The 576,716-nt window shown below is 42.7% G+C and overlaps 1 protein-coding gene across 2 annotated transcripts; it reads right to left on the bottom strand.

The window, feature by feature from the left end:
* Window positions 1-89,651: 89,651 nt before the first annotated feature.
* Window positions 89,652-358,802, bottom strand: GLI3 (GLI family zinc finger 3). Of its 2 annotated transcripts, XM_089917837.1 has the most exons (15): window positions 358,170-358,802; window positions 295,563-295,637; window positions 276,707-276,949; window positions 204,839-204,944; window positions 177,213-177,418; window positions 173,545-173,691; window positions 168,813-169,014; window positions 155,367-155,580; window positions 154,288-154,401; window positions 152,113-152,253; window positions 104,684-104,833; window positions 103,069-103,233; window positions 97,737-98,027; window positions 92,971-93,298; window positions 89,652-92,068 (listed from the first exon to the last, which is right to left on the bottom strand). In XM_089917837.1, the coding sequence occupies exons 1-15, from the start codon at window positions 358,291-358,293 to the stop codon at window positions 89,736-89,738; spliced, it is 4,839 nt and encodes a 1,612-aa protein (XP_089773963.1). In that variant the 5' UTR covers window positions 358,294-358,802; the 3' UTR covers window positions 89,652-89,735. The 2 variants fall into 2 exon arrangements, with proteins under 2 accessions (XP_089773963.1, XP_022448758.1); XM_022593050.3 differs by lacking the exon at window positions 295,563-295,637 and having other exon boundaries at window positions 358,170-358,801.
* Between the last annotated feature and the right edge of the window lie 217,914 nt (window positions 358,803-576,716).

The raw sequence follows: 576,716 nt of genomic DNA on the forward strand, positions 1-576,716 counted from the left end.
AGTGAATTTCAAGGCTTACACGTCTTACAGTTGAGAAGATTTATTTTACATCCATTTCAGTTTCCTTACACCGATAAAGCTCTCTTTCAGGGGGCGCAAAGAACAAGATTTTCCAACCCACCACACAAAAGCCTTGAACTGACTTACTCTACAATTCATACTGAGAACACTGGGTGATTGTGACATTCTTTTGACCTTGACAAACCTTGTAAAACATTTCATGAAAGATGCACCTGTGAGTCTTTTTAGTCTGTGAAACAGCCCCTTTTTCGTGTCAGTTATTTTTTTTTTTCAGAGGGAAATTTCATTAACACCAAACATTCTTTCAAATTAAGTAAGAACTTGTGTTAGAACAACAATTAAGATTCCTGTTGGGTAATCATCCGTGGTTTACAAGGCTGACCAAGGAAGAAAAATTAAAGAGAGAGAAGAGAAGACATCACCCCCTCCCAGAACTCACTTTTAGCCAGACGTCAGGACCTGCAAGATTGTGAACACTGTTCTATATTTAGTTACCCGATATTTTGCGTAGCTCTGAGATTGCAAAGCAGTGTTTTTCCACAAATTCCCTACAATAATTTTTCCTAAGGAAACTCTAACCAAAGCACTCCCTATTCATTCTATTTTTCCAAGGCTACAGAGAATCACAGAGTTTCTCCTGCTACAATTAGATCCGCCCTTAGAAGGGTGGGGGAGATTGCCAAGCAGGGCAGCTCTAGTCTGGTCAAACCCAGGACTAAATTCACGATGTGTGGATGGACACTATTCAAAGATTCCCACTCCTGAGAGGAAGGGTGAGTCATAGGACTCACCCACCCCACAAAATGCAACAAATTCTGAGAACTTCCATCAAATACAACTGACACCTTTTCCTTGGACTTCCATCTTCCCAGATGGAAACCCACGACATCACCGTCACTACATGCCGGGTGACATCTTTGAGCACATTTATTAGCACCACTTGCAAATCCCTCCCCCAATATACTCCAGGAACATAAATGAATAAACTGTTTCTCAGATGTAGTTTTTGATTTAGAAATCTTAAGAGTTAAATTGAGAGTATCCTCAACAGTCGGTTTTGGAATTGCAAGAACCCAAACAGGTGCTCTTGGATTCTACCTCTCCTGCATTCTGGGAAGTGTGTGCCACCATTGAATCTGCTGTGGATAGGTTTCTTCAACACTTGCTGCCATAGCGCTCCATCGTATTTCCCCGTCCATGGCTGGCTCCCAAGCCAGCCGGTCCTACCTGTCTCCCATACCCTCGCACACTTGAACACAAGTGAAAGGAGTGTATGTCTTTTCTCTTGCTTGTGGGCACTGATGGAAGGTAGCAAAGGAACACTGATAAAGCCAATTACAGAGCTGATAGCATGAAAAAATGATAGGGCAACAGCTTCTTCCAGGAAGTATGCTATCAACCCAGTGACAAGAGCATCTTGAGCTAAGTGGGATGAAGCCATAACATGATCAGGGAGGTTTCTGTGAGTGTTGAGAATGTCAGGATGGAGGAAAGCAGATGCCACAAACTGGAAACTTAGGAGCACATATAAGGATATCTAGGAGTTCCCTGATACAAAGAGAAAATTGTAAGGAGTAGAAGACCAAAAATTTCAGGGGTGTATGTGAAGCCCTTAACTGTTGGGATTTTGGTTGTTATTCTTACTGTGATTTAATGAAAGTCAGATCTCATCACTCCTCCTCTTCAGGGTGTCCATTGCATCTGGAAGAGAATCTACGCCTCTTACCAATCTCATCTCACTCCCTACACTCAAGCTAAAATGGATCCATTCTGTTCTCAGAACGTGCCAAACCCCTAAGCATCTCAGAGCTCTCCCACCTGGTCCCCTCTGCATGCTGGGATGCCAGGCATCCCTGGGCTTTCTGCACAGCTGCTTCCTTCCTGTGCTTTAGATATGGCCACCCCTTGTCACCCTATAACACAAGCCTTTCCTACTTCAACTGCCACCTGTTACTTCCTCTAATACCATTATTTATTCCTAACTAGCCCTTCTCACAACCAAAAATTATTTTCTTGATTTAGCTCTTAAGTCCGAAGAGTTTGTTACTGAATCCCCATTGGCCGATACATAGTAGAAAATCAACAAATATCTCTTGAATGAATACATGACGAATGGGGACTGAAAGAAATGAATTAAATTATATTAGGCCAGTATGGCCTGGGGAAAAACAAGGGTAAAGCTGAATTCTGAAATAAAACCAAAGAGTATAAGTATTATTCAAGCAGTGTGGAATATTTAAAAAGAGGCATTGTGTGAAATCCTAGAAAACGAGACCATTGTGATACTTCCTTGTCATTTGGCTCCAAAAGATTTCTTTAGAAACTCACAGATTACAAATTTCTTAGTTCTGAATCTGACTCATCCCCACCCAGATCTGTAGTGCTATTTTTATGAACTTTACATGTAAACATTGAGCTAAGCAAAATTTTCACCAGCAAATATCTAATGACTTCCCCCAGTAGGTCCATCTGAGTAAAGAGGTCTCTATGAATATGAATTACCCTTCATGACTTTGCACCTTGAACTCAACATGGTGCATGAATGAAAGTTCCACGTAGCTCCAAGGAGTTGGCCTCACCCTTCCTCGAATGGAAAAACGTCTTAGTTATGAGAAAAGTAAAAGAAGTCTGTCCAGTAGACAGGATTTCCCCTCCACCAGTGACCATGCTTGCAAAACTTTGGAAATTCATTTCTTCTGACCATTCTCTTTTTAACAAAGCAGTCTTCAGAAAATGTCCTTTTTTAAAGTCCTTTTTTTTTTTTTTGCGGTACGCGGGCCTCTCACTGTTGTGGTGGCCTCTCCCGTTGCGGAGCACAGGCTCCGGACGCACAGGCCCAGCGGCCATGGCTCACAGGCCCTGCCGCTCCCTGACATGTGGGATCTTCCCGGACCGGGGCACGAACCCGTGTCCCCTGCATCGGCAGGCGGACTCTCAACCACTGCGCCACCAGGGAAGCCCTAAAGTCCATTTTTATTTTTACTTATTTTTAAGGCAAAAGGCTAAAATTTTTAGGCCTTTGTGACAGGTTTCTGAAAATATTTCTTGCCTTTAATTAATTTCAAAATAAATGCATTTCCAGTCAGTCCACACACGGGTGTAAAACAGACATTATTTCTATAGAAAGAAAAAGGAGGTGGCTGGCATGAACCATGCTCCTGGCTTTGTCAAAACCTAAATGCAGATTATATTCATGTAAATAATCACAAATATGTATCTCCCAAGTAAGGAAGATCTGTCTGAGACATCAGTACAGAGAAATACAGATGTGTATATACAATTGGAAACGTTCATTTCTGAGGACTTAAATAAAGACATGATTCATTTAAGTCAAAGGAATAGAGAATTTGCAAATATCACTAACTTTACTCCAGGTTCCTGAAGTTTTTATGGTAAAGTGGGTGGCTTTACTTTTTTTAAATGTACGAATGAATAATTTTTAAATTATTTATAATTTTCATACAACAGCACCCAGATACCTTATAAGCCCCAACAAATATATATGAAGCTAGTTATAATGCACTTTTGAAAAATGTCCTGTATTTTGGAACTTTTTTTTATAATACAGGAGCTTCCCTAAGAAAGATACAAACTTTCTTGAACCCCTTAAGATGTTACTAGTCAAAGCTAACCATTTGGAATTAAAATTTCCAACTCGACAGCAAAAGCGAGCTTGTAGATTTAATCTCATTTATTGAGATTTAAGGAGCAAGGAAGAAATGATTGTTTTTGCAACTTCATCAGTTTATTTCCACAAAACGTCCATAAGAATCTTTCCCACCACATGCTCCTTTCCATTATTAGGCGCTTGGCTGGGAGGTGTTTAGTTTGGCAGCTTGCCAAGTAATGTTCATTTGGATCTTGGTGGTGCTGAACTTGACAGAAAGCAAAGCACAGTGGGGAAAAGGTATTTTCAAATCACTATTTTCACATCAAAAATACAAGACCAAAAATCTCTCTTGCAAAATGCAAAACTAGACCATGCTTCTTTGCCATTCTTCTACGATGGCAAACCCAGGTATCCTGCCTTCGCTTACACCTCCCAAAGACTGGCTGGGGAAGGAGGGTATTTCCCGTGACCACAAAAAGGGTCCCCAACCTGGAGGACCTAAATCCTGCAAACTCACAAAGTCTGGTCTGGTAGAGCTCCAAAGCACCACTCTTTGCCATGCCCCATTTCCACTGCAGGTTTAATACCTGTGAACTTTGACAGATGATTTCGGATATCTCACCTTACAATGCAGATCCTAAGGGTAGCTGTGTTGTAGACTTATTGAGCAGGTTTAGAGCGATGATCTCTGGAAAGCTAGGGCTAGCACAGCGACCACTGCATAAACACGAATGTCATTGTTGAGAGTCTTCAGAAATAGGATCTGAGAGCAGTATTAACGATACATGGGTGAATGCACTCCGGGCATCAGCTGTAAGGGAGTGAGGACAAAGGGGATGGGCAGAGAAAGGAGGTGAAGGACAGTGAAGTTGCATCAGGACCACAGATGATTCCACAGTGAGCATGGGAGCTGGGATGGCCCTCCCAAGAGGTCCCAAACTGAGGCAAGGGAGTGAGGCTGTACCTTCACATCAGACCAGTCCTCACCTGGAGGCTGTCCGCAGGGAGGAAGGTAATAGCCATGGGCAGGGCTGCTCTCTCAGCCCAGAGCTGTTCCTAGAGAGAGATATGGCTGCGAGCCAAGCCAGGCAGCAGTCCAGCAGCTGGAGGAATGCGTGCCTCAGTCCAGTAGGGGCTGTATGTCTGGGGTCCACCCCAGCTCCACCCACAATCCACCACTGTGTGATTGGTGCACTTCCTTCATGTGATTATGTTTACTCCAACTTGGTAAATCTCCTCCAACATCCTGTAAGGCTGCTTCTCCAGGGAAAATTACAGCAGGAAAGTTAGTGGGATGGAAGACAACCTTGCTTCAGTATCTAGTCTTGGGATCTACACTGGTGCTCATTTCTCCCTTCTCTATGCCTACCTACGTTCCCTGGACTCCTGGATGGCACCTTCTACTCCAGTAGTTTTTCCCAGACTCCCAGGCCTGGGAAAGTTGCTGCACTTGTCCATTGACTAACACAATTGGGCAGAAGACTATCAAGAAATGCCTGGAGCTGGGAGTAGAGGGAGACTGCCTGAGAAGGGGCACAAAGAATCTTTTGGGGGTGAAGAGAAGATTCTGTATCTTGACTGAGGTGGTGGTTACACAGGTGTGTACATGTGTCAAAACTTTTCCAACTGCACCCTTTAAAATGGGTACAAGAGAACTGATTTTTCAAAAACTGACTGCACAAAGCCTCTCTGCCACTTATTCCGGAGACAACTGGAGCTGTGGGTGGGTGACGAGGGGTTACTCTTTTCTTAGCTCCCACAGTGATCCCAGAGTTACACATCAAAGAGCTCCCCACTCACCACAAAGTGAAAACGACAAGGCTGGCTCCTGCAATGATAGTGACTCCCCAGACTAAAGAAACCACAAAAGGTCACAAGAACTCTCAACTCCAGTATCATCGTGTATTTACCCAGGAGGCCTCGTGGCCATTTTGACCATGTTACGTTTTCCCACTGCTTCTTTCCATGTGTGTTCATTCACTGAGACACCCAAAGGTCAAGAGTCTTACTCAGTGTTGGTAACAGTGAGTCAATGGCCAACATTCCCCCACCACCTTGCTCCCATTCTCTCTCTTCCTTTCTTCCATATCGCAGAACATCTCAGGATACCCTAAAATTCATTTACTCAGGAAAAGTCAGCAACTAAATTTTCATGCAGTAAACAACCGACAGGCTTGGGGCCCCAAGAGAGCTGCTGAAATATTTACATGTTTTGTAAATATTTAGAGTAACGTTCACCTGAAAAAAAAGGACGTATTTGCTTATTAACTCACCCTAATAAACTTGACATGGTGAAAAATGCCAGTAGAATCTCTGTGGCATCTTTATTCAAGAAGACGTCTGAATTGCATCTACTGTACAACCAACTATGTAAATTCCAAAGTTATTAGACAGAACTGGTGATCCAAATGTCAGGAGAAATCATCTCATTCATTATGGAAGAGGTCACTTTAGTTGCCTCTAAAAGACATGCTGAGCTCCGACGGAGGTAGTTTTTTATGCTAAATTGGTAATCACACTTAGAACATATTCAGTAACTAGAGGCCAGAAACAGAATGTGCTCTAGCCCACTATTCACAATCCTAGTCTAGACATTAAAAGGATTTCAAAAATACAGATTCCTAGGTCTCAGTATGAAGTCCCTACTTAATAGCGCTGGGATAAATCCCAAGAGTCTGTATCTTTTAAACATTCCTAAGGTGATTCTAATGAATTTAACCCAGGCTTCTTAACCTTAACCCAGGTTTCTCTGTAACTTTCCTCTTCCTTAGTGCTGTGCTCAAAGAAACCCCACCATACGTTGTAGTCTACAGGAGTGGTACCCAAATGGTTTGGGTCTTTCACTCCTATCACTGAGTGCACATCCCTGATTTGGGTATATTTATTTAATTACAAATGTATGAGTGCATCGTATTTCAAAAGAATCACGTTTAAATCCAGAAAAGCTTACCACCAAGAGTAAGCAAGTCATTCAGCTGATCTCTAGACGTGGGCATCGTCAATGAAGAGACTAGGTATACCAGGCTTAGAGCCAATATTACAAATATGTATTTTTCTAGGACAGGACACATTGTTTTCTTGTACTGTGCATCTTTGTCATTTTGAAATGGCAGTATTTCCTAGTGAATGTCAATATTGCTATTTAAGTGAAAAAAGCAATTTAAGTTTGAGAAATTTTAAACCTCTTCCTTTAAGAGGTTTTCCTAATATTTGTAATCAAACCATAGAATGATAAGTGCAAATGTTTACTTTTTTATTACTTAGTGACATTTTCCTAAACAAGCAGGACAAGAATGAAGCAAGAGAAACCACGAACGCATGCTTTTGTGCAATGCTGGAGAGGTCTAGATCGTTGGCCAGGCAAGGTTGCGAAGCTTCCATCGAAAAAGCTTCCTAAGTACGTGCCCTTGTGTCAGGGTTTAAGTGCCTCAGAGTGCTGCAACCAAAGCAAAAGTTTCCTACATTTGGCTGACAATGCCTGACAATGTCCTTCCCTGTGGTCAAGGTTCATCCATAGGAGCAGGACAGAGCAGCCCCAGCTCAGTCACAGGCCATTGATCACAGCCTTTCTTTGAGAGGTTCTCAAGATTCAGTGCAGAGTTCCCAAGCTCCACTCTAAATTCCCTTTTGCTTTTCTTCCCCTTTCTGTTACCAAAATACAAGTCCATATTAAAAATAAACAGTGCTGCCTTGCCATGAATCTCTGTTCTCCTTTAAATGGTCTGACTAGTACCAGTGAGTCAGACCTCCTACTGTTCCCCAACCCAGGACAGATCACTGGGCCCTCTCTGTCGTTCCCCTCCCTTCTGGCTGCCTGTTCCGGTTCTCTCCGCTCAAGTCTTTATCCCAATCTAATTACGATTTTTCTGGCTGGTTATCAACCCCTCTCTCCCTCTGGGCACCTCCCTGGGTCTCTCCCAGGAACTCACTTGGCCTCACTTTTCTGTTTCTTTCTGCTTCTCTCTTTTGCCATCACTCTAAGTGGCCCTCTGTTTCCCCAGATAAACACAAAACAAGCATGAAAAGTGAACCACAGGAAGAATAAACCATTTTATTAGAGCATCGTGCCATACAAACCTGGGAAAAACCCCTGCTCGTTCTGGCCCCGTCAGCATCCTCTGTCATGGGGATGCTTTCGAGCTGCCCTTAGAGACTCACTTCCTCTCCACAGTATTTGCATCCTTAATGCACTTCGAAGACAAGCTCTTGGCATCCATGCAAAAGCAATCTGTGCTGTGTGGAAGATATGGTCTCTAACCTCAGGTTGAACTAAAAAGCACTGGAAATTTTAAGAGGTTGTTTTGACCTTTCAGGGTCACTTAGGATGAGGATGTGCCTGGCAGTAGTTAACGGCGGTTTGATTGGACTCCAATGCTGTTTCTAAGTCTCTCCTTAGAATCTAGCCAAGCTAAACACACATTCTTTTCATCTCTACTAGCAAGTCCAGCCTTCAGCCCCAGGTCTTCAGTTATTCCTCGGTTCCTCTCTGGATTCCCTCCAGTTTGTTGACAAATCCTCCAATCTCCATTCAAAATTACTTCTTAATTTCTCTCTGATAGCATCTCCCAGTGTTTCCTCAAGATCAGCGTTTTATTCTGTTTCTGCCCACACAGAGAAAAGAGCACAAAGAGGCTTGAGGCAGCTCATGGAAGGGCCTTTCCAAAAGGCAGATGGATGCTCTCCTGGAGCTGGCAGGATTCTTTGTCTTTTCTTTTTTTTTTTCTTTTGAAAACGAGACCTTTTCTTGATTTTAAACTCCATATCGATCATTGCTGAAAACTTACAAAATACAAATAGGCAGATGAATATGAAAACTCATGGGCGATCCTCAAACTACAGATATTTCTGTTAATATTTTTTATGTTTTCTTTCTTTCCTTTGAATAGACATTATTTTTTATTAAAGTATAGTTGCTGTACAATATTATATGTTACAGGTGTACAACAGAGTGATTCACAATTTTTCAAGGTTATACTCCATTGAGAGCTATTATAAAATATTGGCTATAGTCTCCATGTTGTACAATATATCCTTGTAGCTTACTGTATACATTATAGCTTCTACCTCTTAATCCCCTACCTGTATACTGCCCCTTTCCCCCTCTCTCCCCACTGGCAACACCAGTTTGTTCTCTATATTTGTGGGTCTGCTTCTTTTTTGTTATATTCACTAGTTTGTTGTATTTTTTAGAGTCCACATATAAGTGATATGATACAGTATTTGTCGTTCTCTGTCTGAATTATTCCCTTAAGCATAATGCCTTCCAAGTCTATCCATTGCTGCAAATGGCAAAATTTAATACTTTTTATGGCTGAGTAATATTCCATTCTCTCTGCATATACCACATCATCCATTCATCTGTTGATGGACACTTAGGTTGATTCCATATGTTGGCTATTGTAAATAAATGCTGCTATGAAATGGGGGTGCACGTATCTTTTCAAATTAGTGTTTTTTGGATAAATACCCAGGAGTGCAATTGCTGGATCATATGGTAGTCGTAGTTTTAGTTTTTTTTAGAAACCTCCATACTGTTTTCCACAGTGGCTGCACCAATTTACATTCCCACCAACAATGTACTAGGGTTCTCCTTTCTCCACATCCTCTCCAGCATTTGTTATTTGTGTTCTTTTTGACGATAGACTTAGAAGACCAATTTTTAAAAAATTGAATTGCATTTTAAGGACATTTTCCCATGTTGTTAACTCCCATGTTTCCATTTCATTCTTCCAGCTATCACCTTATGCATGAGAATCACACTACTTTCTCTGTAATTTTTGAAAGCACAATGCAGATTGTAACTGGTAGGTAAATTCCTAAACAGCTCTCTTTCTTTTTCAACATCTTCTTGACTATTCTTTTATTTGTTTATTTTTCTAGATAAATACTAGGTTCATTTTGCTGGCATTTGGGATAGAATGTCAAGCTTGTTTCCTACTTCTCTGCGTATGTGTAAAGCAGGCCTAGTGCGTCAAAGAGCTAGTGCCCTTAGGAGAGGTTCCTAACCAATGATGGACAGAAGTTAGTGGATGAATACCCCCTCTTCCCCACCCCTCAGATGGGGCAACTATTAGTACACTCTGTACAGATTCCTGGGTAAATTCAGCCTCAACCCCAGAGAGATAATCTGATCATTTGGGCAGCCTTTCTTGGCTTCCTTCTTTCTGCCACTTCCCAGGCTTTACCCCTCTATTTCTGTACTCTTCCAAATAAACCACACGCACTCAAAGCCTTATCTTCAGGTCTGCTACTTTGGGAACTCAACTTCAGACATTTCCTCTCCATTCCCACTTGAGTTCAGAAATTTTTTTTTTTCACCTGAACAGTTGCAATAATATCCTAACTTTCCTCATGGCTTCAATCTCTCCCTTCAAATACTTCCTTCAGAGAAATATTTCTAAAATATAAATATGATCACGGTTTTCCCTGGCATAAAACTCTTTAGTGGTTCTTATTGTATGTAGGATAAAATATAAATTCTTTAGCATGGTTTATAGGGCCTTCCATGATCCCATGACCTTGCCCATGTTTGCCTTTCCATCCCTACATCCAACCTCTTCCCACTACCACTCTGTGCCAAGGGTGTACAGTGCACCATGTCTTTCCAATCCTCTGGGAATTAACACACACCTAGTATCCTCCACTCAGCCAATGTCCAGCCATTAAATTCTCATTCATTCTCTACTTCTGCCTCAGTGAGTGGTGTTCCGTCCGCAAGTGGGTAGCAGGAAGACCTCCACGTATCTCCATCTGTGTGCTAGTCACCCTGTACTCTATCTGTCACAATGGCCATCTCCCCTACTACGCTAAGAATTGCTGGAGGGCAGGCACTCATCTCTTGGAGCCATGTGGCCCCAGCGTCTCCCCATCACTCCACACACGGAAGGTGCTTTAAGAAAGGGTATTGCGGTAATCAATGACTGAGTGCGTGAATGTGCAAACTCCAACAGCTGTCAGAGCTGGAATTCGAGCTTGAGCTTGTCCTACCCCAAAGCCTGTGTTCTTCCTACCACAATGTGCTCTGTGAGGAGCCAGCCTGCACATGACACTGGTGCTGGGACACACAGATGCAATAGATTTGCAATGGTCACGCATTTTAAAGTGTAAGATTCTACCACCCCCCTCGGTGGTCAGGAAGAGTGTGAAAGAATCTGAAGTGCCGTACTCTTAGCAGCTTCACCAGATTTCTTTTCTCTTTTCTCTTGTGTCAGGTCAGAACTCCCTGCATTTTTTGACCCCGTAAAACCCTACTTCTTCTTCTCCCTAATCAAAGTGAGAAGAAAAAGTTGTCTGGGGAGAATAGAGCCAGGAAGTAAGATCATTCTAAGAAAGACATCAGAATTGAGCAGCTCTCTGGAAATGACAGGAAGTGAGGCAGGAAGTTGGGAAGGAAGCCTGGCTTACCTGCTGCCACTCTGGGCAGAGTGAGGACGGAAGGAATTCGGATTAGGATTTTCCTGGTAACTCGGGAAACATTTCCTCTGTACTTCAATCATTCCCTCGTTGACTTGCCCAGTGTTACCTGAACCAGCAATTAAAACTACCATTGGAATTGCATCACGAATGTGGAATTCAGACAATGCTTTACTCTCTCAGATTTTGGCAAGACTTCCTTCTTCCGCATTCCCTCTCCTAACGTTGGAAAGGGGAGCAGGAATACAGACAGTTGAGGCTTAGCTAACATTTACAGTGGTAATGAGACTATCACTGGTGCTGCCTTGAGGTCCTTCTTTGGGTGAAAGCCATCTGCTTTTTTCCTGAGCTGGTGCTCTATAAATCCAGAGACTTCCCAGTCCCTCAAGACACCTGCTTCCAAGGGGCACCACGTGGTTCAAACCCCCTCTTCAGTAGGTTTTCTAGTTTCCTTCTTCCTTTACCAGGTGCCCCTCTCCACGTGGTAAACCTTGCTGTTGTCGTGAGTGGGTCTTTAATTCTGCTGCCAAAATGGATTTAACTTGTATTTGAATACGCACAAGTGTCATGGACTTGACATACAATTTAATATTATGTTAATATTGTTATTCATCTGACATTATTTCATTACAATTATTTAAAGAGGTTACCCTCCATTGCCCCTGGATGAAAACTTGAGGTGGCCCAAGAATTTTCTGCTTAGAAAATAGACATGCAGTAGATCTTAAATGATAACTGTAAAAGTCTTGATTCTGAAGTCAGAATGTCCAGACCAAGAATTAATCAAAACACCAAAGTTTTCAATGTCCTCTATTTCCTCCTTAGTCTTGAGAGCTGCAGTCTCAAGGAAGATGGTAAGCACTTCTTTCTTTTCTTACTGACATTTGTCTCTCCGCTGACCCTGCACTTGCTAGATGTTTTCTGATCAGGCCAGAACAGGCAGAGGATTGAATGGAAAGAAGAAATGAAAGCCTTATTGACCTTGTACCCTTGGGTCTGGCAGATGAATAAGGATTATGCTTTCCCTTGTTGACACTTTCCTCGTTCTTTGGAGTTTCCACCATCAAGGACTTTATTTATGCTGATTACCTCGATCCTGAAAGAAACATTCCATTCCAAGTGGAAAACCCCTATGGATCTCATGTTAACCTTCAGCTTCCTACTGTTGGGCTCCTTCACTTTCTTATGGACGGCTCCCAAGACAGCCACATGCCTGGACTTGAGCTCTCTCTGTCTCTGTCTCTGTCTCTCTCTCCCTGCTCTGCTCCATAAGAAATGAACAAGTGTCCCCTGACCCAACAAGTGCAAGGATCACCAGCAAATTTCACTCCAGCAACTTACATCTTGTCATGACAGGCTGACAGTGTTCTAGTTATCAAACTCAAGTCCTCCATGTCTCCCAGATGCAAGCTCTCCAGCTGGTCCATGAAAGCCTCTCACTGGGCTGATGAAGAGGCAGCACCCATCCCTATACCTCATACCCTCCAGGAAGGGACACTGCAACAGCTCTTTACAAAGAAATCTTCTCTCAAATCCTTCCTTCTTCTCAATTCTTATTTTATTTGAAGTCAGTGAAAGAATTTAAATATCATGTAACCATTTTACAAAAAGTATCTGTAAATTTTGCAAATGGGACTCACCCCGATATCCCCTTTGGTATATGATATCTCTAGAATTCACACCCAAGTCAAAACTATGGTGAGAAGAGTCCTCTTTTAATATCTTAATCGTGCTGCCATGGAGGGCTCAATCCCCTCCAGTACCTGGGCTACATTCTGACATTCTCTCTTTTTATAAACTAGGAAATGCAGGCTCAGAGAGGTTAAGAAACTGCTCAAGGTCACCCAGCCATTAGATTGAAAAGCTGAACTTTGAACCCAAGACACTGTCTCCAGTCCTGGTACTTTAAACTTCTTGGCTATGACGTCCACTGTGGGGCACATAAAAAATGCTTCCTTTCTGACTTTGAGAAAAGTACAGAGTACAGACTTTCCCAAATGCTGTAAAGGTTAGTTGAGTCCCAAACTCCCATCAGGCATTGGGACTGACTGTGTCTACTTTTCTTTTTGCTAGAAGGTATCAAGCATAGTGTTCCATGGCTGACTCAATCCCAAAGCCTTCAACACTTTGCTACTCAAAGGGTGATCCAAGGATCAGTATCTGAGAGCCTGTTAGAAACGTGTTACCTCAATGCCTCCCCATTAACCTACCCTATGAGAATCTGCATTTTATCAAACACATTAAAATTGAAGATGCACTGCTCCATGCTATCCCTCCAAGGAGACCTAGTGAAACTTCTATCACATCTGCCTCTTGTAACTTCCCAGGTGTCATCAAAGAGACCTGAAAGTTAGGCTACACCCCATAATCTTCACCACATCTGTTATTTTTATCATATCAGGTTATGATATTAACATACCTTTATCCTAAAATATCACTTTGTTAATCTAACGTTTTGGTTATACCCTTTTCAAAGTCTATTCTCTCAAAATAAATTCTGCTCTTTGTCTTGAAGACTATAAACCAAATCTCTAAATGAAAACTAAACTTCCAACTGACTAATTGATAATATAGCCCAGCAGGGCAGGAAGCCTTAATAATAAAGAGTCAGGACTAACTTGAACTAGAAAATGGGCTGGTTCTTCTTCTCATCTTCACAGCCCTCCCACCCCTAGCCCCGCACACTCATGAATCACATGCACATACTTCCTACAGTCACTCACTCGTCTGCTAAATGAGTCAATGAGCAACTACTGAATGGCAGGCACCGTGATGAGAGCGATAACCCAAAGATGGATCACACACGGATTCTACAGGGAGCTCACGCTCTAATAGGGAAGAAAAGGCACATATACAAACATTGGTCATGTAAGGCAGAATATGAAACCTGTTGTAGAAATCATCTTTTGAGAGACTATGCTGTGATAATATAACCACAAGCTCTCAGTGGCTCTCATCCGTTCCTGTGTGGGGAAGCCCTTTATGGATCTTCCATGTTTTGGGTCCATAGGCTGCCAACATTCCTGGAATCAGGCAGAAGGAGCAGCCCCTTCTGAAACTGGTCCCGTGGACACACCATGTGGACGCCTGTAAAGCTTCTGCACAGAAGTGACATGTCACTCTGAGGCAGGAGATAGATGGGCCCCAGGCTGAGCCTCTGGTGTCTGTCCCCTGTGGACAGATGCTCCAAGATGAAGATAATAGCAGGAGGATAACAGGAGAGGCTGGGCCCTGCCCAGATAAAAGATAGAGACCACATAGTCCTCATTGTTGACGTCAAGGAGACCTTCCCGACTACATATGCACAGAAATGCTCCTTGGAGGTCAAAAGGGAGTGATGTCAACCTACCTGTAGGCCTCTTTGCAGGAATCCATCTTGGCTTAGAGATGTGCGTGCACACGTGGGAGGATGCTGAGATAAACCAAATACGGACTCAGAACCAGGCCAAGCAAGATGATTGGTCAGAGGAAACCTGGAAGAAATGCCCCATATAAGTGATTCAAACTACCACAAGGGCGCAACTCTCTCTCTCTGAGCTGGCCCATGTGTGCCTGTTCACACGTACTTTTTCCTCCTAATAAACACTTCACTTGTTTCACTACTTTCCGTTTCTTTGTGGGAATTCATTTCTACAAAGTCAACGGGCCAGGGGCCTTGTCACTGGCCACGGGTCCCTGGTGCTCTAGTGACAAGGATTCAGTGCTCTCACTGCCGTGGCCTGGCTTCAATCTTTGGCCGGGAACCAAAATCCTGCTTCAAGCCGCTGCAGGCCAAGACCTCCTGAGATCAACTCCCTCTCACATTCCAAGGGTCTGAGGAAGTCACCAGCCGTATCTCATGTCAATGGGGCACCAGGGAGGGGACACAGGGATGGGCGCAGTTATGAGAGCAGCGAATATGTGCAAAAGAGAACACAACCTATCACACATATCGTGGGAGAGGGTCAGATGAAGTGCTTTGGGAATCTGGAAACCCGAAGAACACCTCTACCGGAAGGAAAGAAGGGAGGCTTCCTGAAGGAGGTGATGCCCAGCTGGGTTTTGAAACACTAGCAGTGGGGATGAGAATGGGGAAGGAACGGGTGAACCTGGAGTCATAGAGGCAAAGTCCTGAGCACCACTCTGCTGATGCAGCAAAGGAGAGGGTGGGGTATGGGTGTAACAGGAATACAACTGAGATGTGATGGTGCGAGGTCTTAAATTCCAGCTGAGGTGTCAGGACTGCACTGCAGAAGCAATGGGTGGCGAGTCAGAGTCAGGGCAGACAGTGATGTTTCACAAACCGGGGGATGACATGGGTCGAGCCATGCAGCAGCAGGTAGATTAATCTAGTCTGACACAGAGGTTCCAGGAAGGTACATGGATTTAAGAGGCTTGGTTCTCTCTCTCTCTCTCTCTCTCTCTCTCCCCCCCCCCGTTTCTTCTCTCTCTCTCTCTCCCTCTTTCTTTCTCTTTCTCACACTTGCTCACTTCCTAAGACCAGTTCAAATATTCTTTCATTTGTCCTTGAAGACTGACCCTCTCAAGAAAAATTATGTGATCTTTATCTCTATGGCCATAGTCCTTTTACATTTATAGTTTATCCTAAGTTGTGTGCACCTGGTTTTTGCAGAAACATGAGTTCTCAAAGACAGAAGTCTAGCTTTTCTTCATTTTCCTATCTTCCATTCCAGCCCTGGGCTGTATGCAGATTTGTTTGTCGAAAGTACAGTTTGGCTGAGAAAAGCTATAGAGGCCCAATTTGAAGATTATTGCAATAGTCTATTAATACAATGAAAACTGGAATAAAAGAGTCCAATGAGAAACATGGATTCGAATTTATGTATGTTTTTATGTATCCTTCCTTTGCTTCCAGTAAGTTCTGAGGAGATTTATTTATATTTTCATACCCCGCCCTTTGTGTTCCCATGTAACACTGTCTGAATGAAGTCAGACCCTTACCTAAGTCTGAACACACATGCTTAATTTGACATGAACTGAAAAATCCTGTGGAAACAAAATGCTTGGGTGAAAAGAAGCCTGCTTTTCACGTCAAGTCTTGTGCAATCGCTATAGAAGATGGTCAAGGGGGAAGCTCAAATAGGGAAGTTCCAAATCCTGAAACCCACTTTAATATCCACAAGGTCAATTTACCAAAAATATTTTCTTGCCTGAACTTGTCAGTTGTCAGAGATTTGCACATTAATGATATCTCTCCAAGGCCTTCTGGATTTTGCAGTTTTCTGCTTCATGAGAACTGGAAACGTATCTCAGGGAAAGCCTGAGTGCTGAGATTCAAGGGGAGAAAATTAGTCTGGACTCCTTAGGAAAGACACCAGAGGTGACCTCATCTCTCAACATTCTCTCTCTGAAGGAAATAACAGGAATGGTGTAGATGACACAAATCCAAGTCCTATATTTGGGCACAAATGAGGATTACTAAGGGAATACAAATCTCACTGGTCCAGTGCAGAGGATGGTCTGCATAATCGTTGCCAAACACCCATGAATTTGTATGAGCAAGTGTGTTCATTTCCCTGCCGAAACAAATTACCACAAATTGGATGGTTTAAAACCATAGAAATGCATTATTTCATCGTTCTGGAGACTTAAATCTGAAATCGAGGAGTCTGCAAGGCCATGCTCTCTCTGAAGACTTTAGGGGAGGAATCTTTCTTGCACTGCTTGGTGGTTGCCAGCCATCCTTGTCATTCATTCCTTGGCTTATGGCATCATAATTCCAATCTCTGTCTCCACCTTCACGTGTGCAATCCTCCTTCTGTGTCTCTGTCTTCTCTTCTTATGCGGACAGAGTCATATTGGATTTAGGTCCAAAACTAATGCAGTATGACCTCATCTTAACTTGACATCTGCAAAGACCCTATTTCCAAATAAGATCTTGAGTGGAAGACACCCTTCAACCCGGTACAGTGAGTATATGAAGGACCAACTAATGTACAGAGAGGTGAATTTGGGTTCTTTGTTCCCCAACATACCTGCAAGCCAACCTCATAAAAGACCAGCACACAAAGGGCTGGAGATCTGAAGTCGGGTGGCCATGTTGACACAGCCAAAGACAAGTAAAAGTAACTAAATGCATATTTTCAACCAACAATTGTAGAATTCATTCCAGCTCTCTTTGTGTATCAATGAATTTATGCCCTGTTTTATTCAAAAAAGATTTGAAGTAGTCAAGTCATAGATATTAGAAGGATTTTAATATTCCTCAAGGAAACCAGCGTTCGCTGAATACATACTATGTGCCAGGCACGATTCTAGATGCCTTGCACACATTATCTCATGGAACTCCCATATTGCTCATGACAAATTAAGAATTATTTTCCCCATAATACAGGTAAAGAAACTGAGACTGAACAAAGGCCTTCTTTTTTTCAACGTTAACCCCCCAAATGTTGAATTATTCTTTGTATTCAAGTGGAAGTAAACATAAAACCCTATTTTTTAAAAGTCATTGAGGGCTTCCCTGGTGGGGCAGTGGTTGAGAGTCAGCCTGCTTATGCGGGGAATGCGGGTTCGTGCCCCGGTCCGGGAAGATCCCACATGCTGCAGAGCGGCTGGGCCCGTGAGCCATGGCTGCTAAGCCTGCGTGTCCGGAGCCTGTGCTCCGCAACAGGAGAAGCCACAACAATGAGCGGCCTGCGTACAGCAAAAAAAAAAAAGTCATTGATAACATTTTATGAAAAATATTTTACTTGAATTGACATTTTCAAAGGGTGATGGATCCTGATATTCATATTGTTATTCAGGTCACACATTATTTAGGGCATAAATTCTGTTACTCTCCTTCCTAACCTCTGTGAGATCTCAGTACAAAGAGAGTACAGACAGCACTTGATGGTGGAATTGTAAATAATTTTTATAAGTCCTTAAATCAGAATTCATACATTAACCCCAATCAAACCGGAGAAGACTATTGGCAGTGGGGGAATAAATTAGGAATTTGGGATTAACATATACACACTACTATGTATAAAAAAACCAACAGGGCCTACTGTAGAGCACAGGGAAGTATACTCAATATCTTGTAATAACCTATAAGGGAAAAGAATCTGAAAAAGAATATATATATATATATATATATATATATATATATATATATATGAATGAATCACTTTACTGTATATGGGAAACTAACGCAACATTGTAAATCAACTATATTTCAATAAAAAATAAAATTAAAAGAATATGGGAAGTCATGAAATCCAATTCTGCTCTGAAATCTGCCATATAACGGTTATGCCATTTTGAAAAATTCATTCTCTAAGTCCTTATCTCTCTCATTTGTGAAACCAGCGTTGTGCCCCTATATCTTGAAAGATCCTTTCACCTTACGGTTTTAAGATAGTTTTTTTTAAAGATAGTTTTACAATAGATTTTTTTTTTTTTTTGCGGTATGCGGGCCTCTCACTGTTGTGGCCTCTCCCGTTGCGGAGCACAGGCTCCGGACGCGCAGGCTCAGCGGCCATGGCTCACGGGTCCAGCCGCTCCGCGGCATGTGGGATCTTCCCGGACCGGGGCACGAACCCGTGTCCCCTGCATCGGCAGGCGGACTCCCAACCATTGCGCCACCAGGGAAGCCCTACAATAGATATTTTTGAACCATAATATATTTCTTGACCTTCTGTGCAAAAAGTCGTAATTGGTGAGGAACACATTTTAAAGCATTTTAAATTCAAATTCTCATTTGACCACAGAGATCACTTTCTTTCAGACCCAGGTTAATTTGTGGAAGTGTGTGGTCCCATATTGAGAATAGATGAAATATTATTTTACATTATATTATATTATATTGCCTCAATGCTCTCTACCACTAACACATACCTTTATCCTTAATGCTTATTCCCTTAAGAATATCGTCTTCCTAGATATTTAAAATTTTGAACCTGTGTCCACCTAAGGAGAAGGTGCTTGCTTAAGTCTATGTTTTCCTTCTTATGGGTAAAGTTATTCCCTAGGACTGCCTCTAAGATCTCCTTCCCTTGAGGGAAAACCTTGGATCCATGTGTTTGGCAGATGACTAAAGCAAGCTCTGTTTACAGGTTTTTCTCTTGACCCAGTAAAGTCAGAGAGAAGAGAAAGAATACATTAGTTACTTCTCTGATTTTTCAACCCTAAGAACGTGGACATGATGACTCCCAAGGATGAACACTTTGGAGTCCTGTTAGCAAGCACAACAGAAAAGCCTTTAATAAGGCTGTCTTTTATTTGCAGCCCTTGAATAGATCTGCTTTTTAGATGGAGGATAAGATTTTTTACAAGGACTGAGGTTGCTAGGAGTAAACGTTACCTAGGGAGGCTGGGAAGCCAATGTGACTGAGGAGCAGATGCGTGGATTCTCTTGTCTTATAGTCAGGGAGCCTTTTAGAGTCTCTGCATTCTCTCATTACCAACCCTTGAATCTGAGCCTTCAGTATCACTGGCCACCTGGAAGTCCCAGTAAAAATTTATCACGTTTAAAACGCATGGATTGAAGTCATTCAAAACAGACTATTAATTTTCTATCATCAAATTTTTAGTGGTTCTCATTAATTTTATAAAAATATAAATGTATGGGGCTTCCCTGGTGGCACAGTGGTTGAGAGTCCGCCTGCCGATGCAGGGGACGCGGGTTCGTGCCCCGGTCCGGGAAGATCCCACATGCCGCGGAGCGGCTGGGCCCGTGAGCCATGGCCGCTGAGCCTGCGCGTCCGGAGCCTGTGCTCCGCAACGGGAGAGGCCACAACAGTGAGAGGCCCGTGTACCGCAAAAAAAAAAAAAAAAAAAAAAAATATATATATATATATATATATATATAAATAAATGTATGGCTCTATCTAATTATCTAATAATGACGTGCTAGCTTCATGCGCATATACATTTGGGGAAGTATACTGATTGATCCAATAATTCAACAGTTGGTTTTGACTGAAAAGTAAATAATTAAAAGAGAAAAACTAACTGATCTGTTTTGAACCAGGCTTCTCAGGCCTTGGGGCGTGCTTGTCACTAAGAAAAGTCCAACAATTACAAGCATTTGGACTGGGAGGGAATTTGGAGACTCAAATTGTGCTATACTGAGGCTTGTTCTTAATGGACAGTGTGAATCAGTTACAGAAATAGTTTCATCATATTAGGAACCCAAAGTCTCAGGAGAAGCCATGAACAGATTAGATACAGAAGGCAATAGCAAATTTTTAATGTTAAATCTGAAGGTGATAATAACATAGTCAATTCTACAGACAAATCATCAATTATAAGAATAACATAATTTTTTAAACCGAAGAACATAGGGAAGCCACAATCTCCATATTGAAGAAAAGAAGAAAAGGAACAAACCAGAGATTAGTCAGCCGGAAGGGTGGTCACTTGCGGAATGATTAGTTTAGAATAGTACCACTAGATACCATCTGGGCATCTGCTCGGCTGTATTTCATGTTGTGTGATTTGCCCCATCCACCTATAGCCTTGGTGTACGGTCAGGCCACTCAGGATGGCTGTTCTCTTGCTCTCTGTACATCCCCTGCTGGACCAGTCCCTGCCTCACCCACACCCTACTCACATGACTGACCTTCCCTCTTATGAATAGAGCTTAATCAATAAATGTCTACAGACTTGCCCCTGGCCCAGCTAGTGATCCTTCTAATCCTTAGATCAGAACTAGTGCTACTATGATGGTTTATCAAAGGGGTTTGTCCCTCTGCTGGTTTCCCTGGTAACCGATGAGCCAACCTGGCATCAGTGCCCTCTGTACCTGGTAACTTCTCCCTCCCCCAGGTAGCGAAGACTGATGCCACGTCCTGCCCAATGTCTGCCACACAGGTGGGGCATCCCTCCAGGACCTTGCTTCACACATGTAAGATCGCCATATGAATTAAACCATTGACGTCTCTGTCACCGTCACTGGGCTCTTTCTTCTGTCTTGAGGCTGGGCAAGTACAGGGCTTGCAGGCCTGCAGGGTTCAGCCCAACACCTGGGCTCCTAGCAGCTTCCTTACGCTGTCCCTTTGGCCACATCTTAAGGAGCTGCATTTTCAACTTTTCCTTGAATTTCAAGGGAGGCCTGGTATCTTTCCAATACACTTATTTTTAAAAGAGCTCACTAGAATTGATTTCGAACACTTTTGATCAAAAGAAATGTGACAGGAGAGTCAGCTCTAAGCCTGGATCCGTTTCAGGAAGGGTAAAGTCGGCTATGACGCTGCACATGGTCATGGGTGGGAGCGTCCTTTGGCCACTGTGACAGGCAGCTTACTCACCATGCTGGCCCTTTCCTTCCCGTAGGAGAAAGTCACTCTGGGCGGCTGGAGTCCCAGAGAGGGCTCATCGGTTGTGACACCTGTTTCTTGAAAACGAAGCTGTCCTAGAATCAACAAAGTGAGAGGGAGACCCCAAGTTACCCTTTGCTAAGCATGAGCGCTGAATCCCAGTTAATGTCACCGGGCTCAGTCTCCTTCACCCTTGCTACTCGCTTCCTGTTGTGGAAACCACATCATATGGATAATGGGCAATTGAGCTCAGTACCACTTGGAATTCATTTGGAATTTACGGCTTCCCCCAACTCCTGTTTTCTGGATTCAGGCTCAATTTATGGCTTGGAACACAGTGTTTCCTACAGGAAAAACTTTGAAATGTGCAGAAGTAAAAAGGGCTCTTGGAGAATATTAAATATCTCTTACAAAACACCACGCTGACGAGTAAATGAGAGTGTAAATGAATCCAGATAAAAAGTATTGCGTTTCCATTGAAATACTCAGGGGCTCAAGAGTTAAGGGGAAAAGTTTTGTGGGGAAATGTGTTTTAGGTTATGCTAAATGTAAAACGTGTGCAAAAGCGCTTGAGATGTTTTTCCTAGATTAAGATGCCGCCACATCACTCCGTCTCAGTAATTAGTAAATGGGACAAGTAAAATTCATGTGTAAATTCAACGCAATTCATGAGCATGAATAATGATCTCAAACTCCAAGCTGCAATTAAGCACAGAATATTTGCAGAATTGCCTTGGAGTAAATTCCAGACTCTAAAGAAGTTGTGAATTAGGCCATGAAGAAAGAGACGAAGGCACTGACTTGTGGATTTCAGTTTTATTTTTAAGGTGACTTTCAAATTGTTTTGAATTTAGTCATTTCAGGAATGTTCATGGGAGAATAAAACTGAATAAACCGCCTAAGGTGGGGACACACGGCACATTTTTATCCTCTATAAGCCCAGAAGGGGACAAAAGCAATTGGACTTCGGCACAGTGCAAGGAAGCATCAGATGGTGGGGGAGGGTGACTCTTGCAAACCTACGATCCGCTGTGCCACCTCCTTGCACCCTCTTTTTACGAAAGACTCACGTTGGTACGTGCTTTCACTAACCGAAAGAAATCTGAAGAGGATGTTTCACTTCTACGAAAAAAGGCAAAAAGCAAAAATAGCATCAGGGTTTGTTCTGCATCTAGCCGTTAGAGAGGCAGCAGACGCTCTGAGCAGTGAGAGCAGCCCTGTCAGGCTCCTTCCCCGGGAGCTACACTCAGCATCTCAGCATCAAGCCGCCGTCACCTTGACCTGTGTCTGTGAGCATCCGTGCTTTATCTCAATTTATTTTGTGCAGCCCTTAGCAAGATGTGTCCTAAAGTAACTGCTTCTTCGCTTTATCATTTCGGCTTACGGAAGGTTTCACAGGAACACTCTACTTTCGGATACCGGGGGGAACCTGAATAGCACGCTCTCTGATGTCTTGTTTCCTTTTTTATGTTATTAATGTGAGCACTTCTGCCCAGTGTATGTAAGGCATCATGGGTAGTTATCACTTTCTCTTCAAGTAAGGTCCACTGAAATCTCTGTAGCAAACGCCGTGATATCGACTACAGAGATCCGGCATTGAGCAATACGTCTTCTGTCCCCCAGAAGATGATGATATCAGAGAACGGAGATGACACATGATAAACCAGTCCAGCTTTGAGGATACCGAACTAGAGAAACAAAGCTACACGAGGGTCTGGAAGAGGGTATGAAGAAACATTGATCTCTTCCTCGTCTTTAATGAAGCATCTATAAGAAATTTACATTTCTATTTTCCTCATTTTCCGAATTCCTCATTTCTCTGCCGCTGAAAAAACATCTGTCAACCATTCACTGTCATATTCTCTCTGAAGGCCTTTTGCCTCTACGCTTCCCGTGGTCCCAATCAAAGTTTCTTGGCGATAATGTAAATTTCCTGTGTTATCCTTCCCTGAATCCCCATCTCTTGTTTGCACATCGTAATATGTAATAATTGTTTGTTATGCTTTCAAATAAACAAAGGGCTATTGTGAAACATATTCATTAAGTTTCGTAAATTGTTTTATTACGTTAAATGCATAGTCTTCAATGTAATAAATTCACATTTCAAGAAGACAATTGGGTAGAATTCTCTAAAGGAAAGATAGAAAAGTTTTGCCCATGTGGAGTGAACTTAATTCTTGTGGGAATCTAAACAGAATTGTGCATGCTTTTATTTATAAGGTTGGTAAGGATAATCCCAACTCAAATTTTCAGCAAAACAGGGTATTCCTCCTGGGAAGACAAACTTTAAATGAAAATTGTACCCCTCACATTTTCATTATGGCAGACACCAACTTTGAACATAATTTGCTTGTAGTGTTTCCAAGCAAAACACAATTCTGTGGAGGAATTGCAAAGTGAAGAGGAGGTCCCTGTGAAGTTTTCTGAGGAGCAAAGACTTCACAGTTGGACCATTTTGCTTCAAGTTCTTATTCTAAACATAATCTACTTATTTAGTCAGAGGGGTGGGTAAGGTCAAAACCAGACCAATTTTAGCCTAATACCATCAGCGAGAAGAAAAAGCTACTGGGATCATGTGGGTGGGCTTCCAAATTGCCTTTTCAAATGGTTTCCCTGACAAATGGCTGGAGTCCAAGTGAGTATGCGGAGGAGGTATCAAAATAGTACTTCCAAAAGCTCCCAAATGGGGCCTATTTATGGGGCATTCTGAAATGCTGTAGCTACACCAATCACAAAGAGACCATGATTTCGAGAGCTGGCATAAAAATAGAATTTTAGGAGCTAAGAAATGAATTTTATGAATTTTAGGAGCTAAGAAAAGGGCAATGAGGTAGAAGCTACTTCTCCCAAGGCAGAAGGTACTTTCCAACATGGCACTGCTGGTTATGTATCATTAGAAAGCAATCCCTTTGAAGTGGAAAAAGTGGAGAGATGCCACTTCCTGGAAACTGGGCAACTTCTTTGAGCTTCTCTTTCAGTTTGTCATGTCTAGGAACAAGCCATATCTTTATTTTTCATAATTCCTTAGAGAATGATCACTACTGAATACGTCTGCAATGCATCATTCCTTTCTTCCATTATCTGTTTCATTCAACTCTCATTGAGCATCTGTACATGCCCAACATTGTGAAGGATAATGGGGATGCAAAGATAATTAAGATATAGTCCTTGATGTCAACGAGCTTACTGTCTCATAGAGTAAACAGATGTCCCTAAGGTGACTATCTCAAAAGATGAGATGCTAAACAGGGTTTCTCAACCTTGGCATTATTAATATCTTGCGTCAGATATTTCTTCGTTGTAGAGGACTGTCCTGTGTAGCATGGAAGGTTCACCAATATCCCTAACTTCCACCCAGTAGATGCCAGTAGTGTCCCCCCAGTGTACTGACCAAAAGTGTCTCCAGATGTTATCAACTGTTCCTGGGAGGCAAAATCACACCTGGTTGTGAACCACTGTACCAAAAGCACATTCAAGGAATTGTGGACCCACAGAGAATAGACTCCTTATTCCATCCTGGGGAGTCAGAGGAAATGACATTGGAGCTGAATTTTGGAATTCATTCAATAAAAATATTGAACACCAACACTAGATGCTAAGTGTTTGGTTATGCATGAAGGACAATAGGAGTTTCCAAATGGAGGGAAGCGTGTGTCCGTGGGCCAGCACAATGAGAACAGGGCACTGCAAAGCATTTGATATCCGTGACCTGTGGTATGTGGGATGGGCAGCAGGGAAAAGAAACCAGGGCATGAAAGATGACCTATTGCAAGAAAAGCCTTGGGCCTCATGCCAAGGGGTTTAGGAGTCTGGAATTACCCTCTGAGTGTTGAGCGGCTACTGAAAGATTTTAAGCAAGAGGTTTTTTAATGCGTGATTCACGTTGTGTGTACAGTTGGCAAAACAGTCTATCGAAAAGTCACACATCCTGTCAGCTACTGTCTTCCCCACACAAATGACCATTGCGTTTGCGCCTCTCTCAATGAATCTCCCAGATGAAGGCTCAGCACCAGGTTCCCAGAGTTTACAGCTCCTGAAGGAAAATTCATTTCTGCCCCTTCCTCTAAAAGTCCTGCCTTTACACTAGCTGTGAGATGAATGATCATCGCTGAAAGCGCTAGAAGCACTGCCATCCGAGCTGGAAAAGAAGGAAAGAGATGGAGGAAAAACCCAAATGGATAAAGGGATTTGTAGAGCTCTGTTTTCCTGATGTTCTGATCTCTAACTTCCAGCATATACGTTTTTTTCTTTTTGAGAAAGAAACTCTGCTGCTTGGATCTAGGTGGTTTGTGGCAGCCTGCCAGGCTCCCAGATTAAGTGAAAGTCATTACAAAATGTTTTACACACATGGGAAGCACAGGATTGTTTGGTGTTAGTTTGGCCCTCCAACATTAATTCTAATTATCTCAAAATGCAAACATGCTCACATTTCCAGCAGATGACATTATTTTCTCCTTGACATCAGACATAAAAGAAAGAAAAACACAGAACAGTGACAGCATTAAGCTGGTAGTCATTTTTCTTTAATATTTCAAATTCAATTCCAGACCAGATTCTCTGTTTTGTCCTAGAGATTAGGGTAGGGAGATTGCCGTTTTGGTCTGATGAAAGCCTTTCCTTTCCAGTTAGCTTAATTAAGGGAAAAAGGGAGGGAGCCAGGAGGAAAACAGCCTGGTTTAGATCAGGGTTAGAGTTTTCATTTTTTGCAAACACGCCACAGATTTCTGCTGTTTTATGTTTTCAATGTTTTTCTGGATCTTGGTAGGAAATCCAGTTCTGTTTTCTAAATGAACTAACCCCATGGGTCCGGTGACTTGGCACTTTTGGTAAATTTGTGGCATTTCTGATGACAGGAGACCAGAGTCAGAAAGAGTCTGTAGGTTCCAACATGGTCTCATAAACCTGGGTGATGATGGTTAATCACCATGGCAAACTGATCAACATGGGCATCCTTGGCCTCAAAGTCTATAAATACCACCAGTGATTCAGAATTAGACCACTGATCAAAACGCTCTTACACCATTTTAAAATATCACTTGATGCGTGAATTCTACCTGCTGTGGAAACAATGCTATAGTCAGTTCATAACCTGCGTTTCAAAAATTTCAGCTTAATGCTGGGTCTCATGACATCTTCATTGTTATATAATATGCTGTTTACTATCTATGATATAAAGCATGCTATATGTGTTCGGCTCTATACTTAGGGTAACCAGCTCCTCCTGATTTGTCTGAGACTTTTCAGATTTGCCTAAGACTTTCCTGGTTTCAGCACTGAAAGCCCCTCATCTGGGAAATCCTTCAGTCCCTGGCAAACCAGGATAGCGGTAGCCTTATTATACATTACATTGCAAATTATAATTTGTGGGGAAAAGATGGTGGTACACGAAGAGTACTAAAGCGTCCACTTCCAGAGACAGGGTGTAATTCCTCTTTGACATTGAATATAACAGTTATTTTGTGTTTCCTAAATTTCCCTCATTTGCACACTTTGTGAAACTGACACACTATTCAGTGTTAGGCTGGATGAAAGTTTCCATTCACCATTAGTACTAGACAACAAGCAACAGATGGAGACCAAGGCAATCCTATGTTTCTTATTTCTGATGTCCTACCAATACAATGGAAGACTTCTTTTCTCATGAATAATTTGCATTCATTTCATAAGCACACATGGGACATTTTAAATGCCTAGCACCATAGTGGACGTTGCCCTCAGTGAACTTGCCATTTGAATGAGGAGAAACCCACTATCCATCCGAAGGTGGTGCGTTATGAATATATACATTCTATAGCTGGTGTTGGAGAAGGACTGATCAATCACATTTGTCTATTTTCTAATTATTCATTGATTTAAACATTTACTGAGTGCCTGCTCTGGGCAAACTGTACATTAAAATAAGAAAGAGATGAGGCAGAGGGTCAGAAGAAGTTAAAATATTTACTTCGTTCATCAGGGAGATCGGCTGATACGGCTTAATTTTTGACACTGGTAATTAGAGGAATCATATTTTATTTTCTTTATTTTATTCAGGTATAGTTGACATATAACATTGTATTAGTTTCAGATGTACGACATAATGATTTGATATTTGTATATATTTGCAAAATGATCATCACAGTAAGTCTAGTTAACATCTGTCACCATATATAGTTAAATTGTTTCCTTCTGATTAGACCTTTTAAGAGCTACTCTCTGCAACTTTCAAATACTAAGATCCTGCCTGCCACGCAGTGCAGCCAAAAATTTAAAAATAAAATAAAATAAAATCAATAAAATAAAATCAATAAAAAATAAAATCAAAAAAATCAATATCAGATAGCTTCAAGGAACGAATAATTTCCTGGCCATTATAAAGAAGAAAAAAGGATCATGAGACCATTCTCAATTAGTTTTCTCAAGTTAATAATAAAATCTGACAATGGTATGAAAAGGGAGGGGAAGGAGAGACAGACAGACAGACATGATGCCAATCCTGTTTGTCAATTACATGTAAAAGTTCTAAATCAAATAGTATCCATTCAGTTTGACTGTCTATTAAAAGGATAATACAAAGTGACCTAGGAGGTTTAATTCCAGGAATTACAAAGTTATTTAATATTAGTTAACATATTAGTGTAATATCTGCATCAGTTTGTCAGTTTTACCCCCAAATAATCTATAAACTAAATGCAATTTAAATAAAATATAAATGCAATCTTTTTTCTTGGAATTTGACAAATGAATTCTAAAATCAATCTGGAAACACAAATGGCCAAAGATAGCAAATAAAATATTGGGGAAAAAAACAAGTAAGGAAGAACTTGATCTAAAAATGTGATGCTATAGTAATAAGAATAGTTAGTCCTGGTACCATAATAGATAGTCCATGGGACCGAACTGCATGTCCCAAAGGAGACCTACTCGTACACATAGAAGGATGACATTCAGCTGCTTCATGTTCTTTGCATCTAAGGGGGCCCCTGTGACAAATTCTGGCCAATGGGATGTCAGCAGAAATGAAGGATGTCACTTCCAGGCCTGACGTATAAAAGGACCTATAGGACTTTCCATGCTCTCTCTTACTGTAAATGTTCTGAGTATGGCTGATTTTAGACACATTGTCAGGAGGAGATGCTTGTAGTCAGTTCTCATGAGCCTGAGTGAGCTAGCTCCAGGACACACCACACCTGCCCACATCTAACTGTACCCACACTGGATATGAACGTGCTGGGTTAAAGCTCTGAGACTGGTGTTTGTTGTAGCAACTAGCTAGTATTATTCTAACTAATATGCTATATAAGTAATCTAGTACTTAGAAAACGATAAGAAGCAATCTACTTCATTTTAATGTAGCTGCTATATTAAAATTTGACAATATAATAGAAGATAACATAAACATTACTTTGTAAACATGGACACTAAATAATTGTCTTACATAATCCTAAACATTTTAAACAAAACCCAGTTAGCCCAAGAACAACCAACAAATAAGTGTTTGTGAGCAAGTTGAACTTATTGTAAGAATGCAAGATTGGTTTAGGATTAGAAACTCCAAAGTTTATCTCAGTGGGTGCAAGGAAAAAATCATATTAGCATTATAGTAGATCCTGAAAATGCATTCTCCAGCATTCAACACCCATTCTTCATGTTAAAACAAAACAAACAAAAGCTCTACTAAGAATAAGTGGATGTTTTCATAACACAAAGAAGAATATGGATACTAAGCCAATATCAAAATTCATGCTGAAACATGAGAATTCAGGAACAAGACAAAAATGTCCATTTTTTCTTAATTTAGTTAACATCGTTCTGAAGTCCCAGCCATGCAAATTGGACATGAAATAAAAGTTAACATATAACTCTTGAAAAGGAAGAAGAAAAAAATTCCTTGTACTTAAAAGTGTGCACTCAGAATACCCTAAGATTAATGGAAAATCTACTAGAACAAATGTGTAAGAAAAGAAAGCACAAACAGCTGTTATATCCTGTCTTGTAACTTTCAGGCCTGGATTGGAATTTGGTGATGCAAGATGCTTCCATACACACCTGCCAAAAATGTAGTTGGAGAGCAGAATAATTACATAAAGAGGTGTCTCTGACTGATTCTCAATTTCTTTCTAGCCTATGCCTTCTCTTCTCTCTCTCTCTCTCTCTCTGTCACACACACACACACACACACACACACACACACACACACACACCCCTTGGTCATCTGCTAAATAGCTAAAGAGAAGAATAGAATAAATTTTTCTACTTTTTTTTTTTTTTACTTATGGAGGAGGGTGGAGGTAGAGAACTGCCTAAGTAATTGTTTTTGACTGGAACTATTTTAAGAGAAAAAAAAAAAAGCTAATTTTTAAGCTTCATCTAGATTTTCCTATTTTTAAGGATGGAGCCTTTCCAGGTTTAGCAGGTCAGGCTAAGGAGTATGACACCAGGGTGGAGCATGGTGATCCTGCTGGGTGAGGCAATGCAAAGGGGGGCTTGGAGTCTGATTTGGTATGGAGAACAAAAGTCCTTAGCATTAGAAAAGAACAGATATTTTGGAGGAATAGACCAGAATCTGGGTGAGAGGAGAAGAGAGTGAACAAGTCCTGCAACATAGTGGAAAGTTAAGGAGAAAAGTCCACAAAGCAAAGCAAACTCCTTCCTAGCTCATTCATCTTCTCTCTTTCATAGCTAAGCATTCTTTTTTTTTTTTTTTTTTTTGGTGTAAAGTAAGAAAAAAATTTTATGCAATTTTTAAAGGTTACTTTCCATTTACAGTTATTACAAAGCACTGGCTATACTCCCCGTGTTGCACAATACATCCTGGAGCTTGTCTTACACCCAATGGTTCGTACCTCCCACTCCCACACCCCTGTATTGTCCCTCCCCGCCTCGCCACTGGTAACCGCTAGTTTGTTCTCTGTATCTGTGAGTCTGCTTCTTTTTGGCTGCATTCACTAGTTTGTTGTATTGAGTTGTCCTCACCGGTGTCTACTTTCTCACCTCCAACTCATTCCTCAAAGAACTCCAATCTCGCTTCCTACCCAAAGACGTATGTGACCTTGCCCTTGTCCAGATGAACAACTACATCCATATCTTCCAACCCAGCATCAATGTTTCTGCCATTTGATTTGACTCTTAGTACAACTGGGAAGTTAACAAGGCACTTGGCTTCTCGCACTTTCTGCAAATCTTTCTCGCCTGACGTCTCTGCTTTCCTCTCTTTCACAGCGTGTTCCCTTTTGGCCCACTTTGCTGGGCATAGATAATCCCTGATGTAGATAAAATATGTGGAGTTACGGGTACAGTAAAAATTATAGAAAAGAATAAATTAAAAATAAGGTGGCATTATATATAAATAGTGGGTCTCAGGTAGTGACCGAAAATGATCCTAGACTTGAGATTGGGCAAATCTCATTTCATAAAAATGTATAATTAAGTAGAGTTTGATCTAACTGACAGTGATGCTAATTATAATAGTATCCCTCCTTGGGGTCACTTGTGTTTATTCTGCATGAGAGAGAGAAAGGGGACGAGAATAAAGCCCAACACCCACCGTGTTGTTGATCTGCATCCTTATTTGGGTAAAAGGTCGCAGATGGGAGGAAAAAAAACTCCCAATGGGGATGGTGGCAATTCCAGGCTGCCTCATATTATCTGGCCAGATGCACCTAAAGCCAAAGAGTCAGTTTGCTTTTGTTCTGCCACAGACTTCGATTCCCCTGCTGCACTGGACACACAGATAAGTGCCCTTCTCTGCACCCACCTTCACACACAACTGCTCCCCCAACAAGGATGCCTCTCAAGTTCTTGTTTCTGCTGTAGCCTGTTCCCTGCCTCTTTCCTCCAGAGCCCAAGAGTCTATTTTCCACCCTAAAACTAGTCAGTGTGGCCACCTGGAGCCACCTTAAGGTCCAGAGTGTTCAGGGAGCCTCACAGCCTTTCATACAGTTGGTTAATGAAGGTTCTCTGCTAGGCTGGTAGGAAACCAACATGGTATAGATACAACCCTAAGTCGTGGAGAATTTAACCATGTGACTGGAGGATACCAGACCAACATCTATAAAAAGGAGAATAGCAGTGCAAGGAAACGTCAATAAAACTTCATGATCTACCAGTATGAGGGGCAGAGAGATGAACAGGGGCACCACGGGGACTTCGGAGACCCAGGAAGTCTTCGTGGAAAGATGGGGATTGAGCTGGACTTGAGGGGTGAGTAGGATTTAGAAATGTGGTGAGGAAGTAAAAGGGTTCGGGTGACAAGGACGGGAACCGAGCTGACTGCTGCTTGCTTTGTTTTATTTTATTTATTTATTTTTTTGCGGTACGCGGGCCTCTCACTGTTGTGGCCTCTCCCATTGTGGAGCACAGGCTCCACACGCGCAGGCTGAGCGGCCATGGCTCACGGGCCCAGCCGCTCCGCGGCATGTGGGATCCTCCTGGACCGGGGCACGAACCCGTGTCCCCTGCATCGGCGGGCGGACTCTCAACCACTGCGCCACCAGGGAAGCCCTGCTGCTTGCTCTGAGAAGGGGTCCACAGCTCTCCACATGCAGCAGCCTTCACCCCGGAGAGAAATCTCCTATCTGACTTCACTCGGAATCCAAATCTCAACACGGTTGAATCAGGGATGGTGTACGTCAGAGGGTGGTCTGTAGCTCGTCTCCACTAACCGTGATCAAACTGGATCTCTCTTCTTTACTTCATTGTTTTTTTTTTCTCGTAACTTCTTCTGCTGTGACTCCTGCCATGTCCTCTGTATAACATTGTTCTGGTGGAAGACACGTGTCTGGACGGAAGTTGCTGGAAGTGGAGCCGCCTGTGGAATTAATCAAAAGAATTCTCTTCTTGTCACTGCATCCCCAAAGATTCTCTCAGAAGCTTATCTATAGGATAGGATTACAAGGTTTAACTCAGAAAAGAAAGCTATAAAATATTGATAATTGACCACTGACTCAGTAGGGGTACTGCCCAATCAGAGTGGACTCCGGCTAGTACCGATGCAGACTGGCTGGGCAAATGGGCAGATCCAGCCAAGCCCCAGTTTCCACCTGGATTCTGCAAAGAGTGAGCAGAAGGTACTGGTTGTTTGGCACCATTAGAGACACAGCTCCCCAGAGAACACTCAGCAGGACGTTTGCTTCCCCAGCCCTTCCTTGGGTCCTTGAGTCCTTGTCTGCAGCCTTCCCGTAAGTCTAGGCTTCCCGATGTCCAGTTTACACTGCAGTCTGTGTGCAGTTTCCCCTCCCGAGCACAGCAAGAACGGTTAAAATTATTCTCCTCACTCCTCTTACAATGGCCTGGAATGGAAACTCCAGCCCCTGTTTCAATTGTCCACACATCATTTCCACAGTCAGCTCCACTTCCAGGGACTTCCGTCCCCAAAGACCTACTTGCGTTCACAGTCCCCACTTCTGCCACCATCCGGTTTTGTTGGTTATTTCACTGGGATGTGTGTGTGTGAGTGTATGTGTCTAAGGACTTTCCTGAGTTCAGACTTCTTATCAGGAACTGGGATGATTGGATGTGGGATTTTTCACAGTCACGTTCATGTTCAGGGGTTACCCTAAAGGGCTGAAGTTCTAAAGTCACCTTCTCCAGGCCCCCCTCCTCAACCCACCCTGTAACTGCTGGCCCTCCAGGAGACTCTGCCCTCCAGGCAGAAGCAGTTCCAGTTAAAGTTCTTCCTGGGGCATTCAAGAACCAAGTCCACCCTGAACCACTGCTTCATGGGAGTGAGAAAACACATTTGAGCTCATCTAGCTCTTGAATGCACCCCATGTCATGTTGAAGTTTTTTATAGGCAGCCAAAGGCTACTTCCAGCTTCTAGGAAGAATGTCTTTAAAGTCCTCTGAGAAAGTTCAGAAGACTTCTTGAACATCAAATAAGTCTTACCACGCAAGGTTCCGATGAGTTACTGTAATTGCAAATGAACCAGAAGCAGATGACATTTCCTCTTAAAATACACAAGGGGGCGTCCCTGGTGGCGCAGCGGTTGGGAATCCGCCTGCCGATGCAGGGGACACGGGTTCGTGCCCCAGTCCGGGAAGGTCCCACATGGCGCGGAGTGGCTGGGCCCGTGAGCCATGGCCACTGAGCCTGCGCGTCCAGAGCCTGTGCTCCACAACGGCAGAGGCCACAACAATGAGGGGCCTGCGTACCGCAAAGAAAAAAAAAATACACAAGGGATTGAAAACTTGGAGAAAAAAAGTGATTGACAAAATACAATTGGGGCTTGTCAAAGGCCAGCCATTTGGAAAAATCGCATGTAGCATGTGCAGAGTGTCGCCAGGTCAGCCAGTAAGAGGCTCTGTGGAAGTCCAGTATTGGATGACAGATGCAGGTGGGGCTTGGGCCCTGGTGGAGAGGTTCTAGATCACCGCTGGAAACTAAGAAGGGAGGATGGAGTGGAAAGGCGTGGAGAGGGTGGGGTAGAGCAGGGAAATGCTTTGGAGAAGGTCCCAGAGGCAGCTGAATTTGCAGAAGCATTCGGAGAGTAGAAGTTCCCACCTCCCCCAGGCCACAGCGCCCCCTGCCTGCCAGGTGTGAGAAAATCAGATTGCTCTTTGAAAGGCGCCCTGGACTAGAGGCAGGCTGGGCATACAGATGTGTGTGTAAAACACAGTGGCTGATCGGTGGTTTGTGACCACCTAGAGGGGTGGGATAGGGAGGTTGGGAGGGTGGGAGATGCAAGAGGGAAGAGATATGGGGATACATGCATATGTATAACTGATTCACTTTGTTATAAAGCAGAAACTAACACACCATTGTAAAGCAATTATACTCCAATAAAGATGTTAAAAATAAATAAATAAATAAAAATAAAAACACAGTGGCTGATTATGAGATGTATGGGAGAGGTGGCTTGCCCTAGAAAGTGGGCAGAATTTTTATTTTTACTCACTGGATTCATTTTTGAATTCAGATAAAATGAATATCTGATGTACAATATGAAAAAAGTGCTTTGTTTCAAACTTCTCTCCTTCAAGTTCAAAATAAAAAAACACAATTTATGGCAAGCAACAAGATTTAAAGGAAGATGAAATCATCGATTTGACTGAAGACTTTGGCACTGAGTGGTTTAGCCCAAGAGAAAGAAAAACAGGAGGAGCTCCCTCCACCTCTAGAAAGAAGTGGCTTAAAGTCCAAGCCAGGTTATTTTAGAATTTGGAAGCAGCAAAAACTTCCCTTTGCCTTTTGGTCAGGCCCCTCCTTCCCTGTGCAGGTACCACAGAAAGAAATTCTCAGGCTAAGGCCAGCCTGCCTGCTTCTCTCGGGCACCCTCCTCTTGGCTTGTTACTGGCTCTCAACTGATGTGGGCTTCTGGGGACCCAACGAAACCATATGCCGACAAGCAGCCCTGTGTGTTCAGCATACCTCTTGCTAGATTAAAGCATCCTTCCCATCTTAACCTCACAGCATGGTGGTGGGCCCATTCCCTCCATCTCCCAGAGACAGTTACTCAATATGTAAATTTAAAGTGTGGCCAGATAGAAGAAGGTAAAAGAACTTCCCCAGCTTTATTCAAAGGAATGATGGATAAATAAGAAACTTATAGAAATGGTCACTCCTTGAATGTTTTGCAGCAGCTCTATGCTTCATTTTTGGCACAGATTGCAGAATCTTTGAGGCCACTTTTATTCGGGGTACACTTAATAATGTCAAAACCTCATAATTAACATATCAAATATTCCCTTGCTTTTCTTCTACTCTGCCTTGCTGCAGAACTTAAACAAGGGAACTACAGATAAGGAACTATTAATTATGTGAAAGAGAAAGAAAGGCTACTTATCTTTGGGGGCAAAATAGATCTGCTGAGCATATCTAAGAGTTATAACTATTTTTGCATAAAATAAATAGTCTCCTTTCTGTGTTCTCTAGAAGGCGTGGTACATTGTCATTTATCTTACACTCCCAGCCTGCACCCTTGATCCTACCGTAACCCTTATTACTTACAAAAGATGAAAGCAAGATCAGAATTTTCTAGAGCTGAACATTGGATGGCTGTTTTGTTGGAATAACAGTCAATGTCCTTGAAACCATTTCACTCTTGATTACTGGGTGATTATGATTCTCTGGTGTTTACCATTTGGTTTCAAGTCCAACTGGGTGATGCTGTATTGGGGAAATTGTCATCGATCTCATGTCAGTCCTCCAGTGGCCCGAAAGCCCCCATCACCCGGTAGGCATTTAAAGTAAGTCTAGGAGTCCTGGCAACTTCTCAGCCCTGACTGAGCAAGTACACTTCAGGGGTTCCAGCTCCCAACCTGATCTCACTTATAAAACTCTGAACCTGGACAGGAGAAGCCAGGGGCAGCGTTCCTACCTGATTCATTCCTCACGGTCAAGTTGACAGAGCAGTGGTGAACTTCTGCTTGCCTTGAGGACAGGTACATACCATACCAGACCATGTTCTTAGGACTCCTCCTGCAGCTTAACTAAGTAAGGTAATATCAGAAACAGCAAATCTGAAGAGCAGATTTATCCACACAGAGTTGCAGCTCTTCGGAGTGAGGAGAGGTGTAGCCTTTTGTTTCCCAGATGGGGTAGAGAGACTGGGGTTGAGGGTGGGCTTCAAACAGGCCAGTTGGATATCTGGAAGAAGAGATAAAGTGCATGCATTTGGGGATGCAAAGGAATGTGTTTTCATTTTTCCCCCAAAAGCTAATCACAGGAGAGCTTTGCAAAGTTGTCCAAGGACACACTTAAAGAATGATAGATTTAACATTTGCTTTCTTTGGCCTGGAAGTTTCCCAGAGTCTCCTTATGTCTTTTCTTGATTCCTAGCGTGCCTTCTAAGGGGTTGAGGGTGGGGATTGTAACTTGGCCTAATCTTCCTTACATGTAAATCCCTAAACTAAAGGGAAGATTGGATTATACACTCAGACAGAAGACGAGAAAGGAAATGAAGAGGAGAAAATCACCTGAAATGGCTTAATTTAGTATAACAGCTCTGTGATTAATGAAAGCACCCACTGAATAGGGAAGAAGTGCTTGCCTGAAAAGGCTTTAGTTACCGTGTAAACAATAATCACCCTTTGCTTTGTCATCATCAGTGTTGCTGCTAATAATACTGCCGCCCCCCGGAAATCAAAGAGCGTCTACAACCTCACTTGCTGCTGTGTTTTGTCCCATGTGATGTGGACCCTTGAGTTGCACATATAAGCTGACGTCTATTTATAGAAACCATTTTCTCAGCGGACTAATCAAAAGTGGGGAAAATAGTGAGACAACCTTGATAAATGAAGAAGAAAGGAGAAATAAATGACTCTCTCTGGGGTGTTTCCCCAGCTCTGGCTTCGAAAGGAGGAACAAAACGAGAGTGTCAGGAAGTGTGGGTGAGAGGGTGAGAGGGGCAGGGGGGGATCTGAAGGTGCCTGGACCCAGACCAGATGGCCACTGCGGCTGGGATGTAGCCTAAGGGGGGACCAGAAGGTCAGAAAGGGAGGAATTCGCATCCCAGTGTTGGGCCACCTTCTGATGGCCCTAGTTTTAAAATGTCCACCTTATTTCATTTAACAGTGAACTAATATCATTTACGTCTAAGGAAGAGAGGGTCCACAAAACTGATCTGAGTTAGTAAAACACTAACTCTTAAGAAGTGTAGTCCAATTTTCTGATTGTCTAGGCATCCCTAGACAAGTGTATTACGATGAAGAAAAATGGGTATCACTACTCCATTTTACATAAGACAAAAGGGAAGCATCAATAAACTTCAGGAAGTAGTAAATTCACCTGTCCCTTAAAATATGAGTATGCAATTGTTACAAAGCCGTAGTAAATGGTTTATGAAATGTAACTGTATTATGGTTTACGTTACTCTGCTGTTACGTAAGGCATAACATTTTCACGAGGCTTTTTTTTGGAACTACTGTCAATGATTACCAGCATACGATAGCGGTCCAGCTCTCATCAGCACCAGGGGTTAAGCTCCTGCTCGAGGCCAGCCAAGGAGCCAGCTTCCAGGGATGTGAGGTACGCTTCCCACTGGCCGCTGTGCTCTTGCCCTTCAAACAGACCAAGCCCAGCTTCTGTGAAAAAGCCATTTGTGAACACTTACAGCCCTTCCGGCCACGCCACCCAACTCGAGTCCTGGCAGGTTTCCGACTCACCTGAGTGATCTTCTGCCTCGCTGCTTGGTGAACTACGAAGAGAAGTTTATCGAACAAACCAATACTGAAGGCGTTACTGTCATTAGGGGGACCCACGCGGTCAAAGGAGGTAAGGGCCAAACGGGACAGCATGTTCCAGGAGCCCTGGGCGTGAGGGATCTCTGGTGCCCAGGAGGGGAGGACAGCTTGTGCAGGTTATGAAAAGATGAAAGTCACCCAAGAGTTCACATTACACAGTTATCACCAGGGCACACTTCTACTGTAAGAGGACCAACCTGACCACAGTCTGGAGGACAGTCAGTGGCTTATGGACGTTTTCTGGAGCCTGAAGATTATACAATCGAATTTTAGATTGTGAAAAAACACACCACAAACATGGGTTAGAACATGGCAATTCCAAGAAATCTCTTTTGCATTAAAAGAGAAAAACATGGTATGATGTCTTTATAACTGTATACATAGCATGATGTATTCTATTCCGGAAAGGAGAGAACTTCTGTTTTGACTGGTTGTTACTGAAAACGAAGTCCTCTGCTTACAATTTTATGTAATGGATGTTTGTAACAGTCTTTACAGACTGGCCTCCTGCTCTGTGCATCTTAAATTTTGCTTCTCTTTGAAGCTGCAGTAACTTTCGGTGTCAGATGCTGTAGGACACACTCAATTTACCTCGTGTCCCAGAGCTGGGTACCTCAGCACAGGAAGTCAAAGGAGTATTCTTAGAGGTCAGTTCTACACCAGGATGGCTAGCCATAACTTCCCTGCCATTGGAAACTACCACCAATCACAGAAGTATCCCCTACTAAACCCAAACCAAATGTATTCCCAACTCCACTTCTTTTTAGCTGGAGCCCCAAAATGCCTGTGACTACACAAACCCCACCACAGTAGCTAGGTTGGGGAAGTTGGAATGGAAACAGAAAACAGTCCTAACCAACTGTGAGTACATTTATCTTACTGTTAATACACTTAAAATATATAAGTGACGATGTGAACACATTGCTAGGGCTCCTCTGGCTCTTGGAAGGGGGACTGTGTAGGGAGAGGCCCTGAGGCTGAAGCTTACTAGTTTATTAGCTACAAGATCCTTCTCTAAGGATGTTGAATGTGGTCTGACTGCAGCTGAGGAGACGTGTCTGGAGGAATAGAAATGACCTAAGCAGAGGCAGTGTCCTTGTAGCGAGAGGACAGGTGATTGGTGATGCTTAGAGATGGAAGATGACAGAGAAGAGGGTGTGGCACCATCTGGTCTGATGCTCGCTCCTCGTGATTTGTCCAAACATCCAACACCCAGTGGTGATGTGCCAGACAGGGAGCTCGCCAGAGTGATGCAGTGTTAAAATTTTGAAATGATATCCTTTGGGCCTGATTTCCTGCTGTGGACCCCCATGTTAGTAAAAACACAAGCTGGGTACAGACAGAAGGGAGAAAACCCATCTGCTAGCCCATGGACCTGATCCTGGTCCGATGGGGGGAAAGGGGAAGGCATTTTCCCGTCATTATGGCTACGCTACTGAAGAATCCATGCACCTGAGGACAGGAAAGCCGACGAAAGGGGGAAACCACACTGAACATTTTAGATCGGCTATATGGGGATTACTCGCCCACAGGCAGTCAATCTTTACACTGAATCTTACAGCCAGAATGCTCTTTTCATACATTGTTGCTGCCTCTCAAATAATCCCAAAAGGAGAGTTACTGGATGTCCCATAATGAATAAAACTGCTGATAGGAATGGAAAAAGTTTATGAAGGATTTTTCAACCCCAAATACCATATGCGGAGTTAGAACATTTTATTTATACCTTTGCCTGATACTTCGCCCACGCACACAGGATTAAGCAAGAAATATACGGCCGCCTGCTGGTCCGGAATTCTCTCAGGAGTTCCCTCCTGGCCTGAAGGGAGCACCATTGACCGGGGCCAACCGTTTATCCGTAGCATAAAATTCCTTTTCAAGTTGAAAGGCAAAGTAATAGAGAGTAAGGTCCAAAATAGTAAACACAGTCCCACATATTTAGTTTTGTTTCAGTCTACCAATAAAAATAAGCCAAATGGCCCTTTCTGGCATAAGACGATAAGTTAAAAAATAAATCCATAAAGTATTACATAATAATAAGATAAGAACAATTAAGAATAATATATTTCCTTTTAAAAACCTTGATGGATAACCTTTAAGATGTTTTGAGGGTTGTGTTCAGGCCACACACATGATGGGCAATATTTTTTCTTCCTTTTTTTACAGAAAAAGAAAGCTAATTTTGCTTAAAATAGAAGGAGGTCTATGGGTCTTACATTTAAGCATTTTTTTTTAATCACACAAAATTATCTCTATTTCAAGGAAATGAGAACAAAAGCCAAAAGCACAGCAGCATGTGTGCACATACACTAGCAGTGTCTTCAGACTCGGAGGCCCCTTGCTAGAAATAAAATCTTGGGTTCCGGCCTTTGTGATTCCAGAGCTTGTGTGGAGCCAGAGTCTGGAAGGCGGACTGGGGTACAAAATCTACTAGGAGCAGAGTTCCAATTCCGATCTAGCTTTCTCCCATCCTTCCTTTAAGGAGTCTATATGTGACTTTGACCTCAGCAATTTCCATCCCTTCAACCCCCTTTTCCAGAGGGTATGGAAATGGAATGAAGGAATCACACTCGGCCAGCCTCCAGGAACAGGGAAAAGAGAGTGGAGCCTCCTCTCCGCTGAGATGGGTGTGGAAAGAGCAGGAAAGGCTGGGCACTTGGAATCTCTTTTGTCACACGGCCCTTCCTTTGGGGCAAAACATGGTTGGAATAAGGGTGAGGCTTGAAGGCAAGACTACTGTCTACCATGAGCGGGGCAATGTCAAGGCTGCTCATCGGACACGGTCTCCTTTAATTCTATCTAAATCCCTGTGAGGTGGGTGCTACATTATCCCCATTAATGGGAAGCAAACAGAGGCTAGGAGGCATTAAATTACTCACCTGGATCACCTGTGTGAGGGTTCATTTGATGTGTTGACTTAACCAGGCCAAGGTATCCAGATATTTGGTCAAACACCAGTCAAGTTTTTGCCGTGAAGGTATTTGTTAGATGTGAATTAACTTTTCTTCTTTTTTAAAATTTATTTATTTTATGTTTATTTTTGGCTGTGTTGGGTCTTCGTTGCTGTGTGCAGGCTTTCTCTAGTTGCGGCGAGTGGGGGCTCCCCTTCATTGTGGTGCACAGGCTTCTCAGTGTGGTGGCTTCTCTTGTTGCGGAGCATGGACTCTAGGTGCATGGGCTTCAGTAGTTGTGGTATACGGGCTCAGTAGTTGTGGCTCGCGGGCTCTAGAGTGCAGGCTCAGTAGTTGCGGCTCACGGGCTTATCTGCTCCGCGGCATGTGGGATCTTCCCGGACCAGGGCTCAAGCTTGTGTTCCCTGCATTGGCAGGCAGATTCCTAACCACTGTGCCACCAGGGAAGCCCAGTGATTAACTTCTAAATCGGCAGACTTTGAGTAAACAGAAGACCTTCCAGATGGGTGAGGACTTAATGTCCTTGGGCCAGAGAATAAGCAGAGCAACTGTACACCAGGTCCTAAGTTGCCACCTGCTAAGTGCAAACGAACGCGTCTCCCATCAGCCTTTGCTTCTGCGGAAGATTTATTCAGCTGAGGACACATATATTGCACAGAAATACACAAACAGGATCTCCCTTCCTCAGCGTGACCAAGAGCAGTCCCAAACAGGCCCTAAGCACACTCAGTTCCTTCCTGGGCGTGGCTGAGGGTCAGGACTAAGAAAGCCACCACCTGCAGCACAGATAAGTAAACGGACCCCGCAAGGCCCAGAGGGCTCAGAGCTCGGAGAGAATGAGTATTCCTGACCCAGACGCTTAGGGCTCTCAGCCGCCCTGCCAGCCTCAGCCCACCACCGAGGAGGGAGCTTCACCCCTGGAGTCTGCACTGTGCTCCCAGAAACTCCAGGCTCCCTCCTGACCACCTGAGAGAGGCTTAGGGCACCGCTGAGCCAATGTAGCCGTAAAGGATGACTCAGCTCCTTTGTGCAGGCCGGGGGCTGGGCTCTATCGGAGGCTGGCTAAGTGCTTTCGGCAACACCAAAGGGAAGCTGCGGCTGCAGGCCAGAGTAAGAAGCTACAGCTCCTTAGGAAAAGAGCACCAGCTTCCTGGCGGACCCCGCAAACACAGCGTTTCAACCCGCCTGGGGCACTGTTTTCACTTAACCCATCAGGGTGTGTGTGTGTGCACGTGTGCGTTTTACAAATCTGGGGGGGAGGAGGGTGGAGAGTATAAAGTAGGAAAAAACTAGAGAGAGGAAGGGAATAATTTCCTCTTCTCTCCCCTCTACTTTGCATCTCAGCGTTGCGTTCAGAGAGCTTCCAGGCAACAAAGTCATGTTTTTCTAATCGCAAAACCTTGGACACAGAACAGTTCATCCATGTGGCAGGTGCAGAGTCCAGATTGCTCCTGATCTGTTTGCCTTAGTTTCTGAGCGGGGCCCTCCCTTTCCCTGGCTCTCTCTCCGGGGCGCAGCCTCTTCGCCAGCGAGGCGGCTGCCTGAACAGCTAAGCACCCAGGAATGGGGATTGCAGGGCAGGACAGATGGGGCGGATTCCCAAGAGCAGCGCCCAGAAGGCTCACCCGCAGGCCTGCAAGTGGGGCCCTGCCGGGAATAGGCTCCCCAGCGGTGCTGTGATTCCCCAGCAGCCTGGCCAGCTGTCTCAGGCTTAGAAGAACCAGGGGGGCTGGGCTGCTCTACCTCTGACGGCTCCTCAGCAACACTGGTTCACTGTCACTGCAGGCCAGCTTCTGCCCCAGCCCCTGCCCCGCCCCTCTGTAAGCCTGTGCTACCAGCCAATGTCTTTAGGGCAGGAGGCCAGGCTCCCTTACTTCCTCTGCCTTCTCCTGGGTGTAAGGTGTCATAGCAAGGCCTCCATCCACCTTTGTGTGGCCAGAGAAGCCACAGATCATCTGACTGGTTTTGTTTCCCTGATCACGCAGTGTAGAGCCAAATGCAGGGTCCGTTCTAGCAAATGCACGGAAACTACAGCAGGTATTGTGTGGAGTAACCACGCTTCCAGATTCATCTTTCTCTCCTATCTTCCCTTTGCCTTATTTCTTCTGTTGCTTTCATTTAATTTTTTTCTTGCTGCTTTGTGTCTTTTTGGCTTCCCTAAATTCTCTTTAACAACAAGACGGGAAATCAGCCCTCCAGGTCATCAGGCAGTCTGGTCTGTGGGCCTCCATGCTCCCTGCTCTCCCAGAAGCTTCTATAAAGCACGACAAGACCTACAAGATGGGTCTCCTCCAAGCTCACTTCTCCATGCCGCGCACTCTGCTGATGCCAGCTGAGAGTAGCAGGTTGAGTTTCAGAAGAAAAATGTGAAGCCTGGAGCTGGTTGACCTTGAGCTGTGACTTTGAGCTTGAAACCTCAGATTAGATTCTCATAGCATAAGTGGAAAGGGCTACAGACCTGGACTGTCATTAACCATGTCTTTTGCCAAGCTTCTCACTAATGCTGAAAACTCAGCCTCTGTGCACCTGTGCCGAATCAGATCTCAGAGACAAGAGTTTGGGTGAAGTAGAAGAGTTAGCTTTACTGCTTTATCAGGCAAAGGGGGAAACCATGGGCTCGTGCCCTCAAAAATTGTGTGTCCTCACCCGGGGGTGAGCAGCTGGGGAGGATTTGTTGAGGAGTTTTATAGCAGTGGTTCAAGGGCAGGGCTGTGTGCAGGGCCTGCATTCCTTTAATCTGGCCTCAGGTGGTTTTCTGATGAGCTTCTGTGGTTCTCGAGGTTATCAAACTGTGACCTTCTCTCTGGAATGAAGAATGCCTCATCAAGTAGTTAACGTCTTCCATTTGTTGGGGGTTTTAGTTCTGCAGAAGAGCTCAAAGATATTGTTTTGTGTATCTCTTTAGGCGGAACCAGGATCCGGTCCCAAGGCTGCACTATTGTTTCTTGACTCTCCTCCCTTGTGTCTACATCCCCTCCCTTCCCTGATTAGCAACTGCTTGAACCTGCCCTTTGGAACGCAGGGAAGGTCATGGAGGCTGAAGCCTATTCCTACAAACAAGAAACAGGGGACACAGAAAGGCTTAAGCGCCCAGGAGCCCCACAGGGTCCTGTTCGGTTTCACTACCTTGGCTCCCTGACGTCCTCAGCTGTAACATGGAGACCAACACCAACCTTTCAAGTCGGCTGTGAGGAGAGCTCGCCCACCTCTCCTGACCACGCCTACTCCTGCTTCCCAGAAACACCTGTATCTCCCCACCTGCAAGGCCCTTCCTCACCCCTCTGCCACCTGTCACCCATGCTTCCGGCTCAGGCTTATGTACCTACCTCCTTTGCGAAGTCTTCTCTAACCAAAGTAAATTACAGTATCTACTGTTTACTGAAAAAATAAAAGCACAACCAAAGTAAATTACAGTATCTACTATCAACTGAAATAAAAAAGAAAGAACAACCTAAAATTTGAGAGTTATGTTTTATTTGGTGGACGAAACTGAGGACTTGTTCCTGGAACACAGCCTCTGAGGGACGGCTCCCAAGAGGTAAAGGGAGAAGCCAGGATATACAGGACTTTTTGCAACAAAGATCAGGTAGTCGGAACTTCAAAAGATTACTGTTAATTAAAGAAAATCAGATATCTCAAGTTAAAGAATTTAGCAGTTTTCTATATATGGGGAGATGCAAGACTCTGGGCTTATTGAAGTCATGCCTTTCATATGCAGCTTAACTATCTAGGAGCAGTATCCTGATTTTCCCCATCCTGAATCCCCTCAGGGTGTATAGTTGGGGGTGACTGCAGTGGCTGAGAGCTTGGCAGTGGGCAGCCCATTTGTCCCCATCCTGAGTTCCCACAGGGTTCACCCTCCGGGATTGCTTGATGCCTACAACAACATCTTTTGTTTACTGACATAGCAGGCAATATTTTTCATTTCACACTACATAGGACCTTACAGTTTACAAAGCGCTTTCTATACACAATCTCTTGGGATCTTTACTGGCTTTTCCCGATCAATCCAGATATGTGAGTGGATTTAAGAAAACTCACGTTAGTCACATTAGTGGATTCCTTCTCTCTTTAGTGCTCTCAAGGAATGTTTGTCTTGTCTCTCCAACAATATTCTGAGCATGCTGGGGGTACAGATCCCATGATTTATTATCTTCCCCGTATCACAATATCCTCACACATATTTCACACTCAGAATAGAATATATGTTGCCAAGGGCTTGGTTATCTCCATTTCTAACATCAGGGCTTCTGGTGGGTGGTACACCTCTTCTGAGCCATTGATGGGGGGATGCAAGTCTGGAAGAGGCAAGAGAAAGTTTCTTTTGTTAGCTTTCCTGAACTTGAGATTGCTGTCATAACATCTGGAATTAATATACAAAGTGTCATGGATCACCTGTTGTTATAAGTAGCTAAGCTGAGAAAACTCACTGTGCTATTTTCCGGAAACAACAAATAATCCTCCTTCCCAAAGTTCCTCTCCTTCTTTTCAGTTTTTTTTTTCCCCCTGCGGGGGGTGGGGGGGGGCGGAAAACCCACCAAGGCCAAAGGAAAATGCTTACATGTATGTTTTTCCTTTTTTTACACAAACGGTAACATATTTACACAAAATTCTGCACTGTACTTTTTCCATTTAAGAATGTGTCTTGCATACATTTCATACTGATACACAAAGGAGCCCCTATTCTCCTTTATGGCCTCATAGAGTGATTCCATTGCATGAACGTCCCATGGTTTCTTTAACTAGGCCTGCTTATGAGCATTTTCTTGTATCTAGTCTCTTGCTATTCAGACAATGCTTCCATGAGTAGCTTTGTGACTACCTCAGTCCCTCTGGAGAAGCCAGCAAAGCTGAGAATTATAGAGATGACTGGGGACAAGGAAAAAAGGGGCAAGGGTTACTAATATCAGGCAAGAAGCAGGACCAACCCCAGTTCCCAGTGATCTGCTCTGTGGATGACCCCATCAGCTTTCGCCACTGAAGAAACCAGAACAGCCACCATGGACCCCTGCAGATCTCACCAGCTTTTGCCCCACACAGGTATTTGCATTTACAGGCACCAGTCACCTGAGTCCCTTTCCATTTCCTTCCCTACCTGCCGGATCCTGGGATCTGCACTTGCAAGCAGCCAAGGCCTTCGTGGCTACATGAATGCAAAACACCAGCCCAGGCCCCTGCAGCTGACCCTCACTGCTGTGCATGCACTCACGGCTGATCCCTCCAGCTGTGCACCTGCGTATTGCTAACCTGACATCCGTCACCACGCTCCATGCACCATTCATCACCACTACACGTGCCTTATAAGAAATGATGTAATGATTTCTTCAAGCTTAAATGAAGGGAGGCTAACTAGTAACATGAAAATATACAATGCCCTGTTAAAAGTAAGCATATACCCTAAAACTGTAATGTGGTTATGTGCTAACCACTTAACTCAAGCATAAAGGTTAAAGGATAAAAGGATTAAAAATAGCTAAGGTACAATAATGGTTCATGGATATGCAATATAAAAAGATGTAAACTGTGACATCAAAAACATAAAAGAAGGGAGTAAAAGGGTTGCGTTTTTCAATGTGATTGAAGTTAAATTGTTATCAGCATAAAATAGACTGTTATATCTGAGATGTTATATCTATGAGATACAGGCGTCATGGTAACCACAAAGCCAAATCCTACAGTAGATTCACAAAAGATAAAGAGAAGAGAATCAAAGCATACCACTATAGAAAATCATCAGTTCACAGAGGGAGACAGCAAGAGAGGAAGAAAAGAATAAGAGAAACGTAACAATAAGAGGGCATTAGTAAGTCCTTACCTATCAATTCCTCTAAATGTAAATATATTGAATTCTCCAGTCAAAAGATAAGAAGTATATGGATGGATAAAACAAACAAACAAACAAACAAAAAACAACAACAAAAAACCCAAGACCCTCTTATATGCTGCTTACAAGAGACTCACTTTAGCTTTAAGGGTACATATAGGCTCAAAGGGCAAAGACAGAAGAAACTTATCCATGCAAGCGCAAACCAAAAGAGAGTAGAGGTAGTTATACTTATGTCAGATAACATAGACTTTAAGCCAAAGATTGTAACAAAAAACAAAGGTCAATATATCATGATGAAAAAGCTCAATTCATCAAGAAAATATAACAGTCATGTACGTATGTGCAGCCAACATTGGAGCACTTGGAGCATCTAAATATGTTAAGCAAATGCTAACAGATCTGAAGGGAGAAATAAGCGATACAATAATAGTGGGGGACGTCAGTACCCCACCTTCAACAATGGATAGCTCATCCAGACAAAAACAAAAATCATTCATTCAAGACCCAAGCTTCAGATACTCCTTTCCTGAAGCAAGTATATGCTGTTTCCCAGACAGAAATATACTTGACAATATTCCAGGTCGTAGGGGGCACTGTTAACTCTCCTTTGCTCACTCTCAACCCCAGAATCTCAACTACAATTGTTGGTGGGCTCCACATGACCCCGGGGTTGTAACTCAACCAAACAATGCTCTAGAGGGTTTTAAACTTATACTTTTGAACAGGAAACATTGACACTTGTGAGTCAAAAAATATATGAAGGATCTTAAATATTGAATCTAAGCAACTTATAGAGAAAATATATTAAAATATTAGAGCCTTTCTATCTTAGTTAGATGAGTTATGATTGAGAAGGCTGTGTCAGACATTTCTCCCCCTCTTCCTGAGCCTGCATCCTCTTGTACCGTCATACTGCTCTACATTATACAATGGTGCATTTCTTGGGTGATGTCTTAGGAAATTTACTATTACTTAGACTCTATAATTTTTAATTTCACACTTAAAGGACAAAGACGTGGGCAACTATTCTTGTGTAGGTTTAGCTCTTCCATCTCCTTCTCAACTATGCACAGATCCATGTGTGATGTGGGTGATATTTTTGAGATATTAACCCAGTACTGTTTTATTCCTGCAGTACACTGGTTCCAGTATCTTGAAGTGACCACTCACCTACCCTCCCATTGAGTCCAGCGCATTCATTGATTTCCAGAGAGGAAAGAGCCCATCCAAAAGTGCAGAGACAGTCTTCTAAGAGGATGAACTTTGCTGTTTGCCATAGGCAGGATTTTGTGTACCATATCCAAGCCTGTGCATTTTAGATCACAGAAACACTCCATAAATCCTCCATCATTCTTAGCAAGCTTCACACTGACAACAGAATAGAAAGTAACAGTAATAGTCCCTGGAATGGGACGATTTGAGCCCCACGTATAACTGATTCCCTTTGTTGTACAGCAGAAACTAACACAACATTGTAAATCAACTATACTTCAATGAAAATTAATTTACAAAAAGAAAATTACTAACAAAGAAAGAGGGAAGGACTACTTGTTGGTTCTGTTTATTCATAATACCTACCTGGTCTTTTCAATCTTTAAAAAAAAAAAAAAAAAAGGACCAAAGGATAGATTGTTAGGGGAGAATAGAGGAAGAATAGAGAAAGATACAGAGAGATGACACAGAAGGGAGAAGGAGAAAAAACAGTCACATTCATATGTGAGACATGCCAGCTGGTTCTGACAACTGGTCTCCATGGAGGGCTCTGCAAAGGACGCTTAACACAAATGTCTGTGACTCACAGTACCTTTGACTGTCATCTCTTCCATACCTCAAAGGCTGTTTTACTTGTCATTTCATATCATCGATTCATATAGTATGATTCACTGTCAACTGCCATTCATTGCAACTACTTTGGAATGACTCTTTTCCCTGCAAGTCTCTTTCCCATAAACTCAAACATATTATCCTGTTTCCCCAGATGTGTTAGTCTGTGTTTTCCCAAATTCTACCCAATTATATCTTCCTTGCATTTCTTCCCACAGACTAACGATTACAAACTCTCGCTATGCAAGAGTTGCTGGTAATATCTTTGATAAGCCATATACATACTCCATTAGTCAGTGCGTATTACACTACAAGTGACAGATAACTTCAGCTCAGTCAAGCCTAAAAAGGACTTTAGTTGCTCACACAACAAAGAAGGTCAGGGGTATAGCTGGGGACAAATGGACAGCCACAGCTCTGTCTTTCTCTGCTTTGCTTCTCTGCTTGTGGATTTCACTCTCTTACTACCAAAGGGCTTTTTGCCATGCGGGGAACATGAAGAAAGCAGTTCTGTTACATACTCACAGGCTTTCGAGCAGAGGGGAAAAGGATCTTTAAATAACCTCCAACCAAAGTGAAAAATTCTGGCGATGGGTTTTAATTGGCTTAGCCTGGGTCCTGGACATGAGGGAATCAGGCACTGGGGAGGGAAGGAAGGATGATTAGGCTGGAAACTCACAGATGGAAGGGAAGAGGAGAGTGTCGTCAGCTAAAGAGGAGGGAAGAAGGAGTGATATGCAGACAAAAATAATACATGAATGCTATACTAACAATTGTAGTCCAGATCCATAACCGTACAGAACCTATAACAATGAAATAAACATCCACAGAATTAGGGAAAATATTTGCAAAATCTATATCTGACAAGGGTCTAGTATCCAGGATACACACAAAAATCTTATAACTGAAAATAAAAAGAAACAGAACCCAATTGAAAAATGGGCAAATGACTGAAATAGAGGTTTCTCCAAAGAAAATATACGACTGGCCAATAAGTACACAAAAAGATGCTCAATATCATTAATCACTAGGGAAATGTAACCAAAACTGCAATGAGATACCACTCATGAGATAGCACAAGGAAATAACCACAAGCAAAAAAATAATAATAAGTGCTGATGAAGAAGTGGAGAAATTGGAATCTTCATACACTGATGATGGGAATGTAAAATAGTATAGTTGCTGTGCCAGACAGTTGGGCAATTTTTCAAAAAGTTAAACAGAGTGTTACCAGGTGACCTAGCAATTCTACTCCTAGGCATATACCCAAGAGTAGTGAAAACATATGTCCACGCAAAAACGAGTACACAAATGTTCATAGCAGCATTATTCTTAATAGCCAAAAAAATGGAAGCAAACCAAATGTCCACCAACCAATGAAGGGATAAATAAATGCGGTATATCCAACATAATGGAATACGATTCAGCCGTAAAATGGTTGAAGTGTTGATACACGCTACAACAAGGATGAGTCTTGAAAACATGCTAAATAAAAGATGACAGACACAAAAGGCCACATATTGTTTGGTTTCGTTCATATGAGATGTCCAGAATAGGCAAATCCATAAAGAAAGAGAAGCAATTACTAGTTGCCAGAGGCCTTCTTTTTGAGATGATAACAGTGTTCTAGAATTAGATACTGGTGATGGTTATGTAACCTTGTGAATACATTAAAAACTACGGAAGCAATTCATGTTAAAATAGTTAATTGAATAGCTTATGAATTAATATTAACAAAAAGGTTAAGTGTATATGAAGTAATTCACATTAAAATGTGAATTTTAGGGTGCTTGTATCTTTTCAAATTGGTGTTTTCATTTTTTTTCTGGCTATACTGATATACTCAGGAGTGGAATTGCTGGATCTATGGTAGTTCTATTTTTAGTTTTTAGAGGAACCTCCGTATTGTTTTCTACAGTTGCTGCACCAGCTTACATTCCCACCAACAGTTTACAAGGGTTCCCTTTTCTCTACAGCCTCACCAACATTTGTTATTTGTAGGCTTTTTGATGATGACCATTCTGACAGGTGTGAAGTGGTATCTCGTGGTTTTGATTTGCATTTTTCTGATGATTAGCAATGTTGAGCATCTTTTCACGTGCCTGTCAGTCATCCATATGACTTCTTTGGAACGATGTCTGTTCAGGTCTTCTGCTCATTTTTAAAAATTAATTAATTAATTAATTTACTTTTGGCTGCGTTGGGTCTTTGTTGTGGTGCACGGGCTTCTGATTGCAGTGGCTTCTCTTGTTGCGGAGCACGGGCTCTAGGCACACGTGTTTCAGTAGTTGTGGCACGTGGGCTCAGTAGTTGTGGCTCACGGGCTTAGTTGCTCCACGGCATGTAGGATCTTCCCGGACGAGGGCTCGAACCCGTGTCCCCTGCATTGGCAGGCAGATTCTTAACCACTGCACCACCAGGGAAGGCCCTTCTGCTCATTTTTTAAATCAGTTTGTTTATGTTTTTGATATTGAGTTGTATGAGATGTTTATATGTTTTAGATATTGACCCCTTGTGGTCATATCATTTGTAAATATTTTTTACCTTTCAGTAGGTTGCCTTTTTGTTTTGTCGATAGTTTCCTTTGCTGTGCAAAAGCTTTTAAGTTTAATTACATCCCATTGTTTATTTTTGCTTTTATTTCTTTTGCCTTAGGAGACAGATCCAAAAATAAACATTGCTACAAATCATATCAAAGAGTGTTCTGCCTATTTTTCTTCTAGGATTTTTATGATTTCAGCTTTTACATTTAGGTCTTTCATTCATTTTGAGCTTATTTTTGTATATATATATATATATATATATATATATGGTATAATGTATATTAGTCATAGAAAAGGATGAAATTCTGCAATTGGCAGCAACATGGATGGACCTATGAATATTATGCTTAGTGGAATAAGTCAGACAGAGAAACATAAATACTGCATGATATCACTTATATGTGGAATCCAAAAAATAAAACAAACCAATGTATATAGCGAAATAGAAATAGACTCACAGAGATAGAAAACAAATTGGTGGTTACCAGTGGGGTAAGGGAAGCTGTAGGGGCCAGATAGGGGTATGGGACTAAGAGATACAAACTATTGTGTATAAAATAGATAAGCAGCAAGGATAGATTGTACAGCACAGGGAATTATAGCCATTATTTTATAATAACTTTTAATGGAGTGTAATCTATACAAATACTGGATCACTATATTGTACACCTGAAACTAATACACTGTTGTAAATCAACTATACTTCAATAAAAATAAATAAATAAAATTAATTTACTTTAAAATTGTATACTTATATGAATTAATACCAACAAAAACTAATTAAACAAGTTTTTTGGTTAATTATGACTATCATTTAATTAGGTGTTTATTAGACATGATATTTTTGTGTCTTTCGCAATTTGAATGAAAATTTTAAGTCCCAATACCAAATGATTTTGTTAAGTGTACATGTATTAATTGCTTCTTTTTCCTACAAAGAATCAGAAAGAGCCTCTAAGAGCTCTTGTCTTTATATACATATGTGTAATATATATAATATATATATTACATATGTATACACATTTATACATATATGTTATATATATATGTATTTTTCCCCCTTCTTGAATTTATATTTAACCCACCCTGGAAGGATTCTTGTCAACACTTAAACTCACTTAAGGAATTTTAAAAGATTCCTTAATCACCTATGGTCATGAACTCCAGGGTAATTTTTCAAGCTGTAATAGCAGTATTATTCCACCAAAAAGCCTTGCCTTATAATCCTGTTAATAGATTTGCAAAGAGAGGCTCAAATATTTTGCATCATCCAGCATGCTACTAGTAGAGAGGAAATGAGAAATTGTAAGTCCTAGGGATTGGGCAGAATAGTCAGGGCTGTTATGCATTGTTCCTGCCTGAAACCAAGAGATACTTAAATATGAGAGGGAAGGAGGAAGAAAGAAGAAAGAACCTCTTGGAAATACTGTTGTATAAATTCCTTTTGATCAGAAAATAAGCCATCATCGAGGCAGGGGTCCAGTTTAACTACATATTTCTTAAAAGCTCAAACTACAATTGCCTTACTCATTTAGAAGAAATTTAATAATCAACATGTAAGTATTAAATTATCAAAATGACCATTTATATTATTTAACCTGGCGCTTCTAGCGTACAAAACCAGTGATGAGCATTATTTATGTATTTTGCCATGTTTACTGTTGAAGGAGATGGTGGACAGAAATAGCACTGGTCTTGGACTCAGAAACTTAAGGTTGAAGTCTAAGTCCATCATGGGCTAACTATATAATCTTTAGTCACTGAATCTATTTGAGTCTCAATTTTCCTATCTATGCAGAATGGGTGGCCCCATCCTTGCAGATCTAGCTCCTTATCATTTAGGTCTCAGGCTAAAATGTCCCTGCTCTGAGATCCTTCCTTGACCACCCCATCTGAGGTATCTGCCCAGGCTCTCTATCTCACAGCACCTATGTGTCCCTTGCATTTAAGTAGCACCTATGGCTCTTCCATCTTATTTCCTTATTTAATTACTTATTATGTATTCATTCTTTCATTGACTGCCACCCCTGGTAGAATACAAGTTTCCTAAGAGAAAAGAACCTACCTACCTCGTTTGCTAGTGCATTGCCAGCGCCTGGCACAAAATAGGCACTCAATACATAGTTGATGGATGAATGAATGGCTAGGAAAAAGACTCATACTAGCAGCCCTGCCAGCATTCAAACGCTCTCGTGAGGATCAGAGAGAGGAAATGGATGTGACCATAGTTTTTGAACGTACACACTCTGCACATGGAAGATTTTATTACTCTGATGTTAGTTTTCCTTAAAGGTTAATCACAATGTCTACCTATAAGAAGATGAATTATTTTCCTATCTAATCAGTTCTACACATGGAAAGTAAGATAGCCCTCCAATTTTCTGAGGCAATTTCACTTAGAAAAAATTAAAACAAAATGAAATTCACAAGTACAATTGCGGCAGGGTCTGTGTCTTTCTGAATTACAGTTTCTTAGCAAGAGTTAGTCTAGACATCTTCATTTGTAGACAATGGAACTTCAGGAACTGAGTGTTTTCCCACAGCATTCCATAAGAGGTCACCAATAAAAGGGAAGGCAAAAATATAGCATGCCTGTATGTGTGAATGTGAGTCCTGGATGCTTCCTCTCTTGGGCTGACTGTTTTACTCAACTGGTCAAGTGATGACAAAGTAGGTGGTCAGTCACAGACCTAACCTGATGATGCAACTCTGGCTTCTGCTGTCTTTTTCAAAGTTGACAACACAAAGTCCCACCTCTTTTCCTCATGATTTATAGAAGGCCATAGGATAAATAGCAGGCTGGAGGCTTGCTCAACATGTCAGTGCCTTAGTATGAATTCTTTAGCCACTGAGTCACTTGTTTCTCCTAATGGGGCTTGATGATATGGAACAGTTTGAGACGTCAGTGTGGAATCTTCTAAATCTACAGAGCTTCCTGAATATTGTGAAGATATAGTGGTTAAGCCTATAAGCTTTGGAGTCAGCCAGACCTGGGTCAGATACTCAGCTCCTTCACCTATGAGTTCTGTAACTTTGGTGAGTTCCTTACTTCTCTGAGTCGCAGCTTCCTCAGCTTCGAATGGGATGATAATGTCAACTAGCTTGTAGAACTGTTGTTAGGATTAACAGAGAAAATGCATACAAAGCCCTTCACACAGCGCCTGGAACATCAACTGTGCCTCATTAGTGTTAGCTGTTATATTACAAGTAAGCAAAAAACGCAGATTGAGAGCAAAAACGAAACTCTTGTAAAGTATAAAATCCAGGATCCAGGATGCGTGCAGGAATGGGAGTTGCTCCTTGATGGAAAGTTAGTCTCTAAAAATCCTTCTTCGGTTGAGAATTTTTCTCAGGTGTATGGGTTTAATGCTTTGTTGAGTAAACAGTAATTAGATATGTAATTTTCATTTCCGTTATGTGCAGAATAGATATTAATGTATATTTTTAAAATTTATAAAGTGACAAGGGCCACTGAAATCAGTTCTTTAGCTCTGGGTCTCTCCTCGGATAAGTCACTTAGCTTTCACAAGCTTCAGTTTACTATTTGTGATACGTAAGGATAAGACTAGATCATTGGTTCCCAGAATGAATTTTCCAGAACATTAGAACTGTTAGATATAAGTAGTGTTTAAAGGTAAAATTATGTCTGGAAAACCTCAGGTAGCAGGTGTCTTTAGCATAGGACTTCCCAGATGCATTGGGCTCTAATTTACCCAGGGGAATGTGGTTTTCTATATTTCTTAAACATAATTGATGGGAGGTTTTTTTTTTTCATCATTGAGCATCTTGTGAGACAAGAGTTCTGAGAAATATTTTATGAAATACAAGGCTAGATAACACCCAAGATCCTTTCCAGCTCTAAATTCTAAACCTCTGATTCACTTTTTCCTTCTCCAGGCCCAGACTGGACTTGGCCTGAACCATGCCAATGGCATTCTTCTCCATGCATTTTCACCAAGCTGCCAGACATTTCCTTAACCATCCTGCCCTTCCATTCCTTGCTTCAGAGCTCGTCAATCATCATGACTGGTATGTTGTATCAGGAAAAATGATGCAAGTATTACCTACTTAGAAAGTCTCCTTGCCACACGTCTAACTTCTAAATCCAATCTCTCCTTAAAAGTACAGTTGAGAGTTCCTCCTGGATGCAGACTTTTTCTTCCATGAATCTAGAATTATTTTTGTTCCAAATTCTTACAGCATTTCCTTTTTTTATTTTAACATCTTTATTGGAGTAGAATTGTTTTACAATGGTGTGTTAGTTTCTGCAGTGAATCAGCTATACATATACATATATCCCCACATCTCCTCCCTCTTGCGTCTCCCTCCCTATCCCAGCCCTCTAGGTGGTCACAAAGCACTGAGCTAATCTCCCTGTGCTATGCGGCTGCTTCCCACTAGCTATCTATTTTACATTTGGTAGTATATATAAGTCCATGCCACTCTCTCACTTTGTCCCAGCTTACCCTTCCCCCTCTGCATGTCCTCAAGTCCACTCTCTAGTAGGTCTGCGTCTTTATTCCCGTCCTGCCCCTAGGTTCTTCAGAACCCTTTTTTTTTTAGATTCCATATATATGTGTTAGCATACGGTATTTGTTTTCCTCTTTCTGACTTACTTCACTGTGTATGACAGACTCTAGGTCCATCCACCTCACTACAAATAACTCAATTTCCTTTCTTGTTATGGCTGAGTAATATTCCATTGTAGATATGTGCCACATCTTCTTTATCCATTCCTCTGCCGATGGGCACTTAGGTTGCTTCCATGTCCTGGCTGTTGTAAATAGAGCTGCAATGAACATTGTGGTACATGACTCTTTTTGAATTATGGTTTTCTCAGGGTAGATGCCCAGTAGTGGGATTGCTGGGTCATATGGTAGTTCTACTTTTATTTTTTTAAGCTTCTATCTAAACAAGAATTTCCTCCACAGGCAAAGCTTGGCATTTGGGGAGGGAATAAGTTCCCTTTTGTTCAACTGTCCCACACAGTAGAGATCTTTAGCATCAAGAGCCCCTGCCCACTCATCCTAAAGCACCTTCCAGTCACAGTGGCAGCCCAGGTCATCCTAATTTCCAAATGCCCTCTAGGAAGGTCTGGCAGGCTGCTTGCTCTTGGGAACCATTACATCCATTTGTCAATCAGCATCTGTTTGTCAATCAGCACTTATGATCTTTGACCCCTACTAGATCATAAGTCCCTAAAGGGCAGGGATTAAGTCCTTTGAGTATCCTAAAGTGTCACTCACACAGAGCTTCCTCTACAATCAAAATTCAAAGCTGGGCGAACTATAATATCCCAAGATGGTATACTAGAAAAAGCACTGGATTTATAGTTACTCGACCTCCTTGATTCATCATCTATAAAATGGGAGCATCATAGGGTAACACCTGCCCAGAACCTTCCACAACCTGGCACAGACTCTATGCGAGGCACATGCTAGGTTCCTTCAGTTCCTTCCTTCTCTCCCCTTTTCCTTTATGTCCTTTCACATCATGTAAACAAATATTCTTTTTCAGCACTAAGCTGGGAAGAGAGGCAAAGGGACCACTCAAGCCCCATTCATATATCAGTCACTGGACCCAAATAGTCAATTCCAAGTCATTTTTCCATAGTACAGGGTATGGTACCACCAGATGTTGCTGAGAATTTCTTTCTCCTAAACTACATTAGTTATGTAAGTTGCTTCTGTTCAGAAAGCTAAAATCCTTACACCATTGGGTGAGGCAAAGTGTTGCTCAGGACTGTGAATAAACATCAGTTCCCATGAGAAGAACGTGTGTTACTCGTATGAGTCACAGGCGCTATGGGGGAAACTGACCTGAAAGAGAAGGAAAGCCACACGTCTATGATACATTTTTGGGGAAACTCGGTAGGTTAGGATGCGTGATGCCCATGGCCAGAAATTGTCTGACAACACTCATCACAGATGAGGACCCCCTTCTTGTACACTCAGTGACCACAACTGATCTAGATTCCACAGAGTCAAAGGAAGTGGCTTTGGACACAATTCCCATGACCTGAAATCTCAGATTTCTAAAGAGGTGGATGGGGCGGGCATGGTGCTGGGGGGATTACTGTCAGCTGTGCACTCACACAAGAGTCAAGGCGAGGTGAGGCCTACACTCCTACACTCCTGCGTCCCAGGGAACAGTTTTCCTGGGCACCAGTGCTGGACTTTCTGATATGACATGTAGCTGGGAGGAGTGCACATACAATAGTCTCCTTAATTGTCATAATAACTCAGAGAGGAAATGATTATTATCTCCATACTACAGATGAGGAAAATTATAGCTCGTAGAAGTTATGTAACTGGTACAAGTTCATAATGCCAATATGGAGAGACTGGAAATACCCTTGCTTATTCTGTTTCGTGCTCTTTCTACATCCTGTTAATGATAAAAATGGTCCCTACAGGAATCCTTACAAAACTTACAAGTAGATTGTAAATTTAGAACACAGAAATGAAAATGAAGAACCAGTGTTTTTGCCATAAATAGATTCTGCTGTTTCCAGAATTTAATTGGAGTGACTCCAACTTTTACCCTGACACAAAATAACTGTTTAGTTAAATTCCCAAACCTTATTGGAGGCACCCAGCTGCTAGAAATCAGTAACCCAGTGAACTAAGGGCTAAATAAATATACCCTTAGTTCTCATCAACATTGAGAAAATGTTGAAATGACAGTAGAAATTGAAAGCAGCACTTGTAATAAACTCTCCCAAGAGCGTATTTTGCCTCTCTCCACTTTATCAGGAGCCCTGGTCTGGGAGTTAGGTAAAGTAAATTTTGCCTCCAAGATAGCATTCAAGTTCATCTCCACATATCACTCCTTCCTTTGGATTAAATTCACTTCTTACTGAACTACAGCCAATAATAGACCTGTGAGTAGTAAATTCTCTCAGGCTTTGTCCAAAAATGTCTCTATTTTACCTTCACTGTTAAATTATAATATCATAGTGTGTAGAATTCTAAAATGATGGGTTTTTTGCCTCCACGCTTTGAAGATATTTTCTCATTAATTTGTCTCATTTTGCTGTTGAGAACCCTTCTGCTGGTCTAATTTTTGTTCCTTTCAAAAGAACCTGTCTTTTCCTTCTGATTGTTATTAGAATTTTTCTCTTTGGTAATTCTAAAGTTTTGATATAATGTGTGGATGTGTGCATATATTTTTTTTCAACTTTGGGTTTACTTCTTCAAGCTGTGGCCCTTCAATCCTAGATTTATGTATTCCTTCAATCCTGGGAAATTATCAATCATAGCCTCTTCAAATTTGCTCCTATCTGACTCTCTAGTTTATTTCTTTTGAGAATTGCTACTAAAGAAATGTTGAATCCTCTCTTTTCCATAACTCTTAACATCTTATTTCTTCATCTTTTTGTGCCACTTCATCGGTGATTTCTCCTGCTCTGTCCTTCAATTCACTCATTCTCTCTACAGTCTCTACCATTTCAACTGTCTATTAAGGGCTTCAGTTCAATGACCATACTTTTCATTTCTAGCACTATACACATACTTTATTTTTTAGTGTCTGGTTTTTAAATATATTTGTATTCCTTCCTTTATTTCTTTAGTAACACTCACTAGATTTATTAATAATCATGTGTATAACCTATGTCCCTTAGCCTGCTTTGGCCAGACTGTAGGTTGGCTGCATGTGGGGAGCTGTGTGAGATATAGTGGGTCATGGTGGACTCTAAAGGTCAAGGTAAGATATTTTAAGTGGGGTTTTAGTAGCAGACTGGAACGACTAGATATGCACTTCAGATAAAGTTCCCTGACAGTAGTAGGTATGATGGCACTGGGGAGGCAGAGGTCAGATTCTGGGAGGCTTTTGTATTGTTCCGGAAAAGACATATCTCTGGCAGCTGTCAATGAGGCTAGCATGGTGAGAAAGACACTCTATGTCTCTCAGTTTGACCTTCCTTGAGAAAAAGAATCATTCAGCAACCTGTTTATAACAGTTCAACTATGACTAACTATCATAACTAAGTCATTTTTTTTATTTCTACAGGTTATATACGTTTCCAACTCTTTCTTTCTTTCTTTTCCTCCATAGCAATTTTTTTAATTTTTATTTTATATTGGAGTCTAGTTGATTTTCAATGTTGTGTCAGTTTCAGGTGCACAGCTAAGTGATTCAGTTGTACATATTCATACATCTATTCTTTTTCAGATTCTTTTCTCAGAATATTACACTGTAATGCTACAGAGTATTGAGTAGAGTTCCCTGTGTTATGCAGTAGGTCCTTGTTGATGATCTATTTTATAGATAGTAGTGTATTTATGTTAATACCAACCTCCTAATATATTCCTCCCCTGCGCTTTTTTTTTGCTTTGACACAATTTTACATTAATTCTTGTTTCCTTTCTACAAAACCATTTCAAAGGCATTTTAATGATTGAGAACCTCAGGTTTTACGTGAAGTTACTCCTGTTGTGAATAAACAGGGAGTTCTTTATTCTGGAATTTTGCTTCTGTCTTTTCCTCCAGGCCAGTTCTACCTGGTGACAAGATACAATTTGAGGTGAAGTCCAACCAGTCCTCATTTGGCTGAAAAAATAAAAGAATTTTAGGCTGCCCTGTGGCCAATAGTGTTTGTGACCACAGCTGGCCATCAGGGAACATTTCCAGTATGTAGATCCTCAGGCGTTTCCCGGGTCCTCTTTCCCACTCAGTGTCCTGTTTATCTCCAGTCCACGCTGACTCAGGGCCGGCAGCCTTGAGGGATGGATACAGAGGTGATGATGCTACTCAGCTTGGCTTCTTGAGCCGGAGGCCAATTAGATATGCAACAGGCAACATGGATGTGAGTTTTGGCCGAGATGAGGCCCCGAATGAACTCTCGTGGGTTGAAGATTCCTAGTCAAGAGCAGTCCTTTTTGAGAACTGAGGTAATCTGTTTTTGGCAAAACAGTGTTTCTTTTTTTGAGAGTGAGAAGAAAAATGGTGTGGGAAAAGCTTTGGAAATCTCGCAAGACCTCTTGGACATGAACTACGTGTTACAAAACACATTTTTGACCAGTTGAGTGTTAACCAATCAAAACCAGACAGATTGTCTTTCTCGTGTTGGCTTCAAAATGCAACAGGGGAAGTGTCATTGCTGAATATGACTGGGAACTTGCTGAACTCAAGCGTTTGCAAAAGAGCGTCAGAGTCCATATAATGAGAGGACAGAGCTGGGTTTGCTGGTTCCTCTGTGCAGGATGTGATTGCAGCCTCCTGGGAGAAAAAAAATGAACACTACCAAATCAAAAGCAGCTCCAACTGTCAGTGGAGGGTAGTCCAGTGGAAAATTTAGAAGAAGAAGGAGATTCATTTTAAACCATAATGAATTCTCTTTGTCATTGAAAACTTATCCAAAAAACATTTCATGACAACTTTGACAGGCAATGATCTGCTGGATATACAGACTGTTATTTTTTGCCCTCAAATCACTCTTAAAGTCTCCTTAGAGAAATAGACTTGTAAGTAGAAAATTACAGCATGTTGTGATTTTATAGACTTTGTGGAGCAAGGAGAAAAGTGCTGATTCTGGTGAACTTGGGAATGATCTCACAGAAATGTTGGTTTTGAAGTGGGTCTCAAAAGGTGTTCAGGCATCCCAGGAGAAGGAAATAGCATATACAAAGACTTGAAGTCATGAAGGAACATTGTGTCTATACAGTTAAAAAGGGAAAGCGTGTGCAAGTTGCAGGAGGTGTGTCTGGAGGCCTTAGGTCAGATTGGAATGGTTCCTTCATGGCATGCTAAAGAGTTACTGGAGCCCATAAGGCGGTGCGATACTTGCTTAAATAAGAGTTTCAGTCTTCAGTTTACAACTTTAGTTGTTCAACAGACATATGTGCTTTATTTTCACATGAAAAACCTCACAATCTTAGGTTGCTAATGCCATTTAGGGGGACAAGAGCATTGCCCTCTGCATCTAACAGGATTAAGACTAGAACACATCACAGAAAGACACAAAGATTTAGAAAAACAGAGCAAGAAAGAAAGTCCAGTTCAGAGACATGGAGGATCATTTAAATACTCAGCTTATGTCTGAAAGGAGTTCCACGAGAAAGAATGAAAGAAATAGTAGGAAAGCAGCAGCATTAGAAAAGAATTTTACAGAAATGAGGAATAAGAAAGTCTTGAGATTGAAAATAGATACCAAACACCAAGAATAAAGATGGGCTCACACCCATAAATATCAATATCATTATAACATATAAAATAAAATAAAACAGATAAAGGGAATAAAATCAGATAATGAGAAAATCTTAAAGCCTTTGAGACTGATAAAATAAATGATAAAATAGTTCCTAGAAAGGAATGAAAATTAGACAGCAGCCTTCTCAAAGATGTCTTCCAAGAGTAGAGGAAAAATAACCATTAAGCTTGGAGCTTATACCCAGCTAAACTATTATTGAAGAGTGGGAGGAAAATGATGGCATTTTCAAACTTGTAAAGATTGTGGAAGTTTACCATCCAAAGAGTCCCTCAAAAGAACTTCCAGGGAATATGCTTCTGAAAGAAGAAAAGCAAGGGTAGAGATACAGAATAAAATTTAACAAATAAGAGTGATCACATATTTTCTTAAATATTTATCTTTAAAAATTTTATGTTTATTATTTTTTCTTTGTTTTATTTTGTTGTTAATATCGATTTATTGTGATTATTATCTTTTAAATGAAAAATTACTAAATGAATTAATGGGTCTTGGAGATCTGGTAGCCCTAATTGATCTAATGTGGAGCATTCTATCCAACAAACATAGAATATGTGTTTTTTATCAGCAATACTTGAACTTTTAAATGACATAGTTTTAAACGAATGTTCCTCAGGATATTTCTTCTTCTGAACATGTGTTTTCTCCTATTTTTCACTCAAATTTACTCTCTATGATGTATATCTTCCATGTGTCTACTGAAGAGTCATCAAGGCCATTAGATGGTGTCTGCTGTGGCTGTGATTTGAGACTGATGTGTCTCCCGGGAGCTTCCCAACTTGACCAGTTTCTTCCTCTTCAGCCTTTGAACAGTCATTAGTAGAAGATTTCGTCACCCAGATGTGAATTGAAATTAAACTTGTGGCCTTGAGTTCTGAGGCGCTCACATTAGTTTTTGGAAGAAGAAAGTTTCTATCTAGGACCATGCCTACTTTTGGAGTAAGATTCACAAGTCAGAGAGCAAGATTCTTTGTGCTCTTTGGAAATCTTCCTGAGAAATAGTGCAAGGAATGTAGTGTAATAACCCCAAAGATGATGGATATTCACCAGTGCCCCTTAATGTCATCACTACCCGGAGTACATTAGCCTTTTATGGTCTTTCCCAAAGAGAACATAATTAAGTTATCATAATGGGTCAGGGTAGTGTCTTCTGACTCAAGCCCATCACTCCAGAAGCTGGGATGCTTCCTGTTTTTACTTTCCCAGTGACATAGAAAAATGAATATGCTGCCCTTTGTGAGTGACAGTGACCGTACGGTCTTACGCTAGGCTGGCCATTCACTGTGCTGTGATAAGAAGTTTCCATGGAGCCATAACAACCACTTGCAACCTCACACTCTTCACAATTTACCAAGCCCTTCCCTAAACTGATTTCACGTGCTATAACCCAAAACCTGACGACGTAGGCAAGAGAGGTATTATTATCGCTATTTGAGGAATTTGAAATTAAGAGAAATAAAGGCCTCTGAGGTACATTGCAAGCTGGCTTCTTGAGGGTAGAGTACAGTGTCCACTGCTGTCCAGGAACATATTCCATTCTACCAGGTGGGCTTGATCACACCTGTCTATACTCAGATCATGTATTGGGCTAAGAGCACATACTCTGGGGCCAGACTGCTTAGTCTCAAATTCTAACTCCAGCAAATAGTCTAAGGTGTGTGGCCTTGGGCAAGTCTCTTAACCTCTCTGAACCTCAGTTTCTTCAACAGTAAAATGAGGACTTTTTCTCATTTTACTGAAAATGAGAAACCTTCAAAAGTTACTTACACAAGGTTACTTAAGGTTTCTTACAGAAACCTCCTAAGGTTTCTGCAGGGTTCATGAGGTTAATAGTACATTCAAAGTGCATGCCCGGCAAGTAACAAGGGCTCTATAGGTGTTTGCTGTTGTGAGGTTATTAGTAGTAGTAGTAGAGTGACGTTAGTGGTGCTGTTATTAGAGCATCAGGGCTCTTAGGCTCAGGCAATGAGCTCCGTGTTTAGGCGCTGTGACCTAAACTCCTCAAACATGTCCTGATAGACGGTGAGCTTAAAGGGAAACAACTGCTCTGTTGATGACACTGAGAAGCTCGTGTAGCAAAATCACTAAATAAAGGTGGGTTTTTCGTAGATCGAAGGGTTAGTCAGGCACACAGGGTCGTCCCAGAGTGGCCACGTTCTCAGACTCTAAGTTCGCCACTGCAGTCAGGGTGATTTTTCTCCGCATTAGGTCTTTTATTCATCTTACTAATCTCGTCCCTCCCTCCTTCCACGTGCCTTGGTGTCCCCCCAGCCCCAGCCATTTTGGATTCGTAGTGGAAAGACTGAACTCAAGTACCTGAAGCTGAGAGCCCCGCCCTGCTGATGAAGGGAGTCAAAGATCAAGCCACTGTGGCCTGTATAGGCTCCCTGTCTTTCCATCACCTGGGTCATTTCAGTCCAGAACACTCTCTGATCCAAGTGCAAAACTCAAGGGTGTCACCATGTGCAGATTGAAGCCAACAGGAAACCCTGGATAGTTTGAACTTTCTCGATTGTCTGGGAAAGATTTTTATTGCCAAATGTCCCTTTCTGATCTTCCCTTGTCTCCACTCCCTTCTGTAACCTGAAAGTTCCCTCCTCTGCTCTTATAGGCTACCTGCATCCTCCAGCCGGAGTCAGTTTTTGCCACTGGCCTGCAATTAGACGGACGCAGATCCTTCACTTCTTGGGTTCTGTGAATAATTCTTGTGGTTTCTCATCAGAACTACCTGCCCTCCAGGCACCTCCCTCCATAACCTCATTCTATTCCTCTTTTAAGAATCCTAACTCTTTGTTCTCTCTCCAGCCAGTGCTCTTAGGCTCTGCTAACAGTCCCTGGGCTGCTGGCTTTCTGCATCTGACTTTCTCTGCCCTTCCTTAGAGAGTGCGTGCGCATCTCTGATCTTGGACTTTGGACCTGCATATCCTATCTGCTCCATTTCCTCACTTGTACTATTTTGCACTCCATTCCAGAGACGTACCTCCACCTGGCCTTGCAAAAGCAAAGCCTGATTCGGCGTCACCCGGTGTGTCACCGCACATCATCCTGACAATGCCGTCTGCTCCCACCATGAAAAGTCAATTTCCCCCTTCTCACGATATGCAAAATAACAGGAGGCCAAATTTACACTATTCAAGCAAAATTATTTGGCTGTCAAGGGGTTGTTTATCCATCAGTTTGTGGCGTGTTTGAGGACGTGTCATCCTTTGCTGTCCATGAAGTTCAGGTGTGCAGATAGCTCACCCCTCTCACTTTGTACATCAGCCAAGGGATGTACCATTGTTACCCAGAAACTGGGTTCACCTCTTGGTGGGTGTCGAGCCCATAGACACAGCCAAACCAAAGTGCTGGAGAAGGAAGGATTTATTACTTGCAGCAAGTAAGGAGGACGCTGGGTTTTTCCCCCAAAGCAGTGTCTACCCGAACAGCAAAATTGGGGAAATTTTAAGCTAAGGTCACATGCATATTCATGAAGGGGTTTGAGCAGAGGAGAATTCAGCATAGAATTGGGGCAAAGGTCGACAGAGTCCAAGCCTTAGTGGCTTGAAGTCTGGAGGGTCAACACCATCCTTCCGTCCTCCACTTGGATGGGGGTCTTAGTTCCTGCAGAACTCCAAGATATATTATTATGTGTATCCCTTGAGGGGGAACTAGAAATCTGCTTTATCTCTGCACTATTGTTTGACCGCCTTTTTTTCTGTTCCTGCACTCCTTTGTTCCCTTAAGATTGTTAATTACTGAGAACTGTTCCAGGGCAAGTACTGTGGCCAGGTTTAGATCACAAAATGTCTTAGGCCAAAATGGCTTCTCTTATGTCAAGAAAGCCATGCTTGGTTCCCTTTCTCCGGGGATGCCCTAACCTATCTGCTTACACCAATCCAGAGAGTTTTCAGTATAGCTCTCTAATATATCTGAAGATTATAACCACACATTCTCAAGCCTTAATTTCTAAGGAAAATATAATTGGTGACAGGCAAATTAAACGTAAGTACATTTCAATTAAACATCACATTTTGGGCTCATACTTCTTTAAAGTAAGTGTATTGGGGAAGAAATAGAAGCCTCATGATAGATATAGTATCATATGTGCTCTGATTTATAGCTAATGTGATATTTAGTTAGGTCTCCATTTCAAACCAGGGACTCAGATTTATGGAGAATCCTCTCTTTTCTCTCTACCTACATTTTGCCATCGAAATATTCTGCCGCTGCATCCCATCAGCCACTCCAGATTGCCTTACAGAAGTCCATGCTATAGCCATGTACATTGCAAAGACATGTACACACTGCTGTATTTAAAATGGATATCCAGCAAGGACCTACTGTATACCACAGGGAACTCTGCTCAATATTATGTAACAGCCTAAATGGGAAAAGGATTTGAAAAAGGATACATGTATATGTATCACTGAATCACTTTGCTGTACACCTGAAACTAACACAACATTGTTAATCAACTAGATTCTGATATAAGATAAAAAAGTTAAAAAAAAATCAACTTCATGGATAATGCTTGGTTTTTGCCAATTTGGCAAGGTCAAGGAGTTTATGGAAGTTCTGTAATGCCGATGTGCTCAGGAAACATCTTCATGTTCCAGTCTGCTCATATGGGAGGTACTTTCCTTTCTTTATATATTTTTATATCAGCCTATATATAAAATGTGTGTGTATATACACATACATATGTATACATATATAGATATATATTTTTTATATCAGCCTATATATAAAATATGTGTGTATATATATATATACACACACATACATATGTATATATATAGATATATTTTTTATATCAGCCTATATATAAAATATGTGTGTATATATATATATACATACATATGTATACATAGATATAGATAGACATAGATATAGATATAGGGTTTTTTTTTCTTCCAAGTCCTCTATCTCCAAAGGGCATTTATCTGTTCAGGGCATCTAGGCACACATCCTGATACCTCAGACCCTTCAGTTCCAGGACTCATTTCACAAGACTTTCAGATCCAAGACTGGGTCCACTGGTATTTGGGCATTACGATATGTATTTTTCGACTCTCAGTATTATCATTGCCTCTGGCAGGTTTATTCACACAGCTCTCAGATGCTGAGTGAAAGTTTACATAATTGAAACACTCAACAGCTTAACTAATAGAATAGAAAATTCACTGGAATGGTAACCATCCTCATCCCACTCAGGCAGGGATGTGATCGGCAGAACGAGGAAAAGATAACAGCCCCCAGTGGAGGCTGCTGCACAGACACCCTGATCTGAGAGCTGCCCTCCCATCCCCACGTGGGTACCACTGCCCACTGCTGATGCCCAAGGTCCTGCTGTGAAAGACCGAGGCCACATCCACATGTGCCTGACCAAGCGCCCCCATCACAGCCACCTGAGCTGTTCTGAGCCTCTGGCATTTGCCGGCAAGGTGAGTACTAGTCAACAATATGCTGCTCATGAGAAGAAAGGCAGAGATCCCCATATACGACAGTGACACCCTCCTTAGAGCTTTAGCTGTGTGACTTTGGGCAAGTTAGTGACATGCTCTGTGCCTCATCTTCTCTTCTATAAAATGGGAATCATACTGTTATTTATTGAATCAATAATAGGGGGAATATTTATAATAATAGCATTCTTATGGAATGGAGCTATACAGTATGTATGGAATAAGCAATCGTAGGACTTAGAGTTAAATTCTCCAAGCCTCACTTTCTCATCTGCAGAATCATGATAATGATAACACTTACAGAGTTGTGTGGATTAAATGAGCTGATGTGTGTCAAGTATTTATTTGGTAAACAGTAAGTATTCAGTAAATATTAGCTACAGAATCTTTCTAATATTCTGGGCTTAAGGGGAACAAAATTGGATGGCAAGTAATGGATTCTCACTTGGAATCTTGATCATGGGTCATAATCAGAGTCCTTGAGCTGGTTGAGAAATATTCCCAATACAGTCAGAAGGAGAACTAACCTCTCCCCCTCCACTTCTTCCCGTGTGAAGTGGAGGATGGTAGAAGCTGGGAACCACGTCGTCGATGAGGAGAGACCACTCTATTTCAGGAAAACCCATCTCTGGCTTTTTTTTTTTTTTTTCCCAGGTGGGGCAGAGCTGTGAGCAAATTCTTCCTGGCTGAATGAAGGGAACACAGTCCAACATAAGTTGGAGACACAGACCTATGAGGTGTGCAACTTCCTGTTTCCCTGGTGGCTACTTCAGAAGCATTCAGTTGGGAATTTTTATAGTTTCCACTTATTGTCACCCTCCATAGCTCACTGAAGGATGGATAGGGTGAGTCAGGGAGCTGGTCTGGGAGAGCCAGCTCCAGGAGGCTTACAGCCTGCCTGGCCTTCTCAGTAACTCACAGAGACCCATGACCTTTGTATCCTGACCCTGCCTCTGGAGAAGGAAATGTGGCACCTCAAATTCACAGACCCAAAGCAACCGAAAACCATAAGGTATTTCGTGCAGGTCAATGACTAAACCATTCAGGGAAAATGAATACCGATTTTTCTTACAAAAGTATCTCTTGGGATAGTATCCCACACTGGTGGCTCAGCCCCAAGACGTAACTGTGTAATTAACTTGGTCTGGTTTTGACCTCTCCCGACTTCTCTGTGGTCTTTGCAGATACAGGCATAGGCGGCGTCTTGAGCATCCCCCCCCGGGGCTTCAAGCGCTCATCCGTCTTGGTCAGTTTCCTTTTTGTCTCATCAGGGCTCCTCAGTCCCTGCGGCATCCTCTATCCTCTTACTCTAGCTGCCCCTAAAATGTCTGGAGCATCAGGGTTTCATATTTGTTGTTTTTCACATTTTAACCTGGGCCAGTGGTTTTTAATCTTTTCTGGTTACAGACCACTTTAAAGAATCCAATAAATTCTATGGATTTTCTCACTGTAAAAATTCATGCTCTCACTCTGAAATGTGGCACAATAATTTCAGGGGATCACAAGCCCACCGAAGCATCCCCATAACCTCCAGAGCATCCGTGTGGGAAAGGAGAAAATCAGCCCCTGACATCCAAGAACTGGTTCAGCACTTAAGAGCTGGTAGAGGCTTGCTGGCACTCACAGCTGGTCTGCATTATTCCCCCGGGGGGTGGGTCCCCAGCAGTCTCACCAATGTCAGCCAGCATCAGTGTCAGGCAAGGTCAGTTTGAGAACTTGATAAAGTGAGACAAAGCCAGGCTGCTCCATACTTTTGTCTAAGCACAGACAAATCCAAGATCGCTATGTAAGTGACAAAACACTGCAAGTCCCCCTCTTGACAAAAATGAGTGACTTTACCAGTTACTTCTTTATCAAGCCCAGTTTTATCCTTGTTTATCTTCCCTCTCTATAGATAAGATTTACATAGGGCTTCCCTGGTGGCGCAGTGGTTGAGAGTCCGCCTGCCGGTGCAGGGGACACGGGTTCGTGCCCCGGTCCGGGAAGATCCCACATGCCGCGGAGCGGCTGGGCCCGGGAGCCATGGCCGCTGAGCCTGCGCGTCCGGAGCCTGTGCTCCGCAACAGGAGAGGCCACAACAGTGAGAGGCCCGCGTACCACAAAAAAAAAGATTTATGTAGATAATCATAGAACTGACCCTGACATTTTTTATATAGTTTTTGTATCTTTATTGCGATATAATTCATATGCCATACACTTCACCTATTTAAACTACACAATTCAATGGTTGTTGCATATTCAGAGTTGGTCAGCCATCACAACAATCAATTTTGGAACATTTTCAAATATGTTTCATGGGCAGGAGGGGATTTATGGATCTAAGTGATGTCACTCAGCAGGACAGCAGGGAATCTCTGGGTCAGAGGGCTCCAAAGGACAGCAAGGCTTGGGATTTTTTTATAGCCCTGAGGCTTATCTGTGCTGTCAGAGGTTGGGTGTAGTTTGGCAGGGTATACAAAGCAAGCAGGCTCTAAGTGGCTAAAATGATTTGAGCTATGTTTAATACAATTGAATGTGTAAATTTTTGAGTTTGACTCCAGTGGGTTTTGAGCTTATCAGTCTCAGCTTGCTGTGAAGAATAAACAATCTAGGGGCTCACATACAGAGGCCATCTCTGGCTCATTTATGTAACAGTTCTTCAGAGTATCACATTGTTCTTTGAGCAGGGCCGTGAGCAGATCAGAACTCCATAACACGTTCAGGCTGCAGTGAAAACCGTCTTTCCATGTGGGCTGTATGACCTCAAAGCACCTATGGCTTCAGTGGGATCTGGTGTAGAGTTTCTGGCAAGCCCTGATGGGAAAATCGCAGAATGCATCCCTGCGATGGTTCTGGCAGAAGGCCATCTCATCTGCAGTAGAGAATTATACACTGTTTGGAAATTAGCTCCTATTACTGGGATATCTTAGAGGGCAGAACAATAGGACATCACGTGATCAACTATGGAGCCAGAACGGCCCATCATGAGCTGGGTTAGATCCATTAGGCCCTAAGGCCAGGTGGGTTCATCAACAATTCACCTGACGTTAGGTGTGGCATGTCCAAGACCAGAACAAACAGGGATGGGAAGAGGGTGCAAGTAATTGCAGGGGCGCATGGCCCAGACCCCCATGTCAATCACCACTGCTGTATTGGAATCTCCTCTTCAGCAATTATGATTGGCAGAAGAGGAGGCAGGCCGAGTCTGGTTCACAGAAGGGTTGGCTAAGTATGTGGGTGCAAGGTGAAAATGGACTATATCCTGAAATACGGCCGGACTCAGGTGATGACCCTGAAGGTCAGTGGTGAAGGTGGATCCTCCTGATGGGCAGAGCTTGGGTAATGCACGCGGTCATTCATTTTGTGTGGAAAGAAAAGTGATCTGAGGTGAGACTATATACAGACTCATGGGCAGTAGTGAATGGTTTGGCTGTTGGTCATGGCCATGGAGAAACAGTTCAGCAGATCAGGAATAAGGAGGTCTGTGGAAGAGGCATGTGTGTCAGCCTATGGAGCGGGCACCATACATGAAGATTTTGTATCCCATTTTAATACCCACCAGAAAGCAGCCACCACTAAAGAGCCTGTAGACAACTAGAGAGACAGAATGACCATAAGACTCAACAACAGCCACTTTCTGTCACTGGCCACCTCAGATCTGGTGCAATGAGCCCATGACCAGTGTATTCAGAAGGAGCTCATGCATGGGTCCCACAGCCAGGCTGCCACCCAGCAAGTCTGATTAGCTACTGCTGCTGCCATACGTGCCAGCAATAGACACCAATGCTGAGCCATCGAATATGGTACCGTTTCTCAAATGCCTACTTGGTTGCAAGGTGATTACACTAGACCGTTTCCATCCTTGAAGGGGTAGAAAGACATCTTGATTGGATAAGCGGATATTCTGAGTACAGGTTGGTTCTTCTTGCTTGCAGGCTCCTATCCAAAGGCTTGCAGAGTATTTGACCCACCGACATGGGATTCCGTATAGCATTGCTTCAAACCAAGGGTGACAAAGGAGCTGTATCAGGATGTCACAGGACCTATGATCCTATGGCATATCACACCGCCGGAAGCTGCCAGCCTGAGAGAGCAATGGAATGATCAGCCTTAGCGCCACCTTGGAGATGATGCCATGTAGGAATGGGACACGCCCTCCATGTGAAGTGTACACACTAAATCCTACACTATGTTCTCACCCTGACAAGTAGAATACAAAGAGTCCAGGAAGCAAGAGATTGAAATAGGCAGTGTCTTGCTCACCATTATTCCCAAAGGTCCACTGGGGAAACTGAGCTTTCCATTCCTGAAACTTGAGGCTCTACGTAAGTAGAAATCCTGATTCCCAGACAAGGATCACAAGAAACATTGGAAGGACCCCATTCAACGCTGAGCGCTGTCTGAAGCCTGAGAACTTTAGGCTCCTTGTGTCAGGAGTCCGTCAGTTCAGAAAGGAATCACCTGACTTGCAGGGTTCATTGGCCCTGACATTTAGAAGGAGGTACGGTTGCTGTTATGCAATGAGGGCAAGAAAGGGCTGACCCCACGTGATCCAGCCATCTCTCGTTACTCTCAGACCCAATTTGGCAAGAAACAGAGAAGCAGCCGTGGTTGGAGAATGTCATGGTACTAAGGGCTCAGATCCCTCAAATGTGGGTCTGAGTCACTGACCAGTAAGCCACAAGACCAGCAGAGAAACCTGACCTAGGACAAGTGGGTAAATGAGTATTCAGAAAAGAGATGATCAAGTCCGCCTAGCTCGACCATCACATTTTCATGGAAAGGAAGTGAAGTTCAGAAAAAGTAAAAGATTTACGTTAAGCTACATGGTTAGTGATTTCAAAAGGGGTGGAATAGGACTCCAGTGTCATGACTCAGATCACTGAGTTTTTCTCTCCTGTCTTTGTGGGCTCTGACACAGTTTCCACTACTTACTTGCTGTGTGACCTTGAGCAAGTTCCTAAACCTCTCTGAGGTTCACTTTCCTCATCTGTAAAATGAGATCTAGTAGCTATCTCTCAGGGTGTTGGAAGACATAGATGAGCTGGTGCACTTGGAGACATTTGCAGAGTAAATAGCTTAACATATAATATCCAAGATACAGGACACCCTAAGTGTGGAGCTACTATTTTTAAATATGAAATGCCTTGATTTCTATCAGCTTTCCCTTCATAGCACTATCCTATCTCTTGCCCTTCTGCCTCCATACACAGAAGCTTTTATGGCAGGAGGTTCTATGAAGGAGAGAGAGAAATCAGAGAGGGGACTAGATACCTAGAAATTCCTACCTCTGGCTCCTCTGGGCGGGGAAGTTAGGGCAGGGTGAGGGAACATTCCAGGGTACAGGATGGGGATGTTGGTGGACATGGCTGGGTGTTCCAGTGGAGGTAAGCAATGTCCCCTCAGATACTGTGGGAAATTCACTGCATGTGCCTGCAAGTCCACGGGCCAGAGAGAATGCTTGCTGTTGGAGGAGGTGATTGAACACAGCCAAGTTTAAACTCCAGGTGAAGGGAATCATTAAGACGGAGTGAGGACACAGGCAAACGAGTCATGGCCACCTCCCAAATTACGGGCCGTAATGACCACCTCCACCCTGTTCCAGACACGTAATCCAAAAGAAGAAGCACGAGAAATAGGAAAACATATCATCTTGTACTCCAAAGCCATGCATGCTCTGCACCGGAAATCATTTGGGGGGCCTCTCAAAAATGTCGATCCCTAGCGGCCAGCAATTTGGATGGGCCAGGGCCCAGGAATTTTTCTGTTTGAGCAGCAGCCCAAGGGATTCTAACGCGAAGGACCTTTGAGGGGCCCTTTAACAAGCACTGATTTGCTATCTCCTAGACAGGCAGCAGCCAACATATAGGAAAACTTATGGAACCTGCATGTAAGAAGTAATTCCACATCCAGTGGAAAAGAGAAAGTCATCTGGTATTTCTCTGTATCTTCTCTCAGTCTCTCTCCATGCAGTGTCTCACTGGTGCGTCTCTCTGCACTTTTGCTCCATTCACTTCTTTGAAGATTGACTTCCTTTGCAAGGCTGTCAATTTCTGATCCACCGTAATTTTGCCTCTCATTGGTATTTCATTTGCTTGGTACTAATTCCACATGGTTTGAAGGTTGACTCCTTTCACGCTAACTCACACAAGTGCGTGCTTTTTAACTATCACACAGACCGCCTCCCAGGTGGGGTTGTGCAACCAACTAGTGTGCAAATAAGTGGTAAACACAGAAACAGGTTCTCATCATTGACTGCTGGGAAACACAAAAGACCTAGGAAGGGACTTCCCTGGTGGCGCAGTGGTTGAGAGTCCGCCTGCCGATACAGGGAACGCGGGTTCGTGCCCCGGAACGGGAAGATCCCACATGCCGCGGAGCAGCTCGTCCCGTGAGCCATGGCCGCTGAGCCTGCGCGTCCGGAGCCTGTGCTCCGCAACGGGAGAGGCTGCGGCAGTGAGAGGCCCGCGTAAGACCTAGGAAGAAGGAGTTTTGTTAGGTAAGATGAGCCTGGACGTCCTGCCGCCCTTCCCGGCCTTTAGAGGCAGCTGACATGCAATAAACGCTGCGGACACCAGGGGGCGATGTGTGACCACCGTTTCTCCCTGGGCTCCCTTCTTCCACACCTCAAAGCAGTTTTATTCCAAAAAAACAGGCCTCCACTTCGCTGGTTCTAAGTCATGGACCTCACTGACTCTCTTGACAGAACTTCCCCGGAGTGATAAAACTGAACTTCGTGACAAAAAAGTCCACAACAGCTGCAGTCTGAGTAATTCTTTTTTTTTAAACTTTTCATTTTACACTGGAGTATGGTTGATTCACAATGCTGTTAGTTTCGGGTGTACAGCAAAGTGGTTCAGTTAAACGTATACACGTATCTATTCTTTTTTCAAGTTACTTTCCCATTTAGGTTGTTACATAATACTGAGGCATTCTTAGTGGCAGGAAAATGTTTCCTTGGTTGCCCAGACAACTCGGAGAAGGGTATAAAGACAAAGAATCATAGATCGATCGTTACCCATCAATGGGCAAGGAAGGGGTGGCTGACCTTTGTCCCGAAGGTGCTGGGTCCTGTCTGGGACAGTCTATTATGTTTCTTTTCTGTCTCTCTCCTTCCTTTCACCTAGAAGTAAATCATTTCTGTTTTGAGAAATGAACAAGGCCATCAGAGATGAACTCTGAGTATGGGATGCCCACGCACAGGTGCTCCGACTCCCTGACCTCCTGGACGTTTGCACAGGATGTCTCCTTGCCCTCAGCATGGCCCCAGGAAAGCTAGTCATCCTTGTGCCACTCCCCCCCCCCCCCCCCCCACGGGCTCCCTTCCCCAGCGCCCTGGGTCTGGCAGCCCCCATCTCACCCCGACTGCCCATGACCTTGTTCTTCCCGCTCTCATCTCCTCTCCCTGGCCTTTGCTGTGACACCTCACCTGAAACCCCACCTGCCTCTCACCCACAGATCCAGCTCGCCCTGCACGTCCAGGGTCAAAAGACCCTCCTCCCTCTGAGTCTGTAGCCCTCTCCCCTCATCTGCTGTCCCCAGGGAGGCAGCCCAGTGAACTGGCGGATGCGTGAGCCCTGTCCCCACCCTGGCTGAGCACCCCACCTCGCTCTGTAAGACCAGGTAGGGAACCTTGGGCACTTGCCTTAATCTCTCTTACCTTCTGCTCTTCAAATTCCTTAATTTCCTCATCCGTGGGCTTCCTCTAGGGCACCCACGGTCGTCACCATGACCTGTGATTGTCACCACCACCTGTACCTGTCCTTTCCTTTGGGAGGGCAGGGTTGCCACATACTTCAGGCTGTACAGACTTCTCTTACATCCGTGTTGGAAAAGATTACCTGGACATGACTATAGGGGTCACAGCCCATTAGTTTAAACAGCCCAGGGAATAAGGGGAAGAGGACCTTGTCAAATGGTCTGGAGTGAGTGCGCTAGAGAGAAAACACACCTCGTTTGATCCTTACAACCCATCTGCTAGATAGAGAGCAACCCCATTTTACAGATGAGGAAACAGAGGCTCACAGGAGGTTAAATAACTCACTCAGAGTCACCTGCACCTCCGGGGTGCAACTTGAACTCATAGCTGTGGTCCCAGAATTCACCCTCATCCTGTTGTAACTCGTGGTTCCTTGCAAATCTGCTCACACCCCGTTCCATGGAGGCACTGACCGAGGGCGTCCTGTTGACGCCTTCCAAAAAACGGAGCCACAGCTCTAAAAAGAGAAGGGAAATGATAATTACACGAGGACACTCTAGGAAATACTGGATTGGATCACTCCAGGGACGGGGCAAACAGAATCAGCAGGGAGGCTGAGAGCTGTCCCAGTCCGCTGGACTGGATGGCTCTATCCAGACTGTACGCAGGTGTGGTCAGCAGTGGGGCTACTGCCACCCTACACCCGCCTCCCCAACCCAGGCAGCCCAGGGAAGCTCTCCTGTTTGTATATAGTAAAAAACAAAGACAGTGTCTCTGGTTCCGATGAAGGGAAATCACAGTATCAGCAAGAGAGATGTTTCTCTAAATAAGTTATTTTTTTACTTCTTTTTTTAACCCAAGTATAGTTGATTTACAATGTTGTGTTAGTTTCAGGTGGACAGCAAAGTGATTCAGATATAGATATAGATATATAGATATAGATATATATACTCTTTTTCAGATTCTTTTCCCTTATAAGTTATTACAAAATATTGAGTATAATTCCCTGTGCTATACAGTAGGTCCTTGTTGGTCATCTATTTTATATTAAATAAGTTTCATTTCATAAAATTTAGAATCCCCAGGTGCATTTGAAATAAGACCCCCCCTCTCCAAAGATACTATTTTTTACCTAATGTTCAACCTTTCCATTACACTTTCCGACAGGGAAACATTTCCTATGCGTTGGGTCCACCTGTTCTTTTTCCATCAGCCAGAGGGCGGAGGTAGAGTTGGAGGTGGGCTTGGGGGCTCTTAACAGGGGAGGAGGAGTGGGTGTAATTCCTGATTCCACCACGGGGTGGCAGTAGCAGCTCAGAATGTAGGGGCTGAGACGTTTCAGTTTTGCCCCCTGAGAAGCCACTATTGAACGCCCTCCGGGTTGGCTGTGCCCCCCGGGGAGCTCTCCGAATGTGGGATGCGGGGAGTGTGCAGGGAGGGAGAAAAGTGGCAGTCAAATTTTAGAAATTGTGTCTGATGGCTGAATGTGCACTTCACCTTCTTTTCTCTCATCGACCTCGGGAGCTAGAGATGGCAGCAGGGGATCAGGAATTTTTCTCTTGCCATCGCGGTGCAACAGACCCTGCCTTTGGATCCTAAACTCCCAAAGACCAGCCTGTTCTCATTGTACTTGGGGCTTCCTTACTCCCAAAGTGATGGCTTCTAGACTGGGGACCACTGACTTACTCTGCCTTCTAAATGCTCTCCCAAAGCACACCCCCTACTTTACCTGCAGTTTCCCTTCAGTTCTGGTCCTCAGGACCAAGCCCAGGTTCCTTCATCGGGGGTCGTAGCCCTGAGTCTTTGCTCTTGTCAATCCCCTCCCTTCTCTGGCCAGACATGTCTGTTTCCTGCCCCCCAGCCACGGGGTCCACTTTGCCGTCTCACACCAATTCCTATACCTTCCTCCACCACCTCTGCATCTTCTGAAAGACACCTACCCGTCCCAACCTTCGCTTGTATCCTTAGAGCCCTTCCCTGACGTCCAGAGTATTAACGTGCACTGCTTGCCTGGTGCCACCAGCAGCGTACAAGACTCCGCTCGCCTTGTTTTCACTGACGCTGGCAGCTCAGTCCCTCCTTGACACCCCGGGCCTCTGCTCTCACAACACGTCTCATTGTCTCCAGAAATTACTGCGTGTTTTTCTTTCTTCCCATCTGGACTGTGGGGTCCTTAAGACAAGAACTCATTACGTCCTTTTTGGACACACCAGTAGTAAGTACTCAATAAACACTGTCCTTGACTCTCTGGGGGGCTAGTTCTGGAAGTCCCGAGGCCTCTGCTTGTCTGTCCCGCTGTCCGGGGAGAAGTGCAAGGAAGCCAAGCCAGGCACTGAACCAATAGCCCCTGCGGGTTAGTATGTTGGACCAAGGGCCACTCTGAGGCAGCTGTTGGACACTGCGGGGTTAACATGCAGACACTGTGTGTGATTCCAAGTAAAGAAAGCAGCGGGTGGCGTGGATGTCATGGCGCGGGGCAGAAGGGAGGGACTGGGTGGGAGGCGGCAAAGCTGAAATGCACAGGAAGGCACGGGAACGTGGGGGAGGTGTGGCTGAGCACTGCCTCTGCACCAGCATGTTAAAGTTTGGCCGTGGTTCAGGCCATCTCAAAGTGTCTCCATCATAAAAGCCCCCCACCCCGTTCCAAAGTTCCACACCCCCAGGCCACGCTCCCCTGGGTCTCGCTTGTCAGCCGCCTCTGGTCCAAGCTCCAGCCAGAGGGTGATATGGAGGCTCCAGGAGAATCCAACACGCTGCCCTGAGTGACCTAGACTGTAGGCCCCTCAGCCAGTCTGCTCTCCCCCGAAACCTCGGCCGCCGGCTCCCCACACCCCCATTCCTCTATCTCAGCCACATCCAGGGCCGCAGACCCCTGTCCTGCCAGCGCCTGTGGTAGCATGTGTAGGGTGGTGCCCATGACAGTGACAGGAGGGCAGGCAGCGCGGGGGAGACTGCAGGTGACTGTTTCCAGCCGCTGAGGTAACGGGGTCCTTGGCCCTCAGGGCATCCCTAGCCTTTCCTGCGGACGTTGCCAACAGCCAATCAGGTTTCCGCTGCGGTTTTGCATATGCGCACTTGGCCTGCAGGAGTGAGCCAAGGTTCGGAAAGATTATCAAGGTACCCTGGAACCTTGGTGAGCATTTTCCAGCCTTGCGTGTTGTAGGATCTGGGGTAAGTGGAGAGGCACGGATTACCCATCTCGTCCTCAGCAGCCTGTAGTGTACGTTCCTTTATCTTCTGATCCCGCTTGTCTGCCTCCTGGGGAGCTCAGGGACTGAGCTGCTGTAGCAGCTGGAGAGCTTGACTGGGTCTCAGTGCCAGAGCCCCTGCTCTTGTGACTCCACCTTGAATGAGTGTGCCTCATTTCTTGCCCATTTATCACCCATTTTTCCAGTAGCCACCAGGCACAGAGCAGCGTTTGTCTGCCTCTTCTGTATCTTGGGCTGAGTGTGAGAATCGTGATGGTATTACAGATACACAAGCTCAAAGAAAGAAAGAATGTGGCCAGCCTGCAGCCAAGAGGCAGGAGGACCTTGGCACAGAAGCAACGGTCCCATCTCCTGACCCCCCCCATCACTGGTCTTTCCATTCCCTTGCCCATAGCCACACGTTTTACTATAATTTTTAATGACATGGAAAAATGTTCATCATTGAATGTTACCTGTATAAGGAAGACCCAGAACTAGATCACAAAAAGTTGACAGCAGTGATTTCTGGGTGGTTGACACTTTTTTTTCTGATTTTTTTTTTTCTGTTTTCCACAAAGAGTATGTATTCATTTTATAATAAGAAAATAAATGTTATTTGGAACAAAGAAATGCATCACCAAAAAGCCTGGGAGAAGACACACCAAAATATTGAGTGGCTGTCTTTGCACAGAACAGGGATATGTTTCTAATCATTAGACTTAACCACTGGGTCTTATTCTACAGAAGATAATTTATCTTAAATTCTAAATACTTGAGGCATCCAAAGAACAAAATTAGTGATAAAATAAGTGTGAAGAAATGATCCTCTGCTTTCAAAACTACTGCAAGCAACTAGCTGAGGATGAAGTTGGAATAGTGTTTGGTGAGGCTCCATGGGGATCGTCTCTGAGCTCTGATCTTGAGACCAGACAAAGAAGTATGGATCCTGCTGCCCTGCTGTGGCGGAGGGCAGAGACGGAAAGGGCAGCAGGGTGGATCTGGATTCTGTAAATGTATTTGTGTGTGTGTGTGCGTATACATGGTAATAAAATGTCTTTTTAAAAAGTCATACTTGGGGAATTCCCTGGCCATCCAGTGGTTGGGACTTGACACTTTCACTGCTGTGGGCCCGGGTGCAATCCCTGGTCAGGGAACTAAGATCCCCCAAGCCTCGTGGCATGACCAAAAGAAAACAAACAAATAAATAAATACAGTAAGGTGCGAACTTTCAAAGATGCTAACGTGCATTCACACGTCCAATCACGTAAGTTGGTTCACGTGTCTGGCGTACATTGTCATGTGCGTGCATCCTCTACAAGTGGTTGTACTTTTGTGTACTTTACTGTACAGTACTGTGTAGAATACCGTAGTACAGTGTCTTTATTTCAAGCCCAGGATGTCCAGATTAAGTGTAAAAGCAGCAGTATATCGCCGATTGTGTTAGTTGGGTACCTAGGCTAACTTTGTTGGACCTACGGACGAATTGAACTTATGAACATGCTCTCGGAATGGAACTCGTTACAAGTCCGTAGAGGACTTGTAAATAAGTCATATTCTTTTGCTCTTCCAGGATTAAAAGATCTAAACTCTAGAGGGCTTCCCTGGTGGCGCAGTGGTTGAGAGTCCGCCTGCCGATGCAGGGGACACGGGTTCAAGCCCTGGTCTGGGAGGATCCCTCATGCCGCGGAGCGGCTAGGCCCGTGAGCCATGGCCGCTGAGCCTGCGCGTCTGGAGCCTGTGCTCCTCAACGGGAGAGGCCGCGATAGTGAGAGGCCCGCGCACCGCGATGAAGAGTGGCCCCCGCTTGCCACAACTAGAGAAAGCCCTCGCACAGAAACGAAGACCCAAGGCAGCCAAAATAAATTAATTAATTAATAAACTCCTACCCCCAACATCTTCTTTAACAAAAAAAAAAAAAGATCTAAATTCTAGCACTACCGTTTACCAGGAACCTGTTACATCTCAGACGTTTGGGTAAAATACCAGCTTCAGTATTTGCTTCTGTGGACCTGTTGATTCCTCTGAGGTCGGTCTAGACGGAAATATCTTTTCAGTGTTCTGTTCTGAGAACTCTGACCCAGGTGTGCACGTCTGTTGGCTTTGTGAGTCAAGAGTTGGCAAGCAGTCAGGTTGGCTGGCGGGTAAAGGCGTAAATGCATCCCTTTGTAAGATCCCTGGCTCTGGGGACCTCCATCTTCCTGTACATTGTGGGTCTCCTTTCCTGCACTTCAGTCATGTGGAAGCATTGCCCGGGTGAGGGATAAACATGTGCGTTGAATGCTCGCTGGCTCCTCCACATGCCGGGCGTGTTTCTATCCGCCATCTGAAGCCCCCTCGGGGTGACTCTGGGTTAGACAGAAATAATTAAGCCACACTTGCAGGTGACACCACTGATGCTCAGAGGGTGACATCTAGCTAGCGGAGGAGGTGCTGGCACTCTGTCTCCATGCCAGCCAGGGCTGGCTCTTCTCTGGTGAGCCAGGACCTCAGAGCTTCCTTTCTAGGCATTTCCAAGGAGCTCTCTGTTGTGTAGTAAAGAATTTGGGGAGATTTAAGCCCTTGGGATCTCCCCAGTGATAACAGTGCCTCTGTTATTCACGAGCCCATGGGATCACACTTGAGTTTATGTTCATGAGGTGACACTTGGTATCTCCAAGGTGACTTCAGGGCTGGGGGCTGGTCACCAGAGAAACCAACCATGAAATTAGAGGGTTGGGACTTGGAGCCAGCCTGGCGTCTGGGCAGGGGATGGGGGCTGGAGATTGCTTTTAATCACGTGGCCAGTGATTTGATCAATTGTGCCTACATGATGAAACCCTGATAAAACCTCTGGGCGCCGAGGCTCAGTGGAGCTTCTCCATGGGGACCACACTGATGTGCCCAGAAGGTGACAGGTGCTGCCTCCACACGTGGTGGAGCACAGAAGCTCTGCATTCAGGGTACCCCCAGACACCTCAAGCTATACATCCCCTCCTTCGGCTCTTCCTGAGTTGCATCCTTTGTAATAAAACTGTAAACATAAGTAGAGCACTTTCCTGAGTCGTGAGTCATTCTGGAGAATTATCGACCTGAGGGGTCATGGGAACCCCTAAATTTGTAGCTAGTCAGTCAGAAGTGCAAGTGACCTGGGGACCCCCTTGAACCTATGGCGGGCTTTCTGAAATGGGGGCAATTTTGTAGAAGACTGAGGTCTTAACTTATGGGATCTGTGCTAACATCACCATCCAGGGGGAGGGGCCAGCTGGGGGTGGGATCAGAGCAACCCCCTTGCCTGTACCCCTTTTGTACTTCTTCTTTGAAAGGGAAACACTGTGTCTGAATGAAGCTGGAATCCTGGTGCACAAGGCCAGTAAGGAGGGACTGAAATCAGCTTATTTTCGAAAACCTTCCTTTTGGCTGAATGTTAAGCCCACTTGATTTAAGAGAGCCTCAGAACGCCTTTCCAACCAGCTGGAAGGCCGCCGTGTTGGAAGCCGTCGGCCTTTCAGTCGGAACAGTGGAAAGTGATACTAAATCGTCTAAAACTGCACAGCAAGTGAAGACAGCCCAGGTCGAGGCAACCCAAGGAAAGGCTGTTCCTTGACCTTCTGTCTTGAAAGTCAATGGAACATTCTGTTCTTCTCCCAACTGCCTTGGGATTCGGAGAGAGTGTTGTTTGTTTGCCCTGCAGGTAGGGCAGAGGTAGTTGAAAAAGGATCACCCTGTTACCTGTTACCTCAATTCAAGGGATGCAGGAAGCTAAGCTGGAAGGGGAGGGAGCTTGGATGAGGTCCTTGGGGTTGGTTCTTTGCGTGAACTTCAGGGGAAATCTTTACCGGGATGGTTCATGACATCATCTGTGTAGGGTGTGGATCAAGTGAGAGGTGTCCAGGGGCCTGGGTTCAAGGAGCAGCCAGTTTCTTAAGTGTCACAGGGTTAAGAATGACTGTACCATGGATTTGTAACTGGTAGACACCCGGAGAGCCTGAGATAGTCAACGTGCAGGGGAAAGAAATCTCCTATCCGGGAGACTAGACCATCACTGACCTGTAACGTACACGCTGGGCTTGTTTTGTTTGTTAGCCAATATTATTTTTCTTGCCTAACAAGTTTGATGCTTATTAAAACATTACCTCTGGGCAATGCATCTTGGGGTGTTTCGGATAAACATTTGGGGGCACCCAGAATCATCTTCAAATGAAAATGCAAGGATTTCTTGCCTTGACTCCCTGGGGACATGGCCACAGACCCTTATCTTGGTGGTCAGTGAAGCAAGCCTGGCTCCTTTCCTCTGCCCCCCAAGCCCTGGCCGGCCTCCGCGGGGGAGGAGGAGAAGTGAGGTAGCTAGCTGCTCGTCACCGTCCAAACAGCAACGGAATTCCTTGGACTGGCTGTTCAGTAATCCGCTGCCAGTTGGCTGCCTCTCTTTCCTCTGGGAACTCAATGAATCACACCTCTGCAGTGCTTTTGGCCCTTGCAAGCCCTAAGGGCTGCGGGCCTGTGCCTGCCAAGTGGGAGGAGCCAGGGTCCAACTGCCGAGCGCGGATCACATGGGCTGAGACTGAACACAGGAGGATTCCCAGCTGCGGGGGAAGATCACTGATCTGGAGGCCCGCGGGGCTGCTCCAGGGGCAAGCCGACCCTTTCCCGTCTCCTTAGGGGTCCTTGCAGGAGTGCAGGGGCTCCAAGGCAGGCCCAGCAAAGAAGGAGCAGTCTGTGGGGTCCTCTCCTGCCTCCCTCCCCCTGGTCTCAGAGAAGATAAACCACTGTTTCGTAAGCCCTCCAGCTGGTAGTCAGGGAAATTAGTAGACACCAGTGATGCACTGGGTCAAAAATATGACCAAACACATCTTTGGGGGGTTTTATTTCAATGGTTCAGGCACAGAGAACCTGTGATATCCCTTTACCACTGGCATCAGAAGCCCTCATGCCAACTCCAGAGCTTTCTTCAAAGCAGGGACAGGCTAGGGGTTTAGCTGCTTCTAATTGGGGTGGCTGGGGAATCTTTCTTCAGCTAGATCTTGACTAAGAAGCCAGATCAGACAGAAGCATCTCGGGAAGAGAGCACAGCCAATCCACCCCGCTTCCCTGCCCTGGCCCGGTAGTGGCTGTGGACCCAGGCAGCAGCGGGCCTCTCTCCCCAGGGGCCGGCGCTGGGGCGAGGCTGGCCGGCTCTCCGGGTCTGCCAGTACTTCTTCCAGCTTGCTTGGCTAGCTTTCCAGGCCACCTCACACGTACTCACTGAGCCCGGGCCTGGGAAAGCTCCAGCAAAAGGGAAATTAGAAGCAAGAAGGAGGTGTGAGCTGAGCCCTGCAGAGCTGCCGTGGCAGGTGGGAAGCAGAGATAAGAGTGGGGAAGCACGCCTGTTACTTTGTTAAAATAGTCTCCTAATATGAAAACGTAAAAAAAAAAACAACCAAACCCTCCATGCACTCTTAACTGGAAATACCACATAAAGTTTCTTGTTCACTTGGTGACGAGCCAGTGATGGAGAGCTCTGCTGGTCCCTGTTCTCCCTAGCACGCCAGCTCCCTTGGGCTTGCTCTGCCTTTGCAGGGCTGGGCTGGACCCCACCTCCTGGGGAATGGGAAGAAAATGGTGAGGGGCCCTCGCTTGCCCACTCTCCTGCCTCCCTAAGGCACAGCAGCTCTGGGCTCTTCCTGTCTGAGTCCAAGGGCATCACCTCCACTCCCCCTCCCTTCCACATGCCACCCACCGTCACCGCCAAAAGGTATTTAAGTTATTTTACCCCCAAAGATCACAATAATCTCCCACCTGAGTCTTGTCCCCCGGTCAATCGGATCTGGATCCTGTAGGCATGGAGCAGGCGGTGTGAACGGGTGAGCCTCACACGACTTCATGCTGTTCCCTCCTACCTTCCACTCCCTTCTTTACTGTCTACTCGTTCTGAAGGCCCAGTTCAAGGTCACTGGCCTTCCTGACATGTGCCAGACCATCCTGTGTCTTCACAGGTCTAAGTCACTGTTGAATTCCCTCAGCCTCGAGGTACCCATACCTCGCTTCTGTCTAAACCTGCCCGCATCCTTCAGTCCTTCCCTCATTTCCCTGGAGAAGCCTCCATCCTGCGGTCCAGGTAGTTCCAATGATGCTTGCCTTGTTCTCCGCAACATCAAGCACCTCCTCTCCTCTGCCTCTTTCCTACTGGATGATTAACACGGTCAAGCCTTTTGCGTGAAAGAAGGAAGGAAGGGAGGGAAGAAAGAAAGAAGGGAAAAAGGAAAAATGAAAGAAAGGAAGGGGAACAACTTTCCACCTCTCCGGTCTCTTTCCCTTGGAGTTAATGTATTTCATACTCTCCGAGGTGCCCATGACACCACTGAAATTGTAATCTGTCTCTTAGAGGTTAGGAAGCATGATGTCACAGCTTAATTGCACGCTTGCTTTTTTTATCAGTACGCAGGCCTCTCACTGCTGTGGCCTCTCTCGTTGCGGAGCACAGGCTCCGGATGCGCGGGCTCAGTGGCCATGGCTCACGGGCCCAGCCGCTCCGCGGCATGTGGGATCTTCCCAGACCGGGGCACGAACCCATGTCCCCTGCGTCGGCAGGCGGACTCTCAACCACTGCGCCACCAGGGAAGCCCCTCAGTCTCCCTCTTGTTCAATACCTGTGCCTGTTAATGGTGCTCTTACACTTTGCTTCATCTCTCACCTGTATACCACAGGCTCCCAAGTCTGGGTTGGTACTTAAATCTCTCTTCTGGGCACCTGCCTACAGTATGTGTCTCCTTGTATTTTCACTCCTTAAGCCAGAGCTTCTCAATCTGGAATTATTTTCTCTCCAAGGGACATGTAGCTATGTCCAGAGACATTTTTAGATGTTACAACTTGGGGGTAGGGGTGGTATTGGCATCTAGTGCGTATTGGCTAGGGATGCCACTAAACATCCTACAGTACATGGGACAGTCCCCCACCACAAAGAATTCTCTGGCCCCAAATGTCAACAATACCGAGGTTGAGAAGCCCTGCCATATGCACCTCAGATGGATAACGCCCCAAGCTGAACCTGCCCTTGAATGTCTTCTTGTTACGGCATGCCGTTGTATTCTGTGGTTACATGTCCGTCCCTTCCACTGCGATACAAGCCTATGGATCCACTGCTTTATTCATCGTCCCGTCTCCAGTCCCTAGCAAGGAATCTGAATGGGACAGTAGACATCAAGGCAGCGCTGCTGAATGAATGGAATGCGTAACTCTTGTCTGTCTAATATCCCCAGATAAACTGTAAGCTCTCTGAAGGCGGAGACCATCATAACCTACCACTGGGCATTGAGGAAGGTTGGAAGCTGTAAGGGAGGGAGTGGAAGATTCAGGGAAGGGTGAGAAAATTTGGAGAACCTAAGATTCCATGCCTCTGCTGGGTGAGTATGGGCCACAAACCATATGGAAAGAAAAAAAAAAAAAGCCTGAAACCAGATTCTATTCTAGATTCTATGACTATTCCTAAAAATAGTAAAGAGTTTGAATAACTAGGTAGAGAAGGCATAAACCAGGTTTATGTTGGTAAAATGAAATTTTAAGAAAGCTAACATTAAAGGAGAGATTAGCTCAGGTTGTATTTGGAATAGCGAATATACCATAAATTAAAACCTGTGAAAATTAATGAAAGGGAAACCTCAAAGAAAACTGGAGTACGGAATACTACCACTCCTTGTCAATTACCCAAAACAGGAAGATATCAATTACAGACCCCCACAGGAAGAGACAACCTTGTACTCCCAAACAGGAAGTGCCACAACTTTACTACTCCAGTAGGAAGAAGGAAGATTTTCTTCCTGACCATGAACAAATGCAGCTCAGCCAACAAGGGGCCATCATCATCCCAATGCTCACTTTCCTCCAGTGAACTTTCATTTTTCTCTCGTTAATGACTTTCTTGTCCCACTCTTTTCCATAAAAGCCTTCCATTTTGCACAAACCTAGGAGTCTCTCTCTGCCTCCTAGAGGATACGGTGCTCCACTCATGAACAGTTAAATAGAGCCAATTAGATCTTCAGATTTACTCAGCTGAATTTTTTTTTTTTTTTAACAAACCAAAGGGGGAAAACTGCCAAGAAAATAAAGAGAAAGCCATGGAGGAAAAAGGGATGAATAAGACATTTTGGCACTTGGTTAAAATTTTCCATCTTAATACCAGAATTCTCCTGTCATATTCTTTTCTGGGTAACACATAACATCTTGGAACCAAAATTACTTAATATAAATCTTTATGAAATACCAAATGGATTGCAGCTTTGCCATTTTACCTGACTCTGCCTCCTTCACATCTCCTTTACAGGAGGCATCTTTTAAACAAAGCTGTGAGTGGTACCTGCGGTCTGCTCACATGAACTTACAGGAGTCTGTCATACGCCTCATTCCCAGGAGTGTCCCATTTCATACTTTTTCCTTCTATTAGCCTCATTTGTCTTATTTTATTTTAACTTGCTACCTCGTACGCTTCTTTGTAAGCTGACAATTTATACCTAAGACAGGGCATAAGTTCCTATTTTTTTCTGAACGCATTTGGACACCTTATGTGAAGGATCTAGTTATGAAAGCAAAGAATTTTGGATTTATGGGAGGAAGTTCTCCTTTGTGAATGAGAAAAGCATGAAACATCCCTATGACTGGACAATCTCTGCTATAGGACAAGGAGAGAAACATTCACCACCCACGGGACAGGAGGTTCCCTGAGACAGTGCTAATGCACCTGTGCGTGAGGGCTGCACCCATCTTTGTAGCCCTGTGATAGTGACAACCAGGACCACCTGTCCTTCCCAGCAACAACCAATGTCTTCAGCTGGTGGCTCAAAAGACACCTGATACTACTCAGGAAGAGGAAGGGAATTCTTTTGGAGTCTTTTATAGTGATCTGGAGAAAACTACCGTAAGCTGACGAGAAAAGACAAATGAGAGAAATAGCTTATGTTTCTGTCTGATGTCAGTTATTAAAAACCACATAAAGGTAGGCTTCTACCATGTCAGATTTTCTCTTGACATGTGGTAGGGTATCTCTGAAATGAGAGGATAATATATAGAAGAGGGACAAGTTGTTAGACATTAAACCTATTCATGTCTTTCCTCCTAGAGTTTGGCAGAGATAAAATTAAGAAAATCAGTCCAGGTTACAACTGGTGTGCCTCCCAGGTCCCGTCCTCACACCCTAGCAGGGTGTACTGCCCCATTCTCCCATCTTTGGGATGAGGAATCTGGGTCTCAGAGCAAAAGTTCCCTCTGTGTGTGTGTGTGTGTGTATGTGTGTCGGGGGTCAGGGGGCCTGGGTCTAAATAGGTTCTGGATTTTTCCAAAGAAAGCCCTTTTCCCATTCAACTGTGAATTAAATAAACCACCTACAAGAAATTTCAGTACAAAGAGTTTTTTATTGACATTGTAAGAAACATTGTTCTTTCTCTTTGTTATAAAAAGACTAAGTGGTTCTGAAAGCAAAAGTAGAGTCCATCTGTGGCGGGGCTGCAGCCCCGGGCTAGAGGTGGGCGCGGGTGGGCATTGCACGGGCTGCGGGCTAATCCGAGGAAGGCCCGGGGCCGGCCACGTCCAAACACTATGCCTACAATACTTAAATGTATTTACACGTGTTTCTTTTAAAAAAAGGATTACACATTTTATTTTTTAAAAAATCTAAAAAAGGTGAAAACAATGAACTCGTATTTTATCTTACACGTTTGCAGGATACACAACAGTAACTTGTCAGAAGAGGACATCCTCCTATCAGTTCAAAACAACATGGGAAGCCAGGTTACAAGACAGCTCAGACTCTGCTACAATCGTGTGCTCTCGTCTGGGGAGCACGCAGCCTTGAGCCCTGACTGGGCAACACCAAGTGGTCCCTCGCTTCGACGACATTAACATAAAATAAGGCACATACATCGCAAGAATCGAAACTCTGCAGCTCAAGAGGGTGAGCCAGTGAGTGAGGAGCAGGGACAGTCTAATTAGTTCTTTAGAAAACAAAATGGATTCGACATGCTTAACGTGGATGCCAAACGGCGGTACCGTGTATGAGCCTGCATTAAAAAGTAGCCAGGACCCCAGAGAGTTGGTGTTATCTCCCTAAATGCAAGGGACAGGGAAGTGGAGAGAAGATTGGAGGCTGGGGATGGGTTCCATCACAGGAGATGCCAAGTCTACAGAGATCCATGTCCAGACGGGACACTTGTAAGTGGCCCCAGAAGATCTTCCTTACACTATCACAACAGATTGAAAACATACACTTTCCTCTTCCACCTCTCCTTTCCTCCATCTTTCTGAGATTTCCATACCGAGAGAAGCCAAATACTGAGCTGAAGCATGAGTATCTCCTGCAAATCTGAAGGCGGGAGCAAAGAAAACAAAGTATGAAGAGAAAAAGATAGGGGGTAACCCGGAGAATCACCAGAAACCAAAGGAAAAACAGAGGCACAAGGTGACAACCGTGCTCATCCCAGGCTCCATCCATCCTCCCATGTAGTGGCAAAGGTGACATGGGAAATCACGGCAATTGATAAACGCAGGACACATCTAGGAATGCTAGTGGGGAAAGGATTCAGATGGAGGAGAAGGAAAACAGGGATTGGATTAAGCCACAAGGGCATGCAAGCTCAGACCAGGACCTGGAGATTTTGAGTTCATGGCAAAAACAAGATTCATGGAATGCATTACTGATTTTGTAACCAGATCATGACCTGTTTGAAGAACACAGAAAATGCCTTGATCTTTCCATTGAAAAGTGGTAGAGACTCAACTCTCCTAGCTCAGATCACTACTTGTCTTTTGATTTTAGACTCTGTTCTGAAGTGGATGCCTCCTTTGATTTAAATGTAGGTGTTGCACGGGGAAGGGGGTGGGGATGGCCGGAGAACCTCAGCGTCTCTCTGCTTGCATTTAGCTGAAAGCAAACCGACTGTCTTAGCCAAAGTCCCAAAGGGCAATTTTACTTCCACACTGAGATTCTTGGTCCAAATGAGAGAACGTAAACATGAGAAAAACGGACTGCTCCTAATAGCCTTTCTATTTAATACTTTTATTTGATTTTGTCTAATACTCATTTAAATGGCAGGGATAAAGGGAAAAAGCCACATAATGGACTCATGAATCACTTTGGAAAAATCCAACTCCAGGGTCAAGGGGACAGAATACAGCAGGTAGCCTGAGGTGTAGATGTTTTATTTTCATAGCTTACATATTTTTAAAAGTAAAAAGCTGGATAATCCACGTACTCTGTGCACACATAGTATGTCTTTTATGTGTAGCAACTGCACCTGGGGAGTAGCTGCACTTTTTAAATCTTTAAATGTTTTAATCCAAAAAAGTCCAGACTAAGTCCAGATTAAGGACAAACTGCATGCAACACTCAACTTCTTAAACGGGTGCATCGTTTAATAGATAGGGTACAAAAAAAAGCTATCCACGCAGCTACAAAACTTCTTCCCCAGTGCTTTTAAATACTAAAAATATCTGAAGCGATTTATTCCAAATATCTTTGTCTGTGAGCTTTTTTCTTTTACAACCAAGTTTTATAAATCCCCTAAAATAGGGCACTTAGAATAGAAATACTCCTTCGCTATAGTGGAATTAACATATGTTAATGACATAGCCAGCTGTGGGGTTAAGTACCTATATACTCAGAACTAGATATCATCAATTCTCAGTTATCTATGAAAATGGGGCAAGAGATGGAACTATCAACAAACACGCAAACCCACAAATATTCCCCAAACAAATTCTCCACGGTAGCTTGACTCTGCAATCCACCTACCTTCTTACCAGAACAGATGAAAGTAACAGCATATGTCTGAGTGTCACCCAGTGCCCTTCCCCGTCTCCCTGGAAGAGCACTGAACATTCACGGACAGAGAGAGAGACAGGAGGCGAGGTTGATAACTGAGAACTGTCGTACAGACGTACCCACCCCAAGCTCACGTAGAGACAGGAAGAATTTTAAACCCCAGTGGTGGGCACACCATTTCATGTGCAAGAGTCCCAAATTTCGACCTGTGTGTATCTGTCTAAAGCATGCTCTGAACCGAACTGCGGGCAAGGAGCATCTCAAAAACCTGTGACCTCTGATACAGTACACTCACAAGAGATTCCCAAACTCACTCTCCATGGATTCCCAAACTCACTCTCCATGTTCTGATTCTCGTGCCCAGTGTGGGAATTAAAAAACAAAAGAAACAAAACACGAAAACAAACGTTGAACACATGTAAAGGAAAATGGAAAAAAGCTGGAAGTGTAACCCCTTGGTCACAAGCACACCAGTTCCTATTTCCTTGGAGTAACAGAGAAACATGTCAAATCCTTTCATTTGCCCTCTCTCCAAAAAGAAAGAAAGAACATGCACATCACACATTTACACAGGTTTACTAAAAAATAAAAGGAGGGGGGCAGGCTTACAGTTTTTAAAAAAAGAGGGTGTTTCGAGTGTAACAATACTGATTCAAAACTGAAATGGAAGACAGTTTCTCCCTAGAATACTTTAGGGTTTTTCAGAGTCCTTTTCCATAAAAGGAATATACTTGAAACACATCCCAGTTAGGTGAGATGAGATTGCTAAAACATATACAGAACTAAAAAAAACAAAAACGAAACAGCCAAAAAAAAAAAAGGGGTCAATTTAATCTTTTAAACTCCTAAAGTTTCAGGTCTCTTGGCAGTCTTTTTTATTTTTTTCCCCCTAATGCCTACTGCATAACTGCAAGGAATTTGCTTTCTTCCGCGAGGGAGGTCAGCAGAGAACTCATGTCCCCGATTGCCATGTTGGTGGTGCTCAGAGACAGAGCTGGCAACGGGAGGGCGGCGCGTGGCGTTGTGAGGCGGGACGAGCTATGAGAAAGGTTCTGAATGATACTTGGGCTCAGGGCTCCTGACATCAGGCTGGCGTGGTCCGCGTCATCTATGATAGCATCGAAATCAATCTGCACCCCTTCCAGGTCGTGGCTGTCGAGGCTGTCCACTGTGCTCGTCACCTGGTTAGCACCTGGGGAGAGTAATTCAGAGTTTTCGGCGCTCGCCCCCTGGAGCAGGCAGTTGGCTTCTGACACTGAGAAGGACCCAGTTTTCATGTCTTGCTGACCGAAGCCAACGGTTTGGTCATAGAACTGACCAGAGTAACTCTGCACATTCGAATAGAGCTGATGGGGCTGCCCTGGCATCTCCATCTTGATGCCATTCACCCTGCAGGTCTGACTTGGGTCACTGAGCTGTCCTGGCTGCAGAGCGAGGCCGCCCCTCGGCCCAGCCTGGCGCCGGCTGCCCCCGTAGCTGGCACACGGCTGGTAGCCCCTGACGGCTGCCAGGCTCGACGGCTGCATGCCGGTGCTGGGAGGCCCTGGCAGGCCGCTTTCTGGCCCTTGATAGACGTGGATATGTGAGGTAGCGCTACCGTGCCCCAGCATGTGCTGTCCGGGGCGGCCTGCCCCCTGGGGGTGCATGCCGTCACTGAGGAGCTGATGCGCCAGGTACCCCTGTCCCACCGGGTCTGGGCTGGGCATGCCGTTCACCGTGCTGCCAGCTGACTCGTTCGGTGCCACCGACAGGCCAAAATCCGGCTGGCTCCCGCTCCCTTGCACGGGGATGCTTTTCAGCTTTGCTGCCTGCATCCCGGCACCGCAGGCCCCGTCGAGGAAGCCGGGCTGCCGGGCCAGGCAGTTCCCATACTGCTGGGCCTTATAGGGCTGTTCGTGGAAGGCGTTCCCGTTGGTGCCCGCAGCTCCGCCGCCGCCGCCGTGGCTCACCAAGTGCTCCGGGCCCCCGAAGGAGCCGCCGTGCTCCCCGGGGGTCGGATACCCCCCAGCCGGGCCAGCCCCGCTCCTCAAGGGATTCTGTGGGTGGACGCCCACGTGGCTGTACAACCCGAAGGCGCGGGCGTGCTGCGCTGTGGACCGCTGGCCGCATTTCAGCTTGGAGGAGGACAAGTCGGCGCTGCCTGAGCTGACTTCGTTCCACTGAATGGGCAGGTCGGATTTACCGGCATCAGTGCAGGGCGGTTCCAGCCCGCGATACTGCTGGCTGGCATGGCTGCCGGGCAGCCCAAGTGGGTCCAAGTCGCCGGGCCCGCTCCCCAAGCCGGGCCCATGGGGGACTTTGCTGTCATCAGAGACGGTGCCCGGGAAGTGCTGCCCATACCCGACTGGGTTCTGGGAATTTAAATACTGCACCACGTCGTCGGGCAGGAGATCCTCATCGTTCAGGCCCACATCGGCGTCCATGGCCAGGGACTCCAGGGTGACGTTCTCAGAAATGCTCGGGGGACAGGGAGACGCGTGGAAGTGTCGGGACTGGCCCCCGTCTGGCCGCGTGTAGTTCTGAAGCACTAGATTACGCTTCTCCAGGGATGGAGGCAACACCGGAGGGTTGAAGCTGTTAAGGCTGCTGAACCGCTGCACCCGGGGCAGGGAGAGGCTCTCGGAGGCCGTCCGCACCGGGTCGCTGGCTCTTCTCACGCCGTTGCCCAGCGCATCCTGGGGCAGCAGCGGGCGCCGGCCGTACCCGTGGGCGCCGCCGTCGCTGCATCTCCGGGGAGGATGTACGGGAGGCAGGGTCCCCGCGGGCTCCCTGCCATCGCCCAGCAGGGCCATCCGGGTCTTGAGGCTCATCCTCTCCATGTTGGGCAGGGGGGTGGGCGGCGGACCGCCCGTGGCAGCGGCGTACTTGGCCTTCAGGCGGTACTGCTGGGCAGGCGTGAGGCTGAGCAGGCTGGGCAGGCCGTCGCCCTGGCTGGCCTCGCTGGACCTGCGCGAGGCGTCGGTGGAGATGGGGTCGTAGGAGTCGGCCACGCTCACGTTCTGGGGCCGCCCCTCGGCCTGGGACGCCTCGCTGGACCGGCGGCTGGAGAAGCAGGGCGAGATGCCGGAGGAGCGGCGGCTGCTCAGGTAGGCGGAGCTGATGGTGCTGGCGCTGCTGTCTCTCCGGTTGAGCAGGTTCAACATGGTGATGTCCACCCCAGAAAGGTCGCTTCTGTTCGGGAGAAGGGGCGGGGGCCCGCCCAGACTGCAGCTGGTACTGGGCTGCGTGCCTGCACAGAAAGCCGGGGAGAAAGGGGTTCATTTCAGGATGACTTAACACAGGTGTCGGCGAGCAGTGACTCTTTTCGGTTTCTGGGGCCGGGCGGCCTCGGCCAAGGTTACCCATCGCTGCCCTGCAGCACCAAAGGGCCTGGGGACAGTAGTAAAGGGGTGGGTGAGGCTGGGTGCCAATAAAACTTTATTTACAAGAGCAGGTGGGAGCTGTACATGGCCCACGCCTGGTTTAAAGAAAACAGGAGCAACTCCCTGGATGAGTTAAGCTCCTTTACTGGTGCAGTGTAAGGGCCAAGTGAAGGGTCCCTGGAAGTATATACAGTGCTCAAGTTATAGGAAGTACCAGGGCAGAAGGCACATATGTAAGCTCAGGGCTTCCCCATGACATCCCATGCGGGTGTAGCGCACCTGAGGAGGTGGGTGGGGGAGGTTCACCCTCGGGTTCGGGTTATGCTGCAGATACCGAGTGTAATCTCAGAAACACAAACGGACTGGGGGCCGATGGTGACAAAGATGGCTTGCCTTTCTCTGAACTGGGCCATCAGTCAAAGTGGCTGCTTACCTCCTGGCTGCAGACTATGAAAGCCAGAGACAGGTGCTAACCCGGGATGCCTCTGCGGCTGGGATTTCCTTCCCCTGGTCTAAGAGGTATGATTTCACCATCAGAATATGAGTCATGCACAGTCTTACTTTTCATTTCAGGATTAACCTCTTACTGCCTGCTTTTAAAACATGGACTCTCCAGAAAGGCAACAAATATTTATGGTTCCAGCATCATTTTAGGGCTGGTGGGGAAACAAGCAAATGCAAAACCAAGGGCCCGGGTCTGCTTAGTGCTCCGGCTGCCCTTGAAAGAACAGAAAACCTTGCGCAGACACGAGGACTGGCCAGAGCTCACCGTTTCCTATGAGAGGAGAGACCGCAGGGGCTTTGGGGGGTAGAATGGGATGCAGTCGTGGAAGCATTCCATTCACTTGTTTGAGTCTTTCTAGCTTGACGTGCTCCATCCATTTGGTCCCTGCCGGGTTCCTCCGGGCTTGCAAAGCGAGGGCTGTGGTTGCAGTGGAAATGGTCGAGTCCATGATTGGGGTTTCGTCGATGGCACTGAGGTCGCCCATACCACCTCCATCGGTTACAGGAAGCTCGAGCCCACTGTTGGAATAGTTGCTGATGGGGGACTGCTGGCTGCTGCATGAAGACTGACCACCAGGGCTTGGCTGAGATGTCTGTGCGGTCAAGAGGAAAGGAAAGAAATGTCAGCCGAATGATAAAGGCCAGGGAGCGGATGACGAGAGATCACGCAGGCCAAGTCCTGCGGGATTCTCAGTGGGTGGGATGAGGAGAACTACGTTCCGGTGAGTGGAGGTGGCCTCCCTCAACCTCAGTGACCGTGCCGCAGGCGGACGTGCAGCGGAGGGAATGGACGGCGGGGGTGCCGGATATGATGTATCAGCCATGGAACCCTGCCCCAAATGCCAGCTCTGCATCACACTTCCTTGTTGGTTCCCACCCCACCTCCATGACTTTATCCTTTGGGCAAATTACTTAGCCACTCTAAACGTCAGTTTGCTTATCCAGAAAATGGGGACAACTTATTTATCCTAGGGATTGTTGTGGGAAAGAGGTGTAAAGCCCTGAAAACACACAAAGTTCAAAAAGACCTGGATGACAGTAATTAATTGGCTCGGAGAGCGTTAGCAGTTGTTATTATAATCGCTTTAGTCCTCGGAATATATGTTCCAAGAGCACATGTTAACTCCCCTCCAACCAGCCCCTCTATACTATTCCAGGCTCTTGTAACCTCTCTACTTTCCTTCTACATTTTCTTGCTTTGTAGAACTCCAAGCAGGGTGTAGGTAAAAGCAGTTGTGAGAGGGAAACCTTCAATCACTTAGCTTCTGCTATAGCCAGAGAGGATCTGCATTGCACTAGGAGAATTGGGCCCGGTTTCCTTAACCCCAACCAAGTGGACTGGGTAAGCCAGTTCTGCAACTCGATGGGAACTTAATCTGGTCCACTGGTTCTCAGGGAAAGAACGCCCTCCACGGGCCCCTGGCCGTGGGGACTGGAAAGCTCACTGTCTCCACATTTGGGAGCCCTCTATAGAATGGCCTGCATTGAGCAGTCCACACAACCTGGAACTGGCCCATCTAAAATTCCAGTGGTGCCCTGGTGGATAAACACTCTAATCCTTTAGGCAGAGATAAGAAAAGTGATGTTCAGAGAAGTTCAGTGACTGCCCAAAGTCACAAAGCGAACATTGTGATGACCTAGACTCCCAGACCGGCCTCCCTTCCATTCTTCTGTAGCACCCTCTCCGGTGTTACCTAAAAACTACAGGCTGACAGCAGCCCAAGAGCAGGGAAAGATAACTACACACACTCCAGTATAGACGGCTGTGGTCTCTGATGGAACCACAGTGCTGTCAGCAAGGGGTCTGGACACAGTCATTTTCCGTGGAACAGTTTTTCTGAGAACACAGTACATACACCCAAGCAAATGAACACTTTCTAAGCGAGCACCACATGGTACACTAAGCGTGTCCTGGGCAACCAAGCAGAGAAAAATAAGATACACGAATGTGATCATGAATGCATGAAGCCTGTCTTAAGTTTTTGCTTCTGCAGTGTCCTGAAGGGCCGGACCACCTGCTCCTTTGCAGAGAACTTAGATCATCCAGGGCTTTGGATGTCTTTTACGCTTGGATTGTCAAGTCAGCATGTGTGTGTGTGTATGTGAATCTGTGTGTATGTACACACACACATGCAGGCTCACACTTCCACAGGGCCTGGAAGAAGGCTCACATGCACCTACAATTAGAAAATGCGTAAAGGAGCGCAGATGTTTCAGTATAGATTAAATTGCCGACAAGTGTATTCAGATCTTGCTCTAAGAAGGTGGTGCACGTCTGGTCCAAGGATAAATTTACACTAGTCAATATGACAATTAAATAGTCTTTGAGAACATCTGCTTGGTCGGTCCCAGTGTGATTTATTATGAAAACCTAGACAAATAGAATGATGGATTTCAACATCTAACTCCACATTTCCACATGCTGAATGTTCAAAACACATCACTTCTATGTTGGAAACATATCTGAGTAACGTCCACTACTAAAAATATCACAAAGGACAAAGACGAAAGAAAAGTGAAACAAATAAAAGTTAAATGAAAACAAAACAAAGAGAGCAGAGAAGCCAAAATTCCCTCACCTTATTACCCACTGTCCTTAGGAAGTGAGAAGAAGACATTTAGGAGCATTACACAGAAGAGAAGTTGGAATAATAAGAAAAAAAGGAGAAAGAATTTAATTTATAGCATGATGAGCAAATCAAAGACAAGTTTTTGAAGAAAGGATATTAGAAATGTAAATCTGTACCTTAGTAAATGCCTATGAAGATATCTACTTATATTTACATGTGTGTGTACATATTCATAAAATAGTCTCCCGTGGAAATTTGACTAATTTATTAACCTCACTGAGCCTCAGTTTCCACACTGGTAATATAAGGGGTCTAGTCTCAGTCTCTGTGAACTCTTTCCAGCCCTTTGTTTCTATGATTTAATTATTTTATAAAATATTTCACATCTTGGAGAACCTCAGATGTCACTGAGCAAAATCACTGTAAATTTTTTTTGTGTGTGTGGTACGCGGGCCTCTCACTGTTGCGGCCTCTCCCGTTGCGGAGCACAGGCTCCGGACGCGCAGGCTCAGCGGCCATGGCTCACGGGCCCAGCCACTCCGCAGCACGTGGGATCTTCCTGGACCAGGGCATGAAGCCGTGTCCCCTGCATCGGCAGGCGGACTCCCAACCACTGCGCCACCAGGGAAGCCCCACTGTAAATTTTTATTTCTACCAATTTTCTTTTTAAAGAATGGGCGTTTGGAAAAGAGATAAGTTTTCTTTTCTTTTCTTTCTTTTTTTTTAAACTTTTTTTGCTATATGGATGTACATTAAAAGTACAAGGGATTCTGGGTTCCTAGGATGTCCTAAAAACATAAATCATTGTCTTTCAATGACATAATCTAGGAGACCACAAATTCACTTTCCTTGTTTCATTAAACACTTGAGGATAAACGGTTGAATCTTTTGCACAATTATTATATAGGTGGACTTTATTTTAGGAAATTGATAAATGCTCCCCCCCCCAAAAAAGTACATAAAACACAGTTTACAAATTGATTAATTCAAAAGTATAGTGATCAGTCATAACACGTATATAAACTTCTTACTAAGGCGTTTTTTTAAAAGCAAAGTAGGGCTACCCACTGGGAAATAATGATACATCTGGATAGATTATTTGCATGATTTTGGGCTAGACTCAGTGTCACTTTCTAAGACTCGTAAGAGTTTAAAGACAAACTTAGTAATTCATTAAATTCCACTCTATCGATTCTGAAATTTTATGTGCATTAGTTCCCACCCAGACATACCGCTACACGGTGACATAACTTAGGAATTCATAGGATGCCCATACAATTCTTGGACTTTTCTAATTTTAAGCAAATGCTTCTTTGAACTGAGTAGAAATCTGCCTGTCTGGTCATTTCCATGCATCTGGAAGTCTAAGCCTGGGACTTCTACCTAGTACGTTTCTTCCATATCCCGAGATTGACAGACTAGAACCCAAAGCGCAGAGCTGACCGCATTATACCTATGCCAAATACAAATGTACTGAATCTCCTCTGATTGCTACTTTCTTCATTTTTCTCGTTGTCTTTGGAAAAATTTTAGATAGTTCATTCTGGCCCAGGCATAAGGCAAAATCACCAAGTGAAGTTTGAAAGAAGCTGCAACAGTATCTTAATCCATGTCTCCTATTTGTCATCAAACCATATGATTTTTGCTGATGACATCTTTCAAATCCCTCCCTTGCTTTCCACCTCCTCAGTTCAGGCACCACCGCAGATACGGTCTCGAAGTCTATCAACCATTCTCTAGATTGGCACTGGAGTTGTCTTTTCTAACAACTTAGAAAACCTAAAAAGATCCCTTTATATCCTCCCCCTCTTTTTACTCTGGCACATTCCCCCGGGGCCCCAAGGCTGGGGCCTGGCCGCTCCCTGTCCTGCTCTCCAGCATGCGGTCCTTCGCCTCTCGGAGCGCTGAACCTGGCGGCCACCTGCCCTCTGCCTTCCCGTCGTGTCCTCGAGTGCACTGGCTCCGAACCCTCTGACCCAGACTTGTCTTAAAGCCCCATCACACTGAGTTGTGTTTGTTTCTTGGTCTCCCTTTCCCACTGGACTACAGACCCATAAAGAATAGGGGCCATGGCTTATTTATCTTGGGGTCACCAGGGCAAAAAAGTCAGAAAATATGTTTACAGAAGGACTGAACGGAGGATTCTCTACATTAGAGACCTGCTGAAAAGGTGCACTGTGGTGTCTGTCGACCTGCCGCAAGGTGGGATGCTTCCAGATGGGTTTCAAAAACCAGTTAGGAAACCCTGGAACTCTTTTCTGAGCTGAGCTCTGCCGTGCAGATTAACCTGGGGTAGGCCATCCGGCTCAGGGAGCTCTGACCTCCGGAAATCAAACAGTGGGATGCAGTGAGAACGGGGCAGTGAAGTCCGCCCCTCACCCCTGCCCTCAGCGCCCTACCTGGCCCCTTTAAACACCTGGGAGAACTTTGGGGAAAACCGGAAGGAAAGCGAATGACATACCATGGGCTTCTCCGCCTTGACCGTTTTCACTTGGAGGCATTCTTCCCGCTTTGAGGTAGTGTTGCTGAGGTCCTTCTGCTCCCCGAGGGCTCCCTGAGTCTGCCGGCCGGGTGACCTAGACTGTGAGTGGCCGCCGGAATCTCGTGGCGCCGGGGGCCTGGGATGCACGTCCCCACGCTGCTTCTTGGTGACGTGAGCCTCTGGGCCGTGCACGGTCTTCACGTGTTTCCGGAGGGAGCTGGGGTCTGTGTAGCGCTTGGTGCAGCCGGGGATTTTGCACACGTACGGTTTCTGCCAAATGCCCCAAGGATGAAAGAATAGGTTGTTATCAAAGCGATTATTCCCCCGCCCGACGGTCTTTTGTGGCTACTCATTCTATTTTTAATTCTTTCAAAGCACGATCACAAGGCTGTGAGGTGTTCAAAACCCTCTAAATGGTGCAAAGGTTTAATGAGCCTTTAAGAATCCAGCTTGAATCCATTATTATTTTAGAGAGTGCTCAGGGTGAGCAGAGAACGTGTAAACTGCGCGTATGTTCTTGGAAGCATTTATCCTGCGAGTAGGAAGAAGTATCATGGTGTCACGCGGTGCTCAAGAGATAATCTGATGATGAGGATGGTGGTGATGATACTGCTGCTGATAACAGAAGGCGGCTAAAAGACACCCATCCTTTAATGAGAAGAACGCTTTGGGGAGAGCTGGTGTGAAGACCTTTCTTACAAATGTCCTGGTTCTCAGACCTAATATCACTCTACCTCCTTTGAAAATGAGCTCTTTACACATTGACACAGTAAAAAAAAAAAAAAAAAAATTGCCTGCAGCCTCTCCCGGGTTAGATATCACTAAACTACTTTCCTTTGGGTTGTATTACAACGGCGGGGGTTGTTCAGGGCTCAGAATATCCAGGACCTTTCTGATCTCCGAAGTCGTAAGCCCTGTCGGAGTGTCCACGAATGCTTACTCGTAAACCGATGAGGGCGGATGGATGTCGTCCTGGAGACGAGGATTCCTGCATGAGGCTCTGCTCGCGAGTACTAAGATCTAGAAATTAGTTCATGCTACTTTTCTTTTCTACGTGGGCCGGTGATCAAGCCTACAGATACAGTCATAAAAAATGATATGGACCCTTATAGCTGAGTATTTACTCGCATCACAGAACTCATGGCATTGTATTCATGACCAACGTCAGAACTGTGATTTCGTTTACTTCCCTTGAAATCTAATATATTCAAGGATACTTACATGAGTCTATATTTACCTCTGTGTATACCAGAATATGTGCTGTTAGGGAAACAATAGTCATAAAAGTCACGCGTAATACAACGCATCCATTACAGTTATATTAAAAAGATTCCCTGTCTTATAGAATGATGCTTTTTCCCTAAAAGCCCAAGAACAGACTGAGAGCTACCTAAAATGATGAAATGTCCTAAAGTAGTGAAATAAAGATTCCAGAAATTATCTTGAGAGACCTCACCTCCAAATTTGCGATTCTTCTGGGTAGAATTGATTCCCATTAACTACAAATTACTTCTCCTCAGGAGCCTGTGTGATTTGCAGCATATATATACAATGAAATGAGCACATCAAATCCTATGCATTAGGGACAGAAGAATGGCGCTTGTGATTAGCGCTATTACCGTATGGCATCTGACCTCGGCCCTGTGCTTTGCTCACTCTGCTGCTGTGACAGACAGACAGGAATGCATGGGGTAGGGAGAGGGAACACAAAGCCAGGCCAGTGTTACACGTCTGAAGAGCTACTCTTCCCATGAACATCTGCGTGTACGTATCACGGGTTAGCTCGGAAATGGGAACACAGCTAGAGGTGGAATGAATCTTCGAATGTTCATCAGCGCCTGCATTTCCAGGACCAACAGAACATACAAGTACATGTGTGCCCATGTGCCCTTGCATGTGGACATATACAACAGCCACCTACAAAAAAACTCCAAGAACACAGGGTCAGGAAACTTAACTTCACAAGAAAACACATTAACTCAGTTACGTTTCTTGGCCCCCAAATTCTGTTGTGATGAATGACTGAAATGCAATCTAATGGTAGGGAAAGATAAATGTTGCCAGGATTCTGAGTTACCCGTATTTGCTGTCCTGGACACCTAACTTTTGGTACTGTCATTGCCTTCTTGACTCCCTGAACTGAAAGGTACTTTGTGAGAGTGGGGATACTTATTCTACTTGACTGTGTAGAATGTATCCAAATAAAATTTTTGGTAAACATTTAATGGCCCCTACTATAGGCAAGACTCTGAGCACAAAGTTTTATAAGACAGGATCAAATCTCAAGGGGTATAAAATATGGTAGGAAAAATAAGACAGCATGAATTACCTACAGTACAAAGTGTGGATGCTAGAGAAGGATGTGGACAGATGTGGACAGATCATCCTTGGGATGATCATGGGAGGCATCAATTTAGTTTCTGTATCTGGGTATAACGCCCAGCTCATGGGGTCAGGGTACGGGCTAAATCAGACCATGTGCACACGGTGCTTACCACGATGTGATGTGGGGCACATAATAAGTGCTCAATAAACAGAGATTTGATTAGGAAGAGGCGTCATAGTTGGGTCCTGAAAGACAAACAAGATGCTGAAGGATAAAAATGAGGGCAAGAGGATGCAAAAAAAAAAAAAAAAAAGTATCCAGAGCAAAGGTCCAGCAGCAGGACCACTTCAGGCATGCAGGCATGGCTGTCTGGAAGGTTCCATTCATGGTCACCATTGTGAGAGGTCAAGGGAATGGTGAAAGGGAAGGCTTGGGTCCAGTGAGAGCAAATACAAGCCTAAGGAGTCTAAACATTTCCTATAGGAGAAACGGAGCCACTGGAACTTTCTGGAGAGGAAGATACAACCGAATCAGAGCTCCAGGAAACTGGCTTCATCTGGTTTTGGGAGGAACGGGAGCTCCCTGTTCTGGAGTAGGGAGCCCGGTCAGAGGCCACTGCGATGGTTCAGTGACCCTAAATGGGCAGGGCAGCCATGGGGGCGGTGAGGAGACCTAGATTACCCGAATGGGTATTGCTCCCTTCCTGTTCTATTCCACCCTGCTTGCCTCATCTAGAATAGCAAGGTGCTCGGCAGATAACTAGCTATCAATATTTGTTCAGTGAAAGAACGAAGATACAAATAAGAGAGCAAAGAAATGAAAGAAGACATCTAGATTTGTCCACAATTGCTTGATGATGCAAGTCTGGATTTCCTGGATACACTTAATTTTGGTGTATATGAAACCGTCCATCATTCATACGCAAGGACGAGGGCTTTCTCTATGTGGAATAGAGAAAAAATGATTTACGTGTTTGTGAATAAAATTATATTTATGTGTTTATGGCCAATGTTAATAATTTATTTTAGGTAAGTTGCTCAACCTTGGTGAAAGATATTGTTGACCAAGGTATGTTTTAGTCTCATGATGGATATTAAGCTCTCTACAACATTGCACTTTTTATTGCACAGAAGAATTCATGTTTAAATATAATGCACTTAATTAAAGCAAAGAGACATGGGCACACATTTGAAGTCCATAAAAAGATAAAAAGCTCTGTAACTATGTTTATATGTATGCACTGCTAAAGTCCTAACATACCCAGTGTCCAAATTGATCCACAGTTAACAGGAGAGAATCTACAGGAATGAATGCCCTCTAAGTTTCTAGTCATAATTGTACTTAAATACATGAAATGTAAACATATTAATTAAATTCTAAGTTAATCAAATCCCCTAAAACATTTTAAATTGAGATTTAGTTCACATCCCATAAAAATAACCCTTTTAAGCTGCCAATTCAGTGGCATTTCGTACGTTCACAAAATCTTGTGCAATCGTCCCCAGTATCAAATTCCAAAATATCTTCATTATTCCAAGAAGAAACCCTGCACGTATTGGCAGTCACCCCTATTCCCCCTCGCCCAGCCCCGGGCAACTGCCAATCTACTTTCTGTCTCTATGGATCTGCCTATTCTAGACCCCCTAGAAGTTGGTACAAAACAAGTACAGCGGATTACACCGCAACTTTCGCACACTGTAAAGCATTTTTGACGTAAGAGATGGAGATGTGGCATCTCCTCTAAAACATCTGCAAACACTGGATCAATAATGAGATCCTAAAGGACTCAGGCTTCCTTATTCTACTATGAACCATTCAGAAAGCGTCTGTATAAGTGAACTCATGTGTGTGAGTTTATGTGTGAGTGTGCTTTTTTTTAGTGTGGCTGATCCTCTTAGAGATGTTTTTGCTCTGTCAGTTCGGCTGAAAGGAAACTTGGTGAGGACCATCTCTGTCGCCTTCAAGCCAATGGCCAGTGAGCTGAATGGTCCATTTTTACCAAATTCCCTCTCCCAGCTCTCCATCTGGAAGATCAAGAATGGGCCTGATTGGCATCTTGTGGGGTCAGATGAGAGTCATGCCAAGGTCAAAATGCTCCTCTCACACAGTTTCAAGCAAACTGATGACCTACTTTGTGGGGCAGAACTACATCTCATGGGAACAAATTCTGGGTAGCTAGCCTATTTCTACCACAAACGTGGGGAGCCTTTGTGTTAATCTCTGGTACATTCAAGAGAAGACTTCACAGAGGAGGAAGAATCTAAGCTAGATCTTCAAGGAGAAATTGGAGGTCTGCAGGCAGACGTGCATTAAAATGTAAACAAAATGAATTGGAAATCATTTTCGTTCGTTCTTATGCTTCTCTGAAATTTGGGGGGATAAATACCTAAAAATAACAACAACACAACAGGAACCAACTACGACCATGAAGCTTTACTCAATATATTATCTTAAATAACTGACTAGAAACCATTCTGGGTTTCTAGCTTCCAAGATCCTTTGGAATTTAGAATGTCTGGAAGTCCTATTTAGCCAAGGTGGGTTACTCTGCAAAAGTCTTTTTTGATATAAGTGCCTTTGAAGACACCACCTGGAGAAAGCAAATAAAAGTGGCTGTCTTAGCAGTAAGCTGTTGGCTGTCAACACCTTGCTTCTGAATCTCTCCTTGGTGCTTACAGGGTCGTCCTTTGAACGCATTCCCCAGGCAGAGCGAGTGGATGGAATTCCAAGTTAAATGCTCCTGATGTCTGACCAGTAGGTGGCAGTACCGAACAACGTGAAACTCGTTCCCCCTTCACCCGCACGTCTCTCCCATCCGGGCCCAGGTTTCAGCCCTACCTTTGGGGCCCCAAACCCACTCGTGCTGGGAGTGGCCAGAAGCAAATACAACGGAACAGGCTTGCGTTTCCAAGTACATTCCCCAGAGGATTTTTTATTTCCACCGCAAGCTCTGGACCCAACACGTGTCTCCTGGAGGGGCCTTACCTCATTGGAATGTGTCCTGTTCTGGTGCTTGGCGCGATCAGAGGCATTCGAGAAAGCCTTGTTGCAACCTTCGTGCTCACAGACGTATGGTTTCTCTCCAGTGTGAGATCTCAAGTGTGTTTTCAAGTTTTCGAGTCTCGAGTAGGCCTTTGTGCAACCTTCAAACTGAGGAGGAAACAGGTAAATCTGGATGATCCCACACGATGACAGCTGATGTATCCCACTCGCTCCGCGTGGATGAAAGACAGGGACGTTTGGGGGACTTCCCTGGTGGCGCAGTGGTTAAGAGTCCGCCTGCCGATGCAGGGGACATGGGTTCGAGCCCCGGTCCGGGAAGATCCCACATGCCGTGGAGCAACTAAGCCCGTGCGCCACAACTACTGAGCCTGCGCTCTAGAGTCCGCGAGCCACAACTACTGAAGCCTGCGCGCCTAGAGCCCGTGCTCCGCAGCAAGAGAAGCCACCGCAGTGAGAAGCCCGCGCACTGCAACGAAGAGTAGCCCCCGGAGAGTAGCCCCTGCTCACCACAACTAGAGAAAGCCTGCGCACAGCAACGAAAAGCCAACGCAGCCAAAAATTAATTAATTAATCAATTAAAAAAAAAAGACGGGGACGTTTGGAGGGTTGGCAGCTTTTCAAAACCAATGAACAAAAGTCCAGTAAACTCTGCCTTTACTGGGATTCAGATGGGGCTCAGGGCCGTTTGAGAGAAAGCGTTTTCAGGGCTAAGTAAAAATCCTGGACTTTTTTTTTTTTTAAAGGCCACTCAATGTGGACAATGGGTTTCATTATCTGCTCAGGGATCTCCTTGAATTCCCACTGATTTCAGATTCAGCACAAAGTTCATTAATATGGCTTTGTGTGCCTACAAAGGCACGGAATTTGATCCTGTTTGTAAAGGGCCTTTAAGATGTAAAGTACCAGGGCTGAGCCTTGCCTGGCGGGCACCTTAGTGAAAGAAGCCTTAGCCTCGCAGGAATCCCAACCCCTCATAGGTCTGTACTGGGCCATGGGGACAGACTAGGAGGGCGAGGAAAAACTCTAAATCCATAAGGGTTATAGTTTTAAAAAGTCAACTTAAGTTTTTCAAGTTGAAACTGGCCCCTCCCCGTGCTCCCCAAGGCTCTGGTGTGACAGGCACTGGTGCTAGGGCAGGCCCAGTGGCCCGATGCTCACTCGCAGTGCCGGACGGCACGTCCCCACTGCCACCTGCCTGCCTGCTACCCTGCAGAGCTGGGCTGTCTGACTCAGTTGCTGTTAGCCACGTGGGGCTATTTAAATTTAAAAACTTAAGTTAAAATTTAAAAATCAGTTCTGTGGTTGCTCTAGTCACATCTCAAATGCACATGTGTCTCATGGCCACCATGTTGGACGGGGCGGGTCTAGATCAATTCCTTCCAGCATCCCCCAAAGCTGTCAGCATCCTTTCTCCATTTCTCACCTCCCCTCCGTTTCGGAAACCCCTCTCAAAACCCCAGGAGTTTATCACAAACAGCACTCCAACCCTCTTCTCCCACCACTCATCACCTCGCACGGCCCTTGGAGTACAAGGAAGGACCCACAGGTGCAAGACTCCCCTAAGTGGACAGCTGGCCCCCGCCCCTTCGGTACTCACAGTGCATTTGTGAGGCTTCTCCCCCGTGTGCCTGCGCATGTGCACTACCAACATGTACTGGGCTTTGAAGGGTTTCTGTTCTCTGGAGCAATCTAGCCACCGGCACACGAACTCCTTCTTTTCTCCATGGATATGGTCGTTATTTATATGCTGGAGTTTGGAAAAAGAAAGAGAGAAATAAAATGGAAATGTACTACTCTTTTCTGAAGGCAAAAGAACGGAGTGCCCCAAATCCCCCAACCTTAAGTCCTAAAGACTCCACGGTACCTTTACTATACTGCAAACCTTTACTATACCTTTACTATATTTAGGATGTTTCTTAAGTAAATTTGCTCTTACTGACTGTGGAGGGATACTTCCAAACTTATAGGAGTGACCCGGTTTGCAAGAAGCCTGGTGTCCCAGAAAAAGTCCTTCTAGGGCATCAGAAGAGCAGAAACGGGGTGAGACACCCACGTCCTCTCTGGGCCTCCGTTATCTTTCATTGGCCAAGTCAGGGTCAAGGTGAACTGACCACAGAGGTGACCTCCAGCTCTCAGTCCCTCCAGGCCTTGGGTAGCACCTTGGGTTAGTGCTGTGGCTCAAGACTGCAGAAAGGGCACACACACACACACACACACACACACACACAGTCTGTAACAAGGACCAAGAAAAACCAAAGCACTTTTTCAAACGACACTTTAGTTCCAATTAGTGGGCTCACCCCTTTGATAAGAATCACAGAGAAATGTCCTTGATGCCGAAGGCCAGGTGATGGTCAACAAAACGCTTAGTGTCTGAGGGTCTTTGCTGTCCTCATACACAAAATAAAGGAATGGATTCCCTAGTTTCTAAGGTTCTTCCCGGCTCTAGAATTCTGTTAATTTGGTTTTTAAAATGAAGATGAATTTCCCCAAATTCCACTTCAAAGTTTTAGGATCATTTTTTAATAGAGTTCCTTGGATTCATACACCAAATGTCCTACAACTAGGAGACACGTGAAATCTACAGCAGCGCCAGAGGAACAGGTGGCTCTGAATCTGGACCAAATTCAAGTCTACTCCAGGAAGATGAGTCTATGATTTTAATGTCCAGTCACGGATGACGGAGGAAGTTTGTGCCCTAGGTTGATCCTGTTGTTTTCATTCTCTGGTCACTCTATACTTTATTTGCCTTAATTCAAGGCCTTTGTGAGTCCTTTCTCCCACATACGTGGAAACACATCACTAAAAACTGTGTGCAATGAGAGAAACCTCCTCTGGGTTCCCTGAGCCCCGTAACAGTGACATGACGTTTAATTACTTTCCTGCGTAGGCTCTGGTTCCTAACTGAGTGGTCTCTGGGGAGCTGGTGGTAAAATTCCACCATCACTCGACCTTTCTCAGTTATTCCACTAGGCAGCTGGCTGCCGCAGGAAAAAGAAAAAAAAAAAAAGTCTGTTGTGCTGTTTGGGGAGCTTAAAACTGGATGCGGGCAGAGAAAAGCAATTGCTGTGTACTCTCCTCTCCTTGAACAGCTCTCAGAAAGCCCGAGAAACAGGGGAGAGTGGGTGACACAGCCCAGGGCGCAGGCAGACAACTAGGACCCTTTCAGGAGCTCTGAACACAACGAGGAAACCACACAGAGTCACTCAGGTTCACGACAACATCCCAACCCCTGGCAGACAGATGTGCGTTTCTTATAGAAAGCCAACTGCCTCAGTATGAGTGTTTCTTAAACGTGATGCTGGGAATAAGTTCATCTGTATCATTTTTCTAGGTTCCACATATAAGTGATATTATACAATATTTTTCTCTTTCTGACTTACTTCACTCTGTCCGACAGCCTAGAGACACAGACATAGAGAACAAACACGGATACCAAGGGGGGAAGGGAGGGTGGGATGAATTGGGAGATTGGGACTGACACACATACACTACTATATATAAAATAGATAACTGATGAGAACCTACTGTAGAGCACAGGGAACTCTACTCAGTGCTCTGTGGTGACCTAAATGGGAAGGAAATCCAAAAAAAAGAGGGCATCTATGTATACGTACAGCTGACTCACTTTGCTGCACAGCAGAAACTAACAACATTGTAAAGCAACTATACTCCAATAAAAATTTTTTAAAAACGTGGTGCAGGGGCACATACGTGGATGAAGAGAACAGATGTGCCGGCCAGGGGATAACACGCCATCTTTAAATTTATGCTTCGAGAACATGTCTGCATCTGTTCACATCACCCAGGATTGTCCCAGATGGATGCTGGAGCCCAGTCTTTAAGCCCACATGATACAGAGAGGTTCTATGAATTCTCCTTTCCAGGGAAAGCAATGAATGATCACACAAGGCCACTCCATACAAATTGCTCTTGGTTCAGTTTTGTTCCAAGTTATTAGGCATCAAGCTTCCTGGATGAATAGGCATGAAAAGAAAATGAAGGAAGGAAGGCGGGGAGGGAAGGAGGACGGAAAAAAGGAGGCAGGCAAAGTTAAAACTGGAAAACGGTCTGAGAATTTGGGCTGAACCTGCTCCTTGAGTCGCGATCCACACCCTTCGGTTTCATATTCTCAGCAACTGACAGTGGCCCTGGTACTTGGCGGGTCCTCCGTAAATGTTTGTTGGACTGATTGGCTCATGTGAGAAACTGAACTTTCCCTGGACCAGAGAAATTATACTTGATGCTTTTGCCTAGCTTACTTCAAATGCATTTCATCCAGTATCCGTACAGTAAGATATTAAGGTAGGTGTTATATTACTTTAAAATAATATACCATCAAGAATTCAAAAGGTCTTGAATGATTCGAATGATAGCTCAATGAGAACCCCATCTTGCCGGGGAGAATAAAACAAATACTCAGCGACTGCCAACGTTTCATTCATCGCCCACATATGGACACGTATGTACTGGGTAACACTCCACACCAGGCCCTGTGCTGGGGAATCAGACAGACCTGAGTCCTGCCCTGAGGAAATTACAGGGCAGGGACACGGAATTACTGGAGAGACACGGAATTACTGGAGGGGCACGGATAATGGCTTAAAGGACTATAGTACAATTATAGTTGTGATCAGCGTTTTGAAGGGAAATAAGAGAGTTTTAGAAAAACAATTAACAGGAGGTCCCAAATCCGTGGGGAACACCAGAGACCAGGGTTGGCTTCTCCAATGAGGTGGCATTTAAAGTAGGACCTGAAGGATGAGTGGAGACTTGGCAGGTGTGCAGGTAAGGGTGTGGGTGGGGAGAAAGATGGACGGAAGCCCCTGGAGGAGGACAGAATTTAGTGCCTTTGAGGAACAGGGTGAGGAACACGCAGGGCAGGTGAGGATGGGCCAGGCTGACGCAGGAGGCTTCCAGCACTGCCACTGCTTGGTGTAGTACGAAGGCACGAGTTTCCAGGGGTCCAGTGGATACCAGTGAGGTAGCCAAGCTTGGGCCCACCTAAAATGCAGAGTGCTGGGTCAGGTGTCCAGCAGGGAGACTGTAGGATAGACCCCTGCATAGAACTCAAGTGCACCCCACCAGAAAGCCAGCACTTGGACGCCTGCCCCAAGCGACCTGGAGTCACTCAGGGGAACGGGGATGACCGACACGGAAGCACCACCAGCAGCTAGTGAAGCAGTGGACCCTGTCTCTTGCCTTCCCCATCATGCTGGAGGGAGCCAGACTCTAGGAGGAGAGGGAAGAGGTCCCCTCCTGGATGGGCGGCGTGGTAGGGGAAGAAGAAACAGCCTGCCAGCCCCCTGGAGCTGTGAGCCTGGCTGGTATATGGAGGGGAGGCTCTGAGTGGATAGCAGGTTAGAGGTTTAAATCGGATGGGACTTTAGTAACCAAGAGTGGCTGAGACGTTGTAGAAGCTGCCGACCAGGGTGTTGAGGTATCTGCCACCGAGCTGGCAGGGGAGAGCTGACAACAGGCTGGTGAGGCCAGTGACTGCAAAGTGCAAACCATTTCAGATTAATACCTGGCCAAGCTGCATCGGCCTTGGCCTCTGGGACAATATCTGAAAATCCCAGTGGCGGGAATCCAGTGCCCATCAGTAAACACAGCACCCCGTCTTGTCTCCATGTGGGGAGGGACAGGCAAGCTTCTCGGGACCGTGGAAGCAACGTCACTTTCAGAAAGGTTAGCACCTTGGGAATTTTCCCTTTCTGCCCCGTAGAGTAGACCTAAGGCCTGTCTAATATGCTTTTGTAATTTTCTGAAACCGCTCTTGAGGGCCAACTTGGACTGAGATTACAAGTTATTTTTCTTTAAATGAGATTCTATGACCTCAGCCAGCAGGGAACAGGTCCACCTTCCTTGTCTTTAGGGTCCAAATACTGAGCACAGACATAATCAATTACTTCAAAGAAACACAGAAATCTTTCTGTTTATTTAGGTTATTTATTTATTCATGAAAATATTTACTTTATATTGGGGTACAGCTGATTGACAATGTTGTGTGAGTTTCAGGTGTACAGCAAAGTGATTCAGTTATATACATACACGTATCTATTCTTTTTCAAATTCTTTTCCCATTTAGGTTATTACAGAATGTTGAGCAGAGTTCCCTGTGCTATACAGTAGGTCCTTGCTGGTTATCTATTTTAAATATAGTAAGTACTGTGTATATGTCATTTTGCACCTTTGAGCTTAAAACATTTCCCGAAGCTAGATTTCAGGTGAAATTTAAAATTCTAAGAAATCATAGATTTTACACGTCCACATGTCCTAAATATTTACTCTGCTAAAAAAGCTGCTTTGGCCTCCGCAGTGGGGTGCTCATGGAGGGCTCATCTTAGGGCAGATCTTTTAAAACATGAGCTCGGAGATGGGGGGGGTGGGTGCATTGGAAGATGCCCCCCAGACCAAGTTGTGATAAGCTGTGTACCTTTGGACAATTCACCTATTCGGGCCTTAATTTTTCTCGTCTGTAAAATGAGCGTGATGAACTCCATCAGATGTCCACAAACTTTTTCTGTAAAAAGCCAGAGAGTAAATATTTTAGGCCTTTGCAGGCCCAAACGTCTCTGTTGGGGCAGCTTTCATCTGCTGCTGTATCAGGAGAGCAGCACGGACAGCACACGGTGAAGCTGTTTGTTTATGGATGCTGAAAATTTCACATATCCTGGGGTATCCGTTACATTTTTTTCTAATTATTTAGAACTATAAAAATCATTCTTAGCTCATGGGCTGTACAAACACAAGCAGTAGCTAGATTTGGCCTGTGGGCCATTCATTTGCTCTCCCTGAACGAGATGACTTCAAAGTTTCCTTTCTGGGCTAACAGAGCCCTTGACGGTCTCGGTCAGGCTGGCTCTCAAGCCTGAGGAAGTAAAATTAGAAGGAGGTATGTTTCAGCGCCAGAGCAAAGAGAAGGCAGTAAAAAGGAATAAAAGTCAGGGTCCTGGGATAACACGAGGAGAGGGAGATAGACAGACGTCCCCCTCTGCATCATGGTCCTGGGACTGGATGGAAAAAGCACCCCTTCTTTGCTCACCAAAACCCTAGGTAGTTAAGAAGAGTCGTACGCAGCGAATTCTTAACACTCAACAAACAGGTCGATCCCCTGGGACGCCGGCCTGAAATCTGATAGGCCTGTGTTTATTTGTGGTTTCATTGAAAATTTGCCTTCCTGGCAGTGAAAAGGTTAATCAAATATATAAATAATTTAATTGGAAGGAAAATAATGCGTGATTAAATTCCAAACTAATCCAACACAAAGACATGCAATTTGCCAGAGGCCTGAGCGCCAGAAGGAGATAGATGGTGTAAATTACGGCGGTGGATGCCAACCCTCTCCGCGGGGCCAGTCCGGACGCTCCCTGTCTGAATAAACAGGACGAAGATGCCGGGACCAGGCACCCCCAGAAGGGCTGAATCCAGACTCTGAGCTTTCCGATGAAATGGGATTGTAAGCATTGGCCCCAGGAAACTGATTGCTGATGAAACAAATAAAACATCTCAGGAGCCCATAGCCAACCAACCAAGCTGGTATTTGGCCATCGTGATCATGTTTGTAGCAAGATGAGCTAAGACCCAGGATTCCTGTCTCTTGCACTCCCCATGGAGCTCTGGGGGCAGCGAGAAAGGGTGGGGGGAATCACTCCAGTTGGCCTGGCCATTGGGGAAGTGGAAGGGACATATTTGTTTTCAGGGCTTCTCTCTGGGAAGCCCAGCCGTTGGCGTCAACCTCGGAGGCTGCAATGGTGCAGGAGGGAAACTGAAGCTTTTCTTTTACCAGCAGCGAGATGGAAGCCCACGGTGGATTTCACTGGGCTAACCAGGGTCCTTTCTTCTTGTTTCTTACTGCACTCTGAGTTCAGAGCTGACAGTTCGTCCTCAGTCTATTCCTAACCTTTCAGAGGAAACACACACATGCTGTCCATCTATCCCGAATGTTCACTGCTCCCCAGATAAAGCTGCTATTCAAGCAGTTTGTGAACCTTGGAAGCACACTTCTGCTTCCTTTTCTAGCTCCCTCTCCTTTGGCCTGATTCCCCACCGACTCCCACCCAGAAAGCATTGTCCCGTGGATGGGTGAGCATCCTCCATTCTAAGCGACTTCCTCGGAGAAGAGGCTACAGCATGGCTCAAAGGTGTGTGTGGAAGGTTTGCACCTCCCCGTTCACACTCTGCTGGGCTAAGGTTTATCACCTAACACCTTGCTGTTGCTTGCGACTCATTCTCTAAATAAGCCAGGCTCCTTAACGTCAGGAAGGTAAATTCCTTCCACTGTTGCAATGAAAATATTACGGTTAAACACACCTAAACACAGTGAAGGCAGGAAATGTAAAGCTTCAGACTCAAACGTCACCATCATTTCCATACGGCTCCCCTGGGCATATACATTACACACCAGTCTTTCTGTCAGTATTTAGTGTTTCTCAAATAACACGGAACTTTTTCACCAACTTAAAAGAGTTGCTACAAGGTTACGTTGCCAAGATTTTCACAGCACAAGGTACATGTAAAAGCAAAGAGTTACGGTCTTTAGAAAAATAATGTTCAGGTAAATATGATCTCTCTCCGCACACAAATGTCGTTTAACAGAACTTGATCGTTTGAAACTCCTCAGGATTGGCTCAGGAAGTATGTTAAGAAAGGCTTCTAGTTTGGGGTGGGATGGGGTAGCAACAAGTAAACAATTTTAAGGAAGCTCAATTTTCAACTGGTTTCCTGATTTTATAATATCAATATATGACTAGCTCTTGACTTGGTAGCCCAGAGATTTTTCTGCAAAGGAGAGAGAGTGAACAACAATTTAGAATCAAGTCCATTCAGACTGATTCAAGGGAGGGGTTGAAATGCTTTGCCTAAAAGGAAACTCTCTCCAAGAATCCCTCAAAACTCTCCATCTGAAAGGTGGCATACACCTTCTTGTTTTGTGTATTTTTTTTTTTTTTTAAAGTTGAGAGAGTAAGTGGCAGAGCTAGGACTAGAACCCAGGTGTTTTTATTATTATTTATTTATTTTTAGAAGATGTTGGGGGTAGGAGTTTATTAATCAATTAATTTATTTTTGCTGTGTTGGGTCTTCGTTTCTGTGCAAGGGCCCTCTCCAGCCATGGCAAGCGGGGGCCATCCCCCATAGCGGCGCGTGGGCCTCCCACTATCGCGGCCCCTTCCTGCCGCGGAGCACAGGCTCCAGACGCGCAGGCCCAGCAGTTGTGGCTCATGGGCCCAGCCGCTCCGCGGCATGTGGGATCCCCCCAGACCAGGGCTCGAACCCGCGTCCCCCGCACTAGCAGGCAGACTCCCAACCACTGCGCCACCAGGGAAGCCCTGTTTTGTGTATTCTTTGACACATGTAACATTTGCAGAAGTTTTACAACTGTCATGACATGGATTTTATTAGGGAGAACCTGTGATAGGATTCCTTAAGGCTTTACTAGGCAGAAGTGAAAAAAGCAGGAATCAGAGACTACCAGGGCTGAAACAGGCCTTTTATCTCAATATACACTTTAATTTTAGATAAATAAAATAATTTAAATGGTTTCAGTGGCACCCATCATTCTTCCCGGCAGAGTATTTAAAAAGCTATAATTGTTTGCTGTGGGAGAGATCTTCATGAAGACCTCACAAAATGACTTTCAATTCACACTGACTAATAAAAATACCCAAGTATCTTTCAGTTTTTTGATCTAAGTATAAAATTATACAGAAAAACATCAAAAGGACTCAAGAGTTTGGGTACAGAACTGCCCTCTCTTCCTAAAAGTAGAATTTTTTCTTATTTCTGATCTGTGAATATTAGAAATTAGGGTGATATAAAAATTAAAATGTGTTTCTTGGTTAAGAAGAAATAAATACATGTGCTTCTTCGTTAACAAGGAGTCCCCCTGACAGTTATTAAAATCTTGTTTCTATCTATAAATTTGTAATGAAATTATTTTATTTTATGGGTAAGAAAGGCAGTGTTCTTTAAAAAAGTTAATGTCTGGACAAAGCGCTTCGCAGTGTTGAATTTAGAGACTGGAAACCAACTTTCAAGTTGTAAAAATGAGTAGGAAGATGGAGAAAATTAAACTATGTGCAGAGTTGTAAACAAAACAAAATGAAAACATCGTACGCTAATAGGTAAATTCATATGTACGTTCAAGGAATTTAATGCAAAGTAGCACATGATGGAAAACCTGCTATTTTTCTAATGCATGCTATATGCTAAGATTCACTAAATGCTCGTGGAAAATTCAAGCACGGGTAATTCAGAATCTCTACGTTTTTACTTTTGTTGTTACACTGAATTAGAAAATTAACTAGGTATAAATGGATAATCTGTGATATAATCTATCTAAGCTGATACCCCCTCCCCCATAAGAAGTGCCTGTGTTACTGGTTCAAACTCAAGTACACAGAATAATATACTGGCTTAATATTAAGCCGGTATATTAATTAATGATTAAAATGATCTAATGTTAAGGAGATTTCAGTTCTTGAGAAGAATGTTTAAAAAGAAAAATGTATGTATTATTGCTTAACGTTATTGATTTCGCTTAGGTAAAAAGAAAACATTCTCATTCTTGAAAATGGATTAAGGGTCTCCAATTCCTTGTGAGAACCGACGTGCTCTTTCTCTTACAATTCTGCTCTCTGAATTCTAAGTTATTTTCCTAAAACATGGATGTAATTCTCTTTTGAGAGGGTTCTCTTACAGTTTAATAAGGTGGCTTTTGTTGAAGAAGGACTCAGAATTTCTTTTCTTGGAAGAGCTGAGAATCCCGTTGAGATTTTAAATAGAGATGTAATGCGGTTTCATCACACCCTCCAAGCTTCTAAGACTCTGTTTACATCATTTCTCAAGTTACTGGGCACATTTAATTATTTATCTTATTCTTCTAAATATCAACTTTTGTTTCGTCCCAAAAGGCAATAAAAACACAAACTCTCCCTAAGCAAATTGATTGGGGGCCTGGTTAAAAAAAAAAAAAAAAAAAAAAAAGAATCCAAAGAGTGAAGCAGGTAAGGATTGAGTAGTACCCGTTCTAGAAATAATAAGAATACTACTCATTCCAGACAGGCAAGACAATTTCAACTGTGTAATCATGGAATGAAATAATTTGGAAAACCAGTCTCTCCAAAAGCATCTTCTATTTCATCTCTTTGCAATGAACAAATCCACCAAACAGTAAGTACCAAGCTTTCTGACCAAAAGTGTAGCTCCAAAACAGAAAAGGCCAGAATCTCTGGCAAAGGCCCCACCTTCCGTTCCTCAACCACCTCCTAGGCTGAGAAGAATGGCAGGGACAAGGGATCCAGGGAAGGTGGCCGTAAAATGCAACCTCTCCCAAGGACCAAATGAAATCAGTCACTCACATGTAGGAGTCATTTCTAAGAGTCCCCTGTATCTGGAAAGCACTACCATCCATGGCAACGGCCTTTATTGCCAAGCAAAAGATTTCAGAAGCCGAACTGTGTCCTAGAGCATTAAAATCCTTCCACCTTGTGGGCTTGGATTTCTGCCACAGACAGAAAGGAGGGTTAATGGGTGGTGTCTCCGTGTACCAAGAATTCCAACTAGTATCTGCATAGTAGTTACACTCTGCAACTTATTGTCACAATAATTCTCCTGTTATAAAACTTTGAAAGGTAGGTTAGATAGGTACAATCATATAATTACAACAGCACATCTTGCACTTTTAATGTGAGAAGCTTAATGTTTTCACACACACACACACACACTCCGTGACTAGCTGTAAGAAGAAGGAAGACTCATTTTTTTTAAAGTCTCCCTGAATGCAAAGGTAGATACAAACTCTTCCTGTTTGTGATATAAAATATTAAGAGTACCATTATCTAGATAGAGGCATACAAAGTATTAGCCTTTAATTACTTCTTAATTTTTATTTATTTATGTATGTATGTATGTATTTTCTGATCAAATTTCTTTTTAAAAATCTTTTTACTGAAGTAGAGTTGATTTACAATGTTGTGTCAGTTTCAGGTGTACAGCAAAGTGATTCAGTTACACATGTATATATCTATTATTTCTCAGATTCTTTTCGCTTGTAGGTTATAACAAACTATTGGGTACAGTTGCCAACTTTTAAAGTTTTATGATCGCAGCAATCACCAGGAACCTGAATATCCAGGCGTTGCCTCTTTGTAAAGAGCCTGAACATACAGTATGATTATGAGAAAATTCAGAACTCCAGAAAAAATAAAGGTGAATTAAAGATGCGATTTGACTTTGACTCTTCACTACCCTTATAAAAGCAACCGTGTTCCCTCCACTCAAGTCTGATTCTGAACATTCCAGCAATCAGCCCCTGAACCGGCATCCTGTTTTGTTCATTTCGATGTCATAATTTTAATGGCTAGAATCTTTGTGAAAGTAATAACAAATGCAATAAAACGTATTTGGATTTCAAATCTATTTTTAGTATTTGGAGAAGAGTCGAGTATCTTTTGTTTTAATGAAATCCTTTGAAGATATGGGATAGAAAAGTTATTCTGGGTCCAGCCCAGTCCAAACCACGTCCCTGGCCATGACCCTACCTGAAGGTCTTCTGCCCATCACCTTGCAAAGGAAGAATCCTCCTGCGGGAAAAGTGGCAGGAGAGTTCCTCAGCAATCAGAAAAAGATTCAGTGTGCGTGTGTGTGCAAAGAAGGCAGTGGTGACCGTTGATGGCACAAACACAGGCAAATCTCAAGAACTATTGGAAGAAACGAAGGAGGCAGGCAACCAGGCAAAATTATCCATTTGGAAATCTGCCCACAGTCCTGCTGGGCTGACTCATTCATTCACTATTAACTCAATGCTTATTTATGATATGACAGTTGCCGCGCTAGACGCTGAACAGCCAAGACTGAATAAGACACGTCCACTGGATCTTGTCCAAGACTGGCTGTCAGAACGCAGAAAGGAATACTGCTTAAAAATTAGCTTTCACATCATGGACACCTTTGCAATTAAGTAAGCCACCCAGAAGAATGCATGAGTCCCCACATCATAGAAAACTAGCAGGCCCGTTGCCCAGAGCTTTTCCAGGCCTGTCTTACCAAAGCAAAATAGAAAGGAAACCCCTAGACCTCTCAGCTTTAGCAAGCTTTCAACATGTAGAGCAATTTACCATTTTTCAATCAACTCTTAACTTATTCACATGCTACCCTCCATGAGGCGGGGTGAATGGCTTAAAGCTCCAGACCCCAGGCAACAAAAAGAAGGTTTAAGCAGGGCAGTGATCAGATTTGTGTTTAGAAAAGGTAACTCTAGTAGGTGTCATAGAGGACCTGGACAACAAACCCATTTAGGGAGCTGCTCTAATTATCCAAGAGAGATCTGTGGCCTTGAACTAAGGGCAGAGGTCATGAGGATGGCGGGAAGGGGCTCCATTTGAAAAACCCTTGGAATAATGTGTGCAGGGTGAATTAGAGAGAGGTATAATAGGTGGTACAAAAGTTTCTAGCTTGAAAGATTCTGAGACAATAACTGGCATGGGAGGTCAAACAGATTTGAGAGAGATTCTGTTCCTGTTTGAGACATGACATATTGGAAGTGCCTCCAATAGAGAAGACAAGTCTAAACATAAAGATTTAAGAAACAAAGAAAGCTTGTAGCTGAAGAACGAGGGCAGCTCCCTTCCCTACCCCATATTGTCTTTGGTGACCCCCATACCCAGAATTTTAAGGATTTCACAAAGCCCAGTTTGAAAATCCCTGACCTACAGAGACTGTACAGAGGATGAAGAAGGACAGCAATTAGAAAAGATGGGAGACCGGTGTTTAAGAGATAGGGAAACAAAAAAGGAAATAAAGGAGAAAGCAAAGGAGGTAGAACAAAATGGCGGGGACTGGGGCACATCGACCGTGTTGGGTGGATTTGGAAGACTCCTGGGCAGATGCTGACAGATGAGTTAAAGCAGTAAAAGCTGTTTTCTTCCAGAGGCAGCTTCTCAGTTCCAGTAAGTCTGGACGGATCAGATAGGAAAGAGAGAAAATGTCTAGGAACATGTGGAGAGCGTGAACTTAAGAAGGGAAACCACTGGCTCATTTGTCATTCCCAGGCTGGAAGGGGCTAAAGAATGGTTGGTAGAAGTCGGCAGTCCTCCTTTTTAAAAGTGATTTGCTGTTTTGAACCCTTTTTGTTTTCCCCAAGGCTGTCTATAAAATTCAGTTCTGTGTAACAGCATTCATCAAGGAGATATGCAGAGCTGAAGAAGTAAAGACCACCGGCATCTTGCAGTCCTGTGCACGGAGTGCAGAAAATGGAGCATCAGTGGGGACCGAGTGCCCAGCAAGACAGGAGGTGGAATGAGAGGGAATCCAAGACAACCTAGACCATGCAGGGTGGGGGGGACCGGACAGAACGGGGACGGAAGTGCAGAGCCAATGCCTTAAAGGAAAATGCCACTTCAGAGGCTGGACAACCTGGCCGGAAAGGCTGCTTGGAGACGCCTGGGTTACATCTAGGATGGGGCCACTAATTCAAGATTATTTTACTTCCTTCAAGTCCTTCTTGGAATGCTGCTTCCCTCATGAGACTGACCACCCCATTTATAACACAACCTCCTCCCCCCTGAACTGTCCACCCCACTTTTCCTGCTGCTCTATCCGCCCCCCCTTATCACCCCTAACATACTATAATTTACATACAGAGATTGTGTATGATTTATTGTCTGCCTTCCCACAAGAATGTAAATTCCACACAGGCAGAGATTTTTGTTGATTTTGTTCAATGACGTTTCCCAAGTGCCTGGAACCGTGCCCAGCATATAGTAAATGCTCAATTAATATTTGCTGGAGGAATGCATTATTGGAAATACCACGTTTAGAACTGATGCGGTCCCAGGTGTCAATATACTCCCAACCTCTTAGGTTTGTGCTTTAAGAACCAGAAGCCACAGGAAACAGAAGCAATTTCCTGTGATTCCTCTACTCCCAACAATCGGATAAATCTCAGCATCTCATATGCCTTTAGGGTCCACCAAGCAAAGCCCCCTTTTATATTTCAATTGTAAATTGAGATTTTGAACTAGTAATGACATAATTCAAAGTTATCTTAGTTGGTTCCTGTTCATTATTAAAGAAAAGGAATTCTTAGCTTTATTTTTGCCCACCATGACAATGTTGACGTAACTCTGGGGTAAAGGCTCTAACATTTAAGTGGTATCCTAACTTTCAATGTTCTGTTCCACTGTTTGTAAAAAGCAAATAATCTTATGTTTTCCCATAGGTTTCTTTTGAAATAATTCAATAAAGCTTCCCATGAAGGAGAGAGAAAAAGGCCAAGTTACCTTGTGATTAAGCTACACTCTATCTCACTGGAATTTGGCCCCCTGGCTATTGTATTTGTGGATAGTTTATACTGAGATTTCTTCCTAATATAATGCTGTTAAGTAACAGAAGACTGAAGGGCATATTTCCTCTCTAATCTGCTTGTGGAAATCTCATTAATGAAATGGAAATTTTGCCCCCTTCCATGACTAAAGTGCTTGAAGAGACAGAAACAATTCGGAAGTAAGGTTGCTCCTATAGAGTTTCAGCTGGACAAATAAACAAGGAAGGCATTACATTGAGATGCAGGTTTCAACCTGGCAACTTTTAAAAACATTTTAAAAATTAAGGGTATGTGTGTGCAAAGTGATTTGTGGCCTCTCCAAAAGAGAACTGGGAAGCCAGCCCTCCTCGCACTATTTTTCAGATGGTGAAATCACTCCTGGGGGAGGATGACTTTCCTTGAATTTCAGCCATTTACGCTTTTTTTCTTCGCTTTGCCTTTCACCTCCCCACCAAAGTAAGAATTTCATTTCTCAAGAAGTGCTAAATTATTCCTGAAAATATGTTTTTAATTTGAGGGCTTGATTCTATAAAGCATATTTTTATAAGCACGTTTTCCTAGGAAAATGTGGCCAGTGTATACTGAGTAATCATGCAACTTTTAAAAAGTTTCATTTGACCCCTTCAAGCGAATGCATGCCTCTGACATATAGGTGGCTAGCCTAATTGTCTCCACATTGCATATTTGAACAGAATATTAATACAGTGTGATTATAACAGCACAGAAACTGGTTAAAAGTTTATGAATGTTAACACTCTATAGGGGAACAATAGTGAATGCACTTGCCCAAAACCCAGAGACTGAAGCTGATGGAGACTCAATGTTTGGTCCAAATTTTGTCACCTGGTTATTTAAAGTAACAGTGTACTATATGTTTGTTATCTTTTCTAGATGGTCTGCAGAATGACTTCTATGCATTTCACTTTTCAGGTAACTCAACCACAAGTACTGAAACAGAGCAGGACCCTGTCGGGCTCCCGGGCACAGAAACCTTTCTGTGCCCCCCATTTCTTGTTTGCAGGGAATAGGCTTCAGCCTCCATGACCCTCCCTGAATTCCAAACAGCAGGTTCAAACAGTTGCTAATCAGGGAAGGGAGGGGATGCAGAGACAAGGGAGGAGAGTCAAGAAACAATAGTGCAGCCTTGGGGCAGGGTCCTGGTTCTGACTCAAGGGCTACACATAACTCTTTGAGCTCTTCTGCAGGACTAAAATCCCCAACAAATGGAAGATGTTAAGTATTTGATGAAGCATTCTTCATTCCAGAGAGAAGGTCACAGTTTGATAACCGTCAAGAACCACAGAAGTTCATCAGGAAACCACCTGAGGCCAGATTAAAGGAATGCAGGCCCTGCACACACCCTGATCCTTATCAGCAACCCAACCCTTGAACCACTGCTATAAAACTTCTCATCAAGGCCCCTCAGTTTGGGGACACACAGTTTTTGAGGGCATGAGCCCATGGCGTCCCCCTTTGCCTGGCAAAGCAATAACGCTATTCTTTTCTACCTCACCTGAAACTCTGTCTCCAAGATTTGATTTGGCACAGGTGCAAAGGGGCCGAGTTTTCGGCATCAAGTCCATTGCACAGGGCCATGGGAGGTGGCACAAGCGTCACGGCCATTCTTGCTTTGTCCTCCATCTTGGCTGTTTCTGGGCACATGGCCTGTAGGCTATATGCGCAGTACATTTGTTCACACAAATGCTCGTGCCTCGCCTGCTTGTCCAACGTCTCTCTGTTGGCTCACTCCTCCCCATTCTTTATCTCCCTCAGGAGGCTTTTCTTGACACTGGGAGAGGTTCGGTAACTTACCAAAGAGTGTGCCATGAATTCCTGGCATAGGTAGTAAGAACAGAACGCAGGGCTAAACTTTCCACCTACACAGGGACGGAACTTAGAAAATAGGTGGTGAATTCACAGCCAAAAAAGAGTTGGATCATGTGTCAGAAATAAAGGGCCAAAAGCTCACCAGAGGGGGGATTTCCCAGAGTTGTTTTTTTTTTAATGAAATGCTACAGAAAGTACACTGACAGGAGAGAGTGACCTGTATCCTTAAAGAAGGAAGGGAAAGAAGAAAACACATGCGTTCCTGCAGACAGACAGACAGACACACACACACACACACACACACACAGTGTATCCTGTTTATACTTTGTGTGTATTCCAAGATCCTACAACCCAGGGTACTATCAAAACCAATAACTAGCATTACAAGAGTTAAATAAGTTATCTTTGGTTGGAAATGGCCTTGACCTCTAGCAACTGGTGGTCTGGAAGGAGCTATCAAATCAAAAAGAAATTTCCCTTTACTTCAAATGCTAAGTTTGCTGTTTTTGGATCCCAGGGTCTGTGGTTCAGCTCCCAGAAGGGATGTGTTAACACTTCATACATCCGATGGAGGAAGGATGGCTATTTTTAGGAAATTCATTTTCAGAAGCTAAATGCCTTTAAATTACATGTACACACATTTATACAAACTGCAAATCCTCTTTATTTCTGTCTTGAACCATTATTATTAAGACGAGCTAGGTAATTTTCCTAAGTTAATTTATCACTTAAAAATTATTGGTTTAGAATAATGATGGTTTTCCCCTCATGACTGCCTGAGAAAGCATCTCTTCCTGTAGTCATGGCCGATACACTTCCCCAGTGGTTTTCACTGAACGTCTGCCGTTCAAACATTCCCAACCTGTACCTTTAAAATGCTCAACACAGAGAATTCCCCGTGGGTTAGTCAACTGCTGGCTCATATACAAAGAAAATACTGTATTTTGCTCTGAAGAGCTTTCTGCATCAATTTAAACACAGTGAGACAGACACAATATCCCAGAGAGAGGAAAACCTACCTTATTACATTCCTGACCCGAGAGAAAGGATTTGCCCTGAGGACATAAAAGGAATCCATAGGGGTGTGGGGAGAGTTATTTAATCCTAAACATAAAAACAGTTCATAATGTGGCATGACAATGCTTTTAATCGCTGACATAATTGTAATATGTATATATAATATGATACAAGAAAGGCAAAGGCAGTTTGCTTCTCAGCCTTAAAGGCTTTCTTCGATACCCTCCTTTAGGTCTTCTGCATTTTGTACATGCTTAGGGGAATTTTCAGGGAGAGGTAACGTGATATTATAAGGATTCTTTCTCAGTAAGATCACATCTTGTTCCGATTTGAGTCGATGCATCTGTATGCGGTAAGTGTGGTCAAGCAAAACTCTGAGCTCCGTGCATGCAGTGTTTTACAAGTCTTCCCTGATTTCCTGTGCAAGTCCACGGGCCACGAAACGATGGGCAGAAGACTGGGATTTTTATGCATATTGCAAAGCTGCTGGGAGGGATGCGGCATCTCAGGTATGAGTGCTGTGAGCGGTTCCCATTTCCCTTTTATGGCTATATAAAAAGTTGTTTTTTTTTTTTAAACGGGGGTTTAGGTTTGGGCTTCTTCCCCCTCTGATGTTTCCATACACGACATAATCTAAACCTCAACTGCCATCTCCCAGGAAAGAACTGCATCCTTGCCTTACTGGTTGGGAGGTTGACAAAGAAAGGGGACATTTGGAGAAGTTCAGCTCCCGCCCTGCCTCTTCAACGTTATTTATGGAAAGGATTTTACAGCATCCTTAAAAGCGGCTATGTGATGGCTGGACTGCCAACTTTGCAGGTCAACTTTTTTACGCCAGGCTGCCTGTGACCGAGGGGTTGGCAACGTTCACATTTTATTAAAGTGAATGTTATTGACGTTCCCTGGCGGAGCCCACGATCATTCTAGATCACGGAGTATCAGAGCCACTGCGGCTCTCAGCAGTCCTAGGATTAGATGAGCAAAAAAGAAAGCTTACAACACAATGGAAATTCAACGAGAAAGGAAGAGGTGGAAAAGGATGAGCTGGCGTCCCAGCTGGACGTTAGGGTTAAGTGCGCCCTAACTCTGAGATTTCTCTAATGGAACCTTCTGCTTTACATTGGGGATGGGTTTATTTTGCACGAGCGTGGTTTTCCCCCCTTCCAGGCTGCTTCCTGAGTCGAAGGACTGGATCTCATTCATCTTGGTGCCCCACTGGCCTTTACTGTGACTTCCGCACGGCAGGTGCTCAGGAAACGGCGCTCAGCTGAACGACATGAATCCAAGATACGACCCCATAAGCTCAGTTTCCTCATATTTCATTGTAGCTGGAGTCGGCTAGATGCACTAAAAAGATTTTCTCAATCTAACTCTCATATCCATGTTTTTCTTGCTGTGCTTTGGACGGAAACTTAGGCTCTAGGGCACAAGACAGCTCCTAGGTGCCTGCTGCCCAAAGACTCTTTTTTTTTTTTCTTCCCTTTTTTTGGCAAGAGTCAAGGATGAGGCATTCTTTTTGGTTCAGATGTTGTCATTAAGCTGGTCCACCAGGTCATCTCAGGGTAATGCTTAGAAAGAGGAGGTAAATGATGGAAGTGGTCATTAGGGACTTGGGTGAAGGGCTGACTTCATTTATTTTATAAGTAAACTGAGACGGCAGAAGTAATCAATATATGGCACCTCTTCTAAGGGAGTCTCACCACGGGCTCAAATTCCAAGCATGTGACAGAGAACACTGTATTTTCTTTGTACATATTTTAAAAACCAGCTCCTTTACTTCATCTTATCTGAAGTGCCCAGAAAGCCTGTAAAAACCATTCAAAGGATGCCCAAGAGTGGATGCAACAACTGCATCTCACCCCAGCAGGATGTGGGTTATGTCAAACAAACTGGTAATGAAACATGAATGGGCCTATTCCACAACCATCCGTTACATAACCTTTCCCTTCTTTAGTGCCTCAAAAATAAATTCCATTTCTCACCTTTAACACCTCTCACCAGACTATGAAATACAAAATGCATGACTTTTAGCAAGGAAGTAACATAATGAATTACAGCATTTCAATAGAGCACTTCATTTTATTGGCAGAGGTTCTAAATGGTGTTAACATAATATTGGCTCCATAGAGATTACACTGACAGAGCTAACTTAATGCTCAGGTCATGGATATTCTCACCTTCTACATTACTCACCAAATTATCCTTCAACTTCGGACATCAACAGTCAAATCGCCTTTTTGTTAAGTACAGCTTTGAGGTGAATATGGCCTAACAACTTTAATTATTTTGTTTCTTTCTCTTCTGCCGGAAAGTATTCTTTTTCACTCCAAATCTACTTCAATGGCCCTTCCCTTTCCTGCATTTCCTCCCACATCGGTTTTCAGCTTCTACGGAGTATCATGGGCACAATGATTGAACTCTCCTTGAAGTGTATCCACAGTTTTCTATATTTAGTGTCAAGTGACCTAAAGAGTTGCAAGTTGATTTAGTTTATAAATTAGATGATTCAGATGAGTGGAGTTTCTTGTTGAAAAGAGGGTACCATACCATTTTCTTCACTTTCCATTGGACCTAATTGCATGATAGGAAGTTACTATCAATAAAAGTCTAACTTCAGGGACCTCCCTGGCGGTCCAGTGGTTAAGACTCCGTGCTTCCAATGCAGGGGCGAGGGTTTGATCCGTGGTCGGGGAACTAAGGTCCCACATGCCACGTGGTACGGCCAAAAAAAAAGGTCTAACTTCAGATGGCATAAGAAAAAAGGAAACCAACTCGATTAACATGGGAGACACACAAAAATGACCGAGAATGCCTGCTTCCATCACTGTATACCGAACAACAGTAGCACTGAAGACTCATGCCATAGACCTGTTACTAAAGCAGCAGAGTCTTGACTTAAGTAATGTGGTTCTTTGGATACATCTTCTGAACCAGACCTCACAAATACCCAAAAAGGCAGAAAAAGGTTTTCATTGATTTTACTGCATTCCATTGGCCCCGGGTTCCTGAGGCTGTATGGACCACAGAATTAGGCAATTACCCATCACTAGACTGTCTATGCCATCACTGGATACACTGAGTCACGTTGCTCTACAGAACCAGAAGTAGGAGGGGGTCAACCACACGCTGAAAGCACCATGGTCTACGCCTCCTTGCTGAGCTGCCGTGGACCCGAGAGCTATGCATGGGGGTCCACAACTGACACGTTGTACCCACAAGAGAAGACCCAACAGTGATCTCTCACCTGGACGGACAGAAGGGACAGTCCACATGTTCACAGAGGGGACCGCCTGATCCAAGCACACCCTCTGTTCATAGCGTTGAGAGACGGACAGCATGGACGGAGAGTAAGAATTTATATGTGTGTTTGCTAATGTACCCATAAAGAAATTCCAGACAGATACAAAAATTAAGAACAGTTATTACTTGTAGAGGGAGCTGAGAATTGGGAGACCAAGAAAAGATGGAGACTGGGATTTCCCTGGCGGTCCAGTGGTTAGGACTCCACGCTTCCACTGCAGGGGCCACTGAGTTCCATCCCTGGTCGAGGAGCTAAGATCCCGCAAGCCCCCAGGCTCAGCCAAAACAAACAAACATACAAACAAACAAAAAATACTAGTCTAACCACATTATTTCCTACCAGGGCACTCTAGGGGATCCCAGTTTTAATGGATAAATAAAAATGATGTGTAATTATCATATCAATTGCTAAAAAAAAAAAAGATGGAGACTTTTTGATGTATACCTGTTACAACTTGTGGCTTTTTAACTACATGAATGTATTTCAATTTGAAACTCTACAAATAATATTTTCAAAACCCCAGAAAACACAAAGTAATTAAAAAAAAGCCTAAAACAAAGGCATGGGTGGAGATGGGAAATCTGCCACCACCCTAGGGGACAAATAGCACACCTCACATTCAGGTAGATGCCAACAACGTCCACCATCACAGGAGGGCCATGAACATTTTTCTCTTACCAGCAAAAAGCGAAGGACCGTGAAAGACTCAGGGTGAGAACAGAGTTTATAAAGAATGAATTGAAAAACAATCAGGAAAGAAAACCAGAAATAGCTGCTTGCTGTTCGCAAATAGGATAAAAGAAGCCAGGATGCCTGCACACAAGAAGCACCCAAATAAAGAAACAAGTAGGTGGGAAGCTGGCGGGAAGGAAGATGTTTAAGCATCCTCTGGCATCCACTATGTACGCAGCAGGGAACTGGACGGGGAACAGAGAAACCACATCAAATCAAATCAAGGTGTGGAGCACGAACACATATACATCCCCAAAGACAAAAACAGAAGAAAGAAAGTAGAGGTAAACCAAATCATTGCAAATGAAATGGCCTAAGCATAAACCAGACCTGAAATTAGTGTAGAAAGACCTAGATATACTTGGCATCATTAAAAAAAAAGTCAAGAAACAAACAGAAACAAGATATAGCAGTATCCTTCCATAGAGGAAAACACAGGTTAACATAACTTTGCTACATGCTGGTCAGAAATAGGACTGGAGGCCCTGCTCACATATTAAAGGACTGGATAATCCAGTGGCAAGAAATGACTGAATGTTTAATCCAGCTTTTCACTGGCCACCCATCAGTGGAAAATGTTGAATTATAGGGGTATAAGAGAAAATAAAATTCCCCCCCCCCAAAACTTGACTCATCTAAATTGTTACTAATGTAGGAAGGAAATTTTTTAAAAAGTTTTCCCTCTTGACAAAAAGATGGAAAAAAAAAAAAAAGATCTCAAGAAAGAAGCCATTACATGAAAGGATGAAGAGCAGAAGTCAAATGAACACTCAGGGCAAAGTATAAAGATTGTTGAAAAGACTGTTATAAACGTAAACATATAGGGACTTCCCTGGTGGCACACTGGTTAAGAATCCACCTGCCAATTCAGGGGACACAGGTTCGAGCCCTGCTCCAGGAAGATCCCACATGCCGTGGAGCAACTAAGCCTGTGCACCACAACTACTGAGCCTGCGCTCTAAAGCCTGAGGGCCAAAACTACTGAGCCCGCGAGCCACAACTACTGAAGCCCACGCGCCTAGAGCCCATGCTCCGCAACAAGAGAAGCCACCGCAATGAGAAGCCCGCACACCGCAACGAAGAGTAACCCCCGCTCACTGCAACTAGAGAAAGTCCGCGTGTAGCAATGAAGACCCAATGCAGCCAAAAATAAATAAAACTGATTTTTAAAAAAAGTAAACATATAAAACCATAAGCGAGGTGACTTACATAGTAAAATTAATACATGTATAATAATTGAGTCCATAAGCCCAAATTAAATTGGCAACGCAAGGAAGAATAGAAAAAGGAGAGAAAGAATTGCTTAAATAATAAATTATTTGTCCTGCAAAATAACGTGCAGGTAGGGGATTTTTTGATATCTCTTTTTCAGTAATTAGAAATTATGCATTTAATTGTGTATTTAATAAATGTATAGGCAAGTATACCAATATTTAAAACACTCTATTAACTTTCAAATTGGCCATGGTAAAAATAAAGAAAATATGGCAACACACATACAGACACACATCCACACACACATACAGAGAAAACTTGAAAAAGCACACGAAAATTCACATTCAAAATAAATGTCTCAAATCTACCCACTATAGGCAAACTCTCTCAGATGGTAATAAACATAGCTATAAACATCAGGGAGTCACTGAAAACAAAATTATAGAAATTGTTAAAAAATAAACAGGTGGGTGTGATATTAATCTTAATATTAAACAAATTAAACAACAAAGTTGTACTGATAAAAGTACAATCCTTAAAGGAAAGCAACACTTTTCTCTACCAAATAACCAAGCACCAAAAGATAGAAAGCAAAACCTGTTAAAATTATAAAGAATATAGCTAGAAACATAATCATATGAGATTTAACACACCAGTACCAGTTTTAGAATAAGCAGACAAAGAAATAGGGGTGACAAAAAGATTTTGACTAACACCATTAAGACAGCTGAATGAATGAACATTGCCTAAGACTATCTGTACTTGTCCGAAAGAATGTTCAAAGAACTGAATGTGTATCACACAGTGAAAATAATCTCCATAAAATGTTAAAAGCAGAAATTGCACAATCTCTACTGACTAGATAAAATTACAAAATAATAACACAAGTTTAAATGTGCTAATAAAAAAAATCTTAGGTCCAGGGAACACACAAAACATAGTGTCCTTGTTGGCATAGTTATTAAGAAGCCATGTGGCTCTGCCATGTACTGGCAATGTGACAGTGGACAAGCTACGGAAACTCTATGACTTGGGTCCTTCATCTGTAAAATGGAGATTTTAGGTTATGAGTGGATGAAATGAGGTAACACAGCATGCTCTTAGTACAGTGCTTGGCACATAATACCTGACTGAAAACCAAGTACTGCTGACTGTCAGTAGTAGTAGAAGCTACATTATTACTGAAATGCAGGGTCCGGAAAGACAAGGATTTTTGACTGTTTTGGTCACAAATGTATCTCCAGAACCTAGAACAGTGCCTGGCTTATAGCAGGGGCTCAACTATATCTGACAATTAAGTGACTTCTTATCTACTGAAAGAAATAACCCATAAAAATAACTACAGACGATTTTGAAATAGCAGGACTGTCAAACTTTATGAGAGTCAAAGTGAATTAAAGTGAAAGTTAACATCTTTAAGTGCATTTATTATTTAAAAAGAAAACGATAATAGTTCATTTTAGAAATTATAAGGAGAAAGCAAAAATCAGCCCAAGAAAGCATGATAGAGAATAATTTAAAAATAAAAACAAATAAAAAGATACAAATTAAAATTTAAACAGTAGAATTAGTAACTAATCCCAGAAACGGATTTGGGGGGAAAAAGTAAAAATACAAGATGAAACCAATGACATACCCAAGCAAGTGGGAGAAAATACAAACCACAAAAACAAACAAACAAATAAATAAAGGTGGTACAATGAAGCACACAGAGGGCATTTATCAAAGAGTGTAAATAACCACAGCGTGAAAACAGTAAAGTTGAAAATCTCAATGAAATGGGTGACTTTCTGGAAAAATAAACATAATTCAAACTGACTCAGTGGTAAAAAACTGCAAAGTTCCTCAAACCATAAGAAAAAAATTTTAAGTTACCCAATGATTTTATTCTCAAAAGACTCTAGACCCAAACAGTTTTACGGGAATGTTATTTCAAACATTCAAGGACCAGACTATTATGCTATGCAATGCTCTCTGGAGACGGAAAAGATGAAAATGACTAAGAATATTTAAAAAAAAATCTGGAGTGACTTTGATACCAAAGTAGCACAAAAAAGAAAAGAAAGATATAAATCTCAGTCATAAAAATGGGGAAATTATAAATAAAAAGAACAAACTAAATCCAGTAACGTATCAGAAGAATAACTCCTCTGGCATATTCTGGAGTGACAAAGAACTATATCCTACTACATGGTAATCTCTTTAGGTGGCAAAAAGTTAATAAAGTAACTATAACCATTCAAGATAAAATCTGTATACATTTAGGAACAGAAAGAAGGGTACTTCATTCACATGCGCAAATTGTATCCATCTTAAATGAACGGATTATATAAAGACTGAAAACTAGAGGGACATTCCCATTAAAACCAGGCACCAAGCAGCAGTTACCAAGAAATATAACCAATGCAATGAGACAGAAACAAAATATACACCTATTAGAAAGAAGGTATTATTACTATTTGCAGATGACAGAAGTGTATTATTAGAAAACCTGGGAGAATAAAATACAGAACCATTAGGAACATCAAGACGATTCAGGAGGCTGAGTGTACACGCAGTAAAAATAAACACACCCAGTCCCTTTTCTATTAAAAGCAATAACGAATTGTGGGGAGGGGGGGGAGGAATTTCATGCCTAGGAATGGGTAAGAAAAGGAGAAGAAAAATATCAAGTTAGAAGGCTTAGAAATAAAAAAATATATCCCATTTCTACATGAGAAAACTGAATTTTTAGAGGATATAGACTCTTTTCGTTTGAGATTTTAACAAAATTCCAGGCAAAATCCCAATGGTAAATTCTTCTAAATTTAGTCAAAAATCATCCTTAAGTTAATCTGTTGAACTCAGTTCCTTTGTTTTAAAGATTTTATCTGAAGGGAACAATCCTAATTAGGAGCAAAGAATTTTACACAAAGATGTTTATTATTTCCAATAGTGAAAAAATGTTGGAAAAATCCTAGATGTCAAATAGCAATGATTAGGTGATTATGGTTATATCTATATGATGAAATCAGGGTACAAAATATAAATTCACATACCAATACACTCAGTATATTCTCAATTTCTAAGAAATAGATTAAGAAGAGAGAAAAATCTATAAAATTTTTAATAAAAGTTGCCTTTGGTTTTGTTGATTTTGAAGGCATTATGGATTATTTTGGTCTTTTTTTTTTAAACAGTCATCTGAACTTTAATGTTTCCATGTTGCTTTAGTAATACCAAACCTTATTTAATACCTAGGTGAATATAGTCTTTTCTTCAAGGGCTCTCCTCTGTGTATCATCAGTATAACATTCACCATATTCTAGAACTATTAAAGTTTATTTCAAGAATGGATAGCGAAGTGTTTAACTGATTGAAAAAGTATTCTTCACCCCGAATTCAAACACACACAATTTTCTAAGCCCTGGTGTTAAGGAGAAAATCAATATTCATTAATGCATTCATTTAACAATATGTACAGAATACCTACTATATGCTAGGCCAGTCTTGGGAATGAGTAAAAAAATATTCTACTTTCATGGTGCTTACAGCCTTGTGGTGGAAGGCAGACAGTATACTGATTAAAAAAGAATGTTTCAAGAAGATGTGGTATATATATATAATGGAATATTACTCAGCCATAAGAAAGAATGAAACAATGCTATTTGCAGCAACATGGATGGGCCTAGAGATTGTCATACTAAGTGAAGTAAGTCAGACAGAGAAAGACAAATATCATGATATCACTTATATGTGGAATCTAAAAAAAAATGATACAAATGAACTTATTTACAAAACAGAAATAAACTCACAGACATAGAAAACAAACTTATGGTTACCAAAGGGGATAGTGGACCGGTAGGGGAGACATAAATTAGGAGTTTGGGATTAACAGATATACACTACTAAATATAAAATAGGTAAACAACAAGGACCTACTGTATAGTACAGGGAACTACATTCAAAATCTTGTAATAACCTATAATGGAAAAGAATCTGAAAAATAATATATATGTATAACTGAATCACTTTGCTGTACACTTGAAACTAACACAACATTGTAAATGAACTATACTTTGATAATTTTATTTTTTAATCTAAAAAAGTAATGTTTCAGATTATGAGATATGTAAAAAGTTACAAAGCAGGTTAAGGGAGTGATGGAGGGGTCATATGAGTCATTTTCTACAAGCTGGTCAGGGGAGACCTCTTCGATACTATGAGAACTTCAGCAGAGGCTTAGAGGAAGGTCTGTGGATTCTATGAGAAGACTGATCCCAGCTGTGGGAATGGCAGGTGCAAAGGTCCTGTGGATGGTGTGGCCTTGGTGTATGATTAATAGCAAAGGAGCACACGGGGCTGGATATGAAGGAAGGATATGAAGGAAAAACAGTATTTGGGCTGTGAAAATTAATAGGAAGAGCCATTAGACACTACATTAATTGCATATGTTTAATTACTTCCCCAAACCCTCTTAAATTTTACACTGCATTGCAATTAAAACATTTGGAAAGAAACTTCCAGCATGTTGGAACTGATGAATTCTTTGAGTTTAAATGCATCTATAGAGGCCAGCAGCTTTATAACGTTTTGAGTACAGACAAAGCCCTTAATCCCAAGATCCAAATGACAGGTCTGCAAGTCATGAGTGTATTAGAATGAAGACTTCCAACGAAGCTGGGAGCTTTGAGAACAAAATAAAATGCTGGAGACCTAGGCCATCACCATCCTCTGTAATTACTCGCTGCGTTAACAAGGCTCGAATGGACACCATCGTATGCCTGCACTGCCCTGGTTATTTCTTGCGCCTACGCACATGGATGGATGGTGCCTAAGGACCAAGAACTCACCCCAGGAGAAGCACTTTAAACTTCCACTGGGCCCGCGGGGCGAGGACAGGGCTGGTCTCTTGCACACTTGGCAGGAAGCAGCCGACACCCGGCTCTAGAAAAGGGCTGCTTACTCACCAGGGGCCTCCTTGTGTCTGTTACTGAGACGCCATCCACCTAGGCTCTGGCCCAACAAACCACTGACCAGGGTGGGATGGGAGGATGTGGGTTGAAGGCAAGGACATTTATTTTACTACCTCCCCAGCTTCCTGTTCAATTTCTCTTTCTCCCTTTGGCTGTTCATCTCTACTCTCCAAAGTCGAGTCAGCTGGGAGGCTCCAGTTGGTGAAAAGTGTTGATGAAGGGATGGGGGTGCAGAGGAGAGGGGGACTAGGCAATTTTGCCAGGAAGCGGATACTTCAAATCACTTCCTTCTCAGAGCCCCGAGTTCAGCATGGCCAAAGGATGCTACAGCTCTTAGAATCAAATCTCATGCACTTTTCTACCATAAAGAAGCTAATTGTTTTACCACTAACGCCTCATTTGAATGTGTCACCCCTCAAAAGAGAACAAAACGAGGTGGTTTTTTAGTGTTTATCTTATACTGGAGCATAGGTGCTTAACAGTGCTGTGTTAGTTTCGGGTGTACAGCAAAGCGATTCGGTTATACATACACACGTCTCTATTCTTTTTCAAATTCTTTTCCCATTTAGGTGATTACAGATTATTGAGCAGAGTTCCCTCTGCTATGCAGTCGGTCCTTGTTGCTATCTGTTTTAAATATAGTAAGTAGTGTGTATATGTCAATCGCAAAACGAACTTAATAAATTAAGCAGGGAACAGGTTCTAAACTAAAATACAGATTCTCCTGTACTTAAGAGAGTGTGTAAGGGACCAGAGCTCTAAGCCACATAGCCCAGGGGGCCAGGCTCTCCTGCCCCCCAAGCCCCCAGCCCCGGTGGTGCACCTGCTCCAGAGCCAGCGGCGGCAGGGCAGAGCAGGGCTTGTCCAGGAGCTGGTTAGAAATGCAGGTTCCCAAGTCCCCTACTAGCTCTAGGGTGAGGCTCCGGACTCATGAGGGTGGGAGAAGTTCTACCTATTTACAGAGTTTTACTAGGGAAAGGAGGGAAGATGTAAGGCATCCAGGGAGATGAAAATACAGGAGATATCATAGACTCTTAGCCCAGAGACGACCTGAGGGACCGGCAGAAGCCAAGGTCACTGAGCCGGGCTGGCGTTAGATTCAGCCAAGCAAGGCCCTCGGGGGCCCGGGAGAGCTCCTCAAGGATGAAGACAAAGCGTGTGTGTCTGATCGTAGACTGGCGAAGCATGCTGCTCAGTTCGACTAACAGTTTTTGGAAGCAATATGCTCTTTTTTAAAAAAATAAATTTATTTATTTATTTTTGGCTGAGTTGCACTTTTGTTGCTGCGCGCGGGCTTTCTCCCGTTGAGGGGAGCGGGGGCCACTCCTCGCCGTGGCGCGTGGGCCTCTCATTGTAGTGGCCTCTCCTGTTGTGGAGCATGAGCTCCAGGCGCGGGGGCCTCAGCAGTTGTGGCACGTGAGCTCAGTAGTTGTGGCTCGCGGGCTCAGTAGTTGTGGCTCGCGGGCTCAGCAGTTGTGGCTCGCAGGCTCTAGAGCACAGGCTCAGTGGTTGTGGCCCACGGGCTTCATTGCTCCGTGGCATGTGGGATCTTCCCCGACCAGGGCTCAATCCCGTGTCCCCTGCATTGACAGACAGCTTCTTAACCACTGAGCCACCAGGGAAGCCCTGAAGCAATATGCTCTCCATGGAGGAAGAGGTGCTCTGATTTCCACCTGGCACCCAGTTTCTTCATCTCCCTACAGACCAGGGACAGTCCATGAATTGGCCGCTGGTCTGCAGACCAAACTCAGCAACGCTGCTTCAGAGGGTCTGGTTCCAGCCTGTTCCAGCCGAACACCTATCCCCCAGGAAGAGGAGTCAGAGAGGCCTGAATGGAGCCCAGTGCCTCTTCTGGACCACACTCTAGATCCTGGGATTCTGGAATTCCCTGCCCAAACAGACTCTGTGCCTGATTCTCACGTCTGGACAGGACCCTTCTTGGGGTCCCTCCTTCGGAAGACAAACCAGGCCATCTTCCCAAGTATGTGTGTCCCTGGACCAAAGGCTAGCTATTGAGGGGGGATAGGGATGGGGTCTGGACCAGCAGGTGGGAGTATCCATGCCTCTCCAGAGCCCGAGGGGGAAAGAAGTGGGGGTGGGAGACAGTCATCCCTGGGCCGCCACATCCTGGCACAGGACTCGGAATCCTCTCTTAAATCTGGCCTTCCCAGTTGTTCGGACGACATGTTAGACCAGGTCAAAGTATAAAATATTTTATTGAATGGTTTCTTAGTTTGACTAACAGCTGCTAAGTATTGAGGTACACAGCATGTGAGCCCCGATTTGTACTCCTGCAGATATCAGGGGGCAGGCCTAAAAAGCCCCGACAGGGACGGAACCTCCAGATTTCGGCGGCCAGGGTCATTTCGGTTCATTCCCAAGTTGGAACACACGATTCCAAAGAAAACATCCGTCCCTTCAAGTGGACCAAACAGATGGCCCCGAAGTTCCTCAGGGGAGAAATCACTGATGCTTGGACCCCTAAAGGGGAAGGCCATGGAAACAGTGGTTGGTAAGTGCATTTCACATTTTCTTAGTACTTTAGGTAAAGAACGGTTCATTTTGATTTGGTTCTTTTTACTAATTTCTTAAGGTTTTTCAGGAATTTCTGATGATTAAAAACACACTGATGGGGACTTCCCTGGTGGCACAGTGGTTAAGAATCCACCTGCCAATGCAGGGGACACGGGTTCGAGCCCTGGTCCGGTAAGATCCCACATGCCGCGGAGCAACGAAGCCCATGTGCCACAACTACTGAGCCTGCGCTCTAGAGCCCGCGAGCCACAACTACTGAGCCCGCATGCCACAACTACTGAAGCCCGTGTGCCTAAAGCCCATGCTCCACAACAAGAGAAGCCACCACAGTGAGAAGCCCATGCACCTCAACAAAGACACAACACAGCCATAAATAAATAAATTTATTAAAAAACACACTAATGGGAATCCTCCAGATGTTCTGAGCTCAGCCCCTCAAAATGAAGGGGTCACCCTTATCTCTTGATTCACAAAGAAAGGAGGAAAATGAAGGGCTGGTTAGCTACTGAGGAGCAATCAACAGCCCCACAGATGCCTTAGCTCTGTCCAGAACACAGGTGATGGGTGAAATAAATCATCAAGATAATGAGGTGCAGGAAGGAAATTAAAGAAAAAAAAAAAAGAGGAAAAAAAGGAGAAAAGCAGAACCCAGCAAGAGCCGTTTGTTGCTACACAACAGAAAGAGCAGAAATTTTAAAGTGTATTAGGTAATCTCTTGCGTGCTTGCAATAAACACAAAGACAAGACTGGGACTTGCTCTGATACAGACTGCAGTCTGGACAAAAAAAAAAAAAGGATGCCAACACTCTGAATGATCAGGCTAAGTTTTATATCCTTCATGTTGCAAAAGACTCAAGCCACATAGGCACAGTCCAAATCCGAGAGGGAATTGAGGTATTTTTTGAGGAAAAAAAATTCCTTTTCTAGTATTCAAAACACATTTGATGATTTTCCATGTCAATGGCCTTAGCACTAACGCTTTTATCGGAAAGTATCTCAGAAAAAAAAAAATGGATGTGATCTAAAAGTACGCAGCACACAAGACTCATTTCTAAAGAAAATTCTACGGGAAGTTTTCATAAATAATAACCACAGCAGGACTAGTCATACTAAAACACAATGAGAAAAAACCCAAAATTCCAAGAAGTTTTGGATTAGAGGTAGTTCTGGAATACAAGGGAACTCTCTGGCCTGATGACTCCCCAAATTCTTATCCCGAGTTTGTTATCTGAGGAACTCAGAGATTCAGCTTTCAAGTGCTTTGTCCAGCTAATTCATTTTACTAATTAGTAATATGTTTTATAACAAAATATTTTTAAGTAAGGAAAGGAAAAGCTTGGAATAAATAGAGAGGAAAGACTGTTAGAACTGTTCTAAAACTGAGATGATTTCATTAATTCTTAGTTAAGGACAAATACCAACCTATTCCTCCTCTGAACACAGCACATGACTGGCTTCAGGAAATGTCTAAAAAATAAAACAATTTCTCTCAGACTTTCAAAGGGCTAATAATTCATCTAGTCCAGAACCCAGGGAAGCTCTGAATGACCTTCATAACACTCCACACCCAATGGTGTCCAATTTAAATACCTAAGGTTGAGTTCAGGAACTCTCTCTTTCCTGGGGTAGCATTCTGGTCAGCTCTTACTGTCAAATTAGTTTTCCTTATATTAAACCTAAATCTGTTTCCCAAAATCAGATCCACCTTCTACAGGATGGCAACCCACCCACCAATATTTGAAGGCGGTTATCATGCCCCCAGCTCTCTCTGTCCCCCTGAAACCCCCAAATCTCTCTTCCTTGGTTCTATCAACCACTATTCACAAGGCATGTTTGGGTCTATTTCTGCTTGATCCAATCAGTATTATCTTTAGAAATCGGAATGCTGAGCTCAGTGGTATTTTCTTGAAACAATTTGAGCGTGATTTTAATAAAGTGTACTTCTGTTTCTTCTGCAGTTGAGAATCCCATAAGCTAGTTTTGGGGGCAAATCTCAGTGTCTAGTAAAAGTGAATTTAGAGTTCATTAAAGGCCCTATGTTATTATCATCATTTTAAATCTCCATGGAGTGATTTCAGTGTTTTGATTTTTCAGGATCTCGATTCAGGCACTAACTGGATTTGAAAATTCCTCATAAACAACTTTGATGATAATTGCATTCTATGACTCCGTCCTGGAAACAAACGTCAAACTGCTAAGCAAAACGGGGCTGGGGGCAAAGCCCAATGAATACGCCTCTTAACTGCTGTTTAGTGCAACCATCATTCTGTCTTGACCAAAGGTGCTTATTAAATGTTTTGCTGAGGTCCCAACATGTATTTACTGCATTTTCGTGGCCAACCAGCCTAACAAAATTGCCAAAGAAAACATCAGCCCGGTCCAGTGCAATGTTTTTCCTGGTGATCCCAGAGGGTCCCAGTGATTACTATTTCATCTTGTGATAAGACAAAAAACTTTTAACCATAAAAATATAGTTTCCTCCAGCATTGACTCGACATCCTCCGCCTGTCATTTTCAGAATTCATTCTCTTGCCCTCTTTGAAAGTGCTGAATGATATCACCAACTTCAGTCTCCCAGCCCGTCACCCACTTTTTTGTGGCTGCTCAAAAATTTCTCGTATTGGTTCCTGGTTCCATTTGTAATGAACTTCAGTCCCCTGGCATCGGATAAACCTCTCTGCTTGAGAGATTTTGTCACTCGGCTGGCTTCTGATTCCCTTTGCCAGTCATGATCTCCATCCCTTTTCAGTTGGACAGACACTCTTCTTCTTTTTCCTGCTGTCCCCCTGTTTTGGATGGGAAGCCCCAGAGGACAGGCCTCGTGTGAATCGCTGATGTACCCTTAGTTCCCGGTCCCAAGTGCGTGCTCATTCAAATGAACACAAAGGTAAGAGCAAACTAGAAAATGAGCTGTTTGGCTTTCACAGCCCTGTGTCACCTCTAAACCATGAGTTCCAAGCCCTGTGTCACCTCTAAACCATGAGTTCCAAGCCCTGTGTCACCTCTAAACCATGAGTTCCAAGGAATACGCCTCCCCTTCCCCAGATTCCACAGCAGCCCTTCTGAGGCCCTCAACCTGCCCACCAGCCACTGGATTGGAGGCGGGTCAGATATGTCTATGCCACACCTCTTTCTTGTCTCCACGTATGCACTTTCTTTCTAGCTTCTGTATGGATGACTTAAAGTCTAACTTTATCAAAGAATTCCATTGGGATCTATATTTTGCACACTTGGTGCCTGCTTTCTTCGAGAAGTTGCGGTTACTCAGTCAGAAGGGCTTTCTTGGGTGACCCCCAACTCCCTTGCATTCGCTTCCCCTCCAGGGCCTCGTGCTCTTTATTCAGGCCCATCAGGAAGCTTGGCTGTCCGGTCTGAGTAGCACCTCTGTAGCTGGTACTGAGCCTTGGTACCAAGGGACTGTCCTGCTGGCTGTTTCCACCCTGGACAAGTCCCATCCTTGCCTCTGTCCACGTGAAGGGCTACAGCTTAAAGCCAAACTAGGAAACAACAGCAGAAGTGCGGGGTGGGAGTGCTGACTGACAGCTTGGGGTTTCAAGTTCCAAAAGTTCTGCCTTCTTGCAGTGTTGTTTCCAGTCCTAAGTTTAATATAATCAATCGCACATATTCTCTCTCAGGCAAAAGACAAATGCATGTTTTGGATGAGTGCATGAGTTTTATCTTGAGTCAAGATGATCAGCCCTAGATGGGCATCTGACTTTCACCTCTGTTTGGATTAAAGGGGTCTGATGTTTGTGATGAAGAGTTATATTTACTTTCAGTGGTTTCCAACTTGCAGTAAATGTGTGTGTGTACTGGGGGCAGCTTTCCCCTGCAAGAGGAAAATGGAGAGAGAGACAGACAGATAGACAGACAGACAGAGGAGGACTGTGTGTTGGGGGCAGGGGTGAGGTGAGTGAAGTGGGGGATGGTAGAATGCATAAATTTAATAGCTTAGGAAGTCTAAAGGCCAGGCCTTCATTATATGTGCCAAGTAACCATTTAAAACAAGAGAATTCGTCTATGAGTGAACAAATTAATTGGTAGCAAAGCCACTCACTAACCAGTTTAGTGGCCTTAGATAAGGTCCTGACCCTTTCTAGACTTCACTGTACTTGGTTAAAAAAAAGGCAGGTAGTGGGTTAGGTCGTTTTTAAGATTCTACATTTAGAAGTGATCATAAAATTAATATCCACAAAAAACAAATAAAGTTAATATCCAGCTATGAACCCGCAAACAAGCTACTGTGAAAGGACTATGGTCATTCCTCCTGAACAGAACTTCATCTGAATCACCCTTTAAATATAAAATTTGGCCAACCTGTCAGTCTATTTTGTTTGGCCAAGCCCACATGACCTAATGCTCTGAATATTTAGTCTATGCATTTGTCCAAAACAGTCCCACCCCTTTGGGGGGAAAAGTGGTGACAGTAGATGTATGGTCCTCTTTGCCGAGTGATGCCCACGTGCCCACAGAGGGTAGAGCCACCAGTCGCTTTGTAGAGAAGCACCCAGATAGCCAGCTTGAGCCTGCAGCCCAGGGAGGGTAGGCAGAGCCCAGGCAAGGTGGGGAGGTGGTGGTGGGGACAGAATAATGAGTACATCCAAGGGGCTAATGAGGTTAGAGGTAAGACCCCCTGAGAAGGCAGAGCTTGTGCAAGACAGCTTAAAACCTGCTGTAGGTTTGGCAGTTTCTCAAATAAATTAAACATAGAAATACCATATGAGCCAGCAGTCTCACTCATAGAAATACACCTGAAAGATTTGAAAATAAATGTTGAAATGAAAAACGAATGCTCGTAAGAACGCAGTAGTCACCAGGTGGAAAACATCCAAATTGTTTCCACAGATAAAAGGATGATAAACAAAATGTAATACAGTCAGACAATGGAACATGATTCGGCCATAAAAAGGGATGAAGCAGTAACACATGCTACAACGTGGATGAACCCTGAAAACACTGGTAAGTGGTAAAACGAAGACACAAAAGATCATATGTTATACGATTTCATTCATACAAAATGTTCAGAGTAAGCAAATAATCCAGAAACAGAAAGTAGATTCGTGGTTTTCAGGGGCTGTGGAGGAAGAAGAAAGAGCAGTGATTGCTTAATGGGTATAGTTCCCTTTTGCAGTGAGGAAAATGTTCTGGACCTAGGTAGTGGTGATGGCTGCACAAAACTGTGAATGTGCTAAATGGCACTGAACTGCACACTTCAAAATGGCCAAGATCAGTACACCTACTCTCACCATATTCAATATGGTGCTGGAAGCCCCAGACAGAGAAATCAGGCGAGAAAAAGAAATAAAAGGCATCAAAATTGGAAGGAATGAAGGAAAACTGTCTCTGTTCACAGATGACATGATTTTATGTATAGAAAACCCAAAGAGTCCACCCAAAAAACCGTTAGAACTAATAAACAACCTTAGCAAAATTTCAGGATACAAAATCAACATACAAAAATCAGTTGTGTTTTAACACACTAACAATGAACCACCTGAAAGAGAAATTTAAAAAGCAATCCCATTTACAATAGCTTCAAAAACAATAAAATAGCTAGGAATAAATTTAAAAGAGGCTAAAGGAAGAAGTTAAAGATCTGTACACTGAAAACTGTAAGATATTGATGAAAAAAGTTAAACAAGACACAAATAAATGGAAAGAGTCTGTTCTTGGATTGGAAGAATTACTATTGCTAAAACACCCATAGTACCCAAAGTGATCTATAGGTTCAATGCAATCCCTATCAAAATTCCAATGGCATTTTCCACAGAAATAGAAAAAAAAAAAAAACTTGAAATGGATTAAAGACCCCAAACTGTAAAGCTCCTTGAAGTAAACAGAAAGAAAAACCTCCTTAACATTGGTCTTGGCAATGATTTTTTGGATATGACACCAAAAACACAGACAACAAAAGCAAAAATAAACAAGTGGGAGCATATCAAACTAAAAAGCTCTGCACAGCAAAGGAAACAAAATGAAAACACAACCTACATAATGGGAGAAAAAATACTGCAAACCACATATCTGATAAGGGATTAATATCCAAAAAAAGAAGTCATCCAACTTGACAGCAAAAAAAAAACAACAACCCCAAAATCCCAAATAATCCAATTTAAAAGGATCTGATTAGACATTTTTCCAAAGAAGACATACGAATGGCCAACAGGTTCAGCACCACTAATCATTGGGAAATGCAAATCAAAACCACAGTGAGATATACTCTCACACCTGTTAGAATAGCTATTATCAAAAAGGCAAGAGATAACAAATGTTGGTGAGGAAATGGAGACAAAGGAAACTCTGTGCACTATTGGTGGGAATATAAATTGGTACAGCCATCATGGAAAACGGTAAGGAGCTTCCTCAAAAAACGAATATTACTCAGCCACTAAAAAAAGAAAACCCTGCCATTTGAGACAATATGGATGAACCTGGAGGGCATTATGCTAAGTGAAATAAGTCAGATCGAGAAAGACAAATACTGTATGGTGTCACTTATATGTGGAATCTAAAAAAATTAAAAATAAAGTGAAACTCATAGAAACAGTATTAGTCATGGTTGCCAGGGTCTGGGGGTGGGTGGGGGAAATGAATAGATGCTGGTCAAAGGGTACAAACTTTCATCCATAAGATGAGTAAGTCGAGGATCTATATACAACATGGTGACTATAGTTAGGAATACCCTATTGTATACTTGAAACTTGCTGAGACAGTAGACCTTAAGTGTTTCATCACAGCACAATAAAAGGTAACTCTGTGAGGTGATAGATGTGTTAATTAACTTGACTGTGTTCATCATTTCACATCGCATATGTATATCAAGTTATCATGTTGTACACTTTAAACATATACAATTTTATACTTCAATTATACTCAGGAAAACTAGGAAAAGGTTAAATCAAATGGTCAAATGGTCAATTTTATGTTACGTGTATTTTAACACAATTAAAAAAGAGAGTTAAACAAACAAACAAACAGACAAAAACCCTGCTGCTGCCCAGTGGATGAACTGGCCAGGCCCCCGACCAGAATGGTCCTTCCATCCTCCGGCCCACTCTGGCCGGTCTGCGCATGCCCGTGCTTTCCTGCCTCCGAGCAGAAAGGCTAGTCCTAATGAGCTCAAGTGTCAGCGCGATATAAATTACAGCAAGGGAAAAAAAGAAACAACTTGATGCATGGCTGAGGATCTAAAAGAGGAATGTCCACCATTGTTTGTGATTATGGATCACATCACAATCTAATAGCAATTTTTATTTAATCAATAATTTCCATGCTGAACAGACAGCCCTGTTACAGAGAATCGACAAACAGGTACTGATAGCGACAAGCCTCGTTATTAATCTTTCCCCTGTCAGCTTATCAGCCAAACTACTGTAAAAGGCACCACCAAGATGAATTTTAGAAGCCACTTCTCTCCTTTTGCCTCCCTCCCCCGCTTTTCTTTTCCCCTCTTCCGTAACATATCCTGTAATGGAGACTCTACATTTATTTGAGTCACCTGAGGCTTGAACGGCATAAAAAGCAGTTCATATTAAGCAATTTCACGAATCGGGAGAACCTAGACCATAGCTCTGGGTTAGCCATTATAGGCTAATAAATCATACTTTCTCTTTGAGTTGTCAATCGCCGAAAAGCTTTGTACAAACGTACATCTGTAATTCAGTAAAGGCTTTTCATCTTGAAATAAGATGCTCTGGACTGATAACAAGAATAATCCCTTCTTGATCAAGAAAAAAAAAAATCTGCATTTTAGTAATTAAAGCTCCTGCCAGAAGCCAAATGACTCAGTACTGAAACTCCAGCAAAGTTATCTCTGCTGAACACAAGGAGAATAAAAGGAGGGCTGTGTTTTCTTTGCAGTCTGTTTGACTGCTTTATCTGGCCGGTAGGAACTGCACCGTTTCTGGCCAAGTGGTCCAGGAGAGGGAAGGGTGAACACTTTCACTACTGCCAGGGAAGGATGCTGGGGAAGACCTGCTCTTCCTGAGCCAGGGTTCTCCTGCTCATCCTGGAGAGAAAGCTTGGCTCCTTGGGACACATCACGCTTGCTGAAGGTAACACCCAAGAAACCGAGGTCCCTCAAGGTGAAATGGAGGGAGCAGGTGAGACAGGGCTGGACCAGGTGTGTAAAGAGATCTCCCACCCCCAAATCCTTTGAAGCTGACAGAAGAGGGCTGGCACAGTTTCCTTTTTCTGACTTGAAAGACATTTTCAGAACTTGAGATCATGTACCCATAACCAGAAAATAGGCACAGAGAAAAACAAAACAACAAAGAAAGAAAACTGATAATAGTAGCAATAAAACCATCACTACCCGGGGGCTAAAAACTTGACTGACACCATAGGAGGCATCTTCCAAAAATCATCAGAGATCACTCTCCCAACAACCCTGGTCAATCTACTTCTAAGAGAGACAACAGGATTTGAGGAGCTTTAAGTAATGAACCTACCTGGTCCACTCACATAAGAGACAGGAGTTTCATGGGCAAAACCACCTCCCAGGTGCCCAGTCAGCAACTGGAAACTTCGAACTGATCTCTGAACAACGTCTACAATGCCCACATTAGCTACGAAAACCATAATTGTGAAACATCTCTGAACTCTACTCCCAGGTTTAAAAAAAATAAGTTAAAATAATTCCCACTTCTGAGTCTCACTTCTGGCCCTGCCCCACTTGTACCCCTGCCCTCTTCAAATACAGCTGTGCAAAGCTCAGCCCTCATCTTTCTAAAGCTCACGTGGGCTCAAACTTTCTCATCAGAAACATCGATTCTCCTTACTCCATCTGGAATATAAGTCAGACTGCTAATCTAGCAGTCAGGTCACCCATGAAATGGTGCTTCTCTGCTCCATAACCTTACTTCCCTTACTGTGCCTTCCAGACACACTTGGTTCTAACATAACTGCATTACTTACCACTTTTCAGTCCAAAGGCACAAATGAATCCTTTTGTAATTATATTTCTGACCCCAAGAAGTGTCAAAAACCCCAGCCTTATATAACCGACTCATAGATAAAATTCTCCCATATATTCTGCATCCATTAACCTCTTCCTACTGTCTTTTCCACATGGAAGCTCCAGCTCCTCCCTGCAATGGTCTTTCCCTATTTAAATCCACTTTCCTTTTCAAGACCATGTTCAAATCTGATCTCCACAAGACCTTTCTCTGTCCTCCTTCTGCACCTTCACTTTACTTGTCTTCCCACTGCTCTGCCTGTACACCTATCATCTTCCCAATAGCCTGCTCTATTTCTTCCTGAATATCCTGCCCTGTATGTTCTCCTTACTCAAAGGGATAAACATAAAAAGGTGTATCAACCCCAACCCGAAGTCCATAGGTCTGATGTGCATGAGGCTTTTTTCTTCTCAACACTATGCCTGCAATTTGTATAGCAGCCACTAGGTGGTGATGATGATGATGTACTGTAACAGGTAAGGTCAACAGCCTACAGAGGTGAGAGGGCACAACTGAATTACCAACATACTTATAAACTTTTTTATTCTGGTGAAAAGTCTCCTTAATCTCTCCATTAGGTAGGTTTATTAATGCTACTTCTCATGGATTCTAACCTTCCTTATATTTGAATAATGCTTCAGAGTTTACAAAGCACTTCCATTACATGATCTCATTCTATCCTTACAAACAAAAAACAAATTTAAAAAACTTGTGAGGAAAATCAGATAGATATTATCTCCATTTTTGATGAGAAACTAATGATTGAAGTTGTAGGGTGACTTACTCAAAGTCAGAAGCAACTTTTGGCAGATGTAGGGATAAAAGATAAATCTCCAACATACCATCCAATACTCTCTCCACACCCTCACTCACTGATGCTAGTTTTACTGTCAACTGGGGGGCTGGGGATGGCTTAAGTTTAAGGCCTTGGCCTATACATAGTCTTTTGAGAATATGCCACTTACAGTTCTCTTCTCTAGCCAACACTAATCATTCTAGAAACGAAAAAAAAAAATCCATCTATGGCAGTATTTAGCTAATCTTAGAAAAGCCTAAATGTCTCTGAATCTTCAAAAAGTCCTTGCACTAGAAAACTGCTTTCTGTTCTTTGAGCTCTGTTTTATGTCAAAGCAGGAGCCTGATCTCCAACCCTGCTTGCCATGGTCTCAGAAGCTGAAGTCTGAGTGACTTCCCTCGGTCTGCAAAAAAAAGAAAAACAGTGATGGAATTTCTCCACCAAGACAAAGGGCTTGGCTGGTTATGGGACTTCCTGAGAACTACTGTGTGTGCCTAACCTTAGCAAATGTGGTTTTAAAATTAAGTTCTGCCAATTAATGCACACCACACACACACACACACACACACACCACGTACATGCACACACATGCATGCGTGCACATGCACACACATAATATCTATAAATGTAATACAGAATGTGTATATATATATATATTTTTTATAAATATATATATAATACATATAGTCTTTTGCTGGAGACTGTTTAATGAGGTTATCTTTTCTTTTTAATCCAAACATTCTAAAGTACATTTGAGCAGGAGAAAATTTATCTTTAATCACAAATATACTTTTTAAATTTTTGTTGCTTTTTTCTTCCCACACTGCAAGAGGAAAGATTAGAGCAGAACTGGGGGTAATTCTCCCTTCCCAGGGGACATTTGGCAATGTCTGGAGACATTTCTGGTTGTCACAATGGAGGAGGGGCGCTCCCAGCATCCAGTGGCCAGAGGTCAGCAATGCTGCTAACAGTCCTACAAGGAAGAGGAGAGTCCCCACACCAAAGAACCCCCTGCCCCCGTGTGCCCAGGTTGGGGAGCCTCGTTTTAGGGCAACCACTAAGGAGAACTTTCAGAAGGATGTCAGCACAACTGAACTCATAACAGGATGAGGCTCTGAATCTCAACACAGCGCAAGCAAGTCCAGTGAGGGATCTGGAGTACAAGGAAGGGACCCAGGGACTTCTCCAGCCCTTCTCTCCTAGGTTTCATGAACTGGGGGCCCAGTCAGCATCTTTATGCAGTTATTCATTTCATGGTGACATGCCAACGCAAACACTGCCCGAATACCAGCCTAAACCATGTTTTCACAGGCAACACACATGCACTTAGCAGCCGGTAAATACCTTTACACTTTTTACTTTTACATGGAGAAGCACTAACACTTTATTGAGCATAATTTTTAAGCTAATTCCCCCAACTGTTTTATGAAGTAAATACTATTATTATTCTTGTTTCACGAGAAGGAATGTAACATGCCTAGTGTGGAAAGCAGGTTTTGAACCCAGGTCTGTCAGCTTTGAAATGCAGTGCATTGTACTATAGCAGGAGAACAGTGGTCAGCCAAAGTTTTCTTTCAGATAAGGTGCTATTTCTTCTTACAAAATCATCACCATCATCCTCATTGTCACCATCCTTATCGCCATCACCATCACCGCCATCGTCATCACCATCACCATCACCATCATCACCATCATCATCACCATCACCATCACCATCGTCATCATATCTCAAAAGCTGACCTGCATATTTGGTCTGCTTTGCTTTGACCTTAACCATATTTCCCACGTTTCCCAGAAGCCCTTCTGGGTACCCCTCATACACTTCCTCCTCTTCTGAGCCCCTAAAATCACAACTACACTCTATGGCTTCATGAGGTCCAACTTTACATTGTTTACTATGCTTTTATGTTTCCTTGTCTCCCCCTCCCAATGAGAAGGACCACTCCAGGAGGCTCTGGTCTAAGTCGCGCTAGCAGGTGCCCACCACAAAGCTGGGGCAGTGGGTAGTATGAAGGCTGCACCCAGGCCCTCTTCTAGTGAGTTGCTGTTTGTCAGCTCATACTTTTGCTGACAAACAAGAGGATACATGGTATCAGCAAGATCTGCTATTGGCAAGTAAACTTTAGTGAGGTAGACAGCCCAGCCCAAAGTGACACCATCTTCTCTTGTATAAATTGCGTCCATACAGAATATTCCAGGGAACTAATTATTAGCAGAATCCAGAATCTCACCTAGAGTATCATTCAGAACCAATCAAAAAGCTTTTGATAGAAAAATCCTCCCCAAAAGGCAGTAAACAGTTATTCGGATGAAGGTGTTGATGAAATATTTCATGGGGTCTAAAACGGCTGAACAAATTTAAGAAAGTAACTAAGATATGATTCGATACCCATTATATCTTATTTAAAATATTGATTTGTTGTTCTTCATTCACGGGTTAAGGAGCATTAGTAAAGAGAGAATTTTAATAATTCAGTCATTGCTCAAGTAATTAACATACCACCCCCTAGAAAAATTAACCGCAATCGTTCTGGAGTGCACTTAATCTACAGAGTTGGAGGACTTTGGAAAACATATAGTGAGTACCTGTCTGCTGCGAAACCTCATCCATGGCAGGCTTTGCATCATCCTGACCCCCCTGCCTCTGCAGCTGAAAGTGGGGAAGAGCGCAGCTCAGCACCCCAAGTGACTGCCAGCCAGTAGGCTTGTACCTGAAATGAAACCTGCCTGCCATCCTTAGCCTAAGGACGATCCACTTTGAACCCTTCCCTTGCTTTTACTAAAACCAAGGTTGGAGGAGGTGAAATGTCTCGGCCAAGTCCCATCCATTAGAACCACACTGGGGGAAGAGAACGGGATCTCCAGCTTCGGTCAAATGCACACCTCAGTTCAGCAACAATGAATATGAAATAAGCCTTAGAGCTAATACACAGAGGCCACAAAACCCAACAGCGCCACTGCCCATCCCTCCCCCACTCCGCCCTGCAAAACACAAACACATAAAACAGAGAGACGAGTAACCTCTTTGAGACCCTCTGTCTGTTTCTCATTAGGCCTCCTGCATGAGATCTCTGTTTGGCCTTGGACGTGGGGGACGGCACTTATTTTCACGGCTGTTTCACAGTATGATAAGTGAGAAAATAACGTTCTAAAGGGTCAAATGGTTCCAGGGAGGTCATCCCAAGGGTCAGGGCAGAGATGGCGCTGCCACTCAGAATTCCGCTGGTGCCGGGAGGCTCTCACTGGTGGACCACACAGCCCTCCATGCCCCCCACTCAGTCTAATCTCCCGAGTGTCTTTATAGGAACAATTTCTGCAGGTGCAATTTAGCCAGTAACTTGAAAAAGAACGTGACCCTTGGGGCACGATTGTCAAAGGATGGCTTTGAAGTTGGTGGTTCTTCGTCTACATTTTTCCATGCAGTTATTTCCAAATAATTAGAGTCACTAAATTAACTAGGATCGATGTAGGGAAAATGAGATCAAAATCTTCACTCATTCATTTTAGGTTTTATGTGCACACAAATCTATTTCTGCCGCTTATCGGAGGCCCCAATCACATCTTAAACTCCATCTTCCCTTAGGTAAAGATACACAATGCAACTTTAGCAAAGGGATCAAAATTAGCTGGAAAACATTTAAAATGCAAATTTGGGAACACGGTATTAATATGAAAATAATGTCTTCACCACATCCTAACACTCTCCCGTATTTCTACAGATGCATCAATTCTTTGCAGATTAGGTGTGCTTCCTTTATATCTAAATCTCTATGATATTAAGAAGAAAGCCTTTCATTTTCATGCTGCCGATGTATAGAATTTGTGTTCAAATGGCAGCAAAGGTGATTATAGCTGTGTTCTTCTGATAAAGGAAACTTCAGCACGCTTTTAGAGATCAAAAGCTGCAGCATATGAAAGCACTTAAAATCCAAGGAGGTGGCTAATCATTGTACAAAAGGGTGAATTTTTGACACCACGTTTAAAAGATACAAATGAAGCAGTACAGCGACGGACGTGCCACCCAGTTGAAGCTGGGGACTCATATAAACACCTCTCATGTTCTCTGCCGTTCGGCCCTACAGGCAGGAGACAAGAGCCCGCACAGTCTAACTGCCAAGGCCCTCCCTGCAGATAAGGTTATGCTGCTGGGATCAGGACGGGGAATAAAACTGGTAAAAAAATAATTTGACCTTTTAAAGACCTTTGGAAAGAATATTATATGTGTTATTCCTTAAACGGGAAGAAAAGGGTTGGGTTGTTGTAACAGAAGTTAAGCGAATTACAGTGACAGAGCAAACAGGTGGGCATTAGCTATGGTGATTATACTGTTTTTATTCTTTCGGATACCAGCAGTTATGTTTTCAAGCACAACTAGACGCCTGGCAGTGGTGACCCACACCGAGGTACACGTTTCTCTTTCTTCACATGTATTCCTTTCTCCTCTTCTGAAAAAGCCTCTCAGAACATCAGTGGTACACACAACGCCATTCAGAAGCAAAGAACCTGAGACTACCTTGGGCTGCAGGCAATGCATGCTGGGTATTTTTCAAGCATCCAAGGGCCAGAGCTGGAACTGTCTTCCGGGACAGAATGAATGCAAGAGGGAAATGGGTCTCAGTAAGGTTGGGAAACCTTTCTCATCTCTGTGAGGAGCAAGGCCAGCAGACAGAATTTGAGTTGTTTTCCACAGTAAAAAAGCTAAACCAACAAAACAAAAGAAAAACAGAAACCACACTGGGCGAACCGATATTCTACGACTTTCAGAATCAGATATAAGAGTCGTGCGTTTGGGAATATATAATGCACGACAGCAAAAAAGAGGATCTAACTCATTTGGGATTGAAGGGGAAGTGTGGACTTTTCAAATTATTTTGAGATGTTAGACTATACGCTTTCCAGCTATCAAGGGAAGAGAAATGGCCGGTATCTTGACAAATCAATAATAAATTCCGTCTTAATCGAAAGCACTTTAATTAATTTTTGTACTCTATATCCTTCTTACTCTCTTATTTTAACTGCTACTAAGAAGGGGACAAAGTACAACAAAAAACCAGCTAACAAAAATATACATCTGTCTCCTTAGCTTCTGGGCGTAGAAGTAAATTTATGACAAATTTAATACTAGCTGGAGAGTCATGAAGCCCAATTATAATTATCTTGCTGGGAAGAGAAATTAATTAAACATCCCAGTGAGAAAGACCCCACAGCAAACCTGGAATCAACACACCACGGGAGAAGGACAGGGGCTTGAAATAGAGGAGACGAGAAGGCAAAGGCAATATTTAGCCCATCTGTTCGGACAGTAATGGGATGGGGTCATCTTTTCAAGAGAACACGGGGTGCATTACGCTGAAAATGAGACTACCTGGCGGGCAAAGTCGGCCGAGTCCCTAATTCTCCTCTTCAACTCTGATTTGCTAATGCGAAACACATGTCTCCCTTCTGCACCAAGTTCAAATGACTCTGGAATTCCAACCGTGCAGCTCAGCGACTGAACCAGAACAAGGGGAGAACTTGTCAGGATTTAAGGGCTTTCAGCAAAGCCCTTCAATTGCAGCCAGCACCCTATTCCACGGGAGGATATCAATTATAGATAGTGACTTGCTTTCGCAGGCAGTCGGGACTGTCAGACACTAGATAGACAACCATGAAGAATCATGAATCTTTCTATTAACTGTAAGAGGGGGAAAAAGAATGGGTCATGGCTATAAATAAGGCAGAGCATCAGAATGGTTTAACACCTTGCCTCTTGGTTGTCTGTAGCATGAAAATTCAACTAGTTCACAAAATGTCCTCTCTCCAAGGAGAGTCATAGCAATGCAAAGAGTTCATGCTTCCTCTGTCCTTAAAAAACTGGTTTTTGCCACTGGTCTTTTTTCCATCTGCCACCCAAGTAGTTAGGTGGATTTCAACTAGCTATTCATTCAGTCTACACGAAATAATATACCAGGCCACTGCTAAAGCCACCAGATTCACCGTGAGTAGGAAGGCACTTATATGTCTGTCACGCGAAGTAAAATCAATTTACACGTACAGATTTGGAATTTCTACACGTCAGATAATGAGTAAAAAGGTAGAGAATAAGCAATATAAACCAGCATCTTTATTTATGTTATTGTAAGTTAAAATTTTTAATTCACTTAACTAAGTTTCCTTAACTCATATAATTTATCTCAGACTAAAATTAATATCGTAAAGATAATACATTGGATTTTCTCCTAATCCTGACACGAATTTCTTCTTGCCAACTTGGAATAAAAAAATTCCGGTGTATATGTAATTCATTTCCTAGTTTTTATAATAAAGCAGACAACATGGTGGCCATTTAGTTGACAGGTTAAGCAGCCTTGCCTTAAAACTACTCAGATCTCTCTATTAAAGCGTCATCCCTACCTAAAACCTTTTGCCACTGAGATTAAATACAAATACCTGCAGTATCCACTGTCTTTTAAAAGCTTTCATGTGACATACAAGGCAGGGAAAATGTGAAGGTATAACCACAACCCCCCAACATGTTATCTCAAGGCTGGCCTCTGACGAGGAACACAATTTCTTTTAAATGTAGACTTGGAATTTCCTTCCTCATTTGCTAACAGCTGAACAAAAATCACAGCACTCCTTGGAAACTGCAATGACTTATCCACAGAAAAGGCACCATGAGACCGTGTCCTCTCTCAGAAGGATGTTTTAAAAGGCAAGCAGCGCTGCCCAGCAGCATCTCGTTTATGACGGCAGGTTTTGTACCACCAGTTCTTCTCATGTATGATGTTCACTCACTCTATCACTGAGGGTATTCTTGGCATTCTTTCCTCTTTGGGTTTATTTCCCCACATTAAAAGAAAACTTCCAAGCTTTTTTTTTTTTTTTTTTTTTCCCTTTAGTGTTACAATGTCTGTGGTTTCCATTAAAACAATCAGCAAGAATAAAAGGCTGTTAAGTCAGGCTTGGCTTAAAATAACACTTGCATCAAATTAAAGAGAAAGAATCAAATTAAGTTCATGGAAAAATCTGGAAATATACCTTAATTAAAAACATTTGACTTTCTAGTTTCTTGCTGTGCAGAGAAATCTAGAATTCTCTCTATACTATTACAAGGAGACATGATCAAAAAAGAAATGGGTGGGGGGAAACCCTGAGGTCATGTTAAGCCCTCAAAACATTCTGTATATGATGGATCTCAAAACCTGGCAAACCATATATTTGACACTATAATGTAACTGCAGCATGTGGTATATATTAGAGGATAAGAACAAATAGGAACTGTATAATCTTAGTGTTTAAACGGAGGAGGGTTATCAAGCGATATAGATCATCTAAAAATAAAAAGTGACTGTAAAAGTAAAGAGAATGGAATGGGGGTGTGTATGGTGTGTGTAGGTGACGGGGCGGGGGGGGGGGTCACGAGGAAGTTACTCTGTCAGATTTGCTGTCGTATTTAAAGCTTATGAAAGGGCTACACATAGCAAACCATCCTAATGCCTTAATGCAACCCTGTGCTTTGACATCGTGTCATCCTTGATGATGCGAATGCCCTTCCATCTCAACTGCTCCTGGCCCCATGTGTCAGGGAGATTCTACTGGCCTGAGAAAGTACCAAACAAAGACGAAGCACGGGCCAAGGACACACGGCTAATCAGGTGTGTAGATGGGGGTACCCTGCATTATTTGAAATAACTGGCAAGGGAGTACGGGAAAGACTTCTGAATCTGGTGTGGGAAGGCGAGCTGAGGTTCTCAGTCGGACCACATTGCAGTTTTCAAAAATATACATCATTAGACACATTTTAAAACATATATTGCTTTTTCCACGGAACTGTGAGGCCCGCAAGGATTGTCTTCAAGTCAAGAAACTGTGCTAACGGCTTATCGCAAACCATTACCCACTTCTCATAGCAAGTACCAACTGACGCCTAAAATCATGGGAGACTCCTTAGCTGGTGAGGGTCGGGGAGGGAAAGGGAGGAGGGAGAAAAAGGACTTCCCCCACCTCTATGATTTTTTTCGATTGCTACTGGGTCTTGGTTAAAATCAAACTTGGTTAAAAGGTTAATAATAATTCATGTCCAGCTTACTATTACTCAATAACCATCAAAGTCGCTAACTCAAAACAGTGTTTTCTCGCTTATGGGATCAGAGTCATTACACTCTCTCTTGAAGACTTTATTGAATTTTACACTCAGCTTTAGCTGACTGAACAGGTCAAGCACCGTGGCTCAGAGTTCTCTTTATTCTCAGAAAGTCATCAAGCCCCCTCCAGTCTGCTAGGCTGCTAGCTGAGAAACTTGACTCAGCATGGGGTCAGGGGAGCTGACCCCACAGGAAAGGTCACATAGCTGTAAAGCCCCCTTCCCGGCCCCCTTCACTCACATGCACCAGCTGCTCCTGGGTGTCGAACTCCCGAGAACAGCCCTCCCAGTGGCAGTTTGTCTCGTAGATGACTTCAGGCTCCTGTTTGCTTTCTTCTTTGTCCCCTTCCTCCTTCACCAGGGTTGTCCCTTCAGGCTGTTCCTGAAAGGCAGGGGTGGGGAAGGGAGGAGAAAGAGAGACAAAATCAGACACGATGGGACGGCAGACAGAAGAGAAAGGGAACTCTGCTCACTATTATGTAACAACCTAAAGGGGAAAATGCGTAAATGAGTCGCTTTGCTGGACACCTGAAGCTATCACAACATTGTTCATCAACTCTACACCAATATAAGATAAAAAGTCAAAAAAAAAAAAGAGAAATGAAAAACCTGATGTAGGCTTGTCTTCCTCCGGATGCAATTTTTTGGGGGGAAAATAAAATAGAGCCCAAGTCTATCAGCTGGGTTTTGTGAATTGACGAAACCAAAGATGGAATCATTTGTGTGCATTTTTTTCAGATTTACTCAATATGCCTTCGAAGGTTGTTAGCTTGTGATTAAAGGCAATGGTCCAAAACAGAATGTCGGTAAGATACTGAGGCCAAACTTTGCTGTCCTGAATACCAAGGTGAGAACAACCTAAGATGTCATCTCTTAAAAAAAGCAATTAAACTAGGTGATGTAGTCTTTTATCCAAAAGACTGCTCTTTCGGTTAAATTCTTTTCAGCATATTAATTTGTTTATTCTCCTATGTTGGAATCCAGGGAAATGGTTTACTGCCAATTCTAATTCTGTTCTCCCTGCCACTGGAGGCTGTGAGAGGCACTGTGTGGATTTTTACAGGGATGATGTCTTCTGGGCTCACCTTCCGGTCTCCAAGCGTACACTCTCTGCCCAAGAACCATAGCATCTAAAGCTTGTCGGTAAAGTCTTTTCTAGTCTTCTAAGGCAGCTTTGCAGAAATGAAAAGACAAAGGATTTCCAGAATTCTGGGAGATGATGAGGTGTGTAAATTCGGGATCTAATCTGAGGTTAGATGGTAAAAGCTGTATACAAGTGTTTAGGCATAACCAGCAACATGCAAGAAGAAGGATGGCTCTCAGAGCCCATGACACCCATTCGTTCCATCTTCCAAGTGCTCCCTAAAAAGGAAATGTGGGCTTAAGCACTCTCAGGTTTGGGCTGAAGCAGGCTGAACATTGCAAGGTCCACATTCTGTGGACATCCAGACTCTCGTCCAACCCCCATCTCTGGGAATTATACTCATTGAGCTCCATATCAGGCCCAGGGAACCTACAAGAGAGGATTACGAGCAGAATCTACACATTCTTTTTTTTTTAAAGTAATTAATTTATGGCTGCGTTGGGTCTTCGTTGCTGCACATGGGCTTCTCTAGTTGTGGCGAGCAGGGGCTACTCTTCGTTGAGGTGTGTGGGCTTCTCATTGCGTTGGCTTCTCTTGTTGCAGAGCACAGGCTCTAGGCGCCCGGGCTTCTGTAGTTGTGGCATGCGGGCTCAGTAGTTGCGTCTCGTGGGCTCTAGAGCGCAGGCTCGGCGGTTGTGGTGCATGGGCTTAGTTGCTCCGCGGCATGTGGGATCTTCCCGGTCCAGGGCTCGAACCCATGTCCCCTGCATTGGCAGGTGGATTCTTAACCACTGCGCCACCAGGGAAGTCCGAATCTACACCTTTTTAAAATTGAGGTTTAGGATCTAAGTAACAGCAGAGACAAGATTGGAATTTTTAAACTTGTCCTTCCAGGACTTGGGGTAAAGAACAAGAATCTAAGTAGCCTTAGGTTAGGTTAGCTGTCGCTGGATCCCTCCTGGCTATGCAGGGTCTCCTGGCCAGTAGGAAGTGGCAACATAAGAAAAAATAAGAACATGATCATTATAAGGAATATCCCTGGTCTGCCCAGCTCAGGCTGAGAGCCAGGAGCTTGTAATTCTGGCCCAAGATCAAGGCCAAGGACTGAAGCCTGTTCACATCCCTGGTCAACAATAAACACATCCACCCACTTACTCCAGTTTATATCCCACAAAGCTGCCTGCGTTTTTGTGTGTCTGTTTCTGAGCTGGAGAAACGACCTGGCCTTTTGTTAAATGTGTGGGTAACGCCCAAGGCCAAGAACGCGGTAGACAAGCCAATGCTGTGAAAAGACGCCAGGCTGGAGGGAGCCAGAGCCGGCGCCTCCCTCACCTGCTGGCCCCGAGGCCCCGGGCTGGGGAGGTCTTCATCGGCTTTGATCTTGGAGCGTTTATTATGCACCAGGTCGCCAGTGCTGGTCACCGCGGACTCACTCGTGGGCTTGTTCTGCGGGTCACATTGGCAGGGACAGAAACAAAAATTAAGTTCTTATCAATGAGCAGGACCACAGCTAAAACACACAAGTCGAGAAGAGCGAGCTTCCTTGGCACTAGAATGATGACAGATATGGCTCCTATTTCCAGGTAGCAGAGTTCAGAAAATGTGTTCAAAGCCAGGATATACTGAAAAAATGGTACAAATGAACTTATTTACAAAACAGAAATAGAGTTACAGATGTAGAAAACAATCTTATAGTTACCAGGGGGGAAGCGGGGGAGGGAGGGATAAAGGGGAGATTGGGATTGACATATACACACTATTATATATAAAACAGTTAACTAATAAGAACCTACTGTATAGCAACAGGGAGCTCTACTCAGTACTCTGTAATGACCTACATGGGAAAAGAATCTAAAAAGGAGTGGATATATGTATATGTATAACTGATTCACTCTGCTGTACGGCAGAAAATAACACAACACTGTAAACCAATCATACTCCAATATATATATATTTTAAAAGCCAGGATATACATTCATGAGACAGCTCTTTGTTTTTAACTCATAAGTAGCAACTCCCTGGGCCTTTTTAAAGCTAGAGGAAAAGAGCTGGGATCCAGGCTTTAACGAACTCTAATAGTGCAGGGGAAAGGGACCAGATGACAGGAACCCACTCAGGGGATGTATTTTTACTGAACGGGCTATAGACAGCACAGGGTCAGAGGGAAGCCCGATCAAGCAGCCTGCTTTTCCACCGAGGCTAAAATGACTCTAGTGGAAGAAGCTCTCGTTTCTTGAGGAGCATACACACGGCACAGAATCTGAAGATGACAGCCCTGGGTTGGGACCACAGGCTGCAGTATGGAAGCGGTGAGGATGCCACTGGCCTGCGCGTATTCGTAGCTGATGTGGCCCCATGGCTCTCCTCTATGATTCCCAAGACAGACCAGGTCATCGAGCTGTCTCTCTCACCTGTGAGGACTCGGAAGGGCCGGAGGTGACCTGAACAGGGTTCAGAACCGTAGGGATCCCGGGAATAGGCCTCTGTGTCGGGAAAGTTGGGGCGGGGTGGATGAGCGGAGGGCTGTGTCCAAAGGCCGAGCCTAAGCTCTGCTGTCGGCTTAAGATCTGCTGATGCATATGGAGAGACACGGGTGCAGAAGGGTAGGTGAAGCTCAGGGCAGGGCTGCGGGTGGGAAACAAAGGGAAAACCATCACTGACACGGGACACAGAGACCAGCACACCTTTATACCTAGCTTTTTGTCCCCAAATCGCATCAGGGCTGTGCATTTAAATTAGAAGGTAAAAATGATCGACGAACATCTCGAAACTTCCTAGAGAAAGCTGACGGCTCAGACAGGACACGCATGGGCGTTGGAACAGACACGCAGACCTGAGATAAACTTCAGCAGAACGGAAGCAAAAGGCATCGGCTCAATAACAACTATTTATTGCAATAACAAACTTTCTATAACAAAGAGAATGGGTGACTACATGCTTTATAGTACTTTTCTCAGCTCCGCATCCCACATGTTCCCGTGCACGGAGCAATTCTTTTCATCTATGCTCACCCTGCACGCTTTCATAAGTCTCCAGATCTTATTACAAGAAGAAAGAAAATCAATTGGTTAAATGTGTTTTGAACACCATGCTTGTCATATCACTCATTTGTTTGTAAAGATGGAAAGCTTGGTTCATCCTGAATGCCACCTAAAGAATTTCCATCAGTGCCGTCTGGTTACAGAAGCTGATGGATTAACCTCTCCTGGCTGAAATCGGTGATCAATGGGGCTTTGATTGCAGAATATTCCAATGGGAGAGCATCCGCTCCCTCTTGCAGCTAAGGAGCATTAAATGTCTATTAACGCCCATTATACATGCTAATGCCTGTCACCACTTCATTATGCCGGAGTATTTCCCAGGCTACAGGAAGTTCTAAGGAAGTCACACCATCACCTAAGGATTTCTGGACTAGTAGGCAGTGCCAAATCGTCCTCTGCACCACCACAGTTTAGGAACCCAATCCTCTTAAAAGAATGAAACGCTCTTGAGGAATTTGCCGATGGCTTAAAAAAAATGCATGAAACACTGTAATGGCATTTGTGAAAATTTCTTCCTTTAAAAACACTCAGTGGGAAAAAAAAAAAAAAAAAAATATATATATATATATACGTAGGTATTCTCTCCATCGTGCTGTGTAAGGCCCAGAAAGAATCAGGGTTTCTTGCAAAGTCAAAGGTAGAATTCATGCAAATTTCCCAATCTGGTGGGTTAATTACTACTGCTGTTAAGCGCATTAACTGAGACTATAATAATTACAATAACAAAATTCAAACCATTTCAACAACTTTAAGTAATAACGCTGAAGACATACTCCCTTCATTAATGTGACTCCACGTTTTGCCCATTTGACTACAATCCATAAAAAGGTGGTTTCAATGGGATTACATTACTATTATTCCTACGGAGAACCTTGCACTACAATAGCTTGCCCATTTAAGACTGAATATCATTAAGAATACCCTAGGAGAATTTCGCAGGGCTTGGAGGAACTTTCATTCTGTATTGTATTTCTTTAATAAAGGAGAGCAGAAACCTGGTGAAAACAGTCATTGTTCACAGTAAGTTAGGGAGAAATCACTAATAATATTCTGTTTCTGCAGCGCTATAGTTTCTGCCAGTGTTTCGGAAAGCAACCATGAATGATTACAGCAAGACTTAGCTAAGGTAGCTGTGTGGATGATTGATAGGGCGTTAATCAAAAGATGCATATCTGCCTCAGAATTTGTTCACAAGCTTTCTTCTAATAGCTGATTTCATGTTCACTGAGCTCTATGCCAGTTTGTCCAATTTATTTTTTGGTGTACAAGCCATTCATCAAAAAACACAATGATTTAACCCACCCCCCCTCCTTTCCTTTTGGTGAATGGGTATTACTAAGTGTAACTACCTTATTCTGTTCATTAAAAAAACAAAGGAAAACTAAAAGACCCCACTACACACATATTTATAATGTGATATGGACTTTGCACAAACCTCCATGCATCTTTCCTGAGTTTCATGAGCTTGAACGAGCAGGTGGGCTTGGGAAGGGGGCCCCTTGGGTCATGTACACCTCTCATTCTGGGGGGCCTAATATTGGGGGGCTCAAAAAAGTCAGGACCCAATTAAGAAGCCAGACCGTTCGAGAAAACGTTTCACAAGGCAGAAAATGCCCTCAGTTTTGTATGTAATGCAATTTACAAATGTTAATAGCCAGACAGAGTAGGTCGATTTTTACTTTTAAAAATATGTAGAAGACAAAAGGAAGGACCAGCTTTGGTGCTGCAGCCCCCGTCCCCAGGTGCAAAGTCTCTGACCTCAGATGCAGGAGAGGCTGCGACAGCTTTCAACCCATGTGGGTAACATCCCCTTTTGGGGCTGCGTTTTCGCTGGTCAAACCAGGGGACAGGAATAAACCTTCCCTAAAATCCATGTCAACTATCAGATTCCAAAGGATATGAGAACATACAGGATGGACCAGCGATTTTTAGCAGTCCCTGATTATTCATAAGGAGGGACTGCTAAGGGAAACCCTCTCTCCTCTGCGTGCAAAGAGCTGGGCAACAGTGGACACAGGGGAAGACCTCGTGTCACCCCACAAGAGCGGGCACTGCCGTCAGCTCCTGGAAGGAAGGCTGCTTGCTCTGGATTACAAAGCCTATGCATGGAAAGAACCTCCGAGAACTTCCCACCGGTGGTGGGGGGGGCCAGGGGATCGGGGCCACCATCCCCTGCTCTCTGACCCCAAGTGAGCTGTCTTCCTAAGCTCCGCATCCCGGTACTTGCTGTGTCTTTCCAGAAGCCAGCCTAGCTGCTTCCTTCTGGTCACTCAAATTCCAGCTTAGATGTCACCTCCTCAGACACAGGGGCCTCCTAAGCCTGAGGCCCCCATCAAAATAGGCCCCCTCTGCAGCTCCTCACCCCATGATGCTCTGCTGTTTGACACTTGTATTCTCACTGCAGGATGAGGCTCTCTGAAACCATATTCTCTCCCTCCCTCTGCAATGGAAGGTCTAGGGGATCTGGGCTCTGGTCTGTCTTGTCCCCCACTGACCCCTGGTGCCCGGAACACTGCCTGGCACGGGGCAGCCCCTCGAGATGAGTCAGTGAGTGACCGAACCACCCCCATTAGGTATGAGTTTCTTGCTGCTGCTGCAACACATCACCACAAACTTCGTTGTTTTAAAACAAAATACGCTTGCCACCTTAGAGCTCCAGAGGTCAGAATTCTCAGATGGGTGGGCAGGACTGCGTTTCTCTGGAAATCCCTGGCACCTGGCCTCTTCCCGCTTCTAGAGGCTGCTTCCATCCGAGGTTCACGGTCCCACCTCAACCCAACCTCCTCCTCTGATTCCCTGTTAACTCCAACACCCTCCTGCCTCCCTTTTATAAGGACCCTTGTGACTATACTAGGGCCACCTGATCATCTCCTCATCTCAAAACCCTTAACTGGACACCAGCGATTACCTACTGCATGATTCCACTGGCAAGTTCAAAACTGGGGAAAACTGGGCCACACACTGTAAGTTCAGATGTGTTAAAGTCTACGTGGTAACCTCTGGAGGTAACCTTTGGTGTCCAGCTTCTTTGGTCACAATTGTGTTTGTGATATCTTTTCATGTTGCTGCATTTAGTTGAGCTCCAATCATTTCCTTTGCTGAATAGTATCTTAGAGTCTAAGTATAGCACGCTTGCTATGTACGCTCCTTATATGTTCTATGCGCGTTCTTTTGCTGCATCTCAGGGTGTTGTGGTTTGCTATTACACACAAAGCTGCTACGAAGACTATTAAAAAAACAAATACACAAACAAAAACTCTTAACTGAATCACAGCTACGCAATTCTTTTGGCCCTGTAAGGTGATATATTCACAGGTTCCAGGGAGTAAGATGTGGACATCTTTGGGGGCCATTATTCTGCATACCGAACTCAGAACAGTCACTTCAAAGAAAAGCAATTTGACAACGTGTTTATAAAACAGTACAAAGGTAGTAACAGTACAAAGGTCCTCTGTGCATTTTTATAGAACTTCAGCTGCTGAGGACAGACTGCTGGTTGACAGAGGTCAGAATTTTCTCTGAAAAGTAAATTCTCTTTTTAGAAGCCCTGAAAAAAAATCTTCCTAAACAGTTCATGTATTCGTTCCATAATTTCCTAGAAATACAAAGTATTGACATTGTTGAAAAATTTTATACATCGCTTCTGTCTCCTCTCAAGAAGGACACAGTCGGGCTTCCCTGGTGGCGCAGTGGTTGAGAATCCGCCTGCCAATACAGGGGACGTGGGTTTGTGCCCGGGTCCGGGAAGATCCCACGTGCCGCGGAGCAGCTAGGCCCGTGAGCCATGGCCGCTGAGCCTGCGCTCCGCAACGGGAGAGGCCACAACAGTGAGAGGCCCGCGTACAGCAAAAAAAAAAAAAAAAAAAGACGGACACAGTCTAGTCTAAAACATGGTCCACCTGAGCTTTATGACCTCAAAGCCTTTACATTTCTGCTCACCCTGTTCTTTTCTCTGGATCAACTGAAGAGCAATTAAGTTTATGTTCTGATTTTTGAATTCTCTTCACTCAACATTTAATCAAGTATAATTAAAAAATTTTTTATAGCATTTACTTCTCTTCTAGATGACTACATGAGAGATGGGATAATTAAAAACACACATTTATAAGAATGTGACTTGCAACTGTTAATCTATATTTAATCGATAAGATCGCTAGAAAGTGTCAGATGGCCCAGATCTTCCCAAGCAATGTGCTAACACAGTCACCCAAAAGTAAGTGTTAGGGAGGAAAGGAAAAAGAAGTGCCAAGGTGATAGAGTCTGAGGAATACAGCCCCGGGGTTCCCTGGAACTGTTTAATACTTGAATGTGTGTTCCAAATGTCCCACCCCAGATACGGTTCATAGCAACATTTGGAGATTTTAGAGACTAGCGTTCCCCACAGAACACTTGGAGAAACAGTCTTCTAGGACAACAGTGAGAACAGGTCTGCAATAACCTATATGGGAAAAAATCTGAAAATGAACAAATATATGTATACGTATAACCGAATCACTGTGCTGTCCACCTGAAACTAACAACATTGTAAATCAACTATACTCCAGTAAAATTTTTGAAAAATTATAAAAGGAAGAAAAAAGAAAGCCAGAATAAATTAATTCAAATGTTAATCTGTCCTGTATTTTTCTAAAAAGCAGAAAATGAGAAAAATGTGGATTTTCGATCTCTGACTATAGTGTGTGTGGTGTCCTCACCCACCAAGTATAATTTTTACCCATCAAAACCGATTTACGGCTACTGAAGTCTTCGTTTTATAAAATACCTTAAAGGAGCACTCGTTCCATGGTAGGCAGTGACTCGGGGACCGAACTCTAAATAAGGATAACTACTGAGGTCAATTTCCCTTTTATTCTTTGCTCTGAGCTGAGTTAAAATGATCAGCAAATCGCTGAGTGGAAACTATTTCTTCTATTTTCCAAAAATGTAATGTTAAAATTTCCAAAGTCTGAATCGTTAAGAAAGTTTTGATGTATTTATTCTCCATCACAAATCCAAAGTAACGTTTTGTCAATACACTTTTCAAACTGGGGCCAAATTTTGCAAACCGGGTCTTATTTCTGAATATTGCAGTAAATAGCCCAGTAACCCCTCCCTTATCTGGAACTCTTCTGTCTGGGAATCTCAACAACTATGCTCAATCTGGTTGAAATCTGGGGTGTAATTAGAAAGACAGGATGTTAAACAACTGAAATAAACATCATAATATGTTTAACTGAATAACTGAATCAATTTTCTATACAGCAGTAATTAACACAATTGTAAATCAAATATACTTCAATAAAAAAATTTTTTTAAATAAAAAATAAATATCGTAAAATCCACACACTCATTCATTAATTCAACAATTTTAGCTGAGTACTTTCTACAGATCCCTTTTATATATCCAAAGAATAAAATAATTATTTGTAACTGGAAAGTTACAAATTATACAAATGTATACAAATTATACAAATGTATAATCAATACATACAACTTTGAGATCCATAATCATGCTTGACTTTCACAACAAACATTATTTTTTTCACACCAAGGAAGTGATGTGTGTCAACATTTGTACAGAACCTCTCTGATCAATCTGTAAATTCACATTTAATTATAGAAATGCTATATTAGTGGGGGACACTAAAAGTTCATACTGTAGAAGATCATTTGTTAAGATGTATTCAACCCTATTATACATACAGGCATTTCAAAGTCATTAATATTCAAGTCAAAAAGATAAAAACCAATTAAAATAGCATGCGAGACAAGCCTGAAATGTATTTTAAAAACACTTCAGGAACTCTGCATATGGTGGAGGGTGAGAGGATGGGGGATGGGCTGGATAACTTAATACCAGCACAACAAATAAAGCAGCATGATGTGGGCCGCTGTAGTCCTTCATACTGGGAGGGCAGATAGAGCCAATTACAACATTGAAGAGATCTGTTTCTAACTAAAAGTGAATGTAAAAAAACTGGGGGGAATTCCCCGGCGGTCCAGCAGTTAGGACTCTGCGCTTCCACTGCAGGGGGCACGGGTTCCATCCCTGGTCAGGAAACTAAGATCCCACATGCCGTTCAGCATGGCCAAAAAAGAAAAAAATAAATCGGAAGTATAAGAAAGATGGCAAGAGGATGAATCACCCAGCCACCGCATGCTTACAGGTAAAAGTTTCTATTTTACTGTTGAATGACGTCAATCCACATGGCATTTACCCATTTTCAAAAAAAAAAAAAAAAAATCATAGTTTTTCCTTAGAGCTGCATGGAACATCTCCTTCCACTGAGTCTCAGTGCCGGGGTTTCTCTGTGCTAATGTGGGAAAGGACGAGGGAGGTTGCCGGGAACGCAGCCGAAAGGCTCACCATCAGTTTCCAGGTTCACCTCTGGAAACCCTCCCTGACCTGGGGGACCAGGCATGGAGCTGGGCTGGCCTGAGACTGATGCGAGAATCAAACCAGAGCAGAGCCCTGACATGGGTGGTCACAGGAAGGCCTGAGTCACAAAGGCACCATCTCTTACCCAAAGTGAAGAGGAGAGAAGAGTATGTGGCAGCTATAGGCTCTTAGGAAATGTTTTAAATGGAAAATCAATGCTAACGACCTATACACACATTTTTTTTTCAACTGCCCTGGTTGGTCAGTTTTCTTCAGATGTGAATTTTTAAGACTTCCTTAAAAGAAACTCATGTGATGCTTTTATAATGTATTTCTTCAGGTCGGGCATTGGGATTAAGAAACTTCATGCTGCAGTCTAAATGTCCATCAACAAACGAATAAATAAAGAATAGGTGGTATATATATACAATGGGACGCTACTCAGCAATGAAGGAGAATGAAATAATACCGTTTGCAGCAACATGGATGGACCTACAGATTATCACACTAGGTGAAGTAAGTCAGAGAGAGACAAATATCATATGATATCACTTATATGTGGGATCTAAAACATGCTGACACAAATGAACGTATCTACGGAACAGAAACAGACTCACAGGCATAGAGAACAAATTTATGGTTGCCAAATGGGATAGCAGGAAGGGGGCAGGGGACAGATAAATTAGGAGTTTAGGATTAACATGTACACCCCACTATATATAAAAGAGGTAAACAAGGCCCTACTACATAACACAGGGAACTATACTCAATAACTTGTAATAACCTATAATGCGGCTTCCCTGGTGTCTGCCTGCCGATGCGGGGGACGCGGGTTCGTGCCCCGGTCCGGGAAGATCCCACATGCCGTGCAGCGGCTGGGCCCGTGAGCCATGGCCGCTAAGCCTGCGCGTCTGGAGCCTGTGCTCCGCAACGGGAGAGGCCACAGTGGTGAGACGCCCACGTACCACAAAAAAAAAAAAAAAAAAAAAAATTCTAACCTATAATGGAAAAGAATCTGAAAAAGAATATATATACACAGATGTATAACTGAATCACTTTGCTGTACACTTGAAACTAACACAACATTGTAAATTAACTACACTTTGATAAAAGAGAAAAAAAAAACCTTCACGTTGCAGTTAACCCAGTTTTCTATAGGCTGACGAATCCAAAGACGCTATTTCCTTTTCAGTGTCCCATCTCTCCTGTTTCTTGTTCATGAAACCAGTACTGGAGGTGGAGTCAGGCAACAGTCCACACTGTAACATGGGGGCCCCCAAATTTCAGAAACTGGCTTCAAGGAAAGAGAGAGGAAGGGGGAGAAGGAGGCATCTAATCAAAACCAACTTTGTGGTTACTTTGTGGTTGTCATACTAATGAGGTCGTCCACTTTCTGGTTCCAGCTGCGGAATTTACTGTACCACAGCTGCCATTCAAAGGAAGAACAATTCTTCCCAGTTTTGCAGAGAACAGGCCAACAGCCATTATCATCTGTATACATGTCGGTATAGGGACACACAGGCATGCACGTGCTTCTATTTGAAAGTAAAAAAGTAAAGCTTCCACGTCCATCCATAAAAGCCCCCCGGGGCAAGTTCATTGGAAAACCCAGCAGCCTCGGAAGAAGTAATGAGCCCATGCATAAAGACCCACACGCTCACAAAATGAGTTAAGTATCATCCCAATGTTTACACCGAGGCATATGCACTCTTTCAACATTGCTTTGGACAAAAATACATTAGGCTTTATAGGATGCAAGAGTCCTAAAAGGCTTTAGAAGCTGGGTTGCCACTAAACAGCCAAACAGACAAAACCTCCAAGAACATATATAGCAGTAACACACTCTCCAGTGAGATTTGGCCTGAAGCACCCAAATCGTGTAACTGGTCAGCCATGTAGACATGGTCAGAAAAAGCATCACCAACGTTTTAAAAACATCGCCAGACATTATTATATGCCTCTTATAAACAGCATTTCCTTCCAATCCTTTTAGTCGTACCTCCCACTGGAGGATTTTTAAGAGAGAAGGAAATAAGGGGAACAGGAGAGGAAATTCAGTTAGACCTGGCAGTTTCGCCCACGTAAGCAGTTGAGCGCCTTTGATTCAGCCCGTGAAACTCCCCGGTCCTTAAAACAATGCAGCCTCACCGGGGCCTTGAAGGCTTCCTATGGTTCTGGGATCAGCGGTCCACCCTGCTCATGATCTGGCCCTGCCCACCTCCAACCTGTGCTGATTGGAGGCCTTTCCCTTCCGTGAGTTCCGTGAGGACAGGAATCGTGTCTCTCATTCATCTTTGCAGCCCTCATGTCCTGCACAGCAACCAGCACACAGTTGAGTACGCAGTCAAATATTTGCGAAATGAAGGAGTCACGGATTAAATGGAAGACTACCTCAAACCAATGGCCACACCTGGAAGTAAATGAAAACTATCCTTTTTAGTGAGGATTCATTATTTTCACTGATTCTAGGGGAAGGGAATGTTGTCTCGTAGTTTTTAGAAGATGCAGTCAGAGAGTTTCAAGGACCCTGGTCATTTGGCTGTGGATTCATCTATTCTTTGATGTTTCCCACTCAAGTCATCTCGTGTTGTTTGTCTGACACGAATGAGTTGACTCATGGCAGGTAACAGCGCAGAGTCAAGCTGCTGTGGAGGCTGAGGTGATTCCTACCATTCTCAGGAAGTGGCACTGGACCTGCCAGATGCATCCTTACTCCGGGGCCTGATGTCTGGGAGGGCTGATGCTGTGCAGAAGAAAAGACCCCTGCTCTCTGGTCACCGGGCAGAGCTGGTCAGTGCCAGCCACAGAAAACACGCACTGATTTGTGAAGCTGTGCTCTGGGCACTCAGCTCTCATCTTCATTGAGATGTCTGTCCTGGCCGAACCAGACCTGAAACTACTAAGGATATGAAGCCATCTTCATTTTCGCCGTTAAACCCAAAATGAGAAAGCTGTAACTGGTGGGTTAGGAATGAATAGATTACTCATTTCTTCGTTCCCTTTACTTTTGCTAGGAGATGGAAGATGAGGGTCAGTTGAAGCACCTTCTCCTCCGATGGGAGCTCGATTTCTAGGGGGAGGTATTAGCAGAGGTCAAAGTATTTCTAATTTAACGCCATTACCTGAATATTTATAATACTAGCCTTAACCAGGGAGGCTGGGGCTTAACAGGCTGTATGTGATAAGTGTGAATCAGCTAGTCTTAGACAGGAGTCTTCAGGGTGATGGAGAAGTTAAAACTTTTTGAGACAGTTAACTATTTCACAACATCCTTTTAAGTGCATGGAGTTATTTTTTTGAATGATGTCCTCAGTTATGACATTAAAAAGATTTTGCTATACATTTGGACAATATGTTTTAATAAGTTAGCCATAATCAAGTACTATGTTTTAAGATGTAGCTAGGCTTTTGTGAATAAATATGTGCTTTATATGGAATTCTTATAGCAGTCTGAATTATTAAGTAAATACATAAACATAAGAACCATATACAAACTGAAGATGGACATTTGCTTTTTTATCCCTTTATTTTGTGCCCATCCCTCTGTATCTCCATATAACTATCAACCTATGGATACACGATATACTACCCATATACACTATAACCTTCTGAAAGCCAGCATTATTCATCCACCACATGGAAACTTCCTTTTAATAAGGAGGGCGATTAGAATTCTAATGGCTCATTAAAGAGCTCCTTCATTTATTCACTCCAGAAATACTTGTCGAGTGGTATCAAGGTGACAGGGCACAGATGTTGTGAGCTGGGAAGTGTGGCCACGAACAAAACGTACACAGTCCTAGACCTTCTGGAATTTGTATTCTAGTAGAGACAGACACATAGCAACTACCAGATGAGCAAGTAAATGGGAGAATTTCGAACAGTGGTCCCTACTATTACCAGCCTCTTAGAGAATAGCATTTGAACTGGGATACACGCGTGAAGGAGATTTTTTTAGAAAACTGAATGTGTGTCATTACACACTGAAAAACATCTTTAGAAACTGAGCCCGTTACTGTGCGCACTGACAACACGAGAAGCAGAGTAGGGTTAGAAAACACGTAAGTGTGCAAGTCAAACGTGTCTGCGGCAAACTAAAAAGCAAGGAATTGGAGGGCTGGTCCTCTTGCAAAACCCTCCGTGCTGATACATACAACAAGAATAACACCACGCTTTCCAAACCTGCTGTCAGATGAAAACAGTGAGCGCTTCTCGTGCCTGCCGTGTCCCTGGGTACAAAGCGGAGATGAGATGCACTCCTGTATCTTTCCCTCTTGAGAAAGTTACCCTTTGTAGATTTCTTCATGCTGCTTCCTTTCCCGTCAGCCACCGGCCCTACCACTTACTGAGGAGTCCTCCAGTCGGTCTTCAGATTTCACAAAGCGAAACTTGGAACAGAGCAAGTGAAGCACTAACGCTACTCCGGCTAAAGGACTGGCAGGTGGTGCTGGTCGTAATTCTTCTAATTATTGTATTGTTCCAGCAAGCCGATCTCATCTTGGGTTATCTGTATTACTTTATATGCATCAGAAGCTACATCTTATCCTAGCACACAGGGGCTGTGTATTGAAGAATGAGAGGTCAGATTGCAAGAGAGAAGACAGACTGGTGAGGCGCTGAAGGGAAGAAAGAACTGTGTGCCCGACGGCCCTGGTCACCTGACTGCAAACGGGTCTCCTGGGGCCTGACTGGACTTAGGAATCTCTGTTTCCAGCTCAAATGAGAATAATCAGATCTGTGGTAGCTCCTCGGAGGCAGGGGACAACGATTATTCCAAGTCAGGATACTGACAGTCTCTCAAGGACTGGTACTAGATTACCTGGGAAAGGTGAGGAGATGAGGAAACGGGTGAAGATGCCAGGGTAAGAAAAAAGACAGCACTGAGACTATCTGTGTACCGCTTTCGAATCTAAGTCCTGTAGAGGCTCTGAAAAGTCACGGTAGCTGGGCAGAGAGCAGAAGGGAAGAAAAAACGCTCACAAAGTGATTCTGTGTGAATATCATTCCTGTGAATTTCACTGTGGACCTCATTTCCACCACTTTGATGCTATGACTTCTAGTCGAGCCACATAATAATGATATGATTTCAGCAAACTGAGATAAGGTCGATGGCGATCTATGAGCCCAGGGAAATCTGCCAGGAGTGCAGAACAGCCAGGCCATGGTTTGGAGATGGGCGTACTTCCTCGGAGCCAGACTGGGGTGATCACATTGTGGGTAGCATGGCCAGGCCCCGGTAGCTCATCCTCTGGATGGACCACCAGGGGTAGTTCTCCTGCGGCTCTGCCCGTGGGCAGGGGTCTTCATCCAGGCCCTGCCCATACACACCAGCTTTAGTAAAAGGTACCCCTTTCCTCTACAGTGGCTGTCTTGTCTGTAGTTTACAAATGTGAAGACTGAATTTCAGAGCCTACAGGCAAGTAAGGTCTGCACAGCTGGTGGCAAAGCTGGAATCTGACTACAGTTTTGCCCGACTCCAAAGCCTACCTTCGTGTCTACATCGGCTAATCCTGAAACAATCCCCGCTGTAAGTACGGACTGCTATCATACAATCAGAGTTATTTGCTCTGTTCCGTGTTTCCACACTTTCCTGACCATATTAAAAGACAGATGCTGAAGAAAACGACATCATATCAAATTGGGGATTTATAATATTTAAACTTTAACTTGCCTGCCAAGGAGGATTGTTGATAGCTGAACAAGCAAAGAATTAAAACCGTAATGGAAACATTAAGGACAAAAAATAATGGTATTCATCATTTCTAGTAAATATGGTATGTGACTATTGCTAACACAGTTTTTCTTTTTCTGGACTGTTAGGGTTTCCCTAATATGTATATTCATCATGGAAGACCCATCAATTCCTTTAGACTTAAAACCCTTCGGTCCCCTTTTCTTTCTTCCTCCCAATGCACACTTTTCCCCCATGAGACAAGACTCACGTCTGGTCTTTTTTCTCTTTTTTGGTCATGTCTCACGGTCTGTGGGACCTCAGTTCCCCAACCAGGAATCGAACCCACACCCCCTGCAGTGGAAGTGTGGAGTCCTAACCACTGGACCGCCAGGCAAGTCCCACTTCTGTTTTTTTTTTTTATTTCTGTCCCTGTCCTTGTAAGTGTGCCCAAATCAGGTACAAAGTTGGTTTTCCTTCTAGGGAACTATAACTAGTAAGAAGATAAAAAGATTGCCATTACTCACTGTCTCTAGGAAGGGGATTTCATTCCTGAATAACTACGATTTCTCTAAATGGGCTGCTAACTGATGTCTGCAAAATAATTCTTTTCGGCTCAATAATTGGCTCTGGAACTCGTCGTAGTGAAATGTGACCTACATCTGCATCCCGGGTCCTCCCCGGTGTCCTGCTGCAATCCTTCCTTGTAGGTAGTCAGTACCGCAAACGCAAGGTGCAGGCGAGCAGTATTAAAGAAACACATCATGGATTTGGGGAAAATACATACCTGATTGCACTTGCAGATAAGTGGCCGTAGGAGCCACTTGCTGAAGAGCTGCTGCGGGAATTATTGAGAATGGTGACCAAGGAGTTGGGAGACGTCCTAATCATGGTCTGAAGGTCAAAGCTATGATCGGACAGTGGTGATATGGACAGTGTACGTTTTCGGCTTGGCCTGGCTGACAGCCGGGGGCTGGGGAATCTGGTGCCTGTTGTATAAACAAAACAGAACCTGATTACCTGCGGCTGGACTCTGTACCCATTATCTGTTCCGACTACCCCGCGTGGAAGAAGTGAAGGATAAGAAGCCGGCGACTGGCGTTGACAAGTACCTCTCTCCTCCACTTGTGATCTACTGGGTACAATTGAGGAAATTAGGGAGAAATATTTATCTTCCAGGGGCTTACCTCGGGGGAGCTCTGTTTATTAATGTGCAGACAAAATGATAAATTGCTAAACAAAAGGGAGAGACTTTTTATGTGTTCTCCCTCTCATTTCCAGTGATTTATGAATCTGACAGCTGCTTAGATATGCTCATCATTAATTCACCGCCAGCGACAAAGACAGTGGTTCCCACAGTCGCACCGCACTCCACCCTCCCCACCGCAATGCACACCGTTTTAAGGCAATGAGCCGAAGGGAAAAAAATGAATTAAAGTATCCTAAGATTAAAAAAATCCAGCTTAGTTATGCCCGCATTTCCCCATGATTTCTGTAGTTATCTGATCCACGGAATACTTACGGCTTTACTGACAAAAGTGATAAATACGTTATCCTAAATTAATGGTTCTCGATGCGGGGGGCGGGGGGGGCGATGTTGCCCCCAGGGGACATGTGACAACATCTGGAGATATTTTGGTTATCACAACTCATGGGGTGCTAGAAACATCTAGAGGCCAGGGAAGCTGCTGCACACCCGGGAATGGGCAGGGCAGCACCCCCCCGCCACGAAGAATCGTCTGGCACCCGTAGCGCCAAGATGGAGGGATGCTGCCCTAAATTCCCCATAATCTATACAGCCTAAGTCCCAAGAAACATTTAAAAGCTTGGGACGTGGTTTGTTTACAGATTTTCCAAGGTTGGGGGAGAAAAACCCTGCAAGCATTATAATAAGATAACATGAGTCAATTTTAAGCCTCTGGTTATTAGATCAATCAGTCAATCGATTAATTAATTCTCTGCATTTATAAGAGTTTTGAGACTTCAAGAAGATTTCACTGATGAAGTTCTATTCTGGAGGTTAGTAAATCACACTTAAACACCTGCCAACTTAATACAATGCTCTTTACATGGAGAGTTAAAAATTAAATGTCCATTTGCCTTCAGTTTGGTAGATGGTAGAGCTTTGAATTAGGGCAGAGCTATGAATGTGGCCCACAGGCCCACTCCTGCCTTTTCTAAGGTCACATTTATATTACAGGGTCATCAAACTAAAGTTTAATGACAGAATGAGAACACAGTACCACTAGGTAAGAGGAAAATCAAACATGATACTTTTAAGAAATAACGGAGGGTTTCTATTTCAAAGCGTGGGTACACCTGCTTACAGGGACGTGGCAATTTTGGGGTCCCCGGAAAACTGAAGTAGAAGGTAAGCCTTCTTTATAGAAAAAAGTCTAGGCACTTGGTCTCCAGAAAACTCATTGGGAATATTTTCTTCACCAGAGATGGACCTTGATACAAGATAACAATCCAACATATGCTTTGAGATAATTTAATGAAGTGTAATAGATGAATATGAAAGACTCTATAGATAATATTATAGAAATGAATAGATATACTTTATAGTGAACAAAAAATAAATCATAAACTGGAACTTAGTACCATCCATGTAGATGAAACTGGAAAACCAATCTGAATGACAAATGTGGTACCTACTCAAAGCTTTCTTTCAGGCACATTGAAAATTGAATTTCTTCATTTAGAATAGTTTCATTACCAACCTGATTTAGGCCATGGTCGTACAAAAATAACAATCCCACTATGTTCACAGCTCTTAGTATTTAAACCAGCATCTTACTTTTATTATGGCATCTGCCTTACACATAAATGTCTCATTTTTACTCACTATGAGAGGCTAATTTCATCATAAAAGTTTTTCAGTGAAGAAATGCATTCCACTTCCAAAGGATTCCAAGGACAAACCAGACTTCTGGTCAGTTTCCATATCATCCTCGAAAGTAACCATTCTCAGTGGGACTCAGTGATCCCTGGCAGAGTTAGAAGTAACAGGACGTTCCAGATAGACCTGATTTCCTGATTTTTTAAAAAACACTAAATAGATAAGGAGGCCGTCTGAGGGCTATAAAACACCAGAGGCCTATATCCCCATCACATCATCCAAGGACAGAGCCCAGGGCCTGGCTTCATCCCTTCCATGGAAGCCTCCAGGTTGCCCAGGGCCTGGATGGTCCGGCTCCTCTGCTTTTCCCTCCAAGATGGGTACTTATTTAAGTCAGTTTCCACCAGTATGAATAGTGTGGTTTTCATGAGTGTCTAGGATTTCTCTAGGATATTCCTTATAGGGATTACTTGCTCTCCTGTCTTTAAAGGTCACTAGAATCCCAAAAGGTAGAATTAGAGCCATAAAACAGACTTGTTCCTTCTAATGTGCAACACGTAAATACCCTGTCCTGAAGCTGGCTGAAACCCAGGTAGGCCCATTGTTGGCACATTTAAAAGTCAGGTGCTCGTCTGAATCCAGTTTATTGCCGTTTCTGCTAATGGAAGAGTCCTGAAGAGCTGTAACAGTGGATCAGAATGACCAGCTCGATCCCAGTTTGCCTCTGGTTTTGCTACTGCAGAGCCAATGTAGGAATTTAAAGTCATTTCACTCCTCCCTTGAAAAAGTCTCCTATGATTTAAATTTAAAACATAACATTCTGGTTATGTTCTATTAAACTAAATGCTATTTCAGCTATTTTAGAGGGCAGGGATATAGTACTTTACGCACTTTCCAGCCCTTTATCATGCTCTTCCCAACCCCCTAACAACGAAGCATAGAAAGAGAAAGTTGTCAGCATTTGGGGCAGTGATTTGGGGTCATCTGTTGAAGGGAACAGCTAAACTACGAGGTGTGGATTTCAAAACTGCTGAAAGAGAAGTGGCCCAGTTCTTCACTGATCATACGGCTTCCTTCTTAAATCTAAACCCTAGCATTCTTACTGTTCCAACACAGATCTCTCCTATCTGGCTTTCTGTTAATTGTTTTGTTTCTCTATTCTAATAAAAGATTCTGACAAAGAAAAAGGAGGTTTCTTTTTATGTGATGAATGATAGGACATCTAAATTCCTAGTTAATGACAATCAATTTACCACATACTCTGGCAAATTAAAATGCCTTTAATTAGTTTTTACAAAGTAAAAGGGTAGCTTCATCCTTTATTTAGATAAAAACTGCCATTGCCTGACTAAACACATTCTCATCAAATAGAGAAGGCAATATGGGCTGACCTTTCAAGGATTCTCTCTTATTTTAATTCTCTATTTGCAGATTTTTAAATAACTAATTTGCATAATAACACTCAACTTTTTTTTCCAATAATCCCTAATTGAAACGTGGTTATGATGAATCTGAAATGGAAACTCTCTCTTCTACAAAGCGGAAAACAAAATCCCTGCGGAAGATGTAACACATTTCTCTTACTCTGTGTGTGGTAATGAGCTCCCCATTGGAAACCCACTCAAGCTGTGTTCGTATGTAACACAGCTAAGTTAGTTCATGACAGTAAGGGGACCAAGGCTGTAGATTTTATGCCCTGTGGACCAATCATTTTCTCTCTATTCTAAATCTGAGAACTGAATTATCAACCACTAATAGAGAGTAGATCAAGGTCCACCCACTGTCACAGAAGAATCCAAACAGACCCTACATGGAAAATCACAAATTAATCACTGCTACTAGAAGAAACAAACAAAACCTCGAGCATATGTCCTACTCAAACTCATACTGTCGTCGTATTCAAAGGGTTTCGTTAGGTACACCTTGGTTGATGTTTCAGGTTCACTTCCTGGCACCTGGCAAACGGATGTGGACTTAAAGAATCCGAATAAATAAGAACTCTTGGATGTTCTGAAAAATGATAATCATAGGCTCTTGTTTATATGTCTAGAGAAGTGACACAAAGGACATGTCATAAGCCTTGAGGGACCCAAAATAAAGTGATACAAAGTACAACCAATGATCCCATTTTCTTCCACTGCTAGGTAGAGGGCTAAAAGTAGCCCTTCCCGATGTGGAAATGTTTTTATTTTTCCTGCGTAAAAGGTCTCAATGAGATAGAATTTTTTAATGTAAAGAAAACATGTGGAAAATAAGAAAAAAATGAATCAATGAAAAATGTAAAACCAAGTATAGGTCTCTTTTTTAGTTAATTTATAAAGCATAAAGTCTATAAAACCAAGGAATGACTGGACGAAGCACATTCATCTTATCGAACACATTCCCTTATTCTGCTACCAAGACAATCAGGGCTGACTAGGTTTTTGTGTATCTGCTAAATTACAATCGCCTGTATCTTCCAGTTCACTGATATGAAGTGAGTTAAGCGGGAGTCTCAGGATGGCCACATCTGTGGAAGCTTCCTGGGAAACCAAGGCAACCAGAGTCCCAAGTATTGGTGGTTCCTCCTCCTCTGGTTTGAAAAGTTAGGTAATCAACCCATCTTTGTATCTTCCTCTCCCTTTCATGAGTTAGCTTGGCCACGCCCAGGACTACAGAAGAGGGGCCCGCCACTTACTATCCACGGCATGAAGATACTCCATGTGGATGGCCCCTGCGCCGGCGGTGGCAGCGGAGGGGATGATGTCTGCATAGGGACTGCGCTGGCCGGCTAACAGAGCCATCTGATGATAGTATTCCGCCGGGCTGACTCCAGCGTGGGGGGCTGGATGGAAGAGGAGACAAGAAAACGTGGTTACTAGTTGAAAGAAGGCCAAAAAGAAGCTTTTCCTGAGACATCCCGAAGTCCGTTTGCCATGCAGCCCACATCAGCCATTCCTTTTACGGTTCTTTCTAGGAAAATTTCCTGAACTCAAATCGTGCTTTCACTGGAGTCTCCCAGATGTCATTGATTCGAAAATGAAACGGAAGGAAAAGAACAGAAAAAATAAAATACATGATAAAACTTCCGAGGTGAGTTTGAAGAATCACCAGGAATTCCAAATGGTTAAATTGTATTGGGCTGGCCAAAAAGTTCGTTCGGGTTTAAGTAAAAATAAAAGACATTCTTCATTTTCACCGAGAACTTTACTGAACAACGTATTCATTAACCAAACGAACTTTTTGGCCAACCCAAAATATGTGTGTATGTATCTGTACACTCATTCCCCTATTCTGCTCCCTCAAATAGAAGTGTCTTGGGAAGATCCCACATGCCACGGAGCAACTAAGCCCGTGCACCACAACTACTGAGCCTGCGCTCTAGAGCCCGTGAGCCACAACTACCGAGCCCGTGTGCCACAACTACTGAAGCCCGCGCGCCTAGAGCCCGTGCTCCACAACAAGAGAAGCCACTGCAATGAGAAGCCCGCGCACTGCAACGAAGAGTAGCCCCTGCTCGCCGCAACTAGAGAAAGCCCGCACGCAGCAATGAAGACCCAACGCAGCCAAAAATAAATTAAATAAATAAATAATCTTAAAGAAAAGAGTGTCATATCAAACTGTATGTGCACAGTTATTTTTCCACATTTCTTACAGTCTTAGACTTAGATAACCATGACGTCCTTCACGACATACTTAACATACATCCCTAAGCCTTCTGGCAGGAGGGTCTGAGTCAGCTCTCAGGAACTGGAGGACCCTGGGTCACGAGTGGAAAAGGCAGCACAGCTGGCTTTAATAACACATGACGGTGGCAAGCTGCAATTTTGTGTTCCATAATTTTAAAGCTCTTTTTTTCATTACAAAATCAAAAAGAAATACACCTATCAATCTGGAGCAATTTACTGGCAAGCGTCAGCTCTATAGCAGTGGGATAATGATCGGTTTCTGCATGCCAATTTATGTGCCAAAGCTGCAGGACGCTGTAGCAGTTCTGAGGGTGGTCTGCAAATACACTAAGATGTGGATGCAAATCCCAGCTCCACCTCTTACAGCTTCACAGGAAGTTGCTGGGAGCAGTGAAGGCAATGGTGCATGGAAAGTGCTTAGCACATAGCATTCGATCAATAAAAGCTAATTTTATCGTTATGATGTAGAAACACTAGCATTCTAGTGATAGGTCTGTGTAGGCTTTACATTTGTGTCCGTGTACTTTTAAGTTTTTTTACTGAAGTAGAGTTGATTTACAATGTTGTGTTAGTTTCAGGTGTACAGCAAAGTGATTCAGTTATACACACACACATATATATTCTTTTTCATATTCTTTTCCATTATAAGTATTACAAGATATTGAATATAGTTCCTTGTGCTATACAGTAGGTCCTTGTTTATTTTATTATAGTAGTGTGAATCTGTTAATCCCAAACTCCTAATTTATCCCTCCCACCCCCTTTCCCAAACCATATGTTTGTTTTCTATGTCCGTGAGTCTATTTCTGTCTTGTAAATAAGTTCATTTGTGTCATTTTTCTTTAGAGTCTACACATAAGCGATATCGTATGATGTTTGTCCTTCTCTGTCTGACTTACTTCACTTAGTATGATCATCTCTAGGTCCATCCATGTTGCTGCAGAGGGCATTACTTCATTCTTTTTTATATGTGTCCACATACTTCTCATACATCGTAAAGACAGAGAGATATACACAAAAATCATAGACCACAAGAGACAAATGTCAGTGACCTGACTTGGGTATTAACTGGACTCCTGAGAGGCAGAACAACCAAGCAAAGAATATTTTCATCATGTTCATCATCAAACACTATGGAAAGCAGATGACAAGATGTTCTGACTAGAGGTACCAACTTCAGTGGCCCCACTAAATGTCCAGAAGCCGGGCAACATTCCAAGCCCATCGTCAGCTGACCTCTCGACCCCTCTCTCCCTCTGTTCTTATTAGTCACTTCCACGAACCGCCAAGTATTCCATGGAGGTGACTTTCCATTTTTCCCACTAGAAAACCAAATCCAAAGCAGAACGAACTCCAATCTCACTCTTTTACAGTTTTCTTTTTAAAGTGTGAATCTTGTCGAAATGGCAAAACTTCTTCATTAGGGACATTGCAAGTATATTCACTGCATTGAATCAGAGGGAGAAAAGTGAGCCAGCAGCTATTGCTGGAGCACAGCTTCTTGTATGAATGAGTGGATATTTACTGAAAAACCTCAGGAAGCTTCCATCTACTATCCCCACCATGCACGGCCAGCCTCGGGAAGCGTCTGAGTGGAGAATGTGGACCGTGCTGCTGGGTGAGACGGACTGCTTAGTGTGTCTCTGTGCCCCAACACAAGCATCAGAGATTTGTGGTTTGCTGCAGAGAGCTCATAATCCTCTACCTGTCATCAATACAGCTTACGCCATCCTGGACCTTAACTCAGACGCTAGCAATTGTGGGCAAATGAGTTTGTATATGTGTGCGTGAGATGGGAAATGCTCTTCCTGAACCAAAGGAGCATTTTATCATTGGGCACTTGTGTAACGCACAGGTCCAATTTAAAAGAGTCAGGTGACAAGTAATTGGGAGGCCAACAGAACAACAGGAATTTGGTGCTTTGGAGCTTAAGATGAACATCAAGTATAAGAGAATTAAAGTCAAAGTTTGTTTCTTGTCCCACCGCATCCCTCTTGCAGTGTTCATTTGGTCAAGGACAGAGGGCACATACAACAGAGCCGGCCCATCACGTTCTCTACGACCTTGCAGCTCAGAGCGTGGTCCCTAGACCAGCAGCACTGACATCACCTGGGAGCTTCTCAGAAGTGCAGAACCTCAGGCCACACCTGGACCCACCCCAAAGAGAACAGTATTTTATCACCATCCCCAGGTGATACCTATGCGCACCGGAGTTTGCAAAGTGTGGCTCCAGTGGACACATCTGTATACACGTGTCCTTCAGACATGCAGCACAGAAAAGTGTTCATCAGAAGGTGAGCAAAATGTGGTGGTTACACATGCACAATGTGGGAATGGCAACAGGGCCAGTCTAAATATACGTGAAGCCACAGAACAGAGCAGTGAATGAGCGCAAGGATTTGGGCATCAGCGCATTCTGGCTCTGAGTACCACCTCTGCCACTTACTAGCCAGTGAACCAGGTTTCAAGTTACTTGGACCCTCTGCCCTTATCCTCACCTGAAAATGGACATAATATCCCACCCTCATGGAGGTGTCATGAGGCTGAAATGAAAGCACGTAATCACATCACTTAGCACAGCGCCTGGCACACGGGACTCAAGAAGCACCAGTTACTCTGTGCCCCGTTCCAGGAGAGGCATGATGTACGGAAGCAGACAGGCTGGTCTGAGACTCACCATCTGTGGGGCTCAGCCCGCGGGCGGCCGAAATCATGGAGAGGGACGGGCTGCTGTGTAGGGACCGGATGTAGTCCATGTAGGGGTTGATGTAGGGATGCGGAGGGCTGAAGGGGGACTCAGAAGCTGCAGCGGGATTCCGATGCGGGGAGATCCTGATGAAGGGCAGGTCGGAATACGTGGGGCTACTAGATAAGGCAGAAGGCCTAGGTAAAAAGAAAAGCAGACACAAGAGGTATACGCATGAGACCAAGAGCTCCGTAGGCAGAGGCTGTCTGTGAAAGAAAATAAGTAAAATTTTATGTGAACTCAAGGCGTCTTGGGGGAAAGAAGATCAGGCATATACATTTCCAGCACTAGGACCTTAAGATAACGGTGACATCGTGTAGGTAGAATGCTACTCGGGCAAAGAAAATGGACCTCTGAGAAGTTTCCTGGCACTCAGAATGTAGGAGAATAAAGCCCTTTGGTTTTCCTCATGAGAAGAAATTCTAAACAGGCATCTGAGCTTAAAGTAGTAGCTGCGATTCTATTTTCCATTTGACCTGAATGTTCATTTTACCATTGAACGTGTCTCTCACCATCATGGTACTGCATTAAAAAAAAAAAAAAAAAAGAAAAGAAAAGAAAGAAAAAGAAAGAAAGGAAGGAAGCTAGGGAGGGAGGGATGGAGAGAGAAAGAAAGGAAGGAAGATTCTTCCGGTCTGGGAGTCTGTGCATGCACGTGGCAGAGATGCCTACAAATGAGAAAAGAGACTAATTGCAAAAGTCTGTAAGAAACATGAAATTGACACTCTGTACATAGGTGCTCCAGCTTGAGTGTTCTGGGTCTTGAGGTTGTGAGCAAACCCAGTTTCACAGATATGGGTTTCCCTGTTTTGAAGGCAGCCCCCCTGCTCCGTGAGCAGCGGCCCTGGGAGGCAGCTTCCTCTCATAGCCATTCTGCATGTGGCTGGCTTCCTGATCAGCCGCGTTCAGTGAACAATCCGTAATGAAGTGCTCCTGGGGTTAGAAAGTTGGAAAAGGTCAGGGTTTTGATCAATCTCATGCCTTAGTTATAATGAGCAAAGGTAGAATGTAAGCTTCTGGCTGCTGAAAATAAACGCTAAGGCATACCTTGCTGCCACCATACCTCATCCACTCCAGGGAATTCCCTCCCCAGAGCCACCCCCAAGCCCCAGGGACAGGCATTTCTAGAACGGCCAGTCGGTGGAACCCCCCCCTCGCCGCCCTGTTCCTCCTCTAATAGAAAACGTTTTGTGTGGATAATCCAGTGAACTGGCTCTGACGGGCTGAACACTTGCACTTTCCCTTTTTTCATTCACAGAGAATATGGCCATAAAAAGGCGAGACCGTGATAGAGAGGGATGTTCTGAGAACTGCAAACTCCTCTTGTGGCGCTGGCTTCAGGAGTGAAAGGAAAGGGAGGAGAAACACATTTTCTCATCCCGCCTCCCAAGCAAAGGCACATGCAGCCTGCAGCTGCAGCTGGGCTCTGGCCCCCAGCCCCGTCAGAACAGAGTCCTGGGAGAAGCCAGCTCCTCGAAGGGCACTGAATTAAATGAACCCAAAGCTCAGATCATGAATCTTCTCAGTAGAAAATCAAAGAGGTTAAAACACACGGGAGGGAGAGGATTTTCTTACTTGTTCCTTCTTACTCTTTTTTTCGTTTTGAACTTAAAAAAAAAAAAAAGAGGCTTTTTATTTGTTCTTCAGATGTCACTTTGGGTGAAATAAAATAAAAATCCAGAGTTTTCTAAATTTACATGTTGGCAGAGTGAGAAGTCACCACCTGAAAATAGCTATTTCTTTTCCAAACAACTTGAGGCTTTCCATACCCACTCAAAAATCAGTAAAAATTCCTTGTTCTTAAATAGAAATTGGCAAGACCTATGAGTCTATCCTATTTTAGATCTTTACTACAAAATAAGTTAGCTCTGTGTCACTGGTTAAATCTGATGCTCCATTTAGACCTGTCACTACCTTAGAGCACACCAGACGCTCGAATTCATTCATTCATTTTCTACCACAAAGGAAAATCAATCCTTCCAATCCGATTCGCAAGTGATTATTATCAAGTAACAGGCTCATTTGTAGATTTATGATGAGAGACAGGTGCCGCAGAAATATAAAAAAGCAGACATTTCAAGACATCCATGAGATGATACCTCCTAGACGAGCTTTTCTTAGGATCCACGAGAAACTCGGTCTGAACACTATGAACTAAAAATCAGTGAAGCAATGACATTGCTAATTGGTTTCTTCGTTAGGCAAAAAATTGGAACCTGTAATTTGTCTCAAGTTCTAGAATTGAGCATGGTGGTAAGAATATTCCCAGAAGCCTCGATTCCATTGAAGAATCATGGATGGAAAAAAATCGGCACTTAGAACAGCATGAAGATTATAGATATCGGGCTGGGGTGCTCACCAGTCCCAAAGAAGCAGGGAAGCCAGGAGACGGCTGATGCTTTTCTCTCCTCACAGATCTGTGGAAGCCTGATGTCTGCCTCCCCCCTTTCACTTTCATTTGACCTGTTCTCACAGGAAGACTGAGGGTAGCTAGTCGATGAGTAAGGAATCAAGATCTGGACACATCTTCCCCAGCAGGAATGCCCAGGCTCCATCCTCCCTTCCACATCCCTCAGGAGCAACAGCAGAGAAGAGGGTTGGTCCCTCCAGGATTTGGAGACGAAGTCAGGAAACTCCACGCACTCTGGTGAACGTCGTACCCATGCCTGTCCCTCCCCTCCGGAGATGATGCTGGGAAGGTATGGAGTCAGCTATTTCTCAACGAGATGGTGGGACATGCTTTCAGACAGGAATGCAACTAAGAAAGCTGCAAATGGAAACAACCTAAGTGTCCATCATCGGATGAATGGATAAAGAAGATGTGGCATTATATACAATGGAATATTACTCAGCCATAAAAAGGAACAAAACTGAGCTATTTGTAATGAGGTGGATAGACACAGAGTCTGTCATGCAGAGTGAAGTAAGTCAGAAAGAGAAAAACAAATACCGTATGCTAACACATATATATGGAATTTAAGAAAAATAATGTCATGAAGAACCTAGGGGTAAGACGGGAATAAAGACACAGACCTACTGGAGAACGGACTTGAGGATATGGGGAGGAGGAAGGGTGAGCTGTGACAAAGCGAGAGAGAGGCATGGACATATATACACTAACAAACGTAAGGTAGACAGCTAGTGGGAAGCAGCCGCATAGCACAGGGAGATCAGCTCGGTGCTTTGTGACCGCCTGGAGGGGTGGGACAGGGAGGGTGGGACGGAGGGAGACGCAAGAGGGAAGAGATATGGGAACATATGTATATGTATAACTGATTCACTTTGTTATACAGCAGAAACTGACACAGCATTGTAAAGCAATTATACGCCAATTCAAAAAAAAAAAAAAAAGAAAGCTGCAAGATATCAAGTGCCCTAAAGAAAAGAACCATCTAGTAGTCAAAGGCCAGCCATCCCCAGGATACAACAGGAAAATGTCTAACGAGGGTCATTCAGGGAAGGGTCATCAGGAATTCTGGGGACAGTTGAGTCAGACCATCAGAGCAGTGGTACGATGGGAGGGCTCAGGGCTGAAGGGGAACCGACGTGGATGGGACAGCAGCTGTGTGACCTTGGCCGTGATACTCACCCCCTTCTTGTCCTAAATAGTCCAATGGGGAGGATACCTACCTCTTGGGGGTCTTGGCAAGTGAATATAACTAAAGCCTCATGTACTGAGCCTAGTATCTAATAAATGCTGAATACGTGCATACAACTTATTTCACAAACTATACTAATATATTCCACTCCTAATATATACACATATACAACAGAGACAAATGTATATATGTACATATATACTCATACATACACATAAACACACACACGCATATGAGGGATGGCAAATCTAGCATACTATGTGGTTTTCAAACACTGAAATATTGGAACCCTTTTTTCAAAGCATATCGTATGGTGGAAACACACCTGTCTGCTTTGTTCCCCAACCTGTCAGTATCCCGGGAGCATCTCCTCGGGGTTCCCAGGACCTCCACTCAAAATCATAAAACCACACAAGGTGGTTAAGAACAAGAACTCAGTTATCATTAAATGCAAGAGCTCTGAAGGAACTGGACTTGAACTCAGGCTCATCCTTGACTCTGTCACTGAGGCGTGTTTCCTTATACACAACATGGAACAATGACAGTTCTCTGCCAGGGCTGCTGTCACCACCGGCAAAGGGCACTCAGTAAATGGTGGTGGCCGCTGATGCTCTTGGTGGTTTTAAGAACCATCCATCAACTTTTTTGTGTGTCACCTGTTTTCAGTTCGGCAAACAAATGTCCAAATAGCAAGACTTTTGGAGACTGGTGTTCTCATTTCCTTGCTGTTCAGTTTCTCACTGAAAGTTGATGACTTATTCTTTCTGTCTCCAAATCAGGCTCTTGTGAGTTGGGCTAGCATGACCCTCCTCTAGCACTGAAGACTGACAAAAATGGCTTTCTAAGTCATCAAAGCTGAGCACCCAGCCTTGAACTACAATGGCCGTGGCAGCCACCTGACATGGATGTAAACATACATAAACTACAATTTTTCAATAAAGCTGCTTTTAACCTTACCGAACAGAGTCATTTCCAAATTCTTGGCATCTAGATCATTTGTCATTTATTTTGCTTTTAACTGTAAAGCAAATCTGAAAGGGAAGACTTTATATTTAATAGGCAGATGTGTATTCACCGCTGGAAGAAAGAGCCATTCAAGTTGACGGCCAGAGGGGTGAATTCTATTGAAGAAAGAAGAGGTGGGAAATGTCAGGAAGGCAGTCACCAAGTTTTCCACATAAATGACATATATCATTTCAAAAACTATCCTAAAGTTGACCTGGTAAATATTTGTCAAGCTTGCTAAACATCTTCATTTGTGGATTACAGGCGCACGAGGAAAAAAAATTATAGGTGTCACTTTCTCGGTTTATATTTTAGTAGATACACACAGAGATTGAATTGAAGATTACTGTTGGCCTCTCATGACTCTCTCTGCCTTTGTAGCTTTCGGTTCTCTCTTTTCTGGGGCTATACGTGGCTCCGTGGTTGGAAGACAAACACAAACCATGGAGGAAAAAAAACAAACAACAAACAAACATTCCGGGAAGAACACTGAAATTTAGAACTGCTCCAAGAACGGGGATCCCACGCTGTTTATGTTGTAGCCAAAGAGTATAGAAATAGGCCTGTGACCCCCTCAAGCAAAATCATAAAACTGCTGTCTAGGAAAAAGATGTGCAAGCTGTAGAGGGTTGTCTGGGTGGCCAGAGCATCACTGAGGGGAGGAGCTATGGTTCCATGACCTCTGCATCTTGGCTCATGCATTTAAGACCCCGGCCTGCCCACCCAGGGATAACGTCCCCTATTCTGCTTCCACCCCTCTGTCTTCCCAAGGCCATGAAGACCCAAGGTGTGGCTGCCATTTTGTTTCCATATCGCCCAATGGATAAATGAAGTATAGCTTCAGACAAGAAAGCAGGTGGGGATTATTTTTATGTTCTCCCCAAAGACAATAAAGTAATATAAAGTTTGTGTTTGTTTGTGGAAATAATTTAACTTTGGATTAATCCTTTTATAAGGTCATGAAAATAGATTACAATGAAAAGAGTAGAGGATTCTTATTAGAGCCTTTTAAACATTATACTATGATAAACTTAAAAACAAAAAAAACATGCATTGCAGAGAGTAACTGGACTTCTTAGTTAAAATGAAATATCGTTATCTAATCTAATCTGTTACTGCCTTTTCATCTATCTTATTGGGTTACTAAAATGCCAAGATTAAAATCACAGTATTCCATCACTTGCATTACCCATTATGAGAGCATTAAACAAGGTTTATAGGCTGGATTATTACAATTCGCTTTCATGTTGCTTGGAACACTGGAAATGTACACATACCCCTTGCATTCTGCAGTACGCATGAGAGCTTCAACTACCAGAAGACTGAGATGCTGGGGTTTTTTTTCCTACATAAGTTAATTTTTGTTTAATTTTGTTCTTTCCATAGAAAGTACACACTCTTCATATTCAAGTAGTGGCTTAACAGACAACAAAGGGGAGCTACCCCTTATAATGTATTTTTAATCAACTAATTAATTACTCAATAAGCACAGTTCTAACAAACCAAATTTGTAATAAAACATGTTGCTTTCCATACAGCGACAGAAACAAATAACAAAAATGTCCGTGGCTCATACGCTAGACATCGTTGGAAATCTGCATAGTCCTGAACTTGGTCTTTTTCTCTACTCAGGGTGAGTTTTCGGATAACTGCTGCCCCAGAATCATCACGCGTCCCTGCAATGTACACATGCGTGTGCTGGTTATTTCCCACTTTGCCGGCCTTCACCCCGGAACCTCTGCAAGCCCCGAAGGCTGCACTCTGTGGTCTGAATCAGCAGGCTCCCTTTCCCTCGGGATTCCACTACGCAGACGCACCGGCAGGAACTGGCGGCAGAGGGGAGACAAGTCAGGGTATGAACTCCCCTCACTTCCTTCCACTAGTTACAGTTCTGCTGGTGGCATTCTTCCCCGCAAGGGCCCCGCTCCCCAAGTGCGACCCTTCTTCCTTGGCTCTAGCCCTCACTGCCCTTGTCCTCTGCCTGCACCTTCAGGCTAGGGCTGGTAACCTCCTCAAACTTTTCCTAGTCCTGGAGGCTCTACTATCACTTTCCGAGCCCTTAACCTTGTCCACACCTCTGGAAATATCTGCTCCATGGAACTGCCAGCTGATAAGATGGTTCCGTTTCAAATCTCATTGTCATCTTCTCTGCAGGTAAAGAGTATTTCCCATGAATTTTTAACTGACCTAGGCCTTTTACAAATTTACCATATTGGATTTCAATTTTGAAAAGCTACATGTATAACCACACAGATGAATATTTCAATGAGATGTTCATTCGATATACATTTAATTGAAAATACATTTACTAAGAATCCATTATGATTTTAGCACTTTGGGGGATTTCAAGAAACATAATATATGGTCATTTGGTCCCTGCTCTCAAAGAGTTTATAGTCAAATGGGGGGAGGCGAAGGCACACACACATAAAGTGTATATAGAACAAGTCTTATCTGATGGGTCAAAATGCATCAACAGGAGCCTTCCAGGATGCAGTCTGGTTACGTAAAATATGCAACATGAACTGTGCTGCCAAGAGTAGGTAAGATTTGGATAGAAGTAGCCACTGAAGGTGAAGGGACATCACTTAATGTACACGTTAATGCTAAGAGGCTGAATATTTTCTTAGAGGGAGAATTCAAGGGCTATGGTTGATTTCTTTAACAAAAAAAGAGAGAGAGAGAGAAAGGGAGAGAAATATTTGTTTTAATGGGGAAACATCATTTCAAGGGATTTGAGAATGACCTTCTTATTTTTTTTATTTTTTATTTTTTGCAGTACACGGGCCTCTCACTGTTGTGGAGCACAGGCTCCGGATGCGCAGGCTCAGCGGCCATGGCTCACGGGCCCAGCCACTCCGCAGCATGTGGGATCTTCCCGGACCGGGGCACGAACCCGTGTCCCCTGCATCGGCAGGCAGACTCTCAACACTGCGCCACCAGGGAAGCCCAAGAGCTGTACTATTTAATGTTTAATAAGAAAATATACATAAAGCATTTAGCCGGGGACCTGTTACGTGGTAAGTTCTCAGTAAATGTTGGCCCCTATGACCAACACGCTCATTCCTACTGCTGCTGTTGCTACTAGAGCTCTGGGTGGTCAAGGCTAAAGCCACGCTGCTTTCATTGCATCCTTGTGCATTCCTTTCCTCAGTTCTGGAGCCGGCCTGGGTTTAGCTCTCCTGACATCCTTGGTGTCATCTAGGAGGGTCCCCCCGATCCTCTTTGGACAAAGCAAAGAGATTAGTGACTTTACCTGACCATAGTAAAATGGATGGGATTTTTTTTTCCCCCTGAAAGTAAATTCAAGGGCATGACTATTCTGTAACTTCACTGCCATGAAAAAAGAAAACGTGGTGGTGCGGGGACGAAAATTTCAAAGTCTGATTTCTCTGACATTCCTGCCAACTTTCCACTGATTCTAATAGATTGGAATTGTTTGGAATTTGATGAATTACCAATACCCCCCAAACAGCAGGCAAAATGGCAAACTAATGTCCTTTTCCAAGAAGAAAACACGCTTCAAAACAGAAAGATGTTGAAACACAACAGTGTGGAGTGACCAAGGACTGAGTCTCATGAAATTACAGCATCTAGAAAATCTCTGGGTCCTATGGCGTTTGTTCCTCAGTGTTACATTTTCTTTCTTCTCTTTCTTCCCTTTCTTTTCTTTTTACTTTCTTTCTTTCTTTCCTTCTTTCCTCCTTTCCTCCTTTCTTTCTTTCTTTCAGGTGTTAACGTTTTCTGATAATGTAGAATTCTATCAACTATGACACCCTCTGGTAGAATTTGAGCCACAATACCCGACAGGTATAAGGAAAAAGGACAGTAAAGTAGTACACAAGATTCAATTAGAACTGCTGATTTAATTAACTAAACAAACAAGCCTGTGCTTGTATCATTTACCTGGAAATTTCCACCATTTAACGTCAACAGATACTTAAAACATCTCAAGAGCCCCAAGCCAGGATTTAAGTGAGAAGCCTCCCAGCTGGAGGCTTCAGATACTGAGTGGACATAATTAATTAGAAACAGGAAGTTAGGTTCCACAGTTTAATCCTTGCTTCATGTTGAGCCCTCTTATAGATGGTATGGAGGACATTTATAACAAAGACAGGTGCATCTGGAATGCTGACCCAAGGAGAGATGAGGCTGCTGTTTTAACTGATTTTTGTAAACGTTACTTCAAGAACCAGCTCAAATAAATCCTTTATCAACAGCAGTCTGGCACGTTGAGCTCAGGTGTGTCTTCCAGGACAGGAGCTGGTGTGGACTTTTTCTCCGGGGCCATCATCATCACAATCCCTGTAATTATTATGACGACTGTTAACTACAGACTAGAGTGTTTACTGGGTTGTCTCATCATCCTTGGCAAGATGCCTCTGACTCACGCTTCCCCTCATGCTTTAAATCACCCCTATTTTAAGTGAAAACAGAGATGTCCATCAAGGAACTATTATTATCTAAATAGCTCTCCTCCAGAAGAAGATCCCCCAGGTTTGCTAGGGGCCTCTGGCTTCGTAAAGGTGAAAATAAGAGGCCCTTTTAAAGTGCCATGCTCTTTAGATTGAACTGGAATTAGATCTTGTGAGACTCTACTTCATGTTGATCAAGACTTTATATACCAGACATATTTCTTGATATTCTAGACTTTTAACCCTTCTGGAAATGGAACAGGACCCTATGGTCCTTGCTCCGCCCCCCCAACCCATGTCCTCTGCCTGCCTTTTGTCTGTGGAAAACTTTAGCCAAAAAATAAGTTTAATCAGAGAAGTGAGAAAATGGAGAAACAAAGGAAAGCAGTCAAAGGAGACCAAATAATAATAATTTAGTCGTTAAGCGTAGTCAAGGACTTTTAGTTCCTTCTCAGGGGCTATAAAATAAAGCAAACTTTCCTTTCCACCAACCTTGCCTCTTTATTGGCTTTTGAGCGGTGAGCAGCCAGACCCCACTTTCAGTTACATACTGAGGGTGTCAAACTTTTCCAAAATAAGTTAAATATGAAAGGTGTATATCTAATGATCTAATGTCCTGGGGGAACAATCTGTCTATATCATTCCATAGGAAAGAAGCATTAAGCTCTACATAAGGACACAGTAATGTCCTAGGGTTCTTGTCATCCTGGCTTCGGAGAACTTTGCTCCAGGCAAAGGGGATGACATGAGAGGCTGAAGATCCGTCTGGCCACTGGAAAGGGAAGCACACAGCCTCTTGCTGCACTCTGTCCTTCCCCATGAAAGCAAGTCTTCTGACACCACAAGTAAGGATGGATTGAACTTACTGGGAATATCTATATGATGTGTGGAAATCACCTGTTCAGATTACCCTCAGAGAACCTGCATGGGACCACAGCCTTTCTGAAGACAGCTCTTTGGGCTTTACTTTTCTCATCTGTAAAATGTGAGGATCTGGATGAGATTATCTCCACTCCGCCCACCAGGGTTAGAGTATCTTTTGGTCCTAAAATCCAATGTTTTCTATGATTCAAACCATTTGTTTCGTCTGCCTTTGAGCAGTTTTGACAATTTATGTTACCAAGTCTGTAACTTGAATAAAGTTTAGTTTGAACATTCAGTGACACTTCACTTGAGTCTCATTTTCCTTCTTTGCTCCCTCTTTTTTTTCATTTTTTAAAAAAAATTTTATTGAAACATAGTTGATTTACAATGTTGCGTTAGTTTCAGGTGTACAGCTGAGTCAGTTATATATATATATTCTTTTTCAGATTCTTTTCCATTATAGGTTATTATAAGATATTGAGTATAGTTCCCTGTGCTATATATGGTAGGTCCTTGTTAGTTATTTATTTTATATATAGTAGTGTGTATATGTTCCCTGTGCTATATATATGGTAGGTCCTTGTTAGTTATTTATTTTATATATAGTAGTGTGTATATGTTCCCTGTGCTACATATGGTAGGTCCTTGTTAGTTATTTATGTTATATATAGTAGTGTGTATATGTTAAGCCCAAACTCCTAATTTATCCCTCCCCCTGCTCCCCTTTGGTCACCATAAGTTTGTTTCTACGCCTTTTGCTCCCTCTTTTTTTTTTTCCGCATTCTATTCTTTATTTTTTTAACATCTTTATTGGAGTAGAATTGCTTTACAATGATGTGTTAGTTTCTGCTTTATAACAAAGTGAATCAGCTATACGCATACATACATCCCCATATCTCCTCCCTCTTGCGTCTCCCTCTTTTGAATGGCATTGCCATCATCACTGCGACTGATGTCCCCCTGCCCCTGGCCACTCTGGTCTTCAACTTTCATATTTCTCCCTGGAGAAATGAAAGCGTCTGGCTTTATGTTGATTGGATTTGGATGATGATGGATGAGCAAAAATCGCGACCATGGAGCCATGCAAACGGTTCGGTACTGAGCCTCAGCTTAAACCCTAAAGGAGCTTTTACCAGTGAGTTCTTGGCTATTAGATGTTTTTATATTAACAGCACTTTTCCCATCCAGGTTTGTGCATTTTATCTTTATTCTTTCATATCCTGAAATTGCTTGGATAACAGAGAGGGTTTATATATTATACACACACACAGACACACAGACACACACACATTTCTAAGAGCAGCCTGAACTTTTAGGGGAAATTGAAGAGGCTTTGTGTCAAGTACAGCTAAATCCAGCCTTTCCATATCAAACCTCTGCTAGAAAATTACTGTGCAGGTGATAAGGCAGAAAGATAGAATAAAAAGTGACTCTACTCAATTTACACTGCAATATTGGTATGACTGAATATTTCTCATTCAGGTGCCTGATAAAATCGCTAAACTGTATTGCAGATAAATAAAGGAGGCTTCTGTCAAGAATAAACGCCATTAATCATGAAGTCTTACCCTCTGAGAGCCTGTGCTATGCATCTGCACAAATACACCAACACAACCAGCAGGCAACACACACTTCCCTGCTTTATACCCTTTCAGGCTGAAGTTGGCCTCCTTTTTCATTTCGTATGATCCAGGCAGCAAGAGCATTTTGAAAACACTCTCTTTACATTTTAACTTTACAGTCTGCAACTGGGTCCTTTATTACAACATGGAGGGAAAATCAGCTGGGTTCTTGGGGGAAAAAAGTCCTCGACGATGAAATAATTTTTTTGTTGATTACAAACCTACACAGTCAATATATATATGATCTATACTGTATTTCATCAAAGCTAAGATGCTATTGATCTAAAGACCCAGCATTATTTTAGGAACCACTCAGAAGGATGGTTCTTCCTTATCACCTTCAATTTTTACTTTATACTTATGAAAAGAGCTCTTTCAGGCTTATTCGGACAGAGGCTTTGTCATATATCACTGTAGTACTTGCACAAAAAGGAAAATCTAAGGCAAAGTAATTTTATTGAGATACCTGTTGCTGTACACCTGAAACTAACAAAATTAAACTAAATTAAATTTAAAAAAAGAGATACTTGAAACTTCCTCATGACTGCCACTTCCCAGTAGCAATCGTAAAACACAACAGACTGTAAGATACATTCCAATTTCAGAGATGTTAAAAGGTGCAGAAAAGATGAACTTAGAATAGATGGCTTAAATATGGTAATAGACACGTATTCGGTCATTCTGCCATTTGTCAAACACTTATGACGTGCCAGAGGCTGTGTTACGTGCTATCCATTTGCTCCTTCATTGAATACTTGATTCACGTGGGACTGAATAATTCAACTGGGCTTGGACAGAGTAGGTAATCTGATAGTAAATACCCAAGCTGGATTCAAATCAAGTCTATAATTTTAATCACAAAGGAAAATTACTCCAAGACAAATACAAGTATGTGCATCCATGCTTAAATGCACTTATATTTTAGCATTATTGAGGCTTTTAAACAACCAGGACAGTATGATTTTCCAGTGACCTTTTCACTCCAAAGGGAATTGATTTGAACATTCAGATTCGCGGGGCACACAAGGTGCCCTGTGCGCTGGTGGCCCAGGGATGTGTAAGGCATCACTAGAGAGTGTGGGGAAAAAAGCAGGAGGTACAGCCAGAGTTTGTGCAAGACTCTCCCAGCAGATCTTCACAGGAGGAAAGAGGGTAGGAGAAAAAACTGGCATGTGGGCATGTACGTATCAGGGCCAGGATGTTTTCATAGATTCCTCTTCTAAGGAAAAAAACCATGAACAAACCTAAACTTTCCATAACCGTGGGATGTTAGAAGGCATCTGAAAGATCATTTAATCCAATGGTTTTACTTCACAGATGAAAACAAGGAGACCCAGAGAGGTCAGGGCCCGCGTTCAAGGACCCAGTGGATCTGTGGCAGAGCCGAGATGGAAATGAGTGAGGCCCACATTTATTGTGAAAACAGCTTATACAGAGGCTCATCCGAAGCCAATCGAGTTAGGTTGGAATCGAGTTAGGTTGGAATTTTCAGGAATTACACTTTGAAACCCGGAAAAAAAGCATTACCATGGGCTAATGTCACCAACATTCTATTGGGTGGAGAGGAGGAACGCTCAGAGGCGATTACTCAGCAAAGCTGTAATCCAGTCCTACTTGTAAGGGATGTTTAATTGTGTTACACAGGAAGTATTCCAACAGCTGTGTTTTGGCTCCCTGGGGGATCTGTTTTCAGAGCCCACTCCAAGGAGGAAGGGCCTCTTGTAGCCAAAAGAGGTTTAATTCCCACCTTCCAAACAAATCCTCCCCGTGTAAAGAAGCGCCGCGATCCCGCAGAGTGGATGCAGGTATTTGCCAAAGAGAACACAGACTCTCACAGAAAGACTGGGCCCCGCAGTACGCAGCCATTCCAAGGGCTCGTAAAGATCTGACACCAAGAGCTCAGTTCGAACCAGGACCAGCAAGAAGATAAAGGATCCCAAGAAACCAGAACCAGGCCCTGGCCACACGGCTCGGGACCTTCCCCAGTTCCTTAAGGAAGAGCTTCTGTGTCTATATGGGCATTTACACTGCATATAATTTTCATCACAGATTGCGTGTTCAATCATCTCTGAAAAACTCTTTGGTCCTCCTTAGGGAAGTTTCAAGTCAAAACCACTTCCAGGCCCATTGTCAACAAATGGAGGTTCCCTGTTAGGTATAGCACACCCTACCTGCGTGTCAGAGTCAAGTTTCTCATGTGTTAAAAAATGGTTAAAAACAGGTGAACAGACTCCTTAGAGAATTTTGTTCTTAAGACAGCTGAACTTTTTCCGGCGGTATCGCAATGCTTTCACAATACCTACCATGAAGGCATAATTCATTAAAGAATCAAATATTTAATCTATATTAGTAGAGGTTAAAAAAACCATAATTCATAAGTCTGTTCACTGCCCATCTCTGTCTCAGTCATAAATTGTATTTCAGAAAACATATACGCACAAGAAAATATAACGGCTATGATAAGGATAATTTTCATTATTGTTGTTCATTATTTCTACACAGACATGCATTTTGTACAAAATAATTATGAAATTCCAGATGTAGATTTAACTTGAATGGAGCTAGTGGGCTCCCCTCCCACCCGGCCCAGGACAATTTATGTTACTGAATTCGGCATGAGTATATGAACCTGAACTGTCCTCTTTCAAGAGCCTGAGTCACGGTGAAAGGACTAGTACCCTCCTTCCGTGAGTTTCAAGCTAGCGATGATTCAACAGCAGCTATGTTTTTATTTTTTGCATATAATGTATTTATTTATTTATTTTACATCTTTATTGGAGTATAATTGCTTTACAATGGTGTGCTAGTTTCTGCTTTATAACAAAGTGAATCAGTTATACATATACATGTATCCCCATATCTCTTCCCTTTTGCGTCTCCCTCCCTCCCACCCTCCGTATCCCACCCCTCTAGGTGGTCACAAAGCACTGAGCTGATCTCCCTGTGCTGTGCGGCTGCTTCCCACTAGCTATCTATTTGACGTTTGGTAGTGTATATATGTCCATGCCACTCTCTCGCTTTGTCACAGCTTACCCTTCCCCCTCCCCATATCCTCAAGCCCATTCCCTAGTAGGTCTGTGTCTATGTTTTTAAACCAGAATGAAGCACTACCCTCTCGCTAATGAGGTTACAAAATGTCTTTAGGTCTCCGTGTTAGGGGCACTTACAAGCGCTCTGCTGAGCAGAGGTCCACGGCACTTGGAAGCTGTGGGCTAATCACCCAGGCCGGAATCAAATGGGCTGGAAGGATTCGGAGACTTGGCTCCGAGGAATGTAATTCATGCAGAAAAGCGCTATCAGAGCGAGGCCAGGGAACCTCGTGGGAAGAAAGCAAAATAAACAGTTCAACAAAGAAAACAAAGACGGGCCAATAGCCTTTTCTAAAGCTTGAGTACACTGAGACTTCAGTGGGGTCCCCCAGACAAAGACCTCATCAAAGAACACCCTTGCAAAGCAAACAGGCCCTGAAGGATGTTTCCCTCCTGCACTGGGGGAGAAGGGACCAGACTCTAGTTTTCTGTCTTTCCAATTCAACTTCCTCTCACCTTACTCCTCCCAGCAAACAAAGAAACACCAAACAACAGTAATCAAAATAACGGAACAGTCCTATGTTTGTCTGGGTCCAAAGATGGGGGGAGGTGGGGAAGTCCAGCCAAATTAAAAACGGTGCAGTGTAGTTTCTGACTGTGCTTCAGGTCACGGGAAGGCCCTCACCAGTGTACGACCTGTCTTGGTCATAGACACACAGCCTGCTCTGCACACCCCAGAGATGGAGAGAGACTCATGAAGGGCTCAAGGACTTTCACTTTGAAAAGTCTCACAAACAGCACGGGACATCACCAACTGGGTGCCGGTCGACTTGGAGAGAATCCCTCCATAGAGCTCAGTACAGCCTTAGGCCTGAGGTTGGGCCTCTGCTTTCAGCAACCCCCATACCCCCAGTTCCCTGACATGTGGCAAACTCTTGAATTGGACTTTTCTTCACTCCATCCAATAACTATTGATACATGTATCTCAGCAGCCCTGAAATCCAAAGTCTGAGTGACCGGATTTTGATCATTAAAACAAGATTAAAATACTTCAGGCTGACTTTCTTTTCTCCTCTTGACTACTTCCATGAAGAAGAGATCATGCAGTCTTTAATCAGCTAAGCTCCAGGACAGGCTGAGATGACCACGAGAAAAATGGACAGATGTCAGCACCGTGTACGTGTGTGTGTGTGCTTATATGTGTATGTGAGCATGTAAATATATATATAGTGTGTGTGTATATACGCATATGAATATATATATGTGTGTGTGCTTATATGTGTATGTGAGCATGTAAATATATATATAGTGTGTGTATATATGTATATGAATATATATGTGTGTGTGTTGGGGGTGTATACGTGTGTCTGTGTTTATACATGTATGTGAGTGTGTGTGTATATATATATAGTGTGTGTATATATGTATATGAATATATATATGTGTGTGTGTTTTGGGGGTGTATATGTGTGTTTATATATGTATGTGAGTGTGTATATATATATATATATAGTGTGTGTATATATATGTATATGAGTATACATATGTGTGTGTGTGTGCATAGTGAAATAACAGAAAACGCTTACGTTAAAGAAACCAAAAATGTTAATATTAACACAATCTCATATAATCCTAATTTCCATGTGTTATATCCCAGGCAAATACAGTAGGAAAAACCTTTAAAAATCAGAGAACTCTTTAGAAGTCTGATTGCCTTTTTTCCTGATTTAACCTTTGAATCTGTTTCTGAAAACTTTCACGGGTGTGTACAGTTTATGTTGAAAACCATGTATGCTAGGAAGATGGGGATTTTGTTCCATGGGGGAGTCAGAGATCTCTTTGAATAGAGGCAAGAAGCATTTTAGGAAGCTAGGAATGCTTTCTTTGAACGCTGTCTTCAAAATGTAAATCATATTCAAGCAACAGAGTTTGGTGATTTGTTTTGCAAATCATTTGGCAGGTCATTTAACCGTCAGTACATCTCTTTTCCCACCTTACATAATAAAGATACTGTTCACTTCTGGTGAACTTGGCAATATTTGAATACTATTTGAATGTATTTGGAAGGCGGTGATTCTCTAGTTAGTGCTAAACTCATTCTAGGTAGTAGAAGACACACATGAACCTTGTCAGGCCCCGGGAATTATTTAATGCACTGAGTTAATATAACTCCCTCAGGCAGAAGCTCTTACTACTTAGGAATGACTGGGGCCTGGGGGGCGGGGGGGGCGGTGTCAGGTTCCTTAGGGACTATTCACAGGTACCCACTAGCAACCAGCGCTGAGGGACCCTCACAGGTGAACTTGTAAAAGAATGCCTTCAACTGCCTGCCGCTCATTCATTTTGGTATTAATGAATTAGATTTTCAGATGGAGGCTAAGTTCCTATTCCCTATGACAGTCCCAATGGCAAAATTTTTAATTAAATTATAATCTCTCTGTAGTTGGATAAGAAAGTTTTAAATATCTATAACTCATAAACATGTGGGATGTTTTCATTACCCAGAATATTAGTAGTTGAATGTTAGAAAATCTATAGCTTTGGATTAGAGATCCTTATTTTTTTTCTTTACTGGAAATGTACAGTCAGCCCTCTGTATCTGGGGTTTCACATCCATGGGTTTCAACCAACCATGGATAGAAAATATTTGGGGAAAAAAAAATTTCTGGAAAGTTCCAGAAAGCAAAACTTGGAAACTGCAGCATGCTGGCAACTATGTATGTTAACACTTACACTGTATTAGGTATTGTAAGTAATCTAGAGATGATTTGAAGTTTATGGGAGGATGTGCATAGGTTATATGCTAATACCATATCGTTTTATATAAGGGGCTTGAGCATCCTCAGACTTTGGTATCCAGTGGGGGTCCTGGAACCAATTCCCCACGGATACAAAGGGAGGACTGTACTCTCATGCCCTAAGGCAGTTCCTACCACTTCCTACCCTTCTGAGTTCAATTTCCCTGGCTGTGTGGAGGGAGGGAGAGAGAGAGAGAGAGAGAGACAGGGAGACAAACAGAGACAGCGGGAGAGGAGAGATGGAGGTGAAGGGTATAGATCTCTCATTACACTTGACGTTTAGCAACACCAGTGTTACAAACATTGATACAGTGTCACCAGTTCCGCTGGGTTAAAGCAGGAGGTAAACATGGGACCAATGCACCATTTAACTGGTTAATTTTTACTGCAGTGTCACGATATGCCCATTACTGTTCCGATATGCCTCTTACAAAGATCACATTGGAACTAAAAATGGTCCATATATTTATTTCAAATTTATTTTCAATACTGTTATCTAATGCATGTTCTGCAACACATCACTACCCTTGGACTCAGAGGATGAGTCTGAAAACAGACTTTCCTCTTGCTCTTTCCTTTTAGTATGCTTAGCTGGCTCGGATCACCAAAGATGCAAAAATCTAGCTGATTTGTTACTTAGGATTCAAAAAGTTAGCAGGCAGTTTCCTGGAAAGAAATCTGCGAACATTGTATTTTTTTTTTCCTGTATGAATTTCACTGGGGGCAGGGGTGGGGATGCAGCAATAACAAAAAGAAATGAGTGACAGGCAGCCCTGTGTCCCCAGCCTTTGTTCCCCTGGGGAAGGGTCTGAAACGAACTCAGCCTGCTGAGCGGCTATAGGAAATGGCATGTCTTTGTTTAGGTTTGGAAAAAGCAGGTTCTGTTACCTAAGTGAGGGAGGGATGGCCACAGAGGAAGAGCTGCAGGCAGCTTGGGTTTGGGTGGTATGTATCACCTAAAAACTAACCGGAAAGTGCCTTCCCGTTGGGACAAATTCTGTGAAAATTCAATTTTCTCCAATGCGTACTTTGAAAACTAAATACAATGATGGCAGTAAATTTCTGTTTTCTTTGAAGCCAGGCTTAACATGAGTGGAAGCATTGTACACAAAGAAAAAAGTCTGTTACAGTCCAGTGCCCCCCAGGCCCCTGCAACAGGCTGGACGGCAGGCTCTATAGAGCTGGTAGCTTCTGGTTCAGTGGCCGTGAATACCTTCAGTCAGTATCTGCTCCCGGCCGGACCGCTGAGCCCAGCACAAAGAACACAGGAGTTTATCCAAGAAGCTGGCTCTCAGACTCTCTGAATATGCACTATAATTAGGGCCTGCTTTCTCTGTAACCAATGACCGAATTCAATATTTCAGTCATTAGAAATACTGTAAGACAAAACTATTCTACATAGGATGGATAAACAACAAGGTCCTGCTGTAGAGCACAGGGAATATATTCAATATCCTGAGATAAACCATAATGGAAAAGAACATGAAAAAGAATGCATATATACGTACAACTGAACCACTTCGCTGTCCAGCAGAAATTAACACACTGTACGTCAACTCTACTTCACAAAAATTTTTTTAAAGAAAGGAATATTGCAAAACAGAAAAAAGTAGTATGCCCTTGGAGTACCATTTATTTTCCTCATGTTCATTTCTTAATGCAAAGTAAAGTGTGGGTGGGTTCACCTGCACGGATACCGCCAGCTCATCAAAATTTTTAAAGTTTAGGAATTGAAACTCACCAATATTTTCATACTTAGACTGGGAACTGTGGATGTAGGTGGTCTACGGCAGTGCTTGAAAATGAGGCAGACTTTACATTTTTTCAGTTGATCATAAGAAATGATACCCAAACAATAAGACTTATTTTCTTTTTTGTGAATTGATACGATATGCAACAAGAAATGTTGGGAATAGCAGTGGGAAAGCCTGAAAGTCGAAAATATGGTGCATGGCATCACTTACAAAAAAAGAAAAATTAGGCAGAGAAAGGGAGTAGTGAGGCTAGAAAGGGGGTGTTATTTTAGATCAGGCCTTGGGAAATTTTGTATTTTCGACTTTGCAGGCCATGTCCTTTATCTCAGCTGCTCACCTCTGCCCTTGATTGCTAAAGCTGCCATAGACAATAGTAAATAAGCGGCAGTCACTAGATTCCAATAAGACAAGCCATGGGCCGAATTAGGCTCACAGGCCATAGTTTGTCAATCCCTGTTCATTAGATGGTTCTTCATTGAAGACCTCTCTGATGAGGAGATGCCTATGCAGGGAAATGTATGAAGTAAGGGAGCAAGCCATGGACATCTTAGGGAAGAAGGTTCCAGGCAGATACATGATATGATCTCATCCAACCTGGCTTACATTTTATAGGGTACACAGCTGTAATCACTGACCATTATTTATCCATGTTTTCATACGGTCTTCTCAAATGCTACTGTTTTTTCCAATATTCTACCAAGTGGATGAATCACAATTCACCCAATACTCCATGTAGCTGGATATATAAATGTCCAGCTATTGGGGGTTACAAGTTCTACAGTAGCAAACCTTGATGTGTATCTAATTTTCTTTTGTTTTGCTACAGACGAGGCTTCTTCCAGCTCTTCTCCTCACTGCCATGTTCCTATCTCAGAATTCTGCAGAAGACGATGACAGCCAGTGACACTGAAAATTTCCTATCAGGTAGTGTTAGAACTATTTGGGCTCATCCAGTAAGTATAAACTAGAGCACCAAAGGCCCCAGTGTTCGTTTTCACGAGCAGAGGATGAAAGTCAAGTGCAAGGAGTGTAGTGTTTGATGTCTAGGTTTAAATAATGGCACAACCATTAACTTCTCTGTGTCAGGGTTTCCATATCTTGGAAAGGAGGCTAGTGATAACAACTCCATCCTAAGGCTGAATATTCTAAGTACTACGTGAGATCGTTTTGTAAAGTTTCTAAAGTTGCGCCCACAGTAAGTAGTCAAAAATGTCAGTTGTGGCCATTATTATATTTTTTATGTGAATGGTCTTGTCATTTCTTTTTCCCCCTTATATTTGGAATTTTGGTATTCATTATCAATTAAAGATTGCTAATTTCATTAATTGTATTTCCACGTGAGGGGCCTGAGAAGTGGCTATTAAGTTCAATGGTACCTAGTCACATAAGGTGACCTCAGACCTTCACAACCAGTAACTAATTTAATATCAGGGAATTCACTTGGCAGTGGAGAGCATCTGACACTGCAGTAGGTATTTATATTAACATCATCTTCAGAAGGAATCGAGCTTTTGATTTTGAGTCCTCAGTGTGCTAGCTTTGTTGGCATGAGGTGACACGCGCTACCAAAGTAAACCAAGAAAAACAAAAGAAAGAGGATGGCAGTCCTCCTGCACTGGCCTAAAAAAGGAGAGCCCATTATCACCATGGAAAACAATATTTATCCAGGAGCCACTCTGCAAAGGCACGGGCTCAGCCTAGCAAATGCAAAGACATACACAGGTGGTCTTTGCCCCCAAGAGATGTGATTGTAACCTAGTTCATTTTCTTTTCTTTTTTCTTTTCTTATTTTGGAGGGTGGAGGTGAGTGTTACAAAATGTTAGCTACAGTATTTGATGTATAGGCCTACCTGGGAGATATTATGGGTTCCAGATCATAATAAAGGAAATAATAATCATAATAAAGGAAATAAAGCACATCACATGAATTTTTGGTCTCCTAGTGCACATAAAAGTTATGTTTACAGTATAATGTAGTCTATTACGTGTGTAGTAGCATTATGTCTAGGAGAAAGCCAATGTGCGTGGCTTCATTAAAAAATATTCTATTGCTAAAAAATGCTAACTCTCAGTGAGCAAATGCCGTTGGAAAGATGTATCCATAGACTTGCTCAGTACAGGGTTTCCAGAAACCTCCAGTGTGTACAAAAGTTAGATATCTGCAAAGCACAATAAAACAAGGTATGCCCGAAATCTGGTACGTCATCACACTCTATCAGTCTCAATAACGTTTACGGTAGAGCACAAACACGGGGGGAAAGGACTCGCCTGTGTTAATTTTAAACTGTACTATTAAAGTATTCCACACAAGTTATGCCCCCAAATACAAATACAAGGTTTTGCTCAATCTCTACATGTTTACTGGAGGCTTTCCCTGTGAATAAAAATAATGAAATCACTATTACGTATTAGGAGCCCATCACCAAGTTTTACGTAGATGGCTAGGTTGAAGGCTGCTTTTGAATGATTATTAGATGAATTCCCACTAAGCAACTCACACAAGGTGCTGAATCCAGGGAGGGAGGAGAGGACGGAGGGAAACTGAGTAGTAGTTCTGGTCATCCACTTCCACTTTCTTTCTCTAAGCTTTTACCATAATACTCTATCTTTTCCTAGAGCTTCCTCTGTCTGGAAAGAAATGTATTTATTCTTACTCCAAACTTGCTACTGGTCTCCCCGCTTGGAACCCTAAAAGGCAGTCATAACCATGGTGGCGGCGGGGGGAGCCTCATTTATTTCCAAATCCCTCTCTCTCTCAGCTCATATTAATGATCTACCGTGTCCTGTCCTCTCCCCAGGGGCCAGGAAGTGGACCACTTTTAGTGGGAGAAGCAGCTCTTCATACTTCGGTGAAATAATTCCAGTGAGTCAGGCAGCCTTGGAAAGAGGCACGTTGACTCAACTCAGAGAAGAAAGAGCTGCCGAGTAGAAGAGAACATGAGTACTCATTTCCCCCAGGAGAGAAGAGATGAAGCTGATTTTGTAAAATGAATTAGTTAAGTGAATGGTGAAGTGCGACAGACTGTCAGGGTGCTGGCTTGGGATGCAGCGCTGCTCGCATCCATAGCACGAGACAAGGGTAGCTCTCAGCTCCACTGTCAAGATCTGTGGGGCTCGAATTATTGTAATCAATTAGTAACTGAAGCTGATCCTGCTTTTAAAAATGAATTGCCAAGCTCAGCAGAAGCAAACGGACAGTCTGAAATTCATATTGGTCCATAAATGAGGAAACTTGGGCTCAAAAAACCTGTATGTAAAAGATCGATATTTTGGGGACTTTCCCGGCGGTCCAGTGGTTAAGACTCTGTGCTTCCACTGCATGGGGGCACGGGTTCGATCCCTGGTCAGGGAACTAAGATCCTGCACGTCGTGCAGTGTGGCCAAAAGACAAAACAAAACAAACAAAAAAATTACTTTCAAAAGTAAGCGTGCTTAAATGCATTCTAACACTAAAGCAAAGAAAAAAAGCACACACTCAAAATGCAAGAGAAAGAGCGCTTTCTTCATTAACGAGAAAGTACTCACTTGAAAATACAACTGTTTCTAGGGGAGAGGGATGTAATATTCTCATTGTCTAAATTTCCAAGTAGAATTTATTTTATTTTATTTTATTTTATTTTTTTCAACACCTTTATTGAAGTATAATTGCTTTACAATTGTGAGTTTCTGCTTTATAACAAGGTGAATCAGCTATACGTATACGTACATCCCCATATCTCCTCCCTCTTGCCTATCCCACCCTCCCTATCCCACCCCTCTAGGTGGTCACAAAGCACAGAGCTGATCTCCCTGTGCTATGCGGCTGCTTCCCACTAGCTAGCTATTTTACATTTGGTAGTGTATGTATGTCCATGCCACTCTCTCACTTCATCCCAGTTTACCCTTCCCCCTCCCCGTGTCCTCAAGTCCATTCTCTATGTCTGCGTCTCCCAGTGGAATTTTAAAACAAGTAGTAATCCTTAGCCTAGAGAACATCATCAATTTCCGTAGGTTACAACGATAGCTGCTGGAGTTATGCAACCCCACAGCCCTGATGGAAACAATGCAGAGCAGGAAGCAGAGAGAAGACCAAGAAGTAGAAATAACCACATGAAATTTCTGCCTTGACCATGTGGCTACAGATTCAGGTTCTATCATTAACGCTCCAAATGATCTCAGCAACATAATAAAATATACTCATTGATATTTTTCTAAAACATTGTACTTTTTTCTACATGGCTTAATAAAACATGGACTCTGTGGTCAAAGCAAATGATTTGAGAGAGAACAAGACACTCCAATTAGCTGTTGAACATAAGTTCTGGTGAATTCCGTGGAGAATAACTTTCAGAAGAAAAGGGAAAATTCCCCATATCCAGTGTTTCTTAATTTTCAAACTACTTGAATTAAATAAACATAATGCAGGAATCAAACATTTTTCTGACAACCTTTACATGACAATTCAGGGAAAGATGATACTGACATTCCACGTCCCCCTTAGAAATCCCACATCTGAATTCATGATTTCGAGTTAAGAAAGGAAATACTAATATATTCTAACATTATTTCCAGTACTGTATTTGTAACAATTTAAATGTCTATACTCTGTCTACACTGCCTAACCATAAACTCTGGAGAATACTGTGAGAGTAAATCGGGTAAGCTAAAGGCATTCCATTTAACAAACTGGGCTCTTTAACACAAACTGACGCATTTCCGTACATATTTATAAGGCTTGGTGGTTACTATTAGGCTGTAATTGCAGTTGTTCTAACACCTAATAAGCCATGGTTGGAAAAACAAAGGCAGGTTAATTTGTGATTTCCTGTACTCATTCAGAGGCAAATTAAGTGTCAAACAGCTAATACAGAGCATATTTCATTTTCTGAGATTCTAATTTAATTCTGCACCGTATCATTGACGCCTTAATACAGGCTGGTTTATCTAAAAAGAGGAGCAATTTACAAACCTCTTTCAATAGAATCATTAATGATAGGATACGATAGCATAATTATCGCAGTGTCTGCCATCCTTCTAAACAGAGACCTGTTGGCATTTCCATCATCAACACACATCCTGTTTCAAGAGACTTACAATTTAATTTTTGAAGTCGGCACCAGAAGAACAATCATGTGTACGAAACAATGAGAATATCCCCAAATGTTGTCTACTTATAATTAAAAATATTTATTCTAAAAACTCCGTAAGCTCACTTGATCTCATTTTCTAGAAGCTAATTATAAAACAAGCATTTTGGAATTCAACTTCTAGATAAAATCATTTTATTTTTCCAGGCTACTGCTTTAGCCCCTTGGCAAAGGTGCGCTTTTAAGATTTTAGTAACCAAGCTATATTTGCCTAGATTACCCTCCACGCCTAAAATGACCTTGAAGGAGCATGCTTTACTAAGTGCCTGGCTGAGGGTTAGGCAATGCCTGCAAATCTAGCACGGGCAGTGACCGCTAAACAATAATTGACCCAGGCAAGAGGATTTGGCTGCGATAAAGGCACACAAGGTTCTCTGAGGAACAGCCTCTGGGACAGCCAGCAGAGGTGATTTTGAATTAGGCCTCGAGGGTGAGGAGTTTGACCAGTGTTTGCCATGCGGGGAGGGAAGACCACTGAGGGTAACACAGACAGAATGTCACATTATAAGGCACAGAGGTGAGACTGACCCTGGCTTCCCAGAGCCTACTCCAAAAGCTCAGTGTCTCCACCCAGGACCCCGCTCTGCCGAGCAGTCCCAGGAGACCACAGAGCACGTGCTCAGCACGCTCTGTGCCCAGCAATGACACTCCCCTAGCACCTCCAGAGCGTGTGTTGGGAGGCTCAGGATTATCTACAAGCCGTACGTCATGAATCTTTGGTAACTAAACATTTAGGCAGCTAGAGAACAATTTAGTCAATTGCTGCAAAATTATCCTAAAGCTTGGCTGAAAAAGCAGGAAGGACGACCATCCCTCGGTATCTGAAGGGCATTGGTTCCACAACCCTCACGGATACCAAAATCCGTGGATCCTCGAATCCCTTATATTAAATGGCATAGTGCATATAACCCATGAACATCCTCCTGGATACTTTAAATCACCTCCAGATTACTTATAATACCTAATACAACGGAAATGCTCTGAAAATAGTTGCCAGTGTGCTGCAAATTCGAGTTCTCCTTTTTGGAACTTTCTGGAATTTTCTTCTCCAATATTTTCAATCCAAGGTTGGTTGAACCCTCAGATGCAGAACCGGAAGACACAAAGGGTTGACTATATTAAAATCTATAAAAATCCCTGCTCAGCAGTCCGGTAGAAAATGCAGCCCTCTCCCCTAGGATTCTCCAAACTTGACCTGCCTTATCCTGTGGTGTTTTTATCTCTAGCGAGCTAATTCTTTAGATACAGCAATTAGGGCCTAGAACATACAGTGTGATCTATACGGGGGACTGCTGTTCTTACATTCTGCCAAAGAACCAAGACTTGCGATTTTTACTGATAAATTCATATTTGAATTTAATTACAAGGCAAACCATAATGAACGCAGAGGAACTAGTTTATTCTATCATATAAATTCACTTTTTGAAATTTCTCTATAATTTTTCGAATTTCTCTATAATTTTTTAAGAGTGAAGCACTCTGAAATCCCATAGAAAACCTGATTTAAATTACTTCAGCACTTCAGAGACTGGAGTCTGGGAGAAGTCATCTGCATCTCCCAGGCCCGGTGGGCCCTTGCTGGCTCTGTACCACAGGGCAGATCCTCGTCTGAGACCCTTGTGGTCCCATCTGTACTGCAAAACTTTGGTAGAACAGGATGAATTCCATAGCAGGTTTCAGCCTGAAATTATAATTTCCTTCCCTTTGTATTAGAGGGCTTTCAATTGGCGTCTTGGTTTTATTTGAGTGTATTTTTAGCAGGGTTTAGAAGCCTGTAAATACTTACTTGTGTTCTAGTGAAAAGTTGAAGAATAAAGTCACAAGTTTCTGCATTCTCTCTCCCTAAATATCCACTTCTCCTTTAATGCTTACAGAAATCTGAACACAGATTTATGACTTACCTCCAGGCAAATCTGCTCTGAAATTACAATTCAGTAATGGGAGATAGATCAAAAAAACTGTGGATAAAATATTATATGTGTACTTGGGCATATAGTTAGGGTTGTTAATATCAATTAATTCTGTTCACAGAGGAGGACTTGTTTTAAAACAACTTCATTTTTCTTTGGCGTATATGTAATTACACAGCTGTAACTAAGAGCCATGGAGATGCAATCTACCATCCAAATAACTAGCAGTATTCTTCAAAGTATTATTTGGGCTTTTCTAACTTTACTGTCTCAGAATGAAGGGTGATTACCAGATATGACTAAAGATAAAATCAAGGCCATTCATAAGGGTCAGCGGCTCCCAAAGATTGACTTCCCTTGTTAATAGTATATATCAGTTTTCTGGACAATACTGCAAACGAAGACCATTTTAGTTTAGGTGAGGGCTATCCTGACTACCTGATCCTCTTTCCCCCCTAACCTGAGTAAGATCACATTAATTTCCAGGATATTTTCTTCTTCCTTTTTTCTTTTTTAATTTTTATTTTATATTGGAGTCTAGTTAATTAACAATGTTGTGTTAGTTTCAGGAGTACAGCAAAGTGATTCAGTGATACATATACATGTACCTATTCTTTTTAAAATTCTTTTCCCATTTAGGTTATTACAGAATATTGAGCAGAGTTCTCTGTGCTATACAGTAGGTCCTTGTTGGTTATCTATTTTAAATATAGGAGCGTGTATATGTCAATCCCAAACTCCCAATTTATCCCTCCCCTGCACCTTTCCCCTTTGGTAAGCATAAGTTTGTTTCCTAGGTCTGTTTCTGTTTTGTAAATAAGTTCATTTGTATCATTTTTTTTAGCCTCATATATGATTATCTGGCTTTTCTTCTTCCTTTTCTAATGTATGTTATCACCCCCATTCTCTCCTTTTATCTTTGTGTAAACTATGTGCTCGATCACATTTGCCATTTTGTTTGGGTGACGTTCCCATCAATCAAGTGACCGTTGGTGTACACACCACAGGGGCTATGAAAATTTACCATGAACATTTCATTACGATGCATCCTCATCCCTGGAACAGGACCTTCCCGTAACAGAAATTGGAGCATGAAAAACTTCACACCCGCTCTCGACCAAATACACATCCTGAGTGGTAACCTTCCATTAGGCCCAATTTTTTAATTTAGTATTTACAGCCCACGGAACACATGTCAGCAAAACTATATAAGAAATACCTGCCAACCACCTAGTGTGACAGGCATTCTTCAGGAAGCAGCGGGGATTTGCTTCAGTGAGTCCAGGAACATACAGGCTTGCTGTATTTCAAAAGTAAATCTTAGACTTCTATCACCTCTTCAAAGACCAGTAGCTGTGCTGGTAACAAAAATCCTGAGATGGTGAAAGCCAGTATTTTGTGCTGTTTCTTTGACGGGTAAAGTTGTAATACTTACACATGCAATGGAGGGATCGGAGACGGATCGTAATGGTAACGGCCCTCATGGTGTCTTGCATCGATTGGTACGGGAGGATGGAATGCAGGAAAGAGATGAGGAGGGTCTGAAAAAGAAAGAAAGTACAGCCTGTATAAATGGAACACTCTGAAATGGAATGCCAATCCATGAAACCACACTGCTAACACAGTCTTCACAACTGGTGCCGAATCTACCTGAAGAATTTGTGGAAGAATTCTTTACAGTTCAGAACCAAGCAGATGCTAATACCAGCACCTGAGGCAGTAAAGCCTCTGAATGCAATTTGGACGCAAGCAGGAAAGCAAGAAAGAGAAACAACACGTGCTTCTACCCTGCAAGAGGCCGGCCAGAGGGCAAGGGCCGCCACAAAGCCAAGAGGAACAGACTCCAAGACGCTTTTTTATTTTTAATTTTTATTTTTGGCCTCGCCACGCGGCTTGCAGGATCGTAGCTCCCCAGCCAGGGATTGAACCCCGGGCCCTCGGCAGTGAAAGCACAGAGTCCTAACCACTGGACCGCCAGGGAATTCCCCACTTTTTAATTTTAAAATGACACTGTCAAGAGAGTTTCAGACAAAGACGTAATATCACTACTAGCTTTCATTTCTCCCATACCCATGATGCTTTGTAAGGAAAAGAGTCATGTTCAAAAGTCCCTGCTAGAGCAGGAGTAAAGACGCAGATGTAGAAAATGGACTTGAGGACACAGGGAGAGGGTAGGGTAAGCTGGGATGAAGTGAGAGAGTGGCGTGGACATATATACACTACCAAACGTAAGGTAGATAGCTAGTGGGAAGTAGCCGCATAGCACATGGAGATCAGCTCGGTGCTCTGTGACCACCTAGAGGGGTGGGACAGGGAGGGTGGGAGGGAGACGCAAGAGGGAGGAGATATGGGGATATGTGTATATGTAGGGCTGATTCACTTTGTTATAAAGCAGAAACTAACACACCATTGTAAAGCAATTATACTCCAATAAAGATGTTAAATAAAAAAAGAAAAGTCCCTGCTAGAATCCATGGCACGTGTACACACACACACACACACACACACACACACACACACACAGTTTTTTTTTTTTGCGGTACGCGGGCCTCTCACTGTTGTGGCCTCTCCCGTTGCGGAGCACAGGCTCCGGACGCGCAGGCTCAGCGGCCATGGCTCACGGGCCCAGCCGCTCCGTGGCATGTGGGATCCTCCCGGACCGGGGCACGAACCCGTGTCCCCTGCATCGGCAGGCGGACTCTCAACCACTGCGCCACCAGGGAAGCCCCACACACACTATTTAAATTTTTAAATGCATGCTCCTCCTCCATCTTGCTCTAGGTCAGGCCTCCGGAATCCCAACACAGGGGCAGCAAATGTATAGGCTGGCCAGAGAAATGCTACCTGGCCTGACAGAGGGGGGTTTGGCGCACACTAAAGGTCCCTTCCCTGCAGCCCCAGCATTCCCCTGAGACCCACACCAGCCTCCCCTCCCGCTCTCAGCCATCACTGTTTTGGGGTTCCTGTGTATGCACGTACTTACAATAGTTCTCTACCTCCATTTACTTGCCCTGATTACCGCTGACAAATCTGAAAATAAACTTTTTTTTTCTAAATAGTAATTCACTGCAAGAACTGAAAATAGTTTTACCAGATTTTACCATGAGAAGCACTAAAGTTTTTCCCAAGTTTCAAGAAGCAGTAAAGAAGTGCAAAATCAGGAGGTGAGCCTCCACGGCTCAGAGCCCGATAAGACAGCAAACATACAGGAACTCGGAACTCGTGCTGCAAATGCTACCCTCCACATGTGGTCGTCCTGGAGGCCGGCATCACGCCGCTGCTGCTCAGGAAACACTCCCAGGAATTGATGTGTCAGAAGGGCTTTGAGCTTCTTCTAAAAGTCTGAAGATTTTGCCTAGTGTAGTAGGCGGCAAAGGCAATTCCAAATGACGCCCTGCAAACAGGCTCTGAGCGATGGATGGAAAAAGTGACACAGAACCTCCACGCGGGGCAGGGGAGTGGGTGTATCAAACATAGATTAGGGTGTGACTGCACCTCCCACTGTGAACTTCCTTAAGTCCTGGGGGTGACCATTATACATGTGTTTGTTGAATTCAAGTGGTTTTCATTTTCCTCCCTATACATTTCTCTTTTTTCCAAATTTTCTTCAACAAGCATCTTTTAGAATGTAAACAAAAGAACTTAAAAAAAAATAATTATGATGTCTTACTTTCCTTTTTTGAGACTTTGCCCCTGTTGCCTTCCTTTGAGAATCTAAGAATATGGTTAGGAGAAAAAAATGAGAGAAAAACTATTAATGTACAGCATTACAGCACTGACAGCACTATGGAGGCACCCAAAGCCAAATTCCACCAGATTTAGGACCCAGAAGAAGAGGTTCTACAGCGCTGAAAATGTCAATTACTCACTGTATTTTGTGCTTGTTATATGATAAAGCAGGGAGGGAGCGATACAAGGGAGAAAAGGAAATATCTTAGTAATGTCTCATCACTGTCACCATGATATAACGTACAACGATGCTGCCAATTCAACAGGTGAGGGATGTGCTGACTGCCTGATCACACTTTATACATTTTATAAAGTCCATATGAAAAAATCATTTATATTTTAAATGCACCACTTAGGATTTAATATGAGAGGATGTTGGAATTGGTGTTTTTGGTAACACAAGTCTTGATAGTTTGTGTGCTAAGTTGAAAAGTTTACCCAGCAATGTCCTGCAGAGCCCAAATGTCCTATTTCATTTAACCATTTTGTTAGAAAATGACGTATCTTTCCTAAAACAACGTAAAAATGAGTGGAGTAATCTTTTTCATGAGTTTGAAAGTCTGACACCTACTCAGTGAATGTTTCCTGATTTTAAATTTCGAACAGGCCCAAATGAATCATTGGCATTCGGGATCAGGTGGGCCTGAGGTCACGGGGATCGGGGGTCAGGGAGATGGCGAGCACACCCAAGCCTAGTTCTTTCTCTTCTTCGCCTGTTAGTGGTCACTGCTGATTCGAACAAGGTTGCTTCCAGCAGACTTCAAACTTAACACGTGTCATGGGGCTCTTGGAACCTGGAGGAATAAACCTACTAGAACTGGGTGTAAATTAATCATTCATACCATCTGACACACCTGCTAAGGTTTTTCCCACACATCATTTTATATGGCTTTTTTTTGTTTGTTTTTTTTGCGGTACGCGGGCCTCTCACTGTTGTGGCCTCTCCCGTTGCGGAGCACAGGCTCCAGACGTACAGGCTCAGCGGCCATGGCTCACGGGCCCAGCCGCTCCGCGGCATGTGGGATCTTCCCGGACCGGGGCACGAACCCGTGGTCCCCTGCATCGGCAGGCGGACTCTCAACCACTGCACCACCAGGGAAGCCCTATATGGCGTTTTGAGGGACTTTGTGACAACCATGTCAGAGTTGAAGATATTTTCACTTCTTTACTTCCTGGCTCTTGGCTGTGTGCTGTGTGATTAAATTCTCTGCAACAGGTAAGTGGGTGTTAACTGTATCTGCTCTTCTCTATGTGGGTGCAGCTGTGAATTAAGAAGAAACACAAATCCAGATTTTTCATACACACAAGGGCTCAAAATGTGTGAATTGATTCAACATTCAATATATGCCTCATATATCCAGGAAATAACAGTCATTATTTTTTATATGAGTATTTATAATAACACTGCAAAGATTATATGCATAGGGGGTGAAAACCAGGCACATAATTCAATAAAATCAAAAGCATGTACCCAAGCAGTATAAATCTTTACCCCAAGGAAAACTACAAGACTATTACAGATATTTAAAGGCATTGCCATCCTTTTATTTTTAAGAAATTAACAGATTTAAATTCACTGTCTCTCTCACTGTCTCTCACCCTCTCTCTTCCTTTCGGAATGAGAGAGAAAATGACCAAGCATTAAAAAAATATTTAAGGGAAAAGGGTTAGGGTGAGGGTGAGGGTGAGGGTTAGGAATTACTGGGGCATTTAGTAGTCATTTCTCACTGTTGAGTGTGTTTTGTGAGTTTAAAAGTTAATTCTGAATGAAAGTATGTGATGCATCTTGCAGCACTGTTTACTCGAAGTGTTTATTTATGTCCCAAGGGAATTTATGAATTCCATATTCTGGAATCAGGTTAAATAGAGAGCCAAAAAATATGGATATGATCTGATTTCATCAAAGACATCTGATTTTAGTTTAAGCATTTTTATTTCTATTTGTTTCCTTCTCGATTTAGTTGAAAATAACTAAAATTACTAGTGGTCTCCTGGACCAATAAAGTCTGTGCAAACAATTATACCTCATGTCAGTTATCAATGGAAATCACACCTCTTAAGCCGCTTTCTGGTAAACGCAATGGAACAGCCCTCTTCCAATTCAAGACACGCTTGACCACAGCTTAACAGTAAAAACCAAGAATAAAAAGCAGGACAAGCATGTCCTTTAACATATGTGGCATCCCATGACATTAATCCCAACACACCTCTCAAAAAAAGAAAATGCTTGCCACTCCTCAAACACGGAGTGCTTCCCTTGCATCTCAGCTGGTCGTTTCTATGTGGAAGATCGCAGTATATTCCATCACGAGCCCAAGAAGCTGTCCAAGAAAACCCACAGGACGAGAACAGGCCCGTGTCGCCAGCAGCCGCCATAATTACCCACCTCCCGGTTTATTATTTACACATGAGCAGCACAGCTGCAGAGCATCGTAACTCAGGGGTATGTGTAATAAGTCACCGCACCGCAGCCATCTCCTGCTCTGGCCCTTGACAAAACACCACATGATGACTTTTCCAAAGTCGGGCAAAAACTGCTGAAGCAGAAGGAAGTGCCACTAAACCTGGCTCCCTCCTATTTATCATACAATTTCCTGACTGATGGTTCCACAAACCAGCTGCTAAGTGCTGTGCACTCTGCTGTCAGCAAGCTAACAGGCTAAATGGAAGACAGGGAGAATAATGTGCAGAACTGGGGGAGTCAATTTTACTGAAGGAATTAAAACTCTACCAGGTGGGGGAAGTCTGGGGAGCAGTGGGGAGCGGTCAACTGTCCATGCTTTGGCCTGCAAAGATGATTTATTACAGACTCGCAAGAGGTTTGACTATTGGACCAAATTCCTCTTAGACTAAAGGGAGATTTGCAGAGTGCCTATTATCCTAGGCACGAGTGGAAGAGTCTTTAAACCCCATAAATATGTAACTGGCTTGACACATGTTTAAACTGAAATGCATAGTAACAATATTTGTGCTGGGTATAGTTGTCAGTATTCGACTTCACACTGGCTGTCATCAGGCTGTGCGGTGAGCCTCTCATTAGGAATGAGAGGCATTGATTTTTAGGTCTCACAACAGCCTGGGTTGATCATAAAACCTGTAGCCAGGAAAAGACACTTGGAGGTTTATCTTCAGTTGCTGCATCCTTCTCCCAAGAAATAGTTTTAATACCCTCAGGCTATGAGATCTCTCGGATGCCATTCTGGGAACCTGTCTTTTAAGGTTTGAAATTTACATACAAAAGTTGTAGATTAAAAAAGAGAGATCAAAGGCCGCTCCGCTTGTGCCCTGAAGGAGTTAATTCACCTAATGATATTTGAGTGGCCTGAAAGTGCCCAGGAAACAGTACAGGAAGACCCACAAGAGTAAACTGCCCAGGGCATAAATTCTCCTGGCTTATTTAAATCCTGAAGACATCTGTTCACTGACTTTGGAATTTACTCTAGACCTGCACTAGAGATGATTTTTCTTGTCACTAGGGTCAGCCCTGCCTGTAGGAATGTCCAGTCCCCTCCAATTCACTCAATCGCCTGCCATCAGTAGAAATGTTAAAACCCAATGTGGGCAACACCCACTATGCCAAAACCAAAGGAATCATCCGGCATCTGTCAAAGGAGAGGTCTCAAGAGGGGGAGAGAGGGGCCCTCACCACTCCGATGAGATGGTGGAGTGACACCCAAGTGTCATCTCTGCCTCTTCCCCCCGCTGAGTGTCTCTAATCACTACCTTGACACCTGCAAGACCTTTTCCAGGGCTCAGTGGCCTAAGGAACACATCACCATGTGGACGGACTCCCCACCCGGACTGACTCCCCATTCAGACATCCTTGTGTTCCTGCCTGTGGACAGGATTATACCGTGGACGGGAATATGCCTGTGGATAACACAGCGCCAGCAAGGGGCTCGTCTGCCCCTCTGAGGACAGCCCCGGGATGCCTGACCGGGAATGTCTAAAGCATGTGGCCCTGCTGGTCTGCTATGAGCAGAATCTAAGGCGTGGAACCCCAAAGGGAGCAGCTGTGGGCTTGCTGGACATCCAGGTGGCGTCATCCCATGAAGCAAGCGCTTCATGGAGCATCAGGAATCTTCTTTCCAGTCCTACATGCATGTTGTGTGCAGCCGGAAGCATCTCCAGAGTCGTTAGTGTAGATCATCTTGTTTATAAGACCCTCTGTAATGCGGTGCAAGTTTTAAGGAAATGCAGTTATAGTATACTCAAGACATCTGATAGATGCCTTGCATTAAAGAAGATCTATTATTTTGTCTCTTTATACCATGGCAGGAAGTTTAACTTGTGGAGCATACGCTATGCGGGGCAAACTCCTGCACTGGGCAGTTTTTAAATTTCTTTTTTTTTAATTAATCTATTTACTTTATTTATTTATTTTTGGCCGCGTTCGGTCTTCGTTGCCGCGCACGGGTTTTCTCTAGTTGCGGCGAGTGGGGGCTACTCTTTGTTGCGATGCGCGGGCTTCTCATTGCGGTGGCTTCTCTTGTTGCGGAGCACGGGCTCTAGGCGCACAGGCTTCAGTAGTTGTGGCACATGGGCTCAGTAGTTGTGGCGCATGGGCTCAGTAGTTGTGTCTCGCAGGCTCCAGAGCGCAGGCTCAGTAGTTGTGGTGCATGGGCTTAGTTGCTCCGCAGCATGTGGGATCTTCCCGGACCAGGGCTCAAACCTGTTTCCCCTGCATTGGCAGGAGGATTCTTAACCACTGCGCCACCAGGGAAGCCCCTGGGCAGTTTTTATAAATAAAGTTTTATTGGAATACAGGTGCCATTTCGTTTGCATACTGCATATGGCTGCCTTCAAACTGCAAAGTGCAGAGACACAGTTGGAGAGCTGCGACAGAGAAACACATGGCCCACAAAACCTAATATATTTCTTTTGGCCCTACAGAAAACGGTTTGACAAACCCTGTCCTTAGCATACCCCAAGAAAGTGATTCTCAGAAATGTTTACAACTCAGAAAAACCACACACCATTTTTTTTTTATGGATACGTACTTTCTGAGTGATAACACTGTATGTGTGAAATACCGATATGCCTATTTGTGTGACTTAAAAAATCTTTACAGTAGAAGTGTCCAATTTGACAACTATTCAGAAAAAGGATACTTACCCTGTGATTTTATTTATCATAAATAAATTCTAAGATAAAAATGATAATGGATGAAATTGACTGTAAATCTAGCAAATGATGGCAATAAACACTTAACATTTGCAAATTTAAGTTTCCTTATAAGTTAAGTAAAACACACAAAGTTACGTAGAAAGCTGATTAACAAAACTATGTTATGTATAAAACCCAAGCAATTTCTACTTCTGGCAACCACCCAACATTCCTGACTCCTCTTTTTTTTGGTCTCACCGCACGGCGTGTGGGATCTTAGTTCCCTGACCAGGGATCGAACCCATGCCCCCTGCAGTGGAAGTGCAGAGTCCTAACCACTGGACCGCCAGGGAAGTCCTTTTCAGATAGCAATCTATTATTTCTTCTGTGCCAAGCATGCAGATATATTAAATTAATCTAATATTTTAAATAGATCTAAGTGCTACCCAGCACTACACTCTGGTCATATCACAATCCATCCAGGCCATGATCCTTTTACAAACATAATTATGTGTTTCCACAAGAAAATGATAAATAGCCCTTTGCAAGTAAATTAACAAGAAATCTGCCTTTACCACCTCAAATGTATCCTGGGTAGTGAACAAACAGTTGAGCTCGCCCCTTCCTGGTCCCTTTTAATTTCTTTCATCCACTAGTCTTTGCAAGTTTCTCAACTAAAAATCACATCCGTTGGATTCCCAATGGCAGAAATAGACCACATCTGCCTACTGACCGACCAATAAAATCCTTCCATCCACAGCCTGTGGAATGTGCCTTGCCTATGATCCCATATATATGCAGCCATCATATTTTTGTTGTTTCCAGCTTTCCTGCCAAGATCAGAGAAAAAAATAAACAGAGGGAAAAGCAGCAAAGAGAAATAAGAGAAGGTTTACAGCCATTATACTGAAACTGCAAAACTGTCCAAGGGAAATCACAGGAAAACATATAAGGAGTCACTATATTTAAAAGTGACAAATCCATTTACTTGAACTATGCTAATGGTGTATTTTCTTATGAAAGCATGGAAATTAAAAGATGGAAATTCTTACCAGTGACAAATTCTTATGTGAATGACCATTTTTTTGTATAACACAATTTAAAAGCCAAATTCATAGCTTCAAAAATACACATTTGGGATTCTTTTTTTTTTTCGGTACGCGGGCCTCGCACTGTTGCGGCCTCTCCCGTTGCGGAGCACAGGCTCCGGACGTGCAGGCCCAGCGGCCATGGCTCACGGGCCCAGCCGCCGCTCCGCAGCATGTGGGATCTTCCCGGACCGGGGCACAAACCCGTGTCCCCTGCATCTGCAGGCGGACTCTCAACCACTGCGCCACCAGGGAAGCCCAACACATTTGGGATTCTTAACGCTGATGAAGTGAAGGCAGAGAATGAAACGTTTCCAGGAAAGCATCTGGTATCTCAGCTCTAACTACAGAAGCCTTAGAGACACGATGAATTCAGAGGTTGCCTGGTTTAGCTAGTAAACCAACAATTAACAATGATGATGAGATCTAGAAGCTGTGTCCTGTCTAAAATAACTCAAAAAAGAGCTTCCAAATGTTTTTTTTTCAATGTTGCAAAATTAGCAGAAGCAGGTAGCAAAATGTAAAAGCAAAGGAATACAATGCTTTACATTTCATAAAACTCATGTCCGTTTCTTCATGGGATCCTCTTGACAAGCCTAAAATCATCACTTCCAAGGCTTTATTATTATCCCCCTAAGTCTTGTTTCTCTTTATTTCCTATTATCACACAATCCTGAGAGCTACGAAGGGAATATTCCATTATCTGCTCAGAAAAGCTAAATGAGGTACCCAAAGTCACAGAAACCAGAGCCTTGTGATGCAAGTTGGTGCTTTTTCTATTCCACCACCAGAGGTGGCACTCCCAGCACAGCCCCAGACACCTCGATGCTCAAATCCTGCTCTGAACCAGGAATCAGGAAGAGCTCTCAGGCACACAAACCCCGGGCTCCTGCATGGTAACTGCCTGGGCTGAGGCTCAGAGCATCAGAGAGCTCACCTTTACCTTTCTCCCCAGAGTTCCACAGCAGAGAACAATCCCGCTAAGTCAAAGAGAAACCACCCATCCAAGGCCACCCTGAGAAATATTTTGAAGGCACTGGAAAACCAGCAGTGACCTTCAGGGTGTGTTGGTCAGAGTCTGCGTAGCCATTAAATAATGAATGAGGTCCACATTCATTCTGCTCAAAATCAGGCGAGAAGCTGTCGAGGAGTAGATTATAGACTCTTCCTCCACCATCCACCCCATTTTAGTTCCTGTCCATCAACAACTAAAGGTCTTCGAAGGTTTGCCCCATTAATAGAAATTAATAATACTAAAACAATCATGAGTATAAGGACAATTAGTGAATACTTTAATATATTCAGGTGCTGTGCTAAATAAGCCTTTTACACTCATGAGCTCATCTATTTCTTCCTTTGACCCTGGAGAGCAGGAGTGAGTATGCCCATTCTTCCAGACAAGGGAACTGGTTAAGGGCCTTATCCAAAGAAATGAAATGCAGGGACAGAGTGGCAGAGCTGCTGTCCTTTTTACTCCAAAGCCCCTACTCTTAGCCACTCTGCTTCTTACCATGACACGGTCAGAGCTCAGGCTTCTTATCATCTCTTCTCTAAACTATATTCTCCAGACTTACATCCCTAAGCCTTAGACTGGACCATGGTCCTTCCTGCTCCCTAGATCTGCAGTGGTCCAGGAGAGCCTTCCCAGCCCCGCCCAACCCTTTACCATGGCATTCAAGGCCCCCAACACCCCAGGTACATTCAGGGTACTTCCCCGTCCGAGATGCAGTGCTGCCTTCATTGTTATGGCTTATGCTGTGCCTTGCTTGAGAAGTTCTCCCCCTTCTCCAAACCCAACTCTTTCTTCAAGACTCAGTGCAAATGTCACCCCTTCAGTCAAGCCTCCCTGAGTCCCTGTGGGAACCACTTGCTCCTTCTTCCCTTCTTCATTCTTCAGGTTATTGGGGACTGCCCCGGACAAACTCTATTTACCCACATCTCCTCTCTCCCTGATGCTAAGCCCGCTGAAGGCCCTGTGTTCCTACTCAGAAGCTCTCCCTCACACTGAAGCCCACGCTGTACGCACAGCTGTGGTGGATAAACACACACACAGGAGGGGCACTCACTGTGTTCCTGGACCATGCCAGGCCACCTGGGGATGAGGCCCTTCTGTGGCACTGCTGTCAGACCAGAACCATCTGCGTTCCCTCCCAGGCTATCTGGGGCTCGAGGGCAGAAGAGGCTCACTGTACCGCACACCCAGTAGGAACTCAATTCATGTTTCTTATCAGAAAGGCAAAGGAGGAAGGAAAGACAAGAAAGGAAACTGAGGCCAAATAATAGCCGCAGTGAACCAGGCCTGTCTGGCACTGCAGGACCCTTCCATCTACCTAACAGGCCGAACCAGGGCACCCCAAAGGCCCCACCATCTTTCCAAATCCTCCCCATGCAGCTTCCAGGTGCCCGCCACGCCATGCTCAGAGCCAACTCCAGGCAGATGCCTGCATACTCTGAGCTAAATCATAGCTCTGAAGTTCACCTTCTATCCCTGCAAGGCTGCCCGCTTCCCGCCAGGCTGGAGTCACCTCATGTGGACGTGTGGTGTCCTCACCCCATCCCACCCTGCCATCCCCCTAAGATGGAGCAGACAATGGTGGGCACTCCGCAACAACCGCCCCCACGTTGGGTCTTTTCCAAGATGCTGAATGTCCTTTCCCACCAAGGAAACGTGGACGCTCCAGTGAATTCAGGAGACTTGGGCAGGCTGCTAACACCCATATGGAAAGAGCTCTTTGACACAAAAGGTTAGAGGTCAAAAGTTTAAAAGCTCATGACAGAAATGACAGGGGCCCCTTCGCCCCCTCTCCCCCTTTTATTGTCAATAACATCAAAGGCCCTGGTCTGTTCTTAATGCTATTATTGTTACGCCTTTGGAATCCATTGAAATTCCAGCACGTTGATTGCACACTGGGAGCCCTGAAAGGCTCCACTTTCCTGACCCTTAAACCCTGAATTCTCACTGCCGCTAAAGCACCATGAAGCAGGAACACACAAAGCTTTTAAGCGAAGAGTTTATTTAAGTGCTTCTTTCCCCAGGATTGTAAAATAATAAAGCACTCTATGTGAAGTGATTCCCTTGTACGGATGAGCAAGGAAATGGGAGAAAAGGGAGAGAATCTCCCATTTCTAAGGAGGAAAGAACTCAAGTACCAAAACATTCCCGATTTTTCTTAGATGTCTCTTTTCCCTGCAATCTTACATTAGCCACTAGGCATACATGGTACACACGCCCTCAAAGGCGTCGGCTATGTGAGCATGTATCAGATGGTATCATATGAGGGAAATAAGTTTCTGCTAAGTTTCTGCTTAAAGATGGTGCTCTGAGTGCCAGCTGTGGTATTTGCACCTCTGGCACCCCCATGGTTAATGATTAGATAGCCAAAATTTGGAAGCTCTCAATACCTGAGGCTTCCTCTGGCCCATGAATAAAGGCTGAGTTTATAGAATTATTACACTGAGAGGGGGGTGGGATGAATTGGGAGATTGGGATTGACATATATACACTGCTAAGTATAAAACAGGTAACTAATGAGAACCTACTGTATAGCACAGGGAACTCTACCCAATGCTCTGTGGTGACCTAAATGGGAAGGAAATCCAAAAAAGAGCGGATCTATGTATACGTAGAGCTGATTCACTTTGCCTTACAGCAGAAACTAACACAACATTGTAAAGCAGCTGTACTCCAATAACAATTAATTAAAAACAAAAGAATTATTACACTGATAGCATGGACCAAGAAAGGAGAAAATTCAAAGGAAAAATAAAATCAAAACCTATTTCAAGTTCATCCCAATACCACACCTGAACTCTCTGCCCACCTTCATTGGAACGTGAGGCCCATTTGACTGTCAGCCCTTCAACGGCCACTGTCATGTGACTTACCTGACCACCTCCCTCCTTCCCTGTCCACGCACAGCCCCCAAGCTGCACTTGGGACCCATTCCTCCACCCTGATGCTGCCCTGTGCACGCTCCTGGGTGTGTGGACAGAAAGCCCAGAGCTGCATGCACGGGGGTCCACAACTACCACCGACCTCCACTCCCCAGGGTTCACACCTGGGACTTCCTTTCTTGCTGGCTACCCTTCCCTTCTTCCCTCCCTCACTGGACTTCTTATCTTGATTTTTTTAGCCCCATTCCTTTCGGGATGCCGGATGAGTTTCAGGATTTCTCTGACCCACTGTCCCTGAGAGCATCTGCTGGCATGGCAATGCCCTTGGACAGTGAAGCTACACTGCAGACAAGAGGCACTGGCCTCCCCGGGCTTCTGGTACAACCCCAGCCCTGTTCACAGAAGACAGAGGCCATTCCTGTCCCTCTTCCTCTCATGTTTCCTACAGTCCGGACGAGCTGAACTGCTCAAAAAACCTCCAAGAGGAATCCCCATCGTCAGCATTCTACTTCAGGACAGGGAGCAATGGAGATCTGGGGGGTGTCAACAAACCTTCTAGTGTGTTCAGGTGGGCATTCCTTCCTGGAGAGGTCAGTGGTCTCGAGACTGCTTTCACTGAGCAGGGCTTTGTCTGGGTCATCTGCTGCCTGTGTTTCCCTAAGGCCCAAGCTCTCCTGCCCTCCTCCCCTATTGCCACCAGGACAGCCTATGCCCCTTCTGCTTCCATGCTACCCCCTACCTCTGCTGTGATGCTTGACAGTTACACTGCCTCAGAGGGTGACCTAACTGGCGGTTCTCCCCAAGGCCCTCTATCAGGACTCGACAGCTTCTTACCTTGTCTCAAAAGACCCAGGCTCTATATGTTTTCAATGTGATCTCCATGTGGGTCCTCTCCTTGATTCAGCCCTACTTACTCCACAGAATTGTCCAAGAGGCCAAGTGACAAAGGTGAAGGTTGTTCATAAAATCTAAAGTCCTCACGTTTAGGGGGTTATTGTTATTTCTAAGTCCTTCGTCTTCAATCCAGACACCCAAATGGACGTTGATAGTCAACATCTTCACATGAGCATCTTCAGCTTTGGACCTGATCTGATTGCTTCACCCACATTGCTCCCTTGCACTCAAGCCTTCACTGATCATGAGGCATGTGAAGGTTCTTCATCCCTTGTCTTTAAGTAATTTCTGTGGCAAATACTCAACTCTGTCCCCCAGATTCCAGATCAGCCATACACTGCTGTCAGCTCAACCATTAGGGGAGGGAAAAAAATGACAGCCACAGAGACATTCAAATAATAAATAGCTATCATTTTTTGAGCATTCACCCTGTGCGCAAGGTTACCCTAAACGCTGTTCAGATATTTTTTATTTACATTACAAGACAACCCAGTGAAGTAGGTATAACTACCCCTACTTCACAATGAGCAAACAGTCATCAGAGAAGACAGGAAGTGAAAGGCACTATGAAAAAAACCAGACAACGTGCCCAACATGGAGTCGCTTATGCTAAGCTCCACATCACCAAACCCACCAAGCTGAGGCCGAATTATAGTTCTGGCCTCCCCCAGAAATGGAATCTTAACCTAGTCAATCAGAAATCACCTGGTCGGCACTGGTGACGTAATCCCGTCCCCTCAAGGAAAATGACTTCTGTCGCAACCACTCCACTTTCTGCTAGTGTAACTCCCTGTCCCCGCTCCCTTCTGCCCATAAAAGTCTCTTACTTTGTACCACTCCTCAGACCCCCTCCTCTCCGCTAGGTGGGATGCTGCCTATTCATAAATCGATGAAAAACGCCACTAAGATCTTTAAAATTTACTCAGTTGAAGATTGCTTTTTGAACAGCCCTCAGGTAGGAACTGATAAAGCTGGACCTCAGGTCCAGCCTAACTGCCAAGCCTTCTCCAGAGCCAGCTTCCTGGACATGCAGCCCAGGCCCCCATTCAGAAAGCCCCAAGCTTGGCGTAATGCTCTGCTGTCACCCTCTTGAAATTCTTTGTAATTTCTGAGCAAGGACCGGAATCTTCTTTTGACACTGGGTCCCACCAGTGACGTAGCCTGCCCTGCATACAGCTACACTTCCCCTCCTGGGTACTCCCGCCACTTCACGCTTCCCCATAACAAAAGCCACAAGTAGCTAAAGGGCATCACTCACAGACACCTTCACCCCAGGTCCTGAGGCAGGAGAAGGGTGGGCCTTCCTTCTGGGGGCCCCGTCTCAGCCGTACATCCTCTGGGGTCCATCATCCCCGCATCATCTCAGACACTTCTCCCAGATATCGGGGACCCGGCTCACATGTAGCAGGTCCCCAGCTAGCTTGGCCAGGTGGACCCAGGCTGGATCCCCTATGACACTCTCTATCTAGCCTTCCCCATGGCTAGCAAAATCACCCCGCCATCCCCCAGAGGGGCTAATTGGCTTGTTTTCATCGAGACTGAACCAAGCAGACGTCCCTCTACACATAAATAAATCACAATTACTAACTGCTAGACTGGAGCGGCTCTCTCCTCCTCTGTGGCCTTGGCAGAGAAATTCCCAGTCCCGCCGGGGCAAGCAGAAAAGCCCCAGACTGGCCAGGCAATACCCGCTGGCTGGGCTCCGTTTATTACTTGAACAGTAACTTAACGACTCTTCCCGGAGGTGAACGAGGCCAAACTGTTTTCCTTCACTTCACAAAGCAGAGATGCATGGCTTATTTGAATGTCTCCAACGTTTACTTTAGTCCCCCAGTTAAATACCTTCCTCCAAGCAGAGTCAAACAAACAGTTCACTTCATTAGAAAGGCAAACAATTTAGCAAGAGAATACCAGCACTTGAGGGGGACCCGCACCGGGCCCAGAAACCCTCTGCCCTGGGAAGGAGGCCTGGGCTGCAGCCCTGGAGGGAGGGCAACGCGCGTGCAGCTCACTTCAAAAGCCTTTTCACAAATACTTCACACATTCACTGGTAATTAACAGATAACCCCGAAGAGATTATCGGCCCAGAGGCTGAGGGCCCTTAGAGGATTATCCAACTGGGCCTCTCTCTGGCGAAGGCAGAGCCTGGAGGGCACACCCTTTTTCTCTAGGAGTACGAGCGGATCAAGTCTTCTAGGAAAATGCCCAAGCGAGCAGCTACCTATCCCCAGTTTAAAATAACGAACCCACATCCCATGGAAATAATATTCATCTGAGACACAGCTGCAAAGTTGGGCCTGGGCAAACACCAGGGCCAGGGCAGCCAGGGATGGCACTTGAGAGAAAGTGCAGGAAAGAACCAGGACAAGAGAGCAAAGACCATGCTGGGCGTGTTCTCAGGATTCCAGCTCAGAAGCAGGAGTCAACACTCTCCCAACAAAAACTTGGGGTAAACTGGGGGACAGGTCACGTGCCGGTTAAACTGGTGCTTCTCCAGTAGCTGTGAGAGCCCAGAATGGGGAAGGTCGGCGGCCCACTGAAGCATGCAGCACCTGTGGACAGCAGGCTGGTCGTGACTGCTCCAGCCGGGCCCTGCAGGCCTGAGCTGGGAACCCCTTGCCAGATGGGATTGACCCACACCTGTCCCCAGCTTCCTCCAGGCCACTGTATCTCAGGCCTTCATGTCATACCCACCCATCCAGGGCACAGGAAACCATCTGGGGCTCATATTAGAGAGTTAGGGATTGACATATACACACTGCTACATTTAAGATGGATAACGAACAAGGACCTACTGTGTAACACAGGAAACTCTGCTCGATATTATGTAACACCCTAAATGGGAAAAGAATTTGAAAAAGAAGAGATATATGTATGTGTATAACTGAATCTCTTTGCTGTACACCTGAAACTAACACAACACTGTTAATCAACTATACTCCAACATAAAATAAAAAGTTTAAAAAAATAAATAAAAAACAAAAATAAATAAAAAACAGAAGGGATCCACTTTCTTTTTTCTCTAAGAACACACATACCTGCCACCACTGCTCCACACATACACAGGTATCACAATAGGAGACGGTAACATCAAACAACAATGGTCCAGGCCAGGCACGCATCCCTATTATACTTGAATTTGTGGTTTCACCCATGTCCTGCTTGTGCCGAAAAGGGTCAGAGTAAGCAATTCCAGTACTTATGGCTTTTAAGAAGTTGGTAAACCTCAAATGCCAACTGCAATAAATCATACAAGTCTCTATTAAAACTATAAATCACTCATGAAATTTAATACTGTCATGAAGAGTAATTAAGTGCTAATGCAATAAATCTACAAAAGAAAAACACACACACACACACACACACACACACACACAATGCGGAATCTAAAGAGCAGGAGAATATTTATGTCTTAGAGCTTTAAGACAAATCTTTGTGCCCCCAAAAGGAAGTCTCCCTGTTTCCCTATCCACATCCAGTGGTCCTCGAGGGGGTAAAAAAAAATCATTAAAGGGGGCTTCCCTGGTGGCGCAGCGGTTGGGAGTCCACCTGCCGATGCAGGGGACACGGGTTCGTGCCCCAGTCCGGGAAGATCCCACATGCCGCGGAGCGGCTGGGCCCGTGAGCCATGGCCGCTGAGCCTGCGCGTCCGGAACCTGTGTTCCGCAACGGGAGAGGCCACAGCAGTGAGAGGCCCGCGTACCGCAAAAAAAAAGAAAAAAATCATTAAAGGGCCACATGACCAAATAAACTCAGGAGTGAGAGCCTATGCCATAACGCCCTTCTTCAAAGCGGAAAAACAACACTGAAAATCTGCCATAGTTCTGTGCTATCCTATGAAGGAAAAGAGAAGGGAACGAAGGAGAAGTAATGTCAGGGACAAGGAACAATGACTCTGTCCAAGAAGCATCTTGGGTTGAAGGAAAGCTATAGGAAAGAGTCACAGTCGTTCCTGTAATGTTACCACCTCACTCGTGCTGTCCTTCAAATAACTACTTCCTTGAGAAATCATCTGTTCTCAGCTCTTCAACTACTCTGAATCTTTCCATTTGTGCTAGGATAGCTAGAACCCGGAATTCTTTCCTGGGCTGCTTCAGTCATACTGTTATCAGAAGGGGGACACCTTCCAGGGCCCAAGAGTGGGCTCTTGTCTAACATTTGAAAATGAATTGTCTGAGTTGACACACGTACTGACAAAGCAAAAGACTTTATTGGGAAGGGACCCCCCGGGCAGAGAGCATCAGGGTAAGGGAACCCAGGAGGACCGCTCTGCCATGTGGCTCGCAGCCTCGGGTTTTACGGTGATGGGGTTAGTTTTCCAGGTCGTCTCTGGCCAATCATCTTGCTTGGCCCATATCTGGTCTGACTCAGGGTCCTTCCTGGTGGCACGCGCATCTCTCAGCCAAGGGGGATTCCTGCGTGAGGGATTCTGGGAGGTTGGCAGGGTTTATTATGGGCTGTGACCTCCTCCCTCCTTTCGGCCCCTCCCGAATTCTCCCAGTTAGTCTTCAGCAGCAGCCGTGTGCTCCTTATCGGGACCTCCTGGTGTGAGACAACTCATGCAAGCAGTTATTACCGTGCCTGGCCAAGGTGGGCGGTTTCCGTCACCCGTTCCCTAAAAATACCAGCTCAGGATTCAATCACTGGTTGATTACTCCATACATGAATAAGTAAAGATGGATTCACATACAAACCTAACCAGCACTGCTGGGTCCCAGGCACCACGGGGGCCCTGGAAACAGGGGGAGCCTAATAATAGGCCATTCTGCCCAAGAGAAGCTTGGGGATCCACTGGTCACAAAGCCAGGAACAAGGACACCAGCTCAAAGAGTCCCGGTGAAAAGAGGCACTCAGGTGAGCAGTGAGTATGGGGGGGCCGGTGGGGAGGGAAGAAGGTCAGAGAAACCTCCTCTCCTTGAGGAAAAGCCTTGCGCAGAAAGATGAGTAAGAGCAAGCTGAGAGAACCCACAGAGAGAGGGCGTGAAGCAGCAGGGTGTGTCTGGTGACCCTAAAGACCCAGAACCGCTTTAGAGCACTGGTCCTCAAACGGCAGTGTGCCTCTCATCACCCGGAGGCCTCCTTAAAAGGCAAATTGGCTGGGCCCACCCTCAAGAGTCTCTGATTCAGGAGGCCTGGGGAGGGGAGGAGAGTGAGAATTTGCCTTTCTAACAAGTTCCCAGGTGATGCTGAAGCTGCCGGTCTGGGGGACCGCACTCTGAGAACCACGTTTCTAAGAGCCGCGTGGAAGAAAACAAGGCCAGGCCACGGAGCGTCTTGCATGCTGTGCCAGTGAGTTGCGAGGGCTGACACAGGAGACTGAAATGATCAGACGTGCATTCTGCAAATATTACTTTGGTGCAAAGGTGGAGAACGGGTTGGAGTGGATGAAATTAGGTGGGGAAGTAAGAGATACAAAAGCCCCGGCACTGAGGCCGGGCAGTGGGACTGCAAATGAATGGTTGGAGACTCCAGTGAAGAAGGATGAATGGATATGGGTAAGAACAGAAAAAAAGAAGGCTGGGCTGACTTCTAGGGTCCCTGTTGACAGTGGTGGGGGCCGAGAGAAAAGGTAGGCAGAGGCCTGGGAAGAACCAGCGGGCAGGAACGGGTTCAGGCTGGGACGGGCGGGGTTTGGGGGTGTGGAGGGAGGTGGATCCAGGTCTGGAATCCCAGAGCCAAGTCTGCCCTGGAGTAGGAGATGCCATCGCAGGGGCAGTGGATGCCAATGGAGTGAGTGAAATCGGACAGGGGGAGGGTACCGGACGAGATCAGAGGACGTCCGGAGGGAGGCCAACGGTTCCAGGATGAGCAGAAGAGGATGAAGCTAAGCTGGGATCAGAGCCCCCGGGGAGCCGGCAGTGAGGGGATGTGAAGGGGTACCTCCCGAGAGCAGAGGACCCGCACTGCGACGGAGAATGCAGTCGTGGGAGCTGGGGACGTGGAGACCGTGACCCGCCCCAGAAGTGTGGCTGCAGAGGGAGAAGAGAGGGCCGGAGACGGGGCAGCAGCTAGAGAAAACCGAGGGTCAGGGAGGAGTTTGGTGTGGGCGTTTTTTACAGTTGAGAGGCATCTGAGCACGCTGTAAGCGGAGGGGAATGACAGCAGTCACAGCCTGGGCTGGAAGACACAAGTCAGAGGACAGCACTGATGCGTCAGCTTTCCTAGAACCCAGGACAGGAAGCAGGTTAGCCCCCATTCAAGGAAGGGAGAGAATGGGAAGGGGCTTCAAAGACACTTTATTTATTTATTTTCGCTGCACCCGAGGCATGTGGGATCTTAGTTCCCTGACCAGGGATCAAACCCTTGCCCCCTGCATTGGAAGTGCCGAGTCTTAACCACTGGACCGCCAGCGCCACTTTAAAAAGCGTCAAGTAAAAAACCCCGATCTGTTCCACCCCAGGCTCACGTGAGAAACGTCAGACCCAGTGGCAATGCAGAGTCAGAGATGGCTCTTTCATTTATTTATTTATTTGTTAACTTTATTGGACTATACAGTTGATTTAGAATGTTGTGTTGGTTTCCGGTGTACAGCAAAGTGATTCCGTTGTACACATACATACATTTATTCTTTTTCAGATTCTTTACCCATATAGGTTATTACAGAGTAGTGACACAGAGGGCTCTTTTAAAAGTGCGGTCAGAGTTTAACAAAAAAAGATGGGGTACAGCCTATTCCTTCTAGGGATTTTTGCCAGGAGGATGCATTCCGAATGGTCAGACCCCTTGCCTCCTTCTTACCGCCAAGCAGAATTGCTGTGATCAGCCAGGAGCTTGTGCCCCAGGGTCCCCCCAGATCCCTCACTGCACCTCCTTTGCCCCCTGAAAGGCTCATGATGGGGCCACATCCCTTTCTTTCTAAAGAGAAGCAAGGAAGAGATTCCAGCAGCCAGGTCAGAGCGGCAGAGAGCAAACAGGATGAGATGGAGAAATCTACAAGGGAAATCAACCGAGGAACCTGATTCTAACCAGGAGGAAGAACCAAGTTCCAGGAGCTCCTAAGCAGTAGTCTGTCTCAAAAGACGGTCGCCTAACAGTTGCATGTGAGTCCAGAGTCCTTGGGTTCAAGACTGTACCCGGCGAGAGAGGCAGAGGCAGGTAGGGCCTGGGGGTTGGCTGCAGTGGCCAGGCCAAGCAGGTTTTAGGAGGTGACAGCTCTGCGACTGCTCTGAGGCCAGCAGAAGGGACGTTTAATAAAAGCTGTGGTCAATTTCAGCCCCTTCAGGGCCCTAAATTTGGTCTCTTTATTTACAGCCCTACACATGCTGTGGGGACTCAGAGGGGCCAGGAAAAGGAGCGTGAAGAGAGGCAGAGATACAAAGAGTTAACAGGCAACAGCTTTTCCAGACTCAAACATTTCAAAAACCAGTGAATTCACTGGTACTCCCTGCTGCTTTTATTGCTTTCGCTCAACAGCTGGAGAAAATGTTTGATCAAAATATTTGTACTATTGTGTTTAAGGGAAATGACATATGACAGCTCATTATCCCAAACTCAGAATCCCCACAGCATCTGTCAGAGCCACCCTATTAGAGACAGTCACTCCCCCTGGAGGATGGAGAGGCGTGAGGGGAAGATGCGAGACTTAGAACAGCAGGCATCAGACCCCAGACGGTCCCAGCCCCACAGGCCCTCACCCAGGCTCCGATTAGACAGGAGAGGATGCTGGAGGGGGAGGTGGGGGAGGCCCAGGCTATGTCCCTCCCCTGGGCATCAGCAGCCCTCCTAGCCCTCCACAGCCAGAAGCACGAAGCCCACCCCACCCGCGGCTTCCACGACCAAGGAAGTGGCCAGGATCTCCCTCCTAGACATTACTGGGTGAGACTGTTTGGCAAGCTCCATGCACTGATCTAAATTTTAACCAAATATCTCTCCCAAGCCTTCTACCTCCAGGCAGGTTTGAAAGAGAAAAAGATTCCTTCTTAAAAATTATCATGCCATTTTCTCCATCCTGAAGTGAGTACTGACATGACTGCATGGAACTTGTCTTTATGACTCTCGGTTCCTTTCCATGACATCTTTGAGGAAAGCATCTCAGTTCTGTTCCTGCCTTGTCCTTCCAGGATACCCCAGTGACACCCTATAGAACAGATCCATGGGATGCTCTATACTCGACAGGAAGGAAAATCATCTTTATTCACCTTATTCAATTCCCATGACAGTCCCAGGAAGCACAGGATATTATCTTCTCAGGTAAGGAGGTTCCTCCTCAGAGAGACTAAGCACAAGGCCCCCCGCCTCACAGCTGACAAGCAGAGGAGCTAGGATCCAAACCCAAAACTTCAGGGCTCTAAGGCATATCTGTTTTCCACTGTATCCTGTTGCTGCTACCCACAGAGAAAGGAAGAAGTATGCTGAGTGCCCACCAGAAAGCTGGAGGGAATGCAGGCTTCACTTCCACACACATTTAACCAACCCGAATTCAAAGACAAAAAAGGTCACTCCATGGACAGATGAACGGATAAAGAAGACGTGGTACATATATACAATGGAATATTATTCGGCCATTTAAAAGAATGAAATAATGCCATTGTGGCAACATGGATGGATCATGGATGGATATTCACACTGAGTGAAGTAAGCAGACAAAGACAAATATCATATGATATCACTTACATGTGGAATTTTAAAAAATGATACAAATGAACTTATTTATAAAACAGAAATAGACTCACTGACATAGAAAATAAACTTATGGTTACCAAAGGGGAAAGAGGGGGGAGGGATAAATTGGGAATTTGAGATTAATTCTATATATAGAATATATACTACTATATATAAAATAAACAACAAGAGCCTACTTATAGCACAGGAACTATATTCAATATCTTGTAATAGCCTATAATGGAAAAGAATCTGAAAAAGAATGTGCATATATATTATATATATATAATGTATATACACACATATATGAATAAAACTGAATCACTTTGTTGTACACCTGAACCACTGTACATCAATTATACTTCAATAAAAAAAGAAAGAATAAAAAAAGTTCACCCCTGCCCCCCGCCATCTCTCTGTCTCTAGAATGTACTAAAGAGAGACCCATAATAATGGAAAAAGAAGCCCTAAGTGTCAGCCCCATTTCAACCACTTACTGATTCAGGACCTTTGGAGTCCTCCCTCTGGAGGTTTCTGAGTCCCCATTTCCTCCCCTATGGAATTTGGGAGGCGATCCATTCTTTGCTGCTTCCTGGTGTGCCGACCAGTGGAACCTACAGCAAGGAGCTCTGAGGACATCTCCAGGGATGAGTTACACAGATGATCCCATTTCTTTGGACGTCCACTTTCTCAGGTCTCAAACCTGCTGTATCCAACCACAGGTCATTTCCGGAATCCAAAGCAAACTGAGATACTGCATGTAAAAGTGCCTGTGACCTGGAAAGTGCTATGTCAATTTAGGGTCTCTACCATTTTTCATTAGCATCATGCCTTGTTTTTCATAGTGCTTTTGACTGAAAAAATTTTAAATGTCCCTAATTCCCTAATGAATCCGATTGCTGAGCTACCCCAAGAGAACCCAAAATCAACACTGTGCTTCAGACGAGGCCAGTACAGGGTTCTCTTTATCCTGCCTGGCTCCAGAGAGGACGTGTGGCAAAGGTCACACGCCATTTCCTACTCAGTCCCCTCACGTATTGTGGGGCTGGAACACCTAAGGCTGGCTGAACAGAAGTGGTGGCTTCTGGGGACTTCCCTGGCGGTCCAGTGGTTAGGACTCCAAGCGTCTGCTACCAGGGGTCCGGGTTCAATCCCTGGACAGGGAACTAAGATCGTGCAAGCTGTGCAGTGTGGGCCTCCTCAACACCAGAAAAAGTAATGACACTTCAATAAAGCAGAGCTTGTATTAAAAAAAAAAAAAGAAGGGGTGACATCCATGTGTGGTCCTGGGACTCTAACAGCGGGACATCCATGAAAATGGTCTCTGCAGCTCCCCCTCCAGGGACTGGACCCCTCTCACAGCCGCACCCCCATCAGCAGCATGGCCTGCAGAGGCCAGGAGAGCTCTGCCCCCAAAGACTTCAGCCTTCACCAATTTCTATATCACCCACAAAGGGAATCCCTGGAATCGCCATTTGCAGAGAAACCAGAAGCTGTACCCATACCAACCTCACGTCTGATGAGCTTAGGGCCAAAAATCAGGAGTGGGAAATACAAATGCAAGCCAAGATTTCACCCTCTGACCATGACGCTAACCTTGAATGATCACTTCTTTCGAATCCAGTGCCATCTCCCATATTGTATTTATGACAGAAAATCCATCCCCCAACCAATTAATGACTCAATCAATCAATACATAAAATAGAGCGCACAGAACAGGTTTTTTTAGCAGTAACAATATTTGTTATGAACTAGGTTTGTTTTCTGCTATAACATCACATTTTCCACAATAAATATATAATGTTGTAAAATTTAATGGGAATTCCCTGGCAGTCCAATGGTTAGGACTCTGCGCTTTCACTGCTGAGGGCCGGAGTTCAATCCCAAGTCGGGGAACTAAGATCCCCCAAGCCGCGCGGCCAATAAATAAATAAATAACATTTAAAACAAAACATGTGGGCTTCCCTGGTGGCGCAGTGGTTGAGGGTCCGCCTGCCGATGCAGGGGACATGGGTTCGTGCCCTGTTCCAGGAGGGTCCCACATGCCGCGGAGTGGCTAGGCCCGTGAGCCATGGTCACTGAGCCTGCACGTCTGCAGCCTGTGCTCCGCCACGGGACAGGCCGCAACAGTGAGAGGCCCGCGTACCGTCAAAAAAAAAAAAAATTCTCAGAACATCTAAGGAGAGAGAAGCACGTGGCTGGAGGCCTCAGTCATTTTTTTGGCCAGAGAGTATCCATCCTTTCTTCTCCAAAAATCTGATTTCCTTTGGGAAATTACTCCTTTACTGTATTTAGGCTCTGCAGGAGGGTGAATCAAAAAGCCAGGAGTCTCACCATCCGGGAACAGCCAGGGCACCTGGTGCTGACAGCTGAGGTCTCTCCTGGGAACCACCTCAGGAGGAGGAAAAAGAGAAATGGCTGGAGTTCGTTCCCCCTGGAAGAGACCACCCCTCTTTAGAGCCCTCCTGCCACTCCTGGCCTCTAAAGCCACCTGCTTCTTTGGATTTTCTGATAGATCAAAACTCCTGATGTCATCCCAGCAGTTCCTATTGGTGCAAGAATTGCAATTCGTTTTTGTTGCTTACCATCAAATAACCCTGGCTGATGGGAGAAGAAAACCCACAACTTAGCCGCTGAGCAGCTGTAGCAGCACCATGAGTCACTTTAGGGCCTCATCAGGAAAGTCAGGATAATACCTTACCTGGCTGGAGGCAGGCTCTGGGTCAGGTTACCCCCAATTCTCTTCCTGTGCTTATGATTAAGTTGCCTATGATTCTAAACGTTTCCGCTTAGGAAGTAAATTTCAGAAGGTTTGGAAACAGGGATCTGAACCACAGGTAGAGAGCACTCCTCTCTGGCTTGCCCCAAGTCCAGAAGGTCCTTTTGAAAGCTGAGTCCTAAAAACCACCTGAATACAGGTACATGGGTGCTGTCTCAGTGAACCAACCATAGCAGTGCAGGGACTCAACTGAGGCACATTACAACATACATCAGATTCCAAAATCAAAATGCTTCCAACTCCACTCTACAGATTAGACCCTGCATTAGTCATCCCTTGCTGTGTAACAAATGACCTCACATTTGCCAGCTGAAAACAACAGACACTTACAGTCTCACAGTTCCTGTGTGTGTGTGTAGTCTTGGCTTGGTGGTTCTGGCTCAGGATCTCTCGTGAGGTTGCAGTCAAGCTGTTAACCCTGGCAGTGGTCATCTTGAGGCCTGACTGGGAAGGATGTGCTTCCCAGGTCACATGCGGAGTCACTGGCAAGCCCAGTTCCTCCACGTGGGTCTCTCCATAGCCTGCCTAAGAGGTTTCGTGATGGGGCAGCTGTCTAACCCCAGAATGGGTAGTCGAAGAGACAGTAAGCAAACCACCCACGATGGGGGCCACCATCCTTTATAACCTAATTTCAGAAGGGACGTGCCATCACTTCTGCCATACCCTATTTGCTAGAACTGTCACGAAGTCCAGGAAGAAAAAGTAAGCCCCACCTCTTGAGTCAGGAGAATCAAAACTGTGTGGACATATCTGTAGAACCCTACAGGGCTGTAAATAGCTGAATTTCTTATCTCATCTCCAATTTATCCAGTGAAATGATTCAAAGACCAAATGTATCTCATTAAAAAGGAAGCAGGGGGCTTCCCTGGTGGCACAGTGGTTGAGAGTCCACCTGCTGATGCAGGGGACACGGGTTCGTGCCCTGGTCCAGGAAGATCCCACACGCCGTGGAGCGGCTGGGCCCGTGAGCCATGGCCGCTGAGCCTGCGCGTCCGGAGCCTGTGCTCTGCAACGGGAGAGGCCATAGCAGTGAGAGGCCCGCGTACCGGAAAAAAAAAAAAAAAGGAAGCAGGGCTAGGAGCTGTGCTTTGACTGTGGCTTTCATCCAACTTCTGATCGTAGCTTCATGCGACCCAAGATAATGGGGGAGCCTCCAGTGAATCCATTTTGGAGCTTCCACTCTGGCCAAGCCCTGTGCCAAATGCTCTACACATACCATCTCACTGGATTCTTTTAACATTCTAATCAAGTGGGCAGATATTTGAATCTTTTTTTTTTTTTTGCGGTACACGGGCCTCTCACCGCTGTGGCCTCTCCCGTTGCGGAGCACAGGCTCCAGACGCGCAGGCTCAGCGGCCATGGCTCACGGGCCCAGCCGCAGAGCGGCATGTGGGATCCTCCCGGACCGGGGCACGAAGCCGCGTCCCCTGCATCGGCAGGCGGACTCTCAACCACTGCGCCACCAGGGAAGCCCTGAATCTTCATTTTTTCAGCTGTAGACATGGAACCACAAACAGGTGAAATAACTTGTCCAAGGTGGCACAGGGCCAGGCTGTGACCCTAAACCTGTCTCTCAAGCTTCAGAGATAAAATGACATGTGAAAAGATTCAGAAAAAAGTAAGCAGGGGAAATAAAAGCACCACAGTTTGATAAGCCATTTGCATTAACCATAAATAATAGCGAAGTCAATAAAAGAAGAGAAAATAGTAATGATGCTGATGACAGGTGTGCTTGCTCTAGGACACAGGTCAAGTGAGCGCTGGCTAACCTATGAATATTCACTGTGCATCCTTTTCTTTATTGTTCACTATAATATGTGTGAGGACCCGGTACACCATGTGTATGAGGATGTTTATTACCTGTGCTTGAAGGGAATACAAGGCTTACCTAGAAAAATGGTGCCTGATGGGCCAGTTGTGAAGAATCTATCATACTTAGTAAAATCCTGAACTTAACGTCTTTGACGATCTATATTACACCTAAATCAAGGATTGATGTTAGAAAAGGCAATAACACACATCACATGAACTTACCTGGATACTCAGTATCCAGGGTCCTTTAATACCCAACCAAAATGTCCCCCACTCTGGGAAGCTGGCTGACATCCTTTCTTTCCAGTTTTACTCTCACGCGTCAGTTCTAGTGCTGCTTCTCACTTCCCATTACTACAATGGGCAAACAGACAGGGAAGAGAAAATGTCTTACTAGCCTCTGAATCCCATAAACCCAGTAGGGAATCTAGCACCTAGGAGGCATTTCCAAATATTTACTGAGTTAATGAGATTTCCTGAGACTACCACATGTAATGGGTGTGAGATTATGAAACCATCACTTAATAAACACATTTCTGAGGTTCAAATTCCTGGCTTCCAAATGTTTACAGGTGGATGGATATAGGGAAACATTTAAAGTTACAAGGTATTGCCAGTGTTATGGACTGAATGTTTGTGTTCCCCCCAAATTCATATATTATTACCTTAATCCCAGTGTGATGATATTAGGAGGTGGGGCCTTCGGGAGGTAATTAGGTCAGGAGGGTGGAGCCCTCATGAATAAGATTAGTGTCATTTTAAGAAGAGACATTAGAGGTAACTAGCTCTTTTTTTCTGTCATATGAGGACACAGTGAGAAGATGGCCATCTATGAGCAAGGAAGTGGATCCTCACCAGACACCAAATCTACCAGCACCCTGATCTTAGACTCCCCAGCCTCTAGAACTGTATGAAACAAACTTCTGTTGTTTATAGGCCAACCACTATATGGAAGTTTTTTATAGCAGCCCACATGGGGGAGGGGGTCACAGAAAAGCAGTTTTAATGAGCAGGGTGTGAGCTGACACCCAAGTGCCTCAGCTCATCCGAGGGGCCCAGACACCCCACCAGGAAATCAATTTTCTCGGCACACACCTAAACTTCGAGCCTTCCTTTGAGTCCCTAAAGGTTTCTCGTATCCCTTTTACATTTGGTTTTCAGCCAAGCAGGCTAAATTGTAGAACAGCCCAATGAGGCTGGGGTGGGAGCAGCTGGGCAGGCAGGAGGGAGCATGTGTTTTCCTGATCTCACTTCCCAGCGGTTCTAGTGTGTTCTGCCATCACACAGGCTCTCCTCACTGTCCAGCAAGCACCCTCTTTTTATGGCCTGCAGTGTCCATGCTGCTGTCAGCATTTGACACCTGCACCTTCTCTGAGAAAGAAAGGTCCAGAGGCTGAACACGTACGTGGCTGAGCCTCAGGACTGGGATGATTCCTGCGTAAGGCTTCAGGGCCCACCCTCCATCCTGATCAGATTCACAGCATCCCTACATCTGTCAGTGACCCTTGAGCTGCCACCACCGAGGCCACAGCAGCAGAGCAACAGGATCCCCAGTCACAGCAGGTTATAGGGTTACAGGGTTAGGGTTAGGGTTAGAGGATTAAGTCAGCATCAAGGAACAACAGAAGCTCGGTCACTTCTGGGTTTATGGCCACATGAACAGGGACAGACCCTGACCAAGGCATCCATCTGGTGGCTTCCTGCCCGGGTAAGCTGGGCTCCCTGGTGGCTTTATTCTGTGGCTGGAAGGAAGCGTTCATTATTTTAGAATCCTTTGCAGCAGTGGCCTCCAAATAGTGGCTGGAAATCTGAATTTATGTTGGATGAACAGAAGCTAAAGAAAGCTAAAGAGGGGCTTCCCTGGTGGCGCAGTGGTTAAGAATCTGCCTGCCAATGCAGGAGACACGGGTTCGATCCCTGGCCCAGGAAGATCCCACATGCCGTGGAGCAACTAAGCTTATGTGCCACAACTACTGAAGCCCGCGTGCGTAGAGCCTGTGCTCTGCAACAAGACAAGCCACTGCAGCGAGAAGCACGTGCACCACAATGGAGAGTAGCCCCTGCTCGCCGCAACTAGAGAAAGCCCATGTGCAGCAATGAAGACCCAACGCAGCCAAAAATAAGTAAGTAAATAAATAAATAAATAAATTTATTTTACAGAAAGCTAAAGAAATTAGAATAAAAGTGGTGAATGTGTCAACAGTTAAAGTGATTCCTTTTAAGAGAATGTTCTCTGCTTAATGCCTTATGGTGTGGAAGGGGGTCCAGTTTTTTGAACTGATGGCGAAAGAAGATGATATTTTTGTTATTTTTTTATGTTTCCAGCATCCCAACTCATCCCAGCCCTCTTGTCCGTATTTGGGCAAATAAGTATTTGGTATTCCTAGGGTGGTCTCTCCCACAGGATTTTTTTTTTAACTTTACCGCCAAAATTTGGAAACTACTGATTTGAAGTAATTAAGGAACAGTGAGGGGTTCTGAAGAAAGAAGTGAAATGCAAAAGTGTCAGGACAGATAAAAGCAGTGGCACCAAGGCATAAATGAACTTGTCAGTGAGCAGAGTGTATTGAATTCAGGGAACTAAGAGTGTTTGGCCTAAGAAATAGGCCACAGAAGATTTAATACCTATCCTTCTCAATGCTTCCAAAAAATTGAAGTGGAGGGAATGTTGCCAAACTCATTTTATGAGGCCAGCATAACCCTGATACCAAAACCAGACAGGATACCACAAAAAAGAAATCTACAAGCCAATATCCTTGATGAACCTAGATGCAAGATCCCCAACAAAGTATTTGCAAACCAAATTCAACAATAAATTAAAAGGAGCATACACTGTAATCAAACGGGATTTATTCCACGGATGCAAGGATGGTTCAACACTTGTAAATCAATCAATGTGATACACCACATTAACAAATTGAAGAACAATCATATAATCATCTCAGAAGATGCATAAAAAGCATTTAATGACAAAATTCAACATCCATTTATGAGAAAAACTCTCAACAAAGTGGGTATAAAGGGAACATACCTCAATTTAATAAAGGCCATATATGACAAACCCATAGCTAACATCATACTCAAGAACGAAAAGGTGAAAACTTTTCTTTTAAGATCAGGAAGTAGACAAGGATGCTCACTCTTGCCATTTCCAGTTAATATAATATTGGAAGCCCTAGCCACAGTAATTAGGTAAGACAAAAGAAATAAAAGGCATCCAAATTGGAAAGGAAGAAGTGAAATTGTCACTATTGGCAGATTACGTAGTACTGTATGTAGAAAACCCTATAGACTCCACCAAAACTATTAAAACTGGGGCTTCCCTGGTGGCGCAATGGTTGAGAGTCCGCCTGCCGATGCAGGGGACACGTGTTCGTGCCCTGGTCTGGGAAGATCCCACATGCCGTAGAGCGGCTGGGCCTGTGAGCCATGGCCGCTGAGCCTGTGCGTCTGCAGCCTGTGCTCTGCAACGGGAGAGGCCACAACAGTGAGAGGCCTGCATACCGCAAAAAAACAAAACAAAACTATTAAAACTAATAAATGAATTCTGTATGGTTGCAGTATACAAGAATCAACATACAGAAATCTATTGTGTTTCTGTACACTAATAACAAACTATCAGAAAGAGAAATTAAGAAAACAGTCCACTTAAAATTGCATCAAAAAGAATAAAAATACCTAAGGATAATTTTTTCCACATCTTTATTGGAGTATAAATACTTTACAATGTTGTGTTAGTTTCTGCTGTACAACAAAGTGAATCAGCTATATGTATACATATATCCTCCTATCCCCTTCTCTTGAGCCTCCCTCCCACCCTCCCTATCCCATCCCTCTAGGTGGACACAAAGCAGGAGCTGATCTCCCTGTGCTATGTGGCTGCTTCTCACTAGCCATCCATTTTACATTTGGTAGTGTATATATGTCAGTGCTACTCTCTCACTTCATCCCAGCTTCCCCTTCCCCCCCATGCCCTCAAGTCTGTTCTCTACGTCTGAGTCTTTATTCCTGCCCTACCACTAGGTTCATCAGTACTGCCTTCTTAAATTCCATATATATGCGTTAGCATACAGTATTTGTTTTTCTCTTTCTGACTTACCCTAAGAATAAATTTAACCAAGGAGTTGAAACACCTGTACACTGAAAACTATAAGAGATTGATGAAAGAAATTAAAGACTCAAATAAGTGGAAAGATATTCCATGTTCATGGATTGTAAGATTAACATTGTTAAAATGTCCATACTACCCAAAGCAATCTATGGATTCAATGCAATCCCTATTAAAATACCCATGGCACTTTTCACAGGAAAAAATTTGTATGGAACCATAAAAGACCCAAAACAGCCAAAGCAACTAGAGAAAGAAGAATAAACCCAGAGGCATTGTGCTTCCTGATTTCAGTCTATACTATTGCAAAGCTATGGTAATTAAAACAGTATGGTATTGGGGGGGAAAGAAAAAAACAGACACATAGATCAATGAAACAGAATAGAGGGCCCAGAAATAAACCCACACATTTATGGTCAATTAATTTACGACAAAGGAGGCAAAAATATACAATGGAGAAAAAGACAGTCCCTTCAACAAATGGTGTTGGGAAAACTGGACAGCTACACATAAAATAATGAAACTGGACGACTGTCTTATGCCAGACATAAAAATTAACTCAAAATGGATTAGAGACTTGGGTGTAAGAACTGAAGCCATAAAGCTCCAAAAAGAAAAGATAGGGGGTAAATTCCTTGACATTGGTCTTGGCCTTGAATTTTTGGATCTGACTCCAAAAGCAAAAATAAACAAGTGAGACTACTTCAAACTAAAAAGCTTCTGCACAGCAAAGGCAATCATCAACAAAATGAAAAGGCAACCTACTGAATGGGAAAAAAATGTTTGCAAATCACATATCTGACAAGGGGTTAATATCTAAAATATATAAGGAACTCAAAGAACTTAATAGCAAAAAACAAACATTCCAATTAAAAATGGGCAGAGGATCCCATTTTGGGAGTATTTATGAAAAGAAAACACTAACTTGAAAAGCTATCTGCACCCCCATGTATACTTCAGCATTATTTACAATAGCCAAGATATGAAAACAACCTAAGTGTCCAGGGATAGATGAATGGATAAAGAAATTGCAGTATATACATACAGTGAAATATTATTCACCCATAAAAAGTAATGAAATCTTACCATCTGTGACAACACGGATGGACCTTGAAAGCATTATGCTAAGTGAAATAAGTCAGACAGAGAAAGACCAATACCGTACGATCTCACATACATATGGAATCTAAAAAACACAACAAATGAACAAACAAAACAAAACAAAACTCATATAGACCAGTGGTTACCAGAAGAGAAAGGGGTTATAGGATGGGCAAAAAGGATGAAGGGGGTCAACTGTATGGTGATGGATGGTAACTAGACTTACCATGGTGATCACTTCGTACTGAAATGGATGTGATGTTATATACCAGTTTTGCCTCAATAAAATAAAAATACATCATGGTACAACCAGGGTTGATGCAGCAGGCCAGGCAAGGCCCCAGCTCCTCCCTTGTTGCAGCCTGAGAACAAGGATGGGAGTGAGGGACGGGGACCGGAGGGGGAGGGGCCAGCGAACAGAGCAGGAGCTGGCAGAAGAGAACTGTGGAGGGGAGGTGGCTCTCTTCAAGGCTTTTTTGTGAATGGGTGGGTGTGTCGTGTTCATTTCCTGCACATTCCAGAGGAGGGAGGAACAGCCACAACAGCTGAGGGGGCTGAAACACTGAAGGAGCCTGTCTCTGGGGACACTTGGCATCTCTGGCGCCTGTTCAAAGAACCGCTCCTCTGTAGTAGCAACCTGAGGGGTGTTTTGTTTCATTTCGTTTGTCGCTGTTTTTATTTTTAAAAAATAACCAATCTCGCCTGTGGTGCATCGGATTCTTTAATGTTTATCCTCATCACAGGCACACTCACAGTCTGGTTAGGGTACATCTGAGAATCCAGGGAGGTTGTAGGTGCCCGGCATTCATAAATGCCCAACTGCTTCTCAACCACATATATTGCTCCTACAGGTTGACACTGAACAGAAGAGTCAAAAAGAATTCCTGGGCTCAGCAGGAGAACGTACAGGGTCAGGTCCCCACAAGGCCAAATATTCAAATGTAAAGTGGAAAATGCAGCAAATCCGCAGGATACTTCCAAGCTCGGAATGCTTGATGAGTTGGCAAAAATAATGGAATCTGTCACTATGAGTGGCAATGTTCAGCACTGCATTTAGCGCAGCCCACCAATAAAATTGCAGGTGTGTCTAGGCTTAACTTTGTCAGTCCTGATGAACTACTGATGAAATGAAATGGTATACCTTTCTCGAGACTCATGACCAGCTGCTATATGGACAATATCTTCACACATTAGAAAACTATGCCTCTTCAGGGGAGACCCAGTCCCCTGGCACTCAACTTGGTGAGCTGATGGTATCTTTTTGCAAATTAGAAAGATGGACCCTTCCTCTGAGCAGAAGCATAGTTTGGTCAGCAGAGTACCTGCTCAAGTTCAGTCCTCTTATTTAGGTCCTTTGTACAGTGAACAGCCCGGACAACTGTACTCAGCGACCCTACCTGTCCAAACACAACTGGACTAAAAGTGTGACCATTTCAAAACAATAGGATAGGAAATGGCCCATGATAAGACTTCTTCTTTAACTTGAACCACAAAAAGAATCAACAATCCCTGCTCCATGAAAGGAAAAGGAAAGAAAAGAAAAAAAAGAAAAGAAAGGAAAAGAAAAGAAAAGGAAAAGAAAAGAAAAGAAAAGAAAAGAAAAGAAAAGAAAAGAAAAGAAAAGAAAAGAAAAGAAAACTGTCCTAAAATGGCTTAACTTAGCATAATGAAACCATGGGATTTCAGAACCTGGAGGTACCTGAAGAGTTATCTGTTTAATCCCCTGCCTTGCAGGAACCCCCAACATGGTGTCTGAGAACTTGGTGTCTGAAAAAGCCATCCACTCCCCTCTCACATTGCTCTATGGACGAGAACTCCGACCCCTCCACACGGACAAGTATGCCTCCCTCTAACTTTCACCCGTCAATCAGTCCCAGCTCTGTATTCTGAAGACACTCACAGTAAGTGTAATTGCTTTTCCTTGTGATGGCTGTTTAAGTAAATCTAATCATTCCCCCCCCCAACCCCACCCAGGTTTTCTCTTCCAAGCTGAATAAAAGGCCCTTGCTAACCCTAACCTTAACCCCAACCCTAACCCTAACCCTCAGCCTAACTCCTAATCCGACCCCTCCAACAACGCTAAGGTAACTAACAGTGTCCACAGGTGTATCTGTGGTTCATCCCAGGAACTGCAGAGCAGCTGAGGTCCAGATGAGAAACAACCTTGCTTCCACGAACAGGCAATCCCACGTTTTCGAAAGTAGAATTTCTGAAAGTCTAGCACTTCAGGAAATTTAAGGAGCACACGAACCCCATGGGCGGTAATAAGATAGAGCTGATGTTTTTGGCTGATCTACACCCGAGAGCCACGAGAAACTGGAATGAATAACAGTGTAACATACTGCATCTGAAGCCACAAAATTAGACACTGAGATGACTGTAGGAAACCCAGCGGGCACTGGCCTTTTCCAGCTGAGCTTTCTGGGCTGACAGTGAAAATAATGAACAGAACGTAGCAGAGTGGAAACGGCCTTTGTCCAGAGAAACCTGTTTCCGGGAGGGAGACTAACACCATTGGACAAGAGGTTTCAGAACAATGAAGAATCAGCAAATAAGATGAAGCAATACATACTGATAAAGATACAAACCCCATATCCCGGAACTAGACCGCTTACTGGTGAAGAGAAACACAGCGCTCTAAACTTAGCACTATTAGCAGTCACTGTGAACAACAGTTTTTCCACCGGAAGAAGAAAGATTTTAACTTCACCTTGACACCTGGGAATACTGACCAAGAACACAAAAAATTCCGAATACTTTTGTTACAGGATGCTGGCTAGTCTGCTTTTGGATACTTTAATATAGGAAACCAAGTACTACTTTCCTATTAATGGGACTAAATGTGAGGAATATGCATACCTTTCTTACACAATGCCTCGTTTTATTACAACAGCAAAAATCGTATATGTTGCCTGAACATAGGCGCAAACATTGCCAAAAGCTACAAAGTGGTAAGTGAAAGAAACTCATAGAAAATATACATAACAAAGAGATAGAGGAACCAACCTCCATCTTTCTTCTTCCTTCAAATATTTCCAAAGTGTATTGGTAGTTTCTGAGCATAAATAAATTTTCAGTTTTAGAATCTAACTGGATAGAAAAAAAAATCCTCTTGCAACCAAGTTTTCTGCAAACCCTACATAGGATACCTGAGTAAGGGTACATCCCTACTCATCCATCCATTCATTCATTCATTTATTTAAACTTCAACAAATATGGACTTTACCTACTGCGCCAGGCACTGTGCTGGACACTCAGAACACAGCCTCAGCTGCATAGATGTGGCCCTTGCCCTCCTGCCATTAGCGAGAATGAGGGAGACAGATGTTAATTCATCACACAAGTAATTAAAAACTGTGCTAAGTCCAGTGAAGGCAAAGCCCACGGCGCAAAGAGAAAACTAGAGGGCTCCCCTGGTGGCGCAGTGGTTGAGAGTCCGCCTGCCCATGCAGGGGGCACGGGTTCGTGCCCCGGTCCGGGAAGATCACACATACCGCAGAGCGGCTGGGCCCGTGAGCCATGGCCGCGGAGCCTGTGCTCCGCAACGGGAGAGGCCACAACAGTGAGAGGCCCGCGTACCACAAAAAAAAAAAAGAGAGAGAGAGAGAGAAAACTAGAGTAAACCAAGGAATTCAGAACAAACAGGGAACCGAACCGCCTGCCCTCCTGGTACCCATAATGCACAGGAAACCAACCATCGGTTGCTTTTGTGAATACTAGTGTTGCCAATTCTCTTAAGATGTTTTGAAACAAAAACATCAAAGTAAAATTATTATTAAAATAAAATTATCAAGTATTATGAAAATATTCTCAAAGATTATCAAAATAAAATTATTTTGATTGAAAGATAAGTAAGCCGTACACCGACCTTAAATGATGGAGAGAAAGGAAGGGGCTTGTGATAAATCAATAGCACAGGCAGGTTGTCTTTCTTTCAGTAGATCTGTTCCTAAAGAGGGATGTTAATTTATTCAGTGAAGGTTGGTTCAGCAGACAGCATGATGCCCCGGACATTTCCTTCACCAAACAGATCCCGCTGTCGGCTGGTAGCAAGCGAGTCTGGGGAGAGGGGAGAGTTGGGATGCCGGAGCATCCGGCATAGCACAAGCTCTGGAAACCATCACACTTGGGTTCATATCTCAGGTCTACCATAATTTTGCCAACTTTGGAAAGCTAGTCATCTTCTCCAAGCCTCAATTTTCCTCCATCATTGCTATCAGTCGTAGTAGGAGAAGGAGTATTAAAGAGTACTGAGGACTCGCCACACAGTTGGCTGGAATAGATAATGACAAAGTAATAACTTGAGGCCTTTCAGCTAGCCTCCAAACTAAGCTTTGCAGGAGAGGTTTCTGGGAGGAGTAAGACCGGGCAGAGGCCTGAACAGGAGCAGGGCATCTGTGCATGGTGTTGGGATCAGAGGGCATCCTGATGTGGGGAATGGCAGCACTGAAGCAAGTTAAACAGTCTGATTAAAGCAGAACGTTTTCACGGGTGCCCAGTGGCAGCTGAAGACCAGGCCAGGGGGAGACAGGGCCATGGGGCACGAGGGCAATATGCATCTCTGGGCGTTTCGAGAAGATTAATAGAAAAGCCAGAAGACCGTCACTACAGTGCACGCGTGAACCCGGACATCAGGAGTAGGATGGAAGGGATACTTCAAGAAATTTTATCTTTTCTAAGGGGACAGGGGAAGCCTAAGGAAGGGAGAAAATGTTTAGAATAGCCAATGTCAGGAGCTTGAGACCCAGCAAGAAGACCTCTAGTTCTAGAGCCCCTCTAAGTACCCAGGAAGTTAAGCACCCTTTGTACTGGAGCAGTTCACCCAGCTCTAACCTTTGTCCGATCACACTCTTTCATCCGGGAAAAAGGACCTGAAAGCAGGTGGCAAGGGTTTCAGGCTTCAGCACAGTCCATAAGGTGACGGCCAGGATGGCAGACATACTGGGTAAACTGGAAGGGCTCTATCTGGATGGCCCACCACGGGCAGGGCACAGCACAGGCTCTGTAATGGAAAGATCCATAGCTTGGCCATCCTGGGACCCAGCGCCAGGGTATAATGCCTTGGAGATCAAGGTAACACGAGCCAGATGGGAACAACGTAAAACCACCAAGGATGACAGCAGAGCCTGAGAAAAAAGAGAATGTGCTGGATACCGCCAACACCTATAAGCATCAGCTGGGGAAACGTTTGATGGTATTGATGAAAACCAATACCTTTCCTGTGGCTGATACGGCCCTGATGTATCTGGGGTCTAATGAAGAGATAATGAACCTTTTCTGGAAACCAAGTCTTTTTCCTGAAATGGACTGTGCCTCACTGTGTATATCTGGGCACCAGGAAACTGTGCTCACCGTTGTCAGGCAAGGAAGTCAAGCAGGGAACTTCAGTTGTTGAGGGGCAAGGCTTGGGTTCAGTTCTTTGGGGATTTAGGGAGCTAGATTAGGTTACATGACCACAGAATATACCTCCAATCCCAACTCACGTTCATTTAACTGATAAATAATGATGATGTGACACTGGGTAAATGCCAGAAGAGTCTGTGGGCTAGAAACACGTTAACCCTTTGAAGAAGGTACTACTGTCATCCCGTTTTACAGATGAGGAAACTAAGATCATGCATCCCAGCCTGGCGGGGGGAGAAGAGGTATCCAGGAACAGTAGAGCCTGAGGAAGGATGGGTATGCAGCACGACACGTGAGAAATACAGAAGTGCTTTCCTAAGAGCAACGTCGGTGGAGGACTGAATTGCTTATTAGGGCAAAGAGGTGTAGGAAGAAGAAAAGTGTCCCTTGGCCATCTCTAGGTGACACTTTTTTACTGTGACGTGGAAGCCCCAGAACCCTACAGTCATGTTTTGCCCAGGGGCCCTTCCCTGGCCAGTATTAACTGTTGCAGAAATCCATCCATGTAGATGTGCCCTTGTGTGTATGCTGGGGCCGGGTATCATTGAAAAAGAAATCACCAACATGTGATTTTCAATAATGAGGAAACAACAGAAAGGGGACAAAAACTGGTAACAATGCAAGCCCCTTTTCTGGGCCCCAAATCATTTTCCTACACTTTCGCAATCTTCTAGCTATCCTGCATTTTCCTTTCTCCAAATAGAATGCTGTATAGATCGTCTCTCTTCTCGTCCTCCATATGCGTTATGTGGAGGTTGTATATCCAGCTCTCTACGTTCAGAGTGCCCCAGCGAGCCAGCCTCATGAACAGTGGTAGGCTGTGAAGCCAGGTACGTGTTAAGTTGCTTGGGCAACAAAAAATTTCTTCTCTAAATGAGGTCCTTTTATGGCGATCAAAGGCACACCTAAGTAGTTTTACGCCCTGACTTATTTCTTATCCCACCTGACAGTGAAAAGGACCTGGCAGTGAGGTTTTTATTTTCATAGCACATTATACAATTTGGGATTGGTGGCAACTAAAATGTGTCACACCTGCCCACGACGATATTAAAAATAGGACTGAGCTAGAGATTGCGGGGGGCCGCCGTCTTGGGTTTTCCCTCAAAAGTCCTGAAGAAGAAAACACTGTCAGTGAACAGTCTTCAGTGGAGAGCTCAGCCCCAGTGCAGAGGTGGCCACTGTAGATACTTCCTTAATTGGTAAAGATTTGTCTTGAAATCGTTCTAAAGCAACCAGGTGAAAACAATACAAAAAAATCTTTTCCATGAACATACATTTCTGCAAAACCTGCCTTGATGGAAACTATTGGGTCCCAAACACGTCACATGTCACAAAAACTCAAATTCAAATGAGAAGAACAATTTCCATGTGATACACCAGCAGGTCTAGGTCCCCTATTTAATAAGTGCTCAGTGAAAACCTCTAAAATCTTGTTAAACAGCAACCCATGAGCTTCCAGGGTTTAAAATCTGATGTCATCAAATGTGAGTGTCAGTTAAAAGACATCGAGGAAACAGAGGAGAGGGGGCAAGATGAACCACTTGTAAGCTACTTTTTCTTTTTCTTTTTTTTTGCGGTACACGGGCCTCTCACTGCTGCGGAGCACAGGCTCCGGACGCGCAGGCCCCGTGGCCACGGCCCACAGGCCCAGCCGCTCCGCGGCGTGTAGGATCTTCCTGGACCGGGGCACGAACCCGCGTCCCCTGCACCGGCAGGCAGACTCAACCACTGCGCCACCAGGGAAGCCCTGTAAACTACTTTTATACTAAGAAATTCTGGGCCTTTGAAAATGGTGAATACACTAAATAAACTAAACACCTTCACCAATACCCAGAGGATTGGGCCCTAGTTTTAGCTTTGCAGAGAACTGAATTAACCTGAAGGTTTTTTATCCCCTTTCTAAATATGTGGGAAGCTTTTTTTAACCCATTCATAAAAGTTACCCACTTGCTTTTATTGTTATATGAACAATTTAAAAAATTCTAGATAGATCCCCTGAGAGGAAGGAGTTACCAGACTGGGACAAAGGATTCTGCAAATCAAATTAGGTTTTTCATCTGTTATGTAGGTTATTTTGTCATATTTTCAGGAATATTAATACAAAACATATCAAAACACCAATAGAATCCACAAACACACATAGTTAAAGCTATATCCCTTTCAACATCCCATAATTTGCTAAGAGGTCAGGCTATGGTCTCGCAATAGTTGAGTGTGTCATTTTGAAGCCCCTTCCATCTTAGCAACTGAGAGCAATTCTCGCCTGTCCATGAAGTTATCAAGGCACCCACTTTGGCCAATGACAGGCCATCCACAGACAGATCTCACTCATGAACTAAAAAGTGTTTTTCCTCCGGGATGGGGTAAAGGCTCCAATGCACTGACGCACACTTTCAATTGTGGGTGAATGCTCAATCTGCCAGCCAGAGTTCCGTACTTTGTTGGGAGTTTCAGGTCTTTGATCCAATACTAATTTTTGGTGTTGGCATTTAAAAATTACCGTGTCGCGCATGAAAAGATGCTCAACATCGCTAATTATTAGAGAAATGTAAATCAAAACTACAATGAGGTACCACCTCACACCCGTCAGAATGGCCATCATTAAAAAGTCTACAAATAACAAACGATGGAGAGGGTGTGGAGAAAAGGGAACCCTCCTACAATTCTGGTGGGAATGTAAATTGGTGCAGTCAGTATGGAGAACAGTACGGAGGTTCCTTAAAAAACTAAAAATAGAGTTACCGTACGATCCAGCAACCCCACTTCTGAGCATATATCCAGACAAAACTGTAATTCAAAAAGATACACGCACCCCAATGTTCACAGCAGCACTATTCACAATAGCCAAGACATGGAAGCAACCTAAATGCCCATCGACGGATGAATGGATAAGGAAGATGTGGTACATATAGACAACGGAATACTACTCAGCCATAAAAAAGAATGAAATAACGCCATTTGCAGCAACATGGATGGACTTAGAGATTATCATACTAAGTGAAGTAAGTCAGACAAAGACAAATATATGATATCACTTATATGTGGGATCTAAAATATGACACAAATGAACTTCTCTACAAAACTGAAATAGACTCACAGACATAGAGATCGGACTTATAGTTGCCAAGGGGGACGGGGAGGGAGCGGGATGGACTGGGAGTTTGGGGTTAGCAGATGCAAACTATTACATTTAGAATGGATAAACAACAAGGTCCTACTGTACAGCACAGGGAACTATATTCAATATCTTGTGATAAACCATAATGGAAAAGAATATAAAAAGAATGTATATATATACACACATATGTATGGATAACTGAATCACTTTGTTGTACAGGAGAAACTAACACAACATTGTTGTGCTAGAAACTAACACAACATTGTAAATCAACTATACTTCAATAAAAAGACTTAAATTAAAAACTTCCTGTCGCGGAATATGGATTGCTGAGATTTCACTCAATGTGTTGGTCAGAAGGGCAGGAGGAAGGAGAAGAAGGCAAATGGCACAGGAAAGAAAGAGGACTGAGAGGAATAAATGAAGGGTCTTACAGTTCTATTCCATGGATGCCTTTCTAAGCAGTGTGGTCACTCCCACCACCCAGGTGCACCCTTACATGGCTGAGTCCTTGATTTACAACACCTGCAGCTCTCTGACAGGTAGTTTTACGTGTTGCGGTACTAGGACCAAATGCTTTTTAGTAACAGTTTTGAGAATGTCAAGCCACTTAGACACTAATAGCTGCAATTCGGTTTTAAGAAAAATGACAACTGAACACTGCAAACGGGGAAGCCTTCCCATGTGATGGGCGCGATCCAGTCTCCCTGAAACGGGCGCAGGAGGGGGAGATGTCTGAAACTCAAGCTTTAAAAAAGACCAGGACTCTTCAAGAGAAATAGTTTTGACTTGCTTGCTGCCTGCTCTTGCTGGTGAATGGAACAAATGATGTTTCAGGCTGCAGCTGCCAGGTGACATGAAAGTACTTCTGGTAAAGTGTATGATCTCACAGGCCATACATGCTAATTTATGGAAGAGTTTAAAGTGATGGGTGTGCATCTGGTGCACACTGAAACGCCATTTAAAAAACAAAAAACAAGTTGGGACTTTGATGCCCCACATGCCACTGTGGATTCTGTGGTCTAGGATACGCTGCCCCCAGTAACAGACTTCTCTGTGTCAGGACCACACCGTAGTTTGTTAAATGCACACTCTAACAGCAGTGTTCGTTGTCAAACACTGCAAATGCAGGTATATGGGCAAGAGCTGCCAGAATGTTCTGTCACGCATGAAACAGAGAAAGATAAGATGAATTTGTCTTTAATATGGGGATGCTTTTAAAAACAGAAGCTCAAAATACCAAGCTCAAGTTTGCAAATATTCGCATTCTCTCTAAAGCTTAATAACCTTAATGAGATATATTCAAAGGCTTTTTTCACCACTGATTGATTTAGGTTTTTTTCATGCAGAAGTTAACTCCAAAATAGCTTATACGGAAAAAAAAGAAAAGAAAAGAAAAGAAAAGGGACTTCCTTGGCGGTCCAGTGGTTAAGAAGCTGTGCTTCCAGTGCAGCGGGCACAGGATCGATCCCGGGTCGGGGAACTAAGATCCCACGTGCCGCCTAGTGCGGCCCAAAAAAAAAACCTAAATAGCTCTTACACAGCTCATGGTGTTGAGTCCTGGCCACCTCCTCCCAGCAGATCTGGGAAGACAATCTACTTCTCCCCGATTTCCAGGTGATAAACCTGAAGTTTAGAGGAAACCAACCAACCGTCGGAGGTCACAAAGCCAGGACCTGGCAGAGCCCTGACTGAAAATGGGCATCCTAGTTCCACTCGGTCTTAAATAATATGCACCAGCTGGGTATCCCCAAATCTTCACACACTGTACCCCCAGCTGGTCCCAGCCACGCTCTGAGTTCCACAGTTACATTCCCACCAGGTTAACTTGCTTGTCTGATATTGTCAGCATGGAATGACAGACTGTCACCACTGTTTGGAGACGGAAACTGCAAAAACAGCATTCTGAAAGCATCCCGAAACTCCAAAAACCTTCAATCTGCTCTCACGTAAAGTCTCCAGATACGTGAGGCCGGCAGGACTCGCATCAACTCCCTTGTGGAAAAAGCAGTGGAGCTGGGCTGGGAGAGGAGGGAGGGCCGGGCTAGCAAGCCCACCTTGCAAAGTCGAGAAACTGAACCCAGGTCTTCCGACTTCTGTAAAGGAGTCGTTCCCTCAGACGTTTATTACTAGGGAAAGGGATCTCGTTGATGAATTTGTCCAATGCCTTGCATTTCTAAGAAAACTAAAAAGAACATTTGAGGAAAGCCAAATATTTGTAAATATCGAAGACTCCAAAACTCTGTTTTTCTCAGACTGGGTTTTGATTCCCACGAGGAATCTCAAGGGTTTCCGTGGAATCAGTGGGGCTGCAGTTTCTTTCCACAAAACAGAGCTCAAAACCTTAGAGCAGGTAAACCACACTGACAAGCATTCTTGGTGGTCCTACTACACTAAGGATGTAGGGCTGTCTAATTAGGGCCAGGATGCGCTCACCAGACCTCATGTAACATAAGCCCTCTTCTGAAATTCAGTGACAGGAGTTTGGGAGGTTCTTCCCATGAGCACGATGGCTTGGGAGCGCCTGTTTTTAGCTGAGCATGGACCTCTTCGCTGAATTAAAGCAAAAAGTACTACAAGTGGGATGGATCTAGACACACCTTCCCTTATCCCCAGAACCCCCATCAAAATACACAGTCATTCCTCTAAAAATGTCACGAGGGCAGTGGTTTGGCACGAGCACCTCTTACAATCAGCAGAAATCTACTAAATCTTTCCAAAAAGGCTTATTCTAAACAACATTCCACAGCAACACAGGGGCCCGATTTTGATTTCAAAATAATTTGACTAGGAGCACATAAAGTCACAAGCTCATTAAGCACAATAACCCTCTATCCCCCTTTTCGGTTCCCAATATGAAATTTGCTGGAATAAAAACTGACAGCCCAAAGCCCCCTGGGATGTGTTCCAGACGAACTGAGTCATCCACACATACAGACGCACAAATACACACCCACACACCCCCCGGAACCCTTGCACGAACAGAGGGAGTTCTTTCCCTCTATGTTTGACAACCCGGAGAAGAGGGTTCAAAGCAGTGGACTGCTTATGAATGCAACTTTCGATTTAATTTGGGGGGTTGCTAATTGGGGAGCAGTGGGAAAATGCTGGTGACATTTTGACTTGAGCAGCCCCACTGCCTTGATTAAAAAATCTCAGCTTTCCATCTGCAAGACATTTCTAAGGTGGACTCCTTAGAAATTGTTAAGGTGCAATTTGTGCACAGTTAGTTCTTTGTTTAATCGAGAAATCTACCCAAACCCTGATTGGGCTGATTTCCCTAAGGCCAGGAGTGAAGGTTATTTCCTTATGCCTTTTGGGAGCGGCAATCTCGCTAATACGTTTCTGAATTATTCCAGACCATGCCGAGGCTGAACAGGAGAACAAAGCCCTGGTTCCACAGCAGAAAGACTAACTGAACTCCCAGCTGGGAAGGTTTAGGCAGAGATTTATAAGTACAAACACTGAAGAAATTTGCAAGTAATTGCATGTATTTGCTTTCCATTGTGGGTTGCAGTAAACCAGTATTTATTAAACTCCACCAGCGACGTCCTGCTTATTGCTCCCCCTCTCCTTGATGCCTTGTAAAGGAGAATAAAGTGTTTGGCTTTTTTCATTTCTTTAAATTAAGAGGCCAAAACGGTATTTCAAAGGCTGTAAGGAAGAAGCTGAAATTGGACACATACGCAATGGCTGTCGGCCCTGACTTAACTTGGAATTCAAGCACACCCAGGGCTCTGCATCTGTCCTGCTGATTTCATCCTGTGAATCTTTAACTTTCTGTTTAAATTCTTAAGTTTCCACAAATCCATTATTGGGGGATCAACAGCTACTATTTTCTCCTATGGAATTTCCATGATCATTCTTGCCCTGCAGCCTGCAAACCTAAGGGCTAATCGGATACATGTTCAAACAATATCCAAGGACAGGCTCATAATGTCATACATTAATAAGGGAGGGACTTAAACAAATAACAAAAAAAGACATGTTAGGTTCACGGGCTCCTGTCTCTGAATTCCCCTCCCATGAGTTGCTTTGGGTTTGAAGAGTCAGAAGAAACCAGGCAGGTGAAAATCCTCCCTCTTCCCGACTTGGACCACAGCTCTTTCCCTGCTTTGCTGTTCCCATTCGAACGAGGGACGCAAATCACTTGACAAGATGCTCTAACACAAAGTTCTCAAACAGTAGCTGCGTCAGCCTCACCTAGAGAACTTGTTCAAATGGATCGCTGGGTACCAGTCCCAGAGCTTCTGATTCAGCAGGTCTGAGGCAGGGCCCCAGACTGCATTTCTAACAAGCTCCCTCCGGGATGCAGATGCTGCTGGTCTGAGACCACACTTGGAGGACCACTGGTCTAGCAGACAGATGGGCAGAAGCTCAGAGCGGCAGAGGTGGGAGGTATAAAAAAAAATAGCAAGTGATGACAACTAGATTACATTTCATCCTCTTTCCTCGCAGAAATGAAATATCAGTGTATGTTATTTTAGCCAACAAACGTCAATTGCCATCCACTCATACACTTGGTTGAAGACACACTGCCTCCATCTAGGATTAACAAGGGCCCTCTCACCTTTCCTTCCATCTGAAGCCTGCTAAGGATCCGGATGGGAGCCCCGATCCCATCCGGGGGACAAGAACACCCTGTCTAGACATCTGCTCTTTTCAGAGCTGCGCCGTCCTCACACAGCCCCTTCCTCCTTCAAGACCAGTGGCCCTGAACACCCGGGCAGCACCTGGTATGCAACAGGGCACTCACTCAATACTAGCTGCTGCCCTTCGAAAATTCTAATCCCTGGGGTAAAACCAGAACACGCCAACAGTGGCATGCAGGCAGGTGGGTGCCTCTTCTTTGCCTCGAGGCTGCGAAGTCTGCAGGACACCTTGCATTTTCTTAATTTTCACAGCCGTAGTTAATAAGTCCCGTATCTTAAAATAAAAAGATCCCAAGCAGTTGCATCACGTGGATGGTTGGTGAGACCAGTAACAGGGTAGCCGCTGTGCCCTGATGGAGGCCGTGTCTCCTGCAGACTGGCATCTGCATCTTTAAGGCAAGTTCTCTCCAATTAGGTGACATGAAGGCAAACAAATTCGTGACCATCAAGAAATGACAAAATGAAAAATGCTGTTCGATACAATGAGCCAGGTAAGAAAATCAAACAGCTTGCTTTTTTAACTGAAATATTTTATAGAGAAAGTTCTGGCTTTTACATACTTTTTCTGATGATAAAACCATCACCGTCTGGTCACATAAAATCAGACTTTGTATGATCTTTATTAGAGAAGAAACACCAAGCCTGTATGTACGAGCAAACTGGCCAAAAGTGCTACTGCTGGGGCAGGAAACGAACCTGCTCTGTGCCCAGAGTATTCTGTTTTGTTTTCTGTTTTACTGAGATATAACAGACATACAGCTTCCTATAAGTTTAAGGTATACTGTATAATGTCTTGACACACACACACATACTAGGAAAGGATGACCACGCTGAGCGTAGTTAATAGCTACCCATCTCTTCATATAGTTACAACAATGTTTTTCTTTGTGATAAGAACTTTTAGGATCTACTCTCTTAGAACTTTAGGATCTACTCTTTTAGGATCTTACTCTCTTTCATCTATACCACCCAGCAGTGTCAACTATAGTCATCATATTGTACTAAAGTTGCTTAGAAGTAGATACTTCACACCAAAAAGGTCTCCAGATCTGCTCCATCCCGCACAACAAGCCTCTGGAGAAGGTACTCGGTATCAGTAAGAAAGCTGAGGTGTTAAGTGACTCATACAAGGTATCTCAGTAAGCAAATGGCTGAAGAGTTGAACTGTGTTCTTTCTGCTTCCAAAATCACACCGGATTTTCCTCTAAGCAACCAAGTCATCAGCACCCACCTTTCCTTTATTGGAAGCATGCATAAAACTGGCCTATTTTAAAAGATGAGCAGTTATTAAAACCGACTAAGGAAACCCAGGCTTACTAAATCTGCTATGTATCAAATGACGTATCAGAAAAGACATCACATTTTTTGATGATCAGATTTCCCTAGAAACTGTAGCAGGGTGAAAAATGATTGAATATGGAATATTTTTTACTAGAACGAACAGGAGTATCTTTGAGACCTTACAAACAAACTGGACAAAAGGAAAAACTTGGATATTAAATACTGAACTTGTCCTACTCCAAACTTACTTCACACTGCTACTGTTCTGGAGTGTTTATTACAAATATTAACAAAATGTTAGCATTCATATAAAAGAAAATTGATTGTTAAGTCCATTACGGCCTTTATCTTAAATACGTATGCCTGAAGTACGTATTAATCAGCTCTTTAATTAACGGCTTCCACTGTGGTGGGATCGCTAGACAGATCAGGCCAGCGTGTTTCACCAGTCATGGCTATATTTTCCCATTTCTGGAGATAATCAAACTCAAGCAACATTTCTACATCCTGAAACTAGCAGTCTCAGTATTGGAGACCTTACATTAAAACAAATGCAAAGTCTTGGCCACAAAAAGTAACAAGAGAAAAATAATTCATAAATTTGGTTGGTATTTTAGCAAATGACAGTCTTTTTGTATTTAGTAAGGTCTGTGTTTTTGATGACAACACACATTCAAACACAAGTGTATTAAAATGCATACAAAGGTGTATGTTTCTGTTCCCTAAAGAGAAATTCAGATATACAGAAACACAACTGTACAAATTATCCTTAAGCCAGTTGCTGATTCAGTTTAGGCACAATACTTGGAAAATAATACATAAAAATTTTCCACAGCATCAAATAATTTGGTATCCAACTTTCTTTACCACATAGGGAAAGTAAAGTTGTTTTGTAAGTATTCAGATTTATATTTAAGCAACTATCAGAAATAAAGTGTAATTCAAATAGGGATATAATATGTAACAATCAGGTGAGTAAATTTATAGAACCTTTTTAAGACAGAAAATCTAAGTGTTTACCAATTGCGAATTTAAAGATACTGAGACAGACATTTGACCTTTAACTCTTTTTTTTTTTTTGCACTATCGTGCAAATTTTATTATATATGTATCTCTAATACTGTAAAAATTTTGCACGCAAAATATGTTCATTCATATTCAAGTATCCAAGTGTGGTGAAGAATATTTTAATAGTCTACATAACTTGGAAATGTAAAATATCTTCAAAAATAGTTTTATGTGTTTTATGAATTAATTAGAAACATGTGCGAAATAATTTTTTCTTAGATGATCCATATTCAAACATAAACATGAGAAAGAAATGAACAAATGTCACCATGGTTTAGATTGATACTAGAAGTTAAAATAAAGATGTGAATGTCTTCTAAACTCAAGAATTATTGCTTTTCCTAGAAATTATTTAGAATGTTAACATAGAGAAAACTATAATTTTTAAAAAATTTGTGCATATATATGTTTTTGGTTTTGTTTTTATTGAAGTATAGTTGATTTACAATGTTTCAGGTGTACAGCAAAGTGATTCAGTTATGCGCATATATATATTCTTTTTCAGATTCTTTTCCATTATAGGTCATTACAAGATACTGAATATAGTTCCCTGTGTTATACAGTAGGTCGTTGCTGTTGATCTATTTTATACACCATGGTGCGCATCTGTTAATCCCAAGTCCTTAATTTATTCCTCCCCCTCCCCTTTCCTCTTAGGTAACCATAAGTTTGTTTTTTATGTCTGTGAATCTATTTCTGTTTTATAGACAAGTTCATTTGTATCATGCTTTAACTTTTAAAGCAGTGGGTCTCACACTCTTATTGTACGAAAACTTATTAAACACACAGAATCTCAGACTCAGTTCCTGGAAATTCTAACTCAGCAGGTCTGGCGTGAAGTTCAGGATTCCTCATGGCTCTATAAGGACCACAAAGTTAGTTCTGATGCTGCAGTTTCAAGAGTCCCGCTCGAGGCAAGGCCCCAGAAGCCCATCACGTCATCATCTCTGTGTGACCACCCCCCCAAACTGCCTCTTCCCATTGTCTTGCCTTCCATTAGACACTTGTGCGGGTAAGAAAGTCACCCCCCAAAACTGCTATCTTGCGGGGGGGTGGGTGGTGATTTTCCTTTTGATCACTGGTAAGTTTCAATCAATGTAAACACACAACAAAACAATCCCTTGCAGAAAAGTCAAGCACGTGCTTATTATCTTTGTGATGTCTGGTGGCCCATATGACTACATCTTTTTCCTTCGTTATATTGACTGCTGGGGCTTAACTGGCTTCTGTTACTTTAAGATTATTTCAAATTTGGGAAGAGTCTGACCTGCACAAAGTAGCATGTGGATGACACTTAGTCTGGGAGCGATGACCAGTCAGGGGGCTAGTTTCAATCCAAGTGCCCCCTTCTCTGAACAACCAAACTGACACCAGAGGAGCTGGGAAAAGGTAGTTCGTTGGATGTTAATTACCTTTCAGCCACTGACAATGAAAGCACCCTGAACCACCAACAAAGGGATGAGAAGTCCCCATGTTCCACTACTAATTCCCAGAACTGTCCCGTCCCCAAGTACAGTAAGCTGAGTGTGGCATCAAGGGACCAAAAGTCAGTCCTCCACTTGCCCCCCTTTAAACACGTCTCAGAGCTCCCCACTTGCCCCCTTAAAGTGCCAGTTGAGGGTTTGTGAAAAGCTCTGCTTGACTAAAAGTCGAAAAGTGTCAGGACAAAGTTTACTTATGAAATTCGGAAGACAGTTTTGTCGAGTTGCTATTCTGTGTGTGTTATAATGAAGAGTTCCAAACATATGCAATTTATGCAAATAGATGTTTTCCTAGGTGCACCCATGGAATCTTTCTATACACGGTGTGTTTTTCAGGGCAATGGGTCAAAAGAACTCACTATACTCTAGAGCCAAACAACATCATGATTTCTTTCTAAAAAGGGACAGGGTAGGCCGGGGAGTACAGTGAAAACAATATACATTAAAAAGCTGGAAAAGCAGAATGAATGAGTAACAGAAGCTGATGATTTAGTGATAATGGTTCACTGCCTCCAAAGAAGAGCTCAAGCTGGGCGAGACAAAAAACTCAGCCATTGCCAGAAAGGGAAGCAAAAGATGCTGAAGGTCTGCGGTTTCAGTATCAGCAACCCGGGGAGGACAGAGGGAAAACAGAGGTTGACCCGGTGCCTTGTCCAGGTGGTACCATGGGTCCCCGGCTGGGCCTCTGGACAAAACCATCCATGTAAACCGTAAAGAGCATTAATCCTCAAGGAGCACTGTAATGAGACCTTAAAAGACTGAACAACAGCAGACTATCACAGAAGCAGGCAGTCGCCCGTTCCCCAAAGTCTTGCTAGCAGAGTTACATCAAAGCGAACGGGCACCAGATAGCAGACTGCCGGAGAAATCCCTTATCTCAGCTCCAGCGGATGCGGCCGCTGTGATTGTCTTGAACTGCCACCTGTCCCAGGCATCTTTGAAGGCAACGCTAAGCCTCTGATGGATCTGACCTCCTTGAGCTGAGATCCTTTTATGTCTTTCTTCATTTTCTGCCCTGCTACATTCTTCCCCCGCCATGCACAGGACATGAAACAAAGGGAGTTCTCACTCCTGACTCACTGTCTCCAGCCATTTGAAAGCAAAGAAAAACAATGTTAAGGATTATACTCCGCCTGTAATAGGGAGCGGTCCTCGGGAGACAAGCCTCTTATTTTCGAGAGTGTAACTAGACCGAGTTTATGTGGAGGAGCTCTACAGTCGGGGTTCAATGGTGCTGGCAGCCAAGATCCCAAAGCTGCATATCTGTGATAACTTGAAAACACAGGAATGATCCTATGGAAACTGATAAATAATCTCATTGTTTAACAGGAGGACTACACATCCTAAAATATTAAAACATGCTTAACAAGTCAGTGCACACTGGGACTTGAAAAAAGGATGGCAACAAGCAAATGTCCCCAAACCTGATTCAACTTAAAAGAACTTTAAAAAAAAAAAAAAAAAGGTGTTTGGAGGGAGAAATATTAAACACACTCATATACCACAAGTGAGAAAAGTTTAAAAGCTGAACTAGTTTCCTGTGGGGCCTTTCTCAGAGGCTGGAAGAATCTGACATTTCCGAATCATACTAAGAGGAAGGGCAGTGTCTGTGTATCTCTGAAAAGGTCTTCCATTTAAGGGAAAGGAACACTGCTTCCATCCAAATCCATTCAATACAAGATTTCTCAACAACCTACTTACACTGTCACACAAATCTGTCTCCACATATGCCTTTAACAATACTCATTTCTGTGACTATTTCTCATGTCTAGTGAAACTCTAGCACTCCTTAGCGACAGATTAGGGGTGGTATTATTTTAATATGTGGCCTCCTCTCACCAAAGATTTCACACAGCATTAAAAATCTGTGCAAAAAAGGTAGAAAATGCTAACTAAATAAAAATCCAGTCAGAGAGCAGTCCAGATGGTCAAGACCTAGAGAGAGCGAAACAGAAAATATGCAGGTCATAGATCTCATAGAGTTAGTATAGCTGAGCAGCACATTTCAATCTGAGTTTCCCGGTAGCCAAAGGGAAAAGGGAAACAGTCAGACACATGATATTTCTTTTGCAAGAAGTCAGATACCCTCCCTATCTTATCATATATCATGGTCTTGTGTTCTGTGTGTACAATGGTTAAACACTTTGGAAAAGTATATGCCTCATGTGAAATAAACCAGCAATTTTATAGCTTCTACCATAGCCTGCTGGTCTGGGTTCTGAGGACCCCACAGGAGAACACAATGAGGGTCAGTTCAGAGCCAGCCCGGGTTCCAACCACACGTCCTCACACTGCCCGCCCCCAGCTTGGCCTCACTAACCGATTCCAGCTCTCTAAGTTGGGATGTCTAGCTTTTCCATTTTTCAGCAGCTTTCCACCCCATGAGCTTGCTCTCTGATGGACAGCCTATCTTCCCACTTCTGACACGGCTCACCACTGCAGGCAGCCCTGCCAGTAAGCAGCCTTTTCAACTTGGGCCTGAGGGCCCCTGCAAGGGGTGGACCACTGCTCCCAGGTCTTATCCTGCCTCATCCTCTTCTGTCCAAGCCAGGGTAAAGACATTTTTCCCTGACTCTACAGCCCATTACACGATCTTTCAGGGATGCATGGTTAAGAAAAGGAACACAATGACATTTACTTCATGTGAGGTGGGCGGTGTGTGTTTAAAGCTCAGAAATCCACTTGCTGCCCTCATCTAAATGAGATCTGACTTGTAAAACTGTTTGCAGACTGTGGTCCCTTCTACCCAGCACACGTGTATCCTCAACAGTTCACTACACCCATCTCTTAAACATGGCCAGCTTCCACCATGCAGACTCGATTCAATACAGCACCAACTTAACACCTTTAAGCCCTGACAGTACCTGGGACAGGTTGAAAAGAACTTTTCCATTTTAAACACAAGATAAGTTTATATAATATTACTGATTTCTCCAAGTTGATGATTTCTTTGTGGAGACCTTAAAATAGAGCATGTTAAAAAATAAATTAAAAACACAGTGTATTAGCCAATGGCTTTAAAATAGACTTAATATGCAAAAAAGAAATAACTAAAGGGAAGAGACACATATGGAAACATATATATATATATATATAGATGTTAGGAGAAAAACTTTCCTGTGTAGCGAGTCTGTAGTGAATGGGCACTCAATTTAAGATCTAATTTGACGATATCATCCATTTTAATTGTTTGTTATGATGTTAGCCAGAGTTGAACTATTTGTAATTTAAATTTCTACTAAACTACCGTATTAGTTGCTTTTTTTTTAAAAAAAGTCTATTTGGGTAAAAAAAATAAACGAGGGGAGACTTTTCTCAGGAAATGAATGACTGGCCTTTCCTGTGGGAAGGATAAGACTTTTTAAAGACTTTTTGGCTGGGATGTTAGTTGCCTTTGGGAAGCTGTACTACTTAAATTTTTTTGTACATTACTCCATCAAATATGTCACAATGACCATGCCTTGTATTTACTGAAGTAGGGCTCTACCCAGATGTTAGGGTTCAATTCCATTATTTTCAAGCTTCTCAAATTTGTAAAATCATAAAGAGAATAAAAGGCATCCCAAAAGCTAAAAGTAAATTAAAAAGAAGGATTCAGTGGCATCAAAAGGGATCCTAAATGGAAGAGGAAAGTCCATGAGCTACACTCTCCTTGTGTATGAGTATCTTCTTTAGGGTGAGAACCAAGACAGAGGAGAGGTGAAAGTAACTGCAACCGTGCAAGGGTCTTTCCCAGAAGGGAAGGCGATTCGCTAGGTGTTTGAGTCCATTCTCTCACGTCATTCCCATTACCACCTTAAGAGTTTGCCATTTGTGCCCCCACTTTAAAGACGAGGAAACCAGAGTTAAGTGCTGGTTCAAGGGCAGACTGTCAGAAGGTGACAGAGCTGGGACCAGACCCTAAGTTTCACCGACTCTAGGTCTTTTTGCAGCAGATCAAATAGGCAAAATATTTAATTTACCACTTTCAGTTCGAGATGGCAGTCTGGGCAAACACATTTCTCACCCACCCCTCTGAAGACCTCTCTGATATAAATAGATGGAAGTGGATGTTGGATGATAAAAATATGAACAAATAATAATAAATTTTACTGAGTACATATTTTGTGCGAGGCGCTTCTAAAAACTTTATTTATATTAACTAATTTAATCCTCAAAACAAGTCTATGAAGTAGGTGCTGCTCTTATCATTGCCAAGATGAGAAAACCGAGGCTCAGAAAGGCTAAGGAATTTGCCCAGGATCACACCGTTGGAAGTGGCAGAGCCAGGATTGGAACCCAGGCAGTCTGGCTTTAGAACCCACACTCTTATAATAAAATCAGAACAAGAAATATCAATGACTTTCTACAAGATGCAAAGAAGATAAGACTGGAATTATAACTGAGGCTTGTAGAGGGGGGCCTAGATTATTCTTTAACGGAGCAAAGATAGAGGTGGTGGTCAGTCCAGCCAAGGAGACTTTGACTGGGCAGACCTTTACATGGAACACCGGCGTCTCTCCTGTGCCTGTCTCCTGCACAGGTGGCTGGCACATTCCTGAGCTATAGCTTTATGTTTCTTCTTCAAAAAGCAAATGCACTAGTATTGAGCAGAGTTCCCTGTGCTATACAGTAGGTCCTTGTTGGTTATCCATTTTAAATGCAGCAGTGTGTAATATGCAACAACCTAAATGGGAAAAGAATTTGAAAAAGAATAGATACATGTATATGTATAGTTGAATCACTTTGAATCACTCTGCTGTACCTGAAACTAACACAACATTGTTAAGCAACTATACTCCAGTATAAAATAAAAAGTTTAAACGAAAAAAACCCACAAATGCACTGGACTGGGAAAGCGAGCTCATTATGGATTTTGGAGCCTTCTTCCAGTCCCATGTCTCTCACTCAAATGCACTCCCCACGAGAGCCATACCAGCTCTTACCACTGCAGGTTGCCATGACCCCTCATCGGTCCAAGCCACGCTGGCTCTCCTTGCTCCCCAGAATCAAGCCCTTCCCGCCCTGGCATGTGGACAGCCCTGCTTCATCTCCCAAAAGATGATCCTGGCTATAGATACGCACCATTAGGACACTCACTCCAAGGAATGGAAACCAGGATAGCCTCCTTCCCCAAGGTTTTAACACAAACACACACACTCAGAATCGCTAGGCTTATGAGGAGCTGGAAGGACATAAACAAGAATGACCAAGATAAACAAGAAAACCTAATCCTGGAGGAAACTTTTAGAGGGTTCTGAGAAAGTATTACATACAAAAGACAAGAGCGAGATGCTGAGAAAAGGGAGCCATAAAAGAGTTTTCTTTTTAAAAAGCCCTTAGATATTAAAAATATGATTGCTGAAATGAAACTGTCACCAAAAGCACTGAAAAATGAATTCAAGCAAATTTCCCAGAACACAGAACTGAAAGCAAACAGTGAGAGAAAAGATAAGAGACACAGAGAAATAACTCAGGACGTCAGACATTCAACTAAGCAGAGTCTCAGAAAAAAACAGAGAAAACAGGGTGGATAAAATGACTAAAGATATAATAGAATAAAAATCATCCCAGAGATATAGAATGCATCTTCAGACTGGAATGGTCCACCAAGTGATAAGCAAAACGAGCAAAAAGTTAATTTAATTTAATTTATTTTAGAATACCTACATCTAGGGACATGCTTTCTGACTACCAAGTTTCCCAAAGGTTTCCAGAGAGGAAAAATAAGCCACCTACACAAGAATACAAATGAAACAGGCATCAGACTTTTTTTTTTTTTTTTTTTTTTTGCGGTACGCGGGCCTCTCACTGCTGGGCCCTCTCCCGTTGCGGAGCACAGGCTCCGGACGCACAGGCTCAGCGGCCATGGCTCACGTGCCCAGCCGCTCCGCGGCACGTGGGATCCTCCCGGACTGGGGCACGAACCCGCGTCCCCTGCATCGGCAAGCGAACCCCCAACCACTGCGCCACCAGGGAAGCCCCATCAGACTTTTCATCTACAACTTTCTATGTTAACAGATTTTTAAAGTTGGAATTCTGGCTCAATGATCAAACAAAGCAAGGGCAGAATAAAGATATTTTCACACAGGCAAGAACTCAGAAAGTACACCCTCTGTTGTTGAAAAGTTACTTGATGTACTCCAGTAAAATAAAAGAATAAACTTAGAATGACAAATTTGTCAGACCCGGGAATCAGTGGTTCCAACCCAGTTGATTGTGAACGGATGTCCTGAGACACTTGGTCCAGACTACCTGGGAGAATGAAGTGCCCAGGAAAGCTGGATATTCCACCCTAAGGGCAAAAGATGTGGTTGGGAGGTTGGGGAAAAAAACGTAAGGATATTATAAAGGCAAATAACAGAGGAAAAGCTAAAGCAACTACAAAAAAGCAATACACTAGGTATGCAAGCTGTTAAAACACTTGTTCTTTATACCGGACACATCACTGTCAGGAACCACAAAGAGGTAAGTGAGATCCTAACGCTCTACGGTGCGACAGGGAGGAGAGTTGCCACAGCTGTAAAGGCTAGAGATGCTTTATTGATTTTCAACTTTTAAAGTCAACTTACGAACAGAAACATAGCAGATGAGGTGCTGATTCTAAGATACATGGAGATATTACAACTTTGACACTATAACAGGAAAGGTTGGCTTCAGGGGATTGCAGGGGAGGGGGAGGAGGGAAACCTTAAATATCCCTCATCTTTTGAACTGGCAAATCAAAAGTTACTATGAGGGCTTCCCCGGTGGCACAGTGGTAAAGAATCCGCCTGCCAATGCAGGGGACACAGGTTCGAGCCCTGGTCTGGGAAGATCCCACATGCTGCGGAGCAACGAAGCCCGTGCGCCACAACTACTGAGCCTGCGCTTTACAGCCCACAAGCCACAACTACTGAGCCCACATGCTCCGCGAAAAAGAGAAGCCAGCACAATGAGAAGCCCGCGCACCACAACGGAGAGTGGTCCCCGCTCGCCGCAACTAGAGAAAGCCTGCGCGCAGCAACAAAGACCCAATGCAGCCAAAAATTAAAAAAATAAATAAATAAAGTTACTATGAAAAGTTGATGAAAAAAAGAAACAGAGGTTTAAGGTAGTCTTTAAAGTTATAAAAATCACCATTAGGCAAAACAATTAGCACTAATATAATATTAATATTGAAAGGAGAGGAAGCACAGTGTTAGAAAATTAGAAGTTAACTGTCTTATTGGAGAGTCAATAAACTGTACTGAGTAAAATATATCTAGAGTTGATATGTCAGGAAATAAGGGTACTGGCACATCCTGGAGCTGTAACTGTTGTCTATCAAAACAATTAAAACAGAAATATCAAAAACTGTCCTTGGCCTGGGGTTGGAGCAAGAAGGGTGGGGCAACATTAGCTTCGCATCCCAAGCTCTTGTGAACTTTATAATTTGTTGAAACGAGCATGCGTTATAAATGTAATTTTAATAAAAACGTAATAAAATGTTAAATTATAAAGAGAACTTCAAGGTTTCTTTCCGGATCTTTTCTAGGGATAATAACAAACTAATATTGCAGTAATCAAATAATCCCCGTATATGAAAAGAAAAAAAAAGGGTCAGCTTTTACAAATCAGTTTTTCCTGTTCAGTTTGTACCTTTGCTTGTACCTGACTCAGCTTTCCCAGTTTGGAATATCACTCTGGGGTGGAATCCTAGTAAAATCCCTTTATAACTCCTGAGTGGATTGGAGGCTTATAGCTCCACAAGTTACATTCCATTTTGGCATCCTCAGGATATCAGCTCTAACTGTGCAACTAAATCAGACATCACTTGACAGAGATGAGCCAATATTCACAGGTTGATTTTGTAAAGCATTTAGCTGTGAGGAGAAAAAGACCCTAAAAGGTGTTTAAAATCAAATAAGCCCTCAATGAACACAAGAATCTTCACTTACACTTACCACTCTATCGAGAATCAATTATGGGACCTCCCTGGTGGCGCAGTGGTTGAGAATCTGCCTGCCAATGCAGGGGACACAGGTTCGAGCCCTGGTCTGGGAAGATCCCACATGCCGCGTAGCAACTAAGCCCGTGGGCCACAGCTACTGAGCCTGTGCTCTACAGCCCACAAGCCACAACTACTGAACCTGCGCTCTAGAGCCCGTGCTCCGCAACAAGAGAAGCTACTGCAATGAGAAGCCCGCGCCCTGAAACGAAGAGTAGCCCCCGCTCGCTGCAACTAGAGAAAGCCCGTGTGCAGCAACGAAGACCCAATGCAGCCATAAATAAATAAATAAATGTTTTGTTTTTTTTTTAAAAGAATCAATTGCTTTCACAGACATAGAAAATGAACTTATGGCTACCAAAGGGGGAAGGGGAGGGATAAATTAGGAACTTGGGATCAACAGATACACACTGCAATATAAAATAGATAAACAACAAGGACCTACTGTAGAGCACAGGGAGCTGTATTCAACACCCTATAATGACCTATAATGGAAAAGATTCTGAAAAAAGAATATATATGTATATATATACATTATATATAAAACTGAATCACTTTGCTGAACACCTGGAACATCGTAAATCAACTATACTTCAATTTTTTTAAAAAAAGAATCAATTCCTTTAATTCATTGCATATCACCATATCCCACTGCTATTTCCAATGTGAAAAGCCTCTCCTCCAGTTTTAGAACACAACAAGGCCACCCGCAATATTAATTTCTAAAAGAAAAAAAAAACACACTTTTTTAGGAATATTTACTTTAAAGCATGAAATTCTTAATGAGCTTATCTACAAAACAGAAATAGAGTTACATATGTCGAAAACAAATTTATGGTTTCCAAATGGTAAGGGGTGGGAGCGGAGGGATAAACTGGGAGACTGGAACTGACATATACACACTACTGTATATAAAATGGGTAACTAATAAGGACCTACTGTGTAGCACAGGGAGCTCTACCCAATACTCTGTAATGGCCTATATGAGAAAAGAATCTAAAAAAAGAGTGGATATACGTATACGTATAACTAATTCACTTTTGCTGTACACCTGAAACTAGCACAATATTGTAAATCAACTATACCCCAATAAAAATTTTTTTAAATGAAATTCTTTAAAAATACAAATAAAACTTAAAACAAGGCTTTTTTTGTTTTTTTGAATTTTATTTTTTTTTATTCAGCAGGTTCTTATTAGTTATCCATTTTATACATATTAGTGTATACATGTCAATCCCAATCTCCCAATTCATCCCACCACCACGCCCCCCTCCCCCCCCCCCCCGCCGCTCTCCCCCATTGGTGTCCATACGTTTGTTCTCTACCTCTGTGTCTCTATTTCTGCCCTGCAAACCGGTTCATCTCATAATACCTAAGCCATCAGATTAGAGAGGGAAAAAAAGAAAATGAAGCTCCAACTTCTCAGAATCTATTTCTACCTCGGCTCTTTGTAAAACTAGGCTGGCAATCAAATAAAGCAGTACTTGGGGAGAACTACTTTACCTTGGTCTCAGATGTTATTAGCTACGTAGGACAAGTAAGGATACGACACACATCTTTAGTATGGCTGATGCCTCCAAGGTCATGAACTTCAAAACCCATCACAGGATGCAGAATGCAGAGCCTCTAGCCAACCTGCATCCGGGTCTCACTCCCAACCCCACCAAGTGCCCACCACCCACTCGTGTCGGGAACTCCCGTGACAGGAGTGCCCATGCTTCCACACTACATCACCCTGTAGGACCTCGACTCTTCGAAGAGGCGCCAATCGCAGCCCTCATATCAGACTCTGTTTAACAGAGTTTCTAATTGGAATCTTCATATTCGAGACAGAAGGCAGCAGCAAAGAAATCCATGCCTAGACTCACGCTTACCTGGTGACTCATTAAGAGAGAAAACTTCAGAAAATCTGAACATTAATAGAAGGAGACTAGGATGAAAGGAACAAGGCTGTGCTGTTACCAAAAAGAATGGATTTTTTAAGAACATCCTATTGGATTTCCAAAAAGGCAGGTCTATAAGGCAGGTCTATATAAGGCAGGTCTCCCAGCTCTTCCTCTGTGGGGTGGTTAGCGCAAGTGCGGACCACTCACCTCGGTCATCGGTGGGCCATTTCACAGTCTAGCGAGCATGTTCCCAGACACTAAGAACACGTGGCCACCGATATGAAATATTAAGATCCATAGCCAAGCATGAAACGGACTCACGTTTAAGAAAAATCTAGTGCAAATGACCCCAAGCTGCCCTTGAACCTTTCATGACCTGGACTCAGTTCCTTGTTCCTGTGAACCATCAGAAGATGGAGAAGAGGGGCTTCTCTGGCAGTCCAGTAGTTAAGACTCCGCGTTTGCACTGCAGGGGCTGTGGGTTTGATCCCTGGTCATAGAACTAGGACCCCACAAGACGCAGAAAAAAACAAAACAAAATTAAAAAAAACCCGAAGATGGAGAAGAAAGGGAAGGAGCATTTTCAGCAGCCTCGATGTACACGAAAATGCCAACTAAAACTTCTGCCTGCCCAAGATCAGAGGGCACGCCTCTAAAAACCCAGAAAACCTATTTTTTACAAGCTTCTTAGACTTTAAGGACAGGAACTGTGTGCCGGACGAGAGCCACTGAGGACGCTCAGGTTCCATCGGTCAGGTGGCGGGGGGGGGGGGTGGTGGTGACATGACCGGTGACAAAGCCTATCTACGTACCCCCTCGGGAGCCGTGACAGCGCATGCAAGAACACATCACCGGAGGGCCCTGGAAAGCTTATTAGAGAGTAATAAACTCCCATGCTTGGCTGAAATGTTAGCAAGGGTAATGATCAACTCATGTGAAATCTGTCGCCCCAAAAGTCAAAAATTCAGGGGAACATTTCAGATTGCAGTTCAGAACTCCTCATAAATTAATGGAAGTCAGACATGAAAGTTTGTAACAGCTGGAACAGGTCAAGCGGAAAGAAAATGCAGCATTGGCATATGTGTTATGTGACTTTCCTAGAGTCCATACATTTGATATTTGGAAGCAAGAAGGGAAACGTTAATTAGGAGAAATTTCATACCGGATTTAAATTTGCCATGGAGTCAGAGCTCTATTGTAAAACCCCGCTGGAATCAGAAATCACCCTCCCCGGACCCGGGTCGTGCCTTTCATCCTGCTATTTTATACTTGTTGATATGAGGCTTAATTGTTTTCATGTGTTGTTTCATGCGATCTCTCCCCAGAATATAAAATCGAGAGCCAGGGCCATACTTTGTATTTCTACTGTGTGTGGTGCTAAGTTAACACTGGGGAATCAATAAAAATATCTAAGTCATCCCTCTGCCTTCTCTAAAAACCTTAAAGCAACTGTCCATAATTTTTAGACTGCTCTAGTTATAAGTATCTCAGGGGATGGTAGTCACTCTTGAAAGTCTCCACATTAATGTTTCTTATTCTCCTGATACAGGGGAAGCATTATTACAACTTGTATCTTTATTACCAGATCCAGATTTATCTCAAGTCAGATCAAGTCTCCTGAACTGTAACCCTATGCAGATAGGGTCTGATACTCACATTAGTCTTTAAAGCAAACATCAGTCTTGCCTGCAGGTCCTTGAGAGAAAGGGATCCCCCTGGTCTCCTCCTTGACTGTCTTCATGCATTTGCTTCTGTCTTTTCTTTCCTTAGCATCTATTTCCTCATTTGAGTCTCTATGTGTCTCTTTAGCCTGCACTGGCTCTGTTATTCGTATTCAGTCCTTTTCATCTTTTCTCATAAATCATTCCTCCAGCTTCTTAATCAGGCTTAACTGCTGTTCCCCAGGATTATTTCAGTGTATCTGAGACACCAAAGCCAGGAGACCAGGAACTGCCCGTATCAGTGGGACAAGAAGATGCCTTTGTGTGAAAAGACTATGGTTCTCTCTCTCTCCCTCTCCGATATAAACATTCCAAGCATACTTATAAATAAGGGATGCTCTTCCCCTGCCGCTTCCTCCCCTGGGTGGGGCAGGGTGGTCCACTGCTCTGATGTCACAGGAGAAAACAGGTGAGGGATGGCATGGTGGCCTCAGTGCAGCTGGAGAAGCTGTCCCCAGACTGGCCTAGGTGGGTCCAGATACTGCATTATTCTGGTGACACTTGAAAGCCCCAGTTACTTACAGAGGCTGCTCTTCGGAATGGCGAGTTCACATAACGAATCCATCTTTGATCCAACAGACAGCCTATGGCCCCAAAGCCCCTGCAGGTATCAGGGAAACAGGGACACGGTGGGGAGACAGAGTTTATTTCACAAGACAAGTAGGAGAGCAGTGCACGTGGGGCCTCCCTCACTGGCTCCCAAGCCCTGGGCCGTGGAATCTAGACTCAAACTGGCTCTGGGAGCAAGCCACGTGATCACTCCAGATCTCAGCCTCAGTTAATGCAGGTGCCAAATGCGTTTGTGCGAAAACTAAACGAGATCGTGTTATGGGGTCCTTAGCCCAGCGCCTGGCACACGATAAATGCTCCCCTCGTGGGCCTGTGGTGACTGCCACTGTTTCCCCACACACTTATCCCCCCAAAATAGAGACACAGAAAAGACCAGGAGGCCTCGCCATGTTCAGGTCATAGGCAACTTCCAATTCTTTGGAAGAGTCTCAGCTGAGAAGCAGTTTCTCCTTCTCTCCCACGTAGCCACGCCTGGAACACAGCAAGGGCAAAGGAAGCACCGAGCACACCTGTGTTCTCCATGTTAGGATCTGACAGTCCAGACCTAGGGACCCGCGTGGCAGGCAGCCTGCCCTCCCAAGACCCTCCAGACCCTTGCCCGTCACCATTGGCAACACCACCATCCGGTTCTGGAAGAATCCCTAAGTTCCCTGCTAAGCCAGCCTGCCCAGGCCCTTGTATAGACCTGGACTGCCATTTTGAAGTCTCAGCAGTTATGGGGCAAGAGTTAAGGATTTGAGCTCTGGAGGCAAACTCCATAAGTTCGAATCTTGGGTTCGGCCACTTTGAACCAGGTAAAAATGGACAAGTGACTTAGCCTTCCTGGACCCCAGTTTCCTCATCTGTCCCTGGGGAAAATCATGGTTGCCTCTCATAAGGTTGTTGCGGGGATTTAATGAATTCAAGGACAAAGCCCATGCCATATGGCACACAGTGAGGGCTTGATTTCTGCCCCCTATAATTTCTAAGCCAGAGGGACCAGTTCCCACCTGGGCTACTGCAACACCTCTTGACAGTTGTCTCCCTAATTCTACACTCCGCCCCTTCAGGACAATCCCCACACACCAGCCAGAGCGATATCCCTTCAAGTAAAAAATCAAATCACATCACTCCCTCCATTTGCCTACAAAGATCCCCTCAAGTCATCTCCCCCACCTGCCCACCACACACACCTTCTCTCTGATCCAGGATGTGGCCATGGCAAACCCACGAATTCCACTTTTTAAGTGGAATGCTCTCCCCTTGGACCTTCCCAAGGTTGACTCCTTTTTATCACTTGGGTCTCAGCTGCAAAAACACCACCCAGGAAGGCCTTCCCTGTTCTGCCCGCCCATTCCAAGGTGCCATGCTCCACCCCGAGTCTCTCCCCAGCACGCCACCTGTTTTAGTGGACTCAGTGCACCCACTGTGCCATCTTGTTGACGTCTCTGCCCCTGTGTTTGGTGTGTATCTCCTCTGGCTGGAATGTGGGCTCCACGAAAGCCTGGACCTGATCGGTCTTGGCAAATGCCGGCCCCTCAGGACCTAGACAGTGCCTGACTTGTAGCAGACTCTCAAAAAGATGCATGGAATTTTTGAAATGAGAATGAAGATCAGGCATCATGTACCCAGTGGAGTAAGACTTGAAGCTGGGGCATGATCAGAATAGCTGGGGACACTGGAGGCACTCAGGTGCCTTCAACTGCTCATTGACCATCTCTCTATATCATCATTTGTGGAACGTGATGGGCAAAAAGTATGCGCAAGACATCATTAAAGATAAAACACAGAGGCTATACAGAAATGCATCCCACAGCACTACATGCTGTGGGACGTACATCCTGTACATTAAATATAGACGTGAACTACACATTTGCTCAAAAGAGTCAACCTATGTGGTCAGATTTGTCGAGCCAAGCTGGAATCACAGGTGCTGGGGGAGAGTGGCGGGGGGCGGGGGGCGGGGAGTGATGGCATCCTATGACATTCCTTACCTTAAGGGGAAAAACAGGGATTGGGGAGGAAATCTGAAATCTTGCCGAATTCGAATGCAGGTTTATTTCACGAAAGCAAATGGAAAGAAGAGGTGGTGTCGTCTGTTTCCCAGGACGCTCCATGCACACTTCCCTGCTCCTCTCTAAACTAGAAAGCAGGCCCCCCTTTGATCCCACTCACAAGTCACAAACACGGTCAGGATGCAGATTTGGCCCCCCCCCCCCCCCCGCCAAGTGGACGAGTAAACACCCAGCTTCCTAGAGTGGGCTTCCTCTGACCTACACAATGCCGGCTGATTAGCTCCGCAGCCCTCCATGGAGAGGCCCGGTTCCTCCTCAGGGGTCCCCCCATCTCCCCTAAGACTATTTCTGTCCAGGCCAGATTGCGGGCTTATCCCACCCCTGGAAGTCTTTGTTCTCATTTTCTCCCAGTGGTATTAGCTACTTGATTTCCCAGCTGAATTTCACTTTGTTATTTCTGGCCCCTCTCGCCAACCTTGCCGTGGGCCCTTTGCACAATTCCTCCAGCTCAACTGACGTTAGGGGATTTGCGTTTTTCAATGAAATAAAACTCAAGTTTTTTAATTTTATGGTGAATCTTATGTTCTGAAGTGAAAACGTGTCTTGCTACAGAACACTCCTGATTCACTGGAAATGAAACCACATTTATTTCCCAATGTTTGGGATTTGGACTTTGAGACCCGGCTATTGTGATTATCAGGGTTACCTAATACAGAAAAGCTCAGCAGTTGGAGAACAAGTAGAAATGGATTTTGTTGTCTTCGAAAGAAAATATAACACACGACTCAGGGGAAGCAGCAGCATGTCCTTGAGGACCACGGGATAAGAAGTCAGCCAGAGAAGTCGGGAGGGGCTGGGGATGGAATCACAGTGGCAAATCAGAAAGAGGAGGTGAATTAAACTCTGCAACAAATCCTGGGCTGGTGCTGGGAAGCATAGTTACCCAAAGATCTGCTTAAATACGCAAAGGCCGTGCAACAAGTCTTAGGGCTCACCGTGGATTCATGCAGAAGAGGCATCTGCTCCCAGGGAGCCCACTGGCCTGCACCTCTTCAGCCTGTCTCCTGCCGCTCCCTGGCCTGAGCTCCACCCACCAACCCCAGAGTCCTCTTGGGTCCTCACGAGTGACATGTTTTCCTTTGGCCTCCACGCCTTCAAAAACATTCCTCTCTACCTCTCTATCACAGGTAGAGACGTCACTTCCTCCAGGAAGCCTTCCTGACCCATCAAGGCTGAGTGAGGTATGTGTGTTACCTTCTCTTCAGGGGCCCTGCATCTATCTTTTATGATACATCCTTTGTGCTGACTTTAGGCAAGGGCTTATCTACTTGTCTTATTGTCCCATTGGCCTGAAGCTCCATGGAAGCAATGACCTTGTTCTTTCTGTCCACCACTTGTTAGCACTTAAGAGACACTCAGTAAGCATGATTCACTAACAAATGACTGACAGGGGAACCAAAAATACAAACAGCTCAATGAGTCAAGAACTTTCTTCATTTTTTTCTAAGAGGAAGAAACTCATCAAAAACTGAGGTTAACAAAAAGCCAGGAGGCCCCCCAAAAAAGGGAAGATATTAGGAAGATAAGAACAGTGCATTTTAGGAGAGACCCAATGTAGAGACCCACACGTAAAAGCTAAAAGGACTGAAAGTTGGATACTTTTCAAAGAGTTCCACAAGAATCCAAAGTCTATCAGAACGTAAGAAGGACAGAGCCGTAAAATGCCAGACCGGTTGCCCTATATTAAACCAAACTGCACAAGGCACAGAGAGAAAAATCCAGCCCTTTACTAAGTAGGATGAAGATACAGCACAGATTTATAGGTACAAGATCAAGAAAGCTAAAGCAAGGCAGGAGATGCAGGTTTCAAGAGACATCAAAGGTAACATTCTTTAATTATACAACAGAAAGGAGGAGGGGGCCAAGGATAATGTTGCCTCTGTTAGAAAAGAGGCTGGAAGGCTGTTAGCAGATGGCTATGAAATGGCAGGCATTGCTGTGTTTCTCGTGCTTTTTCTCAAGGAAGGAGGGAGGAACGGGGGGGGGGGCGAAAGAAATCATAAGCAACTAAAAACATTGCCGCTTGTGTTGGGTGGTGGGCGGGTGGCCCAATTAGAAAAGGAAAATAACTCCACGGAATATTTAAACAACTGGATTCATGATCCCGATCTATTTGTCGATGGAGGATTCCACTACCATGGATCACACGCATACTTGCACACTAACGAGTGGGAAAGATGTTACCGAAATCGTGAATTGCCTAGAGGTTACTGAAGATAAGACGAATCACCGAAATTTGCTAAAGGGGAAAACAAATATCATGCTCACCTTAACTACAGGAAAAGATACCTACCCCTTCGATTTCAGACAGGCTTCAAAACACACAGGAGGGGTGAATCTCCCGTGGTGTTTACAATGAGTTGGTCCTCATCCAACTCTGGGAGCAAAGTGTCAATCTCCTCCAAATTACCACATCCCACCTCGTCTGAGCATCCTGGCAGCTTTAAATGTGCAATATAGGTGGGCAGAAGCAAATATTCCTGATGTTTATAAATGTATAAATGTGTTATAAACACTTTAAACCCTGCTTACTTTCGTTCAGAAAGGATGGGGGAGGGGAGTCAGTGTGGATCAGAGGTTGCATATAACGGGTGAATTATAAAACGGATGCAGAATTTCAGTCTCTTCAGTTTGCCAAGGAGCCACCTCTGACCGGCAGGCTCTGGACTAACTTCATCTCCGGTGTGACTGAAGCCAAGCAAGGAACCGCTCACCCCTTCTCTGCATTAACAAGCCCTCCCAGTCCTGCCTAGGAACTCTGGTGGATAGAGGAACAAAGCACTGCCCGGACTATCACGTTTATCCTAAAGGAGATCCGGCCGACACACACGGACCACCCAAGGATATAGCTGTGATGTGTTTCAGGGTGAGAGTTACACGTGAACTTGGAGTGCAGGGTAGGGAAAGATCCTTGTGAGATGGGACTTAGAGAAGTCTTTCACAGGAAGTGCATCTTTAGTAAAGAATAAGTAGGACTTGAAGGAGAGGAGGAAAGCCAAGAATTATTCTGGGAGGACAACAGTGTGAGCAGGGCGGCCTGAGCAGTGGACCTCAGGGGCCAGACTTGCCTGCAGGGGGCACTATTTGGACAACAGAGGGTGAGAGGGCAGGGCCAGGGCCCCGACAGGCCAATCAGTTCTCTCTAGAACATGATCTCCCTTTGCCTTTCCTTTCTATTCCTCTCCTGGAGGAATGGCCTTCAGGCTTCTCCCTGGTCCCCTCTAATAAGTATGTCCTAGTAAGTAATTCAGTGGATAAAATCAATAGCTCATTTTTCCAGAGGTCACATGCTTCTCTCCGCATTGGGTCCCAGTTTCAGTCGTTATCTCAGAAGACCCATGCGTGGAATCACAGTCACGTCAAGTATGAGAGTAGTCAAGATTCAGTGGGGAGAGTGGAATCTGGAGCCCCCTCAAAATGATCCCTAAATTTCTACCGCTTTCTGCAGAGTTGCACTGCAATGTAGCTCTGTAAAAAAAAAAATCTATGGAACTGGCTCACTGTTGCTGGTCTTAAAACACTACCTCCAGGTTGTTGAAAGAAAGCTTGGATCCTTACATTGAATTTCTAAGAGGACAAAAATTAGCAGGGAGCTATTCTTAAGCTCACGAGTAAGTTTTGCAAAACTTCCTAGACTTGCTTGCATCTCCCCACTCCAGCTTCCTTACAATTCAAGACGACCAGCCCAGGATACAAGACACTTGGCAAAGCCCCCAGAGTATGACCCAACATCAGTCTTTCTGGTAAAACCCTCTAGTTTTCAAGGGGGGAAAAAAAAACAATCCCAACACTCCTGATTGGCTTGTCAACTGTTCTCCAAAGACAGAAACGACAGCCTGGATGAGAACAGAACTGTGTGCTTGGGGAACTGTCACTGCCTTTGCAGTTTGGTCAACACCAAACTGTTCACTTGTGCCTCGTAGGCATCTTTGTCTTTCACAGCCTCCAGATGACACTCCAAGAGTAAAAGAAACATGAGCAGGTACGTCTATTAAATATGTAAAATACACCTCTTCCCTTCCCCTCACTTAGCAAACATATTTCTAAAGAGTGTGAAAAGTCACCCAATATAAAGACAGACAGGTAGGAGAAACATCTTCCATGCCCTTTTTTTTTCTTTAGCACATCAGAAAGCAAGTGGGCTCAGCACATCAGCTTTCCACAGAAGACAAATGCCAGCCAATTAAAAATTCAGTTTCTTTTCTTTAAGCTAATTCCTCAGGTTTTGCTAATTAGCAACTAATAGTTCTGTCATCCGAGCTGGGAAACATAAGGAAGAATACCAGCGGTATGTTTTCAATCAAAGCATTTACATGGAGGAATGAATCATATTTTCCAGGAGGAATTACTGCTTGGGAGCAGTTGGGGGCAGAAGCAAAGCAGTCTTCACACAACTATAAAACTGTAAAAGAGACCTGAAATTTTAGAAAAGGGGGCATCTTTCTAAACCCTCCCCGCCTTTAACAAAACCAGCAGGGGATCTGTATGACATGACTGGTGATTCCAAGAAACTCCCCACCAAGACCCCTGCAGGGACCGTTAAAAAACTGGACTCCGCACAGTGAGACAGAAGACAATGCAACACATGTTTTCTGTAATGGGGAAGAGAATAAAAGTTAAGTGTCGGCCAGGGTACAGGAATGCTTTAACTATTATGTCACCTGCCTTGTAAGTTTATAAAAGAAGAAATGCACAGTGGTTAAGTGAAGGCGGGGGCCGGGGGGTGATGGTGGTTTAAAATATCTGGCTACAGATGAAGCAGGAGTAGAATAAAACTGCTGAGAAATCTTTGGGCCGGAGATGGGGATCCTTATCCTGACTCCAGGACAAGTAGGTCAGATTCCCCAAATCTGGCCCCTCCCGTGCTCTCCCCAATTATAAAGCGTTAGTGATCCTGCAGCAGCCAGCCTGTCAGCACCACCCCAGGTCTGAGCCATGCAGCTTGAACATCAACTTTCCTGCCTTGACATACACCCCATCCACAGCTACCCTTGGCGAGACAAACCCCCCAATCCCCCAGCGAGGATTTTATTCCAAACACATGTTGCAAATGTTTGAAGTGCCCGCTATCCTGGGGTTTTCTTTTTCTTTTTTTTTTTAAGTGCAACCCACAAAACCGAAAATACTTTGAATCCCGCCTAAGTGCAATTTGTGACGATGCAGCATTGCCTACCCAAGTACAACAGAGTGTTGTGCAATAAAAATTTTACAGATGTCCTTCTGAGGGGAAAAGCGATTTTCCCTTTTCCGGTCTTACAGGAAGCCTGCCCACACGTTAGAAATACAAAGTTAGTATATATAGAAGCACAAATTAGGCATCTTGGAACGTCTGCATTTTCCAACCACAGAGAAACGCAGGAATTACTGTGAGAGTTCACATGCCCAGATACACTGGATTAGAGGAGTCTTTCCCCTCCGACCGTCTGGTGGGGCTGGCAGACGACTCAAAGGAAAAGGGAACGGCCTGAAAAGATGCTCTGAACCGTCAGCTACCGAAGGTCTGCGATGAACTTATGTTCTAGACAAGGCTGCCGACTGAGACAAGGTAAAGAAACGTGGCCAAACTTTTACGTCTCATTTTAAAAAGAGGGTACTTTTCTCACACGCTAAAAGATTCTTAGAAGATGTGTCAGTTTCAGCTTCCCATCAGTCGTTTATCTGGATAATTAAATCCACGTGAGGTGGATAAATATTATTACGAGGTACCTAAAAAAACGTTCATTGTACTGGTAGATGAAATAATCCAACAGGGTTCTAGAAAAAATAAAGTCATATCCCACTGACCCCTTGAGGCTTAGTTTTAGGACATCTTTAAATTATTTACCATGAACACCTAACCCTATACTTTTTATTTTTCCACATGTATTAAGTTTGTGCTTGTTACATAAAACACTTTCTGCTAGGAATTTAAAAGGTTAAAACTCCAACTCACGTAAAAGCTTTAAAATTTCTCTACTCCCCAAACAGGAAAAAAATGATAGTCTGTCCCCTAAGGTTCATCGAGAAAGGATTCTGTTCACAGGGCCACGGCATCCCTTGCTAACCGCACACCCTTTCCCTAAGGGTTACAACTCACTCCATCTGTAACCTGTATTTATAGAAGATGCTGACCTCAGGGACGGAGGAAAACAGGTCTGGCGGAGAAAAGCCAGTCTGCACTGAACCGAACCCAACTGCAACTCTGATTAAAAAAAAAGAAAAAACGTCGGGGTCTTCCCTGGTGACGCAGTGGTTGAGAGTCCGCCTGCCGATGCAGGGGACGCGGGTTCGTGCCCCGGTCCGGGAAGATCCCACATGCCCGCGGAGCGGCTGGGCCCGTGAGCCATGGCCGCTGAGCCTGCGCTCCGCAACGGGAGAGGCCGCAACAGTGAGAGGCCTGCGTATCAAAAAAAACAAACAAACAAACAAAAAACAAAACAAAACACGTCGGTTTGGAAAGTGAACGCATCACTTACAGATGGTGGTGAGGGCATGGATGATGGTTATGACGACGGAACGGAAGGAGGGGCAAGAAGGAGGAAGGCACAGGAGAAGAAAGATGGGGCAGAGGAGAAACAGCTACTGTAATGATTCCGATGCATTCGCCATGAGCCAGAGATGGTACTCGATATTTTATTGGCATTGTCTCGCTTAATTGTCACAAGGACGCCATGGGACTGGGGGTCTTACATCACTCCCATTCAACAGTTACGAAGGGATCCTTAGAGGTACCTGAGAGCACAAGCCTACTTGGCAACGGTCACAGGACCAGTAGGCGGCAAGGCTGGAACTTGAGTGCCCTGGTTGCTGAGCTATAATCCCTAGGTCTCCCCATCCATACGATGTATGTAACGATAGCGTTTATTCATGTCCAATTGAGTGAGTACGTTGAGAGGGTGGGTCAAAATGGCACTTGCCATTTGGTGACAGACAACCTACCTCGCTTATAAATTACCGTGTGATTTTAACAGTGATTTGAAAATGCAGTGGGAAAAGCTGAAGCATAACCAACCTATGGGTGCGATGTCCCCTAAACAGGTGACAGTGAACAGTTCCAAGAGCCATCAAGAGTTCTTCAATGCCCCGGACTAGTTCGTACTCCACTGGAGGCCCGGGGTGGGGGTGGGGGGTCGCACACACGGACCACCGAGAGGGGATGAGGGCCTCGGATGTGCAGAGATCCCAGCCCCTCAAATGACGGGGAGAGAATTCAATGGGCAAACCGTTAGAACAAATGGGCCAAGAGCAAGCTGCAAGTTGGACGGCACAGACAGAAAGTTAGCAGTCATCTGCCTACTTCGGGCAGCTGTCCTGACCAATTAACTACCTCACCAATTAGTGGGCATCTGGAATCGAAAACACAACACAAATATGAAATGGGGAAAGGTGGAAAGTTGTGTTCCCATGGAAGGGCAAAAACAAGACAGGGAACGTGTGGCGAATAATCTGGACTTGATCTTTTTTCAAAAGTAAGCCACTCTCCGGGAATATTAACACAGGTCGAGAGTATGTACAGTCCCTCCAATTTTCTGCATGGATGAGATCTAATGCAGGCCCATCCACAAACATACAATGTAGAAAACTTAGGAATGTGCTCGGAGAAAAACCCTACCCACACTGTTGTAAACTCTCATTCCGAAAATAAAGGAGAAATCAAATAAAATGAAAGAAACCTCTAAAGAGGGAAGGAAAGGAACACACACACTACACCTCCTCCTTATTTCTGTATCTGTAAAAGTAACCACGGTAGCCACAGGGCTGATAAGCACTTTTTAAACAGAGAAGTTGTAGCCTCTTTTAAAAGCGAACAAGAAGCCATCAAACCTTTTCCTCCATGCCTCTGACCACTTAAAAGAAATCTCCCTCCACTGAAGAAAATAATGTATCTTCCATCCTTACCAACAATATACTCTCGTTCGGGGGAGGAAGAAGGAGCATTTACTGAGACTTAAGGTTGCGCGAAGCTCTTTGATCTGCACCCTGATGAGTGAGCATTCCCCTCTGCTTCAAGCCGACTAATGAAGGGATGAAATTAGCTTTTATCCTGGGCACTTTCTTGAGCCAAAAACCAGGCACTAGTCAGCTGTCCTCACTCATCATTCATCTGGCTAATGACCTTTTGCCTTAAAACACTAAAATCTCTGAACGATGTGGAAAAAGGGAAACGCAAACCAGTCCCCCCTCCCCGGAGCGCGATGGTCCATCTGGAGTCGGAGCAGGTCTGTATCCTGGCAAGGTGATAAATCTGTAATCAAGAGCTGCAAGCCTGAGCATCTCAATATGAACTTCATTACTCCACCACCGAATTACCTTTCTTTTAACTAGAACCAGGCCAGAAATAGACTGAACCCTTGTATATGTTCCTTTACGTTTCTGCCTTGGGAGAAAACCGTTGCATAGGTGTGTTCGGAGCCCTAATTAATTTCTTAAACTTTTGGAGTGATGGAAAAGGAGCTTTCCGAGGTCTTCTGGTCTGCTGATTCCAGAAGAAGGTAGGACACATGGAAAAATCTTCCATAGGAAGGAATTCAGCCTTGGTTGGTTAGAAGAGGTTTGTTCCTCCTCAGCAATGAAGCAAAAAAACAAATAAACACAAATCACTGAAAAGGGGGAATGGCTGCTGTTAAAGACATCTGCTAATGCCTCCCACTTCAATAACTGCCCCCCTCTTCCAGTTTTCCTCTAGCAGCATCTACTTGGGTGGAGCAAACCTGGTTCTAGTTCCCGGGAAAGGTCCACGTGGATTAGCCACAGATGGACACCTTCCTGACGGCGGCCCTCCAACCCCCTCCGAGGCCTGAGAGCTGCTTAGGGATGCACGGAAATGGCTTTCCCTAAAAAGAAGAATGGACAGGATGTGGGAGAAGTAAGAAGTAAAGCAGACAGTAAATTAAACGTTTGTATAAATTCCATTTGTATAAATTAATACATGCCAAATACCTCATTAATTAAGCGCATGCACACACATGCCCACACACGCAGAGCCTGCCGCGGCTCCTACGCAAGTGCCATGGGGAGGGGACCACTTACGGTAGTGAGGCTCCATGTAGCCGTTCCTGGGGTCCATGGCAAACACAGCCCCGCGGTAGGGGACAGAGGGCTCGGCCAGGTGGGGCAGGGACCCATGGATCTCCTTCTTGATCAGCGAGGCCCTCTCGTCACTGGATGTCGAAGGTTCCTCACTGATCTTGCCAAGCCCCGGCACGCTCTGTGGCTGCATGGTGACTGCGTTTCTTCTCTCTCTGTGATAGGTCTGTCCAGGACTTTCATCCTCTGAAGAAGGAAAGGAAACGGAAACTCTGTGAGCAGCCATCAACTAGGGCTCCCTCTCCATCCATCTACCCCCGCAAAAGAAGCCTATTTCTCATTCTTGGCAACTTTGAAAGCTACACCACGACGGGACAGTCTCAAGCCAAAACTGCTTATGAATGAGGGTCCAAGATACAAATCGAAGGAGGAAGGCGGGCAGGAAATGAGCCTATTCACTTGAGATGTAGGGGGTCAGCAAATTCTCATCCCCGGTTTCCAGCCGAATCTGCCAGGGAGGCTCAGCGGGGACTCTCCAGTATCCCCGCGGGTCCCACATGGAACTGGAAGTTTCTCCAGCCTAGGGCTGTGGATGTCCAGTTTCCCCTGGTCTGAGGAAGCCAGGCCTCCGGGTGATCTAGGAAGCGAGGGACCTCTGTTCCTCAGAAAAGGACCCGTTAGAAAGCGATCCCAAAGTTTTTGTGATTTGGGTTTTTTTTTTTTAAGTCAGATTTGTGACCCACTGAGAGATGAAACAGAGCCAGACATGGGACAGAAAACCCATTGGTTCCAAGGGATAAAGATGCCAATCATGGAAACCTACAGTGCCCCTTGCAGGACACTTCCTGCTTCCGCCCACAGAGCAGAGCTGAGAGCTAAGACGAAAACGGGGTGAGGCTACGGGTGTGGAGGGCATCAGCTACACTGATCTACATCCATGCTCTGGTGGGCTCCAGACATCACTTCCAACATGTAAGCAATGGCTTGCTGAAATGCCAGCTTCCTAATACTTCTCCTTTTCATCTGTAAGAACTTTCCATCTGTCCACTATGATTCTCTGCCAATGTGATTGGATGACCTTTCTGTAATAGCAGATCAAAGAGCCGAGGCATAAAATCAAACTGAACGGGCGATCGGAACCCACAACTAGTGGACCGCTTCATGTGTTAGAATCATACACACACTCTAAACTACGCCCACACAAGCTCTGTGTTTAATCCACAGACTGTGCTCTGGCAGACAAGTGCTGATAGAAACCAAGCTGTTGGGACACCGCTTAGACACCTCGTTTGAAAGCTGTTTCCTGTTCCTGATTCTCAAAACAAAAACTATATTTGGGTATAAATAATAATACTGTTGTACTATTTAGATGAGCAGATTTTGAACTCATCTAATCTCAATACACAAACCTCTCTTCAAAGTATCCCAGAAAGCAGGTGTGTCTGGCTGAGACCCTCTAAAAAAAAACAGAAGTATGCTTTAGCAGTTTCACAGCTCTTTTGACAAATTCAGAAGAATAGCTATGAATTTGAATGAGCGTGAAAATACAAACTAAAGTAACAACTACTGTTTTGTGATGACTAAAAATTTGAACTACCTAAAGCCAGTAGAAACTCTCATTTTTCTGCCTATGTTTGGGACTTGAAGAAATAAGCAATGTATATATATATATATATATATATATATATAAATACATATATATATATTTTTTTAGCCTAGCAAATGACTTCCAAAACTGAATAGGCAATGTGGTATGTTCTGGACTTTACAGTAATTTTGCTGACTACTGCTGGATAACTGTGAAACATTATTCTAGAGTTATTCTGTGCAGCTCCTCACCCCAAAACCTTGTAATGATGGGATAAATTATGAGTTTAATCTATCAAGTAACTACTAAAAAAGAAAATGGTGCAATCCCACATTTTCATTCATTGATCTTTACAAAAGCAATTCCAACCATGCTTTTGCTAATTTAAAAACAAACTCAAAAAAAAAAAACCCCTACATTTTTATTTTCCCTTCTGACTAATACTTTTAGGCCCTAGGCCACTCCCATACTTCATCAGCAGTAAAGCTGCAGGCTATAGAACGAGGGTTTGCAGTGACGTAAAAGCAGAAGGGTGTCAAAAACACTTCAAAACTCTTAGTCGGTTTTATAAAAATTCCTATAATGCACAAATGACCAAAGTCATGTTTTCCACTAATTTGCGCCTACATAAATTCCCACTTCCAACCGTATAGCGCTGAGGGGCAAATTCTGCAGAATGCACCTTCATCTGGAAAACCAGAACGCCCCTATCAAATGGGGCTGTGACACATAATTAGCATTCTCTGGGCAAGATGACTAACCAAGCCCTACTTATCTGTTCCAGGTTTAAAACAGGATTCCCTTGACTTAATCTTCCCAGAAGAAATTAACTTTTCTTCTCTTAAAACTGCATCCCTATAACAGAGTGAGTTTCTTGGGCACGATGCCTCTACGGATGAGCATCTGCATGCAACTTCGCGAATCACTGAGTAATTGGCATGGTCTGATCACAGCCCTCCCACCTTCTCCCCACCGGTGGGAGAAGGAAGTCGTGCGGCGGGGAACGTGGAAACGGGGGGGGGGGGTGACGTTTTAGCTAAAAATTATTTTCTTCATGAGAGTTAACACAACATGCGTGAATATCAAATTATAACAAGAAATCAGCAAAGTTCAAACATTTAATACTGAAAACAAGAATGAATTCCCTTAGTAAAGTACAATGCAGGCCAGAATTTTTTTTCACGTGGAACCTTTCATCAGACTGACTTTTACAAGAGTCAATGCTCCCAAATGTTCACCTCCCCTCCCCCTCCAGAACATTCCAGCAGACGATTATTTCATGAAGTTCATCTCGTGTACTGAGTTGATTCTGAGGGGCATTCAGTTGAAAACCTGACAGTACACATGCCCCAGAATACAAACAGCTAAGAGGCTTGAAGGCATGCACTCTACAGTGGAAAGGAAACTTTCCAAGCAATATTTCTGCCTGCTCTTATAAATTTAGCAACCACTTCAGCAAGCCAAAAAGACGAGAGCTGTCTAATCCTGCTCAGTTGAGCTGAGTTGTTCAATAAAGTTTGAGAGTCAGAGCAGACAGGCTACGCCAGGCCAAATTATTGACAGAAACATACTGTCCACCATGGCAACAAGCAGAAGTCGGCTGCAAAAATGTAAGCAAACAGCCCAGTCCTCCAGAAGCATCTGCCAATGGACGTGAACAGCCAAACACAAGGCGACTGTTCATGCCTCTCTCCGTTCAACAGCTGCAAGCTCGGGGGTCACACTGAGACATGCAATTCACTAAAAGTTTCAGGAGAAAATTATTTTCAAAACTGTCATCGGGATCCCACTTGGGACCCCCTTGCCTTCTGTAGATCTGTGGAAGTTAAGGAATTCCTAACCCCCTAGGGAGAGCTGCCCCTGCATCTCACTTTAGAAACTGTCCCAGATCTTCCACGCTCTTCCAAAGGCAACCCACATGGCATGGGACACGCTTAGTGCCATAAACTCTCCAAACTCAAAAGTGGCCTCGTGGCCAACGCTGCTGAGACAGTTTACAGTGAAGGTTTAAAGGAAGTAATCGTGTTGCCTGAAGCAGGACTCAACACACACGCCTGTGGACGCTCACAAACTCCTGGACGATTTCTCCTCGCGACCCAGGAAACAAGTGCTCTTTCGCCTCGGAATGGAAAGAACAGTTTCAGAGGATTCTTCGGACAGAAACGTAAAACCCTACGCTGCATCACTAACTGGGAACACCTCCTGTCCCCCTGACCGAATTAGCGGATGAGGAACTCCCGGGAGGTACACGTGCTCACCTCTGAAAGGAACACGGATTTTAAGCTGTCCCTTGAAATCCCGTTTTAGAAGCATCACTCCTCTCTTCCCCCAAGACACAGGAGACACAGAGCAAAAGAGAACAAAATACTTACAACTCGTCCCAGGCTCTGGCTAGCTACTTTCTGCAAACTTCTCTTGGTGGGCTTTCTCTAGTGGTGCAGACCCTCGAGGAACATTCTCGGTGTCTCCCTGCCCCCCTGCGCCTTGGCCCTCTCCCTCTCCCAGGCAGTGCTTGCTCCCATTAGAGGAATTAAAAGTGGTTGGAGCCATGCTAAATTTAACAAGCTCATTAGTATTCTTTCAGAGTGCTTCGGAGTGAACTCTCTCTATTCAAGCCCGCTCTCTCCAGCAGAAGGGTCAGGCTGGCTAATCATTAAATCAAACTAATGTCACCCTATCACAATCAGCCCGAGAGAAGGAGGGTTTATTATTTCAGTTTATGCTAAATAAACGGTTTTACAAACGGTCCCCAAGCAAGGTCAACAGCAGCTTCAATTACAAGGCAAACTTAACAAGAGTTGCAATAAACCAAGGATCCCGTATTGACTTAAGAACAGGCTCGATGCCACATATGGCCACTAGCAAGGGTTGTACAGGAATGCATGCTGGAAAATAAAGGAAGAGGGGGAGCTTCTTTCTATGCCAGAATTCGCCACTGCACAGCAACTGCTCATTCACCTCTCTCCAACCAGCTAGATGCTCAGCTCAATTCACTGCACACAAAGGCTGGAGCCCAGACCTCAATGGACCGAGGGAAACACATCAGAACTAGGCTCTCTATTGTGACTGAATTTCTTAACATCTTTTCAAAAAGCGGAGAATGCCTTGAGGCTAAAGGAAGAAACAGGCTAATGGTGAATTGGGAATTCAGAGCAAATTTCAGAGCCCTTTCCTCCTAGCTTTTGAGGTTGAAAGCAAGCTCTTTCCTTTCAAGTTTCAAAGTCCTTTTTCCTCCTGCAGTGTCACAGAAGGATTTGAAAAGAAGGTAATTGTGCTCGCAGTCTCCCTGATCAGAGCTTACGTCCTATTTCTGGTATTTCGGAATACTTCTTGCAATAATAGTGCATATAGCTCAATCCCTTAACCGGCCTGCACTCTGCAATTGCTCATTAAATGAACAATTGCGGTATAAAATGCCTTTTATGTTCAAGGTCTGGATATAAGATAAGCATTCTAGGACTCTAAATTTGGTTTACTAAGGAAACTCTCCATCATTAAATTACAAAACTGAAGTCAGAATATCAGGTTTTCCAAGAAAAGTGGCACTCAGATTTCAGTGAGCCCAAAAGACAGGGCGGCTGGGGAGAGGGACAGAAGCCACAAAATGTTAAGGGGTGGGGGGGGAAAGACTGCATACTCGAAAAAGATTTCGAGGCGAATGGGATTCGAACAAGAAAATAATATTTCCGTGTTTAATAAGGTCTGCGTTTGTGAAACCTCATCATTTCCAAACTGAACGATATAATCAAGTCGTCTTCAAATGGATTAAAACACAGGGCTGAGGCTCCATCAACACGTAGAGGGCTATTCCTGACCCCTCACCAGCAGACGTCGCCCCCTTCCTTAAGAAAATAAATAATCCTTTTCCACTACAGAGCGCTTTATCATTTATATCATCTCACTTGATCCTCACCAGAACCCACTGTTGCAGCAGGACAAGGTGTTAGGTCCAGTTTCCTAATCAGAAACAGGCAGCCACATCCCTGATGAGTAAGTGATGTAAGAGGAATCCCAGCCACGCCTTACTGAGGCCACAAAGTCCTGTTAACAGGACAAGACGTCTGCTCCCAGGCAGGTTTGGGGAATGATACCTGGAACTTGGATGCACTCCCAGCCTCCACCCCCATAACCACCATAAAAGGGGGGAAAAAGTAATTACATTTTGATGCACAGACATTTTCAAATCTTTGATACTCTCCTATTAAGTTTTTATCAACATAAGTCTACTCCTGGGAAGCACCCAGAGGGTCCCAGTGACAAATCCACAAGGAGACATCCAACCTCAGGGTCTTAGTACCATGAAGCATCTTATCCCCACAGGCATGAAGACACACACATGCCCTATACAGGCTACACACAAACACACACACACCCTTTCACACGCTGAGGCTCAACCAATGGCATCTGTGTGTTACTGCAGTTTTTAATGTGCTCCCACAAGCCTGGGGCCCCAGTTTCCTCTTCTGAGCAAGAAACAGAGCATCGTTTTCTGCTTTCCTTCCAGGAAATTGCCTGGCTGTGTTTGGAAACAGCATTATTTCATGTTTTCCTATTATACATTGGTTGCATCTTGTCAGCTTTTATTTCTGTGGCTATTTACATTCTGATTTTCTTTGAATAAAAACCAGTGGAACCCAAGTCCTCGCCTCCCTGTTTCAGAATTCTCTCTAAGACTTTGACCAAAGAGAGATCAGAAATGAAAGAGAAGAGGCTAAGTACATTCGTAAGCATTGTAGAATTATGCCAGGAAGTTGGGGGCTGGGGGGAAGTTCCTGTAGTTTTTATAAGCAGAATCTTGCCTCTTTCCATCCTGATGGCAGTGATGCCTAAGCCAGAGGCTGCTCCCTAGAATGTCTTAGAGTTTGGCTTCCAAGGGGAGGAGTAAACAATGCCTTCTCTAAGAACATTTCCAATGTCCTTGGGGTCAGACATCGCCCTTATGCGGCTACACATACATCTCCCATTCACAATGAGTGATGATAGAGGGAGTGGCCCAGATGGATGGGGGAGAGCTCTCCGCTTTGTCTGCAACCTTTAAACCGACTGCAAGGCCTGCAACACGAGCGGGCTGCCGGGGGGTTTGAAGCTTTGGAGAAATTCAAGTGGCAACCCTCCCTCAAAGACCATGGGCTCAAGGATTAACGGGTAGCTCTCTCTTCCCACTTTCGTCAACCAGGAGATCCCAAGGGGGAAGGAGAGAAAGTACAAAACGCCCTCAATCAGAGTAGTACAAATGCCATAATTGTTTTAACATTTCTAGAGTTCTTTTTGCCAAAGTACAAAACATAGTCCAGACTGACCCATATCCCACCAGCCCTTCACCAGAAACTATTTGCTCCCAAGTGTAGGTTAGAACTGAACCCAAGGCAATTTCTGGCCTCACTCCCTACTACTCAGCTTACAGAGCTCCACCCAGCTTCAAAAGGGGCTCCTGGGATAGAAAGAGTGGAGAGAAAGCAAGATGAGACTTTAGATAAACTGAAGGGCAAACCTGACATGGCTGTTCCAGGGCAGCAGAGAGCAAGCAGCCTCTTGCCTTTTTAAAAAGATCATACAATAAGGGCTCCTTGCCATCTGAAAAATCAGGAGCCAATCACACCATATGAGGCCTCACCAGGCATGCCCTGTGGCCTATAGGGTTTTCATTCTCTTTCCTTGTGCCTCTCTCTGAACCCTCACCAATCAGAGGTCCACACCCCTGCCCACCTCTGGGAGGATGCTTCTCGGCGTTAATGATGTGCACAGCAAAGAGTCGCTGTGACCTGGTCCAGTATCACCCAGCACAAACCCAGCCTTACGAACCAGCTTTCAAACTTCCAGACAGAAAGCACTAGTCAAGCCCCACCCGTACCTGGGAAGAGGAAAAAAAAAAAGACCACAACAGGCCCCTGAGGGTCCCGGCAGGCCCTCCTATAAAAGAGAGGTCTTCCTTTCCTTGAGCTCGCGAAGACCCTTCCTTGCGTTAAGAATGCTAAAATGTCATGAAGCTTCTTCTACTAGCCCGCTATTAGTTGCTAGTCGTTGCTTACACAGTGAGTTCATTAGTGACATCAAAGGCAGTACAATAAATTCTCAAGAGGGCCCCATTTTTTTTCCTTCTGCTTAATTGTGCATTTATGCCTATCTGCGAGTAACAGTCTCAGGAACATTTAAGTATTAGAGATTTCTTTGAGAACTTAGTTTGAGTGTTTGTTTTTTTTCCCGTTGCGGAGCACAGGCTCCGGACGCGCAGGCTCAGCGGCCACGGCTCACCGGCCCAGCCACTCCGCAGCATGTGGGATCTTCCCGGACCGGGACACGAACCCGCGTCCCCTGCATCGGCAGGCGGACTCTCAACCACTGCGCCACCAGGGAAGCCCCAGTTTGAGTGTTTTATAAGCAAAGAATGAAGAGTCCCTCTTCCTTGCTTTGCACCTACAGACCTGAGCAGTTAACTTTCCATAACGACATCTGCAACCCACAGTCATAACAGAAAGAGTGAAATGTCTGTTCACGAGGCTAGAGGGTCCAGGCTGCTGCTGCCAGCTGCATCCTCCAATGGGACCAGGCCTATCGATCGCCCTGGAGATCTACCCCAGCTCCTGTCCAGCAGGAGGACGCAGGGCCTGCTCTTCCTTTATTTATTTTTTATTTTTGGCCGCACCAGGCGGCTTGCGGGATCTTAGTTCCCCAACCAGGGATCGAACCCACGCCCGCTGCAGCGGAAGCGCGGAGTCCTAACCACTGGGCCTCCAGGGAATTCCTGCTCTTCTTTTCAAGGTAGGCAGGAAAAAATCTCTGTGTGTGACAGCTTCTTCTGGCCGCACTTTTGAATGGTGGTTCCCAGGTTCGCGCCCACCCTGTCCCCGTCCCTACATCAAAGTCCCATTTCCTAACTTTTCCACCATGTTTTAAATTGCAGGGGTGAGCACAAATTTAACTGGCTTCATCCGGTGTGTTTACGTTGCCTGGTTTTTGTTTTTAGAAGGCGGGGTACTAAGAAAGCCTGAGCATATGGTGGTATTATATTTTTAATAACATTTTAAAGACCATGCTTACTCCATGGGAGGAATCAGACCCTCCAGAGGGGGCATTTAAATATCAAGCGAATATCATTACTGTACTGAAAGGAGCTGGAGGCTCCACCTGCGCTGGGACAAGATTAGGGATGGTGCCAGGGCGCTTGCCTCTGGTGACCCAGCCTCCGGGCAAGGCCAGGGGCTGCCCAGGGTCAGGTTTCTAACCACAGAAGGTCCCCCTAGCCACTGCCCACTTTGCCCTTAGTTATGAAATGTGCATTCGAGAAATCCAAATGAAAATACCACGTTTTGATTCTTCACGCTTTTACTAGAGAGGTCAGCCTACTTCTAGCTACTTAGCCACAAAGGTCTGCAACTTTGGGAAACACTTTCCAGGAATGGCTCAGATACTATGAGTAAAGCAGGAATGGTCACAAAACCTAATCTCCCCCAAAGCTCATGTTTATGGTCACAGCCTAGACAGGATGCTTTGGTACCCCCGCTGCTCTCCCCTCCTCTGACCAACTGGACGGGGCAGACAACAATCACCCACTCTCCTTTGCATGAGAGCAGAAACCAGGACACAGTCAGACCTTTCTTCTGCCCTTTTGCTAGCTTTCCAGACACATTCAGGAGAACTTAATGTCCCACCGCCAGGGGAATGCATTTTTATATTCAAGAAGTCCCAACAAAAGCGATTAAGGAAACAAAAGACCAAATTCATCCACAATTCCAAAATACAAGTAATTTTAGTCTCACTCATTCTTCCGACCAATTCAAATCCATTAACCATGTACCAGTGAAATCCAGCTAACATGTGTTTACTATGACATAGGGAGGGCTTCACCTGTCTTGCTTACTCTTCACTGTATCCTGATCAGAAAGACAATGTCATTCTGCTCATTTGCCAGATAAGAAACTATGGTACAGAGAAGCTGGGTTAACTTACCCAAGTTACACAGACGGTTCACAAGCAGAGCCTGGAGCCCAGGCAGTCGGACTCTAAAGCTCCCACTTAAAGATCTAGCTGTTGGACCTCTCTACTCAGCGTCAAGAAATATAAAATAAATTTGAATTTGAATTCTAATCAATGCCCTAGCATACGTCTGCGAACTTCTCAACCATCCAACTCCACTGCAGCATAAAAGCCGCCACAGACAAGATATAAACCAATGAACGTGGCTGTGTCCCACTACTTTATTTATGGACACGGAAATCTGAATTTCATGTAATTTTCACATCACATTGAAAAATGTGAAGAGCCATTCTTTGCTCGTAGGCTGTACAAAAACAGGTAGCCGACTGGATTCTGCTACACTGGAGACTAACTACTACCCTAAAGGAACTTACACACCTTTGCTAATAAAGCTTGTACCCCAAAACAATGAGGAATATTACAGTAAAATTGCAAAAGCAATAATATTGAGTGTTAGGGAGGATACAAAGGGATAGTCACTTTCTCACACTATTAAAATATTTCCTTCATCGGCTGTATCAAATGATCCCACTTCCAGGATGTATCTTAAGGGAAAAAAATCGGAAAAGAGGACAATGTATATTCAAGGATATTCATCACAGTGTTATTTACAGTAGGGAAAACTCAGTAACAAAATTAAGGTCCATTATCTTATGATAGGATGGAATATTATATCATTAAATACAGTGCAATCAAGGATTTTAATGAGTATAAGGAAAGGATTTTACTGAATGCCAAGTACTGTTCTAAGATGTTACGTGCCAATCCTATGAGGTAAATACTGTTGCGCTCCTCATTATACAGATACAAAAACTGAGGCATATTTATCCAAGAAAACACAGCTAGAAAGAGGCAGAGCCTGAACTGGAATTCAGAGTCCACTCACCCACTAGACCACCATGCCTCCAAATTTTTTAAGGGAGGAAGACAAATATATAATTATTTCTATGCAAATTTTTTTAAGTTTAAAAAACGCACCAAGATAGCATGAAAATATTTCTATGGATTATTTTTCCTTTATGTTTCTATATTTCCCAACCACTTTAGACTGCAGATATAGCCGATTTCTTTTACTCTTGGTTTTAATTCTATCCTAAGTATGACCTTCACAATAATTCTCTAGAGAAGTCCAAATTAAGTACACATATATTGAAAAATTCTCCCACAAGTTTATCTCCTGTAGTCTTGTTTTAAACTACTTATCCCACCTCTTAAGACTGTAAGTGCCTGCTAGGCTGTTTTTACACGCATTAATAACACCTTACAATGATGCTGGGATTTATGGAGATGTCAATAAATTCATTTATTTAAAATCATGCGACTTTTAAATTATTTTGTACCTATACACGAGTGCCTTCCAAACAAGTACCAAAAATGCCCTAACATCACTTCCTGCTAAACTTGGGAACTCAGCTTTCACCAGGGCACCCCCTGAAAGGTATAAAGGGAAAGTGCATTAGAAATTATCATTAAACCACGGCTGTTGTTCATATTCCTGAGCTTGTACTAAAAGCCAGGTCGTGTGCCCAGTGCAAAGGCACTAATCCCACTGGCTGCTCACCAGTCTACCAGGTACTCAGTCCCATCCTCCCAGTTATTCAGGTAAGTACCCTGAGGCTTAATAAGTTTAAGCAAGCCGCCTCAGGCCATCCTTCAGCGGCCAGGTCTTGGGGACTTTCTCATCTATTATCAATGATGAGTGACTCCTGCAAAGTGTCTACCGTAAAGTCTCTGAAAGCTGAGCACTGATTCGCTTGTCATTTCCTTATACGTATAGGTGAAGATGATCGTCATTGTTAAAATTATTCTACCTCTTCCTATACAAGTTATCAGGAAAGGAGACTTCAGTCTGTAACCAAAGGACCTGTTATCCAGGGTCTCCAGGTTCTGAACAGCTATTTGTGCAAAGGAACATTTACCACCGTCTTCTAGGGGATTGTGTTGCGGACTTAGATGCCAGAAGCCGTCTGAGTATTTGGTTTGTGTTCAAGTTAACAATAGTGCCAACAGTTAAAGCTGTATGTAGTTTATGGAAAGGGGCGTAAGTCGAATGGCTGAAGAAGCATATGGCTTATAGAAAAGAGGGGAAAACTTGCGCTTGGGGGCAGCTTTGCGTGGATTATTTACCAACAAATGAAAGGCCCGTCATGTGGCCCCAGAGTATACTTCCCCTCCCACAGGCTGGAAGGGAATGCTGCATAAGTCAATAAAACCAGGGTCACAGTGAGCTGAGACCCTCTCCCCCAAGAAAGACGATTATCGAATTATAGCAAATTTCAGAAAGTTTTTTTTTTAAATCAAGAACAAAACCAGACTCCTTAAAACGCACTATTAGGAATTGTGACCGTTCCTAAAAGTGCCAGATAGATTTCCATCCATGCACTATGCAAACTAACACGCGTCTTTTCAATTTCTTTTAATGATGGGCTATGCAACAAAAATACAGCAGTGCTTTGTTTAGCCAAAATGAGCTGAAGCAAAAAGTACCAAAATAAATCAATAATAAACGTACATGGGCCACTTACCAAAAATCAAATCTTTTAATTCAACGTTTTACAGGAGGCACGTGCAGCATTCTGAAAGCAAAAAAATTCTCACAACACAAACCTCTACTTAAAAATCACTGCCAGGGGCTGGAGCCAGGGCAGGGTGTTATTTCTTTTTCAATATTTTTTTTTTAATGTTTGGATATTAATGACATCAAGTGCCGTATCGTATATATAATAAGGCAACATGGTATATAATAAAAGGAGTTAGAACACCTAGGTGCCAGACTTGCCTCTAGCATTCGTGGGTGTGTGACCCTGGGTAACTTAAATTATATCAGATTGTCAGTTGCCTCACTTAACGGGCAGAAAATAAAACTTGCCCTGCTTACTTGCCAGGGTTTCCTGAGGGTTAAACAAAATATGAAAAGGATCTTTATAAATTATAGCATCTATGAGTGCCGGGTACCAGCACTAATCTCCTCATTATCTGTTTGATAATCATGCCAAGCAGGACAGTGGGATGCAAGTGCCCTGGGTCAGGAGGTGGATGGCTAAGTTTCCAGGACTGATTCTACTGTTACACTGGTTGGACGTCAGGCAAGTCACAGGATTTCTCTGGGCTGCTGCTTCCCCTTATATAAAATGAGCCATCACCAATCACCAGGCTGGAGGTCTGGGGAGAGAATAATCGCTGTTTCACAACCAGAAAGAGGATCCAAGTTAATGACCTATAACTTAACTGGCCATCTCTTTCACCCACTTTTTCAATGTATCTTGGATCAGGCCCATAATCAACATTTACAAAGTATGCCTGCTTGAAATTTGCATTGAAAATATCAATCTCTTCTCTGCTTGGTTCGCTACAATGACTTGAGACACTTGAACCTTCCCAAGAAATACATTTGCTGTTTCTCCCTGAACAATACTAAAAATGATCAGGCAAATTCTCTTAGGATGATTGTTGGCAACTTACACCCACAGACTGTTTCTGCATGGCCTGTGTACTAAGAATGGACTGAACATTTTCAAATAGCTGAAAAAAAATTCAAAAGAGGAAGAACATTTCATGACACGTGAAAAGTATATGAAATTCAAATTTCAGTGTCCATGAATAAACTTTTATGGGAACCCAGCCAGGCTTACTCATTTTCTTATTGTCTATGGCTGCTTTATCCCTATAAGAGCAGAGGGCCCGAAGGGCCCACGCAAATCCTAAAATATTTACTAGCTGGCCCTTTCCAGAAAAAGTGTGCCAAGCCCTGACTTGCCCATCTCAGGACCCCCCATCAGTGAAACGATGAAGCACACCTGAGAAATACATACCAAAAATAAGGCAGCACCATTTCAAAGCAATGGTATTGATGCTTCCAAACCTTACGGTGGGTACTAACATCATCCTACTTTACAGATGAACGAAACAGGCTTGGAGAGATGAACTTCCCCAAAGTCACAGGTCAGTGAGCTGGCGATCAAATCAGTTCCCTATAATTCTAAACCTGACAATTTATATGGCGGGGAAAAGAAGATTTGGGCCTTTCTCATAAACCTTAAGGTAGAAAACATTTCCTGACTTTTCCCTCTCTCAGTGTGTTAAGCACTGTGGTAAGTAATGAATTTTAAATAAAAAATCTGAGATGTGTGTGATTCAAGATCGGTTTCCTTATCCAATTTAGGGTGTGTCTGCAGTTGTTTTGAGTTTTGTTCTTTTCAGAACAATCACAAACCAAAACGTACACGTCGGTCAAAAGTGCCACAGTCTCCCTGAAAGCTGAAGGTGACACAGGTCATTTCCCACACATCAAGCTACTTAATGTGTCTTTTTTAAATACAAGGGAACGTGCCCTCTGCTGAGCCAGATATAATCCCTACTGATCTGTTTTTGAAGGCAGGATGACCCAGACTGGCACGTATTTTTGCTAATAAGGATGGAGGAGGAACCTGCAAGCAGCAAGCTTGGAGATTTCCTGTTCCCAACAAATCGGGAATCTCCCAACCAAAAGGCAAAAGGAAATTCAGTCAGGGTTCCGAGAAAGTGTTTCGGCAACTTGTGTGAGAAATTGCATCCAGGGGGGTATAGGGTTGCTTGAGTTGACACAAAGCATGCAAACTGGCCCAGGCCAGCCATTCTCTACACTGGATTCATACAGATGCAACCATGTCAAGGTGTCCGTGTGTCCCAGCAAAGCAGACCAGTAAAAACGAATGGCTGTTGCCCTCGCAGTCGTTATGACTGCGATTTTTCTAGACTTGGAACCACCTGAGAAGAGAAACACAGGCCACAGGGTTGGTGCTGTAGACCAATGGACAGTTAAGTCAATGTCGGGAGGAGGCTATTGGAAAGGAAAAGGAGCTTGTTCAGCTGTTGGGTGTGGGCGGATAGACCAGGCAGACATTCTTGAAGGAGGTTTGGACAAGATCCGGTTTGGGAAAGTCTTTGCTGAGTCTCCTCTAATTCAGACTTTCAAAGAGGCTGGTCAACTTCCCTCTAACCCCTCGGGGATACATTCAACTCGACAGCATAGTATTAACGATGATTCTGGAGCTCCAAAACCTTGCGCCTTGGGGTTTGAAGGCACCTGTATGATTTTTTGTTTATTTCTTTTTGCACTTTTCTTTCTTCTTTCATTCACATCTTGCTGACACAAGTGGAAATTCCTCTTTCTTGGCAGAAAACCTTTACGTTTCCTGCCAAGCCATTCAGATAAAAATTCTTCCATCCTCTTCTCGTTGTCTGGTCCAGTTCTACTAAAGCTCTCAAGAAGGGCTGCAGGAAACAGCAACCAAAACATATAATCCAGGCACTTTTATTGTCCTGGACAATTTTACTAATTCTATTGGGTCTCTTTAGTCTATTCTATCATTTGTAGGGAAAGGAAGAAAAATCCTAGTATGGTCCCGCCAGCCAATGTAATATCCCCTCCCTATAAAATGAATGCAGCTCTCAGTTCATTCAACAGAAGGTTAGCAACCACTGCGACTTCAAGCCAGAGAGAAGTTGCCTCCCCTGGGCTCTCAAGCAGCCAGCCTCACAGAGCAATGAGTAAAGGAAGCTCATCTTTACTTCTCTTCCTTCCTAAGCATTATGGGCTCTGGACTCCTGGGGAGGCGTGGCCCAGAAGAGGAAGAAGCAAACACTTTTTTACACTTTCAACCTCATCTCCAAAGCTACACCACAAACCTGTCCAATAACGGCAGTATTCACAAATTACGGATCTGCCATCCAAACACGGATTCTGTGCAGTACTGACCCCTTTCTATAAGAGTCAGGCCATAGTCTGCCTTGCCAAGGGCCTCATAAATTACTCGGAATAAAACCAAGACAGGTGTGTATCTCCGGGAACCTGCCTTTCCTTTCAATCTGCTCCTCGTCTGCCCCATATTAAAGAGTGCCCTTCCAGGCTCACCCTTGACTGTCACACCCCTCCCGGTGCCGGCAAGGGATGTTCATCCGCATCACCAACTTGCCTCTGTCGTGTAGCTGCCTCTCTCTGTTCAACTTTTCTCCGACAAAGTCTTCGTTGGACCCCACACCACCTCTATCCAATACACCATCTCTCTTCTGCATACGCCAGAACCACCGAGCAATAATCCTAAACTCTCCTGACCCCAGCGTCTCTTTTCCTTGACCTTCTGTAGCTTGCACTTGACTCCTGAACTTGTCTGTAAGGTTTCCAAGAATTCTCATTTGGCCAATTTAATGGCTTCCTCTCTGCCCTGATGCTTCAACACAAACTTCCACCCACTCTTTTCAAGGAAACTTTGTGTACTTGTCTTTTTCTATCTTTTACATTTGAATGTGAATTTATTTACAAAACAGAAAGAGACTCACAGACATAGAAAACAAACTTATGGTTACCAACGGGAAAGAAGGGGTGAGGGATATATTAGGAGTTTGGGATTAACAGATACACACCACTATATGTACAGTACAGGCAACTATATTCAACATCTAGTAATGACCTATGGTGGAAAAGAATCTGAATCACTCTGCTGTGCAACTGAAACCAACATAGCATTGTAAGTCAACTACACTTTAATAAATAAACAAACAAATAAACGAATAAAGAAAGAATATATTTGAATGGCTCCAAAATGTGAATATCCCAGGCCTTTGTAAATTCGTTTAATGGGTCTATCTGGATGGACCTGAAATTCATTGTGGGGTGAAAAATCAACGTGTGTGCAAAAATGTAAGTTCTAATTTAATAGCATGAACAGAAAACAATCACTGAAGAAAACCTGTACATACACTTGCACTATAAAGTTTTGAAAGGTGGCGTTTTAATATGGTTGCATACTTCCATGTTGCAATGCATTTCTTAAGAAATCTAAAAACAGGTTTAGATTTATGCAGTAAAACTCCACATTCTAGGAGCAGTTTTTTTTAGTGCAAGAGAAAGCAATAATGAAATGATGAAGGAATTAAAGCTTACTCATAGATTGCAGCTCCTGACAGGCAGAGCAAATCAGTTGCAAATCTTTGGCTTTAAGCAAAACCCTACTAGAGAAACCACAGAAACCACCAAAAGTTTTGGTAAAATACTTCCTTATCCAATGTGAAGTGTCTTGCTATTTGTTCCATTTGAAGGTTTTAAGAGTTGAAATAATTTGCAAAAACATCAAGAGGTTCATGGGAGCTAGGAGGATTTTTATTCAATTACTTTTTAAAATATCCCCCTCATAAATACATATTCCTGAAACCCAAATATGGAATCATTTCTCCACATAAACAATGAAAAGTGAGAACGCAGAAGTCACAAATTAGCTTAATTTCAATGATCAGGTCATGAAATATAAATGAGCTGGACAATTTATCATGTCATTAAATCAAAATACACTGCTGGTGCATGTGGGGTTCTCCTTCCCCACTTGTGCCATGCTTAGGCCTAGTCTCACTGAAATCTAGTTACTGGTGGTATCAAGTCTTGAACTTTTTTTGTGCTCTGCCAGGCTGATCGCAGAAAGCAACACCTAAAAGTCCCCTTAAAAGGGAACAAGTAGGGACTTCCCTGGTGGCTCAGTGGTTAAGAATCCACCTGCCAATGCAGGTCACCCGGGTTCGAGCCCTGGTCCGGGAAGATCCCACATGCCACGGAACAACGAAGCCCGTGCGCCACAACTACTGAGCCTGTGCTCTAGAGCCCGTGAGCCACAACTACTACCGAAGCCCGCGCGCCTAGAGCCCGTGCTCCTCAATAAGAGAAGCCCGCGCACCGCAACGAAGAGTAGCCCCCACTCGCCGCAACTAGAGAAAGTCTGTACGCAGCAATGAAGATCCAATGCAGCCAAAAATAAATAATAAGTAAATAAATCATTTTATTTACAAAAAGAAAAAAGTGAGCAAGTAGATTCCATAAAATTACTGAGCAGCCTAACATTCTGAAAAATGCAATCAAAAAAGTAAAACCCAGTCTTGCAAAGAAGCTTCAAACCACAGAAGAAAATACAAAAGCGTTGGGAAATGGAAATGTTGCGGATCCTAAAATTGCGTGTATTCAAACTTAATTTTGAAAGTGCAAAAGCAAACTCTTTGGGGATTTCTGAAAACCGAAGCAATGTTAAAAGTCCAGATGATTCTCACTCCAATGCCTAAAAACCTTCTAGAAACACATGTCGCTTCTCTGCTCACAAACCTTCCAGGAAGCTCAGGGGTCTACACAACCAACCGCAAACTTCCGGGCCTGAATAAGGGCTCCGAGTGAAAGGGACCACCTTCAGCCCTCTCCTTCCCCATCCTCTGAGGCTGCTTCCCTCCCCACCCGACACCTACACGGTACCTGTCACACTTCTCACACTACTAATGGGCTATACACTTGTACATCTCCGTTACTAGAATATAAGCTCCTAGAGGGCAGGGGCTCAATCTTGCTAGCTCTGGCATCTCTTCTGCCTGGCATACCACAGGTACTAGAGCATCATTCTGGGGATGAATAAATAATTGAATGAATGGGGTGGGACTTGCAGTTACTGTCTTATAGTGATGTTGTTTCCAGGGCTGGCGGCTCAGCACCTATCTGATTAGGATCAAGCCCCAGAGGAAAGGACACTGGGGTGTCCATGTGGGCCCTGGCAAGGGGACCCCAAGAAACAAGAAGCCCAAAGTGAAAACACAGCTCCAAACCAGGGTGGGGTGACAAACAAGGGAGTGAGCGACAGAGGGGAGTCACCTATGACAGCCTTTTGCCAGGGGCTGGTTCTGACTCTTTTAAGCCCCTGTTTACTGTTGCCAGGTTATCAAGGAAGAAGATTATCTTGCTATTCATCAATTTAAGGACGGTGTCCTTCAAGGACAGATAAAACATTACGGACACTAAAGCAAGGAGAATGAAAATATGCAAACAGATAAAGGGCCAGAGAAACGGATAGGAACTACCCTACCCCAGACTTGCCTGAGATTTTTCATGTGTTCAATATTCACCTCATGGGAGTTGCTGTGGAGATGAAAATTTAGCCCATGTAGATGAGAGAAATACAAAGTGATTCGTAGTTTACAGAGATACCCACAACATTGGAAATACGGCAACAAACATTTTGGCCCACCTTGAGACGTTGAATTGTCATGTTAGATGTGTTTTGGAAAGCACTGATGACCGTTAAATAGATATACATACAATTGATGGATTAAAGACTAACAAAAAGAAGTTAAGAATTGAACCTTTTTCTACACATTCAGAGAAAAAGAGAGAGACAGCAAGGAAGGGGTAAGGGAAATAAAGGTAACTCTTCCAATTCCTTAAAAGGTAGGGCATTCTTGTGTAGCACATGGGTTTTGTTTTTTTTTTTTTAATTCTGGGCCTTTCATCTTCACTCTGGTAGGACTGCATTTGCCATAGGCTGATAAGTGAATATGGCAGAACTTCAAAACTCATGTCAGCCAAAGAATCTAGAGAGAGAAAAAAAATCAGACACAAAGCTGGTAAAAGGCAGCTATAAATTTTTTTAATGCCTTTTATTTAATTCTACCAGAAGATCACACAGCAGCGAGATCTAGATTTGGTACATCTCAACCTCAAGTCACGCACGCACATGGCCTCCATCCAATTTCTTGCCCCAAAGATGTGGTTTTCATTTAACTAGTAAACCGAGAGAGGTTGCTTGTAAGACCAATACATTAATAAACTCTTTCCACTTAAGACAATTTGAACCTTCCATTTAGTAGGGTGAGTCAAGGACTGAAGAAGAAAATAACAGAATGGAAAATGTAATTCTTCATGTAGAGATGAGAGCCTAGGCTGAAGCCAACAGTCATTATCCACAATTTATATCAGTACCTTGTTAAGGGAACTTCATTACTCTCATCCTTACTAAAAGGAACAGCAGGAAAGGCCAAAACAGAAACACTTGCATTTCAAGTCCATGCTGCTCTATACTTGGCTCGAGAGGTGGTTGGAGAGGACAAAAGAAGCATGTGAGCCCATGAAAGTTTGTTAAGATATCAGCTCCACTCCCAACACCAGGGGTGCCGAAACACATGAACTAGAATATCTACAGCAGTACCATTTGTAACCAAACGTTTGAAACTGCCAGTGCCCGTCAATGGCAGGAAGGATTTGTCAATTGTGGCATTATTCATACAACAGAATAGCAACAGAACAAGGTGAATGAACGCCCAAAACTGCACAACATGTGGATGAATCCTGTAAACATAATGTAGAGCAAAAGAGGAGAAGCCAGATAACATATTTATAAAGTACAAAAAACAGCCACAGCTAGTCCATGCCGGTAGAAGTCAGGGATGGGGACTCAAAGTTGCTGGTGACCATCTGTTTCTGGGTTTTGGTGCTGGTTTCATAAATATGATTGGTTTGTGAAAGTCATCGAACTAGGCAACTTATGATATGAGCATTTTTCTACATGCGTATTTCCTTCAGGAAACAGTGGTTAAGTGTCAGTTCTAAAAACTTCCAGACAGTTCTTAAATGTCCTCTTCTTCAGATCTGTCTCATGTGCTCCCATTCATAAGCGCTCTTTCTTAAATATGAAACTTGTGGCTGTGTGTTTTAGGTAGCTTATATCTGCCACATATAAAAACTGTTATTCTAGAACAGTATGGAGGTTCCTTAAGAAACGAAAAATAGAGTTACTATATGATCCTGCAATCCCACTCCTGGGCATATAACCAGAGAAAACCATAATTTGAAAAGATACATGAACCCCAATGTTCACAGCAGCACTATTTACAATAGTCAAGACATGGAAATGACCTAAATGTCCATCGACAGATGAATGAATAAAGAAGTTGTGCTATCAATACATATATACAGTGGAATATTACTCAGCCATAAAAAAGAACGAGATAATGCCATTTGCCGCAACATGGAAGGACCTAGAGAGTATCATTCTAAGTGAAGCAAGTCAGAAAGAGAAAGAGAAATACCATGTGATATCACTTGTATGTGGAATCTAAAAAAATGATACAAACGAATTTATTTACAAAAAGGAAATAGATGCACAGACATAGAAAACAAACTTACGGTTACCAAAGGGGATAGCGGGGCGGGGTGGGTGGGGGAGATAAATTAGGAGTTTGGGATTAACATATACACACTACTATATATAAAACAGGTAAACACCAAAGACCTACTGTAGAGGACAGGGAACTTATACTCAATATCTTGTAATAACCTATAACGGAAAAGAATCTGAAAAAGAATAGACCCGTATATATATATATATATATATATATATATACACACATATATATATATATATATACACATATATATATATATATGTATAAGGGAACCACTTTGCTATACAACTGAAACTAACACAACGTTGTAAATTAACTATACTTCAATTTAAAAAATTTTTTTTAAATGTTACTCTATCATAAAAAGAACTCCCCAAATCGGGGATGGGACAGAACTGACACGCAGAGGCAATTCATTGAAGAAGAAATTTAAATGTGTAAGAAAATGGCAACTAGTTTTCTACTTCATTACATAATGAAAGAAGTGAAAACTGAAATATGATACTGTTTTGTGGTTTTGCCTTGATACCAAATTAGGAAGTGCTGGTAAAGGCTGAGTAATGGAGAAAACACTGTTATCAGTGGGTAAAAGGAGTATATTTTATATACTCACATCTTTGTACACCTCTGTGACAAGTCTTAACTACATATACTGCTTGACCCAATCCTGCCCTTGCTGGGTACGTACCCAAAGCAGTAATTTAGGTTCCTGGCAAAGACTTAGCTACAAGGATGTTCACTGAAACATGATTTATAAAAGAAGGGATAAAGTTCCTAAATGACCACACTAGGAGATTAATAATATCCACAAAGCAGAGAGAAAAGGGGCTGGGAGGGGAGAGAGCAGGGAGTGGGGGTACCAAAATGTTAGTAGCCGTGGTTATCACTGGGAAGTCGATGATGAGTCTTTTTACTTCTCTTCTATTTCTAAAATTTAAAAAAAAAGCTTTAAAAGAATGATTAATTCAGAAATAAATGTGCCTTTTCAGAGCTGTTTCAAGCTTAAATATTATAGCCCTAATATAATTTCTTCTATATAGTACTTATTGGCCCTTTAAGAAAGCCTTTGGTCTTTTCGAAATATGAGTTAATGGTAAAGAAAAGAAATGCCAGAACTCTCACCGTGATTGCCACAATCAAGTATTTGCTTGGGCATTTCTTTGCTAAACCCCCCTTGGGGGTGGGAAGGAGGTATCAGACATTCTGTGAGTTCATACCCAGTTTAACCCTCATTCCCCAGACAAAATATAACCTGTGAGGATTCATTTGTTTCTCTTCCCTGCAGCAACGACCCAGTTGACTCAGCACACGGTTACTTATTAATCATTCTATGTGCAATTGCATGGTTCTATAAAAGCCGCAATGTCTTCCATTGCCAACTCACACCATTTCCGGGCCCTTCTGACCCTATGTAGCTCTGGGCACTGTATTATCAGTTCACCCTGCCCAGCTTCTCACCTCTGCTCCTAGTAAGTGTCAGATTCAAAAGCAACCTTGATTGCAAAATTTTCAAAGATTGCTCAGAAGTCTGGATGAGATACAATTTCACGGCCTTTTCTATCGCAGGAGTAACCGTATCATGGGTTTCACTAAGTGGCATATTTTTGCCTTCTGTAAGGGGCAGAACCTTCCCCCTAAGTGAAAACTTCAAGACTTTAAAAATCCTTTCCTATGAGGAACTGAGAAGGACGTAGTGAGTCTAAGTACTTAAGGAATAAAATAGAAGAATTTCCAACTCCTATGTCGCTATGCTGAAGCCATGTGAAAGATACATACGTGTAGAAAAAAGACTAGAAGGAAATGTACTAAAATGTTCATTTTCATCCACACATGAGTCATAGAATAAGGATGATTTTTGTTTTCTTTAGCTATGTTTTTCAATATTTTCTATATCGATTAAGTACCGCTTTTGTTATTAGAGAGCCATATTCACATGCTACAGGCCACAGAAAGTGTAATGAGATAAAAAGAATAGAGAACTGAGAATCAAGGGCCCTGGGATCTGGGGCTTCTCACAAACACTCAAGTTTACACAGTTTCCAAAGCTGTCTTCCAAAGGCATTCCTTCCAAGGGTATTCCTTCCAAAGGCATTCCTTCCAAGGGTATGCAGAAAACATGTGACATTTATTATCCATGTCGAGGCTGAAGATACAGGGGAGAATAAAGAAAGGACCCAAGACTGGGGCATGATCGGGTTTCACTGTTTCTACCAAAAACTCTCTCTTACATTTTAATGATGCTTTTTTGGCAGGGAGGGTAGGAGAAGAGAATGTATTTTTCACCCATAAAAGTGGAACAGAGTGTGCCCTCACACTGACTCTAAGAATAAAATCACGTTAACTGCTCCAAAAGTGGAGGAGAGCGGGTTCTGCAGGATTCACACGTGCTGTTCCAGTTCAAATATCTCAGTTCAGCCAGGTCCCCTGCGTGCCGTCCCTGCCCCACCACTGCCTGTGGGTGACGAGATGCAGAACAATCATGGTGGTCACCATGGCGTATCCCTAGAGTTGGAGAGTCTGGGAGATAGGCATTTCTGTCAACCAGCAGAATTAGCTGGTAAAATGAAAAAGTGTTAGATGCTTAATGGGCTAAAGGGAGGAATTGGTCTCAAAATCATCCCACATCCTGGTAAATGTACGGGTTGCACACATTTTTACTGCCCCCTTCCTTGGTCACAGCCCATCTCAGAGGCTCTGTACCTCAGTAATGTGTGCAGTGGAGACGGACAGCACTAAGGCAACCCAGCTCTCCCGGTCCGTGCTCGGACCTGGGCTTCCCACCGGCTGCCCAGGAGGAAGGGAAAAGCCTTCAGCAGCCGACCTGGGATTTTCTCTGGAGTACAGGGAACACAAATCATCATTTACTGTTAACACTTTATTTTTTTATTTTGCATGCTGCACCAGACACATGCCCCAGAGATGCTCATGAAATGCCTGGCTCACCTGGAGAGATGGAGCCTTTCATGAGCACCAGGCTGGGCTCGCAGAGCTGCCCTGGACAGACACACGGGCAAGAAGTGTTCTAAAGGAATCAATCGAAAAGCCTAACACACATGAGAGCGTTTCCCTCCCTTCTCTTTCATTACATCCCAAGCAACTAGAAGTTACTTACTTCTAAGGCCCAAGTCTGGCTCTAATTTCTAAAAAGGGATTTTTTAAATTGTACGAGTACTACTTTCTGAGTCTCTGCAATCAGTCCTGCAGCATGAATGAATGAGTATCCTGCACAGAGCTGGATAATGAGTTTGTAGTCAATGTTTGCTTTTGTGGAAAGCTGCCCATTTATTCGGATTTAGAAGCAAATAAATATTATCATAGTCTCCTACCATTTTTTTCCTGTATTTTCCAGTTCTCCTTCCCTTTCCTCATGTGAATCCCAAAATGGGCCTGCCAGAAGACTGGCTCCTCTTATGAGCACAAAGGGTTTTCTGAGCCACTGATTCTCCCAAAGCAGAAAGAACCTCAGGGAATTCTTTAGGAACATTAACCGAAATACAGCCAACGGCCCTCAGGAGGGGTCTGTGTTCACTCCAGTGTGGAAGCGACCCAAGAAAAGTGATGGTTGTGAAAACCTAAGGACCAAAACAGACCTTGTCCATTTCCATTTCAGTTCTTACAACTTTCTTTTTGGTCATTATACACTGGACCACTGCCTCATGGCTTCTCTTTCTGAGACACATTGAAGAATTATAGAAATCTTGGCCCATTATGTTAATTCTACAAAAACACCCTCATTTTATATTTCTTCCAAAGGACAAAAAAGCGATGTAAAGTAGATTCCTTATGGTATTGGACTAAAAAAAAAAATTGTAGAATGGTTTCATGTACTCTGTGGGATAAAAGGCTTGCAAATGTGCACAAGTCTTTAATAGGATATAATATAAAATATAAATAGTCTAAGTGTTCAAAAACTTCAAATGGCTATTTTATCAAATTTAAAATGAAGTAAAGGTGCACATTACCTGTTACTATCTGGGCAACTAGCTTTTCTTTTCCGTCTGACTAATTCCACCTAAACCACATAACCTCCTCCACCCCCCAATAAGACACACAGAGATTTCTTTTGAAGATCCTTCTCTGTGAGAAATGGGGAACTGACCCCCCAAATTCTAATTTCCTGACTCTTTGTTTACTGGGTGGTCTGGTTCAGAATTGGGTCTAGAGATGTCAGCTTTGTGTCAAAACTTCTTTCAACCGAATTCACCTTTCAGCCAACCCCAGGGACTTGGCTGGCTTCACCCCCAATGCCTATTTATTCATTTCCTCCCCTTGAAACGTTAAAACCGTCCTGTCGTTAACCAGCTGGTAGACTTGAGCAAATCCTCATAAATCAGCCCTTTGCCGGGGTGGGCGACCTGGGAGTTCGTGGTGGCTCTTTGCTGACACAGAGAAAACTAAAGCACATTTCGGTTCACAAAGGAACCTTCGCGTCTTCGCAGGCCTCCTCTTTCATCTGTCGGTTCCGAGTGCGTTTTTGATGAACTGTGCTCATCGCCCCCCCACCCCCGCCCCCGCCAGGGCCGCACAGAGGGTGATAGCGCAGGTCTGGAGCCTGGCTGCCAGGGTTCAAGCCCTGGCCCTCGCTACCCTCGGCGCACGAGTGATCTCCCCAGCGCCGTTTCCTCTTCTGCAAAGTGTGACGATGGCGGTGCGCTTGCCGTGAGGATTAAGGGGATGCCGATGACACGTGATCTCCAGATGTCAGCTCTCAGCCCAACCTCTCCCCCCCATGCTGACAGGCACTCTGTCTGCAGAGGCCTGGGATAGCTGTCCTGCCTGATTTATATAAAGGCAGCCGGCTGCCTGAGAGGCACATCTTGTGCAACCTTTCGAGTGTATTAAGGTCCAAGAGAGACCTCGAAAAACTACTAGATGACCAAAACCTATTACCCAGCCATAAAAACAATGAAAATAATGCCATTTGCAGCAACATGGCTGGACCTAGAGATTATCATACTAAGTGAAGTAAGTCAGACAGAGACAAATATCACAGGACATCACTGATATGTAGAATCTAAAAATTGATACAAATGAACTTATACACAAAACAGAAACAGACTCACAGCCGTAGAAAACAAACTCATGGTTACCGAAGGGGAAAGGGTGGGAGAAGGAATAAATTAGGAGTTTAGGATTAGCATATACACACTACTATATATAAAACAGATAAACAACAAGGACCTGCTGTATAGCACAGGGAACTCTACTCAGTATTGTGTAATAACCTATAATGGAAAAGAATCTAAGAAAGAATATATATATATATATATAGAGAGAGAGAGATGTATAGCTGATTCACTTTGCTGTACACCTGAAATTAACACAACACTGTAAATCAAGTATACTTCAATTAAAAAAAAAAAACACACCACCACACCACCTAGGTGATGTTCCATCCACCTGTGTGTCTGTGACCAACGGAGTGATACACATGTTTTTAAGCGCTGCCGTGTGCCCGTGACACTGGCAGAACAAAGTGCTCTGGACCAGTTCCCCCGAAATGCTCGCCTGCCGCAACTCAGTCCAGCTCTGTGAGCTGAGGAATCAAACTCCACCTCTTTGGGCCTCTGTTTCTTCATTTTGAAAAATGGAAGTGATAGCAGCCCCCCTTATACAACCTGTGGGCAGGAAATGGGTTAAGTGCTTACCAGCTTGTATAGAAAAGCAGAAACCATTCTATACGAGTAAGTGGGTTCCAACTCATACACTAAGATGGATAACAGTACGAACAGCAATACCACTAGCTGTTGAATGTCAGGCTGCACAAACACTTCAGAGCTCTGATTTCCTTAAATCCTCATCACAATCTTATTATTCCCACTTGCCAATGAGAAAACCAAAGCTCAGAGAAGGAAAGAAAGTTCCTCAAGGTCACACAGCCATCAGATGAAACCTGGGTCTGCCGAATCCCAGAGCACACGCGCTCAACCCTGGACAGTACAAGCCCCAGAACCTTCTTACTGCGGCAGGTCTGAACTTGTCGACTGAGCTCAAGTCACAGACAGAATGATGGAGAAGGATGGCCACACAGGCTGGCCAGCCAGATTATCAAATCAGGCGTTGTGACCAACAAGCACACAGATGCCCTGGGCAGCCTGACCGAAATCCTACTTCAACTGCATTTAACATTTTTACTCAAAGCCCACAGAAGCTGGTGCTGACCCAAAGGTGGCCGCAAAGATTCACCAAGGTGCCAGAAGGGAGCTGGGTTCCAAGCAGAGGCGCAGAGAACGGCCCTTCCACCGTACTGTGCGCTCCTTTGCCCCGAGGTCCTAACAAATCCTGTTTAGGCCCATAGATCACACAAAATCCCTCATGAAAACAGATCTGTCGGCTCAGTTTTCTAATCTTTCTCCTCTGCCCCCATCCAGGATCAAAAGCAGTCCTTGGGGCCAAGAATCCTGAAAGTATCTTTCCCCCCGCCACTCCCCCTGACAAACACACATATATGTGACTTTCTCCTCTCTTTCAGAATCTCTCTCTCCAGGTGCTTGGCCCAGCTTGGCCCCCCAAAAACTCCACAGTTAGTGGGAAAAAAGCAGAATAAGACAGGAATGCATGCACACAGATGCCCAAGGCAGCACAAGCCCATCGGTCATGCAAATGGACTCCCAGCCATTTCCTCACCTTTCATGTGTCTCAGACAACCTGCTTCTCTAGCCCTAGGCTATCGAGCAAAATAAAAGGTCCAAAACTTAGTTCAGTGAGGAATTCCTCCAAGGAGCTACCTCCTGAGTCTTCAGCTAGCTGTGCTGCCTGCTCTGGACTTGGGTTGAAGGTGGATTATTGATCATCGCATCCTCTAGCTGCCCAGCTCCGAGGCTCCACTGCCCAGAGGGGGCTGAGGAAGCAGGCCAGGCCCGGGGACCAGGAAGAACAGAGGCTCTGCCCTCTCCCCTAGGCACTTGTGAAACCTTTCCCGCAATCGCGAGGCATCCGCCAAGCTATTGGACAGAAAACACATACTACAGTAAGGAGACGCCCCTGTTTGTTTATTCACTGACTCCTGTCCAGTTCACGAACGTGCTGAGCTCCCACTGGGGGCTTGTTTTTTTAATAAAATATATTTATTCTACTCTCCCCTTTTCATTTCTTGAGCTCAAGTCAGAATACCAAAATAAGTTTGGCAACTTTTTATTTCTATATCAAATGTCATATCGGCCTGCTCTAGACTGAAAAAATATGCACATTTACATGAAAGAGTTGCTTGACTTGTGAATTCTCTAGGATACTTGCAACCATCGTGGTCCAAATGAAGGCACTGTCCTGGGATGCTTGAAATTCAAATGACTTTCATTTAAATTGAAAACAATACTTAAAACTGCATTTAGAATCAAAACCCTTTTGTTTATAAAAATCCTAAGGAGTATTTCTAGGTAAGGCAGAAGTATTTCTAGGATAACAAGACCAGGTTTGACTTTGGACTTTATTCTTTAAACAATTGTAGAGAATGGAGGGAAAAAAACAGGTTGCTGTTGTTTTTCCCACTCTGAGTATTTCAGCACATGTCATTTAAGAATAAGGATATTCTCCTATAGAACTACAATACCATTATTATACCAAAAAATTAATATTAGTAGAATAATTTTGTCTAGTATACATCTATATTCAAAACATGGCACATGGGGACAGCCGATGAGACAGGCTTGGTCCTTCCTCCTGGGACCTTCCCGAGGTGCTAAAAGTCCAAGGACACATGTAGTAAACGGCAGCGCTGGGTTAAAAACCCAGTCTGACCCCAGGACCCAAGCCTTTGATCCACGATCTCCACTTCTACTTGCCTGTGGCTTTATAATGTAGAAAGTTTAAATGTTCAATTCGACGGAAGGATGATCATGAATAAGCAGTTTATCAAAGAGACACAGAAACCAAAGACAAACGATAGAGTGAACCAAATTATAAAACACAGATGATCAGCAGAGACAAGAAAGAGGTATTTTTTTTTTTTTGCGGTACGCGGGCCTCTCACTGTTGTGGCCTCTCCCGTTGTGGAGCACAGGCTCCGGACACACAGGTTCAGCGGCCATGGCTCACGGACCCAGCCGATCCGCGGCATGTGGGATCTTCCTGGACCGGGGCACGAACCCGTGTCCCCTGCATCGGCAGGCGGACTCTCAACCACTGCGCCACCAGGGAAGCCCAAGGGGTATTTTTAATAGCGCAAAACTAATGTCAACAATTCCACGCCCCTCAGTAGAAATTCTCCGAGCCTCCTGATCTCTCGGCTTGTCCAGTAAGACAATACAACAGTATCATATGCTGATGGGATGCCTCATGCATAATTTTTCCCCCAATTTTTTGTATTGTGGTCAAACACACAAAAGGTTACTATCCTAACCCTTTTTTTTTTTTTTTTTTTTTGATGTGGACCATTTTTAAAGTCTTTATTGAATTTGTTACCATATTGCTTCTGTTTTATGTTTTGGTTTTTTGGCCCCGAGGCATGTGGGATCTTAGTTCTCCGAGCAGGGATCGAACCGGCACCCCCTGCACTGGAAGGCGAAGTCTTAACCACTGGACCACCAGGGAAGTCCCTATCCTAACCACAGTTCAGTGGTATTAAGTACATTCATATTGTGGTAGAACCATCACCACCATCCATCTCCAGAACGGTTTCCATCTGCCTCTTGTGGAACTTCTGAAGAGGCTGTGCTTCAGGCAATATTTATACTCACAATTCTATGAACATTATTCATTAAACCCAGACATGGGTGAGACTGGGCCAGAGGTCAGTTGTCCCAAGACAGATACCACATAGCTCTGCCTTCATGGGCTCAAAGTCTACTAACTGAATGAGACACATAATCAAATGATAGCAAAAACAGATTTCAGGTGCCGCCCAATTGAGAAATCAAGTGGAGAGAGCAGATGCGCTGCCTCCTGGGCCTGAGGACATGGAGGACCCAGCCGGGTCCCAGCTGAGAGGATGCTTGCTAATGATAGCAGGCAAATGTCACAGGGGGCCAGAGGTCACCCACACCACCGCTCTTCTTTGAAACAAAAAGTTCCGGGGAAAGACAGGACAAAAACGTGCATCCCCCAAAGCACAAAGTTTTAAACATTAGCTCAAGTTTCAGGCACATAGCTTCCGCTGGGGCCCCAGTTTGCGGTAAGTAGTCAGTTGGTCCTATCGTGAGAGCAGATTGCAGGCCACCAAGCTGCAGGAGCTGACGTCCACAGTCACACGTGAACGTTCCTTTGGCCGCTACCAGCACTGCAGAGCCCACGGTCCTGATCATGTGGAACGTACGCCTTTGAAAAGATTGCCTGTTCTTACCACCTAAGGTAGAACACAAAACAAAAAGATGGCGCCTTTGATCACCAAGGAATTGATCATCCCCTCTCAAGAAGAAAGGAGAGCTCTTCCGGGAGGAGCACACAGAAGGGCTCCGTCAGATTGAACCAAGGCCTCTTCATTCATTCAACACATCTGCATTAAGTTCCTACTACGTACCAGAATCTAGTAACTAGACCCCGTCCCAGGCCCTTGGGCCTTATCAGTCAACAAAATAGACAGGACCCCCCTCATTGGGAGCTCAGAGTTCAGTAGTGGAAACAGGCAGCATATTAGAGGTAGCAAGAAATATGGAAAAATAAAAAGTACAGTAAGTCCCCTACATACGAACGAGTTCCGTTCCAAGAGCAGGTTCTAAGTCCAATTTGTTCGTAAGTCCAACCAAGTTAGCCTAGGTACCCAACTAACACAATCGGCTATATAGTACTGTACTGTAATAGGTTTATAATACTTTTCACACAAATAATGCAGAAAAAACAAACAAACACAAAAAATAAACATTTTTAATCTTACAATGCAGTACCTTGAAAAGTACAGCAGTGCAGTACAAAGCTGGCTACAGGGGCTGGCACCAAGTGAACAGGCGAGAAGAGTTACTGACTGGAGGAGGGAGAGGAGGTGGGAGATGGTAGAGCTGCAGGATCGCCAGCAATAGGAGACGGAGGGCAAGCTGCAATTTCACTCATGCCTGATGTTGATGGCATAGGTTCAGGTTCCTGGCTGGATTCAATTGTATCTGTCCTCTTGAAAAAACAATCCAGTGATGTCTGGGTAGTAGCTCTTTTTTTCTCATCACAGATGACATGGTAGCACTGGACTGCATTCTGAATGGCCGCTGCAACCTTCGTGTACCGTTCTACGTTTGGGTCCTGTGCCTCAAAAACTAACAGTGCCTCCTCAAATAAAGAAAATCCCCTTGCCATTTCCTGAGTCGTGAATCTCAGCAGTACCAGCTACAGCACTGTTGCTTTTACACTTGCTCCTGGACATCCTGGGCTTGAAATAAAGATACTGTACTACTGCAGTCTATACAGTACTGTACAGTAAAGTACACAAAAGCACAACCACTTGTAGAGGATGCACGCATGTGACAATGTACATCAGACACGTGAACTAACTTACGTGATTGGACATGCGAACGCACGTTTGCATCTTTCAAAGTTCGCAACTTGAAGGTTCGTATGTAGGGGGCTTGCTGTAGAGTGATACAAGCAAATTCAGGTGATGGGAGTGGGGTAGGACGCGGGGGAAGGAAGCAAGGCAATCGTGGTGGACCTCCCTGGAAAACTGGCATGGAAGCAGAATAGACATGGAAGAGGAAGGAACAGCTAAATCAAGAGGCCCCGAGCACGAGCTTCCCTGTGTGTTTAGGAAACAGCCCAGAGGGAGGCCAGTGTGGATGGAGCAGACAGAGTGATGGGGAGAGTGTGGGCAGAGGGGCAGAGCACGCAGGGTCTGGGAGGCGTTTGTGAAGACTTTGGCTCCAAGTGAAATGGTGACCGGCTTAGTGAGCTTTGAACAGAAGAGTGATGTAATCCAATTTATGTTTTTAAAGGCTCACTCTGACTCGGTGTTGATGAGAGATGGTAGGCAGGCAAAGATGGGAGCAGGAGGCCAGGGGCTGCTGATGTCATCCAGGAAGGAGCTGAAGGTGGCTCCCAGCAAGGTGGAGAGCAGGGAACAGGTGGTTCATGAAGGTGAAGCAGCCGGAATTTCCTAACAAGCTGGACTTGGGGTGCGTGTGTGCATGTGTGTGTGTGCGTGTGTGTGTGAAAGAGAGAGAGAGACACAGAACATGGTTCCAACATTTGGGCCTAAACAACAGAAGGATGGCCTTGCCATCAACAGGAGATAGGAAATGGGGGTCCCAGCAGGTTGGAGGGGGCTGGCAATCAGCTCAGTTCATCAATGTCATGTTAAAGGTGTCTATTAGATATTGTAACAGAAATGTCTAAAACATAGTTGAATATATGAGTCTGGGCTTTTTGGGAGAGAAGTCTGGACTGAAAGCACAAATCTGGAAGCTAAGAATAAATCAAGAAACCGATGTCACGTCAATTCCTAAGGCTGCTTGCTTTCACCAAAGGGATGAGCGGAGAGAGAGAGAAGAGGACCGGGGACTGAACTCTGGGGCCCCTATCATTAAAAGTCTGGAGAAAAGAGAAGAAGCCACCGAAGGAGATGGACCAGCAGGCGACAGAAAGCAGAGAGCAGGTGGAGAGATGAGCTGGATACCAAGGAAAGAAGGAACACGGAGGAGGAGGGAGTGACGAGCTGGGTCAAACGCCGCTGACCGGCCAAGATGATGGAGACTGAAAACTGCCCACTGGATTTAGCAACGTGGGGTCACTGATGAACTTCACAAAGCAGCTGCCACAGAGCGAGAGATCAGGGGAAAGGCCAGAGCAGGTGTAAAACGGGATGGCTGAAGAGAAGCCACGGGCAGTGAATGTAAATGACTGAAAATTTGCTGCAAAAACCCGGGGTGGCAGTTGGTGGCGGTGATGGGGATCAAGGAGTGTTGTTTGTTTCTTTTAAGAGGATGGACGTTTATATACTGATAGGAGCGATCCAGCAGAAAAACAAAATAGCTGACATAGAAGAGAGAGGGGATGGTGGTGGGAGTGATGGTGGCAGAGATGGGGCATCTGGAGGAACTGGCATTAGGTATCACCTGGGAGAACAGGGGCAGCCGACAGTGAGGGCACCGATGCTGGGAGCTGAGTAGACATGGTTGCGGGAGGTTGGCTTCCATCAGTAAAAGGAGAAAAGTAACATCATCAGCTGAGAAATGAGGCAGAAGAAAGAGTTATTGGAGTGATGAGTAGAAGACACGAAACAGTCTCCAGAAAGAATGGGAAAGTAAAAGAACTGGGGGAGGATGCTCCCAGGAAGTGACATTTTATGTGTGATTACCCTTTATACGGTCTACTAAATAAAAATTAAGAAGAGTGAGTGGAATAATGTTATTTCGTTCTAACAGCATGCTTATTTCTCAGGAATGGTCATCGTAAACTGCAAACATTACCAAAAATGTTGAAAAGATGAGCTTACATACTTAAAGACCCAATATTTTATATGGACCTGATACTAGTTCACTTAAAGATAACACATAACTGATACTGCCAAGGGCTGAGGTATATCACTGATGCTTAAAAGGAAGTAAGACCTGTATCCTTTTTATAAACTCGATGGCTTCCTCAATAGCCAGTTCCCCTTGGAATTTAGGGATGTCTGGTGTAAGTAGTAAAAAAAAGTAAGAAACAGTAAACTGAGACAATCTCAGCTCAGAATTATACAGCAGAATCACAGCTCAAAAGTATATAGCCGTGGGCTTCCCTGGTGGCGCAGTGGTTGAGAGTCTGCCTGCCGATGCAGGGGACACGGGTTCGTGCCCCGGTCCGGGAAGATCCCACATACCGCGGAGCGGCTGGGCCCGTGAGCCATGGCCACTGAGCCTGCGCATCCAGAGCCTGTGCTCCGCCACGGGAGAGGCCACAACAGTGAGGGGCCCACGTACCGCAAAAAAAAGAAGTATATAGCCGTAAAAGATTTTAGAAGCATCAGGAAATTCAGGACTACTCTTAAAAGACTTTTTGCAAACCTGGGCCTGCACAGATATTTCCAAATTGCAAAGGTACTCGTAACACTTGCCCATTATCTGGACCAGTGGCTGAAACTTTTTCTGTAAAGGCCAGAAAGTAAATATTTTCAGTTTTTCATTTTGTTACAACTATGTGATTTTTCAATAAAAAAGCTACAGCATGCCCAAACAAATGGGCATGGCTGTGTTCCAAAAAATGTCTATTTACACAAAGAGGCAGTGGGCTGGATTGAATCCTCGGATTGTAGCTTGAAGACACCTATAATCTAGAAGACAGGCATCCTCTAAAGATAATGTCAGAGTATCATAACTTCTTATCTGCACTAAAATTATTACTACCTAACAAAAGGAAGCTCCAAATGCAATTCAGATGATAATGGCTGACATGATTTAAATCCCAAGTAAAACGTCCAAAGGCTATTCCTAGTTTATATAGATCTCTTAGGATAACTATACAAACATCTTTCACCTGTAATTTCAAAATGTAATTAAAAACTTCCATGAGCCTACACTATATCCCTCTGCAATTATTATACCCATTTTCCGGACAGTTAATGGCCTGGGTTGGAATGTACTATTGAAATACTTACAAAAAGGGAAAAGGTCTTATATGTCCTACTAAACAAAATCAAGCACTAACAAGCTGGAGAGCTCAGCCACACACCCAACTTTCCAGAAACTGATGCTTCCATCTATTAACCGGGCCAGAAAAATAAGACTATCATCTTCGGATGGTGGAACTTCAGAGTGGTCCTTTCATTTTATTTTATTTTATTTTTTTAACATCTTTATTGGAGTATAATTGCTTTACAGTGGTGGGTTAGTTTCTGCTGTATAACAAAGTGAATCAGCTGTACATATACATATATCCCTAAATCTCCTCCTTTAGATGGAGTAGCATTCCTTTTTCATGTTTAAGCCCATCTACAAGTTTCTCTGCAAAAATTCTGACTCTCCTGAGCACCACAGTTTACAATGTGACCCCAAGATTCCAAGTCAATCTTAGATTCTAAGGTTTAGAGCGCACTGTCTAGAGCTTTCTATGATGATGGAAATGTTCCATATCTGCTCTGTCCAATACGGCAGCCATGTGGCTATGAGCACTTCAAATACGACTAGCGTGACTGAGGAACTGAATATTTAATTTGATTCCATTTTAATTTATTTAAATTTTTAAAATTTTTATTTTATATTGGAGTATTGGTGATTTACAATGCTGTGTTAGTTTCAGGTGTACAGCAAAGTGGTTCAGTGATACATACACATATATATCTGTTTTTTCTCAGACTCTTTTCCCTTATAGGTTATTACAGAATACTGAGTAGAGTTCCCTGTGCCATACAGTAGGTCCTTGTTATTTATTTTATATATGGTAGTGTGTATCTGTCAATCCCAACCTCCTAATTCATCCCTCCCGCCCACCTTTCCCCTTTGGTAGACCTAAATTTGTTTTTGAAGTCTGTAAGTCTGTTTCTGTTTTGTAAATAAGTTCATTTGTACCATTTTTTTAGATTCCACATGTAAGCGATAGCATCGGTATTTGTCTTTCTGTCTGAGGCTCTTCACTTATGAATGGCTAAATACAGCTAGTGACTACCAAGTTGGACATAGCACAGTTTTAGACAGAGAAATGAAAACGCCATCCCCCCGGCCTGCAACGCTGTTCTCCATGGCTCCCCCATGGCTGTGTCTTCTGGTGTTCATGGCCCCTCAGTCCCTCACCATCTCAGCCTTTTCCTGATCATCAGAGCACCCGGTCCAACTGGTACCCTCACGTTCCCTGTGCACAGACTGTCTCTCAACTAGAAGGCAGGCCTGGTCCTCGGTATTGAGTTCAGTGGACTCAGGACAGCGCCTGGTTTCCGTCAGTGGGCAGTGAACATGGTGGCTGATGGCCTGCTTTCCGGAATGAATGAACGAGCAAGCTAACGAACGAAGGAACATAGCCACAACATATACAGTGGTGGACACCAAAACGCCCAACCCAGATCCCCCGTCCTTGAATGACCCAGCTGGTGTCAGCCAACACCCTTCAGCTCGGCCCATGCAGGGCTGCCCAAGTGGCAAGAGCTGTCTTGCTCCAGGTCACCCTTGTTCCTGGAGCAGCCCTCACCTGATAACTCATCGATGCGAGAGGATGAAGGTCTGGCCATCTCAGCCCAACTCGGGATACCTCTTACGGTCCATTCCAGTTGCAGAATTCCCTGTGGGGTTGGCTAGAGCTGGGGCTGGGCCTGCACTGCATCTCGACCTCTCCCTGCCTCCGCTTTTGCTCCTCCCCCCTCTTCCACAGGGACCATCTCAGGCACACTGTGTAATAAACAGCCTGCAGGCAAGACTCCATCGCAGAGGTTGCTTCCCAGGCCACATAACCCGCAACACAAATTTCGCCGTTAAGGTGGACGCTGGCCCCCATCTGCCCAGGCATGCAGGTGTGCAGGCTGGGAAGGTCCGCACACCTGGCATCTTCTGCCCTATGCTACTGGGTGCCCTCTTCTGCCTGGACCGACGGCTTTTTATAACTATGGTGCCCAGGGTTCAGGGCCCACCTTGCTGTGGTCATGCTCTTCCTGTAGACATTTCAGACCACATTTTCCTGGGGCCGTCAGAATCCACACTTATTGAAATGGCCGGAATTGGCAAATTTAGAGTCAGAAAACAGATCAGTGGTGTTTAGGGCTGTGGGAGGGACGGGGGGAGGAGAGTGATAGCTAAAGCGTTCGGGATTTATTTATTTTTGAGGCGATAAAAATGTTTTAGAGGTGACTGTGATGATGGTTGCACATTTCTTGAAATATACCAAAAGCTATTGAATTGCGAACTTCAAATTGGTGGACGGTATGTGCATGAGTTATCTCAATAAAGCTGTTGAAAAATTTAACCTTGCATGTACAGCATAGTGACTATAGTTAATAATTCTGTATTGTATATTTGAAAGTTGCTGGGAGCGCAGATCTTAAAAGTTCTCATCACAAGAAAAAAATATGTAACTGTATGTGGTGATGGATGTTAACTAGACCTAACTGTGGTGATCACTTTGCAGTATATACATATATTGAACCATTATGTTGTACACCTGAAACTAATATCATGTTACATGGCAATTATATTTCAAGAAAAAGGTGAAAAAAAAAGGAAAAAACCTACAAGTGGTATTCTTTCTGTAACTCAGCCACGTATTATTTTCTCAGACTCATGGGAAGTCATCTAAAAAGCGGCTTCCCCCCCAAACCCCGGCTGCTTTCTTATTCCCCATCACTCCTTCATGCTCCCCTGCTTCCTTTTCCAGCATCCATTCCGAGAGGATTCAAAAATATGCTCGGAAGCCTTTCAAGTGGCAGTTTGGATCCCACACTCCAAGCCATATTTTTTTAATAATGATGGCAAGATGCTCAGGGATGTTTTGGGTGCAGTTCTCAGATGCTACAGAGGAGCTTTAGCTTCTGTCTGCAGCGCTAAGGAAGTACAAATATCCAAATGCTTTCTGCGTGCAATTTGGAAGCGCCCAGATGTGCTTCAGCTTCCCTTGCGCAATCCGATGCTGTACAGATGTGCTGCTCCGGGGCACATGTGCATGACCCTCTAGCCCCACCAGTGGTCCTCTCCAGCTTGCAACAGTCCTCTCCGGGGACTACACTACTAGTCAAGGACGAAGAACCGTGATTATAAAACAAAACACAGGACTTGTTTTCTTGGTTGACCGTCTATACAGACACAGCCTCGCAGACCCTAGGGTCCTGACCTGTCCCTGCTGTCAGGATGCACAAGTGCCTGGATCTTTTGTATCATTTTTTTAGGTTCCACATATAAGTGACAACAGCAGAGATTTCAAAATAGCTGGCTGGTGACGAGTGTAGACGGGGCCTGATGGGAGCAGAGACTGAGAGTTTAGCCTCACTGTCACCATACATTAAGCAAATGATCATAAAAGCCTAAGGTCATCAGCGATCCCAGGTATGAAATTCCGCCTTAAAATGGGACTCGGCACATCAGAACCAAGTAGCATCCTTACAAACCACTGCTTGATACTGCAGAAGCCAGAATTTGAAACAAACAAACAAAAAAAAAACAGTCAGACCTTATCTCCTCTCATCAGCTTCCCCTGAAGACCCACTTCAATGAAATAAGTGATTCCTCGCTCTTCTGTCTCTCCACAGCACTGTTAAAACCTCTCAACCATAACATCCGTTGCACGGTATTATAACAGAATTTTTACGTATTCTATTTCACCCGAAGTTTGAATTTCTTAAAACCTGCCCTCTCCATTTCGGTCAGCATCGCCCGGGACCAGCACAGCAGTGCAGATTTACAGAAAAGACAAGGAAGCTCTCGACTTTACTGGAAAAGGGAACTTATATATCCTCTGCCATTTTTAAGGCAACGCCACATGCAAAAAGAAGGCCCAGAAGAGAGAAAGCTGGGAAACCACACGACCACACAGAGAAAACTGCAGTGGGATGAGGACCACCCGACTCGGGGACCCCACCTCTGGCCCGTCCACGTGACCATGCTACGGAACATGAAATTGAAGTCCTCCATCCTGTGTAGCCACTGGAAGGCCCACGACATTCACAACAAATGAATCCAGGTGGCTTAGTGAGCCTAGACAACACCATCTTTAAAAATAACATATCCTACAAAGAGGTACAAACTATTAGGTATGAAAAAGGCTACAAGGATACATTATACAACAGGGGAAATATAGCCAATATTTTTAAAAACTATAAATGGACCTTAAAAATTGTGAATCACTATATTGCATACCTGTAACTTATAAAATATTGTACAGCAACTATACCTCAATAAAAAAATAACCTCAATAAAAAAATAACACCTCAATTTTCAGTTAGTTCAAACAGACTTGACTTCTGGCTCTACATCATATCAGCTTTTAAAATCCACTACATCTCCCTTCCATGAGTTCTGTATTTTAGGATTAAGTAAAAGGATAGATAAAGAGAGCTTTTATTTATTTATTTATTATTTACGGCCAAGCTTTGTGGCTTGTGGGATCTTAGTTCCCCCACCAGGGACTGAAGCCAGACCCACGGCAGTGCTGTGCCAAATCTTAACCACCGGACCGCCAGGGAATTCCCTAAAGTAGAGGTCCCCAACCTTTTTGGCACCAGGGACCGGTTTCCTGGAAGGCAATTTTTCCACGGACGGCAGGGGGGTGGGGGTTGGAGGGGTAATGGTTCAAGCAGCAATACCAGCGATGCGGAGCAATGGGAAGTGATGGGGGAGCGATGGGGAGTGATGGGAGAGTGATGGGGGAGTGATGGGGAGTGATGGCGGAGTGATGGCGAGCGATGGGGAAGTGATGGGGAAGTGATGGGGGAGTGATGGGGAGTGATGGGGGGTGATGGGGAAGTGATGGGGAGCGATGGGGAAGTGATGGGGAAGTGATGGGGGAGTGATGGGGGAGTGATGGGGAGTGATGGGGGAGTGATGGGGAGCGATGGGGAAGTGATGGGGGAGTGATGGGGGAGTGATGGGGGAGTGATGGGGGAGTGAATGGGAGCGATGGGGAGCGATGGGGAGCGATGGGGAAGTGATGGGGAGCGATGGGGAAGTGATGGGGAGCAGCAGATGAAGCTTTACTCGCCCTCCACTCACCTCCTGCTGTGCCGCCCGGTTCCTAACAGTCTGCAGACCGATAGCGGTCCACGGCCCGGGGGTCAGGGACCCCTGCACTAAAGAGAGCTTTTAAATGTTTTGGGCTGTCTAGAATAAAAATGACTAAGTAGCATTAAAGGTTAGCAATAGGGCTTCCCTGGTGGCGCAGTGGTTTAGAGTCCGCCTGCCGATGCAGGGGATGCGGGTTCGTGCCCCGGTCCGGGAGGATCCCACATGCCACGGAGCGGCTGGGCCCGTGAGCCATGGCTGCTGAGCCTGCGTGTCCGGAGCCTGTGCTCCGCAACGGGAGAGGCCACAACAGTGAGAGGCCCGCGTACCGCAAAGAAAAAAAGAAAGGTTAGCAATAAAACTATAAGGAAAGCTATTTGCCTCCTAAGTAAACACACAATATATTTTATTTTTAAAAATATTATAGAGAAGTTTGGCATGTAGGATATAGCTATTTAACATCCATATTAATAAGGAAGAAGACATCAAGAACAAGCTTATCCAGTTTATCCCTGAAGATGATACCAACATAAGATAAAGGGAACTGTTCTGGAATCAATCATTCCTATGGTTGCTGGGTAAGATTTTACTTTTCTAATCGGATTTCCATTCCTTTCTTTTAACTGAATACCAAAAAAAAATAAAGGCAACTGTTCTGGATTGAATAGCGTCCCCTCCCAAATTCACATCCATGGGGAACTTCAGAATGTGACCTTATCCGCAAACAGGGTCACTGCAGATGTAATTAGCTATGTTAGATGAGGTCATGATGGATTAGGGTGGGCCCGAAATCCAAGTGGTGTCCTTAGAAGAAGACCAGCAGTCACACAGACACACACAGAGAGAGAGAGAGAGAGGCAGAAGAACACCACGTGAAGATGGAGGTTGTTTGGAGTGATGCGTCTACAAGCCAAGGACGGTCAGCACCCACCAGCATTTGGAAGATGCAACGCAAGATTCCTCCCCAGAGCCCTCAGAGGGAGCATGGCCCTGTCCACACCTTGATTTCAGACTTCTGGCCTCCAGAACTCAGAGAATAAGTTTCTGTTTTTTGGGTTTTTTTATAAACACATATTGGATTATTTATTTATTTATTTTTAATAGATCTTTACTGGAGTATAATTGCTTCACAGTACTGTGTTAATTTCCATTGTATAACAAAGTGAATCAGCCATATGCATACACATGTCCCCATATCCCCTCCCTCTTGAGCCTCCCTCCCACCCTCCCCATCCCACCCCTCTAGGTGGTCACAAAGCACCGAGCTGATCTCCCTGTGCTATGTGGCTGCTTCCCACTAGCTAGCTATTTTACATTTGGTAGTGTATATATGTCCCTGCTACTCTCACTTCACCCCAGCTTCTCCCCCCACTCTCCATGCCCTCAAGTCAAGACATTCTCTATGTCTACGTCTTTATTACTGCCCTGCCACTAGGTTTATCAGTACCATTTTTTTTTTTAGATTCCATATATATGCGTTGGCATACGGTATTTCTTTTTCTCTTTCTGACTTCACTCTGTATGACAGACTTCTGCTGTTTTAAACCACCTAGTTCGTGGTAATTTGTTACGGCAGCCTGAGAAAACTACTTAGAAAGGTCTCTATCATTTCATCTGTTGCACTGTAAAAAGATTAAAAGTATCAATACACACATGGCTGGTGAAAGGGGAAGCTGGTTTAGGCTTTTTGAATATGTATCAAAGTCTCAAAATGTGATTATTCTTTGATCCAGCAATTCTACTTTAAGAAATTTATACAAATAATCAGAGCTAAAAAATTAGCTACAAGGATAGCCACACAGCACTGTTATTTATAACAGTAAAAAGAGAACTAAAAAGCTGACTCTGTAAGCAACAATAAAGGATTGATCAAATAAATTTTGGTGCAACCCACCAGTGTAATCGTTGGAAGGAACGACAAACTTAAAACAGAATGACCATCAACCAAGAGAGAACATGCAATGTACAGAAATCCTAAACATTCATTCAAGCCATGTAGATGGTATAGAAAGTCAAACTGTCAGAAAAAGATAGAAATAGACATAAAACCACTAATGTGAACAATCTAATCAACAGTGAACATTTCAGAGTTCCTGTCCTAAGTGTTAATCAAACTCTTATAAAAATAAAGGTTTACGGGGCTTCCCTGGTGGCGCAGTGGTTGAGAGTCTGCCTGCTAATCCAGGGGACACGGGTTCGAGTCCTGGTCTGGGAGGATCCCGCATGCCGCGGAGCAGCTAGGCCCGTGAGCCACAACTACTGAGCCTGCGCATCTGGAGCCTGTGCTCTGCAACGAGAGAGGCCACGATAGTGAGAGGCCCGCGCACCGCGATGAAGAGCGGTCCCCGCTTGCCACAACTAGAGAAAGCCCTCGCACAGAAACGAAGACCCAACACAGCAAAAATTAATTAATTAATTAATAAATTCCTACCGCCAACATCTGAAAAAAATAAAAAAATAAAGCTTTATTTCTATTCTCCTTTTTTTTTTTAATTTTTTTCTTTTGTCCGTGCCGCATGGCATGCGGAATCTTACTTCCCCGACCAGGCATCGAACCCGCATCCCCTGCATTGGGAGCACAGAGTCTTAACCATTGGACTGCCAGGGAAGTCCCTCTATTCTCCATTTATAAAAGGCAATCAGGAGAAGCTGCAATCAGCCAAAAATGGATAAAATGGTTGGTGGAGAAAATTAAACATAGGAGATAATCTAATACATATCGTCAAGCATATAAAATATCACTGAGAACACCCACTTTGTACTCCAATGGCTTTGAAGGATAAAGAAGAGGAAATAGGTTAAAAAATAGCAAGTAAATCCTGATGACACAGAAGTGATAATATTCTTACCAAAATCTTACAGAGTCCTGGAGTAAATTACCAAGAATAGCAAGAGTCTGTTTTCCTCCCTGCTTACTGGTACCAACAGAATAAACCATTTCCTTTCTTGGACTGTAAGAACCAAAAGTCTAAAATCAACCTACCTTTGAAGTCTTTTTGAAAGCTATAATACCATATTATCTTACATCTTGATAGATTCGGGTATACATCCTATAATGAACATTCATACCGATGTGATACACATGTGTGCAGACACACACACAATTTCATGCCTCACAAATCTATAGGGAAAATAAAATACATATTTACATTTGCAAATAATATTACCAACAGTCATTTCATGCAGTAACAAAACTGGTGTCATGAATACTGTCTTACTATTATAAAACCCAATATATGGAATCACACACTAAATTTTTAGAATTTGAAAAAAAAGCAGGAATAATGATAATAATGCAAAAATTATGAAGTATCAAACTGAAAATTATTAGAATTTATAAATACAGTCCAAAGCAGGTTGTTTGTAGAGAAGGGACACAATAAACTAAACCACCTCTGGCGAGTCTACATAAGACTAAAAGATAGAAAATACAAGCACAACTTGAGAAGGAGATATAAACACAGATAAGGAAGAGCTGCCTTTTAAAATGAAGCTACAAAAATTCTATGCAATTAAATTTTAGAATCTTGATTAAATCTAAGTGACCAAAATTGATGGAAAACATAAAAGATCCAATAATAATGGAAGAATCTGAAAAGTCATTTAAAATTATTTCCAGGCTTCCCTGGTGGCGCTGTGGTTGAGAGTCCGCCTGCCGATGTAGGGGACACGGGTTCGTGCCCCAGTCCAGGAAGATCCCACATGCCGCGGAGCGGCTAGGCCTGTGAGCCATGGCCGCTGAGCCTGCGCGTCCGGAGCCTGTGCTCCGCAACAGGAGAGGCCACAACAATGAGAGGCCCGCGTACCACAAAAAAAAAAAATTATTTCCAATGAATAGTTTTATGTGTGAGTTTATTCAAACTTCCAAAGGACAGATGATTTCACATTAGAAAAAATTTTCTAGATGAAAACATTTTGGGGAAAAGTTCTAATTCATTTCAAAAATTAATGCAATCCAAATGCCAAAATCTAATATTGTGAGGACAAAAAAAAAAAAAGAAAACCTAAGAATTAAAACTATTTATAGACAAAACTACTAACTTTCTAAATACAATATTAGCATATCAAGTCACATCAAAAGTCTAGAATCAAACAGATTTTATACCAGGAAACATGATTTTAGAAATATTATGAAATATATTGAAAACTACAAGACATTAATGAAAGAAATTGAAGACAACACAAATAAATGGAAAGGTATTCTGTGCTCATGAATTGGAAGAATTGATATTGTTAAAATGCCCATACTACCCAAAGCAATATACAGATTCAATGCAATTCCTATCAAAATTCCAATGGTATTTTTCACAGAAATAAACAGACAATCCTAACATTTGTATGGAATCATAAAGAACCCAGAATAGCCAAAGCAATCTTGAGGAAAAAAGAACAAAGCTGGAGGCATCGTGCACCCTGATTTCAAACTATATTCAAAAGCTATAGTGTTTAAAACAGTAGGGTAGTGGCATAAAAACAGACACATAGATCAACAGAACAGAAAAGAAAGCCCAGAAATAAACCTATGCATACATGGCCAATTAATTTACAACAAAGGAGCCAAGAATACACAATGGGGATAGAACAGTCTCTTCAATAAATGGTATAGGGAAAACTGGACAGCCACATGCAAAAGACTGAAACTGGACCATCTTATAGCATACACAAAAATTAACTCAAAATGGATTAGACACTTGAACATCTTGACACAGATCTTTATGATAATTTTTTAATGTAACTCCAAAAGCAAAAGCAACAAAAGCAAAAATAAACAAGTAGGGCTGCATCAAACTAAAAAGCTTTTGCACAGCAAAGGCAGCCGTCACCAAGATGAAAAGGCAACATCCTCAATGGGAGAAAATATTTGCAAATCATATACGATAAGGGGCTAATATCCAAACTATATGAAGAACGCATACAAGTCAATAGCAAAAAACCAAACAAGCCAATTAAAAGGCGGGCAGGACACCTGAACAGACATTTTTCCCAATAAGACATACAAATGGCCAACAGGCTCATGAAAAGATGCTCAACATAGTCAATCATCAGGGAGGGACTTTCCTGGCGGTCCCGTGGTTAAGACTTTGTCTTCCAATGCAGGGGGTGCTGGTTTGATCCCTGGTTGGGGAGCTAAGATCCCACATGCCTTGGGGCCAAAAAATCAAAACATAAAACAGAAGCAATATTGTGACAAACTCAATAAAGACTTTAAAAATGGTCCACATCAAAAAAATCTTTTAAAAAAATCATCATGGAAATATGAATCAAAACCACAACAAAATATCACCTCATGCCTATTAGAATGGCTATTACCAAAAAGACAAAAAAATAACAAGTGTTGGTGAGGATGTGAAGAAAAGGAAACCCTTGTACACTGCTGGTGGGAATGTAAAATGGTACAGCCACTATGGAAAACAGTATGGAGGTTCCTCGAAAAAATTAAAAATAGAACTCCATATGATCCAGCAATTCCACTTCTGGGTATTTATCCAAAGAAAACAAAAAACACTAAGTGAAAAAGATATATGCACCCCTGTATTCACTGCAGCATTATTTACAATAGCCAAGATATGGAAACAACCTAAGTGTCCATTGACAGATGAATGGATAAAGAAGATGTGTTACATATATACAATGGAATATTATTTGGCCTTAAAAAATTATGAAAAGTATGAAATCTTGCCATATGCGATAACATGGTTGGACCTCGAGGACATTATGCTAAGTGAACTAAGTCAGACAGAGAAAGTCAAATACTGCTTGACCTCCCTTATATGTGGAGTCTAAGAAAAACTTAATTTAAAACAACCAGCAAGCTCATAGATACAGAGAACAGATCAGTTGTTGCCACAGGCGGAGGGTGGAGGCGGATAGGAGAAATGGGTGAGTTTTTTTTTTAAAGTTTAAATAAATTGAATTTTAAAAAAGAAGAAATATTATGAGAAAATATATAAAGATCATCAATAGGTCAAGGGAGATAATCATGTATCATAAAAGCAAAAGATGCTGAAAAGGTATGTGATAAAATTCAACGCTCATTCTTTTTTTTTTTTTTTTCTTTTCTGTACGCGGGCCTCTCACTGTTGTGGCCTCTCCCGCTGCGGAGCACCGGCTCCGGACGCGCAGGCTCAGCGGCCATGGCTCAGGAGCCCAGCCGCTCCGCGGCATGTGGGATCTTCCCGGACCGGGGCACGAACCCGTGTCCCCTGCATCGGCAGGCGGACTCCCAACCACTGCGCCACCAGGGAAGCCCCAACGCTCATTCTTGATTTAAAAAAAAAAAAGTACCAAACCCAAACCAGAAAGATATTTCCTTTGCATGATAAAAAAAACATAGGAATAATATTAAAGTTAACAGCCAAGATGGTTATCATCACTATTAATCTCTATTATCCAGGAAGTTGAAGGCAGTTCAATGTGATATAAAACAGAAATCAAGTACACAGCAATTGAAAAGCAAAGAAAAATATTATTATTGGCACACAGTATTATAGTCTAACTGAGAAAGCCAAGAAGATGTAACAGAAAAACTATTAGAGCAAATAAGACATTTAGTGTAGCCATACAATTGAAAATAAATATGTAGAAGTCAACAGCTTTCCTATTTACCAGCAATTACTAGCTAATAGAAATAGATATTTTTTGAACACGTATGAGCTGCCAGAAATGGTGGTAAGTCCTTAACATCTATTAGCTCATTGAATTTTCACTACGACCCTAAGAAGTAGACACCATTATGATCCACATTGGATAGGTGAGAAAGCCGAGACTCAGAAGGATTCCATATCCTACCCAGGTCACACGGTAGCACATGACAGAGCCAATATGAGACCGGGCCAGTGAATAAAAAGGCCTCACTTCCACTCCATCTCACCTCTGCCTCCCAGTTAAACTGAAGGGCTGTGAAACTTTTGAATATTGTAAAGCGCAACAGAATTTAAAGACTCTTTCATTCGATTAAAAAAATGTAAGGGGCTTCCCTGGTGGCGCAGTGGTTGAGTCCGCCTGCCAATGCAGGGGACACGGGTTCGTGCCCCGGTCCGGGAAGATCCCACATGCCGCAGAGCGGCTGGGCCCGTGAGCCATGGCCGCTGAGCCTGCGCGTCCGGAGCCTGTGCTCCGCAGCGGGAGAGGCCACAACAGTGAGAGGCCCGCGTACACACACACACACACAAAAATTTAAGGATGTCAAATAAATAAATAGACTGAAGGGCACACTCCTACCTCAAGCAAAAATGTCAAGAATAAACAGAGCAAGAAATGCATGCAACCCATATGAAGATGTTAAAAAAATTAAAAACCTTCTGACAATCACCAAGAAGACCCTTTTTGAACAGAGACACACCATATTTCACAACAGGTAAATTGTACTTTATAAAAATGTCAATTAGCCCCCAAATAATAAATAGATTTAATGTAATTCCAATCACATTCTACAAAGAAAATATTACTTTTGTTGACGTGCTTTCCTTGGTGGGAGGTAGAATTTAATAATGTGATTCTAAAGTTCCTCTAGAGGAAAAAGAAGTGACTATCCAGCCAAGAAATTTTAATAACAGGGATTAAATTCTCCTTTAAGATGCTAGTCTTTGTCATCTCCAGGCTTGTGTCCATACAGTTCCTTGTTCCCACAAGCAATTTCCTAATGGAGTTCTACGGACACCTTTGGTGGCCCCTTTTAAGAAAGATAAAGAAAGTACAAAAGAACCCACAAAACCTAATAACGACAGACAGGTAAAGACTCATAAGAAAATATGCTAAAATTTAAAACAGCTAATGTGTTCAACTGATGAAATGATATTTGATATCTACTCTTTGGTCTTCAAACTTTCTTTATAGTTAGAACCTTTATCATTAAAAGTTAAAAAAAAAGAGCAAGAAGGTGGGAGAACAAATGTTAAAAAAAATAACTGAAAAATTATCTTAAGAAAACTTCTTAAAAAGGTAGCAGAGGTTCAGAATGTTTAATCTGAAGAAGCAGAGCTCAGGAAGAATTCGACAGCTGTATTAAAAAAGGAAAGGACTGTCAATCCGCTATACTTCAATAAAATTAAAAAAAAAAAAAAAAGGGATGCCCAATATGAATTCTGTATTCCCTGACATCTCTTCATAGAGCCAGCCCATGCTTCCCCCGTCCCACTTCAGGGCCACATCATCCACCAGGTTTCCCCCATCATCCAAGCATCACCTTCAGCTGGTTCCTTTGCACCAACTTCTCTGGCACTGTGCCCTCTAGGTGTGTGTAAGCCGGCCTATAGGGGTGGGCAGAGCTGCTGCGCCACTTCCTAGCCCTTTGAGGACCACGGTTCCGATCAGTTGGCTCTGGGAGCAGAAGCCAGGACCCAGAAACGTTGATGCAGAGACTGTAAGCCTCAGGGCAAGTTTAAAGTTTCAAAAGACAGGGTACCTTCAGCTGGTACCTTTGCACCGACTTCTCCGGCACTGTGCCCTCTTGGTGTGTGTAAGCCGGCCTATAGGGGTGGGCAGAGCTGCTGCCCCACTTCCTAGCTCTTTGAGGACCACGGTTCTGATCAGTTGGCTCTGGGAGCAGAAGCCAGGACCCAGAAACATTGTTGATGCAGAGACTGTAAGCCTCAGGGCAAGTTTAAAGTTTCAAAAGACAGGGGACCAGCCACATCAAATAGGTGATGATTTTTTGACTCAGCTCCAGCTTTTTTAAATATTATGTTTCTAAATAAAGTAAATGGATACTCTAGAGAAATAGCTCAAGGAAGGTCACAGAGCAGAGCAACTACTGGAGACTTGATAAATCAAATAAACAATGAGACCGGCACAGGAAAGCAGAGAGCGTGCTCCAGGCCCTCTTGCCTTTTTTGTTTTTCCATTAAGGAGCTGTTCTTATAAACAATGAGCCCATTCAAAAGGGCTTTTTAAAAATCCCTGGAGGAAGCTTCTATCTCCTGGACTGAAAGCGCTGCCCACCCCACGCCCCCAGCCTGAGAGCACCCGTCTGCTGAGCGCCATCCTGCCTTCACTTGGATGGAAACAGCTTTGATCAGGAGCTCCAAGAAAAAAAACAAAAAACAAAAAACTCCTGAATCCAATTACTCCGGAATTCTACTGGTAGCAAAAGGTAAGCGAAAAGCAAAGACCTCCTTCTAGGATGAATTTGCTCTCGGTGGGGCTTCGTCTCCATGTGCAACAAGCAGCATGGATGTTTGGTTTTGTTTCTGAAACAAAAGTTTTGAAACTTTTATGTAGAACTATCTGAACATCTATGTCTACCAAAGGCCAGGTTTCTGAACACAGAAATGTTTGCATGGCTGGACACTCCCATTGCTTTTAATGTGTTTTTTTATTTTTAAACATTTATTTATTATTTATTTATTGCTCGTTATTAGTCTGGTTTCCTTGGATTCTTTGAGCTAAACAAACTCAACAGGCAGTCGGCGCATACAACATCCCACCGTACTTTTGTTTCTTTTTTTTAAATTATGAAATATTCCAAAGGTACAGAAAAGGACTAAAAATGATGAGGTAGTTATTCATGTCACCTACAACTCAAATGTTAAGCAATGCTAACAGGTGCTCATATTTGCGTCAGATAATTTGAAGGAAATAAAACGGATAGAGCCAAAGCCTCCCATCCCCTGCCCCTGAAAGACGACTTCTGCTTTTTTTTTAATGTTTATGTTCTTTCTTTCTTTCTTTTGGCTGTGTTGGGTCTTCGTTGAGGTGCACGGGCTTCTCATTGCGGTGGCTTCTCTTGCTGTGGAGCACAAGGTGTAGGGCGTACAGGCTTCAGTAGTTGTGGCTCGTGGGCTCTGTAGTTGTGGTGCACGGGCTTAGGTGCTCCGAGGCATGTGGGATCTTCCGGGACCAGGGCTCGAACCTGTGTCCCCTGCAGGCGGATTCTTAACCACTGCGCCACCAGGGAAATCCCAAGGCTTATTCTTTTCCCTCCCTCTCCAGAAATACAAACATAGCAAATAACTTAAGTCTTTCCTGCGGGTATTTTTTACTTTTTTACCCATGACAATAATATCGATTTTTATGTTTTAAAAATGCATAAAGGACAGTCCCTTGCCCTAGTCCCAGCCACTAGCAATTCTGTACAGCAAATCGCTTTTAGAAAAGCCTTCCATGTGACACCCACTCTATTTGTTCCAATAACGATCAACCTCATCATAGGCACATTTTTGCCTGTACAACATCAAACTGAGGATAACAAACTTAGGACAGAATTAAGAAAAGGAAACAAGACTCATAAATATTTACAATTAGAAAGGATAGGCCCCAACTTCATGGTTTACATTCTCAGAAGATCCATCCCATTCTCATTTAGGAAAGTGCCTCTGGAAAGACAGCATTTCTTCCTCTATCTGGGTGTCAGGCGCTGCTCTCCCACGGGGTTCAGGCCCACTTTCATCTCTTCTTGTTCTGCTTCTGTGAGCTCATGCTTTCTCAATGACCATCAGCATTTCCAACCCAGGCCTCTTTTCTAATGTGCCAAACACTTAGATGCCCTCAAACTTAACCTGAAAAATTGAGGCCGTCATAGTCTCCCAGCCTGCTCCCGTTCCTGTCTCAGTGAATGGTACACCATCTCCACAAGGAGCCCAAGCTAGAGCACTGGGTAGCATCCCTGACCCTCCCTCCTTCACCTCCACAGTCCTATTAAACCCTCCCAAATCTATGTCTCTGATGCATTCCACTTCTCTCATCCCCACCGCCACCAATCCATTCTAAGCCACCACCAGTTTGCATGTAAGTTAAAGCAGTAGCTTCCAACAGGTCTTCCTATCTTCTGTGCTGCCCTCTTAACCTACTACTATATACACGACAGATACACTGATATAACCCCAATATAATCCTATCTTCCAAACTTAAACCCTTTGTTCTCTGCCCTTAAGATAAAATCCACAAAAGACCTCCTGGACCTGCATCACCAGGACTCTATTTATTTACCCCGTCTATCAATACTCACCACCTCCCTGTCCAGTCCCCAGTTCCATTAAGGTTATTTTAGCTGCCTGAATACACAAGGATCCCTTGCACCTCTGAGAATTCTCACCTGCAACCCCTCTGTCTGGACCATAACTTCCCTCTGTACCTCCTCAGCCATTCTTATTTTGCTTTCATCCAGTTGTTTTTTTTTTAACTTTATAGGTTTCCGCTTGAATGTGCCTTCTTCCAGGAAGTCTTCCCTGATACCCAACTGCAGTCCTAATAGCGCCAGTGCCCCTGCGGTCTGCATTATGAAAGCAATTAACTTAATTAGTATACAAACTAGACATTTCCTGAGGGCAGAAATCATTTCTGTTTAATTCACCCCTCAGTACTTAGCACAGTGTTTGGGACAGAGGAGGTTTCTGAAAAGTATTTACTGAACAAATGGATGGATGGATGGATGGATGGATGAGTAGATTCAATAAATCTGGTGTGCTGTCTTCCTCCTCCAGGACCCAGGAGCCAAGTCAACAGACATACTATGTCATTTTCCATGTATCTTGGCTCTAGCTACAATACTATAATTGAATTTATTTCCATTTTGATCACTTTTCAAACATCATCTGTTGCCAGCTTGTCCAGGTGGAATGTCTCTAGTAAGCTAAACGAAGTTAAACACAAAAATTAATGGTTCAAAAAGCAAAAACGGCCTCCCAGCCTCGCTAATATAAGATAGCATGGATATTAATAATAATTGATTAATTAAGGTTTCCAAGTTCCTCCAGAAAACAATGCTGACTCCATTCAATTAGTTAGGATTAAAGATATTTTCCTTGTCCTAAAAAAATAAGGGAAATACGTTTTAAAGGGACCTACATCTAAATGTATTGATAGATACACTGTAAATCTCTCTTAGCAAAAAAGTGGTGAAGAAATATAACTGTGGGTCAGCACTTCCAATTTAACTAACAATTCTCACCAGGGTTAAATAAGAGCTTTGGAAAATGTGGAGGGGAGGGCAGACATAGGAGGGACTAAATATTTTATCTTCTTACAAAGGAGTCTTGATTAACAAATAATGACAGAAGATGTACTTCCCAAAAAAGACCTTTTAAAAATCTATGTTTAAATGGGACAACAACCAAAAAGTATATTACACAAAAGCACTGGCCAGTATTTACTTTTAAAAGCAGTAAAGATTTGATTTACATAAATTTTAAAGAGGTCACCACTTTTGTCATTCCAAATTACTGCTACAATTTCCTCTTAGCTTCGACTTATGACCTGATGAAAACTATTGTTTCCGGAATGAAGATTCCCATTTTTCTCTAAAAACTCTGTTGGTAAACTTGATAAGGGATCATCTTCTAGGTGTCTTCATGTCTCATTTGAGATGCTAGAGAATCCTGTAACTTTCTCATCAAGGGAGGAAAAAGGGAAAGAGGAGAAAAGAAGAAAAAGAAAGAAATCAAGTTTAATATTGGTGGGCAACGTGTTTTTTTCTGGAACAAAATGGGAAAGAAGCCAGAGAGTGAAAGTTTCCAGCACAAGAGAATTGAACATGAAATTGACAATCTTACAGGTCCTTGATGGGCATCATTCTATTACTACTGACAGTAGCCTCAAAAAGTATTATTATCCCCGTTTTACACATAAGGAAACTGAGGCCTAGAAAGTACCTTTCCCTGGGCCTTACTAGTCCCTGCCACTAAGGGCAGAACCGAGACTCACATCCAAGTTTCTCTGCCTATATAACCTACCATTTCCCACTACAGGTCTCCCCATACATGTATCACTCTTAATGTCATAAAATTTAGTTGACCTTTCCTGGGATCCCTAGAAAGATCACGTCTTCACAACCCATCAGCAGCTATCCAATGTCTATGCAGCCAAATGAGTAATTATGTAAAATAATTACTCCATTGTAGGCTTTCTCTAATTTACCAATACCAATCAAGACACTGCACCTCAGACACCAAAGCAAGGTGAGGCCAAGTAAGGAAGATTCCCCAGCTGAGCTAAAGCCCTAAACAATGGCCACTTTCTAGAGAATGCAGGGATCTTGCGTTGGAAGCCCTTTTCCTATTGTAATCCTCTGACTCACTAGATAACCAAAATTACTTGCTAGAGAACAGAGGTATCTGACCACTGGACAGCCCTGAACCTGTATGTTCAGGTACCCACGAAGTCACTCTTCATTATACAACTTCAAAGCAAAACCAAACATCCTGCTACTAGAGCTGAGAGCCCTGCTGAGTATACAGGGAAGGGTGCTGGCTTCTGCTCACATCAAGATGGACCACGTCAGTGATCCCATTAGCAAGAGGACAGTTCACTACTCGTAGGCCTGATGGCCATCTCAGACTTCCCCACCTCAGCCCTGAAAGTTAGCACCTGCCTTCGTATTCTGGACTAAAACGCTATGTTTAGACCGGGTGTTACAGCACCTGTGAGGACCCCTGAAGATTCCTTCCATGTTTCTGGAAGGTTCCACATAATCTTTATGAAGCCTACACTGCTATTTCCATGGAAACCAGTCGAAGATGGTAAAGATAGGCCCGAATTGGGAGCAAAGTAGCGCGATTTTGGTAACTAGAGGTGTAGCTGTCCAAAACATACGGCACACACATCTGATCGGCAAATTCAACAGAACCCACCAAAACCTGAAGATCGATCATCTGTAGAACTGTGTCCTGTAAAAGGAGTGAAAATTCTAGATCCCTCCAGCTGTGGTTTAAGGTCATTTTTAGACCCACTCATTCATTCAACACGAATCTATTGAGTCCCCATCCTGTGCTGGCCACTGGTCCAAGCAGAGGTACCATGTAGAGAAGACCAAGGGCGCTGCTGGTTCTCAGATCCTGGTGTGGAGACAGACAGTAAACACGCAGATATATAAAAAGTAAAATAACTAACTTCACAGAGCTACGTTCTTTGAAGAAAAAAGAAAGGGAAATGTGATAGGGAGCACAGGGCGGGGGCAGGGAGGGAGGCTGAAGCACTGGAGGTGAGCAGGCGGGCACAGGACAGGACCAAGCCCACGGGGTGGGATTTTTTCCAACTCTGGTACCCATCCCAGGAGCTGCCTCAGTGCTGGAGCCGATCCCGGGGGTGCTGAACCCAGGGGATGTGGGAGGACTGCATTACTGCACTCACAGGCCAAGACAAGTTTTCTTTGTTCGCCAAAGGTCCTCTACCTCGTCGCATGGAGGTTTGGCAAGATCTGGAACCAAGGCCTTCTAGGCAAATGGCTGTGGTGTCTTTCAAGATGATAAAGGCTGCAGAACTCCCCTCAAGGGACTGATCTGATATCTAAATCCTTAAAAATCAGTACATCCTTCTAGGATCTAACTTTGATACCTTGAGAGCCACACGTGCAGGCGCGCACACACACACCATGGACACAGATTCATTCTCCTGCACAGGAAATGTTAGACCATTATAGTTTAGAAACAGTCAGATGAAGCACGATCTATGGTATCGAAACTGCATAGCTTCCAATCCTCAAACCTCTTTCAAAAAGTTTCTTTTAAAAAAAAAACTTAGGAAAAGACTGGGGACAATCTCACTGCCAAACAGAATGACCAAGTGTTTTCCCCCTAAATTTCCTATGATGATAGATAACAAATGGCATCTATAAAGCAATCACTCAATAACCAAAAACAAAAGAATACACTGCAAAGATGAAGAATGGTTAGAAAATGCCAGTTGAGACATGCGAGAGGCGGCCGTGCTTTGAAAGCGTACGGTTTGATCCAAATGTTAGATGTGGTTTGAGCTGCTCACCACAAAGTTGGGTTACTAACATTTCTAAAATTTCTGAAAATGATTTTCAGGCTGCTCGCCTGCTTGGGAGCAGATGAAGATTTTCCATTGTTGATACACAGACATTAGGATGTAAGGTAAATAACAGGCCCCAGGCAAGGTACCTAGTTCTAATAAATTTACAGAAAGCACACCAAAAGCACAGTAGAACTCTGATTTTCCTCAGTACACACCTGCAGAGGTGGGTAGACGGCTCCTGCCCCCCGCCCTTCAATCCCACTGTCTCCGCAGCAGGCCGCAAGGCTGGTGGGGCAGGCGAGGCACAACCCCCCATGCTTCCCCTAGGCTTCTCCTCCTCCATTCCAATCAGTTTGTTGCCATATAGTCACAGCAATTTGACGTGAGTTATTATGTGTGATGGCTGTCATTCAAAATCAGAGGACAGGTGAATGAAAGACTCTGTGTGTGGTGTGCGTGTGTGGTGTGAGTGTGTGCCCCCTCCTTTTACCTAAGCCTTGTGGAGCTGCAACATGGGGAGCTCTGTGAGGGGAGAAGCCACATGACATCAGTTTTATCCTGTGATGATGGGCTGAGGTGAAGAAGAAATGTAATAAGGGTAAATACAGTGGCCTATCCTTCAGCCAAAAAAATGAATACTCAAGTCATTTGCAGTCCAAGGTGGCAGAGCTATGGCTTAGCAGCAGATGGGAAAGGATACCTAGGGATGCTCTTCTCGGTCACGATCAGCTGTGGAATCTGGCTGCCCAGACCCAGCTCCAATCTCACGTGGTAACGGGAGCAGCATCGCTCAGCCATACTGTGCGCTTTCGTACTGAGATGCGTGTCCAGCTCATGGGGACAGACAGTGAACACTCGGACACCCCAGAGGCCTCGGCGCCTTATTCTTCATATGTTTGTACGTATCTGTGGGAGAAGAGTAGCACTAACTCGTGTGGATGCAGAGGCCAGAGAATCACTCGCCCTTCCCAAATCCATCACCTAAAGTGCCTTCGAAGGCAGCAGGGAGGGGAGGGCGCAGATGCGGGTGAAGTGATGGGAGGTGGGTCTCTGCGCCACACGAGGAAGGATATTCTAATAATAAAAATGCTCTGAAAATGGAATGAGCGGCCCTGTGAAGGCTTCATCCCTCCTGAGGAGTGATGGCGGCGGCACTTCCTGGGCTCTTACCAAAAGATGTGTACATCGAAGAAGGATGGACTTCAAGACCTAAGAGTCTTCGCCATCTCTAGGAGCAATGGTTCACAGATTCCTGCACCTTGGGTGGGCGAGGGGTGCCTGTGTACTAGAGCTCTTAACCGTTAAGAAAAATATCTCTCTGAAACCTCCTACACTGTTGGTGGGAAGGTAAATTGGTGCAGCCACTATGGAGAACAGTATGGAGGTGGCTTAAAAAACCAAAAACAGAGTTACCATATGATCCTGCAATCCCATTCCTGGGCATATATCCAGAAAAGGCGAAAACTCTAATTTGAAGAGATACATGCACCCCAAAGTTCACAGCAGCACTATTTACAACAACCAAGACATGGAAGCAACCTAAGTGTCCATCAAGAGATGAAAGGATAAAGAAGATGTGGTACATATATACAATGGAATACTGCTCAGCCATAAAAAAGCATGAAATAATGCCATCTGTAGCAACATGTATGGAACTAGAGATTACCATACTAAGCGAAGTAAGCCAGACAGAGAAACAAATATATGATATCACATATATGTGGAATCTAAAAAAAATGATACAACTGAACTCATTTACAAAACAGAAATAGACTCACAGACATAGAAAACAAACTTATGGTTACCAAAGGGGAAAGAAGGGGGAGGGATAAATTAGGAGTATGGGATTAACAGGTGCACACTGCTGTATATAAAATAGGTAAACCACAAGGACCTACTGTATAGCACAGGGAACTATACTCCATATCTTGTAATAACCTATAATGGAAAGAATCTGAAAGATAGATAGATGGGTGGATAGATAGATAAACTGAATCACTTCGTTGTATACCTGAAATGTTGTATATCAACTATACTTCAGTTTTTAAAAAATATTTTTAAAAAGAACATTAAAAAAAGAAAAACATCTCTCTGATAAAAACCAAAAAGGGAGGGGAAGGATTCACACAAGCCTTTTAATGCTGGCCACAAAAATGGTAATGAATCTGAGACATACAGCCCACTCATTAGAAGCATGACTCCAGTGACCCGTTTTCACATCTGAAGCATCTTATCCGTGGTATGCTTGCTCCGCATCTCATCCTGATGGGACACTGACTCCTCACGTGACCTGGGAGACGGGGGAGAAGACACACGGCCTGGGCAGTGGCCGTAAGGGGTATCTGGGCATTTGCTGGTCAGGGAGGTGGATACATGTGGCCACAACATAAGCACCGTCTGTGCAGATTCGCCCCAGCCCCCAGCAGGGCCCAGGTCTGTACCGCAGATGGGCTATCATTTCAGCATCCTCCTGCCTCTTCAGGGAGGACCTCATAGGAGGCAGAGAACGGAATGGATTGGAAAACCTCTCTAATTCTCTTAACATCAACTATGTCCCAAGAAGCTTTGCTCCCCAAAGATTTTGAAGTCAGCTTTCCACTAACCCTACCTTTTCACCTGCAAAACTGATGAAAATCACTAGCCAGTTAAAAAGTATTAGTGGCATTTGTTGTTTGGGGTTTTTTTTTTGCGGTACGCGGGCCTCTCACCGCTGTGGCCTCTCCCGTTGCGGAGCACAGGCTCCGGACGCGCAGGCTCAGTGGCCATGGCTCCCGGGCCCAGCCGCTCCGTGGCATGTGGGATCTTCCCGGACCGGGGCACGCACCCGCGTCCCCTGCATCGGCAGGCGGACCCCCAACCACTGTGCCACCAGGGAAGCCCCAGGGATATATTTTTATATCTGTTTTATGGATGCTGGAACTAAAATTCAGAGAGCTCAATTGAATTGCTCAAAAATCACACAGATAGTAATTGGTGGAGACGGGACTCAAACTTAAACTTAAATTCAAATATTGAATTTAAGAATGTTGAATTCTATACACTGAAAATAAAGCTGGCAAGAGCTGTCTTCTTGTGTCTGAAAGAATGCTTCTCATACTGGGCTCTGGTCTGGCCATTCAGATTGAGAGAGGTCGTACAGGTGTCCAGGCTTCTTCTAACTCTCTCACGACTCCTGGGCACCGTGGGCTAATGAAACAGAAGAAGCTCCTTCAGGCAAGACTTTTCAGGAAAAAAACTCACATTTATATCTAGATTGGTTCAAGATGAGCCTGTCTGAAGACACAAGGAGACACTAAAATGCATGAACCTTTCCCAGCAGGATGGAAGGGTCCCCTGGTCTACGTGTTCTAGGATCTGAAAGACGACAAGATAATGAACACCTCAGTATTAACTAATAGCAATGAAAAATTAAGTAGCCAAAACTTGCTAGGCAATTGACAGATTCAATCAGCAAGGGAGAAATTGTTGTTGCCACAGCTGTGAAACTGGTGAAGTTCCTCATTCTAAAACCCAATGCTTGGCCAAGCTTGGCCACCAGCAATGACACGATATGGCTGCCTTAAACTGAGTGTTTTCAGTGCCTTTTAAAGTATTTTCGGATACCGTCATTTGTACTTCAAAGTAGTCCTTTTTTCAGTTTGTTGCGTTGAGATGGAATCATGTTTCAGTTTTCCATCCAAAGGCAAAAAAAGCACACAGATTTTAGAGAGGAAAAACATGTATGCTGTGCGCTGATTCAAAAACAGAAAAAACACACACTCAGTGGCATCTACGCAACATATATATATAGTGAGAACTTCATAGTGGTTGGCAACTAAACTTTACCCAACAGAAAATGATCATTTCTCATACTGCCATTCTTGATCTTTGATTCAAGACGCAAAAATATAAGAGTCCACCACTTCCTCGGTCCCCACCCCATCCCACCTTGGTCAAGAGGCCAAGAGCCAGGAGAGCAGGAGACCGGGGCAGGCCTGCTTCTGCCCAGCCAGGAGACCTTGGAAAAACCAGTCTCCCAGCCCCAGTTTCCTTATCTGTAAAATGGGTGTTTGGCACCCAGGCTGGGTTTTGCGGTGAATGGAATGACATCTCAGCATAAGCACAGGAAATTTCTCTGAAAGACCCAACACAAACTCCGGGCCGTGGCGGCAGTGAGGAAGTGTAAGGCACAGGCTGGGAGCTCGTCAACCAGAATGGTTCTTTCTTTAACTCCTGCCCTCCTTCCCAGACATCCACGCTGTCCACAAGAAGCTCTTTCTTTGGTTTAATAAGACGGTCATGCTTTCTGAATTCCAAAACACTGAACCTATTTTGGTTCAAGGAAACAAAGATGCCGAAGGCTCGGCCCCCTGCTCCTCTGAAGCTATTTTTCAGGAAGCAACTACTAGGACTTCACATGTATATCTGTCCCCACACTGAAATCCCCAAAGCTGTCACTCCAGCATCATTAATATAAGAAAGAAAGAAGTAGAAACCATGAAATTGCCTAGTTGGTCCTGCAAGTGCACAGGGCAGGTCTTCCCACAGGGCAAGGGATGCCTGGGTGTTGGGGGTCTCCATGGGGCTTTGCGGGGGCATCACCTGTACTTCAGACCTCTCTGGCTTCCTCCTTCCAGGCACCCTGTATGCTGACCTTCTCCACTTACCTACCAGTGGATTCTCCCAGGAAAATAACCTGCTTTCTTTCTTTTTATTGGAGTAGAGTTGATTTACAATGTTGTGTTAGTTTCCAGTGTACAGCAAAGTGTTCAGTTATACATACATATATATTCTTTTTCAGATTCTTTTCTCTTATGGGTTATTACAAAATACGCAGTAGATTTTCCTGTGCTGTACAGTAGGCCCTTGTTGTTTATCTATTTTATATATAGTAGTGTGTATATGTCAATCCCAACCTCCTAATTCATCCCTGCCCCCTCTTTCCCCTTTGGTAACCATACGTTTGTTTTCTATGTCTGTGGGTCTATTTCTGTTTTGTAAATAAGTTCAAAAATAATCTGCTTTCTAGAAGGGGCAGCTGGTGGGGAAAGTGCTATTTTGTGCTCCTGGTCTAGTCCTTGGCTGTTTTCTGCTGGTACTAACCTGCCACCTCCTGCATGGTTTTGACACACCCAGCTACTTGATGGGCCCTTCAGGGCACAGATTTCCTTCTCTAGCTGCCAAGATCGTCAGCCTGAGGTCAGATCACTACTCCTCCCCCACCCGGCCTTAGTCAATGCTCCTTGACTGTCCTCTCCTGCTGGGCTCCAAGCCTTTAAGCAACATCAACTGTGGAAGGGAAGGAAGATGAGTGAGTGAGCGTGTGTAGGTGAGTGTGTGTGTAAAAAACTCAGCTCTAAGTATCTCTCCAACGTCCCTCTATGTTGAGACAAATTCAAATCCTAGCCACTCATTTTAAGAAATGCTAAGCAATGCATGAACAAAACCCAAAACAACAGCTATTTTAACATGCTTCCCTTATAAAAGAATTTAAAATTCCATACAAAAAGATATGAGATCAGAGTAGATTTAGATACACACCCAAGTGAAAAGCAATCTGTGTTTTTTTAAAAAATTAATATTTAAAACTTACAGTAAATCAGATTACAACAAGATTCCAAAGATAGAGGATTGGCCTTTCTTTGGTTAATGTTTTCCCCAAAATCTGACCTCTCCTGAAATTCATAAGATCTCTTTCTTTCTCTCTCTCTCTCACACAAACACACACACACACACACACACACACACACACACACATACGCAAGACAGCAATTCTACTAAAAGCAAGCAATTTATGTCAGGGCCGTAGTCAGTACTGATTTGACTCATTCTATGTCAATGATCAGCTAGCAGAGTTGGTTAGCATCCTATGAAGGAAGGCAAGGTTACAGGTCTCATCTCTACAAGGGCTACCTTGTAACTGTACCCTTGCACGAAAGAAAAAGACTGAAGTTTGTGAACCTTCCTGAAGCACGTGTGTATCACCAGGTGGACGGGGTGAGAGTGCAGATGGGAAACACACATCCATCCTTCCCTGTGCCCTCTAGACCTCTGGGCTGCCAACCCCTAACACTAGGCCAGCCACCTGTTCCCTCTGCTCTGCTAGAAGCTGCCACGAATGGATGGGGTTTATGCATGCAGTCATAAAATGACCCTGCCTGACCACAGCTGGCCCCCCGACGTGACTAGACAACCCTCCTCACGTGTCCTCAGCACCTTTTCCCATTCCTCACAAGGGATCTGCCTGGCCTACAACCGTCCCCGGTACTTTTCTATCATCCTTCACTGAGAAAATGGGAAAAAGTGGGAGCAGCATCTCTTCATTTCCCTCCCTGCCCCCTCTAGTTTTATCCACAGATTCTACCCAGGAGTCCCCCTGGCTTCCTATCCTTCTCAGATGAAAGGTTCCCTTTCCACCTCATCCCCCAGAGCAGAGATTCGCAGTCTGAATGCACACTGGAACCACCCAGGAGCTTAAACCGCTAGCCCCGAGGCCAGAGCTGCGGATCCCAATGTCCTAACTGCAGGCCGGCTGGAGAGGCACTGTGCCCAGGGGACCTGCACAGCCTCACCCCTCAGCATCACCATCCCTACACCTCTGCTCCCTCTTCCTTCACCGCCCTGCACCTACAATCAGGCTCAGACCTTCCATCCTAAAAGCACATTCCCTTAAACCTGCCTCTATTTCCTGCTCCAGCAGCTGTTTCTCCCCTTTCCTTCCTTTAAAGAGTGACCCGCTCACGGCGCCTCCCCTTCCCACGCTCCCATACGCCTATACTTACATCCACTGTGTCTTGCCCTCCAGTCCATCTTGCTCTTGACAGCTGCACGCGTTTCAAGTGCCAACTGCCAGAGACGGTGTTTTCTTCCCAGCCCTCAATCTTCCTGGCCTCTCTGACACATTGGAAACCACACCCCTCTCCCCCCATCCTAAACACCTCAGCCTCTTTTTTTTTTTTTTTTTCCCGCGGTACGCGGGCCTCTCACTGTTGTGGCCTCTCCCGCTGCAGAGCACAGGCTCCGGACGCGCAGGCTCAGCGGCCACGGCTCACGGGCCCAACCACTCCGCGGCATGTGGGATCCTCCCGGACCGGGGCACGAACACGTGTCCCCTGCATCGGCAGGCGGACTCTCAACCACTGCGCCACCAGGGAAGCCCAACCTCAGCCTCTTTGGTCCTGGTCCTCTATCTCAATCTCTTCTTCCCCATCCCATGTTCCTGCTGAGTCTTAGCTACGGACGTGGTCCTTTCTCCAGCCCATTCCCTCATTCCTGTTGCCTTTACCACCTACCTTCCTCTGAGATGAATCTCGAATCTTTATCATCAGCCCTCATCTTTCTCCTGGCCTCTGGATGTTCAGCTCAGATAAACACCGGAAATCGAAACATTTACAACCGGATTACTTCCTCCAAGGCGTGCTCGTTTCTCTGTCCACAATCCTACTTTCTCCTTTGCCTTCCTCTGCATGGTGTCCTTTGCCCTCCACTTCGCCACCAGGTCACTGCAGCCTCCTGATGGCCGGGATGCCTCCCTTCTCCCCCCAAGGGCAAGCCATCCTTCTCACCACGGACCAACGTGTTATCTTTACGCAGATGACATCCTATCACTCCCCTCTTCCCACTCTCCTTAAGGATGAAGCCCAAACTTCTGAGCTGTGCATTCATGGGCCTCTCATATGGACTCCATATGCCTCTTCAGTAGCATTTTCAAGCATCAAGGCTCCCTACCCTCAACCCATGCCCATCCAATAAGCAACCTACATTGACTGGAATCAATTCCCCAAATCACCAAGAACATCCTTACTTCCAAGTGGCTGCTTACATAGCTCCCTCTACCTGGAACATCTTTCTTCTTTATTTTATCCTCCAGCCCTCACCGTCCAGAGTCCTGTCTACCCCTGCCTCAACCAATTACATTTAAAAGATCTAATTCAAGTGAGGAGACTTTCCTCGATACTCGGTAGGTATCATTTATACTGCACCAAATCAGTGTGGTTACACCTTCACTTATAAGTATCTTTAGAGCAGAAAGCGTATTTTATTCAAGAATGTTGACTACAGGCGGGACATCAGGAAAATAGAACCTTTCATTTATAATTGCCTGCACTTGGGTGCAAAGGAAACTCGGGAAACTCGGATGGTCCAGGGTTTTCTATATTTTCTTTCCCTGCATTCGGTCCCCAACCTCTTCCTGAGCTTTGTTCCATATGGGTATGCTTAAGAAAAAAAAAAAAGAAGAAAAGGTTCTTATTAGACAGAAATCCCCTGGGCAGGGCCTAGACATGAAAAGTTCTATTGTATGCGCCATTCCCCAAGACACTCCTGTGGGGAAAAAGGGAGGAAGTTCGAATTTCTCTGGGGGCTGGCAAATTTTCTGTGCGTATTGTCATCACTCTGGTGAATGTGTATCTCCCCGGACAGAAAGGCAACAAAATGCTGGATGATCTGAAATTTGGAGAATAAACAAGAATCATGTCTCTAAATTATTTCCAAAAGCTTTAGGCAACAGGTTGTGGGCGTGCTTTTAAGTGTATGAAGTTGAGGCTTAAGGAGCTACTGGAATTACACCTTTGAAGGCAACACTTCCTATCTTCAAAGGCACGAATATTCTGCTACTTGGTGTCCTTAAAGGTGTCTGTGATTTGCCTCTCTTTATGAGTTCTGCTGGATACACGTGCATCATAGCAACATGTCACACACCGAACTGACACCGGACCTTTCACAGACCTCTCTCTTCCACTTGGCCACAACCAACATCCACTTAAATCCTCTACGCCCGAGGCATGAGTGAACCAAGGTTACTCCAAGGTCAAAAATGAGAGTACCAAGATTCCTTTGGCCTTTTCCATTGAATCAATCTTCTCGCAACAACAAACAAACAAACAAATAACAGAGACCCTCAACCCACTCCTAATCCTTGATCCTGGCACTGATTGATTTCAGTAGAAAAAGCCACCACGTAACAGATACCACTGTCGAGGCACAGAGAGGGCAGCTGCTGGCGCCTGATAAAAACCTAGCCTGATGCCAAGAAGCTGGAGCATCAGATCTGTCCTGAGAGAATACAAGAGGTATTTACATTAACCCAAGTACTTATCGATGTCCCTGCAACTTTCAATTCAACACAGATGAGACAAAAGTAAAACTAAATTGCTTCCAGGACATGTTAAAGTATAAAAGGTGAAAAGATAGCAAACACCTGTTAGGTCTTGCCAACTGTGATTTCCGACGTATTTTCTTATAAGGGACAGATTTTTTTTGTTGTTTGTTTGTTTTTTGCGGTACGCGGGCCTCTCACTGTTGTGGCCTCTCCCGTTGCGGAGCACAGGCTCCGGACGCGCAGGCTCAGTGGCCATGGCTCACAGGCCCAGCCGCTCCGCGGCACGTGGGATCTTCCCGAACCGGGACACGAACCCGCGTCCCCTGCATCGGCAGGCGGACTCTCAACCACTGTGCCACCAGGGAAGCCCTAAGTGACAGATTTTTTAAAAAATACTTCTGAAGATGAATGCAGAACGCGGGCGCCAAAGAGAGTGTGCATTTATGTGCGCTTTGATGTATGTCTGGGAAGAGAGTAACCTTGTGAAAATGAGGCAGAAAAGCAATCAAGGCTGTTTCTTATAGCCAGTAGAGTTACAAAGCCTAGATAAGCTAGCTGAATATAATTCCAAATAAAATCCCAAAGGGGAATCTTTCCATCATGACATATTTCAGAGAATAATATAAGTAACATCAGGATACCCACCGCCCAGATTTAACACATGTTAATATTCTGCCATATTTGCTTAAAACCTTTTCTCTTTCAAGAAGTAAGATGGTACAGATACATCTGAACCCTCCCCATCTCATTCCCCTTCCACTCTCCCCAGAGGCAACCTCTATTGCTGAAATTAATTGCATCCGTTCATGTTTTTATACTTTTACTACGTATGGATGAATTCATAAACAAGTAGTTGCAAATTTTAAAAGAAGTCCTAAAATTCTTCTAGAAGAAAAAACTTGGAAAAGAGCCAAGAAGCATTTGAAAAGGAAGAATCATAAAAGATAACGGCACTCTCAAATAAAATATATGTCATAACGTCTGAGAGTGTGGTACTTACTGGCTAAAGAACAAACAGGTCAATAGCATAAAAGAGTTCAGAATAAGAAGCTATAAAATATTTTAAGGCAATGTCAGATATAGGTATCATTTCAAATCAGTGATAGAACAACTACTAAATAATTATTTACACTCAAAGAAGTACAAATTTTAAAAAAAGTTTCCAACAGACACAACAGAGTCTTCACAAAAGAGCATATTAAGATGACCAATACATACCTAAAAAGATGCTTAACTCCCTTAGTCATCTGGAACCAATTAAAACCACAACTGAATACTACACAGCCAACAGAATGGCCAAGATGAAAAACACAGAAAATACCTAGTTTGGCAAGAATGAGGAAAAATTCTGTACAACCACTTGGGAAAACTACTTAACAGTACCTATTAAAGCTAAATATATGCATCCCTAGGATGCAGCAATTTTATTCTAGGTACCTAACCAATAGAAATGTGCACACAGGTCCACCAAAAGGCAGGTACCTAACAGCCAACCCTCCTCACGCTGGAAACCATCCAGATGCCCCTCAGCAGTAGAAGGGATGAACAGAACCAGTCCTTGGAGCCGGAGAAGTAACTGACCAGGACGTGAGACATCCTTTCCAGACACTGGTAGTGGTGGGGATTTGGGGGGATTATTTTTATTTTATTTTTTTTAACTTTTTATTTTATATTGGAGTATAGTTGATTAACCATGCTGTGTTAGTTTCAGGTGTACAGCAAAATGATTCAGTTATACACATACATGCATCTATGCTTTTTCGAACGATTTAAATTGTTACATAATACTGAGCAGAGTTCCCTGTGCTATACAGTAGGTCTTTGTTGGTTACCCATTTTAAATATAGCAGTGTATACATGTTAATCCCAAACTCCCTAACTATCCCTCCCCTCCCTTCCCCCCTGGTAACCATAAGTTTGTTCTCTACTTCTGTGAGTCTATTTCTGTTTTGTAAATGAGTTCATTTGTGTCATTTTTTTTTGAGACTCCACATATAATCGATATCAGATATCATACGACATTTGTCTTTCTCTGTCTGACTTACTTCACTCAGTATGACAACCCGATCAAAAAATGGGCACAACACCTAAATAGACATTTCTCCAAAGAAAACATACAGATGGCCAAGAGGCACATGAAAAGATGTTCAACATCGCTAATCATTAGAGAAATGCAAATCAGAACTACAATGAGGTATCCCCTCACACCAGTCAGAATGGCCATCATCAAAAAAATCTACAAACAATAAACGCTGGAGAGGGTGTGGAGAAAAGGGAACCCTCCTACACTGTTGGTGGGAATGTAAATTAGTGCAGCCACTATGGAGAACAGTATGGAGGTTCCTTAAAAACCTAAAAATAGAGCTACCACATGATCCAGCTATCCCACTCCTGGGCATATATCCAGAGAAAAACTGGTAGTGTTTTTTTTCTTGATCCGCGTGCTGTTTACATGATGTGTTCACTTCGGGAAAATTCATCAAAGCTGCTCACTTACACTATATGCACTCTTCTCTCTGCATATTACACTTCAGTGAAAAACATTTTAAAAATGAGGTGACGTTTTCACCGACCATATTTTCTTTAAAAAGATTTCACTCATATTAACAAGCAATTCTGAAAGTGGGTACGCATCAACAGCTGATGGAAATATAAGTTGCGACTTTTCTTGGAGTTAATTTGATAAGAGGTATTCAAAGCATACAGACTGTTTAAGGATTTTCACCATATCCTTATTTACAAGTGGAAGAAGAAAAGAAGAACATAAATGATAAGAGGAGTGGGTGAATAAATTACATCACCATTAAAGTCAGGTTGGAGAAAAGTAGCACATGACATAGAAATATCCCCCAAACATATGGTCACCTGAACCTGTAGTACTTGACACAGAAAATGGAGGAAAAAAACCTGAAAATATACCAAAATGTAAACCAAGGTTATCTCTGGGTGGTGAGATTCCCGGACACGCCCATGTTTTTCTTTATGCATTTCTAAATTTCCCAATGAGCAGGTATTCCTTTTATAAAACTAAACACACACACAAAAAAAACTTTACGAGAGAGGAAAGCAGAGAATAATAAAGGTAGTTCTAAGGTCTTGGGCTGTGGGGAGCACGTCCTTCCCTCCCCATACCCATTTACGTTCCACTTTCACTGAAACGCTTTCGAAAATGCATTATGATGACTATGATTTTGGACGCTTGGAGGCACAGCTTGTGGGATCTTGGTTGCCTGGCCAGGGACTGAACCCAGGTCCTTGGCAGTGAGGGTGACGAGTCCTAACCACTGGCCTGCTGAGGAATTCCCTGAAAATGCATTATTTTAATAATTATAGTATAAGGAACCATCTCATCTTCCTTGGAGGGTGCAGCATCTCCCCAAGGCAACCTGTGAAGGGCAGTGTCTTCTGGCCTTTGACTCTGCCCCCTTCCCCGGGCTGTATCTGAACAGCTTCCCCCTATAAATTCCATTCTCAAAAAATAACGACAAATATGGGTTACTTGGGAGATGCAGTGTTTAGGAGACTAGTAATCAAAGTTTATTGTATTCTTGGTTTTGTTTCTTTTTTTTCCACTCCAGAGTTTAAAGCGACTAAATTAGCATCAAAGAAATTTGCTAAAGCTCTCAGCGAGGCCGTGATAAAACGTAACGACATCAAACCAGATGCCAAACAGAGAACTAGGCAGACCCCTCTCGGAGGATGTTTGGGACGTTTAAAAGAGGACTGTGGTCTGGGAAGAGTTAGTCTCACACAAGAGTCAAATGTTCCTTCCAGCCATGCCCAAGTACTCCCAGGAAGACCAGTGCAGGAAATCAGGTCGGTAACGAATGATACCAGGTCTAAATCAAGGACACGCACATCTCAGATTTCAGAGGATCCACTGCTTTTGTGGCAACTCTGTAATTATCCGCAATTCAGTCAAAACGGGGCAAAAATCTCCCTACTCGTGCACCTGAAACTAATATCTATAGACAGCCCTCCAAAATACTTGGTATTATTTTGACTTAACAGTGTGACCACACATCTTGGCCTAAACACAATCTTCGGTGGCTTTTAACCCAAGAGGGACACATACATGTGACTGATACAGATTAAACAGAATGGTGGATTTCCCTTTTTCAACTTAGATTATGTTAACTCATCCCTTTCAAGTGCCTCTCATCTACCTGACATCTTTCCTGTCATTTTTCACTCTTCTAAATTCCTAGGGAACCTTAGGTGAATGTCATAGACACAAGAGTTTCGTGGGGAAGAGCTCTTTAAATCAGATACTCAAGTTCCTCGTTTAAAACAATAAAGTGGGCTTCTCTGGTGGCGCAGTGGGTGAGAGTCCGCCTGCCGATGCAGGGGACGCGGGTTCATGCCCCAGTCCGGGAAGATCCCACATGCCGCGGAGCGGCTGGGCCCGTGAGCCATGGCCGCTGAGCCTGCGCGTCCCGAGCCTGTGCTCCGCCATGGGAGAGGCCACAGCAGTGAGAGGCCCGCGTACAGCAAAAAAAAAAAACAAAAAAAACCACAGTAAAGTGATGTGGAAGCAGTCTTTTGACTTCCTAATGTGTGGCCTCTATAAAGTAAGCTGGGTCACGACTATGGTTATCACATCACATTTTACATGAGAAAGATTCATTTTCATCTCCCCTCACCCTTAAGAGGCTCTCTTCTCATAGACCATCATCCTTTCAAAGAGCAATTCTAATCATTCAATCAGTATTTCCCTGAAGGAAGTCAGAGCTCCAAAGCCTACCTGCAGACCAGTGGCTCTGGCAAATACTAGGTCACAAGTCTCTTTAAGAACCTGGACAAAGAGGATATAGGCTCACGCCCATAAAGTCTTGCATAAAGTAATTTCAGAGGGTTGGCCCATTCTCTGAAGCATGAACCTCAAGGGTTCCTGGATTCCCAATGAAGCCCCCATGCTGTAAAAGATGGTTCACTCCTCTTACATGCCATGCTGGCCTAGAGATATCAGCCACCAGACTCAATGGTACTCATTCCTGAGTGCATGGTGCTAGGAGCTAGGCTTTCCTAGGGTGTGGGACACTGACATTACCTTCATGAGAAAGATTTTCTCTAAAAATTTAACTCTCAAGGACCTACTGCATAGCCCAGGGAACTATATTCAATATCTTGTAATAACCTATAATGGAAGAGACTCTGAAAAAAGAATCTATCTATATATATAGATATATACACATGTATATGTATGTGTGTATATGTATATATATATATATACACATATATGTAAAACTGAATCAATTTGCTATATACCTGAAACACAACACTGTAAATCAACTATACTTCAATAAAAACTTTTTTTAATTTAACTCTTTTTTAAGCACATATAATCTCTCGCTTGTAACTAAAAATAACCCCCCCAGTTAAAACAAGGTACCAAATTATACTAGCCCTTACATGTAAGATTTGTACTTGTATCATTAGTATACTCACGTATCATGAAGTTTTCATTTTTATTTTATTTTATTTTTTTGCGGTACGCGGGCCTCTCACCGTTGTGGCCTCTCCCGTTGCGGAGCACAGGCTCCGGACGTGCAGGCTCAGCGGCCATGGCTCACGGTCCCAGCCGCTCTGCGGCATGTGGGATCTTCCCGGACCGGGGCACGAACCCACGTCCCCCTGCATCGGCAGGCGGACTCTCACCCACTGCGCCACCAGGGAAGCCCGAAGTTTTCATATTTAAACACTGACTTTCTCCGCACCCTCCTCCCACGCCCCCAGCAGTGTGAAAACCATTGATCCAGTCTAGTCTAGAATAGAAACAGAACAGTATTTTGTAGCCTGGTCCCAGCAAATATAACCACTTCTTTCTTAAGGTAAAAAAGGGGTTTTTTTCTTCTCAGCAACACGCTCCTGATCCTGAACTTCCTGAAAGATCAATAAGCAAAAGGAACATCTTTTTAACTAAATTATACAGTCTTCTTCTTAAAAAAAAAAATACAAAAAAGACTTGTGAAGTCTTTTCTTCAAAGGACAGGGATGAGAGATTTGCAAACCACCTTCTTATCCTTCTTTTGCCTTATTGTCTGTTTTGCTCGAAAGAGAATCAAGATAGAGATATTTTTCAGCTATTTTAGCTAGATGAAGGCCGAGTAACAGGTACACACAGAATCTGTGCCCGTCTTCAGTCTGAAAAACCCAAATCAAACCAAACAGGAGACCACCGCATGCTGCACCAACACTAGACACAGAAAGAATAAGCATCAATAAAATTTTTAAAATAAAAATGAAATAAAATAATTCCTGCTACAAAACTGTACACTACCACTCTCATATTACCCAAGATTTAAAAATCTGGGATTCCCCAATATTCAACCAATATATATGCTGATACATGTGTGTATGTGTACATATTTATAGACATCTTTTTTTCAATTCACACAAGTTTGGGGGTCAAGCTGATGGATGAAAATATTCTCAATTTGTGTGAAAGTGATCAAAGAAAATGCTTTCAACTGATGTGAAAAAGTTTCCCGTTAAGACGGTAGCTATTTTTCTCAAGCATGATTCCTTTTAATTGCGGAAAAGAGCCCAAAGGCTTTGTCAAGGGGCACATGTTTTCTATAAATCAAAACATAAATAAATGTGAGCTTATTTCACTAGGCGTACATATGGTTTTTGCTAAGCAAACTCTATTTATAAAACATTGTTAGCCTCCACCGGAACTGCTGTCAACATTTATAGGAAAGGAACTTTTCTACTGCTCTAAATCTTGCCAGAATTTGAAAACAAGCCTAGAAACATTAGTTTTTTTAAAGACAGATTTGATTTAAACTTAATGTGAAATGGGCCACTGTGTGTTTTCTAGTTTTTAAATGCTTGGAAGAAATCTTCAACTGAATATTAGATTCCTGTTTTACCAGAAAATGTTTACATTGCTGGAAGTCCCATTATTTTAACCATGCCTTTGTTGTATTCTTTCTAGAAGTTCTCTTTTGGTTACGGGCAAGAGTCTGGGATTATTTTTCTTATCACTGCCAATAGAACAAAAATATTCTGTGAATGGGGAGTCTTTGACATCCATTAAAGCTTAGTATTCATAATTGCCTCACCATCTTTTCCCAAAGGCTCATTTGCATGATCACTTCTCTTTAGATACTCACCCTAGACTATAAACACATTTATCAGTCCTACTCAGAGAGCAGTTCTCAAAATGAAGTTCTCTATGAAAGAAATTAGCTCTAAGCAAGCAGGAGGCAATAGTCCTTGACAATCAACAGCAAACCATAGAAGGTAACAGTCACTTTAATATAATTCACATTCTCCATTTTCCATTCAACTTTTCTTCCTTGGGCTGCAGAGCCTCCCCAAACAGAATTTTTTTCAATGCTTTTGCAATCAATCCCCACCCCAGGTGGATCTAAGCCAATGGTTACAGTACAGTCAAGAGCAGCTCCAGAAAGAGATCTCTCAGGCTCTCTCTCGGTTTTTTATGATTTTCTTTCAAGCTGCATCTTCCCCAGTTGTAAGATTTGTCACCTCTTGGCATGAAATGCATTTGTTTTTCTTTTTCAATGGCAAGAGGAAAAATGTTAGATAGTTCCATAAAAATAACTAAAAGAACTTAAAAAGTCCTAACATCATAAACTTCCAAGGTAATAAAATATTTAAATATATTTAATGTTGACCTAACATGTAATTACCTATATATGCTTAAATGGCTTTGGAAACAATGGAACCGTTTTCACTTTCAAATACTATCCCGATTTAAATTCCCAAATACTTACCCCAATTTATATAGCGAACTCTACTTCTCTGCAGTATACTTAAAGGGGAAGACTGCTTATAAAAGGCAGCCATGGTTCCAATAAACTTAAAAAAAAAAAATAGACATAGATAGACAGATCCAGAAGAAAAAGATATCATTTTTTATATATCATTTTTATATATCATTCTTTTATCTTTTTATATATCATTTTTTTATATATCATTCTTTTCTCTAATTTTACAGAAATGAAGAGCTAGCTACCCTAATGGTAGGCACTAATGAATTGGAAATGATAAAGAAAGGCAGAATTCTCTAGAACTTCTGTACCTAATCAATCACCAGAGAACAGTGACATCATTAGAGCCTTTGATCACAGCTCCTCTTTCAAGCTCAGATGGGACTGGATTGATCCTTGCTGGCTCTGAGAATGGAGAAACACCTAAGAATACAATTCACCATGAAACATGAGAGTCATCAGCATCTCTTGCCCTCCTTGGAGAGGAACAAGAAGAGCACATTCCAAGCAGCCCAACACCAAACAATAGAGCCCCCTCATTAAATCCAAACCGAATTCCCATCTTACTAGGATTCCCAGAGCGCTTTAAGAGAGGGACAGACAATAAGCTACTTTTCCTTCAGTTTGGTCCTCCTCGCCCACTATACGCACCCAGGACAAGCCCCAAATCCCTTCACCCTAGGGGTGGAGGAGAGAATCTGGGGATTTTTTCCCCCATTCTCCCCATTACAAAAGCACTTAATTCAGAACTGCCCTTTCTACTTGTGAATTTCACTTTATAGGTCTTTACTAAAAATGTGGGTGACTTGGACAAAAAGACAGTCTTCAGATACAACGCAGGCTTTCTATAATTTCAAAATACTTGGATTGCAATCACTCATAATGTTCTGATCTGAAATGGTCCCTTGGGTAAGGAAAACTTTTCATCGACCTTGACGACTTGAGTTCCATAGTTGTTTGTTTTTCTTCCCCCCCCTCCTTATTGGTAATCCGAATCTAATTGCGTTTCGAGAACACTGGTGGGGGGAGCGGAAATGTAGTATATTATCTCCCTCATCAGATGATCAATGATTTCATTAATAAGACAGATAACAAAACTGTCATATCATCGACACTGTTATGAAAGATGATCCTAGCCTCCCGCTCCATTTTCCAAGGTCCGGGGTTCTCTGTGGCAGCTCTGAGTCCATTCAATATTTTCCACAGACAGAGAAAAGTGAAAATCCATTTTGAAACCAATTTCAATTAGGATCCAGAAGCTGTTATCACAGGTGTCGCAGAATGGGCCCGTAAGTGGAAATGTCGCCTATCCATTCTGAAATGAAACCTTATCAGGCACTACAAAGATGGCTGGGGACAGCCTATCTGTAAATTACTTTTCGTCCTGTGTTAACTCAACCTTAGTCCTGTCATATGGAATTCTTTCCATCTACTAGTAATAATCTAATGACTAACTAGACACAGCACCCAAATGGCTTTCAGTCGGACAGGGCTGTCCCCTGAAACATGGGTATAAAAAAAAAAAAAAAAACCACACTCGGGCCAGTGGGCCAGCAAAGGGCTAGGCGTGCTTTAAATGATAGAACTAAAAGTTTATTATGGGAAATAAAAGAAGCCCCGTCTCCACCCATTGCATTCCTGGTGATTTTTCAATTGCAAACTCCAAGGCCCCGTGATTTCATTAATGCAGCACCCAAGTCGGGAGGCTTTTCTCTCACATCTTTCAGACTCCTTTTAGCAAATTATCCCATGACGGCGGATTTATTCAGTCAAAGACCTCGGACTTTGAGAGGCAACAAAAGAATCAAGAGACTTTCTGGTCCACCTGCCTGGCGAATGATGAGGCAGGGAAAAGTCTCCCCCAGAGAAACCAATCAAACCATTGTGTGGCACAGTCAGACCTTTTCAACTGTCAAGCCAGAGAGCAGGGGAAGAGATGAAAGAAGGCAGGATGAAGCTACCATTTACGGAACCATGTGGGAATGGTCTCCTAAGATTTAATAATTGGGATGGAACTCAACTTTCTACAACTAAAGGGGGAAAAAAAAAAAAGAAAGAGACCAAGAAGAGGAAAGAGTCAAAGAAAGAGAGAGAAAAAAAAAAAAAGAGTGAAAAAGAACAGCAGCCTAAGTCAGAGTAAGAATAACTTTTATAGAAAAATTTCCCCTACCTGAGATGAAGTCCTATCTATAAAAGTAAAGGGGAAAAGAATGATGTTACCCAAAAAAAAAAGAGAAAGACTTAACAAAGCCTTGGATACTTTCCTTCTAGGTTAGAGCTGCACTAAAAGTTCTCATTCTAACACTCTCCTGCTCATTCATGGTAGCAAAACAACAAAACAAAAAACCCTCATTAATATGACTGCCCTGTAGTTTTAAGTATAAAATGGCATCTTCAACTGGCCTAAAAGGGAACAATACATTGACTGGACACTCAAAAAAGACTCAAGACTGGCAGAGACAGAAGGTTATATGTTTCTGGGCAGTTTTTAAGAACATATTAGTTCTACTACCAATTCTATATGAAATATTTATATAGAAGGGAAAAGAAAACCAACGGTGGGTATAGCGAACAGGATCGAAAAACTCACGGATTTTTTTAAAAACAAAAAAAACCATAACATCAAGCAACTTCTACAGTTCTAATGCTTTCTATTATTATCAGTGACTCATAAGGTAACTATTACTACACTGAGTTTAAAAACAAGTATTTGTCAAAATCTGGGGGGGACGGGCCTGGAACCGTTCATTCTGTGCCTTGACTGTGGCAGTAATTACAGAACTTTATGGATCTGTCAAAACTCACTGAAGTGTATACCAAAAAAAAGTAAATGATGCTGTATGTAAAGTTTTAAAAATAGAAAATTACAGCAGGGGGATTTGGCAAGATTTCCACGTAAATACGACAAAGGGAAGGGTTTTGCTTTCACCATCACCCACCTCCTTCTCTGCCTGGGACCCTCGTGGTTCCCAACGCTCCCGGTCTCACCCTCTAGCAGCCCTGGAACAAAAGCCCTCCCCCCAAGTAGGGGCTCAAAGTGGTACCCAGCAGAAAGCCACCGAGATACCTCCCCAGAGAGACACTGCCCTCCCACAAGCTCCATTTTGGCCCCGAGTTTCAACTCTTTGGCTCCCGCTTCTGATTCTGACCAATTTATCTCTGAAAATGTGAAATACTCACATCACTGGATCACAAGTAATCAGGGCAACCCAGAAACTTCCCACAAGCTGAACACATAATGCTGTGGCTTCTTTTCACTCCCAAGTCTGGAAAACTGTGGCAAGAAGGGATTGAGATTTATTCCTGATTTCTCGGAGCACCCAAGAATTGTTTTCAGAGGAGAAATCCAATAGCTATAACGCAAGAGAAAAGAGCAGCCTTGCCCTCAGGGAAGCCCATTTGCACAGAATTACTGACTTTATCCCATAATGGGAAGGCGTATTTATGAATGAGGGGTAGGCCTGAAAATGTGATTCTTTAAATCCAACTTGTGCCAATTTCAGGATCAGTGATTTGAGGTACTGTTTCCTGATCCCAGCTCCTATCATTTCCTCGTCTGTGAAGCTAGGTCCTGATGGCCCCCACATTTTAAAGATTTTCTGTAAGCCAACACCCTCTAACTCTCTCCATCGGATTCAAGCTTAACCATGCACAGATTATTAACAAATGATGTTGTGTTGAAAGGAGTGAGATGAAAAGTGTCACTATATTAAATCCTGCCAGATTTTATCCAGAAGAGGCTATTACTATTCCTAAAAATAGCTACCATGTTTGAGTACTTACTGTGCCAGCCTCAGAGATGTTAAGTTATTAGCCCAAGATCACACAGTGATAAAGTGGCTGAGCCAGGGTCGAACCCTGGCATCCACACCACTGCTGTTCTGCACATGCCCCCTGCCCCACTGAGCCGAGCAAAGTTCTGGCAGGTCTGTGTACTGTGTAGGCTGGGGCCCTCCAAGCCCAAACTACTAAAGAAGGATGAGGTGGAGGCAGGGAAAAGACAAACCAGGTGCTATGTCGAAAAGTTTCAAGTGTTATGTGGAAGGTGGGAGGGATGAATAAATGGGGCACAGGGAAATTTGAGGGGTGCAACTAGTCTATAATGGCAGCTACAGGACATTATATATTTGTCAAAACCCATAGGACACACAACACAAAGAATGAACCCTCATGGAAACCATGGACTGTGGTTAATCATCGTGTATCTATATTACTTCCTCAATTGTAACAAACGTATTACACCATTACAAAATGTTAATAATAGGGGAAACTGGGAGGGGGGGAAGGGGTATATAAGAACTCTGTGTACTTTCTGATCAATGTTTCTGTAAATCTAAAACTTCTCTAAAATATAGTCTATTGATTAAAATAGTAATAAATAAAATAAGCCTCCCAAAACCAAGTGTTACTAGGTAGCTCCCCAAAGGACACAAGATTATATATGGAAAGATGGAGGGCAGAGTCGCATTTGAGAAGAAGGTAAACACGCAACGTGCCCCGATGTTAAGAATAAAGGTCATTCTATGCAGAAGCAGCGTGAAGGCAAGGAGCCCTTCCAAATGGCTAAAGCACAGGTTATAGATGGGAAAGCAGAGTCGCAGAAAATCAGATTGGAGAGATTGGAGAGGCAGACTGGGGTCTGATTTCGGAAGATAACTCAATATTAAGCGAAGGATTTTTTTTTTTTTTTTTTTGCGGTACGCGGGCCTCTCACTGTTGCGGCCTCTCCCGTTGCGGAGCACAGGCTCCGGATGCACAGGCTCAGCGGCCATGGCTCACGGGCCCAGCCGCTCCGCGGCATGTGGGATCCTCCCGGACCGGGGCACGAGCCCGCGTCCCCTGCCTCGGCAGGCGGACTCCCAACCACTGCGCCACCAGGGAAGCCCTAAGCGAAGGATTTTGAATTTTATTTTATAAGTAGCTGGGAATCACTGAAGGTTCTAGAGTAGGGGTGTGGCATAACCGTAAAAAGATTCACTGGGGAAGAGCAACTCCATGAATCAGGGCCGAGCGATTGGAGAGAAGGTCACTTTAACTGTCTGGGCATGAGATAGTGAGGTTTGAAATAGCATTGTGCAGTAGGGTGGCCCAAAGGGACACGTGGGTGAATAATTACAGAGGAAAATCTACCAGGACCTCAAAACTGGTAGGACACGGGAAGCCGGAGGTTGGAAGGGGTCAAAGGTGACCGTGGGGTTTCAAGCCTGGATGACCACAGGAAGCTGATACACTCAGCCAAAATAAGAAGACAGAGGTTGCCAGGTAAAGGAACACATGAGTCTGGAGCTCAAAAGAGTCAGGGCTCTTATGAGAATCAGATTATTTGCCATGAGTTAGTTGGCTTAAAAACATGAAAGCTCTTTTAAAAAGCATAAAATTTAATGCAGCACAAACTACCCTATAAATGGGTACCACGAACCTGAAACAGTTTACCCCAAAAGAAGACTCAAGAAAAGGGATGTACCATATGCTGTTTCTAGTGTTAAGACATATAATCAATGGTAGTTTTCAAGGTTAAAGAAATCAAAATAAATTTTCTCAAAATTGCCTTCCCTATTTTCTGGCTTGAGAAGGCATTTGGAAGGAAGGTAGAGAAAAAAAAATTTTTTTAATAGTTCTTCCTTAAGATGTGTAAACTCGGTCATCTGGGGGCTCTGTGAAACACCTTGAACTATTTTTCGGACAGAGTCCAGCAAATTTAAAATTACTTTTGCCAAACGTTTTCCCCTTAATTTCAAAACCTATGTATATTTTCAAGAAAACACAATCGTTTTGTTTTGGATTCGTAACATTTAATTCATCCCCATGCTTTGTCTTAATAACGATGGCTAAGCTCTTACCATGTGCAGTCCTACCAGAAAGGTACAGGCATTGCCTCACTTAATCCGCCTGGAGATCCTGTGAAGTGGGTCTAATTAGTATCTTGCTAAACAGATGAAGAAATTGAGACTTTGAGAAGTGAATTTGCCCACACGCACCAAGCTAGTCCTTGGTGTTCAGAACTCAGTCCAAACTTTCAACCCAAACCCCAGGGGTGCTCCTATCCAACACCCTACAGTGTGAAACCACGTTATCTGAAAGTCCTTTCCATCTATCTGTCCATCTGTCATGTGCTAGGAAATGGGATGTGGCCAAGAAAAGAGGGATTGAACATCTTAAGGGACAGGAAACCTAAAACTCACAACCTACAGGCTTTCTGCTGTGAACTGTCCACCCACTTCTGAGCAGAATTAGGTACATAAACTCTTACCATAAAAAAGGACAAAAAGAGACAAGAGATCTTGGCGGTGAACAGCCAATGAATTCCCAACTCTTAACAAAATTCTGAGCTATCTTACTCCCAGCCAGGAGACCAACAGATATCCTGATTAACACTCATAGGAGTTACTGGACAGTTTGAAAGAAAATCACAAGGCCAGGAAGTGACCGAAAGTTAAAATTAAAAAAAAAAAAAAGTATCTCCTACATATTTGCAAACCACAACACTTTCCCCTTAGAAACCTCAAAGAATTTTTTTTTTAAGCAGAGGAGAACCAAGCCCTCCTTTCGAAAGAATCAAAGTGAACAGGGAACTTCCTCTCCATTATTAATCTATCAACTTTGGTTTCATATTGCATCACCATTAAGATAATTTCTGCTTTCTATCACTTTAAGGTATGTTCCCAATAACTATCAGATCTGATAAAAGATCCCCAAAGCAGGACCTACATATGCTTATTATTAGCTGCTTTCTCTTTTAAAGCAGAGTGGTAGGTTAATAAGAAATATCAGATTACTCCTTTAAAAAAAAATCATAGGCCAAAAATGAAATAAAACATTTCACACTGAAAAGTCAGTATTTGCAAGTCGTTAAAGGAAATTTTATAGGACAATGAGAATGTTTAATACATGGGAACACCTAGATTAAAACATGTCTATTATTTACAAAAACACAATATGCAGCTTGGAAAGTAATGAATCCGTACCTGAAAAAAACAGATCATTAAGGCATTTTACTTAAGGTACTAGCATATTAACAGATTTGAGATTTTTAAGTAAACCATGACACCTAAGATATGAACGCACCCTTTATATGTGAAAGACACCATCTTGGACGCCAGAAATGATCATTTACGTGTCAATTGCACTGAACAAATATTCAGAAAACTGAATGTCTTCTCTTGTGTCATTTATGTTTCATAAGTAACACTAGAGCTTAAAATCAAACTGTAACACATGAAGCAAACATTGTGGTTCCTAAGTATACTGAATGCTTCATATGTTGATATAGGTTCTTAAATGTTACAAAAATCAGTTTGTCTGTGTTTTACCCATAGAAGATCTAGAACAGTTTTTCACTTGTGTTATTTTAAATTTCAAGGTTTAAAGGCAGATCCTTCCTTAAAATGTTGTTTAAGGTTTTTGAACCATACATTTTGGTTCGTGGGTATGTGTGCGTTTAAACAGAACTCTGTATGACTGTTATTCTAGGAGTAGATACTCAGCTGAGAAAAGTAAGAAAACAGATCTGTAAGGACATGCAGGGGAATGTGCATGGTCTGGCTGGAAGGCTCACAATCAGGAATAAATTGCAGCACGTAATGGCTGGAAAAGTTAATTAAGTCAACCTAACACAGCGCCAATAGCGAAACGTTTTTGTTTGTTTTATTTTAATCTTGAAATTGTGGACGGGAGAAGAAATACACAGGTTACCTCCGTAATATATCTTGGTGAGGAACTCATTTTTCATTGTTCATTTACAAGTCTCTGAATTGCAGAACTTTGTAAGGAAAGCCTAAGAACCCCCTGGGAACAGTAGCAATTGGTACTACCTATTATAGGATCCAAGTAATTTTCATTTCCTTTTTGTGAAGAGCCTCAGTGGAGGTATCCAAGCACTTCTGAAATGTTTGCAGAGGAAAGACAGAACGGTAGACAGACAGAATAGACAGACAGATGGATGACCATAGCAATGACAGTATACCAACCTTTGAAAGCCTGCCCCCCACACCAGCTCTTAAACCCAAACCAAACCACAGACCAAAGCCCCCAGACTAGCTGTGTGACCAGAGCTGAGAGCAAAGGGCAGCGTGCCACCAGGTAGAAGCTGGCAGAACAAAGAATTTGGGCCATTCCACACCCTCCTAAGTGTGATCCTGGGGCCATAAAGAGGCTCTGAACTAGTTAGATGAATCCTGCCGGGGACTTTGTAAAAAAAAAAAAAAAAAATCATTACAATTATTAGCATTGCTTATGTAAAGCAATCACAAAGAAAAAAGTTTATTTGCCTTTGTCTCAATTTTTCCCACCTTTAAACTTGTTTGCTGGTTTTCCTGGAATCTTCCAGCAGGATTGCCATTGATATTTCAAAAACACCACTTCCATTTTTCTTTATTTGGTTGGCTCTTTATGTTATTCCAAAACAAAAAGGAGTCAATCTCTTACAAGAAATAGAACACTGAAAAAATGGTCAGAGCTCACAGGATTCTAGGACAGCTATCATTCACGCAGGAGCCCTGCAAACCTGACTAATGAGGTTTCTGCCCCAAGACAGGACGTGTCTTACACCCATTTAGGAGGTGCTTCAAGGACCCAAGGTGATCAGGGTGGGAAGCCCATGGAATTCGGTTTCGGAGTCAGTTCTGTGGTTACTTCGGACTCAAGGACTAACTTTTATAAACCATGGCTGTTTCTTCCCTGGATACTTGTTCCCCAGTGGCTTCCTGGCTGCTGGGCTGATTAGGTTAGTTCTGTTCCTGGTCACCCTAAGCAGGTTAATGGGCAGAACTCATGGTCAGAGTAGCTCCAGACAAATGCAACGGCACCAAAAATCTGCCCAGCAGGTGTCCAGTGGCCGGAATCGCCAAAGTGGTAGCACCTTCATAAGGACAGATCGCTATTGTTACTCTGCTGAAATTCACAGAAAGGACAGTGGTTTATGGAGGCTCCACGTGGTGCAGCCTGTTCTCACGCACACACTTACACACACGCTCACTCATTCACATGCACTCACACTCACACACACCGCTATAAAAATCACTCAACGTTGATGCTTCGTGAAGCATGATATCCAGAAAGCGATTATTCCTACAAATTTGCTATTAAAATTACCAAATCGCCTACATGGCACAGACTGATCCTATTTCTGAAATAGACGTGTCTAATTTTTACAAATTCCAGAGAAAAGAAACAAGGGCCACAGCATGCTTTTTTAAGGAGAAAATATGCCTTCTACAACCTCATCACAGGAATAATGCAAAAATCTGGCTCTATTAATATAAGCTCTAGTCCTGAGTTGAAAGACCACGAATCAAGAAAGAAATACAGTTTCGTATGTATGTTAAGTAAATTCATTATTTTAACTCAGACATAAACAGATCTCCCTTAAGGATCAATTCAAAATGGGACTCATTAGCCGAAAGGTTTAATGCCAGCCCCTCCTCTGGCCCGGTCAAGCCAGCAGTGCGCACTGGTGACATCGGGGAAGGAGAAAAGTGAGCAGCACACACTGTGGACCAGGATGGGCACAGAGGGCAGGGCCAGGCAATGCCACAGTTCAGACAGGAAGGTGCAGCTTTTTTATTGGATGTCTGCCCTCACAGCCTACACTTCTGGGCTGTTACCTTCCAAAGCAGATTCTCACTCTCCCATTGTATGTAAAAAATTGGAGGGGCTTCCCTGGTGGCGCAGTGGTTTAGAATCCGCCTGCCAATGCAGGGGACACGGGTTCGAGCCCTGGTCTGGGAAGATCCCACATGCCGCGGAGCAACTAAGCCTGTGCACCGCAGCTACTGAGCCTGCGCGTCTGGAGCCGCTGCTCCGCAACAAGAGAGGTCGCGATAGTGAGAGGCCCGCGCACCGCGATGAAGAGTGGCCCCCGCTCGCCGCAACTAGAGAAAGCCCTCGCACAGAAACGAAGACCCAACACAGCGAAAAATAAATTTAAAAATTATAAAAAATAAAATTAAAAAAAATTGGAAATCAGCCTAGTCAAATCTTTTTGGAATAAATAAAATATAAATGCCCAGGGAGGGAGAGGGCGCAGGTTGGCTCAGCAGATGCAAAACCTTGTACCCAGGTAGGCAGTGTCCAGGACTGAGACCAGCCCATTCTTCCTAAGGGCACATGGCAAAGCGGAGAGCAATTCGCAGAGGCCAGGGGTGGCTATGAAATCTACAAAAAGCCAAGGCGCTGCTGGCCTTCCAGAGCCGAAAGGCAGGGAAAGGAAGTGAAGGTTACTCTTAACTTATTCAGTCTGTTTTTACCAGAGGGGGCTCTGGAATTTATTTTCAGTGCTCCATGCTTGAATTGAAATGCCTCTCAACACTTTGCTTAAAATATTAAAACATACAGCATGTAAAACAGTTGGCTTTCTGTATCTCTAAACGCAAATTAAGGACGTTAAATTTTTATATGCCAACAGCAAAACCTGCAACTCAGAAACTAGGTGAGGCTCAACCGTTAACAACTTTTAAAATCCTTTCTAGCGGACTCCTTAGGGTTTGGGGTCTGCAGGGGACCCTATCACTACTTTGGACAAGGCAACTCTTGTGTCTTCTGTAATAACTGATAACTGATTATCCCGACGAGTAGAGACTTTCCATGTGAAATGCAAAGTATTTTGAACCCCAGCCAGACTCATCAAGATGATTTCCAAAATGCCAAAACAGGAACTTCCTATAATAAATAACCTATCACATTTGCATCTCGAATTAGCAAATTTGGAAGAAAACGTGTAGTTTCAGCGCCAAAACAGAGATGGCTAAAGCCTGGCCACCCCGAGCCCACACCCCAACCTCCACCTCCATCTGCGCTCTTCAGCTCTCAGAGCACAAACACGGGTCCAGGTGCAAATGCTCAACTCGCAAGGAATGCAGAGCAAAGAAAAGGACTGTAGGCTTGACTGTTGGTAATCCCCGTGGCCGCTCACCATTGGAAGTGGTGCTGGAGGCCACGGCTTTCTCGCTGACGTCTGGTCGAGTGGAGTATTTCACTATGGAATTCTCCACTTTCTTCTTCTCAGTGGTCGTGGAGCTCTGGGACTGGGCCTCCATGACGCCTTCTCATTACTTCAGCTCCGGGCGACCAGGAACCCCTACAAAAACAGCAGCGCCATCAATTTCAAATAAGAAGGGGAAAAAGGAAATCTCACTCCGAAGGCCACTTCACCTGTCACCTGAGGAGGTGCCTGGAGCATCAGCTAATTCAAAATCTGGAAGCCCCTTACCTGCTGGCTTTCTTGCAAAAAGGCCTCAAAGTGCTAGTAACAAGCCAGGCGAATTCTGTCTACACGTGCAAAAGGAGGAGAAAGGGACTTGTCCATAATGTGAGACTTCTCCCAAAATCCTACTGGGCATTTGTTATTAAATGGTCTAAATATCTCCATCTTCAGCTGTGTCTACGGCGAGAAATCCAAGCGTCACATTACTCCTTCAAGCCACATCTACAGATGTCTCCGACATTTATAAGAAAGTGGCCGCTTTTCTGTGAAGGGGCAGTAGGACAACTTTCCAAGCCAGGGAAGTTTTTTAGTTATTAATTAGATGTTTTAAAGAGTGACCGACAATTTCTCCCATCCAAGCCCAACTCCAAATTCTGAATCAGAGAATTCTGGTCAATGATTTTGCTTCCCTCACCAAGATATGTGAATCGCAACATGCCTCTTAAACCTAATTCTTTCAGGAAAACCATACACTTTAAGCTTTCTTAAAACAGCAGAACATTTCCATTCATTTAAGTTACATTTTTAAAACAAACAAAGGTGATAGAACAACACACTCTGGATCCCACAGGAAAAGGCAAAAGATCACCCACAGCAAAGGCTGGAACCACTTAAGAAATATTAAAACTCAGCTAAAGGCAAGGGCAGTTAGTCTGTCTTTCACCAGCTTCATTCATGTGATAATCGCCCTAACTCATCATTCATCAATTTTCACTCTGTTTGGTTCATGTTCTTTTTTGGCAGTCATGATCTACACCTACAAAGAATACAAGAGAAGATGACAACTCTCCTCTCTACCATGTTTCCCTCAAGCTCTCTAGATTGTGGGCATTTCTTCCATGGAGTCACCTGCCTGTTTTCTACATTTAGCGGAGGCCACCGTGTTCCATCAAAACAAGGATTAGAGAAATAAAACAAGCAAGTGCTTCACAGACTAAAAGAGTTAAAGTACCAGATGGAAGATTTTTAGTGATCCTTAACTCAAACTTGCAAGGGAACTGCAATCTGGGATAAGTAACTGGAAAAGCTGAAGGCCCAGAGGCGTCATGGCCCTGGAGCACCAGTTCTTCCAGTAACTTCCATTTCTTTTCCTTGATTATCCAGTGGCATTCACTGTAAAACACACAAGTTATTTAGAACAGCTTTTCTAGAATAAAAAAGACAAAAAGACGCCCTAGGTTAAATGTACATATCAATTATAAGATCCACTCTGAATTCAGAAACATCCCTCAGAGAGTCTCCCTAGGGGCTTCCCTGGTGGCGCAGCGGCTGAGAGTCCACCTGCCGATGCAGAGGACGCGGGTTCGTGCCCCGGTCCGGGAAGATCCCACATGCCGCGGAGCGGCTGGGCCCGTGAGCCATGGCCGCTGAGCCTGCGCGTCCGGAGCCTGTGCTCCGCAACGGGAGAGGCCACAACAGTGAGAGGCCCACGTACCGCAAAAAAAAAAAAAAAAAAGAGCCCCCATAGATCACAACAGTGAAAGAATATAGACCTTCTTTTCTCAAGGCTGCCACCGTACACAAGTCCACAGGGGAGGGCCTGATTGGCACCCCCTGGAGTTGTCCAGTGCCTCAGTTTCCTCATCTGTCACATGACAGTGTCACACAGTGGGACTTCACCTTGGGGGTGGGAAAGGGGGGTGTCCAGTCCTCTTTAAGAATATGTTAAAACTTACAGACCCTCTCCCCCCAGAATCCCCTTAAGTGCACCAAAAACTGTCCATTTGATTTCCAAGGGATCACAGGCCCTCCAAACCAGTTAAAGAACCCCTGAAGGAGAAATTCTCAACCACCCCTTCTAGCTCTACCAATCTCAGAATGATTCTCTAAATTTTTTACATGCTCCCCCCAAATTGACTTAAATATCATTTTTAAAGCATGCCACGAGAACAATTCAACCCACTCCATGGCACTGTTTCTCAGCGTGGTACAAAAGCCACCTCAATCAGCCTTGTTTCGGTGCTTGCAAAACATTCAGAGCTGCAGGTCCAACCCCTGATGTCTCTCAGGTGACCCCTGGAACCTTTATCTGAACCAGCACTGGTGACTATCAGCTTCAGTGAAGCTCGCAGACAACTGCTCTACATATTTTTTGTTTGCTGCTCTGTACCCAATACTGTAGGTGGTCCTCACTGAAGTCTTGGCAGATTGGATGAACTAATGAATGAAGCACTGAATTCCAACAGCCCAAAAGAGCCTATCCCAACTGCCATCCCAATAATGAACTCTGCATCGGTCGGGAATCTTTGTTGAATGTCCGTCTTCCCCTCCGGACCCTAAACTCCAAAGGCCGGGCTATCTACCCAGCACCTCATACCTGTAAGAATATTTACTGAGTAATAAGCGATCCAGCAATGATCCCATGACCCAGACAATTCAGCAGTGTCTTAAATCTTAATTGTCATAGATTTAGCTACATATCTTTTCTTTTATAGCCTGTGTTTCTTTGTAAACTGGCAAATTATATCAAAACTAAAAACTTTAATAGGAATATTTAATTAATCAAAACACTCCATTCTCAACCATTTTGGAGAAAAGGGGGCACTTACTATAATTGTTTCCCTCAAAACACAAGTACAGTTTTACCGGTTGAATCTGGATGGGATTTATGAATACTGGACACAGAAACAAGCTAATGGACCAGAGGGGGGAAAGAAAAAAAAAGCCATGAAGAGATGGGATTCTTGTCTCTTCCTTAGGAGAGGGAACTAATTAATAGTAGCGACAAGACAAGTCACCAAAGCTCCTTGACAAACTTGGTTTTTGTGGAGTTGTTGGTTTTTCCCCCAAGCGAAAGACTTCATTTTAACAAAGCAATAAAAACCCTCCAAATACTCATCACCAGAGAGAGGCTCAGTGAGAAGAGGTAAAGCCCCAGACACTGATTGAAATCGCACTAATTAATGGTCTTGGAGAACACTAATTCCTCCCCCCACCCCCTGTTCAAAATGGATTTTTAAAAAAATAGACCCTTGGTCACTCAAAAGTCTACCCCCTTCTTCTATTTTGACAACTTATTTTTGGATCTCATTAGTTAGTAACTAATTATTTAAAAGTGTGGTTTATGCTTGGAACAAGGCTATAAAAATGGCAACTTGCCAAGGCAGACATCTGCTTCCCGTATATCCCTATAAATTATATCAGCTTATTTTACTGATAAAAACCCAACTTTGTCCCTGTCAGTTACAAAGGAGAAAGTTGGGGGGTTTTTAATAAATTTATTTATTTACTTTTGGCTGTGTTGGGTCTTCATTGCAGTGCGCGGGCTTCTCACTGCGGTGGCTTCTCTTGTCGCGGAGCACAGGCTCTAGGCATGTGGGCTTCAGTAGCTGTGGCACACAGGCTCAGTAGTTGTGGCGCACGGACTTAGCTGCTCCGTGGCATGTGGGATCTTCCCGGACCAGAGCTCAAACCCATGTCCCCTGCATTGGCAGGCAGATTCTTAACCACTGCGCCACCAGGGAAGCCCTAAAGGAGAAAGTTTTAACATTCTAGACTCTCACACCTCATCAAAACTCTGCACCAAGAGTTAGGGAGCAGAAAAGAGTGCTTGCTTCTAGCTGGGGTGGCAGTATTTTCATAGAATACTCAGCCGAGTTGGGAAACTCAGTCCTGAGTTGATACAGGAAAGCATGAGGTACAGAAGTGACCAGTAAAAATTCCTGATGGAATCCTAAAACATACATAACTAGGGCCGTAGCCTATAGGACTCCTTATAAAACCTGGCGTTTCCTAAATAATAAATTATAATTTATTTAGAACGTAACTCTCAAGGAAAACTTTTCGGTTGTGCTTCACTTCAAAGATCTTTCTCTGAGGAAAACATGCCACTGGTTTTTAGATGTGAATGAAATGAGACTTTTAGACCCTGCTCCCTTTCTTACAGGGCCAAACTGTTCTCCCTCAATCCTTTTCATCACTGCAACATTACATGCAAGATTTGCTGGCATGCCCCTTGACTTTGTATGCTTATGAAAAAAAAGAGAAAAAAGAAAAACTATTTGTAGCTGATGTTTGAGTCCCAGCAGCTTGGGTATATGGGAAAAACAAAAACAAAACAAAACAAAAAACCCTGCAGCCAAGAAAAACCGCTCTGCTAAATTGACCTGCTAAAGCCTGGCGTTTCATAGGTAAATGCAGGAATGAAAATGCCTTCTTGAAAGCAAACAGTCATGGCTTTTCCCCATTCAGCTGTCCCTGATCCTTCTGTAATTTTCCCGAGGCCTAAACCCAGGGCACAATTCTTTCCGGACCCTCTTTTAAAAGTAATCCCTCTCCTACTAGCAACCTGCCCACAGGAGGGTCTTTCCTTTCTAGATTATAAATCTGAACTTGCGTCAACCTCCTACCAAACGAGACGTCCTATCCTGGAGCCACTGACCAGGTGATGCTGTAGTGCATGTCTCCACTTGAAAGGCAGCCAAAGAAAAGCTGCAACATTTATTACCAATTTGGAGAAATGGCAGGGAGGGGGGAAGACCTGCATTGGAAACAGCACTCCCCCACCCCACCCCTGCAAAGCCTCGGGTGGCCCTCTCTTGAGAGTGGCCACTTGGAGCTGCAATTAAAAAATACAAAAACAAAACAAAACCAAAAAAACCCAAGAACTTTCATCTTTGCAAAGATAAGTTGTCATTTGTGTGCTTCTTTTTCCATTTAGTAAGCAGTGGACTGTGGTCAGTGCTGCCTGGGAGCGCTCGCAACCTGCGCTTCCACGCCAGCTTCCTTTCTGTTCCCCGCACGGTTCCAGGGTCCGCGTCTTCACATCTCGGCCGCGTCTCCGCGTCCCAGCCGCCTCCCGCCCCCCGCCGGAATCCCGGCGTCGCCGTGCGGGCCCCGCTCCCCGCACGCGGTCGCAGTCGGTGCAGCGGAGGCCCCGGGGCGCCCGCCTCGCCGTCTGCTCCCTCCCCGGCGCGGGCAGACCCGGCCGCAGCTCCCGGTCAGCGCCCCGAGCCCGGAGCGCCCGGCCGCGCAGCACTGGTTCCTCGGAATCGGCCGGCCCCTCTCGGATCCGCCCTCCGGCAGCGTCCTCCCGGAAAGCGCAGAGCAGGGGCCGGACGATCGGAACCCCGCAGGGCCTCCGCCGTCCAAAGAGCAGCCCTCTGCACTCTGCATCACCCCGGTCACCGGCTCCCCGGGCACTGGAAAACTCTCGGCACAACTGGGCAGCATCTCCAGCAGACAGCGGTCGGTGGCCGCCCCGCATGCAGTCACACAACTGCTTCACTGGCTGAATTCGGAGAGAGGCAACCTTCCGGGCACTTTGCAAGGCAACACCCTCTGTTCGGCACTACAGTACAACACTGCGGAACCCTTGACGTCTTCAGGAAAGCCCTGGCTGTGTGCGTCACTTCACCAAACTTGTAACTCGCTTCACCGGCTCTTAACCCTGTTCCCAATGTTGTTCGTTCATCAGCGGCCCCACATAGATTAGGCGTTGTGAATGGTGTAGGCACAGACCCATCTCATGGGCTCTAGGGCAGGAGGGCCCTCAGTGGGGTTCCAAAGTTCAACCTTAACCACGAGGCTTTTAGACGGTAAATGGAGAGCGTGAGAAATCACAGTTCTGGGAACATGTGCAAAAATCAGCCTCTCCCCTTGCAGATCTCTGCAGTGAACCCTGGGAATGCGCATACAAGCAGGATTCCATGATGGGTTAAACCCTTACAATGTTCAAAAGGAAGCGCCAGTGCTAAAACCAACGTTTGAAATGATGTTTGAACTGTATAAAACGACTTTCTAATCGAAGGTGAAATGAAACGGTAGTTATAAACTGATATAATGCATCCTTTGTGAACAGCAGACTACTTCATTTATTTCCCTAATCCAGCTGGTTTATTTTTCAGGGGCCTGAATTTGGGTTTTCCTTTTTTTTTTTTTCTTAATGCATTTAAAGATTTAAAACAACTAAGTTAAAAGCCTGACTCGTGGCAACCTGATCAGTTTCTGATGGGTTAAAACAGCTATTGCCAAGGAGGGATCAGAAAAAAGAGGCATTCCAGGAGGAAGGGCAGCACTTCGAACAGCATGGCGATTAGGCCTTGAGTGAGTAATGATTCTCTGCAACCCAGGGAACTCCTTGCTCAAGAGGAATAAGACTTTCCTCCAGAGAAAGTACCTTTCCTTACACCTGCCCGTATATTAACAAGCTGAATGATCTTCCTAATATGCTAATATTTCAAAAATCCAGAAGAACTAGCCTGTGTAAGGATTTCTAAGGAGCTGCCACCGTAACACTGAAAAGTGACATGTCTCTCATACTGTATTACTTACTAGCAGATTACCTGCTCCTTCAAGACACCAGTCTGAGAGCAACCGTTTAGGTAAAATTCCTATTAAAGAGTTATACCTTCCTGCAGCATTAAAATTCAGTTCCTAAAGAACATGACTGCTCTAGGAAAAGTTTTGGATTTTTTTTAGTTTTTTTTGAAAATCAAGAAGCACAAACTAATGCTGATTTTAACTTTTGAGCAATTCTGGAAGTGAGAAACAGCATGAGTTTCCATGAGCCAAATTTAGGGAATTTGAAACATTTCAGTGGATTTCATGTAATCATGCTTTACAGAAAACCTCTTATAGGTTGGTAATGTGGTTGATGTTTCCTGGTGCTCAAAATACCTTTCTGAACTTAAAATCAATTAGATATGCATAACTTCTGTGACACACCAACAGTTCCCAAGATTCCTAAGGCTTCCTCTCCCTCCCCTGTCTGCACTGCCTTTCTTTCCGGCAAGCTCAACTCCGTAAGTTCTTAATGAAATCTTCATGAATTTTTAACTATAGTATTTTTAAATGTGCAATTAGTTTACCTTTACATGTGATTCCCCCCCACCCCCATAATTAGGAAAGCCGGAAGCCTAAAGCCGTAACTGCAAGTAAGAAAGCTCCTATCTGTTCAAGTTGCCAAAAATGGTCTTTCGTAGCCTAGAGGGTTTCCCAAATCTGCTGCCTGTTGCTTTCGGATCTTTCTTTCCCAGTTTCTGAAGCTCCTAATCTCAGATAAACAGTGTTCATGACAGACGTCCCTTGAAAGGGAATGGGATCACTCTAAGGGGAACTAATAGCCTGGCTACGGACTGAGTTTGGTTTTAGTAGATTAACTACATCTCAACTTTTAAGAAACCCACATATTTAATTAACTTCAACTACTGAAAAGCATATTTGACGTGAAGTCACCACTGCTACTAGCGTTAAAATCACAAATTACATTTTGTGTGCCAGTTTTACTTTTCTGCCCTGTGTATTTAAAAGGAAAGATCATCAGCTACGCTGACTTTCTCTGCCGCCAGGAGGACTTTATGAGAAACAGTTGAAGGGTAAAGGGCCCTATTTAACACTTGTTACTGTTTCTGAGTTTTGCAAAAACTATGAAACACCAGTTCTGTGTACTTTGGTTAGGCTTTGCAGGAAGTGCCCTGCATAGCAGGTGCCATGAAGGAATGAGCTGGCACCCCGACTTTCTGTGGGCTTGCTGGAGACAGACAATCCTCAGACAGAAAAGGAGATCTTTAAGTCAGTTATTGGTCTATAGATCCACTAAGCTCATGAAAACTGCATTTCCCTTAAACCTACGTGTATCACGAAAACAGCGTGACTGACCAAAGGTGACCCTTGTCTCACTTCCCTAGGGTGTACAGGTATTAAAAGTTTTCATACATTTTCAGAAGAAAAAAATCCCTAAATTTAAAAATCCTTCTTAGAGAACTTCTATAACTTTTGGCTCCTAGAATCACGTGTGCCTTTACAGTCAAGCTTAAGAGAGTAGAATACATGTTCTATGCATAGGAATATACTTTTAAACCATCACAAATATGAGACCAATATCTGCCGGGTGTTAAAATCAGCTGGAGATCTCCCAAAGGTCCTTATTTTTTTTGTCTGGTACTGTTCATCATACTTCATCCTCCCGATTTTTAAACTGGGGATTCTTGAATCTTAACTGCAATTTGAAAAGCACATTTTTCATAACTTAAGGATTTTTAATCAGGGCTTATTCAGTAACAATTACCCCCTGGTCCACTCAGCCTTTAAACTTTGCAGAATTCTACAGCTGTCTTACTTTTTGGCCCCTGCCCGCCAATCATGTACAAAACCGCCAATGTAAACTATACCAAACGATGCACCCTCCCAGTGAAATGCCCTGGTGTGGAATGTCATTTGAACCTCACAGTTCAAACAGCAGATGTTGTCCTGAAGTGGCATGGCCTGGTCCACGCTCCATTCAGATTTCCATACATCTTAGTTCATTAAGGCTTCATTCTCGAGCTACTGCCTGAGGTTCCTCAACACACAGGTAACTCCCTTGAGACTGAATTATTCTTTTCTAAAATACCACAAGCTGAAATCGAGAATATGCTTTAACTGCTTCATTACGACAATTTGAGAATTAGCTTTCATCTGAACTGTGAGTTTTCAGTCTCTTTTCGTAAAAATCCATAGTTTGTAATGTACAGCACTCTGGAATATTGTTAGGTGTTTTATGCAATCTCCCCCCAAAGTCCAAGTAGCTAAAGCTGCAGATTTCCACATGAAAATAAACAAATAAGATGTCACACTGCCTTCTGAAGGTACTCCAAGAGCCAGAGATTTAAATAAAAGGCCACTTATCTCCCATTATTTAATTTCATTTTGCAGCATAAAAATTACCCAAATATACCAACAAATGCTGATGTTTCAAACATACTCCTGTGTCACATACACACACACACACACACACACACAAAAACACGCATGCCAACACCCCCCCCCCAAAAAAAAGTAAAGAAAAGAAAAGAAAAGCCCACTAGCGGTTTGAGGCTAGCAATCAATCCAATTTACTGCAGGTACAATTTACATGTACACTGCATGCCACAACGAAACCACAGTGTGATGCCAATAGGGCCCTTAAGAAAGTTTTCCCCTCAATCTCTGGAAAGGAGCTTTAAAAGAAAGCAAGGATTACAGTCAGCTAGAAGGTAGGGAGGGGACTTACCTCAAACCCAGCCAAGCAGAAATCAGAGCAGTAATTCTACAAGTCGACAGAGTGCACTTTCAAGGCTATAATGGTGTGAAAAGGTGCTGGGCCACATGGCCTGGAGGCAGCGCTAATGCCCTGATGACTGATGCTGGCCGGGCATACAATGAATTTGGGGCTTGAAAACTAACAGAAACCATGCAGTACTTTGACAAATGGGCTTTCACAATTTCATTCATTGAATAACCTTTAAGCACAAAATTGGCTCGAGTTCTCTTGGGAATTATGTGACATGTCTTGGACGATGATGTGAGTATTTTCCTTTTTTAATTATGACTCCGTATGCAAAATGCAAAAGCACCCTAGTGTGAGGACACAACTCCAGACACTGCAGATGCATATGTGGAGCTCAACACAATATTGCCTTTCAGGAGGGGACTGGAATGTTCCAATGCCACCTTATTAACTAGGTAATGGCCTGTTCATTCAGTTTCTTTAGAGAGCCATAGATTTTCTGGGACGTTTTGCTGGGTTGAAATATACACACACAGAACAAAAAACACTTTCACATTAAAGAAAAAAAAAAACCCGAAAGTGGTCATGAGTAGCTAAGAAGTGTGACACTAAAATATAGTGCATTTAGAATTACAAGTGGAAAAAGTCTAAGTTTAAGGGGCGAGGCAAAGGAAAAGTGCCTTGAAACAATTGAGACACCACGTAAGGTTTGCAATCGAATACACTTGCCAACACAGTTAACATCCAATTTCTTCCCAACGGCTCCCCTCCCTTATAACCCTGTAAAACCAGCCCTTAGATGGAAAAATCATAATTTTGGCAATTTCGAAAGAGAGCATGAAATATCTAGAGTGTCTCTAAATTAGCAAGTACCACTTACTGTTAGAGCATTGCCTTTAACAGCTTCTAAAAACTTAAGAAAAGGATCTTAAAACAGGAAGCTTAGTGAGCTCATAAACCTGTTATTGGAGCCAGGAACACATAGCATATTTAATCTGCAAACTGTGTGAGTCTACAGTGATTTCAGCAAGATCTGAGGCATGCCCTCAAGGTTTGCTGGGATCTGGGATTAGGGGGTTGATAAGAACCTCTACTGCCCACGGACATGTTTTTCTTCTGCAGTTAAACACAAATGCACAGAGACGTTTGACTGCTGCTTGGCGTTACTGCTCAAGTTCTAAAAAAGCTTTGCAGCTCCTTTTGCTGTCAATATATCAAAGTTAAAAAAAAAAATCATCAAAGTGTGAAATTTCATTTAAAGTCTTCGCCAGTCTACAGCTCTATTTCACAGGCCCATCAAATACAAGTAGAGATGAAAAATACACTGAAAGTGCTTGAGAAAAGTTTGTGGTGCTCCCCCTGCCCTGTTGTTGTTTATTCTGTCTCCCTTTATTTGCTTTGAAACTAGAACAAATCAATTTTCATCTGGAAAAATGACAACAGGAAGTGAAGGGCAGCATCTTCTAGTAGCCTTTAATGAAAAGACAACCTGAAGTCATTATTAGAGTGGAATCTTGTGCTTAACAAATGAAATAGACACACACACACACACACACACGCACAATTTCTTCTACAGTCATGTCAGCATTTTAATTGACTCTCATGATATAAGTTGGCAGAAAATTTCTTGAATCTTCCAAAACAAATCAGACTGACTATAGAATATGGATGCCAGCAAAACTAAAACCTCCTTCAAAGAATTCTTTAGCTGGGGATTTACAACAATTGCATAAAGAAGAAAAGGCTGACTTTTAAGATAATCTACTATAGTCTAAAAGCATTAACATTCCATTACTAAGGTTTTCTTGAGGATTTCATGACTCACTGATTCACTCTTCCTTCAAGACTGGTTTTTCTTAGTACATTACTGTCTCCACATAAGTGAGTGCAGGGCACAATGATCATTAAATTGTTTCCTTTCGTAAACTCCCAAACCCTATCCTTAAAAAAGGGGGGCAAGGGGAATCTCAGTAAGCAGGATACCTCACATAGATTGTAAGGACCCCTAAATGGCAAAGCACAGAGGAAGTCTGAAACCCTTACAGCATGCAGGTAATTAAGAAAACTGGCCAAGAAACAAAGGAAAGTTCAACTTTTAGGCTTGGGCATCAAACTGATAAATTAATGACTCTTTCATTAAATAAGTAATGAAATAATTCACCACAGTCATTCTTCATCAGTACTGAATTTTCTCATTTCTGTCTGTAGTCCTTTGCAATTTCGACATACTGGAAAAATGTGTTTATGTCAGGGTTCGATCAAGGAACACAAACATGTTAAAGGTACCAGGAAGTCGTAGGTATCTGAGTTGAATCTACTAGCCTTTCATAAGAATACAATCTATACCGTTTAAAGTGCTTCTGTGTGTGTGAAATTTCACTGGACACCTCTCACACTGGACCTACTGAAACCAAAGCTTCCCTAGGCTGACTTCAAGAATCATATACCCTCAAAGGATCTCCCCTTAGGCAGGCAGTTTCTAATTAAATAGCTTTTAGTATAAAATAAACCTCTTCTCCCTATAAGTATGCTATTACAACTAATTTAAATGTTAGTTCATGTTTGTTTCAGGTCTGACTATAGTCCAACTGGCCAAAGTGTTTGTGTACCAGGTTAAGACCAATATTTCCTAACATAAACAAATTCTTTAGATACTTCACACAGTTTACATTGTAAAGCCAATCACCACTGCTTTAATAAAGCCCCTCAACTGAAATACTGTTCTGCTTCAGAAAGATGAAGCAATTTTGAGGTTATTTCACTACTTTGAAACATAGCATTTTCCTCCTTCAAAATAATCTTGACACATGTAATTAAGAAACTGTCAGACCATTATTAATTTTTAATTTAAAACCTAAATGAAATAATTACAGGAATCAATCAATAAGGCACCTATTCAAATTACAGAGCAATTACATAAATACTCAAAATTAATACTTTAGGCCAATTCTTGAAGATTTCCGTCTATAATATGCTAAGACTTCAAACAACACAAAAAGTGTAACATGGGGACCACGAATAGTTCCTGCCTTAAACAGACAGAAAGGACCATGGCAGAGGGCCACACCAGCCATGCCCAAGGCACTCAAGCTGGAACGCTTTTTAAAAGTTAACTGATTTCCACCACACACTTATTTCAGGGATCTCAAAAACATGCCAATTCTGTCCAAAATCACATTGGGAGGGAAAAGCCTAATTACCGCGAATTTCCAGCAAACGGCTCTGCAGAGACAAACTGCAGGGGAGAAGAAGGAAAAAAGATAAAGGAGAGCAGAAGGTGTTTTCTAGAACCAGTCCGGCAAATGGCACTGTGCAGGTCTCTGCACAGCGGCCGACCCTCCATACCTCCGACTAAAGGGCTCTTTTACTTGGAGATGCGGACAGTCCATCATTTCAAACTGAAATGGCAGCTGGAAAATGTGGAACAGCTGGCAGAGAGCTGGGAGAAAATGTTTTACATAAATATATGTACATATAAACTGGCAGAGGGCCACGAGCGCTGTACCCAAGGCCAGAGTCTGTTCGGGGCTGCACACCCGGGAGATGAGACCCTGGAGGCGGGCGGGAGGAGTTGCGGGGAGGATGCCTCCTTCCTACTCTGTCTACACGGGGTCAGCAAGGGAAGCGTGGGTCCAGCTGCTCTCGGGATGGCATCTCCCAAATGAGGTGTAATCAGGGACGTGAGCACAAAGTTCAGGGGAGGATAAAAGGCCTGGGTGTGCGGTGGAGCTTCGGCATCTGGCAATCTGCTTAGAAGTCGCTTCACAAACTCTCCAAGTTTGGGTAAATATTTATTCCCTCTCCACCTCCTCCCGGCCCTGTGCCCTCTGCAACTGCAAAAAGTAACTGTCCCCTGCAGAGTGATTCATACCCAACTCTGCTCGGTGAAAATGCGGCCTCTTAAATGATTATTGCAGGGGCCACGGCTACCCCCCGCCCGACTTCCACCGCTCACTCCCTGCAGCTTCTAGTGCTTTTCTTTCTTTTTTTTTTAATGCTGTCCCTGGAAAAGAAAAGAAATGAAAGAATCCCAAATCATCCACAGATGGTACAGCTTTCACTTTTCCTCTCTCAGGACGGAGGCGCGCCTCCCTCGGATGGGAAGCGCAGGCTGGAGGAAGCCCCCGCCGCGGCGCTCCCCGCGCGCACCCACCTCGCCGCCCGCCGCCTTCCGCACCCGGCCCCCCGGGGGGGATGCAACAGAGCGAAGGCAGGCGCCGGGGCCCCGGGGGCTAGCGGAGTTCCTTTAAGCCCTCGGGGTGGGGAGTGGGGGCTTGGGGCCCCGTCGCCGCGGCTGCTGCAAACTTCCTCCCCCACCCCGCCCTGCCCCAACTTCGGGAGATGAAATTCTCCAGTCCGTCTCCGGATGGCCGCGCCGAGTCAGACGCTGGGAAGGCGAGCAGGAGGGGGCGAAGTGAACACTCGCTCCGACGCCTTACCCGCTGCTCCCGAAATCTGGGCGCCTCTAGACAGCCATATTCAGTTCCTCCCGCGCCCCCGGTCGGGGACCCCCCCCCCCACGTCGACCCGGAGGCGCGGGCGCGGCCGCCGGAGCGGGCTCCCGGGTGCGGAGCCCCGCGAAACAAAGAACTTCAGGCGGGACGTACCTGCGGCGGCGGCGGCTGTCAAGTCCCCGAACTTCCCATAGACCCGCGTCCCGGGCGCGGGCGGGCAGCTTCGGGCTCCGCGCGGCCGCGGGCGGCTCGGGCTACGGCGAGCGGCCGGGCAGGGCGCGGGGGGTGCCGGCGGCGGGCATGGTGCGGCGCAGGCGGCCGCCGGGCGCGCGGGGAGGGCGGGTCGGGGCGGCGAGGGGGCGCGAGGGCGAGGGTGCGAGCGCGCCGGCGGCGGTGGCGGTGGCGCTGCCCCTGCCCGCTCCCGCCCGCTCGTGCGGCTCCGGCATCGGTTTCAGGGATCGTGTAATCCGATCCCTTCTGACTCACAGGCCCTGAGTGACAGTTCTGATTTGGTTCACCCGCGGGAGGGAGGAGAAAGAGAAAGAAAGAAAGCCCCCCCCGCACTCCCCTCCTGGCATCCAATCGACTTTCTGGAATAAGGTCCCATCCCGGCCTGGAAACCCGCGCGGGCTTGGAGGCGCCCCCCGCCCGGACCCGCGCAGCCTGCGCTACTCACGAGTGGAAAAGTTGCTCTTCGGCTCTGCGCTTCCCTCCCTCGCGCTCCCTCCTTCCCTCCTCTTCCTCCTCCTCCTCCCCGCGCTCCTCCTCCCCCAAGTTTTAACAGATGTTGCCGGACTCTCGGCTCTCGCTCGTGCTCCCTCTTCCCCCGCCCCCGCCCCCGCCCCGTCCCTTTTCTTTCGGCCCCTCTCCGGCGGCGCGGTGGGGACGCGCCGAGCAGCAGGACGCCTGCCGCCGCAGGGGGCGAAGTTGGGAAAACTTGGAGGAGTGCGGCTCGCCTTACTTTTGCTTTCTTGCTCCCTGCAGGCCGCGCCGGGTGCCTGCGCTTCCCCGCCCGCCGCGTCCCCGCGCCCGCAGCGGGTCCCAGCGGCGACACGGGCGGTGGCGAAGAGGCGGCGCGGGCCGGGGTCGGGGGCTGGCTGGGGGGGAGCCCGGGCGCCCCGAGCCACGCGCGCGCTCCCTCCCCGCCCTCCGCCTCCTCCGCCCCTCCCCGCTCCTCACACGGACACATTCAAGCCTGCCCCTCCTCTTCCCCCTCCTTGACCCCGCGCCCGCTCGGCGCGCCGAGGCCCCACCCACCCGGCGAAGGAAAGGGGGCCCGGGCGTGAGGTCACCGCCGCCCTCCCCGCCCGCGCTCGCCACACCGCCGGGACGCCCCCGCCGGCCCGCGCCCCGCGCGCCCCGGCGGCGTCTCCCAGCTCCCATCGCCTCCCAGCCCGCTTCTCCCGCTCCCTTTTCTCCCCGCTCCCAGTTTGGGCTCCCTTTTTCTTCTTTTAAGGCCTCTCAGATCACAACCTCCCCTCCTTGGCTCGCCCACTCCTTGTACATTTCCCCAGGCCAACCCTGAAACTCCCCCTTTCGCCGAAGGATGCTTTTGAAAGTTCAGGGTTTTTCTCTCCACCGGACTCATCTGCCCTTTGGGGCCAAATCTGGGAAGTGGGAGCTCCCACTACACAGCCTGCTGTCCCCATGGGCTACTTTATAAAGGACACAAAAACAAAGACCCCGGGCTTGGAGCCTGGACTCCAACGTGGTGCTTTTCCCTGAGCTACAAAGTGTCTCTGTCCCTGATTGATTTTCAGCGGCCCACACCAGAAAAAAAATTATTTTCCCTCTATTCTCAACCGGCCAGCCTGCATCCAACTGTTCCCTTTCAGTGTACTCAACCTGGACCTGTAACCCAAAAAAGAGAGTTCCCATGGGGGGAAACAAAGGGGGGGGAGAAAGAAAGGAAAGAAAACCCCTGTGGCATCCCTAAATCCGTTCTTCGTGGGGTAACCTGACATTCCACCCACCCACCGGCCGCCAGCAGCGCCTCAGAGCTCAGGGTGCACTTGTGTTGACTCGAGGAGCATCTTGACTGAAGGAAGAGCCGTAGGTGGATGAACGATTAGCTACTAGGATCTGAAGAGCATTTTGAGATTCAAATGCTTAACTGGAGAATCTTGAAGGGAACTGATGGTGGTATTCACTATTTGTTTCCTGGGACTTGTTGCTTATCTCAAAGACTCCACAAAAGCAGACCCTGACTTAAGCTTTTATGGTAGAAGCAGTGAAGATAAAGGAGGACTGAAGGTCCTTTTTAGCCATTCATTTTACGATTTCTCTCTCTACCTCACCATGCTTGGAAAAAAAAAAAAAACTCACCACTGACTCATCATACAGAGCAGGGGTCTCAGGATACATGGGTGGTGGTCCCAGCTTCCCCCCACTAACTGGCCTTAGGCCCAGGAGGATTGTCTGAGCCCATCTGTGGGATAGTGATAGGAAAACCAGGCCGCATACCTCCCAGGATTTGTAAGGGTTTCCAATGAGATAATGCGTGTGAAAGTAGAAAGGGACACAAATGTGTAAGAATTATTATTATACTTCCAGTAGTTTTTTGTATTCAAGTACTGCTTCTGCCTCAATCACATGAATGCAAGTAATACATCCTGATAGCCTCCTCTGTTCACCCAATGGCAAAAAAATAAATAAAAAGGAGACAGACAGCCAATAAATCAACAACTGGAATAAACTAGATATTTTGACTTTTACTTAAAAGTGTTTTGCACATTTTGGATCATGAAGATCTTGATTCTCAGTTTTAAAAAGAACAAAGAAAAAGCAGCTCATCTTTCCCCCTTATGCCCATCAGAATAGCTAAAAACAAGAGGAGAAATAAAGCTGGTGTCTCCTGTTTGTCCCTGTGTCCTCACCTTAGATTCTTGACAGAAATGAACAGTTTTCTGCTTTAGTGGTAAACATATATGTGAATGGGAACATTTGGCAGAAACAGTAGCGGAAATAAAAAACTTGGTTAGCCCTTGTGTGAGTTAAATACTGCCGTAATGCAATGACTTTCAATCTATATTAACACAAAAATTATTTTTCCAAAGGAAATCTTGTATGGAATCCCAAAATACAAAAGAAGGCTACTCTGGTTGCAGTTGGGTGGGGTCTCAGGGCCCAGCCCCCTAGCCTTGTTTTCTTCAATGGCTCCTGAGACAGCTCTAAAAACCCCAAAGTCACCCTGACACTCAATAGTGTAACCTTGCAATGATAAACAGGCCCTTACAGATTTACAGGCCTTCGTCCATGTCTAAAATTCCACCATTATAGAGTCACTTACTGAGAGCTTTCATCAGTTCTCTTTTCAAGCGCAAATGTCCTAATACATTTTAACATATATATATGTTAAACATATATATATATATATATGTCTTCAAAATGATTAAGCTTATAAGACAGTTTTTGTTTGTATGTCTTTTGGCAACAAATTGGATGAAGTAGGAGACTTGAAGATCTTAGTATGAGTTTCCTAGGGCTGCTTATAACAAAGGACCACAAACTGGGTGGCTTAAAGCAACAGATATCCATTGCCTCACAGTTCTTGAGGCTAGAAGTCCAGGTCTCAGCAAGGCCATGCTCCCTCTGAAACCTCTAGGAGAAGGTCTTTCCTTGCATCTTCCTAGCTTCTGGTGATGTCTGTCAGTCCCTGGTGTTTCTTGGCTTGCTACTGCTTCACTCCAACCTCTGACTCTATAGGCGTATGGCGTCCTCCCTTTGTTTCTCTCTCTCTCCTCTTCCTAAGGACACCAGTCAGATTAGAAGCCCACCCTACTCCAGTATGACCTCATCTTAACTAAGTGCATCTCCACAACCCTGTTTCCAAATCAGATCACTTTCTGAGAGAGTACAGGAGTTAGAACTTTAACATATCTTTTTGGGGGGACACAATTCAACCCATAAAAATACTGAAAGTGACAGAAGAGGATGAAGGATCTGCAACTGAGAGGACAAAGGATGAACCTGAGAACAAACTTTGCATGCTCCTCTGTATTTTTTTGCCCTGTCCTGTGTGCTTATCCATAATGACTCTTCTTGCCCTCACTTACTATTACAGCTCTTCCATCTCTCTTCACATAAGCCCCCTATTAATTATTGGGGAATTCCAAGTACAATTTCATGTGTATTGATAAGCTCCCAGCTGCAAGTGACAAAATTCCAACTCAAATTGCCTTAAGTTAAATTTAAAGTGGGGAATGGGTGTTTTGTTGACTGAAAAGTCCAGAAGTGTCTAGGTAGGTTTCAGGCAAGGTAGGATCCAGGGGCTCAAACAGTGTCAGCCGAGTCCTGTTTCCATCTTTCAGTTAGGCTTTATTCACACTTCATGCAAATGTTTTTTAGGCAACCAAGGATGGTGGCCAGAGGCAGCTGCATTTTACACAGTCCGTCTTACTGTTTGCATTCCCAGGGAATAATCACCTTGGCCAAGGGGATGCAATATTCCTCTTGGCCAGGCAAGGGGGAGAGTTGCATGCCAGGTGAACAGTTAGCATAAGTCCTCTATAAAGCCCAACATGATAGCCACCATATTCTTCCTCCCTTCCTGTAAATGCAAGACTGTCACATTTTCCACTGCTCCCCTCCCATACATGCAGGACTGTCACCTCCGCTTCAGTTGCCCAACGTAGGGCTGCCTACTGGGAGATGATGACACATTCAGTCCACCATGTTCTGGGGCATCCTCAGCACCCTGAAGTCAGTGCAGCCCACATCTGTGTGGGGAGAAGGATTTTCTTGTTCTTTGAAGTTATACGTGGTCACAAGTTTCTTAATATTTTGTCCTCATGTATGAATATCCCACCAATTTCTTTTTCTGAAAATAGCTCAAGGATTCATACCTTTTTCATCCACAAACTCAATAAATGTTCATAATGAAAATGCAAACCTTCACATCCGTATCCCCCTGTGCATCCACCCAGCCAGCCACCCACCCACCCACTCACTCACCCGTCCATCTGTCCATCTGTCCATTCATCCATCCATTCATCCATCCATCCACCTCCCCATCCACCCACCCATTCACCAGTGATGGTTTACTATTGGACCAAGCCTATCTGCCACATACTGTCTACACTTACGGTGAGTTATTTTCTGGGAGGCTTCTCAGTCTGGCATGCAAATAGACTCCTTACAGACAACATAACCAGCCCAGCCAATTTGCAAATGTTTCCGAATTCAGTAGAGAACATAGCTTAATGCTGAAACTAGGACCTTTAACATCTGTCTGTCTGTATGTCTTTCGGAAGTTTGTAGGTGCCAGTTAAGGAGTCTCACCACTTTGAGAAATGATGGGAATAGAAATAGCATCCAGGAAATGATGGGAATAGAAATACCGTCCGGGCTGCATTAGAGAACTAGACTCCAAAGATAATAAGGTTCCTTCCATCCAACCATGCTCCCCCCAGCTGACCTATCCCCCGCCACGAGTGGGAGCAGCTGGAAAAGGCAGGCCTCCCTCCCAGCCAGGAAGCCCTGACTTTGGAGCTATCTCATGGATGTCTGTACAAGAAGGGGAATTCGGCCCTTGGAGGGGTACAAAGGAGATACAGCAGGAGCCAGCGTTCCAGACCCCAGTGTCGCTCTACTCATCGTTCTCTCTCCCTCCCCCTCTCTCCTCTGACTCCTAGTTTCCTAAAGTGCTCTCTTCCGATTCACCCCCAGGGCCAAGACAACTGATTCCTAGACTGAGCTGATCTGACGTCCTGAGGGCACCTCAGCCCCTTTAGGTTTCCTGCTGCACCCCTCTCATTTCCTGGACGTGGTGTTTCTGCATGCACTGCACCCACCAGTGTGCATGTAGGGATAGTACTGGGGGACCCAGGCAGACACCCCCAGCCACACACACACACACACACACACACACACACACGTCTTGCAAGCGCCCCAGGGAAAGAAACCCTCTCTGAGTTGGCCCAGAGTGGACAGCCCAAGCTTCCCCACGCTGACTGGCCGCTTGCCAAGAGGGAGAATGCTGTAAAGTGCATCGCACAGGTGCCCTCCAAGGGTCTCTCACTCAGCACCCGCATAACTTATTCCTGCATCTTCCTACAACATTGGGATTCTAAATGTAACCCAGATGTGGGCTGTGTCCCTCTTCACCTTGGAGATGTAGCTATAATTGGCTTGGACCTCAGCCAATCCCACAAGTTGGGAAGACCTAAAACCCTCCCTTTGGATTGCAGCAAAGTTCAGACCCCCCTGTGGATGCTGCATGACACTGCCCCTTGCCCAATCCACAGGAAACCCACCTACAGCAGGCACGAAGGGAGCTTGGTACATTTTAGTGATGATGTGGGTAGCTCAAGGGTGATTTTTCTACATCCCTCTCTTTCAAAAATAAAACTAGTTTTTCTCTCTGTGTCTCAAACAAAGCAGTTGAGTGGCCAGCATCTGTTTCTTGAGGTCTCACCCTCCGTCCCCAGGAGCTTATTCACATGACATGCTGGTTTCTCTTGCCTCTTCCGTGTCTCTTTGCCCAGGATCTGCCCCACTGCCTTTGTCATCAGCTCCCAGCCACCTGGCAGCAATGCTCGGTACTTCTTTGAGTTTCCGTAAAGCTAAGGTAACAAGCAGTGGCGCGTGGGACACATGTTGTCTGCCGATGTCTATTATTTCACGTACATGAGTACATTTTGCCCTGGACTCTTCATTTCGCCACAGCCTACTTGCAGCTACACATGTTTGCATCATCTGTCTCCTTCCTGAAAACATTTTGAGTTTGCTTGGTTTTGCCCTAAATAATCCACTGACACATACTGTAGGTTTTACCGAGCGTTTTTATAAACAGGCTATAAAGGAGGGGAGGTAACATCAAACACATCACACCAGATATCTGCAACATTTCCCTCTAAACTTTCTGTCCTTCATTTGTCTCCGGCTGTGCCCCTACTACATTATTTTATCTTCTCCTGATCGGTACCCAGTCCCACTGATTTCCCTTTTCTTAGAGCAATCTGCTTCTGCGCCTCTAAATTGGGTGTTCTGAGAGATTCCAGGACTCATCTTCCTTAGAAAGTGGTTGAGGACATCCATAGGAGCTAATGAGCTCATCTTATCTTTTGACTCTTACCCCCTTAAACCTCCACACATGCACCCAGCAACTCATCAGTGTATTTCTTTTCCAAAGGAGCATGAGGAATTCCTATAAGGAGTTTTGGTGAATGAAACTTCCTGTATTTGCTACATAAGAAACTGACAAAACTGAGGCCATGAACCTGGGAATGTAATGAAGAATTGGGATATTTCAAGAAAAGTCAAGAAGCAGTGGTCATTTGCTTGGGAACCATTGTATGGAAAGAGGGACCTCCCCCACCTCAATAACCGTGGGGTTCAGAGGAGGAGCTCTGAGACCAGAGTGAGGGGTTAACATGAATGGTGACGGGAAGAAAAATGGAGTCTCAACCCCCAAGTAGTAGCAAGGCCAGCCAGCAGCAGCAGAGCTGTTCCAGCAGAGCTCATCTTGGCCATGGGAGAACATTCCTCAACCAGAGAACCTAGTGGGGGACAGGAAGGATGTAGGACCCCTGTGTCCCACTATCCCAACAGCTGAGAGCTCCGAGCCAGTGATTAATTTTATACCTTTGTTATTGTAACACTCCTTTCATGGCTCTTCCAGGGTCCATTGTGGCTGAGTAGAGAAGCACAGTCACACACAGAAGGTGGAAGATAGGACCCTCTCTCTCTCTCTTTCTTTCTCCCCATCTCTATCTCTCTGTCTCTAGCTCTTTGTCTCTATCTATCTCCATCTCTTTCTCTACCTATCCATAACCTGTAACATATGGTTCAGCTTTTTATGATAATAACTAACAGTCTCACTTCTTTGGGGCTTTCATATTAGTCAGAAGCCTCCAAGACAGAACAGACCTGGATTTAAATCCTTTCTCCACCATCACTAGCTTTGTAACTTTGCCAAGTCAACTCACTCAGTTTGCCCATCTGTACATTGGAAATAATGATATCCATCTCCCAGAGTTTTTGTGCGAAGGAAATGAGATGGCAGATTAGAAAGGGATGGGCCTGCTGTATGGATTAAGAGATGCCAAGAAAAGCAGATTTCTTCTTTCTCCTCCTTTTTATGCCAACTGAGCTCCATGTTACCAGTCACAGCCTTTTCACACTCAGTAAGGAAGACACTTGAGAGGTAGGGTTTCCAGTCTCTGTTCTATTTCCCCTATAAAAGTGTGACTTGTTTTGAATAGTTTTTTTGGTTTTCATTTTTTTTTCCAAAATATTCAGTCACAAAACTATTTCAAGAGTCTATTACTCACAAAGAGCTCTTGGGAGAAAAATTTCTCCCCCAAAGAAACAACCTGCCAATTCCAGATAACTTGTTACTCTGCCATGCTCACAATCGTTTAGAAATCATTTACCACTACATCCTTCAAAAGCAACAAAGATCCATAGCACCCGACCCTTGGCTACTCTAGATTTTTCTTTATACAAACCCATCAACAGGCCTGGCCCGCAGGATCACTGTGTAGGCAAGGCTCAGTGAAGAGGTGAGGTTTCCTTCCTAGTTTGGGTTGCTTACACCCAAGGGACTCTGGTTGATTCTCCGTTCAATCATGTATTCATTCAACAAACGTGCAGGGAGCATGTGCTATGAGACAGGCTGCACAAGTTCACTGGGCCTATGGCAGTGAGCCAGTGGTCACATTCCTTGCCCTCACAGAGCTTAGACTCTAGAGGGGACCATGGAGGACAAGAACAGGGCAGTATGTGACACATTTTTTGGGGGGGCTGCCATAAATGGAGGAGTCATGGGGGGCTTCCCTGAGGAGGTGACTGTGGCTGAGACCCAAGGATGCAGAGCAGTGCTGAGTCTGGCAGTGTGGTCCAGGCAGAGGGAAGCCGAGGAAGGAGCATGGCCAGAGGCTGGGAGGTACGCAGAGCCTGCCAGATTCCAGGACAGAAGGTCAGTGTTGGCTTTGCTTATATTCCACTTGACCCAGGAAATTAATCCCGTGGCCTTAGGTGATGTCAAAAAGGGTTTCAAGATCCTGGTTTTAAAGGCATATTATTATAATGAAGTGTCCGTATATGCTTAGCTCATAATTTTACTCCTGCATGAATTAAGAACCGCACACTGCATTTATTTTTCTTTCCTTCAAGTTTCACATCACATTTGAAAGTGTTGATTCTACATGTTGCTTCAGTTCCCAAGACACCATGGAGAGAAACATATGCTCCACTTATTTACCATTTGACATACCAAATAAAAAATATTCCTTCTGCCCACTTCTTAAGCTCCACCAATATTAGATATGTTTTAGAATAGAAATATACAAGGTTACATGTGGTATCTATCTGTGGAGCACATTTCAAAGAGAGGCATGCCATGAGCACATTTGTATGAAGGCAGTAAAGTAAAATCAAGGTTGAGCTTGAAATACCAAATGCACCGCAGTCTTAGTTGCTTGTTAACTTGAATTAACAGTGCTTGAGCTTCTGCAGTCAGATTTCCTCTGCACATGCAAAATGAAGTGGAGAATTGAGTAAATTATCTTTATATGGGCCAGGCAATTAAGGCAAAACTTGGTTAGTTAGCCTGGATTTTCCAGATTCTGGTCTTATCAGAAGGCTGCGTCAGAAAGCCGGAATAAAACACCTTTCTTTTAAAAAATGTGATTATTTAAAAAATAATCACAGTGTTGATTGGAAAGGTGCTAGGGAGATAGTCAACAAGGTTAAAGTCTCCCAGAGAAGAAGCCAGGCCATGAAGATTCTATTCAAGCTTGCACAAATAAGAGAGATCTGGGCAGTAATTAAATTCCTGCATGTTTCTCAAAACGGAAGGGAGGGTGCTCAGCTTGGACAAGGTACCTTTCACAATAAAGGTTCTGTTAAGAACAGGTTTTAGGGGTTTTAGAGACTAACTCTTTATTTTGTATTGTCTATTATACCATGCTCTGGAGCAGGAATGGGCACAGACACCAACGTTTCCTAAGGGAAATGATTCATGTCCCAGAATCCTAACCGACAGCTCCAGCATGCTTTCCAAGAGTCTTCACAAAAGTGTCTCCTGGTTTATGGTGGACTGGGCTTTCCCATTCTTATCTCATTTCCACAAGATCCCAATTACAGAAGTAATGGAAGGAAAAGATTTAGTCCATCCACTTACTATCAAGTCAATATGGAGCTCTCTTACATTTAAAATTCAGCTTGGTGTTGGTGACAAAGCCTAGGATTAAAGAATCAAAGTCGATCTTAGTTCTGCCCCTTTTCGGCCATAAGTTTCTGGGCAAACTACTCAACCCCTCTGAGCTGCAGTTCCCTAGAGGTAAAGTCGAATCATAAGACTTAGTTTATAAAATGATTTAGAAAATTCAGTAAGATAATACTTATTCCCTGCCTGGCACATAGACACTCAACTTGATTTCTTCCCCCCCCCCCTTTTTAATGATACTTAGAGTAAATCCATGGTAGGATCTCAATAAACATGTCTTAAATGAGTAAGATAGATAGATAGACAGATAGATGACAGGTAAACGGATAGATGATAGGTAGGTAGATCGATAATAGAAAGATAGATAGATAGATAGATAGACAGATAGATAGATAGACAAATGACAGGTAGATAGATGGAGTGCCATGAGAAGAGACAGACTATAAAGACATGAAGCTGGATGTATTCTGCTCAAATAGGAGCTGGCGAGCTTGAGTGGCATAAAGGTCACAGAGACTAGAAGGAACATCCTCAGCTCAAGCTTGATTGAAATTAGGTTGGGCAGAGACCCACTTAGAGTAAACTCTTAAAGACCACATTCTCTGGAGCTGGGCCCCTTCCCCACACCCTCTGTTCCTCCCTCACCAACTTGCACCTAGTGTAGATCTACCATTGCTCATTCAAAGACTTGTTGCATAGATCTAATAAAACCTGAATCCCTGGGATCTGTTTCCACCCCTGCCACTAGTAGAGGGGTCCCCACGCCACACTCATTCCTCTTAATAGGGGAATAGAGAGTCATATCAGCCCACCACTGACATCTTCACAGGGTTCAACCAAACCCACCTCCTGGTCCCAAACACTGCTTTTCAGCCCTCAGTTTTAACTCTCTCCCAACTTATCTCTATATGCAGAGGAATGGTCAAAACAGCATCAACTCACATGTGAAAATTCATTCATTCATTTATTCATTTACTAACAAGTGCATATTTTCTACTGGACAAGGCTGTCTCTGAGCATTATATATAGCCTACTAAGATTAAAACAGGAAAAACTGAGTCTTATCATGGAGCCATATTGATTTTAAGAGAACACACTGTACAGATGTGAAAAATAGAAACACATTGGACCTACAACACTCGCACCCAAAGGAATCCCCAATATTATGTTCTCCTCTCTAAACAACATTTTTGAAGGCCCCCAAAACAACTGTTATCTTCAACAGTTCATACAGTTTTAGTCCTTTGGGAATTAAAGGTTTATTGGATCATCTTTTTTTTAAGGGACCATCTTCTTTCTGCTGGGACTATCTGGCAAAATTTTATGATGTCCCTGACACCTTCTGAGGGTGGGTTTATATGCACCTGATCTGTTATGCACCAGCCCCCCAAGCAAGCTGGTCTGTAATCACAGGCCTTTGAACATGGTGGCTCCTGCTGTGGCCTCTCAGATATCTGAAGTTCATGGGTCTCTTTTTATTTGTAGGTCACAGAAATCCAATGGCTTGAATCACAAAGGGTAAATCATTAGGAAGATAATATAAGAGCAAGTTCCAGGAAGAAAGGATGCAGATGACCTTCAGAGCATCTCTTATCTCTAGATTTCTCTGTGCTTTGGCTAGAGTGTCTTGCTGAGAACTGGGTTTCTCCAACCACATGGTAGAACACATGACCTCAGGTGAGAAGAAAAGAAAGTTTACCACTTGTGGCTTCAGACCCTGGAGAGGGGATGGCTCTCTTATCTCAGATTAATGTCAAAAATCCCATGGGATGAATCCAATAAACCTGGATGTAGGAATTAGGACTTGGTGATTGGTTTGCTTTGTAGGGAGTGTCTCAGAGTGTAGTCTAATTTCCACTTCCTCACGTTGGTGATGAGATGGTGGCATCAACCTCATGTAAAGTACAGGATTGAAGAGCATGAGATGGTAGAGATGAGGGGAACTGTAGTAGGCAAGGCAGGGTGAATATGTATCATTTTGATATTTCAAGTTTGAAGTCTGTGTGGTAATGCTAGAAATATTCTGAGGATACTAGATACGTAAACACGGAGTTGAGACAAAGAAGCCAGACAGGTTTGAGCTGGAGATAAATTCTAAATACTTTGGAATCCTAAATACCTATTAGTGAAAATTATGGGAAAAGATGGATCCAACAGGAGAAGCAGAGAGACCCGAATAAGACAATGTGATCCAACCCTGGGCAATGACGACACTTAAGTGATTGACTAATGATGATACAGCAAGTGAGACTGAGAAGGTGAAGCTGGAGCAGTAGAAAGGAAACCAAGAAAAGAAGCATTGGATATCCCTGCCCTGTTCACCCCCACCCCCACAGCTCCCAGCTAGTCAGTTTCTGTTCCTTGGTGGGAATCCTGACTGTTTGAATAAACCAGACACCACGCCCCCCCCACAAAAAAAAGAAAGGAAGGGCTGTTAAAGAATGAAGTGGCCACTGTTCAGATATAAGGAGAGGTTAAATGACGTGAGCATGAAAAAGCAGCTATCAGATTTGGCAATTTGATTTCCTGAATCAGCATTTAATGAGCATCTAATATGTGCCAGGCACGGATGCTGGGGAGGAGGGGAGGAAGGAAGGCGCTATGGTGCCTCTCAAACATTAGTGTGCATCTCAGTTACCTGGGGATCTCTGTACAAGGTACAATCTGCTTCAGTGGCCTGGGGTAGAACCAGAGGTCCTGCCTTTCTAAGAAGCCCCAGGTGATGAGATGATGTTTACCTGAAGGTCTCACTTTGAGCACTAAGAGTTTAGACACGATGACATTATAGGTCATAGTAAGTCAGCTTTGATCCTCAGTGAAAAAGTGGGACCTATTGGTGCCTTTGGAAAGCAGTTTCAGGTGAGTGGAGGATTGAATCCAGTAGACAATAGGTGTTCAGAGAGTAGGGATGAATTACTGTGAAGAGGAAAGTTTGGGTTGGTGGCAATGCAGCTGACCTGGGAACCTCTGGCTGTATGTGTACCATTTTGACTGACCAACCATAACAAGTAGGAAGATTTTTCCAGATAATATCTTCTGTCCCTCAGCCATACCTTCCCTCCTTCCCTTTTTAAAAACATGGTATGAACCGTTTTTGAGGTCCCTCTAGTCTTGACCAGGTATATTGCTTAAAATTTGGTCTATCCCAGACATATAACTGTAAAAACAAAATAAAAAAAAGGTTGTACTTGAAAACAAAAAGACTCCTTTGGGAAGTTGATTTCTTGGACCAGTGACTTATGTTAATGTTTTCATTACTATAGTCTAAATACAGTGTAATACAGTCTAAAATTATTTGCACCATAAATTTTGACTGATTCTGTTCAGCTGGTTTTACAGGGGGCAGGCCTACCTAATATCTGTTTTCTCAAAGCTTGGGGGTCAATGCAGCGGCTAACGTTGTTTGTTTTGTTTTGAGGGGGGAATTGGCAAGGTATTTAGAGGTGGTTGGTAGACGGGAGAAGATGAACATTCTAACCTGCATTCTCATCTCGGGACAAGATGGTGTAGTAGAAGGACTTTGAGCTTGCTTCTTCTTTTTTTTTTATTTTTATTTTTGCAGTACCTCTCCCACGTGGTCCCACGTGGACCTCTCACTGCTGTGGCCTCACCCATTGCGGAGCACAGGTTCCGGACGCCCAGGCTCAGCGGCCATGGCTCACGGGCCCAGCCGCTCCGCGGCATGTGGGATCTTCCCGGACCAGGGCACGAACCCGCGTCCCCTGCATCAGCAGGCGGACTCTCAACCACTGCGCCACCAGGGAAGCCCCAAGCTCGCTTCTTCTTAAACTGCATTCTGCAATCACTGAAATGAAACGTGATGTCTTTCCTCCGTCCCCCAGCTGCATGGGGCTGGGGCCAGTTCTAGCTTGCAAACAAGGTTCCCCAGGACTGATGTGGACAACCTGGTGTGAGTTTCCAGGCTACTTCTTGATTAAGAACTACCATATGACCCAGCAATCCCACTACTGGGCATATACCCTGAGAAAACCATAATTCAAACAGACGCATGCACCCCAATGTTCATTGCAGCACTATTTACAATAGCCCGGATCTGGAAGCAACCTAAATGTCTATCAACAGATGAATGGATAAAGAAGATGTGGTATATATATACAATGGAATATTACTCAGCCATAAAACGGAATGAAACTGGGTCATTTGTAGAGACATGGAAGGACCTAGAGACTGTCATACAGAGTGAAGTAAGTCAGAAAGAGAAAAACAAATATCGTATATTAATGCATATATGTGGAATCTAGAAAAATGGTACAGATGAACCTATTTGCAAAGCAGAAATAGAGACACAGATGTAGAGAACAAACGTATGGACACCAAGGAGGGGGAAGGGGAGTGGGATGAATTGGGAGATTGGGATTGACATGTATACACTGCTATGTATGGAAGAGAAACTAGTGAGAGCCTGCTGTATAGGGCAGGGAACTCTATTTGATGTTCTGTGGTGTCTTATATGGGAGGGAAATCCAGAAGGGAGGAGATAAGTGTATACATATGGCTGATTCACTTTGCTGTACAGCAGAAACTAGCATAACATCGTGAGGCAACTATACCCCAGTAAAAAAAAAAAAAAAAAGAACTTCTAACCACTATCCTGTACAGTCATCACCTAATGTATTGAGAGGCTTCAAGCAGCTCATCCAGCTACAAATATCCTTAGATATCAGGGGGGATCAAAGCAAACAATGTTACAGAAAGAAGGAATGCAGGATATTCCATTTCTTTTCAATTCATTACCAGGTTTCTGCATCTTTATTCTGTTTCCATTGAAATTTGTTGCACATGACCTGGTACTTAATTTTATAATGGGTTGACATGAAACCCAAAGTAGAAATCATTGACATTGCCTTGGGCAGAGGGGCTACTGAACTTCCACCCATTCCTGCAGCTCAGCTGTTTCCCCAGGGAAAATAGGCATTGCATGTTCTGGTCTGGAGCCCCAGCTCTGGGCAGACTCCCTGCAGGAGTTTCTCCTTACAGATAATCACAGCAACTCTGCCTGAAGGAAGGGAACAACGCAGTGGCAATACAGAATAAAATGTGAACTTGCCCTTGATAGAATTACAGTTCTACTTCTCAACCTTCCGAGCTGATCCACCAATCAAAACAGACCCAGAGCTCTGAAAGACATATGTACATCTAAGAAACACAATGAGTATTTGTTTCGATGTCTGGATCCACATATAGGTCAATGGATGGAACACTCTGGAAAAAATGATTCAATATTTTCATTGTCAATTACTAGAGGTATATTATTTAACGGAAAAAATAATTAGTGCCCATTTAAAAGTCATACCAGTGTACTTTTTGTCTTTTCCTAAACACCCTCAAATCTCAAATTGGTAATAAACTATAGAACTATAAAAGTTTCTACAGTTTTTCCCTCAATGCATCCCTGGAAATCTTCTTGAGAATCAAATCATCATAAAGTTGCTCAGATTTTCCTATAGGGACAATGCCGTAATTGGGAGTTGAGATATTGACTAAGGATTTGGAGTCAAATAAATCATAAATATGGCCACTGATCTACCATAAATGCAAAGCCATAACTGCTATAAACCTCAGTGATCACTTAACATTTTAAAATTATGTTCTAAGTCACAGAGGCCTATCATTTTATGACTGTAGGGGACCTTTGGGATTATCTTGTCCAGCCCCCAATTTGGAGATAAGGAAATTTAAATCAAAGTGATTAGTTTAATGTACTTAGGAGCAAAGCCAGGACCATGGCTCCATCTTTCCTCTCTGCTAAGTTCGTCCCCGGCGACACCCTGCAAAATTAAACATGTAAATACCTATGAGAAATGGGAAAACATTTGCATAGAGGAGAGGGAAAAGTTATTTTATCATCCATGTGACCCAATATTAGTATTTTTATTATAATAAGATATTAATTTGACATCTATTTCATAATTCTGTTATCCTTCTGAGCATTTAGGAGGATATTTTAGGGGACAAAATGATTCCTTTTTCTGCTTTTTTTTTTTTAACATCTTTATTGGAGTATAATTGCTTTACAATGGTGTGTTAGTTTCTGCTTTATAACAAAGTGAATCAGCTATACATATACATATATCCCCATATCCCCTCCCTCTTGTTTCTCCCTCCCACCCTCCCTATCCCACCCCTCCAGGTGGTCACAAAACACCGAGCTGATCTCCCTGTGCTATGTGGCTGCTTCCCACTAGCTAGCTATTTTACATTTGGTAGTGTCTATATGTCAGGCCACTCTCTCACTTCATCCCAGCTTACCCTTCCCCCTCCCCGTGTCCTCAAGCCCATTCTCTACATCTGCGTCTTTATTCCTGTCCTGCCCCTAGGTTCATTAGAACTTTTTTTCTTTTTTTTTCAGATTCCATATATATGTGTTAGCATACGGCATTTGTTTTTCTCTTTCTGACTTACTTCACTCTGTATGACAGACTCTAGGTCCATCCACCTCACTACAAATCACTCAATTGTGTGTCTTTTTATGGCTGAGTAATATTCCATTGCATATATGTGCCACATCCTCTTCATCCATTCATCTGTCGATGGACACTTAGGTTGCTTCCATGTCCTGGCTATTGTAAATAGTGCTGCAATGAACACTGTGGTACATGTTTCTTTTTGAATTATGGTTTTCTCAGGGTATATGTGCAGTATTGGGATTGTTGGGTCATATGGTAGTTCTATTTTTAGTGGGGTTTTTTTTTTGTTTTTTTTTTTTTGCGGTATGCGGGCCTCTCACTGTTGTGGCCCCTCCCACCGCGGAGCACAGGCTCCGGACTCGCAGGCCAGGTGGCCATGGCTCACGGGCCTAGCCGCTCCGCAGCATGTGGGATCCTCCCGGACCGGGGCACGAACCCACGTCCCCTGCATCGGCAGGCGGACTCCCAACCACTGCGCCACCAGGGAAGCCCCTATTTTTAGTTTTTTAAGGAACCTCCATACTGGCTCCATAGTGGCTGTATCAATTTACATTCCTACCAAGAGTGCAAGATGGCTCCCTTTTCTCCACACCCTCTCCAGCATTTATTGTTTGTAAATTTTTTGATGATGGCTATTCTGACTGGTGTGAGGTGATATCTCATTGTAGTTTTGATTTGCATTTCTCTAATGATTAGTGATGTTGACCATCCTTTCATGTGTTTGTTGGCAATCTGTATATCTTCTTTGGAGGAATATCTATTTAGGTCTTCTGCCCTTTTTGGATTGGGTTGTTTGGTTTTTTGATATTCAGCTGCATGAACTACTTTTATGTTTTGGAGATTAATCCTTTGTCAGTTGCTTTGTTTGCAAATATTTTCTCCCATTCTGAGGGTTGCCTTTTCGTCTTGTTTATGGTTTCCTTTGCTGTGCAAAAGCTTTTAAGTTTCATTAGGTCCCATTTGTTTATTTTTGTTTTTATTTCCATTTCTCTAGGAGGTGGGTCAACAAGGATCTGTGATTTATGTCATAGAGTGTCCTGCCTATGTTTTCCTCTAAGAGTTTGATGGTGTCTGGCCTTACATTTAAGACTTTAATCCATTTTGAGTTTATTTTTGTTTATGGTGTTAGGGAGTTTTCTACTTTCATTCCTTGACATGTAGCTGTCCAGTTTTCCCAGCACCAATTATTGAAGAGTCTGTCTTTTCTCCATTGTATATTCTTGCCTCCTTTATTAAAGATAAGGTGACCATATGTGTGTGGGTTTATCTCTGGGCTTTCTATCCTGTTCCATTGATCTATATTTCTGTTTTTGTGCCAGTACCATACTGTCTTGGTTACTGTAGTTTTGTAGTATAGTCTGAAGTCAGGGAGCCTGATTCCTCCAGCTCCGTTACCCTTTCTCAAGATTGCTTTGGCTATTTGGGGTCTTTTGTGTTCCATACAAATTGTGAAATTTTTTGTTCTACTTCTGTGAAAAATGCCAGTGGTAGTTTGACAGGGATTGCATTGAATCTGTAGATTGCTTTGGGTAGTATAATCATTTTCACAGTGTTGATTCTTCCAGTCCAAGAACATGGTATATCTCTCCATCTGCTTGTAACGTCTTTAATTTCTCTCATCAGTGTCTTATGGTTTTCTGCATACAGGTTTTTTGTCTCCTTAGGTAGGTTTATTCCTACGTATTTTATTCTTTTTGTTGCGGTGGTAAATGGGAGTGTTTCCTTAATTTCTCTTTCAGATTTTTCATCGTTAGTGTACAGGAATGCAAGAGATTTCTGTACATTAATTTTGTATCCTGCTACTTTACCAAATTCATTGATTAGCTCTAATCATTTTCTAGTAACGTCTTTAGGATTCTCTATGTATAGTGTCATGTCATCTGCAAACAGTGACAGTTTTACTTCTTCTTTTCTGATTTGGATTCCTTTTATTTCTTTTTCTTCTCTGAGTGCCATGGCTAAAGCTTCCAGAACTATGTTGAATAATAGTGGTGAGAGTGGGCAACCTTGTCTTGTTCCTGATCTTGGTGGAAGTGGTTTCAGTTTTTCACCATTGAGAATGATGCTTGCTGTGGGTTTGTTGTATATGGCCTTCATTATGTTGAGGTAGGTTCACTTTCTGGAGGGTTTTTATCATAAATGGGTGTTGAATTTTGTCAAAAGCTTTTTCTGCATCTATTGAGATTATCATATGGTTTTTATCCTTCAATTTGTTAATATGGTGTATCACATTGATTGATTTGCATATACTGAAGAATCCTTGCATTCCTGGGATAAACCCCACTTGATCATGGTGTATGATCCTTTTAATGTGTGATGGATTGTTTGCTAGTATTTTGTTGAGGATTTTTGCATCTATGTTATCAGTGATATTGGCCTGTAGTTTTTTTCTTTGTGACATCTTTGTCTGGTTTTGGTATCAGGGTGATGGTGGCCTCGTAGAATGAGTTTGGGAGTGTTCCTCCCTTTACTATATTTTGAAAGAGTTTGAGAAGGATAGGTGTTAGCTCTTCTCTAAATGTTTGATAGAATTCACCTGTGAAGCCATCTGGTCCTGGGCTTTTGTTTGTTGGAAGACTTTTAATCACAGTTTCAATTTCAGAGCTTGTGATTGCTCTGTTTATATTTTCTATTTCTTCTTGGTTCAGTCTCAGAAAGTTGTGCTTTTCTAAGAATGTGTCCATTTCTTCCAGTTTGCCCATTTTATTGGCATATAGTTTGCTTGTAGTAATCTCTCATGATCCTTTGTATTTCTGCAGAGTCAGTTGTTACTTCCCCTTTTTCATTTCAAATTCTATTGATTTGAGTCTTCTCCCTTTTTTTCTTGATGAGTCTGGCTAATGGTTTATCAATTTTGTTTATCTTCTCAAAGAACCAGCTTTTAGTTCTGCTGATCTTTGCTATTGTTTCCTTCATTTCTTTTTCATTTATTTCTGATCTGATATTTATGATTTCTTTTCTTCTGCTAACTTTGGAGTGTTTTTGTTCTTGTTTCTCTAATTGCTTTAGGTGTAAGGTTAGGTTGTTTATTTGAGATATTTCTTGTTTCTTGAGGTAAGCTTGTATTGCTATAAACTTCCCTCTTAGAACTGCTTTTCCTTCATCCCATAGGTTTTGAGTCATTGTGTTTTCATTGTCATTTGTTTCCAGGGTTTTTTATTGTTTTCTGGTTTTTTTGTGGTACATGGGCCTCTCACTGCTGTGGCCTCTCCCGTTGCGGAGCACAGGCTCCAGACGCGCAGGCTCAGTGGCCATGGCTCACGGGACCAGCCGCTCTGCGGCACGTGGGATCCTCCCAGACCAGGGCACGAACCCGTGTCCCCTGCATCGGCAGGCGGACTCTCAACCACTGCGCCACCAGGGAAGCCCTGTTTCCAGGTATTTTTTGATTTCCTCTTTGATTTCTTCAGTGATCTCTTGGTTATTTAGTAGTGTGTTGTTTAGCCTCCATATGTTTGTGTTTTTTATAGATTTTTTCCTGTAATTTCCTGTAAACACAAGTCTCCTAGTGTTGTGGTTGGAAAAGATACTTGATACAGTTTCAATTTTCTTAAATTTACCCAGGCTTGATTTGTGACCCAAGATATGATCTGTCCTGGAGAATGTTCCATGAACACTTAAGAAGAAAGTGTATTCTGTTGTTTTTGGATGGAATGCTCTATAAATATCAATTAAGTCCATCTTGTATAATGTATCATTTAAAGCTTGTGTTTCCTTATTTATTTTCACTTTGGATGATCTGTCCATTGGTGAAAGTGGGATGTTAAAGTCACCTACTATTATTGTGCTACTGTCGATTTCCCTTTTTATGGCTGTTAGCACTTGCCTTATGTATTGAGGTGCTCCTATGTTGGGTGCATAAATATTTACAATTGTTATATCTTCTTCTTGGATTGATCCCTTGATCATCATGTAGTGCCCTTCCTGGTCTCTTGTAATAGTCTTTGTTTTAAAGTTTATTTTGTCTGATATAAGAATTGCTACTCCAGCTTTCCTTTGATTTCCATTTGCATGAAATATCTTTTTCCATCCCCTCATTTTCCATCTGTATGTGTCCCTAGGTCTGAAGTGGGTCTCTTGTAGACAGCATATGGATAGGTCTTGTTTTTGTATCTATTCAGCCAGTCTATGTCTTTTGGTTGCAGCATTTAATCCACTTACATTTAAGGTAATTATTGATATGTATGTTCCTATTACCATTTTCTTAATTGTTTTGGGTTGGTTATTGTCTTTTCCTTCTCTTGTGTTTTCTGCCTAGAGAAATTCCTTTAGCATTTGCTGTAATGCTGGTTTTGTAGTGCTGAATTCTCTTTAACTTTTGCTTGTCTGTAAAGGTTTTAATTTCTCTGTCGAATCTGAATGAGATCCTTGCTGGGTAGAGTAATCTTGGTTGTAGGTTTTTCCCTTTCATCACTTTAAATATGTCCTGCCACTCCCTTCGGGCTTGCAGAGTTTCTGCTGAAAGATCAGTTGTTAACCTTATGGGGATTCCCTTGTATGTTATTCGTTGTTTTTCCCTTGCTGCTTTTAATATTTTTTCTTTGTATTTAATTTTTGATAGTTTGATTAATATGTGTCTTGGCATGTTTCTCCTTGGATTTAACCTGTATGGGACTCTCTGTGCTTCCTGGACTTGATTGACTATTTCCTTTTCCATGTTAGGGAAGTTTTCAACTATAATCTCTTCAAATATTTTCTCAGGCTCTTTCTTTTTCTTTTCTTCTTCTGAGACTTGTATAATTTGAATGTTGGTGCATTTAATGTTGTCCCAGAGGTCTCTGAGACTGTTTTCAATTCTTTTCATTCTTTTTTCTGCTCTGTGGTAGTTAGTTCCATTATTTTATCTTCAAGGTCACTTATCCATTTTTCTGCCTCAGTTATACTGCTATTGATTCCTTCTAGAGCATTTTTAATTTCATTTATTGTGTTGTTTATCTCTTTTTGTTTGCTCTTTAGTTCTTCTAGGTCCTTGTTAAACGTTTCTTGTATTTTCTCCATTCTGTTTCCAAGATTTTGGATCATCTTTACTGTTGTTACTCTGAATTCTTTTTCAGTTAGACTGCCTATTTCCTCTTCATTTGTTTGGTCTGGTGGGTTTTTACCTTGCTCCTTCATCTGCTGCGTATTTCTCTGTCTTCTCATTTTACTTAATTACTGTGTTTGCGGTCTCCTTTTCACAGGCCGCAGGCTCGTAGTCCCCGTTGTTTTTGGTGTCTGCCCTCAGTGGGTGAGGTTGGTCCAGTGGGTTGTGTAGGCTTCCTTGTGGAGGGGACTGGTGCCTGTGTTCTGGTGGGTGGGGCTGGATCTTGTCTTTCTGGTGAGCAGGGCCTTGTCTGGAGTGGTGTTTTGGGGTGTCTGTGAACTTAGTATGATTTTAGGCAGCCTCCCTCTTAATGGGTGCGGTTGTGTTCCTGTCTTGCTAGTTGTTTGGCATAGGGTGTTCAGCACTGGAGCTTGCTGGTCGTTGAGTGGGTCTGAGCACTGAGACGGAGATATCTAGGAGAGCTCTCGCCGATTGATATTACGTGGGGCCAGGACGTCTCTGGTGGACCAATGTCCTGAACTCGGCTCTCCTACCTTAGAGGTTCAGGACTGACACCAGGCCAGAGCACCAAGACCCTGTCTGCCACATGGCCAGGTACATGGGGATTTTCTTGCCTTTTGGGAAGTCTGAGGTCTTCTTCCAGCTTTCAGTAGGTGTTCTGTAGGAGTTGTTCCACATATAGATGTATTTTTGACATACATTTTGGGAGGAAGGGATCTCCACGTCTTACTTCTCTGCCATCTTGAAGGTCCCCCTGCAATAGGAGACTCCACTGAAGACGCCAACCCCGGCAAGAGCCAGAGGTGCAGAGGCATTTTTTCCAGAGGGTTTGCAGCTTGCTTCTTTTTTTTCTTTTTCTTTGTGCTTCGTTTAGTTTTACTTGTTCCCAGGATGCTTCATGCAGAGGCCTTCAGATCAGAGTGCCTAGTGAGAAGTGCCCTTTTTCTGCTTCTTAATAAACTTTCCTAAGTAACTACAGCCTTTCAAAATCATTCCCTGACAACAGGGGCTGGCAAACCTCTTTTTCTGTAAAAGACCTGATAGTAAATATTTTAGACTTTTCAGGCCACACAGTTTGTTTAACTTCTCCACTCTGCAGCCAGAGACAACAGTAAATGAATGGGTGGGCCTGTGTTCCAGTAAATCTATTTATGGACACTGACATTTGAATCTCATATAGTTTTCATTATTTTCATGTGTCACAAAATGCTATTCTTCTTTTGATATTTTTTCCCAACCATTTAAAAAGATAAAACTCTTCTTAGCTTGCAGTTGTACAAAAACAGGTAGAGGGCCAAATCTGGCTTGTGTGTGTGCTAACCTGTCTTAGTGGGGAAAAAAGTGGTTGGGGATTCAAGTCTAAAAGACCTACTTTCAAACTGGTGCGGCCACTGTGGAAAGCAGTGTGGAGGTTTCTCAAAAAAGTACAAGTTGAACTACCATATGGTCCGGCAATTCCACTCTTGGGTATATGTATCCCCTCCACACCCCCCCCCAAAAAAAAAACGAATTGGAAAAGATACATGCACCTCAATGTTCATAGCAGCACTATTTACAGTTGCCAAGATATGGAAGCAACCTTAGTGTCCATCAACAGGTTAATGGATAAAAAAAATGTGGTACATATATACGATAGAATATCACTCAGCCATAAAAAAAGAATGAAATTTTGCCATTTGCAGCAACATGGATGGACTTTGAGGGTATTATGCTCAGTGAAATAAATCAGACACAGAAAGACAGATACCTTATGATCTCACTTATATGTGGAATCTAAAAAATACAACAAACTAGTGAATACAAAAAAAAGCAGACTCACAGATATAGAGTACCAACTAGTGGTTACCAGCAGGCCGAGGGAAGGGCAGGCAGTATAGGGGTGGGGAAATGGGAGGTACAAACCTTTGGGTGTAAGATAGGCTCAAGGATGTATTGTACAACACGGGAAATATAGCCAATATTTTGTAGTAACTGTAGATGGAAATTAACTTTAAAACTGTATTAAAAATTTTAATGCAAACTATAAATAAATAAATAAAAGACCTACTTTCAAGATGTACCTTGACGTTGTTACTTAACCTTTCTGCATCTTTGTCTGGAAATGCAGGGGCCACCACCTATTTCACAGGGTGGCCATTAGGCCTGAGTGGGGTACCACAGGGAGGGCTCAGCTTGGAGTCTGAGCAGAGTGGCTGTTGAATAAATGTTAGCTCCCTGTCTTGCGTTTTGCTCTTCTAACCCCCATACAAGTACACACACATGTGCACACACACACACGCACACACACATTTTACTGAAAAAAAGTGAGTTTCTTTCCTTCCTTTTATTTCCTTCTTCTCTTTCCCAGTTACCCCATGGCACTGAAGTACGTAAAGGATCACACAAGGCCCACTTGTGAAAATCAGTGTTCCGTTTGGAAAGTCAGTGTTCATATGATGGACCACTTGTTTTCCCTTTGCTATTTTTACTCCTGAAAATGAACACAAAACAGTCCCAACAAACCACAAACAAATAAACCTGACATCTTCAGGGGTCCAAGCATAGGAAACGACAGACGATGTGAACTTGGGCAATTCAAGGCAAGAATGGGAAAGCTTTGACAAACACATATTGCATTAAGGCAGCTGGACTCCAATTTGCTGACCACATCAGAGTCCAGAACGTTCTGTAGCTGTCACCTGGGAGTCATCACCATGCTGAGAGGTGTGGACCAGCCCTTGCTACCCTTTCTCAGGCATTGGCTCAGAGCCCAGCTTAACCGACCTCCACGCAGCCAGAGGAATCGCACTCGTGACATATGCTCCACCCATTGCCTGGGCATCAAGAAACTTCTACCCACATACAGCCCAGCCCATGGCTAACGCCAAAGTTCCCAAACTTTCTTCTGAGCTACAGACAGTGCTAGGAGACAGAAAGTCACGAAAGGGCAGCTGAATGAATTTGCGTGGGAAAAAAAAAGGGATGCTGTTTTTCCCAACATGAAGGTCAATGGGAAGTTGGGATTGAGAGAATGAGTAAGAGAATATCATGGATACTTACTTCTGTAATCAGACTTCTAACACCTGTTAGGAAGGTCACCTGTCTTCTTCCTGTCTTCTAGAGTCATTGCTATGGAAACAGCACAGAATGGGGTTCTTCCATTTGGACGTTCATTCATTGACTGGTTATTGAGTATCAGACACCGTAACAGGCGCTGGGAATTCACAAGCTAATGCAACAGTTCCTGCTCTGAAGGACCTTGCTCTAATGGTGCCATGGTGGGCAATAGATAAGAAAATGAAAATTACCAAGCACTGCGCTAAGTGCTATGTCAGGGGCGATACTATGTGCTCCATGAGCTCCTAAGGGAGTGGTAGCCTAGGCTAGGGTGGACAGGGAAGGCTAGTTAGAGGAAATGACATGTCAGCTGAGGTCATACAGTTGAGTACGACTCAGCCAGGCAAAGGCAGGATAAGGAAGGGCAGAGAGGAGAAAGTGGGAGAGAGAAACAACCATAGCTGACATTCTTGGGGTGCTTACTATATGCTGGACATAATTCTGACCTGTTTATCTGTATTACCTCAATTCTGTGGTGGTTACTATTATGATGCCCTTTCCCCATGATAAAACAGAGAGGTTAGGTTGCCATCTCAGTGTCACACAGCTAATAAGTGGCAAAGCTGGGATTCAAACCAGGCATCCTGGTTCCAGAGCTTTAGTTCTTAACCTCAACACAGAGAAAACAGCAAGAGAAATTATGGTGGGTTCAGAAGTAACTGCAGCTTATCTAGTATGATTGACTGGGACCATACCTATGAAGTAAGTGCATCACAAAATGAACACCCTTCACATAGAAAACGCTGCAGAGAGGGAGTCCTCAACTTTTTTCTCATTGTACACACACAGAAAGTGACCACTGGATAAAATTTGGGGGTGTCTATATGATGCTTGACGAAAATTACTTACATTTTCTTTATATTATGTAATCATGACTAGAAAAATAAAATGAAAAGTATTAAGAAGATATTAATATAAAATTTATGTAAAAGTTCTAAAATCTTTTCAACATTTTTGGTGAAAAACTTGATCTTGCTTCCACCAAGATAACTTTTTAATAACAGGTTTGGTGCTTTAAATGTCCACCAGGAACTCCACTCAAAGAGTTCTCCATGTTCATTTCTTCAAAGTCCTGTTGGTGGCCATCAACAGAAAATTTGTTCACACCAGCAGGTAATAAAACGTTTTAGATGTTTTATTTTACCACCATGCAAAGAGTTACAAAAGTTGAAACTATATTAAGATATCTAAGAGCTCTTCTTTTTCTTTCATGGACAGAGGTGGAAATGAGAATGGATTTCCAAAGCAGGCAAACCGTTAGTAATAAAGCATTTCAGAACTCTGATGAAGTTTGAGTCAGCAGAAGGCACGTGGGGTGTCAGGGGGGCCACCATGCAGCCAGCTGAGGCGCCCGAAAGGACGGTGGCAGCAGCCGCGCCTGGACAGGTGTATTCGCTTAGATGCAGGCAGAGTTTCCGGCCTTCCTCCTCTGCCCCTCTCTCCCCTCAGCATCTTGAGCTGCTGGCCACGCCCCCGGTGCACCTGCCTGCACCGGGAGCGCCTTGTCCGCGGTGCATAGTGGCGCCCTCTGCAGCTGCTGCACCGGGGATCAGGATGTCCGCACGTGGTCCGGCCTGAGTCAGGGCTCCTGACTCCTGCCGTGGGACAGCGGTATGACATCAGACTTCCTCTGCCATGCTCTGAGGAGCCCCGGACAAAGCTGCTCACCGCCCGAGGCCACCAGCCTGGCTGCCCCATGGCTAAACGAATCGATTTCTGTTGGCACCTCTGCAGCTCATTCCTGGCTCACCATCTGGGAAGTTCTGAATTACACAGTGCTTAAGCGTGAAGGCTCTGGACCGAGATGGCCTGGAATGGAATCCCAGTTTCTCCTCTTCCCAGCTCTGTGTCTTTGGGGTAAATTAATTAACATTTCTATTTCCCAGCTTCCTCATTTGTAAGCTCAGAGGCTTTATGTGAATTAAGTGACCTTGCACATGAAGTACTCTGAACCTGTTCCTCAGGGTTATTACTCCCAAATCCTTGAGTTCAGCATCAGTTGCTTAGTGGCTGAACTTACTATTTTGTTATTTTTAAAAATTATCGGGACTTCCCTGCTGGCACAGTGATTAAGAATCCGCCTGCCAATGCAGGGGACACGGGTTTGAGCCCTGGTCCGGGAAGATCCCACATGCCATGGAGCAACTAAGCCCGTGCACCACAACTGCTGAGCCTGTGCTCTGGAGCCCACGAGCCACAACTACTGAGCCCACGTGCCTAGAGCCCGTGCTCCGCAGCAAGAGAAGCCACCGCAATGAGAAGCCCCTGCTCACCACAACTTGAGAAAGCTCCCGCGCAGCAACAAAGACCCAATGCAACCAAAAATAAACAAATAAATAAAAATAAATAAAATAAAAATTATCTTTTTTTTTTTTTACTGAAGTATAATTGATTTATAATGTTGTGTTAGTTTCAGGTGTCCAGCAAAGTGATTCAGTTATACATACATCTATATCTATTTTTTCAGATTCTTTTCCTTTATAGGTTATTATAAAATATTGAATATTGCTATACAGTAGGTCCTTGTTAGTTATCTATTTTATATAGAGTAGTGTGAATTTAGATATTGGTTTAATTGTCTTTAAGCTCGAAAGCTTTTTCTCTTTTATTCTCAATCACTTAATGTTCACTTATTTATCTATTCATCTCACAAACATTTATTTTTATTTATTTATGGTACTTGCTACATGCCAGTCCTGGGCTAAGAGCTATTGATTAGAGATGAAATATGGTTCCTGGATTCGTGGAGCTTATAGTCTAGTAGGGAAGAAAGATGACAAACAAATAAATATATGTATAGAGACTAACTGTGCTAAATGCTATGAAGGAAAACACAGGACACAGGACACCAGAAGAGAATTTAATGGCGGCATTAAATTGCTTAATTCTGTTTGGAAAGTGGTAGACGGTTGTGCTCTGAACAAAGGACATTTAAACTGAGGGCACGCGAATTGAGTTAGGAGTTGGCAAGGACGTGGACAGGAGCAGAGAATGGATTCTAGTGTTAGGAAATCACATCTCCAAGGTTTTCAGTCAGGAAGGAACTTGGTGTATGTAATAGAGAAACCCGTGGGCTGCGTGTCATGAGCATGTGTGGATAGGAGTGGCCTGAAGTAGGGCTGGAGAAACAAACAGTGGTCGGATCTTATAAGGCCCTATGGGCCACCTGGGGGAATTTCATCTTTAACCCAAGGTATGAGGGGTTTTGAGTGAAGTAGAAATATGATCCAAAGTGTGGTGTGTGTAGATGAATTGAAAGGCAATGGAAGCTGAAAGCCCAGTAGGTGTTATTTGTAGTCACCCCAGGTGAGAGATCATGGTGGATTAAACCAGGTGGTGGCAGTGGAGACAGAGGGAAGGAGGTGGATGATTATGTATTCTGTAAGTAGTATTGACAGGCCCTGGTTAAAAACTGGATGTGAAGGCAAGGTGAACAAGAGGGAGGAGAGAATTACGGTTCTCAGTTGTCTTTCTTGAGCAAGTAGATACCATTTTACTGGGATTTGAGAAGAAGTATAAAGGACTTAATTGTGAACATACATTCAGGTATTTGTGAGATAGTTATGTGATGATGTCTGGATATATAGTGGACTAAAAAATAATTTTTTTTAAAGAGGAGAGAGTCACTGATGTATAGGTGGGATTCAAAGTCATTGGGATGGATGAGATAGCCAGGGCAAGAACGTAGCATGAAAGACGAGGTGACCCAGTTCAAAGCTTTGATCTCCAACATGGAGAGTGAATGCAGGTGAATAAGGCATCAGCTAAGGGGTGGCCCAAAAGGCAGGAAGAAAATCCTATCTTACAGGTAAGTTAGCGGGATGACACAGAAGGACAAGAAAGAGAGTACTTCAAGAAGACAGGCCGGCCTACTGAGTTGCAAGCGGATATGCTCATCAACGACGTCAAGGAAGGTAAGCATTTGAATGTGCTGTGGATTCAACAGTAAAAGTTATTAGTAACTTTAGCTAGAGGAGTTTCTGTGAAATGGTTAGTGAAGAGCCAGGCTGGAGGAAATGGGAAGTGAGGAAGCCAAAAAATGTTGGTTTGAACCTATTTTCTCTTTTATGCACTGCCCTGTAGTTCCCCTTCCTTTTATTGCCAAAATGATGGAAATGATTGTCTGCATCTTCTGTCTCCATTTCCTAACTACTCATTCCCTTCTCCATCCTCAGCCAAGCCCATGAAATGTATTTCCCACTTCTGGAAGGCATCACTGGCCATCTTCCTGAGAAGCTCCAACATCTCTGACTTCATTTGACAGGAGGGAAAAAATCTCATCTGTTTTTATTAGGCATCTCAGGTATCAGATGCAGAGGTAGAAGTCATAAGCGTGTACTCTTGGTGAGCTAACAGTGGGAGCTATAGATAGATAAATAACTATGATTAAGTCGGACCATTGCGATGGGTGGAACACTGAGTATTTCACTGTCTAATCGGAGAACAGCAGTTCTCTCTTTTTTCCTATCTTACGTGGACCAGAAGCGTGGAGGTGGGTTAAAAGGATGGGCCAGAAGCATGGAAGTGCATTAAAAGACTATTGTAGTGATCCAGGAGGGAGATGCTGATGGCCTGAACTCAGAGAGACAGTGGAGAAGGAGAGAACACATTTGGAAGAGAATCAAGGTTTCTATATGAAAACTCTTGATGGTTTTCATGTAGCTACGTGATCCTTCTTCACCTGGGAAAGTTCCTCACTCTGCCCCCTTTTTTTTTTGCTTCACATCTTTCTCTTGCCCTTTGGTTCATAGCAAGACAAGCTCATGACAGAGAGAAATTCCATTTTGGTCCTTTCTTTTCTCTCTTTATGCCTCCTTAAAAAAATTCATCAGGTCCCTTGGCATCAACTTACATCTTGGTGCTGAGGGTTCCTAAGGAACCTACTGGAAGTCCAAAGTCAACACGAATGCACAGCAATTAGAATGTAACATCTTTCACCTTGGCCTTTATACTAGCCAACTTTCTAAATTTTCCTGTTTCCCTCATGGGTACTAATTCTCCTGGTCACTCGAATTCCCAACTTTGCTTTAATATAAAATTATATCCCTCTTCTAAAATTCCCCTTAAGCAGTCAGCAAGTGGCTTCCATTTTCTTTTTTTCTATAAAATAGCTCTTAAATCCATCTTTCCTTCTCCTCTAGCACTCCATCATTTACCACAGTGCTTGGTAGCAGGACCTCAGTATTCATTGATCGATTGACTGACAGTCTACCTAAGTTTATGCCTCGACCACTGCCACAGCGTCCTAAAATGGCACTCAGATGCTCGTCCCCCGCCTTTTTAAAATTTAATTTAATTTTTGACCACGCTGTGCAGCATGCGGGATTTCAGTTCCCCAACCAGGGATCAAACCCGTGTCCCCTGCATTGGGAGCACAGAATCTTAACCACTGGACCACCAGGGAAGTCCCCATGCTCCCTCCCATTGATGGGAAGCCTTCTAACAGCTTTCCACTGCTGATGGAATAAGGGCCAAATTCCATACATCTGACCCCACCCACCTGTGCAAATTTGCTAGAGCCTAAAATGGTCCCAGAGAGTGGAGGGAACCTCAGGCACGCTGGAGAGAATATGAGCATTCCTTTTTCCATTCTATTGGTCTTTGGGGGGGAATTCTCCCCACAGAATTTGAAGCATCCTGCAAATGACCATTTACTGTTGGACTATTTCACCTACATGTCAATAACACTTAGATTCTATGATTCTCATTTCCTCCAAATATTGTGCTTCCGCATCCCAGGCCCACATTTACTTCTCCACTGAGATACAGAGGGGACTACCGTCTCCCCAGCGACGGATGCCAGGGGTTATTCTTGACCCCTCCCTCTACCTCTCCTCATTGTATACAATGTAATTTCTGTCTGGAGTCAACTCTACAATTCTACTGCTAACCCTAATGTTAGATGTAACATTTTCCGCTTGCCTTCTTTCCCCCCCACCAGATTTTATTGAGGTAAAATACACATAACATGAAATTGACCATCTTAACCATTTTAAGTGCATAGTTCCATGGTATTAAGACGTTCATATTGTGCATCACCACCATCCATCTCCAGAACCCTTTTCATCTTGCAAAACTGAAACTTTGTACCCGTTAAATAATAACTTCCCGTGACACCCTCCCCGCAGCCCCTAGCAACCACATTCTACTTACCACCATTCTGTTACTATGAATATACAACGGAATATTATTCAGCTTTTAAAAACAAAAGGAGATCCTGCCATTTACGACCACATGGACAAAACCGGAGGGCATTATGTTAAGTGAAATAAGACACAGAAAGATAAATATTGCATGATCTCACTTAAATTTTTCACTTATCTTCTAACCTGGTTTCTTTAACTCCAGATTTGCCTTTTTCTCTAATCCATTATCCATCTGTAGCAGGGGTGGCCAAATTAGAATTTGAAGGAAAAGTCCTGCCTGCTGCTTGTTTTTGTAAATAAAGTTGATTGGTACACAGCCAAGCTCATTTGTTTACATTTATCTTTGGCAGCGTTTGTGCCACAAAGACAGCACTGAATAGCTGGACAAGGACTGTGTTGCTCAGAAGCATAAAATATTCACTATCTGGCTCTTTACAGAAAAAGTTGGCTGACCCTTGATCTATAGTAATAAGTGATTTTCCTAAAATCCATATAATCACATTACTGCTTAGTTTAAAACTTTTCAATTATTTCTCATTGCTCTTAAAGTAAAACCCAAAAAAGTTACTATAATGAAACCTAAATCATGGGTCTATCCTGATCTCATGCTACATTCCAGCCTTTACTATACTCCATCTGCACTAGTGTTGTTTACCTCACAACCTGCTGATCTCATTCTTGCATCGAAGATCTTTATACATGTGATACTTTCCTCAGAATTACTTCCCCTCCTTACATCACCCCTACCTTACATCTTGGCTATGACTTCCCCTGCAGGAAGCACGGAACTCCTGCAGTCACCCCCTTCAAACCTGAGAGATCTCTGCATTTCTGTTTCTTTGCTTGTTCTAGAACAGCTCTGATTTACTTCCATTTTTTTCCCACTAGTTCTCCTCTAGTGTCAATTATTGAAGAATAGTCTTCTGCTTCTAAACACACATCCTAACAAGCATAAATCTGTAATCAGTTTGGGGACGTGATTAGAAAGAGAAAGGTACTTCATTTGTTGCAGTAGTGTTGGGGCAGAAGATAGGATGCCTGAGGGGAGGGTGTCTGGCCAGCTGCTCAGAGAGAGCCTTGTAAGAGCCGATACCACCGTAATGGGGTCCACATGTTCCAAGAGCTGGACTGCCGTGGGTGAGACATGCAAAGTGGATTTGGTCAGTTTTCCACAGTGTATAAAACTCAGGGAAAAGAACTCGTATTAACCAAACTCACTAAAAACGTGGTTGTCAAAACCAGCATTTCTGTTCCTCATTTTTACAGAGCAATAGGGAACATGCATCTGTGTTGTAGCATGTTTATTCTTTTTCATTGCTGAATAGTATTCCATTGTATAGGTGCCCCACATTTTGTTTATTCATTCGCCACTTGATGGACATTCATCTTGTTTACAGTTTGGGGCTATGATGAATGATGCTGCATTCACAGGCATGTCTTCATGTGTATATATGTTTTCATTTCTTTTGAGTAGATTCCTAGAAGTGAAATTGCAGGGTTGTATGGTAAGTCATATTTGACTTTTTAAGAAACTGATGAATTCTTTTCCAAAGTGGTCAGACCATTTTACATTATGACCAGCAATTTATGAGGGGTCTAGTTTTTCACCAACACTTGATATTGTCTTGTCTTTTTTTCCAGTGAGTGTGTAGTGGTGTCCCATGTGGTTTTAATTTGCATTTCCCTAATGACTGTGAGCATCTTTTCATATGCTTTATACCCATTTGCATATCTTTTTAAATGAAATGTCTATTAAAATCTTTTGGCCATTTTTAATTGAATTATTTGTCTTTTTAATGAGGTATGAGTTCTTTATGTATTCTGGATGCAAGTCTTTTATGAAATATACAATTTATAAATATTTTCTCAATCTGTAGCTTGTGTTTTCTATCTGTTGGAACACAAAAGTTTTAAATGTTGATGAAATCCAATTTATCAGTTTTTTTTCTTTTATATTATGCTTTGGTGTCCTATCTAAGAACTCTTCGTCCATCCCAGTACCTTGAAGATCATTTCTTATGGTTTGACAAGTTGTCTAATTTAGCTCTTAGATTTGGGTATTTAATCCATTTGGGATTAATTTTATATATAATGTGAGGTGAGGGTCCAAGTCCATCATTTTGTATGTGGCTATTTAATTACTGTAGCACCAATTGTTGAAAAGAGTACACTTTCCCTTTTGAAGTGTCTTGGCACCTTTGTTGAGCACTGAATAACCATAAATTTGAGGATATATTTCTGGACTCTCATTCTTTCCTACATCATATTCCGGTCTTTTGATTTATTTTTCTCCTTGCTATGTTTCATCCATTTGCACTTTTTTCTGGTGAAGGTCCATGGGTAATAATCTGTTTTTGTTTCTCAACTACTGAACATGACTTTATTTGGTTCTCAATCCTTAATAGTAGTTTAGAGAAGTTTAGGATTCTAGGTCAATAGCTCCTCCCTCCCCTCCCCCTCCCCCTCCTCCTTCCTCGTCTCCTCCTTCTCTCCCCGTCCTTCCTCTTCTCCCCTCCCCCTCCCCTTCCTTCCCCTCCTCCCTCCCCTCCCCCTCCTCCCTCCCCTCCCCCTCCTCTCTCCCTCCCCCTCCTTCCCTCCCTCCTCCCCTTCTTCCCCTCCCCCTCCCCTTCCTCCCCCCACCCCCTCCTCCCTCCCCCTCCTCCTCTTCCTCCTCCTCCTCCCCCCTCCTCCTCCTCCTCCCCCTCCCCTCCCCCTCCCCTCCTCCTTCTCCTTCGTCTCCTCCTTCTCTCCCCCTCCTTCCTCTTCTCCCCTCCCCTCCCCCTCCCCTCCCCCTCCCCTCCTCCTCCTTCTCCTTCGTCTCCTCCTTCTCTCCCCCTCCTTCCTCTTCTCCCCTCCCCTCCTCCTCCCTCCTCCTCCTTCTCCTCTCCCCCTCCCCTTCCTCCCCTTCCCCCTCCTCCCTCCCCTCCCCCTCCCCCTCCTTCTCCCTCCTCCTCCTCCTTCTCCCCTCCCCTTCCCCTTCCTCCCCCTCCTCCCTCCCCTCCCCCTCCTCCTCCTTCTTCGTCTCCTTCTCTCCCCCTCCTTCCTCTTCTCCCCTCCCCCTCGCCTCCCCTCCCCCTCCTCCACTCTCCTCCTTCTCCTCCTCCCCCTCTCCCTTCTCCTCCTCCTTCTCAGCACTTTAAAGATACGACTTCCTAGACCTTGGCTTCACTTGCTACTTGCAAGAAAACTGCTGTCTCCATAAGTGCTATTTTTTTGGTGGGTAAACAGTCTCTCCTCTCTGTTAGATTTTGACACTATTTTTATCTTTTAAGTTCTGTAGGTTCACCCAGATCAGTTGAGTTGTATATATTCTGGACACCCAATTCATACTTTCTAGGATGACTCATGTCTTTCTTTAATTCTGGTAAATTCTAAGCTAGTTAGTTTTTAAATCCTGCCTTGCTGCCATTTCCTTTGTCATACCCGTCTGGAATTCCTCTCAGGTGCGAGATAAAGTCTCTCAAGGGTACATGTCAGCTGCTCCCACCTCTTTGCCCATCTTCCCCAACCTCTCCTCCTTCTCCTCTGCTTCCCTCACTTCTTACTGGTTTTGCCAGGGAACAACTCCTCTGTAAGTCATGTGCACAAGAAGCAGCTCTGCTTCTAAGACCCACAGGTTGTAACTTGCCCACAGTCACACACAGGTGAAGGGGTTAAGCACTCTCTCAACCATTCCAGGGCAGCACCTCCTGAAAAGAGTCTGTTAATGGGGCAGGTGGAATGGGACCCAGTACCGGCCAGGTCACAAGTGTGCAACTTAGATGAGCTCAGTCTACCTGGCGGTAGGAGTTACCTGCTCTCGGTGCCCAGCCCCGTTCTACTCCTCTGGTGGAATGTTCCAGCCTTGGAGTCTGGTTGACCTACTCTGTCAGCCTGAGGGGTGGGGGTGGAGCGTGGGAGCCTGGTCTTCCGCCATCTTCTTTTCAAGCCCTGCTCTGGCACAAATCCTCTGCCCTCCTTACTCTCAGGCCTTCTCTATTTGCTTCTTAATCGCCTTTTCTTCTCTTGAAAACTTTCCTCTTGCATATCAAAAACTTTGGCTCTCAAAAGTTTTGTTTTGGATCTGGGATCAAGAACTTATTTTGGAAGTTAAAACACCGAACACTGACAATTTCTTTCTCTCTGTTTAAACTGTCCTCTTTCTCCTTCAGGTTTTGTGGGAGCTGAACAGGGAAGAGAAGAAAAGCAAAGCACAGGCATTTGTATTTCAAGATGCTTTTCTGACATGGAATCTAAAATACACTGGCACCGAACCTGGCATGCAGTGTGTGTGCAATACGTGTTCTCAGTATACTTATTTATTCATTATTATGTATTTATTACCATTCGAATTATATTTAAGTGTATAGTTCTGGAGTATCAAGAACATTCATTTTGTCATGCAACCAATCTCTACAACTTTTTCATCTTGCAAAACTGAAACATTATGCCTATTAACCAATAACTCCCCATTTCCCCATATATTAATATATGTTAATCCCAAATCCCTCATTTATCCCTCTCCACCCTTTTCCCCTTTGGTAACCATAAGTTGGTTTTCTATGTCTGTGAGTCTATTTCTGTTTTGTAAATAAGTTCATTCGTACCTTTTTTTTTTTTAAGATTCCACATATAAGTGATATCATATACTATTTTTCTTTCTCTGTCTGACTTATTTCACTTAGTATGATAATCTCTAGGTCCATCCATGTTGCTGCAAAGGGCATTATTTCATTCTTTTTTATGGCTGAGTAATATTCCATTGTATATACATGTCACACCTTCATTTTTTTTTTCTTGCGGTACGTGGGCCTCTCACTGTTGTGGCCTCCCCTGTTGCGGAGCACAGGCTCCGGACGCGCAGGCCCAGCAGCCATGGCCCACGGGCCCAGCCGCTCCACAGCACGTGGGATCCTCCCGGACCGGGGCACATCTGCAGGTGGACTCCCAACCACTGTGCCACCAGGGAAGCCCCCTTCTAGTGTATTTTTCATTTCAGTTATTGTATTGTTCATCTCTGTTTGTTTGTTTGTTCTTTAATTCTTCTAGGTCTTTGTTAAACATTTCTTGCATCTTCTTGATCTTTGCCTCCATTCTTTTTCTGAGGTCCTGGATCATCTTCACTATCATTAATCTGGATTCTTTTTCTGGAAGGTTGCCTATCTCCACTTCATTTAGTTGTTTTTCTAGGGTTTTATCTTTTCCTTCATCTGGTACATAGCTCTCTGCCTTTTCATCTTGTCTGTCTTTCTGTGCATGTGGTCTATATGCCACATCTTCTTTATCCATGCATCTGTCGATGGACATTTAGGTTGCTTCCATATCTTGGCTATTGTAAACAGTGCTTCAATGAACATTGGGGTGGATGTCTCCTTTTGGACCATGTTTTTCTCTCGATATATGCCCAGGAGTGGGATTGCAGGATCATATGGTAGAAAAGCTCTCATCTTTGTGGTAAATATAAAGTAGTCACCTCATGGCTATGGTGTTCTACAATCAGGAATCGAGTACTTTGGGGTGAAATACATTGTTTTCCAATCTGAATGTTATAGAGATACAGGCAGGTTACTTTATTTCTTATTCCCTTAGAATTTATTTTGGTAATTGTTCTTTTCCCCTTAGGAATACAGACAATTTTCATATAAGGCTATCTGAGAGACTGTTAGAGCTGTTATGATTATTGTTATGTAGAAATCTGCAGTTTTGAGTCATGGCTTTCATACCAAAACCCCTGTTCAGTGAATCCACAGGATTTCTTCTCTGGAAACTTTTGAAGAGGCTTTTTAGTCTAATACATTATATCTAGAGTATGGCATCCACTGCCATATAGATTACTTTTAGTTCATTAATTTTATTCTTGCAAGAATTTCAATTTAAGTTCTTTTGGGCTCTGTGTTTTTGTTTCTGATTTGTGTTGAATAGCTCCTGCTTATAGTATGAGTCAGAATGAGTCTAGTTTCTCATCATTTGAAGGCACTGCTCTGCATTTAGACAATCCTCTTAGTGATCTTAATAATCAGCAAAGAGTACCATTGTGTAGCATGCCAAGATCAGGACAAAAATTTGTTATTTTCCCCTCCATCCCACCCTGGCTTATTAAATCATCAAAAATGTAACATAAATACCTAATTGCTGGTAAAGGTGCCCTGAAATGGGAACTGTTAGCCGTGGCAATTAGCAGTGTTAATCTGCAAAGAACCTACTTTGGAAAGAACTGTGGCAGTGTGAACTGCCCCTGCAGCTAGCCATGTGTGAACACGGTGCTACCACACATCAACGGTGGGACTTGGGCAAGTGCTCACCTTCTCTAAGGCTGAACTTCCTCTTCCATTAAAATGAAGATGATAATAATACCTAATTTACAAGAGTCATTGTTAGGACTAAGAAGAACCATTAACTGCAGGGAATCTAAATTATGAAACCAATCTAAAAATAAAAGATTGCATATACAAAAGTGTTTATTTGAGCATCATTCATATTTTAAAACTTTGAAAGTCACTTAAATGTCCATCAATAAGAGAGACATTAAGCATATTACTGAATAGCTTTGGGGTGGAATGTTTTGCAGCCATTAAATGAACACTTATGAAGATTATGCAGCAAAATAAAATGAACAGAAATCCCTAAACAACATAAATTGAAACAATGTATTTATAGCATGATTAAAACATATAAAATACAAATGTGAAAGAAATAAGGAAGAGAGTTCATGTAATGATAAAAGGGGTGAATTATACATCTTTCCTGTTGTTAAGTTTTTCTACTACATTATTATATTGCTTTTTATAATTAAAACACAATAGCATTATTACTTTTATTTTTCCTATTTATGAAAAGATAGTTACTTTAGAGAATGCAGAAAAATCCTGAATAATAAAATTAAAATTACCCTTAATTCTGCCGTTAGTATTTTAATTTCCATTGCTTCGTACTTTTTCAAAATTAGCGTTGCTTTAGTTTCAATTTATCCCTCAGCCTATTTCTTGGGCTGTTGTTTTTGCATCTTTTCTTTATCTTTGATCTTTCCATACAAGCCTATTCTCCCTTTTTTCAGGAGCTGTAAATTCCTGTTTTACTGAGAACACCAAGAAGCCCTTTTTTGAAATGCCCTTGTGTTTCCTGTCAGAAATCATTTTCAGAGGTGAACGGTGCCTCCAAAACTTGTAGATAAAAATACTATTTTTCGGGCTTCCCTGGTGGCGCAGTGGTTGAGAGTCCGCCTGCCGATGCAGGGGACATGGGTTCGTGCCCCGGTCTGGGAAGATCCCACATGCTGTGGAGCGGCTGGGCCCGTGAGCCATGGCCGCTGAGCCTGTGCATCCGGAGCCTGTGCTCCGCAACGGGAGAGGCCACAACAGCGAGAGGCCCGCGTACCGCAAAAAAAACCAAAAAACAAAAAACAACTCTTTTTCCTTGTGGTGCCCTGTGCATTTTCTCCATTCCATGCCACTGTGTGCTTGTTTTCTCTTTAATTATCCTTTAATAACATGAGACCCACCCAGACCCTTGGTCCCATGCACTTGCACTTGAGTTCATGTAGATTCCTCCCAGATGGAGAGCCTTAGGGGAGGTCAATGCTGTCAGTTCCTTTCTTACAGGCATTTATCTTGTTCTGTTCTTCTAGAATCAAGGGGAATATTCATTTACCTGTTCTTTGCTTAGTTCTCTTAGACTTAGGGAAACCTTTACATTTTATCTAAAAAGAGGCTCCTTCAGCAGATACACGCATGTAAAACTCTCGGTCCAGGGTACATGGCCTTTGGGATCTTGCTCTCTACCTACCTGTGAGTAAAATGTATTCTCTTCTGTTTTCCCTTGGGTTTAGTACAGAGAAGGGAAGAGTCCACTTAACAGGAAAGGTTTTTGTATATGGCTGTCATTCAAATGATCAGAAAATCAGTCTTAGGACTGCATGTCTCTCCCATTTAGTACCAGAGCCATTTAAGACAATGCCTCTTCCAAATGGACAGGAAACTCTGTCCATGAAACAGACCTTCTTCTCCCATTAGCTGGAACCTCTAGACAAATGTAGAAAGAGAATGCTGGTAGGAGTGGGGCATAGAATGGACATGGACAAAAGCAGAAGCATTTGTATCTTGGCAACGATGGCTGTACAGATTTTCTTCTTTTTCTCCACAAGCTGTAGACCATGGATGTCCCAGTTAGAAGTAGATAGTGGGAGAAATTTTAAACTTCTTCCTACGTACTTTGGGAAAGGGGATCTTATATTTCAAAAGGTAAAGCATGCAGAAATCAGTTCTGTTTCTCTATCCAGCTCTCACTAAATCTGCTTGGTAGTAATTTTAGCAATACTTCCAAGACTTTTCCAAAATATTGCCTGTGATCCTTGGCTTTCACAGCTGCTTTAATTTTTTTTTTTCTAGTCATTGTAATAGAGCTATGGGAGAAGACACTCAAAAATGCCTTTTGAAACTGGATGTTCCTGCTTTCAATTTAAATACTTTGTTAAACACACTTTAAAAAAAATGACAGTGTCTGGTCTATTCTAACTTACTAAAATTTCTAAAATGGTACAGACACACACATATATACCTCTCAAAAGGAATTAGCCTGGTTAAATTAAAATTCTAATTTTAATTAGGTTAAAATTCTAATCTTTGAGGAATTTTTCCAAACTATAAGGCTAGTGGAGAGGGATTTAAGAACAAGGGTTGGTAGCTTACCCACCCATCACCTTGTCAAAACACAACATTCTTGCTCAAAAAATTGATGGAAGTAAGGAGACAAAGCATTTCATCTCTGGCTTCCCTACTCTGTGACCACTGCCTCAGACCCAACCAGAAAGCTAGGCAGTCATCACTTATGGGGGCTGTTCACTGCCACATTTTTCTACATCACTTCCTGAAACTCAACAGGAATACAGGGCAGACTGCCTTTGTATCTTGTAGTCAGGGGCATGAAGTTGTGTGCTGAGGACAGAGATGGGAAGAGTTCATGAACAGCATTAGCTTCTGTGTATGTCTGTCATTGTCATCATGGGGCAATCAGCTGCAGCACCAGGCCCAACTAGAAACAACGCCTCCAAGGAATGTTCTGGAAGCTCTGCCCAGGACACAGACCTTCCGGGGCAGGTGTGAAAAGTGATTGGACCACCCCTTCACGGACTACCCAAGGAAAATCTTCAAGTTAAGGTCACAAATTAAAGAGAAGATTTTGTTCTGTTTGTATCCACGGAAAGAGACAAGGCTGGGAGACAGGAAGTAGGCCCAAAACATCACGCTGCAGGAGGGAGCGAGGGTGTCTGAGGGGCCTGACCTGCCATCTGGAAGGAAGAGGGAGGGGATTAGAAAAGGCCTGCACCCTGGGGGTGGGGAGGGATCTGAGCTGAGAATCCCAGGCTGAGGACGGACAGTGCATTCTGGGGAATGTAAATTTCTACACTCCTCTGACCAGCAGAGAACCTCAGGCTGATTAAAACGATCCTGAAGTAAATTCTCTTCTGCATGTTCAGAGGACCAGCCAGGAGAGTCAGGAGATTCCAGCTGCAGGGCAACAGAGTCACATGTGTTTGTTTACAGCTTGTTTATAAGCTTTTGGGCAAAAACATTTTGGACAGTTCTCCGTGTACATCAGGACTTTAGTTATCTGGAATCCGCACAGAATGATTCATTCTGGAGAGCCGTATGGTTTTAGTGATTTAGAAGACTCCTTTCCTCCCTACCCCCAGCTCCATTATCTCCCTTTCTTAGTAGAAAATAACTTTGAGATAAGGAAGCACTAGAGGGGACTAAACTACATAACTAAACTTGCTAGAAGCACCTGTGAATTGTTTCTTATTTACTTTACAGGAGAAAATGGTTAGCTTCTATCACAGTTTTATATTATGATATTATACTCTATAAACTTAAAAAATAGCCCAGTAATTTCATTATAGTTACTTTAATAGTATAAACAGCACAAATGCAGAGGGCTTGTGCAAAACAAAACAAGGGAGCATTTTTTGTATATGTTTTTATAGAGAATGAGTCATGTTTGAAACCCAGTACATGCATGTGTTAAAGCTCAGTAATTGCAAGTTTTATGTCAGAATATTATTGATGCAACTATGTCTCACCATGCTGTCATTAACCAAGCAACCGACAACACAATGAACTACTAGCAGAAGATAAATTATCATTTATATTTAAAAAAACAAAAAGAGCAACAATTAAAAATTACAACTGACTCGAGACAGCAAAACTAATAACAAAGTGGAAATTTCTCCCCAAATTGGACATTTTGTAACCTACGTGTACATGCATGGTAGGACCTTTGCCAAGCCACAGAGCCTTGTGTGATGGTCATGTATTTAGAAGAATACTGATTTAGAATCTTCAAGAAACTCAGGGAACTTGCTGATTTTAGTCTCTGAACAACAAATTTTCGTTATCTTTAATATCTCCATTAGTAAGTTATAAATAAATAGCACCAAGTGGTAAGGATCTATGAAATTATGTTACTTACCCATAAGAACTCACAAATGGACTTTCAGATTTGTTAGTAGGACCTTTATGAACTATACTTCAAGAAACTATGAGCTGGGGCTTCCCTGGTGGCACAGTGGTTGAGAATCTGCCTGCTAATGTAGGGGACACGGGTTTGAGTCCTGGTCTGGGAGGATCCTACATGCTGCGGAGCAACTAGGCCCGTGAGCCACAACTACTGAGCCTGCGCATCTGGAGCCTGTGCTCCGCAACAAGAGAGGCTGCCATAGTGAGAGGCCCACGTACCACGATGAAGAGTGGTCCCCGCTCGCCACAACTAGAGAAAGCCCTCGCACAGAAACGGAGACCCAACACAGCCAAAAATAAATTAATTAATTAATAAACTCATACCCCCAACATCTTCTTTAAAAAAAAAAAAGAAAGAAAAGAAACTATGAGCTGTAGGATCCTGCAATCCCACTCCTGGACATATATACGGAGAAAACTATAATTCGAAAAGATACATGCACCCAGTGCTCATTGCAGCACTATTTACAATAGCCAAGACATGGAAACAACCTAAATGTCCATAGACAGATGAATGGATAAAGAAGATGTGGCACATGTATACAATGGAATAGTACTCAGCCATAAAAAAGAATGAAATAATGCCCTCTGCGGCAATATGGATGGACCTAGAGATTATCATACTAGGTGAAGTAAGTCAGAAAGAGAAAGACAAATACCATATGAGATCATTTATAGGTGGAATCTAAAATGTGACACAAATGAACTTATCTACAAAACACAAACAGATTCACAGAGATAGAGAACAACCTTGGGGTTGCCAAGGGGGAGGGACTGATTGGGAGTTTGGGATTAGCAGATGCAAACTATTATATAGAGAATGGATGAACAGCAAGATCCTACTGTATAGCACCGGGAACTATATTCAATATCCTATAATAAACCATAATGGAAAATAATGTTAAAAAGAATGTATATAAATGTATAACTGAATCACTTTGCTGTACAGTAGAAATTAATACACATTGTAAAACAACTATACTTCAATAAAATAAGAAAATTAAAAAAAGAAACTATGAGCTGGAACATTCTGCATGTAGGAGGGAAGACGAAGGTGTTGCTTGGGGTAAGTAGGCTCACTTAATACCAACCTTTACAGCAGACAAAACCCAGCTCCCAGGGAATGAGATACAGAATTAGGTAATCACTCCTCTCCCACATGTTGAGAATGGCTCTTTAAAGCAGCCAAAATTTTAAGAAGCATTTTTAATGGAAATTATCCCAAAGATGTGTCCTAATCATTTCTTTGCCTTTTAACTAGAGTATACTCATGCCAATTAAGTTAAGTCTTCATCATTGTTAATAAAATCAGTTGTTGCAAAATGCTGTAATAAAATGACATTCATAGGGTTGTCTAAGAGTGGGATACTTGCGCCTAAATTACATAATCTGCTCCTTGAATCCAGAAGTTTTAATAGTTTTTTTGCAGGCCCTGTTCTTACTGTCAGCTTGTCAGTTCCTACTTCTTGTTTGTCCTGTCATTCACCTTGTCCAGTCTTGCAGCTGGCTGCTTCTGATCAGAATCAGAAACTACCATCCTGTAAAGAACTGTTATGTTTTAAAACATATTCTCAGTGTGCTTGGATTTTGAGTAAATAATAGTTTTAAAACACTTTTATTCTTCTATGAATATAATACAAGAAATCAAGTGCTTGGATTTGGAGGCATTCTTTTGGTCACAAAAAGGTCTTTTATTTGCTTATATACTTTATCAGTTTTAGTACTGATATTACTGATTTGAATAATAGCTACCTTACTTTTGTAAATGACACTCTTCAGTTTGTAAACATGGTAACCCATCTTTTCTCAAATGGTGCTTACCAAAATCCTTATAGGTCGGCAGAGCTAATAATCATACTTCATTCATTCATTCATACAATTAACTAATATTCATTTATGATGGTCCGTGGGCCAGGCATTGAGGAAATCAGGACTTGGAAAAGTTATATAATATGACCAAAGCAAATGCCCAGTGGATAACAAAGCTAGCTCTGATTGTAGGACTCTCTGTTCCCATGTAATATGAGGTCCAAATGGTTGCATTCTTTGGAGGTGAGGGGTAACTGTATTATTTAACCATCCATATTAATTTTCTGAATTGGAAACTTTTATGTAAAGATAATTAAGGCACACATAAGCTCAGAGCCTTCATCATTTATAAAATCAGAGCCAAGATGGTCAGCCCACTAGGCTACAAATGGGATATGACCATCGGCCAGGATGTGATTGATCATTGTACAGTACTTGTCTCTTACATACGACATTTAAAAAACCTCTGCGATGTTTAGCTCTGAAAACCCCAAATAGGCAGAAACATCCCTTCCCAGTCACTTTCTTGAAGGCATGGAAGTCTTTTATCTAGTAAGGTGGGTGGGTGGTTCGTTCCCAATGTGCAAAACCCAAAGGCCTCTCTGACCTTTTCATCTTCTTTAAAATGTGGATCCTCTGACTCTGTCTCCCCTGCTGTGCTTCCCCAGGCATAGGTCTTTTTAGAACGCCTTAGATTTCTAAGAATTATCAACTTTTCTCCTGGAAAATGATCTTTCTTTAAAAGAAGATATGCCCAGGTCCTTACCCAGATGTGACTGAGTCAAAACTTGAGTATAAATAAATGTCTGTCACACGCCCTTTTCTGCAATGCTAGAAGTCAAGGACTCTGGCTAAAAAGGAAAAGAACAAAAAAATTTACTTTGATTTATAGAATGGTACACCTGGAAGGAAATTTAGGAATGGCTGTTAGGAAAGTAACTCTTCTCCTTGGCTGCTTGACAGAACTACCCAGGGAACCTAAAATCTCACCCCTCCAGAGGATGATTTAGTTGCTCCCTGTCTACCCCCAGGAAGGTGGCAGAGTTGGACCACGCAGAGATGGATCCCCACCGGGAACACATTTCTCTGCTCCAACTTCACCGAGCATGGTGATGTCATAGCCTAAGTGCAGTGTGCTCATGATGAGTTGCCAGAAAATGTAGACGATATTGGACAAGGATATTTCTGGGAGTAGAGAACAAGAGATCAGGAGCAAACTTTGTGTTTAGAAGAGAGAAATCAGAAATATTGAGTTGCTACTGGCTTCCTTCATGTGTTGAACACTGAATGCAAAAGAAAGCTGAAAAAATCACGGGGTCTCTGAAATGACAGCAAATATGAAACTTGAATAATTTGTCTTATGATTTGATTGAAAACGTATGCTTTAATTTAACATTATCAACCTTTTTTTTTCTAATTTAACAGTTGTCGTCGACCTATTTTTTTTTCGTATAAGTCAGCTGTGTCTTAACTCATTTAATTACCCAAAAGACACTCTGATGTAGGTATTATTATTTCTCTCCACCAAGGTGCAGAATTGTTAAGGAACTTGTCTTCCTATCAGTCACAGAGCAACCTTCCACCCAGTCTGCCAGACTTCTGAACCTCAGTTCTTCAGCCCTGTGATATTCTGCCTTCCAATGACATAAACCATCTTGAACACTGAATTTTTTTTTGACTTTACATAAGAGCAAATTTATTTATTTAAACTTGATTAGAGATATCAAACAAGAAGAGGAATTAAACCCCAGGCCATCATGTCATACTCTACTTGGAGATATAGACAGACACATCAAGTTTACAATTAGGAAACATCCAAATTGAAAAGTCTGCCTAGCTCAGTGATTTCATCAGTAACCACAAATGTGCTACTCTTTTCTAAGAAAAAAGTCCATAACTTTTTTCAAGGACTCCTGGTAGCAGGAGTTACCCTGCTCTCCTGGCCTGGGATTCGCTGAACACTGAAATTTTGAAAAGATCATTTTTTTTTTGCTCCCTAGCTTTCCAGAAGGAGCCAATTTTCAAAGCTATCATTGTTAAACATTTATTTACACTGGTCAAAGAAACTACTTTTTCTAAAAATCGTTCAGGCTTTTCTTAAATTAACCAGTGGAGATGAGAGATGATTCAGTCTGATTCCTGCAGAACTACACTTGATGAAAGCCAGCAGGCACTGGGGATGGAGATAAAATCTCAGCACATCTATGTGCTCTCCTGCTACATAGAGAGTAGAGAAGGAGCTTATCCCAACCACCAAGGAAAAACTCAGGGCAGCAACTCAGCCACATTACCTCTTGACAAACATGGTGGCCAGATTAATCTATGTGGGTCAGAATAATGATCAAAGCCAAAAATCTAATTAAAAATATACTGCAAAACAACGTGCTAAGTGAAAGAAAGCCAGACATAAATGACCACAATGTGTATGATGCTGTTTATATAAATTATCCAGAGTGGGTGAATCCCTACAGATAGAAAACAGAGAAGTGGTTGCCATGGACTAAGGTAGGAGGGAATGGGAAGTGATTACTTCCTAAGTGCTGGGTTTCCTTTGCGGGTGATGAAAATGTTCTGGAATTAAACAGTGGTGACGACTGTACAGCGTTGTGAATATACGAAAAGCCATTGAACTGTATGCTTTAAAATAGTTCAAATGGTGACTTTTGTCTTTTTGTGAGTTCAGAAACATTTTAAATTTTCAACTAAAACATGAGAAAAATATTGCAGCACAAGGGAAGGAAACATATTCTGAAAATGCAGGGGGAAACGTGCCTTTGAAAACAATTTATTATGTAAACCAGAAAAAAAAAAGCATTCTCAGTAACTTCAACTGACAGTGAGAAGTTACGACTTCTTGAGGCAGGTGCAGAGAAATCCAGTGGGAGGATTTTCTGAGCTGTAAGACAGCAGAATGTTGTAAAAAGGAAGCTATGAGTGATATGGAAAGTTTGAAATATAATTAAGATTGCAGAGCAAAATTTAAATCCAGTTGGAGCTGCTCAATACGTGAATTGTCACTATGCAAAAATGAATGATTGATGCAAAAGAGAAAAAAGACCCCAAAGTTGCAATGCTCTCTTAGAATGTAAAAAGAAAGAACAAACATAAGAAAATGATGACAGTGTAGGTAATAAATACTGCAAAGAATGGCGGAGCTCAGAACCTAACAGAATCGATGATCGAAAACACAATTGAGGAACTTTTTCTGAGCTAAAACAAAGGCCTAAAAATAGAGATAGAAAACACCATATTTCATGTAACATTGTTAAAAAGAGACCATTTTTTATATACCTTATGTGTTTTTTTTAAGCAAAGAAAAAGCATCATATGAAGTAACCAAACAGGAAAAACTGGTTGTCTTCAAAGAAACAAAATTTGAGCTAGACACAGGTTTCTCTGAAACATAGACTATTAGAAGATGTTGGAACAAATTCTACAGAACTTTAAGGAAAAACTATTGTGAAACAAGTACATTTTCCCAGTCAATTTATCATATGTGTGAAGACAACAGAGAGACATTTGGAGATAAATAAGAGCCCAGAAAATATAAATTCCTATCTTTCTTCTGAAAATTGCTCGAGTCAAATGGTACAGCCACTCTGAAAAACAATTTGGTAGTTTCATATCAAATGAAACTTGCAATTACCAAATGATTTCGCAATTACACTTTTGGCATGTATCCCAGAGAAATAAAAACTTAGGTTCACACAAATCCTAAACACCAATTTTCATAGAAATTTCATTTGTCATAACCCCAAACTGGAAGCAGCCAGATGTCCTTCAAAAGATGAATGGTTCAACTGTGCTACAGACCATAGAATACTACTCAGCAATCAAAAGGAACAAACCATGGATGCATGCAACAACTTGGATTAACCTCTAGAGAATTACGCTTAGTGAAAAGAGCCACCTCCCGAATGTAACATACTGTACGATTCCATTTATATAACATTGTTGAAACGAAAAAGAAAAAAAAAGAGATGGAGGACAGATTAGTCATTGCCAGGGGTTAGGGACTGGATAAGGGTGAAGGTAGGGGGGAGGTGGGTGTGGTGATCAAGGGCAGCAAGAGGGATCTTTGTGGCGAGGGAACTGCTCTGCACCTTGACTGTGGTGGTGGATACACAAACTTACATGTGATAAAATTGTGTAGAAATAAACACACTTACAAACACAAATGAGTGAGTACAAGTAATAAGATTGGAGAAATCTGGATAAGATCTGTCAATTGTATTGATGTCAATGTCCCGGTTATGATATTGTATTGAAGTTTTTCAACAAGACATTAGGGTAACCAAGTAAAGCGTAAGTGGGATTGCTCTGTATTATTTCTTACAACTGCATGTGAAATTACAGCTATTCAACTAAAATTTCAATTAAAACTTACTTGACGTATACTCTCCTTACTGAAAGCTGAATCAAATTAAGATCTCAAGGATGAAAATTTGGAAGAAAAAAATAAATACTATTACAGAATCTAATTCTCGTCAAAAATAATTTCTGAAAGGGACTCTGTAAAATGAAGAAAATTAATAACAATCTGGTTTGAAAATCTCATTTTATATTAGTAAGGAATTGGAAGTGAAGGAAAGAAAACTGGAATAAGATTCTTTTTCCAACAATGAGGAGTAAAAGGATAACTTTCCATTTTTTATTTCAATAGAGGAATGAGTTTTTTTAAGCTTAAATGTAACATGAAATAGAATTGCAACAGGATGCATACCTTTTGAATCTTTGGGGAGGATAAATAAACATATAGCAAAACAAAGACAAGGAAGTGTAAAAAGCAAGTAATCATAAGAAATATTGAGAAAGTAGAAAAGAAGATAATAAAACTAAATAAATAATTGTCCCAAGTAAGATAAAAAAATTGTCAGATTGGGCTAAAAAAATATGGAATTATATGCTGCTTTAAAAAGACACACCTAAACTGTAATTATGTAGAAAGTTTAAAATAAAAGGTTAAATAAACATTTATTCAGCAAGCACAACCCAAAATAAAACATGATGGGGTTGGCATTGTCAATTTAAGAAAAACAAGTCACCCCTAATATTTTCAGGGCCTGAAACATGAGTACAGAGATCCTCATACCATATGTCTCAATATTCCAAGGTTAAAAGTCAAGCCAACCAACTGTTAAATAAAATATGTTCTCTCCTACTTTGACACATAAACCTTCAAAACAAATTGGAAGCCCAAGGACGGAAACAGAATTCTTGGGCTCCTCCATGTGTTCCATGATGGAAAGTGGCAAGAAATCGTGGTCCCCTGGCCTGTCCTCTTCATGTCCCACGAGGGCCTGGCATGTGTGTGATCACCCAGCCTGCATGTCTCCCCCACCAAACCCCATCACCTGCCCCAGGTCCATCCATCAGGCTAGGAATGTGCACTTTGGAAGATGACCTTGCAGAGTGACCGCCCGGGTTGTGATCTGCTCCTTCACTTACTAGCGGACCTCCCAGAAATTTCCCCAGCACTGCATGTTCTTACTTAACCTGCCATTGTCCAGGGTCCCCGCAAATGGTACTGGGAGAAACGGGCAAGGGCCTGAGGGTCCCCCACTTGGAGCGCATTCAGTGCAACTTTGCTTTTAGCTGCTTTACGCATATAACATCCGCTTCATGTTTTGTTTAAAGTCAGGAAGAATCCAAAGCCTAAAAAAAAATAAAATACGGGGGTGGGGGAGGGGTGGATTGGGAGTTTGGGATTAACAGGTGCAAACTATTATATAGAGAATGGATAAATAACAAGGTCCTTCTGTATAGCACAGGGAACTATATTCAATATCGTGCGACAAACCATGAGAAAAGAATATGAAAAATAATATATATATGCATATAACTGAATCACTTTGCTGTACAGTAGAAATTAACACAACTTTGAAAATTAACTATCCTTCAATAAAAGAAAAAGAAGAAAAGAAAAGAGACTTTCAAATTTCAATTTGGATGAGTAAACCAGTTCTCTAACTTTGGGGAATTAAAATACCCAAAGTTTTTTTTTAATGATAAACCCCTTCCCCATTGTATCTATCTGGCTAGTTCATACTCTTCCATGAAAAGTCTCTTAGATGGGAAATATTTGTTTATTTTTACTTTCTTTCATGCCAGCCTTGATTTTCTTCCCAGGTGTTCTAATAGAAGCCTGTGTGTAGCTCTAGCATCCTGCCCTGTGTTGCACTGAACATCTCTAGATGTTTTCTTGCCAAATAAGATGATGAGTTCCTTCAGGAAGAGGATTTCTTTCTTTACCACCATGTTCCCACAGAGGAGAGGCTCACTAATGTTTGTAGGATTAAGGGATCTTCTGTGCAACTTCTTGTTCAAGTTCCCTCAAGAAAGGTAGATGGAGACCTAGTAGGGAATCATTAAGTCTGTATTTCTCAAAATGAATCACTCACAAATCCATCCATTCTTTAGGCCCTGGCTTTCTGTTGCCAGAAAGAGCTCCACCTCTAAAAGCCATCAAATTTTGCTCTAGCCAGTCCTCAAAGCTGCAAAGAAATACCTACAGCCAAAGATAGAGAAGATAAATCTGATCGTTGTTTTGCTTGGGCCAACCCTAGCCTCTCAATGCCATAGGGATTGGGGCTGTCATGGAGGTCTTAGGATCTCCTTGGAAGCCCTTCACCTCCTAGCTTCAAGTGGGTCACATTTCCTGTTTATCCCCTACTGTCTACCTTCTGAAAGTTACATTTCCTTAAGGTAAAAGAGGCAGATTGTGGTGGTAGTTTGCGCTGGGTAGTACTTGTATCCGTGCTAAAGAAGGTGATGAGTCAACAACGATTGAGTGAATGAAAATTAATCCAATAATTAGAACATACTGGAGAACCTTTGCCTTTTGGCCAGAGCTTGAACCAGCAGGCATAAGAATCACTGAGAGAGTTCAATAAAGCACAGATTTGCTGGCAGTCTCCCCAGAGAGCTCAGCAAGCATCCCCAAAGCTGCTGATGTCACCTGTCGGTGGACACACTTCCCAGAAGCAGGGCATTAGCCAAACCCTCTCTTGGTTGTCTTCCTGGAAGGGTTTGCTTTGGAGGATAAAATGTACTGTTAGCTGGCGGAAACGTGGGTCTACTTGCATGTTCCCTGTTAACCTGTAAAAATGATGAGCAGAAAGGCTGGTTTTGGCAACCACTATTTTAGTGAGTTTGATTAATACGGGTTCTGTTCCCTGAGTTTTATACACTGTGGAAAACTGACCAAATCCACTTTGCATGTCTCACCTGCCGCGGTCCAGCTCTTGGAACATGTGGACTCCATTACGGTGGTATCGGCTCTTACAAGGCTCTCTCTGAGCAGCTGGCTGGACATCCTCCCCCCAGGCCTCCTATCTTCTGCCCCATCACTACTGCAACAAATTTAAATACATTTTTTAATCACGTCCCCAAACTGATTACAGATTTATGCTTGTTAGGATGTGTATTTAGAAGCAGAAGGCTATCCTTCAATAATTGGCACTAGGAGAACTAGTTGGAAAAAGATGGAAGTAAATCAGAGCTGCTCTAGAGCCAGCAAAGAAACAGAAATGCAGAGACCTCTCAGGGATGGAGGGGGTGACTGCAGGAGTTCCGTGCTTCTTGGAGGGGAAGCCATAGCCAAGATATAAGGTAGGGGTGATGTAAGGAGAGGAAGTAATTCTGAGGAAGAGGCTAATTACTCACCCCCCAAACCCAGAGCTGGCTTGTAATGAAGGGCTGATTATAGCTGGGAAATTACCTTCTTTTGATTCTCATGCCTTTAATGGTGCTACAGAAAAAGAGTCTTGGGCACCCCGGCTCCTGTCCAAGACAATATTATTTAATAATAATAGGTGCTCAGTTCTCTCCTGGTTGAGTGTGCAGGGTGGGAGTTTGGTTCCTAATGTCCCTTTATGTTCTTTTAGTACACTTCACCCCCATTGAGTGACCAGCACATTATTTATCTTTCGTTATTTAGCCTGCTTTGTGAGTGTGAGTGTGTGTGTGTGTGTGTGTGTGTGTGTTGGGGGATGGAGGGTAGCAGTTGCAAATGTGAGGGTACTACTTTAAGACTGGGGCAATTGAAGCAGCAGAGAGTGTGTGATTTGCTGAAGTTCCCATCAATGGCTGTCAGTAGCTGCTCTTCTTGGCATCCCAGGGAGGTTTAGATGCCCAGTGGATGGCGATGTTTTCAGATTCTTGTCGTAGGAATGATTCATCTCGAGACGCTATGAGTATGTGGTTTATGTTTCCTCACAGAATTAAAAGAAATAGAAGCAAATAGAAGCTGACTTCTACTTCTAAGAATCGTGACATGCTTACCAAACGGCTTGGGTCATAGTCATTCTTAAAATTGTCACGTGTCTGTCTATAAGTTCTTCTTACAGAAGAACTTATATTTTAGGCAGCCAACCTAAAATCAAAGGAAACATTTCAAATCTTCTACCCCAATAAGGAAATACTGTAGAATGGAGATTGGAAGCTAACGTGAACTCCAAGTCCTGAAGCCACTACAGGATCGTTCCAGCAAATACCAGCCATGGGTAGATCTGCATGGCCCTCGCTCTCCAGCCTTTTCAACTTCCCCTTTTGGACATTGATTATGTCTCATGGAATCATTTTTCCTAAGGTGCTGCAGAGATAGGGTAAGAAGGAAGAGTGGGTCATCTCTTCCCCCCGCCCCCAGGGGCTTGTGGGGGACTCAGAGATTGAGCAGGGATACTTGGGAGACACCATCCAGCTAAGCTCTGCTCCACACCCCCCGACAGCACTGCCCATTGTATAAAGTGGGCGAATGCCAACTGCTACCTACATCCCAGAGCTTCTCAGTCATCATTTATAGGAGGGTGTGAAGAGTACATTTTTCATTCTAGTTGGTCTCCTAGATCATGAGTGTACAGCTCTTACCATGGCATCCACACCTACCTCTTAAATCTAATTAGATTTTAGACGTCTGGAAATAGACACCCTCATCCACTTCCCCAAGTGCAACACAGCCCCCAAACCAACCAACCAAGCAACCCAACCACAAACCGAACTCATCCTTCGGTTCCAGATACAACATTTCTCCTAACCAATGCCTAAACAGTTGCAGCTCAAGGGACAAACTTAGCTTGAACATCAAATTTGAATTGCATACTATCTGTCTTTACTACATCTCTCTTGAAATCCGTTAACTATCTGGATTAAGGTTTCGGCAATGTCATTCACTACTTCAAGGTAAGGGCAGAGCTGGCTACATGTGAACCTCCACACAGACTAATAATTTGGGGGACCTTAATATGATATTTAAAAACTGAGTATTTGACATCCATTTCGGCGAAAGGACTGTCAAGGACCTAGAGTCTTATGCATAGACTCCTCCCAGGAAAAAAGATGAACCTCAACACCTTAGCGGGCAGTTACAGATTCATGTTGTCATGGACCTTTTTTTCCTCCCCTCTGGGAGCTTTAGCCCAGTGCACCCTGTGAGTGGTCCACCAAAGTTCTTACAATCATGTCATATTCTCCATGAGAACTCTATAAAATAAGGTTTTCCCCACCTCTCTTTATTTCCAGTATAGTTCGTGGTCACAGTAGTATTTTCCTATCCCTTTTACACTGGAAGACTAGCTACCTCCTGGCCTGCCCCTTATCAGGTTTAGCTCTGCTAATGGCAATGCTAATTAAGAGCCTTTGCAATGAACAGCCCAGTAAATTCTGCCCCATGTTTTACCTAGTCCTCAACTCAAAATACTTGTGCAAATACAAAACACACCACTTTAGCTTGAAATTCAAATGTCACCTCCTCTAGTTGGAAGCACTTAGTTCTATCTTGTTAAAAAAGTCCAAAAACCCACCTCAGATGTTATTGTTGACTCATACAGATAAGCCTATTACAGCTATCTGCTTTGCTATCTAGCTTAAGTGGTGAGAATTATTTCTCAAAATATCAACATTTTAGTTATAAAACTGACCGGCAGCCCTCTTAATTAATGTATCACCAGGGCTAAGAGCTTGGGGTCAGAGGAGCAAACCACATTAGATCTTTGTGGGGAATGTTAGGCTTTTCATTTAATTCCCAATAATTTATCAGGGAATAGCATGGGAGACTTACAACAGATAAACTTGCCACAAGAGGATAACTCTTAAGCTGGAGATTCAAAAAGCAGAAGTCAAAGAATCATCCTGAGCTCAGTATTAGTCTGCGATAGTTTTATAGGAATCATAAAAAACAAGCTATAATGATAAAGCTAGACTCACTGATTAGTTACCCTAGATAAACAATGAAATGTTTAGGAAACCCAGTCATCTACTAGAATTCTTTTAAGTAGATCTGTAGGTTATCTGGGATCGGACCAAATGTTATCTCTTCCACCTTTTTAAAAAAATTTATTTATTTTATTTTTGGCTGCTTTGGGTCTTTGTTGCTGCATGGAGGCTTTCTCCAGTTGCGGGGAGCGGAGGCTACTCTTCGTTGCGGTGCGTGGGCTTCTCATTGCGGTGGCTTCTCTTGTTGTGGAGCACGGGCTCTAGGTGCACGGGCTCAGTAGTTGTGGCACACGGGCTCAGTTGCTCCGTTGCATGTGAGATCTTCCTGGACCAGGGATCAAACCCGTGTCCCCTGCATTGGCAGCCGGACTTCTAACCACTGAGACCCCATGGAAGCCCTATCTCTTCCACTTTTGAGCTGCACTGAAGGAAGTTTGGAGAGAAGGAAATTCCTTCTTTAGTTTTTAGGCAAAATGACTAGGATGAGGAATACAAACTACCATTTTCTAAACTGTAGTTCGACACCTACTATCAGGTACCATATACAAAAATTAACTCAGTATGGATCATAAACCTAAACATAAAATCTAAAACTAGTGAGTCAGAAATAGAAAAATAAATACCGTGTGCTAACGTACATATATGGAATCTAAACAAATGGTACGGATGAGCCTAGTGGTAGGGCAGGAATAAAGACTTGGACCTAGAGAACGGACTTGAAGACACGGGGCAGGGGGGAAGGGTAAGCTGGGACAAAGTGAGAGAGTGGCATGGACATATAGACACTACCAAACGTAAAATAGATAGCTAGTGGGAAGAAGCCGCATAGCACTGGGAGATCAGCTCAGTGCTTTGTGACCACCTAGAGGGGTGGGATAGGGAGGATGGGAGGGAGGCTCAAGAGGGAGGAGATATAGGGATATATGAATATGTATAGCTGATTCACTTTGTTATACAGCAGAAACTAACACACCATTGTGAAGCAATTATACTCCAGTAAAGATGTTAAAAAAAAAAAAAAACCTATTAAACATCCATAATAAAACATAGAACAAAATCTTTGTAATCTTGGGTTGAGAGAAGATTTCTTAGATATGATACCCAGAGCACAATCTATAAAAGAAAAAAAAAAGATAAATTGGGTTCCATCAAAATTAAACACTTCTGCTCTCTGAAAGTCACTATTAAGAGAATGAAAAATAAGCCATAGACAGAGAGGAAATATTTGTAAAGCAAACATCTGACATAGGCCTTGTATCCAGAATATATAGATAATTCTCAAAACTCAATAATGAGAAAATAAACAACTCAAAAAAAATGAGCAGAGGTTTAAATAGACACTTCACCAAGGAAAATATATGAATGGCAGGTTAGCACATGAAAAGATACTCAATATCGTTAACATTAGAGAAATGCAAATTAAAACCACAGTGAGTTACTAGCATACACCTATTAGAATGGCTAAAAGCAATAACAACAACTATTCCAAACAAAACACAAAACCAAACATACCGACAATATGTTTACTCCAAACCCTGGAGAGGGTCAGGGGTAACTGGAATCCTTATACAATACTGGCAGGGATGCAAAATGCTAGAGCCACTTTGGAAAGCAGTTTGACAGTTTCTACTCAGGTCAGCATAATATTTACCATAGTACCCCGCAAACCCACTTTTATTTACTTAGCCAAGTGAAATTAAAAGTTATGGTCACATGAAAGCCTGTACATAAATATTTATAAAGCCTTTATTCATAATGGCCCCAAACTGGAAGTCTTGATAAACAGATAAGCAAACAATGGTATATCCATACATTGGACCACTACTCAGCAATAAAAAGTCAAACTAATTTATACACACAGCATCATGGAAGCATGTCAAGTACATTGTGATAAGTGAAAGAAGCCAGATTTAAAAGTCACATACTCTATGATTCCATTTATAAGACATTCTATTATAGAAAAAGAAAAACCGTAGGAACAGAAAACAAGATGGGTAGGGCTGGGAGTGGGGAGAAGCTTTAGAGAAATTTCTTACAGTGATGGAATTTAGCTATGTATTGATTGTGGTGGTAGTTGTTTACCGTGTCCATTTGTTAAATTAATAGAACTGTCTACTAGAAAGAGTATATTTTACTGTATGTAAGTTATATCTCAATTAGAACAACACTAATGTCAATTACTCAGAAGATACAGTCTTAATTAATTAAGAAAATGTCTCCCCTTAATGCTTTACTTCATGGTCATTGGTGAAGCCCTGGGCTTATAAACATGGCCCTGCTTTAGCCAAGCACCCCAGAGAACTTTCCACCTTTAGTCCCTCTCTTCTGTTTCTTCAGTCTCTCATCATCTCCCAAGAAGAGGATTGCAATAGCCTTCAAACTGGTTTCCCTTTTTCCCCCAGGCTGTCTTTGATCTGTGCTCCATATTTGTTTTTCTTTCATGGCAATACTATCACTTATTTTTCTGTTTAAACCTCATTAACAGCTTTCCCTTACCCTAGGATGAAATCTGAAGTTCTTAGCAAGGTTAACAGCCTCACTCCTGACCATAGACTCTGCTCCCCTCACTCCCTCGAATGCACACAAACTATCTGGTGGCATTTGTTCACATTTCCACACCTCCATCCTGCTCTTTCTGCCTGGAATTCCTTTCCACATCTTGTTTACTTGACTAATTCCTACTCATCCTTTACGACTCAGCTAAAGGCAGAGCACAGATACTTCCCATTCCTTCCACAGCATCCTGGGCATGGAAAATATAATTGTGACTTTTGTACCTGCTTATATTGTTCTGCCTCAACTTTATTCAGGTTGTTTTCTCCTGGTCTCACCCAAGGTCCATTCAATAAATTCACTTACATCATTCACCAAATCCTTATGGAACACCTCCTTTGGGAAAGGCATGCATTGTACTACACAATTGGATAAAGTCCCTGCCCACAAATAACCCAGGGCCTCAAAGGAGAGAAAGACTGAGAGCAAGTTAATGATACTGCACCCTGAGAAACATACTGATAGAGGAAGATACAAGATAGAGATACCATAGGATAACGATTAATAGTTTTTGCTGAATAGCTAATTACTGTGTTTTTTGAAATGTTCTAGGACCCCATGTAGACATGCCCTAACATAGCTTTATTACCTTATTACAGAAGAGAAATGTTCATTCCTCCAGTTCTTTTAGCAATTCTGAAAAGTAGGTTATAAAACCGCCATTTTACTAATTTGGAAAATGGGAACCAAAGAGGTTACCTTATGTAATTAGATCTCAAAGCAAGTAAGGAGAACATTTGGGAGTGGAACTGGGAATGCAGAACCCACGTTCTTTCGCCCATCACGTTCCCTTTACTTAGATCCGCTACTCCCACCCCCGTACCTTTGGTGCTTCCCCTCACTTTTGTTTCTCTTCTTAAGTCTCTTTGGCTCCTGACCTCACCTTCTTCTATTTCTAAAGCTCTGACTTCTTTTTTATCATTAACTTTTTATTTAATATTGGAGTACGGCTGACTAACAACGTTGTGTTAGTTTCTGGTGTACAACAAAGTGATTCAGTTAAACGTATACACGTATCTATTCTTTTTCAAATTCTTTTCCCAATTAGGTTGTTACAGAATATTGAGCAGAGCTCCCTGTGCTATACAGTAGGTCCTTATTGGTTAGCCGTTTTAAATGAGATATGACAATCTCTAGGTGACTTCTTTTTTGACACTTTGCTAAGCCCAAGGACATAGCTTTTCCTACTGCAGGATGATTTGGGTAACCAATGCCAGGGTTGACATTCAAAATACTTAACCAGTACTTCATGGGCACCCATGGTTCATGAGGATACTGATTGATTCATCACACTGGTGCCTGCTGGCCCAGGAACTACTCCTTGGACCAAGCTCTTGCTAAAGACCCACACCCTGGCATTTATCCACTTGTTTAGAATCCCTGCCAGCTTTGGCACCTGGTAAAAGAGACTTGGAAAAAGTATCTCATTATTTAGAAGTTTCGGTTTTCTTGCAGAAAATGCCAATCCAATATGATGGATGTTTAAGTGGAGAACTTTACAAAGAATGACGAGAGCTTAGAAGAAAGGATGGTTATGCCCACATGAGAAAATTAGAGTACTTTCACATGAGAAATAACACTGGAGTGACCTTCACACATGAGAAGCTTCACTCCTATGTGTGACTCAGGAGTTGGGGAGGATACGACTTATGTAGAAGCAGGGTGGTGTGAAGGAACACGATCAGTCAGGCAATGACCAGTAGGTCAGCATGAGAGAGAGCAGGAGACATGAGCACCTGCGGTGGGGGAAAGGGCTTGACTGATGGGCCAGATGTAAAAAGTCTTGTATGTGCAATGCCATGAAGGTTGTGTGCTACACTTATCCTGAAGAAATAGAAGAGGACTAAAGACCTTCAAGCAAGACAGTGGTGGACCTGGATTGTCCCATCAGAACACACGGAAGTTCTGGGCAAGACCAGTTGCTGATTCTCTCTGATGGTCTCTCGAGAGTGGGATCTCTCCTAGGTCAGTGTGGTCGTATGTAATCCACTGTCTAATTACTTCTCTACTAAGATCTCCAAGCTGGTGTGTTCAGATGTGAAGTTTTATCAGTTCTTTTAAGGTTAGAAGGCTCTGATCTTCTATCTCAATTCTTAGGATATGGTTTTAACAGACTAAATATCAACCTACGTACAAAACAACGTACATCTGGCCTGTAAAATGAAAGCATTCGTTGCCTGCTATTAATGTACCTGGAAAGAAATCAGTTATCAAAATTAAGAGGCTCAGGGCTTCCCTGGTGGCGCAGTGGTTGGGAGTCCGCCTGCCAATGCAGGGGACATGGGTTCGAGCCCTGGTCTGGGAAGATCCCACATGCCGCGGAGCAGCTAGGCCCGTGTGCCACAACTGCTGAGCCTGCGCTCTAGAGCCCGCGTGCTACAACTACTGAGCCTGCGAGCCACAACTACTGAAGGCCATGTGCCACAACTACTGAAGCCCGTGCGCCTAGAGCCTGTGCTCTGCAACAAGAGAAGCCACCGCAATGAGGAGCCTGTGCCCCGCAACAAAGAGTGGCCCCCGCTCACCGCAACTAGAGAGAGCCCGCGTGCAGCAGCGAAGACCCAATGCAGCCAAAAATTAAATAAATAAATTTTAAAAATTAAGAGGCTCAGAAGCTAGATGATATCATACATTTGCTTATTTCTCTAAGTTTACAGGAAGCTTTCATATCCAGCACCTCACTGGCACTTTACAACAATTCTGTGGGGTTAGCAGATAAAACCAAAAGCTGGAGATAAAGGATGAGTTAGTATCAGCTCAAGTACAGACCAAATTTTAATATTTACTGTGTTCCTTTGACGTGAAGACTATCCATTCTTGGCATGTGGTGCAATCCTGGCATACGCTCTTGGTAGCAAATATTGTAGCTCCATCTGAGTCCACTCACTCAAAAAAAAAAAAAAAAAAGGCAATGTCATTATTAGCATACAGCAATGTCTCCAAACCCTGAGAGCTGCACTTCAGGATTGGGAAATCCTGGGAATACCATTAGGGTTCCCTTTTCTTCTCTTTTCATTCATTAACAGCTTTATTGAGACATCATTCACATGTCATAAAATTCATCCGTTTGAAGTTTACTGTTCAAAGGTATTTAGTATATTCAGAGTTGTGCAACCATCACCGCAATCAATTTTAGAAGCGATTTTAGATTTAGATTTTTAGAATTGATTTTTCATCACCCCCCAAAGAAGCCCCCTATGCCCGATAGCAGTTACCCCACATTTCCCTTTAAACCCCCCTTGCTCATGGCGATCACTGCTCTGTTCTCTCTCTCTCTCTCTCGATTTGCCTGTTCTAGATATTTCATACAAATGGAATCATAAATTCTGTGGCCTTTTTGTCTTACTTCTTTCACTTACCATAATGATTTCAAAGTTCATCCGTGTTGTAGTACATGTCAGCATTTTATTTCTTTTTATTGCCAAATAATATTCCATTGTATTGATATGCCACAGTTAATATTCATTCTTCAGTTGATGAATATTTGGGTTGTTTTCACTTTGGGGCTATTATGAATATATGTAAGCAAGTTTCCATGCTGACATATGTTTTCATTTCTCTTGGATATATAAGCAGAAGTGGAATTACTGGACCATACGGTAACTCTGCCCTTAATATTTTGAGGAATTGCCAAACTGTTTTCCACAGTGGTTGTTGTGGACTAAATGCTTATGTCCCCCCTAAATTCAACTGTTGAAGTCCTAACTCCCAATATGAGTGCCTAGAAGGTATTTGGAGGTGGGACTTTTGGTAGGTAATTAGGTTTAGATAAGGTCATGAAGGTGGAACCCCAGCATGGGATCAGTGCCCTTATAAGAAGAGGAAGAAAGACCAGTTCCTTTTTCCTCCGCATGTATGGTTGTAGACAGAGGTATCTGTCTGCAAGCCAAGAAGTAGGTTCTCACCAGGAACCAAATCTGCCAGCACCTTAATCTTGGACTTCCCAGCCTCTAGAACTGTGGGAAATAAATGTCTTTTGTTTAAGCCACCCACCCTGTACTATTTTATCATAGCAGCCTGAACTGACAAAGACAGTGGCTGAACCATTTTACATTCCCACCAGCAACGTACAAGAAAGTGTTCCAATTTCTCCACAACCTTGTCAATGCTTGCTATTTTTTGCTTTTTTGATTATAACCATCTTAGTGGGTATGAGGTGGTATCTTCTTGTGGTTCTGATTAGGCCCTGATGACTAATGGCATTGAGTATCTTTTTCTGTCCATATTGTTCATGTGTATATTTTCTTTGGAGAAATCGCTCTTCAGACTGTCTGTCTGCTTTTCAACTGGGTTATCTTTTTATTGTTGAGTTATAAGAGTTCATGGTATTTTTCTGGATACAATTCTCTTACCAGATATACAATTTACAAATATTTTCTATCATTCTATGGGTTGTCTTTTAACTTTTTTTTCATGTTCTTTGAAGCCCAAAAGTCTTAATGAAGTCCAGTTTATCTATTTTTATTTTGTTGCTTGTGGTTTTGGTATTATTCCTAAAAAGTTGTTGCCTACCCCAAGGTCATGAAGATTTACTTATATTTTTTTCTTTTCTTTAATTTTTATATTCCCTGCAGCTTTACTGAGATATAATTGACATATAACCGTAAGTTTAAGGTATACAATATATTGATTTCATACATTTATATCTTACAAAATGATTACCACTATAGCATTAGCTAACACCACCATTGTGTCACGTAATTACCATTTTTTTGAGAACATTTAAGAATTACTTTCTTAGCAACTTTCAAGTATACTACTCGTGTTTTCTTCCAATAATTTTAGCACTTACATTTATTCCACGATTCATTTTGAGTTAATTTTTGTGCATGGTGTAAGGAAGGGGTCTAATTACATTCTTTTGTGTATAAATACCCATTTCTTTTTATGTTTGGTCATCTGCTTCATTATACTGTTTCTACAAACTAGTTTGTTTTTTTCTCCACATGTTTAATACATGAAAACTGATAGCTCCCAAGGTTACGTGTTACAGCCACCTGGGGAGAGGCTAAATGCTACTTGTGGTCTCAATGTCAACTTTCAGGGAAAGGACTCTGGCCCAATTTGGTCCAGCTCTAAGGCCCTGGGCTCACTGACAGTACCAGAAGGAGTCAACCATGGGTACCAACAGCTCCCTCTGAACCGTGCAGATCTGGAAGAAAGGAAGGAGTACTTGCAGAAAGGTGTCTGGGACTGGAAAGACTCTCATCAGGTATCCTACGCATAACTGTGTTTATTCATTAAGCATCGAGTCTTTAAACAGAAGGAGGGGAGGAGCTTCAAGATGGCGGAAGAGTAAGACGCGGAGATCACCTTCCTCCCCACAGATACACCAGAAATACATCTACACAGGGAACAACTCCTACAGAACACCTACTGAACTCTGGCAGAAGACCTCAGACCTCCCAAAAGGCAAGAAACTCCCCCACGTACCTGGGTAGGGCAAAAGAAAAAAAAGAGACAAAAGAACAGGGACGGGACCTGCACCAGTGGGAGGGAGCTGTGAAGGAGGAAAAGTTTCCACACACTAGAAGCCCCTTCGCGGGCGGAGACTGCGGGTGGCGGAGGGGGAAGCTTCGGAGCCGCGGAGGAGAGCACAGCCACAGGGGTGCGGAGGGCAAAGCGGAGAGATTCCCGCACAGAGGATCAGGGCCGACCGGCACCCACCAGCCCGAGGCTTGTCTGCTCACCCGCTGGGGCGGGCGGGGCTGGGAGCTGAGGCTCCGGTTTCGGTTTCGGATGGAGCGCAGGGAGAGGACTGGGGTTGGCGGCGCGAACACAGCCTGAAGGGGTTTGTGCACCACGGCTAGCCGGGAGGGAGTCCGGGCAAAAGTCAGGACCTGCCTAAGAGGCAAGAGACTTTTTCTTACCTCTTTGTTTCCTGGTGCGCGAGGAGAGGGGATTCAGAGCGCCGCTTAAAGGAGCTCCAGAGACGGGCGCGAGCCGCGGCTATCAGCGCGGGCCCCACAGACGGGCTTGAGATGCTAAGACTGCTGTTGCCACCACCAAGAAGCCCGTGTAGGAGCACAGGTCCCTCTCCACACCTCCCTTCCGGAGAGCCTGTGCAGCCCGCCACTGCCAGGGTCCCGGGATCCAGGGACAACTTCCCCGGGAGAACGCACGGTGCGCCTCAGGCTGGTGCAACGTCACGCAGGCCTCTGCCGCCGCAGGCCCGCCCTGCATCCGTCCGCCTCTCTCCCCGCGGCTTGAGTGCGCCAGAGCCCCCGAATCAGCGGCTCCTTTAACCCAGTCCTGTCTGAGAGAAGAACAGACGCCCTCCGGCGACCTACATGCAGAGGCGGGGCCAAATCCAAAGCTGAGCCCCGGGAGCTGTGCGAACAAAGAAGAGAAAGGGAAATCTCTCCCAGCAGCCTCAGAAGCAGCGGATTAAAGCTCCACAATCAACTTGATGTACGCTGCATCTGTGGAATACATGAATAGACAATGAATCATCCCAAATTGAGGAGGTGGACTTTGGGAGCAAAGGTATATATATATTTTTCCCTTTTTTTCTTTTTGTGAGTGTGTATGTGTATGCTTCTGTGTGTGATTTTGTCTGTATAGCTTTGCTTTTAACATTTGTCCTAGGGTTCTGTCTGTCCATTTTGTTTTCATTACTTAAAAAAAATTTTCTTAATAATTATTTTAATACATTTATTTTATTTTACTTTATTTTATTTTATCTTCTTCTTTCTTTCTTTTTTTTCTCCCTTTTATTCTGAGCTGTGTGGAGGACAGGCTCTTGGCGCTCCAGCCAGGCATCAGGGCTGTGCCCCTGAGGTGGGAAAGCCAGGTTCAGGACACTGGTCCACAAGAGAGGTAATATCAAACGGTGAAGATCTCCCAGAGATCTCCATCTCAATGCCAAGACCCAGATCCACTCAACGACCAGCAAGCTACACTGCAGGACACCCTATGCCAAACAATTAGCAAGACAGGAAAACAACGCCATCCATTAGCACAGAGGCTGCCTAAAATCATAATAAGGCCACAGACACCACAAAACACACCACTAGACGGGGACCTGCCCACCAGAAAGACAAGATCCAGCCTCATCCACCAGAACACAGGCACTATTCCCCTCCACCAGAAAGCCTACACAACACACTGAACCAACCTTAGCCACTGGGGACAGACACCAAAAACAACGGGAACTACGAACCTGCAGCCTGCAAAAAGAAGACCCCAAACACAGTAAGTTAAGCAAAATGAGAAGACAGAGAAACACACAGCAGATGAAGGAGCAAGATAAAAACCCACCAGACCTAACAAATGAAGAGGAAATAGGCAGTCTACCTGAAAAAGAATTCAGAGTAACAACAGTAAAGATGATCCAAAATCTTGGAAATAGAATGGAGAAAATACAAGAAACATTTAACAAGGACCTAGAAGAACTAAAGAGCAAACAAACAGAGATGAACAACACAATGAATGAAATTAAAAATTCTCTAGAAGGGATCAATAGCAGAATAACAGAGGCAGAAGAACGGATAAGTGACCTGGAAGATAAAATAGTGGAAATAACTACTGCAGAGCAGAATAAAGAAAAAAGAATGAAAAGAACTGAGGACAGTCTCAGAGGCCTCTGGGACAACATTAAACACACCAACATTCAAATTATAGGGGTTCCAGAAGAAGAGAAAAAGAAAGGGACTGAGAAAATATTTGAAGTGATTATAGTTGAAAACTTCACTAACATGGGAAAGGAAATAGTCAAGTCCAGGAAGCACAGAGAGTCCCATACAGGATAAATCCAAGGAGAAACATGCCAAGACACATATTAATCAAACTATCAAAAATAAAATACAAAGAACAAATATTATAAGCAGCAAGGGAAAAACAACAAGTAACATACAAGGGAATCCCCATAAGGTTAACAGCTGACCTTTCAGCAGAAACTCTGCAAGCCAGAAGGGAGTGGCAGGACATATTTAAAGTGATGAAAGAGAAAAACCTACAACCAGGATTACTCTACCCAGCAAGGATCTCATTCAGATTTGATGGAGAAATTAAAAGCTTTACAGACAAGCAAAAGCTAAGAGAATTCAGCACCACCAAACCAGCTTTACAACAAATGCTAAAGGAACTTCTCTAGGCAGGAAACACAAGAGGAGGAAAAGACCTACAATAATAAACCCAAAACAATTAAGAAAATGGTAATAGGAACATACATATCGATAATTATCTTAAATGTAAATGGACTAAATGCTCCAACCAAAAGACATAGACTGGCTGAATGGATAAAAAAACAAGACCCGTATATATGCTGTCTACAGTATGCTATAAAATTTGCTGGACAAATTCTTAGAAAAGCACAACCTTCTGAGACTGAACCAGGAAGAAATAGAATATATGAACAGAGCAATCACAAGCACTGAAATTGAAACTGTGATTAAAAATCTTCCAACAAACAAAAGCCCAGGACCAGATGGCTTCACAGGTGAATTCTATCAAACATTTAGAGAAGAGCTAACACTTATCCTTCTCAAACTCCTCCAAAATATAGCAGAGGGAGGAACACTCCCAAACTCATTCTACAAGGCCACCATCACTCTGATACCAAAACCAGACAAAGGTATCACAAAGAAAGAAAACTACAGGCCAATATCACTGATGAACATAGATGCAAAAATCCTCAACAAAGTACTAGCAAACAGAATCCAACAGCACATTAAAAGGATCATAGGGCTTCCCTGGTGGCACAGTGGTTGGGAGTCCGCCTGCCGATGCAGGGGACACAGGTTCATGCCCCGGTCTGGGAAGATCCCACAAGCCACGGAGCGACTGGGCCCGTGAGCCATGGGCACTGAGCCTGCACGCCTGGAGCCTGTGCTCTGCAACGGGAGAGGCCACAACAGTGAGAGGCCCACGTACCGCAAAAAAAAAAGAAAAAAAGGATCATACACTATGATCAAGTGGGGTTTATCCCAGGAATGCAAGGATTCTTCAATATATGCAAATCAGTCAACGTGATACACCATATTAACAAATTGAAGGAGAAAAACCATATGATCATCTCAATAGCTGCAGAGAAAGCTTTTGACAAAATTCAACACCCATTTATGATAAAACCCCCCAGAAAGTAGTCATAGAAGGAACTTTCCTCAACATAATAAAGGCCATATATGACAAACCCACAGCCAACCTTGTCCTCAATGGTGAAAAACTGAAACCATTTCCACTAAGATTAGGAACAAGACAAGGTTGCCCACTCTCACCACTATTATTCAACATAATTTTGGAAGTTTTAGCCACAGCAATCAGAGAAGAAAAAGAAATAAAAGGAATCCAAGTTGGAAAAGAAGAAGTAAAGCTGTCACTGCAGATGACATCATACTATACATAGAGAACCCTAAAGATGCTACCAGAAAACTACTAGAGCTAATCAATGAATCTGGTAAAGTAGCAGGATACAAAATTAATGCACAGAAATCTCTTGCATTCCTATACACTAATGATGAAAAATCTGAAAGTGAAATTAAGAAAACACTCCCATTTACCATTGCAACAAAAAGAATAAAATATCTAGGAATAAACCTACCTAAGGAGACAAAAGACCTGTATGCAGAAAATTATAAGACACTGATGAAAGAAACTAAGATGATACAAATAGATGGAGAGATATACCATGTTCTTGGATTGGAAAAGTCAACATTGTGAAAATGACTCTACAACACAAAGCAATCTACAGATTCAATGCAATCCCTATCAAACTACCACTGGCAGTTTTCACAGAACTAGAACAAAAAATTTCACAATTTGTATGGAACACAAAAGACCCCGAATAGCAAAGCAATCTTGAGAAAGAAAAACAGAGCTGGAGGAATCAGGCTCCCCGACTTCAGACTATACTACAACGCTACAGTAATCAAGACAGCATGGTACTGGCACAAAAACAGAAATATAGATCAATGGAACAGGATAGAAAGCCCAGAGATAAACCCACGCACATATGGTCACCTTATCTTTGATAAAGGATGCAAGAATACACAGTGGAGAAAAGACAGCTTCTTCAATAAGTGTGCTGGGAAAACTGGACAGCAACATGTAACAGAATGAAATTAGAACACTCCCTAACACCATACACAAAAATAAATTCAAAATGGATTAAAGACCTAAATGTAAGGCCAGACACTATCAAACTCTTAGAGGAAAACATAGGCAGAACACTCTATGACATAAATCACAGCAAGATCCTTTTTGACCCACCTCCTAGAGAAATGGAAATAAAAACAAAAATAAACAAATGGGACCTAATGAAACTTAAAAGCTTTTGCACAGCAAAGGAAACCATAAACAAGACCAAAAGACAACCCTCAGAATGGGAGAAAATATTTGCAAATGAAGCAACTGACGAAGGATTAATCTCCAAAACATACAAGCAATCATGCAGCTCAACATTGAAAAAACAAACAACCCAATCCAAAAATGGGCAGAAGACCTAAATAGACATTTCTCCAAAGAAGATATATAGATTTCCAACAAACTCATGAAAGAATGTTCAACATCATTAATCGTTAGAGAAATGCAAATCAAACTACAATGAGATATCATCTCATACTGGTCAGAATGGCCATCATCAAAATATCTACAAATAATAAATGCTGGAGAGAGTGTGGAGAAAAGGGAACCCTCTTGCACTGTTGGTGGGAATATAAATTGATACAGCCACTATGGAGAACAGTATGGGGGTTCCTGAAAAAAATTAAAAATAGAACTACCATACGACCCAGCAATCCCACTACTGGGCATATACCCTGAGAAAACCATAACTCAAAAAGAGTCATGTACCACAATGTTCACTGCAGCTCTATTTACAATAGCCAGGACATGGAAGCAACCTAAGTGTCCATCAACAGATGAATGGATAAAGAAGATGTGGCACATATATACAATGGAATATTACTCAGCCGTAAAAAGGAATGAAACTGAGTTATTTGTAGTGTGGTGGATGGACCTAGAGACTGTCATACAGAGTGAAGTAAGTCAGAAAGAGAAAAACAAATACTGTATGCTAACACATATGTATGGAGTCTAAAAAAAACAAAAAAAATGAAAATGGTCAGAAGAACCTAGGGGCAAGGTGGGAATAAAGATGTAGACCTACTAGAGAATGGACTTGAGGATACGGAGAGGGGGAAGGGTAAGCTGGGAGAACGTGAGAGAGTGGCATGGACATATATACACTACCAAATGTAAAATAGATAGCTAGTGGGAAGTAGCCACATAGCCCAGGGAGATCAGCTCTGTGCTTTGTGACCACCTAGAGGGGTGGGATAGGGAGGGTGGGAGGGAGGGAGTTGCAAGAGGGAAGAGGTATGGGGACATATGTATAACTGATTCACTTTGTTATAAAGCAGAAACTGACACACCACTGTCAAGCAGTTATTCTCTAATAAAGATGTTAAAAAAATAAAAGCAGAAGGAAGGAATAGAAAGTGACCGTCACTCTCATCTATAATAATCCTTAAAAAGACATGACATCTAACGAACAGAACTGTTAAGTCTCACTGTGTAATTGAAATATCACTGAACACATAGATCCATTAAATATTAGAATTGCTTACACAGGGGTCAGCATTTTACGGCAGTTTTCTAAAAAAACTTTTATTTTGAAGCATAGTTGATTTACAATATCATGTAAGTTTCAGGTGTACAGCATAGCAATTCAGTTATATATACATACATATATATATGTGTGTGTGTATATATATATATATTTTTCAGATTCTTTTCCATTATAGGTTATTACATAATATTGAGTATAGTTCCCTGAGCTAAGCAGTAGGTCCTTGTTGGTTAGCTATTTTATACATGGTAGTGTGTATATGTTAACCCCAGCCTCCTAATTTATCCTTCCCCCCTTTATGGCAGTTTTTAGCCTCAAATTAAAAAGTTTGAAGGCAACTTGCTGCAGTGGGTAGGTGGGTGGGTAAGAGAGCGTTAATGCCAGAGTCAGTCCAGATTGGAGGTCTGACTGTTGCCTCTGCTTGTTATGTGGTCTGGGTTCCTCGCCGACGAGATGTTCTGACGATGCCTGTCTCATCCTCACAGGATTGTTGTTAGGATAAAAGTACCAAATGCAGGTGAGAGCATGCTGAACACTGTGAAGACAGTATAGTGCAGGGTATTATTACGGATGCAAAGGGGCAGGAAGCCAAGAATGGAAGAGAGGATATCGGATTGCAGACGTAGGTGGTTAGCAGATGATCCAGCAGTTCAGGAAGTTAAAGTTCAGGGCGGGGGAAGAGGAAAAGATAGGAAGATAGAAGAAGAAGTACTTAAGCTGCTGTAAATAAGTATGCTATATGTCTTGGATTTGAAAAGGGATGTCACCATTGTGCAGTAGTGCCTCTAATGTGAGATCCATATGTGGTTAAATATTTCTGTGTACCACAGGTTTCTCAACATGGGCATGATTGACATTAGGCCCAGATAATTCTCTGCTCTGGGGGCTGGCCTGTGTATGGTAGGATGTTTAGCAGCATCTCTGACCTCTACCTACTAGACAGACCGATAGCTCCCTGAGTTGTGACATTTTCAACCACCTCCCTTGGTTGAAAACCACTGGTGTAGGGTAAGGATGGGAGGGGTAATTCCTGCTCAGCACTAATGTGCAAAATTTTGATGACCTGCAAAATCCCATTCCAGGTGGTTCCTAGCTGGACAGTGCATCCCAAGGGTCTGCATCACTGGTGGTTCTCAGTGTTCTCTCCGACTGATTGCATTTACTGCCTAGGTGGGTACTTGGCCACTGGTTCCTCTCATTCAAATCCATCTGGGCTGGGTCTTGCTGGTTTCCTGGATGCTTTAACAGTTTGGCACTTTTCCCTCTTTTCCCGAAACTTCTCCTCTCACCGAGTACCATGGCATCAGCTACAGTGAACTTTGAGTCTTCCCTGGAGGTGCAACGCCCAGATATGACTCTGCATTTATACTTAACTCTTCTCCCATCCAGGAATGCCTTCCCCCACTTCTCTGCCTAATAAACTCCTAAAAGTCTCTTTTTAAGACCTAGCTCATATTTCATTTCCTCTGGGAATCTTTTCCTGAAAACTTCAGGCAGAATTGGTGACTCCTTCCTCTGTAAGCACTCAGTTAATATTTTTATTGCAGAACTTTTTGTACTGAATTTTAACAGTTTGCTTTCATTTGTCTCTCTTACCCATAACAGATTGGATTCCTGGAGGGTTGGGACTGTCTGCTTCACTTGTCATGCCCTCAGCTTCCATCACTTTCCCTGGAACATAGTAGGTACTTAACACTGATCAATGTCTGAAGGACAAAAGAACGAACTGATGTGAAGGTAGCTCCATTGAGGCGTTCATAGCACAAGTGGATGGTCAGTTTGGATAATTATCGCTAGTTTATACGGATTTCAGTTTTCCAACAACTGATGAAGTTCTTTGGTCAGGAATACTGAAAAACAAGAAAAGGAGCTAAGTTGAGCAGCATCACACAATCCTATGGGTGAGTACATAAAAATCTACCTCCTAAATAATTTAGACCCGCACATAACTGGTTACTACAATAGGCAGAGTGCAGGTAAGATCTTGTTTAATCACTCATCCCTCCTGGGTGACCACAGTGCCTGGAGGCCTCGTCTCAGTTGGAATAATGGTGTGGGACTAAGCCCCACCCCCGGTGCCTGACTCATGTGGTCTGTTCCGGGATCTCGTGCTGCTCTGCATTTTCTCAGTGCCAAGTCCTGGTCACAGGGCATTTTGTGCATCTGTGACTCCCACTGCTGCTGTTACCCTGGCAGCTCTGTGCCTCTGCAGCTCGCCCCTGCACCACGCTGCGCCCAGGCAGAGGGCGGAAGCCTGCCTTCATGAGTCCGAATTCTGCTTGCGGTGTGCTGCCATCCCACCCCTGCTAGCTGCTTTCTCACCTGTCTGGCCTCAGACTGGCCATCCTATGTCCCCTTGCTGTCTGGGACTCCCACGTCTGTGCTGTGCCCCTCCCGATGTGCTCAGGTCACGGCTATACGTCTGCTGGGGTTTTTTTCTCAGCACTTTGGGAGGGGCTGTTTATCCCTGTGGTTTCTGGTGGGCAGAAACAGCTTCAGGGCAGACTCTTTAGGAAAAACACTTCTTAGAAACAGACCTCCTTCTCCTGGTTTCTTCCTGCCATCCGCATTTAAGCCTCCTTTGTTGTATCTGGATGGTAGGAATTATTGTGTCTATTACATGCCTCCACTTGGTCAGCTGGGATGAGAGAAAGCCTCCAAAAGTCTTCGGAAATCTTTGATTTAAGCAGGAGATTATGTATGGTAAACTACCATTTGGGGAAAAATAAGGGAAACACACACTCCCACATTATACATAGAATATTTTTGGGAAGGGTACATATAAGAGTAATGAAATTTGTTGCTTAAGAGAGCGGGCCACTGGGTAGTGGGGAGACAAGGGATAGGAGGAAAATTTTAATGTATCTCATTTTACAACTTTTGACTTTGGAACCAAGGAACTGTGTTCAATCTAGATGAATAGTTCACAGAAAAACAAGTTTATAAAGATATGAAAAGATGTGCAAACTTACCTTTAATAGTAAGTGTAGGGCTTCCCTGGTGGCGCAGTGGTTGAGAGTCCGCCTGCCGATGCAGGGGACACGGGTTCGTGCCCCGGTCCGGGAAGATCCCACATGCCGCGGAGCGGCTGGGCCCGTGAGCCATGGCCGCTGAGCCTGCGCGTGCGGAGCCTGTGCTCCGCAACGGGAGAGGCCACAACAGTGAGAGGCCCGCGTACTGCAAAAATAAAAAAGTGTAAATTTAAATTAGAGGCCAATTTTTACATATTCAGTTGACAAAGATCAAAACACAAAGTAATACAGAGTATTGGTGAGAGTTGACAAACAGGTTCTCACACACTGTTGGTGGGATGTAAATGGATTCAACATCTTGGAGATCAGTAGCTACAACATGCCCCATGACAGAGCAATGTCTCCTCCAGAAACTTACCTACACATATTCAATAATTTTGAAGTAGGGATAAAAATAAATGACATATCAAGATATATGTAATATCTATACTTACTATATTGATATGAAAATATCTGTGATTGCTATTGGTGTCGTTTTGACGGTTACTGCTAACATTACTGTGGTTTTTGGCCCATATTGATAAATCGAAGGAAATAACAAATTGAGTTATAAATTAGTAAAACTAAACATGCATTTTTTTCCCCCATTCAAGTTTCTGAACTTTCTGGAGTTGAGCTGCAGACTCTTCAGGAACCTGTTCTTACCGCAGGCTAAGAACTATTCTAGAAGTTCTCTTGCTTTACTTTCAGCATACGGCTCCACAGTCTGTTTGGAACTGAGATTTGTTATAGAGTGAGGTAGGGATTAAGATTCATTTTTTTTTTTTCCCACATGGATTTTCAACGTTCTCAACACCCCTGACTGAAAAGAACATCTTTTTTCAACTACTCTATAGTGCCACCTTTGTTATCAATCAAGTATACCTATGCGTGTGGGTCTGTTCTTGGATGCTATATTTCATTCCATTGTTCTGTTTATTTTTGCAAAAATTTCATACTATCTTAATTACTGTAGGCTTAAAACAAGTCTTAATATCTCGTAGAGTAAGTTCTCTAACTTGTCCTTTTCTCTTGAACATTGTCTTAGCTACTTTGCATTTTTACACAAATTTTAGAACCAGATTGTAAAGCCTCACCAAAACCAAACCAAACCAAACCAAACTCCCCAAAACAGTAACAACTATTAGGCTTTGACTGGTATTACATAGAATCTATTATTCAGTCTTAATTCATGAATATTTATTTAGGTCTTTATTTTTTGCTTAATATAGTTTAAAAAAAAGATTCAATATTTTACAACAGTTTTAGTAACGTAATGAGATATTACAGAGAATTGCTATATTACCATCTGCCCCACCCTAAGTTTCCCATTATTAACATTGTGCCTTAGTGTGGTACATTTGCTACAATTAAAGAATTATTACTGATACATTATTGTTAGATAAAATCCAGACTTTCAGTAAGATTTGTTTTGTACAGTTCTATCACTTTTGACAAATGCACAATATCATGTATCCGCCATTACACTATTGTACAGAATAGTTTCATTGCCCTATGAGGCTTGTGTGTTTCACCTATTCATTACTCCCCTTCTCCTCCTGAAGCCCAGGCAACCACTGATTTTTTTTTTTTTTTTTTTACTGTCTCTATAGTTTTGCCTTTTCTAGGTGTCACACAGTTGGAATCATAGAGCATGTTGCCTTTTCAGACTGACTTCTTTCACTTAGCCATATTCATTTAAGGCTCCTCCAAGCCTTTCTGAGGCTTCATAGTTCATTTCTTTTTATTGCTAAATCATGTTCCTTTGAATCAATGTACTATAGTTTGTTTACCCATTCACCTATTTCAGATTTTGGTGATTATGAATAAAGCTGCTGTTAACATTTACGAGAAAGTTTGTGTGTGAATATAAGTTTTCAACTCAACTAGGAGCCTAATTGCTGAATCTTATGGTAAGACTGTGTTTAGCTTTGTAGGAAACCACCATGCTGTCTTCCAAAGTGGCTGTACCATTTTGCATTCCCACTGGCAATCAGTGAGAGTTCCCGTATTTCCACATCTTTGCCAGTATTTGATATTGTTTTCTGGATTTTTTGCCATTCCAGTAGATATGTAGTGATATCTCATTTTCTTATTTTGCAATTTCATAATTATATATAATGTTGATATGCTTTTCACGTGCTTATTTACCATATATACATTTTCTTTGTTGAGGTGTGCATTTCAATCTTTCACCAACTGTTAATTGAATTGTTTGTTTTCTTATTATGGAGTTTCAGAGCTCTTTGTGTTATTTTGAAATCACACCCTTTATCAGATCAGTTCTGCAAATATTTTCTCCCAGTCTGTGATTTACCTTTCATTCTCTTAAACTCTCAAAAATTATATATATGTATGTATATATATACTTTTTTGGCTCGGATTTTTTGCATTCTTTGTTAGATATATTGATATGTGTTTGATATCACAAGTGATGTTATTACAGATTTGATTGCTGATATATAGAAATAATATTACATTTTATATATTTATATCAAGTATTATTTCTAATAATTTATCTGTAGATCCTTTTGTTTATGTTATCTTTATCAGTTTTAGTTATCATCGTTATACTAGCTTCATAAATGTTTTGAGGTTTTCATTTTTGCTCTCCTATTTTCTGAAATAATAGATGTAGCATTTTGATTATCTGGTGTTTAGATATTTGGTAGAATTTCCTAGGAAATTTTCTGACTTGGGACTTTTTTGTGGGGTTGTTACTGATAACTTTTTAAGTTCTTCTACATAAACTGGATGGTTTAGACTTTCTATCTCTACTGGAGCAAACTTTTGCAAATTGTATTTCCCCAAGGAAATTACTCTTTTCATTGGATCTTGGTTTTCAAATTGCATAGAGTTGTTCAAAGTAGTCCCTTATTATTTTGAAATTTTCATCTCTTTTAATGGTTACTGCTGCCTTATCATTTCCTGTTTTGTATATTTTTCATTTCTTTCCTTTCCTTAAGTAAATTTCTACTGTAGAAATTTGTAGTTTGTTTCTGTAGGTGATTTATTTCCTTAATGAAACAGCATTTTGGTTTATTCATTAGTTGTATTTATCTCTGTAATTTGTACTGTATTTATTCTGCTTTTATTATTATTTCCATCCTTGTCTAGTTACACATTTTTCTAGTTTTGTAAAGGCTATCATTTAATTCTTATAATTTTATTCTTCAATTTTGATTGCTGATAGGCCACTATTTAAGGCTATTATTTTTCCCTAATCAATTCTTTAATTGTATTCCATATATTTCAATCTGCAGTATTGTCATTTGTTAGACCTTCTGCAATTTTAGTCTTTTTTTCATTTTTTACATGAGTTCTTTAGAAGAGAGGTGTTCCTTTAAAACAATTTCCAATGCATTTAAAATTTTGTATTAATTTCTACTTAGAACTTGCATAGAAATTGTTGAAATTTCCTTTGTGATCTAATTAGATATGATAAATCTGGAGAAGACATCACTACAAAAATTATATATATGTATGAAAATTTCAATATATGGCCCCAAATATTATTTTATGGATGATATTGTTTAGGACTTTTATAGCATAATTTATTTTTTGTCCACTTGCCTACTGCTTCAAAATCTCCTATTCCGAATGTATTTTTGTTCATTTCTCTTTGCATCTATTGTAGTCTGCTTTCTAAAGAGTCATTTGTACTTTCTGCATAAGCATTTATAACTGTTGTGTCTTCATTGTAAATTATTGACATTAGCATTAGAACGTATTTTTCTTTACCATGTTTATTGCCTAAATTTAATCTTATCTGCTGTCAGGCTCTCTATCCTTTTTTTTAAATTTAATTAATTTATTTATTACTTTGGCTGCGTTGTGTCTTCATTGCTGCACGCGGGCTTTCTCTAGTGGCGAGCAGGAGCTACTCTTTGTTGCAGTGTGCAGGCTGCTCACTGAGGTGGCTTCTCTTGTTGCAGAGCACGGGCTCTAGGCCATGGGCTTCAGTAGCTGTGGCACATGGGCTTCAGTAGCTGTGGCACATGGGCTCAGTAGTTATGGCACATGGGTCCTAGAGCACAGGCTCAGTAGTTGTGGCACACGGGCTTAGTTGCTATGTGGCACGTGGGATCTTCCTGGACCAGGGCTCTAACCTGTGTCCCCTGCATTGACAGGCAGATTCTTAACCACTGTGCCACCAGGGAAGCCCCAGGTTCTCTATCCTTGATTTCATAATATTTGCATTTGCCTGGTGTACATTTGCCTATCCTTTTTTTTTTTCTTTTTTTTTTGCGTGTATCTTTTTCCTTTTTTTTAACATCTTTATTGGAGTGTAATTGCTTTACAATGTTGTGTTAGTTTCTGCTGTATAACAAAGTAAATCAGCTATATGTATACATATATCCCCATATCCCCTCCCTGCCTATCCCTTTATTTTTAGCCTCTCAGGACCATTTTATTTTTTGGTGTATTAATTGCATTCAGCATAGAGCTGAATTTTGCCATTGGAAGAAATCTGAGGGTCTTTTCTTTTAATAGGTGTTTTATGTCCTTTTATATTTATTTATAAGACTGGTATGCCATATTATTTTATGTTATATTTATTGTCTGTCTTTTGTTATATTTACTGTGTTTCTTTCTTTATGTTATCTGTTTTATTTGCTCCATGTTATACTTCCTTTTGATATTTAGGAAAGTTTGTATTTTTGTTCTATTGCTTACTTTATTACTATTACATTATATAATGTCCTTAGTACTTAGTTTTTTTGCAGGTGGGGCTTCTACTATTTAGTCTGTTTGTTTTAAAACATATCCTTTGACTCCCCCCCATTTTCTATGTAATAATAAAATAGATTTCTTTCCTACTTTCCTCTTTTTTTCTCCCTATATTTCCATTTATTTTGGTTGTTTGTACTTTGTTATAACATATAACATTTACATACTATTTTTCCTTCCTTTTCCCACTTTTGTTTTAGTCTTAGATCTACAATTTGATATATTCAATTGTCACTGACAGCCCTTTTGCTGAAGTTTATCTTGTTGTCTTTTAATCATATGAAACTGATCCACTACTAGCTTCCTTAGGAATGGCTTGTAAGTACAATATTTACTGAGATTATGCATGTGTAAAATGGGTATTACAAGGAGAGCTTGGCTGGATATAAAATTCTTCATTCATAATTTTTTTCCTCAAGTTCCTTGAAAATTTTGCTGTCTCACCTTGCATATTTCTGTGGCAATGTCTTTTGCTAACCTGCATGTCTTTCCTTTGTGACTTGGTTTTTTGCCTACAGATACAGAAACACTTTTCTAATATTTATAGTATATATTGGAGATGACAATTCAAAACCAATTTTTTCAGGTACATGGTGAGCTCTTTCTTTCCTGAATCTTTTGTAGATTCAGATTCTTTTATTTCAGGAAATTTTATTCATTATGGTTTAAAATATGTATTCAAGTCCATTGCTTTCATTTTCTTTTATCTGCTCCCCTATCCCCACCCCCATTCCCATCCTGGGACTCCAATTATATGTATGTTGGATATTTGCCTGTCTTTTTACATCCATTTTTATTCACTCTGATCCTATTTACCTCTGACTTTTTGTTATTTTTTTCTTAGTTGTTTTTATTCCTCTCAATTCCCATTGTTATATTTTCAATCAAATCTATTCTCCCTCTGACATATTCTAGCTATGTTTTTATTTTTTAGAGGATTTTGTCTTTTTTAAAAGAAGCTTTTTCCTGAGTTCTGTCAACTCCTGTTCCACATGATCATGTTTTTATGTCCTTCTACTTTTTGTTTTAAAAATTTTCCCATTATAACTGAAAAATACATATATTTTCTTGCCTAAAGATATTTATTTTAGTTTGGGATAGTGTATTTTGTGGTTGTTTCGTGGTGAGAATTTTCATCAGCTGAAATATTTGATTTTTATTTTCTGTTTTCTCCTATTATTAGCTTGTATGGATGTTATCTGCTGTTTTGAAATGTCTTTTTTTTTTTCTGGACAAACAATTGAAGGAAGATATGATGGGTTTGGGTGGCTTAATTGATTTATTAGTTCAAGAACACCCTTTAGCATAATAATGTGCAATTTTAAAAGATGATAGTTCCCTTTTCTTTGTGGGGGGGGCAGAAAGAGGTTGGTATATGTTCTGAATTTGTGATTTGTTTTCTGTAAGCCCTTAATTTTCACTGCTTATAATCTCTCCTTTCTCATGACCACCAAATACTACCACCACTTTAAAATCAGCCCCCTCTGTGCTAGAAGTGCTATCTTCTTGAGACCCCCAACATGTGGTCCTACACTCTTTTCTTTTTCTTTTAATTACCCATATGTCAGAGAAATCTGCTAGGTCTTAGACCTATTCTAAATATTTCTCCATTCCCAGTTGAACTCATTTTTTTGAGGGGGGTGGTGATACAATTTAATCCTTAGTCATCACTTTTAACACCAGGATACACTTTCCTGTTTTATTTACTTTTTCAGGCTTCCTGTGCTGCTGCTCCAGCATGTGCTCTGGAGCTGGCTCTGCTGGTTTTGCAGTTTGTTTTCTTACCCACATGGAATTTTATGTTTGTAGTCTTCTTTGTTTCTCAGTCATGTTCTAGGAATAGGTGGCTTAATTTGCTTTCTTTGTTGTTCTTTATAGTTTTTGAAGTATTTTTTAAGAGATTCAAATTTAGGTGTTTGATATTGTCCAGTATCCTAGAAATCATTCTCCTTTACTACCTCAGAGGTATATTTCCATTGTTTTCTGGATAGTATTTTTTCTATTTAGAAGCTAGATCTCAGAATATCACTACTGACAGTAAGTCACCTGTCACTTTCCTCTGACAATTTAAAAACTTTCTCTTTCCCGTAGTTTTTAGCACTTTTACTGTGATGGGCCTAGGATTTCCTCCTGCCTGTTGTTCATAGTGCTTTTTGACTCTATGGCTTTATGTCTTTCTTCAGTTTAGAAATATTTTCAGTCATTATCTTTTAAAATATTGATTTCAACACACTTTGTCTCCCCTCTTCTTTTGGAAATCAAAGTACACGTATTGTAGGCCCCTTCTCTGTTCTTTATACTCCTCACCCTCCTTTTTCTATTTTCGTTTCCTGGATATTTTTTTCTTTCTAGATATTTTTTTCTGACCAAATTTTAGTTTATTATTTCTCTCTTCTAGTGTGTGTGTGCTATAAATCCCATTTATTGAGTTCTTAATTTCAGTTATTGTATTTTTAATTAGTAGAATTTACATTTTTAAAATAGTTTTCAGTTCTTTCGCTAAAATTTTCAGTGTTGTCTTTTCTAGGGTGACAAACCTTCATTTTGCCAGGAATGAGGGGTTTCCTGGGACATGGGACTTTCAATACTAAGACAAATCAGGATGTGTTGATTAATTTATCTTATGAAACATAGTAAGGAGCATTAAATTGTATACCTCCAACATCTATTTCTATCACCTATCTTTTTTACCTGCTGCCTTTCATTTATGGTATCTTGTTTCTTTGTATGCCTGGTTACTTTTAACTCTCTGTTGGACAATGTAGTTTCACAGCAGTTTCTAAAAATAATTTGAAGCCTAGTATGAGATTCTCCTCCCCTACAGAGAATTCATGTTTGTCTTTGTCAGAGATGTGAGGGCACCATCACTCTAGGAAGCCTGATACTTTAGGGAAATGGGATCACCTTAATCCAACAATGATTCAAAGCTGAGCTGAATCCCCTGCAAGAACCTGACTATTTCAATTCATTCTTAATTCTAAGACCAGATGTTTGAGGTCCTAAGAAGAGTGCTAGGAGTTTTCCAGGGCCTTCTCATTGTGTTGAGCCCTAGATTCCCATCTCTATTTTGATAATTTTGTGAGGGTACTAAAATGCTACTTAGCTTTTGAGCCATTCCCTTCATTTTCAACAAATACCCCCAAGGAAAATTCTTCTGAGTTTTTATCCTCGATCAGATCCTGGCATGGTAGTTTTTCACTAACTTATTAGCTCTCTATGCTTTCAAATATATTCTGAACTACTTTTTAAAATTTTCTGATATTCTGAACTGCTTTTCTAACTATTTTAGCAAGAAAGTTGGTTCAAATGACTAAATCCTCCACTATTTCTGTATTTCTTAAAAAAAAAAAAACCACATTAGTGAATTTGAAAAATCTTTACCTCCCCTCCTGGTTTTAGTGTTACATAAGCAAAAGAGAAAGGTAACTGGAGACTGAGGAAGGAACAATTAAGTCTATATTTCTCAAAATCAAATCACTCACAAATCCACCCATTTTTTAGGTCCTGGCTTTCTGTTGCCAGAAAGAGCTCCACCTCTAAAAGCCATCAAATTTTGCTCTAGCCAGTCCTCAAAGCTGCAAAGAAATACCTACAGCCAAAGATAGAGAAGATAAATCTGATCGTTGTTTTGCTTGGGCCAACCCTAGCCTCTCAATGCCATAGGGATTGGGGCTGTCATGGAGGTCTTAGGATCTCCTTGGAAGCCCTTCACCTCCTAGCTTCAAGTGGGTCACATTTCCTGTTTATCCCCTACTGTCTACCTTCTGAAAGTTACATTTCCTTAAGGTAAAAGAGGCAGATTGTGGTGGTAGTTTGCCCTGGGTAGTACTTGTATCCTGTGCTAAAGAAGGTGATGAGTCAACAACGATTGAGTGAATGAAAATTAATCCAATAATTAGAACATGTTGGAGAAGGTGTGCCTTTCGGCCAGAGCTTGAGAAGTAGTTGAGACTTGGGTAAGATTAGGATAATTGGATGTCCCTTGAGGCAGCCACGGATTTCTAAAATATGCAAGAAAGTCTCTGTCTCCTCAGAGGAGTTCTTTCTGTAATCTCCCTATGCTCCCTTTGCACAAGGGAACAGAGGTGCATTTCATATGGCTGATGACACTTCAAAGGAGTTTGTTTAGACTCGGAAAAATGTGGCATTTGTTTTTGTAACCTCCTGGGTTCCAGTTATGTGTTAGAGAGCCGGGAAGCATGCACTGTTTTCAGGTTTTCTGTAAGTAACCACCACATCTTGTAAGCAGTTAAAGCTTCTCTTGTCACATGGCTCCACTGGGACATATGATGATCTTTTCCATTTATATAGGTAGTTGGAGGCCATCCACCTCAATTGATTAGTTAGATTTGGAAAAAAAGAAAGAGTTTGGTCCTTGCATCAACATCCTTCCCAGATTTCTGTTGTTGGGTGCTGTCTTAATTGAATAAAAATTTGGTTTGAAGTCCCTTTTTTAATGATCTCTGGTTTTGTTTTATGTTTGGTTTAGTTTCATCTGTCCTCTTCCCTCTGCTGTTTAAAATTAAGTTTATTTAAATGCAAAGAATGCACTGTTTATTCAAACAAATAGTATCTTTATGTGGAAAAGGAAAAAAAAAATCCAGACTGGTTTCATTGTTACTCTACTGTCTCAGCTTAATAACTCAGTGGTTTGTTTTTTCTCTTTTGTGTGCATTTTTGCTTCCAGCTGTGCTGCACACACAAAACTGCTCTGTGGTGAGACTCTGGTAAACTATACCACTTAAATATTCATTGAACAAACAATGGCTCATCATCTTCCAACCTTAATGAAATAATATTGCAATGACTTCGTTAAAAAAAAGTTGAACAACTGATTTTCTGTCCACATGAAATTTGTCTTGAGTGCATGATTGTGAGGGTTTTGTTTTCCTTGGGAGTGAGAGAGTGTAAATATGGGGAAAACATTTCCTTTGATTGTGTTACCTGCACTGTGATATTTTTCATTTTGCTTCAAAGTCTTCATGTAGAAACTTTTAGAATTCTCAGGTGCCCTGTGGCCCTTTGCTATTCTGTACTATATTATTTTTAGGGCCACCATAGAAGAGGAATGTTACTCTTTCTTTTTTCTATCCTTGTAATTAGTAACCTTTCTTAATTCTGCTGGGAAAATTTGGGGGGGTAGTGAGGAGAAAGAGAGCAAGAATTATTCAACATCAGTCTAATGGTTTACTCTGCCCAATATTTTATTTCATAAAATTAACACAAAGGAAACATTTTGTGGGAGATCATTATGATCTCTTTAGAAGGGTCAACTTCTAAAGATTATGGAAATCTTCAAAATAGCCTTACTTTTCATCATAACACATTATATGCCATTTGTTACCTCACTGTGTGTAGACTTACCTTTATTTCTGGCCTCTATCACTTCTTGGAGGAAAAGAATTCCATAAATGTATAAAATGATTCTTTCCTTTTTTAAAAGAAATATAGACTTTGATTTTTTTAGGGGGGTTTTGGGTTCAAAGCAAAATTGAATGGAAGGTACAGAGATTTTGCATTTATCCCCTGTCCCCACGCATGCATAGCCCCCCTTATTAACAACATGCCCACCAGAGTGGTACAGTTGTTAAAATCGATGATTCTACATTGACACATAATTGTCACGTAAAGTCCATAGTTTACATTAGGGTTTACTCTTGGTGGTGTGCATTCTGTGGGTTTGGAAAAATGTATAATGACATGTATCCGTCATTATAATATCATACCAGAGTAGTCTCACTGACCTAACTTTGTGCTCTCCCTTTTCATCCTTCCCTCCTCACTAACCCCTGGCAACCACTGATCTTTATATTATCTCCATAGTTTTCCCTTTTCCAGAATGTCATATAGTTGGAACCATATAGCATGTAGCTTTTTCAAATTGTCTTCTTTCACTGAGAAATGTGCATTTAGGGTTCCTCCATGTCTTTTCATGGCTTGATAGCTCATTTCTTTTTAGTGCTAAATAATATTCCATTGTCTGGATGCACTATGGTTTATTATTCATTCACCTACTGAAGGACACCTTGGTTGCTTTCAAGTGTTGGCAATTATGAACAAGGCCGCTATAAACATCCTCCAGTAGGTTATTTTGGTGGACATTAAGTTCTCAGCTTCTTTGGGTAGATACCAAGGAGTGCTATTGCTGGATCATATAGTAAAAGATGTTTAGCTTTCAAAGAAACTGACAAACTGCCTTTCAAAGTTGCAATACTTGCATTTTGCACTTTCAACAGCAATAAATAAGAGTTCCTGTTGCTCCACAGCCTCACCATTATTTGATGTTGTCAGTGTTCTGAATTTTGGCCATTCTAATAGGTGTGTAGTGGTATCTCGTTGTTTTAATTTGCATTTTGCTGATGACATGTGATGTGGAGCATCTTTTCATATGCTTACTTGAGATCTGTATATCTTCTTTGGTGAGGTGTCTGTTAAAGTCTTTGGCTTTTTTTTTTTTTTTTTTTTGCGGTACACGGGCCTCTCACCATTGTGGCCTCTGCCACTGCGGAGCAGAGGCTCTGGACGCGCAGGCTCAGCGGCCATGGCTCACGGGCCCAGCCGCTCCGCGGCATGTGGGATCCTCCCGGACCAGGGCACGAACCCATGTCCCCTGCACCGGCAGGCGGACTGTCAACCACTGCGCCACCAAGGAAGCCCAAGTCTTTGCTTTTTAATCAGCTTGTTGGTTTTTTTAAATAAAATTACTGAAGTATAATTGACATATAATATTACATCAGTTTCAGGTGTACAAGAAAATAATTTGATATTTGTATACATTGTGAAATGATCACAATATTAAGTCTAGTTACCGTCCATCACCATACAAAATTACAATTTTTTTTCCCCTTGGGATGAGAACCTTTAAAATCTACTCTATAAGCAACTTTCAAATATGCAGTACAATAGTGATCATAATCATCATGCTGTACGGTACATCACCATGACTTATTTATTTTATAAATGAAAGTTTGTACCTCTTAATTCCCTTCACCAATTTTGCCCACCCTCCAAACCCCCCTTTCTCTGGCAATCACCAATCTATTCTCTGTATCTATGATTTATTTTTGTTTTGTTTTTTAGATTCCACGTATAAGTGAAATCATATGGTATTTGTTTTTCTATGTCTGACTTATTTCACTTAGCATAATACCCTCAAGGTTCATCCATGTTGTTGCAAATGGCAAGATTTCATTCTTTTTTATGACCGAGTAGTAGTCCATTGTATATACATAACACATCTTTATGCATTCACCTATCAATGGACACTTATGTTGTTTCTATATCTTGGCTATTGTAAATAATGCTGCAATGAATACAGGGGTGTATATCTCTTTTTGACTTAGTGTTTTTGTTTTCTTTGGATAAATACCCAGAAGTGGAATTGCTGGATCATGTGGAGTTCTATTTTTAATTTTTTGAGGACCCTCCATATTGTTTTCCATAGTGACTGCACTAATTTACATTCCCCCTCAACAGTGCACAAGCGTTCCCTTTTCTCCACATCCTCGCCAACACTTGTTATTTTTTTGTCTTTTCGATAATAGCCATTATAACAGGCATGAGGTGATATCTCATTGTGGTTTTGATTTGCATTTCCCTGATGATTAGCGATGTTGAGCATCTTTTCATATGCCCGTTGGCCATCTGTATGTCTTCTTTGGAAAAAATGTCTATTCAGATCATCTGTCCATTTTTTAATCAGATTTGTTTTGGTCACTGAGTTGTAGGAATTATTTATGTATTTTTATTTTAACGCCTTATCAGATATATGATTTGCAAATATTTTCTCCCATTCCATAGGTAGCCTTTTGGTTTTGTTGATGATTTCCTTCGCTGTGCAGAAACTTTTTAGTTTGATGTATTCTCAGTTTATTTTTGCTTTTATTGCTCTTGCCTTTAGAGTCGGGTCCAAGAAATCTTTGCTAAGACCAATGTCAAGGAGCTTACTGCCTATGTTTTCTTTTAGGAGTTCTATGGTTTCAGGTCTTACTTTCAAGTCTTTAATCCATTTTGAGTTAAGATGTAAGATAACTTTGTGGATGTAAAATAGTGGTCCAGTTTTATTCTTTTGCATGTGAATATCCAATGTTCCCTATACCATTCATTGAAGAGACTATTTTTCCCCATTGTATATTTTTGCCTCCTTTGTAGTAAATTAATAGACATATATGTGTGAGTTTATTTCTGGACTCTCTTTTGTTTCATTGATCTATATGTTTTTATGCCAATACCATTCTGTTTTGATTAGCTTGTTTGCTTTCTTATTGTTGAGTTTTAAGTGGGTTTTTTTTTGTTGTTGTTGTATTTTGGATAACAGTCCTTTATCAGATGTGTCTTTTGCAAACATTGTCTACTATCCTGTGGGTTTTTTCGTCATCTTGATAGTGTCTTTTGTGGAGCAGAAATTTTTAACTTAATGAAGTCTAACTTAACAATTCTTTATTTCATGGATCATACCTTTGGTGTTGTGTCTAAAAAGTCACTGCCAAACTCAAGGCCATCTAGGTTTTTGCCTATGTTATCTTCTAAGAGTTTTATAGTTTTTTGGTTTTTTTTTTCACATTTAGGTCTGTGATCCATTTTGAGTTAATTTTTACGAAGAGCGTGAGGTCTGCATCTAGATTCTTTTTTTTGCAAGTGGATGTCCAGTTGTTCCAGCACCATTTGTTGGAAAGACTCTCTTTGCTCTATTGTATTGCCTTTTTTTCTTTGTCAAAGATCAGTTGACTATATTTATGGGAATCTATTTCTGGGCTTTCTGCTCTATTCCACTGACTTAGTTGCCTGTCCTTTTGCCAACACCACACTGTCTTGATTACTGTAGCTTTATAGTAAGTCTTGAAGCTGGGAAGTGTCAGAACTTTATTCTTCAATATTGTGTTGGCTGCTCTGGATCTTATGCCTCTTCATATAAACTTTACAATCCGTTTTTCAATATCCACTAAGTAGCTTGCTGAGATTTTGACTTGTATTGCATTGATCTATAGATCAAGTTGGGAAGAACTGGCATCTTGACAATATTGAGTCTTCCTATCCATGAACATGGAATATCTCTCCATTTATATAGTTCTTTTTTAATTTTGTTCATCAGAATTTTGCAGTTTTTCACATACAGATCTTGTAATTATTTTTTTTTTTTAGAGTTACACATGAGAATTTTGTTTTGGGTGGTGCTAGTATAAATTGTATTGTGCTTTTAATTTCCAATTCCAGTTGTTGATTGCTGTTATATGGGAAAGCAATTGACTTTTATATATTAACCTTGTGTCCTGCAACCTTGCTGTAATCACTTATTAGGTCCAGGAATTTTTTTGTCAATCCTTTCAGATTTTCTAAATAGACAATCATGTAGTCTGTGAACTAAGACAATTTTATTTCTTCCTCCCAATCAGTATATCTTTTCTTTACTTACTGCATTAGCTAGCACTTCCAGTACCATGTTGAAAGGGAGTGGTGAGAAGGTATCCTTGCTTTGTTCCTGGTCATAATGTGAAAGCATCAAGTTTCTCACCATTAAGTATGATGCTACTTGCAGGTTTTTTGTAGATGTTGTTGATCAAGTTGAAGAAATTTACCCCTATTTCTATTACTGAGAGTTTTATCATGAATGGATAGTCAATCATCTTTTACTTCTTTTATAAGACAGCTTTATTAATATATAATTCTTATACCATAAAATTCGTTCATTTAAACTTTACAATTCAACGTTTTTTATTACATTCACAGATTGTGCACATCTAATTTTAGAATATTTAATCACCCCCAAAAGATACCCTGTACTCATTAGCTCTTATTCAATGTTCCCTCTTCCCTCTAGCCCTAGGCAACCACTAATCTTCTTACTGTCTCTATGGATTTGCCTATTCTGGACATTTCATATAAATGTAATCATATACTGTGTAGTGTCTTGTGTCTGACTTCTTTCATTTTGCATAATTTTTTCAAGTTTTAGCCATATTGTAATATGTGTCAGTTATTTATTTATTTTTACAATATTCTATTGCATGGCTATAATACATTTTGTTTATCCATTCAGCAGTTGATGGATATTGTATTTTTTTCTACTTTCTGGCTACTATGAATAAAGCTGCCATGAACAATCATGTGTAAGTTTCTGTGTGGACATATTTCATTTCATTTTGGTGTACATCTAAAAATGGAACTCTTAGGTCATATGGTACCTTTTTTTTTTTTTTTTTGAGGAACTGACAAATTGTTTTCCAGATTGGGTTCATCATTATACATTTCTACCAGCAATGTATGAGGGTTCATATTCCTTGACATCCTTGTCCACGCTTGTCATTGTTTGTTTCTTTTGATAATAGCCATCCTAGTGGGTGTGTAGTAGTATCTCATTATGGTTTGATTTGCATTTCCCTAATAACTAATGATGTTGAACATCTTTTCATAGGATTTTGGCCATTTGTATATCTTTTTAGGAGAAATGTTTCTTTAAATCTTTTGTCTATTTTAAGATTGGGTTATTTGCTCTTCTTCCTTTACTTTTACCTAAATTTTCCTTTTTAAAAAGATTTTTGAGATGTCTGCTTGATCTACTATCCTGGCAGGGTTAAGTGTTTTCTTGTTTACAGTCTATGATTTTCTTTATACCAATAATTTCACAATCCTTTTAGTCTAGCTTAATAAAACAGTGCATCTAGCCCTTTGGTCATTTTAATTGCTTTTTCATGGACTTTCTCTGATTTTATGAAGTTGTTCTTGAGGTATATGGATAAGCATTGTAGATGACCTTTTATTTTTGTGTACACAGGAAGGGAAGTATTCCTTTTTCCTGATAAAATCTCAGAATGAGCCAACTATGGGGCTTCAGGTCTTTAGAGAAGTGTCTGATGTGAATTTTGTGTCTTTCCTCTGACATAATTGATACCTCGCATATGGTCAGTTAGGTTTATACATCCCTCATACAGGTGGAATGGAGAAAACGAAGCCCCGAATTTATAATAACAACAAGCAGGCCTGACTGAGAAGGCTGATTCTGCTACTTACAGTTTTGAGACCTGGAGCAAGTTACTTAATCTCTTAATAAGTAAAATTGTGATAATCATAACCATCTCTGAATATTACTGTGAGGATTAAGCTGATAATGACTGAAAAACAGCTTCTAAAGTGACTAAAAATAAGCTATGATTACTCAACAAATACTATTTTCCCACGTGTCTACGTGGAATTCTTACTAGCTTTCATTCTTACTTGTTGCTTTTGTGTGTTATTATGCTATTTCATCTTCTCAACACTTTAAACCCATTTTTAGGCCTAAGAATTTTACACTTCTTATAGAATATGCTGTGGTCTGAATGTTTGTGTCCCCTCCAAGTTCATATGTAAAATCCTAACTCCCCCCTCAAAGATGTTGGCATTAGGAGGTGGGGCCTTTGGGAGCTGCAGAGCCTTCATGAATGGGATTAATGCCTTCATGAAAGAGGCTCTGGCGACACCCCTGGCCCCTTCTACCAGTGAGGATACAACAAGAAGACCCCAGATATGAACCAGAAAGAGGGCCCTCATGAGCACATGACCATGCTTGCACCTTGATCTTGGGCTTGCACCTTGATCATGGACTTCTAGCCTCCAGAACTGTTAGAAATGAATTTCTGTTTTTTATAAACTACCCAGTTTGTGGTATTTCATTATAGAAGTCCAAAACAACCAAGACAAGACGTTATAAAACTTGCAGATTAATCTAATCCTAATACTGATTCCCCAGACCCATTTTGTGAATTCCTTTGTAATTTTGAGAAGTGGTTTTGTCACTGTCACTGTAAGGATGGCAAAGTAGCCCTTGCCAATGAATGGTTACATGTTAAAAACAATCTTCTGGCATATTGCTTCAATCTCCCAGCTTCTTAATTATGGATTGAGTGGAATTCACTTTCTTCTTGAAGAGGCTCTTTCAGAGACTTTAGACTTCATTTCCAGTTTTGACTGAACAGAGTTCACTCTGAAATTTATTTTCATTTCACTTCTGGCTTAGTCTCACTTTTTCTTGGATCTCCTACCTTTTCTTCTTTAGATCCCAGTTTCATTTTTTTACAGCGCACCCTCAGTAACACTTTCAGAAAAGGTGTGTAGAAAAAAAACCTGACAACTGTGCTGACCATAGAATTTTATGTTAAAAAGTCATATGCCTCAGAACTTGAACCATTGCTCTATTTCCATCTATCATTCACATAAGGACTCTACTATTCTGATTACTGTTTATTTGTAAATAAACACTGACATCCCTCTGCCTTCTGAAGATTTTAGGATACTTTTTCATCCTCATTGTTCTAAGATGAGGCTAAGAGTGGGGTTTGTTTTCAGTTTGAAGACTAGCATCTTTCTTAAGCTTTGGGAAATCTCCTCTTTCTCCTTTTTATTTCCTCCATTCAGTTTTCTTTTTACCAGAACTCCTGTTAAACAGATGTTAAGCTTTGAGTTTATCCCTGATACTTTTTAAACTCTTTTTTTATATTTTCTATTTCTGATATTTTTGTTCTCGTTTCAAGTTATTTTCTTTGAATTTAATTTTTAGAGCTTCTCTTAAGTGTGTACATTTGTTTCGGAGGGAAGGGATCATATTTTCATTCCCACAAAATCTTCCTTATTCTCTGAAGGTCATTTTTAAAACTAAAATCTTTAAAAAAATTTTACAGATCCATTATCTTCAAAACTTCTTGAGCATATTAATTATATTTTTTGAAAAGTTTTCTTTTTGTCTTTGGATAATAAATATCTGTTTCTCTTAGGGTCAATCATTGTATTTGATTACCTTTTAATTTTGTACTTGATTTTCCTCAAATATCTGAGGATCTTGATTGTCCATTCACACTTATGAAGAACAGGTGTAGATGTTTTTCCCCAACTGCTGTCTCTCTTCCATTCCAACTTCCAGTTTTGTGTTTGTGGGCAGGGCTCATCTTTACACTTCATTCAGGGGCAGCTGTATCAACCAGGGATGATTTTGTCCCCCCCAAAATATTTGGCAATGTCCAAAGACATTTTTGATGGTCACAAATGGGGTTACTACTGTGTTACTAGGGTAGAGACCAGGGATACCGGTAAGCATCCTACAGTGCAAAGAAAGCTCCCAAAGAAGTATCCAGCCTAAAATATCAACAGTGCCACTGCTGAGAAACCCTGTTCTCGGGTGTAAGGGCAGAAAGTATAAGCAGGCTGACCATTCTCCTTGGTGCCAAATATGGAACACCCTTCTTTGGGGTGCCAATACTTGGAGTCTCAGCCTTTCCAGGGCACAGTGCTCAGTCTCTTTGGAGGATAAACTTCCAGTTTTGCTATGAGGACTGAGGCTATTATTTCCAGTCTCTCAGCGCTATGAATGGGAGAATGGGATCAGCTGTTCTGTGGGCAGTTTTTAATTAATTACCTACCCCAAGGGTGTATGCCACATGGCTCACATCTATATTCTGTACTTTCTGACTTTGGGCTTGGAAGTTCTCTGGTTCCACTGAGGAGAATCAATGTTTCCCACCTTTATTGCAGCCTTTCCTAAGCACATTCATAGCTACTGCTTTCTTTCAAAACCCTCCTATCTCTGTATCTTCAAGAAATTAATCAAAAACCTGTGTTTTGGTGGTTTCCCTCCTGTTCTCAGTGCTACTATAGACTAATTCACCTTTATTCACTTTTACTCTCATTTCAGTAAAAGTTTAGAAAAGAAGATAATCAGGCATTCTCTCTTATGGCTGAACTTAATAAACACATTGAAAGTGCATCTAATTTCAAATATAAAAGATAAATAACTTGCTTTTTTGGTGAATATAGTTTTAACTTAAACTTGACTTGCTATGGATAATTTTTTCTCTTCTAAAGGTCAGGATTTTATTAAACAAAGGGTTCAGTTTTTTCTTAAATTTAATAACCATATAATAGCTTTTTAGCATTTCCTCTTCCATCAGAATATTAAACTTAATATTATAAAATGCAGACGCTGCCTCTCTCTGGGAAGGAAGCATAGATGAAGTCCACCTTCCACCCTCCGACACAGATATGATAAACACAGTCCTACAATTAACCTCCTGACTGTCCCTCGTGGACAATTGGCATTGACTGGCTGCTCTCATTCTCCGGGTAATCCTGATGACGTTTGATGGAATCAATGGGGCTTGGGATGTATGCACATAGACCAGCTCTGCGATGTTAAATCTTCTCTCTCCTAGGAGAAATGGTCATATCCCTGGTTGACCATAGTCTTAGCACTTACCCCAAACGAGTCAAGAAAGCAAAAACCCTGAGGATTGTTATGTGGGGTACTTAACCCCACTCTTTCTGTTTCCATGACTAGCAACTTCTGGTAGTAACACTCCTGGCCTCCTTCTATACCCTCAGTCCTATGTTGCTGGTGAATTTTCTAGAAGAAAATGAACTCAGCTCCTTCTTTCTTTCTCTTTCAGATCTTCGTCCTTGTAAGAGGCATACATTCTGGTCTGTTCTCTGCCACATAGTAAGGGACCTAATTCCAGGGCCTGAGGTTGTCTGGCTATACCTGAAACTGGTTGGAAAATTTGCCTAATTTAAAAAGGGGTATTACCAAGCCATTTGAGTCATAGAACTAAAGCCATGGTCTTTAACATGATCAGTCAGGAATAAACATAGTGTTTTCCTGTTGATATGACTGACTCCCGTGTCTCTCTCTCAATGGACTTTGAACTTGGAAGAAGAGAAGAGGTATTGTCTTAGTTTGTTAGGGCTGCCATAACAAAGTACCACAGATTGGGTGGCTAAAACAACAGAAATTTGTTTCCTCACAATTCTGGAGGCTAGAAGTCCAAGATCAAGGTGTCTGCAGAGTCGGTTTCTTCTGACGTCTCTCTCCTTGTCTTGTAGAAGACCGTCTTCTCCCTGTGTCCTCACCTCATCTTCCCTCTGTCCCTGTCTGAGTTCTAATCTTCTCTTTTTTTATAAGGATGCCAGTCTTATTGGGTTAGGAATCATCCTAATGACTTCATTTTAACTTAATTACCTCTTTGAAGACCCTATCTCCAAATTTGGTCACGTTCCAAGGTACTAGGAGCTAAGACTTCAACATATTAATTTGGGAGGGGGGCACAATTCAGCCCAGATAGGTGTTGGATATTGGCTCCTCCTAAAACTCCAGCTGTTATGTACAGATGCACTTCTGGCTGGATCTGTGTGTCATGCTCCTACAGTCTCCTAGCATCTAATGTAGGCATGGGTTAGAATTTGTTCTCAGTATAGCTATTACTTGTTAGTTCGGGACCTTATTGTAAGTTTTAACCCTTTGCTTTTAAAACGACTCACCAAAATGACTTAATATGGGCCTAATAAAGTTAATGACATAACCAAATATTGTAAGAAGAATCAGATCATTCTAACCTGGAATAGAATGTGACCTCAAATATTTCAACCACAATTATAAATTACCAAAACCGTATCATTCAAAAATGAGTACTTTATTAGTACTTTATTTATTCACATAATCAATTCACTCTTATGAAAATAAATGTGGACTCAGTATGTCAAAGGACCTTCAGTTTTCAAGTCACAGAGAATTAACATAAGGCCCTGGAAGCATCAATAGAAAAATCCACGGGGTACTGTGTTTGTACTTGAAGCCTGTAGGAAGGAAACATGCAAGTTGAATAAAAAGGGTCAGCGGAGACTACATGAGTGGGACAGAGAGCGAACACAGAGAGTGTCCCCAGAGGCTAATGGGTTGAGGCAAATGAGCAGGATTTATTTGGTAAGACTTCCAAAAAGAAGGTGTTATTGGACGGGGCTCTGTTAAGTGTGTGGGATAAGGCCAGACAAGGAGGTTGAAAGGAGTGGAGAGTTGGGAATTCCCTGGTGGTCCAGTGGCTAGGACTCCCCACTTCCACTGCAGGGGGCATGGGTTCGATCCCTGGTTGGGGAACTAAGATCCTGCATGCTGCATGGTGTGGCAAATAAAAAAATAAAATAAATAAAAAAAAAATGGAGGGTCTGGTCCACAAAGACACAGGGTCAGAGAAACAAGGTATGTTCACAGTTTGAGCAGCTGAGGGTTCTTGGAGGGGAAGGTGGGAGAACAAACTACAGTAGATCAACTGAAAAAAATCACATCCTTGAATTCTGGAACAGCTTTGGGTGTGAAGGCAGTGTTTTATAACTGCTATCACTGGCTTGGGGAACCCAGGTAGCTCATTTTAGGGATGGAGAAAAGTGCGTATGTAGGTGGCAGAGATCAGGCCAGACTGGTGGGCAGAGCCTGGTTTTGCAGGGCCTTGTCTCTGATCCTGCGTTGATTTCTTGCCCTTCTTTACCAGACTACCCTTTATTTTTACTCATTGAAACTCATCACTTCTCCAACCATTTGTCTTAAATTCTCACATTGTTTCCCCCAAGTTGATCTTATAGGTAAATCAAGTGACTGTGCATTTTCATCCCTACTTACATCCTGGAGATTAAGGGAAGGAAGTTGGAAGCAGATGACTAGTAATTGTTGAGACTTTTGTAGAAGTGCACTTATGTGTTAACTCTGACCCTCTCATTAACAGTTCTGCGGAGGTGCCTCTGACACAGCTGTGCACAGGATTTGGGCATGCTTTAATTAAATAGGCGTGTTATTTATTTCCTTCCTTGGCATTTAAAGAATAACCCATCAGTGAAGAACCCTATAAAATATTGTGCCTTTTTATTGACCTTTCAGTTCTTCACTGCCAAGAAAATAAAACTCCTGTGATCCAAAAGAGTTGTGAGATGAAATTTTGAAGTGCTCTTCCCACCTTCTTTGGAATCTTTCATCTTTTCAGTTGATGAAAATAGAAAAGATTGTTGTGAAATCATTGTTTGAATTTAAGACTAACAGAAGAGTGGCTTTTAGGTGGCCCTAGTTGTAGGTGGAAAGCAAAGACTTTGCTTGCCAGGTGCCCTATCTTCACCATGTAGCATTCTCCAGGCTTTTAAACTGGCCTGTTGCTTTGGGCACTGCAATAGCCTGACTTTCTTATCTCCTTGCCCTACCAAAGCAAGGATCTGATTCTTCCAGGGTCTGCTTCTTTAATAGACTGGAAAAAAAAAAAAAGAACCAGTTGTGTATGAGGAATCACATATGTTGCTCCATGCCTATCAGTATAGCTAGATAGTATTATAGAAGAGAAGAGGGTCATCCATCAGAACTAGAGCCAGATTCTGCCACTTGTATTCATCTTTTTAATAAACTGTTATTAAACATCTATGTTCTGGGCATTTTCTAAAGGTGTGACTTTATCAGATTTTTTAACATCTCCATATTTCTGATTCCTTGCAGTGTTTTGGGACAGGTAAAGTGAAATAACATTTATTTGAGTATTGGCTGGTATGTGGCATGATGGAGCCTCAATGAGTATAGATACTCCTTCCTCCTCTTCATTAACTTTTGAAGATTAAAATTTAAACATGTGTGGTGTCCCAGAAGAGTATGAAGTCAAGAATTCCTGGTTCTTATCTTGCATCCACTTGCATTTACTGAACTTGTGCTGTTTTTCATAACACCTGTGAACAGTAGTGTCCTCATTTAAAGGCAGAAAGTATACTCCAACACCTACACAGAGGCCCTTGGCAAAGACTGGGAGATTATTGGTTCCAGGCATTTAAGGAAATATTTGTCTTATCATTAGCTGACCACTAAATTAACCAGGAAGAGATTTCAATGGCACACACAACAAACAACTCAGAGTTTACAGAATGAGTTCAGGGAAGTTGCCAAAAAATAGCAGTGGCAAAGCAATAACAATAAACAGCAATGACAACAAACCCTGGGGAGGGAGAAGAATCTGACAGTTGCCCTATAGTATTAGTTAAATCGTCCAGTTTTTCAACACAAAAAGTGAGATATGGAAATAAAAAAGACAGTATGGCCCATATACAGGAAAGAAGCAGCCAATAGAAAGAGTCCTGAGGAATCCCAGACATTAGACTCACTAGACAAAAAGTTTAAGTCAGTTATTTAAAATATGTTCAAAGACTAAAGAAAACTATGTTTAAAGAACTAGAGGAAAGTGTGTAAAAAATGTCTCACCAAATAGGCCCCAAATTTCCCAAATTTGATGAAAAGCATTAATCTGTGAATCTAAGAAGTTCAACAAATTCCAAATACGACAAAATCAAAGAGATTCACAGCTGGACACATTGTAATCAAACTGTCAAAAGCCAGAGCCGAAGAGAGAATCTTGAAAGCAGCGAGAGAAAAGCATCACGTACAAAGAAGCCTCAATAAGATTCACAGCTAATTTCTCATCAGAAATCATGGAGGAGGGCTTCCCTGGTGGTGCAGTGGTTAACAATCCGCCTGCCAATGCAGGGGACACAGGTTCGAGCCCTGCTCTGGGAAGATCCCACATGCTGCAGAGCAATTAAGCCCATGCGCCACAACTACTGAACCCCGCACGCCTAGAGCCCGTGCTCCGCAACAAGAGAAGCCACCGCAATGAGAAGCCCGCGCACCGCAACGAAGAGTAGCCCCCGCTCGCCACAACTAGAGAAAAGCCCACGCGCAGCAACGAAGACCCAACTCAGCCAAAAATAAATAAAGAAATAAATTTGTTTAAAAAAAAAAAAAGAAATCATGGAGGGCAAGAGGCAGTGGGATAATGCATTCGATGTGTTGAAAGAAAAAGACTGTTACCCGAGAATTCTATATCCAGCAAAATAATTCTTCAAAATTAAGGAAAGGAAAAGGACAAGGAGGTCTGCTCTCACCATTTGTCTTCAACATTGTACTGAAGTTCCTAGCCAGGGCAAGTAAGCAAGAAAAAAAAAAAGGAAGAAAGAAAGAAACAAATTCAAACTGGAAAGGAGAGCTACTATTTTCAGATGATCTGATCTTTTATACAGAAAATGCTAAGGAATTCAGAAAAACAAACAAAAAAACACCCTTTTAGAGCTGTTAAACAAGTTCAACAGTGTTGCAGGATACAAGATCTAAATATGTCTATCAATGAACAATCTAGAAATAAAATTCAAAAAATTTCATTTAAAATAACATACAAAGAATAAAATATTGAGGAATGGAATACATTTAACAAAAAATGCAAGACTTGTACACTTTAAACTACTAAACATTTTTGAAAGAAATTAGATAAGACCTAATGAAAGGACATTCCATGTTTATGGATTGCAAGACAAGATTGTTAAGTGTAAACACCCCCTAAGATTGTCTACAGAAGTAATGAAATCCTTATCAAAATCCCAGCTGCCTTTTTTTCCCCAGAAGTTAATAAGCTGATCCTAAAACTTGTAGGGAAATGTAAGGGACTCAGTATAGCCAAAACAATCTTGAAAACAGAAGAACAAAGTTGGGGTACTCATATTTCCTGATTTCAAGACTTACTACAGAGTTGCAGTATTCAGCTTTGTAGAAAGACAATGTGATACTGGCATATTAATGGACATATATCAATGGAATATAATTAAGAGTCAAGAAACAGACCCTTACATTTACGGTCAATTGATTTTCATCAAGGATGTTAAGACAGTTCAATGGGGAAGACAGTCCTTTTAACAAATGGTGCTGGGTAACTGAATAACCACATGCAAAGGGATAAAGTTGGACACTTTCCTCACCCTGTATACAAAAATTAATTCAAAATTGATCAAACACTTAAATGTAACATCAAAAACTATAAAACTCTTAAAAGAAATCATAGATTTAAATCTTTGTGATCTTGAATTAGGCAATGGTGGGTGTGATTCCAAAAGCATAAACAACCATAGAAAAAAGGAATTTTATTTCCAAAAACACTAAACATTTTTGTGCACCAGAGGACACTATCAAGGAAGTGAAAAGAATGAGAGAACATATTTGCAAATCATATATCTGATAAAAGGACTTGTATCTAGAATATATAAAAAATATTTACAGTAAAAACCCAAATAACCCAATTAAAAATGAGTAAAGGATTTAAATAGATGTTTCTCCACAGAAGATATGCAGTGGGTCACTAAGCACATGAAAATATACTCACCATCATTAATCATTAGAGAAATGCAAATCAAAACACATGAGATGCCACTTCACACCTTTAAGAATGGCTATACTTTAAAAACTGGACAATAACAAGTGTTGGCATGGATATGGAGAAATTGGAACTTTCATACACTGATGGTGGGAAGTAAAGTGGTACAACCACTGCAGAGTACAGTTTGGCATTTCCCCAAAATGCAAAACATGGAATTTTCATGTGACCCAGCAATTTCACTCCTAAGTATACAGTCAAGGTTAATGAAAATATATGTCCGCACAAAAACTCATTAACAAATGTTTCTATCAGCATTAATCATAATAACCCCGAAGTAGAAATAACCTAAATGTCTATGAGCCTATGATTGGGTAAACATAATGTGGTGTCTGTGTTATACCCATACAATGAAATAGTATTCAGCTATAAAAAAAATAAAGTATGATACACGTTACAATATGGATGAATCATGGAAACATGCTACCTGAAAGAAGCCAGACACAAAAGACCACATATTTTGTGATTCCATGTACATAAAATGTTTAGAATATGTAATTCCACAATATCAAAAGTAGATTAGTAATTGCCTATGGATAGGGTGAAGGAAAAATTGGGTGTGACTTCTTATAGGAATAGGGTTCTTTTTTGGTGATAAAGATGTTCTAAAATTGGTTGTGGTCATGATTACCAACTCTGTCAATATACTACAAACCATTGAATGGTACACTTTAAATGGGTGAGTTGTGGTATGTGAATTATAACTTTATGAGCATAATGTCTCTTTCTGAGCTCCAGAGGCATAATATCCACTTGCTCACCTTAAATCTCCTTTTGAAAACCTCAAAGATGTCTCAAAGACAGTATATACCCAAATTGGATTCATAATTTTCCTCCTCTCCTCGTGTTCCTCTTTTAGAGTTCCGTATCTCAGTTGTATAACTCAGTTCTCTCTTTCAGTTGCATAGTTCAGCAACCCGAGTCGTTCTTTACACTTCCTTCTTTTTAAAAGTCTTGCTTATTTTACTTCCCAGATATCTCTTTTATCCACTTTTGTACATCTTCACGTCTCCACAATAGTAAATCTGGACCATTTTAATTGTCTCCTAACTAATCTTCCCATATCCATCCTTAGCCCTTTCAAATCTGTTTTCCACATTGAATCAGGGTCCATTTTCAAAATGCAAATCTAATCACGTCACCCTCAACTGAAATTACAGACCCGCATTTTAAAGACCCTACATGAGATGGCTCGTTTCTGCTCATTCGGCCTTTCATACCTGATTCCTACTTTAAAAAAAATTAGCGAAGGTTTTAATAGATGGCAAAAAAGTATTAATCAAACTATGGGTTTCAATGTGAAGACATTAAAAATATTTATGCACGAAGCACACCACATTCAGCACGGCACATTCAGGGGTTCATGAATAGGTAGATAATTTAGAGCTGTTGCATTTTAAATGGATTTTTCAATAATATTTTTAATGATAATGCTTGATAGGATTCTTGTAATGACTTTGATTCTAAATTCATGTTTCAATTAAAGAGCTAGAAACCCAATATTTATTTTTTTCATGTTTCCCCCATTTTTTGAAATCAGAGGAAGCCCTTCTTCAAGTGGAGGCGTATTAGAAAACTCAATGTGAAATGAGAAAAATAGCTTCCCTGGTGAGAGGGTAGGGGAACCTGGTCTTCTGTAATCTTGAACCTCCTTTTCGGTTCTGACCTACATTCTGAATTCTCGAGGGAACACCATTGACATCCACTGGCTTACCCTGTCAAGCATGATCAAGAAAGGAGCAATGCCATGGCTTTGGTTCTTCCATCTTCATTAGTATTTCCTCTAAAATATTTATTTGGGGCATCTTCCACATACCTATTTTTTATATCATCACTATTATCTCCAATTCCTCTTTTTGTTTTGTAGTTTCTTTATGTTGATTTATATTAATTTCCATTCCTTTCCTGGCCACCTGTACTCTATTCGTTTCTCCCATGAGAATCATCTCAAGGGTCCTCCATGACAGTTTACAGAAAAATCCATCATTTGTGATGCACTTTTTCATTTGGTAAGCTGAATGGTGCCTTCAGAGGCACTGACTGTTGACCCTTTCACTAACCCTGTAAATGGTGCTGATTTGCCCATGGAGCACACCAAGATAAGCACACAAAAGCCAATCCTCACAGCAAGTCTCGCTCTACTTTCACCAGATGATGTCTTCTCAAATGTCTAGCTTCCACTCCTCCAACATTTTCCCCAACTTCAAGCAATACTGTTTCCAGTAGTGTGCTGATAAATGTTGGATAACAGGCTATCCTGGAGGAGTAAAAAGGGCTGATTTACAGTGTTTGCTTATTTCAGTGGTATTTACACCCTGGCCAATTTTGAACGACCAATACTGCCACTGAACAGTGGGGTGAGGAAGAGATGTCTCATGGCAGAGCATTAAAAAAAAAGATACAACAGACCTCTCCACCATACAGATACAAGAAATGTAATAAATAACTTCAAGAGCACAGGTAATAGTATGTCCGCCATATAGATATAATAGATGTAAATAACCTCACAGGTAGTAGTAAAATAATTAGGAAGTGGGGAGTTTTGAGTATTTATTCGTTTTTAATATAATTTAACTCTTGTTTTTTGGCTGCACTGCACAGCTTGTAGGATCTCAGTTCCCCATCAAGGGATTGAACTTGGGCCCCTGGCAATGAAAGCCTGGAATCCTAACCACTGGACCACCAGGGGATTCCCTATATAATTTAACTCTTAAAGATGGCTGTGATTAACAACTGTCTTGCAAGATTCCTGAAAATTTAACACTTGGCACTGTGAGCTGGTATGAGCCAACCCTACGACTATGCTATGTCACCAAGAGCCAACAAGTAACTAGAGAAGGAAGAGATGCAGGGACTGTCTGTATCAAAGAACAGCATGAAGTAGAGAGGGCAAGTGGGTTTAACTTGAGTGTTAACTCCTAGCGGTCCTTAAGAACTTAGAAGGCTGCATTAAAAAGAATTCTGAAACTTGGTTATGCAAAGAGTCCCATAGTCCATAAGCAATGCTCACTGTGGGCTAAGAAGAAGGACATGTTAAGATTTTATTCCACATATTTTTCATCCTAAGCTTATTTTCCTACCTTAGCAGTAGAGATGTATATGGGAATAGGAGAGAGATTACACTCTCTTTTCACATCTATGCACCACCTGCCAATTCTCAAATATGGTTCTTGTGGTCTTTCCAGGTACCAGAGATACCTGTTTACCCCCACCTTTTGGTGTTTGTTGCTGCATCCCAGACCCTGCCCTTCACACCGCATCCTGGCCCTCTGCCCTGGTGAACGTGATGGTACTCTAGGGAATGTCACTAAGGACACCGGTTGACATTCTGGGGAGCTCTGGTACTTGATTCCATGATCTTGCCTCTCTGGTCCTCTAGTCCTTGATTCCATACTCTACCCTGTGATATCTGCTCTGCCCCCTGCATTTGGTGGCTCACATGGACTCCCTTCTAGGTTTTACAGACTTCAGCTTCTTGTTTGCCTCTCAGCTCAGCTGGTGTCAGGCTCCCTATGCCAAGGGGAAGAGACATTTTATTACCTAACCTGAGGTTCAAGGAATCCTTCTCGACCACGTGAGGCTTCTTGCTGCCTCTCCCCTGCCTCTCATAATTTCCTCCCTCCTTCTAGCCATAGGAGAGAGATTCAGTAGCTATTCACAAGGCTCAATGTTTTCCCTTTTGTATGCTAACCCTTGGCTTTAAAAAATAACTGGAAGTTGTCTGATTTTCACTACTTGCATGACAAACTGTCTTTCACTCTGAAATGGGGCTGAAATCTGGTTTACATGCTTCTAACAGGAAGGGTTCTTGGATTTCCAGGAAGATGAAGAGCAAACAGAAGGACAAAAAGAAAAGGCAGCTGCCGGAGCCCTTGCCGCTTTATGAAGGGGAATTATTGCACATTTTAGTTTTTTAATTTTTTAATTATCATTGAATGCATCAGGCGTTTGATTTCCAACACCAATCCTTAGATCCTGGGCTGCTCATAGTTCAGTAGACACACTGAAACCAGAGGTAAGAATAGGTGAACAGGTGGCAGGAATCATAAAAGGACGCCACCAGAAAAATGATACTTGAAACATAGTTCTATAAAATTACAGAAAGTAAAGGGGCTTTTAGCACACAAATGTGATGAGCACCCAAACAATGATTTTCTGGAGTCTGGGAAGGATGGATGGTGATTTGACCAGTGCCATTTACAAGCTTGCTTTTAACTAAGATTGAAGTTCAGAGCCTTTGAAAGCTGGGGGAAAATATATAAGATATAAAGTTTCCCAACGAGAAGGAGAACAAAGGTAAAGAAGATGGAATGTGACTGCTTTACAAACATGGCGTGTAGGAAATGCCTTGAACGGAGACAGAATGGAAGTCACTTCTGCTGCTTATGTGCTATTTGCTTGAAGAGTGTTTTATCTTAAACACACCCTTCTGCGCACTGCTTTCATTATGTCCTCATTTGGAGATTATGAGAACGCTTGCTTGGTTTAAAATTCTTGTCTTTTACTCCCTTAAGACTTATCAAATGCTGGATTAGTGGAGGAGGGTAAATAATACTGGAAAAGAATTTTTTCGTTTCTACTGAATCACAGGGAACATTACTCTTAAAAAATGTTCTTAGGAGAGAAAAGGTCTTCTCACAGTGGTAACGCTTCATATTTTAGAAGAAAATGTGCATTTAATTAAAATTCCATATGACAATCATAGTATATTATTTAAATACCAAATGATTCTTAAAATCACATTTAATTGTGGTTGAAAAAATATAACAGATATGTACCCAGGAAACAGCTGTTAAACATCACCCAAATTTCCTTGATCAGCTTTGTTTTTCTCTCAAGCATTTTCCAGTTATAATCAGCCTGGTTTTAAAAAAGATTTTTACACACACACACACACGCACACCACTGAGGTTATGACAAATTTTGTTGAACTCAATGACAATTTTGTGAGGGTTCTCAGTGATTCAAAAGTAATAACCGCCAAATCAAGCCTGGAGTTTCCCTATCTGCATGGCTATCTTTACTACGATGCGCCGTAATAGAGCGCAAGACCCTCTAGAGAAGATCAACTATGGGTCATTTGAAGATGGAAAAAAGAAGTCTGTAGACCTCAGATGAATACTAAAAGACAAAGAAACTACAACTGCATGGTTTAGTATGTTCTAAAGGGTTTTGTAAAGCCAACACTGCTTCTACACAGCTCTGGTTGTATTCTGTCAAATCTGTACATTACTCCGAAAGCATTATCCACTTCTCACTTTCAAAATAGCCAACAAAATTAATCGCTCTCTGAGGAAATCGATTTTGTGTAGCCAAACATCTTCGTGCAATTCATCAAGGTGGACCTTTGATTCAGGGATTGCAAAGGAGATGGCTGCTACCACCAGATTTGTAGGAAAATTTGCAAGAGGGGACAAAATAAGACTTTTAGAAACCTCTCTCCCTTTTGCTCTTTGGTGTACTTTACTGACTCTGTGTGACTTCTCAGGATGCCAGTTATCTTGACTCCAGATTCTAAAGGTCCTTCCTGGCAAACCAATCCCTTCCCTTGCATCATGGTGTCACATCTAAATCTACTCTTCACCAGAAGTCTGCAGCTAGTTTTCTTTCTGTTCCAATCCCCTCTCCCACAAATCCCTGCTCAGTAACATCCAGACAAGTGGCAAACTGTTTAAAATAACTCACACCAACAGACAAACTTGCAGCAACTTATCTGCAATTATGAAGAGGAGCCACGCAAATGGATCTCCCCTCTCTCCTCCCTCTTCGCCTCCCTCTGATGCTCTTTTGTTTTAGAAAAGCAACCCAGGACTTCTGGGTAAGAATGTTATGTCAGAACAAGTGTCTTAATTCCTCTCCTTCCAGATCCCCATTAAAATAACCGATAAAGGGGCTTCCCTGGTGGCACGGTGGTTAAGAATCCGCCTGCCAATGCAGGGGACACGGGTTTGCGCCCTGATCCAGGAAGATCCCACATGCCGTGGAGCAACGAAGCCCATGCACCACAACTGCTGAGCCCACGAGCCACAACTACTGAACCCCACGCGCCTAGAGCCTGTGTTCCACAACAAGAGAAGCCACTGCAATGAGAAGCCTGCGCACCGCAACGAAGAGTAGCCCCCGCTCGCCACAACTAGAGAAAGCCCGTGAACAGCAAGGAAGACCCAACGCAGCCAAAAATAAATAAATAAAAGTTTAAAAAAATAAATGACCGATAGAAAAAGAAGAGGAAAAACTGCAGCCAGTGCTGATGCTTGGTTGGGCTGAAATGTGCACACAAAATCTCCAGGAATTTCTGCATAAGGAGAATGAATTGAAAGAAAAGGCAAGCTCATGACTCACCCTCAGTGGAAGAGGGGCAGTGTGCAGACAGAGTAAGTGGCAGAGACACAGGCAGAAACCTGCTAATAGCCCTTAGGTTACAGGATCGAGGGCCGACATGACGTTAGACCATCGGGAGGTCAGGAGCACATCTGGATTCCTTCAGTGTGTTTGAAAAGTGTAAGCTGCTCCCAGGGGGGATGTTGGTGCAGGAGGCTTCCTGGCAGCCCAGCCTGGGCGAGGCAGCCGTGCTTGGGGGTGGGGATGTGTGCTGGATGCTTTTGTGCTTAAATCCTCAAATGCATCTGAGCTTATTTTCTAAGGATACATTCTTGGAAGGAGAATTACCAGGCCCAAGGCTATGAACATTTTGACGATTACTGATCAGAAAATTGCTCCATAAAAAAATTGTCCCCGTTTACACTTGCGCCAAGCAGCAAACTGCTGTCCCCTTTTCACTAACCCTTCACCAATTTTGGACGCTAACCATAGGTGAAAAATGACACTCACAGTTGTTTAATTTGTACTTGAGCATTAATAAAATTGAATTCTTTTCTCCTTTAATGGGTATGTTTTCTTCCCCCCACCATTTCTTTTTCCATTTTGGGCCCATCTATTTCATATTGATTTGTGAAATCCCTACCTTCCAGGGAAGGCACCAGCTTCAGAGAAATATGTGATACCAGCTTTTTATTTCCATGTTTTAAGGCAGAGAAAATCTGATTCCTAAGGGCTGGACAATAGAAATGGACCCATGCAAGTACACCCAGTAGTATAAACATACTGTTATAATTCACTGCCTTGCTTCATTTTTTTTTAGTATGGGAATCTGGGTATACATGTTCAGGTACAGATTGTTTTTAGTATGGGGATCTGGGTATATATGTTCAGGTACAGATTTTTTTTAGTATGGGGATCTGGGTATATATGTTCAGGTACAGATTTTTTTTAGTATGGGGATCTGGGTATATATGTTCAGGTACAGATTTTGCGAGCCTCATATCAGATCACCTTGTCTGATAAATGGGGAGAACCGGACATTTTCTTTTAAGGAATGGCTCGGACAGAGTAGGATGGATGCTTGGCATATGTTCACCTCTTGTTTCTCCAACAATATTAACAGATCCCGGGAGACACAGACTCCAGTTTGCTCATCTTTTTATCACTCCCCCATAGCCTAGCAAGGTGTCACAAGCTGGGCGCTTGATCCATAAAAGATGGATAGGTAAGTTTTAAGAGGCTGAGGAACAGGACCCTGAGCCATGAGGACAAACATGCGGGGAACAGAGGGCCCCCAAAAGGAGAGGATTCTGGCAGTAAGAAGCCAAAGATAAACACTGCCTGTTTTATAGCTTTGCCTTGGGAGATTTAAGTTCCAGACCAAATTCCACTCTTAAACAAATATATACTATATGGTTCACAAGGAGTTTTCACTGTCATCTCCTGCAGCCTTGCACTATTCGGTTTCTTAATAGCCACACTCAAAATGGTCACACACACGAAAGTGTCACACGTCTCTCCCTGGTGCCTACGGCTTTAAGATTTCTAATGCTGGCCGAGCAAAAAACTGTGGCCACTGCAGCCCCTGCAATCCTTAGGGTCCTTAAGTTTGTCTGGCTTTCTTAAGTAAGGGACTTCATTCTGTGAAATGAGAAGAAAGTAGCTTGTGCTGGATACCTGGCTATCTTATTCTTTTCTTACTTCTTGACTTATTCCTGCAAATGCTTTACAGATGCTCCACTGGTAGGCTGCTGGGATGGAGGGCGGGGGGGGGGGGGGGGACTCAGGCCCTGGAGGCATTTCTCTCATCCCATTTGAAGACCCTAATGAAATGCACTGGTTTTGGAGCTGTAGCAGCTTGCTTTTCTCCACAATTGAATTCCACTCTCTAATGAGTTCCCCTAAATCTGCCATCAGATGACTTTATTGACTTTTTAGATCATAATTAACCAACACTCACTTTTTGCTTTTATTTTGACTCCCTCCCCCCGCCGCCCCCATTCTGTGATTGAGTGTCTGGACCCAACCTAAGTCAGGGATTCCGATAGATATTTAATGACCAGACACCAGCAAGCGACACTCTCTCTTTGTCACTTCTGAAAGAAATATTACTGGGTGTGGGGAGAGTTGGAGGTAAAAAAAAGCAGCCTGGAGTATTTTCCAGAACCACTTGCTGTCTTAAAAGGTACATAGGAGGAAAGCAACCCATCAATGGGTAATTGACACCGTTTGTGACATTTTTATTACTGTTCAATTAGAGGAGGTGAGGGAACATTCGGTTACTTTCTAGACCAGTAAATTCTCCAGCCCAGAAAGTCTTCGCTTCATTAGAAGCACATGCTGGTTAAAGTCGCAGGTGAACTAAGGCTAAATCAGTGGCTGCCTTTTCCTTTTCGTGGGCTGGCAGACTGAGATAAAATCCTGTGATGAATGAGCAATTAGACAAAGACCTCATTATTTCTTCTAAAGGGACATGTTCTCTTCAGCACCCACCCCCCATCACTTAAAACGTGATTTCCAGAGTATCCAATACACCGCCTGCGTTGGGGACCACTGGCTAAATAGATACTGCACCTTAACCCATGTGTGCACATACACCACACAGCCTGCACGCCTTTTGTGAAGTTTTCTTTGAAAGAGCAGAGAGATATAAGTGCTTCACGATTAAGAGTCGAGACCTTGCTCGTAGAGGTTATAGGTGAGTCAATTAATTAGCGAGGAGGTCTTAACGGGCAGAGCCGTGAGTCCCATTTTCCTGATGGGAGATCCATGGCCCAGAGGAAATTAAGATCAGTTCGACATGAGGACTAATTGCACAGATGTCACTTAAAGCCAATTAACAAACATCCTTTGCTCTAAAGCCAGCTTTCTGCTCTCCAGCCCTTCTTTCCTAATCATCACAATATGTCCTTAGTAACCCCGATTCCACCACGCAGTGCTGCGTCTTCTGGGCCAGTTTATTTAACTTCTCTGAGCTTTGGTTTCCTAATTTGTACAGAGGGGATGGCGCTTCCTTCCTTGCAAAGTGCTTTGGACAATGTTTACTGCCTCAGAGTAATTGTTTAGTCTCGGGATGCAAATAATAAACAACCATATTGAGAATGATAATCAGAGCAGATGCAAATTCTTATATAGAGAATGGATAAACAACGTTTTACTGTAGAGCACAGGGAACTATATTCAATATCCTGGGATAAACCATAATGGAAAAGAATATGAAAAAGATTGTATATATACGTATAACTGACTCACTTTGCTGTACAGCAGAAATTAACACAATGTTGTAAATCAACTAAACTTCAATAAGAATAAATTGAAAAAAAAGAATGATAATCAGCATCTCTTGCTCACAGATGACAAACCCACTGGGTTTGGGGCCCTAGAGGTATGTTGGTCCCAGTGGGGACTCAGCAGGGTGGCCTCTTGTTCCGTAGCCGCATCCCAGCAGTTACAGAGTGATCCTCAGAGCAGAGGCGGAGCTCCCGAGTCCTGTGTCTAATGTCTGTGTCTGCAGGACGGGGCTTGGGGGCCTGGCTGATGCACACGTGCATGCCTGGCGTTTGCCACTCTGGTTCCGATTATCTCAGACTGCTTCTCTCCACGGCTTCCACTTTAAATTTGAAGCACACCTTGAGGGGGACTCATGCTGAAGTTCAAAGGCGTCTGGTAACTGATTAAAAGTGTCCTTCCCGGGCTTGTGGCTCCCTCTGTTCTCTCTTGAAACAAGACGCTGGCCAGAGGCAGAGGGCCCTGGGAGGTGCCCGGAAAGGGCAGCGCGGGAGAGGGTGGTGGATGGGCTCCAGCCGACACTAAGAGGGTCCCGTCTCGCGGCTCCAGCCCGTCAGCTCCTTGGCTTGGAGCTGGGCTGGGTCGGCACCTGAGGCTGGGCTTTGGGGGTTTGAAGAGGTACCTGTGTTGCCTACTGTCGATGGAGAAACTGCTTGCAGCTAGCATTGCAATTATTGTTATTTGAATTACTCCTTGACCAGAATTTGAACAGCTGGAGTCTAGGGTCTCCTAGAGCCCACCCTGCAGCCACCTAGAGCCCCTGGAGGCTGGGGGGTGGGGGTGGCCGGAAGTCTACCCAGGCTTGCTAGAGCTTGGCTTTCCAAGGTCAAGGTCCAAATCAGGCTACCGTTTCTGCCTTGGGGACAAAATTAAATCATGCAGACATATTACCCTAAGAGAAACTCTGTGCTTTTTAAAACAGAGTCCTGTGCACGGTCCTTCAGGGAACTGAGATCATGAATGATAATTCTTTGTTGTTCGAACTATTTCCAAAATCTCTTCTGAAAAGTGGATCCTAGGCTGCCTCAAAATGATGCTCAGCTACTCCTCTTGCAGAAGCGCAGCGCGCAGAGGCCCCCAGGCAGGCTTACCCGCAGGTAGACATTGCTGCAAGTTCTGGGGCTTCTGTGTGGGCGTGGGAGCTTGGGAATGTCACTTTACCACTCCAAGCTTCAGCTTTCCCTGCTACAAAGTGGCAGGGAGGGGAATCATTCTTCCTGCTGGGATTTGTTAGGAGGATAGAGGCGGGTACGGTGATGGCCCTTGACACAGGGACGATGAGCAGAAAGGATGCTCAGCATAATGATGCTGGTGACGTTGTTATGATTCTACCTCTTCCATGAGTCCCAGGAATGAAATGCTTTAGTAAATGGTACAATTGGGATAAAAGAGGAAAGTGATAGAGCATCACAGGGCATCAGGGCCAGCAGTGTGCTGTGCTTTACGCATCTTACCCTGCTTGGTCCTCACTCCATCCTGCCAGCTGGGTATGACTGGGCATTTTGCACAGAGAGAAAGAAGGCTTGCATCAGTGAGGTGGCTTACACATTCAATTAACTGCGAAGGAAAGTGGCTGGGATTCAGACCCAGGGCTGTTGGACATGACAGCTCATGCTGTTCTCACCAAGACTGCAGTGTCCATCCCTTCCAGAGTCAGGCAGAGCATAAGCCTTTCAGCCAAAGGGTGGCCTGTCCCACTGGGGCCACCCTGCCTGGGGAGTGTACTACCCTCCTCTGTTTTAACCCCTTCCTTTGCTCATATCATTTTCCAAGCATGGATTTCTTCTCCTTCCCCAAATGCCTCCTTTTCCTCATTAATATGTACTCCCCTTTTCTAAGTCAGTTGAGCTATGACTTTTCTGATCTTCAGGGTGGGGCTAATGACCCTTTTTGGATTCCTGTCACTTGCTACATGTACCTCCATCATCACACCTGCCTCCCTACCTTGGAATAATCTGTTTCTAGGCCTGTCTTCCCACCAGACTGTAAGGTCCTCAAGGGTGACATTCATGCTTATACTCTGATACACAGGGCAGACCACAAGAGAAGCTCAATGCATTTTTGTTAAACTCAATTCAACTTAGAATTGTACTTCCAAGCTTATGTTCCTTCATTCCTTTATTCACAGAATAGAAATGGGAAAAACAGTGAGAATGATTCTGCTTTGATCATGGGGCAGTGCTCACATGGGCATACTCCATATCTACCGAAAAAGAGCTCGATTCCTAAATGCACATAAAGAAACAGGACACATTGACCCAACGTGGCTCCACAATACATTTAACTAAAGTTAGATTCCTCGCCAACCTTCAGGATTTTCATGTTAAAAAAAGAATAAAAGTAAATAAGACTCCTTAAAGTAACTGAAGTCAGTAATACATAAATTAGAAAACAACATTTCCACCACCCTCCAGTCTCAATTTGTAGAGATAATCACCACTAATATTCTGGGATATCCGTAATAGTTACTACCCGCTATGCATCCTTTTAGACCAACATTGTCCAACAAAAGTTTCTTCTGATGTGGAAATGTTCTATGTCTGCACTTATACAAAAGAGTTACTAGCTGTCCATATTGAGCACTTGAAATGTGGCTAATGCGATTGAAGAATTAAACTTTTAATGTAACCTGATTTGAATTAATTTAGATGTATGTGGACATGGCTGGTGGCTGGTGGCTGCCATATTGCTGTGGTCTATGTCTTTTTTTTTTTAATTTTTAAAAATTTTTATTGGATTATAGTTGATTTACAATGTTGTGTTAGTTTCAGCTGTACAGCAGAGTGATTCAGGTATACATAGATGTATATTTATTCTTTTGCAGATTCTTTTCTCATATAGGTTATCACAGAATGTTGACTAGAGTTCCCTGTGCTCTACAGTAGGTCCTTGTTGGTTATCTATCTTACATACCGTAGTGTGTGTACGTGAATTCCAAGCTCCTCTTTGTCTTTCTTTGAATATGCAAACTGATATGTTCAATATAAACATAGATTTTTCAAAAACCATATTTTATTTATATTGGTCAAAAAGGAATGCCAGGAAACTGTTAGTGCCAGGAACTTGGTGGTTTTGCTCGTTAGGGCTTGCTTATTTGTGGAACTGAATAGTGGTTTTGTCATTCTGTTCTAGGACCTATAAGGGAATGTGCTAAGAAAGATGTCCACTCACAGGTGTGATATTGCAAGCAGAATTCATGGTAGTTGCATTGTGATCCTTTGTTTCCTTTTTTTCTTTTAAAACTGTCAGTGCAAAGAAATACAATCAGGTGGCAGAAGAATCTCCTTACTGTAGATGCTCTTAACCGTAATGACATTCTTTAAGAAGGTTATAGAATCTGTTTCTCTAATGCTTATTATAAAATAACACAAAAGGTCTTATAAGCAGGGATGTTTAAGTATTAGTCATGCCTACAGCAGGGGGATGGGCAACATGGTGGGTTCTACCAGCTTGACTCTGATAAATTCCATATTCCATTGATAAATCCTAGCAAGACTTTTTTTTGGAGAGAATCATTTTTCTTCTTTATGACTACAGTGAAAAAATGGTTCAACAAATATGTATTAAATTTTGACTTACAAAAATACCATGATAAGGGGAATCAGGCCAGCTACATGAGCTGTCAGAGTGGAAGGAGGGAAAGATTCAGATAGGCATAGCAAACAGGCAGCCACGGTTCTGCCCTTTAGTGAATGCGTTAGGTGATTGTGTATCATATTTGGGGTAGCATTAAACATCATGTTTTTCAGCCCTGGGATTTGAGGCTCTGCCTTACCAGAATTGGCTTTTCCTGTTAGTGAAACCGAGCAGGACCCTGTGGAGCTCCTGGTCATGGAAGCCTTTCTGTGCCCCCCATTTCTTGTTGGTAAGGAATAGACTCCAGCCTCAATGACCTTCCCTGAGTTTCGAAGGGCAGATTGAACAGTTGCTAATCAGAGAAGGGAGGGGTTGCAGACACAAGGGAGGAGCCATCAAGAAACAATAGTACAGCTTTGGGGCAGGGTCCTGACTCCACCTCAAGGGTTACACATAACAATATCTTTGAGATCTTCTGCAGAACTAAAACCCCCAACAAATGGAAGATGTTAGCATTTTTCATTCCAGGGGTCACAGTTTGATAACCACAGAAGCTCATCACGAGACCGCCTCGGGCCAGATTACAGGAGCGCAGGCCCTGCACGCACCCTGATTCTCATCAGCAACCCTGCCCTTGAACCTTCGCTATAAAACTCCTCACCAAATCCCACTCCCCCGCCCGACCCCCCGCCCGGGTTGGGACAGAGTTTTTGAGGCATGAGCCCGCTGTGCCCCCCCTTTGCTTGGCAAAGCAATAAAGCTAATTTTTTCTACTTCACCCAAAACTTTGTCTCTGAGATTCAATTCCACACCAGCGCACAGGGGCTGAATTTTCGGCATCATTAGTCACATTCATTGGTCCATTGCTCAGTTGCTTTACCATGGTTGTTCTAATGCATCCCAGTCATGAATTCAGTCCCCACATGGACCTGGGGCAGCAGTCTGAAACCGAGCCAGCTGCCATTTGTCGCAAGGAGATTGGGGGACTGAATATGGCAGGCACTGAGCAGGACACTCACCCAGTCCCTCCTAAAATCCAACTCATCAGCCCTTCATTTGTGTAGAAAGGGTGAAAGTGATGATGTAGTTGAATCCAACCCCCATCCCCCCCCGAAAAATCAATGGTAAGAGCTTGGATTAAACATGGCCTAAGAAACAGACTCAATTTTTTTTCGAAATTTGAAATCATCTTAATGTCTCCTTTACTTAACTCACAATTGCAAGACATTGGAGTCTATAGGACAGGTTATTTGGGGCTCTGATCAGAAAGAGAGGGAGAGAGAGGATACAAGATTACTTTGCATCTCCATGGATGGGAAGGCCTTTGTCCCTTGGAGAGCCTGATGAAGATCGAGTTCCTCTTTGGCCTTCAAGTCACTGTGGTCTTTGGCTGATAATTCGCCAAAGCTGATAATCTGTCTACTGAACTTGGTTCAGAGGCCTGTGGCCTGGGTCTTGTTACCAGAATGTGGCTGTTGGACTGGAGCATCAGTATTATCTGGGATGCTTTTAGAAATGTAGAGTCTCAGGACCAAACACTGAATCTGAATATGCACCTTAAGAAGCACCCAGGTGGTTTGTACGCACATTACATCTGAGGAACACCGTCTCTGAGCTTCATCTCCTAAGGGGATCCTGTTCGGATACCAAGGTCCTTGATTATAGCATGTATCTTGCATTCTTTCTGATCTAAATCAATTTTTTCTTTCTGTGTACCTACCACGCCTGGCATTTACAAAGCATTACATTTCTCTGCTTTCCTCCAAGTTCTCCATCCGGAGATTTGCTGAAATGCCGCCGGTTTTGCTCTGGGAAGCCAGGTGGCTGGCTGTATTTGAGACCAAGATTTGCTGTAAGTTGATTACTGTCTGTGGCTCCGAAAAATTAAGTGGAAACATCTGTTCTAAGGTCAAGACGAATTTAGTTGACACTCAGGACAGATCCCTGAAATCCACACACAACACAGGGCCAGAGGCTCCTTGTTTGGGGCTGCTGTGGAGTAGTGCCCCTGCCAAGCCGGCAATGACAGCAATCACTTCCTGGTTGCTGAGTTTTCTTTTTCTTTGAATTTTTGAATTTTATTTAATTTATTTTTTTATACAGCAGGTTCTTATTAGTTATCCATTTTATACATATTAGTGTATATATGTCAATCCCAATCTCTCAATTCATCACACCACCACCACCCCTGCCGCTTTCCCCCCTTGGTTTTCAAACGAAGGAGAAATGCACAGAGAACATGCAATGGTGTAGAGGGCTGTACAGTTTTGCATGCAGAACAGAATACAGTGCGAAAGACCTGTGTTTCCTGAATTCAGATTCTCTTCATCCCTTCATGCGGAAGAATATATCACCGGGAACTCTTAGAAATCTTTTTCATTCCATAATGGCTGTCATTTGGATTTTGACTGATTGCATTCTTGCCTCTGGTTCAGTGCCCAGATACCACCCCAAATCTACAGTACTGTATCTCCATGGATGGGCCCGGGCACCTCTATTTATTTCCAACTTTATAGGTAATCTTGACCCATTAGCACAAGTCCATGGTTCGGGGCTGTACTGGGATGTCTTACTGGGTGTCAGGAAAATTCTGTTGAAGATGATGCCAGGGGTCATTGTCACAAGGAACCGGCTCTATAATGGAAGCTGGAGTTTTCTCACTTCTTGAGGCTCAGGGTGTAGATCCTCAGCCCAGAGTCTTATGCATAAAACTGACACAACCTGTGAAAAAAGAGACTAAAAAAAAAGTTTGCTTAGGTGTTCTGGAGTCAAAACACCCCTGAATTAGATGCGGTTCAAGAAACATCCTCAGGATTTTTGCATCTATGACCATCAGTGATACTGGGCCTGTCATTTTCTGTTCATGAGATATCTTTGTCTGGTTTTGCTATCAGGGTGATAGTGGCCTCATAGAATGAGTTTGGGAGTGTTCCTTTGCAATTTTTCAGAATAGTTTCAGAAGTTTAGGTGTTAACTCTTCTCTAAATGTTTGATAGAATTCGCCTGTGAAGTCATCTGGTCCTGGGCTTTTGTTTGTTGGGAGGTTTTTAATCACAGAAGAGACATCCTCAGGCCAGCAGGACATGTTAGGCATTAATTACTGGGGAAAGTGATAAAGGGAGAAGGTGGATGGGATATATTGGGTGTGAAGAGTCTTGAATGCATCCTTCTGCTCAAGTATCTAATTTCCCTTACTATGTATGGCTCAGGGAGTGCTGCAGAGATGATCATTCTACAAGCCTTCCCTTTGTATTGTACATGCAGGTGAAAAGGACCATTGGGAGTGAATGTCAGAAACATAGGGAGTGTATCAGGATGGGCCTTTTAGGCATCACCTGGTACTTGGCAGAGCTGACCGAGCCGAGATCCTGACCTCAGCCTTGCTGTCTCCTTACCTGCACTAACTCTGGACTTTAATTCTGTTGGCTAGTTTTGGGCTACTAGTAGTGCATGGAGGTAGCTTATGAGTGTGTGTGTATATGTGTGTGTGAGTGTGTATGAGTACGTGTGGGTGAGTAGGGCTGTAATCCCCTTTCTTCCATAATTACTATGTTCTGTGATATGGAAAACTGTTATCTTATCAACTTTATGTAAAGTTCTATGTAAACACAGCCTCAAACTTCCCCTTCCAACAAGATTGCCTTCCCCAAATGCACTTTATATAAGAATTCTGGAGGAGTGATGTTCCCTGCACCTGGGTGTCTTTCTCCATAGACCTCCTGCCTCTTACCCCCATCTCTGGCTTACAGTTGCCAGTGTTCCTTCTGTAAAGTAAAAATCTGAGCTGGAGCTGCTTGCTGAGGGACATCCATGGTGGTCCTTGCCCGTTTGGGTTTCCATGTATCTGCCATTCCTGCTTGTACTGTTCTATCCCATGAGGACCTTCCTGGTAAACTCTCTGAAATTGACTATTGGCCTGGCCTCTTGCCTCTCTCTTAGAAGCTAAACTCTGCCTGCTGGGCTGGACTTCCTCCAAGCATCAGTAACTGGGCTAAGCTGCCCACCACCTGTCCCACTGCAGGAGGGAAGGGCTGCTTTTAAAGCCCCAGCCCTAAGTCTGACTGTCTTCAGACCCCTCAGTCCACTCAACAAATTGAGTCCTGCCTGACTGTATTTCAAGATATAACCCAGACGGAGGAATAAGTTGCAATTCATTTGCAGGTGGATGGTTCTGTAACCAGCCTTGCATGACAAGGAACCTTGTCATGATCTAGCTACCATTCCAAGAATGTTATTTGACACCTCAAAAAAACTCCTCATAAATGAATTCATACATATTACTGCCGTTATACCCTCCCCTAGTCTCGATGATGTAATAATTATCAGTATTTCCAATTTGTAGGTAGGGGAATGATCTCAAATTTTTCTACCACTAATACTGCCTTAAGTTTATTTTACTGCATCTCAGTTGTCAGATTAATCTTTTCCAAGCAAAGAAATAGTCATATTTACTAGTGGGAGACACCCATGCCGAGATCTTTTCCCAACCCTGGGCATACATCGTGTAATTAATAGCGAACTTTGTGTATGCACGGTCCTTTTCATTCCAAAGATTCCCAAAGCACTTTTACAAGCTTCATTTGGGCTAAATATCCCCATTACCTCATCCAGCTCTGAAATGTAGCAACCTCTGGGGGAAATTGTGGCAGCTGTGTAACAATGCACAGACGTACTGCATGCTACATGAATGCAGTTGGCTGCCGGGTTCGCAGCTCTCTTTTATTTTGTATGGCAAAAGACACAGATCGGGAGAAGAGAACCAGGAAACTGCCTGGGAGAACTACAGTGGTCCTTATGAATGTGCTCTTCTTAGAATCTCAGAGCAACAAAGCAATTTCACCCAAGGCTTGCATTCAGCCAAACAACCCTTCTAGAGTAGGTCAAGGAGGGAAAGGATTGGGCAAAAAGATGTTTCCAAAAGGTAGCCTAGAAGGGTAGCACTTTGTAAAATTTCCTGGTCGTTGAGCGTTTAAACTTGGAAAATTGGTTCGTGTGTTATGGGTGCCGGACAGTTTGCATATTCCCCTCCAGATCTATTTTACACCTCTCCACTCTGTCTCTTTCCCTGAAAGGTTGGCCGTTATGGAGCACCTCACTGGGGTTCCCTTGCCCTCTGGTTTCTGGGCTCAGCCAGTAGTTGGAGAGGAGTGATGTTAGGGTCTATATGCCTTTGCCCTATGATGGGGTCCATTCCCCAAAGTCTGCCCCTCTTGTTATTCAGCCCTCTCTTTCCTTTGCTGGTTTCCCTTAAAACTTCTCCACCTAAAGTCACCTTTTGTAAAAAAAAACCCATTTATTACTCTCCTCAAATACCCTGTTTGAGTGTGCCATCTGCTGGGACCTGACAATTCATGATCGGAACATATATGAGAAAGCACAATGAAGAATACATATTTATATTAAGAGTTAGTTTTAATGAACATCTGTCTTGTGCCAGATAAGGATTACATGCTTTTCATGTACAATCTCATTTAGTTTATTCTTCATTCAACATACAATTTGATCATATCTCCATATCAGGTATACCTCTAGGCTTTGGGAACTAGTATTGAAAGCAGAAGACTTTGAACTTGTGGAGATTAAATTGTACTGGACAGGCTCAGAAAGTATGAATTCATACCTGAAGTGTCATGGAAAAAATCTGGGAGTGAGGGAGTGAGAGAAGAGCCTCATTTCATGGGTGGTCAAGGAAGGCTTCTGTAAGATGGTTCCAGGAGAATAGAACTGAAAGAAATGAGCCCTGTGGGAATCTAGGATAAGGCAAGTATAATTATTGTTTCTGTTTGATGTTTTGTTTTTTTAAAAAATGAAGCTTTGAAAAATGAAATGACTTGCTGAAGGTCATATAGCTAAAAACTTATAGAGTCAGGACTATCTCATTAGAAAACCAAGCACAGATCTTCCTAACCACCTAATTCAGGAGAATAGTAGGTCTCAATAAATAATTGTTGAAGAACTGAATGAATAATACTCAAAGCTTGTATATATGTGCCACATCTTCAGAAACTAACACAGTATTGTGAAGCAATTATACTCCAATAAAGATCTATTTAAAAAAACCTCAAAGCTTGTATGATAAATCATTGCTAATCATAACTGATTATGTGTTCTAACTAATTTGAATGTCGAGGCTTTTTAGCTTAAGCAACAGGCTGGGAATCCCTGATATGCAAGGTTCAACATTAGAAAACCAAGCCATGTAATTCACCATATCAACAGACTAAAAGAGAAAATCCATATGATAATCTGAATAAATGCACAAAAGGCATTTTACAGACTTTAAGATCCATTCATGATAAAACTCTCAGCAAATTGGGAATAAACAGGAACTTTCCTAACATGATGAAAGACATGTAGGAAAAAAACTTATAGCTGACATTTCTAATTATTTTGTCTTAACGAAAGGTTGAATGCTTTCACTCTAAGACTGTAAACAAAGCAAAGCTGTTGGCTCTCACCACTCCTATTCAACCTTTTTAGTGGAGTTACTAGCCAATGCAACAAGAGAAGAAAAAGGAGGGAAGCATACAGACTGGAAAGGAAGAAATAAATATGTGTTTAGTTGCAGATCAAATGATGGTCTACGTAGATGCAATGGACTGAATGTTTGTGTCCCCCCCGCCCAAATTCATATGTTCAAACTCTACTCCCAATGTGACAGTGTTTAGAGATGGGGCCTTTGGGAGGTAATTAAGTTATGAAGGTGTAGCCCTCATGAATGGGATCAGAGTCCTTATAAATATAATCTAGAGAGCTAGCTAACACTTTTTCTACCATGTGAGAATATGAGATGTCAGCTGTCTGCAACCCCAGAAGAGGGCTTGTACCAAAACCTGACAATGCTGGTACTCTGATCTTGGACTTCCAGCCTCCAGAACTGTGAAAAATAAGTTTCTATTGTTTATAAACCACCTAGTCTATAGTACTTTGTCATAGCAGCTCAAACTGACTAAGCCAGTGGAAAATCCTGAAGCATCTCCAAAAAAATCTCCTAAAATTAACTGGTAACATTAGCAAGGTCATAGGATACAAAGCCAATATTTAAAAAGTGTTTTTAAAATTAAAAAATTTAAAGTACCATTTATAATAACAAAACATGAAATACTTAATACAAAATCCTTAACTCTTAAAATACCTAATACAAAATACGTGCAAGATATGTATGTTAAAGCTATAAAACATTTATGAGAGAAGTCAAAGTAGATTTAAATAAAAGTGGGGCTATATCATGTTCATGGATTGTAAATCTCTGTATTGATAAGATGTTGGTTCATCACAAATTGATCTATAGATTCAGTGTCATCTCAGTCAACATCGTTTTTTTTTTCTTTTTATTGGTAGAAATCAGTAAGTTGATTCTACACAGAAAAGCAAAGGACCAAATATGATCAAAACCATACCGAGGGCTTCCCTGGTGGCGCAGTGGTTGAGAGTCCACCTGCCGATTCAGGGGACACAGGTTTGTGCCCTGGTCTGGGAAGATCCCACATGCCGCGGAGCGGCTGGGCCCGTGAGCCATGGCCGCTGAGCCTGCGCGTACAGAGCCTGTGCTCCGCAGCGGGAGAGGCCACAACAGTGAGAGGCCCGCGTACCGCAAAAAAAAAAAAAAAAAATACTGAAAGAGAAGGAAAAGTTGGAGGACTTATATTAGCTGATTTCAAGATTTAATATAAAATCACAATAATCGAGATAGCATGGTATTGATGAATTAATAGACAAATAGATCAATGAGATAGAACATATATACCAGACATAGACCTACACATGTACGGTCAATTGATGTTTGACAAGGACCCCAAGGTAATGAAATGAAAGAAATAGTCTTTTCAACAAATGGTTTTAGGACAATGGATATCCACATAATATCTTTCACTAATAACTCACACCATATTAAAACAAGGAAAAGTTAATATTAAGAAGTATTGACTTTATATTCTTTATATTCAGGGATTAAAGTAACAATGGATTGGCTTGTGAGAAATAAAGACACTAAACAATAGAGACATAGCAGATATCAAGATCAGCCACTGTCTCCAGGGCTGAGATATAGATGTTGTTAGGACATGGCTGTGGGTGCCTGATGATAAAGAGTCACTGTGTGCTGTGCTGGTGGGACATGCTGGAAAACTGCCCTCTAGGACCTGTTCATAGGGAGGCACTGACCTACACAATGGCCCTAGGGGTTGCCAGGGGATGTTGTTGGCTGCTGGGTGCCCTGGCTACAGAGCACTGCAGGAGCTAGCCCTGGAGATGTTGTGTGTGTTGCAGGAGCCTGTGGTGTGAGCACTCTAGAAGCAGGAAGCAAACTCTTCTTTCCTACTGGATTTCAGAGGGAAGAAAATGTCAAGAGGCCAGTGAGCAAGGAGCCAGCCTGGTGCCAGGCAGATGAAGGGGAGTAGCAAGATCTCCACCCGTTGGCCTCCTGCTACTATAAATACAGCTAGTAAATACTCTCTAGTACCCTCTATTGACAAGCCTTCAGTGCCAAAAAGGCAAAGAAAAAATATGCAATGGGCCCAGATCCATTTTCACAGAGCAGGCAAAGAGGATGAATTTGGAGCTGAGAGGTAATTAACTGGCAAAGGCACAGACCTAAAATTGGTTATCACCTCCAAAAGAAAACACAGAAGAAAAAAATTTTTTTAAACATCTTTATTGGAGTATAATTGCTTTACAATGGTGTGTTAGTTTCTGCTTTATAAGAAAGTGAATCAGCTATACATATACATGCATCCCCATATCTCCCTCCTGTGTTTCCCTCCCACCCTCCCTATCCCACCCCTCTAGGTGGTCACAAAGCACTGAGCTGATCTCCCTGTGCCATGCAGCTGCTTCCCACTAGCTATCTATTTTACATTTGGTAGTGTATATATGTCCATGACACTCTCTCACTTAGTCCCAGCTTATCCTTCCCCCTCCCCGTGTCCTCAAGTGCATTCTCTATGTCTGCGTCTTTATTCCTGTCCTGTCCCTAGGTTCTTCAGAACCATTTTTTTTTTTTTTTTTAGATTCCACATACATGAGTTAGCATAGGGTATTTGTCTTTCTTTCTGACTTACTTCACTCTGTATGACAGACTCTAGGTCCATCTACCTCACTACAAATAACTCAATTTCGTTTCTTTTTATGGCTGAGTAATATTCCATTGTATATATGTGCCACATCTTCTTTATCCATTCATCTGTTGATGGACACTTAGGTTGCTTCCATGTCCTGGCTATTGTAAATAGAGCTGCAATGAACATTGTGGTACATGACTCTTTTTGAATTATGGTTTTCTCAGGGTATATGCCCAGTAGTGGGATTGCTGGGTCATATGGTAGTTCTATTTTTAGTTTTTTAAGGAACCTCCATACTGTTCTCCATAGTGGCTGTATCAATTTACATTCCCACCAACAGTGCAAGAGGGTTCCCTTTTCTCCACACCCTCTCCAGCATTTATTGTTTGTAGATTTTTTGATGATGGCCATTCTGACTGGTGTGAGGTGATACCTCATTGTAGTTTTGATTTGCATTCACAGAAGAAATTTGCGTGACTTTGGGTTAAGCAAGTATTTCTTAGGATACAGAAAACAGAAATCATTTTAAAAAATGATAAATTGGACCTCATTGAAATTAAAATCCTTTGTCCTTTGAAAGACACCGGTAAGGAAATAAAAAGGCAAGTGCAGATTGAGAAAGATTATTTGCAAAACACATGTCAGAAAAAGGGCTTGTTTACAAAACATGTAACTTTTACATACTGTTTGCTAGAAATGCAACAACCCAACGAATAATGGGCAAACAATTTGAACAGTCACTTTGCAAAAAAAGATTTACAGATGGCAAATAAACGTGTAGATGATGGTCAACATCATTATTTAGGTAAAGGCAAATTAAAATCAAAATGATACTACACATCATTTGGAAAGGCTAAATTATGTAAATGTTTACAGCAGTTTTATTCGTAATTGACCCAACCTGGAAACAACTCTTAACATCCATCAACTAGTGAATGGATAAACAAAGAGTGCTAAATCCATAACAAAGGAATAGTACTAAACAGTGAAAAGGAATGAAGTACTGATATATGCATTACAAATTAATCTGAAAAGAATTCCGCTGAGTGAAAGATGCCAGACACAAAAATTCTACATAAAGTATGATTCCATTTATATGACAACCTAGAAAACACATAACTTTAGAACTCAGATCAGTGGTTGCTAGGGGCTGGAAGGAGGAAACTGACTACAAATAGCCATTAAGAATCTTTTTGGAGTGATGGAAATATATTGATTATAGTGGTATATACATTTGTCAAAACTTATGAAACTGAACAAAAAGGGGAAATTTTACCTCAATTCTTCCTCAAGAAACCTGATGTTTAAAAAATTCAGATCTAAAAATACTTACATACAGTTAAAATGCACAAAACTTCAGTGTAGGTACCACCCAGATCAGTCAGCCCATTTTAGTTAGCCAATTCTCTTACTAATGTACATTTTAAAAATCCCAGCTATAAATATAGCTCTATGGAAACTCAGAAACAAGGCTCTTAGTGGATATACACCTTTGATTCTTTTGGAATTGGAATCCACTCAATTCCTGAGTTGGAAATTGGTGGATTACAGTTTAGATATATAGGTTTGGTAGAGACTGGCAAAACATTTTTGTAAAGTGGTTGTAATGCTTTATGACCTGCCAACACATACGAGAATTCCAATTGCTCCATATTCTCTCCAATAGTTGATATTTCCAGTTTTTTAAAAATAAGAATTGAAAATTCAACTATCACCATTCTGATGGCTCTATGCTGGATCTCATTTGGCTTTTAATATGGATTTCTCTGATGATGTTAGGCACCATTTTGATGACTTCTGTGAAATGCCTTTTCTTGTCCTTTGAACATTAAAAAAAAAAAAAAGTTGTTTTTTCAGAAACAGACTCACAGACATAGAAAACAAACTTATGGTTACCAAAGGGGAAAGGTGGGGGGCAAGGGATAAATTAGGAGTTTGGGATTAACAGATGCACACTACTATATTTAAAATAGGGAAACAACAAGGACCTACTGTATAGCACAGGGAACTCTATTCAATATTCTGTAATAACCTAAATGGGAAAAGAATTTGAAAAAGAATAGATACATGTATGTATATAACTGAATCACTTTGCTGTACACCTGAAACTCACACAACATTGTTAATCAGCTGTATTCCAAAATAAAATAAAAATTTAAAAAGTTGTTTTTCTTTTTTTCTTATTGATTTTAGAAATTGTTAATGTATTCAAGATGAGAATTCTTGTCAGATACATATGAATTGCAATTATTTTCTTGGTGGAAGTTTTGACTAATTATGGCTTAGATAAGAAAAGTATGCTGACCTAAGTGTCCATCGACAGATGAATGGATAAAGAAGATGTGGCACGTATATACAATGGAATATTACTCAGCCATAAAAAGAAACGAAATTGAGTTATCTGTAGTGAGGTGGAGGGACCTAGAGTCTGTCATACAGAGTGAAGTAAGTCAGAAAGAGAAAAGCAAATACCATATGCTAACACATATATATGGAGTCTAAAAAAAAAAAAAAGGTTCTGAAGAACCTAGGGGCAAGAGAGGAATAAAGACGCAGATGTAGAGAATGGACTTGAGGACACAGGGAGGGGGAAGGGTAAGCTGGGACGAAGTGAGAGAGTGGCATGGACATATATACACTACCAAATGTAAAATAGCTAGCTAGTGGGAAGCAGCCTCATAGCAAAGGGAGATCAGCTCAGTGCTTTGTGACCACCTAGAGGGGTGGGATAGGGAGGTGGGAGGGAGATGCAGAGGGAGGGGATATGGGGCTATATGTATACATATAGCTGATTCACTTTGCTATACAGCAGAAACTAACACACCATTGCAAAGCAATTATACTCCAATAAAGACGTTAAAAATAAATAAATATTAGGACATTAATAAAAAACAGAAGAGTATGCTGAGAAACACAATCTGTGGCTAATGCACGTTAATCCTTTAAAACACAGTCACTAATGTAGGAAGCAAAGACTTGTCAGTCTTGTCTACCCTTATCTTGGTATAAAAGAAGTTGACTAGGTGTTCACCAAACCCAATGCTTATCTTCTCATTTACTGCAAGACTACATTCCCCGGCATCCCTTTCAGCTAGCTGTGGCCATACGACCAGGTATCGTGGATCCTGTTTACCAGCCGGGCTCATAAAACCTCCTGCATGATTCTCCACTTTGTCTTCTGACTGTGGAGAGGGTTCTGAGGCTCCAGAGGATGGAAGAACCACAAGACGAAGGAGCCTGGCTCCGTGAATGACCTCATGGAGCAGAGCTTCCCTCCCTATTCCCTGCTCAGTTAACTGCCAAATGGACTTAATGTGAGTGAGAAACACACTTCTACTGTGTTAATTTGATCTGCAGTTTATCTCTGGAAGAAGCTGGTAGGACTCTAATGAATACATCTGGGTATTTATCCTCACTTCTATAAAATCAGTACCTGTTCTTACCGTGAAAATTCTGCTTTCCAAAGCAATGGGAGTCACCCTAACCCTTCACTCCCAAGCCATGGCTGTCATCAGCACCTCCATTTCTACAGTTACCCTGAGCTTCTACTTTTCATCAATGGAATCAGTTGCGGGAAAAGTGGAGCAAATAAAGAAACAGAGGATGGACGGAATCTGCCCACACTTCCTTAGTGCAGCCTCTAGTGGAGCTGGGGAAAGTGAGGGGTGGAATCCACCTCTACTTGGTTGTTGTTTTTTTTTAAATAAATTTATTTATTTATTTTTGGCTGCGTTGTGTCTTCGTTGCTGTGCGCGGGCTTTCTGTAGTTGCGGTTGCGGTGCGCGAGCTTCTCATTGTCATGGCTTCTCTTGTTGTGGAGCACAGGCTTGAGGCGCGTAGGCTTCAGTAGTTGTGGCACGCAGGCTCTTCCTGGACCAGGGATCGAACCGTGTCCACTGCCTTGACAGGCGGATTCTTAACTGCTGCGCCACCAGGGAAGCCCTCTACTTAGTTTCGTTTTGCTCCTGCAAAGGAGGCCTGCTTCCTTTTGGGAGACTGTGTAGGTACTGTGACCAGGGAAGCACTTTGATCACTTCCACTTGAGGGCATTACCTGCCAACCTGGAGGATATCGCGTCTGTCAGAAGAGCACCCTACCCTGTGGCTTCCCATGAAAGGGAAAATTGCAATCATAGAATGAAAATCGGTAGGTATCTGCCCTCAGTGATCAACTCAGAAACTTGTACCAGAAAACATAGCATCCACAGGAAAATTGTTCTAAGAATAAAAGCAGAAAAAAGCCAACTATTAATATGTTAAACAAGTAGTTTAATTTTGCTTATCAATATAATCTCAATTAAAAAACCAGCATTGGATTTCCAGTTTCCAATTTCCAATCTGGCATGGAAAGAGCTTGGAAGTTTTCACTCTATCATAGCATCAAGTAAAAAGCTGAAAAATTAAAAATCAACTACTCTTTCTACATCTGCTGGAGAATTGGAGTCACAGGGCGAAACCCCTGCCCCCAAATTGGAGACCCAGACAGGTGGATACAAAGAATCACAATTTACTAGAGTGGGGACCCATGAACAGAAACCCCCATGGGAACCAGCACCCGGGTAGGAAAATCTGAGATGTCATTGATGAACTGATGGAGGCTCAGTGTGGACAAGTCTGGGAAAACAAGGCCTGAGGGCACATCTATAAGATAACTGTTGTTGTGAGGCAAGGACTTCAGTATTTGTAAGTCTAAAACAATAGCGGTGTATTCTTTTTCATGGCCCTGTGGGTTGGCAGGGCTCCACTAAATGGTCTCTCTGCTTCTGTGGTTTCTGCTGGACTTCTCCCATTCTTGCTGGTTCAGCCAGCTGGTGCCTGGGCTGGGCTGGAAGTTTCTGGAAGGCCTCTCTCACACACCTGAGGCCTCAGTGCTGATTGTGGGCTGGGATGCCTTAGTTCTTCTCCCCGTGGCCCCTCTCTCACAACAGAAGAGCAAGAACTTCCCTATCTATAACATGGCAGCTGAATTCCAACAGGGAACAGTTCGAGAGGACAGGACCCAGTGGGCAGGTGCTCATCAAACCCGTGCTTGCCTTACTCTTGCTAATGTCCCACCGGTCCAAGCAAGTCACATGGTCAAGCCCAGAATCAATGGGAGAAGGAATTACATAGGGATGAGGGTACCAGGAAGCATGATTCACTGGGGGTCACCAATGTAACAGTCCAGCACAGGCTGCTCTGTGGTAGAGCAGTGGACTCAGAGAACCAGATAAAAGTGCTTCTGACAGTGGGACTCATGGCTGAGTGTCTATATACAAGAGCAGAAGAGGAAGTAACATTCCATGACTAAACGTGGAGGCTGAAGGCATGTCTATTACCATCGCCCACGGTGTCCATCTGTGGCCCTTCTGTGCCATCCCATGCCATGACTCCCAGGAAGGCAGGCTCTGATTTAGAATATTCAAGTGTACAGTAAGTTCCCTACATACGAACCTTCAAGCTGCGAACTTTCAAAGATGTGAACATGCCCCTGGATGCCAGCCGTTGTACTGGACTGATGTGCTTTTCAAGGTACTGTACTGTAAGATTGAAAATGTTTATTTTTTTGTGTTTGTTTTTTATGTATTATTTGTGTGAAGAGTATTATAAACCTATTATAGTAAGGTACTATATAGCCCATTGTGTTTGTTGGGTACCTAGACTAACTTTGCTGGACTTACAAACAAATTGGACTTGGGAACGTGCTGTCGGAACAGAACTCATTCGTACGTAGGGGACTTACCGTACTGCCAATGCCTGGTTTTTTCATCAGTTTGGGAACACAGGAGCCCACTGTGGTAGAGAGTGGCAAACCTACTGTTGAGGCCACAGCAGTAGGAGATGTTGCTTTGTCACACCAATATTCAGGACGGTATCCAGCTTGGCCGGTGCACAAGTGTTGGTGCCAGGGTAGCTGTCAGCAGCCTGGCTGAACCTCAGTGACTGGGGAATGGGGACTGCTCTGCAAGGACAGGGGGTGGGAGTGTTTGGGGGTGGGGCACATTCCCTATTCATGTTTCAAATCCCATCCTACCCTTTACATCCCAGGGAAGTCCCCTAGACTCAGTTATTTTTAATTCACATTGGAATTCCCTTCCTCTCCTTTTTATGCTAGCATGCATCGCTCTTCCCGATTTAATGTCTGTGTTCCTGCTGGCTTCTCTGCTCTGGGAATAGAGGACTCAAGTGTCTTGCTCATTACGGCATTTCCAGTGTTGGCACCGTGGGTATTGAAATTGAAAATTGAAAACTGCTTTTCCTTCTCATCTTCCACCACCTCTCCCTCCCCCTAAATCGAAATTTACCTTTGAAACCGATGACTGAGATGCAGAAGGCCATTGACCTTGATCTCTTTGACCCCAGGTGAAAATGGTTATAAAGAGCAGCGGCTCCAAAATGCAGCACTTGGTTGGAATGACGGGACCGCTGCCCTTTGACATAGTCATGTAACTCAGGTGTCAGTCAGGCTCTAACAGCCTCCAAAAGTCCAATGACACTGTCTCAAATCCCCCGCTTCCCTGTGTGCTGGGACCTTAAGCCAAATTCCAAATCTCAGTGACGAGTCTTGAAGGTCATATTTCACTGGTTCATTTCAGACTGATTCTGTGCTCCCAGTGAATCCTGCATCTTTCTCTCATGTTGCATATTTCAGCTGTCCCTCCTCACTATCCTGAATCGGGGATTCAGCTCCTTTATATCCCCTAAACGGCGCTCATCCAAGGCCATTTCGTATTGAAGACGTAGGGTGTACGTATGAAGGTTACATCAGAGCACACCGCAGCAGATAAAGTAGACTGTCAGATATCATTCGTCTGGCAGGATTTTGGTACCCTCTCTCCAGGGGCCCCAGCCCAACTGGGGAATGGGCACTGGTCTTCTTCTGCTTCTTCTTGGGCCCCTTCACTCCCCCTTCAACCTCCTCCTCTTTACCCTGGCTCAAACTACTCCAGTCCCCACCTCTCCAAAAAAAAAACCTCACTTATTTTTATTTTTTAGAAGTCATCCAACTTTTTTTGTGGTCTAATTGAAGTGCACAAAACTACACATATTTAAACTGTACAATTCTGTTAGGTTTGACATACATACCCCACAAAACTATCACCTCTCAAACATTTCCCTCATTCTCCAAAGTTTCCTTGTGCCCCTTTTCATCCATTCTTTTTTCTAGCTCTCTCCCCAGGCAATTGCTCATCTACATTCCTTCTGTATATAGATTAGCTTGTATTTTCTTGAGTTTTATATGAGTGGAATCATACAATTTGTTCTCTTTCTTAGCCTGGCTTCTTGCCCTCAGTGTAATGATTCTGAGATTAATTCACATTGTCGTGTACGTCAATAGCTATGTGTCTCTATTGCTGAGTAGCATTCCATTGCATGGATACACCACAGCGTGTTTATTCATTTGTGTGCTGATGGATTTGGATTCTTTCTGGGTTTGGGGCTATTACAAATGGAGCTCCAACGAACATTCACGTACAAATCTTTGGGTTTTGTGACTTCAGTTTTCTTTGGCAAATACCAGTAGGTACCATCTCACTTCCGCTAGCAATGTGTGAGCGTTTCATATGCTCCATGGGTTCACCAACGTTTGGTATGGTCAGTCATTTAGTCATATCATCGTGCTTTTTTTTTTTTTGGCACAACAGTTTAGTTACCTCTTGGCTTCATTTCTTCAGAAGGGGAGCATATGCTTAGTTTATAGGGAACGATGCCAGATGATACCTGTTTTCCAGTGAAGTGATTAATAGTACTCCCTCTTACCCTCCAAAGTGTCCTGATTTGATAATAAAATACGTGTTTCTTCTAGCCCAACTGGCCATGACCCCAGTGCGTCTTTCTATATCCACAAATCCTCCTTAAGGTGTTCTGCCCAGCAAAGACTTTTCTCTCCTCTGAAAGGAGTTTTCTGCTTTTTTTAAACATTTTTTTTCTTACCACGACAGGATTCCAGGAGGAAAGGACTGGCACAGCATGACCTAATGCTCCCGGGGGCCCAATTTTGCCATCCATGAGACAACACACAGGATGCAGGGAGTCAGATCATGTCTGGATGACATCATTTGAGTCCCTGGATCCCTGGACTTTCCACTCAGTTTTGCTGTGAACCTAAAACTGCTCTGAAAACTAAGGTCTATTAAAACAAATAAGCATTTGCTCAAAAACACTGGGTCTGAGCCAGTTGACCTGGCTGGTTCATAAGAAATATACCCTGCTTGACTGAAAAAAAATTTTTTTAATATGGTTGGAAGTGGCATTGCTGGAAATATCCTCCACCAAATCCAAGCCAGTGTGGGAGCCCCATCTCAATCTGGATTGAATGGTTGGCCTCGAGCATCCAAAAAAGACATGTTCATTGGTCTTTTATTGGGTCACTTGCTCCTCTCACCGCCACTCACTTATTGAATCTGTCTGCACTGATCCAGAGTTGGCTGTAGACAAGCTCTCAAGTCTTCTAATGCTTAACATTCGGGGTTTTGCATTTGTTGTAATGCTCAGAAAATCTGTCTCCATCCAAGGTTAATATTAATATTCTCTTTTTTATTTTAGTGATTTAAAAATATTTAAGTATTTACTGCATCTGAAATTTACATTGATATATTTTTGAGATATAGCTATAACATTTTTAAGTCAATATAATTTTAAAATTCTTATCTATATGTCTGTCTATCCTCATTCTTGTGCCTAATGTTGTATATACTTTTGTATTCTTCTGTATTTTCCTGATTAGACATGATGACATTTTGTCAATTTATGAATGTAGAAATTATAGTTACCGAATCCTTTCTTTAGTTTTCAATGTTTATTCTTTTTCTAGTCCTTGAGTTTTGAATAATACATTCATTTACATCATTATGTATTGAGATTAATAAAGCCATCAGGATACATAATCCCTTCTGAGCAAAACTTTAACATCTTGTTGAAGTTTCTTGAATTGGCATGTTAATTTTTACAAAATTTTTATATATGCAGTTTTTATTTCCACTTTAACTTAGAAGTCATTTAGAATACCATTGTAAAATTTCTAATTGGAGGAATTCTTTATTTAAACCCTTACCACTACCTCTAATTTTATTTTATTGAAGACAGAGAATGTGTTTTTCCAAATAAATTGAAATTTAATATGTGGCTTAAAATAAGATCATTTTCTAAAAACTATTCGTGGACACAGCAAACAAAATGATACTTTCTGCTTATAAGGCAAAAAATAAAAATAAAAACATTTAAAAAATAATAGTTATTCATTGCCTTAATAAAATTTCTTATACGTTCTTAAAACATTTGTCTGCTCCCTTGACAAAAGCTGGGAGATATGTTCACATCTTCTACTATTATGTTTTTGTCATGTTTCATTTTCATTTTTAATTTAAATATTCAGACATATTGTTTATCACATGAATCTTTATGATTGATATATATTTATTGTGAATTGTACTTTTAATAACTTAAAATGTCCCCTATGTCTCATTACTACCTGTAACATGAATTATTCTTATTATTTTTTTAAGATTTTATTTATTTTTTTTGGCTGCATTGGGTCTTCATTGCTGCACCTGGGCTTTCTCTGTTTGCCGCGAGTGGGGGCTACTCTTCGTTGCGGTGCGCAGGCTTCTCATTGCGGTGGCTTCTCTTGTTGCAGAGCACTGGCTCTAAGCGCATGCGCTTCAGTAGTTGTGGCACGTGGGCTCAGTAGTTGTGGCTCACAGGATGTAGAGCGCAGGCTCAGTAGTTGTGGCGCACAGGCTTAGTTGCTCCATGGCATGTGGGATCTTCCCGGACCAGGGCTCGAACCCGAGTCTCCTGCATTGGCAGGCAGATTCTTAACCACTGTGCCACCAGGGAAGTCCCCCGAATTATTATTTTTGACCTCAGGCTTTTATATTGCTGTTTGTATTTGTATTGTATATGTGCTTGACTTTTTTCTTTGGCTCATTTTATTTACTTGTTTTAGGATATCAATGCTTTTTGATGCTGAAATTGTCCCACTTTTAGCCAGGGAAACCTCTTCAAATGCTCTGTGTCTTTTTGACACAATCTTGAGATAATCCAGGCTTATCTTGTACATTTCCAGCTATAGGAATCAGATGTGGAATTGGAGATTTCTCCAAGATTGCCTGGTTCCCTTTCATGGGAAATAGTATTTAGGGAAAACCATCCAAGCACATCACGATATTATGGCTTCAGATAATTAACTAAATTTGGCTAAATTGCTTTGGTAAGAAATTATGCTTACTTTACCTAATATTGCCTATTAAGACACAAATAAATATGCAGACAGAAATGGCTTTATAAAAATGGACTGTGAAACACTAGACATTTTCGCAGCAGTGCTTTAAATAAGTAGGTAGAACTTTGGAGCATTTAACAACTGAAAATAGAAATCAATAAATTTGACAGCATATGAAATGACTGTCTTGTTACAGAAACAAAGAGGAGAAACCAATATGGTTGCCATATAGCCAATAAGGTGCATGTGCTGGAAAGGATGTATTTTCTCCCTGGGCACCATGTTTATAATATACACCAGTTATGCACCACTGCATTAGTGGACCTTGACCATGGGACCATGTCCTATTTGTCATTTATTCATTTATCAGACACATATCGTGCACTAAATATTTTAATTACCAAATAAACTTAAAGATGTTAGTAAAGTTTCGCTTTTATTTTTGGTAAAGTAACTAGCCACTTAGGAAAAATGTATAGTTTGCTTAAGTCCATACTCTTTTCAGTTTTACATAGTTAAGACTTGCCTTCCTCAAGAAACATTTGCATGTATGATTTTGAAAAACAAAAACCAAGAAAACAAAGCATAAAGTAGGTCATATTTAGTTGCTAGATTAAATATTAAAATCATTCAAAGACAAATTATCTGAAACAATGATTACTCCTCAGGAAATCCATAACAAATATAAAGAACAGTAGGGGAACTACTTTTAATATATTATCTTCTTCTTTTTTCCTAATTCTCCAAGCCTTTGTTCTGAAGGAAGCAAACTGCTGTTTCGCTTCCCCGAAGCCACTGATAAAACCATGCAAGAACATCAGAGAAAAAACAAATCCAAGATAGGTGCCATCCCCAAGGGAACAGAGCACTTCTTTGTTTTATATTTCCACTGGAAATCTGTAGATTTTGCATGCAAACGTCTTATTTCATGGCACTGCTTCTCAAACTGAGAGATTAAATCTAGCTCCGCATAAAGGTTTTTTCAATAAAGTAGGTTGCACAGTCTTCTGTTTATGGGAAATTGATGCATCATCTGATATGCTTTCAATTGCTAACTTTTGTTTCGCCAAAGCTGGAAAGAATTTCCACCAACCACTATCTAATCAAGAAAATATTTCCTACTATCTTGTCTTCAACATAACTTGTTGCCAAATGCAGTTTTGACTATTGTAAATCACTGTGCATTTTAACAAGCAAAACAGACTCTAGTTCTGTTAGAAAAGGTACAAATTATTGAAACTCTCCATCATTATCAGTGGAATGCCTTCAAATTTTGTGTGTGTAGAAGAATGATTATGACGTAACTTAATGTTATGTAGGTTATGTGTACTACTTTATTTAAGCAGAATTTTTATAATCTTGAAATACAAACAGGTATTATAATAATTCCACTAAAGCTTCTCATGTTTACACCTAACCCTGACTACACAGTAAAGCCTGCAATTGGGGTGTTTATTTAGCTATAAAATTTACAATGACTTGAAATATCAAAATTCCACTGAATGCAACATAATATAAAGTGCAGGAAAAAGCAAACTAAGTAGGAGGTGTGGGGTTCTTTCGTGTGTGTGGTTTTCAAAGAAAAAGAGAGCTATCTCAATCCAGCCAACCACCAATTCCTCACCAGCACAAAACATGCTGGAGGAAACATGCCTTAGCGTAGAAGGTGGCTTCTGTCTCTGGAAATATTTGTACCTGGTTTTCCAGTTTGATTCAGGGGGACATCCATATGTGCTCATGAAAGGGGGACTGGCTGAGGAAGACTTTCAGAAACGCCCTCGAATCCCCTGGTATATGTGTTCAGGGAGCCAAGGGGGAGGTGGCCAAACACCCAGATGCTGTAACTGACTGCTGAGGTTCAGCCCCTTCCTCAGCCCCTGCCTCTGGGACTTTGAGTGAGTTTCTTCATCTCTGTGCCTGCACTTCTGTCGAATGGGAAACTTTTTTTTTTTTTAAATCAAAGATTTAATTTAAAAGAGAAAAATAATAAAATCAAAGATTTTATTGAGTCTTATATGGAAAATGTTTGGAACAGGACCTGGTGCGTGAAAAGTACGATCTACAGGACAGCTATTTTTCTTTATTATAGAAAGTTCATTGCAGACCATGAACTGCCACGTGTTGTTCCTTCATTCCTCCAACAAACATTTATTTGTGTCCACAGTGGAGACGTGTAATGTGTGCTTTTCGCTTCCGTGAATGTAACCACACAAGGACAGAGAGAGAACATCTAGCCAGCACAGTCCTGGCCACTCACTCACTCCACCAGCAATTGCTCCAGAGAAAATGGAAAACCAGAGAAAATGGAAAACCAGAGAAGGGTACCCTGACTCTGACCTTACGTGGGTCTTGGTTTCTGTGACTCTCTTCTCATGTAAGCAACAGGCTGTGACTTTGGTGTTTAAAGCACCCCATCACTTCTGGGGAGCAGTGTCCAAGCAAAAGCAGGGGTCTATTCCAGAGCCAAAGAGGACTCAGGTGGTGCTGAGATGACACGCGCGTGCACGCACACACACACACAATTTGCAAGCATCATGTCACTATACCTATGATTGTCCCCCACCCCATCCCCACTGTGGAACCCAGTCCTCTGTACGGCGACTCCTGCACATGCTGTGTGCCACGTGGTGAAAATACGCTGGTCAACAGCACAGTTTCTAGCCCTCAGTTTCTGTAGCTATTAGCCTAGTACAGATGTCCTCAAATTGAGTGTACATAGAATTATCTGGGGTGCCCGTTCAAGTGCAGCTTCTCGCGTCCCATCCCTGGAGTTTCTGATTCGGTAAGTCTGGGTTGTGGCCTGAGAGCCTGTGGTTCAGCTAGCAGCACAGGTGATCCAGCTGCCCGCACCCCCAACCACACCCTGGTCTGATGATCAGGCAAGAGGCACTTCACAGAAAGGATTCAGGAATATGTCATAACACCTGCAAGTCAGAAGTGAGCCACCTTGGGAAATTCCCTGGTGGTCCAGTGGTTAAGACTTCGCCTTCCAATGCAGCAGTCAGGGAGCTAAGATCCCACATGCTTCGCAGCCAAAAAACCAAAACATAAAACAGAAGCAATATGGTAACAAAGACTTTAAAAATGGTCCACATCATCAAAAAAAAAAAAAAAAGAAAAAGAAAAAGGGAGCCACCTCTAAGGAGGGCAGCTAAGCAGAAAAGAGAGCAGAGAAGGAGCGTGATTGCTGTAAGGGAGAGCGGAGGTTGTGCTTGAGAAACTGGGACCCCGCCTCCCAGCCCTGGCTTCTGCAGGTTCCTCCATCTGAGAGTCCTGGAGTCGCTGAGGGCGTTTCCCTCTCGTCCAGTGGTTCTTTATCATCAGAGGGCGCTCTCATCCCTCTGCTCCAGGACGCAAAGCCTGGAGGGACCTTGGGGCACGGGGACCTTGCTGTCCTCCTGTTAGAGGCAGAGCTAGAAGGGGAGAGCAGCGTGGTCCAACACAGAGAGGCTGTGATGCTGAGTCCGTCAGCCCCATGGGCTGGCCATGGGGCCCGTCGGGGGGGGGACAAAGTGACCCTCCGCAAACAAAGGCAGGGTCAGTTCCGGCAGGGTATGTAGGACCGGTGAGAGCTGAAGGGCCACCGGGCTCCAGGTGAGCCCAGGACAGATCCCAAGTTCAACACTGGTAACACAAGCCTGATAGCAGCAATGGGAGCAGAGTGGTAGTCGCAGATCCCGGGGACCCAGTGGAGGGGAGAGCCCTCCCTAGTGCACAGATCCTAAAATCCCACCTTCTGCAGAAGACTGGAATCTGAAAGACTAGTGGGCAAACTAAATCTCAAAGGTAGATGAAAATGATTGAAAACTAAGTTTTTTAAATATCTAGGTCAGTGGTTCTCCAAGTGTGGTCCCCAGACCGGCAGCAGCTGCATCACCTGAGAACTTGTTAGAAATGCAGATTCTCAGGCCCCATCCCAGCTCTGCAGAATCAGAAACCAGCAGTTGGTGTGTTAAGCCCTTCAGGGGATTTGGATGTTGCTAAACTTTGAGAACCACCGGTTTACACGTGAGGTTCTCAAACTTGTTCTCAAATACCGGGAATGGGAAATAAGGATTGAAAAGGGAATCAGAGAAAATATTCTGGAATTAGATGGTGGCGGTGGTTTCAGAACTGTGTGAATATGCTGAAAACAACCCCACTAAACTGTACACTTTAAGATGGTGAATTTCATTCTAGTTTATTTTATTATTTTTTTATTAGACTATACTTGCTTTACAATGTTGTGTTAGTTTCTGCTGTACAGCAAAGTGTATCAGCTATGCATGTACATAGATCCCCTCTTTTTTGGATCTCCTTCCCATTTAAGTCACCACAGAACATTGAGTAGAGCTCCCTGTGCTATACAGTATGTTCTCGTTAGTTACCTGTTATATACATTGTATCAATAGTGTATATACGTCAATCCCAATCTCCCAATTCATCCCACCCCCGCAAGATGGTGAATTTTAGTGTGTGAGTTTTATCTCAGTAAAAACAAACTAATTTTTAAAATGTTTTAAATGTGAATCATGGAATGGGATAAGGGGAGGGGGAGTCTCTCTTTAGGAGTTTCCTGGAGGTTGGGCTGAGGATCTGAGGCAAGGAGACTCCCAAAGCTCTCCCAGGGCTCAGGTCAAGAGGGGTCCCCAGCCTGGGGAGGTGATCAGGTTACAAAGTGAGGTTGCTCTTTGAGGACCCACCCCCCAACCAAGCCTTGTAGGTGGGTTCTTTGCATGGCCATGTCTAGCCTTAACCTTTGTGATATTACCTTTACTTATCCATGAAATGTAACTAATGTCTCATAGAAAGTTACAGCCTAACCCTTTCTATTGATCTAGGTAATGGAGTAGAGTCTGTGCCCACAATGGGGACACAGACGAGAGCAGGGAGCAGTAAGCATGAGGCAAGGAGTCTTGAGACTGCTGAAGGCCCTTGTAGGGGGGGCAAGCGATGTCCCAGGGGACAACAGAACCATACAGGAAACCAGACCACTGGCTGAGATGCTGGCACCAACCACCAGGAACCCCCAGAAACACCGAGTGAGAGGACCTGTGGAAAGGGCAGAAATGACCAGGTATTTTGCGCAGTCCATTTGAACCACTTCTCCGTCGTTACTGAATATGAAAAAGCAGTATCCCCTTAATTTTTAGTTGCATGCTGGTGAAACCAGATCATTTGCAGGCTATATTTATAATTTAAATGTAAATTTAATTCACATCATATTTATCATTTTTTGAAATACGTATTTTTCCATAATAATAGAGATTATATAGTAACTGATTCTCCATATTATTAAATAATCTTCTCTAATGTAATTTAAATGCCTAGATATTTTACTATAATTTAGACAATACATTTAGACATTGTATGACATATATTATTTTTATAAACAAGTTTTTGGGTACATCTTTGTACAATCCATGATTATTTCTTTAGCCTACTACAAAAGTTTCCCATTACTCCTCTATTTCCCTTCTTAGAGGCTCTTCTCACATCCCCTCCTCAGAGAGTTTATCCTAGGGTAAAGAGAAAGATGGGATGAGAGCTGCCTGTGTTCTTGAGGCCTCCAGTTCACCGGTCTGTCTCAAACTTGACCTCAAATGTTTCTCTTAGGTTCTGACTTAATAATGTCTCCCTCCTGTTGAGTCAATAAGTTTCTGGGTTGTTTATTTGTTCTTTGGTGTTTGTTTGTTTTGACACTGAAATGATTATTATTTAGACACATGATACAGTCCCATAGGAAGAATTACTGGATCCAAGTGAATACGAACATTAATAAAGAGTATATCCATATATACATACACACATACACAACCGACACTTACGTATGCACAACCATCCATATATATTTGGATTCTGCCATCCAAAAGATTTTATCATTTTTAGTTTCTATATTCACTTTCTAAATAGTGGGTTAAAAGACTGAATTCAAAAACAGGTTCTTAATAATAACTGAACTTTCTATGCACTGGGATCATCTAAGAGCTTTGTGTATATTAGGTAATTTAATCTTCTTGCTGATGTAGGTGCTATAAGCCTCATCACTTTACAAATTATGTACTGAGTCCCAGAGACGCTGAGAAATTGGCCCCAGGTCACACTTCCTGAGTGTTGAAGCAAGGATAGAATTCAGGTGGTCTGGCCGCAGAATCAATTCTCTTAAACCTCTAAACCAGTCTACACAGTCTACTGTGATAACTTCATATTTTGAGAAAAATTACCAATAGTGATCACTTCTTCTTTATCAGAAGAAGACTGAATGAACAGCTACAAAGAAAAGTTTCTGAACTCAGTACAATATTGTGGTACATATTTACATCATTACGCCAGAATTCCGTAATTCTACAAATATCCGGAATGTGATTGCACTAAATAAAAAAAGCATTGTACAAAGATTCTGTTAGGTTCGGAACTTCCTAAATTTGTGAGCAGCTGTTTTCTCTCATGAAATATGAAACCATATAAAATTAAATATTGCACCCAGTTAAAGAATTCAAGGTTGAATTCTGTCCTACACATTACAATGGAAATATAAAGCTTGATATTGATATTTTTATGCAAAATGTGTCATTTTTTCAGGCTTAAAACAGCATCCCCAAGTGAGAAAAAAATATATAAAATAAAATTGTTCTGATTTCTCCATTCATATTTTTTCTCCTTCAAATTTAAAATATAATCTTCAGTATCACAGATGTTTATATCACTTGTTTAAACCACAATTCAATAAAATTTAAAAAATTGTATTACCTTCCTAACAGTTTATTTTCTTTCATCCATTTTCATTAGGTGAAAATGCTGTAAGCATTTGAACTGTGCCCCCAGTTATAGATCAGTGTGGGTTTATTGATTAACTGACAATCTTACTAAACTCTCAGTAGTTCTAATATTTTTTTCAATGAGTTTTTGGGGATTCCAGAGAAAATGCGATAAGAGCAATGAAATATAATATTATATCTTTTTTCTGAATATTTATAATTCTTATTTAGTTTTAGAACTTATTTTAATTGCTAGTTTTCCAGCTCAGTGTTCAATAGCAGTAAAATAAGGGTGATGGTAGTAGATGTCCCGTCTTTCCTAGGTATTGTGTTCTTACAGTGGGATGCACAGATCTCAAGTGTACAGTTCAATGTGTTTGACAGATGTACACCCCAGGTAAGCCACACTTCAATCAAGACATGGAACCTCAAGAGGATTTTACATTTGGCTGTTGCCCGTCCCATTCAGCTGGAAGATTGTTGCAGGTTGCCATAGTATACCACACATTGACAGGGAAATATCAGAGCTTCATAGAAGCCCCGCAGAGCTGAGGAAATCAGATGTGGCAACAAGCCCAGGCCTTTAACATCCACCACTCCCATCACCCTCCTAAATCCCAGAGCTGTTTCTTTGGATGAGTTTATAGATGGCTTCCTGGCCCAACAGTTGCCTGGTGGCATGACAGCCAAGAGATGGTGATCAGTGGAGTTCTATGGGTTCACCCCTACTTTCCCCTAAACTATCTAGTAGGATGAGAACTAGCGTGTGTGTTCTGACCCTTCGCTATGCACGTTACAGGATAAGGTAGCTGATATTCCCAAGGAAACTTAAAGTCACAGGTCAAAAGAACAGACAAGAGAAAAACACAACCACTTAAAAAACATCAACAAAAGGGAAAAACATATTGCCAAAAGGAGAATTATTAGATTACGTCAACAACAAATTTATAATAAGCATAATAATATGTCCAAGATATGAGGGGGATATTATTAATATAAAGCAGGAAAAAATCATAAAAAGAACCAAGTATCATATTTCATAAAATATGGGAGCTGAAATAATAAACATAATTCAACACAATCCCACACAAAATTCTGACTGGAAGTTTTATAAAGAACTTGATTTACTAAACATCCTTTGAGGGATAAAAATCTGTGATTAGCTAAGTTAACAAGGAGATAACTTTGAGAAGAACTCACTCTCCCTGATATTAAGACAAAGCCACAGAATGGCAAGAGTGTAGGACTGGCATGAAAACAAATAGAATAGACTTGGGAACTCAGATCCATGTATGAGTGGAAATTAATGCATAAAAAAGAAGAAAATTATTTCAACAAGCAAAGAAGATGATCACTATACAAAAAAAAAAAAAAAAAAAAAAAGAAAAGAAACTGAATCCTTACCTAAAATGGTATAGGAGGGTGGGATGAACTGGGAGATTGGGACTGACATATATACACTACTATGTATAAAATAGGTAACTAATGAGAACCTACTGTATAGCACACAGGGAACTCTACTCAATGCTCTGTGGTGAGCTAAATGGGAGGGAAATCTAAGAAAGAGTGGATATATGTATATGTATGACTGATTCACTTTGCTGTACAGCAAGAAACTAACACAACATCGTAAAGCAACTAGACTCCAATAAAAGTTTTAAAAAATAGGAACATAGCCTCCAGATAGATAAAAGACCAAAACTGAAATGTTAATAGAAATTGCTATAAGAAAATATCTTCATGACATAGGCATAGAAAAATAGTTTTTTTTTAATATCACTGATTGGTACTTAAAATTTATAAGTGTACAATCATTGGCCACAATTGTGCGATAGGATCAAGTCTTTTTCTTTGTGTATGCTTCTGCTGAGTGGCGTTCTATGTGCTTTCCTAAATAGATCACAATTATTTTTACATTGTCAAAAATTAATTGCCTTAGAGTATGAAATTAGAAAAATCTGAGTATAAAAGGCTGTTATATTTTGCTTTGTATTTCTTGAGATGTAACTCATATAAAATGCAAAATCATAAGTATACATCTTGGTGAATTTTTGCACATGTATGCAACTTTGTAACTGCCAGAAAGATCAAAATATAGATATTTACCTCACCCCAGAAAGTTCCCTTCTGCTCTTTCCCAGGAAAAAAGAAATCCCCGACCATGACTTTTCTTTTTATTTTCAGAATGAAGTTATATAAGATTGATGTTATTTTGTACGTTTTTTCCCATAGAATCGGTTCATCTCATCTAAATTTTCAAATTTATTAGCACAAAGTTGTTTATAGTAGCTTTGCATAATTCTTTAAATAAATAATAACTGTAGGACCTGTAGTAATGTTTCTCTTTTCATGAATGATACAGATAATTTGTGTTTTCCCTCTTTTTTTCTTGAGCAGTCTTACTAGTGATTTATCAAATTTATTTTTTTCAAAGAATCAACTTTTGGCCTGGTTGATTTTCTCTATTATATGCTGTTTTTTTATCTCATTTATTTCTACTCTTAATTTTGTTATCCCTTTTCTTCTACTTTCTTTGGGTTAAATTGGCTCTCCTTGTCTAGCTTGTTGGATTGAATGCTTAGGTCACTTTTTAAGACTTTCTTTTTTAAAAAATACATGCATTTAAACTTTTAAATTCCTGCTAAGTAACTGCATCTCACAATTTCTGAATATATTTCATAATCTTTTAGCTCAGAATACTTATTAATTTCCGTTATTATTGCTTCTTTGACCTAGCAGTCATTTAGAAGTGTGCATATGTGTTTTAATGTCTAAGAGATTTTCTATTTATCTTTCTTTTTTTAGTTCTAATTTAATTCCTCAGTTTCTCTCTTTTCTTTTTTGGTGACTCCAAAGTGTAGCATAATTACACTTATGTTAGATTTCTGACTATGTCCCATATGGCTCTTATCTTCTAAGTTTGGTTTTCTTTTTCTTTCCTTTTTTTCCTCTCTATACTTCCATTTGGCTATCTTTATATCAACCTGGTTTTGAATTCACTAATTATGACTTCTGCTCTGTCCCTCTAGGTGTTAGTTCATTCACTAATTTTTAATGATTTTATTTAGGTATTTTAATTCTCAAATATTGATATTGTTTTTTCATGAGAATTTAAATTCTGTATTAAAATGTCCTCCCTTTGAATCATTTTATACATCCTTTTGGTGTGGTGTGTGTGTGTGTGTGTGTGTGTGTGTGTGTGTGTGTTTTACAGCATATTAATGACAGTGATGTTGAAGCCCTTGTCTGCACGGCCAAAACTAGGATGAGGCAAGTGAGTTGCCCAGAGGACTAAATGAACCATTCACTCTCAGGGGCATGAAAGTTTGCACCCTGGGAACCTCACCTCACCCCTGTTTCAGCATTTGTTTTAGTCCTGGGGCATAGTCCTTTCTCCTGGGGTGTGGTCTTTCTGTGCTCTCTGAGATGTTCACCAAGATCCTTCCACTCTGACTGAGCTGGAATTGTTTTAATATATACCCACTCTGTGACCCCCTAAAATCCCTGTTAAGCTTTTAGCCTCCCAGCAGCTAGATTCAAGCCTTCTAGACACCCATCTTGGGCATGCACAGCTTAGAAGTTGGCTTAGGAAAAAACAATACTTTTAAACAGACTTTTTGAACTTCCTTTCTGCAGCTTCCTCTTCTCTGGTGTCCTGACACCCAAATACCAGCCACCTTAGCAATCCCAAACTCCCACCTTCATTTCTCCCATCCTGTGAGATTTCTACTCATTTCTTGGGCTCAATTTTCCTGTTGCCATGGTTTGGAAAATGCCTTGAGAGGGAAAGCCTTAGTGAATGTGGCACTCACTTCACATGCTTCTCATTTTTTAAGGATTATATCTAGCCCTGAGTTGGTTGGCTGAGACATAGAAGGATGACCATAAGAGATCAGGTGGCAGTAATAGACATTTAATTTGCTTTGCAAAGTGGCCCCTGAGGGTTAGCAAGGAACAATACCCTGTGGTTTGATTGAATCTTTTTTTAGGTCTTTGAATAAGTAGATACATTAAGGTAAGAGAGACAGGGAAAGAAACAGTACAGGAACTAGAGCGGTCAACTCCCAGATCAGCATGTTGGAGGCAGAAGAACGATGATACCATTTCCTTTTTGGTACAAACCCTAAATCCTTGCTTCCTTGGATACATGTTTGGGGAGATGCAAAGCATCTCTTCCCTTTGCTCAGGTGGTTTTGATTTTATGAAGAAAAGTCAAGATATTTCATGAGATAAGCCCTCGTTGTCTCTTTTCTCAATCCTGTGTTATCTGACGTATAATTAATGTCAATTCTAAAATTAGGTCAACTGCCTGTCTTAGTTTTCAGTTTTGTTTCATGTTTTCAACTTTTCTTGTGTCTTCATGGGTATTTTGGGGAGACATCAAGAGAGAATACACTGGTGGCTGCTAGCCAATTGCCTATTCAAACAGATGTCTCATTGGAATCATTTATTATGGTTTCAAAGGATTTAATTTTTGAAATCTTCCCAAACTCTTGTGAGTCATATTTCCTTCTACAGACTCATAGCATTGAATCATTAATACTTTTAAAGTTTCTCTGAAAGCTAAAGTATAATTAAGTGTATTTTAATAAGTAGGGGGATTTGATTCACTAAACAACAAATAATATAAAATATGTAAAAACAGCTCTAATAAGAAATATAAAGAAAACTGAATAAGAACTTGAGATCTGAATTCAGACTTGTCTAAATAGATCAGCCTTGTTCCTAAAGCCTAAAGATGGTGATGGCCTCTAAGTTAGAGTATGTTATCTGAGTAACACCACTGTAATCAAAATTGTGAAGTTTGAAACTATTATTCCAAAGTTCACCTCAATAAGCACAATATAATTTCCTATATCTTCTTTTTTAAAAGATGAAAGGGGAGAAGAGAGGAAGAACTTATCCTACCAATTTGAAATTATTAAAATTTGTTATAAAAATAGCCGGCTCACTGGATCCTAATGAGACTTTAGTAGGCCCTAAAATACATAAGAATTTTGAATATAATTAAAGTGCTATTATGCTTGATTCAAAAGCTGTTTTAATAAACGGTGCTAAGAAGTTTCTCAGTGCTTCAGAAAAAAAGAAAGTAAATTTTCACTTAACACCTTATACAAAAAATGAATTCCAGTTGATAAAATAAATAAATGTTAAGAAATACACTATCAAAGAGAGTTGAGCATGCTTTAATTTAAAAAAAACCAAAAATTAATAGAAAAAACACATTAAATCTATAAATTAGTGTAAAATAGGGATATATTTGTGTTTTGATGACAGATTAAAGTTTAATCTCCATATTTAAAAAGTAGCTTTTTATATTGATAATGAATAGAGAAAACTCAAATTAAAAATGGACAAAGAATATGAATAGACACTTCATAGAAAAGTAAATCCCAAACAAGCAAATAATCCAAACGATACATTCAAAAAACATAGGAAAATACTCTTCACATCCCTCACAGTCAGGGAAATTACAAATTAAGGTAACAATCAGATATCATTCCTAATCACCAGATTGGTAAAAATTCATGAGTGATAACACGTAATACTGGCAGGGAAAGAAAGAGGATTTTCATCCACGACACTTGGAACGTACACTGTTTCAGCACATTTTGAAAAGCAATTTGACAACGTCTATTAAACTTGAAAATAGGCGTACCTTTTGACTCAGTACTTGACGGCTAGGAATCTATCCCCCAGAAATATAAGCATAAATATGGTAAACAATATGGGAAGAAGAAGATGCTGACTACAGATCTGTTTCCAACAACAAAAATCTTGGAAATGTTATGAACTAATGAAGAGTTGAATGTATTTTGGAATATCAGCAAAATAGAATATTATACAGACAACTTGGAGGAACTTACAAAATATACTGTTAGTGACTTGGATGGGGGTAGGAATGGGCAGGAATTTCTCTCTTAAAGCTGGAAGGTGCTAGGAAGTTGCAAATGGAAGAAGTGCAGCAAAAGGAGAAGGCAAATCTATCCTATAATGAATTATGTATGTATTTATCATGCCTTGAGAAAGGAGTCAGAATTCAGAGCAAGGGAGAAGGCACAGGGGAAAAGATGATTTCAGTGTCAAATATATTTATTAATCTTAACTCAATAAAGGGATTGGGTGGGAAGCTCCAGCTGGCAGTGGTGGGGTGAAATAAGAGGCTGGGTGCGTGTTGTAAGCACTTTTGATTCCTGGGGGACCAAGGCATTTCGGGGTGAGATCTGCGGCTCAGGAGGAATGCCAGCATGTGAAACTCAGGGAAATGGAGGTACTCACAGTTTGTATTCTTTTTACATGACTTTGACATGAACGTGGTCTTCTTAACTTCACAGGCCTACAGAGCATTGGAGATCAGATATCTTTATAACATAGGGATGCTTCCGTTTGGGGGTCTCAAGAAAGTTCTTACATTCTCCCCACGTCCCACTCCTACCTCACCAGGAAGATTGAGCCATTGGCATAAAGAAGGTCATTTAATCCATCCAGCTGGTGGCCTCCCTGCTGGCTGCCATTAGCCACAACTCTGGGGGCCGAGATTCCACTTTAGGTAATAGCTCACTCCACTACAAACGTGACTTGTGATTAAAATCTCTTTTCTCAGGCAGGGGTCCATGTGTCATTGGTGTTATTTTAACTGTATTTATGTATTTACTTAAGCTGTAGTAGCAGCATAGAATAAGGAGCGTCTGGATCTGTATAATGGATCAAGTTCTCTTATCCTCTGTAATGAGGTTAACACTAAAGGATTGCTAGGAAGGTAGAATGAAATTATTCACCTGAAACATGTTGTAAATGCTAAAGAATAGGCAAATAGAAGATGTTGGTATTAAGTATTAGTTTTAAACTTAAAGAAATATTAAGCCAAATGGGTGAGAAAAAAATCAAAGAATGAATCAATCTATTAAACACTCAGATTATTTTAAGTTTTGGGAGATTTCCAATTGACCCCATTCATTTAGTATATTTTGAATAAATAATAACCCTTAGTTCTGAATGAGCAGATGAGACTTAGAAAATACTATGTGTATGTGTGTATTACATTTGTAGAAATGAAAACCTGCCCAGTTAGCCTGGAGCCCTAGGGCAGTAAAGAGCTGATCATCTAAGCATGATCTGGAAAGGAGGTGGCCAAGAGCTAATTTTGTGACCCTGAGCTCAACACCCTTCTGATGCTTATAAATGTTTGAAGCTGGAAATTCCAGAGTGGATTTCTATACAAAATGTTGTCTGGTGTGTGTGTGTCGTGTGGGGTGGAGAGAGGGTGGTGGTGCTGTGACCTCTGTCCCCACCCATGGAGGAAGTGCTTCTCTTTTTTTTTTTTTTTTTAACATCTTTATTGGAGTATAATTGCTTTACAATGGTGTGTTAGTTTCTGCTTCATAACAAAGTGAATCAGTTATACATATGTTCCCATATCTCTTCCCTCTTGCGTCGTCTCCCTCCCTCCCTCCCACCCTCCCTATCCCACCCCTCCAGGTGGTCACAAAGCACCGAGCTGATCTCCTTGTGCTATGTGGCTGCTTCCTACTAGCTATCTACCTTACGTTTGGTAGTGTATATATGTCCATGCCTCTCGCTTTGTCACAGCTTACCCTTCCCCCTCCCCATATCCTCAAGTCCATTCTCTAGTAGGTCTCTATTCCTGTCTTAACCCTAGGTTCTTCATGACATTTTTTTCTTAAATTCCATATATATGTGTTAGCGTACGGTATTTGTCTTTCTCTTTCTGACTTACTTCACTCTGTATGACAGACTCTAGGTCTATCCACCTCATTACAAATAGCTCAATTTCGTTTCTTTTTATGGCTGAGTAATATTCCATTGTATATATGTGCCACATCTTCTTTATCCATTCATCTGATGATGGACACTTAGGTTGTTTCCATCTCTGGGCTACTGTAAATAGAGCTGCAATGAACATTGTGGTACATGACTCTTTTTGAATTATGGTTTTCTCAGGGTATATGCCCAGTAGTGGGATTGCTGGGTCATATGGTAGTTCTATTTGTAGGGAAGTGCTTCTCTTAATCTCAAGTCTAGTGAGAGAAACTTCAAGGACCACCTCCCCAGATACACCCCTTCCCTTGTGGAAGGCACAAGTGTCCTACGATCAGATGTGGGCCAGGTGTGTGCGAGAAAAAGGGCCACCTCCTTAAGGGGATGACTCTACCCCAAGCGAGGTGATGGGACTTCAACAGAGAGGACCTGAATGGGTGTGGGCACCAGAGAACCAGGAGCCCAGGTGGAGGGTCAGTGAGTTGGCAACGATGAGTCCTTTTGGAAGTTGCCCCATGTCACCTCTGAGAGAAAACAGCCGCCTTAAAATGTGACATGGCCAGAAGCCAACACCAGGTTGGTCCCCCTAATATGTGGCTGGGATGTCTCCCAGCAACCAAGGCAGGACGTGCACAGGGCCATGGAGGATGAGATTCAGGGACCAAAGGGCTGCAGGTAACCTGGGGGCTCAGGCAGGCTTCTCCCTCTCCCTGCTACTCCACCCTCTCTCGCCCCTTGCCTTCTCTTGCTTTAGAATACATACATTTACATATATTTGCACCTCTTTTTCATTTTGTTCCTTCTCCCCAGTTTCCACTATGAATGGTGCAAACATGTAAACACAGCTCAAGCTTACAGATTTTCTTACTTCTAGTAAGAACCCCAAATTGACTAGTGCATGTAAGGTCCCAATTCCAAATCCCCAGGGGAGAGATTTTGATCAGCCCAGTTAGAGTCAAACATCTACCCTTAGTTCATTCATGTCAGGCCAGTGTTCTAGGGTCATATTGTACGAATACGGTTGCCAAGGGCTCCCCCACAGAGGTGTGAGAAGAATTCTTAGGCAAAGGGGCATGGCCTGAGAAGAAGTCGTATAGGTTGTCTACCATAGATATGCTCCAAGACACTGAATAACAAAAATGCAAAGTATAGTCCATATAGCAAAACACAGGAAAAGAAAACAAAAATATAATGAGCAAAAAAGAAAGGAAGAAAAAAAAAGAAAGAAAGAGGATACTTATCAAATAGGTCACTGAACATAAATGGTCTAGACTTCTTATTCAGAGACAAAAGCTCTTAGATGAATTTATAGAGAAATAAAATCCAACCCTAGTTCAGAGTGAAGTTTGTAGAAGAATTCCAGCTAATAAAAGCAGAAGGAATAATGGAATTAGATGATCATTTTGTAGCCCCTCATGAGAAAGTGAACATAGGCAACCACTTAGCAACTGCCTGCTAAAATCATTAGGTGAAGGTCGATGGGAACTCTAATAGCTGGACCAGGCTGACAGCACTGGAGCCTACTGACTCAATACTAACATCTAGCATCACTCAGAATGCGACACTCATCACACATTCTTGGACAAACAAGCAAACCTCTAGCATCTAATCAAGACTTTTCATCTGATTATCAGTTTAGAGGAAATATAAAGAGTAGGGGAATGTGTTAAATAACACCACGAGGAAGCAAAGAACCTAATGTAGAAAATGCAAGGAGACAAATGTCCTGGTTATTTTAACAAACAAATGACATAAAAGAAAATGAGGGGCAGGGAGACTGTTAGAGATGAAAAGAATCCTTAGAGACTGATCAATCAAATGCAATGTATGGAACTTATTTGGACCCTGATTTCAATAAACTAACCATACAATGTTATGTTTGAGACAATCAGGGGAATATAAACCCAAACTGGGTATTAGATGATATTGAGGAACCGTTCATCTTGTTAAGAGGTCGTTATACCACGGTTATCTTTAAAAAATACGGGACTTGCTTTAAAATGCTTTAGCCATCCTTCCAAAAAAGTGCGTGAGTGAATGATTAAACCAGATTGCTTTAACGTTGATAATTGTTTAACTTAGCTGATTATGGCTTACATGTCTATTATCTCTGTTTTTGAGTATGTTTTAAAAATCTCCAGAATAAAATGCTTACAAAACTTATCAGGTGTTATGTAAGCAAAAGTAAACATTAAATTATTAACAGATACACACTACTATATATGAATACAGATAACCAACAAGGACCTACTGTATAACACAGGGAACGCTACTCAGTACTCTGTAATAACCTACATGGGAAAAGAATCTGAAAAAGAGTATGTATATATATATATATATATATATCTGAATCACTGTGCTGATACCTAAACTAAATACCTAAACTAAACTAATACCTAAATACCTAAACTAAACTAATACCTAAATACCTAAACTAAATACCTAAACTAAAATGACATTGTAAATCAACTGTACTTCAATGAAATGTTTAACATTTTTTTAAAAAGTAAAAAAATAAATTTAGGGCTTCCCTGATGGCGCAGTGGTTGAGAGTCTGCCTGCCGATGCAGGGGTCACGGGTTCGTGCCTCGGTCCGGGAGGATCCCACATGCCGCGGAGCGTCTGGGCCCGTGAGCCATGGCCGCTGAGCCTGCGCGTACGGAGCCTGTGCTCCGCAACGGGAGAGGCCACAACAGTGAGAGGCCCGCATACCGCAAAAAAAAAAAAAATTTAAAAAGTAAACATTAATTGTATTAAATTCATTTGTTTAATTTCCCTTCTGGTAGGGAGAGTATCTAAAATCCCCCTTTTCTTCCTCTGAGGACTGCTTTGGATTTCTGGGCTTCTGCTCTTGGATACCTTGATTTATCACCCAGTGAAGCCACCCTCCAGACACCCAACCAAACCATCCACAGTCACATCCTTAAAAGTGGCTTCAGGAGAAAGGTAGCATGAAAATGAGGGACTGAGTCCAACAACAATGAAAACGTTTCTCCGTTCACTGTGGTGGCTTCAATGGCTGTAAATTTTTCCATTTCTGGAAATCACATCAATAAGAACTGTAGAGCCAAGTGGCTAAAAGCAGGGGCTCTGGGTCCAGAGAGACTGTCTTTTGCTCTGGCTCTGTCACTGACAAACAAGTTAGTGAACTTTCTGAGTAGCTCTGTGAAGAGTAGAGATTGATAGTGCCTAATGCATAGGGTTACTGTAAAAGTTAAAAGAAGTACATTTAGTTTAGAGACTGACACAGAGTAAGAGAGAAATGCAGTAGGATACATACTAAAATAATATATGTGTTTTAATAATTTATAGTGTTTCTGAGTTCATTTTTATTTATTTTTAATTTAATTTTTAATTTTATAATGGAGTATAGTTTGAATTCATTTTTATACTCCTTCCAAACTCATCCTCTTCCTTTGTGATCAAATCATTATTCTGTTTTGGAGTTCAAGTTTCTAAATAAAGTCAATGTCTTTATAAGAGAGAGGCTACCAGCTCAAACTGAATTCATAATGCAATACTTTCGACTCAAGGAAAACTTGGTGGAAGTACACTATATTAATTAATTTAAAATCAAACTTCTATTCTGGATAATTTTAGATTTACAGAAAAGTTATAAAGATAGCACAGAGAGTTCCCATATAACCCTTGGCAACTTGTATTTTTAAAACACAAGTATGAATTATTTGATGAACAATAGTTATTGGACTACTGTGAGAGAAACAAAGTTGGATTTCCAGTAGAAACCAATAGAACTGTTTTATTCATAAATTTAATTCATGTTCTCTTACTCACTAGACTGTTGTCTGGAACAGAGCCTGGCCCATGGTGAGCAAGCAGAAAGTTTATGCTTGAAGACATTGTTGAGATTATTGACAGCTTTTTGTAACTCTCACTGTAGCATGTTTCTTTGTTGACAGAAAAGATTTCTTGTCTCTAGTTTAGGAAAATTAGCAGATATGGAAGAGCTGAAACCTGAGAGATGGTGAATAAAATATAACTGTATCACTTAAGGCAATGGTTCTTGAAGTGATCTAGGGACCCCTAAAGACTCCTTGTAGAGGTCTGTGACATTGAAACTACTTTCATAATATTTATGAGATAGCTGGTGATTTTAATGAAGGTGGTTTTTTAATATTGTGAATGAAATATATTAATGTTTGGAAGATCTGAAAAACAGTGAACCAATATTTTTTAAATGTATAAAACCATGCATGCAAGATCCAACCCAATTGTAAGATAGACCAAACATATTTTATTGTTACGGAGTAGAGAGGTACAGCATCATCGTTTCAGATTCCACAGTGTAACCAATCTGTTAAAAACTACCACTTGAGTTCAGGTGTGTTATCAAAGGAGAATATCTATAGTTATCTGAAAAAGCTGCTAAAATATTCCTCCCTTTTCCAACTGCCGATCTGTGTGAGGCTGGATTTTCTTTATATATTTCAACCAAAACAGTATATCATGACAGATTAAATGCAGGAGCGGATATGAGAATTCAGCTGTTTTTCATTAAGTTAGACAAAGATACTTGCAAAAATGTAAAGCAGTGCCACTCTTTATACAAATGTGTTTCTTTTGGAGAGTGTATTTTTAAATAAAAATACATAACTTGTGTTAACGTTTAATGGATTTGTTACTGGTATTTTAAACGAATTATTAAATAAGTATTTTTTGTTTTAATTTCGAATACAGTAACTATTAGCATATATAATCCACCCAAATAAAGGTTTTTGGAGTTGTCAATAAATTTTACAAATTTAAAGGGTTTCCTGAAACCAAAAGGTTTGAGAACGACTGACATTAAGTGTGTCTGAAGCAGAGAGGAGCTGACCATTAGGACAGGAAGCCGTGAGCAAAGCAGCAACTGTCCCCAGGGTCTAGTGACTCAGTTAGGGCTATGGATATGAGTTTTAATGCCCATAGAGGGTTCCTATTTCTTGTTCCTGCATAAATGGGAGGTCTCTGTATGAAGTCAAGACTTCAGAGCACCTATAATCCCGGAGAAAGGGGAATATTGTTACTGAACCAAACTTGAGTCCACCCACCCATGCAAAGCAAAGCCAATCTGCTGACTCTGGGTTGTGGTGAAGGAAAGTACAATGTTTTTGCAAGATGCCCAATGTGGTATCAAGTAAGGAGAACAGGTAGCTCATGTTCAAAAGACCTGAACTCCCAGAAAACTTTTGGCGAAAGAGTTTTAAAGGCAAGATGAGGGAGAGGGTCGCAGAGTACATGATCAGCTTGTGGACATTCTTGTGATTGGTTGGCGGTGAAGTAACAGGGTAGTATTCCAGAGTTAACATAATCAACCTTCTGGTTCAAACCAGTCTGGGGTCTACATGCTGGTGGTCAGCATGCAGTTACCTTCTTCCACCTGGTGGAGGTTTTAGTAGCTCTAAAATGAGTCAAGGATATGCCTCAGGATATTATCTATAGCCCTTGAGGAGGAACTAAAGGGCTTTGACTTTGTTTTATGGCTCAACTAATATTATTTTGTCTTGCTTGACTGTTTTCCTTTGTTTCTGTATTTTCTCACTTCTCTGATTAAATTGGCTCTTTCAAACTCAGGGAAGGAATTTAGGAGGCTAAAACTTTTCTACAGACAAGGGGCAGGGGACATGGGAGGGGTCTGTCCCCAGAAAGGTCCCACAGAGTCCTGCATGGTCTCAGTATTAAACTCCCTTTACAGAATTGAGGGATGACAAGGAAGCTCATCTGTACCATGAATCTGACATGGAAAACCAAATCCTTCTGAGAAATTGAATCACTGGACCTGCACCTGAACTGGAATCCTAACCCTCAAGGGGTGAAAAATCACAAGCCAAGGCATTAGTAGAAGAATCGGTTCAGAGTAGTGGATACTCTTGGGGCACCAAGAAGAAGCAGATGCAAAACCGATTCAGAGAAACTCTTTAGTAACTCAGTGTCCATGAGATTCGAAATGGGCTTTGGGAAAGCCAGATTTTGCTCAACTGAAATGTTTATATGAGATTTTCTCTTCTTTTCTAACAACTATGATGGGAAGGGAACTTCCCTAACTCGATACAGGGTTAAAAAAACCTACAAATACCCACAACAGATGCACACAAAATCATGCAACCTTAGAGGCAATTGCTTAAATATCTGGAAAAAGATAAGAATACCCGGTATCTCTGCCTTTTCCCCTCATTTAACTGGGGTCCTAGGCAGTGCACTAAGATCAATTTTTTTAAAAATGGAAAGAAATAAAGTTTCCTTTTCTCACAAATTATTTGAAATAATGAAATTTCAGCAAGGTTTCTACACGTAAAAATGATTATATGCTTATATGTGAGCAACAAATAATCACAGATGCAAATAAAAAAAGATATAATCAGTATGGCACCACAAACTGTAAGGTAACTAGGAACAAAAGACAATTTTGGAAAAAATTAAAGGAAACCTAAATAGATGGAGAGCTATGCCAAGTTTTATTTTCAGAGAAAGAAAGACTCAATGGCAATTCTCCCCAAATAAATGTATAAATTCAATGTAATTCCAAATAATGTCCCAACGTGATTTTTCACTTTACAAGTAGATGCTGAAATTCATATAAATATTATGTGGTCAAGCACATTTAGGACAGTTTTGGACAAGAATAAAAATAACGAAAGACACATTTTACTAGGTATGAAGATTTATTATAAAATAATAGTAATAGACAGTGTAGTGTCCTTTTCTAGGATAGACCAATGGAATAAAGTAAGGAGCCCAGAACAAACCCTTACATATGCATGTTTGAAAAGGATATGCAGGAGGTGGCATTGTAAACTAGTGAGGAAAAAAAAATGAACTAACCAATAAAATATTGGACTTCCCATTTGGAATAAAGATAAAATTAGATCCTTCCTCATTCCATAAGCAAAACTAAACTCTAGACTGAGCAAAACAACAAAACTTTTAAAATAATGAATAGGAGAATATTTGAATGATATTGAAACCAAATATGATGCGTTCAACTTTGTACAAAGAGCAAAAAGACAAAGGAAAGGTTGGAACATGTTTACCAGGTATCACATAACTCCCAGACTCTGGGTTTAAATGACAAAGGTATGTTTTTGTATCATCTTCCTTCAATTCTGGCAGACAGCTCTGCTCATCTGAGGCGCAAAGGCCTGGGTTGCCAGAGCAGCATCACCTTGAGGTGTCAGGGTCTAGTGAGTGACAGTGAATGGGCGTCTGTAAATTCTACACGCTCCAAACCACCAGTCCATTTACACCATTGTTGGGTGCCCAGGAACCAATGAACACACAGAAATCCTGGTTTGGCTCTTTGAAATTTACAGTAATCAGAGCTACCTCTGCAAACTACTGTACATTAATGACTAATTACTATGCTTCAAAATTATTGTGGGGCTTCCCTGGTGGCGCAGTGGTTGAGAATCTGCCTGCCAATGCAGGGGATATGGGTTCGAGCCCTGGTCCGGGAAGATCCCATACGCTGCGGAGTAACTAAGCCCGTGCGCCACAACTACTGAGCCTGTGCTCTAGAGCCCGTGAGCCACAACTACTGAGCCCGTGAGCCACAACTACTGAAGCCCGCGCGCCTAGAGCCTGTGCTCCGCAATGAGAAGCCACCGCAATGAGAAGCCTGCGCACCGCAACGAAGAGTAGCCTCCACTTGCTGCAACTAGAGAAAGCTTGTGCACAGCAGTGAAGACCCAGCACAGCCAAAAATAAAAAATAAAAAAAATTATTGTGAATATGTTCAAATCAGTGTAAGATTGTTCTTCCTCTACACTTTATTTCATTTTATTCAAAGAGAACTCTATTCTAAAAGTTTCAAGGAATCTTAGAGGGATCAAAGTTTTAGTTCAGTTCTGTTCTGAGACTTTGAGGAAGTGATTTTGACCTCACTTTTTTATTTAGGACCTGAGGACTTTCTAATAATCCTAATAGGTTGTTGATATCCCTAGCTTCATATTTTCACAACTTAGGGAAGCACAGGGTTAAAGACGAGTTTTAGAAGCCCAAGCTGTAAATTCACTGTCTCCCCAAAGCTGGCAGCATGATTTCTTTGATATCCTAAATTCATTTTCTCCCTTTTCAGTAGACTCTGAAAATGGCTTTTGATTAGCTTAACTTTTCTTCTAGCCAGGCAGTGATATCATTCTTTTGAAGGCCGTAATTAGTTGATGGAAGAAACCACCAAATAAAACCATTGGCTAATTATTGAGTGGAAAACTTGGTTTAGGCAGTTTTGGTCTACTGATGAGTTAACAATAGATGTAATAAGGATTGCCCGCCCAGAATCCTCTGAGCTAATTTAGGCATCCTGTAAGTACCACACAAAAGCCCAAACAGAATGTTTTCAGAGATTGCCAATTTTTCTTTTCTTTCCAAGTTGAAGGGTTAATGAGGAGGTGGGAGTGGAAACTAATGGGAAAGAATCCTCTTTCTGAGCCTGAGAGGCAAACCATTCAAGAAAACCAAAATGTAGGCATTAGCAGAGGTAATGGATGTGCTCTCTGGGACCAAGAATGAAGTAATCGTTGAGGCCATCTCTACATGGTTTAAATCTCTTAAAGTCGCCTGCAGCCCTTGCTAAGGTGCATCTAGCAATGCACAAATTGTGTCTTTGGAGCAACCTGTCTTTCTGGAACCCACATTCAATGTCAAAGATTTTGAGAAAAGAGGAAGAAGGGGTCCATACCAGCAGAATTTGACACAACTATTTTAGTCCTATTTATTAAATAAATTCACATCTATGCGTGAGAGGCCCTCAATATTGTATCTCATTTGCAAGAAGATGCAAGTAGACGCATCATTAGAGATGGACACGTTTTCACTATTTTCCCTCGCTTCTTAAAAAATACAGGTGGAAGAATGTGCACATTTTAATATAAAATATACCAAACCTCTAGACCTCCCAGCCATTACATACAAGCCATAATTATACTTGTGTGTTAAATGAAGCCTTTATTAGGCATAAAATTCCCAGCAGTTGCAGGACAGGAGCAGCAGTCTTCCTCTCCAGGGGGTGAATCAACTCCATATGGTGGCCGGAGAAAAAGACTTATTCCAGGAGAAAGCCAAGGGGTATGACTTATTAACGTGCCCCCTGCTTGTTTTGCCGGGCTGGTGTCTGCATCTTCTTAGATACCTGGGCTAGATTACAATTGCATGGGGGCAGGTATCCAACAGCAAAGCAGAGAATCCTCTAGAGAGATCCCAGCCAGGTGCTATTGGCAAAAGCCTACCCTGAGACAGGTCTTAAGTGATAGTGCTTCTTGCTTTTTTTTTTTTTTTTTAACATCTATATTGGAGTATAACTGCTTTACAATGGTGTGTTAGTTTCTGCTTTATAACAAAGTGAATCAGCTATACATATACATATGTTCCCATATCTCTTCCCTCTTGCATCTCCCTCCCACCCTCCCTATCCCACCCCTCTAGGTGGTCACAAAGCACCGAGCTGATCTCCCTGTGCTATGCGGCTGCTTCCCACTAGCTATCTACCTTACGTTTGGTAGTGTATATATGTCCATGCCTCTCTCTCGCTTTGTCACAGCTTACCCTTCCCCCTCCCCATATCCTCAAGTCCATTCCGTAGTAGGTCTGTGTCTTTATTCCCGTCTTACCCCTAGGCTCTTCATGACCTTTTTTTTTTCCTTAGATTCCATATATATGTGTTAGCGTATGGTATTTGTTTTTCTCTTTCTGACTTACTTCACTCTGTATGACAGACTCTAGGTCCATCCACCTCACTACAAATATCTCAATTTCGTTTCTTTTTATGGCTGAGTAATATTCCATTGTATATATGTGCCACATATTCTTTTTTTTTTGCGGTACGCGGGCCTCTCACTGTTGTGGCCTCTCCCGTTGTGGAGCACAGGCTCCGGACGCGCAGGCTCAGCGGCCATGGCTCACGGGCCCAGCCGCTCCGCGGCATGTGGGATCCTCCCAGACTGGGGCTCGAACCCATGTCCCCTGCATCGGCAGGCGGACTCTCAACCACTGCGCCACCAGGCAAGCCCTGTGCCACATATTCTTTACCCATTCATCCGATGATAGACACTTAGGTTGCTTCCACGTCCTGGCTATTGTAAATAGAGCTGCAATGAACATTTTAGTACATGACTCTTTTTGAATTATGGTTTTCTCACGGTATATGCCCAGTAGTGGGACTGCAGGATCATGTGGTAGTTGTATTTTTAGTTTTTTAAGGAACCTCCATACTGTTCTCCATAGTGGAGGAGAGGGTGTAGAGAAAAGGGAACACTCTTGCACTGTTGGTGGGAATGTAAATTGGTGCTTCTTGCTTTAAGTGTGGCTTGGACAGAGTCAAATGCAGTTTTGATTTTTCCAGCGTTACAGAAGGCAGTTCTGTGTAGTAATTTTTAATAGACTTTATTTTTTAGAGTGGTTTTAAATTCACAGCAAAATGGAGTGGAAGGTACAGAGATTTCCCATACGCCTCCTGCCCCCATACACACACAGCCTTCCCCGTTATCATTACCCCCCGTCACAGTGGTAACTTTGTTACAATGAATGAGCCTACGCTGACACATTACTAACACCCAGAGTCCATAGTTTATCTTGGGACTCAGTCTTGGTGTCGTACATCCTGTGGGATTAGACAAATACAGAATGACGCGCACCCACCATCATAGTATCATACAGAGTAGTTTCACTGCCTTAAAAATTCTCTGTGCTCTGCCTACTTACAATAATTTTCCAAAAAAGTTAAACATGGATGTAAATTCTCTTTTGCAATGCTGCGTATGTATGAAGAGGTGAGGGAAGGAAAGGACTGAACGCTCACCTTTTCCCATGCTGCGGTGAAGAAGGATGCTCTCTGCTTTTGCTTCTCGTCCTCACACCAGTCAGTCTTCCTCTTCCTATGCGATGAGGCCCCCTTGCATCAAAGTTCAAAGCGCAGTTTGAATCTTGTGTGTCTGAATCTATATATCCCTTCTGGGAAAACTGCGCCTCCAGCGACCTAGCTGCGTTGCTCTTCTCTCTTCCACCTCTGCCCCACAGGCATTGATGTCCCACCGGAAGCTCTCTTCCAGCCCGGTCCTACTAAAATGCACATTAGTGTAACAGTGGGAACACACTGATGGGAGTCATGTATGTGCAAATCTGTGTACATAGACATGGATTTAGTAGATATTTGCTTATGGTTCATATTAGAGACTGACTCCCTAACTGTATGTACAAGCCTTTCTGCAATGACCGGTTCCAGGAGTGTAATATAGAATGCATAATTCTAAGAAAGTTAGATCTGAAAAGGAATACTCTATTTCTTTATGCCCAAGTACCCGATTTTAAATTTAAAATCAATCTTGAAAGAAGAAGCTTCTTTGAAAGATGTCTATCATCTAAGCAATTATAACCTTGCTCTTCCCAAGGATAAACACAAAAAGCACAGTCATTGAAAGCAATCCAGGGGACTTGCCAAGAAGGGATTAGAAAAGCAAAGATGGGCTTTCCAGGGGGAGTTTTTTTTTTTTAGTATCTAGAAGTACCTTGTTATTTGCTAAGGCAAAGCAAACAACAACAACAAAACCAACCTAACCCAAATAAAACAAAGAAAAAACATATCAGAGCATTTGAGTGGGATTTTCCCTGTTGATGGGAACTGCAGTTAAAGCCCCAAATTATAGGTAAATGGTACTAAGTTCCTAAATTCTAAGTTCAGAGTTCTGCCAACAGTTTTGGCCAGCCATCTCGCCAGAAGGTTGCCAGACAGTTGGCAGGAGAGAGAGGGAGACCTACCACCAACTCCCCATCATTACTGTAAGGGGGGCCTTGAGAAGGGAGGTATTGCGGAGAGGCTGAGCCTGGGAAGAGAGCTTACTTTCTCCTCTAGAGCCTTGCATTGGGAATGGGCTTTGAGTTGTTGCCAATTCGTCTCCCATAAACTTGGCAGGAACTCTTCAGAAAGAGAGTCCTGCAACACAGGGAGACAGGACATTCATCCCTGGTAGGACTGCTTAGCCTGTCTATTTCCTGACCTGACCCTGGACTGTTAAGGCTGTGAGAACCTAAAAGAAACTGAGGAGAGATGTCATTTTGATAGAGTTCCAGGTGCAGAAAAGGCCGGCACTGTGCCAGTTCTGGAGAGGTATAGAAGCTGGATTGTATTAAAATGAGCAGGGGGTGACAGAAAAGTTTGGGATTCCAGGGACCAGTCCCAGACATGGCGTGATGACTCCCGCTGGAAATGCAGCCCCATCACCAGGGATGCCCAGTGCACGGGAAGGAGCCCTTTGTCAATGGGCTCTTTCCTCCAGCATAAATGAGGGACATATGCCTTTCCTCTTTCCGTCTTCTGCTTCTTTCAGTTAGAGGGCCTTGGGCCCAGAAGAGGCTGAGGGAGAGCTTGGTCCTGCCCTGACTCTGACCATAGCTCCAGCCTGCATTAGGGAGAGGTGAAGAGGAGAGCCCTGAATTCCAAAACTGAATATTGTTCCAATGACTGAGGGTAGCTGGGAAAGATAGAGTTGGGCCCAACTGTCATTATAAGGGTCAAGAAATGAGGATTTGGTGGTGAGAAACAGGACAGTATTTAGAAGAATTAAAACTTGCAGGTTTTTGTTCTTCAATATGTCATTCAAGGACCAGACTTCAAATCTGGTCCATCTTCTTGTAATAGAAAAGAACAAATCTGACACCATATTGGATCTGTTTCTTTTATCTTAATCTTTGTATTCTATTACTTTTGCTACAAGTTAATCACTAAAGGGATATTGCCTATAGCTTAAAGTATACGTAATGGCCCATCCCCAGGAACCCTTCCTGAGCCTTAAGCTAAAATATCTTTAGCTCACAAGAAACATCCTGACCAGGCCCACCTCTGAATGGCTGCAAGAAGGAAGAAATTAACACATCCACTCTGGAGTCTGACTGGAACCAGGAAATATTTGGAACAACTTATTGCCTTTTTTTACTTTACCTCCTCACCTCCCCCTCTTTTTTCTATAAAAGAAATTAGCATCCAAACCTGCGCAAGATGGTTCTTTGGGACACTAGTCCACCATCTTCTCTGTCTACCGGCTTTCCAAATAAAGTCACTATTCCTTGCCCCAATGACTTATCTCTCCATTTATTGACCTGTGCAGTGAGCAGTACAAGCTTGGTCTTGGTAGCATTCTTAGAGCATGTGAAAACTCCACCACCACTCCTGGCACAGAGCTAGAGACTCATGAGACTCATGAGACTAATGAGGTTGAATGTGAAGGCAGCCATAAATACTCAGCAGTGCCCCCTACTCCCTTGAGTTGAGACTTGAAAAGATGACAGCCCCAAAGAACAGACTTCATTTGTTAGTGTACTATAGAGAACTGAGCTCCATTTGTATGTCACTTTCAGGGACTGTACCCTGGAAATAAATAATGGAATTTTCTTGTAATCAAAACATGGCCACCTGTGGAATCAGTTATAGTGGAATGGTTCTAGTCATTGGAATGGAATGGGTCTGTGCTCATCCAGGACTGAGGTGCTTCTTACCCCAGTTGCTACAAGTGTTGTAGATGTCAGCTGTCAGCTGCGTTCCTCTCCGGGACTTGTCCTGTGCTGAAAAGGGCCACCTCACCAAGCTCATCCCTTCCTTCCCAAGCACGTGCAACATCCAAGGCCCCAATTTCGGCCAACTTACTGCTGATTCTGGGCAACTCTGCAGAGGCCCATTCCTACTCTTGGGCTCCCCAGCAGATAGGTGGAGGCCCTCTTGTGACTGCATCTCATTTCAACTTCTTCCTCTAAACCAGGGTAGACAGTTACAGCCCACTGGCCACATGTGGCTTGCTGAGTGTTTTTGACTGGTCCATGATCTAAGAATGGCTTTGACATTTTTAGAGGGTTGAAAAAAGTCAAACTGAAGATGATATCTTGTGATGTGTAAAAATTATATGAAATTAAAATTTCAGGGTCCATAGGTGAAATTTTAGTGGAACACAGCCCAGCTCATCTGTTTGTGTATTTTCTGTGGCTGCTTTTATTTTACAACAGTAGCCCTGAATAGTTGGCTCAGGGACCATCTGCAAAGCCCAAAGCGTTTACTATCTGGCCCTTCATAGAAAAAGCTTGCTGACCCCTGCTATATATATATATATATATATATATATAAAATTTATTTTTAACATCTTTATTGGAGTATAATTGCTTTACAATAGTGTGTTCGTTTCTGCTGTATAACAAAGTGAATCAGCTATACATATACATATATCCCCATATCTCTTCCCTCTTGCGTCTCCCTCCCACCCTCCCTATCCCACCCCCCCAGGTGGTCACAAAGCACCGAGCTGATTTCCCTGTGCTATGTGGCTGATTCCTACTAGCTATCTATTTTACAGTTGGTAGTGTATATATGTCCATGCTACTCTCTCACTTCGTCCCAGCTTAGCCTTCCCCCTCCCCGTGTCCTCCACGCCCGATCTCGTCTGATCTCAGAAGCTAAGCAGGGTCGAGCCTGGTTAGGACTTGGATGGGTGACCCCTGCTTTAAACCAAACCTGCTTCCTTCACCCCCCGCAGGTGTTGGTCCTGAGCTCATGCTCTGATAAGCTTCTGACATGCAAGCTCCATCTGAGAGTCTGCTTCCTGGGGTCTCTGACTGGGGCTGGGGGGCCTCATTCATGGTTATTAAGTTCTCAAAGACAGGACATTGGATTCTATGGTCTTGGACATCTCAACACAAGGAGTACTAAACACATTTTCAATAACAGTGATTTTCTCACTTCCGTCAGCTTCATGGAATCTGCTGTTTACTAATGATATTTAAAAAAAAGCGATTCTCGTACACAATTATTATCATATCATTGAAATGCATTTTAGTGTCCTGATTGGATCAGCATTTGTTCTCCCCTAAGGTAATACATGCTGATTGAATTGGGGGCCTCTCCACTCATGGATCATGTAAACCCACCCATGGCACATGGGCTGGGCACATGATCCAGGTTGACCAATGTGAGTACCACACCCTGCACATCTCCAGAACCACATCCCCAAACCACAGGGTGGATACGTGACCCTAATCAGGCCAGCAAGAACCCAGCCCAGAACTTTGTTCTTGGTGCTTTTGGAAAAGGGGAGTCACTAAGCTGGTGGGATGAAAGCCTGGAATTGCCATGGGCCACCATGATGAAGACCTGCCTGCCAGCGGAGACAGAAGTGTGATCCTAACACAAGCGGGGTCCTTTCAGCTCCGTTCCCAGCCATGATTTGTCCACAAATTCTTTCATTTGCATAAGCCAGTTTTAGCTGGCTTTTGGTCCTTGCAGCTGACAGAGTCCTAACCAATGCAGAGATTTTCTTCTGTCCCCAGGGTTCTCACATGCGATGCTCTTTGATCCTCGAAATATTCTGACCTAAGTATTTTCACATTTCAAGATACCAAGGCTCAGGGAGAAGTAACCTGCCGAACATGCTGAATCCGAAACTTGAACTCCTGCCATCTCACTCTAAATCCCTGTTCTTTCCACTGTAAGATATGCATGATTGTTCATTTCTCAACTGCACCTGATGAAGCAACAGAGAAGATGCTTGCTGAAATTCACAATCAGAAAGAAAAACCCTTTCATTCTATGGCTGACACTGCATGGTGCTGAAACTCATTTACCTTCATTTGTCAGCAGAAATGACAAATTATTTTCAGAAAAAATGTTCAAAGGATTTCATATGTATCAGAGAACACTTAAAGAAAACATTTTGAAGATTTCATACTGAACAAGTTAGAAATGTACGGAGCTGATTTTCCTGAGAAATCCCTGAGGTCTAGAGGCTAGAAACACAGAGTCCCTGGCGAGAGTTTCCTTTTGCTTTTAAAAAAAAATTTATTATTTTTTTATTGAAGTAGAGTTGATTTACAATGTTATGTTAGTTTCAGGTGTACAGCAAAGTGATTCAGTTATATATATATGAATATATATATATATTCTTTTCAGATTCTTTTGTCTTATAGGCTAGTACAAAATATTGATTATAGTTCCTTGTGCTATACAGTAGGTCCTTGTTGGTTATCTATTTTATATATAGTAGTGTGTGTCTGTTAATCCCAAACTCCTAACTTATCTCACATTTCACTCTGTTTTTGGAGGTCCAACTGCTCATGAAGCCACCACTGGCCTGGGCTTCCTTTCTAGAGAGACAACAAACCCACTTTCCATAGAGACTACTACAGTAGTAGTAGTCAAAATTAAAATAGAGGTATTTATTTTTCTGATTACCTAAATGCTGCATGCTGATTATAAAATATGAAAAAAAAACAGAAAATTAAAGAAGTAAGTAAACATTGCTCATCATCTCTGCCCCCCAAGGAGAACCGCTGTTAATATGTGGATGACATTTTCCAGACATCGGAACTGGTCACCCCCTTATTTCCTTGGCGGTGGAGCATCAAAGCTCCTAAGTGACATGCGCTTTCTGAGCCACTGCTGTAAGCTCCGTTCTACCTGAAAACACAGGTTTTTGCCCCTTCCTTCTTTTCCTTGCTTATGTTTCTTTTAGAACCATGTGCCTAACCCACATACGCATGTATGTATGTGTACATGTATGTATATGTGCACACACATGCATGCATATATACATGTGTGCATATACTTGTTTTTGTGTCTAAGTTTGTGCATGTATATGTATATAGGGATGTGTGTGCGTGAATATATGTGTTATATATGTATGTTTCTGTATATATTCATGTGCATATATACATATATATGTACACACATAATACACATGTACAGATATTCTATTTTCCCTCTGCTTCCCAGCTTTCTGGTGATGGAGGACTTTGAATTACAGGCATTTTTCCCTGTGTGTTTATTCATGAAGTCCATGGTAACCTTGTACTTTCCATGATTTTGATATGAGAATTCTCTTTAAACATCAGACTGTCTTGTTGACCCTAATATAGTACAAGTGTCCTGTAAGTAAACACTGATTGAGAAAGTTCTATGAATCTACTAATGTCATACAAATGGTTTTTTTTGATGAATCAAAAATATATCTACATACATTAGAACTGTCAGGGGAGGGTATGTATGGGAAAATATCATTTATTCAATCTATAAAACATATGGCTGCTTACTGATACTAGTGTATCTACTAAATAAAATAGTGTTGTTTTATGCTCAAAACTCATTCTCCATATCACATATTTTATTGGATTTAAATAAAAACCAAAATGATGATGCTTGTGTGATATAGATTGGAGGGCTCAATTCACTAATTCACAGATTTCTCAGTTATCCAAGGCCCTGAGGTTCAGAATTACCATTCTGAAGGATTTTTTGGTCAAAATATCAACCCTCCCCTTCTACACACAATAATTAGTTGAGCTGTGGGGAGCAGGGGAATGGGCTATATATGTGCTACATGACACAAGCTTAGAATTTAAATTTGTTTTTTACATATATCCCCTCTTTTTTGGATTTCCTTCCCATCCCATTTAGGTCACCACAGAGCATTGAGTAGAGTTCCCTGTGCCATACAGTAGGTTCTCATTAGTTATCTATTTTATACATAGTAGTGTATATATGTCAATCCCAATCTCCCAATTCATCCTGCCCCCTCTTCCCCCCCTGGTATCCATACATTTGTTCTCTACATCTGTGTTGCTATTTCTGCTTTGCAAATAAGTTCATTGGTACCATTTTCCTAGATTCCACATATAAGCGATATTATACGATATTTGTTTTTCTTATTCTGACTTCACTCTTTATGACAGTCTTTAGGTCCATCCATGTCTCTGCAAAGGACACAATTTTGTTCCTTTTTATGGCTGAGTAATATTCCATTGTTTATATGTACCATGTCTTCTTTATCCATTCCTTTGTTGATGGACATTTTGGTTGCTTCCATATCCTGGCTATTGTAAATAGTGCTGCAATGAACATTGGGGTACATGTGTCCTTTTGAATTATGGTTTTCTCCAGGTATATGCCCAGGAGTGGGATTGCTGGGTCATTTGGTAACTCTATTTTTAGTTTTTTAAGGAACTTCCATACTGTTCTCCATAGTGGCTGTACCAATTTACATTCCCACCAACAGTGTAGGAGGGTTCCCCCTTCTGCATACCCTCTCTAGCATTTATTGTTTTTAGATTTTTTGATGATGGCCATTCTGACCAGTGTGAGGTGATACCTCACTGTAGTTTTGATTTGCTTTGTTTCTCTAATAATTAGTGACGCTGAGCATCTTCTCATGTGTTTGTTGGCCATCTGTATGTCTTCTTTGGAGAAATGTCTATTTAGGTCTTCTGTCTTTTTTTTGGATTGGGTTGTTTGTTTTTTTGATATTGAGCTACATGTGCTGTTTGTGTATTTTGCAGATTACTCCCTTGTCAGTTGCTTCATTTGCAAATATTTCCCCCCATTCTGAGGGTTGTCTTTTTGTCTTGCTTATGAAGTCCTTTGGACACTGCAAACTTTTCATCCTTAGTGGTCACCACACACAGTGGAAGAAATGATCCATGTTCCTTTTTTGATTTAGACTATGACATACACTCCCTAATACAACAGTGCTACTTTCATAAGTCTGTATAAAAATTGAATGTTAATTTGGAATCGAAAGTAAAATGTAGTAGAACTTAAACCAGATATGCTGTTGTCTCCCCACAGGGGGGCATGGTCCTCTTAAAAAGCCCCCCTCTGCTCTGAGACCCCCTCCACCTCCAGCACGGGTGCTGCCATCTTGGAGATCAAGGCCATGTTGCCCTAGTCCAGGGCCTCATGTTCCCAGCTTCCTGCTCCTGAATCAACTCATTGTGTGAATCCCATAAAGTTGTTCATACTCAAGTTGTAATAATTTTATTGAACAGACTAAAACTTTGTGGGGTTATTAAATTATTAAATGGTTTTATTATATTCTAACCATGGCCTTTAGCCATGGGAATTCCCTTTTCCATTTTCTACGTGTACGCCTCAGGCAGATCCCATGGAGTCCAGTCCAGTCCAGACCAATAAAAATTGTTAGTCTGGAGTGTCTATCTTTAGCAATAAAGACTGAACTATTTAGAGACAAAATAAAATTATGTCTGGGACTTGGTTCAACCTAACGCTAGGGAGTCATGATAGGGGAAGGTATTGGGTGGGGCGTAAGTGAAAGAAGACTAGCTTGAGCTGATAGTACCTGAAGCTGGGTGACTGGTCTATGGGAGTAGTTACATACTCTCTACTTTAAAAAATTTTTTCCATATATTTTCTCCTTTCCTTTATTATTTTTATTTATTTGTTTATTTTATTGACGTATACTTGATTTATAATGTTTCAGGTATACAGCAAAGTGATTCAGTTATATATATATATATATATATATATATATATATATATATATATAAGACATGTCTTCTTTATCCATTCATCTGTTGATGGGTACTTAGGTTGTTTCCATGTCTTGCCAACTGTAAATAATGTTGCTATGAACACTGGGGTGCATGTATCTTTTTGAATGAGTGTTTTTGTTTTTTTCAGACATATACCCAGGAGTGGAATTGCTGGGTCATATGGTAGTTTCTTACAAACACATAGATAGAAGTATAGTTCTGCCTTGACCCTTAAAGTTTTCATCCCTGTGTGGCCTGTGTCAGCACAGCGAGCCCATTCCTTTTATTCAACCATGTCTTGGGCAGGAGATGAAGGTCTTTCTCTTGAAATCTATATCTCCAAACAGATTGTTCAAATTCCTCACCAAGTTCCTCAGAATGTCGTCCAAAGCTAAAGTGTAGCTGGGCCCTAAGTCCCTTCTTTCTGCTTCCTGGGCCTTTTGATTTTAGCACCTGCCTTTTTTCCCCACGTCAAGGACTCTGCTTCTCTCCCATCTTCTGTTCTCAACCCTGTGCCCCCCTCCTTCTTCTCTGCCTACACAGTCGTTTAGTCCATGGAGGCAAACGTGCATCTGAGAAGCTGTAGGTCCCCCCCTCAACTGAGCTGTTTCTTTAAGTTTGTGTTTTTTTCCCCTATGGAATGGCAGATGGAAGAGGAGATGGGAAATGCACAGAAAGCAAACAGGCAAAACAGGAAGACATTTATCCTTCCCTGGTAAAACTATGAACTAATTCATACTCAAATGATAATGGTTGGGATTTAATATGTCTTCAACACACCAGTATTCTGCAGACTGGCTTTCAGGCCCCCACCTTGGGGCCTGAAAAGGAACCCTAGACCTGGATCATGAGAGGTGGGTCCAGCCCCATGGGCCTGAAAGAAGCAGAAAGACCACCAGCTGAGGAGCACTGCAGAGTGGCAGGACATTAATTTGGGAATCTGAGTGCTGTTGTTTGAGTCCTTCAGTAGTGTTTACTAAGTACCAAATATGTCCATGAACCTCAGTGATCTTATCTGTGAAAGGAGCTAGTAGTTTTCTCCCAGGGTTGTTGTGAGGGGTTAACTGAGATGATGAATATATGCAAAATAGTTCTGGAAACTGTAATGCACTTATACAAATAGCAGTTATAAAAACCACTTGGGGGCCTTGGAGAACATAAGGTATTAGTATACTGTTACTGACCAGGGTTCTTGACCTCCTTAATCAATAGAAATTGATCAGAAGCCACACAAGAAATTCAGGCAAGGCTTTATTGGGGCCCCTGCTGCAGCAGGGGGGAGCGAGAACAAACCACAGGTTCCCTTGCTTGCTGGCTAGCTCCGCGATGGGGGGCGAGCTGGCTCCTTACATGGGTTGAGGGTAGGATGGGTCCAGGGGTCAGGCTGGAGGGGTGACTTAGGTAGTTTGCCCACCCCTTTAGTGGTGTTGTGTGTAGGGGGCATGCACAGTCCCTTGCTTTTGCTCCCAGCTCTTCAGAAGTGGCAGCTGGGTTTTTGGTCTCTGTATCTTGTCTATAATTTGCCCCAACTGCACAGAGACACAGTTATTTTTAGTCCCTTATATTTGACCTTTGTCCAGGTGCAAACATTGCAGCAAAGGGTCCCAGGTCCCAGCCTGTCTCAGTACCATGGAGCTTATTTTGCTTAGCTAAACCAAGAGGAAAGGCGAAAGTTAGCAAAATAGTAATTTATGGGCTGCCTTCTGTGGCCTTGATCCAACTATTTTATACTTCTCCTAACTCAGACGGTACTTCAAAGTGACATCTATTCGTGAAACGGTGGATGGACGGCGGAAGAATCAGTCCGCTTTTGCCCTGTTATCTCTTCCATATCAGGTCTCCCCTCCCTGCACAGGGATGTGGTGACCGTCCTAAGGGCAAACCAGGACTCTTCCCTGGGAGGGTCTGGAAGCTGAATTCCACTCGGTGCTGGCTTGTGACAAACCGAAGGCAGATCGTTTCTCTTGGCTGGGTCAGGCATCCAGACACTTTTATTCTACTGCTATAATCACCTGGCACTGGGATTTAGAGAGTCCCTCCTTCCCTCCCTGCACGTGTTTACTGCTGTTTTCGCTATTTGCACTTGTGTGGAAGGGCAAACACATAGCATCTCTTTTCTTTGTATTTTATATAGCAATGGGGTAATTATTTCAGAGGTGGGTAAGAGCGGGCTCTGGACAAATCTACCACTTGGCTTGAATCTTAAGGTAATATTACTCTGGTCACTTGGCAGAGAAGTTGACAGGACAATGTTTTCCCAGTGATGTGTGACGACCATGCCTTTCAGAGTTGACCTGCATTCACTCCACAGATTCCTTGTGAACGTGTACCCTGTGCCCACCTTGGGGTAAGTGCTGAGAATAGGATTGCAGCTAAGACCAAGAGAGTCTTAACCACATGGTACTTACAGACTCTACGGAGAAGACAGACCTTAAACATATAATTATACAAAGGCTTAATTCATGACAATTGCAACATGTGTGATGGATAAGAGTGTCAGAAAATATCCAGTTAAATCTAAATTTCAGAAAAATATTTCCAACTTGTTTATACTAAGAAGTTATTTGTTATTTGTCTGAAAATCAAATTTAACTCCACGCCCTATGTATTTAATGGCTAAATCTGGTGACCGCAAATACAAAGGGGTCCAAGATGCTGTAAGGGTATATTTACAGTAAGTCCTAACCTCATCTGACCTGTGGTGGTGATGAAGTGGAAGACTCGGGTTAGTCGTAAAAGAACCATTTATCCGTTTGCTCTAGTTTAACTTTTCAAAGAGAGAAGTCACACAGCTAAAGAGAGAACACGGAGAAGTTTCATCCGACCAGCACTCCTAGGTGGGAAGCTGATTTTTAAAGTTTAATATTGCTTTACAGGGTGATTTATAGATTATACTGTGGAAAGACTTTATGGGAAGTTTCCATGCAGGGCTCCAGAGCCCAGAGCAGGTGTAGGAAAGACCACGTTCCAAGAAATTCAGAAAATGCCCTCCCTGACAAATTACTGCAAATCCTCTGCTCACAGAGAAGTTTTTGAGAAAGAAAGAAATGCAGATGGAAGCACAGCATTTTCTCCAGGCAAGACCAATAATTAAAGAATATAAAAACAAAGAGTCCTGGTAAGTTTCGCTTCCGTATAAGAATTGCTCTTTCACAGTACATTTACTTTTCAGTCTGGAGTGCAAAGCCCCTCAGAGGCAGCTCCGCGGAAGAACAGTCTGAAATGAAGAGAAGGGTAATGGTACAGGTTTGTTCGAGATTTTTCTGTGTGGTCCCCAGACCACTCTCCACTCTGTGTTGCAAGTTCTGAAACACACCCTCTCAAGTCTTATGCTCGCCTTTCTTCTTTTCCACAGAGCTCTCCCATCTCCTTTATCTGCTCTTCAATTTGCCCCTGCTTCTTTGGTTTTCCCTTTCCCCTTGCTGGTAAACATACGAAACAGAAGTATTTAACACAATATCTACTCTTTGATGGAAGAAAGCAGCATTATCCGTTCTTAGCCTTAAAAGAAATTAATTAAATTTCTATCAACAAAACCTAACGTGGCCTTCAGTGACTAGCTGTAGTTTAATTCTTTCGCTGTGACTGGTCCTCAATAGAAAAATGTTCCTTTTTTTCTCATTATTGATAAAGTCTAAGACCTAATAGAGAGGGACTAAAAACAAGTCTTTCCGATTTTATCCCCAAACTTTCACTTTTGGCCCTACCCAAACATTTGTTACTACTTTGTACTCTCAGTGTGACTGTGTTAATGATTAGGGATGAACAATATTCATGCAGTAGTCAATACACATTTCTGTAACAATACCTTAGAGACATATGTTAACTTGGATTTCTAAAACAACAGAAAAGGAGGGTTTGGGAAATATTAAATCTATTCTGTGGGATGCATTATATGCGGTTTACTAAGCCGTTTACCTTTGCACTGAATATATAGATACATATATATGCATTTATATATGCACACATTTTATATTTATATATATGCACACAATTTATATTTATATATATCATATATATATATTTTATATCTGTATATTTTTCCAGCTAAAAATAATTAACTCATAAAACAAAGAGCAATTCTAGTGTTAATACGAAGTCCTTTCTCACCAAAGTGTAAGTGAGATCATTAGCCGGTTGGGGCTTGGGAAATACCTCTGTCCGCTGAATTCTCTCCTTCTGTCATTATCCGGCCCAGTGTCATTTGATAATCCCTTTCCACTTTCCATATCTGACTATGTCCCGTATTGTTCCATTCAAGGAAACAATTCTTTCCTTGTATCATGTTGTCCTGACACCAATTTTTTTCTGAAGCACAATTATACTTTCTGCCTCTGGATCTGCCCATTTTTTCAATCCTGGCTCTTCAGCCTTTTATCAATTCTATAAAACCAAATATGCTTCCACTAACCTCCCTTTCCTTTAAGATCAACACCGTTTATTTCTGTTGCTTGCAATTAGGACTCAGATGGACTCACCTGCTTAACATGAAGCCCAGTTTGTTCTTTAAAAGAGAGAAACTTAGGAGATCAGCCCTCTGCAGCATTTCCCCATTTTATTTTTAACGGTTCGTTACTATTTTTATTTTAATTACACAGTTATCTCAAATGATCAGATAGAGGACGATCTCTTTATCAGCACTCTCTTGATGTTAGTTCTCAGCCGTGCGTTGGGGTTGATGTTGAATTCTCAGAAATTTCTCTGAGCTGGTTGTTAAACACAGCCATTGCCGTGGGAGCTGGAGTGTGGGGTATTTACACCACAGAAATTGACAAATGCTAAACATTCCTTTTTTGTTGTTTTTGAGAGCTGGTGTGGTATTAGCTGCCCCACTGTTCTCCACCTCTCTTTCTCACTTAACCACAACTGCGCATGTCGACACACAGAAGTGCTGCTTCCTGTTCATCCCTGTCACTAGAGCAACAGTGCTCATCGTGTGGTCTGTGAGCCCACTGAGGTCACTGAGCATCTCACAGGGGCTGTGAGGTCTTCGCTTTTCCAAGGACACGTCTGTGAGGCAGGGTCTTCTTCACGTACATCAGCTAAACCAATGTCACAACAGATTGACGCAGAAGCACGTGTGAGAATCCGTCTGTTTTCTAACAACCCACACATAAAGAGATTAGCAATGTATAAAGCAACATCAATCTTCTCACTCAATTTTATTTGTATAGTTATTTTTCATAGGAATATATTATTTATGTTATTAAAAGGTAATGGGTCTATTATTTCTATTTGTAAATGAGTTAATAAACATTTAAAAATTTCCCAGTCTTAATTGTTAATATAGTCACTACTGACAACTATAACCTATGTAAACTAAAGCTCTTTGGGGCCCTCAATCATTTTTAAGCTTGTAAAGGGGGCCGGAGACTAAGACATTTGAAAAGCACTGCCGTGCTATTAGTGTGGTTGGGTTGTCAGAAACTGCAAATGACCTCATCTTCCTGAGGTCGAGTCTCAGTGTAGAGCCAGGTCTGATAGACTGTAAAATTCCACATCACCTTATCGAGGACCTGGGGTTACCAAGAGTCTTGCACGAGTTGAAGGGACTTATAAAAGCTTTGTTCTCTGGCTGTCAGGGCACCTCTCTGTTGGGTTAGGACATTCTCACAAGAGGGGAGAAGGCAGCAGTCGCTCTGAGATGGGGCAGTCCCTCAGGGTGAGACCAGGTGCCATGTGCCTATAGACACAGTGTCTATGTGAAGATGATTTTCAAGGGTGTGGCAATGGCTGAGACCTGAAAAATGATGAGTCGTGCCAAATATGAAAATATAAAAGGAAAGGACCAAATCAAAATAAAAAGTAATCTGAAAATTCAAATCATAAAGATGTGTTCAAATTTGGGACAAAAGACTTACATGGGATTTGTGTGTATTTCCATATATTTACTATGATGTGGACTAGGGACTCTGAACATAAGCAGATCTAAGGGTTACTAAGGTTTTTAGTCTCTGGGTGCAAACTCCAGGTAGCGTGAAATTTTGAAAGATGCTTAAATTTGAACATATGGTTCAAATCACTGCTGTTACTTTGGGATAACGGGGTGGAGAAGCTTACCCAGGGGTTTTACTGACAAACGCCTACCCTTGCAGGATTGCCTAAAAGTTTTTCTAAGATTTCCCCAAATCGCTTTTGAAGCTTGGTCCTGAGGATGGGAGGTGTAAGGGGTTTAAAAAAGCGAACATGGAAAGGAGAGGACCCACCATGCCTGGGTGGCCCAGGTTTGGGTCACACGCATGCAGGTGCTTCTGTCTCCAGACACCCTCTTTCCAACACTGATTCTCTTGCCGATTTCAAATGCCTCCTTGATCTTCCTTGGACATTCCGGACACCTGCTACCTGTGGCCTTTCTACTTGCTATTTCTTCTGCCTGGAATGCTCTTTTGGCCTCAACATTCTATGCTCACTCAGATCTTTACAAAATGCCTCCTCACCTGCCTGGCCACACCACCTAAAATCGACTCTCCTTTCCAACACTCTCTATTTCTTTTCTTTTCCCCCTCATTTTTTCTTGGTGACTCATCACCATATGGGATATGATCTATTTTTTCATTTATCTGACTTATCATCTTCCCTCCCACTAGAATGTTCACCCCAAGAGGGCAGAGATTTCCCCCTTTTTGTTCACTGTTGTATTCCCAGTGCCTAAATACTGCCTAGCACTTAGAAGATGTTCAACAGATGTGCTGAGTAAGTGAATAAAATCACACCTTACTAGTAGGATATCATTTCTTCTGGATGGTGTAGTTCTACCTTTCTTGTCTTAGAGGAAATGGAGAAGACAGAGTGTGAAGGTGCCACCTAGAACATTCTGGTCCCCATACCATTTTGATGTGTCCAAGTTCCATAGTAAATAGGAGCTGGAGGGGGACAGGGTGTGCAAGGATGGAGAGGAGATAAAATCCCTCCACCTTAGAAACTTCTGCAAGTGATTCTTCTCGGGCCGTCCATCAGTGTGTGTCTACAAGGTCAGAGAAAGTGCGGGTTCAAAAAGGGCTCTTGGTGACAAATGCTTGTCAGCCCAGCAGGTGCTGATAGTGGAATGTCTTCATGTTCCTTGTGGAAGGAGGATGGGGAGATGATTTCTACATGTCCCTGTTTTGGGGCAGCAACGGATTATGTCTTAGAGAAATTTGACCTTTAAAAGTGCTTTCTAGGGTCCAAGAAGAAATGGCATAACATTCTTTTTAGAGATGTATTGACAGATTTTAACCCTGCTCCATGCTTAGCTCACTGTTACAGTCGGTGGGGCATCATAAAAGAACTGTTCTTGAAGCCTAACCTCAGACTCAGCAGTTTTCAAACTCATAGATTTTCAGTAATTTTCCGAAGCTCAGTTGAGAGAAACGTTTATGGAGTAATGTTTTAGAAATGTATTTATTTAAAATTAATTTATTTTTATTGAAGTTGTTTCAGGTGTACAGCAAATTGATTCAGTTGTACTTACATAAGTATTTTTTTCTAATTATTTTCCCTTATAGGTTATTATAAATTATTGAGTTCCCTGTGCTATACAGTAGGTCATTGTTGGTTGTCTATTTTATATATAGTAGCGTGTATATGTTCAGCCCAAATTCCTAATTTATCTCCCCTCTTTCCCGTTTGGTAACCATAAACTTGGTTTCTATGGCTGTGAGTCTATTTCTGTTTCGTATATAAACTCATTTGTATCATTTTTTTAGATTCCACATATATTTGTTATATCATATGATATTTGTCTTTTTCTGTCTGGCTTACTTCACTTAGTATGGTAATCTCTAGGTCCATCCAGGTTGCTGCAAATGGCATCATGTCATTCTTTTTTTATGACTGAGTAGTATTCCATTGTATATATGTACCACATCTTCTTTATCTATTCATCTGTTGATGGACATTTAGGTTGCTTCCATGTCTTGGCTATTGTAAATATTTCTGCAATGAACATTGGGATTGCGTGTATCTTTTCAAATTATGGTTTTCTCCAGGTATATGCCCAGGAGTGGGATTGCTGGGTAATATGGTAGTTCTATTTTTAGCTTTTTAAGGAACCTCCATACTGTTCTCCATAGTGGCTGAACCAATGTACATTCCCACCAACAGGAAATTCATTTCTTTTTTTTTTTTTTTCTTTTTTTTTGCGGTACGTGGGCCTCTCACTGTCGGGGCCTCTCCCGTTGTGGAGCACAGGCTCCGGACGCGCAGGCTCAGCGGCCATGGTTCACGGGGCCCAGCCACTCCGCAGCATGTGGGATCCTCCCGGACCGGGGCACAAACCCGTGTCCCCTGCATCGGCAGGCGGACTCCCAACCACTGCGCCACCAGGGAAGCCCAGGAAATTCATTTCTTTAGATTCACAGTTCTCAACCTTGGCTGGGTATTGGATGATGTGGGGACTTATAAATACACAGATGCCTGAGTCTCATCCATTGCAGAACTCAGTGGGTGAGGCTCAGGCAACTGCAAATTCAGCAGGTCTATAGTAAGACCCAGAAATCTGTATTGTTAAAAACCTCCATGGGTGTTTTGGTTGTAGAGCCAGCGCTGAGAATTACTGCACGATAGTCTGAAAATTGATCACAAGCAAAATGCCTAAGTGGACCAAGGAGGTAACATAAATGAGTTATGCAGGCTAGTGAGGGTTATGGAAAATCTACTGCCTATCCCCTGTCCAAAAGGGGCTACTGATACTCAGGGCCAACTAACTGTGGCCATGTGAGTCCAGTGTTGCCAAATCTTACAGTTCTTCAAGGAATGCTGAAAAATCTGGATTTTTATATGCAGTTGCCCAATTTTTATTAACTCTCCAGCCACTATTGTGGCCAAATCAAATTTATTTTAGGCCAAATTTTAGTTGCCTGTTTGCAACCTCTGCAAAATCTTCTCTTGGTGGAAGCCAGTTTGTTAGAGAGCCATGTTCCTGGTTTGCATTGAATTGGCTCCCCATTTGATAATTTTTAAAGAATTGTGGCATCTACTAAATTAAGAGAAGTTACAAGAACAGCCTCACTAAAATCTGTCACTCTGTTCATTGTGAAGCTGCTGTGAAACATCCCGTGTTTCTTTCTGTCCTTCTTCTGGGGACTCTGGTCCTAGCTTTAGTGTAAGGACAGGCTGAGGATCTCCTGAGAGACTGGTCTGTACTTATCCTAAGACACTGTGAATGATGTAACTGGTCATGCCTCTTGATGTTACCTTGATTGTGATCAAGCCAGATTTCAATAAGGACATAAAATGGCATGATATGTATTTTTTTCTCACTGACCGAACTCCTGTTTTCACCCGATAATTTAGTTTGTCTTCTGTGTCATTATTGTTACTTCTATCTTGTTATATTTCTAGATTAAATATCTTAACATATTTCTTGAGTGGATGGAGAACAGCGGGAAAATAATGAATACTGAAGAAGAGCTTTGCTTTTTTTTGGGTTTTGACAGAATGAAAATATCATTCAGGGTCTTGAGGGAAGATAGTCATGAACAATACCTTAGTGCCAAATAACACTTAAATCATCATATATTAAGCCCATAGTAAAACCAAAGGATCTGCAATATCTATACATTTTCATACTATCTACTTTAATTAGAGTCTGTGGGAGTAGTATGCATTCTGCATGTTATGGGGGCCTACAAAGTATAATCAAACAGAAAAAACCACCGTTACATTTTTTAATGTATCTAAAGGAATGCATATTTAAATATTTAAATGATCCTGCAAAATCGTCCTCCACAATTGTGTGTTCAACTCTCTCACCTCTACAACAAAGCCTGAGGACAACTGTTTCAACTTTGTCTTCTCTAACACTGAATAGTATCAGTCTTTTAAATTTTTGGACCATGTGATAGGTGACAAATTGCTGAAGTTTGTTAGTGAACTTGAATATATTTTCATGAGTTTGTTGGCCATTTCTATTTCATATTCTTAAATTTTTTTCAGAAATTTTTCAATGGGTTGTTCATATTTTTTTCTTATGCTGCTATGCATTGAATTCATATATGAGGTTGGAGAGATTAATATCCATGCAATATTAATTTTCTCTACTCACAAATGTTCTTTTCTGTCTTTCATTACTGTTTTATAATATTCTCCATTAGGGTATGTGGTTCTTTTATAGTATGGAAGCGCTATGTAATTGATATTATGTTGTAAATATTTCTTGGCCACTTGTACTTTATTTTTATATGACAAAAGGGTCCATAAACTTTTATTTTCACGTTGTCAAATCCAACAATATTGCTTTGATTCTGAATATTGGCTCGAGAAAACCTTCCCCACTAAAATAGTTGTAAAAATGACATTCTTGATTTTATCATTATGCTGTACACTTTAAACTTATACAATGCTGTATGTCAATTATATCTCAATAAAACTAGAAGGAAAAAATAAAACAGATTGGAAAGGCAATGGATTGCATTAAACATATGGCAATAGAAACAATTTTATCCAGATTATCTAGATAATCATGAAACAATTATCTTTAGATAGAAGTATTCTGGAAATCTTCCTAGAAAAAAATTATTTGGTCATAGTTGTTGGGTTTAAAATTTAATGCATTTTGTTCTCTTCTTTTAAGTCCACAGCTTCCTTTTTTGTTTTTGTTTTTCCTTTTTACTCCATGGAATAGAAATTGCTTTACAGGTTTCATTAAAAATCACATAAAACAATATAAACACATGATTATATCTATTACAAAAAACCCACTTTGTTTACAAATACAAAATTACATATTTCTGCTTAGTTTTTAAATTAATTTGTAACTTATTGTTGTGTGGTTGGAATTAGGGATTTTCATTTTTTTCAATTTAATAGCCAATTTTCTAAACAATTTATTGTTCAAGCATCTCCTTCTCTCCTGTCATTTGAACTAGTCCTGTTATTTTTTTCTAAATTTAGATGAATATAAGACTATGTCAATGCATGTTAATATCATAGCTTTAGTTCATTCATTTTAACTTTTGTATAGAGTCCAACGTGTGAATATGACATTATTTATTTATCCATTTCCATTAGGTTGTTCATAATTTTTTACTTTTACAAAATGCTATACATCCTTGTACCTATCTCCTTGAATATTTATGTGAAAAAATTTTCTATCATGTATAGCTAGAAATGCACAATGTTGGGTATTAGAGTAGATGTATTTTCATTTTAAATGGGTATTGCTAGTGTGTTCTCTCCTAAGCAGTAGTTGTTATAGCCAAATAATGAATAACTACTCAGTTCTCTAAATCCTTTGTAATTGATGTTTTCAAACATTTTGCTTTTGCCAAACCTCAGTGTGTGAAGCACTACACCACTGTTGTTTTAATGTGTGTGTCCTTAATTGTGTGTGATGTTACATGGGTCTTCTATACAATTAAGAAGACTTTTCCCCTAGGTATCTTTAGTATTTGTTGCTGTTGTGAATAAGGTTCTTTTCCTTTTCCGCAGTTTAAGTGGTTATTTCCGACGTGTAAAGATGCTACTGATGCGTGATGTGGCTGTTAAAACAAGAAACCTTAAAAATCTTAATTTTAATAGTTTTAACAATTTTAATTTTAATGTAATAAATTTAATAGTTTAATTTTAATAGATTTATGTTTGATGCATTCTTAACTCTTGTATGTAGACAATCGTGTTGTCTGCCAATAATGACAACTTTGTGTCTCCCTTTCAAATCTCATAATCCTTATGTCTATTTCTTGTCTGATCACATTGACTGGTACTTGCAATAGTAAGGTTTCCTCAATTTGGAGAGATTGAATCTACCATTTAACCAAGGTCAAAAATAATACTAGATCAGACTTAGTTCAGGTTTGCTTTCACTTTAGTTTCCTAACCATAAAACAAGCCCTCTAAGGAAATAAGTAACCCAATTAAGTGGATGCAGATTGCAAGAACTCCTTTATTGATCAGAGTTCCATGTCCAAATTGGTGGTTACTTTCAGCTGTGAGGAGCGAGAAACCCATCTGTCAAAGGAACTCAGAATCACCAGTTCAGTGTCTTTTACACAAATAGCATGGGAGAGGGGGGTCACACTAGGCCCAGCGTCTATATCCTACCATATAAGAAATTTGTCCTGCTAAGTATTTTGTTACATCCTTCAGCTTTTATTTCTACTATGTCCTTAGGTCTGGAGTACATTTGGTCATGGATTACTATATTAGGTTAGAAGTTTTATTTTATTCATAGTTTGCAAAAATATTAAAAAATAGTTTTTTAAAAAAATAGTGTTTATATTAATTAAAATTTTACTTCTACTGAAATGAACATATAAATTAAAAAATTTATTAATGGAGAAAATTATGTTAACAGATTGTTTAATGTTTAACCTGACTTGCATTCCTTGCATAAACTCTATTTGGTTCTAATGTATTATTTTTCTTCATACTATTGGATTGGATTTGCTAATATTTTTATGCAATGGTTACAGCCTGTGACTTTTAGAAGATAGCTTACCCATCTCTTTTAACTGTTCTCTCTTTTTTTAATGTTTCTATATGCTGATGTTTTTATTGTGTAAAAATATAGCTGGATTTTGCTGTAGCTATTATTTTAATCTTATCTAATTTTATCAGTCTTAAAATAGTCCATCTTTTATTTGTTATTTTTGCCAGTATTTAAATTATTTCCACCATACTAATTAATATGCATTGACTATTTATTGTGCTTTCTCTTTGCACCTTTATTTTTCCTTCATTACCTTCTTATAAATTGATGAGATTTCCTTTGTTCATTATTTGTTACTCACTTAAAGGTTATATATTTTACTTCTTTTTTTTAGGATTGACTTAAATTTTGGAAAAATTTTTACATCAATTTTAAATTTTATAACAAAGCCTAAGATTGCTCAATATCTTTATTCTCTTCTCAAAGAAATTAGTACGCTTTAATTTTCCTCCAAATTCCATTTCTATTATTAATATCTGATGTTTTAGTTTTTTTTAAACTGAGAAATATTAACTTTGCCAATACTTCTTAAGATTTACCATCTCTTTATTGGTTTGTTTGTTCACCTTTGTTGTTGTTATTTTGCTCTCCATTCTACTCCTTAGTAGTTTATACAGTAAATAATACCTTCATTTTTATATGTCTATTAATATCTTTATTTCACTCTCAATACTGAGTGATATAATTGCTTTGTATAATATCTTTGAAGATACTCTAATTTCTTATGCTATTACTGATTACTCAGAGAATTCTTCTCCTGCTCTGTATTCTTTTTTATACAATGTTTTTTTCTTCTAATTACTGAAGAATTTTCTCTTTGACTTTCTACAATTTTTTTATAGTTTTTCTAGATGGGATTTAGCTTGTTTGAGAACTAATGTATTTCTTCACTTTTAGAAAATCATTTCTTTTAATATCACGCATCCTCTATTCTAGCTGTTCTTTCTTTTTGGAATGCTTATTTGATACATAGTGGTCCTTCTCTGTATCTTCCATATCATTTAACTTCCTTCATGTGTCCTGATTTACATCTTCACTACATGTATTTGAATTACTCAGCTCTATTTTCACATTCACTAATTCTATCTGAAGCTGTATCTTTACTGTTTAACTCCTCTATTGTTTGTGCTTTTCACCAAAGAATGTTTATTTTGCATGTTTAGAATTTATAAAATATCTTTCTGGTTACTGTTTTCTCAGTAGAAATTCTTTTCATGTTTCATATTCCCAAATCATAGAATACGTGAATGTAGGAAACATTTACAGTTCCTCCCCAAACCCAAATGTAACATTTTTAAACAAAATGATGGATCAGAAAATTCTCAAGTTATATTCTAAATACATTAGGTAGAATGCCAGAATCACATGTGGCTATTTTTGGAACGTGCACCCAATGTCAGCAAAGGGCACCTGTGCTATCTTATTGCATATGAAGCAACTATTTATCAACAATCATTATCTTTTCAGTTATCCGGAAGTGATACTTTAACCACTTCACATTCTAACGTAATTACTTAATGGGCATTTTGCGTTTCAGTTATAGTTTAGGAAATTGATTATATGTTAGCAAAACTTAAAGCATACTAACTCCAAAATGTGCACAAAGTTGGTCAAAAGAGTTGGGATTAAGAAATAGCCATATGAAAGGAAGTAGGGAGCTTCCCTTTTTTTTTTGTTTTTTGAGAGCAGTTATAATTTTTCTAAAAGAAATTACTTTTTCTATAGTATCTTGGACAAAAAGAGAGAAAGAGAAGGGAGGAAGGGACACAGAAAAAGAAGAGAGGAAACTTTGGTTAGTCTGACATCTTAATTCAATTTCCATGCCATTTCCTGTAGGATAACAATAATACCAATAATACTTAGCTTTTATTGAGACCGTACTGTCTTTCAGCAAATCTATACACACTTTCTCATTATATACTTAAGAGATAGGTAATATTGATTTATTGATAAGCTTTACAATGAAGGCTTAAAGTTGTGAAATAATTTGTTGAAGGTAATATAGAAAAAAATTACATGTAATAATATATATTTATAATTATTGGTTTAATACCATATACTACTGTGTGTATCATATGTATGATGGGTATATCATAATACCCACCGAATTCTATATTCTAAACAACTAAACTAAATCAATCAATATTCAAGAAAGCGATTGCTTTCCCCTCTGCAGACAATATTCAATTTTTGGAGTCTGAGATAATTTATGACTAATATGCAAAGAAAGAGGGAAAAACCTTACATGTGCTAAAATACTTTAGTGCAGGTGAAGGCATCCAGGTGCTTACTGGGGTCCAGTCATTCTACTTTGGGTTAGAATGAGAACTTACAATGATGCTAAAATCTATAATCATTATTTGTGGTGACAGCTTTTAGTGTCTTACTCCTTACATTTTTTGTAATTCCTTTTATCCCTTTCACACTCCTTGGGTCCCAGGAGAAGGTTGACAGAAAAACAATTACTCTGGAAAAAAAAAAAAGGACCTCATAGTCTCTGTTACTAGTTTTATTGATCCTGCCATGATTCTGACCATCGAACATCACAACAACTCATTGCATCCTTGCCCAGAATCTGCCCTCCACTGCTGCCCCCTCCCTGCACTCTGGAGCCCCAGCATCTCCCTGCTGCCACGTGGGGTTGAGGAGATCTGGAGGCTGCTAAGAAGCTCTGCAGTGCAACCCAGGGAGCCCCAACCAGGCACCCCACAGAGCAGCAGAGGAAGCCATAGAACTTAGAGCCTCAGTATCCTTTTCTCCAGTAGCCTTTTCTGATGCAAAGTCAAAAGCTGTTCAAATCACCAAGGCCATCAGTAACATAATATTCCATCTTTAGTCACTTTTGCCCACAGAGAGCCGCCTGACCCTCCATAGCTGCCAGATTTTCTGGTCCATCTTAATCTCTCTTCACCTCCTCCTGCTGTCTAGCTCTGATGAACAGAGAGGTGTGGGGCAGAACTATGCCAGGCAGGACTCAAAGGTCCCTTCTGGGGAACAAGGCTTGACTTGCACAAATGCCCACCCAGTGAGCACAGTCAGAAATTTGGATGGAAGGAGCTATTACCATGGCAGGTGTCTCTACCCAAGGTAGCAAGAGATTCAGAAACCCAAGGGGACAGACTAAGGCAGAGTCCATCAAGGAACAGAGAGATTCTTAAAGGAGGAAAAAGACCTAAGACATCATGTCTAGAAGGCCATGGGCAGAATCAGTCTGGGACAGGGCATACATCATCTCATGGCAGTCTCACAGAAATCCTGTGAGTGCAGCTGTATTAGCCTCGTTTGGCAGACGAAGGACCTATTGCCTCATCATAGTCAAAAGCACTTCACATTTCTTTAGGCCTGCATCTCCCCTAGGCTTCAGGCTTGGTACGAACATCTGCACCGGGAAATCCCATACAAACGGCGCACGTAGTATATAAAAACCCAGCATGTCATCTCCCTAACTCTGCTCTTTTTACAGTCATAGTGGAATCTTCCCACTTCCTCAGTGACACAATAAGACGTCACGTTTTGTGACTTAACCTTTTCACATATTTTTGAAAGCTCTATTCTTTTAAGCCTTGCTTTCGTTGACCTTGTTGAGGGCCTCATTTTTGCTCACCAGCCTATTTCAGGAGCTTCCTAACCAGCGTTCCTGAATTGGGCATTTCCTCCACTTGACTGCCAGAGTTATCCATCTGAAACATAGTGAGAACAAGTCAGTCTCTTTTAAAACACCTCTGTCTTCCCTGGACACTCAGTCTCGTAGTTTCCAGCTCAGCAGAGACCCTCTTCCTTCAGAAACACCTTCCAGGCCCCTTCATGTCTGTAAGCTCTTCCTTCTCTGATTCCTGTATTATACAGGGCATGTAGCTTTTATAGCCAAAATGAGTCCTGAGTAAAAACAGTGGTCCAAAAGGGAAAGAAAGAATTATCTTGGAGATTCAGAGGAATGGTAGATTCCTAAAAAATTTTTAATGTAGAAAACAGGAAAAATAATTAAAAGAGAACAGACTGATTGGGAAAAGGCTGAAATTTTAAGTCTAAGATGAAAAGGGTGCTGGCAGAGAAGAGGAAAGACTTCTGGGAAACTAAAAAGGACATAGAATGAAAATTAAGATTGGAAGCAATATAGAAAAAAATGGACACTACAAAGAAAGGACAATTTCTGAGGATAAACTGGAGTTCCCTTGGGCTGTAGAAGAAAAGGGAGAGGATGATGGATTTAGTTTTTCTGTGTGTTATATTTAACATACAAATAGTAGTAATTCCTTAAGAAACTAGAAAAATGGGAAAAATGTAGTGACTAAAAATGTGCATAATAGAAGAAAATTTTCTGAACTAAATAAAGACCTACATATGTAGATTTAAAGTGTTCTTCTTATATTATAAGGCAAAACTGATAAAAAGGGACTTGCATTTGGACAAATCTTGGCAGAAATTCTTCAATTTCAAAGAAAAAAGTAAAGAAATTTACTTTTTTCATGTAAGAATAATAGTTAGGCTGGTCTTAGACTTATTTGTAACTCTGAATGCCAGAACATACGGAAACAATGATTACAGTGTATTGGGGAAAGTTTGTACTCCATGTTGTATATTCAATCCAAGCCTTATGGTGTTTGAGTGATAGCACGGTAACACGAGATTAGCAGTTTTAGGAAGTGTGCAATGCGTATAAGAACAAAGCAACAAACAAGCAGAAACATTGTTACTTAAGAACAATGTCAATATAATTAAGAAGAAAATTATTATTAAGAATTCAAAATGTACAAATCATATATGAATAATGTGACAATGAGCAATGAAATCGTTAAACATATTTAAAAGTTTATTTATTCTAAATTATTTATTTTAATAATTTAATTTAAAATATTTATTTTAAATAACCTACAAATTAGATACCAATTAATTTTTGATAAGTGAATATCATGTGATGGAAACAATAATATTTTTGCTTCTAAAACTTCAAATTACGGCAACACCATGAAGTGAGTGAATAAGGAAATAGAGGTGTCATAAATTTATTCATCTTACTAAGGAGGGAATGAAAATATGCATTAGGTTTTGACTTGGCCGATTGGATAAATATATGTCCATACGTATTTTTGAAAAGATAATTACTACAACAATGAAAATATAGAACCTATACCTAAAAATCACAATATATAGGGCAAATGCAACAAATATAGGAGACTAAAATGTGTTTAAAAAGAGACAAAATTTGGACTTCCTTGGTGGCACAGTGGTTAAGAATCCGCCTGCCAATGCAGGGGACACGGGTTCAAGCCCTGGTCCGGGAAGATCCCACATGCCGCAGAGCAACTAAGCCCGTGTGCCACAACTACTGAGCCTGCGCTCTAGAGCCCACAAGCCACAACTACTGAGCCCGTGTGCCACAACTACTGAAGCCCACGCGCCTAGAGCCCGTGCTCTGCAATAAGAGAAGCCACTGCAATGAGAAGCCCACGCACCACAACGAAGAGTAGCCCCCGCTCCCTGCAACTAGAGAAAGCCCGCACGCAGCAACGAAGACCCAACCAGCCAAAACCAAATTAATTAATTAATTAATTAAAGAAAGAGACAAAATTCAAGCACAAGAGTTCTACAGCAAGGTTATTTGTTTAAATGCGACAATTAAGAACAACAGATGTGTACAGGTTCAATATGTTGCCATGTCAGAATCAGGACCATGATAGGAAGTGAGTGGGACTTGGAGACGTGGGATGGAACAGCTGAGTGGATGAGCCTAAGAATCTTGAATCCCAAACTCCCCCTTGAACTCTGCCAGCTGGCGGATGTGACCTCTTCCTGTTGCTGGAAAAGACCACTTTCTCCTTGAAAAGACCTCAGCTGAGGCAGAGGTGTCACAAAGGGAGGTCTGGTCCCTCAAGATGAGCCCGTCTCTTAGGGGAAGGTTGATTCCATCAAATCCCTTCTACCAAGGGTGTGACTGTGTCTTCTACCCCACCTGTGGGTATGTCTTCTGCCTCTGCCATCACTGCAATCCAATGGCTTACAGAATACCAGATGTATCAACATGGGATCACACAATGCTCTGGACCAAGAGACTGATTTCATGCCAAAGAGTTGCAAAAACCAGTACATGACCACAGGATCCACTCATGGCCTATTATCACCCAGATTCAGCAAGAATAACAGGATATTAGAGTAGCCTGTTAAAGCTCAGCTAATGGGTCTGCTTGAGGACAAGAGCCTGCAGATGGGACACTTTTCTCCACGTGCAGTGTATGCAGTAAACCAATGGTTGATCTAAGGTGCTACAACCCTGTTAGTTAGAACACAGGAGTCCGGGAACTGACAGGTAGAAATAGAATTGGCTCTTCCCACTTGCAGAATATTATACTGCTAGATTAGATATACTACATCCTCTCGTTGGGGAGTGGGGTGGACACTTCCACGAGAACACAAAGTATAGGGTTCCTTTGAACTTGAAGCTATGACTACCATTGGGTCACTCTGGGCTACAGGTGGCTGACCCTGATTGCCATGTAGAGCTAGCTGTGCTGCTACAATGAATCAGGGATATTCACTGGGATGTGTCTTGATGCTCTTGTGCCTGGTGATCTAATTGAGTGAACATTTACAGCAACCAGAGCCTGACACGGACAAGGGTACAGATTTATCAGTGATGAAGGTCTGGGTCACCCCACCTGACCAGCCATGTAGACCAGCCCAAGTGCTCGCTAAAGGTAAGGGAGCTGTAGACTGGAGGGTGGATGAGGGAGATGGTGAAGAGCAATTATGGCCTTGGGACCAGATGCAGCAGAGGGACTGCAGTCCATAGCTTATTCTACTAATTCCCTGTCATCAACTTTTGAAGTGATTAACCTGAACCACCACCGTGAAGGGGACTCGACTGAACGAAGGCATGAAGAGATCCGAGTAGTGCAAGGAAGTGGATTATGTTGGAAACTTTGTGTATTATTTCATATTTTCTTGCCCTGTCTTCTAATTCTGGCCACCTCTGGACCAATCAGGCCTGTGCAGGCTCCAACCAGTTTCACGCAGGTATGCTCTGTGCCTTAGCATATCTGCAATGGGCCTCTTGCTTCCTGCCCTGGGATTTTCAGAGGACCTGGATTAGCATTCATGCTCTGACAGCCATCGGACAACCAGGAAATTCAGGAGGGTAAAGTCTGTGGAGACAACTTTGACGCATAGGGGAAGGAAGCTGGCGGACTGATGCCTTCTGCCTTTCATGGTCTAGGCTGATGGTTCTGAGAACTATTCCATACAGCGCAGTAGAGGGTCCCATGGTCCCATGGGCATACTTGACTTGATAACACATTGGTTTTCTTTCCTTTTATGTCCACTTTCTCTGCATTCCTGAGATCTCATTACCAAATAAGCTATCTGCACATGAGTCCTTACCCAAGGCTCTGCTTTCAAACAGACACTGAACTGTAATAATTTTATTCAGAGATAATCATAGTATGCAATATAGCGGTTCTCAAGCTTTTTGGTTTCAGGGTATCTTTTACTCTTTTTTTAAAATTTAAAAAAATTTTTATTGAAGTAGTGTTGATTTATAATATTGTATTAGTTTCAGGTGTACAGCAAAGTGATTCAGTTATATATATATAATATATATATATTCTTTTTCATATTTTTTTCCATTATAGGTCATTACAAGATATTTAATATAGTTCCCTGTGCTATGCAGTAGGACCTTGTTGCTTATTTATTTTATATCTGTTTTGTATCTGTTAATCCCATACTCCTAATTTATCCTTCTCCTGCTTTTCTGCTTTGGTAACCATAAATTTGTTCTCCATGTCTGTGAGCCTGTTTCTTTTTTTTTTAATCAATCAATACTTTTTTGTTGAAGCATAGTTGATTTACAATGTTGTGTTAACTTCTGCCGTATAGCCAAGTGATTAGTTATACATATGCATACATTCTTTCATATTCTTTTCCACTATGGTTTATCCCAGGATATTGAATATAGTTCTCTGTGCTGTACAGTAGGACCTTGTTGTTTATCCATTCTATATATAAAAGCTCACATCTGCTAACCCCAATGTCCCACTCCACCCCTCCCCCAACCCCCTCCCCCTTGGCAACCATCAGTCTTTTCTCTATAGGACAGCTTCTACTCTTAAAAAATGACAATCCCGAAAAGCTTCTTAATATGGGTGACATCTACTGATTTACAACATTAGCAATGAAAACTTGAAAAGTTTACGTTTACTTTTAACATTAATAAGTCCATTCTATGTTAATATAAATCACATTTTTTTAATGGAATACTAACTATATTTTCCAAAACAAAACAAAATACTTAGTGGCACTGTTTTACATTTTTGCAAATCTCTTTAATGTCTGGTTAAATAAAAGACGGCTGGAGTCTCAGAGCTGCAGCTGCGTTCAGTCTTTGTGTTAAGCTGTTCTAGTTCAAGTATTTGAAAAAAATCTAGCCTCACAGAGGCTATGTAGTTGGAAAAGGGAGGAGTATTTAGTAGTTTTTTTCGGGTAATTGTGGCTATTCTGTGATATATCACCCAAACTAGACAAGTGGTAGTTTCTTAAAGGTTAGTTGTAATTCTGTACTTTTATCGATAAAACTTTTGTTCTCGCTTTTACATTAAAATCCATTTGGACTGTCTTCAATTTAGGTGGATTTTTTACTCATGTGTGATTTTATAGATCATATATTGATCATTTGGACAATATTGGTTCACTGGGTTATACAAATCTTTCCAATATTGACACATTTCACTGTACAGTATAATAACACACATTTGTTAAAAGTCCACTGATCACATGAGAAAAATCTTTCATTATTGGGAAGCTTTCAAGCTCAATGTGATGGGGACAAGTTTTTTTTTTTTAATTTAAACCTTTCAAAACTTCAGTTCAATCAATGGCAATACAGACTGTCACTGTTTTTCTTAAAGCGACAGGCTCACCTCATTCATTTGCAAGAAAATATTTGACAAATACCCAAGTCTGGATAATTATAGTTTTCTAGTTCTTCTTTCAAGTAAAAAATGTTGCTTCATGAATAAAGTGGCTCGTTCAGCTCACAGCTGAAACAATCATACAAGGTTATCGTTGAGACGATCTTCCTGCGTCTGTGGGCAGCAGAAGTGCTTTCTGTGTTCTTCCCCCGTCGTCACAGAGACTCTTAAAGACTGATTCTTCAGTGTTGAGATGAACAAAATGAACCATTCCACAGCCTCATCAAGGACATTCTCGTGGGACACTGGCATTTTTGTCATTGCGAGCATATGGAGGTGAAGAGACACTGGTTTGTACCGCTGTGCTGATGTGGTTTCAACATCGTTGTTCGTTCACAATCAGAGCAAATGTTAACACAGCAAAACGAGCAAGTAACAGCTTACCATGCAAATAAGTTTGACCTTGACCCTCTGAAATGTTCTTGGGGAATCCCAGAGGCCCACGGGCCACATTTTTGAACCACTGATCTGAAATATTGTGAGTTTTGTTTTCCCTTTCCCATATTTTCTGAAAACTCGGCAATTAAAATAAACAAAACACACACACACACACACACACACGACTATTTTTAATGCAAGATCTAGTTATTTTGCCCTAAAGTTTCCAGCCAGCCACACTGCCAGAAAAGGAAGTCTCCACTCCACTCTTCACTGTGGCCAGGGCTGTGTATCTTTCAGAAATACAAATCTGACCATATCTCTCCCTTGTGTAAACATGTGTAAACCCTTCTTGAATTTTCTGTTGCACTGAGGATAAAATGAAAATTCCTTTGCATGGCCTGTCAGGCTCTCTGTGGATCTCCTGAGCACCCTCCAAGTATATCTCTTGCTTTCTTCCCTAGAAATGTCTGCTTCAACCATAATTTGTTACTCTTTTCTTGAATCATTTCTTTGTACCTTTCAGGTGCCACCTTCGGTGGGTTCTTTCTATCTCAAGCCTGATTGTGTCCTCCAGTGTCCTCAGTGGGAGTATTCCACTATATCTCACAGTGAGTTGTGATTTCATGTTAGGTATCCATTTTCTTCACTACTCTGTAAGTTTATGGAGGCAGTGAGGTCTCTTGCTTACTGTTATGTTCCTGATTAGCAGACATTTGGTGCTATCAAAATGTCCATAAGACATCGGTCCATAAGACATTTGGTCCCTGCTAAAGGGTTCTTGCTATTTGCAGGATCATTTGGTCCTGTTCAAAACATCCATATAAGAGCTGTCCAATTTCCTTTGATTTTATTCCATTGTCTGTATAAATTAACTAGTTGTCTACTGATATATCTGTAGAAATTTCTGATTAACTATTACAAGTAAAGCATTAATGAGAATTTTTATGCACATATCTTTGTACTATGCCAATATTTCCACAGAGTAAATTCCTGGAATTGAGACTTCCCAAAGTGTATGTTCTCCAAAAATCACTTTCACCAGGAGTGCATTATGGTGTTTATTTCCCTACACTGTATTATTTATCAATTAAAAAATTTCAAGTTAAAAGTGGTGTTTTATTATATTACTTTTATTTAATTAGTCGTAAGTAGGATGATTATTTTTTAATGTCTTTATCATTTATATTTCTTCTTACCTGAATCGCCAATTCATACCCTAGTGGTGTGTTCTTTTCCTTTGGCCTATTGGTCTTCCATGGTAATTTAAAAAATTATTTATGTGTTAAAATAATAATCCATTGTCTGCTATATTTTTCATTAGTTTAAAAAAATTGCCTTTTAGCTAATTTATCATGTTCTCTCTGTTACTGAAATTTAAAGTTTTCAAATGTCAAACCTCTTGTCAATATTTTCCTTTATGGTTATGGTTTTCCTGTCATGTTTAAAAGGCTTTCAGCATCCCAGAGGGTAAAACATTCTCCTTTGTTTTCTTCGCAGACAATACCATTGAGTACATCCAGCTCTCTGATGTCAGAGTCATAAAAAGCCGAGAAGCCCACCTTCCCTTCTTGTGCTGTGGTCACATCACGATGCCGTGCTCCTGAACGGCGGGAACAACTTTATCATAAACACTCACCACGACTTTCAAAATTCAAGCGTTTCCTCCTGTCAGGATTGCTCCTGATTGTTTTTAGTTTGGAATTGAACAGAAATGGTTTTGGTGGAGATTTGGGAGGAAGAAGTCTCACAAATAGGAGGTTTTAACAATTTGAAAACACAGATCTCTCTATTCAAGATCAGGCAAATGAGTGTGAGTTAAATCAAAATAAAATTTGAGGGCTTCCCTGGTGGCGCCGTGGTTGAGAGTCCGCCTGCCAATGCAGGGGACACGGGTTCGTGCCCCGGTCCGGGAAGATCCCACATGCCGTGGAGCGGCTGGGCCCGTGAGCCATGGCCGCTGAGCCCGTGAGCCATGGCCGCTGAGCCTGCGCGTCCGGAGCCTGTGCTCCGCAACGGGAGAGGCCACAGCAGTGAGAGGCCCGCGTACCGCAAAAAAAAAAAAAAAAAAAAAAAAATTGAACATTTAGCTTTATTTTAAATAGCTTTTACTTGAGAGTTTTAAGAAAAAAGTTTCATCAAATTTTAAATTTTCATTTTCTTCCCTTGAGCTCTGAAATTCCTTGTATACTCAATAGCTGGAAATAGTAATTTTCACCACCATCATCATAATTAAGCATAATATGATAATAGCTCGGATTATGAATCACTGTCTAAATGAACGATGATTCTATTGCTCATTATTATGGCGGTTGCTATGATTATTATTTTGGGATTATGGACTCTCCAGAAATGGCAAGTTCTTTCCTAAAGTGATTCTTATTAATGACAATGATGCCAATAATAACATAACAACAGATTTCGACTTTTGGAGGCACATACAATTACTTTATAGGTGAGATTCCTTAAAAGTGCACCTAGCATTTCTTTCATAGAAGGCAAGGTAATAAGTGATGAATAGCCCAATAAGAGTGTGAGGTTTTTCAACACCTAAGGACCCCGTATACTAAAGCAAAAGTGCAGAAAGTTCTAAAACATTAACATTAATTTATCAAATGTCTACTCATGATAAGTGATGTAAAGAGTTAAAGACGATCAGAAGCTTTCAGTTTCAAATGTTTTATGTTACAGTGAAATGGGTGAAATGCCAAAAAAGAAAAAAAAAGATGCAAAAGAGGACACAGCATGACTGGTAATGTGAGGGGCTCACTGTAAACTCCAATGAGAACATATCAAATGGCATCTAGAAAACAAGGCCTTTTAGTCCAATACCTCCACCCTTCCTCATCCTCCTGGGAAATTATGCATTTTCTCCATGACCTATGTGGGATAATAAAGACTTTCAAATTTTAATTTATTTCAGATGTGACTAACGGCAACATGACTAACATATTTTCCTTGAAAATTCTTCCCAAGGTTCTGAAAACATGTACATATTTCACAATTTTAGAGAAGAAGATTGCTCTTATTATCAATAATAATAATAATAGACTTGTATAAAAAGATACTGAGAAAATAAACATACTTTACTGAAAATGTAGCTCAGCTCTCCTGTTTCAAGCTCCAAATATTGTAATGTTTAATACTGCAGATAGAGTATGAATTTTTATTTAGATTCACAGAGAAAATGAAAAAAAAAAACCCACGAGAAAAAGGTGAAAAGTGCCCCAGTACAATATATGAGGTCTAAAACTGTCAAATAAAGTAGAATATTCACTTAGAAAGAATGAATGATATCAGAACACTCTAAGTTTTTAAATACCAAGTGGAATAAAGAAGTTTCCCGGGAGGGAGGGAGACGCAAGAGGGAAGACATATGGGAACATATGTATATGTATAACTGATTCACTTTGTTATAAAGCAGAAATTAACACACACAAAAAAAAGAAGTTTCCCATGGAAGAAGAATAGTTGACACTAGCATTGTGCTTGTAGTTTACATGATCTCACTGATAATCCTCTGAGTTTGGTATGGCATTTGGTATTACTCTCCCCATTTGTGGATGAGGACATTGAGATCCAGTCCCAGCATCTAATCCAATGCTGAGAACTAACACATAGGTTGGCTGTGGTCCACAGTTCCTTCCAACATAGTAACTGTGTTACTCATGGCTCTCCAGAGAAACAGAACCAATAGCATAGATAGACAGATAGAGATTTATTATGAGACATTAGCTCACATGCTTATGGAGCCTGAGAAGTCCCACCATCTGCCATTTGCAAGTTGGAGGCCCAGGAAAGCTGGTGGTTCAGTCTAAACCTGAAGGCCTGAGAAAGCTGATGGTATAAGTCCCAGTCTGTGTCTTAAGGCTTGAGAGCCAGGAGCATTGTCTTCCAAGGACAGGACAAGATGGATATCCCAGCTTAAGTAGAGAGACCAAATCCACCCTTCCTCCGCCTTTTTTGTGCTATTTAAACCCTTAACCAATTGGATGATACCCACCCACATTGGTAAGGATGAGCTTCTGTATTGCACCTACTGATTCAAATGCTAATTTATTCTGGAAACACTCTCACCGGCACACCCAGATGTAATATTTTACCAGATATCTGGAACCCCTTAGCCCAGTCAAGTTGACACATAAAATTAACCATCATAGTAACTTAGCTGACGTACAGACAGCACTGACCAGACACTAACCACCATCCTAATTTCTTTATACATATTAACTCTTTCAAATCTCACAACAATCATAAAAGGCAGGTATTACTATCCTGTTTTAGCAGATGAGAAAAACTCAGGTTTACACAATTAAGTAACCCAGGTCATTTGACTAGTAATTGATGGAGCCAGGATTTACAGCCCCAGAGCTCCACTGCGCTGCTCATGAATTCTCTATACCTGGCACAATATCTAACACATAGCAGGCATGCAAAAAATATCCAATGAATAAGTTAACAAGTGGTGGGAATCACTAGATGAGGTGTCTGCCGCTAACAGCATCATTGAAGAGCACATGTAGCGCACATATGACTCCAGTTCATATTATTCTGTGTGTTCCTTCATTTATTTACTCATTCATTCAACAGATGTTTATTGACTACTTCTCACGTTCAGGAACTGTGCTAGGCACCAGGAAAACAGAAGTAAATGAAAATAACGTGGCTCCTCTTTTCATTATATAGTACAATGGGAACAAAAAGCCCTAAATACTCAAACATTCATTTAGATACAAATTCTGAGATGTATAACGAAGAGAACGTTTATAAATAAAATTGGCCACATAACTAGATGGATTTTGGACGGGGGGATGTGACATTTTATGTGAGACCTGAGTGAAATTAGCAAGGCAAATAGGGCAGGGCCACTAACGAGAAGGGCATTTGAGAGGGTTCCAAAGTAGGGGAATATCTGGTACTTTCTAGAGAATCTTTTTAAAAAGCTAGTGTGAAGGGAGCTGGGAACAAAGGATCTTGGGGGTACATGGGAGAATACTCGGAACCTCGTAGAATCCATAATTGATCTGAAATGGAAGAAGGGGCCCCAGAAGGTCTTATACAGGGGAGTCATGTGCTCTAATGTGCATTTTAAAACATCACTTTTCTTAGCTACACAGATGGAGAGCAAATCTCCTGGCCTTGGTTTCTATAAATCTGTGAGTACTTCTCCTAGAGACACAGTTCCAGTGGGTACATGTTCCTTATGGATTTTACTTTACCCATTTTCTTTGATCTAAAAGACTCTAATATCTCTGAGTACAAGGACTAACATAACTGCTTTCAAATCCCTTCAGCTTCTTGACAGCAGAGCTGAAAGTCTAAAATGGGTATTTATAATTCTTCACGAATTTTAATCCATTAGAATACATTAAAAATGCATATGTTTACACACACACACACCAGGGAGACTGAGGTCCTTGATTGCATTTCTAGAAGTTTCTTTAGAGGGCCCACACACAGGCAGTGCAGACACAGGGCTGGGGGCAATTTTATGGTCTGGCCTGAGTCTTCCTCAGTGAAATTCCCACCCCTGTTTTATAGACTCAACTTTACTCCATGTTCAGATAAGCATCTGAAAAGAATGGAAACACCTGCCCTAGTCTGGGGCCCACATTCTCAGGGCTGTAACTCTAGCCTTGGCCATAAAGCTTTAAAGAATGAGGCTGTCCCCTGACAGACATGCCTGTTTGAAAGTTCATAAGGCACAAGGCTTTTACCTGGGAATTTCCTTTTCGTTAAAACAAATCCTATTTTGCAATTCTAAACTTGTGAAAACTGTTCTAAGCAAAAGACATTAAGATTGAGATATTTTGTTCTACTTCGTTATTAAGGAGAAAGAAGCAAATTACACACCCTGGGTCAAGGCAACACCCAGTACTCTCTAAGAACTGGTGTTGAGGCTGATAAAAAGAGGCACAGAAAGGACAAACTTTTGTGAATATCAAATGTGGATCCTTGGTACACTGTAGAACCAACATGAACTAATGCATTTTAGAAGGAGTCCTCAAAAGGGTTAAAAACAAAAGGATTTGTCATTGAAACCTGAATGTATCAGTAAATTCAATTAACTGGAAGAAGCATCCTACTCCCAAGAATTTTGATTAATTGATGGTCTACTGTACAGCCGCTAGAGTCTAGTGCACTAATACTAAATGTGAAAAGTCATAATCACGTAGCGTTTATTGAATCACCCAGAATGGGTACGTGATTATACGGATTCAAAGTAAACAGGGCTACACAGCCAACAGCCTTTTCCAAATACGTGACTGACTATAAAGTTTTATTGCCATAAGTTTTCTAATTCTCTTGTAATCAAAATTTTGAATATATGTGAGTGTTATGTATCTTTAAACTAAGCCATGGCACTAACAGAATTATTTAAATAATCTCTAAAACTCATTACAACATGATTTAATAATAGATTTTGTATGAATCTCAAAGAAAAATATAGCCCCAGAGTACATTTCATAAATGAATCAGACATAAAGTAATTTATTTGTGGTTCTAGATAGCAAGAGTTTAGCCACACGCATTATGCTATGCACATTCCAGAAAACACTACTTCTTTCACCAAAATGTATTTCCAGAATTTTTTTTTTTTAGATCTGAAACCCAGGGAATATTGAAAAAAGTCCCAACAACTGGAAGAAAGACACTGGAAGAAATGCATTGTTACCTGATTGTTACTACTGGTAGGAAATATCGTGCAGTGTTCACGCTAGGCGTGACCAGCAGGAAAATACTCATCCATCCGCCCCACAGCTCATCAGTGCTCAAGGGTTCGATGTGTAATTGGGATGATCCCATAGGTTAAATAAATGGCCTTAAAATTACTATTATTGCCAAACCTATTTCTCCCCACAGCTTTCCTGGAACTTCATAACGCGTTTGGCTAGGAGACCCCGTGCTTCCTGCAGCATCATTGCTCTCCACTTTCCAAGGGGGTGGGGGTGCGGGTGGGTATGTGCAGTACATGAAGGGATTTTGGGTTCATATCACAATGGGCACCAGAAGGCGTTTTGCCATTGCCCTGGTCATTGTCACCTGTCTAGCAAACACATCAGCCACCCACATTTCAAAGGCTGGTTGGTCAGAATAACAGTATTTTCTCTAGAGAAGGTCTGCATCATACTTGTTTCTGTGTTACCTGTAGAATCCGGAGTCTTACGTGTGAAGGTACTCAGCACACATTTGTTGAAAATTCACTAAGTTTCTTTCTTTCTCTTCTGTCCACGTCTGTTGCAGACTGTAGCCTCAGTCTTAAAATGATATTGACAGATGCTTGGCCAAATTGCTAAAGACTCAAAGTCAGATATTTTGCTTTGTTTCTGTTGTTAATAGGCACATTTCTAGGGCCATGGGAAGCATGATTCTTTGCCCATCTTTGCGAATTTGTGCTTACACTGATTCACGAAAACCAGAATGTAGCCTATTCCAGTGATGGCCACCCTGTGCCACAGAAACTGTCACCTGACTTCCCACTCAGGGCAGTCACTGCTGAATGCCCAGGGTCTCTGGAAACTTCCAAACCCTCAATACAGCACCCCAGGGAGACACTGCACCATGGGTATTAATACAAGGTGACCATCCATTTTACCATGATTCGCATACACAATAAAGTCTTGATTACTGTAAATAAATTCGCTTTTAGACCTACCTGTTTTAAACTTAGTGCAAGTCGATGTCTTGAGTTGGATATTTTTTTGGTAATGCTCAGCCTTGATACTTGATTCTTAGCCTTCTGTCCTTCCTCTTCTAGCTGCTCTTCCATGGGTGTGTGGGTGTTGGGGGAGTGGGCTGGCTTATGTGACTGCATGGTGGACGGTCTTTGGAGGCCCCTTCCATTGGCTGTTCAATATCCTTTGTATCCAGGTGGCCCTTGTCCTGTTGGCACCCAAGTCTGAAGTCTGTGACTGGTGGATCGTGGTCTGTTGTTTCAGCTCAGCTGTTGTTCTGTGGGGTCACCATTCATCTCCCACTGGATGGCATGGTCTCCTCTCTGCTTCTGGTGGCTGTGGACCAACAAGTCACTGTCACACACCCCCATTGTGTCCCATGCCCAGCAGTCCACCACTGCAGGCTATGGGAAGCACGAAGGTACCAACTAGGGCTCTGTCTGTCTGACCCCACTGTTCTACTCTCTTATCTGGGCTAGAATGCAACACATTGGCATAGGACTCTGAGCACTGATCTTCAAAAATCATGAATGGAGGATTCGGGAACACAATTCCCCCTTCTGCCCCCTGAATTACCCTAATTTAATTAATTTATTTTAGCTTCTCTGGGTTGAACCTGGAAAAGAGGAAGATTGGGACATATACCTCTGCTCTATCATTTTCTACCTCTCTTCCTCTATCTTCGTAAACACTCCAGGGAGGAAAAGAGGCAGGCTTTCCTCTCCTGAGTCAGAATCTCTGGCGTAGGGCTTAGGAATCTGTAGTTTAACAGGTACTGCAGGTAATTCTGATGTAGCAAGTGTTTGAGAATGACTAATTAGGTCATCTCCTCCTCCTTCCTTAATCCATCATGACTAGGCTTTAATAGAAAATAGGTAATTCTTTCTCCATAAAGAGAAATTTATGATCAGAGTCCTCCATGATTAACCCTTGACATGTGAAAAGGGAAGGAAGGACTATCTTGAATAATCTCATAGTTTGAGGGCTGGAGATAAAACTTTGAATTAATTCTGTAACAAATCCTAATCTGTCTCTTCCCCCAACTCTTCTCTCATCCTCCCAACCGAGAGGCTACCCTGGGCCAATGAGTAAGAAAGTCACGATCTTAGAAAGAAAATAAGAAGTGCACATTCGTTATTGTCCTAGCTATTTAGCCCTTAGAATATGCAACAAACCACATGTAGCATCCAATGTGAACGATGTGCTTTAAATCACATTATTAGAACATATTTGGTGACAGCTTGGCCAGTTACTGCTAAGGTGAGCATTTCTATCCAAGGCATTATCCTGTGACTTAGGGGCCTGTTTTATATACTGTTTGGATTCACGTCAGCGGACTTAGTTGCTCATTGTCTGTCTGTGCACTTTTATTACTAATTACAAAGGCTTCTGGGGTGTTCCACCTGCAGTGACTCACGGCTCACATCCTACTCAATGGCATAATAAGGTTTTCCTTCCTCCTCAGCTCCATCTCTGAGAAACACCAGTGGCAGTGGCTTATCCCCTGATTCCGTCTCCTCTGGTGCTCTTTTCACACTGCGTGGACACGGAAGGAGGGGATTATTGCTCCTAACTTTTTGGTGGCTAGAGTACAGATTTCAGAAACTCTGTCCAGAAAAAGCATTCCTGTTAGTTATACCTGTTGGATTCTTTAATATTTTGTTTAACACAGCTCAATCATCACAATAATTTCCTGCCTCCTAACTCTTGCCAATGGCCAGGTGTTGACACCAGTGTCTTACCAATTAATTGTTTCAAACTCTGTTGAGGTAGACCAGTAGCTCTCAAACTTGGGTGTGTGTCAGCCTCATCTGGAGGGCTTGGTAAATCAGAAGTACCTGGACCCATCGTCTGATTCAGTGTGTGAAGTAGGAGCAGTAACGGCCCCATAATGCTGTCTGCATCCTAAGAGCTGTAACATGTAAATATGTTACCTTACATGGCAAAGGAGAATTAAGTTTGCAGGTAGAATTAAGGTTGCTAATGAGCTGACCTTAAAATAAGGAGATTATCCTGGATCATCCAGGTAAACCCAAGGAACCACAAAGATCCTTAAATGTAGAAGAGGGAGGCAGAAGAGGTCAGAGTGCTGTACTGTGAAATGAACTCAACCCACTCTTGCTGCCTTTGACAATGGAGTGGTGTGGCTGGGAGCCAAAGATGTCGGGCAGCCTCTAGGAGCTCAAAAGAGCAAGGAAAAAAATCCCCCCCACCCCCAGAGCTTCCAAAAGCAATGCAGCCCTGCTGACAGCTTGATTTTAAGCCAGTGAGAGTCTTTTCAGGCTTTCTGACCTCAAGAACGAAAAAATAATAAATTTGTGCTTTTTAATGCACTAAATTTGTGGTACTTTGTTACAACAGCAATAAAATACTAATGCAATAGCACTGGAATGGAACCAGTGATACTGATGCTGTTGGTCAGGAGGCCATACTTTAAGAACCACAGAGGTAGGTTTTACTTGCACCTCTTACTCTCTGAAGCCTTTTCTGGTTGTGCAGATAGACGTTAGGGTCACCTGCATTATCCCCTCCTCCTGGTGTCCTCTTGTATGAGCCCCTCTTATTAAGTGTGGGTGGGACCTGCATCTTGCTTCTAACCAAGAGAATATGGCAAAGTGATGGGATGTTACTTCTATGTTGTACAGGACTGTCTTGCTAGCAGATTCATTCTTTTTCTCTGTTGCTGTCTTTGAAGAAGCAGGTTGCTATGCTGTGACAGGGCCTATGGAGAGGGTAACATGGCAAGGGACTATGGGTGGCCTCTGGTTACTGACATACAGGAAGAAGTCAGCACCCTCAGTCTTACAGTTGTAAGGAACTGACATCTGCTAACACCTAACCGAGCTGGGAAGGGGATTAGTTGCCAGTCGAGCCTGCAGCTGGGAACACAGCCCAGCCAACACCTTCATCACAAAAGGCTGAACAGAAGAACCAATTAATTTGTGCCCAGACTCCTGATCCATATAAACTGGGAGAGAATACATGTAGGTTGTTTTAAGCTACTCAGTTTTTGGTCATTTGTTACACAGCCTAGGAAACTAGTAGTGATGGTCCAGAGGCTGGAGTAGCCAGAGGTAACCTCTGTCAGGTAGAGTCAGTGGTTCCCAATGTGGATCATGTCTGTGGTTCAGTTATTGTAACAATAAAGCTACCATTTATAGAGCATATTCTGTGTGGCAGGCATCGAAAGTATCCTGAGAGTTTTATACTCACGACCTACTGAATCCTTGAAATGGCTTTTATCCCATTGCACGTTATAAAGAAATGGAGGCCCCAAGAGGACAGTCTGATTCCCTGAGTTAGTAAGTAACAGGGCCCAGATTGAAATATGGATTTGTCTGACTCCAAAAGTTACACCCTAATCACTGGTACAGGGATACTGAAGTGAAGGTGGCCATGGCACTTGGGGTGGTCCAGGGGTTCGCCACCAAACAGTCAGTGATGCCTGTGGCTTTCTCTGCACAGGATTGACCTGTAGCATGGTCTGGGAAATAGGAAATGGTAACAGCCATATCCAGAATTTTGTGTTCATTCAACCTGCAATTCTTCCCTTGAGCCCTTGTGACCTGAGGGTATCTGAGACCACCTCCTCAGGTCCGTGTCTGGGCAGGGGGCTGACGCTCCCTTCAGAAGTTGAGAATATAGGGAAAGAAATAGGACAATAGAAAACACTTGTGCAAAAAGAAAAAAAAACAGAAAAAACCACTTGTGCAAAAACATTTAAAATCTGGAAAGGGGAGTGTATGACAAAGCCATTTGTCTACATAACATATTTCCCTTAATTTTGCTCATAATGGATGATTCCTGTACATTCACTAGTACAGGGATGAGATACCGATTTTAAGCAGACCCACGCGGTTGTGACCACATTCATAACTGTCTCATTTGTGCATCTCAGCACACCCATTGAGTTTGATGGAGTGGAAAAATTAGGAGCTCAGAGGCTCATTCAGCTCTATGAGTGTGTGCAAATACAATCAATACACATCTCAATAACAGTGCTAAGGAAGTGTTCTTACCTAATATCCGATTCAAGACAACCAGCAGGACTGACCCAGTGCTTCGTCTGAAGAGACATCTGAAATACATCAAGGAAATAAATTAACTGTCAAAAACTTCATTTATTCTACCGAGATTATGAAATGCAGCCAGAGAATTCATCTGCAAGATGGCTGCCGGGGCTCTGCGGTTAATACCCCCTGTGGAAGGTCTCCAAGCAGCTGACGTGAGGAAGGGAAGGATGAGTGGGATGAGGCAAATACAGCCTGACTAGAGCTCAAAGAGGCAAGTGATTTGGGAGCAGCGAACTAGGGCAAGTTATGGCCAGGGTCGAATTAGCAGCAAAACCAATGTGGTTATGGTAAATTCCTTTATTCAGTTTTTATTGTGGAAGTATCATACTCTGTCCAGCTTTTTCAAAGTTGTCAACTCTCTCCCTCTCTTTTTTCCCAAGATTATCAGTTTGTGGGTGATGTGTCAGGGGACATTAGGGAGGGGCAAAGGTTCTAAGTGAATGGTCCTCTTTTTCAAACCCTGGAATTTTATACTGCAGTTGCTCAGGGATAAAAACACAGGCCAACTGGATTCCAGTAGAAAATGGAATGAGCCACATGTGATAAGCCCATGAAGATTGGGCTCCATGAGGAAAAAATGCGTGGCATTAAAAACGGTTTTGCTTTTGTACCGTGTACACATTTTGTAGTCTTTGAGCAGCAACCCCTTCCTCCACTCTCCCAGAGAAAGAGATTTGTCTTCTCGAGAATGTTTGAGACGAGGACCCTTGTTCCTTCTTCCAATGCCCCAAATCATGGAGCATGCCTTAGGTGAGTAGCAGACACTTTACACTTGCCAGTGCTGAGCTGTTGTTTTCCCTAATCCACTTAGGAGCCCTGTGAAGATATAGCATCCCCCTTTTGCAGACAAGGAAACCCCAGTGCAGTGGCAGCTTACCCAGCATCACCCAACTGGTAGTAGTAGAGCCGTGGCTTACATAGCAGAGCTGTTAAAAAGAATAACTAACATATCAGAATGGCCTTTCTGAATGAAATTCAAATGTCTTTACAAAAGGAAAATGGTCCTGATGTTTAATTAATCCTGAAGACTAATAATTATGGAGGTCCTACTGTATAGCACAGGGAACTATATTTGATAGCCTGGGATAAACCAATATATGTATATATATATATATAAATGAGTCACTTTGCTGTACAGCAGAAATGAAGACAACATTATAAATCAACTATACTTCAATAAAAAATAAATTAAAAAATATAAATTAAATGTGTTGGATGGTTAAGCAAAAAAAAAAAAATTATGGATAGTCTGTAGAGAAAAATAAACTCGAGGAGAGTAATTTTAAAAAGCTTCTGGAGGGGACGGATAGATTGGGAGCTTGGGATTGACATGTACACACTGCTACATTTAAAATAGATAACCAGGGCTTCCCTGGTGGCGCAGTGGTTGGGAGTCCGCCTGCCGATGCAGGGGACGTGGGTTCGTGCCCCGGTCTGGGAAGATCCCACATGCCGCGGAGCGGCTGGGCCCGTGAGCCATGGCCGCTGAGCCTGCGCATCCGGAGCCTGTGCTCCACAACGGGAGAGGCCACAACAGTGAGAGGCCCGCGTACCGAAAAAGAAAAACAAAACATAAAATAGATAACCAACAAGGACCTACTGTATAGCATAGGGAACTCTGCTCAATATTCTGTAATACCCTAAATGGGAAAAGAATTTGAAAAAGAATAGATATATGTATGTGTATAACTGAATCACTTTGCTGGACACCTGAAACTAACACAACATGGTTAATCAACTCTACTCCAATAAAAAAAAAAAAGACACTTCTGGAAAATGTAAGGAAAGCGACACGTATATAAATATGCATATAGGACAAAGATGGAGGGGAAGAAAATACTTCAGAATGAGATAATGTTTTTCAAACATTGACTAGAAATAGGCAAGGGGTCCGGGGAGAAGATGTGAAAATTGAGACATGAGGAAGGAGATTGGGATGAGAGATAGAGGGAGCGGGTGGGCCACTGCTCCACCCAACTGACTTTCTTCCTCTGCAGCTTCCCCCTCTCAGGCTCAGCTAGGGCCCTGAAGACAGACATTCCACAAACCGTTCCTGTGGTAGCTCGGGTTTGACTAGGGGCAGGAAGTGCCAGAAATCTTGCAAGGAAGCTGATTCTTTTGACATTTCCTGCCCTGAAGATTCAAGGGGCTCAGGCGAACCTCTCAACCTGATGAAGCTCGGTGAACCTCACCAAGGTCACCGGATCCAGGGAGAGCCCCACGGGCTGACAGAAGCTCTCACCAGCAGCAAGGATTTATGTGGCCCATTTCAAAGGACATGCATTTTAGGGATTTCTTGCTGTGTGAGAAACCATTGGGGCAAAATGGAGTAGAAGAAAAGTACACCTGATTGTAATTAATGCTGACAGTAATCTCCAGCTTTCATTCTGAAAACAGCCAGATGGGAAAGCTGGAACTGTGAATAATAGAAAACGTTGTCATCCACGGTTCCTGGAGTCGTAACTCTTTAAAGACTGTTTGGATTCCAGATCTCTCCAGACTGGCCCAAGCCAGATGCTCGCTCAGACTCCTAGGAAAGGAATTAGAGAGAGAGGAAAGCTATGCTCTCAGACCCCCAGCCCTGATGAGAACTCGACGTGTGGGAGCCCTGGAGCTGGGGGCAAAGAGGGGAAGTTAAGGACATAGCCAGAAAATGCAGGGTCAGACTGCGGCATGGAAACATCTTAACTAATAGCCTTGTGGTACAGGCCCCGGCAAGGGAGGAGCCCATGAAGTGCGTGGGGTCCTGGGCCAAATGAGGTTTAAGAAACGCACTGGCAAAGGATGTGCTTCTCCAAGGGCCTGGCCAAAGGCGGCCTAGTGGAGGTCAGGGTGGGGTGTATGCCTGGGGGTAGGGGAGGGAGAGGGGACAGGGCTGTTCTAGGCTGGGGACGAAGGCCAGAAGGAAGCTGACGGGAAGACAGCTTCTCAGGGAGCTGTGTCTAGCCCAGGAGAAGGAGGAATACCCTGAGGTCATCTCCCATCCCTCCTCAACTGGCCAGACAGACCTCCAGAGCCACTGGAGCCATGGACCCCGCCTGACCGAGCCCCAGTGGTTAGGTGTGGCCTGGTACAGGAAAGTGAGGTCCAGGGCATCAGCATGGCCCGCCCCTTCCCCATGCTCCCTAAGGCCTCAGAGAACAAAGCTGCGTGCTGTGGGAGTTCATGGCCAGAGAATTGGGGTTGGAGGTGCAACATCTGGGGCCAAGGCAGCCTTTGATGGCAGGGGGAATGTCCTTGGTAAGAGCAGGTGGCGAGCCTGCAGGAAGGCTCCCTGCTCTGTCCCTTTTGTGTCCTTCTCAAGAGCACCACGAGTGTCAGCGTCCCTGAAGAAACTCAGGGAGGGCGGGGGGGGGCGGGGCTACAGGGACACACGGAGGGCCTGCAGTCCTCGCAGAAGTTCTGACAGATCAGGCTGGTGGAGGTGAGCAGGCTTGGGGAGGGAGGAAAGGAGCCAGCAGGTGGGAACCCTTTTCTTCTGAAAGAAGCACTTGGGGAGGCATTGGAAGGGGAGAGGTTAAACCACAGGAAGGAGAGGAGATGAAATGGGGCCTCCGAAGGAGCCCCTGAGCTCCCTTAGAAGTCCTAGCTCACAAGAGGGTGAGCTGGGCTGGGTGCAGCTTCTCCTGCACAAGCGCCACAGCTGGAAAGTACATAAAGGAGGGCTCCTGGCCACGGGCTGCGTGCAGAAGCCAAGCTCACTGGGAAACTGAAACATGAGGGATGCTTTAAGAACAGGCACATGAAAAGATGCTCATCATCGCTAATTATTAGAGAAATGCAAAGCAAAACTACAATGAGGTATCACCTCACACCTGTCAGAATGGCCATCATTAAAATGTCTACAAATAATAAATGCTGGGACTTCCCTGGTGGCGCAGTGGTTGAGAGTCCGCCTGCCGATGCAGGGGACGCAGGTTCGTGCCCTGGTCCGGGAAGATACCACATGCCGCAGAGCAGCTGGGCCCGTGAGTCATGGCCGCTGAGCCTGCGCGTCCGGAGCCTGTGCTCCGCAACGGGAGAGGCCACAACAGTGAGAGGCCCGCATACCGAAAAAAAAAAATAATAATAATAAATGCTGGAGAGTGTATGAAGAAAAGGGAACCCTCCTGCTCTGTTGGTGGGAATGTAAATTGGTGCAGCTGCTATGGAGAACAGTATGGAGGCTCCTTAAAAAACTAAAAATAGAACTACCATACAACCAAGCAATCCCACTCCTGGGCATATATCCAGAGAAAATTCTAATTCGAAAAGATACATGCACCCCAATATTCATAGCAGCACTATTCACACTAGGCAGACATGGAAGTAACTTAAATGTCCATAGAAAGAGGCATGGATAAAGAAGAAGTGGTATATACAAATATATATAGATAGATAGATAGATTTATATATACACAATGGAATACTACTCAGCCACAAAAAATAAATAATGTCATCTGCAGTGACATGGATGGACCTAGAGATTATCACACTTATCACTTATACGTGGAATCTAAAATATGACACAAATGGACTTACCTACCAAACAAACAGACTCGTAGACATAGAAAACAGACTTGTGATTGCCAAGGGGGAGTGGGGTGTGGGAGGGATGGATTGGGAGTTTATGATTAGCAGATGCAAACTAGTATATATAGGATGGGTAAACAACGAGGTCCTACTGTAGAGCACAGGGAACTATAGTCAATATCCTGTGATAAACCATAATGGAAAAGGACATATTTAAGAAAGAATGTCTATATGTGTATAACTGGGTCACTTCGCTGTACAGCAGAAGTTAACACAGCACTGTTAATCAACTATACATCATTAAAATTGAAACAGAAAAAAAAAAAAATTGAAACAGAAAAAAGCCACAGGAGTGGAAGCTCTACGATGTCAATGGTTTCTAGCTTGATGCTGGGTGGAGGTGTCAAAATCCTTGTGGAGATGGTAGGGATTGGCCTGGAAAGGCAGAAGGACTGAGGAAAACTATGGATACGGGAAACTATTCCAACAAACACGCCTGGCAACCCAGAATATAAAAGGTGGTTCTATTTCCACCAGATGACTAGATTTAAAAAACCCAATATAGGACTTCCCTGGTGGTCCCGTGGTTAAGACTGTGCGTTCCCAGTGCAGGGGGCATGGGTTCGATCCCTGGTCGGGGAGCTACAATGATCCTACATGCCGTGCCATGCAGCCAAAAAAGAAAAAAACCCAAAACCAATATACATTTATTTCATCCCCACAAATACATCCTAATAGTTTTCACTGACAGTTGGGTAAATATGAGAGAAAACATGGGGTGTGAAAAGCTAGGCTTTGGGGTGAAAGGGAGGTGCTTAGACCTGGGATCAAAGGACATGAAGAGTGAAAAGTTCTTAGCAATATTTTAACCTGGTCATTTTCAGACAGAAGAAACTTTTTGTTTGTCCCCCAAATAAAATCTCATGGGGAACTACACATGGAGAATCCCATGTATACTGTGGAGAATCAGAGTGGATCTGATGCTGCAGTCAGGTCCAAGACCCCTTGCCCAGCAGGCTTCCTCCTGGCCGGTGGAGAGGCCGCAAGTGTCCCCTGAAGAATGTGATACCTGGGAGGAGCAGCCTGGGAACCATGAACTACATCAACCCTCCCGTTGCCATTTTGAGAATGAATCTGAAAAGGGAAGAAAGGTAAGTCAGAGGCCAACTTTGACCCGAGCTGGTGAGAATTACGTACGTCCCCTCAGAGCATCTTTCCAGCATCTTGGCCCCCAGCTTGGGAAAGACATACACCTGTTCCCTCCGCGTGGGTGTTGGGACCCAAGGGAGGAACCGGCACAAACTTGTCTCGCGGGTTGTAGATCATAGTATGGGCACCTCCACGGCCTCTTTTGTTGGGAAACTTCAAGGTTCTTCCCGGACATCGTTGGATTGGAAGCTCTTTTCCCACTGATTTGCAATAAAGAAAACGAGGAAGACGAGTCTCTTGCCAGTGAACAGGTACTGGCCCAGCAGCAGGAGCGGGGTTGCCTCTAGGATAAGGGTCTCAGCTCCACTCCCTGCAGAGGGAGAGATTCTTTCCGGACAACATGGCTGAGGCTGCCGCGGACAGAGATGGGGGTGAAGAATGAAATCCCCAGTGCTGGAAACTGCTAGGAAGATTTAGCATTTCCACGGTGCCCTCCCCTCCCTGCAAGGTCAGTGCCACCAGGCTCAGGCACAGGGAGAGGGGGGCAAGGGAAACAGGAGAAGGCCTGGGATGTTTAAACAAGTTCACTGAGTTCAGAAAAGGGCCCTGAGGATATAGGATAACTAAGGCCCATAAAGCCACGGTTTTATATAAGGAGACCTTGGAGACAGCGAGGAAATGGCAGGCCGGTCCATTTGACATGAATTGTGGGCCACTTTGAACTTCTTTTAAGAGTCAAAGAGGAGAACATTTGGCAAGATACAGATTGACTGGGGTGACTGGGGTGTCTTCAGGAAGGAAGGGGCATTGGATTTCACGAACTCAGGGAATTCTTTATAGATCCGGCCGGTCTGGCTGACAAAAGGAACAAGCCTTGATGCTGGGAAAACCCAGCTCCCCAGGCAGCACCCACAGCCCCAATGTGCTGAGTGACCTGTGATGGGAAACAAGGACATGGATTACAGACAGGAAGGGTTTTAAAGATGTCTCTACCAGGCATACACTCTTAACCTTTGCCATCAATCAACTCAGAAAGCGGAGACACACTGCCCTTCCTCCAGAGTTGCATTTCCCAAAATGTGTCTCCTAGAATCCTGATTGCGTTATGGCCCTTGAGAATGGTCCCATATTAAAATAAAGTTTGGAAACGCTGCCGGAGTGCTTGGATTCCCCTCTTAAAGATGAACGGTACGTATTAGCTTATTAAAGGCCCTGAGATGTTCTTTACAAAAGAAGCATTTTAAAGGGCCTTTAGCCTTATGTTCCCAATACTTCATTGGCCGCAAGTCCTTTATCCCTTTTGTGAGCACTTGTACCGTCTCATAGAATGGTGATTCTGAAGAAGGTCACTGGCAAGTACTGATAGGAAGCTGATGGCCTGGCCCATGATCCTATTGGTTTGTCCAGGCTGTCAAAAGGGCAGAGGCTGCTGCTTGAGGCATCGGGGACCACGTGGCAGCCCTGAGGGGGGGATAGGGGACACAGGAGCTGGGAGCATCCCTGCTCAGTAGTGCAGGGGAGGAGCCCATGGCACACAACCCAGTCGCAGAGGCTGGCTCCAGCAAGGACAGCTGACCTATCAACAATATAATGTTTTGAGAGTGGCACAAACTCAGGCTTGGTTTGGGCACTGGCGAGCACATGGGACACTTTGGGCTGCAGGGGAAGGCGTCAGCCCGTTGCTAGACGTCCTAGGCAGAACTGTCACTGTCTGAAAGGGTCATAGTAAGAGTGATGAGCGCTTTTTGTAGCTTTTTTGGTAGCTTTGCTTTCCATGTGCTTGGAAACCCTCTGAAGCACTTCACTATATGCATGACTCTCACTGCAGTCTTCTCAGGAGAGCATGCTATAGGTATTAGTAACATGTCTTAGAGAAGTCGGATAATCTGTCTAAGGCTGCACAGATAGGAAACTGATAGGGCTCAAATTTGAAACGAACCATCTGTCTTTAGGGTCTCCCCTTCTATGCCAGGGGTTGGCAAACGACAGCCCTTGGGTCAAGTGCAGATCTCTGCCTGCTTTTGCAATGAGCATTTTACTGGAATACAGCCACCCATTTACCTATTGTCCACAGGTGCTTTGGCACTGGGACAGCAGAGTGATACATTTGTGACAGAGACCATACAAGCCTAAGAGATTGGCTCTCTGGCCATTTACAGAAAAGTTTGCTGATCCCTGCTTTGGGCTATTAGACCTCTAGCTGGAGGCTGGGAGCACACAGAGCAAGAACCAACTTCGAGGAGAACAGAAACAGTTCCTCGGGGTCTTAAAAGACAGTGTCGGGCTTCCCTGGTGGCGCAGTGGTTAAGAATCCACCTGCCAATGCAGGGGACACGGGTTCGAGCCCTGGTCCGGGAAGATCCCACGTGCCGCGGAGCAACTAAGCCTGTGCGCCACAACTGCTGAGCCTGTGCTCTAGAGCCCGCAAGCCACAGCTACTGAACCCATGCACACAGCTACTGAAGCCTGCACGCCTAGAGCCCGTACTCCGCAACAAGAGAGGCCACAGCAATGAGAAGCCTGCACACTGCAACAAAGAGTAGCCCCCGCTCGCCACAACTAGAGAAAGCCCACGTGAAGCAACAAAGACCCAATGCAGCCAAAAATAAATACAAATAAAATAAATTTATTAAAAAAAAAAAAAAAAGACAGTGTCTGCTCCAGAGCAAACAGATGACATGGCGACAAGGCCACATGCTGTGGGGAGGAGCAAGGTGGTCTGTGACTTGGAGCATCTCAAGTGTTTGATTTTTGCCTGTGTGGCTTTTTTTTTTTTTTAATTGGGGTATAGTTGTTTTACAACATTGCGTTAGCTTGTACTGTACGGCGAAGTGGTGATCCCTGCGCTATACAGCAGCTTTTCATTCGTTATCTACTTTATACATATTAGTGTATATATGTCAATCCCAATCTCCCAATTCATCCCAACCCGCCCTTCCCCCCTTGGTGTCCATACATTTGTTCTCTACATCTGTGTCTCTATTTCTGACCTGCAAACAGGTTCACCTGTACCATTTTTCTGGGTTCCACATGTAAGCGTTAATATACGATATTTGTTTTTCTCTTTCTGACTTACTTCACTCTGTATGACAGTCTCTGGGTCCATCCACATCTGTACAAATGACCCAATTTCATTCCTTTTTATGGCTGAGTAACCGTTCCTGGCACTGCAGGCCGCACAGCCAGGAGATCTCGGATGTATCGTAGGAGACCTTGATTCTGAGTCACACCAGAAGGCAGGTTTTGAATGCAGGTAATTCTTCTGACCCTGTCAGGACTGCTGAGAACTGAAGATGTCCTGGGCCTGTAACTGTTTTCGTAACTGCACCAAATGCAGCCTGCAGTGGGGCCTCCGGGCAGCTTTGGCCCCAGGGAGCTGGGAAAGACCAAGCTAAGGCAGGGCAGGGGGTGGGGGCCTGGCACAGGTCCCCCCCGTTTGAGCGACAAGCCCCGAGCTTGTGACCCTGGGGAGCCGGGCTCTTGGCCCATGTGAGGCGTAGAATAATGATGCGGGCCCCTTAGCGCAGCAGGCAGGGCGCTGGGGATTAGCCCCAGGGGTAATGAGCCTTGTACACAGCTAAGTGGATTCTCAGGTTTGAAGTCATTTTGTCCCAGGGACTCTTGGCCCTGGAGACAGTCTGAGAGGCGGTGGCCTGGGAAAGGCTGGGAAAAGAAAGGAAGCCTCTGGTGAGGTGGGTTTGAGTCTCTCCCTCTTTCTCCGGCCCTCGAGGAACAGATCACACTAACCGCCAAAGATTCCACTTCATAGGTGTCACATGGGACATAGGATTCTGCCTTTGTAACATGGAACTCAGGTAACACTTATAGTGTTGATTCTTGGACCACACTTTGATAAGTCTGAGGCTCAAACTCCAACGTGGGCGGGCAGCAGCCCCCTCTCTCTGGCCCCCTCCCCCCATGCTGGCCTGTCTGGACCTTCATCTCCATCAGACCTGCCCCTGAGGCACCTGGATGCTGTGACCCCCCTAGAACCTGGATCATGGGACTCGGGACGTCTGAGACTTTGTGTGCTGTGCATTTTAGCATCCTCTGTCAGCGCAAACAAAAATTCTCAGCTCCAGATCCTGGTTTCACGAAACACTCTTCCCAGGTGGCTCCAGTCCCCCTACATCCCGTGAAAGACCCACT

The sequence above is a fragment of the Delphinapterus leucas genome, chromosome 9 (genome assembly GCF_059928025.1).
Source record: "Delphinapterus leucas isolate spDelLeu-1000000601 "Yukka" chromosome 9, BTC_Dleu_Yukka2, whole genome shotgun sequence".
NCBI classification, from domain to species: domain Eukaryota; kingdom Metazoa; phylum Chordata; class Mammalia; order Artiodactyla; family Monodontidae; genus Delphinapterus; species Delphinapterus leucas.

Coding starts and splice junctions, on each gene's coding strand:
- GLI3 (XM_089917837.1), bottom strand. CDS start 358,293: ATGGAGGCCCAGTCCCAGAGCTCCACGACCACTGAGAAGAAGAAAGTG. Junction 204,945..276,706: donor CTACATGGAGCCTCACTACC/GTAAGTGGTCCC, acceptor TTTCTTTTTCAG/ACCCTCCTCATCTCTTTCCT. Junction 154,402..155,366: donor GCCCTTCCGAGTCCTCACAG/GTGAGAGAGACA, acceptor TGTGACCCGCAG/AACAAGCCCACGAGTGAGTC.